This window comes from Cetorhinus maximus, chromosome 22 (assembly GCF_964194155.1).
Source record: "Cetorhinus maximus chromosome 22, sCetMax3.hap1.1, whole genome shotgun sequence".
In the NCBI taxonomy this organism is placed as follows: Eukaryota; Metazoa; Chordata; class Chondrichthyes; order Lamniformes; family Cetorhinidae; genus Cetorhinus; species Cetorhinus maximus.
The window spans coordinates 13,094,702-13,671,417 of record NC_135900.1 but is presented as its reverse complement, the minus strand read 5'-3'; the positions used below and the strand labels follow the sequence as shown (position 1 = coordinate 13,671,417).

The window sequence follows — 576,716 nt, the reverse complement described above, 5'->3', positions numbered from 1 at the left end:
TCTTCCTGACTGTGCTGCTGATAGTTGGACACAATACTCCAGCTAACCAGTGTTTGATAAAAGTTTGGTATAATTTTGTTACCTTTGTACCCGATGCCGCTCTGATGAACAGCATCTAAGTCAGGGAAAAGGCAGGAGTGGAACCTTCTGAAGCCATGGTCTGGAACAACTCAGGACATTTAAAATTAGCCTGGTCAGCTTATCCTCCTATAAATGGGTCTGATTCTCTTGGACGCCAACACTTTGAAAGGAGCAGCCCACTTCAAGATGCCCTCCAGTGCCACACCTCTTACCACAAGATGCGATCATATTGCAGTCAGTCCGTGAACACATTTTTAGTTACCCACCGAAAACACATCCTGTACATCAACTGACCGCACCCAGCGTCCAGAGAGTCTAGTGGGGTCAGCAGTGGCAGTCGGCAACACCTCCACCAGCAATGTCAGCCCAAGGGTAACACCACTTATGATTAGAGAAACCCTCAGGCAGTCGCTGGACATCTTGTTTTGAACTGACAAAGTGAATATTTGTGAGTGTTGAAGACGTACAGGTTGTTGATATTCTTCCAAGCCTTTTGGGAGTACACAGTGATTTCTCTTAGAATTGCGGAGGGTCTACACGTATGGAGGGCAGCGCCACCCTATTGCCACCTGTATCTCTTTGATATTCACTTTGAGTGGAGGTCATTTTCAAGCTCTAAGGGAAGATTAATAAAATCAAAGCCGGCTTGCTGTTCATTGCAAATCTGCCAAGCTCACAGGTTATTGCAGGAATATTTTCCTGATGTATAGTTAGGAGCTTTAAACAATCTGCCTGCCTGTTGTTTTTTTTTAAAAGTACCGTCTTGGGCTGTTATGACATGAATGAAGCATTCCCAAAGAAGGTCAAATTCCGGAAGGTGGTTTGTATATTTATGTTGCTGACATTGTCCATTCGACTCCAGGTCAAGCCAATCATAAGTTCAGTGCAAAGGTCGATGGAGACAGGTCAGCCTCACAAATAGTTTGAACCCTAACATGTTCGATACACTTTCAAAGCCATAAAGGGCACAATGTAATGTATATGAATGCAGCCAATTGTTTAATCTGTACCCTAAACATTCTTTTGAATTTCCAGCTTAAAATTCCTGTTCAATAGATTTATCTATATTGCATGTCATAATGTCATAATCATAGCAGGTTTTCTACTTCCTGGCAGTTATAATTGTGGGCTAAAAAAAGAAATGATTCAACTTTCCCACTTTGATCAATCTTCAACCCACACACTCATATAACGCCTGCGTTAAATTAATATTTCCATCAAATTCTAGAAGTTTTTTTTATTTCAAGTGGCACTTTGTGGGATCTTGCTATGCACAAACCAGCTGTCACAATTTACCTTCAAAGTAACAGCGACCACAATTCAAAATTAATTCATCGGCTGTGAAGCACTTTGGGACGTATTTAATGTATTTATTGCGGGTTTGGAGGGAGGGAAGACTTCACTTGGGAATCAGCCAGTTAGTATATAGGTTTGGGGGGGATACTTCTCCCTCTTCCTTTGACACCCTCCTTAGAAACTACCTCTATGAGGAGCTTTTGGCCATCTGCCTAATATCTCCTTGTATGGCTCGGAGTCAATTTTTGTTTGACAACGCTCCCGTGCAGCGCCGTGCTGCATCAAAAAGCGCTATATAAATGCAGGTTATTGTTGTTGGGCATTACCGAATTCTTACAGTAGGTTGCAGAATAAGAGACTTCACGGTTAAACTCGCGAAGGGCTAAAAAAGTCTTGGGGCCACTATGTTCAAATGGAGGCAGAGTTCGTTAATCATTGCGGCCATGCCAAAAGACTGGAGCTGCTTTTAGATTTCAGCTTCTCGTAGCTATAGCAACACATTATAATGGAAACCAAACAGCTGAAAGTCTGACAAAGAAAGCGTTTAGCGGCTTGGGAGAAGGAAAAGGAGCATGTAAACCAAATCTGATTGAGTTTTCATGAACAGTAGGACGTGGTATTCAAATATTTGACTTAACTCCTTTTGTTAATTGGTTATTCGCTTCATGCATTGTTCCTCACTTATGGAAAAGGCTTGTGCTGTTGTACCTGTGGCTGATGGGTTGTAGCTGACTCCTTCTCATTCGAACTAAGCAATTTGTACCCAAATCAGAAATGATAGCGCGTGAACGTGTGCAACTCGCTTATCAAGATGTAACCAGACAGACAGGAAATGCAGCAAAAAAAAAAGATTACGTTTAAATGATGATTCTTCTACCAAGTGCTCAACTATCGATCAATAACTTTAAGGCCTTGAGTCTGATCTAATTATATTCCATTCTACTCTGCCGATATAATCAAAAAAACAGATCGGTATCTACTTTGTATTTTTTAATATTGTTTTACCAGCGACGAACTGATTTGGTAATAAAAAAATTGGAACCCGGCCGCGGCAGAGCCTTTTGCTCGTCATGCAGGCGGGCGCCCAACACGCGCGAGGTTAAAATAGCGCCCGATAACATCGGGCGAGCGCCCCGCTGTCGTCGCGCGCACAATCGCCCGATATTTCGGTCAGCGGGCGCGCGATAAACTCGGAGGGTGGAATTTTCCGCTGGCCGACGATTAAGAGGGGCTATTAAGCCCCATTAACGGTGCACTTAGCTGGGATTTTTCGCTGCCCATCCAACCTTACAGTTGGCGGGAAGGCGAAACAGGCAGGCGGCTTTGCCTCATTTGGCAGGAAACCTCATCCCAAGGCATTTCAGCAGAATTTTCATGTTGTATATGTTCAGGTGACTATTTCCGACGCGTGGGTATTTTTTTTCCTGGTTTTTAAAATCTTTTGGGGCAGGGTTTTGCCCTTGGGTGCGGGGTGCTCAGCGGGGGCGGGCAGGGACGATCGGAAAGCCAACGGCCGCCCGTGATTGGCTCCGCGCCGCGATTTCAGTTCAGGCCCACCCAACATGAAACGTGAGCGGCAGCGCTTGAGTGTGGGGGTGGGGAGAGCAAGCCGGCCGAGCACAAACTTCAGGCACACACGCGATTGGGCACTGCCTAATCTCTCTGAGGCACCGAGCTGCCGCAGGGAGATGAAGAGATTTTTTTTTTAATTTAAATAAAAATGTAATAAAAAAAGTCCCCCTCACGTGACTCTATCATGAGCAGGGACACATTATCAATGAAAAATTACATTTTTAATTTATTTTTATTTGCTTTTTGGAAACCTCATCCCGCCCGTGGATGAGGTTTCCAAAAAAATGCAAAGGCCGTTAGGCCTTTTTGCCCGCCGGTTGGACGGGCAGCGAAAATTTTAATTTAATTAATAACTTAATGGCCTCAGCAGGCCTTTCAATTGTCAGCGGGCGCACTGCTGTCTCCGGCACGCGCCCGCCAATCAAGCTATCGCGCCACTGCACGTTGATGTCAGCAGATGTCAATGCGCGTCATTTCACGCTCGAGCGGGTCGGGCGCGCCCGCGCCCACTGAGCGAAAACTTCTGCCCTTTATCTTGTGTGTTTTAATTCTTCAGCTCCCTGAGGCAGCTCTTTGAAAGGCCAAGCGGCCTTTGCATTTTTTTGGAAACCTCATTCCACGCTCCCCCACCACCCTCCAGCTCCCGCGCTGACTTAGGCACGCACCGCCCTCCCGCCGCCCCCCAACCCAGGCAGCGCCGATCGTGTCGCGGTCGGGGGGGGCGATCGCGGTCGATGGGGTCCTTTTCCCAACCGCTCCCGGCTCTGCCGATCGCACCCACCCACCGAGCTGAAAATTCAGGCCCAGGAGATAGTTTGATTGCTGATGTATGATTACAGTCCCATTTTAAACTATCAGTTAATGTCATGCTTTATTGCTAATGGTCCCTTATCTCCTGAGGGAGAAATCAGAGGGTGTGTTTCCAAACAGCAAGAAATGACCTTTACTGTCCCATTGAGTACCAAAGGCTCAATGTGTTGAACGCCATATACATTAAGTTACAGGTAACTACTCAGCCTGTACATCATGTGGTAACATGACAGGAGCCAACAGCATCCACATAGTTCTGTTGAAGGGTCATGAGGACTCGAAACGTCAACTTTGCTCTTCTCTGCCGATGCTGCCAGACCTGCTGAGTTTTTCCAGGTATTTCTGTTTTTGTTTAGCATCCACATAGTATTTTGTTTTGCCACACGTGACGAAATCTCAACATTGACTTTTCTAACCTTGAATGAGCACATCAACTTATGCACTGGGAACCTTATCTAACAAGATTCAAGCCATGCATTGAAAGAATCGATAAGTTACAGATTACATCCATAAAATTCTTGAATAACAGCTCTATTGTTAAAAAAATATCAGCGGAACCACATTGTGCTGCCATTTTGGATGTCTGTCCTCACAAATTCCACATCCCTTCGTTTAAAAGTCAAATAAACTCCAATGAAGAAGCTTCCTTATCTCCAAACCGTAACCATACAATTTGAAACCAAGTAAATCTTGTTTTAATATTTTGCTGTGTTTGGAGATTTACTTGGTATGATCAGCAATAGAAATTTCCACATTAATGGAATAACAATCGGAGATTTGCACAGAAATTAAAGACAAGGTTTAGTGAAGGATCTTTTTGTAATTGTAATTAATTTAGTAATTAGCTTTTGAAGCTTACCTTCAGCCTAATCCTCTTTAATATTTTCCTTCTTTGCAAATGCAAATAGGAATTCTTCAGGGACTCCACAGAGAGAAAGATAGCGAGAGATTGCCTGTTAGTGGAGTGACACTGCGATATGGGTTTTTAATCAAGGAGCTCCCAAAAAGGCAGTCAATGTAAAGTCTTCACTGGGAACAAAGCTGAGATGGAAACAGCAGGCCCTCCGTACACAATGCCAGGGCCAAGTGGGTACAACTCTTTCCTTTGGCTATGTGAATATAATGAATGGTTTTGTGTTGAAATCTGAAGGAACAAACTGCCTTTTGACACTGCCGGTTAATGAGTCTTGCGGCCTGGAAAGGTGGCAATGCAGTGGCGGTATGATAATGCTGGCAGCACACTACATCTTACAAGGTCTGGCAGCATCCGTGGAGAGGGGCACAGTTAACGTTTCGAGTCCGCGTGACTCTTCAACAGAACTAAGGAAAAATAGAAAAGAGGTGAAATATAAGCTGCTTTAAGGGGGCGGGGGTGGGTGGGACAGGTAGAGCAGGATAGAAAGCCAGTGATAGGTGGAGATTGCCAAAAGATGTCACCGTCCAAGGGCCCAAACACTTCTTTTAAGTGAAGCAGCATTTCACTTGCACTTCCCTCAATTTAGTCTACTGCATTCGCTGCTCCCAACGCGGTTTCCTCTTCATTGGAGAGACCAAACGCAGACTGGGTGACCACTTTGCAGAACACCTTTGGTCTGTCCGCAAGCATGACCCAGACCTCCCTGTCGCTTGCCATTTCAACACTCCACCCTGCTCTCATGCCCACATGTCTGTCCTTGGCTTGCTGCACTGTTCCAGTGAAGCTCAATGCAAACTGGAGGAACAGCGCCTCATCTTCCGACTAGGCACTTTACAGCCTTCCCGACTGAATATTGAGTTCAACAATTTTAGATCATGAACTCTCTCCTCCATCCTCACCCCCTTTCCGATCCCCCTTTTTCCAATAATTTATATAGATTTTTCTTTTCCCACCTATTTCCATTATTGTTAAATGTATTTCCATCCATTGTTTTATCTCTACCTTTTAGCCTATTTCGATCCCTTCCCCCCACCCCACCCCCACTAGGGCTATCTGTACCTTGCACGTCCTGCTTTCTACCCTTAATGTCACCTATTAGCACATTCCTTAGATAATATCACCACCTTCAACACCTCTTTGTCCTTTTGTCTGTGACATCTTTTGGTTATCTCCATCTATCACTGGCCCTCTATCCAGCTCTACTGTCTCCCACCCCCCCTTAAACCAGCTTATATTTCACCTCTCAGTTATATTTTTCCTCAGTTCTGTTGAAGAGTCATGCGGACTCGAAATGTTAACTGTGCTCCTCTCCGCCACTGCTGCCAGACCTGCTGAGTTTTTCCAGGTATTTTTGGTTTTTGTTTTGGATTTCCGGCATCCGCAGTTTTTTTTGCTTTTACATCTTACAAGGTTCCGTTTCCCATTTTTCATCTTCCAAACACCCTGAAGACACAGCCGTCAAACGTGCGGCAGAAAAGATTGGAATGCAGGATCGGTGGGCTGAAAAGTCTGCTAAGGTTCCGCTAAAGTAACTTAATGATCGTTATTTGATATCACCGCGCCGGATAATCATTTGTGTCAGACATCATGATGAACGCACCAGCCGCTCTATAGCCGTCGCTGAATGATTTTTGGCATGTTGGATACTGATCCTAAGTTTTACATAGTGGCTGGGCAATTGTGCAATTACATTTGCTTTTGGCTTGTAAAATTTTAATAGACATGAAGGGACGTGGAGGGAAGCCATCTAATCCCACTAGTTCCTGCACGCTGAGTGAAATGCTGGCATGTCACTCACAGGTCAGAACAGTAATCTGCGGAACGCAAGCTGGGTTTCCCATTAAGAGATTAATAGATGTTCCATTTACTATTTGCAAATATTTTCCCAGCTTTAGGTTCTGACTTTTTAAACTTCGACCCGGGAGAGGTGAGGGTCCGTGCTGCCCACTGCCTCCGCACCATTATCAATTTCAGCGTCATAGCCAGCCTGATTCCCTGCCTCAGGGACAGACTGCTTGTGACTCCAGCTAATGGTCTGTCCATGAACTCGAGGGGGGTGGGGGGGGTGGGGGGGTGGGGTAAAAAAAATATAGTCATCAGGAGCAGAAACACTTCTTGAGCTCTCTCCTCAGCACTAAGCCACTCGGAGCCAATCGTAACATCCCAGTTTAAAAACAGCCAAGGGTCTTACCCGGGGTTTTCCGGCCCCATTCAGGTGGGACCCGCCCCGGGAAATTCGGGGGCCACTGCCAAGACTGTCAGCGGGACCGGATGATCCCAGCGGTGGGCGGGGCTGTAGAATCCCGCCCATAGTCATTACAGCACAGAAGGAGACCATTTGGCCCATCGATTGCATGCCACCTCTCTGTATCAGTCCCATTCCCCCACTCTGTCCCCGTAACCCTGTAAGCTTATTTCCCCCAAGCTTTGAAACCATAGATCGCCACTGCTCTGCCACCCTCTTGGGCAGTGAGTGCCAGGGTCATTACCATTCGCTGCGTAAAAAAATTCTCTCTCATATATCCCCTCACATCTCGTGGCCTAAACCTTAATCCTGTGTCCCTTAGCCCTTGTACCATCAGCTACTGGGAGCAGCCTTTCTCGTGACTTAATTTTTTTCAAATTCTTTCTTCAGGATGCGTACACAACCGGTAAGGCTGGCGTTTATTTCCCGACTTAGTTTCTAGCGCTCCTTCAGTACTGGACTGGACGCGTAAACCAAGATCTTGTGCCCGGGTCTCTGGCGTGGAACGTTTGAACCCCTGAGCTGACTTTGGGGCTAGAATTCTACCACTGACTGTCAGCCGACACCTCGCGCAGAATTTTGCCCTCTGCTTGCGGTGGGGACGGGTGGGCGCAGTTGGAAAGCCAACCACGTTTTCAATGCTGGCGGGCCAGCTGAGGCCTGCCCAGCCTGATACGCGAGTGGCAACACTGAGCGCTGCCTGTGCGGGCGGGGTGGGGGGGGGGAGGAGAGGAGGGCGAGCGGGCTGAGTGCCAACTTCACGCTTGCGCGCGAGAGAGAGCACGGAATAATCTCCCTGAGGCACGGGGCTGACTCGGGAAGATGAAGAGACATTTAAAAAAAATAACGAAGAGCAGTAAAAATGCAACGAAACGTGTCCCCTCAGGCGACATGAGCAGGGACAGGCTTTCAATTAAAAAATAAAAGTTTTTATTTTATTTGTGTTTGCTTTTGGAAGCCTCGTCCCGCCCGTGGATGAGGTTTCCAAAAAAATGCAAAGGCCGCTTGGCCTATTCGCCTGCCCCGCCCAACCGTAAGGTTAAACGGGCAGTGAAAAATTAACGTCAATTGATAACTTAATGGCCTTAACAGGCCTTTTAACTGTCAGCGGGCGCACTGCTGGTTCCAGTGCACCCCCGCCAACCGAACTACCACGCGACTGTGCGTTGACGTCAGCACATTCGGCCGACGTCACCACGCGGTTTTTCACACTCGGTCGGGTCAGGCGCGCACCCACCTGCCGAGCTAAAAATTCTGGCCCTAAAGTGTGATGGATTGGGCTCTGAACACTGCTCCTTAGTGGGTTGGAATACCTTGAATTTTAATCACATACTGCCAAAAGTGTCCTTACGCATTGTAACCTGAAATTTTGATATTATACACCAAAGATAACTCTTGAATATGGGAGCTGAACTGTCTGGTTATCTGGAATTCCCTGATCCAATCCTCCAAAATTAGACAGCGGTACTTACGTTTCCTCTGTCAGGAGCATCGGGTCTCCCCGGATGAGAGCTAGTTATCAAAGTTTCAGAGGCACTCACATGTCAAGCTTAAATTATACAATGCATTAATTAACGGGAGACTTAAGCTCACAACCACACTGACGGGTCTCCTTGGATTGACTTCGAACTATCACAAAACGCCAATGTAAATGCATTCTGGGTTATTTCACTCTCGGCAGCGTTACCACGTTGCCGCTCTTCATTTATTTCCTGGCTCAGAGCAAAGTTAAAGCTTTGCGTCCACGCTGCACTATCATCTTGTCTCACTCACAAGATCCCAGGCGGTTTGGCATCACCAGCTCTCCCAATCACACCACAACAACGCGCCTTCTCCTGTTCCCGCAGCAACCTAGGGTTTTACGACACCCTCGCAGCAGAGGCCGGGTCATAAAATGCGGCGAGCCATTCAAAAGCCCATTGACTTCAGTGAGACTGTAAAATCCACCCCCCGCCCCCCGCCCGTGTATAATTCCACCACATGCTCCGATATCCAACAATAAATATCCTATTGAGCGTTGTCAGAAGGTGAAAGGGAACTCTGTATGATGATCAAATTGCTTCGTGGGTTCGTCACGATCTGTAAATTCATTGCATTTGCTCTTGTCCAGGATCTTGACCAAAAGATATAGTAAAAGTGGGGTGATTTTTGGGGGACAGGGGTGTTAAAGATTGGCACCTCCTTTGCTCCCATGTCATTCACAGCTGTGCGGAACAGGAGAAAGTCAGTGGGCTGAATTTTGTCGGTGATGGGAAAGTCCCACCACCAAGACCGAAAGCTGGAGTCACCCTCACTTCTGTCTTGGTGGTGGGAGCCATGGTGGCATATTGCCTGTGACGGCCAATTAGGAGGCTGCCGCTGGGGCTGCCATCTAATAAAGCATAGCGGCTCGCAGGCATCAGAGGGCCATCAACTCAACAGCGCCGATGCTAGCAGTGACCCTCGCTGAGGCTGCAACACCAAGGAAAGGGCACCTCGATGGCAGGGTGCCCTGGTAGAGGTTTAAGCTTAGTTAGGGCTAGCCGGGGTCAGGCTGGCAGGGTCCAACAATCGCGGGGGAGAGGTTGAGCACCAGTGATGTTGTTGCCTTGAGGGTGGCCATTACCATTACCAGAGGTCTTCCCCTGAACCCACTAGAAGGCTGCCAGATGCCACCAAAGGGCTCAACTGGCCAGCTTTCCAACCACTGGCAATAAGGCGTGGTAGCGGGAAGATGGCGGGCGGACTGCCCTCCTTCATCATTTTGCCAGCACACCCGCCTTCCAGACTGTCACCAATGTTCCAGGAAAATTCAGCCCAGTAACACAGGGACATTCACTGGTCCTTCCCAGCATGCAACTGAAAGGAGACATTTCATTGCAGCCTCGGTAGCAACATAGTGGCTGTGGACAATGTGACCCAAGATTCGAACATCTTACAGAATTTAGGAATTATAATTGCTGAAGAGGAAAATGTTAAAAACCAAATGGTAAAAAATATTTGTAAGATTGAAAAAGAGAAAGACTTGCATTTAAATAGTGTTATGATCCCAGCTGATGTTACTACTGGATAAGTCAGATCCCAGAGTGGAACCCGGGTTGATAGATCCTAACTTTTATTTTTTGTTTAGAAACGTGGAGGGCGGCTATTGAACAGAGTCACAGGAATCAGCTAATGAACTTTTAACAAAAGAATAACATTTATTAAACAGGAAAAGATGAACTATATTACAATACTCCTTTATCCACAGCTATACCTTTACAGATTCGTAAGGATAACACCAAGTTACAAAAGCTATCTTTTACCCTAATGCTCCCAGTAAGTACACAGTCCGTGTAAACCAATAAGTGACCTGTAGTCAGGCACACCACATTCTGAAACCAAGTGACAGATGCCACCCCAAAGAGATGCTATGGATCCCTCATCAACTCCCCCCTAGGTGTTTTGTCACACCATGAGCCAACCAGTCTCACTGAACTCTGTCTTTCACACAAGGGTTTCCAATCTCCACTCTCTAAGAAATTGCTTTGGAATCTTCTCCCAAACAGACACTTTCTTTCGGATGCCTTCCACAAGGGTCCACCTTCAGGGTTTTGAGCTCTCCTGGATCACCACGTACATTCAATCCTTATTCCACACTGTCCCTCACTGACCCAGTTGTGCCAAAAGAAAACCACTGCTTCATATGCCCATAGTAAAGAGCTACAGACCTTCAGCTGTCTCCTTGGATCTTCTGGCTTCTCGCAAGCCAATATTGCTTTAAATCTGCATCCTGCAGCTTTTCTCTTTAAGTTTTCTCTGTTCCGCATTCTGAACTTCACTTAACAGGACCTTTTCCAGATTCCTGTTAGTTCCTTTTGACCAGAAGGTCTTCTTGGGACTCCTCTTCTTCTGTTCTTTGGGGAAACCTGCTTCCTGCAGCCCCTTCCCATCCAGCTTCTCCTGGCAGCTGGTTTCAACTTTAGTTTGGGACTTGCTATCTGTCCCTTTCCTATACTGCTTCTGCTGGCAACTCCTTTCAACTTTAGAGCACACTGACCAACTGAACTCAAACGGCTTTCAGATTCTCCGTGTGTGCATGTGTGTATGTGTGTGTGGCGGGGGGTGGGGGGGGGGTGGGGGGTGGTGTCTACCTCACTGGACCCCTGTTGCTAGGCAACAGCACAGTTTTTCTAATTTGTTTTAACTTCCCTAAACCACGACCCTCTTGATAACACAGCTCTCCACTTCAAGGGTCAAAAAACTCATTAAAAATGTGGGCATCTTTTAAAGGCAAACTAAAACTCAGGTTTCATCCTTTTAAACCCACAAAATACAGAAATACAAACTAAACGTAAACTTAAAGATACACCTTATTCCTAACACCCCAAATGCACATATAACTTACTTAAGCTGTCTCTATTTCCTAACAATAGCAGCTTTCCATGAAGTCACTGGACTTTTTAAAGTGCCTCACAGCCAATAAAGTATTTTTGAAGTCTATTCACTGTTGTAATGCAGGAAATTGGATAGATTGGAAGCAAAAAAAAAATCAGAAAGCAATTCCCAATGCTGAAGCCAATAATAAAAACCAGTAAAATTGTCAAATCTTAATTTCAACAATCTATCACACATCATACATGAGCTGCCTCAGAATATGTTGGAATACTGATAACATCAAAATCTTCTCAATTTTTTCATATTTAATCTATTTTGTTGGTATCTGTGTCTGACGCAGCATTAATGTCAGACTTGGCTTGAGCCTCTAACACAGGACGTCATGGATTCCAGGCCTACTCTGGGATCTTGAGCACACAAACCAAGCTTCCACTTCATGCTATTTAAAAAAAAGAAAAGAAGGAAAGGTTACAGTTTATGTAGCACCTTTCACAACTTCAAAATGCCCCATAGTGCTACACAGCCCAATGAAGTACTTTTGAAGTGTAGTCACCTTTGTCAAGTAGGAAACATGGCAGCCAATTTGCACACAGCAAGCTCCTACAAACTGCAAAGTGATAATAACCAGGTATAATCTGCTTTAGTGACGTCAGTTGAGCTCAGGGGGTGCTTCTCTGTTAGAGTTGCCTATCTGGATGACTCGTTAACCTAAGGTCCAACCTGCCTTGTCAAGTGGACGGGAGAGATTTCATGGCACAGTTTAGAGAAAAGCATCTTTCCTGGCTACATTACTCTTCAACCCACATCACTAAAACAAATTAGCTGGTCGTTTATCTCATTGCTGAGCACGATTTTTTTTTACACTACATTGAAACAGCGAGTACATTTCAAAAGTAGTTCACTACTTTTACAAAAGTAGTTCAGTGGTAAGGCGCTTTGGGGCAATCTAAGCTCATGAATGACGTTAGGTAAGTTTCTTTGAATTGCCTAGTTTTTAAATGTTTCTTCGGTAAATTTCAGTGCAAAGCAATTCCAATTCAATCTTCCACTAGATGATAACCCCTTCCATTACTTTACTGATGATCGAGAGTAGATGGATGGGGCAGTAATTGGCCGGGTTGGATTTGTCTTGCATTTTGTGCAGAGGACATACCAGTGAGACCAATTTTGAGTTGCAGGGTCGCGGAGGTAAGCCGCAAGCTGGAGAGGCGGGGACCGGGAGGGTCGGCAGCAGGAATGGCCACTCCAAAATGGCGCTGATCAGATCACATGATCCTTTGTCACACCCAGTGTGAAAAGACAGTATAACAAAACTCCAGGCGCTAAATGCAAATACCCATCCATTAACTGATCAACATTAAATCAAAACAACTTAAAATGGGGGCCAACTTAAAGGTAGGACTTACAGTATATCAGAAATACAGCACAGAAACAGGCCAAATAGGTCTATACCGGTACTCATGGCCAGAACTTTGACATTGATGTGTGGGGCTGGGCCAGACACACCAATGCGTGCGCCCTGACATCATCGCGCGTCATTTAGATATTACATTTGGCGGGCGTGCGCCGGAGCTGGCTGCTCACGTGCCGAACTTTCAACGGCCTATTAAGGCCATTAAAAAACCAATTCAAGTAGTTATCAACGCTGCCTGTCCAACCTGAAGGTTGACGGGCAGGCGAAGAGCCCAAGTGGCCTTCGCAGTTTTCAGGAAACCTCATCCACGGGCGGGATCAGGTTTCCTGAAAGTTTTGTAAAATTTTAAATTAATTTTTGCACAATTCACAAACATGACCCAGCACATGTGACACTGTCACAGGAGGGGACATGTTTAAATAATTTTTAACTTTTTATTATATAAAAACTCCTATTATGTGCTTAATCTCCCTGAGGCAGCTCCGTGGCTCACGGAGATCCCTGCGCTCTTTCGCATGCATGCGCGACAGAGCGCAGGCCCCGACTCTCCCTCCTCCCCCCCGCCCGCACAGGTAGTGCTGAGCGCTGCCGGCCGCGCGTTAAGCTGGGCCTTGGTTCAAACATGGACAAAAGCGCTGAACTCCTGAGGTAAGATGAGAGTGACTGCCCTTGACATCAAGGCAGCATTTGACCGAGTGTGGCATCAAGGAGCCCTAGCAAAACTGGAGTCAATGGGAATCAGAGGGAAAACTCTCCACTGATTGGAATCATACCTAGCACAAAGGAAGATGGTTGTGGTTGTTGGAAGTCAGTCATCTCAGCTCCAGGACATCACTGCAGGAGTTCCTCAGGGTAGTGTCCTTGGCCCAGCCATCTTCAGCTGCTTCATCAATGTCCTCCCCTTCATCATAAGGTCAGAAGTGGGGATGTTTGCTGATGATTGCACAATGTTCAGCACCATTCACAACTCCTCAGCTACTGAAGCAGTCCATGTTCAAATGCAGCAAGACCTGGACAATATCCAGAATTGGGCTGACAAGTGGCAAGTAACATTCACGCCACACAAGTGCCAGGCCATGACCATCTCCAACAAGAGAGAATCTAACCATCGCCCCCTTGACATTCAATGGCATTGCCATCACTGAATCCCCCCTCTATCGACACCCTGAGGGTTACCATTGACCAGAAATTGAACTGGACTAGCCATATAAATACTGTAGCTACAAAAGGAGGTCAGAGGCTAGCAATCCTGCGATGAGTAACCCACCTCCTGACTCCCCAAAGACCATCCACCATCTACAAGGCACAAGTCAGGCGTGTGATGGAATACTCCCCACTTGCCTGGATGAATGTATCTCCCACAACACTCAAGAAGCTTGAAACCGTCCAGGACAAAGCAGCCCGCTTGATTAGCACCACATCCACAAACATTCACTCCCTCCACTACTGACGCACAGTGGCAGCAGTGTGTACCATCTACAAGATGCACTGCAGGAATTCACCAAGACTCCTTAGACAGCACCTTCCAAACCCATGACCACGACCACCTAGAAGGACAGGGGCAGCAGATTAATGGAAACACCACCACCTGGAAGTTCCCCTCCAAGTCACTCACCAACCTGACTTGGAAATATATCGCCGTTCCTTCACTGTCGCTGGGTCAAAATCCTGGAACTCCTTCCCTAACAGCACTGTGGGTGTACCTACACCACATGGACTGCAGCAGTTCAAGAAAGCAGCTCACCACCACCAACCACCTCAAGGGCAACTAGGAATGGGTGATAAATGCTGGCCCAGCCAGCGAAGCCCACGTCCCGTGAATGAATTTTTTAAAAATCGCACCATAGAGTACTTCCCGCCTCTCTCCACTTATCGCTCAAGCCCTTGCTCACAGCAAGGATTCAGGAGAAGGAAATGGTAAGCCGGAGGGTCAGCCAATGGGAGAGGCAGAGAGCGAGAGGTAAGTAGAAAGAGTTAACATATTTCTTTCATATTTCAAAATTTATTTTATTTTAAATATTATTTTATGAATATAGTAGCTTAGCATTGTACATTACAGGTATAATATTTTAATGTTTTTTTGTCTGAGAGGAAAGATCCTATACTGAACTGAACTCAAGATTTTACATTGGTTGTAATGGGAAAATCTGATTCACTTAACGTTGCTTCAGTTAAAGTTGCACTTTTGACGAACGCAACTATAATATTAAATGAGCAATTACTGTAATTCTGCATAAAAAGAATCTCTCTTTATTTGAGTCCTAAATGGCTGACCCCTTACCCTGAAACTATGATCCCTATGTCTATTCTCCAGACAAGGGAAAGGCCCCCTCAGGGTTTATCCTGTCCAGTCCTCGGAAGGATTTTATATGTTTCAGTGAAATCATCCCTAATTCTCCTAAACTCCAGTGAAAATAGTTCCATTTAGTTACCGCCTGGCTGATCTCTATCTCAACTCCATTTACCCACCTTGGTTCTGTAACGCTTCATACACTTACCTAATACAAATCTATCAATCTCGGCTGCATGTGGGACTTGTTCTATGTGGAACAGGCACTCAATGTCCTGGTGGACCTCTAAAAGGGATCAAGGGTACGGCTGTAATATTGAATGCAAGCACTTGTCAGGCCATTGTCAGCAGTATGCCACCCCAGGTTGTCACTTTCAGTTCCTGACTAAAAGAATTAATCAGAAAGAGCAGGGATAGAAAGGACAGCCACAAATCTGTCTTTGGCAAGAGAAGGGAGATTCTGAAGCCTTTTACCCATGGGGAAGAGACTGGGAATTCCCCACAAATTGTGCTCCAGTCATCGCTGTGACTGTCGCCGTCTTAGACAGACAGATCGTCGGTTTATTAGAAAATCATCATAGTGGCAGGAGCTGAATTGTGATGGTGATACAAGCAAAACAAGAAGCCATAATTCATAATATAGTTATAGACAATCATTAAAATAAAATACAAAGTATAAAATAATAAAGGGGTTGCACAGTTATGAACATTTCAATATACAAACCATTACAAAACACTGAATAATGCATGTCTCCTTAATTTACAGAATAAAAATGAAAGGTCTACTGCACTCTGCATTTTGTATTAAAGTACATAGGTCATATGCTGTCAGGTTGAGTTCATTAAATTAAATTCTCGATTATTTACATATTCGATCAATTACATACTATTCATGAGTTTTATAAAGTAGGGGATAGGGCTACCTCATAGTCTATTCATTCTTTCTCTTATTTGCAGAATGGCACCTTTTCTCCTTGATTCCATCACACTTGTACTTTTGTATGGCTGTGGCAAGTAGCGGCAATGGGAGGTAGGGTTCAAGAATTTTCTCAAAAGTCTAGACTTTCTCTAAATCTCCAGAGCTTGAGAGGTCTTGCAAGGACTCCTCAGGATAGTCAACCCAGGAAGTGGCCTGAAGCAACTGCTTAGCTAATTTTGGTATTTAAATATGGGTTCTGCCATGTCAATCTGACTGTGCCATTTTAAACCACAGTCAGGCAGGGCAAGACCAGAGTCCTCACCAGCACACTTCATTCCAGGCCCCAGGATGCTTGGTTCCCACTCACAGTCTGCCAGTCCTGTCTTAATAAGATCCAACCCTCAAAATGGATCAGTCCTCCCAGAGGCACAATGGAGCTGAAGGCTAACATGCTTCATCACCCAATCTCATGGATGTGACCCGCCCCACCAAGGCTTTCCTTTACACTAACTCTGACACTGGATACGCTGTGTCTTCCCCAGTGTGTTACTGATGGCCTCTTCCATTTGTGTGAGTGTTGCAGACTGACGGGATCTCTTCCTCTGCGGGTTGTCGACTAGTCTGCCCTCCTCCCCTGCAAGAAATGTCCAAGTGGCTAAATATGTACCCTGCATAAAGGCTTGCAACACTTGCCATAAACACTAGTACAGTTCCAGGGTCGTTTCTCGTGTGTAAGGTTGGTTCTAGTATGTTAGGGTTTGTTCAAGTGGTAAGTTCAATGGGTTACTTATTACAGGTTTCTTAGACTTTACTTTCTTCTAATTTTATCTACCCCAGAATTTTGTTAGTTCTACAAATCCCCAACTATCTGTAAAGGAGGATTCATATGCATCCTCTTAATTTCTCCAACACAATTATCAATGGGGTCACCCTTGAGAAAGCTTGGGCTGTCAAAACATATTTTAATATTGTATCCATGTAGTACAAAATACTAAAGTGGAGTTTTAACTAAAAAATAATGGCATTATATTCACTCCCTCCACCATCGACGCACAATGGCAGGACTGTGCCATCTACAAGATGCAAAGACCAGACAGGCAAGGTGTCTGTCCACCATCTACAAGGCACAAGGCAGGAGTGTAATGGGATACTATCCATTTGTCTAGATGAGTGCAGTTCCATCAACACTCAAGAAGCTCAACACCATCCACGATAAAGCTACCCGCTTGATTGCCACCCCATCCACCACTTTAAACATACACTCCCTCCACCACTGACACACAGTGGCAGCAGTGTGCACCACCTACAAGATGAACTGCAGCAAGTCACCAAGGTTCCTTCGACAGCACCTTCCAAACCAGTGACCTCTACTGCCTAGAACAGGGGTAGGGAACCCTAGGCCTGGGAGCCAAATCCAGCCCATTGTGCTTTTTCATCCAGCCCACAGTGAGAATCGGAGAGAGAGAGACAGACAGAGTGGAAAAGGAGAGAGAGAGACAGAGAGAGGGAAAAGCCAGTTGTGAGTAGCAACATCATCAGTGCCAGCAGACATAGCAAGACTCTTTAAGGAAAAGCAAACTCAGCCATCGCATTGAGGTAATGGCGGAGTTGAACATTTCTGCGTTCTCTCTAAAAATAGAAGTTAAGTTGGTTTTTAAGTGTGTGTGGCAGATAACTTGTCTATGTGTGAGTGGCCCTTGATAAGAAAAAGGTTCCCCATCCCCGACCTAGGAGGACAAGTGCAGCAAATGTATGGGAATGCCACACCATCCTGACTTGGAAATATATTGCCGTTCCTTCACTGTCACTGGGTCAAGATCCTGGAATTCCCTCCCTAACAGCGCTGTGGTTGTACCTACACCACATGGACTGCAGTGTTTCAAGAAGGCAGCTCACCACCACCTTCTCAAGGGCAACTAGGGATGGGCAATAAATGCTGGCCCAGCCAGCGAAGCCCACATCCCGCGAATGAATAAAAAAAGTGTATATGCTCAATGTAACTTTAAAAATAAAGCTGTAATGATTATAAAATTGACAGCTTTGTTGAATGCTCAGTTAGAATTATTGATTCTGAAACATGTTCTTCATAGCAACGAGTTGATTTAGGTATGGGTTGAGCCTATACACTAGGGTATAAAGTTTCTAATATTAAAAATAAATGATCCACAGCTGCTGATTTAATCTCTGTTCACCAATCACCGTACCATAAAATTCTATATTTTTCTCCCTCTCCAAATCTTCTCACATTCTGGATGGTTTCCAAGTTCTGTTTAAAGCGCTCTGAATCTTCCCAAGGAATTTAAGAAAGGCATTTTCTGTTTGCTGCTTTCACTTTGGAGTATGCTTCAACACTTCATTTTATGTCCAGATTAGTTCTAATAAATAATTTTCTAACCTAAGATGGCAATGCATAAAGTGCAAATGAATAAAAAAAAATGTTCTCCCCAAGTGGCCCCTTGTACAATTGTAGCAGAACTAAAACCTTGCAAAAATCTTTGCCATTTTTAATAATGAAAATGGTTCTCTTTCAGATGATTTTTTTTTATCAATAATGTAGGATTTACAAATTTGGAGAATGTAAAGGAAAAATGTGAAAGGAAATCGGAAAGTACTGATTAGGTTATGAGACACTGGGGCTTTAAGAGCCTGAGAAAAGAGCTAGCATTTATTCAGTGTCTCTCATTTGTCACTGGGGCATCCCAATATGTTTCACAACCAATGGGTTACCTTTGACATGTAGTCACTGTTATTACAAGGATATTCATGGCAGACAATGTGCACAATACCAGTTCCTATATAAAGCAAATATGATAAATGGCGTATGAATCTGTTTGGTGGTGTGCCTGAGGAATAAAAGTGGTCTAGAATACCGGGAGAATTTTGCTGCCCTTCTTCAAAATTGTGCCAGGAAATCTTTATGTCCACCTGAAAGGGCAGACGGGACCTCAATTTAAACTCTCATCGGGAGGAGAAAGTGAGCGATGGAGGTAGAGCTAGGAAGCCATGACCTGATTTTACAGCCATCATTGGCTATGGATATGGCTTCCATCCTGATGTGGAAGATGCCCCGCCTCAGAGAGCTGCCAGCCAATTAGATGGTCGGGAGCTCTTCAGCCTCAGCCGGGCCACCGAGAGTGGTAGCCACTTAAGGACCTCAAATGGCACATGGGCGGGTGAGCCAACCGACACCCACCTCGCCACTAGTAAAACTCCAGCAGAGGTGGGTAAACAACGGGCAAGGAACTCCCACCATTTTGCACCAACTTCCCGCCTGCCAGCCTGCTTCCGGGGGGGAAAGCGTAAAATTCCGGCCTTGGGGTTAGGTAACAAAGTTGTGCAGTGAACCTTGATGAAATGCACTGGTGATAGAAATTTAAAAGGACACGCATGTCACTTTTGTGAAGAACATAGATTTCTCTCAGCAATCTCACCTACATCAATCCTTCGGCTGACTTCAAACACATTAATTGGCGCTGTTTGTGGGGACCTTGCTGTGTAAAGAATGGCTACCGCAATTACCTTCAAAACAGTAACCATACTTCAAAAATAATAACCATAATCTGGGAAGCCCTTTAGAATGTCCTGTGCTCATGAAAGGCACTTTATGGGCTGAATTTTGCCGGTGGCGAGCAGGGGGCGGGGCCCGCTCGCCGACGCATAAAATGACGCGGGATGACATCAGGCAGAACCCCCGACATCATCCCACCCCATTTAAATTTTCAGGAAGGCGGGGGCGCAGCAAAATCAGCTGCAGGCCCGCCGACCTGTCAATGGCCAATTGAGGCCATTGACAGGATCATTTAACCAATTATAAAGGACCTGCCTGTCCAACCTTAAGGTTGGCGGGCAGGCCAGGAGCCCCGATGGCAAATAGAAAAAACATGAAACCTCATCCACTGGCGGGATGAGATTTCATGCAAGGTTTTAAACAGTTTAATAAAGTTTTAGTGTAATTTATGAACATGTCCAATCTCATGTGACATTGTTACATGAGTGGGACATGTTAAGGATTTTTTTTTTCTACTTTTAATGTTTTTAAAAGTGTCAGCCATCTCCCTGAGGCAGCACTTAGCCTCAGGGAGAAGTGCGAATGCGCGAAAGAGCGCACTCTTGCTTTTGGGGAATCCCCCCCGCCCGCACAGGAAGCGCATAGCGCTTCCCGCCGGGCATCACGCTGGGCGGGCCTTAACTGGCCTACCCATGTAAAATGGCGGCGGGGCCCACTTCTCCGGCAGATATCAGCTCCCTGCCCGCCGGAGATTGGGTCGGGCCCGCCCACCCGGCAGGTAGAAAATTCTGCCCTATAAGTGAAAGTTTTTTTTCTTCCTCAGTGACTAGACCTGAGAATAAGACATTTTTTGTTCCCAATGCTTCCTTTACTTTAACAGGTTTAAAAGTGAAATGGCTATTGTTGCATACTCATATTTCATCTAGAGGCTGAAAGTATTTCAACAGACTTCTAATGTTATAAATAAATAAGAACAATAAGTTCTGTTGGTGTTCAATTTGAGGTCTAGCAAAAAAAAATGCTGCGGATGCACTTTCACATTCGCAATCTACCAAGCTTGGTACAATTGTGAAAAATTAAATAACAGATGGTCTTCGTCCTGAGGTTTCTATTTCTTGCTTCAGTTGAATGTTAATGTCTAATTTTATCCCAAAGATGATTTCCCTTCCATCTATCTGACATGGGAGGCAGTACCTTACATACATCTCTGTTCCTGAAATTTTGCTTTCAGTTTGATATGACCAGTGTTAATGTAGCCAGCACTGTTTGCAGTTTTATTTTCAGTACTTCTTTCATATTTCATATATGTCAAGCCATCATCTTTCTGTCTGGGGAAAGGTTAAAGCGATGGGGGGGGGCGGGGGTGGAAAATTGCGTAGGCCAGGCGTCGATGGGATTAGAGAGTTCACACTGCGACGGTCATCATGCTGTTGCCCTGTTAACGTTGCCTGACAGAGGGGAGGATGAGAATTAGCCCTGTGGCATTTCCCTGGGTCCAGGGTCATACCTACGGAGCCATTGAAAGTGTGGGCAACATCTCATGATGTCTATCGCTGAATATCAAAAAGACCTGTGACTAATGACTATCACCAACTTCTTGCCCCCATGGATGCATGGTTTCCAGGGAACACCCGTGATATCTATCTTTTGAAGGAATCATAGGCTCACATCTATTTCATGGTGAAGACAAGTCGGACAGTTGAGTTAAAATTGGCCACATGGCGTTTGCAGATCTGTGTTGGGTCCATTAAGGCGTCTGAAATGACGGGATGCACTCTGCTTATATTTCAGTAGGAGAAATGATGTTTTCAACATTATATATATTTCTCATCTTTTTCAAGTAATTCACTCTCATGCTTCTAATTTTGCTTCAACTCTTCCAAGAAAATTGCACCTGATTTTAAAGCTGACCAATTTCCTTAATGGCAACGATTAGCACATAATTAGTTGATTACACTGTTGGATCAAGTCATAGCTACTTGATTTGCCGACATTATGTTAAACCTAATTCAAAATATTAACCCTTCACTTCGCTGTTTCTTTAATAATGTCATCAATTGGAAAATCACATTTCTACTTAATATTAATTTCGGCAAGGATGTAAACTTGTATAAATTGGAGAAACAATGCTGCTGAGAAACTGATTGGCTCAATTATTAGATTAGTGTTGATTTTTTTGGGGGGGAGTCAGGAGGTGAGTTACTCACCTGCTCTTGTAGCCTCAGTATTTATATGGCTGGTCCAGTTCAGTTTCTGGTCAATGGTAACCCCCAGGATGTTGACAGAGGGGACTCAGTGATGGTAATGCCATTGAATGGTCAGGGGAGATGGTTGAATTCTCTCTTGTTGGAGATGATCATTGCCTGGCACTTTTACTTACCATTTATCAGCCCAAGCCTGGATGTTGATCTGAGGCGTCGCGAATGGTGCTGAACATTGTGCAATCATCAGCGAACATCCCCACTTCTGGCCTTATGATGGGAGGAAGGTCACTGATGAAGCAGCTGAAGATCCTAGGACACTACCCTGAGTAACTCCTGCAGCGATGTCCCTGGACTGAGTTAACTGGCCTCCAGCAACCACAGCCATCTTTCTTTGTGCGAGGTATGACTCCAACCCCAATTCCCATTGACTCCAATTTTGCTCGGGCTCCTTGATGCCACAGTCTAATGTTGCCTTGATATCAGGAGCAGTCACTCTCACCTCACCTCTGAAATTCAGCTCATTTGTCCATGTTTGGGTCAAGTTTGTAATGAGGTCAGGAGCTGAGCAACCCTGGCGGAACACAAACTGAGCGTCAGTGAGCAGGTTATTGCTGAGTAAGTGCCGCTTGATAGCATTGTCGACATCCCCTTCCATCACTTTGCTGGTGATCAAGAGTAGACTAATGGGGCCATTATTAGCCGGGTTGGATCTGTCCTGCTTTTTGTGGACTTTTTGCTTTTTGTCTCCAGGGATTGAAGATTAACTTCTAGAATACGGCTATGTACAACCCGAGAGAGAAATCACAGGGACTTTAAAGAAAGTAGTATGTGATTTAATTTTTTTTGTTTTCTTTGAACATTTATTAGTTTGAAAAATATTGAAGATGTGATTGAAAAAAAGACTGATCAATAGCCTTATCCACTCAGGTAATGAAGAACCTGTTTGCCTTCCAATTAACATTTATTATTATTCAGCGAATGCAAATGGTTGAAGCCAAGAGATAGCCCCCTCGCTTATTGAGTTTAAGGTGATTAGTTGGCCACTAAGGCTTGAATTTTTAGGATTGGAGGGTCTTGCTCCCCGCCATCTGAAGAGCTCCTCGCCGACTCCGGATGCCCGGCAACAGTTTCACGCTCGAATGAGCTGCAGGTAGGACTTCCGCCCCTCACTGGGGAGGAAGACCCGCCTTAGAAAGTTGCCAGCCAATCTGATTGGCCAGCAGTTCTCCAGTCCCTGCAGCGACAGCACTGCAGTGGCCATAACAGGAAGTTCAGGATGACGTTGGAACCTAACTCCGGGGAGCGAAGCTCAGGTAACTTCAAGGGGTCTCAGGGCGGGGAGGGTAGCGAAGGCCTGGGGTGGAGGGGTGAGGTGGTGTGTGAAAGTGGTGATCAGGGTCTCAGGGGAGAGGCCGGGGGTGGGTAGGGGAGAGGGAGATCCAGAAGCCACCAGACCTTAGGGAGGGGCACCCGCCTTCAGATGGGGGCTTCTGACGGAGGCGTTCTCCCATCTTTTCATACGAGATGCAACTCTGTTCTTTTTCGAACTCCCCCCACAAAATGTTCAACCCTCCCACCAGCCTAAAAATTGAGGGTGGATGGGAAAGGGCTCTTAAATGGCCGATTATTAGCAGCTCAATTGGGGCAAGGGCAGGCCACCCGTCCGAGGCCTTCCCCACCCCGAAAATGCTGTGTGGTCGGGACAGGCAGGAACCCGGAGCGAATCCCGACCCTTAACTTTCACGCTCTCCCCACCCCCACCCACCGAAAAATTATTCATTCACGGGATGTAGACTTCGCTGGCTGGGCCAGCATTTATTGCCCATCCCTAGTTGCCCTTGAGGAGGTGGTGGTGAGCTGCCTTCTTGAACCGCTGCAGTCCCTGTGGTGTAGGTACACCCACAGTGCTGTTAGGAAGGGTGCTCCAGGATTTTGACCCAGCGACAGTGAAGGAACAGCGACATATTTCCAAGTCAGGATGGTGAGTGACTTGTGGGAGAGCTTACAGGTGGTGGTTTTCCCATCTAACTGCTGCCCTTGTCCTTCTAGATGGTAGTGGTCGTGGATTTGGGAGGTGCTGTCTAAGGAGCCTTGGTGAATTCCTGCAGTGCATCTTGTAGATGGTACACACTGCTGCTACTGTGCGTCGGTGGTGGAGGGAGTGAATATTTGTGGATGGGGTGCCAATCAAGTGGACTGCTTTGTCCTGGATTGTGTCAAGCTTCTTGAGTGTTGTGGGAGATGCACTCATCCAGGCAAGTGGTGATTATTCCATTCCACTCCTGACTTGCGTCTTGTAGATGTGGATGGCTTTGGGGAGACTGGAGGTGAATTACTCATCGCAGGATTGCTAGCCTCTGACCTGCTTTTGTAGACACAGTATTTATATGGCTAATCCAGTTCAGTTTCTGGTCAATGGTAACCCCCAGGATGTCGATAGAGGGAGATTCAGTGATGGTAATGCCATTGAACGTTAAGGGGCGATGGTTAGATTCTCTCTTGTTGAAGATGATCATTGCCTGGCACTTGTGTGGCGTGAATGTTACTTATCACTTGTCAGCCCAAGTCTGGATATTGTCCAGGTCTTGCTGCATTTAAACATGGACTGCTTCAGTATCTGAGGAGTTGTGAATGGTGCTGAACATTGTGCAATCACCAGTGAACATCCCCACTTCTGACCTTATGATGGAAGGAAGGTCATTGATGAAGCAGCTGAAGATAGTTGGGCAGAGAACTCTACCATGAGGAATGGAAGAGGTCACCAACAGTGCCTGGAGCTGAGATGACTGACCTGCAACAACCACAACCATCTTCCTTTGTGCTAGGTATGACTCCAACCAGTGGAGAGTTTTCCCCCAATTCCCATTGACTCTAGTTTTGCCAGGGCTCCTTGATGTCACATTCGATCAAATGTGGCCTTGATGTCAAGGGCAGTCACTCTCACCTCACCTCGGGAGTTCAGCTCTTTTGTCTATGTTTGAACCAAGGCTATAATGAGGTCAGGAGCTGAGTGGCCCTGACGGAACTCCAAACTGGAGCAGGTTATGCATCAGCTAAGCAAGTGCCGCTTGATAGCACTGTTGGTGACCTCTTCCATTACTTTACTGGTGATCGAGAGAAGACTGATGGGGCGGTAATTGGCCAGAATGGATTTGTCCTGCGTTTTGTGTACAGTACATACCTGGGCAATTTTCCACATAGCCGACTGAGGTCCCAGTGGTGGAGGTTGGCTGTACAGGGGCCCTGAAATACAGGGTACCAGAAATAATAGCCTTCCCTATTTAAACATGTCATTGTATTGTTGGCAGGTACACAATTAGTTCAATAACACCCTGTAGTTTGCGAAGACATTATTATAGCTAAACTGAAACTATCTCTGCTATTGGAGCTGAAGTAAAGAAAGAAAGTAAGACTTGCATTTATATAGCACCTTTCACAGCCTCAGGATGTCCCAAAGTGCTTTGCAACAAATGAAACACCTTCAAAAAGCACAGTCACTGTTGTGATTGAGAAAACGTGGCTGCCAATTTGTGCACATCAAGGTCCCACAAACAACGATAAGGTAAATGTTTTAGGTGTTGATTGAGTGATAAGTGTTGGCCAGGATACCAAGGAGAACTCCTCTGCTCTTCACTGATAGTGCCATGGAGTGTCAGCCTAGTATTTGTGCTCAGGTCTCTGGGGCGAAACTTGAACACAAAACATTTGGACACAAAGGGGAAACCATCTGAGCCACAGCCTGCACGCTTATGGATGAACATATGAACAGTGGTAATTTTGATGGAGACATGCGATCAAATTTCACCACAACAGCTGGGCAAATTTAAATTTAATTAAAATGAATCTGGAATAAAAAGCTAGTCTCAGGAATGGTGACCATGAATCTACCAAATTGTCATAAAAACCCATCTGGTTCACTAATTAAGGAAATCTGCCATCCTTACCTGGTCTGGCCTACATGCAACTCCAGAACCAAAGCAATGTGGTTGACTCTTAACTGCCCTCTGAAATGGCCTAGTAAGTCACTCAGTTGCATTAAATCACTGCAGGAAATTTAAATAAGGCCTACACCACATAGACTACAGCAGATCACCACCACTTTCTCAAGGCCAATTAGGGATGGACAATAAATGCCAGTGACACCCACATCCCATGAACAAATAGAGAAGTGTCACATGGTGAAATGGGACTTCAGTTACCTCCTTAAGGGAATGATGCATGGAAATGTGACTAGGCCCCTGGGTTCTGGGAAATTTCCGCATAAGGACAATGGTAACATCCACCTCGCAGCCCCACATTCCTGGCGACAAGTTGTAACCTGTGAATTCTGGCACCAAGAGTTGAGGTTTGAGTGGGGTACAAGCGTCATATAAGTTTACCTTTCCAGTAAATCGATCAGATCATTGAGGCGGTGGGGGAGAAAAACTTTTCCAATGGCAACATTGGGGAGCAGTTGTTGTCCTGTACAGCAGAGGCACAGGACAAAGACCAACCACCCCAATACAGTGACAGAGGTAGTAAATCTTCCCTTCTTCCTCCATTTCTGCATTAAAATCTGACTGAGAATGCAGTCACTTTACATGAAATTTGATATCTAAACATGATAGGACAGGGGGTGTAAATGGGTCTGTTCAAGAACAAACGAATGAAGGAGCAGTGTATCTTATCACTGTTACTGACAATGCTAGCGACTTTAATAGAGGTCAATTGTGCTCAAGCATAAAAGAACTGTTTTACAGTAATACCCTGCAGTCATCAATGTTTTTTCCAAATTAAATTGGCTTCTGCTACACTGATGCATCATTACCATTCATTCTGTAGTGAACTGATGGGGACATAAAGAAGGCTGATATCTTCACGCTTAACGTGGAGTGAGTATTCCTCCCACACCCATGCTCCACTACCCTATTGTACTATACTACATTACAAATGTACGGAGATAAAAATAATCCTGACAATGGCCCCATTTAAGAATTCTACACTGATACCCAGCTTGCTGACTTCACTGCACCGTTCAAAATTTTGGTCTAGTATCAGTTGTGGCTCAATGGTATAGCTCTCACCTCCCAGTCAGAAGGTTGTGATTTAAGTCCCACTCCAGTGAGCTAAGCCCAAAATTTAGTCAAACACACCAGTACAGTTCTGAGTGCTGCACTGACAGGGGTGCCATTTTTCAGATGAGACCTTAAATCAAGACACCATCTGTCCTCTCAGGTAGTTGTAATAAAACACCCACAGAATTATTTTGAAGAAGAAGTGGGGTTTAAAAGCAAAATACTGCGGATGCTGGAAATCTGAAATAGAAACAGAAAATGCTGGAAAAGCTCAGCGGGTCTGTGGAGAGAGAAACAGAGTTAATGTGACTCTTCTTCAGAGCTAAAGGGAAGTAGAAATGTGATGGAATTTATACTGTTTAAGGTATGTGGAGCAGGTATAGCAGGAAGAAGATCAGCGATAGGTGGGGGCCAAGGAGAGATTGACAAAGATATCATGGACATAAGATGAAGGGAGTGTTAATGGTAGTGGTAAGGGATAAAGAAGGTGCTGATAGTGGCATAAAGGTAAGAAAGCAGAATGTGTGAATAGCAGAACAAGGGTCAGCGCTCTGTGAAAGAACAACATAGAACAAGTGACAGATGGCCCTTTTGGAGGGGGCATGGGGAGAGGGATGGGTTCGGGGAAAGGATAGAAAAAGGGATAAAAGGGAGGGGAAAACAATGAATAAATGAATAAAAATAAATAAATAAAAATAAATTTTAAAAAAGGAATTCCAAAAGGGGTGAAGATAGAGGAGAGAGTTCATGGTCTGAAGTTGTTGAACTCAATGTTAAGCCTGGAAGGCTGTAAGGTGCCTAGTCGGAAGATGAGGTGCTGTTCCTCCAGTTTGCGTTGAGCTTCACTGGAACATTGCAGCAGGCCAAGGATGGACATGTGGGCATGACAGCAGGGTGGTGTGTTGAAATGGCAAGCGACAGGGAGGTCTGGGTCATGCTTACGGTCAGACCAAAGCATGGAAAGAATTGAGAGTTGTCCCTTTTCTCCCAGCCAATATTTTTCCTTCAACCAATATTATTAAAAAAACAGACTACCTGGTCATTTACCTCATGGCTGCTACTTGTATCTTGCTTTGGTCAGATTGGCTGCAGTATTTCCTACATTCCCCAACAGTGACAAAACTAATAGTCGTTTGGTTAGCACAGAACTTGAAAAAAAGAGACTTTTTTTTGTCAAAGCTTCTAATCTTGCACTCATCAGGACAATTCGCAAGGAGATTTTTATGCTGTATGAGAAAAATGTTGTTTCCCCTGACGTCGGTATTTCCTTGCAAATTGTCCTGATGAGTGCAAGATTAAAAGCTTCTACAAAAAAATAAGTCACTTTTTTTCAGTGACTAAACTAATTGCCCGTAAAGCAGTTTAGGGAATCCTGAGGGTATGAATAAAGCTCTGTAAACACAAGCCTCTCTATAAATACTGCCCAGATGAGCCCTGTGTAGCATTGTGCCACTTCCACTGCCACCACCATTTAAATAAAGAAATCCTGTGGTACACGGTTAAAAGTTTTACATGGGCCAGGATGAGCGGGCGCGTGCCTGACCCAAATGGACGTGAAATAGCGCGGGATGTTATCAGGGGGGCGCCCTGATGTCACCGTGCGCTCACGCAATATTTCGCTCGGCGGGCGCGCACAGCAGTCAGAAGTGGACCCGCCAACAATTGTGTGGGCAATTAAGCCCACTAACGATGCAATCAACAGAGATTTTACGTGGCCCGTCCACTTTTACGCTGGGCGGACAGGCCACTCTCCCAGGCAGCTTTCACATTTTTGCTCAAACCTCGATCCGGGGAGGGGTGAAATCTCCATGGGGAAGTAAAATAAAGAGATACCTGGAGACTGGTTTTTATTATGAGGTATGCTTTCGGGTGCTTGATTGTGCCGCATGGACATGTTTTGCAGCATTTTTGTCATGTCCTTTCGTCTGCGGAGGTCTGCATCTCCCTGGGGTAGCCGTCTGCCTTCAACGTGCTCTGTCGAAGCGCTCACCCACACCCTCGGTTAAGCCGGCGCCCATCCTCTTTCAACCCCCTTCCCCCAAGCAGCGCTGAGCATTTCAGGGCAATTTCACGCTGGCTGGCCGTTAATTGGGTGACCGTTGGCCCATTTCCCTTCCACTCCCGGGCCTGGCAATCTTGCGCGTCCGAGAAAAATCAGGCCTTGGCGTCTTTTGGCACTGGTAGAAATGTATTTTGTAGAAATTGCAACAATAAATTGTCTTAAACGATTTGTGTGTACAGATTGCAGCCTAACACGAAACTGTTACCCATGCGCCCCACAATAATTACTCCTGATTCCTGCGCGTATCATGAAGGCTATAACTCGCCTTGCTGCTTTATCATCCCGATCTGCATTCTCAGAGCTACTGGAGGAATGTTTTCTCCGTTAGGGACATCATTATTTCAGATACCCTGACTGCGGGACATCCTGATAGGTCGGAGTTATTCTCAGTTGGCGAACGCCGAGGTGACATCGCCTCCGTCCCTTTGCCCCACCTTGCGAGATAATGAGCTGCAACATTGTGGTAACACCGGAGGATCCACTCTCGCATGCCAAGAACAATTATCGCCTTCAGATTATCCCTGCCCATTCCGCCGGCCCAGAACATATAGCAAGTCAGCAAGGAAAAAAGATTTCGAAAATTAAAAGAAAAATCTCGAGGCGGTTGAAAAAAGAAACGGAAAATCGTGTGACTGACTTGCATCATCTAATGCTTCATTTAGCCTCTTATTGAGATCCTATTTGCTGACATCATCATAGAAAGTCCCAGTGTGACTATGATTAATTATGAGTAGCATGTGAAAATACTAAGGGAAAAGGATGAAAATTCCCATGACCTGCAGGATTGCATGTCTAATTAATCAAGTGGCAGCTGCCATTGATCTGAACTCTGTAGTCTGCAGGGATAGATCATTAAAGGATCTTGTATCTCCGTATATGTTATGGAATGCTTCCACCGTTTCCGAGGCTCTTTACACCATCCAAACCCAGCCAAGGGGACCGAGAAACTGCACATGAGACGGGCTGAGGTGCAGTTAAAGGGTGAATGGTTTGTCCCTCGAAGCCTGAAGCTTTCTTCTTCTGAGAAAAGATTAACTAAGCAGTTAGTAGGTTACTTCACGGGGGATGCGAGGTATCAGTTTCTAACATTCTACTTACTATCTTATCCTGTGTTGCTCTCTTTTCCCCAGCAATATTGCAGACATATGGCCATTTCTTTGCTGTTTACCTGTGAAGTATTTGACAAAACAACAACTTGCATTTATTTAGCACCTTCAACATAGTCAAACATTCCAAGGTGCTTCGTCGGATGAGTTATCAAGCAAAATTTGACAGCAAGCCACATAGAGGACAAGCGACCAAAAATTTGGTCAAAGATGTATGTTTGGAGTACCGTAAAAGACAAGTTGGTTGGAGAGGCAAAGTAGGGGAATTGCAGAGCTCAGGGTCCAAACCGTGACACTATTGGCTTTAATTGCTTGTTACATAGAGTGCAGGTATGCATCATACAATCTGTCACCTTCAATCACCCACACACTTAAGCAGGTTTCCTCCTCCGTTCTACCCTCCTCTTCTCTGGCTCTCCGGCTAAAGTTAACCCAGGGAAACATCATTAGGAGATGTGACTGTTCCATTATTTCTAATAAGCCTGTAAAACTGTAGGTGCCATTGATGTAATGACACTGGCGGTCTAGATTTATAATTTTTCCCACGAGACCTAGAGGGGTTTTATCTGCTGTCAATTCAGTGATTCCAATCTGTGGGATGGTGGAAACAAAATTGGGAATCCTCAAAAAAATTCAGTGTTAGTTAAAAGCACCTCCAATATCAACATGCTGTGAAGAGTGATGATTGGGTCGGGTACTCCTGGACTGCTCACCATGGGGAGATTACAGACACAAGCCTATATCCCACCACTGTGGGTTACTGAAGCAATTGCGAGATTGGCTTTCAAGCAAGCCACTGTAAGTACAAAAGGCTTGCATTTACGAAATAATGTAAGGACATCCCAAAGCTCTTTACAGCCAATTATGAACTCTTGAAGCACCGGCACTGTTGTATTGTAGCAAATATGACAGCCGATTTATTCACAGCGAGGACCCATAAACAGTAAGAAAGTAAATGACCAGATCATCTGTTTCAGGTGTTGATTGAGGGGAAAATATTGGTCAGGACGCTGTTCTTCAGACAGTACCATGGGATCTTTTATGTCCGCCTAAGAGTGCTAACAAGGCCCTTGGTGTCTCGTCTGAAAGATGGGACCTCTGGCAGTGCAGCACTCCCTCAGTTTCGGACTGAAAGGCCAGCCCAGGTTATGTGCTCCAAGGCAAGAATTCTACCACTGAGCCACGGCCGATACCGCTTCATTTATGGCTTTTGACATGGGGTTCATGGATGACATTGATATAGAGCTATTAGTTAAAACATTAACAACACATAAAAGCATTCACTGTGCTCATAGTAATTGTGTACATCACAGCATTCAAGATTTTGAAGAGACAAAGATATAAATGCTAAGGTCATGAAGTCCTTTCTGAGGTTTTAAAATTCTCATCCTTGTGTTCAAATCCCTCTTTGGCCTTGCCCCACCTTCTTCCACTCTACAACCCTCCGAGGTCCCTGTGCTCCTCCAATTCTGGCATTTTGCGCCTCCCTGATTTCTGTTACTCTGCTGTTGGTGACAGGCCTTCAGTTGCCTGGCCCCTAAACTTTGGAATTCGCTCCCTATAAGCTACTCACATTCTCTAACCCTCTGCCTTCTTCAGACTTCCCCCTTCAAGTAAACCTTTGATCACTTCTCCTAATATCAATTATAGGCGTCAAATTTTGTCTGCTAACGCTCCTATGTAGCACATGGGGACATTTATTAAAGGCGCTACATAAATACAGATCATTGTTGTTGTCTGTGGGGAATTGACCACCTATAGCATGAATATGTTTGAAACTGTTCTTTTAGTTCTCCCATCCCTGGGTTACAGTGGAAGTGAATGCACAAACAGTGTTCTGGACTCATATCCCACCAGGACCCCAAGTCCTTATATGCCTCCAATTACATAATACCAACCACCTAGGTGATTGTATTATTGCCACTGGGACTGGGCTGAATCCTGTGGATTTGTGCTGAGTCTTTGATATGTTGCATGGCAGGTTGTTTAATTGGGCTTGTCCCTCCTCCACAATGACTGAGTGCCAATCTATAGTGCTGTGACTAAACGGCATAAATACATGGAAGCAATGACACAGATTCTTTTGACCACCAGTTGGTGTTCTTAATTATTCTACGAAGGGAGACTTCAACTGTGCCTGGGCGGAGGGCAGATGTGGTTGTGTTGGCAGTGCCACCCTCTCACAGGGTAGGGATTTAACTACCCCACCTGAAAGAAGAACTGGGATTGAATGCAGGAAAGTTGAACTGAGCTGGGCACTGCGCAGGTAATTGTTAGAGGATATTCAGTACTGAAAAAGAGTGAATCGATAACGCTGCTGAAGAAATTGCAGTTTGCCAGGTTGTCCAGCTGAACCTTTTCCATTAAAAGCCCGCAGCTTCGCAACCTGCTTATCACTCGCAAGCTACAGAGTGATAGGGAGCTGAGAAAGGGGACTGCCAAAATCAGGTGTCGTCAAGACAGTTTGGTCCACATTCTAACCATCCCCAGCTTCACAGCAACTATACAGAACTGTCACTTGGTAGCTGAACAGAGGGACATGTTGAGGCAGCTTTATGTCTTACAAACAAAAGAATATGTTGAAGCCTTGCGCCTTTTTTTGAATTACCCAGAAGCATGGGGAGCCAATAGCTCTCTGTTGCTTTCTCCATGGCAACACTTCAGCCAATCAGAATCAACTGGCCTACCAATCAGCGACCATTTTTTTTTGCTGCAATAAGAATTGTTGTGATTCTTTGAAATTTGGCGTTCTTGCCTTTGTCCTGATAAGTACAAGACAGAAAACTTCAGCAACATGTCTCTCTTTTCAGCAATAATCCAGGAATTATCAAACTGAGGTTGTGTGCTCATGCTCCTACCATGAGTACTTCGGCACGACAACATACTGTGGCAATCCAAAAAAAAAATCTACAGGTAAAAAGAGGAGTGGTGCTGGATCACAGATCTGTGGAATTCTCTCCCAGATTCTATCACCAGCTGGACATTTGCCTCTTCAATGCAGAAGTGCAGTCAGGACTAAGTAGAGGTTGAGGGAGGCTATTTGGTCCATCTAGCGTATCCTTCCACCAGGACCTATGCCTGGAATTTCCCCAGTGGGACTCCCAATTTCCAGTTGTAAGTTTGGCAGAAAGCCCAGGAAAATGGCATAAACTGCCATTTATGTTATGATGGAAAGGCAGGCAAACCCTCAAGATTATAGTTACCTATCTGTCTCTTAAATGAGTTCTTGTTTCCACTCCACTGAAGATCATTCCACTCCTGCTTCTTCTGTCTCTTGTGTTCTTGACTTCAGCCCTGAAGTTGCCTTTTGTCAGTCTGCATCTCTACCCCTTCCTTCTGCTGGCATGAATGAACCTTTCCTATTCTACTATGTACCTTACTTACTGTTAAAAGGACTTCTCTCACTAGTTTCCTTTCAAGAAAAGGTTTTACCCATTAATCATCTTAATTTTTTTTATTCATTCAGGGGATGTGGGCTTCGCTGGCTGGGCCAACATTTATTGCCTATCCCTAATTGCCCTTGAGAAGATGGTGGTGAGCTCCCTTCTTGAACCGCTGCAGTCCATGTGGTGTAGGTACACCCACGTTGTTAGGAAGGGAGTTCCAGGATTTTGACGCAGCGAGAGTGAAGGAATGGCAATATATTTCCAAGTCAGTTTGGTGAGTGACTTGGAGGGGAACTTCCAGGTGGTGGCGTTCCCATCTATTTGCTGCCCTTGCCCTTCTAACTTGTAGTGGTCGTGGGTTTGGAAAGTGCTGTCTAAGGAGCCTTGATGAATTTCTGCAGTACATCTCGTAGATGGTACAGACTGCTGCTACTGTTACTGAATTGGCTTTTTGAATGCTTCAACACTTACATTTAAGGAGCGCTCTTCATGTCTACAAAACCTCCCAGGCCATTTCAAAGCAATGACTTGTGTTTGGACTGTAGCCCTGTTGCAATGTAAACAAATGTAGCAGCCAATTTGCACACAGCAAGGTCCCAAAAACAGCAACGAAATAAATGAGCAGATAATCTGTTTTTAGTGATACTGGTTAAGGGATAAAGGTTGGTCAGAACACTAGGAGAATTCCCCTGCTCTTCATCAAATAGTGGCATGGAATCTTTTATGTCCACTGAGTACACAGACAGGGGAGGTGGGAAATGTTAGTGCTGTTAAAATCGAATTGCTGTGCGATAGATTTTTGTCAAATCTTCCACTGTTTTTTAAAATCACATGAACCTTTCTCAACGCTGCCGAACATGTTCCCAACAGAGGGGAGCTATTCAGCTTTGCACAGCTCACAAAGGCCGCCCAGCCCCCGCAAAAATCTCGGACATTAGGAGACGAGCTCATAATGAGCTCCTTAATTACAACAATCTACCTAGTGAAGGGTGCGGGCAACTTGACTTTTCCTCCCTTTCCCTGCCCGCATGGGCAGACTGGCACGCCAGTGCCTTTTTTATGTCGTCACCTCCCTGCTAACCCAATTCGGTACACGAGAGTCTGGCCTTTGGCTTTACACCTCGTCCATTGAAAGCCCCTCTGACAATGCGGCACTCTCAGCCCTGCACTGGGGTTTTAAGATAGATTAGACACCGAAGCCTCGGGAGTGTGGCTTGAGCTTCCAGCCTTCTGCAGCAGAGGCGACAGTGCTATGAATAGACCAAGGCTGACACCTTTAACAAGCATTAATCCAGTTAAACATGTTGACATAATATCAAAACCTTGACCAAGCCTGTGAAAAATGAAAGGTGGAAAAAAAACCAGATAGCAACAGTAAAATAATGCAAACTGAGGCATGATCTTTGTCATCGATGTGCACTTCTTCATTCTTAAATAAATGATTTATATCCCATGCTTTGTAACTCGTGGTTTGGAGAGGGAGAGAGAGAGAGAGAGAAAGCAGCTGATTCCAGGCGGCAGCTGCAGAGTATGTATCTGGCTCTTTCTTTCCCAAGGAAAAATAATTTAAGATTTATCCCCGGTGGTCCGTTGCTCAGTCTGTTTTCCCTGGCGATGTAGTGATGTATATATATGTGCCTATTCTATATGGCAGGTTTGGCAGATTAATGAGTTGAGGGGATATACATCCAAATCCCCAGTGCTACAGTGGCTGTCGTAAGTTGAATCCCTGCTGGCATGATTGAGTGTTCCTCCATTTTTCCTGGCACTCCAGTGGGGATGTGTCTGTATTCACTGATAGTCCTGCGGGATTTCACAAGCTGACCTATGATATCAGGATTGATTTTCAGCTCTGGCTTTGTATACACCAACATTTTAAGGACTCTGAAGCCAGGTTTCAATCCTCCCTCCAAAAAAAACCCCCATCAAATTCCTCTTTTTTTTCAGATTAACACCTTGTTTTAGATTTGTCTACACAATTGTCCTTCCCCCCCCCCCCAAGACCCTGAATCATGTTACAATCCTTTTTTTTTTAATTCATTCATGGGATGGGGGCATCACTGGCTAGGCCAGCATTTATAGGATCTCTAATTGCCCTTGCTCAGAGGGCATTTAAGAGTCTGGAGTCACATGGAGGCCAGACCAGGTGAGGACTGCCTTCCCTAAGGGGCATTGGTGAACCAGATGGGCATTTACAACAATCGGCTTCATGGTCATCAACAGACTTTTAATTCCAGATGTTTACTGAATTCAAATTTCTCACCATCTGCTGTGGTGGGATTCGTACCCAGGTCCCCAGAGCATTACGCTGGGTCTCTGGAATACTAGCCCAGGGACAACACCACCCGCCACCTCCTCTTGATAAGCTGCCAAGTATTCGGCAGTCACTAGGTTTTAGCAAACGACAGCAGATAACTACCAACTCAGCCACAATAGCACAAAAATCAATTGAGGGAAAAAAAAATCTCTTTCCATGCATTGAAAATAGAGATGCATAAGGTAGAAAGTTGCTGCGATTTCTGATACCTGATAACATCCTAATACTTTCATCCAGCCCTCGGTGGATTCATTTAAAAAAAGAAGCGCAGCGTTTTTTAAAATTAAGACACTCTCAGCAAGTCTAACTGCACCAAGGAATCTGTCCAGCACATGATGTTATCACTTCTTCTGTAATTTATTATGTGCTATGGCAACTCTGCTGCTGCCTGTGTTGTATGTTTTAATAAGAGTTTAATTGCATAGATAAGAATACGCACCTGCACATCCATTATTAATTAGATGGCAGCAATCCATATTTCAAAACAGGCGATGCAGAGCAGAGACAGTTGGATTAAAATTTACACTGACAGATTGTTCTTTGAGCACTTGCCCGCATTTTCCACCACATACCGGCTACAGGATGACTGACATTCTACGTAATTAAGCACATCGGAGCCATTAAAACCGAAATAGATTTCAGAGACATCATGGAGCTTTACAAGTTCTGGTTTACACCAGGAGCCATTTAGACTTTTGACCTCATAACTTGATAGATCCCCAGCACCCTTCTGTGGTTCATCAGCCTTTGAAGAGAAAGGGGCAGGTGTAATGGGGAATCACAGTCAGTTTGTAATAGAGATGGTAGAGTCTCCAGTACTAGAGCCAATTCCTTGTGTGCACCTGCATTGGGATGATGTGACTCCGCATTTGAACAACTGCCCGCTTGAAGTTATTCAAACCTCATTGTTATTGGAACCTTTTTTTATTTTTAACTACAATGGCCCACCCTGCATTCCTCATGATAAATGTATCTTAAGATGATACAAGTCATATTTTGAGAACTACCTTTGCGCAATCATAGAATCTTATAGCACAAAAGGAGGCCATTCAGGCCATCATGCCTGTGCTGGCTCTTTGAAAGAACTGCTCAATTGGCCCTACAGGTTTTTTTTTTTCCTTTTCAAGTATGATCCGATTTCCTTTCAGAAGTTAGTTTTGAATGTGCTTCCATTATCTCTCCAGATTCCAGATCATAACTGCGTTAAAAAAAAATTTAAAATACTCTTCAGTCACACACAATGCGCAAGGTTTTCCAGCCCTCACAGTGGTGGGCATCATTAGGCGGGACAGGAAAATTTGGAGAGCTATTTTCCCGTCCAGTCCACGACGATGCCCATTGGTGTCGGGGTCAGAAAATCCCAGCCAACATTTTGTATCATAAAAACAGTCATGAATAATTCGAGGTCACTTGACCATGGAAAGCATAACTTCCTTTATTCCACACCGCAGCAACAACTCTTTCGGAGTCGACGACTAATAAATGCAAATTGAGGGGGCTTGATGAAACCTTACCTGCTCCTGGGCAACCGGAAAGTCAGTGAGACCCATTAAGGTGGGAGGCTGGGAAGAATGGGAGTTCTCCAGACTGCACGTGGGAAGTCTGGACAACATTTGCTGTAGGTTCCTCTCGCCATCCCCTCCCCCCACTTTCCCAACCATGAAGTTCTCAGGTCACCTGACCTCCCAAAAATTTACTTTGCTGCTGGAATCTTTCCTCTGACACCAATGGAAATGGAACTCAAGAAAGAGGGAAAAATGTATGCCGCTGACTTTATTGTCACCCATTTCCCTCTGTTGGACCAAGTCGAGATCTATCCCTGCCACATCCTCGGGTTCTTGCAAAGCCACGTCCAACAAACCACGTTTTGACGTGTACCCATCTTTGTTATAAGGCTCAGAAGATGCATTAGCGCTGGTGTGGTCGTTAGTACAAGTGACAGGACTTTGTGGGAAATTTGTACCAGCCGCATAAATTTATCACAGGACTAATGTGATCCTTGCTTCCAATGCAGGCTTGAAACAGAGGCAGCTAGGAATTTATTAATTCTTGCAGGGACTAACATTGACTTCTTTGAGGCACATTTAAAATAAAAGTAACTTACTACAGTTTTGTTTTTCTACTGTTGTCTTAGGTTTACTGCGTTCTTTCATTTGGTGTTGAATGGCAGGAGCGACATTGCTATGGAAATCAACGTTGCTAATGGCAAGTTTGTGCCTTTCAGCACCTTTTACTCACTAGAGGTGAAAACAATTGCAATCTTTCCTCGCAGTAACCAATATTCAATTCCCTTTGCCCCCCAAGAATAATTCACTTGCGAGGTCGCAACGTTCTTTTTGAGATGATCCCCTGCATTTCTGGCCAAAGTGTAGGTAAGGTTTCATCGCAAAGCATGTCCTAATGTCTACGTGTACACACAGACATTTGAGTGAGAATAATGGTTGTCAGAGGGATTGAAAGGGACTGCATTTCTTAGGTTAGCAGATACAGGGGTAGGGAGGCGGCTGATCTGCAAACTCTGCCCAAAAAATGGGTGCTAAACTGGACAAGTTGTACGTCAATCGGCGAGGTGGTGACATAGTGGTATTGTCACTGGGCTAGTATTCCAGAGACCCAGGGTAATGTTCTGTAGACCTAGGTTTCAAATCCCACCATGGCAGATGGTGAAACTTGAATTCAATAAAAATCTGGAATTAAAAGTCTGATGATGACCACAAAACCCTTACTGATTGTTGTAAAAAAAACACCCATCTGGTTCACTAATGTCCTTCAAGGAAGGAAATTTGTTGTCCTTACCTGGTCTGGCCTACATGTGTCACAGGAATGTGGTTGACTCTTAACTGTCCTCTGAACAGGGACAATCAGGGATGGGCAATAAATGCCAGCCTAGCCAGTGATTCCCATAAACAAATACATGAAAAATCTTAAGTTGGAAATAGGGCAGGTGAGCTGCCAGGGCCTGAATTGCACAGGTAATTGGCCAGCTCATCCAATGGGAGAGAGTGGGTTTTGAGCAGGATCAGTATCACTTGCAGCCAGCCTGTGCCTCTTTAAAGGGAAGGTGCAGTGTGCACAGTGGCGCTCAAATGAAGATGCTGTTTTAACGTTAAAATATTCAATGCAAGAGTGCCCGACTTTACAGAGTGCCCAGGAGGCTTCTGGCCAGGAGGTCACAAGGCAGAGCAACATCCAAGTATGAAAATATTGCTTCACCACTGCCAGGCAGGGATGGTCCAAAGTGGACCGATAACTGGGAAGTGATGCAGGAAGAAGTTTAATAACCTGGTCCGGCTGATAAGGTAAGACTTCCATTCATAATTTTTTTGTCATTGTCAGTACAGCCCTGCATCACTTTACTGTTACAGGACAATTGACCTCCCTTGCATCACATTCCTCTCAACCAATCACAGCAACAAATTTCAGTGCCCCTCACCCTGCAGCCACTTCCATACTCTGGCACAGCTCTCACTATTAATGACCTCTGTTACACACTCCTGATTCTACTCTACAGCACCAACTAAAGTATTCTCCCCTCACACAGAGATGTGAACAACTCTCAACACACTACTCACTAATGTAGGAAAAGCTTTCACACAATGCCAGGGAGAAGACTCACACACGAGGAGGGACCTTGTAAGTGCTCACATCTGTGGAAAAGACAGCCATAGTGGATAGAGGGTGAATGAGAGCAATAGCAACAAGCAAGGCTGGAGGAAACATGTAACAGGATGTGCTTTTCCCTCTAACCAGATGGCTTTTTTACTGACCCGTCCCACTTCCAGTGTCTGAACAACTTTTAAAAACAGTACGTTCATGAACCACTCCTTAAATGTAACTCCACTGGAGGGAAAACTGCCCTCCCAACATTCTCCTTTGAATTCATTCTGCTATCTAGGGTTGCATTTAGACACTGACTTCCACGTCACAAAACCTGACAAGTGCACCGACGCCAAGAGCTAAGTCCAAACGTCAGGCCCTGGTTTTGTGCATAGTGTTCTGACAATATGGTGTGATCTGTTAGTTACGTTTGACAAGGAGAGACTGAGAAGCAGTTTGAAAGATGTGATGCACGCCTGAATCTTACGTTCGTCAGGCGCGGGCGATCAGCGGGCCCGGAAGCGGACGCAAAATGTGCTTCCGCCTGCGATCAGCCCCCGACCGCCAATTAACAGCCAGGCAGCGTGAAGCACGCCCGGAGGAAGGCCCAGCTCTGTGGGGGCGGGAGGAGGGTGGGCGCCGACATCACCGCCGGTGCTTTCCACTGAGCTCCCTGAAGGCAGACAGCTGCCCTCAGGGAGCTGCAGGCCTCCAAATAACAAAAGAAAGCTCAAAAAATGATGCGAAAAAATGTCCATGCAGCACAATCAAGCACCCGAAGGCACCCGAAGAGTTCCCAGATACTCCTTTTTATTTTTAAATCCTAACGGAGATCTCATCCCGCCCTTGGATGAGGTTTCATCAAAACCTGCCTGTAAAGCCTGCCTGGCCGATTGGCCTTAAGGTTGGACGGGCCACGAAAAATCGCTGACAATTGGGCCGTAATGAGCTTAATTGCCCTCTTAAATTGTTGGCAGCCGCTCTTCCGACTTCTGCATGCGCCCGCTGAGCAAAATACCACCCAATTTTACGCCCCACGTCACCTCACGGGATCTTACGCCCGTTCGGGTCAGGTGCGTGCCCGCCCACAGGATGTAAAACTCTGGCCGTACTTTCTAAATGGTGGAAAGTTAGAAACAGTAGACGTCCAAAGTGACTTGGGGATCCAGGTAGTTGGATCATTAAAATGTCATGAACAGACACAGAAAGTAATCAAAAAGTTAATGGGATCCTGGTCTTTATATCTAGTAGACTAGAATATAAATGGATGATGTCATAAGAAATAGGAGACGGATTAGGCCATTCGGCCCAACAAGCCTGCTCCCCCATTCACTGAGATCATGCTTGTCCCCTATAACCCTTGACTCCTTTGTTGATCAAAACTCTGTCTGACTCAGCCTTGAATATATTCAATGACCCAGCCTCCACTGCTACCTGTGGGTGAGAAGTTATGCATCAGCTACCTAAAGCCCTGGTTAGACCACACCAGGAGTACTGTGAGCAATCCTGAGCATCACACCTTAGGAAGGTTAGATTGGGTTTGGAGGGACTGCAACGTAGATTGACCAGAATGATACCTTCTACTCCAAGGGTTAAATTACGAGTCAAGATTACACAAATTCCGTGGGAGTTAGAAGATTAAGGGATTCATTGTTTGAAATTTTCAAGATATTAAGGGGAACAAATAGGATAGATGGAGAGAAACTGTTTCTAAGGGTTGGGGAGTCTCGATCTAGAAGACATAATCTAAGCATTAGCCAGAACTTTCAGAAGCAAAATTAGGAAACACATAAAGGGAACTCTCTTCTGCAAATGGCAATTGATGCTAGACTGACTGTTAATTTTAAAACTGAGATTGATAAATTTTTGTTAACCAAAGGTATTAAGGGATATAGGAAAAAGGCAGGCACACAGAGTTAGGTTGCAGATCAGCCATGATATCACTGAATGGGGGAACATGCTCCTGGCGGTAAATGGCCTACGCCTCTTGCTATATCCCTATGAGATTTTGTGACAAACACTGGTAGCCTCGTGCTGCGCACTGAGTGGTAAAAGTGAAAGGATGTTAAATTAGCCTTGTAACCTCACGAAAAATAAATTCTTTGCACCTGCCTTCAAATTTCATTCTTGGCTCCTGCAGCGAAGTTGAGGACATTCATATCAAAAAAGCCAGAACATTCCGACTGATAATTTATTAAGTGGGGCTTTGACTTGAGGCAATGCTATAGGAGAAATATTTTAACCTAGTACCTGAAGGAGGTTCGCACACAGCCAGTGTATGTTGGAAAACTACACTGCCCACAATATTTCATCCAGTAGTATTCGGGGCCTTGAAGTACTCACCTTTCTAAATTTGATGCTGCTGTTAACTACATCATCAAACGTTTCTCTTTTGTTGGTGACTTTTCGTTTGCTGAGCTAGAAGCCGCTCAGTTCTGGGGAATTTTCTGCTTGTTGATACTCTGACAGCATGAAGCTTTTCAGGTCAGGTATAGTATGGGCAAGATACCGGCTAAAGTTTCCTGTACCATGCTCCAACACTATGTCTTAATCTGAAGAGTAGGAGAATAACCCCCTCTACACTAATGTAAATGTTTACATCTGCAACAGCAAGTTGTGCAGGGAGACAATGGTGTAGTGGTAATGTCAATTGGTTAGTAATCCAAACTACTGCTCTGGTGAGTATGAGTTCAAATCTCACCACAGCAGCTGGCTGAATTTAAATTCAATTAATAAAAACATCTGGAATTAATTTTTAAGAAAGCTATCTCAGTGATGGTGACCATGAAACCATCATTGATTGTCATGAAAACCCACCCCTGTCCCCTTTAGGGAAGGAAATCTGCCGTCCTTACTTACCTAGCCTGATTTATATGTGACTCCAGGCCCACAGTAACGTGGTTGACTTTTAACTGCCCTCTGAAATGCAAGCCCCTCAGTTCAAGGGCAATTAGGGATGAGCAAGAAATGCTGGCCTTGCCAGTGATGTCCGTGTCCCATGAAAGAGTGAAGAAAAAAATTGCATTTCTGTGCCGACTCAATAGTTTTGTTCTGAATAATAGGCCTTTTTTTTCTTAGAGATTTTAAGGTTATTCGAAGGGCACTGAGACTTTTCCAGCTTCATTTAACATAGAAACCTAACAGTTATCAGAGACCAGAGACTTCCATCCCACGAGTCTTAATTGAAATCCAGATACTAGAAGTGGAAAGACAAAGTTGTATCTCCTGACACCACATGGTATTCTTGATATTACTAAACCCTTTTTATTAAGTAGCTACACGGCTATTAGCGTTTATATCCTCACCAATCACTGAATGTTCGGTTTCATTCCCCTTGCAAAAGGTTTGAGAAAAAAGTTGATGAACTGCTTCATTCGAAGCTGTACTTTGGCTGGTTAGAAAGAACATCTCAGTGGCACAATGGACACAAGATTAACAACCTGTTTCATTCCCAAAAAATTATAATGATGCATTTGGATTGTAGCTACTGATCTGACTAGGTTTCAGGTGAGCAGCACCCTTTTAATATACACGTACATAGCAGTAAAAATTTTGATTATTAGGAATTATTGGCAGGAATGTTGATGCTGTGAATGTGTAAATTCATTAAAGATAGGTTAAAGTGCCTTGTTACATATCACCTGTAGTCTGAAAAGGCCATTTTCAATCCCCTTGATATTGTCCACTCCAGGGAGTCTTGTACCAACTTCTCTCTGGAGTCAGGGAGAGGGAGATTCACAGGAGGCCAGAGTGAGAACATTGAAGGTTGTGTGCAGGGGGATTAAGACCACCAGAGGTTGTGGATTTAGGATGAGCAGAGCAATTGACAGGAGGGAACAGGAATTGGGAAGTTCAAACACAGGGCGGAAACGGACCCCTCCTGCCATCAGCAGGGTTTGTAGCGGGCAGGGCAGAATACATGGTGGGGAGCAAAATATCCGTTTCCCGATGTCAGGAAACCCAGGCCGGGATTGCGCCCCCCTCCCCCCCATCCCCCACCCCTCCTGGCGGGTTGATGGTGGGTCAGGTTTCCCACTGAAGTTCGTCAGAGACCCGCTTTGCATCTCATGCAAGCTCATTAAAAGCACGACAGGCCGGGATTGCGCGTGCCCCGTCAAATCGTCCACCCCGCCGGCGGGAATTCGCGCACGCATACATAATGAGGCGTGGGGGGGTACACGATTGGGGGAAAAGCCTGCCCCTCTCCGCGGCGCAAATTACTCCCGCTTTTTCATCCGGCCACGGGGCTTATAGCGAGAGGAGGGGGGCCATTCCAACCACAGATTCAGATCGCCTGCGGTCCACGAGCGTGATCTGGGGCTTCCAGTCACCCACCGTTTAAATTCTGTGCCCAGTTCACACTGAGCTCTCTGTCCTCGGCTTCCTACGCCGTTCCAATGAAGCTGAGTGTAAACTCAAGGAACAGCGGTTCCTCTTTCGACAAGGCACCTGACAGCCTTCCAGGCTCAACATTGAGTCCGACAATTACAGATCACAACCTCTGCCCTTTGCTTGTTTCTTGTTTCTTCTGCAGCTGTTGACAATCATTCTGGTTTCCCTCATTTAGACACACTTCTGCTTCTTTACCTGTCCCATTACCATCTCTTTATGTCTTACGCTATCGTACCTCTTGCCATTTGATCTTTTCACTCTAGCACAGATCTTCCCATTTGCTCTACCCTCCCAACCCCCTCTTTCCTTGCCCGGTTTAAAAGCTGTCACATCCCCAAACACTCCCAGTTCTGATGAAAGGTCACCGAATTGAAGTGCGGGACCAGGTTTCCGTGGAATCGTTGGAAACTTCAGGGACCCTTAAAAATGGCAGGCAGGACCTGGATGCGGAAGTCCCGGCACCCCACTCCCTCCGGATGCTATTTTCACTGGCAGGGAAAAGGAGACAGGCTGTGACTCCCACGTGTGGGAAACCTGAACTCAGCAGAGGCATTGGAACAAGAGTACTGAGTTCAAGTGGGCCCCATTTTTGCGGGAAGCAGGGACCTTATTCCGCAGTTTGGGAGTTACGAACCATTAGGTCATAAATGCTCTTGAAGGGTGGGTAAGGTAGAACTGTCCCATTCAGCAGCCCCCGTGGCCACCTCCAATCTCTGTCCGGGGGGCAGTGGGCCCGACTCCATGCTGCACCGCCCCACCCCACCCCATCCCCCTCTCCATCATCGTCCCCCCCCCATCCCCCAAGCTGACCCCAGAGCGAAAATCACACCATGAGACCCTGAGGGGACTTGACAGAGTGGACGTGGAAAGGATATTTCCTCTTGTGGGAGAATCTAGAACTCGAGGTCACTGTTTGAAAATAATGGGTCGCCCATTTAAAGGAGATGAGGAGAAATGTTTTTCTCTCATAGTGTTGAAAGTCTTTGGAACTCTCTTCCTCAAAAGGCTGTGGGAGCAGCGTCTTTGAATATTTTTAAGGCAGAGCTAGGTAGATTCTTGATAAGCAAGGAGGTCAGAGGTTACTGGGGGTAGGCGAGCATATGGAGTGGAGGTTACCATCAGGTCAGCCATGATCTTATTGAATGGCGGAGCAGGCTCGAGGGGCCAAGTGGCCTACTCCTGCTCCTAATTCATATGTTCTTAAGTATGTTCATACGTTTGTTTACAGGGCATTTTTTCCCAAGGCAGGCGTGGCCGAACTGGGAAATTTCCAGACTCGAGCCACCTGCCTCTTACACCTGTTTCTCTCTCCGTTAGGCCTTGCAGGCCTGCTGAGTATTTCCAGCATTTTCCGTTTTAATTTAGAAATTTACAATCAATAGATTGGGGGGGTACGATGCAAACACGAGGTAGGGATCATGGGTGAGCAGGATGCAGTGAATTTTTGATGAGTTAGAAACTATATAAGGTGGGAGACTGACAAGGATAACACTGAGCAAACTGAGTCGAGGGGTGAAAGAAGAATGAATAAAGGATGCTTCTGTGGTTTGGGTGAGGTAAGAGGAATGGCCAGATGATGATGGACAATTCCCTTCCTTCCACAGTTGGGCAGTAGCTCCTGATTTCAGGTTCATGGTCAGAATGGTATGCAAGACACACCTGCCTATACCTCCTCGGTGAGTTGCCCTCTGACAAAACCCTCACACACCCTCAGATGTTCGGTGCAGGAGGGCACCAAGGGACTTATGACCAACTGAGTCTGAGCAGAAAGTATAAAAGGGATTTGTTTTGATATAAAAGTTGTTCGTAATTGGAGTGGAAAGGAATTGGACACAGACATCTGCAAAAGATAAGCTGACACACTCCATGAGCTCGCTTGCTTCACATCACCCTAGTGCATCCACTCCAGGGTTCAGCTGATGAAACGGATGAATAAAGCATTGTCACAGAGGAGCTCAAAAAAAAAGGAATATTTCAGAGCTAATTGTTCAAAGATGCTTGCGACAAGTCTAGGGTCGAATGTTTAGCATTCAGAGTGCCTGATCCGTGCAGCCTCCTTTTAATTACAATTATCCGCTTTTAAGTGTACAACACAATAACATTTTTCACTGCAAAATCTGCACTTTACCACCCTTCTGGGCAGAGAATATTGAACAATTCTCTTATTATTCATCCGTTTCTCATTTGGATAATTTATTCAGCCTCGTGGCCTAGGTCCACTTTTGTACCCGTCTCAGTTCTCTGAATGGCCTCGGATGGATGTTTTGCAAATAGCACGTACGATACATCATGGTGCTAGACTGAAGTTTTATCTTGGTGACTAATTGACGCTATAAATGTAAATATACCTTAATATTGGCAGTTCACGAAGGAACTGAAATAGGAAGTGTCAGTCAACGGTCGTTACCACAATTATCAGATGTTGACACTGATTAAATTTCAATATATTTGAAGTGTCAAACAGGCTAAGATTGCAGGGTGTCTCTGCGACAAGATGTTAAAATGTTTGCGCTCGATCTGTCCTTGCCCAGCCTGTAATAAGATGGGGTTGGAAATTAAACCCAAGAAACGAGGATGCAATTGCTCGTATTAATATTTCTAATAAAGTGGTCGACAATGAGAACAAAACTGGGATTCCTCCCTTTGTGTTCGTACCAACATGATTGGTATAATTATTGACAGGCCAAAGTTTATCACCAAAGAGTGTTAGGTCTTAATTGCCCTGTGCACAATGATATTATTGCACAATTACTGCCTTTTAAAGCATGTTAGCACTGGTGATAAGGTATCATTTTGTGTCATTACTGCTACTCTGCAACATCCACATAACAATAAAACATTACATTGATTGAGCAAAACACCAAAGAAAATGTGCTTTTAGGTGAATGGCAAGCATAGCTCAATTAGTTACATTTTTCATCTACGGCTCCCCTTGCTGTACCGATAAATGACTTTTTTTTTACAATTAACAACACACGTGGGTGATAGACATCTCACAGAGTCAGGCTCAATGGGATGCTACACATCTGCCATATACTAAACCCAGCCTAGCTGCATAATGAGTAACAAATTGAGCTTTTCCTGCCGTCTCTGGCGAGGCTCAAACTCCTTGCAGACTCAATTAATTTGTTAATTCCAGCCCTTCCCACCCGACACCCTGTAACATTTGAATTGCTGAGGCTCTGGAAGACCCTTCCCTGGAGGAGTAGTGTTTACCTTCTCACATATGAGGCTTCCCTCATATTGGGCAGCACGGTGTTTTCTAATTCAGGAACACCTGAAGTCCTGCTCCGGGATCAGAAAGCGCTCGTGACTTATCCCCAGTGCATTTATATCTGGATTGAGATGAATTATGTTCATGTGTGAGGATACCAAATTAAACATTACAACAATAACTTATATTTCCTCCCTTAAGGCGTTCCTTAAAACCTAGCTCTTTGACCAAGCTTTTGGTCATCTGACCTAATATCTCTTTGTGTGTGTCAGTGTCATATTATGCTTTATAACACCCCCTGCGAGATGCCCTGAGGCAGTTTATTACGTTAAAGGTGCAACATAAATAGGCAACTGAAGGCCACCAATGATGGAGCGACTAAAATTAGGGATGACAAATAGGCCAGAATTAGAGGAGCGCAGAGATCTCTCAGGGTTATGGGGCTGGAGGAGCTTACGGAGATAGGGAGTGGCAATGGATAACTGAATTAGGAAAGGGTGTAAACAGACGACAGGGGTTTGATTGCTTTGTGTTTTGGGATGTTATTTTACTTTAGTCTTGCCTTGGTGAACAGCGGTCAGAAAATTCCAATCATATTTCAAGATCAAGAGTTAGGGAGCGGAAACCGTAGCTTTTCTGCTTCAGACATAGGTAAACCCCTGCCACTGTCTCCATGCATCCCCATCCTCACTCTATTTCATCCCGCACCCCCCCCGCCATCCACAACTCCGCACCCCCCCACGCCCTCCACCCCCAACACCTCCCAAGGTAATTCCTGGGCCAGGTTTCTGCCCTTTTATCACAACCTTTGAGCCTCGGGAACAAAATGCTTCCCAAGGTTACGAATTAGAAGCACTGTCATTCCTATATTTAATTTGCATTCATACCACGGCTCGTACATGCACGCGTTTCCAGACACAGGGATCATGATTCTCGATCTGCCCCAATCCCATTGAAGCAGGCAGCACACAAACCATACGCTGCCTCCTCACTCAAATGACTTCCACACCTGCAGCCTCGCTGCTGGCTGACTAACAGCATGTAAGGCTATACCTGTTGCAGTTAGTCTCCAACTCTTAAACATGGCCTACCCCGCTTAAAGGGGAGCTGCACTGAATGAAGCAAGGCTGCTGCTGACTCTCAGTGCTGCAATTGGAGACAAGGGAAATGGAGCACCAGGGCACAGAGAGGGCTCCGCAGTTTACTGGTGTGGCACCAGAGACCTTAGTCATGGAAGTGGACAGTGGAAGGGATGCATGTTTCCGCAGGGGCTCCAGAAAGCCCTCAAGGAATTCCCTCTGAAGGGAGTGGGAGTAGGTGACCAGGAAGGTGAACTCATGGAGTCTGGCCTCAAGGGCCAACAGCAACGCTGGAAGAAGTTTTCAGCGCCCAGGCTCTTACCTAACAATCGGATACTTCACCTCACCCTCACACACCTTCCAATGCTGCCAGCCTCACACCCGCCTCTCGCCAACTCCACATACCGCCAGCCATTCAACTGTAGCAGGCATCTCAATCAAGCACAATGCAGCACAGCCTGCCCTCTCTCTTGCTGGACAATTAAAAGTAGCAATGTCAAACTGACTGGGGAAAAGACACACCTTTATCCCCAGAGCTCAACAGAAAATTCTGGGCTCCACATGCTGGGCCTGGCTCTGACAGAGCCCATAACATCTGACACCACTGACAACTGTTCGAGTTATGCGGTTTATAAGATTGTTATATTTTGGGACTGTAGCTTTAAATTTAGGATAATTAAGGGGCTCATGTAACCTGCTCTGAAGTCTGCCTGACAACAAACCTGGCTAGTTTGATTGTTAGAGATTAAAGCAAGCTTTAGATTGTTTTACTGGGAAGAATATGCAAGTTATTTACACTTGGAGACAATGGCAGCCATCTCTGAGTTTACAATGAGTAGAGCCTGAGTCTCCCAAAGTCCCAAAAAGGTGATGCTGGTATCGGATTGTAAACAGTTCTGTTGTAAACTGCCCATTTACTTGTAAGGTGAAAGCAAACTGAGACCAAGGATAGGTGATTAGCATTTCTAATGCAAGATTAATTTGTTTCACATTGCCATGGGGAAGAGAGCAGAGGAAGCCATTTTTGGGATCAGGTTACAGGCTTCCTTACAAATCCATGAATCTCAGACAGACAGCAGTTTGTCAGCAGGGAGAAGAGGCTGCTTGGCTTTGTGAGATACCACAGCCAGATGTGGGAGGGAGACGGTTCTAAGGATTCCAGGAGATTTGTCCTGGTATGGCCAGTGGGAAGAACCGTCATTGGAACATGCTTTACTACTAGTGGCATCTTTACAAAACCCTCTGAAAACTGAGGAAAGCACCTGGAGATGGTCACTCGAAATAACTCTTGGCGAAATGGAGATACAGGAACCCATTGGAAACTGGGAGCAACTGTGGTATATTTGCTAAAAGGACTGGAATTCCATGGAGAGTGCAATGGGTGATAAGTATAAAAGGGCAATGTCACTTTCTGTAGTTTAAAGTATAAGTTGCCTACAAAAAGAAAATAGTGTTTAGTCACTAGTGCTTTTTTTTAGTCATTTGTTACAGTAAAAGTTTTAAAACCTGAAATCTTGCCATGTCATTCTTTCAGCTGGTAACCAGAAATTTGAACCTCTTTCTTAAAGAAATCAGTCTCTATGGAGATCGTAACAGAACATTGAGAATGACAGTATGTTCCTGCCTTACGCAGTTCATGTGAAACATGCTTAGTGCCATGTAGGGTCAGGCACCTCCCATCATGGTTGCAGACCTCAGAGCTCAAAGAGGCTTGCAGTCTCTCACAGCAGCCCAGCAATCTGTCTTCCAACAGATTACTAGGACTAGGGAGGTGCCGCGCCATGGGATTGGCAGTAGCTCCATAGGACATGAGCCTGCAGTCCTCTCTCAAAATGGCAGCACTCATGTTCCCACCATTGCTGCTCTGCCAATGCCCCTACTGATGCCACTCGGTGAGCCCACCCTGACTGCTGCTGCCCACACTATGATGATACAGTCCAAGGCCGGGTCCTCCAGTCCCAGAGTCCATCTGCTGACTAGCCCCAAGTGAAATTCAGCAGCTTCTCACAAGTCATGTTGCAGCCTAGGGATAGTACAGTACAGCGTCAGGCTAAAGTACCCATAGGACAGGCACTAAGGGATGCACAAGGGTGAATAGTATATTTCTGTTTGCATAAGTGGATAGGTCTTTGAAGAAAGATGTTAGTGAAAGGTTATTGCCGGGTTTTTAAGGTGGTGAATAGTGGAGCCATGGTGGTAAATGGATGTTACCCTGTGGAAAACAGAGTCTGAGCAAGTGCTCTTGGTCAGTCCATCTGGAGTGAAAGAGTCCTGAAAGCCTCCTCCCTGTTTCCTTCCCCTCCTCTTGAGGTGGCCTCCAGATTCCTGGTCAGAATGGCTGTATCCTCCTGATGGTGGATACAGCAGACCACCACAATCTAGGACGCCTGTTCTGGTGTGTCCCGGGATCCCCCTGAGCAATCCAGGCATTAGAAGCATTCCTTCAGCACCCCGGTGGTCTGCTCCACAACGTTCCTGGTGGCTCCGTGGCTCTCATTATACATCCTCCTGTGATCAGTGGCAGAGGTGGGGGTGTCATCAAGCATTGTCCCTTTGTCCTCTATTCTTGAAAGCATGAGAACAGCACAAACGAGTTCAGAAGAAAGGTATCATGGCTGCTGCCAGGATAGCGGGCATTCACCAACGTGATGTATTCTGCATGGTTGCACGTTGATGGAATGGTTGCCCTCGCAGTTCCTGTACCTCTCCCCATTCACAAGGGGAGATGTACAGGGCCAGGTGCAAATAGTCAATGGCTCCGAGCACCATTGGGAATCCAACTATTCTAGCAAATCATCATGCCTGCTCTTCCTGCTCCTCACCCCTTAGAGAGAACAAATATAGAGGCTCCCACTTCCCAGGTACATCAATGGAGGGAGTACTGGATATGTTGCCCGTTCCCACCTAGAAAGATCGACACATAAAGTTTAATGCCACAATGACCTTCACTGTGACTGGCAGCGCCATCTTTGACCTGGTGGGAGGCTCCAGGTCATGTTGAAGGAGGCGGCACAGTTCTGTAACCAGCTCCTTGTTGTACATGAGTTCAGGTGGAGGCATGAGAAGTGCTTCCTGAAAGCCTGTGCTTGGTAAGGCCTTCTGTAGAGAGCCCTCCTGCGCCTTCCTTTACACAGAACTTCTCTGAAGCCTCTGCTCTATTTACTGCTGCAGACCCAGAGATGTTGCAATGACAGATTCCTCACTGTTTGCAGACTATAGGCGAGAGAATCCCCTACCCTCCCTGAATAGAAGCACAAGCTCCAAAACAAGCCACACTACTTCCAGCACCTTTGCAATAGTAAGAGTAAATCTAAAGCATCTCACCTGTAAATTGGATTGCTGGCCTTGTAAATAATGCTAGTGGTGGGGGCCTCCCCCATATAACTGAACCCATGTTGGGCTGTGAGTGATTAGCACGAACATTCAATGGACTTGTGCTGTGCAACAACATGCAACAAATGACCCTGAAGGGGTAACTGATGTCATGATCTGACATCTCCTAAGGCTTCCAATGTATGCACAGCACAGCCATGCTCGTGCCCTCTCAGCAAGGTACGCTGCGCAAAAGTGGTGGTGGCGCAGCCCGCAGCCAGCATTAGCGAGCCGAATTTCACAGATAAAATCTGAGTGAGAGCCATGAACCAGAGTAAACACAACTACATCTCCTGCAGTTCACCACCTTGACGTTCATAATAAGACTACAAACTTGGCCAATCTCTCTTTACCTCTGACAGCACTGGTCTCACGCTTCTGAAGTGGCTTACAAGGCACTTAATTAACACTTGTAACACTTGGCGATGATCTGCCAACTGCACAAATTGCAGTTTAGCGACTGTCAGGTCCCAGCCATCATTTAGGTAGCTCATTCCACAGGAACAGCTAACTTTGGACAGAGGATGCAAGCATCTGGGTGAACTTAACACCCACAAGTTCATTCTAAATAATGGCTCCTCCCAGTTCCAAGTTGGGATGTCCACTAACACAAACACATATGCATATCTATGAGCGTGCCATGTACTGTTCATCCGTGCTAAGTATCACCTTATCCAGGTAGTAAATAGAGAATGGCCTATACAACATATACTGCCATGACCACACAGTAAAACTTGTGTGATTCCCATTGTAAGATTCGGTTTCTTCACAAGCGAAATGTCCACCTAGTGTCAGCTGTGGCTCAGTGAAGAGGATTCTCACCTCTGAGGTCAGAAGATTGTGACTCCCATTCCAGAGACTTGAGCATGAAATCTATGCCGACTTTACAGTCAGTAATGTCTTTCAAATAAGATGTTAAACCAAGGCTCTACCTGCCTTTTCTGATTGATGTAAAAGACGCCACAACTCTACTCGATAGAAGTACTTGATTGGCACCCATCTGCTATCTCCAACAGGCACTCTCTCCACCCACCAACGCACAGTTGCAGCTGTATGTATCATCTACAAGATGCACTGCAGGAACTCACCAAGGCTCCTTATACAGCACCTTCCATACCCATGACTGCTATCATCTAGGAGGACAAGGGCAGCAGCTACATGGGAACACCACCATCTAGAAGTTCCCCTCCAAGCCGCACACCATCCTGACTTGGAACTATATCGCCGTTCCTTCACTGCCGCTGGGTGAAAATCCTGGAACTCCCTCCCTAACAGCACTGTGGGTGCAGCAGTTCAAGAAGGCAGCTCACCATCACCTTCTCAAGGGCAATTAGGGATGGGCAATAAATGCTGGCCTAGCCAGTGATGCCCACACCCCATGAATGAATAAAATAAAGTGCAGGGGAGTTCTCCACAGTGTGCAGGCCAAAGTTTATCCTCAACAGATTTCACGAAAGCTAGATTATCAGGTCATTAATGCTGTTTGTGGGAGCTTGCTGTGTCCCTGTTGAGGGCTGGATTGCTTACATTTCAACAGTGACGACACTTCAACAATATTTCATTGGTTGTAAAGTATTTTTGTATATCCCAAAGTCATGAAAGTGGCTATATAAATGCGGATTCTTTCTTTACCATCTAAGAGTAGGAGGAACAGCAATGAGGGAATCATTCCCTTCATATATTTAAACAGTTACTAATTCATAGAATAGGTAGGAGCAAGTACCTCTTGGTACTTGCAAGGTAAGTAAGGTAAGGTAAACTCTGGCAGGGTGTAAAACTGGCTGTTGATTGAGAGCAGTGGAGGCAGGGTCATTGAATATTTTTAAGGCAGAGGTAGATAGATTCTTGACTAACAAGGGAGTCAAAGATTATCGGGGGTAGGCGAGAAAGTGGACTCCTGCTCCTAATTCGTATACTCGTATGGGTTTTGTTAAATTAACCCTGTCAGTGATGACAGGAGATTTGAACTGAAGTTACCTTTGCAATTACCGAACAAAAGAAGATGATTGGCAACACAGTCAGGGCCTCCACAATGGTGAAAGGCACCGATGAGGTGGGTGTAAAGCAAGCTATTTGACTTGGATGACAAGTGCAAAGTCAGAGAATGCAGGTTTAACTGAACAAAATTCAACCAGAAACTCAAAGAAAAATCTCACAGAGTAATGGATCCAGAGGACCAAAATTGTTCAACTGATCCATTTTTTATTAACTCCAAAATTGTCTCCATGCATTGGAAATCCCACCAGAAATTGTCCAAATAAAAATAAAGATAGGAAATCGAGATAAGAGAATTAATTGTATACCTGTTCTTCAAGGTACTCCATCCACAGACATACCCCTACTCTTTTCCCCGGCTAGAAAGTCCACCATACAGGCATATTGCTTATTACTTCAAGTGGAACACAGCCCGCTATTGGTCCAGTGATCATATATTTAAGTCCCAATAGCCCCTGTCACTTGAGACTATCATCCTCGTTTCAGTAAGTTTTGTCAGTTCTCTGGCAGGATATTTGATAGAATACATTCTGGAGGCCACGCTCACCTTCACAGGAGAGGAGAAGACAAACATCCTTCAGCCTAATTCAATTTGCACTACCTGCCTGGCAATCACAGAGAGAGGCATTGAAAGGAAAGGTCACAGTCAAGATGGTCCCCAAGCGCTGACTGAGGAAAGTTACCTGGTAACAAGTGGCCTGAATTGGAGAAAGAAGGAAAAGAGCGTGGGAAGAAATGTGTTCTTTTTTTCAAATGCCAACCATCTGGGGTTTAAAACAAAATCAGGGATTTAACAATGTTATTGGAAATGTAGTATTCATAAAGGCATATTATATTAGCACAATTAGCCGTCAACAGAAAATATGATGGAAGAATTTTCGGTCCAATTTTTCAAAATTGCTTAGAAATCATTTTGATGTGTAGGGCACTGAAAGAATAGCTGTCGTTTTAGTAATGCTTGATACACAAATCCTGAAATATGTATGTGTAGTTATATATGCAGACACATGTATATATGCATCCTTACCAGGTCTGGTAACTCCAGACCTACAACAATGTGGTTGACTCTGAAACGCCCCCTAAAATGACCCAGCAAGCCACTCAGTTGAATCAAACCACTACAAAGTCTACAAAAAAGAATGAAACTGGACGGACGAGCCAGCATCAACTAAGGCACCAGCAATGACAACAGCACACTGAGCCCTGTCAACCCCACAAAGTCCTCCTTACTAACATCTGGGGGCTTGTTCCAAAATTGGGAGAGCCATCACACAGACTACAGAAGCAGCAGCCTGAGACAGTCATACTCACTGAATCGAACCTTACAATGTCTCAGACACCAGCATTACCATCCCTGGGTATGTCCTGTCCCACCGGCAGGACAGAATCACCAGAGATGGTGGCACAATGATATATAGTTGGGAAGGCATTGCCCAGGGAGTCCTCAACACTGACTCCATGAAGCCTCATGGCATCAAGTCAAACATGAGCAAGGAAACCTCATGCTGAATACCACCTGTGTCTCCTCACCCCTCCTCAGCTGATGAATCAGTACTCCTCCATGTTGAACACCAATTGGAAGAAACACTGAGGGTGGCAAGGGCACGGAATATACTTTGGGTGGGAGGCTTCAATGACCATCGCCAAGAATGGTTCAATAAACTACTATTGACAAAGTTGGCCGAGTCCTAAAGGAAATAACTGCTACGTTGGATCTGCAGCAGGTAGTGAGGAAACCAACAAGAGGAAAAAACCTACTTGATATTGCGCTCGCCAATCTACTTGTCTGAGATGCATCTGTTCATGACAGTATTGGTAGGCATGACCACATTGTCAAGACAAAGTCCCATCTCCACATTGAGAATACCCTCCATCGTGCTTCATAGCACTACCACCGTGCTAAATGGGATAGATGCTGAACAAATTTAGAAACTCAAAATGTGCATCCATGAGGCGCTGTGGGCCATCAGCAACAGCAGAATTGTATTCAGCCATGATCTGTAACCTCATGGCCTGGCATGACCCCACTCTACCACTACGATCAAGCTGTGGAATCAATCCTGGTTCAATGAAGCATGCAGGAGGACATGTCAGGAGCAGCATCAGGATACATAAGAGTGAGGTGTCAACCAGGTGAAGTTACAACACAGGACAAGTAAATACTACTGAAGACTTGTGCTCCAGACCTAGCCACGCCCCTAGCCAAACTGTTCCAGGAGAGCTACAACACTGGCATTTACCCAGCAATGTGGAAAATATGCCCAGTTATGTCCTGTCCATAAAAAGCAGGACAAATCCAACCCAGCCAATTACCGCCCCATCAATCTACTCACAATCAACAGCGGAAGCAGCATGGGATAGACAGAGCTAAGTGATTCCACAACCAACGGATCAGATCTAAGCTTTGCAGTCCTGCCACATCCAGTTGTGAATGGTGGTGGCAATTAACCAGCTAACTGGAGGAAGAGGTTCCACAATATCCCCATCATCAGCCCAGCACATCAGTGCAAAAGATAAAACTGAAGCATTTGCAACAATCTTCAGCCAGAACGATGATCCATCTCCTCCTGAGGTCCCCAGCATCACAGAAATTGCTAAACAGTTGTGGCATTTGTTTCAAGTTTCCCTTTAGGATTTGAGTAACTCAGCATTTTCCACCAGCTGTGCCATAACTCCAAGCATCAGCAAAGTGATGTAAAGTGGCGTCGACAGTGCTATCAAGTGACACTTGCTCAGTAATCCTTGCTCGCTAATGCTCAGCTTGTGTTCCACCAGAACCACTTGGCTCCTGACCTCAGTACAGCCTTGATCCAAAAATGGACAAAAGAGCTGAACTCAAGAGGTGAGGTGAGAGTGACTGCCCTTGACATTAAGGCAGCACTTGACTGAGTATGGCATCAAGGACCCCTAACAAAGCTGAAGTCAATAGGAATCATGGGAAGAACTCCCCACTGGTTGTAGTAATACCAAGCACAAAAGAAGATGGTTGTGGTTGTTGGAGGTCAATCATCTCAGTCCTGGAACATCACTGCAGGAGTTCCTCAGGGTAGTGTCCTAGGCCCAACCATCTTCAGCTGCTTCATCAATGACTTTCCCTCCATCATAAGGTCAGAACTGGAGATGTTCGCTGATGATTGCACAATGTTCAGCACCATTCGCAACCCCTCAGATACTGAAGCAGTCCATGTCCATATGCAGCAAGACCTGGACAACATTCAGCCTTGGGCTGATAAGTGGCATGTAACATTTGCACCACACAAGTGCCAAGCAATGACCATTTCCAATGAGAGAGAATCTAACCATCACCCCCTGACATTCAATGGCATTACCATCGCTGAGCCCCCCTCTACCAATATCCTGGGGGTTACCATTGGCTAGAAACTGAACTGGACCAGCCATGTAAACACTGTAGCTACAAAAGCTAGGAATCCTGTGACAAGTAACTCACCTCCTGACTCCCCAAAGCCTGTCCACCATCTGCAAAGCACAAGTCAGGAGGGTGATGGAATACTCTCCACTTGCCTGGATGGGTGCAGCTCCCACAACACTCAAGAAACAAGACACCATCCAGGACAAAGCAGTCCATTTGATTGGAACCTTAAACACTCACTCCTTCCATCACTGACACACAATGGCAGCAGTTTGTACCATCTACAACCTACAAGATGCACTGCAGCAACTCACCGAGGTTCTTTTTACAGTACCTTCCAAACTTGCAACCTCTGAAACCTGGAAGGACAAGTGCATCAGATGCATGGGAACACCAGCACCAGGAAGTTCCCATCCAAGCCACATACCATCATGAAACTACAATGCCGTTCCTTCACCATCCCAGGGTCAAACTCCTGGAGCTTCCTCGAGCATCACTGTGGTGTACCTATACTACAGGGACTGCAGCAGATCAAGAAGGCAGCTCACCACCACCTTCTCAAGAGCAATTAGGGATGGGCAAGAAATGCTGGCCTAGCCAGCAATGCCCACAACCCCTTAATGAATAATTTTTTTAAAATATTATCTACAATGAAGACAGTTTGTTTGTAATCAGCTCAGAATTAGCCTTTGGGTCCTCAGAGATGGTCTAATTCCAAGGGCCTCTTTCTTTTAATTCATTACACAAGAATGAAATGGAAAGTTCGGATATGCAAATGAGCTACCTGCATTACTGTCATCCTTATAAACAAGATACCTACAGTTAAAGGCATGTGTAACAATAGCTCATAATCGTCTGCTTCTGCTCACAGACTGCGGGTCTTTGTTAAGGGAAAGCAGTGTTGAGATTGCCTTCAATCGCCCGCCACCATTGAGCAAAGAAGAATCGCCTCCAGGCTCCTTCCACAGAGGTCACAATGTCAACATCCATTTAACAAAGTCATCTTTTTTTGTTGACTTGAATTCACAGGAGCGAATGAAGGAAGGTGGGGAAAGAGCAATTAGACACAAATTACTCACATAAGTAGCAGTACTTGGTGAAATACGAGAAATTCTTTCATCTCTAATTGATCTGTCACCTTCAAAGAATAAAGCAATGTTAGACTATTCACGTACAGCACTCAAAGGCAGTATTTTTCTAAGCTTACTAGCCCTGAGTCGCCTTTAAAATGCTTTCATTCAGGTAAAGCAACCATATTGTGCCTCCTTTGTCATCAGCTTCTTTAGCACGGTTATGTGCAAAGAAATTCCCACATGACCCTTGGCTCCCCAGTTCCTGCTAAAACGCAAAGCTGGTCTATTTGTAATAGAAACAGTTTTGCAAGCTGGAAGATAAGGAGAAATGTTCTGCCTCTCTTCCCCTCCCCCTGCCCTCTCCGGCTTTCTCTCCCTCTATCCCTCTCTCACATCAAACAACTCCCCCGCGTCTGCAGCACACCCGTCCTCATCACCACCCTTACCCTAAGAAACCAGGGCAAGAATTACGCATATCTATTTTTTAAAAAAAACCTCTCCTGGGGCCTCAGCAAACAAATATGCTTTTCAATGTGGGTTGGAGTCACACGGACCCTGAAGATCCAAAGATTAATCTGAAACCTGTGCTGGGTTGAATATTCTCAGCCAGGGCAGTGGTAAGTTGCTACCATTGGCCTCAGCGCCCTGAACTAGAGAGAAAAAACAACCTGCCCATGGTCCGTTACCCATTATTCCTATCTGAAGGAATGGTAGCAGAATGGGTATGTTACTGGACCAGTAATCCAGAAGACCAGATTGAAGTTCCAGAGGCATGAGTTTAAATTCAATTAATCAAATGAATCTGGAACAAAAAGCTCATCTCAGTAATGATGGCCATGAACTGCTGGATTGTCATAAAAACCCAGCTGGTTCACTGATGTCCTTTTGGGAAGGAAATCCGCTGTCATTACTTGGTCTGACCTACATGTGACTCCAGACCCAGGTTGACTTATAACTGCCTTCTGAAATGGCCTAGTTAGCCACTCAGTTGTATCAAACAGCTACAGAAAAAATGATTAAGGCTTGCACCACATCTCGAGCGCAATTAGGGATGGGTAATAAATGCTGGCCTTGCCATTGATGCCCCCATCCCATGAACAAATAAAAATAAATAGTGGACAACAAACCACAGAGACACTGCACCTGAATTCCTAATATCAATCCCAGATGAACAAAACTCCAGGCTTGAAGAGAGAGTTCATAAGAATATCTACCCCCTTCAAAATGTAAGCTGACAGATGAAGGATAGCCAAGTGGGTGTGGAAACTCATGGATGCAAATGATCACCATCTTCAGAAGAGGGCTAGGAAGGGAAAAATTTGTCTAGAAATAGAGGAAGAAAATAATTGCGTACCCGTCAATGTTAAGTGAGAACACTGACTGGCCTCGGATGGTTGGTCAAAGAGGCTACCAACAATTAGGATGTAAGATTAGACTCATACATGGGGAATGGCCATTGGGATAGTTTATCCAAGGGCCACCAATACAAGATTTAGTGCCCTCAGGAAAGCAATGAGATTAATGCTGGAAAGAATCAAAGTTGGTTCAGTCTGCAGAAGGAATTTGCATCCAAACTTCCTGAATAGTTTCTCCTTTGTTGACTTGTTGTCCTTGTGTGGCCATTTTGTCTTCTCATTTCAGTTCCCTTAATAGCTTCTTTGAGTTACAAATCTACCCTGTTAAACCAGGATTTAGATTCCAGGCTTCTCTTACGAGGATTTACCCTCCAACATGATGTGATCACGCTAGACAGATCAGTATTCTAAGCAGTGAATTTCTCTTCAGAGTTTTCAGAATGTACAATTCATATTAATCGGAAGAATTTACAGAAACATTACTGTCAATTTGTATTGCTGAGCATTGTGTAGCAAAGTCTTTCATATGTAGCCTCTATTTTCTGGATAAATTGAAAAAAGAAAGAAACTTTTCACAGTCATTTTTATGCCTTGACAGTAGGAAAGATCACCTTGTTTTTATGCGCCATCATACATCAATAACAAAGATGATATGAATTATGATACCTCTGTGGCTAGAGCAGCATTTGTCAACAGCAGTGTAGTGTTGCATTCATTTGCGGGCTTTTGGATGATTCATCTGAACAAGATACTCACTCCAGCCAATTCTCTCCATTAATTTCAACAACCGTCTGGTGTAACCCTGGGATTAAGGCCAGAGAAAGTGCCCTCTTGTAACAGTAGCTGGGATAGTACAGGATGAAAATGACAGTGGCTCTCACCTTTTCTACTTGGAAATCCCTCGTTGGATCACTTCCTCACAATGATGATAGATTATATTGGCAAATGACCAATTTCATTGCAGTTTCTCTGACTAAATTGGAAATGTATAATGTGAATGGTCATTGAACAGACTGTACTAATACCCTTGGGCTATAATCTAAACTATACCATTGTAGGTTCATTGCACATCCACCAAATTTCCAGAGATGTTACATATTTATCTCCATTGCCTTTGTCAGTCTTCCTTTCAAAGAATGGAGTTGATTGACTGGGTGATATTGGTGAGAATAAGTATTTGATCTATATAATAACTTTCGACAATCTTTTATTAGTCGTTTATGGGATGTAAGCATTGCCAGCGAGGCCAGCATTTATTGCCTAACCCTAATTGCCCTTGAGAAGGTGGTGGTGAGCTGCCTTCTCAAACCATTACAGCCCATGTGGTATAAGTTGTTATGGCACAGTGGATGGTAAATGCTGAGCTGTTCAAATCCCAGAGGGAAACTTAAAACAACTGCTGCAACCATTTTACAATTTGTTTTTATTTCAAGATGTATGCCTTGAATTCAGTCGTAATAAGAACACCGAGTCTTATAGATTTCTTACAAAACTAAATTAAACCTTTATTAATTAAAATAAAATGATTTTAAACACACACATAGGTTTACAAATTACTACTATGATAGTAGCTCCCCTAGTTAATCTAACTCCCGGCTACACCTCCGTTAAGGCAACAGTAAAATGCACAGATTTTAAAAGACCCAGGCAAAGTAACACAATACCCTGAACCATCGAATTCAAAGTGAGTTTTCTTCACTTCAGTTCGTGTAGACAGCAACTTGAGACTTAGAGGCTGAAGGCTTTTTACACTTGTTAGATCTTAGAATTCCTTCCTCTTACATGTAACCTCATCTCCTTTATATAGGTTTCTCCCTTTTTAATGTAAATCCCATTGTCCCAATATGTCTTTTCAAATCTACTTTTCTAGTAATAAAAATCTTTCTTCATACCAATTCTATCAGTAAGCTTTAGGAAAAATAAACACACTGTTTGGCCTCTCCCGGCTAAGTGTAACATTTCACCTCCTCTGAAATTCAATTTACTCTGGTTTATCTAAAAATGTAAATTTTCCCTTTGCACCTCACATTCTAAAAATCAGCCATGTTTACCTATTTAACGTTTCAAACCTAGCTTCTTTTCTGATACATCAAAGCCTTCAGACCAGCTATCTTTAATCCAATTAAGCCCCACACACAGACACACTCTATTCCTACCTTACAATAAATTCCAATAACATTATGAAAATTATTATATTTTCCTGACATAGGTACACCACACTGCTGCTAGGGAGGGAGTTCCAGGATTTTGATCCAGCGACAGTGAAGGAACGACAATAGAGTCAGGATGGTGTATGACTTGGAGGGTAGCTTGCAGGTGGTGGTGTTTCAAAGCATATGCTGCCCTTGTCCTTCGGAGTGGTAGAGGTCTGGTAGGGTTTGGATGGTGCTGTCGAAGGAATTGGATCATAAAATGTGGTAATCATTAAATTGTGGTATCTGACAGAGCTATGCCCTTTATCACAGGTGTCATTCAAATGCACGGGTGGGAGAACTTGCAAACAAGCAACAGAAGAATTACTTAATGCTGAGTTAAAAACCAAAATTATTCCCGTGCTTTTCAAATACTTCAATTTTAATCTGTAAGTGCAGTGCATCTCATTAATACAATCAATTGGGGGGAAAGCTATACAATTTGCTCTACCTTCTGTTTGATTTTTTTTGTAGTCATAGACAACAGAATGTGCAGTATGCTTCTAATATCTGAGTCATTTTTTTACATGAAAAACTGCATTATTCATTAATTTAAATTAAGCATCCCAAATGCCATAACAAAGTGGGATTTTAGTGCTAAAATGAATCGAATTGTCAGATAATTTGAATTAAATTATTTTGCATAAAGAGGAATAGACTATAATGGCTTTGCAAATAAAATGTCAGAATGTTCTGGGAGTGTTTACGATTTATATTACCTACTAAAGAAAATTCATAATGTCCTGACCCATATTAGAAGGTACTCAGAATTGGAATATTGTCAGGAAGCAAGAACAAACTTGCATTTACCTTTCACAACCACAGGGCATCCTGAAGTATCTCACCACCAATAAAGTACTTTTAAAATGTAGTCACTGTTGTAAGGTGGGGAAACACGACAGCCAATTTGTACACAGGAAGATCCCACAAACAGCAATGAGATGGATGATCAGCCAATCTGTTTTTACTGATTTTGCTCAAGGGATAAATGTTGGCCAGGATAATGGGGAAACATCCTTGCTGTTCATCATGGCATCTTTTTTACATTCATCCGAGGGAGAAAACAAGGCCTCGGTGTCGCGTCTAATCCATAAATCAGCATCTTTGACAGAGCAGCACTCCCTGTGAACTGCGCTGAAGTGTCAGCCCAGATTACACGCTGAAGCCTCTGGAGTGGGGCTGAAATCCATGAGCTTTTCAGTCAGAGAACGATTAAGATGCCCTGTCCTGGGGTTCCCATGCCGCTTTCTCTCCCTCAAGACCCTCCCAAAACTCCCTCCCTGCTGTCTTGTGGGTGAACCTCAGGCTCCTGCTGCCCAAACTCCTGCTCACACACGACAGCCAGCTTCCACCTTCCATCTGCATCGGGTAGATGTCCGACTGGCTGCGGGCAGATAGTGCCAGAAGTTAAAACCTGACAACGTCGAGCATGTTTGGATACTTGCTTCAACAGGCTGAATCCTGCTCCCAGTTAAAATTGCTCCCGTGTATATCAAAACTGCAGGACAGTGATTTGAGACACTTTGAGGATCACGAAAGGTAAAATATCCATGCTGTTTCTTGTTTTCTTCTCTGTACTAACACTCTTGCAGGTTTAAAAAGTAAAATTCTGACTGCAGCCTTAGAATCACTGTGCATATTGTACCAACACCAACCAATTTTGCCCACTCTTCTATCTAACCCATTTACTTTGTGTGTTAATAGAAGAAAGAAGAGTTGCATTTATATAACATCTTTCACAACCTCAGGCATCTCATAAAACTTCACAGCCATTTAAGAACTACCTCTGTTAGAGTAGTTTAATGTAGAAAATGCGACAGCCAATTTGCATACAGCAAGCTTCCACAAACTGTGATAATGGCCCAAATCATCTGTTTTTATATGATGTTTGAGGTATAAATAACGACCTGAACACGCAGAATATTACGCTCGGCGTGTGGGCACGCGCCCGACACGCCTGAGCATAAAATGATACGCGATGATGTCAGGCGAGCGTCCCGACATCATCGCGCAGTCTTGCGATGTTTCGTTTGGTGGGCGCACGCCAGAGTTGGCTGCGCGCCCGCCGGCAATTTAAAGGCCTATTAAGGCCATTAAGAAGCTAATTAAATTCAAATGTACACTGCCCGTCCAGCCTAACGGCGGGCGGGCAGGCGAAAAGGCCAAGCGGCCTTTACATTTTTTTAGGAAACCTCACCCATGGGCGGGATGCGGTTTCCTAAAGCAAATAAACATCAAACAAAAATGTTATTTTTGAATTAAAAACATGTCCCAGCTCGTGCGACAGAGTCACATGAGGGGATATGTTTTATGACAATTTTATTTCCTTTTCTTCATGTCCTTGAGGTTGCTCCGTGACTCAGGGAGATTGAAGCGCTCTTTCGTGCGCAGGCGCGAAGATTGCGCTAGGCCCGCTCGCCCTCCTCCCCTACACCCGCACAGCCTCTCGCGTTCCATGCTGGGCGGGCCTTAATTGGCCCGCCCGCATAAAACGGTGGTGCGGAGCCGATCGCAAGCGGTGGTCGGATTCCCGACCACCCCCGCCAAGGGCAAGTTCCTGCCCCCGGAGTTAACTGCGCAGATCTTTGTCAAAATATTTCCATGGGATCTTTTACGTCCACCTGAGAGAGCAGGCTAGGCCTTGGTTTAATGTCTCATCCAAAAAAGAATCCGAAAGGCAGTACCTCACAAAGCTGTGCCATTCCCTCAGTATTGCACTGCAGTGTCAGTCTGGGTTTTTGTACATCATTCACTGGAGTGGGACTTGAATTCACAAACCTTTGACTTTGAGATGATACTGCTACCAACTGAGTGATGAATGACACCAGCAAACAAAGCAATTTGATATGAATGCATTAAGCGTTGTATGATAATATCACCCACACTTATTTCGAGTATCATGTCACTTATTATCAGGTTGGATAACAGCAGCGCCCACCTGAGAGTGCGAGGGCCAGGCACAGATTGTTCCTATGCATTTTTGTGGCTCTGATCATGAAGTACAAGGTGTTTCACATGTTGTGAGGTTATTTTCTCTCTCTATGACTTCGGTAAGCTCCACTGATCTTGTTCTGTTAAGCTCAATGGTTTATATCATTGAACTGAACTTAGCAAGTACAACTCGTCATTAACCGAATTGCAGGCATCGAAAGATGCTTTTAGCTTTTCATCTGGCTTAGCTTTCAGGATTCAGGACCAGCTTCTCTCACACGATTACATCTTTATCATTCACTTAAATCTTATTGTTGAACGCTTGAGTACCATATACCACATTCAGCATTAGGATGAGGTCATTAAATAGAGGCCCTGTCTGCCCTCTCAGTTGGATGTAAATGATCTCAGGGCGCTATTCAAAGAGCAGGGGAGTTCTCCCCAGGTGTCCCTCAGCGAACATCACTAAAAAACACATTACTCATTGCTGTTTGTGGAGTGTGAGAACCTTTGACCTGGAAGCAGTGCAGTAAGGAAAATTTGTAATTTCTTTAAAATGTCTGTGGAACCTGTAATTGCTTTTAAGAATGTTTGAAAAGGACTTTTCAGAGTGTGCAACAATTGTAAAGGGATCAATTGAATACAAGGACATATGAATTAGGCACAAGAGTAGGCCATTTGACCCTTCAAGCCAGCTCCACCATTCAATAAGATCATGGTTGATCTGATTATGTCCTTAACTCCACTTTCCAGTCTGTCCCCCATAACTCTTTATTCCCTTGTTGATCAAAAATCTGTCTAACTCAGCCTTGAATATATTCAAAGACTCAGCCTCCACTGACTTCTGGGGAAGAGAGTTCCAGACTGACAACTCTCTGAGAGAAAAACATTCTCCTCAACTCTGTCTTTAAATGGGAGATCCACAATTTTTGAACAACGTCACCTAGTTCTAGACTCCCTGAGAAGAGAAAACATCCTCTCAACATTCACCCTGTCAAGTCCCCTCAGGATCTTATATGTTTCAATAAGATCACTTCTCATTCTTCTGAATTCCAATGAGTATGGACCCAACCTGCTCAACCTTTCCTCATAATATAACCCCTTCACCCTGTAAATCAGCTGAGTGAACCTTCTCTGAACTGCTTCCAATGCATTTATATCCTTTCTTAAGCAAGGAGACAAAAACTGTACACAGTACTCCAGGTGTGGTCTCACTAAGGCCTTGTACAATTGTAGCAATGCCTCCCTACTTTTATACTCGATTCCCCTTACAATAAACACCAACTTTCCATTTGCCTTCCTAATCGCTGGCTGTACATGCATACTAACCTTTTGTGATTCATGTACCAGAACACCCAGAACACTCTGTATCTCAGAGTTCTGCAATCTTTCTCCATTTAAATAATATACTGCTTTATTATCCTTTCAGCCAAAATGGACAGGTTCACATTTTCCCACATTATACTCCAGCTGCCAATTTTTTGCCCACTCACTTAACCCATCTAAATCCCTTTGTAGACCATTGATGTCCTCTTGAAAAATTATTTTCCTACCTATCTTTGTGTCATTATCAAATTTAGCTACCGTACATGTGCTCCCTTATCCAAGTCATTGATATAGATGGTAAATAGTTGGGGCTCCAGCACTGATCCCTGTGGTATTCCACTATTTATAGTTTGCCAGTCCAAAAATAACCCATTTGTCCTATTAGCTAACCAATCCTCTATCCATGTTAATTTTATCTCTGGTAACCTTTGATGTGGCACCTTATCAAATGCTTTTTGGAAATCCATGTACACGAAGTAATTTTCTTGGATCTCAAGAAAAGCTTGTCCATGTGACCTGGTGACCACTGATCTGGAAGCAGTGCCTACAGACAGGAAGTTAAGACAGAGGCCATGTAGCTGGCAGACACAAAGGAGAGTTGGAGGCAGAAGGCAATCAGCACACAGATGCAGACACTTTGAAGTGCTACACAGGACACAGTTATCAACCCCCGGTGTGTTTAGGAGTGAGTCAAATTCTCTAAAAATAGGTCAGATTTCCCTTGGGCAGTAAGAAGATAAATAGAATTCCAGAAGCTCTCGGAGATGCAACGTACAACCAAACTAAAAGGGATTGAATCCTAAAAGCAGAGTGGGTAGCTCAGAGATGTGAAACATCTAAGAGTTTGTACCAAAGGACCAGATTGTGGTATTATTGGTTGGTCAGCTGAGAAAGAACTCTGGAAAGCTACAGGACTGATGTGACCCAAGTGAGAAAAGATTCATAGATGGGTACGTTGTCGGTGTTGCCCATATCTGGGGACCTCCAGCTGCTGGGTGAGTGTGACTGGGGCCAAATCAATTGAGTGGGAAAGTGAGAGATCCTACATAACAGAGGCTGAGTTGGAAAGACTGTGAGATTGCAATGGTGCCATATTTATGCAGGGAGTGATGCGGGTGCTTGTGGTTGCGTACGATGTATCTTTGCTGTATCGGCTATTTAAAATGGAATTCAGCTTTTCTAATTGAAATATAATTTGCCTGTTAATTAGTGTGCAATTTCCATTGGTTCTGATTCATATTAAAATATAACATACAAAAAGCGGAATCTTGTTGGTAATTTCTTCATTTGGGGGTCATTCAGTAAATTTGGTTATTTTTGGTTTACGGTTTCCTCATGGGGATTGTAACAGGGAACTTGCTGTATGCAAATGGCTGCTGTGTTTCCTACATTACAACGGTGACTTAAATTCAAAAAGTACTTCATTGGTTATGAAGCACTTTTGGACATCCTGTTTTTGTGAAAAGTTCTATCTAAACGTAGGCTCTTTCTTTCTTCTTTGCTGTTGATAGCTATAAAGAATATCATAGCAAGAACAGTAATTACTGGCTGCAACTGAAGTTATTTTTCATCGCTGTAATTTCTACTGTGGAGTTGGGACCTAGGTGTGGGTGAAATTCCTCTAATCGATCATTTCAATGAAACAATTCACATTTTGCAAAGAAGGGTTTCTCTTTCCAGTTTCAACAATGAAAGGGTGATTGAAATTCCATATTGCCTATTCAGTTTATCCTGCTTCATCAGATGAGCAATTGCGTCAAATGCATCAGTGTGATTTTTGGCAGTCTTAGCCACAAAATAAAGACTCCCTCTTTAAATTCAGCATACATTCGCAGAGAGGGATGGTTTTATTCAGCAAGTGCCCTTGGAGCTGTGAGCAAACCCATTATGTTGGTAATGAGTGTTTGGTAAAGGCATACATAAGGAACAGGATTAAGCCATTCATCCCCTCGAACCTGCTCCAACACTCAGTTAGATCATGGGTGACCTGCATCTCAACTCCATTTACTACCCTTAGCTCTATATCCCGTGATACGTTTACCCAACAGAAAACTATCGATCTTAGCCTTGAAAGCACCAATTGTCCTGCTGCCCTCAGGCTTTGGGAGGAGAGCATTTATAGGTAATGGTCAACATAGGGTTTGAGAAAGTACATCAACAAGCGATCCTTCCATGTCAAACACAAGGACAAAATATCACCAACAACAAAATGCTTTAACAGGTCAGAGCTGCATAACACAGGCAGCCTATCAGCAGGTGGTGAGGGGTTGTAGAGTCTCGGGCTTAAGAGTGCATTGTGCTAAGGAAAGGACCAGTTGGCCAATTTGTACATTTTCTGTACAGGCAGAGACAACTTTGTATCCTATTGGTATCCTTTGCTCCCGTTAGGCACTGCTGTCCTGTGGACCTCCAGTCTTGCTGAACGGCACATGCCTGAATAATAGATTCATCCAAATAAACATCAAAAAAGATCATTTTGTGCAACCAGGTGTGAGGCTCCAAATGGAAAAAGGCGTACAAAAGATTCAGGCTGGCATTAAATTAACGAATTTACACAGAGGAAAGCTGTGTAATTACACCCAATTACTGGACGAGGGATTGAGCAGAAAACACAAATTCCTGTAGATTAAATGCCAAAAAATAAAAAGAAACACTAGGGTTGATACATGGAAATGTATTTAATTGGCTGCTGGTAATAAGTGCAGTGTAAATGCAATTTCCACCCCCCTCGCCTTTCTTGCAAACAATGTGACAATTCACATTTTGTAATGCTTTGATTTGGTTGACACAAGGGTACACGTCGAAAACATGTGCCTGGAGTTTCCGCCCAGTTGCGCTTGTTTGTTTCGACGCAACTTGCCCCGAAATTGACGCAACCAATGCAGAACCTTCAGCACGAACCACATTCAGCACCTTCCTCGAATTTCCGCGATCTTTTGTTCTGATTGTTAAAAAAATATACAGGATGAGAATAAGGTTCACCCCCCTCCTTCAAAATGTATTAATCACCATTGGGAGTTTCCGCTAATTGCACTGATTTTCAGATCTTCGAGAAGTTCCTGAAAATTAAGCCGGTCCTTTTTGGGCAGAAGGACATAAATGGGAACAATTAAAAAAAAAAATGTCATTTACCAGGAAAGAGACTCTAATGTAACAGGCAAGTTTTTATTTAATTTTTTTTTTAAAAGCAATTTTCAGTCATTTAAAAGCAATTTACTCTGAAGTGGTGGATTGTTACTGTGATGAACAATGTTTGGGGCCGGAATTTTCCATGCATTGGCGGATTACCGCCCTGTTCCCTTCCACTCACCTTCTACCTGGACTCCAGGAGCAGCTGCGGGGCACATTTCCCACCTGGGACCCCTCTTCCAACCCGGGTCCGCTGAGAAATGCGGAGCGCAGCTGCTCCTGGAGCCCTCCCAGTGCAGTGCAAGATCGTCGGGAGATGTGAAGCCACGCCCCCTTTTTTGCGACACCAGATGCCATAAAGTGTGAAGTTTAAATGCCCCAGCCACTTTGACAGGAGAGAATGTCAGTGGGCAGCATGGGTCAGGGGTAGGGGGGGGAGAGCTGGTCGGGGTGGGTGAGGTCGGGTGGTCAAGGGGGTTTGTTGGAGGGAGGTGGTCAGGGGAGTGAGGGTTGGTCGGGTGGTGTGGGGGGTATTTGGGGTGGGGTTGGGAGGTGGGGGTAGCCTGGGATGGGGATGTAGTCAGGGGGTCGCCCGGTCAGGTGGTCAGGGGTGACGTCGGGGTTGGGCATAGTCGGGGGAGTCAAGTGGGGTTGGGGGTTGTTGGAGGGTGGAGGGAGGCAGTTGGATGGCCGGGGGAGTCTGGGCTTGTCGAGGATGGGGGTTAGTCGATTAGACAGGTGGGCTGGGTGAGGGGGGGGATCAGGGGTTGAGGGATAGTCGGGGGGAGTGAGTGGGTCATTGAGTGGTTGGGGGATTGGGTGGTTAGGGAGTTGTGGGGGAGTCCGGAGATGTAGGGGGTTGTCGGGTGGGGTGGTCGATGGATCAGGTTGGTAGTCAGGGTGCAGGGTCGTGGGGGTGTAGTCGGGGGTGGGGGGGTGGGATCCAGTGGGAATTAGGGGTGTCAGTCTATAGTTATCCAGATGTTAGAAGTGGTTTTAATTCTTCTAACTTTTCCTGGGTAACTATTCTGCAAAGAGAGTCGGAATCATCCAAAGTCTCTGGGTTCAACCGGCTTTTCGGAAGGTTCCAGACACAGGGCAATTGCCCAACGTAAGTTGAAACTTCCCAGGCAATCCCTGCGTAGTCAGCGTGCGGGTTCTTCTGAGGGTTCCCCAGTGTACCTTCCGGGGTACCTCCAAGATACAACCACCCGGAGAACGGAAGACCTGGGCCCTTATTTTTTGTGATAAACCCACCTTAGTCAGACTGCACCTGGTTGCCACCCTTAAATATATCAAGGAATGTTTTTTAAAGCAATCATTTTCTAAAAATGACGTTGTAAAACACTGCCTGATTGCGCTGGTTCATGGCAGATTTTGCACTCAGCGATACGCAAAGGAGTTAAGAGTGGAAACTTAGGGACAAGAAGACTTAATTGAAAACAGGTGCAATTTTGGCACAATTTGCACCCCTTGTGCTGACTGCGCACGAAGTGGAAACTTAAGAAATGCAGTCACACCCCCCCGGTCTACCTTATTGTGTGGGGGACTATTACACAGCATGAGTTAACTCCAGGACGTAAGGATGTGGAATCCAGTTACAGGATCAACTGAAGCCGCTAAACCCAAGAAGGTATCAACAACAAAATTTGTAACAGAATTTGTAACATTTTGTCGTTCCCCCAAGGGATACTGCCCGACAGAGACACATCTGTCTCTTTAAGCAGGAGGAAAAACTGCTAATTGCCTATTCAAAAAGAATTTAGCTCACTAAATTATTCCAATGAAGCAACAATTTGAGGCAACAACTTGAAACTGCAAATAGCTGAGTGGAGCTTCTGGACATCCGCATTTGCCTAAATGCGCTTGCTGCTCTAATAACTTGCACGTCCCTGGTTTTTATCACTCCAACATTGACAGCCATGCCTTCAGCTGCCCAACAGTGCAGCACACACTCAGAACCATACTGGAGTATCAGCCTGGAATTTTTTATGCTCAAATCTCTGGATATGAATACACAACTCTCTGACTCAGAAGTGAGACCACTGCCGGCTGAACCACAGTTGATACCAGGCCTTAAGCTCAAGGACCTCTTCCTGAAACTACACCACCTCCCTACCTCTCTCCTCCTTGAAGATACTCCTTTTAAAACCCACCTCCTTATGCAAGAATTTGGTCGGCCGACCTAATACAGTTTCCGCTTATATGGCTCTGTGTCAAATTCCTTTTATTACAGAACTTTGAAGTGCCTTGGGTGATTGTACTGTGCTAAAAGTGCGATATAAATGCAAGCTGTTGTTGTCCCTTTAAACTGCAAAAGGAACGCCAAAAAACTGAGCAGAGTATGGTGGACACTTAGCAATTTCCCAGCAGGGCCCTTAGCAGGGTTGCCAACTGTGATTAAATGTATTCCTGGAGCTTTGATTCTCCCCATGCTCCAGCCATTAGCCAGCCAACCCACCCATCCTTGTGACAGACTGCCTTCCTACGCCAATTAGAAAGCAAAAAGATTCATTACCCAATTGGGCAGTGCTTGACTTGTCAGCCAAGCAGTTTTTTTTATTCCCCATATTCAATACTTTTAAATCTGGTAAAGAGAAACGTTCAAAGAAAATGAAAAAAAAACAATGTGTGGGAGCGACGGAGATTGAGGGGTGACTTGATAGAAGTTTACGAAATTATGAATGGCATGGACAGAGTAGATAGTCAGAAGCTTTTTTCCAGGGTGGAAGAGTCAATTACTAGGGGACGTAGATTTAAGATGAGAGGAGAAAACTATAGAGGAGATGTGCGGGGCAGGTTTTTTACACAGAGGGTAGTGAGTGTCTGGAATTCGCTGCCAGAGGAGGTGGTGGAAGCAGGTACGATAGTGGTGTTTAAGAGGCAGCTTGACAAATACATGAATAGGATGGGAATAGAGGGATACGGACCCCGGAAGTGCAAAATGTTTTAGTTTGACAGGCAATATGATCGGCGTAGGCTTGGAGGGCCGAAGGGCCTGTTCCTGTGCTGTACTTTTCTTTGTTCTTTGTTCTTTATTTTTCGGCCCCTGCCTTTGGCAGGATCTTCCAGCCTTGTCGAAGTCAATGGAGATTTGAATGGCTTGCTGCATCAGCTGTGGGGGGAACCCGCCGCGGTGGGGCTGGAAATTCCCGGCCAAGCTGTTTTAATGCCCCGATGATCTTTCTCCAGGGATTGCACGCAGCAGTGTCCCGGAGATTGATTTTCAATCCCTGGAGACTCCAGGCCAATCCTGGAGGGCTGGCAACCCAAGTCCCTAGCCAGGCATTAATATTCCCTTATGTGGCTCTATGTCAAATTTTGTTTAATAACGCCCCTGTGAAGTGCGCCGGGGTGTTTCACCTTGTTAAAGGGTCTATAATAAATGAAACTTGTTCTTACTGTTGCAAGTTTGTATGTAAGTTACCCCTTTCTACTCGTGGGTGGAGATGCATAATCTGTTAATCAGATGCAAAAAGCACTGCAGGAATTTGCAACCGCATATTTGAATTGTAGATTTCCATTGCATGCAGAAAACTCCAAAATCACCCACTGACACCACCAGTCAACTAAAATCTAATGTGCTATGGTTTTTCACACTCATGCTTATAAATATTAAGCTAGTGATTTTTTTTGTAATACCCAGTTATGTCTACTCAACTCCTATATGTATGGGCACACGTTCTCACACTCCTTTATAGGTTTGTTACCTACATGCATTATTATTGGAGTCCTGGACAGCCCCTTTCCTTTCCACCCTCCAAAAAGTTGAGAAACCTAAAAATCTGCTGCTCATATCCTTACTTATGTCAAGTCACATTCTCCTCACACCTCTGTGCTTGCCGATCTACAATGGGTGCCAGCACAGTGATTTTAAAATTCGTGTCCTTGTTTTCAAATCCCTCCATTCCCTCGCCCCTCCCTACCTCTGTAATCTCCTCCAACCCCAAAAGTCTTTGAAGATATCTGCGCTCCTCCAGTACACTATTGGCTGCCTAGACGTTGAGCTCTGCGATTCCCTCATTCTTCACCTCTCTATCTCTCTCCTCCTTTAAGGTGCTCTTTCAAACCTATTTCTTTGAACAAGCTTCTGAACGCCCATCCTAGTGGCCCCTTATGTGGTTTGGTGGATAATTTTCTTTCATATTACTCCAGTGAAGCACTTTGAGACCATTATTATATTAAAGGTGCCATTTTAAATGATATTAATTTTGCCTTATCTGGCATGATATAGAAGTACTTTTATTTATTTTATTTCAAAAATTCAAATGAAATGTATTCAATATAAATACCTAGATGCCATCTGTTGCACTTCTGGTTTTTATTTTTCATGTGACACAAGGCTGGAATATTTTATTATACTGACTTGTTAAGTACTCTCAGCTTTTACCTTCTTCCCTGTTTTAAAAACAAATGCACAGGGCAAACTGACAGGCTGGCACCAGTGGGGAGACGGGGCGGGGGTGGGGTGTTAATTTTAACCTAATTTACGACCCACAGTTTGGGAAACCCTGCTGTAGAACCTATGGAACCTCTCTGTTCAAGTGATAAATGTCTTTCAAGAGATGGCCTGCAGCATCTCCTAGACATTAGTCAAAACTCAACCTCCTTCACTGCGCACGTCAGCCTAATAATGTCAGCGACCCCTTGCCTGGTTTTTTGTGGCCCTCGCCAAGTGGACAGCAGCATGAAATGGGGCAGTTATCAATCGCTCTGCACCCCTGTTATGGCCAGGTGAGGAAGACTGAACTAACTCCCCTCTATTCAACCTCCTCGGTTGGTCACAACAAAGGGTAAGGTTTCTTTTTCAAGAGGATATGCCCTTTTCCGAATCCAAATATATTTAACTATTTAAGATGCGAGCAATAAGGAGCCAATCAAACATGGCTTTCTTGAGTTAAAGGAAGAGCAAATTTATTAGCCATTAAACCTGAGGGGAAAAAAATAATAAAAACGTGACACAGGTATCAAAAATAAGGGATGTTAGAGCCCAATGAAAAAAGGTTAAATGTCCTCTGGCTTTCCTTGAGCCATATATTTTAAATGTTGTGGCCAATTTAGGTTAGCTGGATTCTTGGATAGGGTCAGATGTAGAAAATGTTGTAATTATTACAAAATCTCGGTTCGCTGATAGGCTTCTGATAGTTGACTTCTCAAACCGGGGGGACACAAACCTTTTCAAAAAGAGAGAGCGAGACGGAGAGAGTGCAGCTTTTCAGCCCGTTTCCTCTGTTGAAAACCTTCTTGACACTCTTTGTGTCACTTGCAATCTCCCTGCAGTGGTTGGCAGTCTGGCCTATTATACTTCACCATTGAGTATTTCCAAGGGGTTTTGGCTGGGTCTACCTTTGGAAGCCATTGTTTCAATATCCAGCATTTTGCATTTTAATATCTCTTCCTTAGATAGTGACAAGTTTCAATGGGCCTTTGAATTATAGGAAATGCCCCTCACTTCACACTCCCCTGAGGGTGTCTTGTTTGCTTTTTCGCCTTCACCTTGGAAGATGGTCTCGCATTTTTAAATAGTTTGTCCTGTCCCATTTCAAATTGCAAAATTTCCAGTCAGTTGAAAGTTGAGACGTCATATTTTTCAAAAGTAAAGGAACATAGCCTTGTGTCAATCCCCAGCTACATTTGAGCACTCTCCATTTTCCATCATCATTTCCAGCGGCTTCCAGAAGCCACGCACGCCACACACAAGTAACGGGAGCATCGACATGGTAACTTTATGTATCACAATTTGTCACCTTTTCTGCCTCACTTGTGCTAATTCATAATCACACCTGTCACCCAGGGTTGCTAGGCAATGGTTTGAAGGCAGAAAATGAATTTTAAAGTAACTCAATTCCACATTTACAGATGGTGTAAAAAAAATCTATTACTTTGTGATTATTTTTGTTGTGTTTTTACTGTTGTCAACTGCTTTGCCTTCTGTCTCTTTGTCATTTAGTAGACTGTCATTCTCTTCACTTCAGATACTCAGACAAGACACAATAGGAGCTGAATTTTCAATTCAGGGGCAGGAAACAGGAGTGGAACTGTTTCCAGGTCCTGAACAGGCCCAAGGGTGGGAAACGGTCAATCTTTGGCCTTTTAACTGGGATGCTTTCTAAATTGGTTTGGAGAAAGGCTCCTTATCCAATTAAGGGCAGCAGGCGGGCTCTCGAAACTGGAGGGCCAATCAGAGGCCTTCTGACCAGATAATCTGGTTTTTGCAATGTGGATTGAGGGATAAATATTGGCCAGGACACCGGGGGTAACTCCCCCGGCTCTTCTTCCAATAGTGCCCTGGCATCTTTTACATCCACCCGAGCAGGCAGAAGGGATCTCAGTTTAAACATCTCATCCAAAAGAGCGCGCCGCTGGTGGTGCAGCACTTCCTTCAGCACTGCACTGCCACATCAGCCGTGATATTTTGTGCCCAAACCCCGGAGTGGGACTTGAACCCAGAGTAGGGTTGCCAACCTGGGCTGGACATATTCTGGGAGATGCCAGTGGGAGTGGGGTCACAGAAACCCAGCGGCATGGCACAGGTGGTCTTGGGATCAAGGGCCAATCTTCAAAACTGGCAGGCCACCTGCCCATTTGATTGAGAAACAAGTTTGGCATCTGAAAATTATCCAATCAGCAGAATGAATTTGCAGCCTGCTAGATTCAGAAAGTAGAGAACAATGCTATTCGCCACACTAATCCTTAACTATTAAAACTTTGCAGATGCACATTGTCCTTTCCTGATCTCATTTCTGTTCCATGTTATTAATGTTGACGTCGCTCATCACCTTAGCTGCTTTTAATTTGTTTTTTTTACACGATTCCTTTCTTTTACTCCCCTAAAGCCCTCCACGTCCGCACAAGCCAAATCTCCATGAAAGCGTTAGAAGTGGAAAGTAAATCATGCATGGCAAGGGTTTTATTTTTCGCACAATAAATCCAAAGTAGCCACGGTTGAAACCTGTTCATTTTGTAGTACAGACAGAGCTCACCGGTACACAGAGGCACATGCATACCTGTAACAGACACAAGGAAGAAAGCATGGATTTTTCGGCCAGGGCCTACTCCGAAGGGAATGTTTCTGTGCACAAGCGCAGTATACTGTGTGTGCCAAATTGAGTTGGAGGATGTGCCCATGTGACGCACTTACCAAGGACAGAGAGTGCTGGAAACGCACCTCGTTTGTCCTGAGAAAACAGCATTCCAATCTTCCAGAATGCTCTCTTTGGCCAAATGGGAGATTGATGCTGATTCCAGTGGAATCCCGCCATTCCGTGAGGGTGTAACCCTAACCCAGAACCTTGTGATTCAGAAGCAGGAGTGCTACCAACTGAGGCATGGTCGATGAGAGGACAGGAGAAATCATTTGACCCTCCAAATTGTGTTGTGGCAGCTTTTCAAAAATAATGATCAGGTGAAGCTGTTTTCTCAGTGACCCTCGATAATCCAGGCAGGTTGCTGTACTGCCATATTGCGACAATGCATCATTTTTTGGCAGAATGAAGATTGATGCTTTCACAAGGAGAGGGAAAGAGAGAGCAAGATAGAAGATAGAGAGAGAGAGATAGAAGATAGAGATAGAAAGAGAGAGAGATAGAAAGAGAGCCAGAGAGAGATAGAAAGAGAAAAAAAAGAAATAAGGAAAGAGAGACAGAAAGAGGGGAAAAAAGAGAGATAGAAAGAAAGTGAAAGAAAGAAAGAATGAGAGAAAGAAAGGAGGCCGGAATTTCCCCTGCTGCCGGCAGTGGGGTTCGTGGTGGTTGGGGACGGAGAATATGGCGGGTTAATGGCAGGTTGGCAGGTCGCCTTTCCCACTGAACCTCATTGGGAACCGAATTTGCATCTCTTGCATTCTAATTAAAAGCCCAATTGACCAGAATCATCTCCCCCTCCCCTCCCTGACCGCCCCCCTCACCCCCGACATATCACCCAGCGGGAATTCACTCTGGTCCAATTCATGACCGAACAAACCTGGCATGCACCTGGTGAGAGAATTAAGAGGACTTACCAGAGAAGATGTTTGGTGCACGCCATGCAGGGAAGCTGGAAGACATGTGAGGGGGGTTGGTGACCAGGAAGGATTTAAGAGTGGGGGAGGGTCTGTGACCAGGAAGGATTGATGGGGGGGTTGCACAGGAAGGATTGAAGCGGGGTGTGTGTAGGGTAAGGGTGGTGGGGGAGTTGTTTAGAGCGAGGGGTCAGTGTTGTCAATGCTGGAATCTTCAGTGGGGTGAACGAGGGTACTGGTAATAGGAGCAGCCTGTGACTGTGAGAGGGGCAGTGGAATGCTGTAGGGTGGGAGGATGAGGGTCTGGGAACGACGGGAGTGGTTCTCATCTGGGAGGGTCGTTCACGGGGATACAAATTGTCACACGGATCTGGGGAGTGGGCAGGATCGGGGTGGGCATGGGGTCTGTGACAGGCGTGGGCTCAGTGGGGAGGGAAGGCATTTGAAGGGTAACAGTGATGGGCTCTAGGGTGATGGGGGGAGGTTCAAGGGTAACCGATGGGCGGGTGAAGGTAATAGTGGTGATGGGGGTAGGGGGGTGGGTTAAAGGAGGAGGGAAAAAGGTGGTGGACACTCTGGAAGGTGGCACATATCATCCTGTGGCACAGGCGGATGAGGATGTTGATGCCCTGAATGCCCAACAGAAAAACTTCTAAGCTGGAGGAGAGTCATTGGGTGGTGGAGCTGAAGGTTAGCTCAACTGGAGAACTGAAGGAGAACTCTGATAATCTATCCTGACAAGGCAAAGGTCGCTCTACAGGGTCTAGACGGCAGTGGAGGGAAGGGGAATAGTATGAGTGGGAGCCTCTCGCACATGGCTCGCATGAGGCTTGGCAAAGAGCGATGCCTCTATTTGCAGGCACCATTCAGGGGGCAATAGACTCAGCCTTGATTCCCCCCTAGAAGGGTGGGTGGGAGCGTACACACAGCCAATAACACAAGCAGCAGCAGCAAGAAAAACCTAGAAGACCTCCATGAAGCGAAAGGATTCATATATTTATAAAGCTGCATTAAGTAATTACAATGATTGTACACCCATGCCAGTGTTAACTTAATACGTCTTAATTTTTCTTACCCTACCACTACGTCTAGGTGCTTCCCTGACATCCACAGCAGAGGTGGAGGCAGCCTGCTGACTACTATGCCAGCTTGTCTGTGATGACTTTGGTAGGCACCCTCTCGGAAGGCCCCGGCCTCCTTTGGGTCTCCTGTTCTGGGACAGGTGCACCCTCAGTGGTCTCAGAGGCTGAAGCTGATGGGAAAATACAGCCAGAAGAGACTCGGAATGTATGGACCCCCTTGGAGAGTCCTGGGCGAAAGCCCCTGGGGTGTCTGCCTGATGCTCCTCCTCCCTTTGGGTGCTCAAAGGCCCCTCCCTGACTCCTTGAGGTGAAGGGGAGGTCGAAGTGCTCTGCCCCCACACCCCCACCTCATCTAGTCACTGCACAAGCTTACCCATGGCTAGAGTGATGGAGTGCAGGTTCGAGTGTATATTCAGCAGAAACTCTGCATTCTGCTGGACCTGGGTCTCCATGGCATCCGCCATCCTCACCATGGAGACCTTCATGAAACTTCACATGCTGGAGCCACATAGGAGAGCACCCGAACACAATCCGCCTCATGTACCACTCTGTTGAGGGTCTCTGACACCTCTGCCTGATGTCCCCCTGCATCTCTTTGATACTCCAGCGTTTTTTCCATGGCCACTTCCAGAGGTTCATCATCTAACTCTGACTTAGCAGGGGCCTCTTCTCCATCGGTCCTCCGAGTGCCAGAGACCTTGGCTGTCACTGCCTCCTCCTGCTGTGTACACACGTCTGTGCGGTGGACACATGTCTGTGCGGTGACCACCAGTGTGAGCCTGAACCTAAACCATACCTATGGCCCACCAAGGTGAGTGCCCCTGGTCTGGTGGAGGGTGCAGGTGAGCACTGTGATGGCTGTACAGGTGAGAAGCTGTCCTTGTCCACTTCCGGCGTCTCCTGAAGACTGGGGCTGGCCCCCCACCTCTTCCTGCTGGCGCCTAGAATGGTGAGAGGAGGGAATGAGCGACAGCCTAGACTGACTCAAACTTGGCACAATCATCTTGATGTTCCGAGGTTGTCTGGGTTACGCATGCTTCCTCACTAGATGGTTGGAGAGGCTGACCTCACCCTCGGGTCTGCAACCTGCTGCTCAGATTGTGAAAATTGTGGCTTCAAAGGTGCTCTCAAAGGAGCCAGTGAATCGCTGCAGTGCATCTTGTACATCGGACTCACTGCTGCCACCATGCATTGGTGGTAGAAGTAGTCGATGTTGAAGGCGGTAGATGGGATGTCTATCAAGCAAACTGTTTGGCCCTGCACGGTGTCCAGCTTCTTCAGCATTCTTGGAGCTGCACTCATCTAGGCAATTGGAGAGTATTCCATCACGCTCCTGACTTATATCTTGTAGATGGTAGTTAGGCTTTGGAGAGTCAGGAGGTGAGTTAGTGGCCACAGAAATCCCAGCCTCTGACCGCTCTTTCATGCAATGTGCTCAGACTCAATCCATCTGTCTTTATGCAGGAGAAGATAAACCACAGCAGGAGGAAGAGAGAGAAGACGGGAGGTGGAATGGTGAAACTTTCTGTGATTCATGTACAGGTCCCTCTGAATATCAGCATTTCCCAGTTTTAGTGATGCAAGTTGAGGGATAAATGTTGGCCTTGATACTGGGGAGAGGTTCCCTCCTCCTCTTTGAAATAATGACTAGGGGTTCTGAGAGGACAGGTGGTTTAACATCTCATTTGACAAGCGGCATTTCCAACAGTACAACTCCCCCACCCCCCCTTGTATTCATTGCTGAGTCAACCTAGATTATGTGCTCAAATCTCTGGAGTGGACTTGAACCCACAGTGACTCAGATGAGGGTGTTGCCTACTGAACCACAGCTAACGCCAGAGACAAATCTCAAAGCAAAGGAAAACTTAAGGACCAGTGAAGGCCATTTGGCTGTCTGGTGCTTATCTGCCCAGTGCCCTAACTCTCCCATTATCTGCCTGCATGTTGAGTATGCCTCATGATTTTCCTGTACTAGCCTTCCCAAGAGATTAGTTTGACCTTTAGAGCCCTGTGAGCTGAGGACTTTGTCCCAGTACCTGCTTTAAATATCCTGCTCACTAAAAAATGATACTGAAATTTAGCCTGAGCTACATGCCATGAAATTAGTGACTTTCCCAGATACTTGAACAGCCGCAAGATGTTATTAAATAGCATACATGTTAGCAGCATCCTGTGGCAGTATGAAGGAGAAATCAATTCCAATTTGTTCCTGTCAATGTGTTGGCAGATGGTGGACAGCAATGTTGCCAGTATAATGAGGTAAATAGCATGGGAGGAAATCAGTTCTCCTGATTGTTATGCTATTATGTGAAGGTCGTGTGCCAATTTAGGGCGCAGTATTGAGTATGACTAACATTTATAAAGAGATGGATAAGCACCCTTCCTGATATTACGTCTAGCTCGTATACATTTATAAACAGGTGTATGCACCTGAGGTAAATGCCTTTTCCGGATTCACCCAGTCAAGAAAGACAAAGCAAGCATTCCAACTCTCTTTGTTACACGTAGAAATTGGGATGCATTGCGCCTATTTTTCGGTTGCAAACATGACAATTTTAGCAGTGGGACACCCCGCACTTGTTCCGCAAGTGCATTTGAGCCAATATTAAATTTGTGGGGCCTTTTTTGTTTAGGACACCCAGTGGTTGTCTAAAAGAGGCCATGTTCATGACTCACTAAAGGTTAGCATGCAGGCGCAGCAAGCAATGAGGAAGGCAAATGGTATGTTGGCCTTCATCGCAAGGGGGCTTTCGTACAGGAGTAAAGATGCCTTGGTGAGACCTTACCTGGAGTATTGTGTACAGTTTTGATCCCCTTATCTAAGGGGGATATACTCTCCATAAAGGGAGTGCAACGAAGGTTCACCAGATTAATCCCTGAGATGGCGGAATTGTCTTATGAGGAGAGACTGAGGAGTCTGGGTCTGTATTCCCTGGAGTTTCAAAGAATGAGAGGTGACCTCATTGAAACTTACAAAATTCTTACATCACAGGGTAGATGTAGATGAGATGTTTCCCCTGGCTGGTGAGTCTAAAACCAGGGGACATAACCTCAGGATAAAGGATAGGCCATTTAAGACTGAGATGAGGAGGAATTTCTTCACACAGAAGGTGATAAATCTTTGGAATTCTGTACCTCAGAGGGCTGTGGAAGCTCAATCACTGAGCATGTTCAAAACAGAAATCGATAGATTGCTGGATACTAATGACATCAAGGGATATGGAGATAGTATGGGAAAGTGGCATTCAGGTAGATGGTCAGCCACGACCTAATTGAATGGCAGAGCAGATTCAATGGGCCGAATGGTCTGTTTCTGTTCCCATTTTCCTATGTCCTGTTGAGGGTAGGTGGAATGTGGTGTTGAGGCCACAATCAGGTCAGCCATGATTTTATTGAATGGCAGAGCAGGCTCGAGGGGCCAAATGCTCTTCTCCTGCTCCTAATTCATATATTCATATGTCTCTTTTCTCTTGGAAAGAGAAGGCAATATGTTTTTAAGTGCCATCTGTGTTAGCGTACAAGGGCTGCAAGGTTCTGGGTTCAAGTCTCACTCCAGGGTTTGAACATAAAAGTTAACGATGACTCTCCAGCGCAGCACTGAGCGAGTGCTGCATGTTGGAGGTGCTGTCTTTCAGATGAGACCTTAAACGGAGGTCCCATCTACCTGCTTGTGCGGACTTAGATCCATTTGCATTATTTTGAAGAAGAGGAGGGGAGTTTTCTCCAGTGTCTCGGCCGATATTTATCCCTCAATCAACATCACAAAAAGACAGATTATCTGGTCATTATCACTTTGCTGCTTGTGGGAGTTTGCTGTGCACACATTGGCTGCTCTGTCCCCTACATTCCAACAGTGTCATACACTCCAAATGTACTTCATTGGCTGTAAAGCGTTTTGAGACATCCGGTTATCGTGAAAAGCGCTATATAAATGCAGTCTTTCTTTTTTTTTCTTTTTAATAACGACTGAACTAAGTACTGTACTCAGTGTGGGGTGAAACCATATTGCATGGTTCCTGGTTATGTATCTTGTGCAGCGCCTCATGTTGCAATCAGCTTTTCAAGTTTTCAACTGGTGTATTTTAAATAATGTAACGCGGAGCACACACAGAGGAATCAAATGTCACTTCATCAACCCGATTGATTTCCTTTATTTTCAAATTCACATATAGATTTATCACATCTAATTGACACCCTATATTGATTCAATATTAAAGCCTTGCAATTCAATTTATGTGCTGAAACTTTGCATCCCTTGACTTTACCTTTTTGCACTGCTGGTGGAATATAGAGAAGCACCACTTGATGTTTCAACAGGCGAAAGATCAAGGGCTTTTAACCCTTCTGTGAAAGTGGTGACCTGGATTCCTTTCAAAGTATAATAGAGAGGGATCGAAAACAACAGTCTGACATGGTCATGAGCAGGTAAGATGGCTGTTCTATTAGGTTGGGAGTGAGGTTTTGTAGTCAGGGTAAAAAGAAAAAAAATTAAACAACGTTGCCTTCTTCTTCACTGGAGCATTTCCTAGCCTTATTGAAAAGAAATTACCGAAATAAAGGATGAGTATTTCCATAGGGCTGCCCTGATCTTATAGGGACATAGTATCAGCCAGAAGTTGACCACTCAGCCCCTCAATCCTGTTCTGCCATTCAATATACACATGTCACGGGATGTGGGCATCACTGGCAAAGCCAGCACTTATTGCCCTTCCCTCATTGCCCTTGAGAAGCTGGTGGTGGACCTTCTTGAACCGCTGCAGTCCATGTGGTGTGGGTACACCCACAGTGCTGTTAGGGAGTGAGCTCCAGGATTTTGACCCAGTGATGATGAAGAAACGGCGATGTATTTCCAAGTCAGGATGGTGTGTGACATGGAGGGGAATTTTCAGATGGTGGTGTTCCCATGTGTCTGCTGCCCTTGTTCTGCTAGGCAGTAGACATCACGAGATTGAAAGGTCCTGTCAAAGGAGCCTTGGTGAGTTCCTGCGGTGCATCTTGTAGATGGGACATGCTGTTGCCACTGTGCTTTGGTGGTGGAGGGAGTGAATGTTTGTGGATGTGGTGCCAATCAAGCGGGCAGCTTTGTCCTGGATGGTGTCAAGCTTCTTGAGTGTTGTTGGAGCTGCACTCATCCAGGCAAGTGGGGAGTATTCCATCACACTCTTGACAGTGGTTAATCTCTCTCCTAACTCTGTCCCCCATCCTTGACTCCATAGCCCTTGACACACTTGGCTAAAAATCTATCAATCTCAGATTTCATTTTATTCATCAAGCTAGCACCTACTGCTTTTTTTGTTAGGAGAGAGTCCTGAACTTCTATCACCCTTTGTAGGAAGAAATGTTTCCTCACATCCCCCCTGTGGCCTGGCTTTGATATTAAGGTTTTTTTCTCTTGTCCTAGACTCCCCCAAAAGATTAAAAACTTTAAAAATGAATGCTATTGGCTGAATTTTACCTGCTGAGGTCCCGTCACTGAGTCAAAAGCAGGAGGCAACCCTGCTTAGGCTGCCATTGGGTCCCTGGGAGATATCCTCCTGGTGGTGGCTGCTGCAGGGGTTGTCATCACATTAAGGATGGTGGTCCATCCCCAAGAGCTGCTGGCCCAATCAGAGGGCCTGCAGTTCATCAGCCTCAATAGAGCCATCAGTGGCATAGGAACACAGGACTTAGGAGCAGGAGTAGGCCATTCAGCCCATCCAGGCAACTCCACCATTCAATAAGATCATGGCTGATCTGACCCCACTTTCCTGACTGTCACCCCCATAACCCTTGACTCCCTTGTCTCTCAAAAATCTACCTCACTCAGCCTTGAATATATTCAATGGCCCAGCCTTCACTGCTTTCTGAGGAAGAGAATTCCGCAGATTCATGATCCCCTCCTCACATCCGCGTTGAAAGGGAGACCTCTTATTCTTAAACTGTGTTCCCTGGTTTTCATTTCCCCCCACAAGTGGCAACATCCTCCAAGCATCCACCCTATCAAGTCCCCTCAGGATTTTATATGTTTCAATAAGATCACCGCTTATTCTTCTAAACTCCAGTGGGTGGCCAGTGGCCGCTGTTGGAGCTGGACCTGGAGGATGAGGGTGCACTGATGGCCAGGCACCCTTGAGGGCAGTGGAATGGGGTGTGGAGGCACAGGGGCCAGGCAGTAGGCCCCAGTAAGGGGAGGGAGGGGAACTGCTGATGGCAGGCTGTGCTGTTGCCGTGGGGGCAGCCCATACCAACGTGAGTCCCCTCCTTGGGCCATGGAGTGCCAAATAAGGAGGGCTCCCCCACCCCAGGATGGAGGGGGGGGGCAGGGGTTCAATGGACGGTCTCCACAAATGGTAGTGGGCACACCCCCGGCCACAAATACTGTTGGAAATATGCCAGCAGAGGCAGCAACGGTCCTTAGTTGATCACTTCAGTGGCTCAGTTGGGCTCCTGTTGGGCAATCGTCCGCCACTTTTCCCACCGCTGACAAAGTGGCATGGCGGCAGTAAGACATCAGGCACCCGACACCTCCCCACATCATCTTGCCACCCTTCCTGCCTCCCAACCCATCCTCAACAATCCGGTAAAATCCAGCCCTTTTTTCAAAAGTACTTCATTGGCTGTAAGGCACTTTGAGACGTCCAGTGGTCATAAAATGATCTAAGTGCAATCTTCCTCTCTAACTAGCCTGTCAATTCTTTTCAAAACCTAACAGCCTCAATTACATTACCGCTTAACCTTCCAGGTTCCAGGGAATACATTGCCAGGTTATGTAACCTTTCTTCATAACCAAACCATTGGAGGCCTGGTAACATTTTGTAAACCTGCACTGTATTCCTTCCATCACCAATTTACCCTTTTCAAGACAAAGCGATGAGAACCGTGCAGAGGACTCCAGCTTTGACATAACCAGGGCTTTGCATTACTGCAGCAAAACTTTCTCCCCTTTATGTTTTAGTTATAAAGGCTAATATACTTTCCACCTTCCTGATTTTATTGTGTACCTGTCTGTGATACTTTCATGATTTGTGTACATGGAGCCCTAAATCTTTTCCACTGCAATTTTGGCTGTTTACACCATTTCTTCAAAATTTCCATTTATTTATCATCAAAATGAAGGCAAGATGTTGGGAGAATCCCTTTAGAAATTCGATGCGTACATATTTACATTCAATGCTTAATTTTTGAGAGTACTCTCCATACATAAATGGTAATCTTCCAGATTTCCCTCCTCCATGTTAGATTACTTCCTATTGTTTTCTGTTTTTTCTTAAGCGGATGACACTAACAAGGCTGCATTTGTTGTGCATCCCTAGTTGTCCTTAGAAGATGATGGTTGGACTTCTCCTTGAACCATGGTAGCCCTTGTGTTGTTTGTTGGGGAATTCCAGGATTTTGACCTGGCAGCAGCAAATATCCAAGTCAGGATGATGTGTGATTTGGAGGGATATTGGAGGTAATGGTCTTCCCAAGACACTGCTACTCTTGTCCCTGAAGGGCAGAAGGAGGCCATTTCACCTCTAAAGCCTATTCCACCATTCAATGAAATCATGGCTGACCTGCAATCTAACTCCATTCACCTACCTTTGCCCTATGTTGCTTTAATATCTTTGGTTAACAATCAATCTCAGATTTCAAATGAACAATTGATCTAGCATCAATTGGCATTTGCGAAAGAGAGTTCCAAAATGCGAACACCCTTTGTGCTGCTCTTGCTTATCCACCTTTTCCTAAAAAGATTGCAAAAACGTTTTGTGTTAATTTTGATATCGCTTGCAAGTTGTTTTCATACTCCCTTTTTGTAGCTCTTTGCTAACTGCTTTATCGCCCTTTGCTGTTCTTGATGGTAACAATGCCAAGGGTTTCCTGTTCGATGCCTGAATTGCGTTATTACATATTGGACAAGTAAAGCTACACTCCGGACTACAGAGGACATAGGATGGAAACTGAACTGGAATTTCTAGCATAAAACCCAAAAATAAAACAACAACCCTTCTACCTACATGTAATGTACTGGACAGGGTATGCACTCATTTCCTCCCATATCTTAGAATGGCCTTGACTGATCCAGAAGATACATTCATTCCCCCTGGAAGAGAATAGAAATGTAATGATTGACCCACGGCAGCAAGCTGATTTGCAATCTGATGCATGTGAAAGATATCAATTCTCACCTTGAAGTCAATGATTCTGAGGGCAATTGTCCGTCAGATTAATGTCATTTTTGGATTATGGGACAATCGAGTTGATGATTCAGGTTAACTCAGATTGGTGTCACTGGTAGACGTTGAAATAATTTATTTAAATATAAAATTTATAAAAATATATAATGCATAAAGAAAGGTAGCAATCAACAACAAAAATGAATATTTATATAGCACCTTTAACATAATAAAATGTCCCAAGGCACTTCACAGAAGTGTTATAAAACAAAAGTAGACACTCGGCCAATTAAGATGATATTGGGGCAGATGGCTGAAAGCTTTGTCAGAGGTAGCTTTTTAAGGAGTGTTTTAAAAGAGGAAAGAGAGATAGAGAGTTCGAAAGGTTTAGAGGGGGGTGTTCCACAGCTTAAGACCTAGGCAGCTGCAGGTACCGTTGTCAATGGTGGAGTAAAATAGGCAACATAAATACGCAGCTATAAAAATGGGCAACATGATACACGGAGATAATATCAGATGCATTAATCCTGCACAAATACTAGAGGAAAGCTGTTGGGCAAGTGAGAGCTCAGAGTAAATAGAACAATCTGGAATCGTATGAATCCATTCGCCCTCCCCAACAACCTCCACCCCCACCTCCCTCCCTCCTCCCCCCCCCCCACCCCCAATTCCTAGTAGCATGGAAATTAAAATCTGTGAAATTTCAGTTGAGCTCTCTGATCGCAGAGAAATTGGAATTTGCCTCAGACCAAAGACCAGCTCTTTGAAAATTGTAACAAAGCATTGGAAAGCTTCTGGCATTTTCACTGCAGAAATCAGAGACTGACAGAAACATTGTAGACATCAAGTGCAAGAGTGACTCAGGCAGAGTGGACCCAGAGGAAATCAGTGCCCTGTTTTGGCAATTCTGCGTGAATCTTTGCGCTTCCAAGCTCAGCCCCCTCAGAGAAGGGATTTAACTCCTTCTTACAGAAAAGAAAAAATGTATATCTCCTGAGCCCACCCAAGCACCAGAGGTAGTTTCTCATTTGGAACCGCAGAAATTCTTCCAACCGTTGGATCCTTCGGTCTTTTATAAAATTTCTCTGGGGCTTATTTCAAGTTCGCAAGGCAACTTCAATCGGCTGCTCTCAATAATGCATCCCTATTTTGCAGGCCTCTCCAAAAACCGCTTGCTCGTTCTGAGATCTTAGTCCTTTTTTTTCTAAAAACAACATATACGCTAGTTAAATTTTCACCATTAAGATTGGAGCAGATCTGATCAAATCCAGTGCACAGGAAGAATTCTGGGCAGTTAATAGTTTATTAGCTGCGTCCCAGTACTCAATAATTCCAGGGGCAAGAAGGCAGCATTGCAACATTCACAATTTCATTAACAGTTTATTGATTTTACACTATTGTTTTAATAAATGTGTTAATGTTTCTCTCTCTTTCCCTTCTATCACTGTAAATCACAGTCATCTGCTAAATTGTTAATTAAGTTAGGAATATTGGCAACAGTGGTAATGACAATGTGTAGATCTATTTGTTGTTTAGGATTGCTATTCCATTCTGAAATGGAAGAAAGCCTATTTGGATTAATCGTTTTCTTCTGATAGCCATACTTTGTTGACCAATCATTGTGTTACCAGGGTCAAAGTCCAACAGCCTGATTATACAACCCTCTTGGCTTGAACAGCAACACCAAGCTAACTGTTCATTCACTGTATTACAATTTGTAGAAACTTGCAACCCAGAAAAACGCTGCTGCATCGTGACAGTGACTGCATTTCAAAACTTGTTTCTAGAACATCCTGGGACATTGTCAAGAGTCCTTGGGTTTTAAAAATCTGCAAAAGAATTTAAAGGTGGCGGAAAAGAAACGAACTCCCTTTAGACGATGTGGTGTTACTAGGGTTAACAAGATTTGTTGTTAAATTGGGCTCAAAATGTTCTAATCTGACACATACAATGCTATAGCCTCTCCAGGCCGGAATGCTTTGGAACTAGTCATTTCTGGATTTCAGAACTTTCTGGATTTAAGAATGACATTAGAATGCCTAACTACAGTGTGCGAACCCGAAAACAATCTGGATATAAGTGTTTACTTGAAACATAAAACGGTGATAAAACCTTAAAAAAAGTCATAAAAATCGTTTCACTTATCCAAATGCCAATTATCTTTACAGAGCCCATGCCGTCTCGATATCATGCAGCCAATGAGCAATCAAGTGGCAAGTCGATGAGTTGCTTGGGTCTGCTCAAATAATTTCCAAACAATAGATTTCCAGGCTGAAGATGTTACAGTGTATATGTATTTTTATCAGTTACTATCCCTTGACATTATGCATGGGCAGTTAAGGCCAAGCATAGCTTTCAGCTGATGCAGGGCTAGCAGGGAAGGATAATATGAGCAGAGAATACAGAAATAACTCTGGCCCCATGCTAAAATCATAACTTCTGTCCTTATTTTGATACTTACACTGTAAATTTCCATATCTAGATGGCCCATTTTATTTTGCTATGTCAAGTGTCACCGGTACTGATGTGGTTACAGGGTTTGGCCACAAGGTGGTGCTGTATTGTCTTCTGAAGAAGGCACTCAAACTGCTCTCTGAAAATATAATTTTTGTGCCATTTTTTTCCTTCATAACTGGAGTTTATAATTTCTATTATGCAATTGAAAACAATTTATTCTTAAGTCAATACTTCCAAATGACACGACTGAGATTATCCATTGTATTAGCTTCGATATCTTTTAATGCCTTCGATAAAGTATTTAGATGAAGGTTTTGGCCTCTCCCTAAAGTTTGAGCTTGATTTGATATTTTTGCCCAGAGCTATGCTTCTGTGAATTGAACACAAATTGACAGCTTGAGGATGTGCAGTGCAGCTTATTTTCCAGAATGCATCAACTTCTGCTGATTTGATAGAATATTTTTCTAAGTTTCTCACCAATATCCAGGGTTTTTTTTCCCCATAATTATATGAAGAAAAGCCAGACAACACATTTTTAAAGTTTTACTTGAGTTAGGTTTTTTTTTATGAATTGGATGTGGGCATCACTGGCTAGGCCTGCATCCATTGCCCATCCCTAATTGCCCTTGTTCAGAGTTCTGGAGTCACATGTAGTCCAGACCAGGTAGAGGACAGTAGCTTCCCTTCCCTAAAGGACATTAGTGAACCAGGTGGGTTTTTACAACAATCAACATTGGTTTCATGGTCATCATTAGACTTTTAATTCCAGGTTTTTATTGGCATGGCGGAATTCAAGCCCGGGTCCCCAGAGCATTAATGGGTCTCTGGGTTACTAGTCCAGCAACAATACCAATACGCCATTACATTACCACCCCTATAGCGGGATAGTATATGTGTTTTTTAAACAAATGTGTGTATGTCAGGCAAAGAGAGTAAGGGACAGATTTTGAGAGTTACAAAGTTCAGGAAACATTGTAAGCTGAGAGAGAGAGAGATGACAGACAATGGTGGGCAACCCACTCTACCATGTTACCACCCAAGGCGGCAAAGGTTAAAATCACAATCAGAGTATCTTTCTTCATCCTAATTTGAATTCTCTTTTTAAAAAGCACACACAAATTAATTGAGTTTTGAAACAAATAAAGTCTCTAGCTGTCAACTTTCTTATGTTGAGAGAGAGTGAAAACATCCTAATTATTCACATCTATAAGCCACAGAGAAAGACAGAGAGGAGAGGAGGCCAAGAGAGATACAGATATAGAGAATGTATTTCCTCATCCTAATTTGATTTTTCCAATTCAAAAATGAATGGGTTTAATTTTGGAATCAGACAGAAAGCCCCCAGTTAGCACCTTTGTTTTGTTGAAAATGTAAAGATTCCAATCACAAACAACTATTACACACAGAGTCACAAAGACAGAGAGAGGGAGAGAGAAAGAAAGGGTAAAAGAGATAGACAGAAAAAAAAACAAAGGAATGTAGCTTTTTCTTTTCTTTGTTGCATCTGATAAATGCTCAACTCTCAGGCTCAGTGGAAAGAAAATGGTTGCAGTGACACATTGCACTTCAATTGTTACAATGTAACTCGCATATTGTGCAGGTCCCTAAACTGTCCCTTCACCTGTAGTAGATACAGTCAAGATTAAGGATATTATTGAGATGGGAGGGGGCATTCTTGGCCCTCCTGCTTCATTTCCTGTCAGTACAACCGTGGACCACCCAAATAGAGGAACATCCAAAAGGGCTGGAAGAGGGGTTGGTATAAGAATGGACCACAGCATCTGCAGAGGTCCCAAGAGCAACCCTAGGATGAAAGATGGAAGAAGGTTAATTCTTGTTGCCTCCCGCTTCCCACACCCCTGAAGGTTTTCAGTCTTTGGGGGGCCTTCACATTGCTGTTGTCCAGCCACAGGAGCACAGCCAATCTGAGGTGCAGAGCCCAGTTCTTGTTTCCATCATGTTCCCTTCTCCTGTTTCCCAGCACAAGGTCCTTCCTGAGGACAGGCTTGTGCCCAGAAAAACCAATCAATCTCCCCAGCAGCCTTCACCCACCTTGAGAAGAAAATGAGCCTTTAATTTGCATTATTTTACACTTTAAAAAGGCTGAACGTTGAAGCAAATAGAAAAAAAAATCTTTAACCACCTACATTCTGCTGAGAGCTAACAATTAGAATATATACATTTTCTTCAGCTGGAAGAAAGTAAGAGAGAAAGACAGGGGGGAGAAAGATATAAAGGTTCATGTCCAGGAAATATCAATTCTAATGTTTACAGGTATCCCGTTGAAAGCTGCAAACTAGAACCATTATATTTGGTTCCCTTGCCAAGGTCATCAGGCCCAAGTCCTCCTCATTGCCAGCAGCTACTAAGGATACACCATTGAAACATTCCACCCACAGTTGTACCAAACAGCAGGTTCCCCTTCCATACAGATGCAGAGCCAAATCCTCAGAACTCACTGCAATGTTATCAAACTCTATGAACTCCACCCCAATTTGTCATGCCCCAATGCTCCCAGTACCAAGTGTCCCAATTACTACCCAGGGGCAAGACTACCATCAAGTGTGCTTGTGCGACACACACCATTCATCCTGCCACTGCATCCCCACATTCCAACCATGCTACTAAATAGGGGCACTATAGCATAATGGTAATAGTCCTGGACTAGTAACTCAGGGGCCTTGACTATTACTCCAGAAAGTTGAGTACAAATCCCACCACAGCAACTGGGGAAATTTAAATTCAATTAATTAATAAACCTGGAATAAGATGCTAGTATCATTAATAATGATCATGAAACTATTGGATTGTGGCAAAAACAAAACCTTGTTCACTTTTGTCCTTCAGGAGAGGAAATCTGCCATCCCTTACCTGGCCTGGCCTGCATATGACCCTGGGCCCACAGCAATACGGCTGAAATCACCTAGCAAGTCATTCAGGTGTATCAAACCACCACTGAAAATTTGAAGCACTTCCTCCCGAACAGCACTGTGGGTGTACCAACACCACATGGACTGCAACAACTCGAGAAAGTGGCTCACCCATCACCTTCTCAAGGGCAATTAGGGACGGGTAATAAATGCTGGCCTTGTCAGTGACATCCACAACCCAAGAACAAATCCCAGCCATCCCAGAGGGTGGGGAGAGGTTCCATAGGGCTCTCCTGACCTCTCATGGTAACTTTGGCAGAAGATCAGCAGAAACTCCCCAGATAAACTGCACAAAGGGGCATTTATGCTATTACACTAGCATTCAAGCCAATCTTCCATCAAGGTTACGGTGGGAGAAGCCTTGCCTCAAGATGTCAAACTCCAGCTGCTGCATTCAACTTTCTGTCTATCTTCAGCTTTCAGAAGGGTAGAGGATCCATTGGAATACATATGAGTAAAAGAGTATATAAAAACTGGCTACTCATTCCAAGTTCACACAGAAAAATGGACAAATCCCCAAAGTGCCAATAACAATCTCACAATGTCACGTAGTAAAAATGGAATTGGACATATTCAGCCACCGTAAATTGGTGTCCTCTGGTGTGATTCCCTACAAGGTCTCTAGGTCTGTATTGTTATGAAGCGGTGAGGCCTCTAACTCACTGGGAGCAATGCCATGGGAGATCTAACAGGTTGACAGTAGTGTGATAAGCGTAGATAGTGCATTATATGGGAGCTGTGTGTCATTTGCACAGCAGGATGTACTCCAGTTTAAAAGAGACATATGCTATTTATAGGAATGCTGGAGCCATCCAGGATGACAGATAAATGAGCACTGGCTTCTTCATTCCTAGCTCAGCTTATCCTGCTGTCAAATATTGGCTTCTCCACTGACAGACGTAGGACTGCCCATTTCAAAGCAAAATGTGTAGAAGCCTTGCAAAAGCCATTATCAAATGTTATTAGAGCTTTTACCCAGCATGTTGTAGGTACGTTTTGTTCTATACTATAGTAGCTCAGAACGAATACTTGAACCTTGAATTCAGTTACAACACATGTGGCACTTAAGTAACATACAGGCTGATTGCTCGAGAGTATAAATTATAGTCATATTGTGTTTTGTTTTTCAGTTTAATCAGGAAGCTCGCTTGACCATTTTGTGGAGAAACAAGTATCTTTCTGAGTCTAACTTCTTCTTCCATTTTGAATGTGTAGACTATAAATATTGCTACTAGTGCTTGTTTATGGATACTTCCAGAGGATTTGCTATATTATCAATTTCACGTCAACAACAACCTGCATTTTTATCACGCCTTTAAAGTCGAACAATGCCCTAAGGCACTTCACAGGAGGGTAAGCAGATAAAAAGGGGCAGCAAGCCAAAGATGGATATATTCAACGAGATGTCCAAATGTTTAGTCAAAGAGGTGGGTTTAAAAGTGGGAGAGAGAGGGGGGGAAGAAAGGCATTACCAAATATTATTAGAGCTTTTACCCAGTGTATTTTAGGTATGTTTTTGTCTGTACTATAGAAGCTCAAAACATATACTTGAACTTTGAATATAGTTACAAGACATGTGGCACTTAAGTGGCATACTGGCTAATTGTATAAGTTATAGTCATATTTTGGGGTTTAAAAGAAGGAAAAGAGGAGGAGTAAGTACTGGGGGTGGGTTGGAGGTTTGGGGAAACTTACAGAGCCAGGGAGGCCATGAATGGATTTAAGCACCCACCTAGCTCACTAATGTCCTTTAGGGAAGGAAATCTGCTGTCCTTACCTGGCCTGGCCTACATGTGCCTCCAGGGGGAGAATTTTTCCTATAGGGGGCAGGTACGGAGCCCATCGCTGCCCGCGATCAGCTGTGCGCCACCATTTTATGCGGGCGGGCCAGTTAAGGCCTGCTCAGCACTACCTGTGCGGGTGGGAGGAGGAGCAAGAGTCGGGGCCTGCGCTCTGTCACGCATGGGCGCAAAGGAGCGCGGCCATCTTCCTGAGGCACAGAGCTGCCTCAGGGAGATTGAATAGATTGGAAAACTTTTTAATAAACAAAGTAAAAATGTATTTAAACATGTCCCCTCATGTGACAGTGTCACATGAACTGGGACATGTTTGTGAAGTTTGGAAAATGTATTTATTTATTTTATAAAAGCTTCAGGAAACCTCATCCCGCCCGTGGATGAAAAACTCAAAGGCAGCTTGGGCTTTTCGTCTGCCCGCCAACCTTAAGGTTGGACGGGCAGTGTTCTAAACTAGTTTAATTACTTTTTTAATGGCCTTAATAGGCCGTTGACATTTCGGCGGGTGCACAGCCGCCTCCAGCGCGCGCCCACCGAACGAAATGTCGAGACGACGCGCGATGACGTTGAGACGCCCGCCCAACATCATCGCACATCATTTTATATGTCAGGGTGTTGGGCCCATTCCCGCACGCCAACGGCAAAATTCTGCCCCAGATCCACAGCAATGTGGCTGACTCTTTAATGCCCTCCGAGCAAGGGCATTGCAGGATGGTCAATAAATGCTGCCTTGCCAGTGATGCCCACATCCCATGAATGAATATTTTTAAAAATGCATCAGTCTACCAGTCCACCAGCCACATGGAGAACAGAAAGAAATACACTCAATGAAGCTACAGTATTTTGAGTCCAAAGTGTGATTACTTCTAATTTATGGGAACCAGAAGACATAACAGACGGGATGAAGATTACGGAGTGTACAGGGTGATAGGCCAGCTAGGTGACCATTGAATAGTTGAGCCTGTAGCTGGCAAAAGCATAGATCAGCGAAGACAGAAATGGAGACAGGAGATATTATGGAGATGGAAGTCGTCAGTCTTTGCGGTGAAAAGGATATGTATCAAAAGCTCAGCCCATGGTTGAATAGGATGCCAAGGTTGGGAACAGACTGGCTTAACCAGAAACAGTGACCAGAGAGTGGGCTAAATCAGAGAGAGGGATATGGGAACCAAAAGCAATGGCCTATTAATTTGGCTGCACAGAACCCATCTTTCCCTTGCTAACCGGCCTACTGACCCTCCAGAGTCCCTCGTGTAGCGGGCAAAAATCATGTGCTTTCAACCATCCATTTCCATCCACTCAGCATATTGAGAAGGAAAAAAATGGGTCCTGTTAGCAGGCATCAGATTTTCTGCATTATGGGCACACCTGTTTGAGTCCTGCACTTAAAGATTAGTTTGCCCTAAGGCAGCACCACATCGAACAAAATTCCACAGCCACTCCTGATCGACGTCACTCTCAATCCCTCCCGCCCCAACAGATTGTTACTGCTACCAAACCCCAATGTCCTTCTCCTAACACCTCACCAATGATAAAGCTGAGAAGCAGCAGAGAAGAGGGCATCTGCCCAGGAGAAGACAGAATTTTGGCCAGGACTTCAAACAGCTGCAGAGTAAAGCTGACAAGCCAGTGGTGTACCAATAGCACAGCCGTCCAAGCTCAGCTCAGCAGGGAACAGTGGTGGGTGAGAGGTTGGGAATGGTAGGCTGTAATATTTTTGCCTTCAGTTTAAAATGCTTGAGTGGCATGGCAGAGTCCCAGCTCATAAGGCTTACAGCATAGTCCAACAGAGCAGTGAAGCGCTGACAGCAGAGTCCAGGAGTCATTGACATTTGTGCTCTGGTAGCTGGAAAATTGTAGCTTCATCTAAAGCGCATCCATTACTGGGGCAGGTGATGTTATCACTGACTATTGTCATGGACAGAGTTTAAGTGTTTCCTTTTACTGCCTGTGATCAGTATGTTTGTATGTAAGAGGTGAATGTTTTCTTACCCTCAGGGTGAGTGTCCCAATTAAATAACAACAGCAGCAAACTTTCTGTGAGTTGAAAAATTAAGAAGGGTATTTATTAGCGCCCACTTGCTCCAAAATAAGGCAGCATTTCCCTCACTTGTCTCACACACACTTTCACATGCACTAAAATTGCACGTAATATACTGTTACAGCTGATAATTATCTCAGTCTCTTCCATGGCAGGCCCGTAGTCCTGAGATGAAGTCGAGGCTTAAGTTGAAGTGAAGGGTCCTGTAAAGTGAAGGATTCTCAGCAGACTGTGGGGTTTCTTGCAATGGAATTTCTAGGAGGTTGGCTCTCAGGTTAACTCAAATTTAGAACAGATTGTGGGATTCCTTCTCTCGGGATTCCCCACCTACAAGATGTTGCTGTTGATTATCTTGGCTGCTTGATGGCTTGCAGCTAATTTTATAGCTTTTGGTGAAACTTTTGAGTCTGCAAACAGCTTTTGCTTGTTTCAAAAGCAGACAAAAAAAAATGGTTTCCTCAGCATGTGACTTCCACAAGTTCAAAGTCCTTTTCCCAAACAAATGTTCGTGTTGATTCCAATCCTCTGTTGTCATTTGATACCTTGAGATCCACCTAGGCTGGATTAGATGAGGAATACATAATACAATGGAAGGTTGCTAGGATTCATTCACGTCCATCTTACAGACATTGAGTTTTGATGTCTCCTTTTGTCCAGGGTGAAACAGAGAGTCAGGTTGGCTGGAACTCTATAGTCCTTTTTTTGTTGATCCATCCTTAAACAATGGGATGTGTGAATTCCCCGGACGGCTGTGAGTGTCCATGTTGAATTAAGAATGCAGTTGAGCCTTAGGACTGTCTGAAGCTCAAAATGCCAGTTTCAGTGGCCAATTTAATAGTCTGTGTGTGTCCAATTTTTAAAAGTGTTGACTGGAAATTTGTATTATATTAGGAGATGACACTACCTTGTGTCTTTCAGAGACTTGGACTCGTAAATCTACGCTCTAGTATAATGAAGCTTGTACATTACTCATTTGATTGTTCAAACATTTGGCTGTATTTACAACAAAATACAATTGGATAATATTCCACCATCTCTCAAAATCCAACCATTGCAATCTACCAATAGATGCTGTGGGGGACATTTCCCCACTGGTTTCGGTGATCAAATGGTGCAGCAAATCTCTTCAGGCAGGGAGTCAGGTGAATATCATGGCTGTCCATTCAATACTATCTAAATACTTCCTCTGAACGCACTTTCTGAATTGTTCTGCAATCTGACTGCCACCGCCCCACCCCAAGTCCACCCCACTGACCTCACTCGCATTTGTCAAAGTGACGGCCAGTGAGGAATTGTAACTTTCCTGCATTGGTACTGCCCCAGAAACTGTGCGTACGTTTGCCTGAGATATGAGCCAGAGATATGGCGTTGGCCAAGGGAGAAGTGAGAAGTTGTCTGGCCCTGCAGAGTTGGAAAGTTTAAACGCTGGCTTCCAGAGTGCACAGTTTCATTTATGTTTATTTCTGATCATGTAAGCCCTGGTCTTATCTGCGTGGAAATATATAATTGTTATTGGAAAAACAGAATAAAATCAGCTGCATGGAATATTACCCCTGGTGAGAGAGGAGTCAGCACCAATTCGTTTTTATTTTAAATAAACAGAGAAGGACATCAACTCAGCTTCATCAGACTGCAGGGCTAATGCGTGCAATGTCTTAAAATGGTTTGTGGCAAAATGTGCCAGAAATGTATGAAACATACTGTTAAAAAAATCATTATGACAGGAGCAGTGCCAGTCGGGAAAGATGGCGATATTCTCTGGAGCAGTAATCAGGCACAACAGCAAGACAGTCACCAGAATATGGAGCGTGTATAATGTTGGTCCACCATTGTGACCAAATTATTAGTAATCACTCTTTGTGTTCATGTTAAAAGCCATGAACGATTACAGTATTTGACTGAAAAGCAAGGGAGGAAAGGTGTGCTTTTGAAGTGTGGTCCCTGTTATAGTGTAGGAAATTCAGCCGCCAATTTGAGCACAGCAAGGTCCCACAAACAGCAATGCGGTAATGAAGCCTAGAAAACGTGAACCAAGCCCCAGTACTAAGTTAGTTTTACACAGAAGGAGCATCTAGGGGAGTTGATTTTCTGCAGGCGGGAGGTTTGTCAGTTTAACGTGTTGCCATTAATAGCGCTGTCTTCATCAAGAACAGCAGTAAAATGATTTAGCCCAGGAATTAGACACTGCCAGAGTGTATTGGTCTGGTTAGCGGCAACTCTTTTGGCAGGGGTCACTCTTCACTGCCAGAAGTAGCTGTGAAAGCACAGCTGACAAACGGGAGGCTGGAGGGCCTGTGCTGGGAAAACCAGCATTGCAGATAATCATTAAGGCTCCTGATTACCAAGAGATTTCCATGTGAAACAAGGCTGAATTTCTCCTCCACCTCCACAAGCCACCGTTCCTTCAGGCAAATGCTGAAGACTCCACCTGAGCTACAACCTGAGCAAAACGAAGCTATAATGGGAACGGGAGAATGGTGGTTCTGTCTTCCATTCTCCTTAGCTCTTGACCTGAGCCACACAGAGGAGAAAAGGTCATACCCAGGTGCCAATAAAAAGAGAAACAACGGCCACTATTTTCCACTCCTTCCCGCGAAGGAGGGGAAGAGGGGAAACTGACCTGAGGCATGGGAAGGGGCTGCAGGGCAAGGGCTCCACTGGGTGGGGGGTGGGGTAGAGTGGGGAAGGTTGCACTCAGACACATGACTCGGGGGTGGGGTGGGGTGCAGGGAGTTTGCATCCTCAGCGCCAGGATGGGGGGAACAATATGTTCCAGAATGACATAAGCCAACTTGGGGTCAGAATGGGAGGATCGCTGAGTGAAGAAGTGCTTCAGTTTACATTGTTGAGCTTGCAAAAACTGTCCTTGTTCCAGTCCAGGGAGGGGGAAGGTGTGTCAGTCCAGTCTCAGTCGTGCCCAACATGTTGTGCACAGGGCGTGGTCATAACATCAGTGGGATTCCTGACTGGCACACTCAGTTAGGGGAGGCATCTGCAGCCTACAGGTGGGGAAACGGTATTTTGGGTGCAAAAAAAGGAGTCGGTGGGGGGGCGTTGGGGGGCTGGGTATATGTTTAACTGGTGCAAGTGGCCTCAAGATGAGATGGGGTAAGTCTACAAGGGACATAGGCACATCCACCCCAAGGGCTAACAAAGGGATATACACCACAATCACGATGGGATCAAGGAATACAGGGGGAGGATCGAGAGGTCTGTGAGGGAGGGAATCCTGAACATGAATCTCCTCCAGGATGATGGGATGGGTTTCCATAAGACCATAAGACCATAAGTCATAGGAGCAGAAATTAGGCCATTCGGCCCATCAAGTCTGCTCCGCCATTCAATCATGGCTGATAAGTTTCTCAACCCCATTCTCCCGCCTTCTCCCCATAACCTTTGATCCCCTTACCAATCAAGAACCTATCTATCTCGGTCACACAGGGAGGGTCCAAGCTCGTCTGTCAGTGAGACCTCAGCACCATCATCTTCCAACCAGCAGCGATGGCGTAGCGCAAAATTAAAACGGGAAGAAACTCTACTGGTGAGGGCTCTGAGGGCTGATTGGAGGGCAGGTGCATGCACCTGGGGGACCAATTACATCTGAGACATGTTAGGACCCTTTCAATGACAATGCAGAGAATCAGGAAAGTGAAGCAATGATGCGCATTCACGCAAGACGAATCCCAATAAGTGGCACTAATCGATCTCCTTGTATTAACCCTTCATTCACAGCGTATAAACTCAGGCATTAGGTTCACATTGTCCTGATCCTTTGAAGGATGATGAAGCCTCGAGACCATGTGTCCTCACTGAGATGAGGTGCTAACTGGAGGAGGGAGTCCTGGCATAGATGTCAGAAGGCACTGCTTCTTCAAGCTTCTCTCCAGCATCTCAGTCGCAACGCCAGCCTACAAGAGCCAGGAGCTGTACCACTATCCTCTGTGGGCTCATAGCTGTACGACTTCAATCTGACAAAGCTCCTAAAGGAGATCCATCTCCAGAAACAGGGCAACGCATTCTGTGCAACCTTGATGGTGAAACTGAGAGGTGACACTTGGGCCAAGGAAGCCTAGGACGTTCCAGAGGTGTGAATCTAATCAGAGATGGCTCAATCCTCTGTGCCACCTTCTTCTCTATCACATTAACATCCAGCACTCTCAGTTAGGGATGCTGGCCTGCTATCATCCTCACCTTTCTATGCGTGTGGACCATCTGAGGATGAAGACGTTCAACTACTTGCGTGCCAGACATTAAAATGCCTCCTCTTTAAGACACACATTGAGCTCTCATGGCCAGCCCTGGCCCTTGCAAACTCCAAAATATTCAGATACTAGGAAGCCCTCAAGGTCATGAGTCATTGCTAATAAAGAGCAAACTTCAGCTTCATGACATCCTCGCTGCTATCCCATTGCTCCTCTCAACATTGTTTAAAGCTATAATGTGCGCTTTCCAAGCATGCTCCAAGGCTGTATTGACCGCCAATTGCAATTAGCATCACTGACCTCGGTGAGTGCTTAGGTGATGGGATGTACAACGCTGCATCCCAACTTTGTGACGAGAGTCTTATGGCTGCAATGCAGACAATTACAGGCTGAGAAATGCTCAAGGTTGTAGGTTTGAGCGGCAGGGCAATAGCGTGGCTGAGAGGGGCAGAGCTTCGGCACCTTGAAGTGGCAAAGTGCCCCCACTTATTGTTGAGCTTAGCAGAAAGTGCACTCAGAAAGTTGGAAATGCAGTTGGCAGACAGGAGCGCGCATGAGTTTTGAGTATGGGCTCATAGCATGAAAACCCTGCCAGATGACAGAGAGCACATGGACTTCCCACAACATATCACCCTTCTCCATGCATAAACACACCTCTCCTTGTAGACTATACCTTCACCTTTCAAGAATGCAGACGAGTTAGGAGATCACCTCTGCCTCAATCTAACACAGCCAAGAATAAACATGACATGACCCTGCAAAGCATGTGAACGAGGTTCCTTCCACAAACACACTTCACATTAAGGTTGAGGCATCACTGATGTCGGGAATGATCTGAGAACGGGTGCACACTGTGGTGATATGGAAGCAAACTACATAGACAAGGGGCCCATGATAGCAACATCTGCTTTACGTCGGGAGAGGGACCATGGTATCACACCTGATTGACAGCAACACAATTCATCATAAAAAGGAGGCATAAACAAGTGGAAATGTGAAATGGGTGCGATTCTATTTACATTTTTGAACATTATATACATGCTGTTAAAATCTGTGCTACCGTTGTGCTCCAAAATTTTTTTAACTTTTCTAACCTTACTGCAATGCCTGGGTGCATCCCCAACATCCAGAGCAGAGGTGGAGGCAGCCTGCTGACTTCTACGCCCTGTTGTGTGTGATGATTTTGATGGGCATCCTCTAGAGGGCCCTGGCCTGCTTTGGGTGTCTTGCTGTGGGGCAGGTGAACCCTCCTCGGCCTGTGGAGCTGGAGGTGATGGAGCCACAGAAAGAGGGGATTTGGATCAGCCGGACAGTCCCGGAGTCACCTGGGTAGATGGCCCCGGGGTGTCGAGCTGCTGGTCCTCCTCCTTATGGGTGCCCTAGGGCCCCTAGCTGACTACTTGAGGAGAAGGGGTAACTGAAGTGAGATCTAGATGCCCCGCCCTCCTCTCGAGTAGCCACTGATGGATGCCACCAATGGCTACCAGGATGGAGAGCTGCTCCTGCAGCAGTGCAGGGCCTATGTCCTGGACTAAGTTCTCCATGGTGGCCACCATCCTACTAGTGTTGACCTCAGTGCATTGGCATGTCGACACCATCACCTCATCATCCATTGCAATCTGAAGAATGCAACTGACATCCCTTCCTGATGTTTCCATGATTGGAGCTGCAACTCCATCAACTGATTTTGGACCAAGTCCAGAGGCTCATCATCTGATTTGGACTCCTCAGATTCCTGGCTTCCAACAGTTCTCCGAGTGTCAGCAACCTCGGATGTCCCTGTTTCCGCCTGCTGTGGACCTGATTGTGTGCTGTGCTCACCAGATTGTGACCCCAAGCCTGCTCTAGAACTAGGTCCCGCCGAGGTGTGTGTCTCTTTGCTGGTGGAGGGTATGAATGAGCATTGTGATGGGTCTTCAATGTGCTCTCCTCTGACTCCTCATCCGAGGTGTTAAAGGGGCTAGAGATGAAGCTTGCAGATGCCATCGGGCACTTTCCAGAGGTGCCTATGAAAGAAAGGAGAGATAATTAGTGCATGGCGGGCAACTCTAAAACAAGACACTGCATTCACAGTATGGGTGCCTGAGGGATGAGCTGGTGCAGGGCCCTCTCTTGGGTTTGCGCTGCTAACCTCACCATTGCTGCAGGCACAGTCCACACCCTCTCCAGCCAGCTAGCTGGCTTGAATCTTGTAGGGAGTGAGGGCTTTGATTTCAGCCACTCCACCCCTGGCCTGAGACCTCTCTCTCCAATTGTGTGCAAGACAATGTGAGCAAGATGCATGCCCGGGCAGATGATAAGGATGTCTGCCATGTGTGGGTGGCGTGTGCAGCCGTGGACAGGATGAGGATGCGAACTGCAGAGGATATGAATCCAGATGGACATGTGAAGGTGTATGTGTGTGAGAGAGTGAGTGGTGAGGTCCCTTGAGCTGGCAGTGTGTGAGAAACCAGTGCGTGTGTGATGGGCTGGTGAGCGTGTGAGTTGAGAGTGATGAAATGATTGACTTACCCCTGGTGGCACGGGTGAGATCATTCATCCTCTTTCTGTTCTGGGTGGGTGACTTCTTCCGTGCTGCGTTGGCCCTGACCACAGCTGCCACCTCAAGCCAGAGTGTTAAGGCTGGCGGACCTCCTCCAGCCATCATCTGGGAAAAGGACATCACGGCGGGCCTCGACTGCATCCAGCAGGCATTCCAGGGAAGCGTCACTGAATTTGGGCGCAGCTGTCTTCTTCCCTTTTGGGGCCTTCCCTCTCATCTGTGGCAGTCCTGGGGCTGCCGACATTGGCAAGGCTGTGCACGGATGCTGTTTAAGTATGTTGCTCGGAGTGAGGAAGCGGCAGGGCTGGCCAATCAGAGGCTGCCTGCCCGTGAACCAGCGTGTTTCCTGTGCGCGCATAATTAATGTGGCGGGAAGCGGACGATACAGCGTGAAAACCTGCCATTGTGGCCGGCAGGTCAAGCGTCGTTTCTCACGCCTGCCGCCACACTTAGTGGACAGAGGTGAAAATCCCACCCATTAACCGTCACAAAAATGTCTAGAAGGAATCACAAAGATATTGCAGATTGAAAATTAAGGACGGAATTTTATGGACCCTCCTGCCAGCGGGAATTCCACTGAAGTCCTTGGGCTTTTGGATGGCTCATCACATTTTCCGACCCCACCCCTGCCGTGACAGGGTCGTAAAATGTCACCCTAAGTTGATTTTGAGAAAAATTGGGCGTGTTATCCCAGGAGAGTCCTTCCTCTCCTCCCCTCTGCTGAAGGGATTAGTTTACATTGGGGTATAGTTCCATTGATGCATCCTCAATACCTCATTAAGTGATCACTCTTTATGCGGACATCTAGGCAATCATTAGTGTTGGTAGCTCTTATCAACCATAGTTGGTATCAGAGCCAAGCTTGATCTTGCCCACCCCTGAGATATATGTGCACCAATTTCCATCAGTCACTAAATAAGGAGCCCCAGTTGGTTCATAGAATAAAATAATCGAATCATATGGAACAGAAGGAGACCATTCACCCCATAGTCCATCTGCCTGCCATTTGATGTAGCCACTAGATTAGTCCCATTTACCGAAAGTACTACAAACTTTATCTCCTTCAAGTCTCTATCCGATTCCCTTTTTAAAATTTTACTGAGTCTTCTTCTATCACCCTTTCAGGCAGTGCATTCCAGGTCATAACAGCTCGCTGTATAAATATAAATTCTCCTTCAGCCAAAGGGAATGGAACTTATACCCCAACATAAACTAATCCCTCCAGCGGACAGGGAGGAGGAGGGATTCTTCTGTAGCCTAGTGGGATATCTCAATCCTTATACCCAACTTTTTCTCAAAAGCAACATAATTTTCAATTAACGTTACTATGGTATTTATTGTTTCTTTTTCATTGGCATCTGGGAATGCTTCTTCTATCTGGCTTTATCTGGTTCTTTTCCAATTAGCTTATATATGTGTCCACTGGGTAATGACCTCTATGCCAGTAGAAACAGTTTCTCCCTACTTACTCTATCAAAACCCCCGATTGTTCCTTCCCAGGGGAATTAAGGCAACTTGTGATGCCCCTACCTCCAGTCCCAATCTCTATATAACTGAGGACCACTTGGGCCAAAGGACTTACTTACTAAGTCTGTGATTTTTTTTTAGAAACTAGGTATTCCTGTCTTCAAAATGCAATTGAATGCTATGAACATCATGCCTTACATTTAGATAATTGACATTGAACTATTGAATTACTTGCCTCCAATCTATTTTGCGTTCTTGAATACAATATACTGCAGACTAAACACATAAATTTTGCCAATTCAAAAATAACAACTGCTTTTATTTGTGGTGCAATAATGATCCTTTTTCAATCAATGTGACAGTACAGCAAAATCAGGGATATACATTGAATGTGATCGTAGAGCTTAGCATTGTGCTAGGCTATGTAATTAAATGATAAATCACCAATACCAAGGATGTACACATCTACTAACCTTAATCCAATGATGGAAATTTATTGATAAGCTTTTACGAAGCTGCTCCATGTTCTTCAACATGATTTCACTATTCATTGAAATACGGTAGATTAATTTTTCATTTCTCCCTGAAATTTAACACTGAATACATTTCACAGAATCACAGAATCACACAGTGCAGAAGAGGCCCTTCGGCCCATCGAGTCTGCACTGACACGTGAGAAACACCAACACTTGCACCAGTCACTACAGGAAACATGTTGCACCAATAATAGCCAGAAAGTACTTCAACATATTAAAACAAAGTTAAAATGCTAAAGACACCAGAGTGCTGGGGATTGATGTTTCGTTCCCTCTCAGCTGGATCTGTAGCAGTCATGCAGCCTATCTGGATTGCAGGATAGCACCCATGCAGTACTGTTGGATTACTATGTCGTACTGGGGAGGCAGTGGCATAGTGGTATTGTCACTGGACTAACATTCCAGAGACCCAGGGTAATGCTTTGGGCGACCTGGGTTTAAATCCCACCACAGCAGATGGTAAAATTCGAATCCAATAAAAATTTGAGATTAAAAGTCTGATGATGACCACAAAACCATTGCCGATTGTTGTAAAAACCCATCTGGTTCGCTGATATCCTTTAGGGGAGGAAATCTGCTGTCCTTACCTGGCCTGGCCTACATGTGACTCCAGACCCACAGCCACATGGTTGACTTTTAAATGCCCCCTGAACAAGGGCAATTAATGATGGCCTAGCCTGTGACACCCACATCCCATGAATGAATCAGAGATGCCTTCATTACAGGGTAGCACCCATCCAGTACGATTGGATTACCCCATAGCAGCCATGCAGTGCTGTTGCATCACACTGTTGCAACTATGCAATAAAGCTGGATCACACTGTAGCAGTCATGCAGCACTATTGGATGACTATGCAACACTGTTGCATCACACTGCAGTCGCTATGCAACACAGCTGGTCAGTGCATGCAGAAGCCATGCTTTTTCATTTTCATAACATTATCTGCCTAAAACAAGAATCCATCAACCAAACTCTGTGGCGCAAGGTTGAAAAACCTTGCAGAAGTTCTCCCTCATAAAGTTAACGAAAGAAGATTTGCTTTTGTAAAACACCTTCCATGACCTCAGGTGCTTTACAGTCAAGAAGCGCTTTTGAAGCACATTCACTATTATAACGTTGGAAATGAAGCAGCCAAGTCCCGCGCAGCAAATTCCCACAAACTGCGTTCTGATAGGCCAGGATTTTTAGCTCGTCAGACGGGCGGCCGACCGAGCATAAAGTGAAGCGCAACGACATCGGGCGAGCATCCCAACATCATCGCGCACTCGCACGATATTTCAGCCGGCAGGTGCGTGCCAGAGTCTGCAGCGTGCCCGCTGACAATTAACAGGCCTATTAAGGCCATTAAAGTTGTAATTGAAAGAAATTTTTCACTGCCCGTCCAAACTTATTGGCCCGCCAATGTGAAATTGCGGTCCAGCCCCAATCGCAGGCAGCGGTCAGCTTCCCAATCACCCCCCAACCCCCGCCAAGCCCACCCGACAAGAGAAAACTCCTCCTCTAATCAATTTTTTGTCATGTTGATTGAGGGATAAATAACAACCAACACACCAGGAACATCTCCCCTGCTCATCTTCACAATAGTTTGGTGGGATCTTGTAAGTCCACCTGAGAGAGCATAAAGGGCCTCAGTTTAACATTTGATCACATGCCTGGCAATGCAGCACTCCAATGAAGGGTCAGCCTATATTTGTGTACTGAAGTCTCAAAGTAGGACTTGAACTCACAACTTTCTGACATAGAGGCAGGTGTGCTACCAACTGAGCCATGGTTGATGCAAGCAATGAAGGCAACTAAAGTCCAGTTAATATGTACATAATACTTTCTCAATACAATCCCAAGAGATAAAGATGTCATTGATTGAGAAATGATCTTTAACACAGGCTCAAAAATCACATCTCTATCACCAAGGTGCCCAAAACCATTCTCAGATGACCAGCATTGATTAAAAAGGACACCTTTTTTTTAATACTCTAAATTCCCCTATAGAATAGCCATTGTGCCCACTAGCATTGACCCAGAACTGGTTACATCAATTAAAACTTCCTGAACCTTCAGGGACAAATTCCAACTGAAGTGTGGCAGAATTTAAAGTACATGAGTGCTGAACAACGTTTTTTTAAATTTAATGAAGGAGAGCTTCAGCTAGGGATGAAGGTTCAATATTTTTCGGTTTTGCTTTGGCTTGAGAATGCCCAATCGATGTATTTGAATGGAGGCTAGCTTAGTGCATGAGGGGAAAAGGATAAAAGGGCATGTTGTTCGGGTGAAATGAAGTCAATAGAGTAGGAGGCGGCTCATGTGGAGCATAAACACTGGTATGGACCAGTTGGGCTAAATAGCCAAGAGTTGTATTGTAAATTCTATGTAAAAATTGCAGGTACTTCTAAAACGCAGTCTGACCTCAGTGCCATATTTTAAAATTACAGAACACAGATCAGCAGTACCTGTTTGCTTTAAATTCATCAAAGATTGTTTTTAAGGGGTGATTTTAATGAGTGTATTGACACAAACATGATATCTGGAGAATACGGACAACACAGGTAATGTGAATGCTTAACAGGTAACTAATGCCCCTGAAAGAAGCTCAGTAGCGATCTGCCTAAGGGCAGATCCTCTGCTCACTTCCCCGCACCCTGCTGCCTTGCACTGTCCTCTTCTGTTCTGGTAAGAGCCTCCCATTTACAATTTCAAGTTGTCTAACATCATTGCTCTCTTTCTCCCTCTTGGTCTACATCCCTCCAATCTTCCTTGAATCACCTCCTTCAGCATGTTCTCATGCCTTGGAATACGGTCAATCCAAATTTGCTGCTTTTCTTTTCATGATATTCACAAACGATCTTTCCTCCTCCAGCATCTTGAGAGCTTCTTCATTGCTCTTGTATTCTCTCCAACTGACCCGCTCCATCCTTCTCCAGAACCACATTTTGCAGCTGTCTCATCTTTGGATGGCTGCTTTTCTCAAGGAGCAAATGGTAAAAACCTGGCATTGTTTGGAGTTAGACTCCAACCACACCTAAATCAGGAACAAAGACACAGTTGCCACCAATAACATAAAAAGGAGCAGATCCTCCCAGAGAGTTTTATTGCTTTTATTGGATATATGCTTAACCAACACCATTGCCACAGAGACACCAGTCCCCCCAACTGTCCTGCTATTCGCCCCTCCTCCAATGAAAAAAGACATAGCAACTCCAGAAAGCGCCTTGGGACAATTTTCCCTATTAAAGGTGCTATATAAATGCAAGTTGTTGTTTTTGCTTCAAATCCTTCTATGGCCATGCCCCTCCCTATTTCGGTATAACTTCTTCCAGCCCCCTCAACCCTTCATGATCTCTACACTCCGCTAACTCCGGCCTCTTGTACATCCCCAATTTTCATTGCTCCACTACTGGCAACTGCGCCTTCAACTTCCTGGGCCCTAAGCTCTGGAATCCCCATCCCTGAACCTTTCAGCCTCACTACCTCTGTTTCTTCCTTTAAGGCATTCCTTAAAGCCTACCTCTTTGACCAAGCTTTTGGTCACCTGTCCTAATATCTCCTTGTGTGGCTCGGTGTCAAACTTTGTTTGATAATGCTCCTATGAAGTACTTTATACTATTGTAAAGATGTTATAGAAATGCAAGTTGTTGTTGTAGGATGGACAGTAGTCTTGTGTAAGCTGTTATAAAAGTGAAAAATCCTGCAAACTGGTTGGTCAATATATAAAAGAGAAAGTCAGGTTAACATTTTAGGTATATTTCTTCATCAGAACTAGCCAGGCCAAGCTCAAGGAGGGTGGAACTTTCCCTGGTCTGCTGGAGCGGACTTGAAGATGGGACTGGGAGAACATTTGATAAGTAACAGTCAGATCAATGGGCCTACAGGTCAATGAGGCTACAGGTCAGTGGACCTACAGGTTTAAACACTGAGTGATCTTCCTGGAGGCAGGTCATCGCTGACAGTGGTGGGTATAAATCTGTGTAACTCAATGATCACACCAGCAGGATCCACCCAGCAACAGACAGGCTCCCCACTGAAGGCCAAGCCCGGTGCCTGGATGTAGCTTGTTGGTGGCTGGCCTAGGGCGGGGCCCGTGAGGCCTCCTGAACGTTGCTGCCCATGGCCTAACTCGCCACAGGTCCCATTCGCCCATCACCTGCATTGGTGTCACTGCAATCAGAAATGTGCATTCTGGGTGAAACCTGCTCAGGGCTGCAAATTCCTGGCGTTTCCATAGGCGCCTTGTGCAAGGGCGATTAGAAAGAAAACATTCCATAGATGCCAAGTCGAAAGTTGACAGTCATCTCCCAGAATACAAAAATTCAAACATAAGTTGCAATATCATGTAAAAGAAAGGATTGTTCTTTTTTACCACAGCCATTTTTGGTTCATAGAAACAGGGAATGGTCACAGCTCAGAAGAAAGCAATTTGGCCCACTGAGTCCATGTCAGCTCTCTGCGAGACCAATTTAGCTGATCCCACTCTATAGCCCTCTCCCCAGCGAGCAATTATCTTCCCTTAAGGTGCTCATTCAATTCTCTTTTGAAATCCATGATTGATTCTGCCTCGGCCACACTCTCAACCCAAAACCTAACCACCTGCTGCGTCAATAGAAAGGTTTTTCCTCATGTTGCCTTTGGATTTTTTTGTCAATCACCTTAAATTAGTGTCCTCTGGTTTTCAACCCTTACAACCAATGGGAATAGTTTCCCTCTATCAAATCTGCACTCAAATTTCTCTTTTCAAAGGAGAACAGCCCTCAGTTTCTCCGATCTAACCACATAACGGAAGTTCCTCATCCCTTTCTCATAAATCTTCTCTCACCCTCTCTGAAGCCTTCACACCCTTCTTAAAGTGCAATGCTCAGAATGGACACGCCAACTTCAGTTGGGGCCGGAACGTACAGGCTCAGCGAAAGTCGTCAGCCAATGTTTAAAATCAGAATAAAACTGCCTTGTTTCAGGAAAAGAAATGTGCAAAATTGATAGTGAATTATTTGGAAATAGGAAAAGGAAAATGGACAGGAGGCAAAGATCTGCCTTGTCAGTTGTCGTTGAATCTGCAGACAGTGAGGTGGTAGAGTCACAAACCTAAAATAGTACTATTTACAATGCAGCTTTGCGTCTTCTTCCTTTCCCAGGGGGAATGGGGGGGGAAAGAAACACCAGTGGTAATGGTACGTAGCCATGACGATGAAGGTAAAGTGATGCAGAAATCATTTAGCCACTCATTGTGAATGTCGCACATTGGTGTATTTGCATTAGCCAGTCACAGCCTGTTCGGAGCCCTGGTCTCATCTGTTTCACTGCCACTGTTGGCAGGACTGCCTGTCTCCCAAGCATGTTGCAAAGTTATGTAACACATAACAAGCAGCAAAAGTACAGCAGGCCTTGGACAAACAACGATGTAAGCTCCATCGATAATGATCAATGCAATGAAATTTCATCTCAGCTCGTGCTTAATTGGAAGGGATTCGGGCTGACGTGCCTCTCTTTTTTTTTAAAACACTCCTTGCTTTCCATTTGCAGATGTGATTCAGCAGCGACGTGTCAAGACAGTAGCTACAAACACCCTAGCGCTTTTAATGGGCTTTCTAGCTGAGGAATACACAACTGCCCAAATGTCTACAAAACAACAGACCTCCAGCACCGTTTGTCTTCTCAAACAATCTGCAGAGGCAAAGGGAAAATTTCAGAGCCCTGGCGAGAGGCAGCATGGCCATCACTGAAACTGTGATTGCCTCTCGTCGTCCAGGAAACTCAGAGAATTAGCATCCTTTCCCCTGACAGAACATGGCCTCAGCCAGTATCTGCACTCAGAGAGGAAACAAGACCTTCAATCAACAGTTTCCAGTGTGTCCTGGAATGCAACAGTGTCAATAAAAACAATTGCTCCTGCCTGAGGAATAGAACCAAGAGGAGCGAGGAGGCCTGGCTTCATAAGCAATGCGATGAAAAACAGGGATATATACTTTGATGTTGAGGGCTGACTGATGCCTGTGGTGGCACCGGCAGGGGTCTGGGAAGTGCCAGCACTGAAGGAGCTGACCGCTGCTGTCTCCTTCAATGTTATGGGCCTTGCAGAATTGTTGTCAGCCTGACATTCTAAATCCTCTTTTAACTCTTTGTACAGGTCAAAGAGCATTTGTTTGATGAATCTGAAGCCTGACAGCCATTTGAGTTGGACTGGGCCAGAAAACTAGCGCATACATTAAACCGTAAGTCCTCAGGGGATAATTTCATCCTCGCCACTGCGCTGTGCAACTCGCAGCAAGATGCTCTTCAGTCATCCTGAAATGTGTCCTTTTCAAGTCAGGTGCTGGTGTATGTGGGATGATGTGCACATGCTATGCCTGCATTCACACTCTACTGTATCTTACTTCAGTAATCACGAAAGATTAAAAAGGGATGTTAGCAAGTATTATTATTTTTATCTCTTTACTGTTTTTAATTTCCAACTTTCTCCCTCCCCCTCCATTTGCCTCATGCAATCTCTGTTTCTTTGCCCTTTGCTTCTTATTTTGTTGACATCTTCCTCGGCACACTCTAAGACATGTCTAATCAAAAATCATCTGATGTGTGACCATTAATTTATCTTTCTTTAAGTTTCAAAAGGACTTACATTTATGTAGTACCATTCACACCCTCAGGATTTCCAAAAGTGAATTAAATGGTTTTGAAGCACAGTCCCTTTTGTAATGTAGGAGGGACAGCAGGCAATTTGTGCACAGCAAGCTCCCACGAAAATGACCAGATAATCTTGTTGAACAATGTTGGCTGAGGAATAAATATTGCCCAGGGCACAGGGGAGGACTCCCCAGCTCTTCTTCAAAATAGCGGCATGGGATCTTTTATGTCCACTCGCGAGAACAGGCAGGCAGGGCTTGGGTTTAATGCCTCATTCCAAAGGCAGCACCTTCAACAGTGCAGCACTCCCTCAGATTTTTGTGCCCAAGTCTCTGGACTTAGACTTGATCTTCTGATCCAGAAGCAAGTGCGCTGCCACAGAGCCACAGCTGACGCCTACTTTCTTTGAGAATTTCTTGGAACAGCGTTTTTCTGAAGATGCATCTTTTCCTGTTTCAGTGGACCTCTCCATTGTGTTGAATTTGGATTGGTCTTGCTGCGTTGTAAAACATCTAAAAACAAAAAAAAATTAAGAATATCTCCTTGTTTTTATAGTTATGCTGCTTCAGTTGTCACCACGATATTAATCAGGTAATGATTCCTTCATTTGCTTCCACACATTTAAATAGCATTGGTGCAAATACCCTGCATTAGGTTTTTAATTGAAATGCAGATTGCACCAGTATAAACAAGCAATTGAAAGCAGTGCGGTAGGTGCCTTATCAGAGTCTACAAACTACATAGTAACATTACTACAACATACTTAATCAGCCCCTTTGTCTTCTCAATTAGATTAGTCTGTGATTTATGAAGTTAAGTTATATTTTCCTGTGTTCAGATACAATCATTCAAAACATAAATAAAATGTTGTCAGGTTGTATAATTGTAAAATTGTATGCACTTGTACCATCAAATTGAAATCCAGTTTAATTTTAATGAATGTTCCTGAAATAAATAATGCAAATTGTGGGAGCTGTGCACATTTAAGCGTATGCTCCAGAATGATTAATTTCACCCATAAGTTTTACTGCAGCGAGCACCACTTATTAACAAACCCTTTATATTTTCATCTTTCCTTTGTATTTACTATAAAGCGCTTTTCACAACCTCAGGATGTCCCAAAGCACTTTACAGCCAATTAAGGACTTTTGAAGTGTAGTCACTGTTGTAATCATGAAATGATGCAAAGCAGTGCCTGTGCCGAAATATAATGTAGAAGGGCTGGCTGCCAATTTGAACAGAGAAAGGGCAGGAAGGACTAAAAACATGAAGGATATTCAGCAAACTTCCGTTTTTATTTCCTACAAAAAGAAAAACCAAATGAAAGACTTGCATTTCTATTGCATCTTTCATGACCTCAGGATGTCCCTGACTGCTTCCCAGTCAATTGGTAATGCTTGAAGTGTAGTAAGTGGTATAATAAGGAATGCGACAGCCAATTTACACACAGCCAGCTCCTACAAACAGCAATGATAATGCTCAGATAATCTGTTTTAGTGATGTTGCCTGAAGGTTAAATATTGGTCAGAACACCAGAGAGTGCACTCTTCTCCTGCTCTTCTTTGCATGGTGCCATAGAATCCTTAACCTTCACCTGTGATGGAAAATGGGGCCTCAGTTTAATGTCTCATCCAAAAGACAGCACCTCCGACAGTGCAGCACTCCCTCTGAATACATTGGAGTGCTAACCCAGATTTTGTGCTCAAGTCTCAGACATGGTATTCAAAGCTCAATTTTCTGACTTAGAGGTAAAAGATGCTACCACTGAGCCATGTCTGAAATGCAAGTCAGATTGTGTTTAAGCCGATAACATAAATATTCCATACTTAAGTGTTAATCTTCCTTTTCACTTTAACTGGCATGATTAGAGATGGTAATTATTTAAGTTTTCCCTTGAGAGAATAGCCAATCTGGTGGAGCCTGTGTTTTTGCGACAATCCTTTCTTGCCAACACCAAAAACAAACTCATCAATATAATGATTGTAACAAGCCCTATATATAGTTAGACCCTGTGGGGGTAAAATGCACCAGGGGTTATGTTGGTTTCCCACCATGACTCTGCCTGCTCTTCAGCCTTTCTGGGAGATTCTCCACTTCCCTTATAAAGGGTGGAGCACCCACCTGCCCCTTAGTAGGCAAATGTCATCTGGCAAGGAGAGACAGGGATGACAGAGGGGCTTCCTATATCAGGAGATAGCACTCCATTGGTTCAGTCAGGGCCTGAGGTTTCCAACAGAGGCCAACATACCAAGTGAGCTGTTGCCTTCTGCCACCCAGAAGGGCAAAAGTTGCCCCCCCTTTGATGGAGGTCCAGCCACGGAGCAGCTTGTAGCAAAGATTGGCAAATGATGCTTCTTAAATTATCGTTGCATTGTAAAGTGAGTATGTATTCTTTCCTATTTCTTATTCTGACTGTACAGTTTTTGATGAATACACTAGATGGTGGGGTAGAAATCAAACCCCATTGTGCCCACTTCCAATCACTAATGGTGGCATTGTATTCAATGAATGTGGTGTTGTGCTGCATACCCATCTCAGCCCTGGTGCTATCCTGGTACTTGATTCCTGCCTCTCCAGGAAACAGCCCCCACCACTTCAAACATTGGTGTTTAAAACCAGCAGCCATTTATATTGAGCAAGAAGCAGTGACCATTAGGCATTTACTTTCATATTAAAGTTTCTGGTTTTAGCATCTTAAGCGTTTCACTTATTTCAGAGATGAACCACTGTGCTTGCTCTCTCATTCACTTCAGCTTGAAGTGCGCTGAATGCAAGAAGAAATATGAGTAACCAGCCCCGTGTTAATGTCCAGTTACCTCCCGTGTACTTCACCTCATCCAATCACACCTCAATGATGTGGCATTAAATCATTGAATCTTACAGCAAAGAAGGAGGCTATTCAGCCCATCAAGCCCATGCCAGTTCTTTGAGAGAGTTGTCCAATTAAGTAGGGTTACAGTTACAGGGAAAAGATGGTGGCATAGTGGTAATGTCGCTGGACTTGCAATCCAGAAGGCTAATGCTGTCTGGACACGGGATCAAATCTTACCACAGCAGCTGATGGAATTTAAATTAAATTAATAAAAAACCATAAAGCTAGTCTCAGTTGTTTCGCTAGATGCCCTTTAGGGAAGAGAATCTGCTATCCTTACCTGATCTGGCCTATAAGTGACTCCAGATCCTTGACTCTTAAATGGCCCAGCAAGCTGCCAGTTCAAGGGAAAATAGCAGTGGGCAAAAAATGCTGGCCTTGCCAGTGACGCCCACATCCCATGAAAGCATAACTTAATTAAGCAGGTACTGTAGTTTAAATAATGCTGCAAGTGACAGTGGAACTGGAAACACTGGGCAAAAGATCATGACACAGTAGGGACATTCCTGATATATAGTAGAACGTTGTAATAGTGCTACCATGTTATTAGTGGACATTGCATTTAGAAGGTAAATTGGGTTCATCCGAATGTACCTGCTGTCGAGGGTGGAGACTGTAATGTTTGTACCTAGCTCTTTAATGTTTAATGAACACTTGTCCACACTTCACAGCCAAGTAATTGAAATTTGAAAGCACACACTTATGTAAATACTAATCCCTTCCTTCTTGTCTCCCACAGTCAAAACACATGTTCAAGGCAGATTAAAATGTATTACAAAAATCCAAAGGTACTCACTCAAGAACTTCTGATTACAAAACAGTCAGCATTCCTTTCAGTGGCAATGTATTCATCCGGAACTTTACATAAAATGACAGTTCTTCTAAAATTCCAATTAAATTCGTTTTGTGGATGTCAGTAACCAAATAGGCCTCTCCCACAATGAAGCAACTTTGCTTCAAAACAATACTTCAACCAATCATCTGCTGACGTAACTCTTTCCCATGTTAGGCACTTGCTCTGACTGTCAACCCAGAATAGAGTTTGGAATTCATTGTGCCAGTTTTCAAAGCACCAAATGGGGGCAAAAAAATGCCCTCTTTGGTGAGGCAGTGTCCTGTCCCCTCAAGGGCAGCTGAAATGCAGCCCTCCACATTGGCTCAGGCAATATTTATGAGATGGCATGGGGAGTATTTGGAGGGGCGTGAGGGGAAATGAATGGTGAGACCTTGAGGACCATTTTTGTTTTAATAATTTTTTAAATAACTTCAACACAGGCCTTCCGCCCTGCCTACCTCTGCACCTGGCATCATCCACACTCGTTCTGGGGGCAGCGGGCCCAACTTCTAATCAAACCCGTACACCGGGATGAAAATCCAACCTTCTGGGCCTCTTTTTCCCAGGTCGGGTTGGCGGACCCGGAAAGTGTCCCACCTCTGTGCTCCCGACCTGGGAACAAAAATCCAGGCCCCAGTGTTCAAACACATGGAAGTGTGTAGTTGCAGTACTTGCCTATTAGCTACCCACTGAACATGCCAAAAAGAGTTAGCATTTTCCCATTCAACTCTACGCAATTTTTTAATGGTCTTAATTACTACCAAACAACCTCCTTGGCACTGAAAATTTACTTTCACAAGTGTGGAGTCTCAATCCTTCAGAACTCAGTTATTATTGAAGGCTTTGATTAAAAATTAAAATAATTTCTGTCTCCTTTATCTCTCTCTCTCTCTCTTGATCCCATCTTTTGTTCCCTCTCTTTACTTTACTTTCTGTACATAGTTTTATGCTGAATTAAATATTGTAACGTATACTTCCTGGTTTAGACTCTGCGTGTCTCGTTCAGGATTCTTCAAACTAATTGGTTGAAGAGTCATGCCGTTGCTTGCCTTGTTTACTTGGGCCTCAGAACCCCTGTAAGAGGGCACCTTGTTGGAGTAGCTTTCCAAAAGCCCATAAAGTCTGTGGGCAAGTGTAGGTGCAATGAATGGCAAGGGCTATCCATTCATCACTGACCACCATTATACTACAAAGCTGAGGTTGTCGAATGAGCTAGCTTTCTTAAAACATTAGGACCATGTTTCATCTCTTTGTTGTGGAATTGGCCAAATTTACTTTTGTGTCAACATTTATAACAATTAACAGCTTGGTGGAAATGGCTGGTTTTGAAATGTGACACTTTGTGGAGTGTGATTTCATTAGCATGAACAAAAAAAAACAACAATCACAACATGTCTGTAATAATGATCCATTAACCACTTCACAAGCAGCTAATGAGTGTCTTAAACGAAGAAACAAAATCAGCATTCTGTCTGTGTCATGCACTATATTTTTGCAAACTAGTTGAGTGGACAGTTTTGAAAGCCTATTTTTTCCCCCGTGGTATTTTTTATAGCCTGATCAAGTGGGCGGCAGAGAAATGATAACTGCTTTTTCTTTGATGTATCAGGATGGTCAATTGCTATGATGAAATGTCACAGGAAGTGTGAACTTGGTGCCCACTAATCAAACTCTGGCAAGTGATGCAAAAGAATTTTTTAAAAGAGCAGAGAAGTAAAACTAGAATGTGACTGCAATTATAGAATCGGTGAAAGTTACAACAAAGGAGACTCGGCTATTCAGTCCATCAGTGCCAGCTCTTTGAGTTATCCAAATATTCTCACTCCCCTATATAAAAACAAAAAACTACTGCGGATGCTGGAAATCCAAAACAAAAACAGAATTACCTGGAAAAACTCAGCAGGTCTGGCAGCATCGGCGGAGAAGAAAAGAGTTGACGTTTCGAGTCCTCATGACCCTTCAGCAGAACTCACTTCAGTTCTGTTGAAGGGTCATGAGGACTCGAAACGTCAACTCTTTTCTTCTCCGCCGATGCTGCCAGACCTGCTGAGTTTTTCCAGGTAATTCTGTTTTTATTCTCACTGCCCTGTTCTTTTCCCAATAGTCTAGCAAGTGTTTCCCCTTCAAGTATATATCCAAGTCCCTTTTGAAAGTTACTATTTCTTTCACCATCTTTTCAGACAGTGCATTTTAGATCATACCACGTCATGGCGTAAAAACATTTTCTCTCAACTCACCACGTGCTCTTCTGTCCATCGTGCTAAACCTGTGCCCTCTGGTCGCTTACCCTTTCTCTGCCGAAAGATTTCTCTTTATTTACTCTATCAAAACCCTCCATGATTTTGAACACCTCTATTAAATCTCCCTTAGGTTTCTCTGCTCTCAGGGGGAAAACCATGGCCAGAATTTTGACGTCGGCGTGTGGGGGGGCAGGCCCAGCGTGCCGACGCGTAAAACAACGCGCGGTGATGTCGGGCGTGCATCCCGGCGTTAGCGCGCATCATTTAGATATTACATTCAGCGGGCGCGCAGCCCACCGAACTGTCAACAGCCTCTTAAGGCCATTAAAAACCCAATTAAAGTAGCGATCAACACTGCTCGTCCAACCTGAAGGTTGGCGGCTTTCGCGTTTTTTCAGGAAGCCTCATCCACGGGCGGGATGAGGTTTCCTGAAGGTTTTATTAAATAAGTAAATAATTTTTGCACTCTTCCTAAACATGTCCCAGCTCATGTGACATGAGGGGACGCGTCTAAATAATTTTTAACTTTATTATTTCTGAACTTTTATTATGTGCTTAATCTCCCTGAGGCAGCTCCGTGCCTCAGGGAGATTTCTGCGCCCTTTCGCGCGCATTGGTGACAGAGCGCAGGCCCCGCCTCTCCCTCCTCCTCCCCCCCCCCCACCCGCACAGGTAGCACTGAGCGCTGCCGGCCGTGCGTCAAGCTGGACAGGCCTTAATCGGTCCGCCCACGTAAAATGGCGGCGCGCCCGCCCACGTCTGCTCCTGAAAGCCCCGTCTGCCGTTCAGGAAATTCTCCCCCACAGCTTCTATAGTCTTTCCAGGTCACTCCCACTTCCCCGCTACACCTTTCAGTAAACCTCTTGTAAAATTTACTATGAACCTGGAACATTATTTTAAAAAAAACACTCCTTTCTCTCTTTTAACATGTACCTGTGATTTTGCGCCAGGGTTTCTCACAGCCGTGCCCTGGAGATTGATTGAAAGTGCCTGGAGATGCCAGGACAATCCTGGAACGTTGACAATCCTGTAATCCTCTGTAAATATTAAATGTGGATGTATCATCCTTTAGTAATTTCTGCCAGAAATCCACCACTGTTCATACATCTCTTCTTTCTCTTTCAAAACTATTGAACGGAAGAAGATAGGGTGCCTTTGTCTTTCAACTTGTTCAGGGACACGTCCTCCCTGGAAGTTTGTCCATTCTGTTTTTAAAAATTATCACTTTCTCTTGATATTCATCTTTGAGTGAAAGCCATGATTACCCTGGCAATACAATATGTAAAAATGATTGTAGTGACAATTGGATATTCCAACATGCTGTGAATTTTGAACATAATGGGCATACTCAGCTCTGAGCTTTAGGCTACCAGTGGGATGTGTGGGCTGATGAATGTGCAAATGACATTTTGATTTTGATGTTCTTTCGCTCCCTTGCAGAACCCTGGAATGAGTCTCTCGTTTACGCCCTGTAGGTTGTAGATACTGGGAATGACGACCACAGAGGGATGGTGTGTCAGCCCTCCATTTCCTTAGAAAGCATTCCCATTTCTGCCTCAGATAAAAGCAAACCACTATGGATGCTGGAAACGGAAAATGCTGGAAAAACTCAGCGGGTCTAACAGCATTTGCGGAGAGAAAGACGGAATTAACGTTTCGAGTCCGTTTGGCTCTTCTTCAGAGCTCTGAAGAAGAGTCACACGAACTTAAGAAGTTAACTCTGGGCAGGATTTTCCTCCCGTCGCGGGGGAAGTTGAAGGGCGGGCACGCACAGGCACGCTTCCGATCGGCGCCCCCCAATTGGGGCCCCGCCGCCATTTTACGTGGGCCGGCCAATTAATAGAAAAATAAAATTTCCCTAACATGTCCCCTCATGTGACACTGTCACGTGAGTTGGGACATGTCCATAATTTTTACAAAAACCTTATTAAAATTTTTAAAAACCAACATGAACCCTCATCCCGCCCGTGGATGAGGTTTCGTGCTTTTTCTAATTCCCGCCGGGGCTCCCGGCCTGCCCGCTAACCTTAAGGTTTGGACGGGCAGGTCCACTAATTAGTTTAATGTCTCTGTCAATGGCCTCAATTGGCCATTGACAGGTCGGCGGGCGCACAGCTGGTGTTGCTACGCCCCCCGCCTACCGGAATATTTAAATGGAACGTGGTGAGTTCAGCCCAACGACACCACGCGTCGTTTTACGCGTAGGCAAGCAGGCACCCCCCCCGACCCTCCCCCCGCTCGCCGACGGGAAAATCCTGCCCCCCTGTTTTTCTCTCCACAGGTGCCGTTAGACCTGCTGAGCTTTTCCAGCAATTTTTTTGTTTTTGTTTTCCATTTCTGCCTTCCCTTTTGTAAAACCAAGAACTGGAGGTTCACAGTTTGGCTGTTTTAGGGATCCTGCTGTTCGATTTAACTGACCCATTCCGAAAGGAATTGAGCATTCTTACTGGAACGAGGTTCCAATTGGCTCAAATGCCATAGTTGGCCTCGTTGTAGAATTAACCTGGCTTTCTGCAACAATTCAGACTTCCGCAAACACAGAGCAAAAGTTCCAGATCCCTCATTTAATTATTTCACATTGCTTTTGTTTCCATCATCAATTCTCTTCCCAGAGACGTTGAGGGCAGGACTGAACTTCACCAGCTGGGCAGGTTACCCAACCCATTATAGAAGCCATTGCAGTTCTGTTGAAGAGTCATACGGACTTGAAACGTTAACTGTGTTCCTCTCCGCAGATGCTGCCAGACCTGCTGAGTTTTTCCAGGTATTTTTATTTTTGTTTATAGACGCCGCCTGATTTACATTTGTTTAATTTCACTGGAGGGAAACTCCTCCATTTTCTATAATGAGGGGGGGCGCGATCCCTTTCACTGGGATACCACTGGGCAGCAAGGTTGAAAATGGCCTTCTTCCTGAAACACTATCCCAAAAATGCCCTTCAGCATCTTGGCCAGATGATCAATCGTTCATGTGCATTCCTTGACTGAAATTATGGATAGGCTACTCAAATGGAGAGGGGCAATGTAACAATACAGCTCTTAACCTCACATATATTCATTCGCAGCACAGCTCACTGGTGTTATGAGCAGGTGAAGAGGGATAGACTGGTTTTCCTCTCTTCACATTCCCTGTTTGGTTATAGCAGAGGTTTTGAATTTTTAAAAGGCTGCTGTATTGCCAATTCAGTATGTACTTGATTGTGTGCATTTGTAAGAATTAAGCCGGACAGGTATTTGTCAATTAAACACATAAGGGGTTAGTTTCATTGCACTAAAAACCACCAGGTAAAAATATTTAAAATGTTAAAAATGTACAAATGCATCCTACTTCCCACTAACATATGCAAATGCATGCTCAAACCCTAAGCATGCAGAAAAAAAATACAAATTGACAAGCGTGTCGGAGGTTAAACTTGGCCAAGTTAAAGGCTTTTTATCATTCATGGGATGTAGGTGCCACTGGCTAGACCAGCATTCATTGCCCGCCCCTAATTGCCCTTGGGAAAGTGATGGTATGCTGCCGCCTTGAACCGCTGCAGTCCACGTGTAGGTGCATTGAACCAGTGAGGAAGGGGGTTCCAGGATTTGGACCCAGCGACAGTGAAGGAACAGCGACAGAGTTCTAAGTCAGGACGGTGTGTGGCTTGGGTGGGAGCTTGCAGGTGGTGGTGGGCCCATGCATCTGCTGCACTTACCCTTCTAGGTGGTAGAGGTTGCAGGTTTGGAAGGTGCTGCAATGCATCTTGTCGATGGTACACATGGCTGCCATGGTGCACCAGTAGTGGAGGTGGTGAATTTTTAAGATGATAGGTCAGGTGCTAATAAAGTGTAGATGAAAAAAAGGAAAGTCAATAAGGATTCATTGATTGTATTTGAAGACACTGGTTCTTCAGCTGAAGCAGTTGTCTTAAAGTTGTGGCTGGTATATCCTTTTTCTCATAAAAACACTGTTGTAGAATTCCAATGATTTTCAGTAGAGAGTCTCTGTCTGCTATGGGAATGTAGACACATTTTTAACTCAGCAAAACAGGGTTCAAAGCTTAGATGGACTTGTAGAGAGAGAGCGCAGAATACAGCTGCTCCCTCCAGCAGCTAGAATATTCCTGCCAAATCCCAAATTCAAGCATCCACAAAAAAGTTGTATCATATGACCTCGTTCCATGTCAGTTGAATATTCTAAAAGGACATTGATCAGCTCATGTCTGGCACTGCTCCTCTTAGCCATTTTGATGGCTAAGGTGATTACTTTTTAATGTTCCAGCAATTATCTCTGAACAGTTCATTCTTCCATTTGGATTTTTTTTATTCATTCATGAGATGTGATTTTTGCTGGCTGGGACAGCTTTTATTTCCCATCCCTAGTTGCCCTTGAGAAGTTGATGGTGGGCTGCCTTCTTGAACCGCTGTAGACAAAGTAGTGTAGGTACACCCACAGTGCTGTTAGGAAGGGAGTTCCAGGGTTTTGACCCAGCAACAGTGAAGGAACAGCGATATATTTCCAAGTCAGGATGGTGAGTGACTTGGAGGGGAAATTCCAGGTGGTGGTGTTCCCTTCCATCTGCTGCCCTTGTCCTTCTAGGTAATAGTAGTCGTGGGTTTGGACTGTGCTGTCAAAGGAGCCTTGGTGAATTCCTGCAGTGTATCTTGTAGATGGTATACACTGCTGCTACTGTGCATCGTTGCAGAGTGTGAATATTTGTGCATGTAGTGCCAATCAAGCGGGCTGTTTTGTCCTGGACAGTGTCCAACTTCTTGAGTGCTGTGGGAGCTGCACTCATCCAGGCAAATGGGGAGTATTCCATCACATTCCTTACTTGGGCCTTGTAGATGGTGGACAGGCTTTGGGGAGTCAGGAGGTGAGTTACTCATTGCACGATTCCTAGCCTCTGACCTGCTCTTGTAACCACACTATTTGTCCAGTTCAGTTTCTGGTCAATGGTAACACCCCAGGATGTTAATAGTGGGGGATTCAGTGATGGTAATGCCATTGAACATCAAGGGGTGATGGTTAGACTCTCTCTTGTTGGAGATGGTCATTGCCTGGCACTTGCATGGCATGGATGTTACTTGCCACTTGTCAGCCCAAGCCTGGATATTGTCCATGTCTTGCTGCATTTGGACATGGACTGCTTCAGTATCTGAGGAGTGGCGAATGGTGCAGAACATCCCCACTTCTGACCTTATGATGAAGGGGAGGTCATTGATGAAGCAGCTGAAAATGTTTGGGCCTAGGACACTACCCTAAGGAACTCCTGCAGTGATGTCCTGGAGCTGAGATGACTGACCCCTTACAACCACAACCACCTGCCTTTGTGCTAGGTATGACTCCAACCAGCAGAGAGTTTTCCCCCTGATTCCCATTGATTCCAGTTTTGCTAGGGCTTCTTGATGCCACACTCGGTCAAATACAGCCTTGATGTCAAGGGCAGTCACTCTCACCTCACCTCGGGAGTTCAACTCTTTTGTCTATGTTTGAACCAAGGCTGTAATGAGATCAGGAACTGAGTAGCCCTGGCGGAACCCAAACTGAGCGTCAGTGAGGAGGCTATTGCTAAGCAAGAGAACCTTGATAATACTGCTGATGACCCCTTCCATTACTTTACTGATGATTGAGAGTAGGCTGATGGGGCGGTAATTGGCCAGGATGGATTTGTCCTGCTTTTTGTGTACAGGACATACCTGGGCAATTTTCTACATAGCCGGGTAGATGCCAGTGTTGTAGCTGTATTGGAACAGCTAGGCCAGGGGCGCAGTAATTTCTGGAGCACAAGTCTTCAGTACTATTGCAGGAATATTGTCAGGGCCCATAGCCGGAGTGAATTGAATTGGCTGAAGACTGGCATCTGTGATGCTGGGGACCTCCGGAGGAGGCCGAGATGGATTATTCACTTGACACTTCTGGCTGAAGATTGTTGCGAATGCTTCAGCCTTATCTTTGGCACTTATGTGTTGGGCTCCTCCATCACTGAAGATGAGGATATTTGTGGAGCCTCCTCCTCCAGTGAGTTGTTCAATTATACACCACCATTCATGACTGGATGTGGCAGGACTGCAGAGCTTAGATCTGATCCATTGGTTGCTGGATCACTTAGCTCTATCTATCACATGCTGCTTATGACATTTGGCACGCAAGTAGCCTGTGTTATAGCTTCACCAGGTTGACATCTCACTTTTAGGTGTGCCTGGTGCTGCTCCTGGCATGCCCTCCTGCACTCTTCATTGAACTAGGGTTGATCCACCGGCTTGATGGTAATGGTAGAGTGGGGGATATGCCAGGCCATGAGGTTACAAATTGTGTATGAGTACAACTCTGCTGCTGCTGATGGCCCACAGCACCTCATGGATGCCCAGTCTTGAGTTGCTAGATCTGTTTGAAATCTATCCCATTTAGCACAGTGGTAGTACCACATAACATGATAGAGGATATTCTCAATGTGAAGGCGGGACTTTGTCTCTGCTACGACTGTGCGGTGTTCACTCCTACCAATACTGTCATGGGCAGATGCCTCTGCGGCAGGCAGGTTGGTGAGGATGAGGTCAAGTATGCTTTTCCCTCTTGTTGGTTCCCTTACCACCTGCCACAGACCCAGTCTAGCAGCTATGTCATTAGGACTCAGCCAGCTCGGTCAGTAGTGGTGCTACCGAGCCACTCTTGGTGATGAACATTGAAGTCCCCCACCCAGAGTACATTCCGTACCCTTGCCACCCTCAGTGCTTCCTCCAAGAGGTGTTCAACATGGAGGAGCACTGATTCATCAGCTGAGGGAGGGCGGTACGTGGTAATCAGCAGGAGGTTTCCTTGCCCATGTCTGCCCTGATGCCATGAGACTTCATGGGGTCCAGAGTCGATGTTGAGGACTCCCAGGGTAACTACCTCCTGACTGTATACCACTGTGCCGCCACCTCTACTGGGTCTGTCCTGCCGGTGGGACAGGACATACCCGGGGATGGTGATGGTAGTGTCTGGGACATTATCTGTAAGGTATGATTCCGTGAGGATGACTATGTCAGGCTGTTGCTTGACTAGTCTGTGAGACAGCTCTCCCAATTTTGGTACTAGCCCCAGTTGTTAGTAATGAGGACTTTGCAGGGTCGACAGGGCTGAGATTGCCATTGTCGTTTCCTAGGTCGATGCAGGATGGTCCATCTGGTTTCATTCAATTGCCCTTGAGAAGGTGGTGGTGAGCCATCTTCTTGAACTGCTGCAGTCCATGTGGTGTATGTACACCCACAGTGCTGTTAGGAAGGGAGTTCCAGGATTTTGACCCAGCGACAGCGAAGGAACAGTGATATATTTCCAAGTCAGGGTGGTGAGTGGCTTGGAGGGGAAATTCCAGGTGGTGGTGTTCCCATGTGTCTGTTGCCCTTGTCCTTCTAGATGGTAGTGGTCATGGATTTGGGAAGTGCTGTCTAGGGAACCTTGGTGAGTTTCTGCAGTGCATCTTGTAGATGGTATACAATGCTGCCACTGTGCATCGGTGGTGGGGGAAGTGAATGTTTGTGGATGTGGTATCAATCAAGCGGGCTGCTTTGTCCTGGATGGTGTTGTGGGAGCTGCACTCATTCAGGCAAGTGGGGAGTATTCCATCACACCCTTGACTTGTGCCTTGTAGATGGTGGACAGGCTTTGGGGAGTCAGGAGGTGAGTTACTTGTCGCAGGATTCCTAGCTTCTGACCTGCTCTTGTAGCTACAGTATTTATATGGATAGTCCAGTTCAGTTTCTGGCCAATGGTAACTCCAGGATGTCGATTCAGTGATGGTAATTCCATTGAATATCAATGGGCAATAGTTAGATTCTCTCTTGTTGGAGACGGTCATTGCCCAGCACTTGTGTGGCACGATTGTTACTTGCCACTTGTCAGTCCAAGCCTGGATATTGTCCAGGTCTTACTGCATTTGGACATGGGCTGCTTCAGTATCTGAGTAGTGACGAATGGTACTGAACATTGTGCAATCGTCAGTGAACATCCCCACTTCTGACCTTATGATGGAAGGAAGGTCAGTGATGAAGCAGCTGAAGATGGTTGGGCCGAGGACACTACCCTGAGGAACTCCTGCAGTGATGTCCTGGAATGTAGATGATTTAACTTCAACAACCACAACCATCTTCCTTTATGCTAGGTATGACTCCAACCAGCGGAGAGTTTCCCCTCTCATTTCCACTGACTCCAGTTTTGCAAGGGCCTCCTTGATGCCACCTTCAGTGAAATGCTACCTTGATGTCAAGGGGAGTCACTCTCATGAGATAGGAAGATGCTTTTTACACCTCCAGTGAGGTCATTGTCTGTTGGGGGTCTTCATGAAGAAGAGATACAAAATTGGCAGCCATTTTAAGTCAGCATCTTTGTGTTTCAGTTAAATGTCCTATTTTTAAAAGTTTAACATGTAAAACTAGTCAATGAGATTTCAGATTAATTCCATATAGCACGTCTTCACACCAGTTGGTAACCAGAAGCAGGTATCCTGGCCAAAATTTCCCTCTCTAATCCAGGGCACTATAAACAACTGCAGAGCCCTGCCTATGTCCTGTCTTCCGTTAACTACCTACACACAAATTAGGGCTCAAAATCAGGGCTTTCCTGATCTGTGGGGCTCTGCTACTCAATGGATAAAATCACCGAGACATTTGCGAGAATGTTTAAGCTAATACGTCCATTAGGAAACTGGCCGGGTCGGGTGCCATTTCGGTCTTACACTCCACCTAGTGAAGTTGGAGCCAACCAGAGCGCAGGCAATACTAGCCCTGGTATTGTGCAATGAGCTGGGAGTAATTAATGATCTCATAGTGAAGGCACCCCTAGGTAGCAGCGACCATAATATGATTGAAATTTACATTAAGTTTGAGGGAGAGAGGAGTGGGTCTGAGACTAAGGGCAGGACTTTTAACTCAGTGTGTGAGCACATGCCCGACCCTCTCGAGCGTAAAATAGTGCGTGATGACGTCGGCTGAGCGTCCCGACATCATCCCACGCTCGGGCGATATTTTACTCAGTGGGCACACACGAAAGTCAGAAGCCCGCCCGCCGACAATTAAGAGGACAATTAAGCCCATTAAAGTTTCAACTGTCTCCAATTTTTTCGTGGTCCGTCTAACCGTATGGGCGAATCTGCCAGGTGGACTTTGCATTTTTGGTGAAACCTCATCCCAGGGCGGGGTGAGGCCTCTGTTATTAATTTTTAAAAATAAAAACGTTTGGACAGAATTTTCCTCATCTATATGTTCAGGTGACTGATTCTGGTGCATGGACCTTGTTTTCCTGAATTTTTAAATCTTTATTCACTGCTTTAAATTTCTTCAGCTCCCTGAGGTAGCTCACTGCCTTCGGGCAGCTTTCATTCTGCGCTTCCCCCACCCCCATGCTTAGGTCAGTTCCCGCCCTCTGTTCATTGGCCAGCCAGCCTGAAAACACGGCCGGGGGCTGATCGGGGTCAGCGACCCGTTCCCCGGGCACTCCCGGGCCCGCCAATCGCGCGCACCCACCAAACTAAAAATCCTGCCCTAAGTTTTTAAACTTAAATAAGGGGAATGATGAGGGCATGAAAGCTGAGCTGGCTAAAGTGAATTGGCAAATTATGTTAAGGGGTAGGTCAATAGAGATGCAATGGCTAACATTTAAGGGGATATTTCAGAATACACAGAATAGATACATTCCAACGAGTATGAAAAGGTCCAAGGGATGGACACACCATCTGTGGTTAACTAGAAAGGCTAAAGATAGAATCAAACTTAAAGAAAAAGCATATAACCGTGCAAAGACAGATGGAGGTCAGAAGATTGGACAGAATATAAGGAACAGCAAAGAACGACTAAAAGACTAATAAGGAGGGAAAAATTAGAGGAAGAGAGGAAGCTAAGCCAGATATATAAAAACAGACAGTAAGAGTTTTTATAAATATTTAAAACAGAGAAGAGTTAACAGAGTGAAAATTGGTCCTGTAGAAAGTGAGTCTGGAGAATTGATAGTGGAAAACAGGGAGATGGCAGATGAATTGAACAGATATTTTCACAGAATCACACAGTACAGAAGAGACTCTTCAGCCCATCGAGTCTGCACCGATACGTGAGAAACACCTGATCTACTTACCTAATCCCATTTACCAGCACTTGGCCCATAGCCTTGAATGTTATGAGGTGCCAAGTGCTCATCCAGGTACTTTTTAAAGGATGTGAGGCAACCCGCCTCCACCACCCTCCCAGGCAGCACATTCCAGACCGTCACCACCCTCTGGGTAAAAAGGATTTTCCTCACATCCCCCCTAAACCTCCTGCCCCTTACCTTGAACTTATGCCCCCTCATGACTGACCCTCCAACTAAGGGGAACAGCTGCTCCCTATCCACCCTGTCCATGCCCGTCTTGTAATCTTGTACACCTCGATCAGGTCGCCCTGATTTTGCATCAGTTTTCACTATAGAGGATACAAGTAACATCCCAGAAGCAGCTATAAACCAGGAAATGGAAGTGGGGAAAGAAATCAGGAAAATTACAGTAACCGGAGTTACCCAGGTACTGAGTAAATTGTTGGAGCTGAGAGCTGACAAGGGCTCGGGTCTTGGTGGACTTCATCCTAGAGTCTTAAAAGAAATGTCCAGTGAGATAGTTGATGCATCGGTTTTAATTTTCCAAAACTCCCTAGATTTGGGGAAGGTGCCATTAGATTGGAAGGCAGCAAATGTAACTCTATGGGCTGCATCTTCCAGTCGACAGGCAAGGGCGGGGCCCGCTCACCAATGTGTAAAATGACGCGGGATGACGTCGGGCGGGCATCCTGATGTCACCCCGCAACATTTACATTTTCAAGTTAGCGGGCACGCAGCCGAGTCGGCTGTGCGCCCACCGACCTGTCAACTGCGCCCGCCGACCTGTCAACTGCCACTTAAGGCCATTAGTAAACTGATTAAATCAATCAATGGACCTGCCCGTCCAACCTTCAGGTTGGTGAGCAGGCCGGGAGCCCAGGCGGGCTTCCGAAAAAACAGCGGGCAAGACGGGGTTTCATGAGGGTATTCAAACTTGTATTAAATGTCTAAATAAAAGAAATTGAAATGTCCCAGCTCATGTGACAGTGGCACATGAGGGGACATGTCAGTAATCTTTCTTCCAAGCTTTAATCAATGTTTCAAACCTGTGCCGATCTCCCTGAGGCAGCACTTTGCCTCAGGAAGATCTGTGCACTCTTACACGCGCGTGCGCGAATGATTGCACTCCCGGCTCAGGGAATCCCCCCTCCCCCCCACACAGAGAGCTCATAATGCTTCCTGGCAGACGTCACGTTGGGCGGGCCTTAATTGGCCCGCCCACATAAAATGGCGGTGCGCTCCCGAGCGGGGGCGCCAATCGGGAACCCGCCCGCTCAGGCCTGCTCCCACACAAACCCCCCCCCTGACAGGGGAAGACCCTGCCCCATTATTCAAACAAAGAGAGAGAGACAAAAAGTGGGAAACTACAGGTCAGTTAGCTTAACATCTGTCATAGGGAAAATGTTCAAATCTATTATCAAATAAACTATAGCAGGGCACTTGGATAAGCTCACGGTCATCAAGCAATGTAAACATGGTTTTGTGAAAGGGAAACTGTGTTTAACCAACTTATTGGGGTTTTTTGAGGAAGTAACATGTGCTGTGGATAAAGGGGAATCGGTGGATACACTGCACTAAGATTTCCAGAAGGCATTTGATAAAGTGCCATGTCAAAGGTTATTGCAGAAAATAAAAGCTCATGATATGGGGGGTGACATATTGGCATGGATAGAAGATTGGCTGGTTAACAGGAAGCAGATAATAGGCATAAATGGGTCTTTTTCTGGTTGGCAAGATGTAATGATTGGTGTGTCACAGGGATCAGTGCTGGAGCCTCAACTGTTTACAATTTATATAAATGATTTGGATGAAGGGATGGATGGGATGGTTGCCAAATTTGCTGATGACACAAAGATAGGTAGGAAAGTAAGTTGTGAAGAGGACATAAGGAGGCTATAAAAAGATATAGCTAGGTTAAGTGAGTGGACAAAGATCTGGCAAAGGGAGTAGAATGTGGGAAAATGTGAAATTGTCCATTTTGGCAGAAAGAATAAAAGAGAAGCTTTATTTTCTAAATGGTGAGAGATTGCAGAGCTCTGAGGTGCAGAGAGATCTGGGTGTCCTAGTGCATGAATCACAAAAGGCTAGTATGCAAGTACAGCAAATATTTAGGAAAGCTAATAGAATGTTATCATTTATTGCGAGGGGAATTGAACACAAAGGCAGGGGGCTTATGCTTCAGTTGTACAGAGTACTGGTGAGACCACGTTTGGAGTACTGTATATAGTATTGGTTACCATCAACACCTCTTTGTCCTTTTGTCTATGACATCTTTTGGCTATCTCCACCTATCACTGGCCCTCTATCCAGCACTACCTGTCCCACCCCACTTTAAACCAGCTTATATTTCACCTCTTTTCTATTTTTCCTTAGTTCTGGTGAAGAGTCATACGGACGTGAAACATTAACTGTGTTCCTCTCCGCAGATGCTGTCAGACCTGCTGAGCTTTTGCAGGTATTTTTCTTTTGGTACAGTATCGGCCACCTTATTTAAGGAAGGATGTAAATGCGTTGGAAGCAGTTCAGAGAAGGTTTACCAGACTAATACCTGGAATGGGTGGGTTGTCTTATGAGGAAAGGTTGGACAGACTAGGCTTGTATCTGCTGGAGCTTAGAAGAGTAAGAGGCAACTTGATTGAAACATATAAGATCCTGAGAGGTCTTGACAGGGTGGATGTAGAGAGGATGTTTCCTCTTGTGGAAAAATCTAGAACTAGGGGTCACTGTTTAAAAATAAGGGGTCGTTCATTTAAGACAGAGATTAGGCAAAATGTTTCCACTCAGAGGGTTGGGAGTCTTTGGAACTCTCTTCCTGAAAAGGTGGTGGAAGCAGAGTCTTCGAATATTTTTAAGGCAGAGGTGGATAGATTCTTGGTAAGGAAGGGGGCGAGAGGTTACCGGTGGTAGGTGGGATGCAGATTTCAGGTTACTATCAGATCAGCCATGTCTTATTGAATGACAGAGCAGGCTCGAGGGGCTGAATGGCCCACTCCTGTTCCTTGCTCGTATGTGAGTCAACAGAGAGTAATGTTGGGCGGTATGTAAAACCAGCATTCCAACTAATCCCATGACGTTCCCACCCGTGAGTTAGGTTAGAATTACCCGAGGGTCTGTCTGACTATTAAATACAATCAGCAGTGGCTCACAAGGTAGCACACCTGAGTCAGAGGGTTCAAATTCAAAGCACAAAGATCCTGGATGACACTCCAGTGCAGTACTGAGAGAATGCTGCACTGTCGGAGGTGCTACCTTTCCAAAAAGGTTGCAAACTAAGGTCCCCACACCTATCCTCTGAGGTGAATATAAAAGATTTCATGGCATTATTTCAAAAAGCTATTTGTTGCCAACGCCATGCATGTGCAGTTCGAGTGTTTTACTCCATTACATCATTGCAATCAACAGCGTAGGCAGCGGCCTAACCCTGTACAGGTTTAGAAGTAATTGTGTAACAGTTGAAGAAAACTGTCTAAAAGGGAGAAAAATCAGTGGCGCCCTATTGACTGCCATCTTTTCTTTAAAAACAATAAAAAATGACTTTGAAAAAATGCAATTTTAGAAAGGCTGAAACATTTGTACAAATGTTGAGTTAAGTTAGCCAGAGGTTTACAGCTCGCATGAAGCAACAAAAACGGCTATAGCTTAAACTGGTGCTGCACCTTGATTCATGGAACTGTACATAGAAAGCAATCTAGTACACTTACAGTTTAACGTGATGAATAAAGTGGGTGCAGTGGAACGATGTCCTTACATTTTTGTGCATGCGCGGGCCAGTGGGCCTGTGCAGATGGATATCGGCGGCCATCTTGCACAACCACCTCGCGTTGACAGGAGACAAAGAGCAGGGATCACCCCCTGCAGTGTGCTGACGAACATTTATCCCTCAATCGATATCACTAATGCTGATTATCTGGTCAGTTATGGGAACTGGCTGTGCATAAATTGGCTACTGCGTTTCCTACATTACAACAGTTTCTACAATAATAACTTGTATTTATATGGCACTTTTAAGGCAGTAAACTATCCCAAGGTATTTCACAGGAGCATTCTGAAACAAACTTTGACGCTGAGCTACACAGGGAGATGTTAGGGCAAACGTTTGGTCAGGGATAGGTTTTGAGGAGTGTCTTAAAGGAGGAATGAGAGGAAAAGAGGTGGAGAGTATTTCATTGTCTGTAAATCTCTTTGGGATATCCTGAGACTGTGAAAGGTGCTTTATAAATGCAAGTCTTTCTTTCTCTGTTTAATTCTTTATCAGAGTGGATTGGGCTGTTAGGACGTGCTGGTTTTTAGATTAGAATTTTGTAATTCTTTTCCTCTTAAGAATTTTTATTTCATTTTTAACCAAAACTGTTTCAATGGTTTAAGGGGTGTTTATCCTGGAGCTCTAAGTAAAGAACTTGAAAATATCAAATCAACATCTAATTCATTGCATCAATACACATATGCTGATCACCACACCCTTTTTATGACAATACATTTGTGGCGACATATTTTTCATACTCAATCCCCTGGGGCACCAAACTTTGCATCAAGGCGCTTCTGCATTCACCCGTCATGTGTAAGATTTAAATGGCTTACAAACTACATTTTAATGTTTGCAAATTAACCTCACAGAGCTACAAACATGCTGCTTCAAGGTTGGGGTCTAGGCTTACGATGCAGTGAAAACAAATTGAGCAGAAGGGAAAAGCAACATGCTTTGTTGCATCAAACCTGAACACTAAAATACCATCTTAATGAGTGAGGCCTTGGTTCATGTTGAGTGGGGTAATTATTTGCTGCTGATTGCAGTATGTTATCACCCCTGGTAACCCACTAATGCTGGTCATTTACCAATATCTTTTGTGCTTCAGGGAAGATTCCTTTAAGCTTAAAATGTACGTAGAGCAAAACAGTAATTTTGACTGTTAGAAGTAGATCTGCTCATTTACACTTTGCTGGGGTGATGGTGGCATGCTGGTAATTTATCGGGACTAATAATCCAAAGGCCAAGCTAATGCTCTGGAGACATGGGTTCATGATCCAACCATAGCGCCTGGTGGAATTAGAGTTCAATTACTAAACCTGGAAATAAACACCGCTCTCAGTAATAGAGATCATGAAACTATCATCTGCTATTGTAAAAACCTACCTCTTTGGGAAGGAAACCTGCCATCCTTACCTGGCCTGACCTACATGAGACTCCAGGCCCACAGCAATGTGGTTGACTCCTGACTGTTCTCTGAAATGGCCTAGCAAGCCATTCAGTTCAAGGGCAATTAGGACAGGAATTTTGCTGGCAACACTCACATTCCATGAAAGAATATCACAAGAAAGGCCTTGACACTTCATGGCCTCAGTGATGTGTTTGTGATGTGTAGTTGTAGGGAAATGCGATGGTTAATTCATGCACAGCAAACTCCCACCAGCAGCAAAGAAATCATTGACCAGATCATTTATTTGAGGTGTTGGTTCAAGGATAACCATCAGCTAGAAGGCCAGAACATTGGGGAGAACTACCCTTTGTGTTACAGTTAAGTGTACCATTTTAAATAGTTGAATATGTAAAACTGGTCAATGAGACATCAAATTAATTTTCTGTAACACATCTTCCTGACACTGGTTTGGTAACCAATATCCACAAGATCTATGATAAAAGCAAAATATGCAGATGCTGGAGATCTGAAACACAACCAAAAATAGCTGGAAAAACTCAGCAGTTCTGACAACATCTGTGGAGAGACAAACAGAGTTAACGTTTCGGGTCCGTGTGACTCTTCTTCAGAACAGTTCTGATGAAGAGTCATACAGACTCGGAACGTTAACTCTGCCTCCCTCTCCACAGATGCTGTCAGACCTGCTGAGTCTTTCCAGCTATTTTTGTTTCTGTTCCACAAGATCTATTACCTCCACCTGAGAGGTCAGATGGGGCCTCGGTTTAACGTTGCATCCGAAAGACAGCGCATTTCTAACTCATAGCTGAAGTAGGGTTAAATACCACTATCCGATCATTCAAAATCCTTACTGCACTTATGAGTTTAGAAACATGTTAGATGAATGGAGTGTTCACTTTGGTTACCGATGTTATGTATCAGGTGGAAGAGAGGAAGGGGTCGATTGAAGAGGAGAGACGATCCTTTACAGGCAGCAAGTCTAGGATAAATGACTTGGCCTTGACTGAATAAACAATGGAGCGCACAGCAGTTTTGCCTCATCAGGTGTCTTCACTGACATTCCCAATGCACTTAATGGTTATTTGGAATATCCATTTCGGATAGCAGCACAGCAGTCAAGGAAACTGCAGCGATCATCTTTTTATGCCTCAGGCTCTTACCCAGGCACCAGCAGAAGATTATAGGGCCATTTTACAGCCTACATTATCCAATTATATGCAGGAGGTGACAGATCTTCCCCTCACCAAGATTCATCCATTGCCCTGATTCCCCAGAGCAACAGCTTGCCACCAGCAGAATTTTTCCTGTGTTTTGTTTAAAATTCAGGTTGTTAGAGCAGCGAGGAGCATATATTGTACTCCGAGGCATCAAGCAACACACACGATGGTCTGCATCAAGAGAGAGGAACACTGTTCTATGAACAATGTGCCAACCCTGAGGCCCTGTGGACAAGAACAATATCTCCCATGACCACAACCATCAAGCATTCTTCTCTATCACTCTGCATTGTCCTGACTGCTGAAACAAGCAAACGGTCTCAACCAGTAGTTCTTTGGGAACGGAACCCTGCAGCAATAATCAGAATTATGGCTGTGCCATGCCTGGTCATTTAAACAGATACATAGAGACTTTTAACCAGAATAACTGGCAGCCCTACCAACCTCACGCTGTCTCATCATGACTTCAGTAGCGAGAGCAGGTTGCCAGTTTCAAGGGCCCCAACCTCTGATCTCAACTCTTGAAGTGAATTCAATCACTGCCCTATGAAAGTTGCTATGCTAGAGTGCTCCTGAGCAGGTTCATTTTGTGTATGGCCTAAGATCACCAGCTCCAATGACCTGCTTTGTACAGACACATCCACTGAACTGTTAATTCCCAAAGCAGTTTTCACACTGAAATCATGCAGCATCAAAAAAATCTTACGTTGTTTAATCGGACAGTGGGGCCGGAATTGGCCTGTCAGCGATGAAATCAAACCATTATGGAGATGGCCCAAGGTGGCCCATTGACTGTGTTAAAAGGCTGCATCTCTGATTCTAACCACAGAGGGTTGGGGGTGATCGTCAATCAGGTAAGCCTGGTGCTCACCTCAGCACACCGATATGAGGCCTGTTCCATTTTAACTCCCAGGCCTCATTTAAATTTGCCTGGCTGGACCCCGATGTTCACACCCAATGTCAATGACTTAGGCCAGTAAGTGCGAATTCGGTAAACACAACAGGAAAGGTCTTTAATAATAATAATAATAATAACAAAAAACTGCGGATGCTGGAAATCCAAAACAAAAACAGAATTACCTGGCAAAACTCAGCAGGTCTGGCAGCATCGGCGGAGAAGAATAAAGTTGACGTTTCAAGCCCTCATGACCCTTCAACAGAACTGAGTAATATTAGGAGAGGGGTGAAATATAAGCTGGTTTAAGGTGGGGGGGGTGGGGGGTGGGGGGGAGAGAAGTTGGGGTGGGGGTGGGGGTGGTTGTAGGGACAAGCAAGCAGTGATAGGAGCAGCTAATCAAAAGATGTCACAGACAAAAGAACAAAGAGATGTTGAAGGTGGTGATATTATCTAAGAGAATGTGCTAATTAAGAAGGGATGGCAGGACACACAAGGTACAGCTCTAGTGGGGGTGGGGTGAAATAAGACTAACAGGGCATAAAAGGTATAAATTTAAAAATAATGGAAATAGGTGGGAAAAGAAAAATCTATATAAATTATTGGAAAAAACAAAAGGAAGGGGGAAGAAACGGAAAGGGGGTGGGGATGGAGGAGAGAGTTCAAGATCTAAAGTTGTTGAATTCAATATTCAGTCCAGAAGGCTGTAAAGTGCCTAGTCGGAAGATGAGGTGCTGTTCCTCCAGTTTGCGTCGAGCTTCACTGGAACAATGCAGCAAGCCAAGGACAGACATGTGGGCAAGAGAGCAGGGTGGAGTGTTAAAATGGCAAGCGACAGGGAGGTTTAGGTCATTCTTGCGGACAGACCGCAGGTGTTCTGCAAAGCGGTCGCCCAGTTTGCGTTTGGTCTCTCCAATGTAGAGGAGACCGCATTGGGAGCAACGAATGCAGTAGACTAAGTTGGGGGAAATGCAAGTGAAATGCTGCTTCACTTGAAAAGAGTGTTTGGGCCCTTGGACGGTGAGGAGAGAGGAAGTGAAGGGGCAAGTGTTGCATCTTTTGCTTATGCATGGGGAGGTGCCGTAGGTGGGGGTTGAGGAGCAGGGGGTGATGGAGGAGTGGACCAGGGTGTCACGGAGGGAACGATCCCTATGGAATGCCGCCAGGGGGAGTGAAGGGAAGATGTGTTTGGTGGTGGCATCATGCTGGAGTTGGCGGAAATGGCGGAGGATGATTCTTTGAATGTGGAGGCTGGTGGGGTGATAAGTGAGGACAAGGGGGACCCTATCATGTTTCTGGGAGGAGGAGAAGGCGTGAGGGCGGATGCACGGGAGATGGGCCAGACACGGTTGAGGGCCCTGTCAACGACCGTGGGTGGAAAACCTCGGTTAAGGAAGAAGGAGGACATGTCAGAGGAACTGTTTTTGAAGGTAGCATCATCAGAACAAATGCGACGGAGGTGAAGGAACTGAGAGAATGGGATGGAGTCCTTACAGGAAGCGGGGTGTGAGGAGCTGTAGTCGAGGTAGCTGTGGGAGTCGGTAGGCTTGTAATGGATATTGGTGGACAGTCTATCACCAGAAATTGAGACAGAGAGGTCAAAGAAGGGAAGGGAAGTGTCAGAGATGGACCATGTGAAAATGATGGAGGGGTGGAGATTGGAAGCAAAATTAATAAATTTTTCCAGGTCCAGACGAGAGCATGAAGCAGCACCGAAGTAATCATCGATGTACCGGAGAAAGATTTGTGGGAGGGGGCCGGAGTAGGACTGGAACTAAAGGTCTTCAGTTGTGTGAGGTGTGTGCTGGAGGATATCTAGTCGATGGCCATCAGTGCAAAAAGCCCGGGCTCCAGTGTTTCCCCATCGGGCCCAAGGCATCATTTCTCTTTCGCCTTCCCAATAAGTTACTTTGTGTTTTTGCAATTCTCCTGCTGCTCCTTGGCGCCAGGTTCCCATGGAGAGGTCAGCACTGGGAGCCGACCTCACCACACGGAGTTAAAATAGCATCAGGGCCTGACTGATACAATCAGGCACCAACTTTTGAATCCCGTGCCCGTCTTGGGGGAGGCCCTCGTAGTCTGACTGAAACGCGCTTGCTAAAATGGAGCATGGCGTGAGGTCATTGTGGAGAATCCTGCCTGTATTTTTGCCCCCTGTGTGCCTGGTTCTCATCAGGTACAGGGATTAAGAGTGGGATTTACAGGTGTATGAGTTTGAGGTCCACCACAGTACCCCATTATTACAATAAGTCAGTATCTCTTGACAGGTAGTAAATTAACAACAGCAGCTTGTGTTTATATAGGACCTTTGATAAAATAAACTATCCCAAGGTGCTTCACAGCAGCATTATCAAACAAAATTAGACACCGAGCCACATAAGGAGATACGAGGGCAGATGATTAAAAGCTTGGTCAAAGATTTTAAGGTTTTAAGGAGCGCCTGGAAGAAAGGAAGAGAGGCAGAGAGGTTCACGGAGGGAACTCCAGGGTTTAGGGCCTTGGCTGCTGAAGGCACGGCCATCAATGGTGGAACAATTAAAATTGGGGATTCTCAAGGGGCTAGAATTAGATGAGTGCAAATATCTCAGAGGGTTGTAGGGCTGGAGGAAACAATTAAAAATACAGTTGCTTGGTAATCAGAACTTGAATATTGCTGAAAAGAGAGACATGTTACCGAAGCTTTTTGTCTTGCACTCATTGGGACAAACACAAGAATGCCAAATTTCAAACGATCACAACTATTTATACTACAAGAGAAAAGGGTGCTATTTGGTTGGCAACTCTGGTTGGCTGAGGTTTTGCCATGGAGAAAGCAACGAGGAACTATAGGTGCCCCAAGCCCCTAGGTAATTCAAATCAGGTGCAAGACTTGAACATATCCCTTTTGTTTGCAGAGAACAAGTCCCTACGTATGAATGTATGTCACTTCTAGCAAGTATAAATGAGTCATGTTATGAGCTGATTATCTTAAACTGGTTGTTAGTGTAGCTATTAGCGCATTTAGGATTGTTCAGCGAATGCTGCCTAATCACAAAATCACATCGAACAGTAGATGTTTTGTTTTTGGTTTTGCAAGCACGGGCTAGTTGAGTATAGTCTATGCTGGAGAGATGGCAGCGCAGTGGTAATGTCACTGAACTAATAATCTAGAGGCCCAGGCTAATGCTTTGGGCACAGGGGACAGGGGTTCAAATCCCACCAGAGCAGCTGGTGGAATTTATATTCAATTACTAAAATCTGAAATTGAAAGCTAGTCTCAGTAATAGTCACCATCAAACTCTTGTTGATTGTCATAAAAACCCATCTGGTTCACTCATGTCCTCTAGGGAAGGAAATCTGCCATCCTTACCTAGTCTGGCCTACATGCAACTCCAAACCCACAGCAATGTGGCTGACTCTTAAATGTCCTCTGAAATGGCCTAGCAAGCCACTCAAATCAAGGGCAATTAGGGATGGGCAACAAATGCTGGGCTTGCCTGCGATGCCTACATCCCATGAAAGAATAAATAAAAAACTCTGCCTATTATGAACAACTGAGGGAACAGTCTGTTTGATTCAATCAGCCAATCATTGAGACATATGGCCCACATACCTGGCATCACATCGGCACCGAAATTCATACACGACATTGCTCAATTGTGTAGTAGGCAGAACATCTTTCTTGGACTGATGGCAGCATCCTGTTTGTGGAAAATGCAACTCATGAAGCCACTGCTTAGTAGTAGCGTGAAGCTTAGCCTGAAGCATAATGTACTTACTGAACAATCCTAATAGCTACACTAACAACCAGAGATAATCAGTCAAACTCGTAACGTGGCTCATTTACACTTGCTAGAAGCAACCTATGTTCATACTCAAGGACCCGTTCTCTGCAAACAAAAGGAATATGTTCACTCCTTGAGCCTTTTTTGGATTACCTGGGAGCTTGGGGAGGCGATAGTTCCCGACTGCATTCTCTACGGCAACACCTCAGCCAATCAGGTGACTTTCCAACCAATCTGCACACTTCTCTCCTGCAGTATAAATTGTTGTGATCGTTTGATATTTGGCATTCTTACAAGAGTGCAAGGTGAAAAGCTTCAGCAACATGTTTCGCTTTTTAGAAATTAACAATATATTCTGGGTACTTGGTTCAATATTGAGTGGTGACTATTTCTTGTGAGTTTGCCACATAGTGCATTGTGTATTAATACTTTCATCACCAATGTAAACCATAATCCAATAATCAAAGAGCACTAGCTGGTATAACAACACCATTATGCAAGTTGCCTTTAATTTTAATTTAAACGTTAATTCAATACCCACTCCCTTCTTCAAGGGCCATCACAGAGCTGATTTGCTTCATCAAATGTTGAGCCAAAGGTAAGAAAAATAATTTGGATGCGTTTGATCACAAAATACAAGGAAAATTATTCAGAAGCATAAAATTGCAAATTTAGATGCATTGGATCGCAGAGAAACGTTTGGTGTTCTGGGAAAATGAAGCTAAGGTCTGGATTTAGACTAATACCCACTTAACACACTCAAACAACTTGACCGCATCTGTTGGTATGAGTTTCCCTTTCAGCTGTTATGTGCTTGATTTGCTCCTTGTTCCGGTTCCCCTCCCCCCAGCTCTATCGCCAACATCCAGCTGCAGGGTCTGTCACGCCTCCTTTTGTGCCTGGCGCTCGAGATCTCTTGGAGCACCACATTCTCAAATTTCCCCGTGCAATCAATTCGCTTCTGTCATTTTTACATTCAGGATAAGGCACCGCAACTCTCATTTTGGCACGTGATTATTATTGAAGGCACAATGGTCCCCTAGCAGGTTCTCCAGAAACACCACCTAGGCTTTGCTCATCGATTGACACAACCTCCTAAAGGAACAAGGCGGCTGATACCTCAGTGGGGTGGTCATGGTGTACAGTCATTTCCAGCCTCTGTACAGAAGATTGTGGGTTGAAGTTCCACCACAGAGATTTAAGTATAAAATCTAGGCTGACAAGCTGGAGCAGTGCTGAGGGAATGCTGTACTGGCAGAGAAGCCATATTTTGGATGAGATCATGTCTGCCATCTGAAGTGGCTATAAAAGATCTCGAGAGCGTTTCAAAGAAGAGCAGGGGAGTTCTCCCCAGCGTCCCGGCCAGCATTTACCCCTCAATCAACACCATAAAAACAGATTACCTTATCATTATTACATTGCTGTTTGCGGGAGCTTGCTGTGCACAAAATGGCTGCTGTTTGCTAAACTACAATGGTGGCTTCACTTCAAAACATTCTTCATTGGCTGTAAAGCACTTTGGGATGTCCTGATTGGGTTTGTGATAGGTGCTATAGAAATACAAGTCATTTAACATTTATTTTTGTAGAAAATAAAAGCTAACGCTTGCTGTGTTAAACTTTTCTCACCCTTTTCTCACCCTTAGTTGTATTGGCAGTTGAGTTAGTTCAGACTGTTTCCCTCCATTAGCTGAATATTGAAGAAGCACGAGACAGAATCGCTAAAAGTGAGAAATGGTTGAAATCAAATAGATAGCAATAAAATGGAAATTGTGGTGACACCTGAGGAGAGCAGTGCATCTCCTTTCAGGATGTGGATCCTGTACTTTGGCTTTGCAGCTTGAAAAATACTTTGGCCCTTCCTTGGCAACTATGGAAATGTTCAATAAGGGTGTTATTCAGCTGGTTAATATCTAATTTGCTGCCTAACATTACTTTGGATAAGAATTTGGGATCATGCTATAAACCTGAATAATCAAAAAGCCTGTACAACTGTGTAAGTCATGACAAAGATCTTATTATTGGTTGGTCTATCTTATTGATCTCCCCCACCATTGGTGGCCACCAAATTATTGCTTAAAATTGTTTTATTTTGGGTGACAATTTTCCCAGGTAATGGATGATAAGTTGGGACAGAATCCTACAACACAAAATAAAGCCATTCAGCCCCTATTGGCTGTGCCGACTCCAATGTCCTCCTCCCCTGCTCGTTCCCCAAAGTCCAGCAATACTTCTTTTTCAAGTATTTGTCCAGCTCCCTTTTGAAAGTCGCTGGTGAATCTTCCCTTGCCTTTCAGATCATAACAACTCATAACACAAAATAAAAATCTCCTTCCCCCTTGTTCTATGTCAACTTGCTTAGGAGTCATATCAAGCACAGTTCCTACTTTAATCTAATCTAATTAATATACGCTACATTTAGGATCCTGACTGTGTAGCAGCATACACTGCCAATATATAAGGAGTAATATGAATGAACACTCTACAGCATGGGCTGCCAATCTTTCCTTTAACTAAGAATTATTTCTGATTAATGAAAAATATCCCGAGCGACTAAAACATATATTGAAAATATATGGATTGATAAGGGTTGACATTATGCCAGGGATCTCCAACCCTACCCCCGGGGAGCCCCAGCCCAGCAGGTTTTATAGGTCACCATTAAATCACCAATTTAAGACTTGGATCAATTTCATTGTGATCAATTAAGCAGATGATTTGTTAAATTAAAGTCATTTAAAGATCGTTTGGGATCAAAATCTGATTGTGAACACCTGGAAGTTCAGCCATCAAGAACCAGAGTTCTCTAAATTGAACAGATTACCCGCTTTATTGCCAATAGCTGACAGGTGTTCCCAGTCTTTAGAAACAGGTGACCTATGAGACTAACTTAGAACCATAGAACACTACAGCACAGAAAACAGGCCATTCGGCCCTTCTAGTCTGTGCCGAAATATTATTCCGCTAGTCCCATTGACCTGCACCTAGTCCATAACCCTCCAGACCTCTCCCATCCATGTATCTATCTAATTTATTCTTAAAACTTAAGAGTGAGCCCGTATTTACCACGTCAGATGGTAGCTCGTTCCACCACTCTCTGAGTGAAGAAGTTCTCCCTAATGTTCCCCCTAAACCTTTCCCCTTTCACCCTAAAGCCATGTCCTCTTGTGTTTATTTCTCCTAATCTAAGTGGAAAGAGCCTACTCGCATTTACTCTGTCTATTCCCCTCACAATTTTGTAAACTTCTATCAAATCTCCCCTCATTCTTCTACGCTCCAAGGAATAAAGTCCTAACCTGTTTAATCTTTCCCTGTAACTCAACTCCTTAAGACCCGGCAACATCCTAGTAAATCTTCTCTGCACTCTCTCAATCTTACTGATATCCTTCCTGTAGTTAGGTGACCAGAACTGCACACAATACTCCAAAGTTGGCCTCACCAATGTCTTATACAACCTCACCATAACATCCCAACTCCTATACTCAATACTTTGATTTATGAAGGCCAGTATGCCCTAGTGTTTGCTCCTAACTGCACGTCTGCAACGGCAGACATAATTTCAGGGCTGGTTTTGAAATCTTTGAATGAGGAATCGGCCATCAGAGTCATCGCGCCCCTCACAATCTTGTTCTTGGTCAAATAATGAGCAACTTTGAAAGATGCCTCTGTTGCCGCATTCGCTTTCTTGGTTGGTTTCGTTAAGAAAAAAGATTGCTGTCTCTGCACTGCAGCTTTGAGTTCGCTTACTTTTTGTGACCGCAGGCTGATTCCCATCGGAAAACCCTTCTCAAAATGCTTGTGCGCTGTTCTTTTTGATGTTGCTCTTTTTTCCCACTGCAAAGCCGACACCGCAGATTAAACAGACGCACTTGTCTTTAATGCTTGAAAACAAAAAATCATTCTCCCGCTCTTGAAGGAAATACTACGTTATTTGCCTTTTTTTGGATGGACCTGCCTCTGCATCCATGATGTCAACAAGGTTAGATTATTCTTCCTGCCACACGTTAGCTGGCAGTGGTCCTCGGCTTATGTCAATCCTCACTTATGGCAGGTCGTGTGTTACTACTTATGACAGTCGGACCCACACTTACAGCGTGACGCTGAATCAGGCGCCATTGGCGTTTACAAAAGTTGGCAAACTCATTAGCTGGTGGCAGAAAAATAATTATATGACTTGAATACTGCAGTGTTATTGGTTACTTTTCCAAATCTTAATGCGAGCTACTCATTAGTGGGCGGCAGGCTACCACTCGCTCACGATTGATGTGTTGGCAACCTCTGCTCTAAAGGATGTCTGTGGGATTTCATTCCGATGTGTGTGGCTGCATCTTTGGAAGGGATTTGCCCTTGAATGAACAATTCAAGGGAAGAATTGAGAGGTGCGAGCGAAGGTTAAAAAATTGCTCGATGTGTTTCTAAGGAACCTATTCAGCATATCAGCAAATCAATGATCTAAAATGCAATAACAGCGATTGGATTGAGAAAGTGCATCACAGTGTGCGTTTCACAATTGCTCCGTCAGTCCTTTTTCCTTTTCAGTTGCTATAATATAATTGCAGTGTTTATAACATGTGAAATCTTCTAGGTACTGTATTAATTTGCAAATATATTGGTGTGTTATCAAAGGAGAACAACATCACTGTAGCAGAAAGTTGGGACTAAGGTCCAGGAATTCAGTGGTGCCATAGGTGTTTCTTGGGCATTAAATACTGTCCACTTGCCTGGATGAGTGCAGTTCCAACACACTCAAGAGGTTCAACACCATCCAAGACAAAGCAGCCCTACTTGATTGGCACCCCATCCACCATCTTAAACATTCACTCTCTCTACCACCGACATATCCACGGATCCCTCAAGGTAGCAGGGCAGGTAGATAAGGCGGATATTTTATTAGCTGAGGCATGGAATACAAGAGCAGGGAGGTTATGCTGGAACTATATAAAATGCTGGTTAGGTCACAACTGGAGTACTGCAAGCAGTTCTGGTCACCACATTATAGGATGGATGTGATTGCACTGGAGAGGGTGCAGAGGAGATTTACCAGGATGCTGCATGAGCTGGAGGGCCTGAGTTATGAGGAAAGATTGGATAGGCTGAGGTTATTTTCCTTGGAGCAGCGAAGGTTGAGAGGGGACCTGATGGAGGTGTATAAGATTATGATGGGCATAGATAGGGTGGAATGAAGGCACTTTTTCCATTAGTAAAAGGGTCAGTAGCTAGGGGGAATAGAATTAAGGTAAGAGGTAGAAGGCTAAGAGGGTAGTTGAGGAGAAATTTTTTCACCCAGGCGGTGGTGTGAGTTTGGAACTCACTGCCTGAAAGAATGGTTGAGTCAGAAACTCTCATAACATTTAAGAAGTATTTGGATTTCCACTTGCATTGCCATAGCCTCCAGGGCTATGGCCCAAATGCTGGAAAATGGGATTAGTGTAGTCAGATCTTTGTTGACCGGCACGGACACAATGGCCTCCTTCTGTGCTGTAAACGTCTATGAGTCTATGAGACACACAGTGACAGCAGTATGTACCATCTACAAGATTCACTGCAGCAACTTCCCAAGGCACCTTCAACAGCACCTTCCAAACCTGTGACCTCTAACACAAGGTAAATTACAAGGGTAGCAGTTGGGAACACCACTGCCTGCAAGTTCCCCTCTAAGTCACTCACCATCCTGACTTGGAACTATGTCACCGTTCCTTCACTGTCGCTGGTTCAGAATTCTGGAACTCCCCACTAACAGCACTGTGGGTGTACCTACACCACATGGACTGCAGCAGTTCAAGAAGGCAGCTCACCACCACATTCTTGACATTAGGTTTGGACAATAAATGCCCACCTTGCTGATGATGCCCACGTCCCACAAACAAATTTTAAAAACTTAAGTGGAGGCATTTAAGCTTCCAGCATGCTGGGCAAGAAGTGGACACTCATTGCAAACCAGAAGTACACCACCTGCCATAATGGTGTAGGCAAAACAACGGGCATCCTCGGCCCAAGCCTGAGATAAGTGTTGGGTCCTTGCCATTTTGCAAATAAGGAGCTTAACACCTGTTTGAGGCCCCTATTCAAAATTGGGTTTCCTGTGATGCAACTGACCATGAAAACCAGGCCCACGTGCAGCCCACCTGGGAGTTCTTAAAGGGACCGCTGCATGCTGTCCCAAAAAAGGTGAATTTGTAAAAAATACTTACCCAAATATGAAGCAGGGAGGAGTGAGAGTGTGGCTCCTGCACTACCTTAAAATAGTGGGCTTCTAGCGTCCACTGCTTATGCCCTCTCCAAATTGCCTTCCCTTTCCCTTTTAAGCACTTAGCTGAGTGATTAGTGCTTTGATGCAGGGAGACTTGCTCCACTGGGCAGGACATGGCACTCATATGCCTGACACCAGATACCCGAAGCAACTGCTCTACTCAGAGCTCAATGGCAGAAAGAGACTCCTTGGAGGACAGCAGGAATGCCTGAGTGATGTCCTCAAAGCACCCCTGAAGAGGTCAAATATATCCGTCGGCTCATGGAAGACCTTGGCTTGTGACCAACCAAAATGGAGAAAGCTTATGCAGGAAGTTCACCGAAGACACCAAGAGACATCGTCGAGAATACGCAAAGACAAAATCGAGGCATCAGAGGGAGCGCGCAAGCCTCCAAACAATCCAATCTACCCAACCCTTCAAGCGCCAGAGCCTGCAGATCACGCATTGGAATCAACAGCCATCTCAGAACCCATCGAAACAGGCCAGAAGCAAGTCAGTCTGTCAGTCCCGAGGAACTGCCTGAAAAGAAGACTTAGCCAAGTATCAGGTGCCCCTTGGGCCTACCTGCTCAAGGCCAGGGCCTGTGGGCAAACTAGTCACGTGGCTGATTCCATAGTTTTCTGCAAATTTCTTTAAGTATTCGTTCATGAATTGTGGGCCATTGTCCAAAACAATTTTGCCCAGAAATCCATGCATTGAGAAGATATTCTTTAATGCTTTAATCATGGGCGGGATCATCCCAGATTTGCACTAATTGCAGTCGCCGGCATGAAAAACGACAGTTTACCCACCGGCTGCAATGGCAGGATTTTGCGCCGTAATGTCCCCTTCCTGCCTCATAAATTATGCAGCCACAGGAAACACGCTGTCTCACTGGCGGGTGGCCTCCGATTTGCCGGTCACGCTGTTACCTCACCACTTCCTCACTCTGGACGCCAAATTTAAACTGCAGCCGCATGCACTCTTCTCTATGCTTGCAGCCCAGGACTGCTCCAGTGAAGACATGGCCCCAAAAGACAAGAAGAATGAAGCCCCCCAATTCAGTGACGCATCTCTGGTACAGGTTTTGGATGGAATGGAGCCCGCCGTGATGTCCTCTACCCCCGCTCTGGTCGCAGGTCACAAGCCCAGAACACCACATAGTTGGCTCTGTGACGGGTGATGTGATACCTCTGTGTAACGTTTGTCAAGTTTCTCTTTAACTTTCTCCAGTAATGGGTGTTGTACTGTCCTGGGAGTGCAAAGACATAGAGGCTTAGCATCTTGAAGCAACACAATATGATATTCATGCTTGAACTTACCCAGCCCCTGAAAGAGCTGTGGGAATTCTTGGCAGAACTCTGTCCCATTGTCCTGTTTCGGACTTGGTCTACTCTTGTCAGAAGACCCAGTAAAGATGTACGTTGATTGTGCAAGATATGGAGGGGCTTGGTAATCTCTCACCCCTTGTAGCGACGGGTGGTGGTTATCTGACCTTTCACTTGAGGATACATACCACCTGGGCCTTGGAATTTAATTTTGACGTCTGGCTATCCACCGTTTTGAGCCATTCCAAATGGTCAGCCGACATTGTAACACCGGTGCCAGTGTCAAGTTTGAACTCAGTTTGAAAGCTTTTAACTCCTACAGCAACTGACCAAAATTTTTGTTCTTAATCCTTCGCTTCTCCCAGGAAATCTGTATTCTCATTTCTTTCCTTATTCCCAAATTCCTGGATTTTCTGCTTTTCGGAGATGCTCTCTTGTTTTCTAGCTTTAGTTGCATATTTAGATTTACAGAATTGCTTGAAGTGTCCTGTCTTTCTGCCCTAGAAATACCTTGTGCCTCCTGCTGGGCAATCTTGCCTTCTGTGCTGCTTTTTAGCTCCACGGTGTGGGCACTTTAAGACGGCTGCTGCAGGGTTTCTCGCTCTTTCCCTCGTTTTGGCGGGCTTTTGAGTGTGAGCGGCTGCCGCCTTTGGGCCTACCCACCTAACAGACTCATCCGAAGCCTCAGTATTTCCATGGATTATGGTCCAATTTTGCTCCCTAAGTTTGGCCTGTCTAGCATATTTGTAATAAACTTGGAGCGCAGGGTAGGTTTCTTGCTATAAACAGTAAACTCTATTTACAGAGCTCCTGATGAAGCTACATGCTTGTACCAAGACCAAGGCTGGAAAACGCCACCCCTATGATTACCCGCACTTAGGGCTGATTCGTCTGTACAGTCACATGATCCCCAAAACAGTATAAAAGGTTTAACTCGTAATTATTACATTCCTCCCCCTTTAATTTTGTCTTACCATACTTATTTATAAAAATATCTTAACCCATTTCATTTACAAATATATACAGTTCATGCAATTATAGATTTAGTCTTTGAGGTGGTTTTCTGATTCGGGTAGAGTGACACAACTCTACGACTTGAGATTGTTCCACTGGATTGACTTGACCAGGAACTGCGGCATCAAGGACATCCTCAGACAATGGCAGTTCAGAATGATTTACTTCAACAGAGACATCAGGTATGTCTATTCTTTGTTGATCTGGCACCTCAGGGTTCAAAGATTCGACTTCAATTTCAGTTGGAGTAATTGGTTGTTGGAGGGTGTCTCAACTTCTGAGATGATCCACGTGTTTCCTAACAATCCTGTTTTCCACTTCCACTTGACATGACAAAGGTCCTGTTTCAGAGACGATTGTACCCATCTCGGTCCAGTTGCAAAATTTCGCACAAAAACTGTCTCTCCCACAGTAAATTCTCGAACTTTACTGTGAACGTCATGACTCACTTTCTGACTATTCTGGTTTTTCTCCACCTTCCCCTCTAAGTTAGGGAATACTAGACTCAATCTTGTACGAAGGCTGAGTTTCATTAGTGATTCCAACGGTGTTGAACCCATGGTTGCATGCGGAGTCTCGCGATAGTCGAAAAGAAATCTTGAAATTCGTGTTTCTAATGTTCCCTCAGATAGTTTCTTCATGCCTGTTTGAAAGGTTTGTACCGCTTTTCCTACTAACCCATTGGATGAGGGATGATATTGTGCTGTTTTAATATGTTTAATTCCATTTAGGCTCATGAATCTCTGGAATTCTGTACTATTGAAAGCAGTACCATTATCTGACACAGTAACTTCTGGTAGGCCATGTACACAAACATTGGTGCAGCTTTTCAATAGTTGCACATGATGTTGGTGATCTCACTTCATACACATCCATCCACTTAGAATGTGTGTTGATGATCACTAAAAGAATGATACCTAAAAATGGACCTACATAGTCTATATGTAGTCTAACCCAGTGTCAACCCAGGCCACTCCCACGGATGCAGTGGAGCTGAAACTGACAATTTCTCTTGTTGCTGACACTGGAGACAGCGTTTAACCATTTTACCTAAATCACTGTCTAAACCTGGCCACCAGATATAAGATGAGAGCATCTTCATTTTCGAAATACCAATGAAGATCTGACAATAGTGGTTCTCTTCCTTGCAAAGGGATGACGACTCTTACTCCCCATAACAAGATACCATCTTGACAACTCAGATTTACGGGCATAGAATGGTTTTAATTCTTCAGAGACTTGTGCATTTGACCGTTCTTGCAATACCTGTTCTCGGCCTCTTTATAAAATTGGGTCCCGGTTTGTCCAATTCTTTATCTGTTTCGCACAGACCGGCAAGGAGTCCAGGAAATTCAACACAAGTACAACCTCTTGAGGTACCGAAGCATGTGTAATACTATCTGGCAAAGGAAGCCGACTGAGTGTGCCTGCATTTGCTATATTCGCACCTGGACGGTGCTTAATGGAGGACTCGTATGCCAACAAAATTAATACCCATCTTTGAATTCTAGCGGAGGCTATCGGTGGGATTGCCTTATCTTCACTGAACAAACCCAATAGTGGCTTGTGATCTGACACTACAGTGAAGTGTCAACCATGCAAATATTGATGGAACTTCTTTACTCCATATATGACAGTTAAGCCTTCTTTTTCAATTTGTGAGTAACCCTTTTCTGGATACATATCCTATTGACCTTTCAGATCCATCCTCCATCTTGTGTGACAATACCGCTCCCACAAGTGAGTATCAATTCCTTAGACGGGCCATAGTGTACTAGCAGACATGACGAGTGTAAAAGCTTCTTGACTGTTATGAAGGCTTCCTCTTGCTGTGCCTTCCAGGACCATCTGTGATTATTCTTCAATAATAAGTGTAAAGGGGCTAACACTGTAGATAGATTAGGCAAAAAGCGACCATAATAGTTTACCATGCCCAAACTAGACTTGAGCTCCATGACGTTGGTAGGAGAGGGTGCTTCCTTGATTACCCTGACTTTCTCCTCTAATGGATGCAACCCTTGGGCATCCACTCAATCACCCAAATATGTGACTTCAGTTGCTTGGAAAGTGCATTTTTCATTTTCCAAACATACGCCAGCCTCCAAAAATCTCTTCATAACCTCTTCTGGGTTGCCAAATGTTCGGCTTCCATTGATCCTGTGATCAGGATGTCATCCAGGTACACTATAACTCGAGAAGTCCTTGTAGTAGGCTTTCCATGGTTCTTTGGGAAATTGCAGAGGCTAATAACACACCGAAGGGTAGGCATATATATTGGTACAGGCCCTTGTACATGTTTAAGGTGACATACCTTCTTGATGTGGTGTCCAGCTCTAAGTTTGGTATGCGTGGCTCAAGGCCAGTTTAGTGTAGAATCTTCCTCCTGCAAGTTTAGTGCACAGATCTTCAATCCTAGGAATTGGGTATTTGTCTAATTCAGCAGCCTTGTTCACAGTTAATTTGTAATCTCTGCAGATGTGAATAGTTTGATCTGGTTTCATCACAGGAACTACGGGTGCTGCCCATTCTGAACATTGGACTGGCTGGATTATTCCTAACTTCTCTAAATGGCACAATTCTGCACCCATCTTCTCCTTTAGGGCATAAGGCACAGGTCTTGCCTTAAAAAGCTGGGGTGTTGCTTCAGAACCCACGTATATCTTAGCTTGTAGATCTTTTATTTTCCCCAACTAATCTCAGAATACTCTGTCATACTTTTTTAACAACTCAGGAATTCCTGTGTTCCAACCTGAAAAATTTCTGACCAGTCGAGTTTAATTTATTTCAACCAATCATGGCCCAGAAGACTAGGTCCTTCACCTATTACAACAATCACTGGCAGCTGGGCTGTCTGTTGCCTGTAGGATACAGGTACAGAGATGATGCCTTTCACCTGTATTGCCTCTCCAGTGTTCGTTTTTAGCTGAGCCGTGGTTTGTGCCAAGCTCAATGGCTGGGTACCTTCTCTGAGGTATTTAAAGATGTTTTCTCCCACCACTGTGGTTGATGCTCCTGTGTCAACCTCCATGTCTAGAGCCTTTCCATTTACTTGAGGATAACAGTGATTGGTTCAGTTTTCCTGGCCTTGAGATTGTATAGGGTATAAAAGTTAGTATCAGCAGCTTCTGGTGGATCTATATTGTGCACTTCATTCAACTGTGCCTGCTTTCTGAATGGCTGTCTTAACCTTGCCCTGCATTATTTTATAACTTGCCCCTTTGTGTGACAGTAGTGGCATTCTGCCTCTTTAAACCTGCAGGTTTCCTTTACATGATTACGGTAACACTTAAATTTCTGAATTACTGGTGAGCTGCTTCCAGTGTACCTTTTTGTTTTTATAGGTAGGGACCGTGTGCTGCTTCACGGTCGCCTCCCTGGTCTTCGCACTAAACCTGGCGGCAGGTTCCCGCCCTAACTGCAGAACGGCGCCATGTTGTACACTCTGCAAAGCCTGCGCATCCCTCTCAGCACTCTCCATTGCTAACGTTATCTCCATGGTGTGCTTCAGGTCTGTCTCAACTTCTGCAAATAAACGACGCTGAATGACACAGTCATGTACTCAACAAACCAAATGATCCCACAACATGTTGTTTAGATTATCACCAAGTCACAGTTAACTGTACTAACTTTGTGATGTATGTTGCGATTGACTCACCAGGGAGCCTTACTCTACAGTTGAACTTTAAACTTAGCATAATCACTGATGGTTTAGGCTGAAAATGTGCCTTTGCAAGGTCCACTAGCTCAGCGAAGGATCTGGAATTTGGCGCATCTGGACCTGTCAGACTACAGATTAGGTTATACATTGCTCCCACAGACACTTAGGAGAATTGCCTTCTGTTTCTCCTCCACCGTTATTTCGTTCGCCACAAAGTAGAAACCTAGACACTCATTGCACTGATTCCAGTCCTGTGGATGAGTCCTATGGGTCAATTTTGCCAAAGAGTGGCATTGTTGGTGAGTTTACTTTTTTTCTTCCCTTAAAAATCGAAATACTCACATTCAAGAGGCGAGCTGTAGCGTTGGAGCTATTTATCCTCGTCGCCAATTGTAATAAACTTGGAATGCAGGGCAAGTTTCTTGTTAGAAATAGTGAACTTTATTTACAGAGCTCCTGATGAAGCTATATGCTTGTACCAAGACCAAGGCTAGAAAACCCTGCCCCTAAGATTACCCGCACTTAGAGCTGATTTGTCTGTACAGTCACATGATCACCATAACAGTGTGAAAGGTTTAACTTACAATTACTACAACATTGAATCACTTGTTCAAGTGTTAGGTTACCTTTTGTCTGCAAAAGACCTGACAGGTTTTTGTCACGGACTCCGACAACAATGTGATTGCGAATAAGTTCAGCTTTCAATGCACAATACCACAACAACTGGCTAGCTTATACAGGTCTTTAAGGAACAATTCAATGGATTGCCCTGGCCTTTGGGATCCCTGATTGAATCACACTCAGTTCCATTACAAGGTTCCGTTTTAGGTTGAAGTATGCATAGACTGCTTTCAGGGTGGCTTCAAAATCTGCAGAAGTCTCCTCTACCCCCTGTCTCAGGAGGACATCATCAGCAATTGACCCTACTGCATATAGGAACATACTAACCTGGTAGTTCTGGTCTTTGCCTTGCAAACCTGATACTGCTTGATACCTCAAGAATTGCTTTTTCCACAACTCTCAACACTGGCTTCTCTGTGGACATTCCAGGTTTGCAAACTCGAGGCTGCGGAAGGGGCAGTAACTGCTTGACTGGCACTGACACTGCTATAGATTCTCAGTATGTCTCTCGCCAAGATAACTCTTCTGATTCATCCTTTGCAGAAGTCTTCTTCTGATTTCTCTCTGTGGGTGTTCGGTTGATGCCACCAAATTGTTGTTAGATTGGTGTCACCACCTACCATGGTTTGTGGTTTAGTTTCCATTTGAAATTCTATTTGGATCTCTATTCGGTTAAGTTGTGGCCTTTTCTGGATTGGGAAGGTTTCCCACTACTTATGAGTCACTTAGGTCTAACTCCGAAATGTTTCTTCAAAAACTCCTTTATTTACATTATCGTACATTGTAAGCTTCTAAGTAAGTATATCTCTCTCATGTACAGACTATGCATCTTCTCCTCTCAGTCTCTTGCACATGACTGTTGATGTCGCTGTAACATCATGAGACACATCACTATCTCATTAACATAACTATTAACCCATTATTCTCCACTAAGCAAATGACCAAAAGGGTGGCTGGTGCCCTTGTAAACGTACCCCAGTGAGAGTTGCCACCTTTAGACAGGGTTTTGAGAATTAAAAACAAAAAGCTAAAAGCTACTGCGGATGCTGGAAATCCAAAACAAAAACAGAATTACCTGGAAAAACTCAGCAGGTCTGGCAGCATCGGTGGAGATGAAGACTCGAAACGTTAACTGATTTCTTCTCCACCGATGCTGCCAGACCTGCTGAGTTTTTCCAGGTAATTTTGTTTTTGTTTTGAGAATTAAATATGAGAGGAAATATTAGTTCCTTACTGTATGTGGGGATCTTATTCTACACAAGTTGGCTGTTGTGTCGATTGCAGACTCAAGCTCGTACATTCAGTCTCTGCAAAGTTGCTTGGCCTTTCCTTTTATTGAGAGAAGATCGAGGGCCATGGAGGAGGACATCAGCAAAATTAGCCAGAGTTGGGGAGAAGCCAAGGTAAATGGGAAAGGAATGACAGGCTGAATTTGGCTCTGGGATTCAGAAACACTAAAAATGTTTTTTGGTAAAAGACAGGTTTGGGTCTCAGGTGTAACCTGCCTGAATCAGTTATCACCTTTACAGACTGACCTGCCAGAGAACTGAGAATGAGGAATACACTATCACATGTGGTGGCTAAGACAAATAGCATAGGTGCATTTAAGGGGAAGCTGGGCTAACAGATAAGGCTGCAGGGAAAAAACAGACAAATGTGTTCTTGGGGGAACCAATAAAACTTGGAAAGGAAGGGTAGGAGTAAAACTTGCTGAACTGCTCTTATATACCTTAAATTAGATCTCCAGTATTATTGGTGCCATTTTGAACTGGTTTTCTCTTGCAGGCTGCTGCTCCTTTCAAGCTAGAAGGCCTCTGATTAGTCCTCCAGCTTTGAAAGTCTGGCACCACCCTTAATTGGACGTGAGTGCGTCTCCAGGCCAATTAAGGAGTGACCCTGTGAAAATTGGAGCCAGTGACTCTTTTTTATTCATTCATGGGGTGTGGGCATCACTAGCTAGGCCAGCATTTATTGCCCATCTGTAATTTCCCTTGAGAACTGAGTGGCTTGCTAGGTTGTGGCAGAGTCAACCACATTGCTGTGGGTCTGGGAGTCACACATAGGCCAAACCAGGTGAGGAGGGCATATTTAGTGAATCAGATGGGTTTTTACGACAATGGTCATCATTAGATTTTTTATTGAATTCAAATTTCGTGCCATGGTGGGATTAGGACCTGAGTCCCCAGAGAATTAGCCTGGGGATCTGGATTATTAGTGCAGCGACAACACCACTATGTTACCATCTCATCCTAACAACATCATGGGGAGAGGTTTGTTTCTGCATGGATTTATTGGCCAGGATTTTCTAGCTCTGCCGCGGTATGTTTCCCTGCGCCGGACAGGAAGAGCCATTCAAATCTCCGCGGACTTCATCGGTACTGGACATTCCCGTTGGTGGGAGTGGCCGGAAAACCCTGCCCGTTGGGCGGAATGGCCTATTTCTGCGCTGTAAAATTCTCTGTCTTTCTATTTTTCCCTAGGTTATAACCATGACTACACTTAAAAGAAACTCCATTGGCTGTAAAGTGCTTTAGGGATGTCTAGAGGTCGTGAAAGGCACTATACAAATGCAAGTTCTTTCCTTATATTCATGGCATAAATTGGAAGTTAAGCTACAAGTATTTCTGAAAGCTTTTGGTAATTGCGCCAAACGTGATCTTGTGTTTCAGCCAGAGAATATTCATTCTCCCCCCACCAAGGCAAATTAAATTCAAAACACCTGATTTACATCACACGTGCAAATTGATTTAGCTGTGCCTGATGTTTATATTTGGCAAAATTAATGAGATTGCTATTTGTTCATATGAACAAGAAATAAGATTCTATGAGATTCTAATTATACCGTACAGGATGAAACTCCTTCAATATTTCATCAGCTACAATCGAATGAGGGAGAGAAAATCTTTAACTGGCTCTTGCCACCTCGACAGCATCCAAGTATTTAATTTCCGTCAACTTTTCTCGGTCTTCTTCACCGTTGTGATTCATACCTATTCAGTTATTCAGATAGGTAAGTGAGGTCTCCATTGTCGCCTCTACGGTGTTGAAAATATATTTAGGTTTCTTCTATTTATTCTTGCCTGGTGGGTGAAACAGGAAAGGTCACGGTTATAGGCCACCTGTATCCAGGTCCCCACACTCCCCCCCGCCCACCCCTCCATGGGCAGGAAAGAGTCACCGGCTCTAATTTTCACAGGTCACTTCTTACTTGGCCTGGAGACGCACTCACGTCCAATTAGGGGCAGTGACGAGCTTTCAAAGCTGAAGGGCCAGTCAGAGGCCTTCTAGCCTCGGGCACTTAAAAATGGAAGTGCCCTTTCTCCAACTTTTTTAAATCTTAAATTAAAAAAAAAAAATATCTGGCAGCCGGCCTACCACTTTGGCGGTGGGGGGTGCAGGGCGGCCTGCAGGCGGGTAGGACCCCTAGGCTTGCCAGGAGCAAAGCCTACCCACTCCCGGCCTGGTCTGCCTGCTGCAGTTAAAATGGCCCCCCTGCCGTCTGCAGGAACCTGGAAAAATCCCAGTTGGCCTCCTTTAACTGACCTCAGTAGGCCCTTAACGAACCGCGTCCGTGACCCACCGCATCCAGGCTGCAGCCCTGCCTCCTCCCCGCCTCTGCCAAAAGGGTTGGAATCAGGAAACCAGCACACTAGTCGGCTTTTTAGCTCCTGCCTGCCTCCAGGCATGGCCATGGCAGGGGACTCTCAACTACACAGTGTGTGACTGGAATCACAGGCCCAGCAAACTGAGGTGGAAGGCTCTCTTCCCTGAAGGATGAGTTCAGTTTCTACAACAATTCAGCAGCCCTCGTGGTCATTCCTCAATAAGCTTGCGGCAATAATAACGGAGTCATTAAACCTTCAGAGTGAAAATTATCATACATTAACCGCATGGTTACTCAACTGGCCTATGTCAGTGGACCAAGACTGATGGTAAACATCCCTTATAATTAACAATACAATGAATATTTCCGATTTCTTTCATGTTGGATCGGGCTAAAAAAGAGTGGATATTTTTCCCCTTTGTTGGGTTACATATTAATACATAAAAGAAACCAGAGTAAGGTCATGGTTGTCACCCAACCCCCCTTATGGAAGAATCTGTGGGATTATGGGGAGAAGGTGAGGGAATGGCACTAGGTGAGTTGCTCATTGGGAGAGCTGGTGCAATCGCAATGGGCCGAATGGCCTCCTTCTGTGCGATAACAGTTCTGCGCCTCAAGATTGAGATGACATTAATGCACCATTTATGCTTTGCAACTCATTCATTTGCTTCAAATATTGTATCCTTTTGGGGCATATTGTGTGTTCAGTGTCACCTGTAGTTCAGTTGGTAGCTCTTGTTCCTCTGAGTCAGAAGGTTGTGGGTTCAAGTCCCGTTCCAGAGACTTGAGCACAAAAATCTAGGTTGACACTCCAGTGCGGTACTGAGGGAGTGCTGCACTGTGGGAGCTGCTGTCACTTAGGCAGAATTTTTTAGGCGCCCCTGCCAGCAGGTTAACAGGTAGGGGGTGAGGGGACCTTTCTGCCCACCCCTCACATGTCCTCAATTTTATGCAGGGGCATATTTAATGGCCACTTAAGAGATGTTTCCTCCCAGGCCTCTACTTTGAGGTTGGCAGGAGGAGGTCAGGGATGGGGGTGGCAGGGGGAGGGGCTATGGTTGCAAGGAGCTGTGCAGGTCACCCTGCTCGGGCCATGGGTGGGCAAGGGAGGGGGAGGTGCCTCCCTTGGTGTCCCTCCTAAGATTTGCCCCCAAGAGTTCCTTTCCCTGCTGGACTCTCTATCAAGACTCCCCACTCCTTCTCCCCCTCCCACCCCCAGGCCATCCCTCCTGCCTTCGCCATGAGACCCCCACGTTTACCTCCATCCTGGCTCCAGGATTTAGGGCAGGCTGTACATTCCCACCCAAAGTCAATAAACTTTTGGCTGCCCTCCAAATTTTCTGGTCCCTCCTGTGCCAATTCCTGCCACGGGCGGGGCATGAAAATTTCGGCCTGAGAACCTGGGGACTGCTTGTAGTTCCAGCAGTGGCCACCATTCGCAGTGGCACCGCTGGGACTCAGCGCTGTCAGCCAATCAGAATGAGGCAGGACTTCCTCCCAATGAGGGACAGGAGTCTCACATCCAGCCAATTAACAAATGGCTGCTGGGCAATCGGTATTGGCAGGGATACGTCCCCCACCGACTGAGACTGGAAACCCTGCCGCCTGTTAAATTCTGTTCGAGATATTAAACCCAGATTCATGTGTGCCCTGCCAAGAAGACATGAAAGATTCCATAGTACTATTTCAAAGAAAAGCAGCGGAGTTCCCCCCAGTGCCCTGGCCAATATTTATCCCTCAATCACCATCACTAAAACAGATTATCTGCTCATTATCATATTGCTGTTTGTGGGAGCTTGCTGTGTGCAAATTGGCTGCTGTTTTTCTTACACGAGAACAGTATTTCATTGGCTGGAATATGCTTTGGGACTTACCAAGGATGTGAAAGGTACAATATGAACGTAAGTCTTCCTTTTCCTTTTGTCAAAGTAAGGAATGTTAGTGAGGAAAAGTGGCAGGGGCGTGTGGTGGTGGAATGGGGGAGGGGGTTAGATTTGCAACTGGCCACCGGGCATCACACTGGCCTTGCATTCTGGATCAGCTGCCAGCCACAGTCTTTTTTATAACAGGTAGTCCATCTGCATCATGAGCTTTATGCAAAATGGCAAGTTGAGCGTCTGCCCCAATAATTTTTACAAGGACGATACCAGAACTGAGATGTCAGGTGGAATCTTCCGCTCCCACCAGCAACGGCAATCTCGCAAATTTCCTGCCCACCATCGGAATTAGTCTCTTGAAAGGAAATTTCATTCATTAGAACCATCAGGAAAGACTGAACAGGTTGGGGTAGTTTTTTTCTCTAGAATAGAGAACATTACAGAGTGACTAAGAGAGGTCGTTAAAGCCATGCAAGGATTCAATAGAGTGGACATAGAAATGTTTCCACTGGGGTTGGGGGTCATATATATAACTGACTAATAAATCTAATAGGCCCTCCCACCACAGTTCACCAAGGGGCTGGAACCTGTGTAAAACCCCTCGGGCTGTATGCACCAGAGAATGTTTGACATGAAATGTAAAAAAAATATTGTAAATGTAAGTATAGTGAGGTGCTTCAGAGTGCCATTAAAAGAAATTGGCACATAGTATGTCACATTGGCCCAGGTCTTCCGGTCTCCGGATAGTCGGAGTCCGATAAACCCCGATGATACGTGTTGGGACCCCTTGGAAGTCCTGACATGCGCACATCCCTGGTACTTACACGGGAAGTTTAAACTTCCAATTGCCAGTTTTACCCAGCCTGAATTGCTCTGTGGTTGGCCAGAACCAGGCAAACTTGGGTCCTTTGCCCTATACTAAGCCGGCTTTTTACATGGATTTACTTCGAGTTTTTCATAACAGGCCATCGTAATTCTTAGTAAATCAGATGGAGTGTCAAAGCACTCCAGAACCCACAGCAATGTTCAGCCCCCCGTCCCGGACAATGTTCACCACCACCCCCCCCAACAATGTTCACCCCTGTCGGTTAGTACGCACCCACTCCCCGCTGGACAGTGCTCACCCCCATCTCCACCGAACGGTGCTCAACCCCTCCGACCCCCGGATAGTGCTCACCCTTTCCCCACCACCCCGGATAGTGCTCACCCTCTCCCCACCACCCCGGATGGTGCTCACCCTCTCCCCACCACCCCGGATGGTGCTCACCCTCTCCCCACCACCCCGGATGGTGCTCACCCTCTCCCCACCACCCCGGATAGTGCTCACCCTCTCCCCACCACCCCGGATAGTGCTCACCGTCTCCCCACCACCCCGGATAGTGCTCACCCTCTCCCCACCACCCCAGATGGTGCTCACCCTCTCCCCACCACCCCGGATAGCGCTCACCCTCTCCCCACCACCCCGGATAGTGCTCACACTCTCCCCACCACCCCAGATAGTGCTCACCCTCTCCCCACCACCCCGGATAGTGCTCACCCTCTCCCCACCACCCCGGATAGTGCTCACCCTCTCCCCACCACCCCGGAGAGTGCTCACCCTCTCCCCACCACCCCGGAGAGTGCTCACCCACCCCCTCCCCCCCCCAATCCCCCACACATCCTCTCCCAGCTCACCTTCTGAAATCCCTGTCTCCTGTCCGGCTGGTGTCAGAAGCGTCAGCATTGTCACAGAGTGGCAGGGTGATTATGGGGTTGTGGGGGCGGGGGTGGGTGTGATTGAGCATTTTTGTGCGTTGAGAGTGGGTGAGGAGGGGGGTTGAACATTGTTGGCGATGAGGTGCGGGGTTAGTGCTGTCAATGGGCTGAGGGTGTACAGTTTCAGGAATTGACAGCTGCAGTCATTCTTAAACCCATGAGTTTTTTTCCCTCAGTCTCGGCCTGTTCATTTAGAGAATTGCAAGTAATTTGATTTGGAATGCCAACCACGCGATATTTAACAATTGTAGATACTGAAAAATCACATTTTCTACTGTGAAACAGAACTGGAAATAGCACAACTAACACAAACTTTGGGACATTAAAGCTCTTACTTACCAGAATACAGCAGCTAGTGCCCTAAAAGGTAGGCATGGCTTGTCTCCTCCTGCGTTGCACTGGGGCCCGCCTGGTTTTCTCTGACCGAGGCTTCAGGGAGCGGCCTGCATCAGAAGTCTAGCCTGAAAAAAGGCGGGCAGCTAAATGTGTATTTTTTTTCCTGTGATTAGCATCAGCCGGAATTGTTCTAATTAGAAGATTTGGGCCTTTACTTAACATCAAATTGAACTGTTAATTAATATACAAATTTTATGAATAAAATATAGCTTTTGAAAATTAAACGTATATCCAATGAGCAATTCAGATGCACCTTCTTTGCCCAGAGAGTGAGTACAACGTTGAACTCATGACCATAAGGTTAAAGTGAATAACATGGGTGCATTTGATGGGGAGCTGGATCAGTACATGGAGAAAGGAATGGAATGGAAGGATATGCTGATAGAACGAGATGAAGTAGAATGGAAGGAGGTTGGTGGTGTGGCACACAATTACCCGACATGAACTGGCTGGGCTGAAAGGCTAGTTCCTGCATTGTAAATTCTATGTAATTTTTCTCTTCTTGATAGGACGTGCAAAAATATCAGACAGGAAGAGGGCAGTTGGTCATCAAGTTCAGACAAAGAAGAGCCAGATAAAGAAAAAAAAGAATCTTGCATTAATGTAGCACCTTTCACATCCACAGGACATCCCAAAGTGCTTTACAGCCAATGAGGTAGTTTTGAAGGCAACGTTGTTTTGTAAATAACCAAGCAGTTAATTTGCACACAGCAAACTCCCACACAAAGTAATGAGATAGACAACCACTACGATATACATTAGGTAGTGTTGGTTAAGGGGAACCTTAATACTATTTCAATACTGACAGGGAATCTTCCATATTCACCTGAGCAGCATCAGTTCAATATTTCATCTGAAACACATTGCAGCACTCCCTTAGCACCACACAGAAGTGAGAGAAGATGTTGTGTGTTAATGGGGCTTGAACCCATCATCTTCTGACTCAGAGGTAGGGTCCTGCCACTCAGCCATGGCTGACACTTTGCTGTTTTATTGCAATGCACCTGAGTCCTGAAATCATTCCTTGCCTTTTATCCCAACCCTCACCAGCCATTACCGTAGCCCCTCTGAATGAGGTTACCATTTTGGCGCTAATTTGTGCCAAAAGCTTTGAACTATAACCTGGAGAAAGCCCGAGTTCATGCACAAACTCAATTGCTATGAGAAAGAGGCCAGCGTCAAGATGCCGTCTTGCGTGATGGATGCCAATTTGCTGAATTCCTTCAAACAAGGATTAGTGCTGCTTCTGGATCTCCTGGACTTGTTTCGATTACCTGGAGAGCTTGAAGAGGAATTTCCCAGATTTTGTTTCTCAAAAATTGGCCTGGGTTCTTAATCTGGTTTTTCACTACTTCCAGGAGATCACATGATCTTGAGTGGGATGAAGAATGTATATCTTGTCATAATTGTGTGGGACAGGCTGGACGAGCCAAATTCTCAGTGGTAGTGCCCAGAGATAGGGGCACTACCACAGCGCCACAAACCTGATATACACCAACCTATCTACAAGGAGATTATTTAATAGAACTATTAGAGCCATAAAGTCATTACACCATTCAGGCCATCGAGTCCATGCCACCTCTCTGTAATCAATCAGTCCCATTCCCCCGCTCTATCTTCATAGCCATGCAGGTTTATTTTCTTCAAGTGCCCATCCAACTTCCTTTTGAAATCATTCCTCATCTCCACTTCCAACACCCTCATAGGTAGCAAGTTCCAGGTCACTACTATCCGCTACATAAAAGAGTTCTTCCTCACGACTCCCCTACACCTCATGCCCAAAACCTTAAATCTGTGCCCCCTAGACCTGGGGGATGTGGCGAATAAGTCTATAAATTTAAGATGATGTTAAGCTTCAAGATTAGAAGTTTCCAGTGATATAAAGTAAGAGTGGGCAATAAAAATCATAAAAAGCAACTGGAGTATAGAGATAAGAGTAATTGTTGTGGCCATCTTTTTTGAGACTTACATTCTTACAAAAGATCGAAGTTATCTACATCTTTGCTACTTGAATTTTATTTACTGTTTACATTGAAAACAAAGATTTACACAAGTCCAGAAACAAAACAAAAAAAAAAGTTTCAGAAACTGTGCTACATTTTACAGCATCACTGAGATAAACATCTGCTTCACATCTTCCTCCCTTTTGGGTACTGAATCTCCTGCTGCTTTGCAGAGTACACAAGAATCGTTATCATTAAATAATATCTGTAAGGATTTAGTCACATCAAAATCATAACGTCGAATATTCCAAATAAAGATGAGGCTACAGTGATAAACATAACTGCTAAGTAACTTGCATACAAGCAGAACTGATGTTACAACAAGTGTGTTGTGTGTTATTAATATTATTTTGATAATGTAAAAAGATTCTAACACCTTCCGACTTGTTTTCCCATGTAACAATTTAAACCAAATAAAAAGATGTTATTTAGGTATTCCGATAGTGCGCACATTTCACTGAAGTTATTAAAATAGTTTGTATTTGTTCAATTGCCAAAGAACGCCAGCAGTACAGTTGCATCAGAGATTCCTGCAATAACTTCCATTTGATTTATGTATACGGATAAGCATTTACTGTCAAAAGCAGACTGCTGTTTATACACATTTACCATAATGTATTCATTTCTATAACAAAAGGAAAGTCCAAACTGTGAAAAGCTAAAGTCTCTCCATGTTTTGAAATTTCGAGTGTTGATGAGAATGTCTCGACTTGCATCCAGCCAGAGGGCTGTGGCTGCAAAAAGTCACTGAAAAGTGCAAGAGCAACGAGTCTGGTAGTGACGAACTTTAGGACAACTCCATTTCACCTCACTGGTCCAAGAAATCCCATCTCTTGCTCTTTTTCAAATATGTGAACCGTCCATTCAGATACGTCCAAGAATGTCACGATTGCAGTGACGAATCCGAGAGATGATTGATGCTCCTCTTGCGGGTCACATTTTGGAACTGGGCGGCAAAGCTCAACAGGTACAGGTCAGTGGTTCCTCCTCCTATGTATGGCCCATTGAGAAATGACAGACCGGCAAAATCCATATATTGTCAGATTCCAGAACTCCCGTGACTTCTTAAGCTCTTAGTTTTCTTCCTCACATGATTGAGTCCTTGTCTGAGCTCAAGGGAAAGTGTCCCGGGTCGGAGCGGTCATTGTAGAAGCCTACAACAGGCGATGGTTGAAGGAAAGGACCCAACATTTGAGCTAAGGTGTCTTTGAAAAGCAGCCTGTCCTTTCTCATCAACTATCGTGTCACCTAGGAAGAATAAACAGCAACAGAGAGTCAGAGTCTTGTAGAGGAACTAGTCAATCAATAATCTGTAGAACCCCCAAAACAGTTTTACAACTAAAGTCGAAGAAAGTTAGTATATGTTTGTTCCTTGTCTTGTATTTTGATTTATATTTGTAAAGAAAAGGTAGCTGTATGGGCGAGTACTTTCGGTAAACACACACTATTGATCGATCATCATGGATTAGATTTTATTCAATAATTACAGTTGTAAAACTCCTCTGTATTTATCTGTTTTGTGTGGAATACACAGGAGCAAATCAGCTCCTTATCACTGATGGTTATATACTGAGTCTCCATTGAGACTGAAAGCATGATGGCTGTGGTGTTTACAATTGCCAATGAATAATTCTGACAGACTGGGAGAGAAAAGTCATTTTAAGTATTCAAGGAGATAGACAGTAAAAAGTGGATGCACGCGCTGTGATAACATTAGCTGCATCTCATTGATGACTCTTTATTTAGTCTCTTTAGATTGGGAAATCCACACTGCAGCCACAAATCAGTTGAAGTCCCTGTGGGGCACATAGGTGTATACTGTGGAGCCTCAGAGACTGCATATAAATTTCAAATCGACATCCCGATGAATTTGCTGCTGATTACACATGTTTTTTTATCCGATTCTGAATTTATCATCCAGGAGGCTAAAAGTATTAAGAGCAATCCTTTTCCAAACCTGCAGGCCCACTACACTCAAAGGAGGCAAACTAGGGAAAAAGAAATATTATAAGCTCAAAGAAGAACTCTGCTGCCTGATCTTGAAGGGCCAGGGGTGATCATCTTTAGCACAGTAATTTTTTTTTTTAAACAAGTAAGCGGTTTAGTATGGGGGAATAAAAGTAAAGCATATAATGTGACTGGAGTCACAAGTGGGCCAGACCAGGTAGGAACGGTTGCTACCCTCCTGCAGAGGATATTAGTGAACCAGTTCAGTTTTTAAAGCAATTTGACAGCCTCCATCGTCATTTTTTTTCTTCCGAAACCAGGCCACAAGTGACTAGATTTATTGAATTCAATTTTGTAACTCGCTAAAGTGAGCTTTAAGCCCCGTGGGCTGTTAGTGCATCATCATAACAAGCTAGGGTTTGGTGTCTTTCTAATACAGCAAACATTCTTCCAATATTTTGACCCTGACTTTAATTTTTTTTTTTAAATCATTTTACCTGTACACGGAGGAAGCATCAAAGTGAATATTTTCCACTTACTGGGGACAGCCATTTACTGCTTTGGAGAGATCGACAGCTGTCTTTGTCACCAGATGATGATGTCACACTGCTGGCTAAAATACATAGGGAGACTATAAATGTCAACACAGGGCAGCTTCTTGCTTTTAATTAGGAGATTGTATTTTTCAAATATAATTTTTTTAACTACTGATTCAGCAGGCTTTTTTTTTAATTTGTGCTAATACTTATCCTGCACTCTGGTGACAAACAACAAAACCCCAATAATGAGTCGTATATGCCCTTTATGTGAGGGCTCTTAATCCCCCAGCTGATGGCAGCAGTGCCCCTTGGTGGATAGGATTGCCAACTCTGGTTGGCCATATCCTTGAGGTGTCATCACATGACCTCCTGCCTCCAGCTGCCCCTCTTCCACAAACCTGCCATTGGTTGCCTGACATGCCCATCTATGCAGCCCATAGCCTCTCCAGAGCCAACTGGAAAGCAAAGAGACTCTTCATTACCCAACTGGAATATGCTTGGCTCTCAGACAAAACAGCTTTTTTTTCCCCCCCACGTCCAAACCTTTGATGACTAGTAAACAGAAGTGTTCAAAGATATTTTTCTCGTGAAAATATTTTTTTTAAAATTACTGTCCCTGCAATATTTCTCCCAGGTTGTCCCTAACAGCGTCTTGGACACCAAGCCAAGTACCAGAGGGTTGGCAAGTCCGGTGGTGCAGCAGGCACTTCACGTGCAAAAGCTGTGGTGCGTGTGAGGAAACACACAGCACTGAGGTCTCCAACTCAGGGCCCACCTCAGCCTCCAATGGAGCTGAGAAGAGAGGCGAGGTGCAAGGCCACCTGCAGACCAGACCAGCTAAATGCCCCCATGCCATTTTCTCAGCAAAGACCGTTACTGATTTTTTTTTTGGAGAGGCAGAGGCCCTGAGTCAAATACTTAACAGCAGCAGCTTTAAGACAAGTACGCAAGTGGATCCAGCTGCTGGTGTAACCACCCTGCAATATTATTAGAAAATGATGGCAATGCACACTAGGTTGTGATGAAGGGTCTCACCCCCACATGTGAATCCACCTTTCCCCTTTTCAAATACTGACTGATCTGATCATCTTTTTCTTTTATTTCAGTTTTCCAATCGTTAATTTTTTTAATCTCTTTTTATCTGAAGAAACCAGGTTGCTTTGGACCACTGCGAGCCAGCTCTGGGAGACTGCTTCAGGGAGATGTTCCCCACAGTAATGCACTGTTAGATCGCCACATAATCCCAGCCAACTGCACGCAGTGTGACATCATGATCTGGTGACAAAAGGATCTCTCCACGGCTGTCACTGTCTGCTTTCAATAAGTGTGCATGTGTGTTAATGGCAGCGTGTGTGTGTGTATGTGTGTGTGTGTGTGTGCAGTGCATGCCTAATGGTGTTACAATAGCAGCAACTGTGATAAGAAAGCCCTAAATAAAAGGAGTGTCAGCACCGTTCCCAGACATTGGAGCCACACCTTCCCCGAGACCCGGCAACATCGGACACCCACATCCCAAGGGCCTCCTAAACTGCAGTTGAGATTTAATTTGGACCTAAACCTGCAAAGCCAGTATTCCCTCCCTCATCCCAGATCTCCGGCCCGGACTTTAATTAGGAGTGGCACCATTAGTTAAAATAGGCAGGGCACAGCAGCACAAAAAGAGAGCAGGTTTGCACAATTGCGTCAAACATTTATCTGCTAGTAAAGCCAACAGCAGTTTCTAGGATTCTAGCCAATGTGTAATAGGTACTAATGGTGGACTGGAGCCTTGGTTAGATTTAAAATTTCGATCCAGAAATTAAAGGACAAGTGGGGGGGGCAGTTCAAAATGGCCGGCAATGAATCTCATTGCTCGGTTCCCATTGACATCAAAAGGGAAAAGAAAATTGGGTTGGGTGTTAAACAGGGCTGCCAATTCGCTATCAACTGCCGCACACTATGAGCCGGGGAGAATTTCGCCCCCCCAAAGTTACTCCTCTCTGAAACAAAGTGGCTTTGAAGCCAGAAGCGAAACCTGGGACAGTCTGCGTTCGTTGGCAACCGCATCAGCAGTTTTAAATTGCACTGATTTGTAAATCTAAGAGTTATTCCTCTGGAGCTTTGCTCAGCAATTTGTAGCAGATTCCAAAAACAATCCATTTTTTTATGTTGTAGCACAGCTGTTAAAAAATATTCAAAAAAGTAATCTTTATTGATTTTTTTTTTGTCCAATAACTCAAGATTGCAGTGCAAATATTCAATACAATTTAATCAGTCAGAACATAGGATGAGTTTTATTTGAAGTAGCTATGCAGAACCAATCACAACCCAAGAACTGATCGAAAGAAGCTATGGTTGGTACTAACAAGTCCAGCTTTTATGCTACAATAGAAATGTTGCCACTCTTAGATGAGGAAGGAATGACACCAAAAATGGTAAATAAGGTCCTCAAAACATAAAATTATTCAAATTATAGTTCAATTAAAAAAGCTTCAAAGGGCAATGGTCTATTTTTTTTCATGAAGTGCCATCATTGGCCAACAGATGTCACTACTATTGTTCTGACAACAGAGGTGGTTTGTGTGGTAAAGTACAACTAGGGAGCAAGGAGTTTGAGTTTCTTCAGTTCCAACAATATTGAGTTTCTGATCTCATCTAAAGCCAACAGAAGGAGAATTTTTTAATTATTCATTCATGGGATGTGGGCATCACTGGCTAGGCTAGCATTTATTGCCCAGCCCTAATTGCCCTTGTTCAGAAGGCATTTTAAGAGCCAACAACATTGGGCCTAGAGTCACATGTAGGCTAGGCCAGGTAAGGACGACAGATTTCCTTCCCTAAAGGACATTAGTGAACCAGATGGGTTTTTACAACAATGGTTTCATGGTCATCATTAGACTTCTATTAAATTCAAACTCCACCATCTGCCGTGGTGATATTTGAACCCAGGTCCCCAGAGCATTACCCTTGGTCTCTGGGTTACTAGTCCAGCAACAATACCACTACGATATCACCTCCCCCTCATGGGGCAAGGCAAGGTCCTTTTGTATAGCGAGAAAGGACAACAAAGAAGCAAACCAAACCAGTTGCATCCAGACACATAATAGAGGGCTAGATGGGTGCAGCATTGACTTGGGACCTGGCTGAAATTCTTCGCTTAAAAGTCATGTTTGGAACAGGGGACCAAGATAAAAAAAGAATTCAAACTGGCAATCATATGGTCCAGTGGAATTGAAATCCTAGAATCATATGACATACTGCTTTACAAGGCTGAGGTTCATAACAGCTTCAAGTGACACCGTTCAAAGTGTCTTCAGACTGTCATACTGGTGCAATTGGAGGTGGTTTTCTGAAACCTGTGGGCGGGTCAAAGCACATTTTTGGGAGTCATATTGAGTGAGTTCAATGCTTTTTTACACCTGTCTTGAATCATGAACATTATTTCGGAGCACTTAAATCTCCATTACCCCATCGTTGAGCTACCAAAAAATGAATTATAGTACGAAATTAAAGTTGACTCTCTAAGAAGGTGCAACAATAAGCATGTTTGTTTGCTCTCAACCCAGTTATACTGGGCAGTGGTTCCATAGTCAAAAGCTGGCTCCAATTTGGCCCCAATTACTACAATAGTGGCAATTCACATTTCTGTCGCACTTTTAAGGTAGTAAAATGTTCCAAGACTCTTCACGGGAGTATTGCCAATTTGACATCAAGCCACATAAGGGGAAATATTAGGACAGATGAGATAGGTTTGAAGGAGGCAAAGGTAGCAAGGCAGAGAGCTCTAGGGAGGAAATTCTAGAGCTCAGGGTCTAGACAGATGAAGGCACGTCCGCCAGTAGCAGAGCAATAAAAATCGAGGATACATAAGAGGCTAGAATTGGAGGAGCACAGAGATCTCAAAGATTTGTATGTCCAGAGGAAGTTACAGAGATAAGGAGGGATGAGGCCATGGAGGGGTTTGATAACAAGGATGAGAATTTTAAGGTTGAAGTGTTGCCAGACCTGGAGCCAATGTTGATCAGCGAGCACAGGGATGATGGGTGAAGGAGACTTGGTGCAGGTTAGGAATGGGGGCAGCAGACATTTGTCAACCTCACTCAAGAGAATCAACTGAGATGGGCGGCATAGGGAAAGAAATAATGCAGTAGTTTGACAGGAATTGGGTTGTGAGGTTGAGGTTAAGGCAGAGGTAAAGCTGTGTTGCATTATTGAGAACCAGGCTATACTTGGCCTGAAAGTGCGTAATTCCTTCGCTTGGGCTGTGGGAATGTTCTGATCCTGAGCACTGGCATCAGTCACCTTGATAAGGCCAAATTAATCTAAAAATTGTGGGGGTGTTTTTTGGTTTAAAGTTGAGAAATTAAAATAACTTAATAAGTGCAGTAGCAGCACCTATTGGTAGAGTAAGGTACTACATGACTAAGAGGCTGCATTATACCAGCCCAGGCAACATGATTGCATGGATATTTTGTATAACTGCCATTTATTCCATTCACTTCATGCATTTTTACCTAATCGGCTTCTGAAACATATACTCAGTGGACCACAAGGCTGAATGAGGATTACATAGCAAATAAAATGTTAGTTATTATGCCTGCATTTAGTTGCTATAAAGGATCTTTCCAAGTTTATACAACAGCATGATGAGCTGCCAACTGGGAACAGACTTGTGCAAAGCTGAATTAAATCTATCGGAATGATTAAGCTCTTCTGTAAGTGGAAAGAGAGACATCTGAACAGCAAAGCAGTGTTATTAGTTTTATATTAAATAAAATTCAGGAGGATAGAATGTAACAGTACTCCTGATTAGGAGGCTATTTTTGTGTCTTCGCAAAACTATGATGAGAGATTAAAGGGCTGCAGAACACAATCTTAACTAAAAAGACTTGACAGCGTACAACTGATGCACTATCTTGTCTTCAATTACATGACCACTGATGTCATTTATTTGAACTGTCATATGGGTTATTGATTTTACAGGGTGTTGTGAAAGGCAGACAACACAAGAGAACAAAGTGCAAGTGAGGTTACACCCCGACCTCTGGTCAATAACTTATTTCCACTACATGGTCAGAAGTCAGGTCTTACGGAAACAGCTTCGTAGAAAAGAATCTGATGAGGAGCTGGTTAGGTTGCTCTCAATGCTCCTCAACCATGGCTTTCTTACCTCTAGCCTCAACTATCTTAATGCACTGGTCTCCCACTTTCTACTCTCCATACAATTGAGCTCATCCAAAACTCTGCTGCCTGTTTCTTAATTCACACCAAGTACCATTCCCCTATCACCCCTGTGCTCATGGCCCCCCAGTCAAGCAACATCTTGGCTTTAAAATTCTCATCCTCGTTTTAAAATCCGTCCCTGGCCTTACCCCTCCCTATCACTGTAATGTCTGCCAGCCCCACAACCCTCCGAGATCGCTGTACTCCTCTAATCCTGGCCTCTTGTACGTTTTCATTTATAATCGCTGCACCATTTGTGGCTGTGCCTTCAGTTGCCCAGGCCCCAAGCCCCGGAATTCCCTCCCTACACTTCACCATCTCCCTACTTTGCTTTCCTCCTTGAAGCCTTCCTCTTTGACCAAGCTTTAGATCATCAGACCGAACATCTCCTTATGTGACTCAGTATCATACTATAATGCTCATGTAAAACAGCTTTGGGATATTTCATTACATTAAATATGGTGTATAAATATAAGTTGTTGTTATTAGCAGGAGAGGGAAAAGCAGAACTGATCCAAGGGTTTCCATAGCTGGTCACAACCTGAACATTTGTGCTGTTTCCCTCACCCCACCATTCCAGTATCCCGCTGATAGTCTCACTATTGGAAGATTGCGGACAACAGTGAACCTGTACCCATGCAGCAAGTGGAAATGGTCAGGGAAAATGAAGAGAAGAGAAACGTTTCCCCAAGAACGGAAAGGTAAGTCATTAGAAACCTAATAACATGAAGATCAATTTAGAATGCCAATTCTGTTGTAATTGGATTTGTATAGGGACGTGTGTGGTGCGTGCATGTGTGTGGTGTGTGAGTGTGGTCTGTGTGCATGTGTTTGTGTGTGTACATGTGTGTGTGTTAGACTTTCCTTCATGTCACCGACATTATTCAAATATACCTATTTCCATCCCTGTGTTAATTTATTTTCTGATTCTCTTGTCCATGAAAGAACAAGGAGAGTTTAATAAAGGACTCAACCCTAACAAAGGCATTGTGTCAAAATATTGATTAACATATTTCAAAATGACACATCACTTCATGCACGTTGTGTATAATGATGAGACAGTGGTTACCTACACCCAGACCCTTGACGCATGCAAGATGTCAGTTTGGTGAGGCAGAATGGGCATGAGCCGGTGCTAAGTAGAATGAAGGGAAAGGGAGCTTAGGGCTCCACACAAGTCCTGACCTTTTCAATTCCCCATCCCACCATTTTCATTTACTTCATAAAAAGTGTCAATGTCACATCTCTCAGAAATTCCCAGAATCCTCCCAGCACCACATTAGGGTTCCCCTTGTCCTCACCTTCCACCCCTACAGTCTCCACATTTAATGGATCAACCTCCAGTATTCCTGCCACCTCCAGCGTGATGCCATCACCAAATATGTTTTCCCCTCCCCTTGCCTGTCAGCATTACAAAGGGACTGTTCCTTCTATGACACCCTGGTCCATTCCTCAGTCACTCCCAACACCTTGGCAGCTTGCCAGACAAAGAACGGGAATGAACCTACCCCTTTTACCTCCTCTCTCCTCACTGTCCAAGGCACTAAACACTCCTTCCAGGTGAAGCAGTGGTTTACATGTACTTCCTTCAACCTAGTATATTGCATTCGCTGATTACGATGTGGTCTCCGCTACACTGGGGAGGCCAAATGCAGGTTGAGTGGTCGCTTTGTGGAACACCTCCGTTCAGTCCGCAAGCATGACTCTGAGTTTCCAGGGGCTTGCCATTTTGATTCACTTTTCTCTCAAGCTGACATCTCCGTCTTCGGCCTACTGCGGTTGAAGCTCAACGCAAGCTCAAGGAACACCACCTCCATCTTTTGATACAGCCTTCTGTTCAAACCATAAGCTCTGTACCCCCATTTTGTTTCTGTTTTTTTTGCTTTTCATGTGCCAGTCTTAAGCTTGCTTTTCATACCTTTGCTTTCGGACACAGCTGTTCATTATTCTACCATCCTTTTTTATTTATTCATTCATGGGATGTGCGCTTCATGGCTGGGCCCAGCATTTATTGCCCATCCCTAGTTGCCCTTGAGAAGGTGGTGGTGAGCTGCCTTCTTGAACCACTGCAGTCCGTGTGGTGTAGGTGCACACACAGTGCTGTTAGGGAGTTCCAACTCACACACCCACCCTGGACAAACCTTTTGTTTCTTTACTACAATCATCACCCACCCCCTTTGCCTTTTGTGCCCTGAAATCTTTGGTCAGTTAATCTCTCCTGTCCTCCAAACTTTCACAGGCCTTCCCTTTTTTCCTTCCTCCCTCTTCCCCCTTTCACATGCTCAAGGCTGCTACATTTCTATCTTCCTTCAGCTCTGAAAGAAAGGTCCTTAACCAGAAACATCGGTGGGGGGTGGTCGATTTTCCGGTCCCGTCCACTACAGGAATCATTGTGGGCGGGACGGGAAATTTGACAGACTGGCAAAAGGCCTGTTGGCTTTGGGTGGGAATTCTCGGTCCTGCGGTGGGCAGGACTTGGAAAATCTTAGCTCATTAACCCTGTTGCTTTCTCCACAGATGCTGCCCGACCTGCTGAGCATTTCCAGCATTTTTGTTTTCATTTCTGATTTCCAGAATCTGTAATATTTTGCGATTGTTTTAGTGGAAGAGGGGCCTTGCATCCATTAAGCACTCCCCACCGGAGTTACTTTCGGCACATGGGGCAGAATTTTCTGCCTGTCGGGCGGGTGGGCCCGACCCAATCTCCGGCGGACGGGGAGCCGCCATTTTATGTGGGCGGGCCTTGCATGATGTCCGGTGGGAAGCGCTATGCGCTTCCTGTGCGGGCGGGGGGGGTGGAATCCCCAAAAGCGAGAGTGCAGCCTCAGGGAGATCGCTTACAGTTTGAAAAATATTAAAAATAGAAAAAAAAATATTCCCTAACATGTCCCCCTCGTGTGACAATGTCACATGAGATGGGACATGTTCATAATTTACAAATTAACTTTATTAAAGTTTTTAAAACCCTACATGAAACCTCATCCCGCCGCTGGGTGAGGTTTCATGTTTTATCTATTTGCCGCCGGGACTCCTGGCCTGCCCGCTAACCTTAAGGTTGGACGGGCAGGTCCTTTAATTGTTTTAATGATCCTGTCAATGGCCTCAATTGGCCATTGACAGGTCATCGGGCCCGCAGCTGATTTTGCTGCGCCCCCGCCTTCCTGAAAATTTAAATGGACGGGGATGATGTCGGGGGTTCCGCCTGATGTCATCCCACATCACTTTATGCGTCAGCGAGTGGGCCCCGCCCCCTGCTCGCCGACGGCAAAATTCTGCCCGTGGTGTCAACAACTTGCATTTATATAGGGCCTTTAACATAATTAAATGTCCCAAGTGCTTCAAAATTTGAACACAACTTGATACTGAGCCACATGAGGAGATATTAAAGCCAAAAAACTGGGTCAAAGAGGTAGGTTTTAAGGAGGAGAAATATGAATAGAGACAAAAAAGGCTTCGGGAGGAAATTCCAGAATCTGGGCCCCAGGCAGCTGATGGCACAGCTACCAGAGGTGGAGCAATTAAAATCACTTTGCACGAGGGCAAGATATCCTTAGCATCCATCCACAGGATAATCTCAGCATTTGTGCATTTAATAACACAGGTTGAATATTCCTGCATCGCTCGTACGCTTCCTAATAACACCTACAGTTCATAATTGAACTCGAGATTTATTGATTCAAGAATCTAGAAACCAACATTCCTACTTAAAAATTCCACGTAAAGCATAATGGCCTGAAAATCCCTTGGCAGAGCTCCTGCTGTGCCAGTGCATCAGAAGCACTACTGCAGTCTGACGAACGGCATTGCCTCAGAACAATGAGGTCTATTCCTACATTATGATTTAGTATGGCCATCGTACTTCATCAACGTTGTTATATAAAAGCTGCTGATTGCGATGGCCTGCTTACCCATATGTGCCCACTCTTCCATCTGATCAACTTAAGAACATTTACACTTTTATAATGTTTCCCTGCCTAATTTATCCCGGCTTTTAAAGCTTACGCAAGACTTCGATAATAATGGATGTGCAGGAGTACAGTGGGCTGTAATTATGTATTCTGTCCTTCAATCATGCTGCCTATCTTAGGTTATAGCTACGCTAATGACCAGGCATTTATTATTGCTATTCAATTATATTTCAATGAGTAGGATGAAATTCAATGGGAGCTGTGGAATGATTACCGTGTTAATGAAAAATAAGAGGAGTGGAAACCTGGAATTGTGTGCCACAAAAGCGCTGGGGATACTGGGACAATTGGAGGCTTTTGAGGCAGAGATCCATGGATTTTTACTGGGTAAAGATATCAAGGGATATGTTGCTAAGGCAGGTAAATGGAACTGAAGTGCAGATCAGCCAAGATTGAACTGAGTGACAGAGTAGGCCCGAGGAGCTGAGCGCCCTATTCCTGGTCCTCTGATGAGTTCAGTAACTTTTTTTCTTTTGTTTCATGGGCATAAAGGCAACTTGAAACTCCTCAGGCGATTATCTTCTCAGCCTTCAGAAATTGTTTTTATTCATTCATGGGATGTGGGCAACACTTTCCAAGGCCGGTATTTACTACGTCTGAGAAAGCAGTGGTGAACCACCCTTCTCGAACCACTGCAATATGCATAGTGAAGGTGGTCACAGTTTCAGTAAAATGGAGTGGCTTACTAGGCCATTTTAGATGGCAGGTAACCACATTGCTTTGGGTCTGGGGTGGCAAATGGGTGAAGACGGCAGATTTCCTTCCCTAAAGGGCATTACTGAACCAGATGGGCTTTGACAACAATGGGTAGTTTCACTGGCACTATTACTGACAGTAGCTTCCTGCTCCACATGTATTTTATTAACTGAATTTAAACTCTTCCCCAGCTGCCGTGGTGGGATTTGAACTCACGTCTGCTAGATCCTGGGTGACCGACCTGTCCTGTAATCTGGCCACTCATCCTGCGTCCCAGGTCAGGCCTTCTCAGTGCGTGTTTTTGTCCCTGATTTCTCCTGCCTGGGATTTCTACTGCAGCAGTTGTTTCTGCACATGCATCAGGCACGGCAAGCTTGACGGTGTCTGTTGGGGCCTGTCATGCATCGCTGAGTGGTGGGGTCCAAGCGGCAGCATCAGAAGCGAAGTGGATCGCACGGCTGCATGTTGCAACCCACCCCCGCTCCCAAGGACCCAACCCCACCCCACTGCCATCAAGGTCTCACCATCACTGCCCCACCCCCACTCTGTTCTCAGGGTATCAGATCACCCCCTCCCCCGCTGCTCTCAGCAGCACCCCCAGGCAAAAGCGCACCTCATTTCTTTCGCCAGAATTGTTCACCCTGGCTTGATCACTAACCCTGGCTGCTGGATTTTAGTCAACTAACATTACCACAGTGCTACCGTGTACCCCCTTAATCAGAGGGAAAGAAACGTGACCTGAAGTTTGGAATTGGTCAGGCGTATGTCAAGGAATTTTGCACACGGAAGACAACTTTTTGTTTCACACCTCAGGGCCTCTTCATTTCTGGGCTGCCACCCAGGCCCAGTGAACAACGGCTCAGCTGAAGCATTCAAATTCAAGGAATGGACAAATTCAGCACTAACGGGTACAATCCTTTCCTCCTTAGAGCAGAGGAGGCTAAGAGGGGATTTAATAAAGGCGTTTAAAATCATGGAGTAAACAAAGAGAATCTCTATCCAGTGCTCAAGGAGAAATAATGAGAGGGCACAGAATCAAGGCATTTGGCAAAACAACAAACCAGAGGCGACATGAGGAAAAACTTCTTGACACAGTCGGTAATCACGATTTGAAATACACTTCTGATACAGATTCAACAGTAAGGGAATTGGATAAATACTTGAAAGAGGGAAAACTGGAGAGACGTGAGGAACTAACTGGAGATATGTTGGATTGGCTGGATTGCCCTGCGAAAGGGTCAGCACACATTCAATAGGCCGAAGGGCCCACCTTTTGCACTGGACCATTTTATGATTCTAATCTTATGTCAAGCCGAACAGAGGTCAAGGTATTCTGAGAGGGCCATGAGCGTGAACCCAAGCGGCTAGATGCTCTCAGTGGGATGTTGTAGTGAGTGACCACCAAGTTGAAAATCCCCTCGGAGTGACAGATAAAGTTTGCGGACCCTTTCAGCTGAAAAAGGAACATGCAGCCATGTAGATTTTTTTTAAAATAGGGGATCAAAAATTGCAGGGAATGTAAATTCGTTAACAAGCCATTTATGGAACTAAAATGGTACTGATGAGTGGATTAGATTTGTCATTTCAAAAACTATTTTAAATTTATTGCATGTTTATACTGAGTCACAGAGCTTGAACTTCACTTTGGCTCCATATTGAAGAGCGGCAATTCATTTTATTTTACGTTGAAGTGCCCAAATGATGTTCATTCTTCATCCTGACTGAAATGATTTTGAAGCTGGGGAGTTAAAGCGCTACAGTTGGGAGGAAAGAACAGTGCTCCCATGGCAATATGCAAATGATGCAACATGATACACATTCTGAAAAGGTCTTGGGTAATAAAGTTGTCTCACATGACATAAAAATATTTATGAACATCTATAATCTGTTTTCCATTCAGAGCCCCGTGTACCATTGCATATCACTCAACAGAGCTACAGGCAATGGTGTAAAATAACAAATGATTCCAGTTTAATTGTACAGGATTTTTTTTTTTCACAATTATGTTTAATTGAACAATTTAAATGTTTTCAATTAAGCTCTAGTCTTTATTCAGTGAAGACTCTTGGCCTGAAACTTCTGAAGGCCTGAAATACTGCTGGAAGAAGATGAGGTTGAGATTCTGGCTGCTGGCATTGGCCACGTTCCAAATCGCGAGGGGAGGCCTTTTTACACAAAGGTAGGGGTGTGCAACAGCACTTCCTAACTATCTGCGCCCCTGGAAGGGGAGGGTTGGTGCTGATCCTAATACAAAAATAGGATAGATCGTGCAGCTACCACCTTCCCAGTCATTCTCAGGATACAGGCATTGTGGTGTTGCTTCTGCCATTGGATGTTGAGTATGTTTCCTCTTCTGATGGCAGAACATTAGAATTCCTCATTGGGCCAGAGAAGGGTAAAAGGCGCAATGGTCATGCCTCAAATTCCAGCAGAACAACCCTACCATGGTACATCTCTTCAATGGCCTCTCTATAGTTTTTTTCTTGAGAAATGTGTTTCTAAAGTGTTTGGTCTTCAATGGCCTCTCAGTAAACAGCAACAATAACATGTATCTATATAGTGCCAAGGTGCTCACAGGAGCATTATAAAACAAAATTTGACGCTGAGCCACAAGGAGAAATTTGGACAGATGACTAAAAGCTTGGTCAAAGAGCGCTTAAATGGGGAAACAGACGTAGAACAGTGGAGAGGTTTGAGGAGGGAACTCTATAGCTTAGGGCCTTGGCGTCTGAAGCCATGGCCACCAATGGTATAATGATTTAAATCATTGATGCTCAAGAAGCCTAAATTCAATGAGCACAGGTGTCTCAGATGGTTGTGGGGCTGAGGAGATTACAGAGGTATGGAGGGCTGAGGCTATGGAGGGATTTGTAAACAAGGGTGAGAATTATAAAGTTGAAAAATTGCTTAACTGGGAGTCAATATCGGTCAGGGAGCAAAGGGGTGATGAGTGAATGGGATTTGGTGTGAGTTGAGATACAGGCAGGAGAGCTTTGGAAAATGTCAGGTTTATGGAGGGTAGGACCTGGGAGGCTGGCCAGGAGTGTATTGGAATAGTCACGTTTAGTGGTAAGAAAAGCATTGATAAGGCTTTCAATGGCAGATGAGCTAAGGCAGGGTGGAGTCAGGCGATGTTATAGAGGTAGAAATAGGCTGTCTTAGTAACTCTTTCGAGTACATTCACAGTTCTTTGACTTTTTTTTTTCTGGGAGCGGGACATGAACCCACAACCTTCTGACTCAAAGGCGAGGGTGCTATGAACTGAGCCACAGCTGACACCTCAGGCTGTCTTAGTGATGGCACAGGTATGTGGTCAGTGTTAATTGTATATTAATTGTAATTAATTGTATGCAGGTGGTGAGCATTAACTGGGGAGTCACTTGAGCACATATAAATAGGAACGGCCTGAAAATCTGGTGGTTGGATTAGGGGGTCCAAGTTTATAATGTGCATCTCTAAATAAAACTAATAAATGTTTGTAAAAATTGGTTCCAGTTTTATACTTTACTGCCTGACTCTCCAGAATATGACAGTCAGAAGCTTATCTCGGGGTCAAACATGATGCAAGATTACTAAGGCTGGTTCAGCCTCAGACAGTTGCCATAGAAAGGCATGGAGTCAGTGGCTAGGGAGTGGAGTTTGTGTTGGGTGCTAGGAATTTCAGCCGCTCCACACATAAAATTCTGGGAATATAATCCGACACATAGAAATGTGATCGCCAGTTTTCTGACGGGAACATCTTACAGCAACGTGCCGAGGAAATTAGTCCGAATGTGTTGGTTGTTTTGTACAGGGACAGCAAAGACCAGGATTTCTACCCTACAGCGTTTAACATTAGCGCCTGGATGTAAGGCATCACCAGGATGCATATTAGAGAGGTAAAATCAGCTGGGGAGGATTTCACATCTCCAGAGGACCCCCTGCCCTACCTCACGATTTCCCTTTTGTTACAGGCTCTATTATGGGCATGTGCCTCTTCCTTGTCCTTTAATCCTCTTTGCCCATTGTCCTGTACCCAGGAAATATTCCACAGCCTCCCACTATCGCCTCCAAGCACTAAAGTCAAAAGTCCAGCCCTTTTGTGTTTTCAGATCTGGGTTGGGGCAGTTGAAAATGAATTTGGTGACTGATGATGGTACATAGTTGTTTCGGCAAAAGATGGTAAAATTGGTCAAAAATAATCTTGAAACTATTTTTAAGATTCTTTAACCCTATATATAAATTTTATTTTTTTTAAAAACTCACGAATCACAGAATGGTTACAGCGCAGAACGAGGCCATTCAGCCCATTGTGCCTGTGCTTGGTCTCTGAAGGAGCAACACAGCTGGTTATCCTGCAATGGGTTTTGCGAATTAAGCATTATTCAGAGAGCCTTGATTTTCTCAAAAAATACAACGGAGGATTCCTGCTGACTGGTGAGAATGCAGTCGTTCCTGAGGTGACACCCATTGCTTACAGTGCATGTCTAAACAGAGTCATTTGTCAAGCACCATGAATGCAGTCTATTTGACTGTTCCAATGCTGAGGTAAAGCATTTACCAAGTGAGAATAGCAGATAGTACAGAAAAAGCAACTGCATCAGCTGTTCTATTTGGGCACTGATATTGTCTGTACGAGATGGGGCACAGAGGTGACTGCATTGCACACTCTTCTGTGAGAATTACACAAAGGATATTGGAAAGTGTCTTTGGTCTGGTCCAAGGATTACATCCACAGGTTAAACAGCCATTGTCATGAGCAATTTGTGGTTTAAATGCCAGACATGCCTCATGGAAGCAGAAAGCCACTCACAACAAACCACTGTTCTGAATTGTGAAGTAAAATCTGCACAGGCTTAGCTTACCTGAAACAGAACCATTGAGCACATTTATATAATAGCGTAAGAAATAGGGGCAGGATTAGACCATACAGATCCTCAATCCCACTCCGCCATTCAGTATCGTCACAGCCCATCTTTTGTCTCAAGTTCACTTTCCCAACTGCTCCCATGTCCCTTCGTTCTCTGAGAGCCCAAAATATAGATTCAATGATGGAGTATCCACAAAGCTCTTGGATAGACAATGCCAAAGATTCACGAGCACAAATTTCTCCTCATTTCAGTCTTAAATAGCCAACCCCTTATCCTGAGACTGTGCCCCCGTGTTCTAGATTCCCCAGTCAAGGGAAACAACCTCTCAGTGCCTACCCTGTCAAGCCCCTTCAGAACCTTGCGTGTGTTAATGAGATATCACTTCTAAGCCCCAGAGAACCTTTGCTCAGCCTTTCATTGTAAGACAACCTTCTGTTCCATGGAACCAATCTAGTCAACCTTCGCTGTAACTGCGTCCGAGGCAAGTGTATCCTTCCTGGGATATGGAGACATTATAGAATAAATTCATCTATTTCACTGTTCCTGACACAGGAAGAGAAATAGGTTAAAATGAAAGCAAAATGCTGCGGACGCTGGAAATCTGAAATAAAGACAGAGTGGGCTGGAAAAGCTCAGCAGGTCTGGCAGCGTCTGTGGAGAGAGAAACAGAGTTAACATTTCAAGTCTGATGTGACTCAGTTCTGAAAAAGAGTTATATTGGACTCGATTGACTGTGCTTCTTTCTCCAGAGAAACAAGGTGCTGTGACCTGCTGCACTGATTCTCTGACCTATGCACCCTGGTAGGTGCAACTGGTGAATTTACTCTTATGACCCCAGGGTTTCAGCAGACAGGCTTCTGCTTCACAGTGAGGCTAGAGTAGCAGTATTAATACAGAATTAGGAACTGGCCTGACCTGATAGCCAAGAAATAAAGACTGCCTGGAGAAATTAGCTGCAAGCTTAGTTTGATACCACATGGAGTTTAACTGCAGTTTGGTACCACATGGTCTCTTGGACTATTTTACTTTTTGTAACTTTGAGTTCTCATCAACGTAAGGGTTGTTAGTGCTGCAGAATAGAACTCTTTCTATTTCAGACATTCAGTGTCACAGAATTATAGCATGGTTACAGCACAGAAGGAGGCTATTCTACCCATCAAGTCCATGCTAGCTTGCTGCTAGAGCAATCCAGCTAGTTCCACTCCCCTGCCCTTTCCCTTCATCCCTGTATTTTCTTTTCCCTTCAGGTGCTTATTCAATGCCCAATTTAAAGCCATGATTGAGTCTGCCTCGACCACACTCCTAGGCAATGGATTCTGGAACCCAACCACTCGCTGCATAAAAAAGATCTTCCTCAAGTTACCTTTGATTCTTTTGCCAATTACTTCAAATCCGTGTCCTCTGGTTCTCGTCCTTTCCACTAATGAGAACAGTTTCTCACTATCTACTCTGTCTCCATGGTTTTGAACACTGCTATCAAATCTCTTTGCTCCAAGGAAAACAACCCCAGCTGCAGGTATCAGGTACAGGACAACCAGATGCAAAGCATCCACTATTCTATTCAAACCATGTGCTTCAGCCCAACTTCAAAACCACACCCCTTCCTGTACTGCACCAGTGTAACATATTTTCCACACAAGCTCTCTTGTGAGAATACCAAATTTGGACATCTTTTGGATGTTGACCCATATCCACCAAGAGAGATGAAAGGACATTTCTTCATATGCACTTATTCAGTATTTTTACACACTCAGAACAGTCAATTTTGAACTGCAATCACTAGTGTGTTTGCAAACTGAGTAGCCAATTTGTGCACAGCAAGGTCCCACAGACAGGAGTGAGATAATCAAATAGTTAATTTGTTTTGGTGTTGTTGCTTGAGTAATTAATGCTGTCCTGGATACCAGGAGACAACCTGCTCAACTTCCAAATAAAAAGCAGCAATAGGTCTTTATGTCCTCTGGACACTGGATTCAAGCGGTGCACGCTCATTTTACTTAAGCCCCTTGGCTTCAGCAGATAGAGGACACTTTCGTCCGATCCATTTGGGCTGGCTTTGAATCCAGGTCACAGAGGTAAAAGTTGAAAGGTCAATGGCAAACCCAATGCACCACCTAATTCAGCTTAGACAACATTGCAAACCTACCTGGAGTTCATTTAAATGTTGAGATAGTTGTCGGAACTGTCACCTGAGGAGGTCTCTCCTGGGCAGGAGAATTGGAGTTCCAGCGGTAAATGGGAGTTTTACCTGGCTGGAACCCCTACCAATCTCCAACCAGCAGCTGCAGTATAAATGCAGTTCAAGTTAAAGTCATTTGTATTGTGAAGCAGGCAATCCAAAAATGCCACCTTTTTTTACACTAGCCTGAAATTCATTCTGAAATTCAAATATTTTCTGGTTTGCAAAGATTGCAGATGATTGACTTACCTTGGTGGTCTTTACTTTATTCCCAGAGGCACAGCTCCAACCAGTACGATCTGGCAATACTTTACATTCCTCTCCTTCAAGGCATGGCTGCATTTGACACCACCATTTCTGTAAAACTATTGAGGCTGTTTCAACAGGAAACAACAGTTTATTAGCTTAGGTTCCCATAGAAAGGCAAACACAAGTCCAACACATACTGTTACCATGAAGCAGTGGAGCACATTTCTATTATTATTCCAGTTTTCCCCCCCTCTTCTTGTATAGCTCTTGGTCTCCATACCTAGGGGAAGGAGCCTTGGAGGGAGTGCAATGAGGGTTCACTAGATTGATGCCTGATGGGAGGGCTGTCCCACAAGGAGAGATTGAGTAGAATGGGCTTCTCCTCACGGGGAATTTAGAAGAGTGGGAGATGATCTCATTGAAATGCTAAAAATTCTGAGAGGGCTTGACAGGATAGAGGCAGTTCCCACTGACTCACGAGTGAAGAATGAGGGGACATAAGGCTGGATTTTTGTGGAGTTGGAAAGGCTCCATGGACCTTTAAAAAATGGTGGGCGGGACCTGGACGCAGATGTCCCGCCGCCATTTCCAACAGATCCAATTTTTGCCAGCATGGGTGAAGGGTGCAAGGCGTGCTTCACACAGGCAGGAAACCCAAACCCAGCAGGGCCATTTTAACTTAATATTGAGTTCAAACAGACTTCATTTTCGTTGTTCCAAAGGCCTTAAACTGTGGTGTGGGAGTCAAGTATTAATAAAGTATATCTAAACACTCTTGAAGGATGAATAAGGTCTGTTTAAATGTCATGATCTGAAGTTTTCTAAAGCCCCTAATTTTTAAACTTGGAAAGAAAACAGGCTTAAGCTGCCAATGAGAGCTTAAAAAAACCTCTGCTGGATTTCTTTGATTGACAGGCCACCTGGTATAGAAAAATATCATGACCACCTGCTCCACAGTTTCAATAGAACTCTTGTTGACATTGCCCAGGGGCTATCGCTATGTAATTCTGAATGCTTCACTGAGTTTCAAAAGCTAGAAAAGCATTATCTCTGCAGGGGGTTCTAAGTTCACAGTTTCGTTGACAGTATAATCGATTGTCGTTAAAAACTCATCTGTTTCACTAATGTCCTTTGGGGAGGGAAATCTGCCACCCTTATCTGATCTGGTCTACATGTGACTCCAACACAATGTAGTTGAGTCTTAACAGCCCCCCTCTGAAATAATCTAGCAAGCCACTCAGTTGAGGGACAATTAGGGATGGGCAACAAATGCCAACAATGCCCATGAAAGAATAAAGGAAAAAAATAAATAAATGGGAGTTTTTCACTACCATGTGCATAAGTAAGAGCTGCATTTGATTGTTAGAAATTATTTTTCCATCTCGGCATGGCTGCTGAAGCCTGCCCTTGGTGGCTGCTGGGTGATAGCTTTGGAGGTAGAATGGGGGTAAGAGGGGCATGATGCTGGGTAGTGGGCATGAGCTGGCATGGAGGTGGCATGTGAGTATGAGGTGGCAAGGGTGGGCGGGGTTGAGGGGGTGTAAGAGGTGAGAGCTAGAGGGCCCATGAGGCTTCTAAAGCAACAGAGACAAAGTCTCAGAGAACCAAGACAGGCCTTATAACCAGCTCACCTCAGCACTCAACCACCCCTGTGGCCACCTACAATCTGCTTCCTGGGTCTGCGGCCCAACCTTATTCTGCCCCACCCTCCCTGGGATGAAAGTTGTATCTAAGGGGGCCCTTTGAACCGAGACGGGTTTGTCAAGTAGGGAAATTTCCTGACCCAGGTTCCCACCTCAGTAGCGAAAATCCAGCCAATAATCTCGGGATAAGGAATCAGCCACTTAGGACTGAGATGAGAAGAAATATCTTTACTAAATACACCAATTACTAAAAGTTGCACAGGTTAGCATGGCCATAAAAAAACAAACCAAGCACCAGGCTTTATTTCTACCGGGAAAGGATTGAAAAGTAGGGAAGTTAAACTAAACTTTTACTGAACCTTGGTTAGACCCCACTTAAGAGTACTGTGTGCAATTCTGGTAACCATATTGTAAAAGGGATAAAGAGGCACTGGAGAGGGTGCAAAGAAGATTTACAATGAAATGCATGCGTATACTTATCAGGAAAAGACTGACATGCTGGGTCTCTTTTCTCTCAAAAAAAGGCTAAGGAATGATGTAATAAAGGTCTTTAAAATAATGGAAGCTTTTGTTAGATGGATACAGAGAGAACATTTCCTCCTGTGGGGAAGAGCATAACTAGAGGCCATCGATAAAAGATAGTCACTGAGGAATCCAATAGGGAATTCAGAAGAAACTTGTTTATCCGAAGAGTGTTGAGAATATGGAACTTGCAACCTCAGAGTTGTTGAAGCAAATAACATAGATGCATTTAAGGGGAAATAAGGCAAGCATTTGAGGGAAAAGGGGAACAGATTTTTACAACGGTGGATTTGGATGAGAAAAGATTGAGAGGAGCATAAACACCAACGTGGGCTGAATGGCCTGTTTCTGTGCTGTGTATTTTCTATGTTATCCTGTGTTATGTTAGACCCGTATTCTCCAAAGTATAGAAGATTAAGGGATGATCTAACTCAAGTGCTTAAGACAATTAAAGGAATTGATAACGTGCATGGAGAAAAAATTATTTCTTCTGGAAGGGGAGGCAAGAACAAGAGGGCATAACCTAACATTAGAACCAAGCTGTTCAGGGGTGATACGAGGAACCACATCTTTACACGAAGGATATTGAGATCTGGGACTCTCTTCCTCAAAAAGCTGTTAAGGATGGGTCAATTAAAAATTTCAAAACGGAAATGGCAAAACTTTTGTTCGGGTACGTATATTTATGGAACCCAAGGCAAGTAAGTGGAATTGAGATTCAGATCAGCCATGTTTTAATTGAATGGCGGAACAGGCTGGAAGGGCTGAATGGCCTCCTCCTGTTCCTATACTCCTATCATTCCACAATTACTGGCAGCCCTCCAGTATCTCACCAACGTACAAGGGTTCCATCGGGGGCCACACTTGGACAGCACAGCTTGAAGATGGAGCTGCAACACTCTAGCCCCAATTGTCCAACCAGTGCTTCCCATCAGGAACGCACATACATTGGGCCATCAAACATGAATCCGGATTGTGTGTTAACTGGCCATTTGGCTTTTGGAAGCCTTGCCACTCCTCATGGGACAAATATGTACTGTACACTTTTCCAACATGGTTCACAAAACAGCTAATTTTTTAATTAAGCCCAGGGAAAAATGATTCATTGCACTGTCTATATCATCCCTGATTGAGATTAGCTAGCTAGCTTTGTATTATTCTTTCATGGGACGTGGGCGTCAGTGGCTAGGCCAGTATTTTTATTGCCCATCCTGAATTGCCCTTGAGAAGGTGGTAGTGAGCTGCCTTCTTGAACTGCTGCAGTTCACTTCATTTGGAGCACCATTCTATAATCGTCATTTTTGATAATTAATCAGCCTTGAAAAATGAAGAGTTATTTTTGACAGTGAAGTTCCAAAAGACATTCGGTATTCAAAATGGCTAATCTGCGTCATTTCGTTTTGGCGATGTGTGCCACTAAACACTTCTTTTGGGTTTAAAACAGAAAATGCTGGAAAAGCTCAGCAGGTCTGGCAGCATCTGTGGAGAGAGAAACAGAGTTAACGTGTTGAGTCCGTGTGACCCTTTTTCACAGCTAAAGAGAAGTAGAAATGTGACGGATTTTATACTGTTATTAAGAGGAGTGCAGCTGGTGGAGTAAAATAGAAGGTCAGGGATAGGTGGGAGCTAAGGAGAGATTGACAAAGATGTCACAGGCACAAGACAAAGGGTGTGTTAATGGCAGTGTTAAAGACCAGAGAAGGTGCTGAAAGCGGCATAAAGGTAAGAAAGCAGAATGTTTTGATAGCAGAACAAGGGTCAGTGCTCTGTGAAAGCTCAACATATAAACAAGTGACAGATGGCCCTGGGGGTGGTAGTTGGGGAAAAAGGATTTTTTTAAAAATCAAAAAATAAAAAGTAAAAAAAAATTTAAAAATGAATAAATAAATATAAATAAATTGGATGAAGGAAGGGGTAAAGATGGAGGAGGAAGTTCATGGTCTGAAGCTGTTGAACTTGTTTTGGGTGATTTTTTTAAATGTTATTCACTGGAAGGCAGGATTGCTGTAAGTGTGATTTGGTCAAGTATTCAAGAATAGAAAGCTGGAATGCTGATAGCAAATATATTTCCAGTTTTATTATTTTAACTCCTCTCTAAGTTAATTTAATATGGTTAGCAACAAGCGTGCTATCTTATCAAAATGCCCTATTTAGTTTTCACCTGGAGATGCATCCCCAAAGAAGTATACGTCAAACTCAATACAAGAAGGGAGTGTATTTCACTTGTTCCCCTTTGATGGGTATTACAATGGAGTCATGACTGGCAAACCAATAATGAGCAGCGAATGCCAAACATGTAGCGTGTTAAAGAAGTTATGTCGCCTTCCTCATTAGAAAAAAAACTGTCCTTTCAAATCAAAAAGCTCTGTTAATAATCAATGGAAATGATAAACAGGTGATTATTGATAACACACAAACTGCAATGCCAATTTTATGCCTGGGTATAATCAGGAGACAAACGACCTGAGCCAAATTTGGCGGCTTGTTGGTGCTGGATCAGTGAGGGCCTAATTCAGTGCCCTACCCTAGCAGAAGTTGTCCGTAGCTCAGACCTGTGCCACCAAAATGGATTGTGACAATTAGTCCTAGGGACACAACCTGTGATCCAGTGGTAACTGTTGCCTCAACATACTGCCCTTCTAATACATATTGTTCCTGACTAGGCTAAGAACCAAAAATCTTCATAAAATTCAAGGTGAGGGAACACTCCTTTGTAAATGTAGTTCAGCAAACATTCTAACAGAACATTGCAATTGGATTCATCTTCATTACGTTGTTTGGCACCGCAGAACTGATCATCTTGTTAAGCACTTTCAGTCCAACTAAACGTAAAGGAATGCAACATTAAAAAAATGAGATAGAATAGTTCTGGTAACTACATGAGGGCAGTGTCGGGAAAAAAAAAAAGCCACAGTCAAACTTGGGAGTTGGGGAGAGGGAAATTGGTGTTAAAAAGGGGAAAGCAAACCTACCGTCAACACATGAAGGAGCAGCACGTGTCGTTCCTGCTACTTGTCCCGGGAAACAGGAGCACTTCACCGTCTGGGACCGCTCTTCGATTTTGTTCTTATTGCAGCATCTGTGCAGAGCCACTACCTCACAGGTGCCAGTCTTAACATGGTGAGCTGTGCAATAATAAATGAGCAGGTCAGTGGAAAGTCGCTGCATGGAGATCACCACGTGCTCTGAAATGTCTGCCATACCGCTGGTGGGGGGAGATTTAGCTCATAGTACTGTCGGTGCAGCTTGACAAAGGGAACGATGTCTTCCCTTCAGAATCCATGGTCTCAATTGCAATGAAATGATCCCACCCAGACAGAAAAACAAACAGTAAAAACTGGGGGAAAAGAATACTGGTCTTGTATACCTTAAACTGGAACGCCAGTGAAAACTGGGAAATAAGACCACTGCTCCAAACTGTTTTTTTTTCCTTCTGGGCAGAAGGAATAACATTACCCAGTGCTGGTTTACAGAATCTAGTGTTGACTCCCATCCCATCACCCCCACCCCCTTCCCCACCCAATAGATCATTTTCTTCCTACATCCCACTTCCCACTCTGAGTTATTAAGCCCATCCATGCATGAAGGCAGCAATTGATGTTGGCACAGAGGCAAAGAAGCCAAGCAAGTTCATTCCCTGGCCTGTGCTAAGTTGGTTAACCTCAAAAAAAGTGATGATGGGAACAGTACAACAGTCTTGTGCCAACGGAGGAGCAAGAACGTCCTGAGGAACCAATTCTGGGTCATATGTTAAGTATCTAATTCAGTCTAGCTACCTCTAAAACCAGTCAGCACAGCACCTATAGATTATTGTCTCAATGGCTATTATGCGGAGTCTCTGCTGTTTAGATAGTGCAAAGAGGGATAGATTCCCACGATTTGTTAGTTAATGCAAAATTGTAAAAATGTGGATAAAGAATGCACTATTGCTGGAAATATTGAACAATATTTATCAGGGATTAGGTATACTGAACATGAAAACCTTCTCCCCTCACGATCAAGATCATTTCCCAAAGTAATTCAGTCATTCTGTGTGGAAGTAAACCTCTGGCCCTCTTATTTTAGTTTATTTATTTTAATGTTTATTATTTTAAAATTCTCCAGAACCATGGGATTGAATGTTTCCGCAGGCACCAGAAGCCCAAGGTTGGGACCATATAAGGGTTCCAAGCCCACGATTGTCATCTTGGTGACTGCCAGCACAACTTTATGTGAAACAGACTCCTAATTGGCCATCTCCGTGTTCACCGGTTGGGTTCACAAGGCAGGAGGCCTAATGAGCGGGCCCTCAGCAGTGGCCAGGATAGGTATGCGCTGCCCAGGCATAAAGGCGAACAGAAGGGCACCTCAATATGGCAGCACTCGCATAAGCTGAAATTTTAAAATTTTTGAAGGTCCTCAGTTGTTAGGACCATCAGTGCGGAGGTCAAACCCCTCTACAGGATAAGTTTTGGCTGTGCCTGCATACTTTTCATACTTGTGGCTCAGCCTTTGAGTCAGAGTCAGTTGGGGCACCAATAGTCCTCTGGCCTTAAGTTGCTGCTGACCTCTGAACTCAGCAGGGGGCGGTCCAGGAAAATATTGGTGGGTTCTGAAAATGGCCCATAAGTGGGACCTTAACTGCCCTAATTGGCTACTCGCCTCTGCAGAACAGGTTGCCGATTCCTATGACAGCCTGCCCTGGGAAACCCATTTGGAGGCGGGACAGCGTCTGGGAGCCATCCTGACACGCAACGATCTGAATTTCCCCATTCCAGTCGGACCCCCTCCACCCCACACACCCCCCCCCCCACTGCCTCCAAATTCATCTCCAGCTCTGTGGCAAAATTCAGCCCATGATACCAATAATCTATTTTTACTCTATAGTGGAATTCAAAATGTTTAATGTAGGCCCTTTTGCAGGTCTGTAATCAGACTTCAATTGTCTGTTTGTGCAGGCAGTCTTCAAACAGGGAACGTTGCCAAATGCATGGGAAACAAGTGGAGACAACCGGCTTGGCATTTACATCAAGTGACACACTCATGAAGATGAACATCATTAACAGGGAGATTAAACCGTGAAACTAAACATTCTTAACATTTTAAAATGGCAAGTAGGCAATCATTCTTCAGAAGGATCCTTGAAATAAATCTGAGCAAAACCCAAACCATGCCAGCCTGACAAAACCCACAACGTTTGAATACAGTCAGGTATTAAATTTAGCCAAAGTTCATTCCTATTCAAATGTATGACTGCAACCCCAGTCAGTTAGCCCTAACATGCGAGAATACCATTGTTAATTATCAAAAAGGCAAATGTAAACTCAGTCTGACGTATTTAACGTTTGAAATAAAATACACTTGTACCTCAGAATTTTTATTAACTTGACTTCTAACAGTGGTGACTTTTGCTATGGACTCTGACATTTATAGGACCAGTGTAGAACTTAATTTCAGAGGGCTCTGACCTGACTATGAGGATACATTCTCAAAAATGTTTAGAGCACTCATTCGATATCCCTCGATGTGTTATTTTCAAATAAATATTAGCCATTTTAAAATAGAGAAACGCAAACCAGATGTGCTATTTGTACCTGAGCTTTGCTTATCAGGAAATAAGCCCCCTATAATTCTCAATGGAGCCTCTGACCAGGCCAAGGGAAACATGACCAGGCCCAATAACTTCTTGTTTCTATGGCAACAGGCAGCTGCTCAAAGAGATGGGAACAGCACGTAAGCTTTCGTAATAGGTTAAAACAGTAAATTGTAGCAATTTAAGTTTTAGGAGACTGAGAATCTCCTCTGTTTTCTATTTGCAGCAAGATTGTAAATGGAAGGAGGAATAACGAGCTTATGATTGTACTACAAGCTGTAATGAGGTGAAATCTTTTCCCTAAATTGACTCCAAAAGAGACCTTATAGCAACTAATGCCTATGAAAGGCTTCATTACCTCTGTTTACTCAATAGGCTTTGCACCATACATGCCAGCAGACTATCTGGAACATCTTTCAGAAAAGGCTGGCCAAGATGCTAAACGCTGTACTATAGATAATTTTATTAGACTAGTCTTAGTTATTTCTCATGATTTATGATGTCCTATGTACCCCCCAATTCCAGTTAAGCTTTAGCTGTCTCCTAGCAATCTTTTATCTGTTTTGGATAGTTTGTTCTAACCTCTAGGATGGAATTCCATTTGGGGTGTACAGAATGTTCAGATGTTGGGCGAATTTAAATGGCACACGCCTGGCTGATTTCTTGTCCCGCTCAATGAACACAGTAACACTTTGTTGGCTGTAATGTCAAAGGTGTCATCGGATTAATTCAAGTCAGTCTTCCCTTCTATCCCAACATCACACCTCAACTGAGACTAAATAACCTAGGTACAACATGTCTGGTTTTAGACGGCACATAATCATAAGAACATAAAAGACAGGAGAAGGAGAAGGCCTGACTTGGAAATATATCGCTGTTCCTTCACTGTCACTGGGCCAAAATCCTGGAACTCCCTCCCTAACAGCACTGTGGGTGTACCTACACCACATGGACTGAGGGGGTTCAAGAAGGCAGCTCACCACCACCTTCTCAAGGGCAACTAGGGATGGGCAATAAATGCTGGCCCAGCCAACGAAGCCCACAACCTGTGAATTAATTTTTTAAAATACAGCCTGTCGAGCATGCTCCACCACTCAATGCAATTATGGCTGATCTTGGGCTTCAACTCCACTTACCCGCCCGCTCCCCATATCCCTTGATTCCCTGAGACACCAAAAATCTGTCTATCCCAGCTTTAAATATATTCAACGATGGAGCATCCAGAGTGCTCTGGGGTAGTGTATTCCAAAGATTCACAGCCCTTTGAATGAAGAAATTTCTCTTCGTCTCAGTCCTGAGACTGTGCCCCCATGTCCTAGGTTCCCAAGCAAGGAGAAACAACCCCTCAGCATCTACCCTGTCAAGCCACTTCAGAATCCATTACGTTTCACTGAAACCACCTCTCATACTTCTAAACTCCAGAGAATATAGATCCAATTTACTCAGCCTCTCATCATAAGATAATCCTCTCAATCCAGTGACCAATGTAGTGAATCTTCGCTGTACTGCCTCCAATGCAAGTCTTTCATTCCTTAAATGCAGAACATACAAACATACAAATTGGGAGCAGGAGTAGGCCACTCAGCCCTTCGAACCTGCTCCGCCATTCAACAAGATCATGGCTGATCTGATTTTAACCGCAACTCCATATTCTCGCCAAACCCCGATAACCTTTCGATCAAAACAAATCAAAGATCAGTGCTTCAGGTTTGGTCTCACCTAAGCCCTGTACAATTGTAGCAAGACTATCAATTGGTACATTTGCTCACCGAGCCATGTTGACCACAGCAACTCTAAGACACTTCCATTAAGGATGAGATAGAGTATAAAAGACACAAAGGGAATCAAAGAATATTTCTTAATATTTCCTTCACCATACTAACAGTTTGTTCTAATAACATCTGATGGTTTTGGTGTAGCAAGTGTTGTTACTGTCAGACTCTTGAACTGTGTCATTGAATTGTCATCCTTCAGCTAATAGTTCTCACCTAGCTGTACCCAAAAAAGAGTTGTAAAAGCTGACAAAGAACAGGGTGGGGAGAGGTGGGAAAGCATCTCAACAAAACAACAAACAACATACAACTGAAAACCAGTTAATGAAAATAGGTTCATGGCCAAGGCCATGATGAATTAATAAAATGAATTCATTTTTATTGCATTGAGTGGAAGTATTTTTTATTGATGTCTTGGGAGAACTGGAACTCAGGACCTCCGATTTGACATACAAGAAGTAGCTACAATGAGAGTGCACTGACACATGAACTTGTTATATCATTAGCTGCAGCTAATCCATCAATTGTTTTCAAGAGCAACAAACAAACTGCATTGACTTAGACATTGTCGAAAGGGGGTGGCATCAACTTTAGTTTCCATGGCGATCCATAAAAAATTTGTGACCTTTGATGTATTTTTTGGCACATTTCCCGGTGTTTTGAAGTACAATTGAGGCTCGTAGAGATGCGACCAAACAAATGGGACAAAGACACTAAGACCAGAATTTTACACTCCCCGGCGGGTTTTTAGGCTGGTGGGATGGGGCCGTGAAATTGAAGGGACAGGGTTCCGCTGGGTTTACGACCCCCCACCCCCCGCCCCCGACCACACAGCGATTTTACACTGGGGCAGGCAAGGCCTGATACGGGGAGCCCACCTGTGCCCCATTTGAGGCCCATATGTGGCCAATTATTGGCCACTTAAGGGCTGCTTCCAACTCAATTTTTAGGCTGGCGGGAGGATTGAAGTTACACCTCGGGCAGGAAGCGGAGGGGGAGTCACATCCATCAGAAGCCCCTTTCTGAAGTCGAGCGCCCCTTCCCCAAGATGCCAATCACCCCCTAGACACATCCCCGCCACCACCCCGCCAAGGACGCCCCTATCCTCCCCACCCTGAGACACCTTGAACTTACCTTGGCCTCTGGTGCATGGACTTGGTCTCAGGCGTCCTCCTGCATTCCTTTTCTGTCCACTGCAGCGCTGGCGCTGCAGGGGCTGGGGAGCTGCCAGCCAATCGGTTTGGCCGGCAGCTCTGCAAGACTGGACTTCTTTCCTGAGTGAGGGGCGGAAGTCCCGCCTGCAGCCACTTAACGCTCATTCAAGCGTGAATGGCTGTGGGGCACTCGGAGTCGGCGGGGACGTGTTTCCCACCGACTCTTCGGATGGTGGGAAGTGGTGAGACCCCCACCATCTGAAAAATTCAGGCCAATGGTAATTGCATGGGCCTTTGAATAGGAAAGTTTGAGAAAAATCTGGTATATTGCTTTATTAAAAAAAAAATTACATAAAAAGCCAGGATTGGGAGCTACATCCTAATCTCCAATATCCACACGAACGAGAAATTCTCCACCAACTTGCTGGCAGATGGAGATTGTCTTGTTTTCTACAGAGTGGCAATAGGTGGTACTGAGCAAGCCCAATGCCACTACAAGCCTCAAAAATGAAACTGTTTACATTGAATAAAGATACAACAATTTTCTACATTGTCAATTGACCACTTTGACCTTTGAAAACCTTGGAGGTGAAATTGGACTTGGAGCTGAGAACACAAAACAGTTAGGATGGCACTGATCACTTGTCATATGTCCTTCCTGCCTGCTATTCAGTTCAATTCACTTCATTAGACCACCTGAACAGTAGGCTCTATTTTTATGGTTAGTGAAAGCAATTCTGCCAATTTTACATTCCCACCTATGTCCAATTTTAACCCCCACCAGGCAGTGATTTCTCCTCAGCGTACAGACGAATATGACAGATAATCAATCATTCCCAGCAACCACGTCACCCCAGAATCAATAGGGAAATATTTGTCTCTGTAATGACTTGACAGGTTGCAATAAGAAACAGATAAACCCCATTACAGAGAGCTTTACAGATGCTACATGCTCGATCAAGACTCTCGTCAGGCAGCCCCGACCACTGGGTTACCCGCACTTAGGAGTCATTGGTCGGAGCCTCCAAGAACATCATAGAACCATAGAACCATAGAACACTACAGCACTGAAAACAGGCCATTCGGCCCTTCTAGTCTGTGCCGAAATATTATTCTGCTAGTCCCATTGACCTGCACCTAGTCCATAACCCTCCAGACCTCTCCCATCCATGTATCTATCCAATTTATTCTTAAAACTTAAGAGTGAGCCTGCATTTACCACGTCAGATGGTAGCTCGTTCCACACTCTCACCATTCTCTGAGTGAAGAAGTTCCCGCTAATGTTCCCCCTAAACCTTTCCCCTTTCACCCTAAAGCCATGTCCTCTTGTGTTTATTTCTCCTAATCTAAGTGGAAAGAGCCTACTCACATTTACTCTGTCTATACCCCTCACAATTTTGTAAACTTCTATCAAATCTCCCCTCATTCTTCTACGCTCCAAGGAATAAAGTCCTAACCTGTTTAATCTTTCCCTGTAACTCAACTCCTTAAGACCCGTGACCACAATGTCATTAGTTTTAAGCTAATTATGGATAAGGATAGGTCTGGTCCTCGAGTTGAGATTCTAAATTGGAGAAAGGCCAATTTTGTGGAAATGAGAAAGGATCTAGGAAGAGCGGATTGGGATAAGTTGTTTTCTGGAAAGGATGTGTTCAGTAAGTGGAAGGCATTCAAAGGCGAAATTTTGAGAGTGCAGAGTTTGCATGTTCCTGTCAGGATTAAAGGCAAAGTTAACAGGCATAGGGAACCTTGGTTTTCAAGGGATATTGGCGATCTGGTTAAGAAGAAGAGATAGGTGCATAGCAGGTGTAGGCAACAAGAAGCAAATGAGGTACTTGTAGAGTATAGAAAATGTAAGAAAATACTAAAAAAGGAAATCAGGAAGGCAAAAAGAAGACATGAGGTTGCTTTGGCAGATAATGTGAAGGTAAACCCGAAGGGTTTCTACAAGTATATTAAGAGTAAAAGGATAGTAAAGGACACAATTGGTCCCCTTGAAGATCAGAGTGGCCGTCTATGTGTGGAGCCTCACGAGATGGGGGAGATCTTAAACAGTTTTTTTGCAACAGTATTTACTCAGGAAACTGGCATAGTGTATAAGGAAGGAAGGGAAACAAGCAGTAGTTTCATGGAACATATAGAGATTAAAGAGGAGGTGCTTGCTGCCTTACAGCGAATAAAGGTAGATAAATCCCCCGGGCCTGACATGATATTCCCTCGGACCTTGAGGGAGACTAGTGTAGAAATTGCTGGGGCCCTGGCAGAAATATTTTAAATGTCCTTAGCCACGGGTGAGGTGCCGGAGGATTGGAGGGTAGCTCATGTTGTTCCGTTGTTTAAAAAAGGCTCCAAAAGTAAACCAGGTAATTACAGACCAGTGAGCCTGACGTCAGTAGTAGGTAAATTATTGGAAGGTGTTCTGAGAGATCGGATATATAAAAACATCATGTGTTCTTTGATAGACAGCAGGAGAGGCTATATCTTCAATTACTACATTTCCTCCCCCTTTAGTTTTTTTACAGTTTCTATTTACAGAGAACATTTGAAAATCCAACAACACATACATATATATAACTTCAGGTGATTAAAGATCAAAGTCTCTGGTTCAGTTAGAGCAGCGTAGCTCGATCACTTGAGGTTCTTCCGCAGGATCAACATGATCAGGAACTCGGTCATGAGATACATCATTAGAAAGTGGCAGTTTTGGGTTTGGCAACTCCACAGAGACATCGGGCTTTTCTGTTCTAGGTCAATTTGTCACCTCAGGGATTGATGGTTTGATGTTATTGACAGGCAGAATAGTTGGTTGTTGGAATGTCTCTCTATCAAGGGTATGGTCCACGTGTTTTTGAACTATCCTGTCTTCCACTTCCACCTGGAAGGATAAGGGACCAGTCTCTGAGACAATGGTTCCAGGAACCCAACAAGGGGGTCCACTTCCGTAATTCCGCACAAATACTTTGTCTCCAACAGTGAATATGCAAGCTTTCCTATGAATATCGTGATTCAATTTTTGATTACTCTGATTCCTCTCTACCTTCCTCTCTAACTTTGGAAACATCATGGCTTAACCTTGTACTTAGTTGGCATTTCATCAATAATTTAGACGGTGTTGAACCCATAGACGAATGTGGTGACGTACGATAACTGAGAAGAAAGTGGGAAAGTCGAGCTTCTAGAGTAACTCCTGATAAGCTTGTTTCAGATTTGAAAGTTTGCACAGCTCTCTCAGCTAAACCATTTGATGAGAGATGATATGGGGCTGTTTTAATGTGTCCATTAATGATGCCATTAAATTCGTGAATCTCTGAAACTCTGTAATGGTAAAGACTATACTGTTGTCAGAAGGGGAGGCAGTAGTATAGTGGTATTGTCACTGTACCGGTATTCCAGAGTCACAGGGTAATGGCCTAGGGGACCTGGGTTTGAATCCCACCATGGCAAATGGCAACATTTGAATTCAATGTAAAAAACCAAAAAATCCATGATGGTGACCCATGAAACCTTTGTTGATTGTTGTGAAAACCCATCTGGTTCACTAAATCTGCCTCCCCCTGACCTGGTCTGGCCTACATGTGACTCCAGGCCCACAGCAATGTGGTTGACTCTTAAATTCCCTCTGAATAAGGGATGGGCAATAAATGCTGACCTAGCCTACTTATAAATTTGAAAAAAACAACGGTTCCCAGGTATGCTAAAACAATGATACAGCCTCTCAATGTTGGTAATCTGATCTACATCCATCTATTTAGAATGTGCTTCTATGCAAAAAACATGGTACCTAAGCACAGTCCTACCGTAATCAATATGTAGCCTAACCCAGGGCTAGCCAGGCCACTCCTGTGGATGGACGCAGTGGAGCTAAAACAGGTAACTTCTGTTGTTGCTGACAGTGCTTGACCATTCTGTCAATACCTGGCCACCAGACATAGCTTCGCACAAGCATTTTCATCTTCGATATGCCTGGATGCGCACTGTGAAGCTCTGTCAAGAGTGGTTCTCTTCCTCGCGAAGGGACGACGGCTCTTGATCCCCACAACAAAGTTCCATCTTGACAGCTTAACTCTTGTGCTTCTGGCATGGAATGGTCTCAAATCTTCAGATACAGGCAATTCTGACCATCCTTGCAAAACAAAGGGTAGAATTTTCGGGTCGGCGGGCAGCCGCGATTGGCAGGCCTGGGAGAGGGCGGGGAATGGGCCATTGCCAATGATTGGCCCCCTGACCACGATTTCACGCTGGCTGGCGATGGGAAGAGGACGAGCGCTGAAGTCAATGCGGGTGCAGGGGAGCGCAGAAGGAAAGCTCCCTGAAGGCAGAGAGCTGCCTCAGGGAGCTGACGAATTTAAAATCAATAAAGACAGAACTTAAAATCTGGTAAAAATGTCCACGCATCAAAATGAGTCACCTGTGCGTAGACGTTATAAAGATTCTGTGCATAGATTTTTACTTTTTTGTATTTAACTGTGGAAACCTCATCCCGCCCTTGGATGAGGTTTCCTGAAAAATGCAAACGCCGCCTGACCAATTCGCCTGCCCGCCAACCGTAACGTTAGACGGGCGGCGAAAGATCTCTGTTAATTGATACTTTAATGGCTTTAATAGGCCTCTTAATTGTCAGCGGGTCCGCGTGAGAGTTGGCAGCAGGCCTGCCGACCGAAATATTGTGCAAGTGCGCAATGGCATCGGGACACGCACCCGACATCATCGCGCACTATTTCACATCCCAGCATGTCAGGCACGCGCCAGCTCTGCCCTCGCTGCCCGAAATCTCTGACTTTCGACAATGTTGGATCTCTGTTCATCCAATTTTTAATTTGCTTTGCACACACAGGCGTAGAAATTCAGTAACAGCGCAACTTCTTGTAGAACAGGAGCTAGTAACGGGAGACAGCTGAGTGCGTCTATATTTGCCATGCGTAAGCCAGGACGATACATACAGGTATACTCGTACGCAGATAATATCAAAGCCTAACATTGTATTCTTGCTGATGCTATTGGGGAATGGCCTTATCCTCCCTGAATAAACCCACTAATGGTTTATGGTCTGACACAATGGTGAAACGTTGTCCATGCAGATACGTTAGAATTTCTTCACTCCGAATTCCACCGATAAACCTTCCTTTTCTAGTTGGGAATAACCCTTCTCGGCTGTGGAGTGGGTTCTCGAGATGTAGCCAATGGGCCTTTCTGATCCATTTTCCATTCTATGTGATAATACAGCTCCCACACCATAAGGAGAGGCATCGCATGTTAATACCAATTCTTTCCATAGGTCGTAGTGTACCAATAAACACAACAAATGCAACAGTTTCTTTACTTTCACAAAAGCTTCTTCCTGTTGCGAATTCCACAACCAATGGTGATTCCTTTTTAACAACAATTGTAATGGTGCCAATACAAGTTGGTAAGCTTGGCAAGAAGTGGCTATAGTAGTTGATCATACCCAGGAAAGACTTGAGTTTGGTTACATTGGTAGGTGAGGGCGCACCTTTTATTGCCCTAACTTTCTCTTCTACCAGTTGCAAACCCATGGAATCCACCCTGTGACCCAGGTAAGTAACTTCTGGTGCTTGAAATGTACATTTTTCTTTCTTTAACCACGCGCCAGCTTCCGTGAAGGTTGGCCAAGTGTTCAGCCTCAGTTGACCCTGTGATCAGAACATCACCTAGGTATACTACCACTCAGGGAAGTCCTTGCAAAAGACTCTCCATTGTCCTTTGACAGATTGCACATGCAGACGATACTCCAAAGGGTGGGCGAGTGTACTGATCAAGACCCTTGTGTGTGTTAATAGTCACGTATCCTCTAGGTGTGCTATCCAGCTCTAATTATTGGAAAGCATGGCTCATATCCGATTTTGTATAGGATTTGCCTCCAGCTAGCTTTGCATAAAAGTTATCTGTCCTTGGAGTAGGGTACGTATCTAGTTTAGCTGCCTTGTTTATTGTCAATTTATAGCCCCCACAAATACGTATGGTTTGGTCAGGCTTAACCACAGGAACTCTGGGTGCTGCGCATTCCAAGAATTGGACAGGTTGGATGATGACTAGCTTTTCTAACCTGCACAGTTCTGCATCCACCTTCTCCTTCAATGTATAAGGCACAGGTCTGGCCTTACAGAAATGTGGTGTCGCCTGAGGATCCACATGTATTTATGTTCTTGATGCAGTACATGTTAAAAAAAAAATCTAAATTCCGACTCAGCCTACGAGCAACAGTAGTGATGTGGGCCAGAAATCCGAGCTGATCTGGTTTTAGAAAGTTCAGCAAAATCTGGTCACAGGTTTTAACCGGTAATGAACACAGTGCTGCCTGCATTGCAGGACACTACTAGGCCATGATCCATAAACATTTATGTCCAGTTAGAAAATGAGCAAAAGGGGACTGACAGATTTATTTTTAAAAAACTGGCCGAATCCCCAAACATCTCACAAACGGAATTAATAAAGTGAAAAAAGAGACCTGCTTTTCGTTTTTGCATTCATCAGGGCAGATTCGCAAGGATACCTAATCTCAAAAGGGAACAACAATTTACACTGCATGAGAAGACGGTGCTGAATGGTTGGCAAGCAGACTCTGACTTGTAGAGGCATTGCCATGGAGAATGCACCAGGGAACAGTTAACTGCCAAGCTTTCGTTTAAATTCAAACCAGGCGGGCTAACTCTGATTGGTCAAGGTATTGCCATGGGGAATGAACTGGGGAATATCTATCCCCAAGCTCTAGTTTAATTGAAAAAGGCGCATTGCATGGACGTGCTCTTCCTGTTTGCAAAGGGCAGGGCCTTGTGGCTTATTCATTCTTTCACAAGACATGGGTGTCGCTGGCTAGGCCAGCATTTTTATTGCCCATCTCTAATTGCCCTTGAGAAGGTGGTGGTGAGCCACCTTCTTGAACCGCTGCAGTCCATGTGGTGTAGGTGCACCCACAGTGCTGCTTGGGAGAGAGGCCCAGGATTTTGACCCAATGAAGGAACGGCGATATACTTCCAAGTCAGAATGGTGAGTAGCTTGGAGGGGAACTTGCAGGTGGTGGTGCTCCCATTCATCTGCTGCCCTTGTCCTTCAAAGTGGTAAAGGTCGTGGGTTTGGAAAGTGTTGTCTAAGGATCCTTGGTAAGTTGCTGCAATGCCTCTTGTAGATGGTACACACCGCTGCCACTGTGCGTCCGTGGTGGAGGAAGTGGATATTGGAGGTAGTGGATGGGGTGCCAATCAAGTGGGCTGCTTTATCCTGGATGGTGTCGAGATTCTTGAATGTTGTGGGAGCTACACTCATCCAGGCAAGTGGAGAATATTCCATCACACTCCTGACTTTTGCCTTGTAGATGGTGGACAGGCTTTGGGGAGTCAGGAGGTGACCTGCTGTACTGTATTTATATGGCTGGTCCAGTTCAGTTTCTGGTCAATGGTAACCCCCCCCAGAATGTTGCTAGTGGGGGATTCAGTGATGCTAATGCCATTAAATATCTAGGGGAGAAGGTTGGGTTCTCTCTCTTTGGAGATGATCATTGCCTGGCATTTGTGTGATGTGAAGGTTATTTACTTCTTAACAGCCCAAGCCTGAATGTTGTCCAGGTCTTGCTGCATATGGGCACAGACTGCTTCAGTATCTGAGGAGTCGCAAATGATGCTGAACATTGTGCAATCACCAGTGAACATCCCCACTTCTGACCTTATGATGGAGGAAGGAGGGAGGTGGTGATGAAGCAGCTGAAGATGGTTGGGCCTAGGACACTACCCTGAGGAACTCCTGCAGTGATGTCCAGGCACTGAGATGATTGGCCTCCAACAACCACAACCATCTTCCTTTGTGCTAGGTATGACTCCAACCAGCAGAGTGTTTTCCCCTGATTCTCATTGACTCTAGTTTTGCTCGGGCCCCTTGATATCACCCTCAGTCAAATGCTGCCTTGCTGTCAAGGACAATCACTCTCACCTCGCCTCTTGAGTTCTGCTCTTTTGTCCATGTTTGAACTAAGGCTGTAGCTCTGGTGGAACTCGACTGAGTGTCAGTGAGCAGGTTGTTTCTGAGTAAATGCCACTTGATAGCACTGTTGACAACCCCTTCCATCACTTTGCTGATGATCGAGAGTAGACTGATGGGGCAGGAATTGGCTGGCAAACAAAAACAAAAAATGCTGGAAAAACTCAGCAGGTCTAACAGCATCTGTGGAGAGAAAAAAAAGAGTTAACGTTTCAAGTCCGTTCATACAGACTCGAAATGTTAACTCTGTTTTTTTTCTCTCCACAGATACTTTTAGACCTGCTGAGTTTTTCCAGCATTTTCTGTTTTTGTTTCCAATTTCCAGCATCTGAGTATTTTGCTTTTATCTCAGTAATTGGCTGGGTTGGATTTGTCCTTCTTTGTGTGGACAGGACATACCAAGGCAATTTTCCACATGGCTGTGTTGAGGCCAGTGTTGTAGCTGCACTGGAGCAGGGTGCATTAGGCTAAGGGTGCAGCTAGTTCTGAAGAACAAGTCTTCAGTACTATTGAATGTTGGCATTGAAAGGCCCCATAGCCTTTCAGTATCCAGTATATTGCAGTGTGTGAATATATGTAGCTTCTAGCACACACAAGTGAGCCACACTTTGAGTCCAACTGATAATCTTAAATTGTTTGTCAGTGTAATTCTTAGCACAATCAAGATTGTTTAGTGAGTACTGTCCAATCACAGAATCACATCTAATGTTGGGCACTGTGTTCTGAGTTGTGCATGCACAAACTGGGAGAGTACAGTCAGTACTTTGCCTGTTACGCACATCAGAAAGAACGTGCTGTTTGATACGATCCATCAGTCATTGGAACGTATGACCTATGTACCAGGCACCGCACCGGCACTGAAATTCATATACCACATTATTGATTCGTATGGTGAGCAGAACATCTTTTTGGCTCAACAGCAGCATCTTATCAGTGGAGAATACCGCTCGTGTTGCTACTGCATGGTAGCAGCGTGAGACTGTTGCTCAAATTTTTGAGACACCTCACCCTTCTAGGGTAATCTGAGGTAGACTGGACACTTTTCAGGTCCAAAAGTGACAGCCTTAGGCCCATTCATGAGTTTGCATGATATACAATGAACAATGAACTGATCAGGGTAACCATTATCCCGCTGGATAGCTCTAATGCACCCAATTTCAGCATCAACCCTGCAAATTAAGTCTATTGCATGTGAAAGGAAATAGCTTCATTTCGGCTTTAAGCTGTAGCAGCTGGCATTTTAGCAGCTTACGGGAAAGTTGATGGAATCTATCATCAAAAACATAGATACTGAGCACTTGGACAAAACTCCCTCGAGCTAATCAGAGAGAATGTTAAGTCGAAGGGTACGTGTTGCCTGACTAATCTAGTCGAACTTTCTGAGGAGTTATCAGCATAGTAGACAGCGGAGTGTCTGTAAATATTATTTACACGGACTTTCAGAAGAAATTTAATAAGATTCCACATAAGAGATTATCATCAAAAATGAAAGCATGCAAAATTGGAGGTATCCTTGTAACATGGTTTAGTAATTAGTTGGGAGGGACGAGACAGAGAGCAGGGATGAATGGAATGCTCTCTGGCCGACAGGATGTGACAAGTGGCATCTTTTGGTTATCTCCTCCTATCACTGGCCCTCTATCCAGCTCTTCTTGCACCCCCCCCCCACCCCCCCCACCCCCCCCACCCCCCACTCCCACCCAGCCCCCACACCTTAAACCAGCTTATATTTCACCTCTTTTCTATTTTTACTTAGTTCTGTTGAAGGGTCATTCGGACTCGAAACGTTAACTGTGTTCCTCTCCGCAGATGCTGCCAGACCTGCTGAGTTTTTCCAGGTATTTTTGTTTTTATTTTGGATTTCCAGCATCTGCAGATTTTAGCTTTTATCTAGGATGTGACAAGTGCTGTTCCCAGGGATTTGTATGGGTGGCCTTTGCTTTTCACCAGATAAATTAATTATTTAGTTGAAGAAATGTGGAGCTGTTTAAGTTTGCCAAAGGTGATAAATTAGGAGGCACAGTTAGTTGTGCACATGGGTCCAGGGTTCCAAAGGGATGCAGGCAGATTAAGCGAGTGGCCAAAACTATGACAGGTGCGGTTCAAGGTCATCCACTTTGGATCTGAGAAAGACAAATTGGAATACTTTCTTCACAGTGAGGGGAGCAGGAACTGTGGAGGAGCAAAAGGGTTTAGATGTCCACGTACCCAAGTCACAAAAAAGCTAATGCACGTGTATGAAAAGCAATCAAAAAGCAAAATGGAAATCAAAATCGCAAACAAGTTGGATCACAAGAGTGAGGAAGTAAATTTTCTGTTGTATGGGGTTTCACATTCAGCTTTGAGCACAGAGCCTCGGATCAGAGATATTGCCCTTGGGGTCGGGGTGGTTCAGCACAGGTTCATCCAAATAGCAAGATCTAAAGAGTTAAATTACGTGGAAAAGTTGCATAAACTTCCTTCGTATTCCCTTGAGTTTCGGAGGTTGATGAATGGTCTAATCAAGGCGTTGGTAAAGCTCAATGAACCATTAATTGGAGGTAAATGGGCTTCCCATCTCCGCTTCCACCCTCCCCCCACCAGCCCTTTGAAATTCCAAACAGTCCTGGAGGCATCGGGATCCCAATTTTCGAATCGCGCCCACACCGGGTTCTGACACTGTGGGCATTTGAAAATCCTGCCCTATTTCTTTGTGGCGGGGAATCAAAAGTCAGGAAGTATAATCTTGAAATTATAATGAGGCCAGTTAGGAATGAAATCCAAAAGCACTTATTCCACATAAAGGATAGCAAATATTTGGAAATCTCTCTCTGTTGCTGGACTTGCTAGATCGTTGAGATTTTCAGGATTTTTATGTCAAGGGATACAGAGGAATATCATGTAAATGTGTGGAGGTGGTAGCATAGCGGTATTATCACTGGACTAGAGACCCAGGGCAATGCTCTGGGGATCTGGGTTCAAATCCCACCATGGTAGATGGTGAAATTTGAGTTCAATAAAAATCTGTAATTAAAAGTCTGATGACAACCATGAAATGATTGTTGTAAAAACCCATCTGGTTCACCAATAACCTTTAAGGAAGGAAATCTGTCACCCTTACTTGGTCTGACCTCCATGTGACCAGGCCTACAGCAATGTTTGACTCTTAAATGCCCTCTGAACATTGGGAAATGAACAAATGTTTTAAAAATGAAGTTGAGGCGTCTATCAGCCAAGATCTAATTGAATGGCAGAACAGCCTCAAGGGTGCAGTAATTATGGTTTTATTTAGTGTGAAATGTACCTTTAAGAATAATACTTGTTAGGCAAGATCACATGATTTGTAGTAACCAATAGGAGAGCAGCATGAGCTACCTCATCAGTCAGTGCAGAGATGGAGATGAAGTTGGAAGTACATGTATAGTTGCTGCTGAGTATATTGTAAATAAACTTAATGTTTCCACCCAAGAAGTGTTTGCTGATCAACTCTATCATTAATAGCACAACTCGGCCACCCCAGGAGGAAAAAAGCAGAAGCAGAGGAAAGCATTAAGAATAAACATAAGATACAAAAATTATCTTCTTAGTTCCAGCTGTCACTATCCTACCCCATTTCTCCCACCACAGAACCACGCCTGGCTTTTTCTCGCTCCCCTTCCAAAGCAGGCCTCAAGGTTCCCTCCAATCCCTAAAGCACTGCTCCTGTCAATTCCTCGACAATACCCTTGCTTCTTCCAATTTCCCCTCCTCTTTCCCATAGGAAGGTAAAAGCAGCAGCTAGCGGACTACGCTAAAACTCTGTCCCCATTTACAGCACACTTCTGCAAACACAGCTTAACCTAAAAGTGCAGCTGTCCACTTCTAAGGTCAAGAGCTGCCCCTACTTGTACCACAAAAGGCAAGGTAGTTTTCAGTTAAAAGCAAAATACTGCAGATGCTGGAAATGTGAAACAAAAATAAAAAATGCTGGGAAAACTCAGCAGGTCTGACAGCATCTGTGTAGAGAAAGAGTTAACGTTTCGAGTCCAGATGACTTCTTCAGAAGTAAAGAGAAGTAGAAATGTGGTGAAATATATACTGTATAAGGAGGGGGTGGGACTGGTGAAGCTGGATAGAAGGCCAGTGATAGGTGGGGGCAAAGGAGAGATTGCAAAAGATGTCATAAGCAAAAGGTCGAAGGGGTGTCGCTGGTGGTGATACTGGCTAAAGGAGGTAGTTTTCAGTTATGGTTTGGCGATTGCACAGCGCTGTTTCACTTGCGTCTTTATATATCCGCATGTGTTGATGTAAAAGAACACAGTGATCTCATTCTGTGGAGCACCTCCTGTTTAATCATTCGACAGGAGACACAACTGAGCTGCCATTTTTGTCGATCATTTTTTTGACCTGGGCCGGTTGAAATGAAGAGGTCACTTATTGGTGCGCACTGAATGCTGTTTGTGTTTGTGATTGATGGTGCACGTGCTTAGTGTCTGAATACCAGCTTGAAACCGCTCAAAACTCTCCAGCTCAGCTATAAATTCTGAGCTGCTGTTCTTCACCGAGGCCAGATTTACACAAGTACTGGCATCAATCAAATATTAAATTGATAGCATAAAATATCGGTGAAATACTGTGTTTTGCATTTGGAGCCCTGATGCCACCTCAAGTCACTGTCCTGGCCTTCTGCCCACACGGCATCGGCTGCAGGTTAAATGCTGGAATGAACCCAACACCTAGAAATTGATGCCTGCCAAGTTGTCACAAAGTCAATCTACTTAACTCATGGAAACACAACCCTTCCCCCTCAGACCAGTGGACTCAATGGCAAAACAAAAACAGAATTACCTGGAAAAACTCAGCAGGGTCTGGCAGCATCGGTGGAGAAGAAAAGAGTCAACGTTTCGAGTCCTCACGACCCTTCAACAGAACTGAGTATAGTTAGGAGAGGGGTGAAATATAAGTTGGTTTAAGGTGGGGGGCGGGGGGAGAGAAGTTGGGGGTGGGGTGGTTGTAGGGACAAGCAAGCAGTGATAGGAGCAGATAATCAAAAGATGCCACAGACAAAAGGATCAAAGATGTGTTGAAGGTGGTGATATTATCTAAGAAAATGTGCTAATTAAGAATGGATGGCAGGACACTCAAGGTACAGCTCTAGTGGGGTGGGGTGGAAAGACTGACAAGGTATTAGTTGTAGATTTTAAAATAATGGAAATAGGTGGGAAAAGAAAAATCTATATAAATTATTGAAAAAAACAAAAGGGAGGGGGGAAGAAACGGGGTGGGGATGGGGGGAGGGAGTTTAAGATCTAAAGTTGTTGAATTCAATATTCAGTCCGGAAGGCTGTAAAGTGCCTAGTCGGAAGATGAGGTGCTGTTCCTCCAGTTTGCGTTGGGCTTCACTGGAACAATGCAGCAAGCCAAGGACAGACATGTGGGCAAGAGAGCAGGGTGGAGTGTTAAAATGGCAAGCGACAGGGAGGTTTGGGTCTTTCTTGCGGACAGACCGCAGGTGTTCTGCAAAGCGGTCGCCCAGTTTGCGTTTGGTCTCTCCAATGTAGAGGATACCGCATCGGTTTGAGTGAAGTAGGTCACATGCACACTGTTTGCCCGGTTTCCTTTGAAACCCCGGAATACCACCGCGCATTCCACAGTCATGGTAAATACCCATACTTACCACCTTTGAGTCTCATATGCCGTTGGCAGGCATAACCCTGCAGGCAGCAGCGAGGCAGCCCTGTTTAAATGCTTCAGTCCCACCGCACCAAAGCCTGTTATATTGTCAGGAAATTGAAAGCGGCGTTAAAGCACAATTCGAAAAGGCATTAACAAGTCTGCATTATTTGCTCAAGAATGGGAGATTGTCCTAAGCTTTACAGCGTTGTACTCCTCCCAGAGTAAATAGGATTTGGGTTGACTATGTTTGATTTTGTTCAAATTAATATCACGTTCTATTATATTCCAGATCTCTTGACAAATGTTTGATCACAAGAGCATTTTTTTTAAAAAGTCATTAAGTAAGAATATTTCAAGCAGTCGTCGAACTTTTTTGCACCAACTTTCTGCCCATATTTATTTCAAGTTGAGAACTTTGGAAGATTTCCCCTACAGAATCAGACCTGGAGTTGCTAATGGAAAATCTTTAGCAGCACAATTGAAATAAACAGTAAAGCTTGCTGAGCCACAAGTATCTGGTCGCATTGTTAGTGCATGTGTACAGCTGAGGTGTATTTATATTGATGGATTGCATGATATATTCTGTCTACTGGGTCTCTCATTTGCCCCATTAGCATTGCTGGGTAGAATTCACACGGAAATAACTGTGAATGCTCAATATTGCACATAAACAGTACCTTCAAGGTGACTATATCTGTGGCTCTGGATCTTCTCTGATTTAAAAAACACCTTGCTTCCTGTGTGGTTAAGCACAGGAACAGGACGAGACTATTTAGCCCCTTGAGCCCGTCTCGCCATTCAATTAGATCATGCTGATCTATATCTTAACTAAATTTGCCCGCCTTGGTTCCATAACTCTTAATGTCCTTGCCTAACAAAAACCTATCAATCTTAATTTTACAAATTTCAATTGGCTTGGTCGCAACAGCTTTTTGAGGGAGAGAGTTTCATATTTCCATTACTCTTTGTGTGAAGAAATGCTTTCTGCCATCAACCTTGAGCTAGCTCTAATTTTAAAGTTATGCCCCCTTGTTCTGGATTCCCTCGCCAGAGGGAATACTCTCTACCTACCCTATAAAATTCTATAATCATCTTAAACACCCAAATTAGGTTATCCCTTAATCTTCTGTGTTCAAAGAATACAAGCCTAGCCCACGAAACCTCTGCTCATAATTTCATTCTTTTAGCGCCGGTATCATACTGGGCCTAAAGTCTATCCCCTCTGTAGCCAGAGCAATACTTTAGGCTAGTGAAATTGCAGCATCTCAGACAGAAACCTTGACAGCACAGGTACTAATATCATGTAATTTATACTGTACCAGCTCCCACAGCCAGACACTTCCCCCTGTTGATTAAGGCCAATGGCAAGGTCCTGGGAAATGTGGACCATTTTCTGTTATTTTGGGAATCTCCTCATGGCAAAGGCAGACATTGACGATGAAATTCACCATCGCCTCCAATGCGCCAGTGCAGCTTTCAGTCAACTGAGGAAAGGAGTATTTGAGGACCAGGTTCTCAAACCCAAGGCTAAGATCATGGTTTACTGGACAGCAGTGATCCCCATGCTTCTATACGCTTGGACGACCCTACAGTAGGCACCTCAAAGCACTGGAGAAGTACCACCAGCGGTGCCTTCACAAGACCTTCCCATTCCAATGGCAAGAAAGGCTGCCCAACAGCAGTGTCCTCTCCCAAGCCAACTTGCCTAGCATCAAAGAGGTGCTAATCACTCAAAACCAACTCTGCTGGGCAGGACCTGCAATTAGTATGCCTGACGCCAGACTCCCAACGCAACTCTTCTATTCGGAACTCAGTCACAGCAGGAGACTCCCAGGAGGATAGCGGAAACTCTTCAGAGATGTCCTCAAAGCATCCCTGAAGAGGTCAAACATCACCCCCCAACTCATGGGAGACCCTGGCTTGTGACCAACCGAAATGGAGAAGGTTCATTCTGGAAGGGACTGAACACATTGAGAGACTTTGGCAGGAATATGCAGAGGCAAAGTCACGGCAATCTAAGAGAGCACACAAACTTCCAAATGGCCCATCTACCCAACTCATCAAGCACCAACTGCCCCACATGTGGCAGAGTCTGCAGATCACATATTGGACTTACCAGCCATCTCGGAACCTACCAAACCGGAGTGGAAACAAGTCATCCTCAGTACCAAGGACTGCCTAAGAAGAGAAGACTGTAGCACTGTTTAAGAAAGAGTATTCAAAGAATTCACAGAATTGTTATGGTGCAGAAGGAGGCCATTCAGCCCATCGTGCCTGCACTGGCCCTCCGAATGAGCATTATGACTCAGTGCCATTCTCCTGCCTTTTCCCTGTAGCTCTGCACATTATTTCTATTTAAATAATTGCCTAATGCCTTCTTGAACGCCTTGATTGAACCTGCCTCCGCCATACTTCCAGGCAGTATTTCAAACCTGAACCACCCGCTGTGTGAAACAGATTTTTCTCTCATCGCATTTGCTTCTTTTGCAAATCACTTTAAATCTGTGCCCTCTCATTCTCAACCCTTTTACGAGCGGGAACAGTTTCTCCCTATCTACTCTTTCCAGCCCCCTCATGATAATGAATACCTCTATCAAATCTCCTCTTGGCATTCTCCTCTTCAAGGAGATCAGTCCCAACCTCTCCAATCTATCTTCATAAGAAGTTTCTCACCCCTGGAACCATTTTTGTTAACCTCTTCTGCAATCTTTCCAATGCATTCACATCCTTCCTAAAGTGTGGAACCTAGAACTGTACACAATACTCCAGCTGAGGTCTAACTAGTGTCCTATACAAGTTCAGCATAACCTCCTTGCTCTTGTACTCTATGCCCCTATTAATAAAGCCTAGGATACTATATGCTTTATTAACTGCTTTCTCCACCTGTCCCGTCACCTTTAATGACATGTACATATACACCCAGGTCCCTCTGCTTCTGCACACCTGTTAGAGTTGTACCCCTTGTTTTATATTGTCTCTTCATGTTCTTCCTACCAAAATGAATCACCTCACACTTCTCTGCATTGAATTCCACCTATCTCCCCACTTCACCAACTTGTCTATGTCCTTTTGAAGTTCTACACTGTCCCCCTCACAGTTTACAATGCTTCCAAGTTTTACATCATCCACAAACTTTGAAATTGTCCTCTGCACACTAAGAGCTAGATCATTAGTACATATCAGGAACAGCAATACCGACCCCTGGGGAACACCACTACAAACCTCCCTCCCGCCCAAAAGAAATCCATTAACCAGTATTTGCTGTTTCCTATTACTCAGCCAATTCTGTATCCATGTTGATACTATCCCTTTTATTCCATGAGCTATAACTTTTCTCACAAGTCTGTTGTGTATCGAATGCCTTTTGGAAGTCCATGTACACCACATCAACTGCATTACCCTCATCAACCCTTTCTGATACCTCTTCAAAAAACTCCAGCAAGTTAGTTAAATGGATTTCCCTGTCAGAAATCCATGCTGGTTCTTCCTAATCAACCCATATTTTTCCATGTGACTATTAATTCCGTCCCGAATATTTTTTTCTAGAAGTTTCCCCACCACCGAAGTTAAATTGCTGGGCTTATCCTTATAATCTTTTTTGAACAAAGGCGCAATGTTTGCAATTCTCCAGTCCTCTGGCATCTCCCCTGAGTCCTGAGTTGAGGGAAGACTGAAAGGTTATGGCCAGTGCCCCTGCAATTTCCACTCTCACTTCCTTCAATATCCTTGGATGCATCTCATCCAGTCCTGGTGCCTTGTCAACTTTAAGTACTGACAGTTTATCCAACACTTCCTCCTTATTAATTTTGAACCTTCTAGTGACAGAGTTTCCTCCTCTGTCACCATGGCCTGGGTAGCATCTGCTTGCTTGGTAAAGACAGATGCAAAGTATTAATTTAACACCTCAGCCATGCCTCCGCCTCCGTGTGTAAATCCCCTTTTTGGTCCCTAATCAGCCCTACTCCTCCTTTTATCACCCTTTTACTATTTATTTGCCTAGAAGTCTTTGGGATTCCCCTTTATGTTGGCTGCCAGTCTTTTCTCATAATCCCTCTTCGTCTCTTTGTTTACTTCTTCACCTCTCCTCTGAACATTCTGTATTCAGCTTGGTTCTCATTTGTATTTTCTACGTGACACTTGTCATAAGCACAAGTTGCAATTTTGACCTGTGGGTACTTAGTGCGCACAGATTGGAAATGTTCTGGTCCCCAACACTGAAACAAATTTTTTGACCTGAATAATCAAAAGGTGAATGCCACTGCAAAGAATAAATGTTTAAGAGTGTTTTACTGTTCCGTGAAAAGCTGGATTTTTACTGCTATATGCAGCTAATACTGAGCAAGTTACATTTTATTCACCACAACTGGTACTAAAACAGCCGTCTACTGAACTCAAATGATTTAATGTTTGTATCGGGAAATAAAAGTGTCCTTTTATCCTGTTTGCAAATATCACCTGTCTTCATAATTATTATGTCATGTAATGCTAGATCAGTTTGAGAATCTGATGATGTTGCTTCAACACCAGGAAATGCTGTATCAATTAGGCCCCTGGCTAGATGCACACTGAACAAGCCATTCATGATGGAGTTTGCAAACTAGTAGTGAGTCAGTGTATGTGAATGTATTTTCACCATAATAAATCTAGTTTATCTTTCATCATCTCATCCTGATTTATTAAGAACTTTAGCATCAATTTAACATTACTATTTGCATCTTTATAGTGTACTTAATATAGGAAATGTCCCAAGATGCTTCACAAAGGGGGGTTAAAAGAAAATATTTGAAATAAGATACATATATTACTTTGACCACTGCTTTGATTATCATCACTGTGTTAGGAAGGCCACTTTAAGAGAACTGGGGCTATTTCAACATTGAGGATGTCAGTGACGAAGAATATCAAGTTTTTTCCCCCCTTCACACACACACTGGCTGGGCATTCAAATCAAATCAATCAGATCACCCTTAAACTTCTATAGTTCAGGGAATATAAACCTAGTTTATGTAATTCCTCCTCCTAATCTAACTCTTGGAACCCTGGTAGCATTCTGGTCATTCTAATCTGCAATCCTTCCAGGATCAATATATCCTTTCCAAGATGTCATCCCCAGAATTGTACACTGTACTCCAGAAGTGCTCTAATCAGGACCTTGCATACCTATAGCTAAACTTCCCACCTTTTATATTCTAGCCTTCTAGCTATAAAGACTAACATTCCATTAGCCTTTTTGATTGTTTAATTGTGTGTTATGGTCTTGTTTGAAACTGGCTCTTGTTTTCTACGGGACGCTAATAACTGCAGATGGGGAAGAACTTCATTCCGTTATTCTGGTCTGAATTTTGAACAAGGCCCAGCAATATTGCAGGTATTATTAGGAATCTACAGCACAGAAACAGCTTGTTCAGACCTACTAGTCCATGCCAGTGTTCATGCTCCACTCAAGCTTCGTCGCACCCCTTTTAATCTAACCTCAGCCTAACCTCAATCCTTCAACACCTTTCCCCCTCATGTGCTGATCTAGCTTCTCCCTTCAGGGCTGAGGGAGGAGCAGGGCAGTAGGTCTAATTGGATAGCTCTTTCAAAGAGCTGGCACCAGCACAATGGACCAAAGGGCCTCCCTCTTTGCTGTAAGATTCGATAATCAAAATTTAATGTAGGGGACGGGGGGTCACGCCCGCCAGCTAGAGAGCCGGCGAGAGCCCCATGTCCTCACTTTCGGGAAGGGCTGCCAAATTAGGTGCCAATCAGGCACGTAGTTGGGCAGCAGCAAGCCTTCCCTGGGATCAAGGGCCCCAGGGGCAGAAATCCCACCCCCTTGAGAACTGCCGGACAATCAGTGCAGGGCTATGGGGAGAAGGTGGAGGGGGAGTGGCACTAGGTGAATTGCTCCTTCAGAGGGCCACAGCACACACAAGAAGGGCAAAATGGCCTCCTGTGTGTAACCATTCTAGTCATCCATGCAATCATTAAGAAGATTAGCTCTTTTATGTGCCAAGAAATAAAAAAAGTCTTCTTTGATTGCTTGTTCAACAAAAGACAATGACTCCCTATTGTCCAATCGTGCTAATTTGTAACAGGCCAGATAATTGTGTCATAAATGCCATGCTTTTGGGAAGGCGTTGTTGGGGGGGGCAGCATATTTGACATACACTCAGCAGTGACAAATTCAAAACCCAGTAAAAATGAGGCCAGGTCAAAAATGCATTCTCAAGGGTGGTGAGTTTTCAGAGTCCTTGGCTTGACTGATGCCCTGGTATTTTTAAACTGACAACCTTGCCTCAGCAGCCTTCCGGCCCAGAACTGTCCACCTTGTGTCAGCCTAAAAGGCAATCAGCACCCCTTGTGGTTGACATAGCAACTGCATCGCCAGCTTCCTGTAAGGAGCAGTCTCGTAACTAGGCCTAAAAATGGCCTCTGCGGCAACAGACAACAATTTGTATGCGTATTAATATCCTAAGTCCTTTCTTTATTTTTAACGTGAGCTTTACAAGTTGGAAGGCACACTACTTTTTTAAAATCAGAACTCCAAAACCACAAGATTGCCCTGTACTTTTTTCTGTTATGTTGAAGCTCTCAAATAACCAGTAATAAAAAAAATAAATTATTTTTTAAAATGTGCTGACATCCACTAATAGGCCCAGGCAAAGATATTTGGAGTGAACACATCTTCGCAGTTACGATTGTAACCTTGATAATATTACAAAGTTGGCACTGCAAAGTATTTGTGAGTTAATTACCTTAATTGCATAACTCCTCCACATTTAAAATTGCCTAATGGAATAGGCTTCTACTTGATGTGGTGAGAAGACTGAACTAAAGCTTTCAAAGGGGAAATTGAAGAAATTCAAGACGTGATGGAAGATAATACCGCAGTTGAGTTGCATCATTTGACAGGTCATGGGAACATAAGTAGGCCACTTAGCTCCTTGACTCTCTTCTACCATTCAATTATATCCTGGCTGATCTGTACCTCAACTCTATTTACCCATCTTTCCTCCATACCCCTTGATACCCTTGCCTAGCATCAATACCATAAATCGCAGTGTATAAATCAACCCGGTGTATAACTCGACCCCATTTTTTCCAGCCCCAAGCTTTTGCATATACTCATCGTATAAGTCAACCCTTTTCAGCCATGACATGCTACCTGTGCATTAGCAGTCAGCTTCAATATTTCTCCCCACAAGTTCATGCTTTAGTTACTGATACCTTATAACTGAGCGTAAGGGATCACGCAGCGACACGGGGCTGCGTTGTGAAGGTTCGCAGGAGTTTAAGACACGCCAACTCTTTGCGTCAGAAACCGGTAACGTTTCAAAATGGTGACCACCCACACCCATGCCAGTAGTTCACTTTTATACCTGGTGTATAATTCAACCCCCATTTTAGGAGGGATTTTTCAAGTCTTCAAAGGTCAACTCATACATCGACATCTATGGTATATCGATTTCTGTCTTGAAAATTTCAGCATCCACACCCTTCTGGGGAGAGTGGTATCAGATTTCAACAATCTTGTGTGCAAAATAAGTGCTTTCTAATTTCACTCCTAAAGGACCTACCCTTAGTATTTGGTTAAAATATCTTGTTCTGTATTCCCCTACCAGAGGAAATGGTTTCTTGGTACTTATCCCGTCAAAACCCTTCGCCATTTTAAACATTTTGATTAAGTGAACCCTCAATCTTCTAAATTCAAGGGAATGCCAACCAGATTTATTTACACCGTACCTGATTCAAGGCCAATATATCTTTACGGAATGCAATACTCCAGATGGGGTCCGACCAAGCCCCTGTACAACATAAACTTTACTTCGTCCCCTTTGTATCCGAAGTCCTCTGAGACGAAGGCCAACATTCAGTAGTCTTTTTGATTACAGCCTGTACTTGCGCACGAGCTTTTAGCGACTCACATACCTGATCATCCACATCCCTTAGTTCCTCAACAGTCCTAACGTCTCACCCTTAAATTCCAATTTGTCTTTTGCTAACCCAAATTGGATGATTTCATAATTCCCTACTTTGAGCTCGATGTGCTGTAGTTGAGCCCAATCACTTGGTCACCCTGTGACACCAGGATAGTTGCAACACTTGAGCGCGTGATTACAAACCGTACCGCACCTTTTTCACTGTCTGTAGTGCTGACAATAGGAGCAGCCATTTGCAAATTCAAAACATGCCCCTCATACTAAAAATAAGATTTTCTCTAAATTGATAGTCTAGCTGTAGGCAGTTACACTTTGAGAAAGGAATAAGATCTCAAAAGGATATATAAGAGTATCCGGCTGCAAAATTTCCGTTTCCAGTTTCTTCAAAGCATGAATACTGAGGAGTATCTTTCAATTATGTTTACACTAGTACTTACAAATGAATGTAATTTAAAGGTGTTTCTTTTAGTGCCAAAGACCTTCCATGATTTTTTTAAAAGTTTGTTCATCTTCTTTGACCTTGTATAACACAATGATCTTAAGCATTTAAGCTCAGTACAGTTTAATGATTTGTAGTACATTCTATTCAAGAATGTCAAAGGCAAAACACTTTAAAAGTACAATCACCTATGTATTTTTGTACATGTCTGTGTTGAGGGAGGACATCGGATTACTTTCAGCCTTAAGTTTCAGGTACAGCAAGGGATGGGACACAATTGAGATCTGACAAATGTAATATCTTAGGCATCGCACCATCATGTGTAAGTCAAAGTGATAGATGTTGCCACTAATATGGATGAAACAGCTTTATCAGCAGTTTCTATCACAGTTGTGTCACCTAAGGGAACAAACACTAGCCAAAGGATCAGATACAGACATTTGTGTTTGTGGCAACACCCTGAGGTTTCAGCACACTCATATTTCATGAACTCAGCAGTCTATGAATATTGCTTGGAATGTGTCCTCAGCTTCTAATTTTAGATCTTAAAATACTTATTGGTTTATTTCCTATAATCTCTTTTCTCTACGTGATGAAAAGAATCTGTACTGAACTTACAGACAGCTTCTGTGGATCTTTCGAATCCGATGGCTCTCAGGATAGAACATCCTATTTTTGTCCAAACAGCAACGAACCGAAGTGTGCACCAAAACATAAGGAATTGCTCTTTTGCCTGACCTCCATTAAGACACAATTAGTGCACAATCAGCATCATGTTAAACATTCAAAGTGACAGTTACCTATTATTTTTTTTAACCGATCCTTTTTGCCAGTCTCCAAAGGAGAGAAAAGCCTGATAGGCCCTAAAGCCAGCGTTGCAGTGATTCCCATCAGTTTTCTGGCCGGCGGGTTAAGTTAAAACTGCCCCCAACATGTATGAAGAAAGTAGAAGATTTCCTCTCTGTTGATCCTGTGTTTGGCCGGATAATAGTGCTGTGGTTCAAGGTGAAAATTTAGGGGAAGAGAAGCTAAGGTTGCAGTGAGAACTGTGTGTAAAAAGAAACACATGGGGGAGAGTTTTCTTCCTGTCGGGCGGGCCGGTTGGGAGCGGACGTGGGCGGGAGCGGAGCCAATCACCGCCCGCGATCGGCTGCGTGCTGCCATTTTAAGTGGGCCCGTCCAGGGTGACGCGCGCCCGGTAGCGCTACCTGTGCAGGCGGGGGGGGGAGAAGAGAGAGAGTCGGAGTCTGCACTCTTTCACGCATGCACGCGAAAGAGCACAGAAATCTCCCTGATGCACGGAGCTGCCTCAGGGAGATTCCGAGCATACTGAGAATTTTCAATAAATAAAGTTAGAAATGATTTAGACATGTCCCCTCGTGTGATAGTGGCACTTGAGCTGGGGCGTGTTTACGAAATGTGAAAAAAAATGATTTATTCATTTAATAAGCCCTTCGTGAAAAACACGAAGGCCGCTTAGGCTCTTCGCCTGCCCGTCAACCTCAAAGTTGGACGGGCAGCCTTGTTGATTATCTAAATTGGTTCTTAAATGGCCTTACTAGGCCTTTGACAGTTCGGCTCTGGTGCGCGCCCGCCAAGCAAAATATCGGAATGACGCATGCCCGACATCACCGCGTGTCATTTTATGCGTCAACTTGCAGAGCCCGCCCCCACACGCCAAAGAGAAAATTCTGCCCGTAATATTGGTAGCATTTTGAGAAATTATATGAGAGAGAGATGAAAACATTTGAGGTATTCTGAAGGAAGTACAGAAAGTGTGCCAGCAAAGTGGGAGCAAAAAACAGAATGAAGAGCAAAAACAAAGAGAAAAGGAGAGAAAGAAACCCAGAATAAATAGGGGACCGTGTAAATGGAGAGAAAAACTGAGCAAACGCAGTGATAAGTAGGAGAAATAGTATGTTATTAAATCAAGACTACGTATGATGTTGGATCAAACCTTGGTAAGTTCAAGGTATGAGAAATGTGAACGTCTGTGAATCTATTTGGAAACCTCTAGATGTGAGGAATCAGCACTTTGATTAGGAGAAGGTTGTGCCAGTTTAACACACTGTATATCAGCACCTACAGGAGAGGGGACAGTTGGAAGGGAGAAACAACATGACATGTCCTTTGATGTTGGTTGGATCTAAACTGTAAAATAACTAATAATGGTAAAATATATTAGTGAACAATGTTCAAAATGTAGAGATATTCCCCAAGCCCTGTCCCAGATTTTTTTTTTTATTCATGGGATGTGGGCTTCGTTGGCTGGGCCAGCATTTATTGCCCATCCCTCGTTGCCCTTGAGAAGGTGGTGGTGAGCTGCCTTCTTGAAACGCTACAGTCCATGTGGTGTAGGTACACCCACAGTGCTGTTAGGAAGGGAGTTCCAGGATTTTGACCCAGCGACAGTGAAAGAACGGCGATATATTTCCAGGTCAGGATGGTGAATGACTTGGAGGGGAACTTCCAGGTGGTGGTGTTCCCATCTATCTGCTGCCCTTGTCCTTCTAGATGGTAGTGGTCGTGGGTTTGGAAGGTGCTGTCTAAGGAGCCTTGGTGAATTCCCGCAGTGTATCTTGTAGATGACACACACTGCTGCAACTGTGCATCGGTGGTGCAGGGAGTGAATGTTTGCAGTTTGTGGTGAAACCAGGGCACTTGCCGCTGATATTGAAGAAAGCTACCCTCAAGGATCCAGTGATGCGATGCAGTGCTTCATCTTCCCCATGCAATTTAAATCTGGCTCCAAGTCAAGGGGAAGTCAAGCAGCAGTGATGTAAGGGTAAGGAACCAAGCACATTGAAGTATTCTCACACAACAAGACAGGAAGTCAAAAACACTTAATGTCCTTGCTTTTAATTTAAATCTTCAGACAGCAAAATAAATGATTATGATTGGATTAAGATAGAAACTAAAATAAACAAACTTTAAAAAAATAGTTTATATTTAAAAGTTGAAATAAAAATATATATTTCTATGGCAATTTTTTAATATAATTATGGAGAAAGCTGGCATTTCACAAACATAAAATTAGCTTTTCAGGGCCAGCCAGGGTGTTTAGCAGTATTTTTATTATCCATTCACGGGATGTGGGCTTCGCTGGCTGGGCCAGCATTTATTGCCCATCTCTAATTCTCTTGAGAAGGTGATAGAAAGCTGCCTTCTTGAACCGCTGCAGTCTCTGTGGTGTAGTTACACCCACAGTGCTGTTAGGGAGGGAGTTCCAGGATTTTGACCCAGTGACAGTGACATAACAGCGATACATTTCCAAGTCAGGATGGTGTGTGACTTGGAGGGGAACTTCCAGATGGTGGTGTTCCTATGTGTCTGCTGCCCTTGTCCTTCTAGATGGTAGCGGTCATGGGTTTGGAAGGTGCCGTCTAAGGAGCCTAGGTGAATTATGAAGTTGTTGTGCTACTGAAATCAATTACACCTCATTTAACATGGTGTAGCTTCTCAAGGTTTTTTGCATTGAGACTGACAGTGTAAATGTGGAAGTTCTCATCAATTTAGTTAATTTCCCAACAATTGCAGCCTGGGGGCATCCTCTCCATTGTACCCTCTGAAGAAAGTACACTTCTGACTGCTTCCACCACAAAATCAGGCCAATATTGACAGGTGACATTTTCAGAACCCCCTTACAATCCTGAGATAAAAGCAAAAAACTGCGGATGCTGGAAATCCAAAACAAAAATGAAAATGCAAATGCCTGGAAAAACTCAGCAGGTCTAACAGCATCTGCGGAGAAGAACACAGTTAACGTTTCGAGTCCGTATGACTCTTCAACAGAACTAAGGAAAAATAGAAAAGAGGTGAAATATAAGCTAATATAATACGTTAACTGTGTTCCTCTCCGCAGATGCTGTCAGACCTGCTGAGTTTTTCCAGGTATTTGTATTTTTGTCCTACAATCCTGAAATGGTTAAGTCTTTTAAACTTCTACATTGTTCTCATTGGAATCAAATGCATTCCGTCAACGCACTGAATGTAGTTCTTCTAATGAGGCTGGCCTTGCAAATAAAAAAACCACTGAAATTCAGTCTCATTGCTTATCCCATGTGAAAAGTTTCAACAGACTAATTCTGAAAGAATCATCACCGCACTGTCTGCCAAATTCTAATTTATCTTCTTCAACCAACAATATATCTGTCACTAAAGTGCAGCCTTCCTTCATATTTCAGTTTGCTGTCACTCTCTGAAACAAGACTATCATAAATTTTGAAAATTCATTCGTCTAGCTATATTGTGCAAGCTAATGTTTCCACTCAGAATCCCAAGTTCCCCAGGGAGGTCAACATTATACCTCAGGGGTGGTCAGGCCTTGCAACAGTGACCACCATTTCCATTACACATTGCAGACCAATTCCAAAGAGCTTGCAGGAGAGAATTACATCACAATGCAGGGACGACAACATTGATTTTTCTAAGTTTGGTTTGTTACCTACATTGTATTTTGACTTTTAACAGGAATTGTATTTTATTTGTTATAAAAGTCAATATCACCGAACCTCTTATGTTTTAACCCTGAGACATCGGCAGTCATTTAGATAAAAGGACCACAAAGCGAATGCAGCCAATTGTAGATGCTCACTTCAATACTGTGTCATGTAATGGGACTGATTATCAGGAACAACAATGTGAGGGTTTAAAAATAAATCTGGGGCGGGGGGTATGGGCATTGTTAGAATAGTTAGCGTTAATTGCCCATCCCTTGTTGCCCCTAGAAAATGGCAGTGGGCCTTCTCCTTGAACCGCTGCAGTCCATGAGGGTAGGGGGCAAAGTTCCCTCTGAGATGTGCAGCTGCACAGTCGTGCAACCTGCGCACAAGGGCAATCCCTAAAAATCAGCGCACGTGCACATCTCCGAAAAAGAACTTATGGGGGTTAAAGAAATCACCCGTGCACTAGACAAAAACATCGGTGGGCAGTTCCAGAGTACTAACCCAGTCACGATGAAAGAACAAGTCAGATGATGTGTGACTTGGAGGGAACTTGCATGCAATAGTGTTCCCATGCACTTTCATCCTTCTAGATGGTGAAGGCGTGGGTTTGGATGGTGCTGTTGACGAAACCTTACTATCTGCACAGTAAGGGTTATCTGTAGAGTAAAACCTGAGTTGACAGCAGCCGACATGGATTCAGAAGGGATCCTGCCCAACAGTCCTCACTGACTTTGTGAGTAATTGGCAGAGCGGGTGAACAGTGAAGTGATCTATGATATAGCATATCATCTACTCCTGACAATTCAAAATCATTTTTTGCACAGAAGAAAAATGGAAGTACCAAGTATGAATTGAGCAATGCAAAGAGGAAATTAGTGCTTAAAAACTGAATTATCAAATGATTTGCAACAAGAAACTTTAGATTAAAAGTAGACCATACCTAGACTTCCAAATGGCAATTGACAAGGTTCCATGTGAAAGGGTGTTAGTTCAGCTGAAGGTTGTAGGGATTCAGAGTAAACCTTGAGAATAAATGCAAAAATAACTCAAGGCTATGTCGAGGCTTAGCTATGTCAGGCTGGGGAGCAGAATTGGTCGAGATCCCCAGTGGTAGGAGCAGGACTATTTCAAATTTGCACCATTGATTCAGATTCAGAAATTGAATATACGGTTTGAATCAGATTTGAAGATGATATTAAAGCAGGAACACTAGGCAGCTCAGAAGTTCATGAAGTACATAAGTGGACAAATGAAATGTAATGTGGGCATGTCTATAGTATGGTACATAGGAAGGAAAAATGGGCAGCTAATATAGTCCATAAATGGTGTTACAATAGCTAAGGATGTAGTTCAAAAGAGATCTAGAACAGTGGTTCTCAAACTGGGCCCTCAGATCTATGCAGACACTTTCCAGGGTGTCCATGATATGCGGCCAACCTTGCAGGTTGGCAAAGTGAGGGGACTGCCCAGGTTGGCATCGTAAAGAGTAAGTGACTACGAGATGGATGCAGGCCTGCTCTGCTCCCTCTGTGCTCCTGCTGTCACCCTGCTCCTCTCGTGTTTCCTCCATGCTCTGCTCTCCCCTGTCTTCCTGCTCGCTCCCACATGTTCCTGCTCCTCCGACCTTCCTGCTTTCCCTGGGTTCCTGCTCTCACCATGCTCCTCTACTCACATTCAAACCAGGAAGTACCCTCTAGTCAGCCAATAGCTTGAATACTGTGTCCAGTTCTGGTCACTGAGGCACAGGAGATCTTCAGACTTAGGAGAAACTATAGAGAGCAGGGACTGATCCGTAATTACTGAAATCTGAGGAATAAGGAAAGACTAGGGAAAAAATGCTTATTTAGCCCTGAAAGGAGATGAGTGAGAGGTGATAGAAAAGATAGAAAGTGGTGTGGAAAATTGTTGAATACAGAAAATTACTAATTAGTGAGAAGAGGATGAGGGAAAACAGGTTCAAACCAGTAAAAGGCAAATGTAGGTTTGGAATCAGAAAGTTTTGCTTCACACAAAGAATAATAAATACATATGTCATGAAGACCAAGTTGTAGAAAAACTGGGATGAACAGATGGAAAGAAATAATGAGATAACTGTGGGATTTATCTGGGTGAATGAACTAAAATAGGACCAATAGCTTTCCACATCTATGATTATCCTGTGATTTTTATCAGGCATCTATCTGAAGAGACTCAATCTTTTTCATTAACTACAATAGTTTGCTGGAAAAGATGTGTTCTGATGAGAAGTTTGCAAATGCCAATATTTGCAATAAAGACACCCTTGTGTTTGTGCCTGGAAAGTGGGTGTGCCGTTCGCAAAGCCTTAAAACAACCATTTCCTAAAATAAGAGTCCGAGTAATGTAAAATTGGAACTTCAAAAATTTTACATTGGTTTGATCGACTGCAATATGATTATATATATAATGTTCTTGCGTATCAGATTTTTAATGTAAAGATGTACCTGTTTACTTTGTAGTTTCCTGAACTATCGCAATCTCTTTGGAATTAACAATTCTGTGGAACGTTGGGTGGAATTTTACAACCCCCTGCACGTCCTTGCCCCACCACCACCCCCCCTCCTCCCCTCCCCCCACCAGAATTCCAGTCCTTATCTTTGGAAGGGCAGACAATAATAAAATCAGAAATATTTGCTTGATATTGCACATATGACCCCATTTTGATCTGGAAAATTACAGGCTGAATGCGCATAACTTTCTGGGGAGGACTTTTGAATTGTTTGTGTCAGCCTTGGCTCAGTGTTCTCTTACCACTGAGTCAAAAGGTCATGGGTTCAACTTCAGGATTTAAGCACATAGGGCTGGATTTTCATCCTGGAGGTGGGTAGCGGGAGGCCAGAAAATTCTCTGCTCAGCCCGCCCGCCTTGGGAGAAAGTGCTAGGAAAGACGGGATCTTCATTTTGGGTGTGCGGGTATGGAGTGCAGATGGGCCACGGACCCCAGAAATATTTCAGAAGCAGCCATAGCAGCTACCAAGAATGTATAATGAGGCTTGGTTGAGAGCCCAGAAATCCATTAGCGTACTAAAACACTTGAGCCTCAGCGAAAGCATTGCTTAATTGACAGCTTTGGCTCTCTGATCTCTTCTGTCAATTGTACAATTTATTTACGCAAGATAAAGAGGCTTCAAGTGCTCGCAGTTTCTGCTATTGATACTTTAAAGGATCTGGATGATTGACACTTTTATTGGCCTGTAGTAAAATGGAGTTTGTTTTTTTCAAAAAAGTGGGAATAATCCACGAATAACTTTACTTTAAAGCTTTTTTTACACATCCTATTGTCACTATAGGGTTCATTGGTTCTATACAGTGTCTAGTGGGTGCATGGGCATGGAAGTACCAAATCTTGACATGGGGAGTATGAAGGGGACCTTTTGAACTTACTTTCCAACAGGTTCCCTCATACATACTATGGTTCATGACAACTCTGAGGCGCTGTGAACCGCAACTCTTTGAAAAGCTGGCCCAACTCTGTGAAAATTGTGCAGGACTAGGCCATGCCTATCCATACAACGGAGCTAGCCAGGTCAGGAGTGCAGACTGTGGGCTTGTAAACCAAACTAGCCCCTTAAATGGCACTCTCAAAAATCAGACACTCTAGGATTAGGGTCCATAATCCCGGAATCGGGACCCAGCCGCCATTTTCACCCTTCCACAGGGTCTCCCGAAGTCCATGAAAATTCAGCCCACAATCTCAGTCAACACTCAAGTGCAGTACTGAGGGAGTGCTGCACGGCCTGAGATGTTGTTTTTCAGATAAGATGTTAAACTGAGGCTCCGTCTGTCCTTTCAGACAATCATACACACTACTTGTAGAAGACAGTGCCCTTCATCAATATTTATCCCTCAACCAACGCCACCAAAACAGTTCAATTGGGCATTTATCTAACTCTCTGTTTGTGGGACCTTGCTGTGTGCAAATTGGCTGCCATTCTTCCCTACATTACAATAGTGACTACACTATAGAAGTAATTTAAATTGGTGGTGCAGTGCTTTGGGACATATTGACCTTGTGAAAGGTGTTATGTGGATGCAATGTGTTTAGAGGAGAGCTCCAGTCATTATGGATTAAGGACAGCAGTCTGTTTGTACTCACCCATAGCAGAGTATCATTTGAATGTAGCATGAGCTGGGGTTATGTTCCCACAGCTGCTTCCATTCAGGTAAATATTTCACTCCTCAACCCATTGTACTGTGGACAGGAAAGCACAACTGCCAAGTGGATCACCACTTTGATGCGGTGGAGAGGCTTGTGCGTTCCAACGATTTCTTGAGCAATGCCATCAGGAGCTCCTTGCTCCTGGTAGGGCCACACAATGCAGAAAGGTCCAAGAATTCCTCAAAGGCAGAACAGGTGAAGGAAGACTGTGCATCCCGCCAGTTGCAAAGGCGGAAGGAGGCTGCAGCATCAAGGTGGTCACCGAAATCTGACCACCACCAACCCGTCAAGATCATGTGGACAATGACGGCGCCCCAGGGCCCCCATGTCAAACAAAGTCAAGCACAGGCTTTTACCAGGGTCCATTTTGCCAAGATCTGTGGCATTTCAGAATTGGCAACGGGGACAGGGCTGCGAACCTGGGAGTCCCGAGTCAAGAATCTGCACATAGATGACAGATACATGAAGATGGCTGGACACCTGTGTTGGGACAGGGGTGTCTTTGGGCAGCAGCATCTGTGACTGAGCAGCCCTCTTCAGGATACCCTCTGCTCACCCCAAATGGGGCCGGGGGCTAGAAAAGGCCGTCCCACTTTCTCCTGGCTGGGGGACCATACCCTGTGGGATCAGCATCTTTGTGGTCAAAGATAAAAGACTTTAAATTTTGCAACTTGGAATGTTAGAAGGGCAATCTCAAGAGTAACCATCCAGAAAAAAGAACTGCAGTTATATCAGCTGAGTTATCCAAATTGACATCGTGGTCCTCAGTGAGCCTTCCTGGGGATAGGCAGCAGAAGGAACAAGAACCTTCTACCAGAAAGGAAAGGCTGACAGCGACCCTCATGTTCATGGAGTTGGGTTTTACCATCTAGAATAGGATTGTGGATACAGTTCCAGAAATCCCCAATGGTATAAATGAAAGACTGATGAAATTTCACCCACAGTTCAGCCGTAGGCAATGTGCCACCGTCATCAGCGCAAAGGCCCCAACCCTTGACTCCAATGAAAGTGTTAGGGAAAACTTCTGTTCTAACCTTGATAACATCCTCACTGCCCTCCCGAAAGATCATTCCTCTGGGGCACTTTAATCCCGTGTTGGCCATGACTCTGATGTCTGGAGAGGAACCATTCAGAAAAACAGAGTGGGAAAAGCCAATGTAAATGGTGTCCTCCTGCTGGCAAAGTGTAACAAATACCCTGTTCCACCAGAAAGACAAATACAGAACCACATGGAGACATCCTAGATCAAAGCCCTGGCAGTTCCTGGTGTATGTCATTGTTCAAGTCAAAGATGACAAATCATCGACTTGTTCAATTGGTGATGAACATCCACCTAGCAACAAGAGATCATGAGATCCACAAGTCCAAGGGGAAGAAGATTAATGTCTCAGCCCTAAAGCAGCCCGAACAAAGGGAGTAATTTGAGGTGCAGCTCACAACCAATCTGGAAAACCTTCACACATCCAACTCAATTCCAGAACAGTGAGATCAAATAAAGTCGGCTGCACTAGACTCCTGTGTCCAGACCAATGGGTTCGAGCATCGTCATCACCTGGACTGGTTCAACGAAAATGATGCTGAAATTTGTGACCTCCTGGAACAAAAACGAGCAGGAAAACCCAAGGTCACAAGTCAAGAAGGCAGCATTCCAACAGCTCAAGGCTGAAACCCAGACACAAATCACAGAATCACAGTGTAGAAGAGGTCCTTCGGCCCATCGAGTCTGCACCGACACGTGAGAAACACCTGACCTACCTACCTAATCCCATTTACCAGCACTTGGCCCATAGCCTTGAATGTTATGACGTGCCAAGTGCTCATCCAGGTACTTTTTTAAGGATGTGAGGCAACCCGCCTCCACCTCCCTCCCAGGCAGCGCATTCCAAACCGTTACCACCCTCTGGGGAAAAACATTTTTCCTCACATACCCCCCAAACCTCCTGCCCCTCACCTTGAACTTATGTCCCCTTGTGACTGACCCTTTAACTAAGGGGAACAGCTGCTCCCCATCCACCCTGTCCATGCCCCTCATAATCTTGTACACCTGGAAGATAAAGGACAAATGGTGGGACAAAAAAGCCCAAGAGGTACAACAGTTATAAAAACAGAAAATGCTGGAAAAACTCAGCAGTCCTGGCAGCATCCATGGAGAGAGAAACAGAGTTAACGTTTCGAGTCTGTATGACTCTTCTTCAGCTCTGAGAAGAGTCATATGGACTCAAAACGTTAACTCTGTTTCTCTCTCCGCAGATGCTACCAAACCTGCTGAGTTTTTCAAACATTCTCTGTTTTCATCTCAGATTTCCAACACCTGCGGTATTTTGCTTTTATTTTAGAATCAGCATAATACTGACCATCATGACACACACAGCTTTTTTGAAGCCAACAGGGCCATCTATAGACCAAGGTCAAATGGACAAAATCCCTTCATTCGCAGGATGGTGTTTCCCTTCTCAAAGATGACAATGCCTTCTGTCAACACTGGAAAGAACACTTTCAACAACTTCTCAACTGTGAATCCACAGTGGCAGCTGATACTCTGCAGGCTATCCCCCAGTGGCCTGTGGTAGAATCCATGGATGAACCACCATCAATGGGAGAGCTGCCACAAGCAATCAAACGGATGAAAAATAACAAAGCCCGTGGCCTCAATGGTATTCCAGCTGAGGCCTTCAAAGCTGCTGGGCTTTTGCTTACATCAAGACTCCATGGACTCATCCTACAGACTTAGGAGGAAAATGAACTCTCCACGCGCCCCCCCACTGACTTCAGGAATGCAACAATTGTAACTATCTTTCAAGAAGGGACATAAATCATTCTGCGTGCCGTGGAAACTATTGAGGTATTTCCCTCTTGCCCATAGCAGGGGAAATCTTATATATGAATTAGGCGCAGGAGTAGGACATTCAGCCCCTCGAGCCTGTTCTGCCATTCAATAAAATCATGGCTGACCCGACTGTAACCTTAACTCCATTTTCTCATCTCTCCCTTCTACCCTTTGGCTCCCTTGTTAGTCAAGAATTTATCTACTTCTGCCTTAAAAATATTCAATGACCCTGCCTCTACCGTTCTCCAGGGAAGAGAGTTCCAAAGACTCTCCCTCTGAGAGAAAAAGTTTCTCCTCATCTCCAACTTAAATGGGAGACTGCTTATTTTTAAACTGTGTCCTCTAGTTCTAGTCTTTCCCACAAGGGGAAACATCCTTTCAGCATCCCCTCTGTCAAGTCCCCTCAGAATCTTACATGTTTCGATAAGATGACCTTTCATTCTTCCAAACTTCAAGGGATACAGGCCCAAACTGTCCCAACCTTTCCTCATAAAATAACCTCCTCACCCAGGAATCAGTCAAGTGAACCTTCTCTGAAGTGCTTCTAATGCAAACGATGGGCGGAATTTTCCGTGCCCACTGGCATCGGGCACATGGCAGGCATGAGCGGACAATATGGCGGGAAGGCCAAAACTCAGTCTCACGCCGCCGTGAAATCAGTTTGCAATCGTCGTCTCCGCCCATCAATGGCGGGACACATTTCCCACCACTGCACGTCAGGAACTTCATTGTAATACATCCGCATATCATTATAAGCCCAGCTTGCCGGAATCATCTCCCCATGCTGGATCATCCAGGCATGTCGGCGTGATTACATGTCAACGTGTTTCACAACTGAACATAAGCAACGTGCATCTGGCAAGCTGCACTTCACTAGGGACTTTGAGGCTTGTTTGCCTACCTTGCTTGGGGAAAAACTCGCGGTCATCAGCACCAGGCTTTAGAGGCAGCACCACATCACCTTTAGGGGGGGCAGGTCTCTACTTAGAAGACCAGCCATAAAGCGGGCATGGTTTTTCAACAGCTGCAGGGCCAGGGCTTGCTTGGGGAACAGGGAGAAGTGGCCTCAGACAAGGGAAGAGGCTGCAGGGCGAGGGCTGTACTGGGGAAGAGGGGTATCCCAGGGTGTGTGTGGGGGCACATGTTGATCTGTGCAAGTGACCTCAAGAGGGTGAAGGCTGAGAAGGCAGTCTCCAGAGGAGATGAGGTCATATGGAGATGTGAGTGTGTTTGTGAGAGAGTGAGTGGTGATGTCCCTTGAGCTGGCAGTGAGTGAGATGCCAGTGAATGTGTGATGGGCTTGAGTGTGTGAGTTTAGAGTGATGAGATGGTTGCCTTATCCTGGATGAGATCATTCATCCTCTTTCTGCATTGGATGGTGAACCTCTTCTGTGCAGCATTGGCACTGACCACCACTGTCACCACCTCCCAAGCCAGAGCGGCGAAACTGATGAGCCTCCTGCGGCCAGAGCAGGAGGGGATAGAGGACATCGAGGAGGGCTTCGGTGTCCAGAGTGCGTCCCAGGGATGCTTCACTGAATTGTGGGGCTGCAGTCTTCTTGCCTTTTGTGGCCATGTCTGTTGCGCAGCAGTCCTGGGTTGGAAGCACTCAGAGGTGTGTACGCGGCTGCACTTTAAATATAGCACCTGGCATGAGGAAGCAGCGAGGTAAGGACGTGGCAGGCGAATCAGAGGCCACCAGTCAGTGAAACGGCGTGCTTCCCGGGAATGCATGATTAATGAGGTGGGATTGGATGATACAGCACGAAAACCCGCCATTGTGGCCAGCGGATAAAATGTCATTTTTCCTGCCCATTACTGCACTTAGTGCAAACCTGGGACGATTCCGCCTTATGTCTTTTCTTAAATAAGGAGACCAAAACTGTACACACTACTCTAGATGAGGTCTCACCAATGCCCTGTACAGCTGTAGTAAAATATCCCTACTTTTATATTCCATTTCTCTTGCAACAAATGACAACATTCCATTTGCCTTTCTAATCATTTGCTGTACCTGCGTACTAACTTTTTGTAATTCAGGCACTAGGGCACCCAGATCCCTCTGTACTTCAGAGTTCTGCAATCTCCCTCCATTTAAATAATATGCTGCTCTTCTATTCTTCCTGCCAAAGTAGACATTATAATCAATCTGCAAACTTTTTGCCCACTCACTTAACCTATCTATATGCCTTTGCAGACCCCTTGTGTCCTCTTCACTGCTTCCTTTTCTACCCTACTTTGTGTCATCAGCAACCATACATTCAATCCTTTCATCCAAATCATTGATATAGAATGTAAATAGCTGAGGTCCCAGTACTAATCCCTGTGGCACGCCACTCATTACATCCTGCCAATCCAAAAATGGCCCATTTATGCCTGCTCTCTGTTTTCTGTTAGCAAACCAATCTTCCATCCATTCTAATGTGCTACCCCCAACACCATGAGCTCTTATTTTGTGTAGTAACCTTTGATGTGCACCTTGCCAAATGCCTCCCTGAAATCTCAGTACACCACATTCACAGATTCCCCTTTATCCACGCTGCTTGTTACTTCCCCAAAGAACTCTAATAATTTAATCAAATACGGTTTCTCTTTCACAAGACCATGTTGACTCTCCTGATTGTAGTGAGATTTTCTAAGTGCCCAGCTATAACCTCCTTAATAATAGATTCTTAATAATAGATTCCTGACACACATCCTGCTGATTAGCCTCTTCCTGTGGCTGAGGAAATCTTCACAGAGACATAATGTGGCTTTAGACCTTCCAGAGGAGCCTCTGGCATGGTCTTTGTTGCCAGACAAATAAAGAAAAATGTTAAGAACAACATCAGGATTTGACTCAGTAAATCACTTAGTGCTCCAGAGACCTGGATGTCAAAGAAACTTCATCACAATCCTACAATTCATGATATGACTGCAACTGCCTTGAGTGGTATATTTGAAACAGTCCCCTTCAAAATTCGGGCAAATGTCAAGCAAGATTTGTGATTGCTCCCAAACTATTTACAATCTACCTGACAGTGTTATTCACCTCATCAAAGAGTAACTGTCCTCTGGTGTGAGTATTATATACTGCCTAGATGGAAAACTTTTTCACCTCAGTTGCCTCCATCCCAAAACTAAACTGACCACTAAAAACATACATGAAGTGCCATTACCCACTCTGCACCAGATTTGCAAGCTATTTTCAATCTCTTCAATTCTGCATTCAAGGGACTCCGCCTGTACTTGAATGTTGCCAAACTAAAACTCATATGTCAACCCACATCTGGTCAGCCAAATATTCAGCCTCACATATATGTTGAAGGAGACAACTCAGGGATATGTCAAGCATATCTCATACCTTGGCAACCATCTCCCTCAAAAGGTCACCATTGGTGAGGAGATCCAACACCACATCAGCTGCACCAGCTCAGCCTTCTACAAACTATGTCAGCAACTGTTTGACAACAAAGACCTCCGCAAGTCAACAAAAGTCCTCGTGTACAGAGCAGTTGTAGTCACCACACTCATAGTGCAGTGAGACCTGGAATGTGAATCAGCGACACCTAAGAGCGCTAGAGAAATTCTACCAGCAATGCCTCCGCCACATCCTTCGGATTCAATGGGAGGACCATCGAACAAACACTAGTATCCTTCTTGAAGCCAGCTCCACAAGCATGGATGGACCAGACAGCGTGCCCGACTGGCAGAAAAGCATCTCCCCCATCAGGTCCTGTTTCCTCAACTCTCAAATAACCAGCGTTCTGGGGGGGGGGGGGGGGATGGGGGGTGGGAGAGTTGGGGGGTGGGGGGGAGGGGGTGGGGGGGGCGGTGATAGTGGGGAACAAAGAAAACGCTTCAAAGGTACTCTGAAACTCTCCTCGAAGTGCAGCAGCATGGACATTAATGACCAAGAGGAGCTTGCTACCAGTCATTCAAAATGGCGACAACTAATGCATTGAGCTGCATCACGCTTTGAGTCCTTAAATGTGAGGTAGAGCAGCAGCAGAGAATGAAAGAAAAGCAAGCAAATCCTGCTCTCCGAATCCCACTACCTCGTGAGACATCCATGTGCCCAAAGATCCCACAGCCGAGAATTGGCCTGTTCAGTCTCATGAAGACCCATGGCAGAAACTCACGATCCTGAGTAGATATCATCCTCAAATCAAGGGACAGCCGACAGCAACCACTAACAGCATCTTGTCCTGATGTAGCGCCTTTAACATGGGAAAACGTTCCAAGGCATTACGCAGAGGCATAAGATGAAATATGAAGGACTTATGTGAATCTGAAGTGAGCGTATTAGTAACATCACAAGGCAACTAAAAGTACATCCATTTCAGTCTTTAATTGCCTGAAGCAAGAACTAATTTGTCAAAGACATCATTGTAAAATTCTGGCCCAGCCTAAAATGCATTACCACATCCTTTAAGAACAAGCTGTAAAGTCCAACAGCTTAAGAAGTTTTCAATTATTTGTACCTATAGTCTGCATGCAAACAATGTAAGCAATTTTAACTCTTTTACATACTGGATACACATTTTATGACAACCATAGAGGTCCTTTTAGTATGAAGTTAGTATAAATAGTGTCATGAGTATGAGAGCAATCACCAACACCAGAGGTCAGAGAAAGTAAATAATATCTGTTGTTCTGTCAGGTATACCTTTAGCTGAGAAGTTACCATTGCTAACCATTGTAACATGTTTGTTGGCCAAATTCACACAAGTAATTTTAGGTTTCCTATATTTATGTGATAACTTGCCTGAGGAATTTAAGTGATAATAGAAAATGAGGGTGATTACTTAAATCTCTTCAATATATAGTGTAAAAATGTGTTGATTAAGAACACTGGGATCGGTATCCTGAAATGAACAACTTGTATTTATGTCATCCGTCATGTAGTAAAAAAATCCCATGTCACTTCACAGAATTCAGGCAGAATTTAACACCGAGCCATGTAAGGAGTTAATAGGACAGGTGGCCAAAAGCTTGGTCAATGAGATAGGTTTTAAGGAGTTTCTGAAAGGTGGAAAGAGAGGTAGAGAGGTTTAGGGAGGGATGTTCATTTCTTAGGGCCTACATAGCTGAAGGCCAGGCCACCAATGGTGCCATGAATAAAATCAAGGATGCGATAAAGGCCAGAACTAGAGGAACATAGACATCTCTGAGGGTTTTAGGATTGGAGGGGAGTACAGAGATAGGCAGGGGCAAAGCCATGGAGGAATTTGAAATCATGGATGAGAATTTTAAAATCAAGGCATCACTGAAACCAGAACCAATTATAGGTCAGTGAGCACAAGCATGATGAGTGAATGGGACCTGGTACAAGATGGAAAAGGGAAGCAGAGTTTTAAATGAGGTCAAGTTTATGGAGGGTGCAAGGTAGGAAGCAGGCAAGGACAGATTTCGAATAGTCAAGTCCAGAGGTAACAAAGGCATGGACGAGTGTTTTCAACAGCAGATGAACGGAGGCAGGCAAAGATGGAGCAATGTTATGAAGATGGAAGTAGGCGCTCGTGGTGATGGAGAGACTATTGGGTGAGAAACTCAGCTCAGGGTAAATTACAACACCAAGGATGCAAATGGTCTGTTTCAGCCTTGGACTGTGGCTTAAGGAAAGGGATGCAGTGGGTGGTTAGAGAATGGAGTTTGAGGCAGAGACCAAAGATAGTGACACTGGTATTTTAATGTTTGTCAAGAATATTTGTCAAGGCAAATTATTTCTTGTCAAGGAATTATCTAGGTTTACCACCTCAGGATTAACCATTCTTAAATTTGGCTCACTGAATTCTCTTATACAAACAGTTTGTAATGCACTATCAATTCTAACACCAACCTCCCACCAGGAGCCACACAAGCTATGGCATGAATGAATTAGCCTTTTCTTGCCAGTTATTAAAAAAGTATGCAAATAAGTAGTAGATAGGGTTAATTGACAGAATAAATCACTGAGGTTACAAAGGTAGTTCAGTAATGTTACTGCAATTTTGCTGTAAGTGCTTGCTGATTATAAATTTATTGCTGAGATCAGTGTCTGAGATTGATAAAAAAAAATTAGCAAGATTAATTTAGGATTAGGCTCTTTAGATAGCTGACAAGTTAACAACATTAGCGAGCCAATCTATTGAATAGATTAAAGTCTATGGAGTTGATATTGGTGTGTGTTGCGCCTGTTTTAGGGCATAAACCAGGTGTAACACTGACAAATTCAGTAGTGGGAACAGCCCACGCCCAACCTGTGCGTGTATGTGTGCATGTTAAGCCAGTTGTTAAATGCGGCAAGCCTGTTTTTTTTTAGGCATCCCAGCAGTTGCCCAAAACAAGCATTAGGCTGTTTTTCTGGAGTTTAACATCTGTTGAAGGACCCCTCTGGAAAACTTGCTTTCGGCGAGTGAAGCAGATGCTGGACCAGTCACGCTCAGACTTCTTTAGCATCATCTGCAGCAAGAAACGGAGAGGTAAGATTTCTTTTTAAGTTAAAAAAAAATCCTTCTTGTGGAGGCAGGAGGCGTAGGAGCTCTTCCCCTGTTCCAATCAGGATTTATCTTTGGGTTGTTGCCAACAAGCCAAATGGCCCAACATTTGGCACCTTCATTGTGCAAGCAGCCAAGGCCTTTCACACTTCCAAAGGCAACTTGCACACAAAACGTGTTAATGAGGCCAGCCTTAGGCCTCCAGGTTGCAGAGTGCACAGGCTGCATAGCACTGAATCTAGGCTTGAAGCCAAGTGCTTACAGGGGAGGCAGTGGCATAGTGGTTTTGTCACTGACTAGTACTCCAGAGACCCAGAGTAATCTGCTGGGGACCTGGGTTCAAATACCAACTCGCCAGATGGTGAAATTTGAATTCAGTAAAAATCAATTTAAAAAGTCTGACGATGACCATGGAACCATTACAGATTGTTGTAAAAACCCATCTGGTTCATTAATGCCCTATAGGGAAGGAAGTCTGCTGTCCTTACCTTACCTGGTCTGGCCTACATGTGACTCCAGACCCACAGCAATGTGGTTGACTCTTAAATGCCCTCTGAACAAGGGCAATTAGGGATGGGTAGTAAATGATGGCCTAGCCAGTGATGCCCACCTCCCATGAACAAATAAAAAAGACAACTTTCTACCTTTGTGTTCTTATAGTTTGCAATGTTTCCAGGACTTATATGACCTTGTCTTATGGGTTGGTGTAGATGGATCCCCTCGCCTTCATCTTGGATTCTGTTAGCCTCCTGAGAAATGAGAGTGATGACTTTCTATTGGTAGCTGCTCTCCAGCCCTTCTATATCCTCTATGCCTGGGTAAATCCACCGTCTATATTAATAGCGGTATCTGGACTAGCTGGCTTAAATCTGCTCTCCCTTGGTGTCAGGAAAAATTGCAATCTAAGTGACACTGGCATATCTGCCTATATCTGGCTGGTATAGCCAGACATTCTTAATCCTTCACTCTGTCACAGATGCCCTTTCTAACTTTACAGGGATACACTTCCAAATATGCTAGACAAGGAGCTGCTACACATTCGATTACATAGACTGTTACAAGAACTACAAAAAGAACTAGAACTCAACTAAAAATTAAAAACTAAGAACTGAAGACTGAAGACTAAAAAATAAAGACTGAATTTTAGTGTCAAAAACGTCATGTTCTATTTTCTTCACTTTGAAAGAGGCCTCCTTAATTTTATTGACCAATCTGAGTGGCACATATGTTGGAAGAGTTCAGGTGTCAATCACCTCACACAGCCCTGTTGAAACCTCGTTGAAACCACTCCAAACCAATAACTGGCACTTAGACATGCCAGGTCACTCATTTACTCCATATATTCTCAGGCCTTTGCAATGTCTGCCTTAATGAGCCATTTCAGGGCCTGTAATTTTGATGGATTGTTTGATATCCCTGGTATGGAATATTTTGTTTGTACAGAACAGGCCTTTGTAATTTAATTAGCATTAGACCTTTTCTGTCCTTACTTTCAATCTGACAACTGACTCCATTTTGAGGACACATTTAAGGCAATTTTCCTGCACTTGGAAGTTCACCCATCATAACATAATCCATATTTTATGGTGTAATTACTGTTTTATTAATTAAGACAAGCAGTATTCTTTCAAGTATTCACAAAAATTAAATGTTTTGGACCCCATTTTGTCTCTAACACAGAAATAAATGAGGATGCTTTTCCGTGAAATTATCTTTGTATATCAAAGAATCAGTAACGAGGCTTTTAATAATTGTTTATTTGGATTGTTCTCACTTCAGAAGATTAGGGTTTTATAATGTACAACTATTATGCAACGTGCATGGATGTCACTGCACGTCTCCAGTGTATTAAAGGGCACTCCATGGATCCATCTGAATATTTCATAAATTACTGGAGCCTGTGCAGCTGGTTCTGAGTGCACATTCCAAACCTGGCACAACCAGATTTGCACCTTCTAGCCACACAACGTCTATGTAACCGTATCATAAGAGGCAACATTGCAGCAATACTAAAGATTGTCTATATGCCTAAAATGAAACACTTGCGGGGCTCTAGGGACAGAATGGCATTAATCTGATAATTCATTCAAAGAGTGGACATAAGCACAATGGACCAATTGGCTTCCTTCTGTACTGCATGACATCTGCTGGAATACAAATTTTCCCAAAGGATCTTTGTTGGGGGAGACATATTCACCATGGCTCCATAGACTTGCGGTTTTGTTTCACTCTTCCTTGGTGACAAAATGTAACATATTACAAAAGATACAGAATCAGAGCCAGACCGTGGTGTTATAACTTTGTGGTAAAGGAGCAATTTAACTCCCGTCAAGGATCTTGTTTTCTTCCACTTCACGATTGTGGAGCTCCCATTAGCACTAAGGAAATAGTTTGTTATCGTTAAGGGAATTACGGTGGGAGAAGCTTGGATAAATGAAGTTCCATGGGAGGCAGCCAAGTTTTGGCACAATTTTCTGACTTCCGATTTTCACTACCAGGGCGGGTAGCTTGAGCCAGGAAATTTTCTGACTCACCAAACCCGCCTTGGTTTAAAAGCCCCCTTAGATCCAATTTTTGCTCCAGGGAGGCAGGGCTGGGATCAAGTCGGGCCCACAGACCCTGGAAGCAGATCCTAGCCATCCATGGGGGCGGCCGGGTGCTGAGGCAGGCTGGTTAGAAGGCCTGCATTGGTTCTCTGGGATTTAGTTTGAGTTGTTTTAGACACTATTAGGCCCTCTAGCCTTCACTGCTCATCCCTCCCCCATGCCCCCTCATACTCCCATGCCACCTCCATAACCACTCAATCTGTAACCACTACGGGCAGGCCTCAAGAGCCATGTGGAGATGAAAAACGTAAACTCCTAACAATCAAATGCAGCTCTCAGCGAAACACATTTGATAGGGGCAAAAAAAACAAAACCCCCTTCATGAAACCCAGTCAAGTGGTTAATATCTGATTAAAAACAAACTTCTGTTCAGGCCCCACATCCATGGCAGCTAAATCTTCAGATCGTAGCACTTAAACAGTCCATATCTGCCCTTCAAGAGCTTTTACACCTACCCCATCGGTTCATGACTCAGACACTGCAGATTAAGGCCCCTGCAACAGCTAAAATGGTGTCAGTTTGAAATCGGCACTAAGCTGAAATGGCCCTGCTGAGTTTGGGTTTCCCGGCAGTGTGAATCATACCCAGCTTCCTAGCCCCACCGGCAAAAAGCGTGGACAATGCCAAAGATTCACAACCCTTTGAGTGGAGAAGTTTCTCCTCACTTTATTCATAAACGATCAGCCCCTTATCCTGGACAGGGTTTTTTTACCTTGTCTGCCGGGCGAGCCCAGGAGCAGTCGCGAAACTGACCGCCGCCCGCATTCGGGCCCCGACATCGCCGACAATTAACAGGCCTAATAAGGCCGTTAAAGTAATAATTTACTGAAATTTTTCACTGCCTGTCCAATCCTATAGTTGGTGGGCAGGCGAAAAGGCCAAGCGGCCTTCGGATTTTTTAGGAAACCTCATCCACAGGCGGGATGAGGTTTCCGACGGTAAATAAAAATAAAATAACTTTTGAATTTCACCCACAACATGTCCCTGTTCATGTGAAAACCTCTCAGTGTCTATACCTTCAAGCCCCTTTCATAATCTACTGTGTTTCAATGAGATCCCCTCTCATTCTTCTAAACTCCAGAGAATATAGACCCAATTTATTCAACCTTTCATAAGAGGGCAATCCTCTCATCCCTGGGACCAATCCAACGAATGCTGCACTATCTCCAATGCAAGTATATCCTTCCTTAAATATGGAGACCAAAACTATCCATAGTATTTCAGATATGGCCTCACCAAAGCCCTGTACAATTGTAGCAAGACGTCTTTATTCCTGTACTCCAGTCGCCTTGCAACAAAGGCCAACATGCCATTTGCCTTCCTAATTGCTAGCTGTACCCAAGTGCTAACTTTGTATTCCTTGTACGAGCACAGCCAAGTTTCTCTGAGCATCAATGTCTTTAAAACAAAAATATTCTGCTTTTCTATTCTTGAGACCAAAGTCAATAATCACATTTCCCCACATTAAACTCTATCTGCCATCTTGCTGCCCACTGACTTAGCCCGTCTAAACCTCTTTGCAGCCTCTCCGTGTCCTCCTCACAGCTTACATTTCCGCCTAGCTTTGTATTGTCAGCAAACTTGAATACATTATTCTTGGTCTCTTTATCTAAGTCATTAGTGTCAATTGCAAATAGCTGAGGCCCCAGCACTGATCCTTGCAGCTCTCCACGAGTCACAGCCTTCCAACTTGAAAATGCCCCATTTATGCGTACTCTTTGCTTCCTGTCCATTAACCAATCCTTAATCCATGCTAATATATTACCCCCATGAGCCCTTATCTTACCTATTAACCTTTTATGTGGCACCTTATCAAATGCCTTTTGGAAATCCAAGTTTATTAATGGTGAAAATTCACTGGTTTGTCAATATTCATCTCAGAGTGATGCAGAGGTGACACTAATTACCAAGTCTGCAACAGGTTTTATTTACAGTGCTTTGAAATGTCTCTGTAACCACAATTGTCTGCACCATGCTTATTATCCCAGTTCACTTTCTAGGTCCTTCTGTGCTGGCTGGTTTAACCAATCAAGCACAGTGAGCCTACATCAGTTACTAGACTCGCATAATCGAAAACAAAACAATTGAACCGTTGAACACTACCACTACACCTAGTGGTTTCCCTTTATATACCCTGCCACTTACATCCTCAAAAATTCTAATAAATTTTTCAAATATGATTGCCCTTACATAAAGCCCTGTTGAATTGTCTGATCATACTATGGTTTTCTAAGTATATTGTTAAGACTTTCTTAATAACAGATTCTGGCAGTTTCACAATGACAAATGTCAGACTAACTGACCTGCAGTTCCCTGTTTTCTCTCTCCTTTTACTGAATAGTGGTTTTACATTTGCTAACTGCCAATCTGCTGGGACCGTTCCAGAATCTAGTGAATTTTAGAATATCAATGCCGGAGCATCTACCATCTGTCCCCAATTGCCCCTCATACCCTCGATGCCAAATCATGCCCCCACTCACCTCCAATGGCCCCTCTTACCCTCCATGCCAACTTAATGTCAAGTCATAACCCCTGACCTATCCCCATGGCCCCTTATAGTCCCCATGCCAACTTAATAGCAACTCATACAACCCACCAACCACCCTTTGCTCTTACATATTCCATGCCAAGCAACATAGTATCCACCATGGGAAGGCCTCAGGAGCTATGCTGAAAGTTCTAAATATTTACTTTAGCCTTTACTAAAGTAAAAATACTCCCATTCATGAAAGCCCATTCAAAACATCTAAATCCTCTCAAGTACTTAATTCCTTATAAAACCTAACAATTATATTCATAACACTACATCAAGGACAGCTAATCTTTTAAAAACCTCTTTGAGTTGTCAATCAAACTGTGAACTTATAACAGCAAAAAACTGCGGATGCTGGAAATCCAAAACAAAAACAAAAATAAAAATACCTGGAAAATCTCAGCAGGTCTGACAGCATCTGCGGAGAGGAACACAGTTAACGTTTGGGGTCTATATGACTCTTCTGTTGAAGAGTCATACGGACTCGAAATGTTAACTGTGTTCCTGTGAACTTATAACCCCCTACTGAGATAAGGATAGGTTGTAGAAAGCAGCCAAACATTGATAATGAAATAATGTTAGTGCCTGGGGTAATATCAGCAAACAATTTTTGTAACTGCTAGACCAGGTTTATTTCGACTCTCACTGACACAGGCAGTCTATTTTTTTTTAAAAAGGGCTTGGAATTTAAATAACCTGACAGCTTGAGTTTGTTTTTACCTCTCACTGACACAGGCAGGCTTTTTCTTTTTACTTTTAAGGGTTGGGGGTTTAACTAACTGGACAGGTCTACAGATCTTACTTGCCCTCCAAGAGCTTTTATGACTACTCTAAAAATCCTCAATTCCCACACTCCGGACTAAGGCCATTGCTACAGTGAAAGTAGGGTCTGTTTGAACTTAAAACTTTAAAATGACCCTACTGAATTTGGGTGTCCTGCCTGTGTGAGTCACGCCCTGCCTCTTTTTCCTCCTGGTGAAAATGGGATCTGCCAGAATGGGGGTGGGACTTCTGGAACCTGGTCCCGCCCACCATTTTTAAAGGTCTGCGGGGTCCCCATGACTCTGCAAAAATCTGGTCCAAAATGTTTGTTCAATGTCTCTGCCACTTCCTCAATACTCATAATAATAATCTCATGTCTCTCCTTCTAAGGGACTAATGTTTACTTTAGCCACTCTCTTCCTTTTTATTTACTTGTAAAAGCTCTTACAATATGTTTTTTATATTCTTGACTAGTTTGCTCTCATGTTCTATTTTTTTCCCTTTTTATCAACTCTTTGGTGGCCCTTTGTTGGTTTCCAAAATACACGGGCTTGCTTCTCTTCTTTGCAACATTATAAGCCTCTTCTTTTAATCTAATGCTTTCCTTACCCTCCTTAGTAAGCCATGAATAGGTCTTTCTCACTGAGTTGCTTTTCAATGTAAAGTGTTTTCACTGAAAATGCTGAATTGTTATTTAAATGTTTCCCACTAATCATTTACGGCCACACATTTTAGATTATTTACCCAGTCAACCTTAGTCAGTTCTCCCCTCATACCTATGTAATTGGCTCTTTTTAGTTTAAGATTCTAGTTTGTGATTGGAGTATGTCGCTTTCAAACTTAGCGTGGAATTCAATTGTATTATAATCACCAGTTCCCTACGGATCTTTTACTATGAGATTACTAATTAACCCTGCCTCATTACACAATACTGGATCTAAAATAGGTTTATCCCTAGTTGGTTCCATAATGTATTGCTCCAGGAAACTGTCATGAAAACAATTTACAAACTCACCTTGACAATTGGATTGGTCCAGTCTATATGAAGATTAAAGCCCCACAATTATTATATTGCCTTTGTTACATGCTCCAACAATTTCTTCTTTCATGGTCTACTTAACTACTGTTAGGGAGCCTATAAACTACTACCAACAGCATTTGCTGGCTCTTGCTATTTCTAATCTCCATCCATAGTGATGCTACTTCACAACTTTCTGAGCCAACATCCTTCCGCACAAATGCTCTTATGTCATCCTTTACCATCAGGGCTACCCCTGCCCCTTTGCCATTCTGTCTGTGTACCATGGCATATTTATTTCACACGCTTGGAAATATTGTGTTTCATGGAATATTTATTTCCCAACCTTGGTCACCTTGTAACCATGTCTCTGTAATGGCAATTAGATCTAAACTATTTATCTCTTTTTGTGTCACTAGTTCATCTTTCTTCTTGCGGATGCTTCACTCGTTCTTTTTCCAACTATTCCCTGTGTGGACCTAACTCAAAGATGCACAATTACCGTTAAACTCACTGACATTTCCTGTCCCACTCTGCTTGTTTTTACCCGCATTGCTACACTGCTCTGTTGCCTCAACTTTTCTCTTTGGATTTCTAAATCTTCTTTCACCTGAAAGTTTAAAACCCTAGTTACAAGGCTTGCCAGGACACTGGTCCCAGTCTAGTTTAAATGGAACCCATCCCAATGGAACAGCTCTCTCTTTCCTGAGTACTGGTGCCAATGCCCCCTGAATTAAAACCTCTTCTTTCCAAACCACTCTTTGAGCCACACGTTAAATTCTCTAATCTGCTTGACCCTATGCCAATTGGCGTGTGGCTCAGGTAACAATCCAGGGATGATTATCTTTGATGTTCTGCATTTTAATTTGACCCTAACTCTTCAGCAGAACATCATTCCTAGTTCTACCTATGTTGTTAGTTCCTACATGGACCACAACAAGTGGATCCTGCTCCTCCAGCCATGAGGAGATGTCCTTAACCCTGGCATCAGCCAGGCAACATGGCCTTCGGAGCTCCCGGTTGCAGCTGCAGAAAACGCTACCCATCCCCCGGACTATATCGTCCCCTATCACTACCACATTCCATTTCACTCCCCCACTTGAATGGTATCCTGCACCATGATGCCATAGTCAGTTTACTCATCACCCTGCAGTCTTTCTCCTCATCCACACAGGTGGCAAGCAACTCATACCTGTTGGTCAACGCCAAGAGCTGAGGCTCCTCCATCACTCCCTGCTGGATCCCCAAACCTGCCTGACTCGAAGTCACACCCTCATGCCCTGACCATTGACCAACTCTAAGGTTCTACCTAATCTAAGGGATGTGACTGCTTCCTGGAACAAAGTGTCCAGGTAACACTCTTCTTCCCTGATGCAATGTCTTAAAATCAGACTCCAGCTCAGCAACTCTGAACTGAAGTTGCTCAAGCTGCTAACATTTAGTGCAGACATGGTTGTGCAGGACTGCAAAGCATTGCACAGACTCACTCATGATGAAGTCATGGCGCTCCACTATCCCTGCCATTTCTTTCTAACTCTATTTATTTAATTGGTTAATTAGTTGTAATTTACACCATTAAAGTAATAGCAAGTCTCCTAGCTTGAAGACAAAAGAATAATGTTTACCAGCTATTGGAGGCGGAAAAGGGTCTGAAAAGCGCACCACTTTCCCACTTGTACCAAATTCCCGACTTAGCACTTGCTCCTCATCTCACTCAGGCCTCTTGATCTCTGCCCTATGCTCCCACTCTGAAAGGTAAGTGTCTTACTCAGTGGGCCGTCGAGATGTAGGAGTGCACCCCATTGCAAAAATAACATGGGCCTCTGGCACCCAGGCACTCCCACCCCCTGTAATCATGACCCACATCCCCCACAATTTACCTTGGAGGTGGCAGCTCTTGTCCAATTTACAGGCTTCAATCTGCCAAGCTGTTGGGAGCCCTGTTTGTTCTGAGCCTCAAAAAGACAGGATCCAGCTCAAAACCTACCCCATGATGTGGGCAACCACAGATAACTGGCTACACGTTAGCATTTTCTTCCTGACCTGTTTGAGAATCTGTTTGAGAACAATATTAAAGGGCTGTGTCTTCTTATAAAACAAGAGACTGAAATATAAAAGCTAAACAACCAAGTCAGGAGTATCCAACGTGACAGTAATTTACACAATAGATGGTAGTTACAATGGTTTCACAAATAGAATCAGAATTTTATTCTAACACCTCCTCACATTCAATTGACTTGATGTAGTGTCATCTTGCAAGATTCCAGCTTAGTCCAGCTCATTTAAACCAATTTTTCTTCACCACCTAGGCTAATTTATTTTTTTAAAAGGAAAGGAAGAAGCTGGCATGCTATCTAACATTCATTTAATTTGTACACTGAAAACTTGCATATGTTGTGCTAAAACCTTTGTGGAGATTTTACAGGCCAGAAGGGTCTCGTTGACAAAATAAATCACAGGGTAACTGCTAAAAACTCTACAAGTGTCATATATTTAATTATACTGCACTTGGACATGTTTCCACACTTGTGATTAGTCATGTGAGGGCTCTTAATCTCTGACTCTCATAGCAAACAGAGGACAGGGCTACCCATTACGGGACACTGGGGTGTCGGAGACAACAATGTGGATTGATAAGTTTATTAATGCCGCCAGCCTGTTAGAAATCCAAGCAGGAGAGTCTCGGGCACCTTTATTAAAAGCTGCTACTTTGCACGCTTGTCTTCTACGTAACCATTCCCCACTGAGCTGCCTCAGAACCACTCCCCCCACAGAGATTAAGGCAAAGTATGTTTTTATTAATGCACTGCAATATATTTAAATAATCTTGAAAAAAAAATGTTCAAAATGCTCAAATCACAATAAAGCATTTGTGGCCATACACTGGGTTATTATTGAGGACAGGTAGCCTGATTGATAGTCTCGATCTGCAATCTCATCCATCAATCAAACTTGCTGTCCTCAGTTACACTGCAATGTTCTTCCATACATTCGTGGTCCTATAATATAATAAAATAGCTGCGATATGGTTCGAACAGCAACACAATCTCAGGGTTATTAAACAGCCAGTGAAGGTTTATTAACGTCGAGTGAATCCCCCGATAGCTGTTTTCAAATACACATCCAGATACAGTTTAAAATTATGTATCTTATTCCCTCTCTTCTGAAGGCAAAGACTCCAGGCTTCAGTGGTTTTTGATTATCATGCCCAAGAGACCATTCCTTATGCATAGGCCTGAGCATATGAAGGCCATCAGGCTTCTTAAACACAGAGGGACATCTCATTCAAGTCTACTACAGTCATCACTTGAAGTGTGCAGACAGGTAGTTTCCATCAGCTGCTGGCGGTAACCAGGAGTGGCCACACTGTCTAATATCTTCCGTCCCCAGCCTTAAGGCACTGAGCCCACAGGCTTTGTGCAGCCCAGTCATCAATCCTGGTCTCCACAGTTCATTACCAGACTATGACTCCTTCCCTAACAGCACTGTGGGTGTACCTACGCCACATGGCCTACAGTCGTTCAAGAAGGCAGCTCACCATCACCTTCTCAAGGGCAGTTAGGGATGGGCAATAAATGCTGGCCCAGCCAGCAACGCCCGCACCCCATGAGAGAATAAAAGAAAAGATATATTCAGAAATGGTATAATTCATATACAGGTTCTTCCTATAAGTTAGGTGTTCTTGTAACATGCACACATTCCCCACCTGGGGAAGATAATCCAAGCCAGGCCTCCGCAGCAATGGAGTGACTTAGAGAAACTTTAAGCCTATACAGAAGCGCCTCCCTCTGTATCTGCCATGTTCACAAGCTAATGATTTTGAATGTATGTAATCAACCACAAACTTGATCTCGCATCCTTGTAACGTGCAGCCGCCATTCCTTCAAAATTGGCATGCAATTCAGCCATTCTTTCAAATTATGGTAAACCATCGGTGGTCCTGTATTTCCTTCCCTTGAGGCTATTAAATCATGTGACAGGATGAAGGGTGTTGTAAGCATTGCCGTGGAAGCATTCATGATATTTTTAAATCGTGTGACGGGGAGATGGGTGTTATAAGATTTCCCTGGAAACATATGCAATATAACATCATGTGACAGGAAGGAAAATAACACCCACAAGCCCTGGCCTGACCACATTACATAACTGACTTATTAACTATATATTTCAACAGTTAACGTGCTCAGATAATTTCCATTTTACCTTGAATTATTCCAGAAGTGTGCCCTTTCTTATAATGGATTATAAAATCAATATTTGTATGTCATCCTTGTCACATATTAGTTGATATTTAAGGTCCTTGGGATGTACATAATAACCTGCCATGCACTCTTATAGCTGTAGCATTGTCCCTTTACTTTAGGTCTTGATCTGATTAAGTACTTAACGTTTAAAAAGCTGTTTTCAATATTTCTCTTGCCTTTACCCAGATGTTATTTGTTTTCCTTTCCCCTCTATTGTTCTGTATTCCAGATGTTAACAGTACATTTCCATATGGTTTTGCTGGTGGTTTACAGCTGCCACAGTTCAGTTCAGAGAACATTGCCCTTAATTCTCTTAATTATCCTTTCTGTTCCCTCTCTTCTTTCTTTATGTGCCCTTTGACTTAGTTTTATCCAAACCTAATCCTAATTGTTACGAAGAGTTTTAGGCGTCGAGTTACAAACACTACAGCAATTATATTGGCACCAGATATTTAAAAGAGTGATCAATAGATTTTGGAAACTAAGCACAATAAGGGCTATGGGGACACTGGGGGAGGATGGATCAGCCATGATCTAAGTGAATAATGGAGCAGGCTCAAAGGGACAAACAGTGAAGGAGGAGTGAGAGTATTTGGACAGCTCCACCAAAGAGCCAGCATAGGCACTGTCGTGTTGTTATAATAAAACCTTGGGCTTATTCACTGTACAAGACACAAGGCATCAATCCCTCAAGTGATTGGGTAAACACGTTTTCAGTTCATTTATTAAGAGTAGGCACATGAGAACAGTTATACATAGGTATAAAACTTGAAGACATTAGAGCTGTGTGTGTGTGCTCTGCTCAAAGCAAAAGTGAAACTAAGACTGGATCGCATGACACATTTCCCCTCTAGTGACGTCATGCTGATATCCCTTAAAGGCATATTACAACAAGCACAACAGGCCGAAAGGTCTCTTTCGGCGATGTATCCTCCTATAATTCTATGATACTGAGATCTGAATCAGGAGTTACCTCAATTATAACTTACACAGACAGAAAGATCCCTGTTACTTTCTTCCAGTACCTCTGGTATGGTGTGTTTGCGCGCAAGTATGGACACATGTGCAAGCCCATGTATATGCATGTGTGTGTGTGTACCTGTATATGTATGCATGTTTCTGCATGTGTGTGCATGTACCCATGCATGTGTGCATGTGCCTTTGTATGTTACTGACAATCCTCAGAGCTGAAATCTTAATAGAATAAAAGTTGATGTTAGCTATTGTAAAGGATGGGAACATAGCGTTCCTTCCTTGTCCCTATTCATTTCGTTCTTCCTTTATCTTTCCATCAGTCTGTCTGTCTTTATCCCAGTGTCAGTCACTAGCTCACTGTTCCCAGTGCTTTCTTCACCAATTCCAGTGAGAAGCCCCAGCCGCTGCTTTTCTCTCCAGTGATTTTATCCCAACACCCCTCCCTCCTTGCACAGCTAACCAACATGCTGCATAAGAGGCGTCTTGAACCTCTGAGCACTTTGAACATTCCGGAATTTAGTAAGTATGTAAACATAAATCAGAATTCTGTAAGGCTTACATGGCTCGACATCAGCAGTCCCCCTACGATTATTGGCTTTAAAGATATCTGAATTTAGCCCTGTGCATCTTACCACAAGTAACAAGTTGACGTCGGTTTTAAGGTTGTGCAGTACCTAACCAGACTGATGTTGCTGTCATTGTGAATAAGGAAAATAGGACACATATATTCAGTAACTCACATTTATTACCTACATTGTATTGCATAATATTAACAGCACTGAAACAGGCCATTCAGCCCAGAAGGTCTGTGCTGGTGTTTATGCTCCACATGAGCTTCCTCCTACCTTATTTCATCTCACCTTATCAAAATGGCCTTCTATTCCTTTCTCCCTCCTATCTAGCTTCCCCTTAAATGCATCAATGCTGTTCACCTCAACTACTCCACACGGCAGCAAATGACATACTTTACCTGCTTTCTGGGCAAAGAATTCCTAATTCCTCCTGAATTCCTTATTGGGTTTATTATTGATCATATTGCATTTATGGCCCCAGGGTTTAGGACGCCCACAGTGAAGAAATCTTCTTTAGGCCTACCTTATCAAACCCCTTCAGAATTTTAAAGACCTCTCCGAGGCTACCTCTCAGCCTCCAGCGTCTTCAATTGATTACGCCATCTTTCTCTTAGCATCCATTCTCCCATGGGGGGAATTAGTGGAAATTGGTCTTCAGTGATTGCACAACACAAGCGATAGCAAATCAGTAGACTCCTTTACATCCCGCCCGAGTGTCGTCATCGGGAAAGAAACAGCTGCTGTTTCATATCGCCCAAGTAATGCTAACTCCTCAAGCTAATTAACCCCTGACAAAGTTTTTCTGTAAGACTAATACGTCAATGAATTAACTTTGCCCAAATCAAAAAGCATTTTCGAGATCTATACTGTACAAAATGGCATTGATCATCTACTTTTAAAAAAACTGAAAATGGTAGGATCATTCAGCAGGCCAGGTAACATCTGTGGAGAGAGAAACAGGGTCAAAGGGCTGAATTTTTAATTACCTAACTCAGCTGGAATGGGAAATTTTCAAAAAGACCTGGGGAACCCAGAATATGGGACTCCCCCGCACACTGTGGAGTTTTAACTCTATAGTGTGTGAGTGAGTGAGTGAGTGAGTGAGTGTGTGTGTGTGTGTAAGTGTGTGAGTGAGTGTGCGTGTGTGAGAGTGAGTGAGTGAGTGAGTGAGTGTGTGTGTGAGTGTGAGTGAGTGAGTGAGTGTGCGTGAGAGTGAGTGAGTGAGTGAGTGAGTGAGTGAGTGAGTGAGTGAGCGTGTGTGAGTGTGTGTGAGTGAGTGAGTGCATGCGTGAGTGCGTGTGTGAGTGCGTGCTTGCGTGCGTGCGTGCGTGTGTGTGTGCGTGTGTGAGCGTGTGTGAGTGCATGTGTGAGTGCGTGTGTGAGTGCGTGTGTGTGTGAGAGTGAGTGAGTGAGTCATTGAGTGAGTCAGTGAGTGAGTCAGTGAGTGAGTGTGTGTGAGTGTGTGAGTGTGTCTGTATGTGTGTGACTCCACCAATCAGATCCCAGCCCAAAATCCAAGCTTGGCTTCCAGTCTGGTGGGGAGCAAGTCAATGAAGGCTGCACAACCAGGTAAGGCCATGCGACAGTTAAAGCCAGAAGTTTCCAGAGCATACAGGGCTACGGGCCAAGTGCTGAAAATGGGATTAGAATAGATAGGTTCTTGGTGGCCAGCATGGACACGATGGGCCGAAGGGCCTGTTTCTGTGCTGTATAACTCTATGACTCTATGACTATTACTCTATAAGTGGATTGGAGGTGGGTATGGGTTTGATCATCTAATTTTTAAGACTTTAACACCCCCGCAACTCGAACCAAACCCACCCTTTTTCCCTAAGTTAAAATTCCCGCCAATATTTCGTCTCGGTGGCCTTGCATTTTTATAATAGGTCACAGACCTGAAACGTCAACTCTGCTTCTTTCTCCAATGATGCTATCTGACCTGCTGAGTATTTCCTCTTTTTATTTCATATTTCCAGCATCCACAGTATCTTGCTTTGATGGATTACCTACTCTTTGCTTGTTTTGGCGTGTTCAAAAATGCAAAACACGCCTGTAGCTGCATCTCACTTGATAGATCTCATCTTAAAAGTTGCACAGATTAAGAAAGTAAGGAGGGATTTACCATCAATTGTCCAGTTAAATTGAAGTCATTAAGTCATTAATAAAATTGTCGATGAAAAATAGCATGGTACTATTAATCACTAAAATGGATATTATAAAGTATAAAACAGGAGAAATTAAAGGTAATAGAAATAGCAAGCATGAAATTACAATTTCCTCTTCATTTATACCTTTCATTTCACCCGATAAAATCATTACGAAACGATTTTTTGGTCAATGCAGAAGCTTTAAAAATAGAAGTAGCAAATTAATGCTCCCGAAAGGGGAGTTTTGAAGGAATTATGTGGTGTGCTGGCTATGGAATTTCCTGCTGTCAACTACTGTTTCTCAATAGACCTGCAGTAATGGCATCATAGCCTTTTAGGGTGGATGTCATCACACATCAATGAAAACAAGCACGCTGCTGATTTATACCTGCACTGAAGGGTGTTGCAGGCATACAAACGGATCGAAAGGAAAAACTCCATATAAAATTTAATCACTGATATAGTTACAGGTAAACGAAAGATTTTTCAGGCTGCGGTCTAATCCCAGGAGGGGTCATGTGAAGGTAACACACCCACAGTAGCTTTCACGGATGTTCTGATAACGTTTCTCGGTTAGCGGGCCATCCTGCAACACAACCCTGTTTGTTTAATTTCCAGACGATTACATGCAAATTATTTCTCACCAACTTGCCAGGATAAATACCATAATATTAAACCTGAAGGGAATGTAACTGGGCGTCAATACATCGGCAAGCGTCTGATAGCCATAGCCTGCACGAGAGAACTGACCCCAAAACTGAACAATAGTAGCTCATAATACAAGCCGCATTAAAAATTAAAATACCTCAGAGCAATTTTTGACAAAGCCTAGTTACCTGTAGCCTGGCAGTTTGGTCCTTTCTTGTGCCAAATGCCCATTTCTCACAATTCCTCATTGAAAGCATTATGGAAACTGTATTAACTGAAGGAAAGGGAGAGGAAACCGGCAGGAGGTCCAGTAAGAAAGAAGCTCACCCCAAGGACGGAAGCCAAAATACAAGACCCAAGAAAAAGTGGGCAGCTAAAAAAGCCAATTTCAAAGCAACTCAGTTGGCATGAAAAACAGACAGGAGAAAGATAGCACGGCAAATCGTGGGTGCACTGTCCACCCTAGGAATTAGCGGGCCTTTTTCCGACTGGCAAAGCAGTGGCTAGTGGGGCACCGCAGAGATCGGTGCTGGGACCCCAGCTCCACAATTTATATTAACGATTTAGATGAGGGAACTAAATATAGTATCTCCAAGTTTGCAGATGACACAAAGCTGGGTGGGAGGGTGAGCTGTGAGGAGGATGCAGAGATGCTTCAGTGTGATTTGGACAAGCTGAGTGAGTGGGCAAATGCACGGCAGATGCAGTATGATGTGGATAAATGTGAGGTTATCCACTTTGCTAGAAAAAACAGATTGTTATCTGAATGACTATAAATTGAGAGGGGGGAATGTTCGAGACCTGGGTGTCCTCGTACACCAGTCACTGAAGGTAAGCATGCAGGTGCAGCAGGCGGTAAAGAAGGCAAATGGTATGTTGGCCTTCATAGCCAGAGGATTCGAGTACAGGAGCAGAGATGCCTTGCTGCAATTATACAGGGCCTTGGTGAGACCACACTTGGAATATTGTGTGCAGTTTTGGTCTCCTTATCTGAGGAAGGATGTTGTTACTATAGAGGGAGCGCAGCAAAGGTTTACCAGACTGATTCCTGGGATGGCGGGACTGACGTATGAGGAGAGATTGAGTCGGTTAGGATTATATTCACTGGAGATCAAAAGAATGAGGGGGGACTCTCATAGAAACCTATAAAATTCTAACAAGACTAGACAGGGTAGATGCAGGAAGGATGTTCTCGATGGTGGGGGAGTCCAGAACCAGGGGTCACAGTCTGAGGATAAGGGGTAGACCATTTAGAACTGAAATGAGGAGAAATTTCTTCACCCAGAGAGTGGTGAGCCTGTGGAATTCACTACCACAGAAAGTAGTTGAGGCCAAAACATTGTATGTTTTCAAGAAGGAGTTAGATATAGCTCTTGAGGCGAAAGGGATCAAAGGATATGGGGAGAAAGTAGAAGCAGGCTATTGAGTTGGATGATCAGCCATGATCATAATGAATGGTGGAGCAGGCGCAAAGGGCCGAATGGCCTACTCCTGCTCCTATTTTCTATGTTTCTATGTATGTTTCTCACAAGGAAGGAGAGAGAGGAGTGATAAGTTTCTATAGCGCCCTTACCACAGCAAAACTTGTCCAAGCTGTGTCACAGAAGCACGAGAGAAATGAATGCCTGTCCAAGAGAAATGAGAATTGAAAGAGAAATGACCAGAAGCCTGGTCAGAGAGGTGGCTTTTAGAGAGGACCTTCAAGGAGAAGGACCGGAGAGTGGGGTGGGGGACAGTGGGGGTGGTGGGTGCAGGAGCGGGGGTGGTGGCCAAGGCAGGGACATTTGGGAGGGCAACTAGAGAGTGGGACCATTGCAGCAAAAGGCATGACTGCCAACATGGGGAAATGGTAGTGGGAAAATGCACAAAGCGGTCAGAATTAGAGGAATGCAGGTTTCAAAGGGGATTGAAGGAGTGACAGAGAGTGAGCAAGGTTATGGAGAGATTGAAAGTGAAGGATAAGAGTTTTAAATTTGAGATGTTGGCAGACTGGAAGCTAATGTGTGTCAGAAGTGAGAGAAGTGATGGGGGAAGTTGTTACATGTACTGACTTCATAAACACATTGGGCAGATCTTGTGGAGATGACAGAGTTCTTGGCTGCTGGCCTGGACAGCCGGCGAGAGCCCTGCGTCACCACTTTTTGGGAAGGCCTGCTGCATTTTGTCCCACTCAGGCACTTGACAGTCCAGCGGTGGGATTTCACTCAGAATCAAGGACCCCAGGGGCAGAAGCCCCACCCATCAAGAGCTGCCAGCCAATCAGAGGCTGGCAGCTCTATAGAATGGCAGCAATACTGGAGAGGCAGTGGCTGCTAAAGATACCGACCCAAGGACTAGGATCGTTGCTGGATCCCAGGCTTGAGGTGAGTGGTGGTAGGGTGGGGGTCGCAGAGTGGGGGTCATGAGGGAAGGGTAGGGATTAGCAGCAAGGGCACAGGATGGCTCTCAGGGGGCCCCCCCGCGTCCTGATGCCGGGTCCCTTCATCAGGCACTGAGCGCCTTTGAACAAGGGAGCCACCGACCCCCCCCGACCCCCTCAACTCCCTCACCTCCCCCACCCTCCCCGGGGGCCTGCAAGCAACCCCGCACGGGTTCGCTTGACGTGCTCCCCTCACAGTGAGCTCCCTGCCACTGTTAGGCTAATACCAGTGGAAATGGAATGAGGCCCTTAAATGGGCATTAATTACCCACTTAAGGGCCTCAATTGGTGACAAGGAAGGAAGGACATCCTTGGGCCTTCCCGCCATAGATGTAATCGGGGCGGAGTCAGGAAGGCGGCAGGGTCCCCACTTGTCACCCTCCCACCCAAATTTAATGCCCCCTCCCCCACCCACAACCAATGTTGCCATGGGGAAGGGTATTAAATTCCTCCCCATTACTGAAGAATTTTTTTCTTGTGAAAGCTGATTGAATACTTCCTATCCTTATGGTATCTTGCGATATGATAGGACTTAAACTTGTAGGAAAAGTAAAATATGAGAATTGTTTTCTGTAAAATTAAGAAAGTTTAACTTAGTTGCAGCCTCGACCGTATACCACAGCGAACGTTCTATGTGATTCTACATGATAGAGAAATCATTCCCTGTTGCGTAAGATTTGTTCATTGGACACCATAACGATTTTATGGGCAGGATTTTCAGCTTGGGGGCATGTGGGCACATGCCAGGCAGGCACAGGCTTGAACCTGCGCACGACGACGTCGGGCAAACATTCTGACGTCATCGCGCACTCACGCGATATTTCGGTCGGCGGGCACACGCGCGGGAGTTGGCGGCGTGCTTGCTGCCAATTAAGAGGGCTGTTAAACCCATTAACCAATCCATTGAAGTGAAATTTTCCCTGCCCGTCCAACCTTACGGTCAGTGATTAGAAAAAAAAACAATTTAAAGATTTTAAAACTCACTTTTTTTAACGTGTCCCTGCTCATGTGACAGAGTCGCGTGAGGGGACATGTTTCCCTTATTTTTGAAATCTTTATTTTTAATCTTCAGCTCCCTGAGGCAGCTCTGTGCCTTCGGGGAGCTTTCACTGAGCGCACCCCCCGGCGCATGTGCACACTTCAGCACTCGCGCTCCTCCCACCCCCCCCCCCAAACCCGGCAGCGCTGAGGGTATCGGCACGCGTTTCACGCTAGCTGGCCGTTAACAGAAGTAGCGGTCAGGGCCCCCGATCGCAGGTGGCGGACCATTGAGCGGCCACTCTCGGGCCCGTCCGACGAGGGAACGATTCTGCCCTATATGTGTAAAGTTGTTCACATCACCTAAGTATGGTGGGTGCAAACATATTCAGCCCATCCTGCTTGTGTGGTGCTACTCAGCTTCTATCTACTCCAATTCATCCTGCTGATCTTTTCAGGATCCTTTTCATTCTTCCTCTTTCGAATATTTGTCCAATTATATTTTAAGAATGTCGAAGGACCTGTTTCTGCCCCAGCACCTTGTCTTTGTGAAAACATTTCCTTGAGCTTCCCTGTTTGTCCTTGTTGTGATGTTAAGGTCATAACCTAAGGAGTTTCTTTTTTGTTTTTCCACAGCAAGTCGTTATGATCTTTTGAACTAGCTGAGAGGGTGGTGGAGCAGATTCAGGAGTATCTTGCAGACGGAATTGGATAACTACCTGAAGAGGATAAAGTTTGCGGGGTTATGGGAAAGGGTAGTGGAGTGGGACTAACCGGACACAGGCTCAATGGGCCCACATGGACTCCCTCTGTGCTGTTTCATCCTATAATTCTATGACAATCACACATGTATGCTCCCTTGCTACTCGGGGCAGATGATAAATGTATGACTGATGTTGGAAAGTTTAGGCCCCTTCTCCTTTGGAGTATTATAAGGTGTCTGAATTTTAGTACATTCAGATTGGCACAGGTATGGACAGCTACTCTAAAATATTGCAGTTGTGAGTAGGTTCTTTAGCACAAATCAGTTTTGGGATGAAACATCTCCCTGATTAATCATTTTAATCGGGAGGGTCATCACGAGTGTAAAATGGGAAATCCTGTTTCGTGTTTGTGCTTTTGTTTTCATTAAAGCTGTCGAAAGAGCGTAGAATTTCACCCCATCGGTTTCCACAGATTTAAAATCATCCTTCCAGGATCACGTCTGTTAAAATGGCAAAAGTGCAATAAGTTTCGCACTTAATGGGTAGTAAATTATTGTTCTATGAACTGTCCCCAAATACCAGCGCTTCAATTTTTAAAGCTAATATGCCATAATTGAAGAACTGGAGTAACTATCCTTGTCTTTCGCGATTATGAGGATTGTGCCATCCATTGCAGTATGTGGATTCTCATTCATTAAAAAGCTGGCACCGGTGCAATTTCATAATGGTGTATCCATCATCGTTGTGTTATCATGAGAAAATAAGCTCCCCATTTAGCCGTCGTCATTGGAATAGCATTCGGTGAGCCAAATGCTAAATTGCTTCTGAGTGGTAATAATCACAATTGGTAACCAACTATCATGGCTAGATTTTTGACAGCGCCAGCACAGAATTTAAAAAATAATTTTAACCTTTTTTTTTCCAAGGAAGGGTGTCCATATGTTATCGATGACACTGAGCTATACTGTCAGAGTTGGGCTGGTTTTATAGAACATGATATGAGTGAAGCTGCCCCCTTGTAACATATCTCGAGAGCTATCAGATTACTTCTTTGAAGGATATAAACATGGTCATTATGAATAGGCGTCTTGTTATTTCAATACCAATTACCAAAGAAGATAAAGGGGATAAAGAGGTGAGAAACTGTAGAACGCATGGCAGTCAATTTACAAATAGCAAGCTCCCACAAACAGAAACATGGGCGAGAATTTTCTCCCCGTCAGGCGTGAAAATGTGGGCGGGCCATTTAAAACCCGCGCAGCATGACACACGCCCAGTAGCACTCAGCGCTACCTGTGCAGGCAGGGGGAGGAAGGAGAGTCAGGGCCTTTGCTCTTTCGCGCATGCACACGAAAGAGCACAGAAATCTCCCTGAGGCACGGAGCTGCCTCAGGAAGATTAAGTTCAATTTTAAAGTTTAAAAGAAACAAAGTTAAAAATCATTTACACGTGTCCCCTTATGTGACAATGTCACATGAGCTGGGACATGTTTATAAAATGTGTAAAAAGTATTTATTAATTTAATAAACCCTTCATGAAACCTTATCCCACCCCTGGATGAGGGTTCATGAAAAATGCGAAGGGCTCTTCGCCTGCCCGCCAACCTTAAGGTTGGACGGGCAGCCCTTTCAAATTGGTTAATTGTTTTATTCATGGCCTTAATAGACCTTTGACAGTTCGGTGGGCACGCAGCCAACTCTGGTGAGCACCTGCCAAACAAAAGACTGGAATTATGCGTGGTGACCTCGGGACGCACGCCCAACGTCACCACGCATCATTTTCCGCATCGGCGTGCGGGGCCTGCCCCTGCAGGCCAAACGGAAGGTTCTGCTCATGATAATCTGTTTTGGCTTGAATGATTTTCAACAGTTTTTGGGCTGTAAAAAGCAGACACAAACAGACCTGCGCAGTGGATGGGCAGCTTTTAGTGCTGAAAGTACCAAGTCAGTTACTCTGTCAAGAACTGTTGCCTGGGAAAATCGACCACTCAGATTTCCTCCATAAGGGTCCGAAGGTATTTTTTTCAGTGACATCCCAGCAAGCCAGTGATGACGAAAACTAAAGAGGTGGTGGAAGGGATGGGAATTTTCAATGGAGTTCGGCACAATTGTCACAGTTAGTTAAATCCAAGTGAAGTACTAACCTAAATGAGATAGGATAATATAGTCCAATTTGACAGTCTGTGTCAAAAGCATCCTTATGCTGAACTCAGTACCATTCACAGCAACCGTGAAAACAATGGACAAAGGTGCCCAATTTGATCCTCCTACATTATCTGGCCAGGCTGCTGAAAGATCGGAAGTACTAAAGCTGGTAGTTAAGTCAGACCTTCATGCGTGTGCACGAAAACATGAGCATTACAGCACCCGCAACTCAGCATTCTGCATGATTCTAAAAGCTCCATTTTAGAAAACCAACAGCAATGTGAATATCTTCCATACCTGTGCAATTCCCTCCTAGATATTGCATTAGCCTGAAGCCACAAATTTGAACTTCTGCGTAAAAGGGTCAAAGCTGATCACTCGATGAACCAAGCTTGCCGAGTCTAGTATTTATGTACGACACAGCCAGCTTCAAATTATTTCTGATTTTGTTAAGTCAAAGGAAGAACTTGCATTTGCATCCTGGTCTCAGCATGTCCCAAAGTGCATTACAGCCAATGAAGTACAGTTGCATTGTTGAAAACCCAATACCCAATCTGTGCACCACAAGGTCATAATGACCAGGTAGACTGTTTTAGTAATACAGCTTGAGGGATTTCCAGCTACCGGACCCCTTATCCAGCATCCCAAAATCTGGAAGAACCAGGAAATTGGCTACATTCGAAGCTTGTGCCATGGGTAGCAATTTGAATAAAACCCATTTATTTTTCATACTTTATTTTAGGTATTATAAGTACATGCTAGGCCTAGGATCCAAAATCCATAAAATCCCTAAATCTGTCACATGTCCAGCCCCAAGCTTCTCAGATACGGGGTCCGGTACCTGTATATTGAACAGGGCTTCAGGGAGAACACGCCTGCGCTTTTTCAAATGGTGTCACGGGATCTCTCACGTCCACCTAAGTGGGTAGTTTTACATCTTATCTGAAAGATGGTGGGCGGACTTGTCCCAGATTTTCACTTAAGTGCAGTGGCAGGTTTTCACGCCGTATTGTCCCAAACCCGCCACATTGCTTATGCATTCCCGGGAAACACACCTTTTCCATGGCAGGTAGGCCCTCATTCGCCTGCCCACCATTACCTGGCTGCTGCTTCATGCCGGATGCCATATTTCAAGTCCAGCCATGCACACACGTCTCAGTGCTTCCAGCCCACAACTGCTACAGGGAAGGTGCCCACGAAAGGCAAAAAGACTGCAGCCCCCCCCAGGTTCAGCGACACGTCACTGGAATGCCTTTTGGATGCCTTGGAGGCCGCTGGGATGTCCTCTACCCCTGCTCTGGCCGCAGGATGGGTAGTAGCGTGAACAACCAGGCTTGGGAGGCAGTGGCAGCGGTGGTCAGCACCAACACCCTGCAAAAGAGGACAGCCACCCAGTGCTGCAAGAGGATGAATGATCTCCTCCGTTCCGCCAGGGTAAGTCACTCTTCTCATCACGCACAACTCTCACACTCACAAACCCATCACACATCCACAGGACCCTCACTCACTGCCAATTCAAGGGACATCACAATTCCCTCTCTCACACTCACCGCCATTGTCCTCATCCCGTCCATGGGACCAATCACCAGCCACACATGCGAGGCATATTTATCATCTGGCCTAGCAGGCATCCTGCTCTCTCCATCTCTATTCATACAGGACAAGCTGGCACACAACAACAGGGAGAGGTCACAGACCGGTGGAGGAATGCCCGAAATCAAGGTCCCCACGGACTTTGAAAGCAGAGCCATCCAGCTGGCCAGCGATGATCTGGACCGGTCCTGTGCTGACGGTGAGGTCAGCACTGCTCTATCAAGTCAGGATCCAGCAGTGCAACATCTATCAGACAACCATTGTGTGAGTGATGTGTCCTCTTTCACAGGTCACCGCCAGCACTAATTATCTCCCTTTGCTTCCCCAGGCACATCTGGGAAACAGCTGACGGAGTCCATGACCCAGAGCCTCCAATCAAGCCCCAAAGAAACCACTGAAGAGGAATCTGGAGGCACCCTCCTTGAAATACCATCACAGCGCCCACCCACACCCTCCACCCGTGCAGAGACACACACTCGGTGCGCCCTAGCTTCAGAGTAGCCTCGAGATCACAATCTGGTGAGCACATCGCACTGTCTGATCCACAGCAGGCAACAGCAAGGACCTCCCTGGTGTCCAGCACTCAGAGGTCTTCTGGAGGTCAGAAATTTGCTGAGTTGGAGTCAGTTGATGAGCCTCTAGACCTGGTCATGTCACAGTTGCTGGAGCTGCAAAGGCAAGCTCGGGAACATCAGGAAGGGATGTCCTCTGCACTCCTCAGGTTGCAAGGCACAATGGAGGAGTCCATCCGCCTTCACTCTGAGGTGATAATACCGGCATGCCAATGCATCAAGGTCAACACTTGAGGGATGGTGGCCGCCATGGAGACCTTGATCCAGGATATTGGTCCTCCATTGCTGTGCAGGCTCAACTCTATCACTGATGCCATAGTTGGCCTCCAACAGTGTGTAGGCAAGAGGTGTGTCGAACAACTCAATCTCACTCCAGCTACCCCGTCTCCTCAAGAAGTCAGCCTGGGGCCTTCAGGCACCCATAGGGAGGAGAATCAGCAGCTGCACACCCTGGGGCCATCCATCCAGTGACTCAAGGAGTGTCCACCCACCCGAATCCCCTCTTCCTGTTACCTCAGCAGCTCCAGCTCCATTGGGGAAGGGGGGAGGGGGAGAGGGAGAGACAGAGGGGGAGAGGGAGAGACAGAGGGGGAGAGGGAGAGGGGGAGAGACAGAGGGGGAGAGAGAGGGGGAGGGTGAGGGGCAAATCCCTTGCACTTGATGTAGTTCACTGCAGTTGTGATGGAGACCCGTGCACCACATGAGTGCAATCAATCACACCCTGCATCTGTGGGAAACCTGAAATCTGGGTAAATCCAATCGTTCTTGCATCCTGGCTCTCCTGGTCTCAGGTGAAATACACAAAGTTGTGTGCCCTTGCAAAGATGGCATCCGTGACCTCATGGATGCATTTGTGGGTCGAGGCTTGTGGTACCTCACAGAGGTCACCTGTGGAGTCCTGAAAGGAACCACTGGTGTAGAAATTTAACACCGCAGTCACTTTCACAGCCGCCGGCAGTGGATGCCCTCCATGTTCCCATGGCGCCAAATCCTGCAGTTGCTGGCAGATGTGATCAACCTGTTCCCTAGACGTGCACAGTCTTTGGTGACACTGGTTCTTGGTCATCTATAGGAATGAAAGGCGGCGCCTATAGATCCTGGGTGTCACTAGGCCCCGACCAGCGAGGGCTTGCTGTGGGAGCCCCAGCAGCCCCTTCTTCCTGAGGTTGCTGCTCCTGCCTCTGCGCAGCCCGGAGCCTCAGTCACTCTCTCCTACATCACCTTCGCTCTCTGTAGCCCATGAGGCATACAGCTAGTTCACCAGGCTCCATGATCCTGATGTACTCCTCCTGCAGGATGAAAGGGTGAAACACACGGTTAGCATGGGTGTACTAAGAACCCTTCCTGGTTAAGTGTGCAGGCCCCTTAACGATTCCCAGAGAGTGCTGACCAACACATGGATGGGCAGAGTTTAGTGCGCTGCATGGCTGTCCAAAACCTCACCCACCTCCGCCCCACTCCTCCCAACCAATTGGCGGCAGCTTTGCCCATTGGACTGCAGGCTGTGCTCTCAGCTCAGGTGCAGGCATTCTCCTAACCCTCACTGCAAGGCTGCACTGTTAGCTTGAACCATCGGGGAGACTGGTCCAACCAGGGTTGCCTACATTGCAAGGGGCAGTGAGTGCCTCCAGCAGTGACTGCTCCATGGCCAGCTATAGCGAAGAAATTGTACAATGTGTGCAGTCGCCCAACTGTTCTGCACTCCACTAAAATGTTTATGACTTTACTGTCTGTGCCAGGGGAGCAGTGAAAAGCTCTGGAGCACTTGGTGGCACTTTAATGCCTCTGCATTGCTTGAGTGGGCAGATAAGCTCGAAGCCCGACTCCAATCATATCACTGTGGCTGCGCCTGAACTGTCTGAGTTGCAGAGGAATGGTCACTTTATACAGGTTTCCATAATGCGTGGCCGCTTCCCTCGCCCGCCCCTAACCCAAATGCTTGTGCATTATATTCAAAGGCTGGTCTGCCCTTGTCCCTTCCCACCCCCCCCCCAAGTCGCCTCACCCACAAGGGAGCCCTTCCTCTCCTGACATAAGTCACCTCAACTGCAGGGCTGCCCTTGACCCCACCCCCCCCAAACTTGACGTCCAACAGGCGACCCTGGCGAGCGCTGCACATTGTTACTGTGTACTCACCTCCAAGTACCCCTCAAAGTGCAGCCCGCCAAGTGCACGCCTTTTATGTGCTGTTGTGAAATACGTCAGCATGCTTATCGCTGACGTGGACGGATGATCCAGCAGGGACGGGAGATGATTCCAGCGGGCTGGCCTAATAATGATATGCAGATGTGTCACAATGTAGTTCCCGATGTCCGGTGCCAGTAAGCTTGGCCTGCCATTGGTGGGCTGAGCAGACAATCACAAACTGGTTTCACACCGTCGTGAAACTGATTGCGCCATATTGTCCACTCACGCCACAGAACACACCCAACGCTGGCAGGCATGGCAAACCCCGGCCGGCATCTCCGAGAGTGCAACACTCCCTAAGTACTGCACTGGAGTGTCAGCATAGGTTTTCCACTCAAGTCTCTGGAGTAGGTCTTGAACCTACAGCCTTCTAGCTTAAAGGAAAGAATGCTACTGACTGAGCCACAGGCAACATTCAGAAGCATGCTCCCCTGAGAATCAGGAGTTTGTCAGTTCAAGCCCCACTCCAGGTCGTGAGTGTGTAATCCCGGCTGACATTTCCAATCAGTATTAAGGAAGTTTGCCATCATCAGAGGTGTCATTCCTTCAGATAAGGTATTAAACCAGCTTCTACCTGTCTGTTCAGGTGGATGTTAAAGATCCTAAGTCTTTATTCAAAGAAAGGCAGGAAGTTTTCCTGACCTCCTGCCCAACATTACTCCCTTGACTAACACCAGCTAAAAAAAAAAATTGATTTTTCATTTCAATACTATCTGTGAAAGGTTACTGCATTTGTCCCCCACCCCACCCCCACCCCACCCCCACCAACAAACTTCTCCTGGGCAATTGCCCTGCACTGGGAACCATCCAAAAATGTGATTTAAATCGCAAAATTCGGATGGTTCTGACTGGGTTACACCAACAGTTACCCAGAAAAACTTAGGAGAATTAAAACCTCTTCCAGCTTCTGGGTGACTATTGCACAGACCCACACCGACACCCCACGGGACCCCCACCCACACCCCTGACCACGCAGGGGACTACCCCCATCCTCTGACTATCTGCTCCACACCCCCAACTATCCCTACCATGGGACTCCCCCTCTCACTGAAGCCCCATTGGACTCCCTCATCCCCCTCCCCAACCCCCAAGGGGACAACGCCCGTGTCCACGGCTATGCCCCCAAAGGGCGTCCCCCACCCCTATCCCAAGGAACTACTCCCCCCGAAAAGGAACTCCCCAACCCACGGGATTCCCCCCACCCCTACGGGGACTCTTTCCTTCCCCCTCCCACAGGCCCAATTCTCACTCCCAAGGCCTGATGACACACCCCCCACACACCGAGATCCGACAAGCACCACCCCCCTACCCCCCTGAGCCCTGAACCCACCCCTCTGAGCTAGTGCTGTAAAAAAAAGAGGCAGGGTTTGCTTTGCTTACAGCTCTACAGCCTTTCCGTGCTAGGCCCTGGAAACGCATTGCCACACCTGGATCTCGCCCAGCCTGAGTCAGAAGGTTGGGCGAGATAGGATTACCTGTATTTTAAAGGTGAGGATTTTCAAGCGGAGTGGCAACTCGACTCATTGGCCACTCCGTCAGAAGTCACGGCCCATCAGTAAATAATTTGAGGCGTTTGAGAGATGTGATGAGGCAGCATGCAAATACAAATCTTTTTCACTCTCTCTTTCATTCCCTTATTATTCCTATCAGTTTTCTGTCTCGATTATATCTTGTCCTAGCTGCACCTCTTGTTGTATTAACTATTATGGAATATAAATCAAATCGCATTAATGCTTTGTGGATAAGGATTCCACATAAACGTGCTGCGAAAACTATAGCTACCTTACTAGAGGCTACTTTATCTGGTTTATTAGGCATGACCATCAGTAACACGTCAATCTGCTCCAGACAGTATTTGTGAACAGAAGCTCAATGAATATGGGGATCAGGTGAAGGGCACACCTGGATAGTAACAGTTAATAAACAAAATCACAATGCCTGGATATTAAAAGCATGGCTTTAATAAGAGAGCCTTTCATTGTCAGAATATTGAAACTGTGGTTGGCTTGCAGTAGGAGGTGTTTCATCTTTTTATCATTCAAGTGATAAATAGAATTAAAGCTTTTAACATTTTAACATTACTGTTTTAACATGTTTGAACAGCTCACTTGACATTACAATTTTTATATAACATCAACATTTATATTCACAACTGTTAGGCTCTAGGAATTAGTAATGGCTCCTGCGATATCTTTGCAGGATGAAAAATAGAGTACCACATGGAAAGTCAAGTACCCAACAAGCTAGTTTATTCCGGTTTGACTATACATACGTACATACCAAACAGCCACAACAGGGTGCTATGACAATATTACACTCCTTCCTCCTTAAGGAGAAGGTACATAATGTTCAAATTCCACACAACTTATATACATTTCTTGTTTTTCACGTATTTACAAATCCAACTTAACCAGTGGTTTCCTGTTCCTAATCCCTAACTCTTCTTTCCTCCGTTCTTGATCCAAACTTTCAGAACTTGGGGGAAGGACCTGAACCCATCTGGGCCTGAGGCTGAGGAGATGTTTTCCCCAACAAAGGCTTAGTTTGATCTTACCTTCAATTGAAATTTCTGTTTCATCAAACATGTATGTCTGACTCTGAGTCAGGTTTCAGGCACCTGTGTGTTGGAGTAACTATAGGTATTCTACTCATATCTCAACTATCCATTTAATCAATTTGAATCATTTGACTCTTCCCAACTCCCTCCTTCATGAACATCTGAAGGTAAAACATGATCTATATGTACAAACCTAACCTTTCCACTGCCAAACATCTTGACCAAATAGGTGTGAGGACCTCATATTTTCATGACTCTTCCTGGTAGTCACTTCAACCACTCAGAATGATGGACTTTCACCTTAACCTTTTGGCACAACTTCAGACTTCTTTCTCTCATCCTACCCCAATCATGACTCTCTTTCTGCCTGGATTGCTTCTCTTCTACTGACTGTACTAAACGTGTCTTCAACACTGAAAACCTCATTCTAGCCTGTCTTCTAAGCAAAAATTCAGCTGGTGCTCTTCCAGTAGTAGTGTGAGGTGTGTTACGATAAACAAAAAAATTGCCACTTTGTGATTCAATGATAACTGACATTTCTTCCAATTTCTTTCCAGCACCTACTTAACAAGAGCACGCTTAACAATTTGTACCATGCGCTCTACTGCTCCATTTGAAGCAGGGTGATATGGTGGAACCCTAGTATGTTTTACCCAAGTCATTCTCATAAATTTTACAAACTCTTCTGAACAAAATTGAGGTCCATTGTCAGACACAATTCCCTCTGGGATCCCATAAGCACCAAACCAACCATGCAAAACATCTAGGGTTTTTTAGTTGTTGTTTGATTCCATAAGACCGTAAGACATAGGAGCAGAAATTAGGCCAATCGGCCAATCGAGTCTGCTCCGCCATTCAATCATGGCTGATAAGTTTCTCCCATTCTCCCGCCTTCTCCCCGTAACCTTTGATCCCCTTACCAATCAAGAACCTATCTATCTTGGTCTTAAATACACTCAATGACCTGGCCTCCACAGCCTTCTGTGGCAATGAATTCCATAGATTTACCACTCTCTGGCTAAAGAAGTTTCTCCTCATCTCTGTTCTAAAAGGTCTTCCCTTTACTCTGAGGCTGTGCCCTCGGGTCCTAGTCTCTCCTACTAATGGAAACATCTTCCCCACTTCCACTTTATCCAGGCCTTTAAGTATTCTGTAAGTTTCAATCAGATCCCCCCTCATCCTTCCAAACTCCATCGAGTATAGACCCAGAGTCCTCAAACGTTCCTCATATGTTAAGCCTTTCATTCCTGGGATCGTTCTCGTGAACCTCCTCTGGACCCTCTCCAGGGCCAGAACATCCTTCCTGAGATACGGGGCCCAAAATTACTCACAATATTCTAAATGTGATCTGACCAGAGTCTTATAAAGCCTCAGCAGCACATCCCTGCTTTTATATTCTAGTCCTCTCGAAATAAATGCCAACATTGCATTTGTCTTCCTAACTACCGACTCAACCTGCAAGTTAACCTTAAGAGAATCCTGGACTAGGACTCCCAAGTCCCTTTGCACTCCAGATTTCTGAATTCGCTGCCCATTTAGAAAATAGTCTATGCCTCTATTCTTCCTACCAAAGATTCATCAGAAACTCCTCAACCACTTTGAATGGCTACCTATCACAATAAATAGCTGTTGCCCATCAAATTCTGCAAAATCTACATGCATCCTCTGCCACACTCCAGCTGGCCATTTCCATGGTTGCAAAGGTACCCATGGTGGCCTCTTTTTTACAGCTTGACATGTTTCACTGTGTCTTCTATATCCTTATCTAACCCTGGCCATCAAAGATAGCTTCTCGCTAGACTCTTTGGCAAGCTCATTCCTAAGTGTTGATCATGAAGATTACATAGCAACTGCAATCTGTAAGTTTTAGGAATTACAACTCTGGCTCCCCACATAACACAACCTTTATCAACGAACAACTCAGGCATAAAAAATACCCTGATTTCTAAATCCAGTATCTGTGTTGGTCACCCATTTGCCAATACAAGGGTTCCTGTGAGTTGTTTTATCAATATCAGCTGCTGTGGCTGGCAACTCATCTACATGTGGAAAGAAAAGTACACCCTCCCTGTTGGGTTCTGCCTCTGATGGGAATGGTAATCTAGTCTTCGCTTCAGCATTACAATGATCTCCTGATCATCTGTACTTAATGTCATGCTGATAAGCAGACCAAATCAATGCCCATCTCTGCATTCGAGCTGCAGCTAAATGGGTACTGGAGACTGTGGATTCAAAGTAGCCGTCAGTAGCTTCTTCTCAGTTTTTATTGTGAAACTATGACCATACAAGTATTTATGAAATCTTCTTACTCCAAAAGTCAAAGACAATACTTCACATTCCATATAAGCATAATTGGACTCACAGGCACTGTGTGAGTTACTTGAGGCAATCGGTTTCTCCTCATCATTATCCAACACATGAGAGATCACAGCATCTACTCCATATGGAGAGGCATCACATGCTAAATTAATCTTTTTGGACATAATATAATGTACAAGCATTGTACCATCCATCAACTGACTTTTACACAACTGGAGTGCGTTCCACGCTTCTTTGTTCAATTCCACAGAACACCCTTCTCCAAGAACAAAAACAAAAATACCTGGAAAAACTCAGCAGGTCTGACAACATCTGCGGAGGAGGATACAGTTGATGTTTCGAGTCCATGTGACCCTTCAACAGAACTAAAAAATATAGAAATGAGATGAAATATAAGCTGGTAGAGTGGGGTGGGACAGGAGGAGCTCGATAGGGGACCAGTGATAGGTGGAGGCCAGGAATAGACTGCCAAAGATGTCATAGAGAAAAGGACAAAGGGGTGTTGACGGTGGTGATATTATCTAAAGAATGTGCTAATAGGGACATTAAGGGTAGCAAGCAGGATAAGCTAGTGGCAGATGGCCCTAGTGGAGGTGGGGGGGTGGGGGGGAAGGGATCGAAATGGGCTAAAAGGTGGAGATGAAACAAAATAATTCGAAATAAATTTAAAAATAGGAGGGAAAAGAAAAATATATTTGTAAAAAAAATATAAATTATTGGAAAAAGGGGGATTTCAGATCATGAACTCTCTCCTCCATCCCCACCCCCTTTCTGATCCCCCTTTTTCCAATAATTTATAATTTTTTTACAACTATATTTTTCTTTTCCCCCCTATTTTTAAATTTATTTCGATCTATTGTTTCATCTCCACCTTTTAGCCCATTTTGATCCCTTCCCCCCACCCCACCCCCACTAGGGCCATCTGCCACTAGATTATCCTGCTTGCTACCCTTTATGTCCCCATTAGCACATCCTTTAGATAATATCACCACCATCAACACCTCTTTGTCCTTTTGTCTATGACATCTTTGACAGTCTCTTCCTGGCCTCCACCTATCACTGACCCCCTATCGAGCTCCTCCTGTCCAACCCCCCTCTACCAGCTTATATTTCATCTCATTTCAATATTTTTTAGTTTTGATGAAGGGTCATACGGACTCGAAACATCAACTGTATCCCTCTCCGCAGATGCTGTCAGACCTGCTGAGTTTTTCCCGGTATTTTTGTTTCTGTTCTAGATTTCCAGCATCCGCAGTTCATTCAATGGATGCAATAAGGTTGCAAAATTTGGTATGAATTTACAGAATCACAGCATTTTAACAGCACAGAAGGAGGCCATTCGGTCCATCATGCCTGCGTCAGCTTTCCAAATGAGCACTATGACCTAGTGCCATTGCCCTGCCTTTTCTCGTACTCCTGCATATTGTATCTATTCAAATAATCATCCAATGCCCTCTTGAAGGCTTCAATTGAACCTGCCTCCACCACACTTCCAGGCAGTGCATTCCAGACCCGAACCACTCGTTGTGTGACAAAGTTTTTTCTCACATCACGTTTGCTTCTTTTGCAAACTACTTTAAATCTGTGCCCTCTCTTCCTCGATTCTTTTATGAGTGAGAACAATTTCTCCCTATCTACTCTATCCAGCCCCCTCATGATTTTGAACATCCCTAACAAATCTCCTCTTAGCCACCTTCTGTCCAAGGAGAACAGTCCCAACCTCTCCAATCTATCATCATAGCTGAAGTTTCTCATCCCTGGGACCATTCTTGTAAACCATTTCTGCACACTCTCCAATGCGTTCACATCCTTCCTATAATGTGGCACCCAGAACTGTACACAATGCTCCAGCTGAGGTCTAACGAGTGTCTTATATAAATTCAGCATAACCTCCTTGCTCTTGTACTCTTTGCCCCATTTACCAAAGCCCAGGATACTATATGCTTTATTAGCTGCTCTGTCCACCTGTCCTGCCACCTTCAATGATCTATGCACATATACGCCCATGTATTTCTGCTCCTGCACCCCCTTCAAAATTTCACCCCTTATTTTATATTGTCTGTCCATGTTCTTCCTACCAAAATGCATCACCTCACACTGTAGTAGTCCACTAATCCCCCAAAAAAAATCAAAGCTCAGAGATATCCTGAGGGTGTGGCGCATTTCCTATTGCTTGAACCTTACCCTTGAAAGGATGGAACACATCTTTGTCTACCCCATGACCCAAATACTCCAAAGAGCTTTGAACCATTTCACATTTGTGTGCCTTCACCTGAACTCCATGCTTTTCCAAACATTGGAGCACCCTATTCAGTCTGTCACCATGGGTCTGCCTGTTTGGAGCTGAAATAAGTATGTCATCCGAATAGCACTCTACTCCCTGAATTCCTTGCAAAATTTGGTTAATAATTCCAGGGGCTGAAGAAACACCAAAAGGCAGCCTATGAAACTGAAAATGCCCCATATGTGTATTAATAGTCAAATATGGCTTAGGATCGAGCTCTAACCACATAGGAGGTCCTGTGGTGCAGCGGTAGTGTACTTGCCTTTGGGTTCAAGTCCTGTACCAGGACTTGCTGGCCACAGAAGTGTTCATGATGCAGTTCAACAAACTGACAATCAGCCAGGAATCCTTCCACCAGAGTCCTTCTGTGGAGAATACAGGGCCTATATTCTCTAGACTCTTGGGGGAGACCATTTAGGACCAAGATGAGGAGAAAATATTTTTACCCAGAGTAATGTGAATCTTTGGAATTCTCTACCCCAGAGGATTGTGGAAGCTCAGTCAATAAGTATGTTTGAAGCAGAGACTGACAGATTTCTAAATACCAATGACATAAAGAGATATGGGGATTGAATGGCAGAGCAGACCCGTTAGGCTGAATGTCCTACTCCTGCTCCTATGTTCCTCCCCCACTGTTCCTCAAAGGAAAAAAAAAACATGTTTGTGAAGATAAGCTAAGGAAAAAAATCATCTAACTCAAGTCACAGATAGGTGTTTGGCAGATATAACTTTGAAGAAAATCCTGGCAACATTGTGACCAGATCCCCCATGTTTGGCGAAGTATTGGGTGGATTACATTTGTGAGGGGACTAAGACAACAAATGTATATTTTTATAAAATATGTATTGATTTCCTCATGGCTATTTCTAAAATGTTAAAAACTGAACAAAGGTCCTTAAAATGGCTGAAACTGTGTCTACCTGTGACCCCAGAAAGAAGCCACTCTACAGTTTTGGAAATCGCACACCTCATTATCTGTGAGGAGCCACTAACAATCCCCTGTGGGCTGCCCAGGCCAAGTTCAAAGAGAGCTGTACAAAGGCCATCTGCATTTCATAACCCAGGCTGACCAATGGGAATCTGCTCATCTGCTAAGACAAATGTCCCCACAACCTTCCTTTCAATTCTTAATGGCTGACACATTTAACAATCGCGAAGTCCCAGATGAGGGATACACATTCCTTTGTCAAAAACAGTGTGGAGAGGTGAAAGTCATGTGACATGGGCCTCTGGCTTGTGAACTGCCTTGCTGAACTGAAAAGCTTAGTCTAATGTTTACCATCTAACTGACAGCCTTACAGAAAAGGAGCTCTGCCCAGGTTGAACACCTGGCCCCATCAACGCTGCTTCTTCTGGAAATTATGTGCCATCACCTACAAGACTGGTCCTTCTCTGCATGCCTCTCTTGTCGTGTGAAGTCAACGCCAGCAGGAAAGTGAATTATACCGCATCAGTTTTCAACGTGCCGACCTTCATGAAGGAATGCTTAATTGGATTTTGATTCTGGACTCTGGAACCAATGTGAAACAATATTCAATTTCTCTGTGGTCTCTGTACTGTAAATCTTTCTTTTCCCTATCCCTCTCTATTATTTTAACACGAGGGAGATGTTGCGAACCCTCTATCGCGTTTTGAGTGTATGCAAATAAACTAACCCTTGGAGTTTACCCTACCTTGAGTTTGCTGTGGGGTTACTAATAAAAAATTGGATCGCATCAAAACCGAGAGGTTGGGAAATACGCCGCTGCTTATAAAAAGGAAAACAAATCAAAACACCTTTCTGTTTACAGACCGGTGATGAGAGGAAAAATTAGTACTGCTTAAATTAATCCCCCTCCTGCCCATAACACATTCCAGTAACTAAGTTACAATCACCTTATAATCCCCACATATTCTTACACTACCACCTGGCTTTGGTGCTCCCACGACGGGAGTGGACCAGTTACTTTGTTCTACTTTAGAGATATTGTTCTCAGTCTCAAGCCTTTTCAGTTCTTGCTCTACTTTCTTCCTTGGAGCATAGGGTGCTGGACAAGACCTGCAATAAACTAGTCTTGTGTTTCTCTGGGCCCATTCATTGGCCTTATATACTTGAATTGGTTTGTCAGTTTCACTATACACCTGAGGGTACTTTGCAATCATGTCGTCTTGCATTGTGAATTTCACTTCTATGCAAAAAAGCTCGTTCCAGTTTAACCTTAAGCGCTGTTAAACAGTTTCTTCCTAACAAGGCTGGCTTTTCACCTCTCACCACAATGATGGGCAATTTTGCACATTGCTCTTTGTATGTGACTGAAACCAACACACTGCCAATTATGAGAATTTTTTTCTCCTCCATAAATTTGTAACTCTGTACATGATTTCTCCAGCTGATGTTGACTTAACTTTTCACAGTACAGCGATTCAAGAATCACGCTGACTGGTGCACCCATATTGACCTCTATGTTTACTAGAGTTCCATCCAAGACTACGTGAACTACGATGCCCTGTAACCTTCCACTGGACATCCTTGTGCTTCTAATCATATGGGTCTCGACTGACCCCTCATTGATCTAGGGCTGTTCGGCATGTGTATGCAGTGACGGCCATTACCTCCAGCTAGCATTTTCTCCACTTACAATTGTTTGACATGCCTTAGCAAGAGGACCCTTCTCCTTGCAACTGGAGCACTCTGCTTTCACAAACGGGCAATTCTGTGCTCAATGTCGGTGTAAGCGCCGGTAACAAGGCTTTATAGTACCTCTGCCACTGCTAACTGCTGGCGTGGAGGCCTTCTGCCTACTCAGCTGCAGCTTATTTCCTTCAGCAGACAACTGCAGTTGTTAACTCTGGCTTCTCTCGAGTCATGTTCCACCATGTCCATGGACAATGTTGTTTCGCAAGCTATGTCAACAGCTAACTTTGGCAATATCAGCAACTTACTGTGAATGCGTTCACTTCCTAAACCACACACAAATCTGCCCCGCAATGTTCTGTCTTGAAATGCTCAAAAATGACAATGAATGGACAGTTTTTTTTTCAAAGCCACGATAAACTCTCCAATGTCCTCACTGGGTAACTGACTCATGAGTCCAAACTGATAACCTTCTGCAATCTCCAACAGTTTGGTACCGCAGTGCTGTTCAAGCTTACGCAAAATGTCCGACAGCGCCTTGTCTTTTGGCTTAGGGTCAAGCAAATTCTTGAGTGTTTCACAAACTCTGGGTCTGCTTCAGTCAGAAATACCACCCTGTTACTTTCCCCCATTGTCTGGTTAACACCTGGATTATCAGGAACATTGTGGATAGTATTAGCAGTGAAAAACATCTCAAGCCATTCCATAAATGCACTGAAAGACTCTCGGTCACAGCTGTCCTCTTCCAGATGCCCAATAATATCAGTTGATACATCCATATTCAAAAGTCAGTCCATCCATGTGTACGTACAGCCTTTTCACTAAGACTAAGTTTTTAAACCTATTTCTCAACAAACAGAAAAAACTCACATTTCCTCTGCTAGTTTGCTAGAAGCTTCTCCAACCCAAATTTGTTCGGCTAGGGAATCCACAAATCCCACATTGTTGCCAGGCTGTGATATCTTTGCAGGGCAGAAAAGAGGCAGAGCGCCGCATGGAAAGTCATATACCCAACAAACTAGGTTATTCCGGTTTGACTATATATACACACACACAAAAACACATGGCCACCAGAAGTTGCTATTATGCAATTCCCTGTGTCTATATTCTTGGAAGTGTTTGCAATTAAGGTAACTCTTAAGGATTTCAATGAAATAATAGACCAAACAAGATGTCATTCAATTGAAACATGAACCTCCTGCCAGTCAAACCACTGAATATTTTTTAATTTGGGGCCATGAAAATGGTCAACTGATTGTGTGATATCAAATTTTGTAGGATCACCAGAAATTTAACAATGTAACACCTAGAGAAGGATATAGAAGTGTACATACACATAACATTATGCTTTTTTTATTGGTTAAATTAAACAATAAGCACCATGGTATTTTTCAGTGCTTTCACAGTATCATGGAAGAATGATACACTACCCAACGACTGGTACAATTTTCACCATAATGATCCACGCAACCTACACAGAATTTGGTCAACAACCCTGAATGATCCGCTAGGGTGAGAGGAATTTTGTATCAAAGGCACAAGTCTAAGGTATGACAGTTTGAAACATTTTCCTGAAGTAAAAAGATCTTGAAGAGAAATAGTTTTATGACTTAATTCTTCCCAAGTCCTAAGGATCGTTCAATTATTTCACCTTTGTTTTACAGCCTTATCTTTCCTTTGGTGTTTCCTCGCTTTCGTTTCTTGCTTTTTTTCCTCATTTGCATTTATTTTTGTTGGTGGGTGGTTTTTTTATTTTGCGATTTTGTGTTAAATGGCTGCCGCCTTTGTTTCCATAACAACACATATTGCACTTCAAAGTAATTCATTTGAGGTGTTTCTGAGAAACGTGACAGAAATCCTCCATTGGCATAGAAGCGTGCATGTCCTTTTTTCCTTCATTCCCGTCTTTCTTGATTAAACAGCTACTGAGGTAAATCCCAGGGGACATTTCTCTCATCATCACTGTCCCTTGCGGCACCTGTTCTTATTTATTCTTACGCCATATAAATCGAATTTATCTGTAAAAAAATATCTACGCTATTGTGCAGCAATTTGTAGGAAAGAGGGGACTTCAAGGAGATTTGACTGACATTTTCGAGACTATGAAGGGAATTCACAATATTGATCCAGGCAAATTGTTCAGGATGGTAAAGGGTTCAAGTTCAAAACAAAATCAAGGAGTTAATGGCAGGAAGGGAAGTCAGTTGGAACCTTTTCATGCAAAGAGTAATGGGTTTGTGGAATAAGTTACCGAGGAAGGTCAGTGAAGCATAAAAGGTATCACAAAAGAATGAACAAATTGTACAGAGGTGTCCAGGAACTCTCAAAAGTCAAAACATTTCACAATGTGTATTTCTGAGGAGAGAAGTATTACGGTGAGAAACCAGTGAGTGGGTTGACCTATAAATAGAAAACATTCTTGTTGGTCCTAACAACTCTTATTGTCGTCCTAAGATTCCACCGTTCTTAATTCCTTAAAATTTTTTCCTTCTGGTTTTCCTCTCGCTATTTTCTTTCTTTTGATTTGTTTCCCCCACATATTTTAAACCGCTTGTTTCCTTAGTTTAGCTTTTCCTCTTTTTTTTTTGCTTTCAGTCCCTCATCCTTCCCCCTGTTTATTTGTGTTACTTCATTGATTTAGTAAGGCTTTCGCTTGAGCTTTTTGATAGCTGCTTTTTTAGTTCTTACATCTTAACCTTTTTTTTCTACAGAGTTTTGTGCTTGTCATTTTTTTTTTTGGAAGTTAGAGACGAGGAGAAAGACGGAGAGATCAATTAATGCAGAGGAAAGTAGAGAGACAGGATAGTGCTTTTGTAATGATGCTTTCAAAAATCTCTCAGGCATCTGCTCAGTCAACTGAAAGTTCTCTGGCTGAATTGCAAGGCCAGATCTCTCTCCATATATTTTTCTCTCAATAGCATGAATAACTTAGGGCTAAATAAGTACCCTGGATCTGACCTTCCGTTAAAATGCACGGGATAACTCCACTACATACTTAATTGACAGATAGCAAGAAGGGCTTAAAGAAAAATGTTTCCTGATGTTTCGCAGCCAATTAGCTATTTTTGAAGTATAGTTAAGTGGGGAAACATAGCAGCCAAATTGCACATGGCCAGTTACCCCACAAATAGCAATGAGATGAATCACGAGTTAACGTGTTTTGGTGATGTTGGTTGAGGGATAAATGTACGGACACCAGCAGAATCCTCTGCTCAGCTTCAAAAAAAGAAGTGTCGCGTCTTACGGCCACTCTGAACAGACAGATTGGTTTCACATCAAACCTGACAAGCTCTGACAATGCAGCACCCCCTCAGCACCGAATAGAAGTATCCACCACGATTATGTGTGTTCAAGTCCTGGAGTGGGGCTTGAACCAACTTCTGACTCAGACGCAAGAGCGCTACTGCAGAGCTCAGATGACACTTGTAAGGCAATGATGGAAAGATCAAACAATGATGGTGTAGCCTGAAATATTTGAGATAATAACCATTTTCAATGTATTATTGTGTTCATGGCATAGAATGGATTTATTTCTTCTCTGTGCTTGAACTTGTCAAAAAAAAATACAAAGTTAATAAAAAGCTTAGCAAAAATCAGATTGGGAAAAGGAATGTTTTATTGAATCTGTCATTTTGGTAGATCTACTATAAGAATGTTATTGTTTCACACATGCAAAGCTTTGACATATATAGTGATTATATTTTTGGCCTTTATTTACATGTCTCTGTTGCAGTTCACTTTATGGAACTTGCCTTCCATCAAAATGACTAATGTATAAATAAGAGATGCTGGTATCAGGGGTAGGGAGCGCACAGAAGTTAAGTTGTAGCATTGATGATAAATTACTGCATTTAACCAAATGTCAACAAGGAAACAGAGTTACCGAAGGTGTTCATCAATCAGATGGTTCCAGAAAATTGGCATTGAGTCACAGTTCTACTCAGACAGAGGGGCTACAAGCTGTCAAATACTGACTCAGCCCACTGCAATATTAGTCACAAAAATCCCAGGCTAGCAAAGTTTGAAAATAAATCAATCAAAGGATTGGCGGGGGGGAGTGAGGAGGAAAAACTTTCATGTGCATGGAATATATTTTCCAGCAAGTAGTAAAGACATGGATTCGAATAGAATCCATAATGACATTTTTTTACAGGTACAGATGTGTTCCTAAATATAAAGGGACATGTTTCCAGCTGGCACATTTGTTGTAAAGGTACGTTTAACACCATGATAAAATGGTGTCATTTATAAAATGTAATAATCTTCATTAATCCAAGTTTCACTAGAAATTGGATAAATTAGAAAACGGATGGCAGTGTGCTAAAGATTTTGGTTACTGTAAACTTCAGAGGGGTTTCAAATCTGGTGAATATGCAAGTTGAAACCCACTGGATAACTTGCTGGTGTAAAAAAAAAATCTTGTGCGATTAATGTTAGTGTCAGAAGGTAATCAATCTCATTCTCCTCCCTAAGCCAATTGTTAAATTGATTTATTTGACACAAACAGGTTAATTGTTAAAACCTGTTTTCAACTTTTAAAAGAAGGGTTTAGGAGTCTCTTGTCAACTGAAGTAACTTCCTCCAAATGGCCAACCTTGTCCATAGCTTGGTTCAACTAATAGCGCTTGCATCTCTGAGCTGGTGGGTTGTGACTCCAGGTCATATGAAGCCCTATTCTAATCTGATATTTAGTGTAGTGGTGAGGGAGTGCTGCACTGCTCGAGGTTTTGCGTTAACAACTTTGTTAAAGGTGGCATGTGCAGAAGTTTTAACCAATGCACTAAAAATGTCCCTCTGTGGAATTTCAAACGCATGTGGAAAGCAAAAATAACCTTCATGGCTTAGAGGCTTTTTTTTTATACCTTTATACACCAAAGTAAAATACAACTCCAGGTTATCATTTCCTTCCTTTGTTTCCATAACAAGCTCAGTAGCTTTGAAGAAAAGGTAACTTGTTCCCAGTTGTCTACCAAACCTGCACTGATTGTGCAAAAGGAGATACATAGGGAAGAAATTTTCCCTCTATTGGGGGTGGGGGGGAGTGCAGGAGCGGGCACGTGCAGGTGCGCCTCTGATCGGCGCCCCCTGATTGGGGGTGCGCCACCATTTTACGTGGGCGGGCCAGTTAAGGCCCGCCCAGTGTGACGTCCGCCAGGAAGCACTATGCGAAAGAGCACATTCATCTCCCTGAGGCTAAGCGCTGCCTCAGGGAGATCGGTGCCAAATTCAAAAATGGTCGATGCACAAACATAAAATTTCCCTGACATGTCCCCTCATGTGACACTGTCACATGACTTGGGACATGTCCATCGCTTTTATTCAAACTTTTATTAAATTTTTAAAAATCCTTCATGAAACCTCATCCTGCCCGTGGATGAGGTTTCATGCTTTTTCTGAAGCCCGCCAGGGCTTCCGGACTGCCCGCCAACCTTAAGTGCAATTACTTTTTAAATGGCCTCAATTGGCCGTTGACAGGTCGGTGGGCGCACAGCCCACTCGGCTGCGCCCCCGCCGACCTGAGAATTGAAATGACGAGGGGTGACATTGGGAGTTCCGCCCAGTGTCATTTTACCCGTCGGTGAGCAGCACCCCCCCTCCCCACCCTTGCTCATTGACCTCAATATTCTGGACATATAATTGGTGCCAAGTAACTCTCCCTCAATTTTTAACTTCACTGGCTGTGGAGAAGCTCCTCTTTAAATTCTTGGCATGTGTGCACCAAAATATAGAATGATATTTCTACAAGCTATAACACCTGGCATTCAACGGTATTTGTGCACACATACTCACAATCAGTAAACGTTCCCCAATCTGGACAGGTTGTTAGGTTAAAACTAAAGCATTTGTATAATCATCACAGCTATAATGGTGAGGATGCCGCGGTTTACTTTTTGCCGACAGGGGAACTATATACCTCCAATCTAACTTCTCGGAGACACTGTAAGAAAGCTCAAAACATGTATAAGGATACGACAAACGCCACAGTAATTGTATTCCTGGGGATGGGAGCTGACCGTTTCATGGAGCACGGTCATACTTCAAGAGACACAGGGAGTGTAAACAGGGCTTGAAAAGATGTCAAGGAAGCAACGGCCTTTTCATTGCACCTTGTTATTATCTCCCAGGAGGACCCAGAGCACTTCCAGGTAAGATCCCATAAACATCCGGGTGAAGAATGACAAGTTTATTTTCCTTGGTATGGCTGAGGAGTTGTGCTGGCCAGAGCATCCGTGGATCTCCCTACTTTTCTTCAACTAGTTCCATGGGATCCTTAGGCCAGGACTTTACAGCCCTGCCGGGGCATGTCTCTCCCCACCCAGGCGGATGTGGCGAGCCATTTAAATCTCCATTCAGTTCGGCGGGACAGTAATATCCCGCTGGGCGGGAGGGGCTGTAATATCCTGGCCTTGATATTCATCTGACGAGCTGGGTGGGCCTCTGTTTAATATCACATCCAGAGGGCAGCACCTCTAGCAATGCAGCACTCCCTCAACACGCTGCTAAATATCAGATTAGAGTCGGGCTTCATACGTCCTGGAGTCAGAGATGCAAGTGCTATTTAGCTGAGCCGAGCTATCGACAAGGTTGGTCATTCTGACAATGGAGAGAATTACTTCACTTGACAAAGGGCTCCTAAACCCTTCTTTTAAAAATTGAGAACAGATTTTGACAATTAACCTGTTCGCGTCAAATAAATCAATTTAACAAGTGGCTTAGGGAAGAGCAAGAGATTGATTACCTTCTGACATTGATGTTAATAATAAATCTTTACAATACTTCAGTGATAGGGCAAATATCAATAATCAGATTGTAATCAGAAACATTTCAAATTCCACGATGAAAGAGACAAGTTGAAATGAGCACTTTTGCTTTGTGAGAACATAACTAGGGTCGTAACCTTATAAGCACCATTCAGTGTCAGCTTGGTTACTGTTGCTTTCTTTATTCCTGCATTAGCAGGATTTGCTATTTAAATGTCACTCAGTTAGCTTATGTACAATATGTCTTTTTAATAGCAATCTCCAAGGTAACAAAATTTCTGATTCATTCCAACTGGAAGAGACAGAAGGAGCAAGCAAAACATTAAACTTCAAAGGATATTCTATCAATTAAAGCATGTGCCCTTGAAACCCACACTGTTGTAAGGTGTCACTCAGTTTTAAAGAGAATATCTCTCGGAGTCTGGCTTATCTTTGGCGGAGACGATCGACATGCAAAAGAAAGAGAAGCCACTGTTACCCTTCTCCCTGCCTCTCAATGTGGCATGCCAACCCTCATACGCTGGGATAGGTAGGGGGTGAGGGTGGTGCATGCATGTTTATCTTTGCACCAGACAGTGGCACCTTACAGTGATGTTGAGCACTGTATTCTGTGTTTACCACTGAAGCACAGTTCCAGGTACAGGCGCACTGCAGAGTCACAGCAAAAGCTGCTGATTGTCACATACTCCTCTGGCTGATGGTGAGAAACACGAGTCTGTGCTGTAGGTTAGCATCCTGCTTGCAGAAGTAATTAATTCTTCAGCATTTTTTGCTGTTCCTTTTAAGAACCTTCACACGCAGATATGGGCTTATTAACTTGACGTTTCCCTTCCCAGTCGCAATTGAAAACAGATGAACTGTCCCAGTCCACGCCGATTACTATCCTCTCTGAATAAAAAGGCCTCCCTGTGGTGCAACTAATTGGAACACTTAGCAAACTTTCAGTCACCGGGCTTTCTAGATGTGTTTAAAAGATAACTGGAAATGCTCAGCACAACCTTGTAAATCTTAAGGACCTTCTGAACGCAGGAGAAGGCTTGAAAAATGGCTTATTTGTGCTGGAACAAATAATGATTAAATATCTGCACGGAGGTGCGAGAGGATGTCAGCCCTGGGTTTACAGGAGATATTGGCCAGAATCTTTCCCTCGGGCGCGTGCGATCGGCGAGCCCGCTCGGACCCCCGACAGTGATCGGCCCCCGACCCGCGATGTCACGCTGGCTGGCCGTTAATTGGCCAGCGAGAAACACGTGCTGAGATGCTCAGCGCCGCCGGGGTAGGGACGGGAAGAGGGCAGGCGACAGCGTCATCGCGGGCACAGGCGGACGCTGCCTGTGAGAGAGCTCCCTGGAGGCAGACAGCTGTCTCGGTGGGGGGAGCTGCGGACCCACAAATAATTAAATAAAAGTGTAAAAAGCTGCAAAAAATAAACGTCCGTGAATCGCAATCAAGCACCTGAAAGGATACCTCGTTAAAAATGCGGTCCCCGGGCACTTATTTTTATTTTATTTCCAAACGGAAACTTCATCCCGCCCATGGATGAGGTTTGATGAAAAATGTAAAGGCCGCCCCGGTCAATTCGCTCACCCGCCAACCGTAAGGTGGAACAGGCCACGGAAAATCGCTGACAATTAAGCGGTTAAAGCGCTTAATTGCCTGCTCGATCGTCGGCGGGTCGGCGGGTGCGCGCAGAAGTCGGAAGCGCACCCACCGAGCGAAATATCGCGCAAGCGCACGATGACATCGGGACGCTCGCCCAATGCCATCTCACGCCGATTTTGCGCCCAATCTGGCCGGGCGCACACGCCCAGATTCGGGAGGCAAAATCCTGGCCGTTGTTTTCTGGAGCTATGCAGCCGCTTTGCATTCTGATGTACTTCACCGTAAATACACTCATATATAAATGTGTGGGCTGTTATATATGAAGGTCTGTCTTGGTATATATGAAGGCAATTTGCCCTGGTTTCAAACTATTCAACAATCACTGGAATTACCTTCTGGTTTCCTATCCTTTTCTTCCATTAAGTTCTTACTGTTCTAAACAAAGGCAAATAAGAGACCAATATTGCACGTGTTATATTATCAGGGGAGGTAATGCTGCAGTGGGGGTATTGTCATCGGACTAGTAACCCAAAAACCCAGGTTCAAATCCTGCTACGGCAATTGGTGGAATTTGAATTGCAACGATGACCATGAAACCATTGTAGATTGTTGTAAAAACCCATCTGGCCCTTGAGGGAAGGAAATCTGCCATCCTTACCTGGTCTGGCCTACATATGGTTGACTCTTAACTGTCCTCTGAAGGCCTAGCAAGCCACTCAGTTGTATTAAAAAGAGGAATGAAACCGATGGACCACTCGGCACCGACCTAGGCACCAGAAACGACAATGGCAAACTCAGCCCTGTCGACCCTGCAAAGTCCTCCTTACTAACATCTGGGGGCTAGTGCCAAAATTGGGAGAGCTGTCTCACAGACTAGTCAAGCAACAGTTTGACATAATCATCCTCATGGAATCATACCTTACAGACAACATCCCAGACACCACCATCACCATCCCTGGGTAGGTCCTGTCCCCCTGGTGGGAGAGACGCAGCAGAGATGGCGGCACAGTGCTATACAGTCGGGAGGGAGTTGCCTCAGCGTCCTCAATGTCAACCCTGGGGAAGGAAACCTCTTGCTGATTACCACGTCCTGCCTTCCCTCAGCTGATGAATCAGTGCTCCTCCATGTTGTACACTGGAGGAAGTACTGAGGGTGGAAGAATGTATTCTGGGTGGGGGAACTTCAATGTCCATCACCAAGAGTGACTTCTACTGACCGAGCTGGCCGAGCCCTAAAGGGGATAGCTGCTAGACTGGGTCTGCGACAGGTGGTGAGAGAACCAACAAGTAGGACAAACATACTTGACTCATCCTCACCAACCTGCCTGTTGCAGATACCTCTGTCCATGGCAGTGTCGGTAGGAGTGACCACCGCACAGTCATTGTGAAGGCAAAGTCCCACCTTCACATTGAGGATACCCTCCAACATGTTGTGTGGCACTACCACCATGCTAAATGGGATAGATTTCGTGCAGATCTAGCAACTCAAGACTAGGCATCCATGAGGCTCTGTGGGCCACCATCAGCAGCAGAATTGTACTCGAAAACAATCTATAACCTCATGGCCCAGCGTATCCCCCACTCTACCATTACTATCAAGCCAGGAATCAACCCTGGTTCAATGAAGAGTACAGGAGGGCATGCCAGAAGCAGCCCCAGGCATACCAAAAAATAAGGTATCAACCTGGTGAAGCTATAAAACAGGACTACTTGCATGCCAAACAGCAAAAGCAGCAAGTGATAGACAGAGCTAAGTGATCCCACAACCAATGGATCAGATCTAAGCTCTGCAGTCCTGCCACATCCAGTCGTGAATGGTGGTGGACAATTAAACAACTTACTGGAGGAGGAGGCTCCACAAATATCCCCATCCTCAATGATGGGGGAGCCCAGCACATCAGTGCAAAAGATAAGGTTGAAGCATTTGCTACAATCTTCACCAGAAGTGCCAGGTGGATGATCCATCTTGGCCTCCTCTGGAGGTCCCCAGCATCACAGATGCCAGTCTTCAGCAATTCAATTCACTGCACGTGATATCAAGAAACAGCTGAAGGCACTGGATTCTGAAAAGGCTATGGGCCCTGACAATATTCCCGCATTTGGACTGAACACTGGTGCTCCAGAACTTGCTGTGCCCCTAGCCAAGCTGTTCTAGTACAGCTACGACACTGGCATCTACCTGGCTATGTGGAAAATTGCCCAGGTATGTCCTGTACACAACAAGCAGGACAAATCTAATCCGGCCAATTACTGCCCCATCAGTCTACTCTCAATCATCACTAAAGTAATGGAAGGGGTTATCAACAGTGCTATCAAGCAACACTTGCTCAGTAATTACCTGCTCACTGACGCCCACTTTGGGTTCCGCCAGCTCCTGACCTCATTACAGCCTTGGTTCAAACATGGACAAAAGAGCTGAACTCCCGAGGTGAGGTGAGAGTGACTACCCTTGACATCAAGGCAGCATTTGACCGTGTGTGGCATCAAGGAGCCCTAGTGAAACTGGAGTTAATGGGAATCAGGGGAAAAATTCTCCAATGGTTGGAGTCATACTTAGCACAAAGGAAGATGGTTGTTGTTATTGGAGGTCAGTCCTCTCAGCTCTAGGACATCACTGCAGGAGTTCCTCAGGGTAGTGTCCTCAGGCCAACCACCTTCAGTTGCTTCATCAATGACCTTCCTCCCATCATAAGGTCAGAAGTGGGGATGTTTGCTGGTGACTGCACAATGTTCAGCATCATTCGTGACTCCTCAGATACTGAAGCAGTCCATGTTGAAATGCAGCAAGACCTGGGGGAGAATTTTCTCCCCGTCAGGGTGGTGGGGGGGGCAGGGGGGAGGTTGTGCCGGAGCGGGAGTGGACGTGCACGCAGCCGATCGCAGACTATAATCGGCTGGGTGCCGTCATTTTACGTGGGCGGGCCAATTAAGACCCACCCAGCAGGACAGGTGCCAGGAAGCACTGAGCACTACCTGTGCGGGCGGGGGGGGGCATTGCCTGAGTCAGGGCCTGCGCTCTTTCGCACATGCACGCGGAAGAGCGCAGACATCTCCCTGAAGCACAGAGCTGCCTCAGGGCTACACGACATGGGCTACAGTGGTTCAAGAAGACAGCGCACCGCCACTTTCTCAAGGGCAACTAAGGATGGGCAATAAATGCTGGCGAAGCCCACATCCCGTTATTTAATTAAAAAAATAATCTGTTCATGTGAAGGTCCCAAAACAAATATACTAGCGCATAATTGGAGAACAAAGAAATCTTGTGTGTAAAGAAACTCCACAAAAGCTAGGCCCTTATATAGCTAGTAGATTAGGTGCTGAATCTGTCCTGATTAATCAGTGATCTGTACTCTGGCTTGCAGTCTCTAAGTTTTGAACCCTAAACCCATGCTGGAAGTGTATAACAGACAAAACTCAGACTGGTTGAAAGGCACTTAATATGATACAAAAATCTCTACTAAAATCCCAGGGCCACAGATCCATTGAAACGTAGAACACTCCCACTAACCTTAACTTGGCGAAGAAAAATGTGTGAATTCTCAGTCTCACGGAATACCTCCCATTGTACCACCTACTTCTAGGACCCATTAGTTAACTGTAACAGCCGAACTTGAGTTACAGGGTGTAGTCTTAACACTGTCTTCTGATTCCAGTGATGCTTGTATATGGAGATTACAGCAACCTATTGTACTGGGCACTGATTCTGTTGATCCTTGCTGCTTGGCAACTGCTAATTACAGCTGCTGATGTTCCTGTGTGAGTATCTGCCGTGCTGTAAAGACATGGATTGAATGAAAGACTGCTGCTCATGCTGACACCATTACCAGCACGAGAATTGATCAATGGGCTGAGATTATTCCTTTAATGAAAAGTGGGAGATTGCTTCCTTTCCCCTTGTAATTAATGATCCACCACTAAGACTGTGGAAATAAGCAGTTTTTAGAACATACGGGTTCTGAGAGTGCAATTTTGTTTGTGGATCGTTATTTACGAAGGAGATGGAAAATCTCCCATCTTTCACCTAAAGAGGAATCTCATCCCAAAGCCTCAGCATTCAGTTTACCATAAGTATATATATATCTATATATGATATATGTGAGAAAACAGTTGTTGCTGAGTGCATAATTTAGAATGTAATGAAGCCCCGTGTGCATCTGAGCCTCACAAATAGCTGATTGTCTTGTTGTCATTCCCAATTTCTTTATTGTCAGTGTTACACTTGTTCCATATGGTCAGCACAGAATATGGTCAGACCTATTTTGCCACACAGTGTAACGTCATATCTATCAGGAAAGACAACTCAGGCTGGCGCTCTTTTCCTTAGAAAAGAGAAGCTTTTGGGGTGACCAAATAGAGGTCTTTAAATTTACGAAAGTTCAGAAGTATAAATGTAGGGAACATGTTCCCCCACTTGTGGTGAGTCCCAAACTTGGGGCCATAAATATAAGATGCAAAAAATACAGTGACTTCACTTCAGAAGCATTTCATTGCTGTAAGACATGTTGGGCGGTCGTGTGTTTGTAAAAGGCAAGGTTTTTTTTTAAACTTATAGCATTGCAAAACATAACATCAGACAACCTGTGGGCCAAGAGCCATGAACCAAAACCTTTCCTCGTGGTTACTTGCAAGCCTGTGAGAATTTGATCAGCAATGGATCGAAATATAATAGGTCATTCAGCTCCCACTTAAGTCATTAATCAATCAAATAGGGAATTCAGGAGAAACCTCTTTACCCAGAGATGATTAGAATGTGAACCTCAACGCCAAATGGTGCAATTGAGGTGACTAGAGGGAGAAAGGAATATGAGGATACACGGATGGGTTTAGATGAAGTAGAGTGGGGGGGAAGTTTATGTGGAGCATAAACATCAGCATTGACCATTTGAGTTGAACGGCCTTTTTCTGTTCTGTGAATTCAATACATCGATACCAATCATTCCAGAGATTAGAATATGGTATTCTTTAGATTAAGGGGACACAGCAAGGAGCATTAGAGGAGCATTTTTTTTTTAAATCAGATAGTTCAGAACTGCTCTATTTTATTTTCTGATGCTGCGTTTTGGCTTTAAATGGTGGTTGAGTACTGTTGCATTATTCAGCAACTGGCAGTGAGCTTTTGCTACTCAATGCAGGATTAAAATTCAGTGCACATTGGCGAAGGTGGAGGGCACAGATATTAATCTGAGTTTGGGTAAAATGAGCAATGCCCACTGCGTAGCAGATTTATTTCATCTCTTTATTCTCTGTCAGAGCTGAATGACCCACTATACATCGATTCGTCGCTGATCAAATTCTCACAGGCTTGCGAATGACCACGGGGAAAGGTTTCAGTTTATGGCTCTTGGCCCACAGGTTGTCTGATGTAATGTTCTGCATGATATAAGCTTAAAAAAAAAACTTGCCTTTTACAAACACATGACTTCCCAAAGCGTCTTACGGCAGTGAAATGCTTTTGAAGTGAGGTCACTGTTGCAATGTAGCAAACGTGGCAGCCAATTTGCACACAGCAAGCTCTTATAACAGCAATGACCAGATAATCTGTCTTCTAAGTGATGTTAGTAGACAAATATTGGCTGGAACATCAAAGAGAACACCCCTGCGCTTCTTCAAATAGTGCCATGGGATCTATTTTTATTCTTCATTCATGGGATGTGGGTGTCGCTGGCTAGGCCAGCATTTATTGCCCATCCCTAATTGCCCTTGAGAAGGGTGGTGGTAAGCTGCCTTCTTGAACCACTGCAGTCCATGTGATGTAGGTACACCCACAGTGCTGCTCAGGAGGGAATTCCAGGATTTTGACCCAGTGACAGTGAAGAAACGGCGATATATTTCCAAGTCAGGATGGTGAGTGGCTTGAAGGGGAACTTCCAAGTACCTGCTGCCCTTGTCCTTCTAGATGGTAGCGGTCATAGGTTTGGAAGGTGCTGTCTAAGGAGCCTTGGTGAGTTCCTACAGTGCATCTTATAGATGGTACACACTGCTGCTACTGAGCGTCGTTAGTGGAGGGAGTGAATGTTTGTGGATATGATGCCAATCAAGTGGGCAGCTTTGACCTAGATAGTGTCAAGTTTCTTGAGTGTTGTTGGAGCCTGCAATCGTTCATGCTTTAAACTGAGAAGACAGATGGGGCCTCGGTTTAATGGCTCATCTGAAAGACCATAAGACCATAAGACATAGGAGCAGAAATTAGGCCAATCGGCCCATCGAGTCTGCTCCGCCATTCAATCATGGCTGATAAGTTTCTCAACCCCATTCTCCCGCCTTCTCCCCGTAACCTTTGATCCCCCTACCAATCAAGAACCTATCTATCTCGGAAAGATGGCATCTCCAACAGTGCAGCTTCTCTCAGTACTGAACTGGAGCATCAGCCTGGATTTTATGCTCAAGTCTCTGTGGAGGGACTTAAACCCATTAACTTCTGGTTGAAGACTTATTGGGTTGAATTTTAACCTAAAAAAAAAGGCGGATTTGAGTCAGGTGTGGGGTAAAAGTCTTTAACATCTGTTTCCTGACAGAAGCCCGCCTCCAATCCACCCATTCCCAACTTTAACTGAGGCTGGGAGGAAGATGGGAACTCAACCCAAAAAGGTGAGTTGGAACTTTAAATACAATCATGCAGCTACAAAATCCATTGTCATTCAGATTTCAAATTTTACTGCAGATGGCCAGGATTCCCAAACACTGGCAAAACCAGCAGATTCAGGAGGTAAGTGGCTTCACACCTACTCCCTGGATCCAGCACTTCACTCGCACCTCCTTCAATATGGTCCACTGCATTCTCTGCTCCCAGTACGGTCTCCTCTACATTGGAGAGACTAAACACAGACTGGGTGACCGCTTTGTGGAACACCTTCGGTCTGTCCCCAAGCATGACCCAGACCTTCCTCTCGCTTGCCATTTCAACACACCATCCTGCTCTCATGCCCACATGTCCATCCTGGACCTGCTGCAATGCTCCAGTGAAGCCCAACGCAAACTGGAAGAACAGCACCTCATCTTCCGATTTACAGCCTTCCGGACTTAACATTGAGTTCAACAACTTCAGACCATGAACTCTCTCCTCCACCTTTACCCCTTTTTTAATCCAATTTTTTTTTTTTTATTTTCTTTTTTTTCTTATTTTTATCCTTCTTTCATCCTCTTTCCCCAAACCCACTCCCCCTCCCTGCCCCCCACCACAGGGCCATCTGTCACTTGTTTCTATGTTGAGCTTTCACAAGCGCTGACCCTTATTCTGCTATTAACACATTCTGTAATCTATCCTTTATGCCACTATCAGCACCTTCTTTAGTCTTTAACACTACCTTTAATACTCCCTCTGTCTTGTGCCTATGACATCTTTGTCAAATTTCTCCTCAGCTCCCACCTATCCCTAACCTTCTACTTTGCTCCATCTGCTCCATCAGCTCTTAAACAGTATAAAATCCATCACATTTCTACTTCTCTTCAGCTCTGAAGAGCCATTACAGACTCAAAACGTTAACTCTGTTTCTCTCTCCACAAATGCTTCCAGACTTGCTGAGTTGTCCAACATTTTCTGTTTTGGTTTCAAATTTCCAGCATCCGCAGCATTTTGCTTTTATCCTGGATCCACATACCTATCTGAGAAGGCACCCACATTTGACACCGTTCTGCCTCCCCACAGACCTACACCCCCAAGACTTCTGATCACATCAGGAGACTCACTAGGCCAGACCTAATCACACCTGCTACCACTAGGCCCTGATTCCACCCCTTCATCATCACCAGGCCCCACCCACCCCCAAGTCGAGGCCTCTGAGCCAACACCCCAGCCTCCAAACTCTGATCCCTCACTCCCGAGGCATCCAACTCCACACCCCATACCAGCCCTCCCATCCCCCACCCCCCCTCACCCAAGGGCTCCAATCGGCCTCCTCACAATGCAGACTCCATCGTTCCCCTCACTCAGGCTCTGACCTCCGGGTTCAGCAGCCCACCTAATCAAGCTGCCCCAACAATTTGCAGCCACCAATCAAACCCCATCCCTCTCCTTCCCAGTCAATCGCCCTCCACTCTTGATCGCTCTCCCCCCCACCCCCCACTCATCATCCAATTGGCCACAACTCTGCATTGCACTAACCCGCACTACCCCCGATGGGACCCCCCCACCCCCACCCATTTCCACATCCTCGATCAACCTCCACTCCCCCCTCCCCCGATCAGCATGGTGGAAAGAGGGTGGGGGAATGCAAAGCAGTCAGAATTAGAGGCTGACTAATTCAGAGTTTGAGGAGAGCTGATAGAGTTATAGAGAAAAGGGATCGAGATTATGGAGGTGAAAGAAAAGGATGAGACCTGCAAAATCTCAACTCCCCCTCCAATTTACTTTCACCACACCCAATCAACTCCCACTCTCCACCCAATTAACCCCCCCACTCCTCCACAATGAACCCTCCTCCATCCTCCGATCGATAATGCCCCCTCCTCGATCGACCCCCCACTCCCCTTTCTCAATCAACCCCCTTCCCTTCCTCCCAATTGACCCCCCTCCAATTGATCCCCCTCCCCAACCCTGATCACCCCCCCTTCCTATTAACCCCCCCACCCTCCCAACAGTTGCCCTGCTTCCCCTCAGTGAACGCTCCCCTTGATCACACCCCCCCTCCAATTGACCCGCTCCCCCCCTGATTGATTCCCCCAACCCCAATGTCCTGCTGGAGACACCGACTGTCAAAAAGGCTGCCCTCTGGATGATGTGATCGACACCAGATGGATTGCAGCAGTTCATGACCACCATCTCGAGGGCAATTAAGAATGGGCAATAAATGCTGGTCTTGCCAGCGACGCCCGCATCCCAAGAAAGAATCAAAATAAAATCCCTCTTTGGTTATATTACCAGAATATTCAAATAAATTATGAAATTCAGGTTGTATTTTTTGTGTATATGACTGCAAAGCCCTCGTGCTTAATCTGTAAGCAACAAGTAGCCATGATGAAAGCATACAGCCCTCTAACAGACTATTAAGCAAACCCTGAGAGTCCCAGAACATGGGCGATGCAGGAAAGCTAAGTGAAGATAGGGTTTTACAAAGTGAAGCACAGTCATTTTAAAAAAGCTGCAATCACTGCTCGCCATGGGTGGAATTTTCACCTGGGCGGGCGGGCACACGCCCGACCCGCTCGAGCGTGAAATGACGCGCGCTGACGTCGGGCAAGCGTCCCAACGTCAACACGCAGTTGTGCGATATTTCGGTCAGCGGGCGCGCGCGGGAATCGGCAGCTCGCCCGCCGACAATTACAAGGCCTGTTAATGCCATTAAAGTCCATAATTAACTTACATTTTTCGCCTGCCCGTCAAACCTTATGGTGGGCGGGGGCGGGCGAAAAGGCCAAGCGGCCCTTGTACTTTTTTAAGGAAACCTCATCCACGGGCGGGACGAGGTTTCCAAAAGCAAATAAAAATTTTAAAATTGAATGAATGACATGTCCCCCCGCTCATGTGGCAGAGTCACAAGAGGGGGACACGTTTTATAACATTTTATGAGCCTTTATTTATTTTTCTGAAAACCTTCACCTCCCTGAGGCAGCTCTGTGCCTCAGGGTGATTTGCAAGCGCTCACTCGCGCGCACGTGTGAAGCCCACGCTCGCCCTCCCTACCCCAACCCACCCACCCCCCAACCCGCACAGGCAGCACTGAGCCCTGCCGCTCACATTTCACGCTGGGCAGGGTGTGTGAAATCGTGGTCTGGCCCCAATCGCAGGCAGCGTTCGGCTTCCCGACTGCCCCCGCCAAGCCCGCCCGACAAGGGATAAATTCTGCCCCATGTCACTGATGAAGGCAGGCCACTGATCTCTTGTGAAGCAGTCGTGTCATTGAAACCAGTTTCTGAGGGAGTATCTGATTAGAGAACTGAAGGGTCTGAGATTCACAAGCAGCAGACAAGAACCACCAAACGACTGGCATGCTGAACTCACGTGCCAGAAGGGAGGGGCCTAAGGGCCATCCAAATATTGAAATGAGGTTAAAGGTCACTACTGCTAGCCTAAAGCTAGCCTAAATTAGGCGGGTGCTGTTAAACAGGCACAACAATGTTAAATTCACATCCTTAATGTGCCCAGATAACCTTTTGTTGAATGTAGCCCTACTTTCAGCTCCACCATATCGGATGGGGTCCACCATATAAAGTGAGCTTTGACATTTATGATCCAGGCACTGATCCTTCTATTTTCCTTCGAAACATTAAGCAGTCCAGCTACGCGATGGAGACTTTAGCCTAAATTTTCCAAATATGCACAGACAAAAGTCAAGGTTCCTCATTTCTCAACCTTATCTCTCATCAGAAAGTTACCTCATCCACCAATACCTGAAGGTTCACTAGACGCCAAGATGTACATCAATGTTCTCTTATTTTTTCAATTGCTGGTTTATTCACCAGTATGAAAACTTGATACCTTCTTCCTAATTATTGCACGTAGGGTCTGGGACTAGTCATGGGTTAAATTTAGCTCTGGTCCTAGCATAATCCGATGAGGTTTGTTAGAGAGTTCTCCACTCAACATTAATAACACTAACAACAGCACCCCCTGTGGGTGCTCCCATCAAACGGCGACATCACGTGAAGCCAATCGGAATTTCTTGTTCATTGACATGTCTGTCACAAGTGTAGCCCCAGTACGTCATCAACACCTTCCTTCTTAAAGTGACAAGTATTGTTGATACTTCATTAAAGATAATAGTTACATTGGGCAAAACTTTTAGCTTGGCAGGCAGGTGTGCACCTGACCTACTTGTGCAATAAATGACGCACGTTGATGTCGGGCGAGCGTCCCAACGTCAACACGCAATCGTGCAACATTTCGGTCAGCGGGCATGCGCTGGAGTCGGCAGCACGCCCATCGACAATTAAAAGACCTAATAAGGCCATTAACCAGGCTATTGAAAGACATTTTCTCTGCACGTCCAACCTTACGGTGGGCGGGGCAGGTGAAAAGGCCAAGCAGCCTTTGCACTTTTTAGGAAGCCTCATCTATAAGTGGGATGAGGTTTCCTAAAGCAAATAAAAATAAAATAAATTTTTAAAAATTTAATTAATAACATGTCCCCGCTCGTGGTGACAGAGTCACATGATCAGGGACATGTTTCATAACGTTTTTCATTTCTTTATTTATTTTTTTTAACTCTTCACCTCCCTGTGCCTCAGGGAGATTCTCAAGCATGCAATCGCACATGCATGAAGTTTGCGCTTGCCCTGCTCGAACTCGCCCCTTTGCCCACACAGGCAGCGCTGAGCGGGCCTTAATTGGCCCACCAGTGTGAAATTGCCTTCCAGCCTCGATCGCGGGCGGTGGTCGGCTTCCGACAAGGGCAAAATTCTGCCCAGTGTGTGTGTAGATAACATTCACTGTTACAAATGCAAGACTTTCTTCCAAAGAATAAGATTAATCAACTTGTAGCATTATCATATGTCAGCATAGGGACAGGAGAAGGTCATTCAGCCCCTCAAGCCTGTTCCACCATTCAATGAGATCATGGCTGACCGGTATCCGAGCTCCATTCACCCACGCAGCCCCCCTTATCCCTTAATTCTCTTGGCTAGAGATAGAACCTGTCGAGCTTGGATTTTAAATTATTAATTGAACTGGCACCCACTGCTTTCTGTGGGAGAGCGTTTCACATTTTGTATGAAGAGGTGTGTCCTAACTTCTCTCTGAGTGGCCTGGCTCTGGTTATAAGTTAATGTCCCCTCATCTTAAACTCCCTCACTATCAGAAAAAGATTCCCTCAATTCCTGTCAAAATCCTAAAGACTTCAATAAGATCACTCCTTCATCCTCTACATTCCAGGAAATAGAAGCCTAGTTTATGTAATCTCTCCTTATATTTAACCCTTGGAGCCTTGGTAACGTTCTGCAGAATCTGCACTCTCTCCTTCCATGGCCAATTTCTCCTGCTTTGTTTCTCACAAACAAATATACAAAAGTTATTTTTTTTAAAAAAGCTTTACTTATAATGCAGAGTAAACTTATAAGTAGATTGCTATCTATTAAAAATAAGTATGTGTATAGTGTAGTGTATTGAAAATTGCATTGTGCATTTTGTCCACTTCAGGCTACCATTCACATATTCCAGCAGATCAGTCTGGAAGGGAATAAAGAAATCCGTGTTTTAATGGCTGTGCAGCAGTTCTGTTTCTTACTGGATATTACTGTTCCTTCCCAAGAACTTCCTAAATGGCTGTATGATATCAACACTGTATGTATGACATGGGTTGATTCTTTGATCATCAACTCTCGCTTTTTATTTTCGTGACTCTTTATTTCCTCCCACTACGGGCCACTCATTTCTCAGTTGTCTTTTGACTTCTATTGGACGCCATCGTGGCCACCCATCAGATGTGCTTGAGCAATCCAGTAAAATATCTCTCCCAAACAAGTGTCCATTCTTCTATCAAATAAATCAAAGGATGGGACAAGCTCATCTTTGATGGAAAGCCCAAAGAATGTGGCTGAATTTTTTGCTTCCATACAACAACAGAGGCTGGCTGGCATGCAATTTTTCTGGCACCATACTGCCCCCGAGCCATTTTCCCTGAAGCAGGATGGGCGTTGGAAGGGCTATCCACCTGCAAGCAGTGGACGGGTAGCCAATTGAAGTAGAATTGGCCTGCCGTTGGCCTGCAGACTTCCCAAGACATGGGAACTAGGCCGTCTGCCTGGAGGTGGCCTCATAGTAGCACATCGGATTGGGGGGGAGAGGGGGGAGGGGGCGGGGGGTGTGGTGAAGGGTGAGGGGCAGTGCTCCAAGCAGGCTATGAGGCCTTCCCTGCCTGCCTTAGCTCAGCTGCGGTTGCAGGCTGCCCTGTGAAAGGCTTTCCCCTCCACAACGGTGATCCAGCTCCTGAGGCCATTTTTTAATTTAAAAGTTTTTAAATCGTGGTGTTTCTCCCCCTCTCTCTCTCTCACTAGAACTTGATCCCTCTCCTTCCAGCCTGCACGCCCTACTATTGGCTTTAATTGGACGGCGAGCATGCCCTCAGGCCACTAACTGACCAAATCAGGTAAAATCACTGCCAGGTGACTGTTTACCCCACAATGCAGGTCGTGACCTCCGTTTGACCACGATTGTAAGGTCCTGACCCAAATGACAAAATCCTACCCATAAATTTGTCACCTCACTCTTCCCAGTTTTAGTTCTATTCCAACGTGTATTACATGACCAAAAGTGTAGAATAATGACCACGGTCCTTGTCATTCCATTAAACCATTCACAAGAAAGTATCAAGTACTGTTCCAAACTGACTTTTCCCCCAGTTTTTCCTCTTGTTGTGTGGAACTTCATTCTCTCCAGAGACAGGCTCAGAGATTGGGGGGACATATTTAATTGGGCGGGAAGGTGAAAGGTGGAGACCTCTTCGCCTTCTTGACTCCCCCCAGTTAAGAAGGCTTGAGGACAGCCTTCCTGCCCAGACGTCAATTGAGACCCGTAAGTGACCATTTAAGGGTCACTTAAGGGCCTCAGCCCCCTGCCACTGGTGTTCAACCAACAATTGGCGGGAGCCCCGACACACAGGCAACCCGCCAGGTCAACCTAGGTGGGTACGCCTGCAGCCTGGTGAGGAGAGTTCCTTCTACTTGGTCAGCCTGTGCCCAATGGAAAGACCCGACAAAGGCATGGGCCACTCAGGCGAAGATGCCCATCTGCCCTTAAAAGTAACACCCTCCCTCCCCCTCTCTCACTGGGGTCACCCCAACTGGCCCCAGAGAGCCCACCTCACTAACCTTCGCTCCAGGCTCCAGTGACGATCCTCCTCCTGGGGCCTCCTGCAGTACCAGCAGTGGCCACTGCTCCCGGTGGCGCAGTTGGTACCGGAAAGCTGCCAGCCTCTGATTGGCCGGTAGCTCTCTGAGACGGGGTATCACTCTGAAGCCCATGAGGACCCCGACTCCGACCAATTAAGGTGCCTGATTGACATTAAATCGGGTGGGGTGGGAGGGGTGGTTGCATGGAAAGGCCACAGCAGGATTGGCACTGGTTCTTCAGCTGGTGGACAGACCCAATGCCGCAAGCATTAAATTCCGCCCTTGGAGTCAGTAAATACACTGCAACTTGGGACTTCTGACTAGATTCCAATAGTCTTGAACGATAACAAGCAAAGGATATTCACACATGCTTTGAACTGAGTCCTATTTCAATCATGGATGATATTTTCCTCTTTGAACCATTCTCTGATCTTTAGCAGAGTCTTTGAAAACAGACTTTCTGACTGTGCTTCTGGTCAAATGAGTGGTTTTTTTTAAATCAATATTTTGCCCATCCTAAGATGTGAATAATGAATCAGCCATAGTTGGAGACTTGAGGCCACGATCTAGTTTGCTTGCTCACCAGCTCTGCAATGTTCAGCCCATCAAAGTGAAGAGATGAAAATGCATCGGACTGGTGGGCATGGACAGGAAAACTCCAGTCCAAATGGTTGTTTTTTTATTTTTTGCTTCCCTTTCAACGTAATGAGATTCCCTCATGTTCCCTTGCCACGGTGAAAATGGGACAAGGAATAATATTTTCTTGATAAACTTGCACAGACACTGAATGGTAGATACCAAGTTCGCACCCAATGCCTCCCCAACCCCCACATCCGTGGCCTGGTCCTTCATAATAAATAAATCTGGCAAAATAAAGTTGATTATCTTAAAGTGCTTCTGTAATTTTGCAACCATAAGTGCAGTTCAAAACATAAACTTGTTATATAACTGGCAAGACTTTGAGTCAATATTTATAGTTTGTTTACTTGCTCCAGATTCTCAACACCTAGGCTGAAGCTGATGGAGGGAAACAAACTAATTGGTTTGATTTAGATTAATTCAGTTTGGTCAACATAATCAAGATTTTATTTGGCTTCAGTCGAGATTGTTAAATTCAGAACAAATTTCAGCCTTATTAAAATAATTTGAGCCTTTTATTTTTCTCACAGTTATCCATGTGTGAACTTGGCATCTTTTGTGAATACAGTACTGCAGAATTAGGCCATTGCATACAACGCTTTGGAAACATAGAAAGTTGACAATATGAAACAGTCCATACCTTTATGATGGTTTGCAGCTGATAGCAATTTTCCCCAAAGGGTTATCACAAATATGATAAGTAACAGTGTCCCTTTAACCATCCTTTAATAAAGAACAGACAGAGATCATTGTTTACGTTGATTGTACCTTTAAGGACACAATGTAACAATCAATCAACGCATAATAAATTAAAAGTCATTCAACAGTGGCCAACAATGAAGCAAAATGTCGCACATTTGTAAAGCTTATGATGCACTAGCATTTCACAATTTTAGTTCGTCGGCAATGCAATAAACTGTCAGTCATCAACTTGCGAAACAAATTATTGCTAAAGTAGCAATCGTTTATCCATTTACAACTGTCAGGCAGACACAATTCAGGAATCCTTGTGAATCTTAAAGGCGGCAGGTTTAAGAAAAGGTAATGGCCGGCATTAAACTGCATCTGTACAAATGTGAGCTCTTTTGCTTTAAATACATTAGTATTAGGTTAACACACTCGTGCAGCACATACTTCTGCAGGTGCAAATTGGAACCAGGAATTTAATAGGAAACAAACTCAAGGGAGAAGTGGCATTTTTCATTAAGCACCTCTTGTTTGTGGCTGAGGAACAAACAGGCTTCCTTCAGCTAAGAAACCTAACACATGCACTGCCAAGTGATTTCAATCTTCCCCGATACATAACACCTACAGTGTCAGAGGAACTCATTAATCAGCCTTTGTTATCTGAAATGAAACTCCAGTCCGTTATTCTACTCAGACTAATTATGTACAAAAAAATGATGCTGTAGCCAGATCTCCCATGTTAAAACAGCTTATAAATGAAAATGTATCATATTCCTAAGCCAATATCACTGTAAAGACATCAATTAAAATATGAGTCCTCTTTGATGTCTGGAGCTTCAGACACTTAAATCGTTGCATACTTAATTTCATCAGTTCAAATGAAAATTGAAAAATGATGTACTGTCAACAAACTTCACTCTTTTGTACCCCACATCTTCTGGAATTGAGACAAACTTGAGTACATAAACCAGGCCGGCACTTCAGTACAATATTGCAAGAGCACTGCACCATCATAAGTGCCGTCTTTCAGATGAGACGTTAAGTCCAAGACTCTATCTGTTGTCTTAGGTGCAAGTAAAGGATCCCACAGCACTATTCAAAGAAAAGGTGAAGAGTTCTTCCAGTATCCTGGACAATATTTATCCCCTAACCAGCAGCACCAAAAAAAACCAGATTACTTGGTCATTTAACACATTTCGGTTGGTGGGCATTAGCTGTGCACAAACGGGCTGCCATGTTTCCTACATTACAACAGGAACTGCACTTCCAAAATACTTCATTGGCTGTGAAGCATTCCGAGGTTGAGAAAGGTGCTATATAAATGAAAATTCTTCATCACTGTCTGCTTTCCATTCCATTGGAATTGCAAAATAATTTTCCCCATGCCAAAAACTAGGGGGAAGCATCTCTTTCATTTTTTTTTATTTGTTCATGTGGTGAGGGTATCTCTGGCTAGGCCAGCATTTATTGCTCATCCCCAGTTGCTGTTGTTCAGAGGGCATTTAAGAGTCAACCACATTTCTGTGTTGTATGTAGGCCAGACCAGCAGATTTCCTTCTCTAAGGGACATTAGTGAACTAGATGGGTTTTTATGACAATCAGCAATGGTTTCCTAGTCAATCATCAAACTTTTAATTGCAGATTTTTATTGATTCAAATTCCACCATCTGCCATGGTGGGATTTGAACTCAGGTCCCCAGAGCATTGCCCTGGGTCTAGTGGAATACTAGCCCAGTGACAATACCACCATGCCACCACCTCCCTACCTCAATGTGAAGCACTGATATCAGCAGGCGGGCCATGATCAGAAGAAAGCAGAGCCCAACATGAACTGCTATGTGGTTACTCTGGACCCGCTTAGCGGAGATAGTGCCAAGTTCAGTAGGAATTGCAGAGGAGTAATAAAAGGGGGGTAATTTTCAGTTTCAGTGTCTGGCGGAGCAGATTGCCCAGCCATTGTAAAACCATTCGCCCACAGTGATATGGATGGTGTGAATATTTAGCAGGTTTTGTAACTGGTGGCTGACCTGCTCTGCCAAAACCCAGTCAGTGAAAGTGAAAAGCATCCCCAGCATCCCTCAAATAAAACTGATCCACAAAATCAGAGGCATTCAAACTGCAGCCTCTGCCCACGGCAATAAAAGTCAAGCAACTTGGTCCTACTTCTACTTCCCAGGACAAAAAAACAGTAAAAACTAGGAAATAAGGATACTGGTCCAAACTGGTCTTGTATACCTTAAAATGGAGCATCAGTAAAAAGTGGGAAATAAGAATACTGCACCAAACTGGGTTTTTTTTCCTACTGGGTTATGTTTCCTATTTGCCAGTTTGTCCTGTTTGAATTCTGTGGGCCTTGGAGGATCGGGCAGGGCCTTCTTAGCACTATTAGCCCTTTTGGGGGGCAGAACTTAGATCAGAACATTTGGTAGTATCAGCAGCTTGAAAAAAATGCAAGTTATTAGAAGCATGTGGCTCGACAGTGCAGACCATGCCCCTGAAGAGGTTTGGACACCACTGACCTGCATCAATCTGTGCTCCAAGTTTCCCGATTTAAAGTTGCGCAACATGGGAGCTTGCTGTCAAATGATAATTTATCCACTTTCATTATACAACTCCAAATAATAGGTCCCTTCAAATTTTCAATATCAACGCGGCATAATAGCACTGCGGCATCTTCTTAAAACCTTATTTTGTGCTCATTTGAGCGCGTGGGATACAAAGCACTAATGCACTGAAAATATTGACTTTATGCTCTTGGGAAAAGGCAACCCAATTAACAAAGCACAGTTGATGCAATTGGCTTTTTTTATAAATATTTCCCCCACCCCCACAACCTTTTCTGTGCAATCTTCTTCCATAAGGAGCCAAATGCATCTCGTTCTATATTTCGCTCAGGGCCTTTGTGGTTGAGGGCTGGTTTTCACTTCTCAGAGAAAGGCAAACAGAGTTTAACAGAAAACCATCGGCCTCAATCATTGGAGAGAAAAATCCAGCACACAGTATTGAACTCTCCAGTGGCCAGAGGGAGAGCTCTGCAGATAGTGAAGGCAAGATGTTATTATTGCTACGTCTGAAAGAGCGAACAGGCTGGGGCTCTTTTCTCTGGAAAAGAGGGGCCTGAGGGATGACTTAACAAAAATCTTTAAAACTCTGAAAGAGTTTGAATACGGGAAACATAGAGAAGACGTTTCTGCTCGTGGGGAATCCGAAATTAGAGGTCATCACTATACGATAATCACTAATAAAAATCCAATAGGAAATTCAGGGGAGACATCTTTACCCAGAGAGTGGTTAGAATGTAAAACTCATAACCACATGGAGTAGTTGAGGCGAGTAGCACAGAGGCATTTAAAGGAAAGTTAGACAAACACATGAGGGAGAAAGGCAAAGAAGGTTAAGTTGATGGGGTTTGATGGTGGCGGGGTGGGGTGGGGAAGCGGGAGGGGATTCGTGTGGAGCATAAACACCAACACAGATCAGATGGGCTGAAGGGCCTGTTTCTGCATTGGAAATTCTATGCTTATATCAATAGTAATTCTTAACACCACAAGAACTGAGAATTACGTGCCATCAAAATAAATTTTAAGGAATTTTTATAACTTTTCTGCAGCCTGTTTGTTCAACCACCAGTAAACCAGAGTGAAGTAGTGCCAGGGTTTAAAGAGGCCCCCAATCCTATAACGCTTCCTCGTGAAATGTATGGAAGACAATGGAATAAATGTGAACCGTCAGCCCTCGCCCAGCTGTAACCACTGCTGCATTGCCACCAATATCACAGTACTGGTGACAAACGCCCAAGATTCAGCCCGTGCATTTCTCGAATAAACAATAAAAGCTTCCATGCACCATTGTCAGCAGTTGTCTCAGTCACTTAAAGTGAAGTTGCATGTCCCAAGCACATGATGCAGTGGAAGACCCCTGCGTTAATATTGACAGGCAAAAGGAAATCTCTTCATTCCTGGCAGGCTATGAAATGGCATTTATGCCATGCATTCTAGAGTAGAGTGCCAGAGTATATAGACCGTAACCATTGACATCAAAATCTTGCCTTGAAAGTTTTTATTTCTGCTGCCGCCGAACTTGCCTTGTTACTCAATATGAATTTATCAACCCCTGTGACATGTAGTAAATTATGCAGAAATGAATCAATATATTGCTAAAATAATGGATTATGCTCCCCAGCAGTTCATAGGCCCCTTACGTTGCTGTTCTAACATTCCTGCATCTTAATTTAAAGATTTCAATGATGTTCCATTCAAATAGTTGTCTAGTTCTTAAAATCATGGTGTACAGTATTCTTTTAATCAACAACAATTTGCATTTATAGAACGCCTTAACATTATCTCAAAGTGTTTCACAGGAGCATAATCAGACAAAAGATTGTCCTGTAGGATAGCTTTGATGCCTTTTATTTGTGTCAAGCTTGCAAGGTGAACAAATGACTAGGGTCCTATTTACCAAATTGCTGATAAAGCCGATCTTACAGCTCGTGGAGCTACATGAGTCCCAATGTGTATATTGACCGGTGAAGGTAGACTTACAGTCGACAGTAGTGAAAAACCCATTAGCAGATTTCTCAGCTAGTATTTGAGGGAAAGGAACACATTAGGCTGCTACATCTCAAAAATGAATTTGAGCATGGGATGGAGAGTATTAAGGTGTGTAAGGAGATCCTTACACATGGCCGCAGATTCAAAGATCGCGAACGTATTATCCACACATCAGAAATAGACACAGGGTAGGAGGTTATGCTGGAAACCCTGGAAAGGCAAATATCTCAAAAATTTGAACTTGAGGCTAAGGAAGCTGTTTCACGCTGTTACTAAGCAGTGGCTACGCGAGTGGTATTCTTCACTAACACAATGCTGCCATCGGTCCAAAAAGCTGTTCTGCCTACCACACAATTGAACTACGCTGTGTATGAATTTCAGTGCTTGTGCATTGCCAGGTATGGAGCCTCAGTGGTTGACTGATCGAATCAAATAGTGTGTTCCTTCAGTTGTTTGTAATAGGCAGTTTACCGACCATACTCAACCAGCCCGCGCTTGCAAAACCCAAAGCAAGACATCTACTTTTAGATGTGATTCCACAACTGGGCAGCACTTGCTAAATAATCCTAAGTGTGCTAATAACTACACTAACAACCAATTTAAGATATCAGTCGAGCTCATAGCGCGTCTCACTTTGGCTTGCTAGATTGGCTTGCTACATTCATAAGCAGGGACCTGTTCTCTGCAAACAAAAGGAATATGTTCAAGCCCTGCACCTTTTTCAAATTATCTGAGTGCTTGGGGGACCTATAGTTTTCCATTGCTTTCTGCATGGAAATGCCTTGGCCTTGGAGGGGGTAGTGGCATGGTGGTATTGTCACTGGACTAACGTTCCAGAGACCCAGGATAATGTTCTGGGGACCTGGGTTCAAATCCCACCATGGCTGATGGTGAAATTTGAATTCAATAAAAAATCTGAAATTATAAGTCTAACGATGACCATGAGACCCTTGTTGGTTGTCATAAAAACCCATCTGGTTCACTAATGTCCTTTAGGGAAGGGAATCTACTGTCCTTACCTTGTCTGGCCTACATGTGACTCCAATGTGGTTGACTCTTAAAAATGCCCACTGAATGAGGGCAATAAATGCTGGCCTAGCTAGTAATGGCCACATCCCATGAGTGAATAAAGATCTGCCAGCCAATCAGCACCATTTTCTCCTGCAGTATAAATTGTTGTGATCGTTTCAAAATTTGGCATTCTTGCATTTGTCCTGATGAGTGCAAGATGAAAAGCTTCAGTAATATGTCTCTCCTTTCTTGGGAAAAAAAGTGCTGGGGTGACCTAATAGCAGTCATTAAAATGATGAAAGGTTTTGGCAGAGTGAATACAGAGAGAATGTTTCCTCATACGGGGAAGAGCAGAGCTAGAGGCTTCAATATAAGATAGTCACCAAGAAATCCAATAGGGAATTCAAGAGAAACTTATTTATCCAGAGAGCGGTGAGAATTTGGAACACACTACCACAGGGAATGTTCAAAGTGAATAGTATAGATGCATTTAAGATAGGAGAAGGCTCGAGTGTTGCATAAACACCGGCATGGACTGGCTGGGCCAAATGGCCTGTATCCGTGCTGTATACCCTATGCAATCCAATATGAGACCATCCTACATTATTAAAATGAGGCCCAACAGTTCAAATTGACCTGGCCTCAGGCTGAGGGCTCCATGGAGGAATGTCCCTCTTGCCTCACCCTTACTAGTAAAACTCAAGGTCTGAAACTCTCATGGTGACCCAGCTTAAATCAGCTACCTCAGTACAGACTTAGTTGAGGTAGGTAGCCTGGACACCTTGTAGTCCAATCCCGCAACACATTATGTATTTAAGCAATGTATCATTTTTATTTTATAGCACATGTGATATTGTACTTAGAATAGCTTGCCTCACTGGATCAATTTAATTAACGCGTAAGCAAACAAATTAGTGTGGTATGGTTCAACTGCACAGCCCACTACTGCAAGATCATTAATAATCATATATAATTATTCCATCAAAAGTGTCTTGCTGATAACCAGTTACTATTATTTTACTTCCCTTCTTTCTCACTAAAGACAGAATACGAGAAGTGGCTCTGCAAGCTGGTGCTACTGGCCTAGAGTGCGTTTTGGGGAAAATCCTAGGTGATGTTCTTAATTATTGCAGAATTAGCCCTCTCCTCCAGTTTAATTCCCACAACTGTCACAAAGGTCTACGAATATGCCAGTCCTGCCCTGTTGGTGTGAACTACAGTGATATTTTCCAATCAGCCTTCAAGGGAGGTGTTCAAAGTTTAAATGCAAAGTTATTTGAGATGTCTGCAGAAACGAGCGCACAGTGGTTAAGAGGTGTGCTGCTGATACACTGGAATTGAAATGGTAATGAAATACTGATGCTAAATTCATTGTGTGGTTTGACGTGAGCGTGGCTAAATTTGCTTGCAGCCGTATTAGGTTTATCACTGCTTCCACAATACCAAACATGACACCATTTTGCCTATAGTTAGCTAGTCCTGCCTTTGTTAAGGATGAAGGACATGGATTTATACAGCACCTCCCACAATCCTAGGGTGTCCCAAGGTGCTTTACAGACCATAAAGTACTTTTGAAGCGTAGTTGCTCTTCTAATGTAGGAAACACTGCAGCCAAGTCATGCACAGCAAGCTTCCACAAACAGCGATGAGATGATGACCGGACAATCTGTTTTTCTTTTGTGATGTTGGTTCAGGGCTAAATATCGGCCGGGACATCAGGAAGAACGCCCCTTAACTTCTTCAAAGTCGTGCCACTGTAGCTTTCATGTCCACACAGATGGGGCTTCGGTTTAATGCCTCATCTATGCTACCCACGGAATCACAGCTGACTTTAAGCCAAATAGCACGTACAGCATCGATTGACCAGGATGATAGCAGGGATGTGAAACTAGAGTAATGAAGAGAGACTTAAGATTCTGAAATTAATTTCACTGGAGCAGAGAAGAGATTTAATCAAGTTTTTTTTTAATTATGCAGTATTTCGAAAGGGCAAATAGGGAAAGACTATTTCATTTCGTTATAAAGTCAGTGACAAGGGGTCATCAATTTAAATTTGGTGCCGAAGAAACGAGAAGAGATACTCAGAAATAAGTTCCTAATGCTAGAGAGTTGTTTGGGTATGGAATGTTTGTTATGGGGAGCAGTTGAAACTGAAACCATTACAGGATAAGTGGAATACAGTCAGTAGTAAAGGTAAGAGACTGTGAGGTGAAGGCAACAGGACTCAATGGGCTGAATAGTACAGGAGGGCAGATGGTTCGCCGGACTTCCGCCCCACACTGGGGAGGAAGTCTTGCCCTTGAGACCTGCTGGCCAATCCAATTGGCCAGCAGCTCCATCGTCCCAGCAGCGCCAAGAGTACATCAGTGGCCACTGCTAAGACTGCAAGTGAAGAAGAAGGATGGATCCCCGGAGCAGGTAAGTTTGGAGTCTTGGGCAAGGCAGGTTTGTGCAGGTCAGGGAGGGAGGCAGGGGGTGTTGGGGGGTGGGTTTAAAGCTGCGGGCAGGTAGGAAGAAAGGGATCTTTTCCATCTTAGGGGGGCTGCTTACTGCCTGATTGGCAAAGGGGAGCCCCCAGAGTTCAAACCACCCCCCTTTGAAGAACTTTGTAAAAAAATCAGGCTGCCCACTCCCACCTGACTGCCCATGCCAAACATTTTATGACGTGGGCAAGATATTATCAGGGTTAATTGGCTTGGTAACAAGTCCAATTGACCCTTGATTACTTATTTAAATATGGTGAGTGGGCTGCCAATTTTGCCGCCGGCCTACCCCTTGTATTATGGGGGTGAGCCCGGGGGTGGGTGGGAAGGTGGTGGGGCGGACACCCGCCCTATTTTACGTGCTCCCCGCACCACCCCCCCACCCCACCCAGCCCAAAACATGCTCAGCAGGGTCATGTAAAATACAGCCCAATATTTTGCCCCAGCAAAGAGCTGACACAGACAAGATCAGGTTCGACAGTTGTACAGAGGTCTGGCTGAGACAATCAAACATGTGTGTCAACCATCCTCAGAGTTGTGCTTTTTTTAGCCAGCGACTATCAAACAACAACCATAGTGCCAACAAACATGCAAAGACACCTTACAGAGTTGTAGGAAGAGAAATGGAACCAGGGAGAGAGTTCAGATGGAGCGATTAAAGGCTTAGGTCAAAAGATGTGTATTCAGAAGGTTTTTGAAGGTAGCGAGAGACGTGTAGAAAAGGGCAACTGGACCCAAGTGATAGCAGTATGACTAAATACACACTTTGACCTATGCTATATGCTGATAGTGCAGCAACTTGCTTTCAAACTTGGCCACAGCCCCTTGTTTTCTTTAATGAGATGGTGATGTTGGTGAGGACGCAAAGGTATTTTTTCAAATATCTCCCTGTTGCAGGCAGCAATTCATCTTGCAAGGATTGTGTCCACTTATTTGGTCATTTAATTTACGGAGTGACACAGGAAAATGTGCTGCAGGTTACGATGGCTATTCCCAGTGCAAGAAGAGCCTGAAGTCAGAAAGCTGCCGTGTCAGATATATAATCACTAGGCAACAGCGAGGCCCAATAATGATGACCTGAGTGAACTAAATTCAGTTTCTGGTACTCAGCCAGGCAAAAACAGCCTTAATCATGAGGGGCCTTTCAGCTTAACTACGCAGAGAGTACAAGCTCTTGACAACCTTTAACAACTGAGCTAAATATATACTAGGCTGAAAACCTGAAATGAGAAAGAAAATTGCACCACCAGACTGTTAATGGTTATAACTTTGACCTAATAGCTCTACTTTTTTTCTTCAATTAAAGATTCCCTTCCTTCTCTCTTCTGACAAACAATATAGACCACCACTTTAATGGAGTACTGAGGGAGCACCATATTACTGAAATTAAACTGAGATAAGCTCTTGCCTATTCTAGGGGCGCTGGGGTACAGTATTTCAAGGAGTTTTCCCAGTGTCCTGGCCAAAGTTATTTCCAAGTAACCAGGCCACCAATGAACCAGTTAAGTGGTCATTGCTGTTCGAGGGACCTCTGTACAAAGAGACTGCCACATTAGTACACAACAAAGCACTGAACTTTCATTTTATGTAAATACCAATTGAACCACATCCAAGATTCATAATAAAGCACTGTCTAACTGCAAGTTTATTTTGCTCTCCCTTTTAATGACATCACAACAGCCTTACAAATTGGTGATTCGGTTTAATTACTTTTGAACACCTCAAGTGTAATTCCATTTTATTTAAGGTATGATTATGTATTATAAAAGATCAATCTGGGATAAAATTCAAAACGACGCAAGGTCCAGGATAAATAATGGGCTATAATAAGTTGTCCATAAACCAATTCATCTTCACTCCTACAGTACATTCGACTATGGGAACATTTCCTCTTTCATTGAATCGAATTGCAATGCTATTAAGCACTTCCGTAGGATGCAAAATATAAATTTTATCTTGCTGGCCATCAATTGAATCCCAAACTATCTAGAGTGAGAAGGTATTCTTGTGTCATAATAACGACCCTGAACCAAACTACTTTCCCACATGAAGTTGTAGAATTGTTATAACAGCCCCCGATGTTCACACTTCTTAGCACAAGCAGACTAACACATGATGGAAAATATTTGCATACACAGTGGTGAGACCCCCAAATGCATCGCTGTATTTCTTTATTGTTACTGCCTGGAATGCACTGCCTAAAATAGTAGTGGAAGCAGGTTTAATGGTAACTTTCAGAAGGGAATTGGATTATATACTTGAAGGAAAAAAAAGCTGCAAGGCTATGGGGAAAGAACAGGGACTAATTGAACAGCTCTGTCAGGGAGCCAACACAGGCACAATGGGCCAAATGGCCTCCTGCCGTGCTCTGTGATTCTATAATTATATGATAGCTATACTATATACATACTTTTTGCATAAATGAACTGAATATCTACCTGTGAAACGGGCAGTGTTTGTTTATTATTGTGAAACGTTCCCAAATTGCACTGTTTCTTAAATAATGTTTAATGTCGAAAGACAAAATGCAGAGGGAGGTGTTTAAAATGGATAAGTGTGCCAAGCAGTGCAGTAATGAGTCATAAGAGATCAGGGAGAACCCAGGTTCAATTCTTGCCCTGTGCTAAGTTAATTGAACTTAGATGAGGCAGTAGTAGTGATCTTACAATTAACCTCAGTGTGCCCAAGTTGGAGAAAGAGGTAGAGAACATCCTGGGCTCCTGCTGCTAATTATTATCCAATTATTCCTGCTGAGCAGTCTGCATGAGTGGGCAAAGAGAGAACAACAACATTGTACTTAGCTGTAATATCCTTCATGATTGAATACCAAGCTAACAATTTTATTTTATTGTCTCAGCTTGCACTAAGAGCGAGGAAAAATGAGGGTTAAAATCATGTCCCTTTCTGCCGCTGTAATATTGCAAATATACGACCCTGATTTTAAAAACTGGACAACTGTTTGAGTCAGGCACGTACCTCGTTAACGTGTGTTAATCAGAGTCCAAATGCTCAGATAGAACCACGGAGGCAGCTTTATTGGCCGGCTGGGGAGATTGACTGCTTTGGACCGGTAAAACCTGGGGCACATAGAGCAGAGGCCTAAAAAGGTCAGTTAAAAAAAACTCCTCTATCCTTGGCCTCTTCCCAGCCCCTCGAATGATGAATCCCACCCCTCCCTCCTCTTACTTGAATGCTGGTGAGCAGCCTCATTTCAGGCAGGCAGCCGGCTGGTGGGATTTTAATGAAGGTGGACCTCCTATGAAGACAATCGGGTGAGAAGCTCAGCTGCTTCACCTAGGAGTTAAACTCCACACTATATAAAAAAAAAATGGCCACTCGGCCAAGGCACAAGGAAGGTTCTTGGTCATCTAAGCAACAGTCTGGGATGTGAACTGCGGCATTCAGAATAGAGGAAGCGCACTTGTTGTTTTGATTTTGATGGGGGGTGGCAATTAGTGCTGGTTTAACCGCATGGCAAGGCACTATTTCTGGTCTAATCATCCAATTCAATCAAATACACTTAACAGGAAACAGAATGAAAGCCGTTTACTCCATCTGCATATACAATCAAGGCAAACATCATCTGTAGTGTATTTCAAGGCAGAATCATACCTCAGGCTTGAGCTGACACTGATAAACTACTGAAGCTTTATCATCCGAATCCTTGATGTGCCTGTATGTACACAAATAACTCGACAATCCGCTGCTGTGTCATTCGATGCCACGCGACGTTTGATTGAAGATCACAGTCAGCTTCATTACCCTTTAATGTGTATCACAGGCAACACATGTTATTCAAGCTCAGCAGCCACGGTGCGTCCACATATTGAAGGGTGAACTTCTGATGTGCTCAGTTAAGGCTCATGTTGAGAGGTGAGTGGAAATGGATGGGCTGCATCACCTTCCACGTCTCCCAACGGGGAAGTAACTAGCTTCTGCTGTCAGCTTTTCCAATTCGGAAGTATAGTCAAGTTCAGAAACCGACCTGTGGGAAATCATGGGCACAAAGCCACATCCCATTATTCCACGACAAGTCATCCCTCACTCGTTTTGCACTCTTTCTCTCGCCGGTTTCTCATTTCTCATTCTCTCGCTCTGACTCCTCGCTGCAGTTTCGCTCTTCCAGCTCGGTGATTCTTACTTTCTCTCGCAGCAATTCCTCGGGAAAAGCTTCCGCTCCGTTCTGGCATCACCTTGGTCCTCCCAGTTAAAGCGTCTTGTTTTGTAATAATTGAGGCTATTATCTTTTGAGTGGGGTCCCCATCAGACACTCTGGCTTCCAAGATTAAGCCCATGGGGCTTCATCTGAGCTACACTGTGTTGATTTCATCACACATTCTGCATCGCTGGGAGCAAGACGCATTGGTAATAAAAGTCAAAAGCGAACCTTTTTGATGAGCTGCTCTGTGTGTTTTACGCAATCAAAGGAACATGTTGGTGAATTTGAGCTTGTTCCTGTGACGCATGGACATTATCAGATGCCCTTCACGGAACTTCTGTCTTATAAACTCACGGCCATTAACTTTATGTAGAATTATCTAGGATCTGCAGCACAAAACTGGTCCCTTCTGCCCAACAAGTCCATGTTGATGTTTATTTTCCACACCCACCTCCTCTCACTCTATTCACCTCTTTCTGTCCCACATCCCTCTAGCCCCTTCTCCCTCGTGTACAAACCAAGCCTTCCCTTTAATGTATCAATGCTATGCACATCAACCACTCCATGGTACTGAGTTCCATATTCTCATCGCCCTCCGTGTAAAAATATTCCTCCTAAATTCTTTACTTGATCTCTTAGTGATTATGTTATATTTATGACCCCTTATTCAACTCACCCACAAGTGGAGATAGTTTCTCCACATCCATCCTATTGAACACTTTCATAATTATAAAGATAGGAACAGAGGACATAGGAGCAGGAGTAGACCATTTGGCCCTTTGAGCCTACTCCACCATTCAATAAGATCATGGCTGATCTGGTTCAATCCACTTTCCTGTCTTCCCCACCACCCCCTCCCCCACTGTTAACCCTTGACTCTCATGTCTATCCATAATCCAGCCAACTCAGCCTTGAATAAATATAATGACCCAACCAGAGTTCACTAAATTGGTCCCTGGGATGAGGGGGTTGTCCTATGATGAGAGGCTGATTAAGTTGGGCTGATATTCTCTGGGGTTCTGAAGAATGAGAGGCGATCTCATTGAAACCTACAAAATTCTGAAGACGCTTGATAGAGGTGGACGCTGAGAGATTGTTTCCATTGGTTGAGGAATCTAAAACACGGGGGCACGGTCTCAGGATAAGGGGCCAATTATTTAGGACTGAGATGAGGAGAAATTACTTCACTGAAAGGGCTGTGTGTCTTAGGAATTCTCTACCCCAGATGGGTATTCATTGTTGAATACATTTAAAGCTGAGATAGACAGATTTTTGGTCTCTCAGGAAATTAAGGGATATGGGCAGCAGGCAGGAAAATGGGGTTGAAGCCTAAGGGCAGCCATGATCACACTGAATGGCGGAGAGGGCTCGATGGGCCGTGTGATCTACGCCTGCTTCTATTTCTTTTTTTTATTCATTTATGGGATGTGGGCGTTGCTGGCTAGGCCAGCATTTGTTACCGATTCCTAAATGCCCTTGAGAAGGTGGTGGTGAGCTGCCTTCTTCAACCGCTGCAGTCCCTGTGGTGTAGTTACACCCACAGTGCTGTTAGGAAGGGAGTTCCAGGATTTTGACCCAGCGACAGTGAAGGAATGGTGATATATTTCCAAGTCAGGAATGTGAGTGGCTTGGAGGGGAACTTGCAGGTGGTGGTGTTCCCATGTGTCTGCTGCCCTTGTCCTTCCAAACCCATGACCATGGTAATGGTCGTGGTTTTGGAAAGTGCTCCCTAAGGAGCCTTGGTGTGTTCCTGCAGTGCATCTTGTAGACGGTACACACTGCTGCAACTCTTCATCAGTGGTGGAGGGAGTGGAAGTTTGTAGATGTGCCAATCAAGCGGGCGGCACTGTCCTGGATGGTGGGAGCTGCACTCAACCAGTCAAGTGGAGATTATTCCATCACACTCCTGACTTGTGCCTTGTGGATGGATGTTCTCATGTTCTTTTGCCTCCACTGCTTTTTGGAGAAGAGAATTCCACAGACTAACAACCCTCTGAGGGGAAAAGAATTCTTCTCATCTCCATCTTAAAAGGGAGACCTCTTATTTTTAAAACGTATTTAAATTTTCTATTATCTCTATTATTTCAGCTGCCTGGGCTCCAGGTTCTGGAATCCCTTCCCTCAGGCTCTCTACCTCTCTTCCCTCAGGCTCTCTACCTCTCTTCCCTCAGGCTCTCTACCTCTCTTCCCTCAGGCTCTCTATCTCTCTTCCCTCAGGCTCTCTACCTCTCTTCCCTCAGGCTCTCTACCTCTCTTCCCTCAGGCTCTCTACCTCTCTTCCCTCAGGCTCTCTATCTCTCTTCCCTCAGGCTCTCTATCTCTCTTCCCTCAGGCTCTCTTTCTCTCTTCCCTCAGGCTCTCTATCTCTCTTCCCTCGGGCTCTCTACCTCTCTTCCCTCGGGCTCTCTACCTCTCTTCCCTCGGGCTCTCTACCTCTCTTCCCTCGGGCTCTCTACCTCTCTTCCCTCGGGCTCTCTACCTCTCTTCCCTCGGGCTCTCTACCTCTCTTCCCTCGGGCTCTCTACCTCTCTTCCCTCGGGCTCTCTACCTCTCTTCCCTCGGGCTCTCTACCTCTCTTCCCTCGGGCTCTCTATCTCTCTTCCCTCGGGCTCTCTATCTCTCTTCCCTCGGGCTCTCTATCTCTCTTCCCTCGGGCTCTCTATCTCTCTTCCCTCGGGCTCTCTATCTCTCTTCCCTCGGGCTCTCTATCTCTCTTCCCTCGGGCTCTCTATCTCTCTTCCCTCGGGCTCTCTATCTCTCTTCCCTCAGGCTCTCTATCTCTCTTCCCTCAGGCTCTCTATCTCTCTTCCCTCAGGCTCTCTATCTCTCTTCCCTCAGGCTCTCTATCTCTCTTCCCTCAGGCTCTCTATCTCTCTTCCCTCAGGCTCTCTACCTCTCTTCCCTCAGGCTCTCTACCTCTCTTTCCTCATGCTCTCTACTGCTCTTTCTTCAGGATACTCCTTAAAACCTACCTCTTTAACTAAGCTGTTTGTCATCTGCCCTAATATCACCCATATGTGACTTGGTGTCATGTTTTTTGATGACTCTCCTGTGAAGTGTCTTGGGATGTTTTATGACATTAAATACACCATAGAAACACAGGTTGCTGTGATTCTATCAGGTCTCTAAGTCTTCCAGCTACCAAGAGAAAAGAGATCAAACCTACTCAATCTTTCCTGAAATCTTCATCCTCTCAATTCTTGGTAACATCCTTGTAAATCTTTTCTGCACTTTGCCAGTGCACCAATCTGCTTTTTGTAATACTGAGACCAGAACAGCATATAATGGTCCAAACGTGGTCTAACCAAGGTTCGGTAGAAATTTACCATTACTTCTCCACATTTGTATTCTAGTCTGCTAGGAATCAACCCCTGTACTCCGTTTGCATTCTTTCTGGCCTTACTTTTAGCATTTTATGCATCAATATTTCCGGATCACTTTTCTCCTCCGGCCCCTTTTGGTTTCTCACCTTCCAAGGAATAAAAATCCTCCTTATCACTCCTCGCGCTTTGGGACATTGTCTGCCCATTCTGCAAGCCAACTTATATCATCCTGTATTTTGGCTCAGTCCCTCCCGTTATTACTCAATTACTCATGCCCCTAAATTTGAACAGGGTTTTTCCTATAGGTTTCTGAAGCCCCGCCCACACCTCCCCCATGTCTCCTCCCACCCCGCCACCCCCCCACCCCCCCTCCAGCCGCCGTCAGGTAGGTGGGTCAGAGGCCTGCGTGATGTGGGAAACACTCACCCATCATGATTTTCAATTAAGAGGATGGACTCACTGCCCAATTAAGGGCATGGGGCAGGCTCTTGAAGCTGGAGGACCGAGCAGAGTACTTCCAGCTTGGAAGTAACAGCAGGCCGCAATGGCAGGTAAGTGCAAAAGGGAACGCTTAAAAATGGAGGCGTCTCCGCTTTTACAATTTGAAATTAAGGCATGGCTTTTGCAGCCAGGCCACTGTTGTAGTGGGCTTCGACACCCCACCCCGCACCCCCCCCCACCCACCCACCCACTCCCCCAACCACTCCCCCTCCGGGCGGTTATGAGTGAGGTTGAGTGTCTTGGGCTACAGAAAGATATAGACGGGATGGTCAAATGGGCAGATAAGTGACAGATGGAATTTAACCCTGAAAAGTGTGAGGTGATACACTTTGGAAGGAGTAATTTGACAAGGAAGTATTCAATGAATGGCATAACACTAGGAAGTTCTGAGGAACAAAGGGACCTTGGCCTGTGTGTCCATAGATCTCTGAAGGCAGAGGGGCATGTTAGTGGGGTGGTGAAAAAGGCATATGGGACACTGGCCGTTATCAATCGAGGCACAGATTACAAAAGTAGGGAGGTCATGTTGGAGTTGTATAGAGCCTTGGTGAGGCCACAGCTGGAGTACAGTTCTGGTCGCCAATTATAGGAAGGATGTGATTGCACTGGAGGGGGTGCAGAAGAGATTCACCAGGATGTTGCCTGGGGTAAAACATTTAAGTTATGAAGAGTGGTTGGATAGACTTGGGTTGTTTTCGTTGGAGCAGAGAAGACTGAGGGGTGACCTGATCGAGGTGTACAAGATTATGAGGGTCATGGACAGGGTGGAAAGGGAGCAGCTGTTCCCCTTAGTTGAAGGGTCAGTCATGAGGGGACATAAGTTCAAGGTGAGGGGCAGGGGGTTTAGGGGGGATGTGAGGAAAAACCTTTTTACCCAGAGGGTGGTGACGGTCTGGAACGCACTGCCTGGGAGAGTGGTGGAGGCGGGTTGCCTCATATTCTGTAAAAAGTACCTGGATGAGCACTTGGCACGTCATAACATTCAAGGCTATGGGCCAAGTGCTGGTAAATGCGATTAGGTAGGTAGGTCAGGTGTTTCTCACGTGTCGGTGCAGACTCAATGGGCCGAAGGGCCTCTTCTGCACTGTGTGATTCTGAGATTCTAACAAGGCGGCTTAAGGCTGCTGCAGCACCCAGGCAGGCAGGGAGGGCTTGTAGGCCTGTCTGAAGCACTGGCCCCCTTGCCTGCTGCCAGAAGGCTGCCTCCAGACTGCTAAACCTCCGGGGGAGACTGGAAATTCACAGCCGGCCTCCGTTAATTGGCCTTCATAGGCTGTTAATTAACTTTAGTCAGCTACCCATGACATGCGGGCTGGTAGCCCTGCTGCCACCCTCTCCCCCCTCCACTTCCCCCCCGCAGACCCCAACCCCCACACCCCAGCATCCTGCCTCCGCAAAAATGGCCCGGGGTTGGGTTGGGGCCGGGGAACGGGCACATGCTATTTTTAGCGTCCACCTGTCTCCGATTCTAGCGTTAGCAGGGTCTAAAAATCAAAATCTTTGGTGCCTTCTGCAAATTTTGCCACCGTGCATCCAATTTCTGTTATTCCCAAATGGCTGCTTTAGGTTCCAGTTCATTCTTACTGCTGCATTGTCACAATATATCAAGAGTTTAGCATATATTTTTAATTAATATCACAGCTTCCTGTAAATAATATTTTTAACCACAGCCATCTGAAAAGTGGTGAAAAATACATTCGATTTCCCTGCAGGGCTTTGGATTGTATTACCATACAATCAATAACATATAAAGATCATAATGTCCTTTAAAATAAAAAAGTTGTGATATTGGGCGGAATATTGTTGGGCGGGGTGGGGGGTGGGGAGGGTCGGGCAGTTCCTCCACCCCTCCCAGAAGCAAATTCGGCAAGGAGCCAACCCACTCCACGGGGTACTGTGGGACTTCCGACCCCCTCCGATCAATCGGATTGACCAGCAACTCCATCGGTCCCAGCGGTGCCGATAACGCATTAGTGGCCACTGCCGGGACTGCAGCCAGGAACAAGAAGGAGACCCGCGGGATCCCAAGGACGGGTAAGTCCGGGGTGTTGGGCAAGGAGGCTTTGGGCAGTTTAGAGAGGAGGGCAAGGGGGTGGGGGTGGTGCGTTTAACGGAGCAGACGGGTATAAAGAAAGGCAGTTGGTGGGGGGAGGAGGTACTTAGGAAAAACCGGTAAAACTTGGGAAATGGACTGGTCGTGGTCCAAACTGGACTTGTATATCTTACAATGGAACTCCAGTTCAGGCCAGTACCGGTCATTTCCAGATTCTACTGTTTTGTCCTTCTGGGGCGGGGGGCTTCTCCCCAATCTGCAAAGGGGACCCCCCCCTCCAAAAAATAGTACTACCCATTCCTCCCCGCCCTTTGAAAAGGTTTTTCAAGAAAGCAGCCTGGCCACTGCCACCTGGCTGCCCATGGCGTGGGTGACGTATTATCAGGGTCAACTGGCTTGTTAACAAGCCCAATTGACCCTTGGTTATTTATAGTGAGCAGGCTGCCGATTTCAGTGCCCACCCACGCCCCATATAATGGGGTAGGGTGGACACCCACCCTATTTTATACCACCCCCCCCCCCCACCCCACCCCCGCCTGAAAACATGCTATGTGGGGGGCACATAAAATGCAGCCCACTGTAAGAAACTTGTTCACAAAACCTTGTTTCATGGCTTCTTGAAGAAAACAGATTGAAGAAGAATGTAAGGATTTAAGCTGGTGTTTGTTTGAAGAAAAGATGTTATCCTTCTTTAATATAAACATTATTGTATTTTCTTAGTGTGTTAGTGCCTGATATATGAGGCTTTCTTGATTGCTAATTCACCTACAAATTTGGGAAAGAATTGCATCTGCTCAAACAGCTTAAGTAGCTCAACCCTAACCAGCCAATATTGTACAATATTTGTTTTATAGTACTTGTGATGAGATGATTAGGGACAATGCCTTGGGTCTGCTTTAAAACATTTATTTATAGTGTTATAAAAATAAAATGAGGGACTTGCTTTATTTTGTACAATATTCATTTATATGTGCTAAAGAAGCGCATTACTCTTCATCAAATGTTAAATTTTAAAACGTGAGGTAAAGGTTGGATGAAGGACAATGTGTAGGAGGATGCTTTTCGTTGCCAATAATCATTTTTTGCTCAGTCGCTATCTGCCCTAAATGTATAGCATCTTATCACCTTCCCGTGTAACAAACAAAATTAGATCAGTGTGGAAACAATATGAGCACCACAAGTAGCAATCACAGCATTGCAAAACCTCAAGGCACTTAGGGTGGCTTTACATTACAGTTCAGCTTAGCTTCACACTGAGTCTGCAGTTAAAGGCTCAATGCAAGTTAAATTCAGAGCCAGAGCTAGCTCAGGCACTGGATCAAATCGGAACGGAAATGCCTGAGAGAATGAGGGTGAGCCTTATTAACTCTGGACTTACGCCACACAAGTTCAAATTGGGTACAAAAATGATTGCTGTTTCAATGCGAAACTTGTGCTGTAAACGCACTTTTACTCAAAATGTTAACTACAGGATTTTGTGCCACTCATTTGCCTGTGCATGAAGATGCTGGGGTAAAAATTAGTCCAGGTGGGAAACAGGGGGCAACTTGAAGGATCAACTTTGCAGAGCTAGGCCCCACACCCCAATGACAACTCCAACATCTCCAACCCCATGTTTGATCAGGCAATTTTTCAGGCTTCCCTCGCAATAGGGTTGCCAATTCTGGTTCTTTATCTTCCTAGAGGTTTCATCACATGATCTCCTGCCTCCAACTGTCCTGCCCAGCCACACAGACATTTCACCAAAAACAAAAGTGTTTAAAGAAAATGAAAGTCCAATGCCCCAATGGTTTTTCTCCATGTGGACCCAGACAAATCAGAAGCACTCCTGAGGATCACTACCTATCAAGGGATAAAGGGATATGGAAATAAATCAGGAAAGTAAAGTTAAGGTTGATCGTCAACCATAATCTTATTGAATGGCGGAGGAGGCTTGAAGGCCATATGGCCCACTCCAGGTCCTATTTCTTATGCTGTTATGTCACCAGCTGTGAATGCTCCCTCTTTCTGCCTCCCTCCATCCCAGCCCCTCTAGACTTACCTGAGGCTGAAGCTGGCAAAGCCCAAAATGAATGAATGGGAATGGATGAGCTGCCTCTGGATGCCTGAACCCCAATTTCAGACAAGTCTTGGGCTTCCTGGTTCAAACAGAAGCTGGGAACATAGGGTCAGTTATGTGTTCTAACGAACTGCTGATCTGCCATCCTTTTTTTTTAATATTCGTTTTATGGGATGTGGCTTCATTGGCAAGGCCAGTATTTATTTGCACCCTAAGTTGGACTTGAGAAGTTGGAGTTTATCCTTCTTCTAGAACTGTAGCACTCAGTGTGGTAACTTCCGCAGTGTTGTTTGGTAGCGATTCCATGATTTTGATCCAGCAATGATGAAGGAATGGTGATATATTTCCAAGTGTGTGGCATGGTGGTGAACTTGGGAAGGATGGTGTTCCGATGAACCTGTTGCCTTCATTCTTCTGGGTGAGGGAGGATACATGTGGGGGAGGTATTGCCCTAGAAGACTTGGCAATTGGCTGCGGTGTATCCTGTAGATGGTACACACTGCAGTGACGATGTACCGGTGTTGGTGGGAGTGGCTGCTTTTGTTAGTGCATGAGTTATCAATCAAACAGGCTGCTTTGTCCTGGATGGTGCCAAGTTTCTTGAGTGTTGTTGGAGCTACATTCATTCCATCACACTCCTGATTTATACCTTGTAGACAGTGGACAGGCTTTAGGGAGTCAGAAGATGAGACATCCGCAACAGGATAAACATCACCTGATCCCATCCACTACCTTCAACATTCATTCCCTCCACTACCTATGTACAACAGCAGCAGTGTGTACCATCTACAAGATGCACTGCAACAACACACCAAGGCTCCTTCAACTGCACCTTCCAAACCCACGATCTCTACCACCTAGAAGGACAAGGGCAGCGGATGCATTGGAACACCGTCACCTGAAAGTTCCCCTCCAAGTCACTCACCATCCTGATTTGGAAATATATCGCCGTTCCTTCACTGTCGCTGGGTCAGAATCCTGGAACTCCCTCCCTGTGCGTGCACCGACACCACATGGACTGCAGCGGTTCATGAAGGCGGCTCACCACCACCACCTTCTCAAGGGCAATTAGGAATGGGCAATAAAAATGCTGTCCTAGCCAGCGACACCCTTCCCAAGAGAAGAATAATAAAAATTAAAATCTGCTCCTGTATCCACAGCATTATCTGTTTGGCCCAGTTCAGTTTCCAGGTAAATGGTGAATCCACAGAAGGACGTTAATGGCAGGCAATTTGACAATGGTAAAGCTACTGAATGGCAAGCAGAGGTGTTTTGGCTCTCTCTTGTTGCAAATATTCTTTTCACATATCAGCTGTGATTACGAAAGGTGGGCATGTGACGTATTTCTAGAACTCAGCTCTAAGATGCTGCTGGGAGGTGCACAAGAACAGCCTGCGAGGACCTCCTGGGGTCTTTATCTCTTTATGTGGAGGTGGTGGTGGTGGGTGAGTGAGGGGGTGTGGTAGGGGAGGGTGGGTGTAGGCGTGAGGGTGAACCCCACCATGGGCCAACATTCCGTCAGAAGCACAGAAAATGCTGGAAAAACCCGGCAGGTCTGGCAGCACCTGTGGAGAGAGAAACAGAGTTAACCTTTCGAATCCAATATGACTCCTGGAGAGAGGTAGAAAAGTGATGGGTTTTGTGCTGTTAGAAAAGTTGGGAGAGGCCTACCTCTCTCCAGTTGCGAAGAAGTCATATTGATTCGAAATGTTAACTGTGTTTCTCTCTCCACAAACTGAGTTTTTCCAGCGCTTTCTGTTTTTATTATGTTTCTTGGCTCACTTCATTGCCTTTGTTAAAGTGTCTGTTTTTAATCTGCTATTTTTATTTAGCTCTCCTGCATGACAAATAAACCAAATATTACGTTTATAAGTGATACATTGATTTGGCTCTATTGTTGGCTTCTCAGCTCAGGAATTCTTTATTGCTCTTAAAACAAAACCCCAACGAGCAGGCCTTTCGCCCATTAGAAAGCAAGCTGCCTTCTGAGGGTTAGCCGATGGTTGCTAACCTGACTCTATTCAGTCAGGTCTGAGCCCTCCGCTGTTTAGCACTTCAAAATCCACCCACAACGTAATTACCCATTTTCTTTATGAATTTTGCATGTCAGCTATAAGATAATGCTAATAAATTACACGTGGCTAGAGCTCGGTATAAAATGTGTCAGTTTAAAAATGTGGGAAATATTCATGGACCATGTCACTCTTAGCTGTAGGACGTAAAATAATTGCACTTTTGCACTTTCATCAGAGCTCAAGTTAACATATGCAGAATGCTCATGACCTGAAGAAATGAAGTGTCATTTTTTTTTCTGTACAATTAAATATTTATTGTCTTCGTTGCATGGGCTGGAAACTCCAAGCGGTTTTGCCTCATTTCTACACTCGCTGCATCATCAAGCTTTGGTGATCCTCTTGGTTTTCTCAGCTTTCAAAAACTGAAGGAACGCCTCACAGCTAATTTTGCAGGTCCATTAACCTCCACGAACGTGATAAGCCCAACGCCCGGTGCGTCCTCATGAATTCCAATTTTATTTCTGCTGTTGGGCTGTCTGGAGCTCCAATGTGACTTTATCTGTCGTGAGTCACACTGGGACGCCAGTGTGACACCGTCCGCATGGGGCCCACGTTAGAGGGGAGATCACGTTATTTTTGTTTTCTGGCTTGAGTGGTTTGTTACCACACTAGACAAAACCTGATTTAAATGAAAATTTAGGGGTCCAGGGCAGATCCACATCATACAGAGTTCTGTGCTATAGCTGACCATGTTATAGCAGGGTCCCAATGTACTTGGTCATCGCCATGGGTAGCACCAACCTTGGATCTAATTGGTGCTTACTGTCCCATTTGGAAACGACACTGAGGATTAAGTAAGGTGTCAGCTGTGGCTCACAGGTTGACATTCTCGCCTCCGTGTCAGATGGTTGCGGATTTAGGCCGTGCTCCAGAAACGTGAGTACATAATCCAAGCTGATCCCTCAGTGTGGTGCTGAGGGAGCGCTGCACGCCGGAGGTGCCGTCTTTTGGATGAGACGCCAAACCAAGGCCCTGCCTTTCATCTCAAGACTGAGAATCCGCGTGATGCTGTCCCGCGTGATCAACTGACGAGGAGTCGACTGAAGTCACGCGTTTCCCATCCCATTAAGAACAGACACGGAAAGGTGCAAGTAAAGAACGAGTGTAGAATCCCCTGTTTCAGAACTGAAGACGACGGGATGGTTAAGAGACAACATTACCAATGAGATTTTTTTTTACATTGTGATTTATTGCTTGCTTGAAAGGTGTTTAATTCAGTTTGAATGAAGAGCATATGGCACATTTCACTAGAGGTCAATAGTTTGTGCCAAGCAAAGTGATTTAACCTAGTCAATGTCTAACTTTTAAAAAGGCCATGGCTAATTCAAATTAAAAACAAAATAGGAAGAACGTCACAAGATGAATTGCTTGGCTGTAGCTGCTGACAGCTTGCTTAGATATAAGATTCCAACATCAGCACCATCTGGTGTATCAAATAGGCAATTACCACACATTTATCCATATTATACTGGTCATTGCGAGAACTGAGTGCAGTGCCTAAGTCAGCAAAGCTCTTGTTAAAATTTGGTAATGCAACCTCTGGCTTAACCTTGATACAAACGAGAGAGATAAAAGCAACAGCTTTCTCGATACAGCCTTTTGACAAGAAGGATGCTTTACAGCGTTTCTCAGTGAGATTAGGAAGCACGGAAAGGGTGTGTTGCAACATGTGGTGTGTTAGTGAGAAGTTGCTGTATATCCAAGTTACGAATCACTTCTGAATCCAGTAAAATATAGTTTGATATCCCTTTGCAATCATATAATCAATAAACCTGCGTTCGGATAAGTCAAACACCTTACATAAAATCTGCATTCACCAGCATAAATTAGTGACTCCGCCTCCATATCATTCATTGCCAGTGTAAGCAACAGGGCACAAGGTACAGATCCCTGTGGAATCCGCCTCTTCACAGCTTTGCCCAGGCAGAGCCTTTTCTGTTATACATCATCATCATCTGCTCTCTATTTCCAAGACTGTTTTCAATCCAGGCAGCTAACCCATTAAATCCATGAGCCTTAATCCTGATTGAAAGCCTAATATGGGGAACTTTTATCATGTCCCTGCAGAAAATTGAAATCAATTACATTCACTGGATAGCCTGGGCCAATAGTCTGGTTGCCTCCTCAGAGATTTGAGACAAGATGCATTGTTTCCAAATCCATTCTGCCTCTATGCTCGGACGATAGCCCCCCACCCCTCCATTGGTTGAAAACCCATAAAACGCTTGTGATCATTCTGACGACACTTCATAACCGGCTGATTCACATCTTACTTCTCACTGACATGATAATTCCTCACTTACAGGCTAACTTTTGCTCTAGTCAAGTTCCCCAGACGCAGCTTCTATATTCATGGAGCTTTTAAAAATATTACCAGGAGCTTCAGCCACTTTCACGTTCATTTTCTTGAAGGTTTGAAAGGGCACCACAACTGCATGTGTCCTGCAGACCCTTAATGGCCAATTCTTGACTCCTGACCTTGACTGTGTGCGATGGTGTAAAATGGGTGATTGCAAATCGGCAGCATGTTTTTACATCTCTCCCAGTTTTTATTTCTGCTGAAGTCAATGTCAAATCACACAAAGTCAAGCTCAGAGCACATCCCAGGTAGTCCTCCCCCACCCCGTGTTCAAAGGGAGAATGAGCCAAAGGATGTGTTACAGCATTATAGCCCCCCATTCTCTGACCCATGCTCCCTAACAAAATGCAATTACCCCTTTAATTCCTTATGGTTCTTCATAGCATCTGCATTACTAACCTCTGCGTATGTTACAAATTTCTGAATTAAAATGACTGAATTTTCATAAGTGAAGAGTCATTTGAAGAATTAAGTTAACACTCAGAATAGGTTTGCCAGTAATTTCCATTTTAAAGGAATAAAAATGCAAAATTGGACACAGCTGGCTCTTAATATGCAAATAGTTTTCCAAGCAAGTTGCTGCTTAGGGCTGGATCTCTTTTCAATTAATTTGTTTCAAGATCTTTCATGCAGATGCATGTTTTTTGAAGTCATTGTGCAGGTTGGTTGCATACAGTTTGTGGGAAGGTACATTTGTCCTTCCGCCTAAATTAAATACACAATAATCTAAAGTGATGGAGAAACTTGACTATGACAATGTACGGCAGAACAAACACATTAAATATGACTATCTTCCCTACATTGCCCTCACTTTAGACCCTGCAGTTCATGTCCCAGATGGATCTATCTCCAACTGACATGAGAGCAAAATTTCTATGGACATCAGGTAGGAGTATTTGGATTTCAGTTCCTTTAATTCCTTGAAGTATGGCTGAAGCTCAATGAAAGAACTTTAATGACTAGGATGGTTTATGAAAGAACTCGGGTCCATTTTTAACTCTGGAAGTGAATGGGCTTTGAATGGGTGAAAATCAGGCACATCAGTTGCTAGTATGCTGGCAAAACAATAACTGTTGTGCTGGATTATCAAAATCAAGGGTGCTGACAGTACAGCACCTATTTAACAGGCCTAACCAGAGTATTGCCTAACTCTCGATCAAACAGCAAATCTGTCTGACCATCTAGTTGCCAGATGGCTTCATTATTAATGCTTGGCTGAGCTCCAAGAATGGATAATAGACTCAGCCCCCTAAGCAATGTTTACACAGTTGCAAAGGGAAGTACTAGCTTTGTTAGCTTCACAGCTTTATGAGGCTTTAATAAATTATTCTTTCTTTGATGTAGTTTTGCAGTGCCTGTTTTTTTATTTGAAAGAGATTAAGAGTTTTGAAGAGGCTTAAAGTTTTTTGCATTGACACTAAAATGGCTATGTTTGATCAACATTCTTAGGAGGCTGTGCGATGAGCAGCTTTTTCTAAGTGAAATAAAAGTGTGGTTGCATATTTTGTAGACTTGCCAGACTTACCAATGGCTCTCTGATTCAGTACATAGTGGATAGTGGAAGAGTGGGTATGGAGGATGCATGAAGGGTGTGAAAGGGGCATGGGGCTATTAGAATGGGTTTGGAAGGGACATGGGAAGGTGGAGGGAGCATGGCATGGGGGGAGAGGAGGGGTAATAGAAGGGGCATGGGGATATTAGGACATGGAGGGGGCAGGGGATAAATGAGGGGGCATAGGGGAATGGTTGGGAAGTGAGAGGAGGTCAGCGGTTGAGGAGTGAGGGCCAGAGGATATAGCAACCATGAATTGAACTGGGTTCCGATGAAGAGTTACATTGAACTCAAAACGTTAACTCTATTTCTCTCTCCACGAATGCTGCCAGACCTGCTGAGTTTTTCCAGCACTTTCATGTTTTTATCTTATGAATTGTACTGAGCCAATATTCCAGTAAACAGGGGTTTCTAACCTGCTGGGAGGTGGCAGCCCTGACTTCAGCCACAACCAACACCCAGAGACCAAAATCCCGGGTGAGTGGGCTGACTATTAGAAGCTGGGTTAGCGATATCGGGAAATGGCCTGACTCATGGTTCCCGAAATGAGGGTGAAAATCTGGCCTGCATACCTACAATCACTTATTCTGTGTCATTTTTTAGCAGCACACCCATTCAGCACCAGTGGTAAATTATGGTCATCTTCGATAGCATAGCACCAATGCAAAGTGTTTCCTTACTTCAGCCAAGTCTTGATCCATTCATATCTAACCAACTTTTCTAAATTGCTCAAAAGGTATCTGTTTCTTTCAATAACTGAAAAAAGTTTTACTAACATTACTACGCTATTCCTTTATCTTTCTGATGTCTTTTTGGCTTTTTCAATAATGAGTTCAATTATTCTGAACTGCTTCTGGCACCTGTCCCTATTCTTTTGACTACAGCTTTAAACCAAATGCTCTTTTAGTTTAGAGCGTCCCTACGTAGGCTTCACCTTACCACGTATATCAACTCATTAATCGTACAGCAATTGCAAAAGTGTCCTCTCCATTCAGTCCAAAGCATTAGCAAAGTGTCAGGGGCTTCTTTCCATTCTAGCTGGGCCTGTTGCAACTTTATATTCGGATGTCTTATCAAAATGTAACCCAGGACAATGATGCCAATGGTAACACAGCAAGCGCCTCACAAATTTGCCCCCCAAAGCATAGAGGTTGAGGGAATGTTACAGGCCACCAGTGCAAAATTGTAGATGTTCCATGGATTGTTGCTTACTCCATTATTAACCCTGGTCAGCAAATAATAACTAACTTTGGCTGTAAACTTCTGCATACAAGGCACACAAAAGTGACATCCTGCAGGTGCTGAAAACCTGAAATAAAAGCAGAAAATGCTGGAAAAGACTCAGACGGATTAACATTCCCGGTCAACAAGACCTGAAACATTAGCCCAGCACAGATGGTGCCTGGCCTGCTGCATGTTTTCCAGAATTTTCTGTATTTCATTACAAGTTGCAAGCGATGTCATTGGAACAGAGTTCCACAGGTGTAGAAAGCAGAGTGCTATACAGTGGCTGATGGTTTTCTGAGAAGACTTGCTTGATTTCTACTGAGTGTTGAGGAGCAGCTCCATAAACACTTGCCTGGCAAAAAAAAATGAATCACATAAGGTCAGCACTAGCATTTTCTCAGCCCTAACTTGTTGAGGGTAAAAAGTTCGGCTCTCTGTCTTCAGTGTTCTCAAAGCTATCAGCTGTGCTGCAGGTCCAAGAAATGAGTTTCTCCCCTCTTTATGAAAGAGGGGTACAAAACACCATGGCCTGGGTCTTTGCCATGATGGAGAGCCTCCCCCGCTCCCGAACACAGCTCTTTCCATTTTCGCAAGGGCGGGAATGGGGGCAGTTCATGTTTTGCGCATGCACAATCTACAGAGGCAGCTGGCCACTTAAATCATCAGCTGCCTCTACTGAAGTCAGAATTTGGTAGGCCAGTGGTGTGAAACCCAAAGTGTGCACAGTAGACCTGGGAAGAGCAGGTCTGAACTTAGTAGATTTGTTTGGAAAGGTGTGGTATCCTTTTGGATCTGGTCCTGGGGGAGGTCAGGTGCCCTTTGGGGGAGGTAAGGTGCCCTTTAGAACTGTTAAAATTAGACATGAATGTCTGTAAAAGTGCATAAACTCATTAACTATCAAGCTCATTGGAAATGTCCACAGACTAGCAAAATCAACGTCAAAAGTGTCAAGAGGACCTGTTAAGAGGACCTGTCAGAAGAGTCAAAAGGACCTGCCAAAAGCACCTATCAAAGGGAGCTATCAAAAGTTCACGAGGAACTGTCAAAAGCACCTGTCAAAGGGATCTGTCAAAGGGAGCTATCAATCTCTCCGGGCATTTAAAAGGCCTGCCTTTTAAAGCTTTGAAAAAAATGTCTGGAGTATTAAAAAATATGTTTGCTTGCTATTTCACTCTGTTTGTTGACATAAAGCCGAGGCCTTCCATACTAGATTACACTGCATGACTAATTTCATAACCATCCATTATCACGTAGGGTGTCTGCCATTACAGTTTGATTGACAGCTATAAGTGGTTATAGACTCTTCGAAGTGGGACTATGAATTTCAATGCTTGTTGTTATAAGGAATTGTGCACTTGAATGAAATGTTTGTTTTTATAAGCCTTTATTTAGTTAAAGGAATGTAAATGTAGTAAAAAATTTTTATGAATGAGAACGATTTTTTCAATATAGTGAAACCTTCATTTTATGGAACTTTATTTTATCTCATCCCTGCATGGGTCCTGAGGTCTGTCCATGGTGGATACTGGGTGAGTTGGCATGGTAGGTGTAAGGGCAAAGGGTGGTGAGTGGGGGGCATGGGTTGGTATGAGTTAGCACTAAGTTGGCATAGGGGCTATATAGGGCCATGGTGGGGTGGGTATAGGGGCATAGGGGCTATAAAGGGCCATGATGCTGGTTACAGGGGCATAGGTTTCCAAAGAGTGTATGAGGGTTATGGGGGTGGGTACAGGGCATTCAGTGGCATGGATGGGGCATGGGGAGTATGTGGGAGATGCGGGGTGAGGGCTGGAGGAATGTTTTGTGTTTTATGCCGGAGTGCCAGAGTCCTGAGGCAGGCCTTCCACCCAGTCCCTCTCCACACCCTGCAGCCTCCTCAGTTCTTACAGAGCCGCCGTCCACCCCGACGTCTAATCTAGCCCGTTCCCCGAGAGCAAAAGTCTGACGTCCAGGCAGCCATTTTTAGAAGTTGGGTTTGTGGAGCCAGGGATTCTCAAGACTCTGCACACTTGCCTCACGGACAAAGATTCAGGCCCATCTCCTTTTCTTTTGCTTCAATTCATTCACAAGGTACTGGCATCACTAGCAAGGCCAGCATTTATTGCCCGTTCCCTAATCGCCCTTAAGTGAGTGGCATGAAAGGTCATTTCAGAGGTCAGCTAAGACTCAGTCACATTGCCAATGGCCTGAAGTCACGAATGAATTAAGACATCTTGGACCTATTTGGTTCACTATTAAGTGGTACAGTGTTGTGATTGAGTTCATTCCTGTAGGATGTCCTGAGAAATTAGTCTGCCTTCAGCACTGTGTGCCTGTTTTCCCAGTGTTTACACTGTTATTGCCCTCACTGGTAATTATTTTTTAAAAGTTCTTTTCTTAGGCCATTTTTACTTCTGAGGTAATGAAAGATGAAGCTTGCTTCCCCAAGGTAATAATTTTTCCATATTTTCTGTTCATATGAGTCAAGGTAAGCCATGCCACTGGGATGCCACTTTTTAGGAGGAGAAGTTATATATCGTGAGATTTATGGAAAGATATGGTTTTTCCAGGCACCTTTCTGTGGGTTGCTCAAAAGTGTATCCACCTCTTCAAACACTGGATTACTCCCTTTCTACATCACCCTCTTTGAATTAAGCAATAGGCCCAGAACCATCCCACACAATGCAGGGTTCACTCTCTATTTGCCCCAAAGCTTTTCCCTTATGTCCACAACCTTTCTCTGCTGGCCACATCCTAACTCACATCTAGTCCCCTTCAGCCATCACCCCTTTGCTCCCTGACCTACATAGGCTCCTGGCTCGGCAACACCTTAATTTTAAAATCCTTATCCTTGTTTTCAAATCCCTCCATGGGCTCATCCATTCCTCCCTATCTCTGTAACCTCCTCCAGCCTTATAAACCTCTGAGATCACTGCATTCCTCCAATTCTGGCCTCGTGTACTCCAATCTTGACTCGTAATCGCTCCATCATTGCTGGCCATGCCTTCAGTTACCTAGGCCCCAAGCTCTAGAGTTCCCTCACTAAACCTTTCCGCCTCTCTACCTTCTTAACTTCCTTTAAGATTCTCCTTAAAAACTTTTGACCCAAAGCTTTTGGTCATCTGACCAAATAGCTGCTTATGAGGTCCAGCATCAAATTTTGTTTGATAATGCTCTTGTGTAGCACTTTGGGATGTTGTCCTATATTAAAGGTGCCATATAAGGGTGCTGTGGTTGTTGTTGTTATTGTTGTGTTCCTTTAAGGAAAGCCCTGACATGACCCGCTAGATACCAAAACTGAAGCTAAATTAGGAGAGACTCCAACTGCTTTCTGGAGTGCACACTAAGAAGGATAATTCTAAGTCCTCTGTCTCATACAAGACGGTGTCCCTCATTTATGCAGCTTTGCCAGACTCTTGCAAAACCATGGATTATATTTCATTCATGCATAAAATTCAAGTAACCCCCTTACTAGTGCTTTGTTTATGGCTTGACCTATTTCCTGCCCTCTAAGAGGTCAGTGTTGTGTTATCCCTGTTAAACTGCTGAGCTAGTTTTCATTTTACTTAGCAACAAATCGCTATTGCCATAAGGTTATCTTTTCATTGGACAGCAACTGAAAACTTAGAATTAGGAAAGTAATGAGGAAAGCCAAATTCAGTATTACTAATTGATTTGATCTACCAGATTATCATCTCTTAACCTAAGGCTTTACTGCATTTTGTCAGATTTGGGAAAAGCAGTCAAATCATGAATTAAGCTTGGGGAAGCTATTAATGGTGAAGTGGATGTGAGAAATCAGTATAGCTGTAGCGGTGCAAAATAGTAATGGATACTCTGCTGTTTTTAGTTTCACTTGGAATTGTGCTCCAATGACAAAGGTTAGCCCTCTATAAAAAGAAAATTGCCTCGTAAAGGCCAATCATGATAACCTCCAGCAGAATTGTTTGGGAGGAGGAAAACTCACAATCAGGCCTGTAAGTTGGCTTTAACACATCAGGGCAAGACCTTTGGAGTAATTTTGAAGTTAATGTTTAAAATAGTCTAAACATAGAGCACTTTCCCATATTGGCACACATCAGAAAAATCAATTGATCTGTTTTTCTTTCATTTCATAGGGTACAAATTTCATTTCCACCACTTCTTATTGTCACAATTTTTGATGGTGTACTTGTGTCAACATTTGCCATTGTGAACGACCCATTTAATGTCGAAAGTCACAATGTATTTACTGGCTCTGGCCACTAGGCAGTGCTGTGGAGCAGGTTTCTGAAGTCTCTCCCCCAAACTGCAGCCCCATCTTGTAAATTAAAAAAAAAACTTTTAATGGTCAAATTACTTTGAAAAATGGTATGGGCAAATCTCTTAGAACAAGCTGAACATCATCTGACTCATGATTGTATAAATTCAATTTGCATAGAGTTTGAACAAGGCATGGAAGATATACAAATACAACATGCAAAACGTGTTGATATTCCCAGCATATATTTAAGCTGGAATCTCTTTGGAAGAAGAAGCTGGAACACTTTTGCTAAGGTCTCTGTTAATCTATTTAACTTTGGGATCTACAGTGTTCTTCTTGTAGATAATTAATCCGGATTTTTTTTTCACACTGGATACATTAATTATCGGAGATCTTGTGGCGCAGTGGTAGCATCCCTGCCTTTAAACCAGTAGCTCTAGGTGCAAGTCCCACCCCAGAACTTGATGGCCAAGATAGTTGTGTTCACAACATGGCCAAACAGGTTGAGTACTGAGTATGAATCTGAAAATCCTTCCAACAGCTGCCAATGGCAAGTGATAAAACTGGGAGAGAGTCCTGATCTTTCACTCCACATGATGAAAAGAACATCGGAGCCTCTATCATCACCATTCATAGCTCCATCTAAAACATGCACAGCAGCTCAGGCTCCCTGAATGAACTGTAACACACCACCACTTCAATTATTAACCTGCTTCAGAGTGTTCACTGGGTCAGAATTTGCTGTGATAATAATGGTGAGGCTAATGGCATTCATGTTATTCGTGAAGAGCACTAGGGTTAGGGTTGTATGATTAGATGCGTAGTCAAAAATCAATATCGAAAAGGTGCTGTCTGAGTTGTGCTGCTCCACATTAGTGTCTCAATGGACAAAGGTTTTAGCTCGGCGATCAGACGCGCACCCGACCCGCTCGAGCATAAAATGATGTGCGTTGATGTCAAGCGAGCGCCCCAACATCAACTCGCAGTTGCGCAATATTTCGGTCGGCGGGCGCACGCCCAAGTCAGCAGTGCACCCGCTGACAATTAAAAGGCCTGTTCAGGCCATTAACAAGGTTATTAACTTAAATTTTTTTGCTGCCTGTCCAACCTTATGGTTGGCGGTGGGCAGGTGAAAAGGCCAAGTGGCCTTTGTACTTTTTAGGAAACTTTGTCCACAGGCAGGCTGAGGTTTCCTAAAGCAAATAAAAATAAAATAAAAACTTAAAGTTGAATTAATAACATGTCCCTGCTCATGTGACTGAGTCACATGAGGAGACATGTTTATTATATTATTCATTTCTTTATTTTTTTTCTGTTGAAAATGCTTCATCTCCCTGATGCAGCTCTGTGCCCCAGGGAGATTCTCAAGCGCGCACTCACACGCATGCTCAAAGTTCGCTCTCATCCTCCTCCCCTCGCCCGCACAGGCAGCACTGAGCGTTGCCGCTCAGATTTGCCCTTAATTGGCCCACCAGCGTGAAATTGTCTTCGGCCTTGATCGCGGGCAGTGGTCAGCCTCCCAACTGACCCCGCCCGTCCCCACTGAGTCCGCCCAACAAGGGCAAGATTCTGCGCAATGACTCTACTTTACAACATCCCGTCCTTAATCTCCCTTTTTTTAGGACCTTGTTGTACTTGTCCATTAATCTCACCACAGAAACGTAAGTCTTGTCATTACAAGTGTAAATATCCTTTTAATAATGTGTTAATTGTTAATTACTGATAAACAGCTTCTCTGGCACTCAAAACTACTACAAATTTGGATCTCATTGCTTTAGGTTTTGAAATTTTCAGTGAGATTTGATACTTGAAAGGGAAAAATTTACACGGCTTTATGGAAAGGACAAGGGAGTGGGATTAATTGGCTAGCACGTTCAAAAAGTCGGCACAGGTACCAAAGGCCAAATGATATCTGATGTGTTTCATTCTTGGCCAACTTCTTTTTTCATAACTTGCTTTTCCTTTCTGCCTCCTTTTTTTTCTCTCTCTCTTAATCCAATCTTTCTTTCACTCTCTTTATTTCTCTTTCTGTATCTGATTAGACATTGAATTCACCTCCTTTAGTTCACCCACCATCTCAGTCCTTCTCCTGTTTCTTTTCAAATCATTCAATCTCTTTGATTGAGGAGATAGCCTGTTAGTTGCCCAGTCCATTCAGGTCCAGATGCCCTGTGTCCCTCACTGCACAGTTACCAGCTCACACTTTCAGCAATGTCAACCAGAAGGGTACAGGAGCAAGTCTACAGAGTCACAGAATCTTTACAGTGCAGAAGGAGGCCATTTGGCCCATCGAGTCTGCGCTGGCTCTCTGAAAGAGCATTCTACCTCATCCCACTCCCCTGCCTTATCCCTATAACCTTGCACATTCTTTCTTTTCAGGTAGCAATCCAATTCCCCTTTGAATACTTCGATCGAACCTGCTTCCACCACCCTCTGACAAAGTTTGTCCCAGACTCCAACCACCCTCTGGGTAAAAAAATTTTTCCTCACATCACATTTACTCCTTTTGCCAATTATTTTGAATCTATGCCCTCTAGTTCTTGATGCTCCCTTGAGTGGGAACAGTTTCTCATTATTTACCCTGTCCATACCCCCCAGAATCTTGAATATCTCTAGCAAGTCTCATCTCAGCCTTCTTTTCTCCAAGGAAAACAATCCCAACCTCTCCAATCTATCCTCACAGCCAAAGGTCTTCATTCCTGGAATCATTCTTGTGAATCTCCTCTGTACTCTCTCCAATGCCTTCACAGCCTTCCTCAAGTTGGTGCACAGAGCTGGACACAGTACTCCAGGTGAGGCCTAACTAGTATCTTACACAAGCTCAACATGACCTCCTTACTCTGGTACTCAATGTCCCTATTTATAACTCTACTGGAATTTTTCGAGGATGTAACTAGTAGAGTTGATGAGGGGGAGCCAGTGGATGTGGTTTATTTGGACTTTCAGAAGGCTTTCAACAAAATCCCACATAAGAGATTGGTGTGTAAAATTAAAGTGTATGGGATTGGGGGTAGTGTATTGAGATGGATAGAAAACTGGTTGGCAGACAGGAAACAAAGAGTAGGAATAAACGGGTCTTTTTCCGAATGGCAGGCAGTGACTCGTGGGGTACCGCAGGGATCGGTGCTGGGACCCCAGTTATTCACAATATATATTAATCATTTAGATGAGGGAATTAAATGTAATATCTCCAAATTTGCACATGACACAAAGCTGGGTGGGAGGGTGAGCTGTGAGGAGGATGCAGAGATGCTTCAGTGTGATTTGGACAAGCTGAGTGAGTGGGCAAATGCATGGCAGATGCAGTATAATGTGGATACGTGTGAGGTTATCCATTTTGGTAGCAAAAACAGGAAGGCAGATTATTATCTGAATGGCTATAAATTGAGAGAGGGGAATGTGCAACGAGACCTGGGTGTCCTTGTACACCAGTCACTGAAGGTAAGCATGCAGGTGCAGCAGGCGGTAAAGAAGGCAAATAGTATGTTGGCCTTCATAGCCAGAGGATTCGAGTACAGGAACATGGATGCCTTGCTGCAATTGTACAGGGCCTTGGTGAGACCACACCTGGAATATTGTGTGCAGTTTTGGTCTCCTTATCTGAGGAAGGATGCACTTTCTATAAAGGGAGTGCAGCGAAGGTTTACCCGACTGATTCCTGGGATGGCGGGACTGACATATGAGGAAAGATTGCGTCGATTAGGATTATATTCCCTGGAGTTCAGAAGAATGAGGGGGGATCTCATAGAAACCTATGAAATTCTAACAGGACTAGACAGGGTAGATGCAGAAAGGATGTTCCCGATGGTGGGGGAGTCCAGAACCAAGGGTCACAGTCTGAGGATATGGGGTAGACCATTTAGGACTGAGATGAGGAGAAATTTCTTCACCTAGAAAGTGGCGGGCCTGTGGAATTCGTTACCACAGAAAGTAGTTGAGACCAAAACATTGCATGTTTTCAAGAAGGAGTTAGATATAGCTCTTGGGGTGAAAGGGATCAAAGGGTATGGGGAGAAAGCGGGAGCAGGCTATTGAGTTGGATGATCAGCCATGATCATAATGAATGGCGGAGCAGGCTCAAAGAGCCGAATGGCCTACTCCTGCTCCTAGTTTCTATGTTTCTATAAAGCCTAAGGTACTATACGCTTTATCACCTGACCTCTTAACATGCGCTGCCATCTTCAATGACTTATGTACATATACACTGAGGTCTCTCTGTTCCTGCACCTCCTTTAGAGTTTTTCCCTTTATTTTATACTGTCTCTCCATATTCTTCCTGCCAAAATGAATCACCTCACACTTCTCTGCACTGAACTTCATCTGCCACTTGTCTGCCCAATCCACCAACATGTCTATGTCCTTTTGAATTTCAAGACTATCCTCATCACGGTTGACAACATTTCCAATCTTCATATCATCTGCAAATTTGAAATCATGCCCTGAACACCAAAGTGTAAGTCATTAATATATATCAGGAAGAGCAAGAGTCCCAACGCTGGCTCCGGGGGAACTTCACTACAAACCTTCCGCCAATCTGAAAAACAGCCATTTATCACTACTCTCTGTTTCCTGTCACTCAGCCAATTTCTTATCCAAGTGCCTACTTTCCCTTTTGTTCCGTGAGCTAGGAATTTGCTCACAAATCTGTTGTGTGGCACTGTATCAAATGCCTTTTGAAAATCCATATACGCCACATCAACAGCATTTCCTTTATCAACCTTCTCTGTTATCTCCTCAAAAAGCTCCAGCAAGTTAAACATGATTTTACCTTAATGAATCCATGCTGGCTTTCCTTAGTTATCCTGCATTTGTCTAAATGACTATTGATTTTATCCCGAACTTATAGTTTCCAGAAGTTTCCCTACCACTGAAGTGAATCTGACTGGTCTGTAGTTGCCAGCTTTATCCTTGCATCCCTTTTTGAATAAGGGCATAACGTTCGCAATTCTCCAGTCCTCTGTCACCACGCCTGTGTCTAAGGAAGACTGGAAGATTATCACTAGTGTCTCTGCAATTTCCACTCTCACCTCCCTCAGTACCCTTGGATGCATCTCATCTGGCCCTCGTACCTTATCAATTTGAAGTAAAGATATCCTTTCTAAAACTTCCTCCTTCTCAATTGTATATTCTTCTAGTGTACCAGATACCTCCTCTTTCACCTCAACCTGGGTGGCATCTTCTTCCTTGGTAAAAGCAGATGTAAGGTACTTGTTTAATACCTCTGCTATCTCTCCTGCCTCCACTTGCAAGTCCCCTTTTTGATCCCTAATTGACCCTACTCTTTCTTTTACCACCTTTTTATTATTTATATGCTTTTGGAAGACCTTGGGATTCCCTTTAATGTTAGCTGCCAGTCATTTTTCATGCTCCCTCCTTGCTTTTCTTATTAGTTTTTTTCACTTCCCCTCTGGTCCTTTTATATTCAGCCTGATTCTCTATTGTATTTTCTACTTAGAAACATAGAAACATAGAAACTAGGAGCAGGAGTAGGCCATTCAGCCCTTCGAGCCTGCTCCACCATTCATTATGATCATGGCTGATCATCCAACTCAATAGCCTGCTCCCGCTTTCTCCCCATACCCTATGATCCCTTTCACCCCAACAGCTATATCTAACTCCTTCTTGAAAACATACAATGTTTTGGTCTCAACCACTTTCTGTGATAATGAATTCAACAGGCTCACCACTCTCTGGGTGAAGAAGTTTCTCCTCATCACTTGACATCTGTCATACGCGCGCTTCTTCCTTCTCATCTTCACCTCTATCTCTCTTTCATCATCTAGGGTGCTCTGGATTTATTTGTCCTACGTTTCCCTTTCAAGGGAATATACCTTGACATTGCCTACAATGCTTTTTCTTTGAAGGTAGTCCGTTGTTCAGCCACTGTCTTTTCTGTCAACATTTGATTCCAACTCACATGGCTCAAATGCATTCTTATCCCATCGATGTTGGCTTTCCCCCAATTAATTATCCCTGCTCCGGGTCGTTACTTGTCCTTTTCTATGGCCAACCTAAACCTTATGATACAATGGTCACCGTCACTTAAATGCTCTCCCACTGATATTTGATCCACTTGGACTAACTCATTCCCGGAACCACGTCCAAAAGTGCCTTCCCTCTCATTGGACCGGAATCATACTGCTGCAGAAAATTATCTTGAACACATTCCAGGAACTCTCACCTTTCTTGTCCCTTTGCACTATTCCTATCCATTCCTAAATTTGGATAATTGAAGTCCCCCGTTATACTTACTCTATAATTCTTGCACTTCTCTGTAATTTCTTTGCAGATTTGTTTCACTTCACCCCTTTCACTAGTTGGTGGATTATATAATACACTGATCAATGTTATTGGACCTTTTTCATTTGTTAGGAAATAAAGATAGTTTAAGTAAGTTATATTTGTACTGTGGGTGTTAGAAATGAGTTGTAGCTTTAAAGTTTAAAGTTGGTTTGTATTTCTGTATTTGTGTGCTAAGAAAAGATCAAGTTGAGGATTAGTTTCACTTTAAAAGGTGCCTGCATTTCTAATGAGAGTTTACGACTCCAGCCACGTATTGAACTGTTCAATCTTCCTATTCTTATGCTCACAAGCGTGTGGCACTGGGAGTAATCCTGAGATTACTGCTCTTGAGGTCCTGATTTTTAACTCCCTTCCTATAGAACCATAGAAAAGTTATGGTGCGGAATGAGGCCATTCTGCCCATTGTGTCTGCACCCGTCGAAAAGAGAAAAAAGAAATTACCACTCATTTTAATCCCACTTCCAACACCTGGTACAAGCCTTGAGCTCTTCAGATGTAGATCCAGGTACCTTTTAAATTAGTTGAGCATTTCAGCCTCAACCACCAATTTAGGCAGTGAATTCCAGATGCCCACCACCCTCTGGGTGAAAAGGTTTTTCCTCATGTCCCCTCTAATCCTTCTACCAATCACCTTAAATCTTTGCCCCCGGGTAATTGACCTATCACCTAGGGGAAACAAATCTTTCCTGTCTACCCTATCTAGGCCCCTCATAATTTTGTACACCTCAATTAGGTCATCCCTTAGCCTCCTCTGTTCTAAGGAAACCAACACTAGCCTATCTAATCTCTCTTCATAGCTGCAATTTTCAACTCCTGGCAACATTCTTGTAAATCTCCCCTGCACTCTCTCCAGAGCAATTATGTCCTTCCTGTAATGTGGTGACCAGAATTGTACACAAAATTCTAGCTGTGCCCTAACCAGCATTTTGTACAGTTTCATCATTACATCCCTGCTTTTGTATTCAATACCTCGGCCAATAAAGGAAAGCACTCCATATGCTTTCTTGACCACCACATCCACCTGTCCTGCCACATTCAAGGGCCTGTGGACATGCGCTCCAAGGTCTCTCACTTCCTCAACCACTCTCAATAACTTCCTGTTTATTGAGTATTCCCTTGGTTTTGTTTGCCCTCCCCAAATGCATTGCCTCACACTTTTCCGGATTGAATTCCATTTGCCACTTCTCCGCCCATTCAACCAAAGCATTGATATCATTTGGGAGTCGACAGCTATCCTCTTCACCAACTACATGGCAAATTTTTGTGTCATCTGAAAATTTCCCAATCATGCCTCCCAAATTTAAGTCTAAATCATTAATATATACAACAAACAGCAAGGGCCCCAACACTGAGCTCTGTGGAACACCACTGGAAATTGTTTTCCATTCACAAAAACATCCATCGACCATTACCCTTTGTTTCCTGTCGCTGAGCCAATTTTGGATCCAACCTGCCACTTTCCCCTGTATCCCATAAGGTCTCACTTTCCTGACCAGTCTGCCATGTAGGATCTTGTCAAATGCCTTACTGAAATCCATGTAGACAACATCCACTACACTACCTTCATCAACCTTCCTTGTTACTTCCTCAAAAAGTTATATTAAGTGAGTAAGACATGATCTTCCCCGAACAAAACCATGCTGACTGTTCCTGATTAATCCGTCCCTTTCTAAGTGACAGTTTATCCTGTCACTCAGAATTGTTTCCAATAATTTGCCCACCACTGAAGTCAGACTGACCGGCCTATAATTTTCTGGCCTATCCCTCGCACCTTTTTTAAATAATGGTACAACGTCCGCAGACCCCTAATCCTCTGGGACCACACCTGTACCTAGTCAGGATTGGAAAATTGTCCTCAGAGCATCCGTTATTTCTTTCCTGGCTTCCTTTAACAGCCTGGGATACAATCCATCTGGCCCTGGTGATTTATCCACCTTCAAGGATGCTAGTCCGTCCAGTACTTCCTCTCTCACTATGCTTATTGTATCTAATATTTCACTCTCCTCTTTAACTAGAATGTTTGCATCGTCCCTCCCCTTGGTGAAGACAGAGACAACGTACTCATTGAGAACCCTGCTCACATCTTCTGTATCAACCTACAAGTTACCATGCACATCTCTGATAGGCCCTACCTTTTCCTTAGTTTTCTCTTGCTCTTAATGTTCTGTAAAACATCTTAGGCTTTCCTTTGATTTTACCTGCTTTTAGGACCTCATCCCTTTTCCTACCTATGTCATTGGTCCCAATGTGGACCACAAACTGTGGCTGTTCTCCCTCCCCCAAAAGAATGTCCTGCAGCTGAATAAAAAGCTAGTTAGGCCACAGCTGGAGTACTATGTGCAGTTCTGGCTGCTACACTATAGGAAGGATGTGATTGCACTGGAGAGGGTGCAGAGGAGATTCACCAGGATGTTGTCTGGGCTGGAGCATTTCAACTATGAAGAGAGACTGGATAGGCTAGGGTTGTTTTCCTTAGAGCAGAGAAGGCTGAGGGGGGACCTGATAGAGGTATGCAAAATTATGAGGGGCATAGATAGGGTAGATAGGAAGAAACTTTTCCCCTTAGCAGAGGTGTCAATAACCTGGGGGCATAGATTTAAGGGAAGGGGCAGGAGGTTTAGAGGGGATTTGAGGAAAACAATTTTCACCCAGAGGGTGGTTGGAATCTGGAACACACTGCCTGAGGGAGTGGTAGAGGCAGGAACCCTCACAATATTTAAGAAGTATTTAGATGAGCACTTGAAATGCCATAGCACACAGGGCTACAGGCCAAGTGCTGGAAAATGGGATTAGGCTAGATAGTTCCTTGATGGTTTGCATGGACATGATGGGCCGAAGGACCTGTTTCTGTGCTGTATAACTCTATGACTCTACAGCTCTATGACCTGCTCTGTAACATCCTTGACCCTGGCACCAAGGAGGCAACATACCATCCTGGAATCACATCTACAACCGCAGAAATGCCTGTTTGCTCCTCTTACTATGGAATCCCCTACCACTATAGCACTTCTGCTCTTCCTCCTACCCTCCTGTGCAGCTGAGCCACCTGTGGTGCCATGAACATGGCTCTTGCTACAGTCCTTTGAGGAACCATCTTGCTCACCATTATCCAAAATGGAAAATCAGTTGGAGAGCAAGATAGCCTCAGGGGATTCCTGCACTACCTGCCTGTTTCTCTTAGATACTCTGACAGTCACCTATTCCCTCTCTGTCTGTGTACTTCTTAGCTGTAGCGTGACCACCTTTCTAAACGCGCTATCCATGTAATCCTCAGACTTGTAGATACACCTCAGCCACCACTCGAGTTCCACAACCCGGAATTCAAGTTTCTGCAGATGGCGACACATCCTGCACATGTAGTCATTGAGGGCACTTCATGCCTTCATGACTTCCCACATCCCGCAGGATGCACATTCCACATATCCGAGCTGCACTGACACACCTTAAACTTTATATAAAGTGTTTACTAACTAATGGCAGGCAGTGTTTAATTTCATGTTAAAGCAAATTCTGGCCCATTATGTAGTATTCTGTTCCATTTAATTCAAGGTTATATCTTGCCAAATTTTCTTACGAACTTGCAAAACTTCCGATTAATTTACCGAAGCACCATAAGAGATACACAAGCATAGAAATTCACTTCTATTTATATCTTGAAGCTTTTTTTCAGGAGCTTTGTGTTTTGATTTTAAGGCAGGTACATTGATGCATTGTGTATAGACTTAAAGAAAACAAAGGAAACAATGATGTGTATAGCCCTCAAAGATGCGACATACAATCTCCTTGACTCTTTCTAAGTGACACTTGAATAAGAAGATGCTTTTTAATGTTCCCAGGCTAATGAGCAGAGGAAAAAACAAGTTGTAGGTAGAGTACAAATATTTCCACCTTAAAGGAAAAACTAAAAAAATGGAATATGGCAAAAGTTCAGTTTTGCTGCATCAACATTCATCTGCTCTAGTTTCTTGTAAAATTCAAATAGAATTTATTTCTGCATTTCTGAAAATGAGAGCTTGGTTGCACGCTGACAACTACTGTAATGTCTTAATTTAATTTTGTGACACAACAGGTAGCACTCTACTAAATCAGCAATTTAACTTGCAATAGATCTTATAAGAATGCCTAGAGACCAGACAGTTGAACGTAGCATAATCATTATCGATGATTTCCAGGGATTATTTGTTCTCCTTTTTTTTTTTACACAGTTGCCATCAAACTACAATAAGAAATTAAGATCATAAGGAATGAGTTAACTGTTACATAAATTAAGCATTTTTGTCCAAGCTTTATAAATTCAGAGTATTTTACAGCACAGGAGGCGGCCATTTGGCCCATTACAGCTGATGGATCTATTCACTTCCTCCTATACCCAAATGACAAAATGCATGTGAATAGTGCATTTAACCTAGTAACAACATCCCAAGGCAGTTCACAGGAGAGTTTATCAGACAAAATTTGATACTGAGCCAAATAAAGTGATATTAGATCTTGGTCAAAGCGATACTTCCTTAACCTTTTAGATTTCTCTTTCTTCAAATATTTATCCATTTCCCTTTTAAAAGCCATTATGGATTCTGTTTGCGCTGCTATTTCTGGGAGAGTGTTCAATGTCCTAACAACCCTTTGTGTGAAAGGTAACCTTCTGTTCATTCTTTTTGGTGATGATGAAATTTATGAACTCTTGTTACCAGTGCACCGACCAGTAAAAATAGTTCATGCCGCATCATTTTGAACAGCTCTGCCAGTTATCCTTTTAACCCTTTTTGGATTCAATGAAAAGAACCCCAGTTCCTCTAGTTGCTGCTCGCATACCAAAACATTGCATCCCATGCTGTTTTTTTATAAACTTTTGAGGTGTTTAAATTCATACCTTTGACTTATTCTGGTTAGTATACATCAGCCCAAGCACAAAGGAATGCAGTGAATTGTTCCTAAACATACATTTGACTGCTGGACAATAATGGTATTGCATCTGAGGAGCTTATTAACAGATGCTAACATTGCTTTATACACAAAATGACCATAGACATCAGTTTGGCTGAACCAATGACTCACTTGATCCTTTAAAATGATGCAAGGCTAATATCTGAATCTCAATCGTGTAGCTCCTTGTCAATTCCTCTTCAATTTTCAACACTCACCATGAAACATAATTTATTTTCTGGTCTGGAGTTTATGGAATGCTGTGTATTCCATTATAAAGCATAGTCAGATTATGTTCTTTACAGGATGATATTTTGAGCAGACTCGGGGGGGGGGGGGGGGGGGCAAATGGCCCACTCCTGCTCCTAATCTGTATGCCTGTATATTCATTCTGGGGTTATGGGCATCGCTGGCAAGGCTGACATTTATTGCCCATCCCTAGATGCCCTTGAGAAGGCGGGGTGGCGGTGAGCTGCCTTCTTGACCTGCCGCAGTCTATGTGGTGAGATACTGTGACAATGAAGGAACAAACACGTGACGGTGTGTGACTTGGAGGGGAACTTGGAGGTGGTGGTGCTCCCCATGTGCCTGCTGTCTTTGTCTTTCTAGGTGGTAGAGCCCGTGGGTTTTGGGACATGCTATTTGTTGAGAAGGTGAAATTTCCTCAAGATTATGTAGGATTTTGGGCAGCGTATAACTTCCAATTGCGTTGTACAATTATATTATTCAGCTAAAATGATATAACAGCTTTGTGCAGTGTGAGCTCAGCTCTTCCCTTCAATTCCATTAGTGCTCTTAATTTTATTGATGCTTCAGTGTACATTATAAAACTGATATATGTTGGTGAGAAGTATTAAATTATAATTTAATCTTAGGAATATATATTCTATATTTATTTATTACCTGGCTTTAAATCAATTTTAATTATCCAAATTATATTTATCTGTTGCATTTTTCAATCACCTGAACTTTAAATGGCCTTCATTTTAAGTGAACTATTCAGCTATAATTCAAGTTTTAGAGAGCCATTATGCCAAATGAGAGTTATTTTACAATACCTAATTCAAAAACAGCGTTCTCTCTTTTGATGAAGTGTGTGTACTTGAGTTTATGCACATATTTCAAGTATGATGCTGTTGTGCGTTTCCATGGAGATGCCAATATTGACAACGTCAAGCATTATTTTCAAGAACGAAGTCATATACTCTCTTCTTTTCCACCGAAAGGGTTAATAACTCTTTTTTGTAGAGTTAACGATTGCCAATCAAAATGGTGTTCAGCGTGGTTCCTTGCAATTAGCTTCATGCCGCATTATTTTGAAGGAGGGAATGACACAACTGTAAGAATGTAGCTTTCATACTTCTCAAGCAACTAAAAAGGAGCCAATTACCTGCTAGAAATTATGTAAAGTTCTCTCTGAACGATGTACAATGAAACCAAACTTTTGAATCATGCTTCAGCATCCAATTTGGAAAACTCAGTTTGCTGACTGGCTCGATGAAGCCCTTTGTAATGAAATCACTAAGAAACAGGATAATATTTTTGGCGGCACAGAACATACTGCAGACATATAATAAAGGCACAAAGATGCCAGGGAGGGCAGGCAGGAATGTCGGAATTCAAGCTCCCATTCCCATTTCTGGCCCTGCTTCAGTTGGCGTTGATAAAGGTGCAGGCAACCATCCCACATGCAGCCCTATCCGACTCCATCGCACGGGTGGGCAGCTCAAACCGCCCCCAACAATTTCAATCAAGTCGTGCACCTTCCATAAGTAGACATAGTTCACAGCACCTCTGAGAGTCGTGAACCACGGGGGGGGAACCGTCGTCCCAAGTGCGGAACCTAAAAATAAACAGCCACCTGCTCGTGGAATTCTTTGATTGACAGGTTATTTGCTTCGAAATAGAAAAAACTCTGTTCTTTCAGCTTCAATGGGATCCATTGCAAGGAGCTGTGATGGTTTATTACACCCTTACCTTCCATTGCACGCCGCTGCTCCTTTCAAACTGGAAGACCTTGGATTGGTTCTGCAGCTGTGAGAGGCTGCCCAGCATCCTTAATCGGACAGCAAGACCATCTCCAGACCGTTTAAAGGGGATGCTCCCTGTGAAAATCGAGGCTGGTAGTTGAAGAGAAAAATCCGCTCCCTGGCACCAGAACGGCGTAACCTCCCACAACCCTGCGCTCACAGAAATCAGTGTGGCTCAAGAGATTCTGCCCACAAGCCGTGGTCTGTGTGCAGGAGCACCAGGGCGGACAGTTGCCACTCTCGCCAGCTGGCAGCTGGTTGGCACACCTGGCTCCACAAAAACGACAGCAGGCACCAACTTGAAAATGCTGACCGCTACAGAGGTCCAAGTAAAGGATGTTCCTGGCACTTCTTCGCCCCATGGCACCAGCTTCTTGGGTGAGCAGCAAGGAGCCTGTCGTCCTTCAGCTTGGGAGCACTCGAACCATTCACATCAAGCCATGATTCAGCAGCGTGAGGTACTTCAGCACATAGAGGCTGTGTGGACGAAAGGACCACACGCCCTGAAATACAATAATGCTGGAATCTTGAAAATGTTGGGCAGCTTATTATTCCTTTATTGTGCAGTAAAGAAAGCTTCAGCTGCCTATGAGTAATGCTTCCCTTGGTATCAACTCCACGACGGAAACTATAAAGGACCTAGTAATTCTATCATTGCAAAATGTGCCCAAATGGATGTCATAGAGAACAAAAGCAAAGCAAATTAGTAGAAGGACATTGAAAATAAATCTTAGACAACTGTACGCCTGGCTGCTGTGGTTGATCTGGTGTTATGCACCATCCTGGGGGAGTCCCCCATGGCTGGGGCTGCTACTCATTCAAGTTCATGGTGATGATGCCCAATATTCGTGGTAACATTGCCGGAATCATGCTACATATTTAACACAAGCAGAATAAACCTCAACAACGCAACCTGAATGAGGCAGGAGTATCGTCGATCTAGATTTATGATAGCCCAGTGTCTTAACATTAGAAAAGACCCTTTCTTTTCTTTAAGTGATTTTTTTTTTAACATCCCGCTATGCCAGTTGGGCCCTTCACTTCCAAGTAAACAATGTATTGCTGTAGCATTTAAATGTACAAACATAGAAACGGGAGTGGGCCATTTAGCCCCTCAAGCCTGTTCCGCCACTCGATGAGCTCGTGGCTCATCCGTGACCTAACTCCATGTACCCATCCCTTAATACCTTTGGATAACAAAAGTCTATCAATCTCAGTTTTAAAACTGACAATAGCCCCTTGCAGAGGGGCATTCCACACCACCACCACCCCATTGTGTGGAGAAGTGTTTCCTAATTTCATTCCTGATTGGTTTAGCTCTAATATTTAGACTATGCCTCCTAATCCTAGGGCAGAATTTAATGCCCTCCCTCATGGTAAGTTTGGTGGCGGTGGGGTGGGGGGGGGTGGGTGTGTTGGGGGGACAATGACTGGTGGAGACCCCGCTGCTTCCCATTTCTGCCCCAATTAATTCCATGGCAAGAAAGCCCAGGGACAGCCTTCCTGCCCCTCTGCTAATTGAGGCCTTAAGTGGGCAATTAATGTCCATTTAAGGGTCTCATCCCACCGCTGCTGATATTCACCCCGCAGCAGGTAGGGATTTACCATGCAGAAAGCCCAAAAGGTAAACCTTGTTAGGATTGCTTGCGGATTTCCAGTGGGAAGGGTGGGCCGGGTCCCGCGTTCAAAGGCACTAGTCAGTGCCTAATCAAAGAGGGCCTGCTGAGAGCCGCCACCCTGCCCTTGCTGCCAACTCCCCTGACCCCACCCCCACCGCGACTCCCCTCCCACCATCACTCACCCTGTGCCTGGGTCCATCAGCAATCGTTGGCCTCAGATGGTGTAGTACCAGCAGCAACCACCACCTCCCTGGTGGCGCTGCCAAGTAATGAAGAGCTACTGGCCTCTTATTGGCTCTCGGAGGGCGGAATTTCCACCCTGAGTCCTTGATCCCAGAGAATGTCCACTGCTGTCCAGGTAAGTGCCTGACTGGCACTTAATTCAGCAGGCCATCCCAAAAAGAGGCGGCATGAAAGATAGCTCTCCAGTCGGCGTGTGAGACCCCCCCGATGCCTCCATTAAATACCACCCCTAGACTCTGCAACCAGCAAAAGTGGTTTCTCCCATTATGATATCTGTTCAATAAAGATGCCTCCAGCTGTTCTGTGCAGGAGCCTGGAGATTGTGCAGAGGTGTATTTGGCTGCATGTTTTCAACATGTCATCTATTTCTTAGGTGTTGCCATCCTCCAACTGGAATGTTGTGTCCAATTCCTTAAGGAGGATGTGAAGATTCAACTAAAATGATTCCAGGGATGAACAAATGAAAACACGTCTAAAATTGACAGGAGAAGCCGGGCTTGTTCTCCTTAGTGCAGAGAAGGTTAAGGGGAGATTTGTTAGAGGCATTTAAACTCATGAAAGGTTTAGATGGAGTAAATGAAGAAAGATTTTAATAATCAGAGAGCACAAATTTAAGGTGAATGGCAAAAGGACTAGAAATGACTTGAGGGAAATCTTTTTTTTAATACAACCAGTGGTTAAGATTTGAAATGCACTGTCTGACGGGATAGTGAACACAGATACAATAGTAGCCTTCAAAAAGGAATTAGAGAACTACTTGAAGGAGAGAAAATGCAGAGATGTGCGGAAAAAGCTAGAAAGTGGGACTGACTGGATTCCTCTTGAAAGAGCTAACGCAGATTCAATGGGCCAAGCGGCCTCCTTCTGTATTATACTCCTCTATGACCTGTTTTCATTCTGCTTCAAAAATCTGTGATATGTTCAACAAAAACATGCCCCTTCCCCGCTCCCATCCCCGAAAGCTTGTATTATCTTCTAGCAAAGGTGAGATGTCATTTGCACATTAATGGATTAATAGCTCTTCCTAAGGAGGTATGCTCAAAATTGATGGTATGTATGCAAATAGCTACATTCAAACAATGAACTATGAAACCACTAATGTCGCTACTTCTGCTGCTGTTGCTGATCATTGCTGAAGTATCTCTGGGTAATTGCTTGGTAAAAGCAGGGCTTCAATTACCTCCCTAATGCGGCAGTGGATAGTATCTGACACCTGTGTGTCACTGAACAGCTTAGCATAAAAATGAGGGCAGAGTGGGCTTTCAGTATAACTGCATCCTACAACTGATGTTTGTTTCATTTGTTTCAGCTTCTAATTTGCCACCTTCCCAGGCACAATTGGGCCCAGGTAACCACAACCTGAAATCAGTACCTCTAACATTGGTATTAGGGCCAGAAAACCGGTGCAGTGATATTGAATTTCTTTCCCCGGGGTCTCAACCCAAAACTTCAACCTGCTCTTTCTTTTTTCAATCACTGGAAGACCTGCTGTGTATTTTCTGTCTGCATGAAAGATATATCAATAGAGATAGCTGTAGAGATACGTACAAAGATCAATAAATATAGAGTTAATGATGGAGACAGAGTTAGCAATAGTGATAGTACATTGCTAAAACATGTTACCACTGAATAATATCATTCCAAAAGGTGGTGTTCTTGGCATATATTTATGTCTATTTTAGCAGCTAAACTACTATACTGCTGCTGCAACACAGTTAACAAGACACAGCATGGATAAGGGTAACATAGCACGATAGATTTGGGTAAATTGTTTGGATAAATGGATTGATGAAGGTCACATCCTAGTTGTCTGTCTTAATAGGAAGATTGCAAGTTGCTCAGCTTCAATTGTTTGCTATCCTAACCTATCTTTAAGTGAAGCAGACAACAGAGGTCAACCAGTTACTCTTTCGAAAACAGGAAAATTTGGGGCTGCATTGGAAACAATAAAAGGCGACTGCAGTGAATAACAATATATTTAATCAGCAGCAGCAACACTGAAATGTTCTTCAAATAAGGGTTTAAAGAGCATAATTTAAAAAGCATTTTGTTAAGTGTAATTGGATGTTCTTTCAAATATGATGGCAAATTAAAAGCACAATTCACGCTGTAATATTGGAATTGCCACAGAGGAGCAAGCAGTCTCTCCAACAATACATGTAACAGAATGCATTTAAAGCTCTGTGGGACACATGATTATTAGGCCCGCTTGGTGACTGGGATTTAAATTATTCATAAACTCTAATTCCTTTTTTGCAGTCAAATTGCTCGGTGCACCGAAGCAACAAAAAGACTGTTAATTCAGAATCTTAAAGGGGACCTTCTTCTATTGAAGAAGAAAACCCGCGGTTTCTGCGGTTAAGGGCCACAGTGCAGGACATCGCTGAGGGTGAGAAGATTCGGAGGGAGATTAAGATGAGATCGACATAGGAGCAGTGAGGAAATGATGCCAGGCTCGGGGTTTTAAAATCTGGAAAGATTGTAAAAGGAAGGAGAGACGGAGGGGAAGTAAGGGAACTGAGGAATTTTGAAGACCAGGGAAGGATGTGACTTGGAGACTGTGCAGTGGATGTTTAGTTTCAATATAATGAGGATATAAAGTAGAAAAAAATTATTGTAGAGCATATATGGAGCTCAAAAGGAATGCGGGAAGAAATTTCAGAGACACAATTGCCGCAGTAGCTTTGGTAAAGCAGCCGGCAAGAGTTCTATCGAGGCTCACTCACCAAGGGCGAAAATGGGCGTAATTCCTGAGAAGGCTGAGGAATTTCCTATTTGTGTTTTGTCATATTGAGTGCAAGGTGAAAACTTTCAGAAACCTGTCCCTCTTTTCAGCAATATTCAAGTAGGGAAAGTTAAGAAATGGCAAAGTATTGAAGAACCAGGCATCGGAGCTAACAGGTGGATTTTCAATTGGAACCAAGTTTTTCCTGCATCCTCGCCAGGGGGTTGATTTTGACTTTGCGCACCAATATAAAACAGGTGATAGCAAGTCAGCATCCTGTTTTATACCTCTCCCATTGACATCAATGGAAATAAAAGTCAGGAGAGAGGGGAAACCAATGTGCTGCAGATTAATTAACACCAATTTTACATTATCGTGCAAAGTCAAAATCTACTCTTGCAACTGTTGGAGGTGCTGAAACAACCTTATTAGAGATGGGCTGCTTTAGGCTTGGCTCGACCTGGTCTTCCTTTAAGTTTCTTGAACTTCCTTTAGGTCTTTCTTAAACAATGTGACTGACTCTTAACTGCCCTCTGAAATGGCCTAGCAAACCACTCAGCTCAAGAGCAGTTAGGGATGGGTGATAAATGCTGGCCTTGTTGGCGATGCCCACATCTCATGAAAGAATAAAGAAAAAAACAGTTCTCTACCATCTTGGACTTTACTTCTCAATTTACAATATTCTATCACCAACAAATTTCCTCAGAGTTTACCCTCTCTCTGTAACTTAAGTGGGTGAATTTTGTTGATGATAATGATGCCTCCCTCCAATAATCAGTAATATTGCTACCACCAAGAAGGAATTACAGAGGCAGATTGGGCCACATGCCAAAAACAAACAAGGATGTAGACCTTGTCCGAGATTATAGGGATGAGGAAAGAAGAAAAGCTTGCATTTATGTAGTGTCTTTCATAACTTCAGGATGTCCCAAAGTGCCTTCCAGCCAATGAAGTACTTTTGAAATGAAGTCACTCTTGTAATGTCATAAATGCGACAGTCAATTTGTGCTCACCAAGCTGCTATGAACAAGAAGATGACCGTGGCCAGAAAATCTGTTTTTGATGGGGTTGCTTGAGGGATAAATATTGGCCAACAGAACTACCCATCCCTTCTTCAAAACAGTGCTGTGGGATCTTTAACATTCACCTGAGAGGCCCAGGTGACGTTGGTTTAACACCTCATCCGAAAGACAGCACATCCGACATTGCAGTTATTGCCATTGTCAGACTGGGCCATCAGAGCCTGCAAATGTTAATGGCATTTACCCTAATGTGCATTTATAAGGCAGCAAGGCAGATATGAGCACTCTGCCGAAGATGTAGCAAGGCTTTTCCCAACTTTAGACAAAGTCATCTTTGACTGGGAGACTTTGGGTTCCTCTGAAGAATTCTTACCAGATGAGAGCTGAGGGGTGGCAAGTGTTAATCGGAGCTCACCAAGGGCAAGCATGAGTGCAGTCCCTGCAATGAGCTCAGGAATTTCCTTAGACACAACAGCCTTGTGTTAAGGAGAGTAGGTGGAGGATTCACCCGTGTCCACTCCCCCACTGGAAATTCCCACTTAGGCCCAAAGACGGGTGAATTCCAGTAAAACTGGGCTTCACCCTATTTTCCAGGCCCCTTTTTATGCACTGGCCCCAAGCAGAAAAATTCAGGGTCACAGCATGAATGAATTTTTGAAGTGTAGCTGTGTTCTATATTCAGTTCTTCAGCTGTTCACAACATCTTTGCTTAACATGTCGAGATGGACAGATTGCAGTTGACTTTCACGATTCTTCTCAATATTGTCATATTAAAAGCGATTTTATTACGTGCGCAAATCAAAAGCACAAATTTAACATTGCCGCATTTAATACTGTCTTGTTTAAAACTACAATATCCCGATCAGTTATCCCCCACCCTGTCTTTGGTCTGCCCAGAACCATTCAATGTTTCATCGTTTGCACAGTATACCCTACAACATGCATTATTTTCTCCCCCAGAAAAACATACAATATTGGCTTTTCCTCAGCTGAAAGATTGTCTCAAGCCCCAGTGGTTTAAAAGAAGGGATTCCTTTGTGACTTAAATGCGCTGAAATGTTGACTGAGCCTATAGGAGTTTATTTAGAAAACAGACACTGCAAAAATCCACCAACCATTTTACTTTCCTCAACTAATATAATGTTATTTTTATTATGGAGTAAATAAACTCTTCTCCTGGAATATATTGTAATTAAACACCACCAATACTTTATGGGCAGCATTCGTAATAATCTGCTACACTTGGCGATTCCCTAATTTCTTGTGCCAAGGCAATCGATACATAACTCCATTACATTTATTTGGCAGCTGTAAGCTACAAGAGAATTTACAGTACCTCTTCTTCAGATTTCTGTAGGATTCTTATGTTCATTAGCCGCTCTCCATAGAATTCTCTCCCAGGTAGAAGAAAGAAGCACCGTGGTGCAACTGCAAGGAAAGGAAAAATAAATTTACAGCACATCCAATTTCGGAACACGTCACACTCCCCAGGTAACTCAGAGAATACAGAATCTACAAGGGATTTGAGACTTTGAGGCGAATAGTATTGATGTATCTAAGAGGAAGCTCGACAGGGGAGAAGGGATTAGAGGGTTATATTGATAGCTACATGCGAAAGAATAGGAGGAGGCTCGAGTGGAACATAAATGGCAGCATGGACTGGTTGAGCCAAATTACCTGTCTCTGCGCCGTGTATTTTACATAATCCTATTTCATTCAATGATTGAACCCCTGCTCTCTCTTTGCTTGATATATTCCACTTTCTGGTCTTTACTAATCCTCCGTAGATGTGAGTGAGTAAACGATGCCACTTTGATATCAAAGTAAAATATGATATCTATTCATGCTGCTAGGTTTTACTGTTTTAGTCTCCCCCACCTTTGATGGGTGTTGTGTAGGTGGAGTAGATAAAGTAGGTGGAAGATTCACACAACTCTGCTTCCTCACTGGAAATTCCCATATGAGCCCAAAGAGGAGTAAATGCCAGTTAAACTGGGCTTTGCCCTATTTTCCAGGTCCCCTTTTATGCATTGGGAGTCAGGGGGAGACAAAAACAAGGAGCCATAAGTATAAAGTATTCCTGATAAGAGGGACATGCTGTCAAAGCTTTTGTCTTGCACTCATCAGGACAGATGCAAGAATGCCAAATTTCAAAGGGAGCAACAATTTGTACTGCATGAGAAAAGGGTACTGATTGGCAGGTCAACTCTGATTGGTCAAGTTGTTGCCACGGAGAAAGCAACGGGACAATATCAGATATGCAAATCGAGTAAATGCATTTAATGGGGAACCAGATAAGCTTATGAGGGAGAAAGGAATAGGAGGTATTGCCGGAATGATGAAGTAGGATGGGAGGAGGCTCACGTGGAGCATAAAAAAGAGCATAGGCCAGTTGGAAAGAACGATCTGTTTATGAGCTGTAAATACTTTGTAATTCTATGTAATGTCAGCCTATAACAATCATGTGAGAACATTAATGCTACGAAATAAAACTTTAATTGTAGCAGAAAAGACCAAGTACCTACTGGAACTTTTATCTTGCCACTTTTCTTTTTATTCATTCCTGGGCTGTAAGCATCACTGGCAAGGCCAATATTAATTGCCCTTGAGCCGCCTTCTTGAACTATTACATCCATAAGGTGTAGGAGCACCCACCATGCTTTTAGGGAGGGAATTCCAGTTTTCTGACCCAGTGGCAGGGAAGGAACGACGATATAATTCCAAGTCAGGATGGTGAGCAACTTGCTGGTGGTAGTGTTCCCCATGTATCTGCAGATGCTGTCGAAGGAGGCTTGGCAAGTTGCTGCAGTGCATCTTCTAGATGGTACACATGCTACCACTGTATGCGGGTAGCGGAAGGGGTGAATGTTTAAGGTGGCAGGTAGGATGCTGATCAAGTGGGTTACTTTGCCCTGGAAGGTGTCAAGTTTCTTGATTATTATTGGAGCTGCACTCATCCAGGCAAGTGGAGATTATTCCATCACATTCCTGACTTGTGCCTTGTAGAAGACTGACAATCTTTGAGGAGTCAGTAGGTGGTTTTAATCAGTTCCATTCTGAGCTTTTCAAACTATTTATTTTCCCATTATCTTGTTATAAATGTTTGCTTGTCATCAATTTGACACATCCAACCTCAAACAACCAACTACATCCATGTGTTTATGCTACGCAAGAACTGTCAATGACCAGATTACTGCATCACACCGCCTGGCAACGACCAGATTACTGCAGCACACAGTCTGTCAGTGACCAGATTACTGCAGCACACAGTCTGTCAGTGACCAGATTACTGCAGCACACAGTCTGTCAGTGACCAGATTACTGCAGCACACAGCCTGTCAGCGACCAGATTACTACAACACAGTCTATCAGTGACCAGATGACTGCAGCACACAGTCTGTCAGTGACCAGATTACTGCAGCACCATTTGTCAGTGACCAGATTACTGCAGCACATAGTCTGTCAATGACCAGATTACTGCATTATACAGTCATTTATTGACCAGATTCCTGCAGCACACATAAGAACATAAGAACTAGGAGCAGGAGTTGGCAATTCAGCCCCTCGAGCCTGCCCCACCATTCATTACGATCATGGCTGATCTCATTTCGGCCTCAACTCCAATTTCCCACGCTCTCCCCATAACCTTTCCACCCTTTAATAATTAAAAACCTGTCTATCTCCTCCTTAAATTTATTCAGCGTCCCGGCATCCACTGCACTCTGAGGTAGTGAATTCCACAGATTCAAGACCCTTTGAAAAAAGTAATTCCTCCTCATCTCGGATTTAAATCTACCACCCCTTAGCCTAAAACTATGGCCTCTCATTCTAGAATGCCCCACAAGGGGAAACATCCGCTCCATGTCTACTTTGTCTATCCCCTTTAGTATCATCTTTCTAAACTCTAGTGAGTATAGGCCTAAACTGCTCAATCTCTCCTCGTAAGACAAGCCCCGCATCTCTGGAATCAATCTAGTGAACCTCCTTTGAACCACCTCCAATGCAAATACATCCTTCCTCAAGTAAGGGGACCAAAACTGTGCACAGGTCCAGGTGCGGTCTCACCAATGCCTTGTACAGTTGCAACAACACTTCCCTATTTTTATACTCTATTCCTTTAGCAATAAGTGCCAAAATTCCATTTGCCTTCCGTATTACCTGCTGTACCTGCATACTAGCTTTCAGCGATTCATGCACGAGGACACCCAGATCCCTCTACACTGAAGCATTCTGAAATTTCTCACCATTGAAATAATAAGTCGCCTTTTTATTCTTCCGAACAAAATGGATAACCTCACACTTACCCACGTTAAACTCCAAATTTTGGCCCATTCACCTAACCTGTACATATCCATTTGTAAATTTCTTATTTCTTCATTGCAACTTACTTTCCCACCTGTTTTGGTGTCATCTGCAAATTTAACCATAGTACCTTCTATCCCTGAATCCAAGTCATTAATGTAAATTGTAAATAGTTGGGGCCCAAGGACCGAACCCTGTGACACCCCACTAGTTACAGCTTGCCATCCAGAAAAAAACCCATTTATCCTGACTCTCTACTTTCTGTTGGTGAGTCTGTCAATGACCATATTATTGCATTCGACAGCGTGTTATTGGCCACGTTGCTACAGCATACAGTCTTTCAGTGACCAGATTACTGCAGCACACAGTCCGTCATTGACCAGATTACTGCAGCACAATATCTGTCAGTGACCAAATTACTGCAGCACACAGTCTGTTACTGGCCAGATTACTGTAGCACAATATCTGTCAGTGACCAAATTACTGCAGCGCACAGTCTGTTACTGGCCAGATTACTGCAGTTCAGTTACTGTCAATGCCCATATTACTGCAGCTCAGTTACTGTCAATGCCCAGATTACTGCAGCTCAGTTACTGTCAATGCCCATATTACCGCAGCACAGTTACTGTCAGTGAGCAGATTACCGCAGCACAGTTACTGTCAGTGACCAGATTACTGCAGCACAGTTACTGTCAGTGACAAGTTATTGCAGCACAGTTACTGTCAGTGACCAGATTACTGCAGCACAGTTACTGTCAGTGACCAGTTATTGCAGCACATAATCTGTCAGTGACCAGATTACTGCAGCTCAGTTACTGTCAGTGACCAGTTACTGCAGCACATAGTCTGTCAGTGACCAGATTACTGCAGCACAGATACTGTCAGTGACCAGATTATTGCGGCACATAGTTTGTCAGTGACCAGGTTACTGCAACATAGTTACTGTCAGTGACCTGATTACTGCAGCAGTCTGTCAGTCACCAGATTCCTGAGGCACATAGTTTTTTAGTGACCAGAATACTACAACTCACTGTCTGTCAATCACCAGATTACTACAGCACAATTACTGTCAGTGACCAGGTTACTGCAGCACACCGTCTGTCAGTCACCAGATTACTACAGCACAATCACTATCAGTGACCATGTTACTGCAACACACAGTCTGTCAGTGACCAAATTAATGCAGCACATAGTTTGTCAATCACCAGATTACTGCAACACATAGATTGTCAGTGACCAGATTACCGCAGCACAGTTACTTTCAGTCGCCAGATTACTGCAGCACAATAACTGTCAGAGACCAGATTACTGCAGCACACAGTCTGTCAGTGACCAGATTACTGCGGCACAGTCACTGTCAGGGATCAGATTACTGCAGCATACATTCTTTCGCTGATCAAATTACTGCAGCACAGTTACTGTCAGTGGCTATATTACCGCAGCACCGTCTGTCTGTGACCAGATTACTGCCAGCACATAGCCTGTCAGTGACTAGATTACTGTAGCACAGGAACTCTCCATGACCATATCACTGCAGCACTGGAACTCTCCCTGACCAGATTACTGTAGTACACAGTCTGTCAGTAACCAGATTATTGCAGCGCAGTTACTGTCAGTGACCAGGTTACTGCAACACACAGTCTGTGAGAGTCCAGATTACTGCAGCGCACATTCTGTCAGTGATCAGATTACTGCAGCACACTGTCTGTCGGTGACTAGATTACTGCAGCACAACATCTGTCAGTGCCCAGATTACTGCAACACAGTTACTGACAAGGACCCGATTACTGCAACACAGTTACTGTCAGTGACTAGATTACTACAGCACATAGCCTGTCAGTGACTAGATCACTGCAGCACAGGAACTCTCCATGACAAGATTACTGCAGTACTGGAACTATCAGTAACAGATTACTGCAGCACACAGATTGTTAGTGACCTATTTACTTCAGCACAGTTACTGTCAGTGACTAGATTACTGCAGCACAATGTCCGTCAGTGATCTGATTACTTCAGCACAGTTACTGTCAGTGACTAGATTACTGCAACACACCATCTGTCAGTGACCAGATTACTGCAGCACACAGTCTGTCAGTGACCAGATTACTGCAGTGCATTGTTTGTTTGTGACCAGGTTACTACAGCACCCCATCTGTCAGTGACCAGATTAAGACCATAAGACAAAGGAGCAGAAATTAGGCCATTTGGCCCATCGAGTCTGCTCCGCCATTCAATCATGGCTGATAAGTTTCTCAACCCCATTCTCCCGCCTTCTCCCCGTAACCTTTGATCCCCTTACCAATCAAGAACCTATCTATCTCGGTCTTAAATATACTCAATGACATGGCCTCCACAGCCTTCTGTAGCAATGAATTCCATAGATTCACCACTCTCTGGCTAAAGAAGTTTCTCCTCATCTCTGTTCCAAAAGGTCTTCCCTTTACTCTGAGGCTGTGCCCTCGGGTCCTAGTCTTTCCTACTAATGGAAACATCTTCCCCACGTCCACTCTATCCAGGCCTTTCAGTGTTCTGCAAGTTTCAATCAGATCCCCCCTCATCCTTCTAAAGTCCATCAAGTATAGACCCAGAGTCCTCAAACATTCCTCATATGTTAAGCCTTTCATTCATGGGATCGTTCTCATGAACCTCCTCTGGACCTTCTCCAGGGCCAGCACATCCTTCCTGAGTTACGGGGCCCAAAATTGCTCACAATATTCTAAATGTGGTCTGACCAGAGCCTTATAAAGCATCAGCAGCACATCCCTGCTTTTATATTATAGTCCTCTCAAAATAAGTGCCAACATTGCATTTGCCTTCCTAACTACTGACTCAACCTGCAAGTTAACCTTAAGAGAATCCTGGACTAGGACTCCCAAGTCCCTTTGCACTCCAGATTTCTGAATTCTCTCCCCATTTAAAATATAATCTATGCCTCTATTCTTCCTACCAAAGTTCATGACCTCACACTTCCCCACGTTGTATTCCATCTGCCACTTCTTTGCTCATTCTCCTAACCTGTCCAAATCCTTCTGCAGCCTCCCCGCCTCCTCAATACTACCTGTCCCTCCACCTATCTTTGTATCATCTGCAAACTTAGCCAGGATGCCCTTAGTTCCTTCATCTAGATCATTAATGTATAAAGTGAAAAGTTGTGGTCCCAACACTGACCCTTGCGGAACTCCACTAGTCACTGGCCGCCATCCTGAGAAGGACCCCCTTATCCCCACTCTCTGCCTCCTGCCAGACAGCCAATCTTCTATCCATGCTAGTACCTTGCCTCTAACACCATGGGTTCTTATCTTACTGAGCAGGCTCCTGTGCGGCACCTTGTCAAAGGCCTTCTGGAAGTCCAAGTAGATAACATCCATTGGCTCTCCTTTGTCTAACCTGCTCGTTACCTCCTCAAAGAATTCTAACAAATTTGTCAGGCATGATGAAACCATGCTGACTTTGCCCTATTTTACCATGCACTTCCAAGTATTCTGAAATCTCATCCTTAATAATGGACTCTAAAATCTTACCAACGACCGAGGTCAGGCTAATCAGCCTGTAATTTCCCGCCTTTTGCCTCACTCCCTTCTTAAACAGGGCGATTACATTAGCGATTTTTCAGTCCTCTGGACCCTCCCTGGCTCCAGTGATTCCTGAAAGATCACCACTAACGCCTCCACTATCTCTTCAGCTATCTCCTTCAGAACTCTGGGGTGTAATCCATCTGGTCCAGGTTATTTATCCACCTTCAGACCTTTCAGTTTTCCTAGCACCTTCTCCTTGGTAATGGCCACCATACTCACCTCTGCCCCCCCGACTCTCCTGAAATTTGGGGATGTTACTCGTGTCTTCCACCGTGAAGACTGACGCAAAGTACCTATTCAGTTCCTCCGCCATTTCTTTGTTCCCCACTACTACTTCTCCAGCGTCATTTTCCAGCGGCCCAATGTCCACTTTTGCCTCTCTCTTACCCTTTATATATCTAAAAAAAACTCTTGCAATCTTCTTTTATATTACTGGCTAGTTTACCCTCATATTTAATCTTCTCCCTCCTTATTTCTTTTTTAGTTGTCCTCTGTTGGTCTTTGTAGGCTTCCCAATCCCCTGGTTTCCCATTGCTCTTCGCCGCATTGTATGCTTTCTCTTTAGCTTTTATGCTGTCCCTGACTTCCCTTGTCAGCCATGGCTGCCTCGTCCTCCCTTTAGTATGCTTCTTCTTCCTAGGGATGAATTTTTGCTGTTACTCCCAGAAATTACTCCCAGAAACTCCTGCCATTGCTGTTCCACTGTCTTTCCTGCTAGGCTCATCTCCTAGTCAATTCTGGCCAGCTCCTCCCTCATGCCTCTGTAGTTGCCTTTATTCAACTGTAATACCGTTACATCTGATTCCAGCTTTTTCCTCTCAAATTGCAGGGTAAATTCTATCATATTATGGTCACTTCCTCCTAAGGATTCCTTCACCTTAAGCTCCCTTATCAAATCTGCCTCATTACACATCACTAAATCTTGAATTGCCTGTTCCCTAGTGGGCTCCACCACAAGCTGCTCCAAAAAGCCATCTCGTAGACATTCCACTCATTCCTTTTCTTGGGATCCACTACCAACCTGATTTTCCCAGTCTACCTGCATATTGAAATCCCCCATGATCACTGTAACCTTGCCTTTCTTACATGCCTTTTCTATCCCCTGGTGTATCTTGTGCCCCACATCCTGACTACTGTTCAGAGGCCTGTACATAACTCCCATTATGGTTTTTTTACCTCTGCAGTTCCTCAACTCTACCCACACAGATTCTACATCATCTGACCCTACATCATTTCTTGCTATCGATTTAATTTCATTTCTTACTAACAAAGCAACCCCACCCCCTCTGCCAACCTGCCTATCTTTTCGATAGGATGTATATCCTTGGATATTTAGCTCCCAGTCCTGATCCCCTTGCAGCCATGTCTCCGTGATGCCCACCACATCATACCTGCCAATTTCAATCTGCGCCACAAGCTCATTTACCTTATTTCGTATACTGCGTGCATTCAGATACAACACCTTCAGTCCTGTATCTCCTGTCCCCTTTCTCATTGTCGTCCCTTTATCTGATGTGCTTGAAGTTAGATTCCTAGCCCTTTCCAAACACTCTGTCCTATTTTGTGTTCTGGAGACTTTAATATCCTCTCCTGGGCTCTCCTTTCTTTTCAGTTTTTTTCATAATTTTCCATGAAGTTGAATCCACCCCCCCACACGCTAACCTGCTGCTTTGGTTCCCATTAGTCATACTTCTTGGAGTTTTACCCTTCCCTACCCCCCCACTTTCTAGTTTAAAGTCCTGTTGACCACCCTATTTATCCTTTTCGCTAGAACATTGGTCCCAAATCAGTTCAGGTGGAGACCGTCCCAACGGTACAGATCCCTCCTGTTCCAATACTGATGCCAGTGCCCCACGAAATGGGACCCCTCTTTCCTGCACCACTCCTTTAGCCATGTATTTACTTCCCTCATTCTTGCGTCCCTATGCCAATTTGCACGTGGCTCGGGTAGTAATCCGGAGATTATAACCCTTGAAGACCTGTTCTTTAATTTAGTTCCTAGTTCCCGATAATCCCCAAACAGGTCGTCTTTCCGAGTCTTACCTATGTTACTTGTCCGAACGTGGACCACAACAACTGGATCCTCCCCCTCCCTCTCCAATATCCTTTCAAGCCGGTTATTGCGGCACATAGCCTGTCAGTGACTACATTGCTGTAGCACAGGAACTCTCCCTGAGCAGATTACTGCAGCACACACTCTGCCAGTGACTAGTTTACTGCAGCACATTGTCTGTCAGTGACCAGATTACTTCAGCACAGTTACTGTCAGTGACCAGATTACTGCAGCACAGTTACTGTCAGTGACCAAATTACTGCAGCACAGTTACTGTCAGTGACCATATTGCTGCAGCACAGTTACTGTCAGTGACCAAATTACTACAGCACAGTTACTGTCGGTGACCAGATTACTGCAGCACAGTTACTGTCAGTGACCAGATTACTGCAGCACAGTTATTGTCAGTGACCAGATTACTGCAGACACAGTTACTGTCAGTGACCAGATTACTACAGGCACAGTTACTGTCAGTGACCAGATTACTGCAGCACAGTTGCTGTCAGTGACCAGATTACTGCAGACACAGTTACTGCCAGTGACCAGATTACTGCAGCACAATTACTGTCAGTGACCATATTACTGCAGAACACAGTCTGTCAGTGACCTGATTACTTCAGCACAGTTACTGTCAGTGACTAGATTACTGCAGCACACTGTCTGTAAATGACCAGATTACTGCAGTGCATAGTTTGTTAGTGACCCGATTACTACAGCACCCCATCTGTCAGTGACCAGATTACTACAGCCCACTGTTTGTCACTAACCAGGTTACTGTAGCACAGTCTGTCATGTCCAGATTACTACAGCACAGTTACTGTCAGTGACCATATTACTGCAGCACACAGTCTGTCAGTCACCAAATTACTCCAGCACAGTTACTGTCAATCACCAGATTACCACAGCACCATCTGTCTGTGACCAGATTACTGCAGCACAGAGCCTGTCAGTGACTAGATTACTGTAGCACAGGAACTCTCCCTGAGCAGATTACTACAGCACAGGAACTCTCCATGACCAGATTACTGCAGCACACACTCTGCCAGTGACTAGATTACTGCAGCACATTGTCTGTCAGTGACCTGATTACTTCAGCACAGTTACTGTCAGTGACCAGATTACTGCAGCACAGTTACTGTCAGTGACCAAATTACTACAACACAGTTACTGTCAGTGACCGGATTACTGCAGCACAGTTACTGTCAGTGACCAGATTACTGCAGCACAGTTACTGCCAGTGACCAGATTACTGCAGCACAGTTACTGCCAGTGACCAGATTACTGCAGCACAGTTACTGTCAGTGACCAGATTACTGCAGCACACAGTCTGTCAGTGACCTGATTACTTCAGCACAGTTACTGTCAGTGACTAGATTACTGCAGCACAGTTACTGTCAGTGACCAGATTACTGCAGCACAGTTACTGTCAGTGAGCAGATTACTGCAATACAGTTTGTCCGTCATCGGATTACTGCAGCACACTGTCTGTCAGTGACCAGATTACTGCAGACACAGTTACTGCCAGTGACCAGATTACTGCAGCACAGTTACTGTCAGTGACCAGATTACTGCAGCACAGTTACTGTCAGTGACTAGATTACTGCAGCACACTGTCTGTAAGTGACCAGGTTACTGCAGCACACAGTCTGTCAGTGACCAGATTACTGCCGTGCATAGTTTGTTAGTGACCCGATTACTACAGCACCCCATCTGTCAGTGACCAGATTACTACAGCCCACTGTTTGTCACTAACCGGGTTACTGTAGCACAGTCTGTCATGTCCAGATTACTGCAGCACAGTTACTGTCAGGGAGCAGATTACTGCAGCACACAGTCTGTCAGTAACCAGATTATTGCAGCACGCAGTTTGTCAGTGACCTGATCACTTCAGCACAGTTACTGTCAGTGACCAGATCACTACAGCACAGTTACTCTCAGGGAGCAGTTTACTGCAGCACACATTCTGTCACTGATCAGATTACTGCAGCACACTGTCTGTCAGTGACCAGATTACTAAAGCGCATTTAACGTCAGTGACCCGATTAATGCAGCATAATCTTTCAGTGACCGGATTACTGCGGCACATAGTTTCTCAGTGGCCAGATTATTGTAGCATAGTTACTGTCAGTGACTAGATCACTGCAGCACTGTCTGTCTTTGACTAGATTACTACAGTGCACAGTCTGTGAGTCACCAAATTTTAACAGCACAATTACTGTCAATGACCAGATGAGTGCAGCACATAGTCTGTCAGTGACCAGATTACTGCAGCACGTAGTGTGTCAGTAACCAGATTACTGCATCACATTGTTTGTCAGTGACCAGATTGCTGCAGCACAGTTACTGTCAGTGGCCAGATTACTGAAGCACACCGTCTGTTGGTGACGAATTGCTGTTGCACAGTTACTGTCAGTGAGCAGATTACTGCAGCACAGTTACTGTCAGTGACCAGATTACTACAGGCACAGCTACTGTCAGTGACCAGATTATTGCAGCACAGTTACTGTCAGTGACCAGATTACTGCAGACACAGCTACTGTCAGTGACCAGATTACTGCAGACACAGTTACTGTCAGTGAGCAGATTACTGTTGCACAGTTACTGATAGTGACCAGATTACTGCAACATAGTTACTGCCAGTGACCAGATTACTTCAGTACATAGTTTGTTAGTGACCAGGTTACTACAGCTCGCTGTCTGTCACTAACCAGGTTACTGCGGCACACAATCTGTCACTGACCAGATTACTGCAAAACACAGCCTGTCCGTCACAAGATTAATGCAGCATCGTTGCTGTCAGTGATTAGATTACTGCAGCACACAGTTACTGTCAGTGACCAATTCCTGCAGCACAGAGTCTGTCAGTGACCAGATTACTGCAGGCACAGTTACTGTCAGTGACCATATTACTGCAGCACAGTAACTGTCAGTGACCAATTACTGCAACCCACAATCTGTCAGTCACCAGATTACTGCAGCACACAGTCTTTCAGTGACCAGATTACTGCAGCACATAGTTTGTCAGTGACCAGATTACTACAGCACAGTCACTGTCAGGGATCAGATTACTGCAGCACACGTTCTGTCGCAGATCAGATTACTGCAGCACACAGTCTGTGAGTCACTAGATTACTACAGCACAGTTACTGTCACTGACCGGATTACTGCAGCACAGGGTCTGTCAATCACCAGATTACTACAGCACAGTTACTGTCAGTGGCCAGACTACTGCAGCATACAGTCTGTCAGTCACCAAATTACTACAACACAGTTACTGTCTGTCACCAGATTACCGCAGCACCATCTGTCTGTGACCAGATTACTTCAGCACATAGCTTGTCAGTGACTAGATTACTGTAGCACAGGAATTCTCCGTGACCAAATTATTACAGCATTGCAACTCTCCCTGACCAGAATACTGCAGCACACTGTATGTCAGTAACCTGATCACTTCAGCACAGTTACTGTCAGTGACCAGATCACTACAGCACAGTTACTCTCAGGGAGCAGTTTACCACAGCACACATTCTGTCACTGATCAGATTACTGCAGCACACTGTCTGTCAGTGACCAGATTACTCCAGCACATAGTTTGTCAGTGGCCAGATTACAGCAAAAAAGTTACTGTCAGTGACCAGGTTGTCACAGCACAGGATCTGTCAATGACCAGGTTACTGCAACACACAGTCTATTTGTGACCAGATTACTGCAACACAGTTACTGTCAGTGACCAGATTACTGCAGCACAGTTACTGTCAGTGACCAGATTACTGCAGCACAGTTACTGTCAGTGACCAGATTACTGCAGCACAGTTACTGTCAGTGACCAGATTACTGCAGGCACAGCTACTGTCAGTGACCAATTACTGCAACCCACAATCTGTCAGTCACCAGATTACTGCAGCACATAGTCTGCCGGTGACCAGATTACTACAGCACAGTCACTGTCAGGGATCAGATTACTGCAGCACACGTTCTGTCGCAGATCAGATTACTGCAGCACACCGTCTGTGAGTCACTAGATTACTACAGCACAGTTACTGTCACTGACCAGATTACTGCAGCACAGGGTCTGTCAATCACCAGATTACTACAGCACAGTTACTGTCAGTGGCCAGACTACTGCAGCATACAGTCTGTCAGTCACCAAATAACTACAACACAGTTACTGCCTGTCACCAGATTACCGCAGCACCATCTGTCTGTGACCAGATCACTTCAGCACATAGCCTGTCAGTGACTAGATTACTGTAGCACAGGAATTCTCCGTGACCAAATTATTACAGCATTGCAACTCTCCCTGACCAGAATACTGCAGCACACTGTATGTCAGTAACCTGATCACTTCAGCACAGTCACTGTCAGTGACCAGATCACTACAGCACACTGTCTGTCACTGGCCAGATTACTCCAGCACATAGTTTGTCAGTGGCCAGATTACAGCAAAAAAGTTACTGTCAGTGACCAGGTTGTCACAGCACAGGATCTGTCAGTGACCAGGTTACTGCAACACACAGTCTATTTGTGACCAGATTACTGCAGACACAGTTACTGTCAGCGACCATATTACGGCAGCACAGTTACTGTCAGTGAGCAGATTACTGCAGCACAGTTACTGTCAGTGACCAGATTACTGCAGACAAAGTTACTGTCAGTGAGCAGATTACTGCAACACAGTTACTGTCAGTGACCAGATTACTGCAGCACAGTTACTGTCAGTGACCAGATTACTGCAGCACAGTTACCATCAGTGACCAGATTACTGCAACACAGTTACTGTCAGTGACCAGATTACTGCAGCACAGTTACTGTCAGTGACTATATTACTGCAGACAAAGTTACTGTCAGTGAGCAGATTACTGCAGCACAGTTACTGTCAGTGACCAGATTACTGCAGCACAGTTACTGTCAGTGACCAGATTACTGCAGGCACAGTTACTGTCAGTGAGCATATTACTGCAGCACAGTTACTGTCAGTGACCAGATTACTGCAGCACAGTTACTGTCAGTGACCAGATTACTGCAGCACAGTTACTGTCAGTGACCAGATTACTGCAGGCACAGTTACTGTCAGTGACCAGATTACTACAGCACAGTCACTGTCAGGGATCAGATTACTGCAGCACACGTTCTGTCGCAGATCAGATTACTGCAGCACACAGTCTGTGAGTCACTAGATTACTACAGCACAGTTACTGTCACTGACCAAATTACTGCAGCACAGGGTCTGTCAATCACCAGATTACTACAGCACAGTTACTGTCAGTGGCCAGACTACTGCAGCATACAGTCTGTCAGTCACCAAATAACTACAACACAGTTACTGCCTGTCACCAGATTACCGCAGCACCATCTGTCTGTGACCAGATCACTTCAGCACATAGCCTGTCAGTGACTAGATTACTGTAGCACAGGAATTCTCCGTGACCAAATTATTACAGCATTGCAACTCTCCCTGACCAGAATACTGCAGCACACTGTATGTCAGTAACCTGATCACTTCAGCACAGTCACTGTCAGTGACCAGATCACTACAGCACACTGTCTGTCACTGGCCAGATTACTCCAGCACATAGTTTGTCAGTGGCCAGATTACAGCAAAAAAGTTACTGTCAGTGACCAGGTTGTCACAGCACAGGATCTGTCAGTGACCAGGTTACTGCAACACACAGTCTATTTGTGACCAGATTACTGCAGACACAGTTACTGTCAGCGACCAGATTACGGCAGCACAGTTACTGTCAGTGACCAGGTAACTGCAGACACAGTTACTGTCAGTGACCAGATTACTGCAACACAGTTACTGTCAGTGACCAGATTACTGCAGACAAAGTTACTGTCAGTGAGCAGATTACTGCAACACAGTTACTGTCAGTGACCAGATTACTGCAGCACAGTTACTGTCAGTGACCAGATTACTGCAGCACAGTTACCATCAGTGACCAGATTACTGCAACACAGTTACTGTCAGTGACCAGATTACTGCAGCACAGTTACTGTCAGTGACTATATTACTGCAGACAAAGTTACTGTCAGTGAGCAGATTACTGCAGCACAGTTACTGTCAGTGACCAGATTACTGCAGCACAGTTACTGTCAGTGACCAGATTACTGCAGGCACAGTTACTGTCAGTGAGCATATTACTGCAGCACAGTTACTGTCAGTGACCAGATTACTGCAGCACAGTTACTGTCAGTGACCAGATTACTGCAGCACAGTTACTGTCAGTGACCAGATTACTGCAGGCACAGTTACTGTCAGTGAGCAGATTACTGCAGCACAGTTACTGTCAGTGACCAGATTACTGCAGGCACAGTTACTGTCAGTGAGCAGATTATTGCAATACGGTTTGGCCGTCATCGGATTACTGCAGTGCACAGTCTGTCAATGACCAGATTAGTTCAGCACAGTAACTGTCAGTGACTAGATCACTGCAGCACACAGTCTGTCAGTGACCAGATTACTGCAGCGCACAGATTGTCAGTGACCAGATTACTCCAGCACAGTTTCCGTCAGTGACTATATTACTGCAGCACACCATCTGTCAGTGACCAGATTACTGCGGCGCATCATCTGTCAGTGACCAGATTACTTCATTACATATTTTGTTAGTGACCAGGTTACTACTGCTCGCTGGCTGTCAGTAACTGGGTTACTGCGGCACACGATCTGTCACTGACCAGATTACTGCAGCACACAGTCTGTCAGTGACCAGTTTACTGCAAAACACAGCCTGTCCATCACCAGATTAATGCAGCACAGTTGCTGTCAGTGAACAGATTACTGCAGCACACAGTTACTGTCAGTGACCAACTCCTGCAGCACACAGTCTGTCAGTGACCAGATTACTATAGCACAGTTACTGTTAGTGGACAGATTACTGCAGCACACAGATACTGTCAGTGACCAGATTACTGCAGCCCACAGTCTGTCAATCACCAGATTACTACAGCACAGTTACTGTCAGTCATCAGATTACTGCAACCCACAATCTGTCAATCACCGGATTACTGCAGCACATAGTCTGCCGGTGACCAGATTACTACAGCACACTGTCTTTCACTGACCAGATTACTGCAGCACATAGTTTGTCAGTGACCAGATTACTACAGCACAGTCACTGTCAGTGACCAGATTACTGCAGCGCACAGTCTGTGAGTCACCATATTACTACAGCACAGTTACTGTCAGTGACCAGATTACTGACACACAGTTACTGTCAGTGACCAGATTACTGCAGACACAGTTACTGTCAGTGACCAGATTACTGCAGACATAGTCTTTCAGTGACCAGATTACTGCAGCACAGTTACTGTCAGTGACCAGGTTACTGCAGCACAGTTACTGTCAGTGACCAGATTACTGCAGTCACAGTTACTGTCAGTGACCAGATTACCGCAGCACCATTTGTCTGTGACCAGATTACTGCAGCACAGTAACTCGCAGTGACCAGATTACAGCAGACACAGTCTTTCAGTGACCAGATTACTGTAGCATAGCTGAGTATCTAACAGGCAAATTGGTCAAGGCAGAAATTCAAATGATATACTAACGATAATTCAATTTGCATGAAAGATTTTGCCATATCCAATCATTTGGCTTTAGCATCATAAATGTCAGAGCAAAGAGACAAGTTAATGCATAACTATGTATCATCTGAATTAAGCACCTTGAATTAAGAGCATTAGGCTGTATACTTGACAGTCTTGACTTGTTAACCTGGTCAGAGAAGAAATTAATACAGCAAATATCATCATTCACTAATCCTGTGACTGAATATCCTTGGTGACTTTGACAACATATTCACATTTGCAAACTATTTATATGGTTGATCTTTTAGCTAGGAAAAAAAAATGAAAGTATAATCGGCGGGGGTGGTGGGTGGAGCACCAATGAACAGTTTCCATATAATTTCGAAGGTATTGCTAGCCATACAGTTATTGGGGAAAGGCCTTTAGGCCAGACTTTTTGCTTGAAGAATCAGAAGCGAGTGACTTTATCACCCTTGTCACAGTGAATAAGTCTGTGCTCACTGAACAATGTTACTCCTTATTCTCCACAGGTCAATCACAGCAAAGTGGTCCACATGGCAACTTGGAGTTCCATGGTGTGTGTTCCTTCTTATAAAATTGATGGTAAGCGTGTCAAAAAAAGACATAATCCTGCTGCTGAAACCCTCATTCATGCCTTTGTTATGTCTAGATCTGGCTATTCTAACACACTTCTGGCTGACCTCCCACATTCTACAGTGTAAACTTGAGGTCATCCAAAACTTTGTTGTCCATGTTCTTACTCACACCCAGTCCAGTTTCCCCCATCATCCATGACATGCATTGGCTCCTGGTCAAGCAATGTTTTGATTTTGAAATTCTCATCCTTGTTTTCAAATCTCTCCACCTCCTCGGCCCTCCCTAACTCTGTAATCTCCACCAGCCCCTTAACCTCCCGGAATATCTGCACTCATCTCACTCTGGCCTCTTAAGCATCCCAGACTTTAATCGCTCCGCCGTTAGTGGCTGTGCTTTCAGCTGCCTAGGCCCAAAGGTCTGGAATTGCCTCCCTGAACTTCTCCACCTCCCGTTCCTGCTTTAAACTGCTCCTTAAAACCCACTGTCTGACCAAGCTTTTGGTCATCTGGTCTAATATCACCGCTCGGTGTCTAATTTTACTTTATAATGGTCCTGTGAAGCACCTTGGGAGGTTTTATTATGTTAAAGGTGTTACATAAATATAAGTTGTTGTTGCAGCGGGCGGTGCCACCTTGGGTACCCTGTCAATCGCCTTCCGCCATCCCAATGATTAAAATTGGCATCTGTTGTAAAGTTAGTTCTTTTGCTCTTGTCACATTGGGTGGGATTATATGTTCAATGTGCGTACATAATAATATGTGATTTGTATCCTTGACATTCCAATAGTGTCACCCAACATCTTGGGCAAGGGTTTGCAGTTTCTGATTGGTGTTATCGTGAATCAAGGTTACTGCCAACTTTAAAATGACATCGATGCGAAAATCCAGGCCAGGGCAACCAATCACTGCTCATTAACCGATAGGAGCGCCACATATGCTTGGACAATATCACCCTGCTCCAGATTTTCAGACAAACACCTGAGAAACATCGGTGAACCGCATGCAGGGACCCCTCCTCGGTTCACTTCCACGGAGTGCGTGAAGTTTCAGTTTTAGTGCTGGCTCCTGCATGGGTGCACAAACCTCAAGCCAGGGCCTGAAAGAGGGGAGCAAGAGGCTGGAAGAGGAGAAATGCAAATGGCACTGGAGAAGCCAGGATAGATGAGGGAGTGAAAGCTGGCCAGAAGCAATGGAGTGCAGTCCGCTAAGGCGGCTACGGTATCACTTTTCTCATCTGAAAACAACTGCCTCCACCCTACGCACTTTGAAAATGTAAATAGAGACTTAAACTATTACTATTTGATATGAATATACACAGAATGACAAGGGAACAATGGGCGAGCACGCACACAGCAAACCCAGCAAAGTCCTGCAGCAATATGTGCTTTTATGAATTTTGAAACTGCTCCCATTAAAAAAAAGGACTTGCACTTATGCGGCGCTCTTTATGACCACCGGACATCTCGAAGTGCTTTACAGTAAATCAAGCGCCTCTTCAAGTGCAGTCGCTGTTATAATGTAGGAAGTGCTGCTAATTTGCACTCGGCAAACTACCGCAAACAGCAATGTGATAAAGACCAGATAATCTGTCACTTGTGATGCTGGTTGAGGAATAAATATTGGCCTGAGCACCGGGGATATCTCCCCTGCTCTTCCTCTTCTTTCCATCTATCAAGCCAGCAGACTCGGTTACTGTCTCATCCAAAAGGCAGCACTTCTGACAAAGCAGAACTCCCTCAGTACTGCACCGAAGTGTCAGCCTTGATTTTGTGCTCAAGCCCCAAAGTGGGACTTGAACCTGGAACCTAGTGATTCAGAGGCATTCTATTAATCAGTAGCTGGGTCCTCACTAACTGTATTAATTTTATAGTGCAAACATTTCTATTGTAAATTATAGTCTTTCACTAACCTTGTTTGAGGCTTTGCTTGCTGACCTACGTTGGCTCCCAGACCCGGCAACATCTGGATTTTAAACTTCTAATCCTCGTGTTCAAATCCTCTATGCCCTCACTCCTCTGTAACCTCCTCCAGCACTTAAAACCCCCTGCGCTCCTCCAATTCTGGCCTCTTGTGCATCCCTGATATCCTTCGCTCCACCATTGACAATGATGCCTTCAGATTTCTAGACCCAGGCCAGGGTTTTTCAGTGGGCCTGCGGGGGCAGGCCCGACACACCGGCATGTAAAATGACGCGCGATGACATCGGGCGTGCGTCCCGACGTCATCGCGATGTTTCATTCGGGAGGTGCATGCCGGAGTCGGTTGCGCGCCGGTCGATTTTTAAAAGGCCTACTAAGGCCGTTAAGGAACTAATTAAGGTCAACTTTACGCTGCCCGTCCAACCTTACAGATGGCGGGCAGACGAAAAGGCCAAGCGGCCTTTACGTTTTTTAGGAAACCTCATCCACGAGAGGGATGAGGTTTCCTAAAGTTTTTATTAATTAAGTAAAAGGTTTTTTCTTAAAAGTTAAAACATGTCCCATCTCACGTGACACAGTCATTAAATTTTTCAGTAAATTTTTATTGATTTTATTCATTGTTTTCAAAAGCGCTTCAATCTCCCTGACGCAGCTCCATGCCTCAGGGCGATTGAAGTGCTCTTTCACACATGCGCGAAAAAGCACTGACCCCGACTCTCCCTCCTCCCCCCGCCTGCACAGGTAGCGCTACCGCTCGCGTATTACACTGGGCGGGCCTTAATTGGCCCGCCCACATAAAATGGTGGTGCGGAGCCAAGTCCGCCTGACGCAGGAAAAATTCAGGCCCCAAGCTCTAGAATTCCCTCCCTCTGCCTCTCTCTCTTCATTCAAGTCGGTTGTTAAAAGCTACCTCTTTGACCAAGCTTTTGGTCACCTGTCCTCATATCTCTTTATGTGACTCTAGCTGTGCCAAATTTTGACTGTCTACACTCCTCTGAAGCGCCTTGGGACATTTTACTATGTTAACACCACTGTATAAATGCAAGTTGCTGTTGAGGCAGAAAGCATGTGTGTTTGTTTTGGTGTTCTAATGGGAGATAGGCAAGGTGGACAGTATCTCTGTTGTTCTGATCTCTGACAATCTAGTGAGGAGTTCTGAGTTTAGGGGCAAGTGTGCTTTCTGTCCATGGCAGTTTATTGCAAATATCAACTCCTGGCTTCTGAAGTTTCTCAATGCTGAGTTATAAATTACCATGGATGCCCACCTCAAATGGAGAAAAAGACGAGCACTATATACTATTATATTAATTATAATATTATATTATATTAAAGCCCGTGACATTCCAACATCGTGCTGTTACATATACAAAAAGAATCTTAAAAAGGAGAAACAAAGCATGATATTGACCTGAAATTTATAAGGGATCTTTACCGACCTCTGATTGACCTCAGCTACAATTACAAAGAGCTATAATTACATGGATTCCCACATGGAGTATTTGAGCAGCTGCCTTAAAGGAGCAGGCAGGCTAATGGTTGAATGCTCTAGGCATGAGACTAAAAGACATGTCTTTTAGTCATGAGACATGTCTTTCACAAAAATTTCCCAGGAGCCAATTATAAGGCACTTTAAAAGCTCTTAAAGATATGTCTCTCACAATTTCTCTGCAGTGGCCATGTTGCCAGGAGTTTTCTAAGCTCAATATGATATTTCTTTTTGAACATCTTTTTCAAAGGCATGAGGACAGGGTGAAAAGACTGCACCGATAAAATGTCACAGCAACTGGCTGAAACAGAAATGCCCCACATATTGACCAAGGCAGCTGTGTCCTTTTTTTATTCTTTCATGGGATGTAGATGTCACTGGCAAGGCCAGCATTTGTTGCCCATCCCTAATTGCCCTTCAACTGAGTGGCTTGCCAGGCCATTGCAGAGGGCAGTTAACCATCAACCACATTGCTGTGGGTTTGGAGTCACATGTAGGCCAGACAACATAAGGATGGCAGATTTCCTTCCCTAAAGGACATTAGCGAATCAGATGGGTCTTTATAACAGTCAGCAATGGTTTCATAGTCACCATTACCATTCAATTCCAGGTTATTACTTCTGAATTTAAATTCCACAAGCTGCTATGGTGGGATTTGAACCTTTCTCCCCAGAACATCAGCCTAGGTCTCCTGGATTGTTAGTCCAGGGTTATTAGCATTACGCCACCGTCTCCCCATTGCACCATCTTGCGCCTGTTCTGAAGCAGGAGGAGCCCATGGCATGTGCACAGATACTCACATTGCAGCAGAGTTTCAGGATTCAGTAGACGTCTTGATCTAGTGCTTCATCTTCACCTAACAGCGGAGAGCAGCCATGGGGGCAGGAGACTGTCAACCAGCTGAACCCTCTGCTCCTGCAATATTCCTATTGCTGCCAAAAGGGAATTGAACCAGATATCAGTCCTGGTCTCAAAGACACAGAGGGCAGAGCAGCACATGTACACTTGTTGCACTGTATATCTCAAGCACTCCTTCTCCTGTCCATACCTCACCGTCAGGAAAACAACAAGCAAGCACCTTCTTTATCAGCTTCCCAATTTCACCAGCCAGGGAGACAGTTGTGACATACACTTCAGCTTCACGATACCACGTAGAGCTTTACTGAACAGTGTCTGCTTTAACCCACAAGGAGCACTGCCATGGGAGCTCTGAGGTGTTGAAAATGTGTCACCAAGAATTTTGAATAATGGCAAGCAGACTGAGGATTCGCACGGCATTGTTTAGTTAGCTCCTTCGATGGCTGAGTGAGTAAATGCAGCAACCATAAGATTGGCAGAGTTACCTTTTCACTTACATTCCATGCTGAGTTAAGTGATCTTAAGTGGGCTGAAAGGGCACTGAAAATCAACCCCCACTTTTCTGTACTAGGCTATGGATGGCAAAACTAACCTGAATCTGTCCTTATCCAATTGACATCAGTTATCTCCTGCTGTTGTTCCTCAGCAGAGATGTCAATATCCAAGGGGCACAATTTAACGTAATTGTTAGAAGGATTAGAGAGGAGTTGAGTTTTTTTTTCATTCAGAGGGTGGTGGAGGCACGAGACTCACTATCCTAAAGGGTGGCAGAGGCAGAACCACTCATCAAATAAATACTTGGTTAAGCACTCAAAGTGCTAGACCCTACAGGGCTATGGAGCAAGAGCTGAGGAGGGGGAGGGGGGGCGGGGGAAGAAAGATTTGCATTTATATAGCCCTGTTCATGACCACCAGGTGTCACAAAGCACTTTATAATCAATGAAGTATATTTGAAGTGTAGTTACTGTTGTAAAGTAGGAAACACAATAGCTGATATGTGCACAGCAAGGTTCCACAAACAGCGATGTGATAATGACCAGATAATCTGTATTTGTAATGTTGATTGAGGGATAAATATTGGCCAGGACACTGGGGATAATTCCCCTGCTCTTTTTCAAAATAGTGCCATGGGATCTTTTACTTCCACCTGAGCAGGCAGATGGGGCCTTGGTTTATTGTCTCATCTGAAAGGCAGCACTTCCAGAAGTGCAGCACCTCCAGAAGTGCAGCACCTCCAGAAGTGCAGCACTCCCACAGTACTGCACCGGAGGGTCAGCTTTGATTTTTTTTGTGCTCGTCCTGGAGTAGGACTTGAACCCAGAACCTTGTGACTCAGAGGCGAGAGGGCTACCAACTGAGACACAGCTAGCAAAGCAGGATTAATCTGGATAGCTATTTTTCAACTGACACAGGCAGGATGGGCCGAATGGCTTTCTATGCCTTAAACTTCCTACATATTCTGTTTTCTATAGCTATCCATGATGACTGGATCATGCTCTGCTGTGAAGCTTCATGCAATCAAGCAGTCTGCTGACATTCACTGTCTAGGAACACAAATGGAGTATGACTGATTAGACAAGATAGCAGTGGGTGGTTCACATCTGTGCAGGTCTCCTCCAGCATGAACCAGTGCCTTCAGAGAAGGAAGAGAGAATATCGGTACCTAAGGGTATCAAAATTGTGTTGGTCTGTATCAAGAAACAGGCATTTATTAATATATTCTGCACTTTTTCCACTGATTTTTAACAACTTGATGTTTTATCCTTTCACGGGATGTGGGGCGTTACTGGCAAGACCAACATTTGTTCCCCATCTCTCATTGCCCTTGAACTGAGGGGCTCACTTGGCCATTTTGGAGGTCAGTTAACAGTCGACTATATTACTGTGGGTCTGGAGTCACATGTAGGCCTTCTTAGTGACAGTGTTGGTATGTAGTCGAAAGCTCATCTCAGGTCACACCAAGGTCACGGACAGTCTGATCTAGTCTCAGACAGTTACCAGGGAGGAAGATGAAATTGATGGTTAGTGAGTGAAGCTTTTAGTGGGTACTGCAGACAATGGCTTTGGTCTTCCCAATATTTATTTGGAGGAAATTTATGCTTATCCAGTATTGGATATCAAACAAGCAGTCTGACAGTTTAGAGGCAGTGGAGGTGTCGAGAAAGGTCTCCCTTCAATTTTTTTAAACAAATACTTGCTTTATATAGCGCATATCACTCAAACGTCTCAAGGTAATGACTCTTTGAAATTCACTGACCATTGTTATGCGGAAGTAGCAAAAAATTGCTCAGAACAATATCGTGTAAGCAGCAATGAGGTGAATGACAAGTTAAAGACCAAAGGTGACAGGTCGGAAACCATACTTCAACCAGGGAACCATATCCACTGGAAGCACATGTAAGAAATTGCTTCATGCTTCCCTTGATTTTCCAAGGTGGGAATCATGGGGAGGTTTGTCTGTGATTTCCAATGTGTTGAGTGGGGCTCTGCACCAAAATGCTCATTTGGAAAGTTCGCCTTGAATCTACTTTTTATAGGAATGTATTTCTAGGCCATCAGAAGAGGACACTGGGAGAGCTCCTTGCTGCTCTTCAAATAATGCCATTGGATCACTAACATCCACTCGAATAGATGGGCAGGGCCCTTGGCTTAATAAGTCATTTGAAGTATGTCTTGAACAGCTAAACCAACTTGAATACACAAATTAAGTGCCCTGGATCATCAAGAAAGATAGTTAATGGAAAGGTTATTTCTGGCAAGGCTGAGGGATCACAGACTCAAACTGCATTTCAGTCAATACAATCTATTAATAATTGCACAAAGGTGTACCTGTACAGGCCCTGTCTTGTCTCTTTGAACAATCACGACTGAAAATTGCATCAAAAGACGATCTTTTCATACAGGAGATGACTACGCCAGGTGAATAAAAGACACATAATGTTCCCTATCTGTAGTTCCATGCTCTATATTAAAAGGTTTCTGTTGATATTTTTCAGGAGACCTTCTCGTACAACGCCCACTCTCACTGCCGCAAACTAAAACCTCGCTTCCCACGTTTGCCTCCCACTCCTACCTCCTGCAACTCCTCACACATGTGACTTATCGATCTTTTCAGCTAAGTGTAATTATGTTAACGATTCCTTTAAACAGCATGTCTGAGTCTCAACCAAACTGGTTCTTAATAGAGATTGTTTCTGCAGTGATGTCACCTTTCTAAGCTTGCAGTTCAGTAATCGTGGAAATAATATCCAGACTTGCAATTATTAAAAATAACGAGATTCAACGACATCTCAGTATCTGTCAGTTTTGTTCCTGGATGTGTCACCATTGTCTGCTGTAATCACCTCACATTAGCTTTTATCAGAAATTGAGGTAAATATCATCAGGTGTTTTACAGAAATAGCTTTCCGGATCACATTCAGTGTTACTAGAGTATACCTTTCCAATCTAGAATAGGTATGAATTGCCTCTGAAGACAACTGCAACAACACCTTTCATTTATATCGTGCCTTTAATGGAGTAAAATATCCCATTACACTTCACAGGAGCATAATCAGACAAAATGCGACATTGCCAGAACTGCAAATGCAGGAAATATACAGAACCTAAAAAGTAAAAAGAGTGAGCTTAACATTTTCCAAGGAATTTTGGGGGTTTGGTTAGCTCAGTTAGCTGGATGGCTAGCACACGGTTCAGGATAACACCAACAGTGGGGTTTAGCTCGCACTCTAGCTGAGGTAGACTTGGGACCTGTCACCTTGCCCTGCCTCTGAGAGTGGGAGGCAATGGCAAACCACCACTGATGAAAACAGTTTAGGGTGACACATCAGCAGACAATGAGCAAGGACCGCTTTCAGGCGGAGCTTACGCCGACAGATCTGCTAATAATTCCCAGTATTTTCCTGTTTAACTCGACCCCTGTGACAAACTCCATTCATTTTCAGAAAAGAATAAAGCTTTGACCCAGATTGAGCATCCAATAAAATTCAAAAGCCTTTACACGAAATAGTTTCCTTATTGTATCAGGCTACTAACCTGCGGCTTCTGTGAATATTTGTGCTTGTTTTTAAGATGCTGCTTACGGTTCACAGACGAATAGACAGATTCTAACCACTGCTCTCGATGGGGAGATGCTGACTCTGAAATTTTAACTCATGTTTAAATGATGACCCTGAAAACATGCAAAACAGCACATGTACCCTTCCCAGTTCCATAACAGTAGCCCTGTGGAATTCTTCGCAACTTTCTACCTCAGTGATTGCCACCCACAAACAAATTGGCACAACGTCGATCTCACTTGCTGTTTGTTGGACGGAGTTATGTGTAATTGGATACTGCGTTTGCTTACAACGGTGATTGCACCTCGAAAGTACTTCATTCACTGTGGCCTCCTGAGGATGTGATGGGCACTATGTAAATGAATCTCAGAATCATACTGAACAGAAGGAGGCCATTCATCTCATTGCACCAGCTATGCAACTGTTTGCTTAACAAATCAAAAACAATATTTCTATATGGCCTTTAACATCATAAAGGTGCATCACAAGTGTGGTGTCAAACAAAATTTGGCTCTGAGCGACTTAAAGACTTAGTAAAATATGTGACCAACAGCTTGGACAAAGAAACGTCTTAAAGGGGGAAAGAGGGAGATGGAGAAGTTGAGGGAGGGAGTTCCAGAGCTTAAGGCATAGGCAGCTGAAGATATGGCAACAATAGTGGAGTGATTAAAATCAGGGATGTGCAAGAGGCCAGAATTGTAGAAGTGCAGTGAATTAGTGAATTCAGAGGGTTGTGGGGCTAGAGGAGGTTACAGATATAGGGAAGGGGTAAAACCATGGAACAATTTCAAAACAAGGATGTGAATTTTAAAATTAAGCCGTGAACGGACTGGGAGCCGATAGAGGTCAACGAGCACAGGGATGATGGCTGAACGGGACTTGGAGTGGCCGTACTTCTTTAATTGGTTAAATCCCTCCATAGGAAGCAGCCAATCGCATAGCCTCTGGAGATCCTCAACTCCAAACATAGAATCATTGAATGTTGTAGCAGAGAAACAGGCCTTTTGGTGAACATTGGTGTCTTCCTCCCCATAGGCTATGTAGTCTGATCCCATACTCCTGTGCACTCTCCATACATTTTGAAATTCTTCTTTTCAAAGCAATTATCAAACATGCAAAAGTATTTACAGGCTCTGCTTCAACAACACAATGGCAAAAGTGAACTCCGGAGCATCGCCTTCAAGTCAACTTACCTTCCAAGTCAGTAATTTACTGACCTTAACCATAAAACCCAGTTTGAAGAGGTCACAGTATAAATTGTGTTTTATGATTAACACTAGCTTCATTCACGGAATAGCAAAGTTACTGAAATTACAAAGCCCTCAATAATGCTACAGTATTTAAACCGAGTGACTGATATTAGTTTTTTTTTTATAATCTTTGATGTATTGGAACATTACATTGTGACCATGGCGCTTCTAGCATGAGATCCAAGAGAGCACTGAGCATGAAAGCCAATCAGTAAAGGAGATTGAAAAGGGCAATTTTAGAATTTATTGACCAGTTTTTTTAAAAAATTGGTAGCAACGTCTGTATTCTTAAGAGCCACTCAGCTGTATCCAGCTCACCAAATCACTGTTAAACTCTAGCTAGAAGGTCTAATCCCCCGACTAGGAACAGAAGTATTACCCATCACCCGTAACCACTGACTGTATAACCAGGGAATTCAGCAAGGTACAAATCAATGTGAGTCGGTTCAAGCCGCCATATAATAAAAAGCTAGATGATTGCCTATTGCTTACAGCATGCTTGACAACTTTACTTTATATACATCTGTAAAGCATAGAATGTAACAACATCAACTTCGAAATTCAACGCATGGCCCAAATGCTGCATGTTTAAAATGAAACAGCATAGCTTAGACTTGAGGTTTGACTTTTTTTTTTCAATCAACCCACTGTGGGGATAATCAGGGTTCAAATTTCCCCTTCCACTCCCCCACTCCCACCCCAGGCTTAATTTTAGTAATTATGGAGGTATTCCCAAAGAGACCTCAATTTCTACGTAGCTTAGGAGGAAGAATAACAAACATAGGCAGAAATAGATTAGTTACCAGTGGTGAGCATGCTATTAAGGGGAGACAGTGGCATAGTGGTCATGTCACTGGGCTTCTAATGCAGTGGCGCAGGCCTATGCTCTGTGTTCAGATCCATTGAGGCAACTGGTGGAACTTAAATTCAACTAGTAAGTCTGGAGTTCAAAGCTGGTCTCAGAATGAAGTATTGTGAAACTATCATTGATGTTCATTAAAAACCCATCTGATTCACCAATGTCCTTTCTAGGGAAGGAAATCTGCTGACATACATGTGACTCTAGGCCCACAGCAATGTGGCTGACTCTTAACTGCCCTCTGAAATGGTTTGGCAAGCCATTCAGTTCAAGGGCAATTAGGGAAGGGCAACAAATGCTGGCCTTGCCAGCGATGCCCACATCCCATCAAAGAATAAATATATTCCAGTTTTAAGTTATTTTAGACGTCCAAGTAGTTACAAGAAAAAAAATTTCAGGCAGAATAAATTGCAATTGAAATTCACAATCACATAAGTGTAAGGTGGTTAATTTTGGTAGGAAGAATAAGAGGCAACTTGTTCCTTGGAAGGTAAGAAATGAAATGGACTAGAGATCTGGGAATACAGAAATATAAATCACCAAAAGTAGAACACATGTTGACAAGGCCAAAAAGAATTCAAACTGCATTCTGGGGTTCACTTCGAAAGGAATCAAATACAAAAGCAGGGATGTAATACATTTTATATAAATCTTGGTTAGGCCACATTGGAGTCCAGTTTGTGATTCTGGTCGCCATATTACAAAAAGGATATTGAAGCACTAGAGAAAGTGCAGAGAAGATTAACAAGGATGTCACCAGAGCTGAGTTGTTGCAACTATCAAGAAAGATTGAGCAAGTTGGGACTCTTCTTTCTGGAAAACAGAGAGGAGGCCGGATAGAGGTTCAATCGGGTAGATCTGGCAAAACTGTTTCCGCTTATGGATGAGACCAGAACAAGGGAGCATATATATAAGACAGCCCTTAACAGATCAAATAAAGAACTTAGGAGGTATTTCTTTGCAGAGAGAGAGATGGGCAAGTGAAATCCACTGGTTTCAACTGATGACATTGATGCATTTAATGGAAGGCCTCATGCTTACATGATGAAGAAGAGAATAGAGAAATATGGGGTCAGGAAAAAGGTCATCAGAGTCAAAGGATGTACATGTGGTGTATAAACATAGACATGGGCCAATGGGCACAATGAATCTATGATGTAGATTCTATGTAACTTTGGGTGAATGTAGCTCTGAAATCATTAAAAAAATTAAACATTGATGAAGTCAAATCCACTCCTGACACCTGCCACAATTTTGAATCCCATTCCACTGATTACGTAGATGTGCTATTACCGCACCGAAACAATCTACATGAGAATACAAGGTCTCTCTACACGTACACCAGCAGCACAAACAGCCTTCTACCCTACCAACTACACTTCCAGTGGATCTGCAAGCACACGATTACTATAAGCCACGTTCTCTCACCTCCCCTATTAGAATCTCAAGAATGCTACAAATATACTTCCACCTGGACACCTACTATACTAAGGATTAGGTGTACACACCAGTACCACAAAGCCACCTGCCATCCTCTGCACCATATTGCCAATGGTCCAACTACGCTACAAAGGTGTATCTATGCAATAGTCCCAGGAGTTGAATGGACATTCTCATACCATGAAATCATATCCTCATCCACTGGCGATTGGGCACGTATGTTGTAAGGAATTAAGCACTCCCAAATAAACCATCAGCTTGTGAGAGATTGTTTGCTCTGTTAAATCAACAATGAAAGCTATACTTGTTGCTTTGGTTTCAGCTGCAGGTCACAATAGCTCAGTGATTAATCAGAGATAGTTTCGGAGGATATACAATGATCTCCTTATGGAGATCATGTTTATTCGTTTACACATATGCGGTACTATTGTTCTATAAGATAATCCCTTCCCCCGCCCCCAAACTCATTATTGTCAGAATGTGGCATAATTGAGTCACTCTGAAAGAAACCCATAATGCCCAATTTAGGTTGCATGTGTTTAGATTTTGTTTTATTATTCACAATAAATTATTTTAGATGTCATTTTTTATGGAATCAAGAGGATTTGTCAGTGTACCCCTACTGCAAGTGTTATGCAACATGGTGTACAATAGTTTTTGGTCCTGGTTTTAACTCACTCAAAAGCCACTCACTTACACAAAGTTAAAATTGGATCCATTATGTGAATGCACATGTTTGAGAATTCAATTTAAAAGAAGAGGTCAAAAATTAAGTGTTAATGCTAGTTACATTGACCTGGCATGTGCTGACATTATGCATTGTGTCTGCTAAATTAGTTTTTTCAACTAGCCATTTGTATCAACTTACAAATGATGAGTATTTTTCTTTTGTATAATAAAAAATAATTTTCTATAATTGTCTCATTATAAATATTGCAAAGTAGAATTACAGAACCAATTTTATTCAGTAGTTCTCAACATATAGTAATTGAATAATTGAAAAAATGTAGTTATGACTTTTTGGGTTGAAGAATGCTCTTCAATAATTAAGCAATGTTACCTAGTCTTGTGTACAGATGAAATGATGTGAGCAATTTTCTGAAAGAGATGGTGAAGTGGTCAACCTTTGGATGCATTGGCAATGTTTAATGAATTATATTTTCATCTGTTTTCAATACCGTTACATATTATTGCCATTAATAAGTATTAAAATGACATTTTGAAAGGGAAAAGTCCAGTTAATAAAGCCATAAATATGTTTTACTACAAGCTGTCTACAATTTGCAATTCTGAGTATGAACTAAAAATCAGCCAGTGTTTTAAAAGCTGAGGTAACCTTTTCACTTTGCCACACTGGAAGATCTGTCCTGAACCAGCCATTTTTGTAACTAATTAGAGTATGATTAAATTAGAAATAATATCATTAATAGATGCAAGTCTTGCCATCTTACATACACAGAAATAAAATATTATTCCGCAAAATTATTTTTGGTCCGTCTCTCCCCCATTTACACATACTTATATGAACACACATATGAACACACACAGACATCTATACACACACACTTACACATACACAGAATAAAGAGAGGAAGCCAACTAACTCGCACCATCAGCCTTCAAAGCGCGATGACAAATAAGTAGGTAGATCTTTCCGAGAGTCTGTATGGGTCACTGTACAAGATTCTATCATTTGAAACATTTGACAGGCAGGTTTTCCTCTTGTGTGCTCGGCTGCAAATAATCCCCTGCGCGAAACACAGAGAAAGAAATCGTGCAGGGAGGATGACACGTCCATAATGGATCCTGCCCAATTTTCTATTCATTTAAATAATAAATGTCATTTTTTCTGATAATACTTCAGTAAAGCACTTGACTAATGCAAGTTGTTGTTGTTGCAGCTATGACATCCTACCCAACAGGTTTTCCTCTGTGCAGTGCACTCACACATTATGTGTGCCCAAACACAAAAGAGAATCTTCCCCTGAAAATCTTTGCTCACGGTTTTTTTTTACAACTTAAACTTTACGTAACACTGCAGTGGAAGATTTGATTATGGCAATCAATCAGATAGGCAATTTTGACAAAGTCGAGTTTACCCACCAGTATCATTTCTCTTAAAGCATTGGAGCCCACATTTAGATTAAAAAAAATCTGAGTTACAAGGAGGACCCAAAGAATCCTACACAAAATTATTTAATTCCTAAGTATCTACAATGAAATATCCAGATATCTGCAGTAATGTTCTATTTTAGGAATGCACAACACTGACTTCAGCTCTTTGGCTCTTCATGCCTTTTGGTCACAGTCTTAGTTGCAAGAAGGATGAATACCAGTTATACAATATAATCGACCTAGAACTTTAATAAATGCTTGATAGATAGCTATCAGAGTTTTATTAACTAATGGATTTCTTATACATGAATGTTGGTCATTTTTGGAGCACGGCCTTACATAGAATTACATTACATCAGATTTACAGCACAAGAAACAGGTCATTCAACCCAAACGGTCTATACCAGAGTTTATGCTCCAAATGAGCCCACTTCCACTGTACTTGATCTAACCCTATCAGGATATTCTTCTATTCCTTTCTCTCTCATGTACTTTTCAAGCTTCCCCATAAAAGCACCTGGGCTATTGCCTCAATCACTCCCTGTGGTTCCAAGTTCCACACTCGCCCCACTCTCTCAGTTTGAAGTTTTAACTGCAAACGTTATTTATAACAATCTAGAAAACTCAGTGCCACGAGCACACCCAGATCATTTTGGCACACAAGCAAAATGCTGCTGGAAATCTAAAATAAAAACAGAAAATGCCAGATATACTCAGCCAGCCTGGCAGCATCTGAGAAGTGAGAAACAGAGTTCATCGGCTGAAATTGCCCAGCCCCGTGATGGTGGATTTGGAGGAAGAGAGTTGGGAAGATAAGGGGAAGCCACGTCGGTGCAGCTCCCAGCACAGGGAAGCATTCCCAGGGGCAGGCTGAGAATCAGACTGGCTGCCCACAGAAGCATGCAGCATTTTGCCACCAGCAGACCACCATCAATGCAGGCTAGTGCGTGGGGGAAGGGCGGGGGGTTGGGGGGGTTGTTGGTCATTAAAACCAGAGGTTCAATGCCCCGTTGACATGCTGTGAACGTGAAAGACCACAATCGTGGCCAATCCCGATTCATCAGAGGGATTTGCTTCCTATTCTGATGGACCTGCCGGCCTAGATCTTATTTCTCCACTGCTATGCGGGGGTGGGGGGTGGGGGGGGGGGGGGGGGGGTTCTCCATATTGAGCACCCTTGCAGTCCTCTACCTGCCTCAGCAGCACATCCACCTTTCCACTGCCGAGTATTTCCATCATTTATGATTTTTATTCCAACTCATTTTGAATCTATACTTTGGATCTGAATCCATACACCATTCATAATCAGGCAGCCTGCCTGTGCTACTTGGCTCAATCTGCATTACTTACAATGTGCTATCATTGTACTAATAACAAGGAAGGCTTGCCATTGTTGGTTTGGTATCTTCATTATGATGGCCACCAGAGCAGCTCCAAGGTACATCCATACCAAACACCACTGCATTGGAAACCTCAAGCACCAGTTGAAGCATATACACAATCATCATGATTCACCTATTTTGTCAATGAAATTAAATCTGCCGCAATAGAAATCAACGCACATCAGAAAAGGTGAAGGGTGGTTTCTGTGAGCCCTCACCTTTTGACAGATTGGATTTTTTAAGATGTGTAAATACAAACTGGAAGTAAGAGCTAAGTCAAAAATATTTCAACAATCGAAGATTTCAGACCCTTCCAACACAACAACTTTGTCATCTAGCATCTTTAACATAATAAAACATCCAAAGCACACACACTTGGTGACATGTGGATATTGGTAAACGAGTGATGGAAGCTTCATGCATGCAGATGACAATGGCCCCTTAACACCAATGCCTGGTTTACTTGGGTGAGATACACATTTATTTCTATGGCCTTTCTTACAATTCCATTTAAATTCATGTGTTTATCATTGAAATTATTATTGTGTGATGTTGAGTGAGGGACAAATATTGGCCAGGACACCAGGGATAACTCCCCCTGCTCTTCTTGCAAATAGGGCCATGGGAAATGTTACATCCATCTGACCTGAGGGTCCTCAGTTTAACATCTCATCTGGAAGTTGGCACCTCCGACAGTGCAGTGAAATTGAAAGTGCATTCTGTGTAAGGGTTGCACAAGTATAATGTAAGAGTATTCCCCTCCCTCAGCAAATTTAAATGGAGACTAGGGGCGTGTTTACTTCCGAACAACCCTAAACTTCTAGTGTGATCCTGGAGTCAGGGCCCTGCCTGGGGGTTGGAGTGAAACATCCAAGAGAAGGTTTTCTATCACAATTTGGGTTTAATATTGTATAAAGTGTAAATTTGATGCAGTGACAACCTGCATGTGAAAGATGCCATTGGACCCCCCTTTTAAAATCTACCTGACCTCTGAGTCACAAGGTTGTGGGTTCAAGTCCCACTCCGGAACTTGAGCACAAAAATCTAGCCTGACACTCCAATGTGGTACTAAGGGAGAGTTGCACTGTCGGAGGTGCCAACTTCCAGATGAGATGTTAAACTGAGGACCCTCAGGTCAGATGGATGTAACATTTCCCATGGCCCTATTTGCAAGAAGAGCAGGGGAGTTACCCCTGGTGTCCTGGCCAATATTTGTCCCTCAGTCAACATCTATCTCTCTCTCTCTCTCTGTCTCTCTCTGTCCTTTTATCTGTCTCTCTCTCACTCTCTCTCTCTGTCTCTCTGCCCCTTTTCTGTCTCTCTCCCTCTATCAATCTGTCTCTCTCGCTCCCTCGCTCTGCCTCTCTCTCTCTCTTACTCTCTCTCAGCCTCTTTCTCTGCCTTTCTCTCACTCTCTGTCTGTCTCTCTCGAGCTCAAAGGTTCAGACAATATGGACATAGTGACTAAACATGTCCCCACTCGGGAGAGGAGTTACGCTGAGAGTTGAGATCTGCTCCTTTGCACCGAACTCTCTCTCTCTCTCCTCTCCAGTAGCAGATTTGAACTTCGAGCCAGACAGTGTTAAAAAAAAAGGTCCAAACCTCCTGTACCGGTAGCAGCAGAATAAAGGTGCGGATTCTGTGTAGTATGAGATGGCTGTCCGTCATGACCTCAGAAGACTTCAGGGTAAAATGCAGGGTTTAATGACGGGAGTGAAAAAAAAATATTAAAAAAAACCTCTGGTGAACAGGGGCGCTTCGCCTCTTGCCTATTCCGTCAGAAAACATAAAGTCTCGGATCAGTCTCGAATTCCGGGCGATCTCCCGGTCACAATCAAAAAGTGCCTGAGCCTGGGGTGGGAGCCTTTACTATACACGTTTCTGTCCGTGGAATGAACCAGTAATGTTTCCGCATCGTACCCAATTCACCGAATACTCCTCCCAGATATGTACCTTGGACTTAATCCCAAGAACACTTTGTGAGGCAGCCACTGTAGCAATGAAAGTGATCCATAACCAGTCCTTTAGGCATCAATAGCCAATCAATCAGAGCAGCAACACCGGCCTTAAGGCTGGGACACCAGGCAAAAGGGAATAGGAAATAGTGTCAGGCGCATATGGCGTGTGTAAATGAGGGATGGGGATGTTGCACCCAAGAAATTAAACCGTAGTCACTTGAAAGGGATCAAACTGGAGGAGGATGCTGCAGGTGCATTTTTTTTTTGTTGTTTCACATGGCATTGCTGCACTGAGAGTTGACATCAGCCCGGTGTCTATTACATTTTCATTAGGCGTATAACAGATTGGAATTGGTTGTGAAATTAAGAGCTTCGATGCTATCGATAGGAAAGGCGCAGAGCGTCGTGTGAGTTCATGCATTCTTGCTCTCATCGGCCTCCTGTGCTAGCGCTGAACGCCTGTTCCATTTAAGCAAAAAGGCTCGGTTATCCTTCTTAACAGACCTTATTTGTTTTTAAAAGTTCCACCCCAGCAGCAGGGAAGCCAGGGAGAAGCATATTCGCGCGTGGGAGGTAGTCCTGCGGGGAAGCACTGGGAGAGAGAGAGAAAAGAAATCTGGAGCTGGTGGATGGAAATCCCGTCTAGGCAGATACGTTCCCAGTTCAATCCCGGGTGTGGCACCTCACCGAGCCGGGTGGGGGGCGGGGGGGGATGAGATCTCACCCGCTGGTGCCCCGCGGGCCACACCAGCGTCCTTGGAAAGTTTCGGAGTCTGAGCTGCTCATTTCACTGGAAGTAACGTAACAAAAACTAGGATCCAGTGCTTTTTTTTTTGGTTTTTGCATCCCGATGTGACTAGGCTGCCCAGTACAGAAATCCTGGCGCGCCTATTCGCCGTCTAATAAGGTAGCGCTGAATACTTCCACTTTTAAAAAAAAAGCTGACCAAATCCTCCCAACATGGACATTCATTCTTTGTCTCATCCAAACCCCCTTTTGTTGTACACAAAAAATGCTGTCTGGGCTGCCGGAGACGGCCAGAATCCAAACCCAAAACAATATTTCCAAGAACAATCGTTCTTAACGACAACGTTAAAAAAAATAATAAATTAAGCCGATTACAGTGCAAGAGGGAGATGAAGAAGGTTAACATACATTGGAGTTTCTGTAAGTTTCAGTGGCCCCCCACAGTCAAAAGCATTTTGTAAAAGTGTATTTTTGTGTGTGTGTGTGTATCGGGCGTTTAAACCATTGTGTGTGGGAGGGAGGGTGGGAGTGGGGTGTCAGGGAGGGTGGGTGGGTGTGGGGTGTTAGGGAGGGTGGGTGTGGGGTGTTAGGGAGGGTGGGTGGGTGTGGGGTGTTAGGGAGGGTGGGTGTGGGGTGTTAGGGAGGGTGGGTGGGTGTGGGGTGTTAGGGAGGGTGGGTGTGGGGTGTTAGGGAGGGTGGGTGGGTGTGGGGTGTTAGGGAGGGTGGGTGGGTGTGGGGTGTTAGGGAGGGTGGGTGTGGGGTGTTAGGGAGGGTGGGTGGGTGTGGGGTGTTAGGGAGGGTGGGTGGGTGGGGGCTGTTAGATTGAAGCCCAAATTATTTTCAGCTTTTCTGAGATTTTAAAATACTTTTATGGTCCGGTTACATCAACTTTTAACTTTCTGGTCCCTGGGTCGTAGCCTGTACACTTAAACCCTTTTAATGATTATAACGCTCTATGGGGGGAAAATATATATATATATATATATAATTAACGTGAAATAAACAGCAACTTGCTCCGTGGGTGGACCCACATTTTATTTCCATAACTGAAACCTGCCGGCTTCCCCCTTTGCTCCTAAATAATTGTGGGGTTTTTTTTTGGCTTTTTCAACTCGTTACCCCGGCAGTTCTGAAGTTGGTTGTAAATTGACTCCAGAAGTTTATTTCTTAAGCACCCAGCTCCTGGGATCGAGTGGCTCGGATTGGGGAGAGCAGCAGAGTCCAAATCTGCACCCCACCCTCCTTCCCCACCCACCCCAAAGTAATCGACTCGATTCCTCGCCGGGTTTACAATTCGGTTTGAGAAACGTGGAGCATCCTCGCTCGGTGGGTACATGACGGGGGCAAGGCTTACAGCTCGGATGAATGTAGCTTGACGTTCGCGAGGTGCGCACCGGCTACGGTTTTAAGGGCCGGAATCCGGCTGGGCGGAACGAAAGCAGATTTGGCGCTAGCGCTCCGTCGATAACCATGTTCGCCAGACACGGAGCTGTCCAGCAATGATCTGCATCTGGGCACCGGAGGACTACATTCGCATGTGGCAACTCTTAAGGGGAAACTAAAAGCACTCCAGATACTTCACTCAAAAGCTGGCAAAATGCTCCAATGTGGACATTCAACCTTGGTGTGCATAACAAAAACAGAATTACCTGGAAAAACTCAGCAGGTCTGGCAGCTTATCTTGGTGTGCATAAACGGAATTTTAAAAAGAAGGGTGTGTGGGGAGGGTGGTTAGGGGGAGGTGTGGAGAGATGGAAAAGATGTTGAAAAATACCCATGAGATTCCCCACGTTTAACAAAAGGATTTCCTTTTCCAACTTTCCCTTTGGAAAGAATAAAAATATAAGTCGGGGCAGAGAGGGTAGGGTTGAAGACAAGGTAAAGGAGCGAGGATAAAGCGGGGGGGGATTAAAGACAAGATGATTGAGAGGGTGGCGGCAGCCCGAGAGATCGCAACCTGAACACCAATTTACAAAAATCAGTTCAAAGGTTCGGGCGAGTCCCATCGCGTTGAGAGACATTGAAGTTGCGGCGGTGCGATTCTCCTGCTTGCACTGGAGTGCAGCAAACTTGCAGGTGGGTATATTTCGCAGGCTTCAAGAGATTAAAATCTGTCGAAAGCCCAGGCAAGGGGAGGTCCACAAAACAGCCGGGTGATGTGTGCCCGAGCAAGTCCCTGCCATTACATCGCAGGCAAAAGGATGGGTATCAAGGGGGAGTTCTACAGGGGCTAAGGGGGGAAAGAGAGAGGGGCGAACTGGATAACTTATACAAAGAACCCGCTCAGGCACAACACCCCAAAGCACCCCCCCCACCCCCCCCCCCCCCCCCCCGCCGCGTCACAAGAGTCTGAGAGACAAACAGCCCAAATGGAAAGTGAGAAGAGGTGAAGTGGGCTAGGGAATCGCCAGCTAGATGGTAACGGGGGTGCAAGGTTGTTGGCAAAGGTTTATCATTTTTGGCTGGCAGCTGCCAAACATTCTGCCTCGGCCTGGCATACCCTCCATTCACAAATGCACAAGGACTTGTGGGCTGTAGCTATTTATTGATACTGAGTGAGTGTGGCATTATACTTCACTCTCGGACAAGATCAGGAGGCTGGAGTTTGGGGTTTGATTCGCAGCTGTTTACTCTGCTACCGGAATTCTGATACAAAAAGACCCGCACAGACGGTGGAAACTTGTTTTCACAAATTTCTTGTGCAGAATTTGATTGTTAATCCACTCTCTCTCTCTCACACACACACATACATAGCCTCACATACAATTTTCAACTATATACCCAACCTCACACCAACTCATATTATACACACACCGTCATACACACTCCTCCATTCCATATACACGGCCTCACACACATACATCTTTTATGTACACAGCCTCACACATACTCATCTATTATACACAGCCACACACACTCATCTATTGTATATACAGAGCCTCACACACAGTCATCTATTATACACAGTCTCACACACATCTATTATGTACACACAGCCTCACAAGTACATCTACATATACACACAGCCTCACACACGCTCATCTATTATACACACCTTCGCACACACTCTCCTATCATACAAAAACAGCCTCACACACAGTCATCCATTATACACAGACAGTCTGACACACACTGACCTTATACACACAGCCTCACACACACTCATCTGTTATACACAGAGCCTCTCACACACTGATCCATTATACACACACATATACCATACATACACTCATTTATTATATATACACACACATCTAATATATATACACAACCTCACACGCACACACATCTATTATATATACACACATATGTATTATATATACACAGCCTCACACACACATCTATTATATGCACACACAGCCTCACACACACTCATCAATTATATACACACATCCTCACTCACACTTACCTATCATATACACACAGCCTCACACACACACCTATCATTTACACACATAGCCTCACACACATCTATCATATGCACACACAGCCTCACACACACTCATCTATTTTATACACTGCCTCCCACACACTCATCTATTATTTACAAATAGCCTCACACACTCATTTATTATATATACAGAGCTTCGCACACTCATCTATTATATACACAGCTTCATATACTCATCTATTATATATACACACATACCCTCACATACGCTAATTTATTAAATACACACAGCCTCACAAACACTCATCTATTATACACATAGCCTCACACACTCATCTATTATATACACAGCCTCACATAATCATCTATATATACATACAGCCTCACACCTCCTCATTTATTCTCATGTGCACACAGCCTCACACACTCACCTATTCTCAGAATATACACACACATAGTCTCACACATTGTCATCTACTTCCATACATACACACAGCTTTGTCCAGTCATACACACAAAACCTTACACACACTCATTTACTTTCATACACATACGGCCTTACACCTCATATACACCCACAGCCTAACACTCATTTACACACTTGCGGATACACAAATTCGCATACTCTCAGGCCCAGCCTCATTCATGCACACACATGAACATCCACATACATACAAAAACAGCTACAACCCTAAATCCTACAAAAACAGCCGCGCGCACACGTACATAATCATATACAATCTATCACACGTATACATAACCAGACATCCTCAGCTCATAAACATTCGCACACAGCCACGGCATATTGCTACAGATAACGCGAACACACATAAGAAAACCTACACACACACACACAGCTAGAGACTCAGATACTGATACGAATACACACCACATAATAATAACACAAACACACACTCATACATATACAACTACACGCGGACTCTTACCCTTTCGCATCTTTCATATAATGCACACTTGTACACTTTCGCTTACACACTCTGACAAGACGCACTGACTCGCATTTTCATTTACACATTCATTCACACTTTCCTACACACACACACACAGACACAAAGGCACTCACACAAATCAAACTGGCCGTGAACAACCGATTAACCACAAATATCCCCAATAACCAGAGAAAAGGAATCAGATACATCGTGTTGGAAATTGAAACGCAGTGAACACATCCCGGGTTTTAAAAAGCCATGCCAAGCGGTGACGATCTTCACACTGTCAGCTTTCAACTTCCCTTAAAACTTAATTTTATGTCGATTCCAATCCCCTTTTTTTTTACCGTTTTCATAATCCAAGCAGTTATCCGTTGATGTGATCCCCAACCTCTTAAAATGTTTTCGATTTGCTGCCTATGGATGGTTACGTTGTCTGTACCTGTCCGTGTATTCGTGACGATTGTGTGAAGTGCATTGTTAAAGATAGGACACAACAATGCCTTCCTAATACAACCATCTCTTCACTTTGATCACCTACCTGCCGCCCCTCCTTCCTGGAGAGATACCTATTCTCCACCTTTACGTTAAGGAAGATGAAGTCTGAACTGCATTCTGGACAGTGGGAAAAAAATAGACCTTCTCCGGTGCAATTTAAGCAAAGTGCAAACGGCTTCACTCTAACGCTTGTCTTTTGCGGTTCCTTCCTCCCTCTCTCTCTCTCTTTCTCTCTATTTCTTCCTCTCTGTCTCTGTACACAGCTCTGGCACAAACTGAGCAACAGCACACACACACACACACACAAACCAAGTCCCCCCCACCCCCGCCCCCACCAAAAAGCCAAACCTTACAGAGATCGCAGCGATGGCGTTGAAGGGTTCTCCAAAGCCAGCCAGCGTTTTCCTGCAGCAGTTACCTATCTCACTCCATCTCTGATGTGCCCGCTTTCCTCCTGTAGTTTACCCCCCGCTCGCTCTCGCTCTCTCTCTCTCTCTCTCCCTCTCTTGGGAAAGCCGATTGGACAGATCGATTCACCTCCAGGTAATCTGCTTCCATGTAGATCTCAAAAGAGGAAAAAAAAAAAATTTTTTCGGGACAGCCTGTCGAGAAACATCACATCTACTTTCCCTCTCCCCGCCTCCCACCACCCACCCCAACTCCCTCTCCAGTTGCCCCGTCAAAGCGACGGTGAGGTCTTCCTCCAAGTGATTCCAAGTGATGGGGTGGGCAGTTCCCAACCCCACCGCCCAGTACCACCCCCCCCCCTCCTCCCCACCCACCCCTCAATCTCTGTGCCTGTGTGTTTTAAAATTAGTGTAAGATGGCCAGTAAATTATACCGTGGCTGCTTGTCAGATCCCTCTGTTTGTTATCTGGAGGCTAGAGCAATTTAGCAGGTGATAGGTTTCTGGGGGCACGAGGGGCCTTATGAGTGCCATTCGCCCTCCATCCCCTCCCCAAACTGTCAAGGATGCAATGGAGGGGGTTGGGGATGGGTTTGGGGTGGGGAGGGGAGGGGGGCAGTGAAGGACGATTAACAGCCTCATTGAAATCCGTGGGCTGAATGGTCAATTCATGGAAAGTCAGGGCAAAGCTACAAACACCAGCCAGGAGGTCAGAATACACACTGGCTAGCCACAAGCCAGCAAGTAACACTGACCCTCACAAATATTGTTGATGGATTTGGTCCATTGTCTGGAAGCAGAGGCTTTGGCAAAAAGGGGTCGTCGATGGGGTGGGGAGGGGGTCGTGTCAGATTATTCTGGATGTCTCCAGATGGATCACAGACAGTAACCCGATCAAATTCCATCCACATTTAAAAATCGAAAACTTGCTTCGGCCCTGCCAACTGGTGGAGCCGAACTTCCCAGTCCCAGCCGCAGTCACCAAACAGGGAACCATGTCATCAACATTTGTCATTGTCCAATATTTTCTGTATGGTTAACACCGCGACCAGGTATCGACGAGTCAAGGTTAGAAGGTGAGTGAAAGGCTTTCAACTCGATTTTAAGGGCTGGTTAATGATAAAACCTAAGTCTCTGTCTCCCTCAAGAGTAAGTGCGCGGTTTTACAGCACCGATTCCCTTTCTCTTTCCGGATGCCTGCAGATGTAACGATTGCAGCCCAATTTAGTTTCCATTCAAATAGTTTCCCTTTCCTCTATGAGACCCTCCTCCCACCTCCTAAAAGTGTTATAAAAATCTTAGTTTCATAAGACAATAGGATTGATAGCTGGTTTTGATATTTCAACATTATATCCTGAACAAAAACAGAATTACCTGGAAAAACTCAGCAGGTCTGGCAGCATCTATATCCTGTGTTATTATTCAAATATTCCCGGATGCCTGTTATACCAGAGAGAGAGATACATGTCATACTTTTTCGAAAGTGTGCTCCCAATAATTGTGGGGACCCGTGAACTCCTCCGATTTCTGTATTTGTTGGCTGATTTCACTACTTGCACTTCTTACTTCTGTTGCAAAAACATTACATTAACACACACTTTCCAGTCCATCATACTTCAAGCATCACACCTTCTGTGCCCTGCTTTCATGTCATACACACACACCACACATATTCTTACATATTTACAATTTATTCTACCTCAGTTTAGCCTCTTCTACCTGAGTAGTTTTTTTTTAAATTCAAATTCAATTTAAACCCTTTCTATCCAATTGGCTGAAGTACAAATGTATCTATTATTGATAATTAAACATTGATGGTGATTCAAGCTTTTGCAAACTTCTGACTGAGCAGAAAGTGAATCATTCAATTGTAGGGTTTTTTTTGGAAAATGCTTTACTGTGTCATTTTAATCAGCTTATTTAGTGTAGGCTAAAAGTATTAAGCTTCTAATATAATCAAGCATTAAACATAGCATATTTTCAAACAGCATAATTAAACTTATGATCTGGATCTTTTTGTATTTCAGTAGTTTCATTAATGCTTTTGTTTCAATGCCTTAATCTGTTAAATTAATATTTTGATCAAGAGCACTCACTCAGTGAAGGGAATTTTGACTTTGTGCCATAGTGTAAACTGGGTTTAAACGATGTCTCTCTCCATTTTTATTTCAATTGAAGTCAGTGCACAACCATGGATCCTGGCACTTTTACCAGTGGTAAAATTTATTTTTTATGGTTAACAATAAGATTGGTTATTAACAAGGGACTTGGTGCCTGTAGACGTTACCCCTCAGTCAATCACTTTGATGTAAGGCATAAACTTCCTGTGAAGTAGTGTTAGCTAAGTATTCTCAAAGGGTTAATTTGCAATGAGGTGAATGCACGGATATGAGAGGGGTCATGAAAAATGTGTTTCTGCGGGGGAGGCAGTGTCTATGATTGTACAAGAGGCAGAAGGTATCCATGCCCATGTGAAGGAGAGATAATTCTGTGATGAGCAGTAGGAAGGAAAGGACATTCCCTCTGACAACATGATTTGAATGGGAATTGAAGTGCAAAACTGGGCCTTGGTGGCAAATTGAAGGGGAAGATTGAAAGCAGAAAACTAATTTTTATGTAACGTGGGTCCAAGTGCGTGAGCCAGGCCATGAGTTTTCAAAGGAAACGTCAGCATTCCTGATGTAGAAGTCTACAAGTTATACCTCAAATTAATAACACTGTGGGCGTACCTACACGACGTGGATCACAGCAGTTCAAGAAGACAACTCACCACCACTTTCTCAAGGGCCATTAGGGATGGGCAACAAATGCTAGCCTTGTCGGCAACACTCGCATCCCATGCTTGAATTAAAAAAAAGAATCTCCCTCTGTGCAGGACGTCAATTTCGGGGTATATCCTTGATCAAACAGCACCAGTGTGACATCAAACCAGACTGAGGATCACAGCAGGGAACAGGCTGCAAAATGTAAGGTCTTTTCACCTTGATGGGAGTGCTGTCAGCTGTGTATATGTGAGCCTTGCACAATCAATGAAAGACTTGACCTCTATAGAGACAACAGCAGTGGCTTTTTGTCAGATGCAATTTGTTCCTTTGGCTCTTCAACTTTGAAGGGTTGGCCATCCCGTGTCCAGCTCACCTCCTTTAGAACAACTGCTGAAGTTTTCTTTTTCCTGTGTGTGTGCCATTCCTGTGATGTCACCCACTACTTCAAGAACAACATATGACCTATTTCTAAACTCAAAAAGTACAAGTATTTGTGTAGTACGGTTGGGAATAGAGCGTGTAGGTGTTGTGCACAGATCAGCCTCCTTTTGTTGGAGGCATTCATTTCTGTTCTTAGCAATTCTTTGATTGACGACAGAACAACAGACTGACTGAATATGTAAAAACCTGCACTAATTGAACCAGAATTCTCTACTTTACTTTTCTTCTAACACTTCAAAGGAATGGGTATTCATATCATATGGCAATCTATTTCCCAAATTATACATGGAAAGGCAGAAAGGCAGAAAAAGACAAAACATCCCTGATGTGAAAATGCAGACGAGCAAAAATACAACTGGGCTGACTTGGAGATGATTACAGCCAGAAGATCACCAGCCAGAATTCTATCAGTTCCTCAGATCAATCAATGAGCTTGTTTAGTGCAATATTGTGAAGCATTTCGTGCAGAGTGCAGGCCTGTATCATTCAAATTGGATGATGTTTTGGAGGTTCTCAAACCCAGCCCGCAAAAATAATTGTTTGAATTGCCACTTCTTTCCAACCAAAATAAAGAAAGTTGTTGGGAGTGAGATGGTTAACACCAGTCGTGTAAAATGAGCTGATCGCAAATCGCCCACCTGTTTTATACCATGCCCCGACTTATGTTCCACCGATGAACAATTTTGCCTCCATTTTACCTCCTACCATGGGTACGCTCTGGATAACTACATTTTCTGTAGAGACAAGGCTGCACTCAACCACCACCTCAAAGTAAGGCCAAGCATAAATGTATTGCTGGGTGAGAGGTTTGGTAATCCTCCCCCACTTCTTAGCAGCAAATCAAGGACATTCAATGAATTATGTGGAAAAGAATTCCACTCGGATTCTCTGGTTTATAAATCTGTTCAGGGTCATGATCAACAACGCTTCCAGACTCCGGCTTAGATCTGTACAGCTGACTTTTAGCTTAACACTTCATTGACCAATTTTCATTGGAGATACATTTAGGTTTCAATTTTATAAGCATTCTACCATTTCCTAGTCAGGCGATAGATACATAGTGGAATTGTAAAGGAGCCAGGGGCACATCTTGATTATGCGGAGTTTATAATATTTTTAATCAAGTCTTCAAATCTTTGCTAAATATACTTAAATTGTTCCTAACTTTGGATTTCATTATGTCATTATTATATCGACAATGCTGATGTCTTATGGATATAATAGTTTCAAATGGGTAATAAAGTGACCAGACCACTGTTGAAGTGTCTTCCATGAATGTTTAGAATACAACTACAGAGGCCTTGCATTCCTTGCATTCTAAGAGGCTGTTATTTTCTCCAGTCTCCAAATGTTGGATGGTGAAAGAGATTATAATCATGGTCCTGGTTATCACTCAGATGTCTGTTCCCATCCAGAACAATAGCCAACCTGCACCAAAGGGCATGGACAAGGCTACTGCTTCTCAGAACAACAACCACCCTCCCCAAATGACAGAAAGGGAGGCAGAAAGCAATAAGGAGCAACAATTGCAAAGCACAAATGGTTGAAGGCCGTATCATGGCACAGCACAAAGAAACATTAGCCACCTCAGTACTATACATTCGTAAAGTACTTAATTGGCTGTAAAGTGCTTTGGGATATCCTGAGTCCATGAAAGATGCTACGTATACTATATGCAAGTCTTTTTTATTGCCAAGAGACTCTAACTGACACCTAGAAGCCAGCCAAATGATTTACTCCTGCTGCTGGAGAAGCACATAGAAGGAATGCTAGATTAAGTTCTGAAGCACATGAAGCAGCCCTGAGATCAGAAGCATAGAAAAAAAGAACTAGCTATTTACACAGTTTAATTTTAGACTATTAAAAATTGCTGAAAAGGGAGACCTTTTTTTGTCAAAGCTTTTCATCTTGCACTGGTCAGGACAACTCACAAGAATACCAAATGTAAAGGGAACAACAACTTATACTATATGAGAAGAGAGTGCTGATTGGTCTCTTTTTTCAACAATACTCAAGTTCTGTACATCAAATGACTATTAAATACAATGGCACTTTATTTCAACCATGTCCAGATTCCTGAGGCTTGGGATTTCATTTGCTTTGCTCCAGTTTTATTAAGTTGCAAGTGAGATCACTTGGGTGAATCAGCGCTTAAATACCAGTTTTGGCGTCCACGTTTCTTCAATGTTAATGTTGGTGGGGTACAGTTTCCATACACTTCTCTTGAGCTTCTGATGATTTTCTGATGAAGTAGCTTGAGGAGATTTCCCATGGGAAATTTAATCCCTGTGTTCCTCTTCTTAGTCTTCTCAGTCAGCCTCTCGTTATGAAGGATGACTTGCATCCACTCCAGTTCAATGGATTTTGAGTTGGGTGACAAGTCCAGTGCGTGTTCTGCAGACATTGCCACATGTGGGATGGGTGGTGCTTGAAGGGTTGGGTGGATGGGCTGTTTGGAGGTTTGTGCGATCTCTGCAATTCCTTGCCTTTGCACATTCACGATGAAATCTCTTGATGTGTTCCTTGCCTCCCCGAATGAGCCTTCTTCATTTTGGCCAGTCACAAGCCAAGGTCCTTCTATGAGTTGGTGAGTACGTTTGAGTTTGTTTGAGGACACCCCTAAGCATTTCTGCTGTCCTCCTGCCATGACTGGGTTAAGAGTAAAGCAGTTGCTTCTGGAGGCTGGTGTCAGGCATACGAACGCATGTCCCAACCAGTGGAGCTGGTTCTGAGTGATTAGCATCTTGATGCTGGGCAAAAACAGAAAATGCTGGACTCGAAACGTTAACTCTGTTTCTCTCTCCACAGATGCTGCCAGACCTGCTGAGTTTTTCCAGCATTTTCTGTTTTTGTCTCAGACTTCCAACAGCCGCAGTATTTTGCTTTTATCTTGATGCTGGGCAAGTTGGCCAGGGGGAGAATGCTGCCATTGAGCTCCACCTATCTTGCCACCAGCACTGTGTGAATCCACTTTGATAGTAGAAAAGTCTGTTCCTTCTCTCATTTTAACGTTGGGCATTATGAAGTTTGAATGCTATCATATGGCCTCATTATTGCAATGACTCCCCTTCTGGTGTACCTGAGGTGTCACTCATGTTGTTTGCAGTTCAGTGGCAGTCCATAGAACAGATAACTCACTGAAGTACCTTGATGGCGTATTTGAGAACACTTTCCAGATCAGTTCATGTTTGAGAAGTATCTTCTATTTCATCAGTACCCCTAGAATTGCCAAAGCAACTGATCCTCTTCCATCCAGAATCAATCCATTTATAATTGCACTGCAGCTCTTTCCCGACTTGCAGTCACTAATGCAAACTATATTCCATCCTCCATCCTTGGACTCTTTAAATTCCCTTTAAAACATCTGTGTCTGGGCTACTGTCTGCTTTAAGTGACCGGGGTGACATAGAATAGTCAGCTGAGTCATTATGTTCTTTGCATAATCCAAGTGCATTGTTGTCTCAATATCTGTTAGGCACTGAATAGTGTCCCATGATGGATTCATTGCAGTCACTTTTTGCTCCCTGGCTTTGTTGACTTCCTATGGAAAAAAATGCTGGCACTCAAAGGATAATTTTCCAGCTTTGCATGCCCAGCAGGAGCCTTGCCTGCTGAGAGCACATAACAGAAATTCTGATGTGTACTACACACAATTTTAAGTGTCAGAAAATTACCCCGTGATGATCGCATTGTTATGAATATTGAGATTACAGTGACAGTGCATGGTAGATTCTTGTAGTGGAGCACAAACATTGCTTTGTGACTGATGGAAGTCGGAATCATTGTCGCAGTGAATGGATGCAATTATCATTGCATAAAACCAGGCAAATTGTTGCCTCAACATCGGTCAGGCACTGTATGGTCTCCCAGCTGATGTTCTCCATGATGGGCTCAAAGCAGGAAAAGGGTTTTATTTGCTGGAGTACCATCATCATTTTCTTTTGTGGGTACCTGCTGGTGACAGATTTTGTCTGGAAAGAAATGTGTGCATTAGATGAGAAAGAATTTGGCTGAGGGAACGGGATGTTGCTGACTATTGTGTATGTACCTAGGCATAATGGAATAAATGTTAAATATCTTGTTCAGTGAACTTAGTACCTGCACCAGCACAGGCAAACTGAGCCAAATCGCCTTTATACTGTTTAATTCTATGAAGTTCAAAGAGGAGATTTTGCATCATCAGTTCTGATTGGTTAGTCATCAGCCTTTCTCGGCACTCACTTTGCATCTCTCCCTGTTCTAACGCTTTGGAGTATTCTCATGCATCAGCTGTCCCTTGATTCGAGGATGGCCTCTACTCAGGGTCACGAGTTTCTGCCATGGGTCTTCATGTGACTGAACAGGCCAATTCTTGACCCACAGATCTTGGGCATATGGGGCAGGATATGCCACAAGGTAGGAGGGTCCAGAGTGCAGGACTTGCTTCCTTTCCTTATTCCTGTCCTCATTATGTCTCATTGTGTTCTACGTTGAACACAAGTCCATCAGGCAGTGGTCGGCATGTAACGTCTTAGAGGCCCTGCGGGAAAAGGAGATGGTTGATCCTGTCGGCTGGTTCCCCGAGCAGACTGTCAAAGTCATTTGGCAGAATGTCCATCGCCAGAACTTTCCAACGAGCACCAAGATGTAGCTTGGCTGGTGGTGAGAAAGGCCCTCCCTGTCAGATCCTTCCAACACGCCAAGAGTCTCGCCCCCTCTGCACGTTGCCCTCGAGGTGGCTATGGTGGGGAAGAGACCATTGTTCACTTCCTTATGGAATGTGCCTTTGCAAAGAAGGTCTGGAGAGAGATGCAATGGTTTTCGTCGAGGTTCATCCCGAGCAGTTCTGTGACGCAGGACTCTGTGCTCCACGGGCTGTTCCAAGAGACACACACTGAGACAAACATCAACTGCAGCTGGAGGATCATTGAAAGATGGTGAAAGACTCTCTTTGGACTGCCCAAAACTTGTTGGTCTTCCAGTGCAAAGAGTTGTTCCCGACCGAGTGTTGCAGACTGGCACATTCCAAGGTCCAGGACTACGTACTGAGGGATGCAGTAAAGCTTGGGGCAGCTGCTGCAAAGCCCAATGGTGAAAGGTCGCTGTCTAAGACCTTTCTGCCATAGTGCACTGAGGGGCTGGGAAAGGTATAGACCCCTTGGGCTATACGGCTCACAATGAATGTATGCATTGAATACTAATTGTATTATAATTGTATTGAAGCACCTCAGAGTGCAACATGATGTATGTTGATAACTCCAATACCATTGCACTGTCTGACTGTAATGACCATATTGAAATTATTGTAATGTTCATTGATTGTGTTGAAGCACCTCGTGATCCATGTGTAAAAGTTGAATCTGATTGCAATTTTGTGATGGCCATTTAGAAATGTTTTGTAATGTTCTTTCAGATACTTTATGAATAAAGTATATTTTTAAAAACACGTTGAACACTGCAGGGATGCATTTGGATGAACAATACTGTTTAGGTAAACTTGTCCAACTCCTGCAATCTCCTCAGATAGATAGCAAGATAATTGGCAGTCATACCCAGATATAACAATGTATGAAGGCTGACAATTATCCTCATCTCAAACTGAATATTTTCTGTCTTGCAGCCTTCCAAGTGCAACGTATAGGTTCACCCTTCCCCCACATGCCAGTCTGCCAGTCCCTCAGTTTATTAGGGGTTGCTCTTCCTACTAAATAAGGCATTTCACCATTCCCTCACATGACCCATAATAATCTGAAGATTCTCATCACAGATCCCTTTTCTCCCTCTCTTTTTTCGTTCTTTCATGGGACGTGGGCGTCGTTGGCTAGGCCAGCATTGTTATTGCCCACCCCTAGTTGCCTTCTCGAACCACTGCAATCCATGTGGTGTAGATACACCCACAGTGCTGTTAGGGAGGGAGTTTGAGGATTTTGAGCCAGCAACAGTGAAGGAACGCCGATATATTTCCAAGTCGGGATGGTGTGTGGCTTGGAGGGGAACTTCCAGGTGGTGGTGTTCCCATCTATCTGCTGCCCTTGTCATTTTAGGTGGCAGAGGTCGTGGGTTTCAAAGGTGCTGTCGAAGGAACCTTGGCGAGTAATTGCAATCATCTGGTAGATGGTACACACTGCTGCCATTGTGCATCGGTGACGGAGGGAGTGGATGTTGGAGGTGCATTACATTCCAACAAACATTCTGTAGTTGGATTGATGTACCATGCATGTTGTAATGTTCACACACCTATTGTGATGGTTTATGAATGCTTCAGCAGTACCATCAAGGTGCATTCTACTGAGGTTCAGTTCTAAAACACCCAAAGTCAATTAAAGCACACAAAGAGAAGTTCCACATTCCTGTCAATGACTTAGAATAGAGCAAAAAAACTCAGCTAATTCTACTGTAGTGAAAAATGAGGAAATTGAACCTCTAAGTAAACTGAAATGGTGCTTTTTCTTACATAAAAGGAAAACACAGAGGGGCTCAGAAAGAAACAAGTAAGCTCAAAAGCAGGGACAGTCATGAGGAGGGAACAAATAGAATCTTTATGAAGCACTGAGAATCAGCGAGCTATGAAAGGAATGGGCCACGTTGCAAATATTGGAATCTCACTGAAGCATCCAGTTTGCTTTAGATGCAACAAGGAAATGACACAGTGCTACACACATCAATATTTCAAAAAAAAAGTGACACATTTATATGGCACCTTAGCCTGCCCCTCAGAATTATTTTTTTAAAAGCGCTGCATTTATATGGCACCTTATCCTGCCCCTCAGAATTGTCGCAAAGTGCTTCACACACAATGAAGTTTAGTAACTATTTACAGGTTAGCAAGGACAGCATCCACTTTGCACACAGCAAGATCCCATAAATGGCTGCACCGAGAAACCTGCTGATCTGTTTTTGGTAGTATTGCTTTTGGCAGGAATGTTGGACAGGACACCAGGAGAACTCCTTGCATTTCTTTAATGAAGAAAGTTTGAAGAAACTGTGGTTCTTTCAGACTTGAGCGGTGGAAAAAACTGGGATAGAAATTTGTAAAACTATACAATAACAACAATTTGCATTTATATAGCACCTTTAATACAGTAAAACTCCCCAAGGTGCATCCCACGGGACCGATGATCAAATAAAATTTGTATCTCAAATAAAAAAAACATAAAAAGACATTAGGACAGGTGACCAAAAGCTTGGTCAAAGAGATCGGTTTTGAGGAATGTCTTGAAAGAAGAGAGCGATGTAGAAAGGCAGAAAAGTTTGGGGATGGAAATCCAGAGCTTATCATCTGAAGGCATGGCCATCAATGGTGGAAGATGAAAATCAGGAACATGCAAGAGGCCAGAGTTGGAGGAGAACAGAGATCTTAGAGATTTGGAGTATTGGAAGAGGCTGCTGAGATAGTGGAGGCGGGGGGGGGGGGGGGTGGGGGAAGGTTGTGGAGAGATTTGTAAACACAGTTGAGAATTTTAAAACTCTCACTATATACAAGATATTAAAAGGCGTAAATATGGTTAATTGGGTGGACTAATTCATGGATACAAGGACAAAGGGACTTAGGTTAAAGCTGAAGAAATAAAAGTTTACGACAAAGGTCAGAGGGAACTTTCTCACATACAGAGTAATGGACACTTGGAATGGCTTCTGGATAAGGTTATGGATGTGAAAACCTTAACTCATTCAACAGCCAGCTGGACGATGTGATCGTTCAGGGTGAGTTAAAATGCCTTGTATGGCTTCCCTCATTTCTACCTATCTTCTAATAGCATGATCAGTGCCATATGGAATCAGAAGGTGTGCAAAATGGCTGCTAGATGTCCCAACATTAACAGTGACTGCAGTTTAACCATATTTAATTAGCTGTAAAACACTTTGGAAAACACTGTGTGTTGTGAAATGCATTGTATCAATGCAAATCTATTCTTTTCCCATTATTTCTTTGCATTGTAAAATATCTCCAAACAAAAATAATATAGCCCAGAATTGCTGTTGGTAGAAAGCATCGTTCCAAGTGGCAATTGGGTGATATTTGCCGTCTATTTTGGGGATTCCAGAGTTCATGGGATTGCTGCCTGCTGAATGCCTGTAATGAAATTGTGCAGGGCTTCTGAGTGGGTGATGCACCATGTTGTTAGAACCAGTAAATGGCATCAGGTTCCTCAATGCCACAAAACAAGCATCAATTCCTAACAAGTGTCCCTGAGGGGAGCATCACTGATATAGCTGGTCCAAACAAACAGAGTTAGAATGCGGCTGTATTCTGATTGTCAATAAAAGACAGTGCACCATAATGCATAGGCTTGTTTTTCATGCAAATTAGGGGTAATTATTGCATGTTAAGCAAAGAGCCAGCAAAATCATTGTCTTCATGCTTTGCACGTGCAAACTGCTAATCTCATCAATGTGAAACGAGAGTTGGAGCTCAGGCCGATTGTCACAGGTTAGGACACTGCAGCAGTGTTGATCAGATGTTGCCATTAGAAAGTATACACCAATGGAGGTGGCTTTCAGTTCTCCCCTATCACTTGGTTTACTGAAGGAGGGAGCAGAGCAGAGAGAGGCTGCCAGAGATGCAAAGTGGCAATAAAAGTCAAAAAACAAAGAGTCCCCAAAGTGCCACGCATTTACTACCTAGGTACATGTTGCCAATTAGTGATGAAGGAGCACTTTTTCCAGAGGCTCAGGTTTAACAGGGAAGTAGTTATAGAGCTATGTCATCTTCTTCAAGAAAGCATGCAGACAAACTTGGAGATAGCGACTGCTATTGACTTTCAAGGTCTGTCATATTATGCCTTTCAAGCCAGTGCAGGAGCCATCTTTACTGTGCAAACGTATATCAAGGAAATAATTGATTCTTTATTCAACACGGCCAACATGATCATTCTCACTGATTTGCAACACTGGCATGATGTTGGTAGGGTTGGTGTGGGGAGATGTGCGGGAGTGGTGATACTGTCCAATTTTACCAAACTGCCAATTCAGAAGTATGGGGGTGAAGTTTTGCCACCCAAGGATCCCAAGATACAGTCTACAGGAACAGATGGGTCTACCCTGTCGCTATGAAAGTGGTTAGTGACACTGTGTTCTGTAGGTCAATGCCCTACTTCCCCGGCAACAAGACTTTCATTTCACACTAATTATCGATGTCACTTATTAAGTGATAAAACGATTGTGGAACCATATCTTGGAGACCATGGTTAGACATTTCAATCCTTCCTAATGGCACCCTTGTGGCAGTCACCGATAAAGACAGAGAGCAGATACAACAAAGCCCATTCAAATACCATTGACATCTCATGATGTTGCAGCAGAAATAACATCTTACAGTACTTTTCCTTGGCCACAGGATTTTGAAGATCATTGTCACCTGCTGTATGCTACAGAGCTTTACAATACAATTTTACAATTCCTTTAGGATTACATGCCATCCCTGAGGTGGCAATGACAGACGATTCAGCTACGTCTGCTGCTGCTGTGGCTGACTGGTCCTGTGTCCTGTTCACTTTCTGTCACATCTACTGTCACTCGGGCAAGGAATGCAAGCTCATATCGTGCTGAGAAAGAGTGACTTCATTGTGCCTACTCCATGGCGTGCATTTGCTTCTGGGCACGCCTTCAGCACATCTACTGCTTTGCATGGAAGCTGTCCTATAGGTAGCAATGAGGTCCGAATCCCTGTCTAAAGGTTCTCTAAATACAATACCTCTAACGTGTTGAAATAAAGGCAAGAGATTCTCTTGTCGATTGGAGCCCAAGATCTCCACAATTTGCAATCTGAGCATTCAAAAGAGATAATCTGGCTGGATTTTTGGCCTGTGCCAATGAGGTTATTGCTGTAAATCAATAGTAGTCTGCAATTCAGGAAATGTTAATTGTATGTTAATTATATTGTTGAGATACACAGGTGAAGGGCATTGTTTAATTAAACATTTAGAGTACTTATAAAGAAAGACTGAGGTGTCAGCTGTGGCTCAGTTCATAGCACCCTCGCCTTTGAATCAGAAGGTTGTGGGTTCATGTCCCACTCCCGGAAACCAAGAACTGTGAATGTACTCGAAAGAGTTACAATCTGTGACTGTTGATAACTCGAAAAGAGTTACCACATAGAATCTTGAGCACCAGAAGGCAGCAAAGGGCTTTAAACTGCCCTAAAACATCTTCCCTATTTATAAAGAAAGACTGTAGCCTGCTCCTAGATCTGGCCAAACTGGCGATTAACAGGTCCAGGTAACGGAGGGGGTCGTTCAGCCTGACTGTCTACCCCTCCTCTGCGGCCAGGTGTTCTTGGCGAGGTAGCATGCAGTGTCCACTGGCACACTTCGGGCCTTCAATGACTGGCGGGCACTGCAGAGGCTGGAGATTTTTTTCTATTTGTTGACGGGATGTGGGTGTCACTGGATGGGGTGTCACTGGATGGGCCAGCATGTATTGCCCATCCCTAATTGCCCTTGTTCAACCACGTTATTATGTGGACCTAGAGTCACATGTGGGCCAGACCAGGTAAGGACAGCAGATTTCCTTCCCTAAAGGGCATTTTTGAACCAGATGGGCTTTTATGACAATCAACAATGGTTTCATAATTATCATTAGACTTCTAATTCCAGGTTTTTATTAAATTCAAATTCTACCATCTGCTGTGGAGGGATTTGAACTCAGGTCTCCAGAGCATTATCTGCCCAGTGACATTACCACTACACCACTGCCTCCCCCAGAGTGCATTATCAGCCTCCAAAATGACATTTCCATTTAATTATGTAAGGTTCTGTTTATTTTTCTTTCAGCTACAGTGCCCTCTAAAGGGCTGTCAGTTGGTTTAACTGGCTTTTCTTTATCGGTTAATTAGTTTTTCTTTCCACCGGTACTCAAAAGAGCATAAAGAGAGACTGCTGGGACACTGGGTTAGTAGGTAGAAGGCAGACACATGTAATGCTGCATTCTGTAAATAAACCAACTATCAAGAAAAGGATGTATCTAGTTTCCTATTTCATCATCTGGCTTGGCATCCATTTAACAAATCGTTCATCCACAATTGCACAAGTGCAGCTGGTGAGATCCTCCTTACTCCTACCCAGGCCACACAAGGGAATTTGGATTCATTCACTTGCTTTACAGCAAAATTAAAATAGCTGCTTAAGGTATTTAAGTGCAGCTCACTTGGCTAATTGGTGATGACCCTCCATTGTACCCTCCAGTCAATTGTACAGACAGGACTCAGGTTTTACAGAGCTCTCAAACTAACAATGCCAAAGGTTTTAGGCAGATGCACATCCTCTCAAAAATCCTTAGTCACGCATTGTGTACCTCTGAATAGCATGTAGCAATTTCCAGACTGATATATTGAGCAATAAAAATAAATATTGAGGTTTATAGATGCTTTATACACATAAAAATATATTAAACTCTATATCATTCTAAATCTGTTTACTCCTTGGCAGCCAGAGGCACTGGGTCCTTCACTGGGATGCCAGCATTTTCAAAAGAGCATCTTAACAGGGAGGTGTTGAAAACTGAGAGACATCTGCAGTAATTAACAAATGAGAAGAATCAGAAAAGGGAGAGGGATTAGGAAAATGTATATATTTTTTAAAATCGCCTCCTGGGAGACTCTGGAAGAAAAAAGGAATGCACAGAAAATAAATGGCGAATGAAAGGTGTCAACTGTGGCTTAGGGGGTAGCACTCTTACATCTGAATCAGAAGGCTGTGGGTTCAATTTTCTCACTGGAGATGTAAGTGTAAAGATCTACCCTGGTGCTATATTGTTAGGTTCCATCCTTTGGATGAGATGTTAAACCAAAGCCCTATCTGTTCTCCAAGCTGGACGTACAAAGATCCCATGGCACTATTTTGAAGAAGAGCAGCAGGTGAGTTATCCCTGGTGTCCTGGCCAATGTTTATCTGTCAGTCAACATCACCAAAATAGATTATCTGTTCATTGTCACATTGTTGTTTGTGAGACTTTGCAATTTGCAAATGAGCTGCCACATTTCCTATATTACAACAGTGACTACACTTCAAAAGTTATTCATTGGCTGTAAAGCACTTTGAGATGTTCTGATGTTGTGAAAGGTGCTATATAAATGCAGGTCTTCATTAAAAAAATAAAGGGAGACTGGAAATAAAACAATTAAAATATCTAATGGGTAAGAGAGGAGCTGCTGTGGTTGTTCAACCACATGTAACATCCCTCTGTCTTGATTTAAATTACAAAAGAACAGAAAGCATCCATTTAAAATCTTGCAATTATCCCAGACTCAGTAAAACCAATGTAACTCCCAGTCCTGTACTTCATGGAACTTTTGGTAAGAGTCTTTGACTTTAAAGGCAAGCTAGCTGGGCTATAGCTCAATCGGTTGTGTCAGTTTCAATCACAAACCTTATAGAAGGTGGTTATATTTTTAACTTAGTAAATCTTCATTGTGTGTTTGGGAACCATTAAAATTCTTTGTCATGAAACAATGCCTGTGACAAGCCAGCAATAGTAAAATTACAGCAACTATATTGCTCCCTTTAACTCAAAGTTAGGGCTTGAACTTTAGTTTCAATGGCACTTGAATGATGGGAGGGTTTTGACTGATTGCTGTAAAATATATTTACCCTGTAGCTACCAGACACAGACTGCCCTATCATGTTGGCTCTAGCCAGATTGTCTAACTGGAACTCTGATTCCAAAGGGATGATTTTAACCCCTCACCAACACCACTCACATCCTCCCCACCGCCCAGCCCAAGCTGAATGACATTAGTGGGCCAAGCCAAGGATACTTACATGTGGGCCCAACTAATGGCCGCATGGTTGATAACGCCAAGGGCCCATGTCACAGGAAGCCCAAGTAAGTGCTTTTATCCTTTAGAAAGATCATAGAATTGCCAATACCCACCACCTGCACTTGGGTTGCCATCCGTCCAGGATTAGCTTGGCATATCCAGGAATTGAAGATCAATCCCCAGGACACTGCTGTGTGCAATCCTGGAGGAAAATCGCTGGAGGGACATTAAAAAGGATTGGCGTTTTTGTCATTTTCTATGAGCATTTCTCTTTACCAGATGTAAAAATATTGAAAATGGGGGAGAAAAGGCTGTTTGGCTGACAGTCAAGCATCATCCGATTGGGTAACGAGTCTTTCTACTTTCTAATTGGCGTAGGAAAGCAGTACATCACAAGGATGGATGTGTTGGCCAACTAATGGCTGGAATGTGGAGGGAAGTCATGTGACGAAACCTCCTGGAATACATTTAATCACAATTGGCAAACCTAGCCTGAAAGTCTTATGCCACTCACCTTTCCCACCTCCTGAGGTCCTTAAACACTTGGGGTACTGTAGGGGGACCACACTCATGCTTTTCAGTCTTTGGCTACTTCCATCCACACCTGCTTGCTTTGAGAGGCTGGCCTCTTCCTCCCGACCCTGGGAACCACCACCTCTTAAGTCCCTCAGATCCCGCAGAAAGACCTCCAGGTAAGAGTAAAGGACTAGGAGGGTTGCCTTCCGAGCCTTCCTTTCCATTGCTGTGGTTGCTGCAGCCTTAGAAATCAACATATTGTTCAGCCATTCTGGCTCCTGCTGGCGTCACTTTAACTTGAACTCACTCCTTTGACAGAGTCGGCACGTCACCCCGCCCGCCCTCTCTAATTGGTTGGGAAGCTTGGAAGCAGGATGCTAGTGCTGTGGCTGAGTTATAGAGCCACAAGCCCACTGCTGTATCAATGGGCTCCTGACCTGTTACCACACTCCCCACTGTTAAGATAAAATGACTGAAAATATACGGAGGAAAGTAGAGAAGGAAAGCTGATTGATTACCTATGATTCAGTGACATTCAGTACCCTCTTTTTATCAACACTGTGTCCCCAACAACTCTTATCATCCTTTCTTGAGAGTTCCTTTACATTCCATGAACCTGCGAAAAAGGCCTTGCTTTCTCACCTTGGTAAACTAACGTCCCCTTACGTAAAATGAAAGTTGATGTAACCATTGCCATTAAACGAATGTGACCATTTCTGAACCAATATGAAATATTAATAAAGATGAACATGACTTGTTTTCTAACAGGGATTATAATAAGCCATACTTAACACTTAATTTCTGTCCCTTCTTCTGACGCAATTGTCTTCAATTCTTTACCCATCATCGCTATGTGCTTTTAAGTCAGAAATTGAGAGGAAATTTTTTGAAAAAAAGTCATTGATACGTTATTCAAATAAATATAGATTCCAACACTTCATTCTTGTCCTTTGACTCCCTCAGCTGGAGAAGCATTAGTTATAATTTTTGACTTCAATTCCAATTTCTTTCCTTATCCCTTCTCTCTAACAGGATGTAGCTCAAGCTAAATGATAGTTCCACAGTTGAGGTGATCCTCCCACGCCGCCCTCAACACCCCTCCCCATTCACTAACATTGGTTGAGTGGGTGTTCGTCATGTGCCTATCTACAATGCGAGTCATGGTGATGATCACAGTTTAATCTGACCCTTTCCTTCCAGGTCTTTACACACACACTCACTCACACTCACTCCCTCATTCACTCACTCACACACATATACACTCACGCTCTCACACACTCTCAATCTTCACTCACTCACAGTCTCACTCTCACACACTCACACTCACCCACCCACACTCACACACAGACTCACACTCACAGTCTCACTCTCACACACTCACACTTACAATTTCACTCACTCACTCTCACACACACTCAGTCAGTCACTGACTCACTCGTACACTAAAAGAACCCAGTCTCTATAATTCAACTCGAAATATCTAGAGGTAGATTGAATACGGAGCAGTTTATTTTTACACTGCTGCTGCTTGTAGCTACTCCTATAAGTCTGATGTCACTATTGCATTGAAAACTGAAATTAATACCAGATTCTTCTGGAAGCGGGAGTCCATCTCCACTTATCTGGAGTCAGGTTAGGCTCTGATTCCATATCGACACCACAACTTTGTTAGCATAAGCATGAAGTGAAGCTGCTTCGTTAGTCATACTCTGGAAGATTGTGCACAGTTCTGATCATATTCTATGAATGATACAGAAACATCGGACAAAAGGAAGTTGCTGGAACTGCGAGGATATACTTATCAGGAAAATTTGGACAGGCTGGGGATCTTTTCTCTAGAAAAGAGGGGTGACTTGATAGAAGTTGCTATGACAATGGAAGGGCTTCTTAGGGTAGACATAGAGATAATGGCCCAGATTTTCGCCACGATGGAAAGCCGCACCATTGTGGCAAAAAGATGCTGGATATGTCCGGAAATTCTAAGCTCCACCTCCGAATACGGCACTTCCTATTTTCATGGGGGCAGGGCTGGAGTCGGGCCTGAGTTCACACGTGTGGTTTACGGAGACAGTTAGCCATTTAACTCACCAGCTGCCTCCACTGAAGTGGGATTTTGGAAGGCCAGGAGGGTGAAGCCTGGAGTGTGCAGGTTAGACCAGAGCTGGTCTGAACTTGGTGGATGCTTTTGGCTAGCCGGGGTAACACTTTGTAATGATCCCAGGACACCTTTGGAGAGGTAAGGCACCCTTTGTAGGAGGTAAGGCACCATTTGGGATTGTTAAAATTAAACATGATTGTGCATAAACTGGAATCGCCAGCACAGTCAAGGAACTGTCAAAGGTAACTGGGTGAGTTGTCATAAAAGGGGTAAGGGCAAAGGGTGGTTTATGGGGGACATGGGTTGGCATGAGTGGGCACTAATTTGGCATTGGGGCTATGAAAGGCCATGGGGATGTGGTGGGCATTGGGAGTATGAGGGGGCATGGGGGTGAGTAGATGGGTAGGCCGTTTCCCGCCCAGCATCAATTTTTAGGCTGGTGGGAAGCTTTACTTGGTATGGGGGAAGCCTGAAAATGAAGGGGCTTAGACCTTGGGTGGGAAGGTGTGGGGGTGGGGGGGGGTGGCAGGGGGAATGCCTCCATCAGAAACCGTCTTCTGTTTTCGGGCGACCCCTCTTAAGGTCCAGCGCCCACTGGTCCTCCTCCCTCCCCGGCCTCTCCCCTGAAATCCCAAATGTCCACTTTCCATCCTGCCCCCGCCCCCTAGGCCTCCCCTACCCTCCCCATCCTGGGACCCCCCAAAACTTACCCTGTCATCCAGTCCCGGGACTTAGGCTCTGGCATGTTGAAGCACTTCCTCTTCTGCCCACGGCAGCTGCTGTCGCTGCAGGGACAAGAGAGCTGCCAGCCAATCAGATTGGCTTCTGCAGACTTCCTCCCAAGTGAGGGGCGGGAATCCTGCCTTCAGCCCCTGAACACTCATTCGAGCGTGAAATGGCTGCGGAGCAGTCAGAGTGGGCGGAGCTGTGTTCCCTGCCAACCCTTCAGGTGGCGGGAAGGGAAACCCCGTCATCAAAAAATATCCAGGCTTCATTTATAGGAGAGTCCAAGACTTGAGGTCATAAATATAAGGTAGTCACTAATAAATCCAATGAGGAATTTAGGTGAAACTTCTTTGCCCAAAAAGTGGCAAGAATGTGGAATGAGCGAGTAGTAGCAAGGGAAAGCTAAATAAACACAGCGGTGGCTGCTGGGAGGTCAAAGGAATAGAAGGATATGCTGATAGGTTTTTTTTCATTCATTCATGGGATGTGGGCATTGCTGGTTAGGCCAGCATTTATTACCCAGCCCTAATTGCCCTTGTTCAGAGGGCATTTTTTAAGAGTCAGCATGTAGGCCAGATCAGGTGAGCACAGCAGATTCCCTTCCCTAAAGGACATTCAGGGGCCAGATTGTTTTTACGACAGTCAACGACGGTTTCATGGCCATCGTTAATTCCAGATATTTATTGAATTCAAATTCCACCATTCGTGAGATTCAAACACGGGTCCCCAGAGCATTACCCTGGATCTCTGGATTACCGGTCCAGTGACAATACCACTAAGCCACCACCTCCCCGTTAGAAGGAGTGGGATGGGAGGAGGCTTGTGTGGTTGCATAAATGCTGGCGAAAGACCAAATTGGCCAAACGGTCTGTGCCTGTGCTATATGTTTCTTGCTGCTCGATGCAACACTGGCAGTTGCGGTGCCAATGCTGGCCTTATTTTGATCTTGGCAATCGAAACGTAGCACCCCATAAATAGGCTGAGATGAGCTCCAATTTCCAAGTGGTCTCGCTATGAAAACAAAGCACTGATTATACTTAAAAAATAGATCTTTTGAGTTATGACGTAACAACATAAATTAAATTCCCATTAAATCGTGCGCATGATGTCAAAATGTAACAGAAATGTGAAGACACTCTGTTCCAATGATTCAACTGAGAGTATCTTAAATATTATAAAGGAAGATTTGTTCAAAATTTCCAAGACGTGTAATCTATGATTTCAGGCAATCAAATTGCAGGGTCTATAGAATTCTCAGTCTTCTTGATGATAGCGAATGACATCATCATTAATAGCCCTTAGACTCCAAAGTACATTAAATCGCTGTTCAGAATCTAATTCTGGCAACATCCAATTTTTGGCATTCATCACAGGGATCTGATCTGCATGCAAAGGATATCTTTTGCCGCACAAAACCTGCTGTGTGATGTATGACCTTGTCAGTAATTGAGAGGCTGCGGGCCAGAGAGTTGTTCAGAGTACTATGTGTGAACGAAACGATCGCATCGTGAAAGCCTCATTACCTTCAGGCCAGACCAGGTGTTCAACAACTCAGAGGTATTCCTGTATCTTAGCCCATTGGCATGTTGAGGGGTGAATGGGGCACTCAGGCTCACAATGTATAAAGGTCCCCATATCCTCGGGGCCCACAAATTTCAGCAGGTAAATTGGGGGACATTTTAATTAAAGACCTGGTTGTATTTAGGAGCTGAAGCTGAAGAGAGAGTATTAGCCGTGTGTGTTGTGTTGAAAACTCAATTATCCTAAAGAGAATTGTTGAACAAAGGGAACCCTGACTGAATGATTCAGTCACTCGCAAGATTACTGAACTCTCTGTTCATGTAGGAAAGATATAAAGTATAATTAAATCACTCATTCCAATCATTTGGGTAAAGTGGGTTTTTAGCACATCAAGGAGATAGTAGATACTGAATAGCATCTCCATGTAAATGCATGTTTTATCCCAAGACTTTGCTGAGAATGAGTCACAGGATATGCTGTTCTGTAGCACTCAACATCGGAGCTGTTATACCATGTATTGCAAAATGTATTATCAGGGCTGCTGATTTACAATGACTAAATAAGTTATGTTCCATTTTGATTCTGTGGTATTCTAACGTTTCTATCAGTCCTTTGGGGATTGAATTTCACCATACAGTCCACTCGCACGAATTCCAATAACTCTATTATTTTGTGGAGCTTCCAAATAGGTAGTTTTCTTTACAATCTATGTATTAGAAATTCCTCTGCCTCTGCATTTAATTATTCGCCCCTGGCCTTTATTGTAAAATCAAAGGGCACACAAGATAGCCTGAAAGGCATTCCAATTTGGAGAAAGGTACCTGGTCTTTTGCCTGTAGAGAGAGGGGTTTGAGGTTTAGCATAGCTCTGGGCATTAGTGGCAGTGGAGAGTGGTGAGGCTGGGGTCTGGTAGGATTGAAGGGTCTGAGGTCAGTGATTCAAAAGGACTGTGGAGGAGAAATGGAAGTTGGTCAGAACTGTATTGCTAAGGTTGGACTTTGTCCAAACTGCTGGATTCCTGGTATCTATCAAGCGTGGAGGTTTGGAGGTGGAGAGGATGTGGGAGAGGACTAATTTTGACAGCATTTACAAGAGGGTCCCAGGTTTGGTAGCACTCATGTATACATTCCTAAATAATTTCTATCAATATTGAATTAAATAAGTAAACACTGTTTACAACAGGTAAGTTAATACCACTCTATGTGCCTCTGCCTAACAGTAATATTTGGTTATTATAGAACATTTCTTTTTTTGCTTTTGAACAATTACAACTGCTCCCTCAGAAGTGTAGAAGTGGCCACAATTAACTGGATTTGCCTGTTTGTAGCAGTGACCTCCAAGTCAGAAGGTGTGGATTCAAGTCCCACGCCAAAGACTTGAGCACAAAATTTATTAAACAGGTAAAAAGTACTGAGGGACTGTTGCACTGTCAGAGGTGTGTCATTCAGATGAGATGCTAAACAAAGATCCCATCTCTCCTCTCAAGGGGACGTAAAAGACACACTGCAGTATTTGAAAGAAGATTGAGCGAGTTATCCCTCGCATCCCTAATTATGCCTCAACCAACATCGCTCAAATAAATGATCTGGTCATTACCTGATTGTTGTTTATGGGACCTTGCTGCATGTAAATTGGCTGTCGCCTTGCAACACCTCTAAGGCATCTCATTGGCTGAGAAGCATTGAAGTTAAGACCCAAACATTAAAATTGGGCTCCAGAACTGTGACAACCCAGAACAATGGCACAGGACATCCAATTTTCGGTTCTCATAACTTAGAGTGGATGTATTCATGCGAATGTCATTTGCCTGCTGTATGCAATGGGTGGTATAACATAGCAGCGCGGAGTCCTACTACTGTGAGGGAATCTATCATTTAAACTTGATCTGTGTGCTTTCGGGGTAACTACAACACCTGGCATGCCCGGGACTTTGGCCTAAGCACAGAGAGCAGCAGGGTGGTGGGGGGACAGGCCTCACACGGTCAGTTCCAACTTTCCTTTGACAGAACCTGGGGAGATGGCATATAAAGAATGCCCAGCTGAGTGGGGATTTTGTGCCAAAACCTGACTACAGGGACCCAGAGTGGCGGAGGGGGGGGGGGTAGCACATAAACTAGCCCACAAGAGAAAAAAATTCAGCCAGCAGAAGGTCAGCTCCATGCGGCTGAAATGCTGTCGTTGGCTCCGTGCAGCTGGGGCTCGGAGAAGCCTGCGAGCAGTTGAAAGCTCCATGAAGCCAGGAGCTGGGGCTCAGGAAGAGCCTGGAGGCAGTGTCGGCTCAGTGAAGCTGAAGTGGTTGCCTGCTCCATGAATCTGGCAACTGGGGACAAAGAAAAGCCCATGAGAAGAAGGTTGGCAGTAGTTGCTGGGAAGCAGCGTAGCTGGGGAGCTGGGACTGAGCCTGAGTATAGAACCCCGGAGTGCAGCCGGGCAAATGCCGTGAGACACAACCTCGGATGAAGCGATTGAGTGGGTAGATTGCGAGCAGTTGTTGGGGCAGTCTGAGTTGAAGTCTGGTTGCTTGACAACTCATTGCTTTTTTTTTTGTGACTCACAGTGATCACTGACGTCTGGGCAGGCTGCTGAGAACATTCATGGGATCTGTCTTGATTGTTACTGTCATTTAATGTGCAGTTTGTGGTTTATGTCCGACCACATTTTGCCTGCTAATTCATGGGCCAGAGCTTTTAGCTCGTCGGGCGGGCGGGTGCCTGACCCGACCGAGCGTAAGATGACACATGATGTTTTAATTAAACAATTAACAGGCCTATGAAGGCCATTAAAGGTATAATTGAAAGAAATTTTTTGCCGCCCATCCATCCTTACGGTTGGCGGGCAGGCGAAAAGGCTAAGCAGCCTTTGTATTTTTTTTAGGAAACCTCATCCAAGGGTGTGATGAGGTTTCCAATGGCAAACAAAGGTAAAATAAAAATTTTAACACTTCATTTATAACAACATGTCCCTGCTCATGTGACAGAGTCACATGCGGGAACATGTTTTATAACATTTTTAAAATCTTTGTTTTTATTGTTTTTAAACTCTTCGTCTCCCTGAGGCAGCTCTGTGCCTCAGGGAGCTTTTCCAGTGAGCATCCACGCACATGCACAAACTTGCACTCTCGCCCTCCTCCCCACCCCCCCCCAGCCCTCCACACAGGTGGCGCTCAGCGCTGCTGTGCACGTTTCACGTTGGGTGGGCCTTAATTGGTCTGGCCTGATTGCGGGTGTCAGTTGGCTACCTGACCACCCCCGCCAAGCCCACCCAACGAGGGAAAAATCCCCCCCCATGGTTGACTCAAGTTAATGCCGGGTGTTAGAGCTGTTACAGACAGGAGGGGATCGATTCAAACAGCATTGTTTTCCTCTTACCACCTGTCCATAAATAGAAGGTGTTTTGAATTTTTTTTTGGAATAAACTATGGTGCAGTTTCTCAACCCCTCTGTTTTTTGCGCAATCCAATTTTTGCTAGTAGTCCTGCAGCAAACCCAAGTTAGGGTTAACTCAGAGGATTAGCTTATTGTACACATTCAAAACCCACAAAAAGGAGTGTCAGCAACATCCCATTCCGCATTCACACGGTACAGGAGGGATAGAGAAAAGGAGGGTTTATAGTGCAAGTACCATAGAGAAAATGAATATTGGATCACGTGAGTTCCAGAGTGTCAAAGTCAGAGACTAATGAGGAAGTCTTTCAGGTAGGCATTCGCTGGTTGGCTGACTGCAGATTAGTGTTATAAGATTCACTTTTTCAGGTGGCATTGATGTCACAAGATGAAGTAGGCATGGAGAGAGGGTGTTAATTCTGTTGGTGATGATACAAAATCTTCCAGTAGAGTCAGGTTAGATGGGACAGTGGTCCCACCTGGACAGAGCTTGCTTCTGTGTGGCCTGCCAGTTAAACAGCAGATTGTCTGCACAGCTCAGAAAGGCAATATTAAACTGCACAAAAGGTCAAAGCCTTGGGTCATGTGACCTTCCATCTCCACAATGACTTCAACAAAGGGTGTTTGTCCAGTGTCTGGAGTTTGGTTTTGTTTTCAGGGCTGATAATGTCACAACCATTTTGGGTTGAAAGGGGTGCCATTCGTATTGAGAGTTTGGTGTTTGGCAAGCCGTTGTCTCAATGGATCTACAGACTCTGTTAGCAAGGTTGGCTTATCAAATGTAAATGGTATTCTTGTCGGTCCTTTTGAAATTGGTCTCTTAGAACTCCAGGGGGTCTGTTAGAAGCCCCTTAGGCATAACGAGGTGTGACATCCTGAAACTGAGAAGATAATTATTTTTTTCTGGAGACCGCTGGGGCTAATTTCCAGAGAGAGGGTCAACCATCTTAATTGTCTGTGTTCAGCAGAAAAATCCAGTTTAAAAATTATAAATAGTAATAAGGGTAAAGTTTTAAATATGCTGTCTAAGGAACTCACCAAGGCTCCTTAGACACCACCTTCCAAACCCACGACCACTACCATCTAGAAGGACAAGGGCTGCAGACGCATGGGAACCCCATCAAATGGAAGCTCCCCTCCAAGTCACTCACCATCCTGACTTGGAAATACATCGCTGTTCCTTCACTGCCGTTAGGTCAAAATTCTGGAAGTCCCTCCCTGACAGTACTGTAGGTGTACCTACACCACAGGGACTGCAGCGGTTCAAGAAGGCAGCTCACCACCGCCTTCTCAAGGTCAACTAGGAATGGGCAATAAGTGCTGGCCTAGCCAGTGACACCAACATCCCGTGAATGAATAAAAAAACAATATACAGGATCCTGTTCCATGTTGGAGGAACTCAACAGTACATAGGATAGATAATATTGACCACTTGCTTTGTTGATTCTTGTACAGTAAAAACTCTTTTTTTAAAAAACCATGGAATCTAGTGGCTTTATTCTCTTAATAAGTAACTAGTGTTTTAAATTTGTCTACTTTAACAAAAAAATAGTTACTTGTCCCTAACCAGGTCAAACACTGTATAACAAGAATGTTGTAGAAAAGACTACATGTCATGAAACCAGTTTCACTTAAACTGCAGTGAGTGTTTAGGTCAAACTGTAAACCCAGAAGGTAATTTTAATTTTATTCTTTCATGGAATATGGGCATTGCTGGCAAGGCCAGCAGTTGCTGCCCATCCCTAACTGCCCTTGAACTGAGTGGATTGCGTGACCATTTCATAGAATCACAGAACTGTTACAGCGCAGAAGGAGGCAATTCGGTCCTTCATCTTTGCACTGGTTCTCCGAATGATCTATTCACTTAGTGCCATTCCCCCACTTTCTCTCCTTAACCCCGCACATTCTTCCTTTTCAGATGACAATCTAATTCCCTTTTTGAATGCTTCAGTTGACCCTGCCTCCACCACACTCTCAGGCAGTACGTTTCAGACCCCAACCACTTGATGCGAGGAAAAGCTTTTCCTTTAGTCACTGTTGCTTCTTTTGCCAATTATCTTGAATCTGTGCCCTCTTGTTCTCGATCCTTCCACCAATGGGGACAGTTTCTCCCCATCTACTCTGTCCCGACCCATCACGGTTTTTATTCTTATTTGTTCAGAGAAGAGTTAAGAGTCAACTGCATTGGTGTGGAATCATATATAGGCCTGGCCGGCCAAGGGCAGCAGATTTCCCCCCTTAAAGAACATTAGTGAACTCAATTTGTTTTTACGACAATCAATAATAATTCTTTGGCACTATTACTGAAACTAACTTTCAATCCCAGGTTTTTTAAAATCTATTAATTTAATTTAAATCCCATCAGTTGCCAAGGTGGGATTTGAACCTGTGTCGGCAAAACACTATCCTGGGCTTCTGGGTTACTAGCCCAGTAGTGTTACCACTATTACCACCATCTTCCCATTGAGCCTTCATCAACTTATGCCTGTTCTTGTGTTCAGTGGACCCAAACAAGGTGCAAACTACAAGTATTTTTGTAGCCCATTTAATATAGTAAAGCATCTCAACGAGCTTTGCAGCGGCATTATCAAACAAAATTTGACACCAAGTTGAGTAAGGTAGATATTAGGACTGGTGACCAAAAGGTTTGGTCAAAGGGGTAAGTTTTAAGGAGCATCTGAAAGAAGGAGAGAGGCAATGAGGCTTAGGGAGGGAATTTCAGAGCACAGGGCATAGGCAGCTGAAGGCATAGCCGCCCATGGAGGAGTGATTAAAATTGAGGACGTGCAAGAGGCCAGAATTGGATGAGCACAGAGATCTCAGAGAGTTGTAGGCTGGAGGAAATTGCAAAGGTAGGGAATGAATGAATAACCACAGCTATTTCTGTCTGAAATAAACACAGCAGTTAAGGCACAATGGCTTGTAACTTTCAAGCTCCGGGACATCGTAACCCCACTCCCCCACCCCCTGAAGTTCCCAGGTAAGGATTGCACAGCAATTGCCTGGAAAGTTCAGACTTCTGTTGGGCAATTGCCCTGCAATTGGAATCATCCGAAAGTACAATATAAATTGCAAATTTCAGATGGCTCTGACTGTCTTACCAGAATAGTTACTTAGGAAAAGTTAGAAGAGTTAAAGCCACTTCTAATTCCTGGATAACAATATTACTGTACCAAATATCCCCCCAACCCCCATGGGACTACCCCCACAACCCCCCTGACCTCCTTATGGGACCCCATAAGCCTGGCCCCTCCCCACTGACCACCCTCTCACTGACCAAACCCCAGTGACCGGCCAACACCCCCCCCAACCCCCCACACTGACCACCCAACCCCCTCAACCACCCAACCTCCAACCCCCACTGACCACCCAATCCCCTCCCCCTACTGACCACCCGACCCCCTCAACCACCCGACCCCGCAACCACTCGACCACCACACCCCACTGACCACCCAACCCCCCCCAACCCTCCGACCTCAACCCCCACTGACCGCCCGATCCCCACCTCCCATTGAGTACCCGACCACCCCACCCCTGACTATCCGACCCCTCCAACGCTGACCACCCAATCCTCCCTCCAACCAACCGACCCCCAAAGACCAACCGAACCCCCCCACCACCCAGTGACTGACCGACCTCCCCTTCCCCAGCCTCCACCCCACAGAGGTTCAGGGCCTAAAGCTGGCAACTTTAAGATAAATGTAAATGGTTAATGGTTGTTTCATTTTTGCCATTATGAACTACTGAGGCCGGGATTTTCCAGCACCATCATAGCAGGACCCGCCGCAGGAGTTTTGGCAGCCCAGGCAATTGACTTTCGGTGGAACCAGGTGATAACCGGCGTTGGACGGGGCTGGAAAATCCCACCCTGTCTGTTTTAAACATGGATGTTTTAACTGTGCTCGAATATGTTAACTGGATATAAATGGGGGAGCAATTAAATGTTTCTCTACATTATTATAAATAATTCCAAAGTTTGTATTTGTGGGAATTATGATGAGTAAATTTAACAATAGCTTGTGTACTGAAGCCTAAAGGTCACATTGGGATGTATGTATGAGGATGAGTAGACCACTGCAGTCCATTGGCTGGCCCTGGTGCCTTGGAAATGTCATATCCAATCCGACAATACCTCTCGTACCCTTCGATCGAAGTTTTCACCAGGTATTTAACCAACTTTCTGTTGAATTTATCAACCCTTTGGAAGTCTATTCCATACAGTCAACAGCATTTGGCAGCTGATAATTAAATTTAAACAATATTGTCAGCACCCAACACCAACCCCACATCCAACCCACTTTAATTCAGCACTGTTATCTCGTAGAAACTGTGGCCATGTTAAGCCATATTCACATTTCTCTGGTCTATACCCTATAAGATTTTGAATCCTTCAGTGAGATCATTCCTGAGGCTTCTCTATCTACCTGGCTTTGAAAATATCTGCCTTGGGGATGGATTTTCCAGCCTGGGACAGCGGAGTTCTGAGTCAGGGGTTTGTGAGTTCAGACCCCACACCACAAAATCTACTGAGTAGGTTACAAAGTGCTGCACTGTCCGAGGTGCCCATCTTCGGGGTGAGACATTAAATCAAGCCTATGTCTCCCCTTTCAAATGGGCGTAAAGGATACAAAGGTGCTATTTGAAAGAAGGGTGGGAGAGCTCTGTCTGGTGTCCTGACCAATACTTATCCCTCAACCTATACCGTTAAAGGACATGATCAGATCATGACCTTATTGCTGATTGTGGACCTTGCTGTGTGCAAATTGGGTGTCATGTTCCTACATCTCAAAAGTACCTCATTAGGACATTCTGAGTTAGATAAAGGCACTACATAAATGCAAGTCTTTCTTTTTAATTAAGCAATGCTGCAGGAGTAATCATTGCAGTCCTCAAAAAAGCATCAGGGGACTTTAAAGGGGGAAAGAGCCCTGATGAGAAAGGGAAAATGCAGTTTATTATTTATTCTTTTTTCGTGATTCCTTCCTACTATTTCTCAGGTCTGGCCACCAGCTGTGAATGCATTTTGATACATGTTGCTACGCTGAAGGAATTATTTTAAGTGTAAGTTATTGCCAGCCACATGCTAATATTGCACCACAATAAAATTCACCGTGCATAGGAGCACCTGTCTGGGAGGAACCACTGAGCCTGAAAGTGTGATGGAGCTGTATCAACGTGCAGAGTTGAAATGCCAATATCACAAGAGGACAACTGGATTAATGACTCTATCTGCTGGCATTAATTCAGGTTTCTTATGCTGTCAGACTCAGTAACTCCTTCAAGTCAATTCTCCTGCTTTTGTCATCACTACTCAGCATCAAAAGAAATATATTCCAAAACAAAATCAATCGCAATAGAGGAGGGGGGAAAGAACAAATTGAACTTAGTGACAACTTTTCTATTGTTTGGTTTTTGACTGAAGTGATGTCAATAAAACTCATTTTTAAGGATACAGAAATCCCTCTTTAAAGGATAGGTGACCATGGCACTGGAAGTGGCTCCCTTTCAACTCCTTTTAATTATTGATGCAATGGGACATGTTTTGATTAAAGTCTTGTGTACCACTATTAGCATTTGTAATGGCCTGCCATTAGCACAGCCTGGCTGCAAAAGTATGAACGGCGAGACATGAGTTGACCTACTTTTTCAATGGTAATATTGTCAATCTAACATTGAAAATGCAAACATGATCAGCGAAAACAAAATGTTTGACCTTTTCAGTGTAATACCACTGTTTGCAAATAATTCTGAAATGGTTCCCATGGGGCGCATTTGCCAGGGTTATCCTTGGCTTAACATGGACGGAGACATTGATTGACTTTAACGCTATGCACATGACTTAAGTTTGAATCAGCAGGTTGCTTAACTTAGGACATGCTGGGTGTAGAAGCGTCATGCTGCACAGTTGCGATTGTTCACCGAATCTCTGTGGGAGTGACTTCTTATTTTTGCCAAAGTTTATTAGCAATCCAAAATAATCTGATCTAATTTATTCCAATATTCATTGGCATTCGCTTTGCTGCTTTTATTTATAAATCTAAAATCCCTTTAAAGCCGTTTTTCAATTTAAATTGATGCATCTCTTAGTTCCCTTCTGTCTCTAGTGATGCTCTTAGTATGACATAACCACAACTTTTGGAACAGGGTAAGTAGACAGTGGGAGTTATATTAGCCGTATGCACCACCATCATAGGATTGGAGAAACTACAGCACAGGAAGATTAATGTGGTTCATCACTATCTATTCAGCCAAAGCTAATTATTTTAATCCCATTTCTCTGCCCTTTCCCCATGGCCCCTTTCATATTCTTCCTTTCTAGGTACATATCCAAACTATGTTGCACTTTGTCCCTCAACAGAATCATAAAAATGACAAAAGGAACAAGAGAACTTGCTTGTGTGAGGTCTTCAAATTGTTCAAAGTCTTTTGATTTCTAAGGCCTATCCCAGAAGGAAATACATCCAGTTACTGCATAGTAAATCAGCAAAGATAATCTCCCACACCTCTCCCAAAACAAATGGAGGCACATCTGTGCTTTGCAATATGCAGAATTCATAAATACAAAAGGGAACTTAGCAAACTAGATAATAACATGCTGTAGAACATCCACTATACTTGTCAACCCCTGTGGTTCTATTAGTTCCTCCCCTGTAAAAAGGGGGCAAATTTATTTGGTTTTTAGTTGATGACCTTGGAGCAATCCACTCTCGCTTTATTGGTTATTTTAGAAAAGGCATGCTGAATTTATGGAGGAATGCCATGTTCACAGAGTGGAGTAGGAATGTGCAGGTAATTTTCACCAACAACACCTTAGGATACTTTTCTACGGTGAAAGGTACCATATAAATCTTGCTGTTGTTGTGAGTTGAGCTAGCAGAGCAAGTTAATTGCTCGTTGCAGAAACCACTCAATCTTCAATGTGAAAACCAGATGAGTTCTAATGTGGAGAACTCCCCCAGCTGTTCGCCATACAAGACTTCAAAGGTGAAAATTACCCCCTTGCTTTCGAACAGCTTTAAAATTTATCCTTGGGATGTGGCTGGCTTTAGTGTCCATTCCTCCCTGGCCAAAGAAGGTGATCCTTCTCCTCAAACCACCGCCGTCCAGCTGGTGATGGCTTTCCCACAATGGTTTGAGGTATGGCATTCTAGGAACTCAGCCTAGGGAAGCAAAACAAATGGCAATTTATGTCCAAATCCAGATGGCAGGTGACTTGGAGGAAATGTAGAGATGATTGTGAATCAATGATCTTGTTGTTCTTTATTCTTTTTGATTGTGAAGATTGGTGGTGCTATCAAATATTTGCAATATAACAGCCCACCTAAAATCTTTATATCTTGGGGCTGCTATGAATTTCAATAATTGGGTCAAATTATTTCCTTTATCTGTTGGTACCAATCACTACATTTAGCACCTCTCTGATTGAGATGGAAGCCCCATTGGATTCCACTTTCCAAAGATTGCTATAAGTACACAGCTATCATTCGGTTAATTTATAAATACAAATGAAAGCTGACTACTTTCATTTGCCATGCAAACACCACTTACGTTACTGCAAATTTAGTGAAAGGACTGTGTACGTCCTCCTGTTTGAGCTGCCGAAGAAATGTCAAATTGCGGTTCAACTCATTTGCATGTACACATTAGAGGGAAGTGGACGGATTTGCATTGAAATGTTTGTTTTCCTATTTTGGCAGGAATATTGCTTTTAAATTTAATAAACATGCACGATGCAACAGTCTTCCTCAGATAGAGAGAGACAACTTTGAGCACTTTGCAGAGCTCCAGATAACAAGCGGAGGCTAAGTAGCCGGGAGAATGAGTAAAAAGGGATTAGGAGAAAGTGACAAGATTGTCAAAGGAGTGGTCTCTTAAGTGTTTTTTGAAAGCAGGGACTGCAGTGATAAGGGATTGTTTGTATTAATTTCAATGCTTCTCGGCCTTTTGGCTAAGATCAAGTGTAGTCGTGAAGCGATGGCTGTAACCAGTCGAGCCCCATACCATGGGGTACGTAACACCGTCCGGGTGATGGTGAAGGACAGCGAAGGTGGAGCACCCATGGATCGGGCCTTCTTCATCAAGCGGATCCTGTTGAAGGCGTGTGGATGCGAAGCGAAGGAGATCTAGTCCCTGCAAGACTTCCCCAGCGCTGGATGTTTCAACGTGACTTTCAAGCGAGTGGCAGCTTGCGTCAAGTTCCTGAAGGTGTTCGAGGAGAAGAGAGACCAGCCGGAGATGAAGATCCTGACGGTGGAGCCGTTCTTTGCTCTGCCGGTGCAACGGGACCGGTTGGTGATGGTGCATCTCTACAACCCCCACGTCCTTGCCGCCGACGTGCTCACCTTCCTCGCCAGGTACGTCGACAAGGTTGGGAGCTGCACCGAGGTTAGAGACGCCGTCGGGATTTGGACGTGCAAACGCCAGGTTAAGGTCACGCTCAAGACCGATGGTAAGGGAGCCATCTTCCACCCTCCTTCCAGCTTTGCTATTGGGGGAAGCCGTGGCTACCTTATCTATGCTGTGCAGCCCAAACTTTGTCGCTCATGCGGCAAGTCTGGTTATGTGGCGGCCAACTGCAGCGCCGCCCTCTGCAAGAACTGTAAACAGGAAGGGCACCAGACAAAGTACTGCAAACAGACTAAGTGCTGCAACCTGTGTGGCGAGGCAGGCCACCTCTACAACAGGACCTGCCCCAAACACTGCCTCACTTATGCACAGGCAGCCAAAGCCAACGAGGGGGAAGCAGAGGAAATGCTTCGTGTCACTACTACCAAGGACACTTGCAACCCGCCAACCACCAAGGCCCCCAGGGAGAACAACGGGACAAAGCAGGGCACAGAGAGAGACAAGGTGGAGGAAAAGATTAAGACAGCAGACAGCCAATGAACAGCACTGCCCCCTGAACCTCCCACTCCTCGGGAGAGCGAATCAATGGAGGAGGAAGCAGCGGAAAATCAGAAGGGGGAGTGGCAGCTAGTGAAGAGAGCCAAAAGGAAGAACGGGCTAAGAAGGGACCAAGCCACTTCCCAGATAAGCGTCTCCCATCCGACACGGATGACAAGGGCAGCTGCTCTTCGGATGAAGAAGTGCCAGGGCGGCACCTACAGAAGAAGCGGCAAAGCTCTAGGGAGTTGGAGGACGAGACACCCGAGCTCCAGAACATTGGAGACAATGAGGAGACCAGCGCACCCCAACTTTGCCCACAACCCGAAGAGGCCAGTGCACCCCAGCCCCAGGAATCTGGGAGCAGTGAAACACTCAGCACACCCCAGCTCCGGGAAGCCGGGAGCAGCAACGCCCCAGAGGGAGAGAGGATCGGAGAGACTTCTCCAACAGAGGACATTTCAAATCCCGTTCTTTGCACGAACCCCCAGATGCCACCTGAGCGGAACATCTGCAATGGGGAGGTTCAGGACAGTTTCCTCAGCCCATCCAAAGTGAGGCAATTTGTGAACACTATGGGTATGCAGGAGCAGACCAAAGGTGTGGTAAGAGACTAAATGCTTTAAAATGGGTGTAAAGATTGTATCCATAAATGTGCGTGGCATTAAATCTACTACGCGATGTGTCGCGACCTTGGACTACCTTGCCAAGGTCAAAGCTGACCTGTTGTTTCTGCAGGAGTGTGCGATACCGCACCTCAGCTCCTACAGGCAATGGTCACGATGGTGGTCCCATGGGCCATCGATCTGGTCGGGAGGAAACGACTTTGTTCCTCCAGCCTGGGTATTCTGCTGCGGGGAGGCAACTTCACCGTCTCCGAGGTTAAGGAGGTGGTGGGCGGGCGCCTCCTCGTAGCAGACGTAATGTACAAGAATGCTCCACTCCGGTTAATTAACGTGTACGCCCCGGCACAAAAGAGCGAGCGGCTGGCGGTTTTTCAGCAGCTCCCACGGCTGCTGGTGACCTCCAGGCCAGTCATTCTGGGCGGTGACTTCAACTGCATCATCGATGCGGCTGGACGATCCGGCAGGGCCGACAGCAGATTGGACGCTACGTCCAGATCCCTGATGGAAACAGTTAAGGATGCCAAGCTGCACAATATCTTCAGCAACCCTGCAGACGGAGTGCAGCGTAGATACACCTGGTCGCGGCCAGACGGGTCCATTCGTTCCAGGATAGACTTCCTGTTTGTGTCCCGTGCATTCGCAGTCAGATCCACCGACGTCAAGCCGGTGTTCTTCTCTGACCACTGCCTCCTACTGGCTGACTGTCACTTAGAGGAAGACCAGAGGGTGGGCAGGGGGGCATGGAAGCTAAACGTGCAACTGCTGACCCCAGAGAACATTGAGGAGCTCAAGAGGGATTACAAAGGTTGGAGAACCGTGAAACCCCTCTTTGAGTCCCTGAGACACTGGTGGGAAGCGGTCAAGGGAAACATCAAGAGGTTTTTCATCCTCAAAGGTGTCCAGAAAGCTACAAAGGAACAGAGGGAAATGTCCTGACTCCAGAAAAACATGCAGAATCTGCTCCGGCTGCAGTCGATGGGGGTCGATGTCAAGGGGGAACTCCAAGAGGTGAAGAGCCAGCAAGCCTCGCTCTTTGCCTCGGAGGCCTCTGAGATCATCTTCCAGTCCAGAGTCCGCTCCGTGGAGCAGGATGAGACGTGCTCACGTTTCTTCTTCCAAAAGGTACACAGAGAGAGCTCTGTGATCAGCAGCCTGAAGGAAGAAGACGGCTCAGTAAAGTCATCACGGTCCAACATTTTGTGGATCAGCAAATCCTTTTATGCCGGATTGTATGACGTGAAGCACAACCTCCCAGTCCTTCCTGTCCTCTATCACAGAGGTCTTAGACGACAGTACACGGGAGAGCCTGGACAAACCGCTAACTCCTGACAAACTGACTAAGGCCCTTGAGTCCTTTGAGAAGAGTAAAACTCCCGGAAGCGACGGCTTGCCGGCGGAGTTGTATTCGGCTCTGTGGGACTGGATCGGCCCAGACCTGCTAGAAGTGTACGAGAGTATGCTCCTGGCTGGCAGCATGTCAGAATCCATGAGGAAAGGCATCATCACCCTCATCTACAAGCACAAGAGGGAAAGGGAGGAAACTAGAAATTGGCGACCCATTTCACTGTTGAATGTGGACTATAAGATTCTGTCCAAGGTCATCGCCAATCGGGTCAAGTCCACTCTGGAATTGGTGATCCACCCTGACCAGACCTGCACTGTGCCGTGCAGGAAGATCTCTGACAGCCTCGCGCTGCTCAGGGATACGATTGCCTATGTACAGGACAGGGGTGTGGATACCTGCCTCATCAGCCTGGATCAGGAGAAGGCCTTTGACAGAATATCGCACACCTACATGGTGGATGTGCTCTCCAAAATGGGGTTTGGGGAGGGAATTCGCAATTGGATCCAACTGCTCTACAATAACATCAGTAGCGCAGTCTCAGTCAATGAGTAGGAATCAGATAGCTTTCCTATTAAATCTGGAGTCAGGCAGGGCTGTCCTCTCTCCCTGGTCCTGTTTGTGTGTTGCATAGAACCCTTTGCTGAGTCCATCAGGAAGGATCCGGGCATAAGAGGAGTGACAATCCCAGGCAGTGGAGGCACTCAGGTCAAAGCCTCCCTGTACATGGACGATGTCGCCGTCTTCTGCTCGGATCCACTGTCGGTGCGCAGACTGATCCACATCTGCGACCAGTTCAAACTGGCCTCGGGAGCCAAGGTAAATCATGGGAAAAGCGAGGCCATGTTCTTTGGGAACTGGGCTGACCGATCCTTTGTCCCCTTCACCGTCAGGGCTGACGGCCTGAAGGTGCTGGGGATATGGTTCGGAGGGACCGGGGCATGCGTTAGAAACTGGAAGGAGCGAGTGCCTATGGTGAAAAGAAAACTGGGCATGTGGGAGCGACGCTCCTTCTCCATTGCGGTTAAGAACCTGGTCATCAGGTGTGAGGCACTCTCGCTGTTGCTGTATGTGGCGCAGGTCTGGCCCATTCCAGACTCCTGCGCGATGGTGATCACCCGAGCCATCTTTCGCTTTATCTGGAGGTCGAAAATGGATCGTGTCCGCAGGGACGCAATGTACAAGCCTCTAGATAAGGGGGGAAAAAACGTGCCCAACATTGCCTTAAAATTAAGGGCCACCTTTGTGTGTGGCTGCATCAAGCTGTGCGTAGACCCTCAGTACGCAAACACCAAGTGTCTCTACGTGCTGAGGTTCTACCTGTCCCCGGTGTTGTGAAGGATGGGTCTGGCCACGCTGCCGCGGAACGCTCCAAGTAGTTGGACCGTGCCGTACCACCTGTCCCTCGTGGAAAAATTTATGCAGAGAAACACCTTTGACCACAAGTCCATCAGGCAATGGTTGGCACGTAACGTCTTAGAGGACCTGCGGGAAAAGGAGAGGGTGGATCCTGTGGGATGGTTCCCCGAGCACCTCAGAGTGCAAAATGATGTATGTTGATAACTCCAATACCATTGTCTGATTGTCTGTAATGACCATATTGAAATGATTGTAATATTCATTAATTGTATTGATGCACCTCATGATCCATGTGTAAATGTTGAATCTGATTGTACTTTTGTGATGGTGATTTTGAAATGTTTTGGAATGTTCTTCCAGATATTTTATGAATAAAGTATATTTTTCAAAAAAAAAAGTTTGTATTAATTTCAATGCAGAAATCACCAGACAGAAAAAGGAATGATGTAGCAAGCCCAACATGAGGATGACTAAAAAGCACAGGATATGATCTTAAAATTCTCAAGAAGAGTGACATCATAGAATGTTACAGTTCAGAAGGAGGCCATTCAGCCCATCCTGCCTGTACCAGCTCTCTAAAATACCAATCCAGTTAGTCCCCTTCCCCTCCCCTTTCCCCATAGTCCTGCAAACTTTTCCTCTTCAAGTGTTTGTCTAATTTCCTTTTGAAAGTTATTATTGGATCTGCTTCCACCACCCTTTTTCCAGGTCACAATAATTTGTTCCATAAAAAGATTTATTCTCACCTTACTTATGGTTCTTTTGTCAACTGCCTTATGATAGAGTGGCCACAATAAGAAAGACAATTCTCATGGAGCATATAACACGAAAATTTGCTTCTGGTATTTAAATATAGGTGTTTAGTATAAGACAGGCTGTGTCAGAGTAACGTTGGATAAATAAATTGTTGCTTTTGTTGTGCATTTGTTCCATATATAAACTGAGGTGTGAGACAGTGCAATCCTCAATTTGTACTTTCGTCCTTTGGCTTTATGCTCACCAAGTTAAATTGCCTGCTCCTCTGCAATTCTAAAAAACCTGTCTCTCAGTCTTTGCACTAATTGGAAACACGTCCTGTTCTTTGAGGCTGCTTTAGCCGTAGATCCCAGAATTATCTTGTTCTCCTTTGAGTCCATACTAACGTATCAGTGTTCCTTTGAAAGTGACCTGCTGAAAATTAAATGCAATATTCCAAACGCGATTTCACCAGTGATCCAAGAAAATTTAGAATGACTCATTTTGTCTTGCTTTCCAGGATTAAACTGTCAGTGTAAATTGAAAATAGCAGTGACCACACGCTCTGTGGAACACCGTGGTTTCTGAGCTGTTGAAGCTGTGGGGAAATTGTGCAGTGGAACGAGTGTGTAAGCGTAATAAACACTGTATGGGTGTACTGTTTACGCTCAATTATACGTGGAGCAAGGAGGAATTTCACTCTGGATAATAAATAAATTCAGCCTCTCCTTGTGTCATGCTATTTTTCATTTGCATTTGCTGGGGTGCTGCAGTATCATTAAAGCCCTGCTGGTGGAGCTGCTGAGAGCAAAACTCTGACAACTCACCAGTGCCACTTTGTGGTAAAATAAATACTTGGGAGCGCCCTTCACAGCCTCAGGAGCTTCCAAAGCACTTTACAGACAATGAGGTACTTTTGAAATGTAGACTCTGTTATAATGGCGGAAACGTGGCAGCTAATTTGCCTACAGCAAACTGCCACAAATGGCAAAGCGATAATGACAGGTAATCTGTTTTGGCAATGTTGGTTGAGGGATAAATTTTGGCCAGGACACTGTGGAAAACAACCCTGCTGCTCTTCAAAGTAGTGGCGTGTAATCTTTTATATTCACCCGAGAAGGCAGACAAGGGTCGTACGGACTCGAAACGTTAACTGTGTTCCTCTCCGCAGATGCTGTCAGACCTGCTGAGTTTTTCCAGCTATTTTTGTTTCTGTAAGGGATCTCAGTTTGATGTCTCATCTGAAAGGTGGCACTTTCAACTCCCTCGTTAATGTACTTGAGTGTCAGCCTGGATTTTGTGCTCAAGCCTCTGGAGTGAAACTTGAACCCACAGGCTTCTGACTCAGAAGCAAGAATGCTACCCACTGAGCCATGAGTGACACCTTGCGTGAATGTAGGACGTAGATGAATGTAGCACTTACACAGCAACATTACCTTCAGTTCACAATGACGTGAAAGGTGCAGCGTAAATCCAGTGTCACCGCCCAATCTGACTGCAGAATGAAGTGGAGTGAAACTCCCTTGAGAACATAGGAACACAGGAACACAAGTGGGCCATTCGGCCCATCAGGCCTGGTCCGCCATTCAAACAAATCATGGCTATCTCTATGCCAATTTTCCCCACTATCCCCATAACCCTTGATGTCATTAGTATCCAGGAATCTACCAATTTCTGTCTTGAACATGTTCAATGATTGAGCTTCCGCAGCCCCCTGGGGTAGAAATCTCTTCATATCGATTCCGCACAAATAAAGCACAAGCGTCTCATCCATGTGCTATTCACAGTAGAAACCCTAGAGATTCACCACCCTCTAAGGGGAGAAATTCCTCCACATGCAGTTTTAAATGACCTGCACCTGCCTTATTCTGAGACTGTGTTCCCTGGTTCTAGAGGAAATATCCCATCTACATCTAGCCTGTCACGCCTCGTAAAAACTTTGTAAGATTGCCTCATATGCTTCACTCTTGAGTCAGCTGGGGCCCCGGTTCCAGATTTACACAACAGCTTCTTAGCATCAGTGTAAAGCCATTTACACTACAGCTATAGTGTTGGTGCAAAGCCATTTGGACTGTTGTTGTTGTGTAAATGCACATTCACGACAAGGGACAGTGGTTAATTTAACTTATAAGACAAGAATCTAATTTTAATTCAGAAAATTATTTATAAAATAGTAGGTGGTATTTTAGCTCAATCAGTAAGTTTAAGCTATCTGTAAGGGGCACATTATTTACTTCCCAGCCTTGTTAAACCTGTGTTTTAACCTGTGCTCTTTTGGACTCTGCTTAAATTTGATTTGCCTTATCTGCCAGGGCAGTGTCGCTCTGCTGCACCACTACACTTTATGCCTTCGCTTTTGTTGCTCTACTTTACCCCTCATCTTAAAGTTAACCTGCAACAACTATCAGTGTCCATCCCTCACTAAATGTAAAAAAAATCCATGTGACTATTCTAAAAAGTACTTTGGGACATACTGAGGTCAGAAAGGGGGCTATATAAATGCAAGCTCTTCTTCCTTCTTCTTTAAGTATTAAGTAGACATTGAGCTCTCAGTGCTGAGATCAGCTAACGCGACAGATCAGAGATTAAACTTGAGGTATTGCTGGCTTGCAAAGATTAGCGGTTTAACACACAGTGCATTAATCCAATTAGACATTAAGGAGCTGCTGAATCAATGCTTTCACCCCCAAATTATTTATTCTGATGCATTGCTACTCAAAGTGCAAATGATTTATGACATAAAAGGCATCCAAGCTTCAATTTCTGCTTTATAATGTGTACCTGTGGGTATCATATACAGAAAAAGTCCGATTGCGAAAGTCACAGCTGTCAAGAGGTAGTGGCCTTATGCTTTAACACATGTTTGCAGTGCAAAATACTTCTGAAGCAACTTTGAAACCTAAGAACACATTTAATGTACTCTCTCAACTGAAGTAAACAGAGTTTGTTCCTTAATAAAATGCAATTATGAAGTTTGTTCCTCAATTATAATGTGAATTTTTCAGAAGTCCTCGAAGATAATAATTAGAGAGTTTGCGAGCAACAAATTATTTTTGTCAAAACAAGCAGCATTTCTTGTAAAATCTAAATGCATTGTAAACTTGGAAAGGGACGAGCAAAAGCAAAATACTGCCGATGCTAGAAATCTGGAAGCAAGATCATAAAAAACAAGCTGAAAATACTCCGCAGGTCGAACAGCATCTAGGGGGAACCAGAAGTCAGACACTCAACATTTCAGGTGTTATGTCATAGCCTCAGGGCTGGCAATTAGGTGCTTCTTGCCCTGTTCAGTAGTTCCAACCTCTTCTGTTTTTGTTTTCAAACCTGTCCTTCTCTTAAGAAATGTAAATACAAAAATCTGCCCCATTCTAGCCTCTTACACATCCACGATTTTGATCACTTCACTAATTGGCAACCATGCCTTCTGTTGCCTAGGCCCTAAGCTCTGGAATTCCATCCCTAGACCTCTCCACCTCCCCTTCGCTTTACTTAAGAAGCTCTTTAAAACCCAGTTCTTTGACCAAGTTTCCAACCTGTCTTAATATCTTCTCATGTGGCTTGGTAACAAATTTTGTTTGATAATGCTCCAGTAAAGTACTTTGGGATGTTTTATTACATTAAAGGCAAATGCAAGTTCTTATTGTGGTCATAAATGTCAGCAAGAAGTGAACAAAATCTACAAAATTTACATCACGATGAGGGTTGCCAACTCTGCTTAAATGTTTTCCTGGAAGTTGTATCCCATGACCTTCCATCTCCAACCAGCCCCCAGCCTTTACCCCTCCATCTCCATTATTTTTAGAACTAATAAACAAAAGTGGTCAAAGAAAATATTGTAAAAAAGAAAGAACACAATTGTTTTAATACATTGGTGATTAGTCCCTATGAAATAGTGTCCAGAAGATTAATCTTTAACTCTTGGAGACCCTTGGGCAATCATGAAGACTTGACAACCAAAATAATGTTAATCCTGCTGCAGCTCTTTGTACGCTGCGTAGACAGCAAGAGGAAAGATCCAGTACATAATGAGGCTTCTGGGCCAACAGTCCAGATAAGTCCAGTGAATTTACATTATGTTTCCTACCAGCTGCACAAGACACGTAGAATCATAGAATGAGAAGAAGGTTATTAGGCCCATCATGCCGGTGCCATCTCTTTGGTAGAGCCAATCAATTGATCCTAGTCCCCTGCTCGTTCTCCAAAGCTCTGTAATTTTTTCCCTTTCAATTATTTGTCCAATTCTCTTTTGAATGTTACTATTGAATCTCCTTCCACCACCCTTTCAGGCGATGTATTTCAGATCACAATAACCTGTTGTGTAAAATCATTTCCCCATGTCACCTCTGGCTCTTTTGCCAATCAACTTTAAATCTTTGTCCTCTGTTTATGGACCCTTCTGCCACTGTAAATAATTTCTCCTTATTTACTCTATCAAAACCATGTAACGAGAACCAGCAACAAAAGGGTAGCAAGGAAACAGCTTTAGAAACTTAAAGCAAATTCTGAAAATTTGTGCATAGGAGAAGAGTGAAAACTACACTGTAGTGAAATGCTGCCTTTTTTGTTAGGTTTGTTTGATTTCATGAAGACTTAAAGCCATTTCTTGACTAAAATTAATCTCTCATCATCTCCCACCCTCCCTCTCCCTTCACCTACCCTCCCCGCCTCACTACTCTTCTCATTGTCCCTAGTTACCCTCCATTGGCCTCATTCCATTCCCTCCCCTGTGCAGTAACTCTCTCACCCTCCTCTCTCTCTTTCACTCTCTCTGTCCTACATCCCTGCTCTCTGCACCTTCCACTTCCCATTTGTCTTTTTTCTCTACACTGCTTTGGTCCACCTAGTTCCCCGCAAACTGTTTAATCTTGCTTTTGATTCTCTGTGTGCAGCATTATGGATGATCATCTAATACAGATTGGTCCAGATATTGCAGTCAATGGCACTCATCATTCACGAAGGTAACAACCAACCTATATTAATATAGGGCCCTTAACATGCTGAAACCTCCTAAGGCACTTCACAGGAGCATTATAAACGGGTGATCAGATTTTCAAAAGTCAAAGCTAGGACACGTTGAAAAGCCAGGGTTCTGTGATGATTGACATGTAGGGCAATGAATGGCAAGAGTCTGGGGGAGGGGTAGTTGATGGTTTTAAGGTCATGTGATGACACGTCCCAGAGTATGTGCAGCCAGAGTTGACAACGCTATTGAGACACTCAATTATTGCAGACAGCTAACAGAAAAAGGATGGGATGCAAATGATGAATAAAAATGGGAGTCTTTGAACTATTGTTTCAAACTAATTGAAGATCCAATAGACTTTAGGAAACTAATTTCAAGTCAATGAAAACCCAAGGCTCCTGCCTGCAGAGGCTGGTTTCAATGGCAACCTGTGCAGAAATCCCACCTCTATCTAGCCTTTACCTCTCACTAAGAGCCAGCAATAATCCCTCCTTATCATCACCGCAGGTTAAATCAGCAGGTGCAGACAGTGACAGCAATTGGCCTCACACAGAGGAAATCCACAGCACAGAACAAACACCCTACGGATGGGTCAAAATCTTGGAACGCCCTCCCTGACAGCACTGTGGGTGTACCTACACCATAGGGACAGCAGCGGTTCAAGAACCACGCAGCTCACCACCACCTTCTCAAGAGCAATTAGAGATTGGCAGTAAATGCCGGCCTAGCCAGCAAAGCCCACATCCCATAAGTGAATTTTTTAAAAAAACATCTCGCCTAGTCGGTGGCAAATTAAAATTTTTTTTTTTTTTTTTTTTGTAAAAATATACTTTATTCATAAAAATCTTCAATCACATTCAAAACCATTTCAAAAACAACATTACAAGGGTACAATCCAGGTTAAACTTTTACAAAATGTATCACCAGGTGCATCAGTACAAACAATATTACAGTCATTTACAGCCTTTCATTTTGATCTGTACAGCCCGAGGGGCTCTAAACAGTTCCCAGTCTCTCGGTGCGCTGTGGTAGAAAGGTCTTAGACAGCGACCCTTCCCCATTGCGCCTTTGCGGCAGCTGCCCCAAGCTTTAGTGCGTCCCTCAGCACGTAGTCCTGGACTTTGGATTGTGCCAGTCCGCAACAATCGGTCGGGGACAACTCTTTGTGCTGGAAGACCAACAAGTTTCGGGCAGACCAAAGCGCGTCTTTCACCGAGTTGATGATCCTCCAGCTGCAGTCGATGTTTGTCTCGGTGTGTGTCCCTGGGAACAGCCCGTAGAGCACAGAGTCCTGTGTCACAGAACTGCTCGGGATGAACCTCGACAGCAACCACTGCATCTCTCTCCAGACTTTCTTTGCAAAGGCACAATCCACAAGGAGGTGAACAACGGTCTCTTCCCCACCACAGCCACCTCGAGGGCATCGTGCAGAGGGGGTGAGACTCCTGGCGTGTAGGAAGGATCTGACGGGGAGGGCCTTTCTCACCACCAGCCAAGCTACGTCTTGGTGCTTGTTGGAAAGTTCTGGCGATGAGGCATTCTGCCAAATGACTTTGACAGTCTGCTCGGGGAACCATCCCACAGGGTCCACCCTCTCCTTATCCCTCAGGGCCTCTAGGACGTTACGTGCTGACCACTGCCTGATGGACTTGTGGTCAAAGGTGTTTTTCTGCATAAATTTTTCCACCAGGGACAGGTGGTACGGCACGGTCCAACTACTTGGAGCGTTCCGCGGCAGCGTGGCCAGACCCATCCTTCGCAACACCGGGGACAGGTAGAACCTCAGCACGTAGTGACACTTGGTGTTTGCGTACTGAGGGTCTACGCACCGCTTGATGCAGCCGCACACAAAGGTGGCCATCAGTATGAGGGCGATGTTGGGCACGTTTTTTCCCCCTTTATCTAGAGGCTTGTACATCGCGTCCCTGCAGACACGATCCATTTTCGACCTCCAGATAAAGCGGAAGATGGCTCGAGTGATCGCCATCGCGCAGGAGTGTGGAATGGGCCAGACCTGCGCCACGTACAGCAACAGCGAGAGTACCTCACACCTGATGACCAGGTTCTTACCCGCAATGGAGAGGGAGCGTCGCTCCCACATGCCCAGTTTCCTTTTCACCATAGCCACTCGCTCCTTCCAGTTTCTAACGCATGCCCCGGTCCCTCCGAACCATATCCCCAGCACCTTCAGGCCGTCAGCCCTGACAGTGAAGGGGACAAAGGATCGGTCAGCCCAGTTCCCAAAGAACATGGCCTCGCTCTTCCCACGATTTACCTTGGCTCCCGAGGCCAGTTCGAACTGGTCGCAGACGTGCATCAGTCTGCGCACCGACAGCGGATCCGAGCAGAAGACGGCGACGTCGTCCATGTACAGGGAGGCTTTTACCTGAGTGCCTCCACTGCCTGGGATCGTCACTCCTCTTATGCCCGGATCCTTCCTGATGGACTCGGCAAAGGGTTCTATGCAGCACACAAAAAGGACAGGCGAGAGAGGGCAGCCCTGCCTGACTCCAGATTTAATCGGAAAGCTATCTGTTTCCCACCCATTGATTGAGACTGCGCTACTGATGTTAGTGTAGAGCAGTTGGATCCAATTTCGAATTCCCTCCCCAAAGCCCATTTTGGAGAGCACATCCCCCATGTAGGTGTGCGATATTCTGTCAAAGGCCTTCTCCTGATCCAAGCTGATGAGGCAGGTATCCACACCCCTGTCCTGTACATAGGCAATCGTATCCCTGAGCAGCGCCAGGCTGTCAGAGATCTTCCTGCCTGGCACAGAGCAGGTCTGGTCAGGGTGAATCACCAATTCCAGAGCGGATTTGACCCGGTTGGCGATGACCTTGGACAGAATCTTATAGTCCATATTCAACAGTGAAATGGGTCGCCAATTTCTAATTTCCTCCCTTTCCCCCTTGTGCTTGTAGATGAGGGTGATGATGCCTTTCCTCATGGATTCTGACATGCTGCCGGCCAGGAGCATACTCTCGTACACTTCTAGCAGGTCTGGGCCGATCAAGTCCCACAGAGCCGAATACAACTCCGCCGGCAGGCCGTCGCTTCCGGGGGTTTTACTCTTCTCGAAGGACTCGAGGGCCTTAGTCAGTTCGTCAGGAGTTAGCGGTTTGTCTAGGCTCTCCCGCGTACTGTGGTCTAAGACCTCCGTGATAGAGGACAGGAAGGACTGGGAGGCCGTGCTGTCCGTGGGCTTCACGTCATACAGTCCGGCATAAAAGGATTTGCTGATCCTCAGAATGTCGGACCGTGATGACTTTACTGAGCCGTCTTCTTCCTTCAGGCTGCTGATCACAGAGCGCTCTCTGTGTACCTTTTGGAAGAAGAAACGTGAGCACGTCTCATCCTGCTCCACGGAGCGGACTCTGGAACGGAAGATGATCTTGGAGGCCTCCGAGGCAAAGTGCGAGGCTTGCTGGCCCTTCACCTCTTGGAGCTCCTCCTTGACATCGACCCCCATCGACTGCAGCCGGAGCAGATTCTGCATCTTTTCCTGGAGTCGGGACATTTCCCTCTGTTCCTTTCTAGCTTTCTGGGTGCCTTTGAGGATGAAAAACCTCTTGATGCTTCCCTTGATCACTTCCCACCAGTGTGTCAGGGACTCAAAGAGGGGTTTCACGGTTCTCCAACCTTTGTAATCCCTCTTGAGCTCCTCAATGTTCTCTGGGGTCAGCAGTTGCACATTTAGCTTCCATGCCCCCCTGCCCACCCTCAGGTCTTCCTCCAAGTGGCAGTCCGCCAGTAGGAGGCAGTGGTCAGAGAAGAACACCGGCTTGACCTCGGTGGATCTGACTGTGAATGCACGGGACACAAACAGGAAGTCTATCCTGGAACGAATGGACCCGTCTGGCCGCGACCAGGTGTATCTACGCTGCGCTCCGTCTGCAGGGTTGCTGAAGACGTCGTGCAGCTTGGCATCCTTAACTGTTTCCATCAGGGATCTGGACGTAGCGTCCAATCTGCTTCCGGCCCTGCCGGATCGTCCAGCCGCATCGATGATGCAGTTGAAGTCCCCGCCCAGAATGACCGGCCTGGAGGTCGCCAGCAGCAGTGGGAGCTGCTGAAAAACCTCCAGCCGCTCAGCCCCTTGTGCCGGGCCGTACACGTTAATTAACCGGAGTGGAGCGTTCTTGTACATTACGTCTGCTACCAGGAGTCGCCCGCCCACCACCTCCTTGACCTCGGAGACGGTGAAGTTGCCTCCCCGCAGCAGAATACCCAGGCCGGAGGAACGAGAGTCGTTTCCGCCCGACCAGATCGATGGCCCGTGGGACCACCATCGTGACCATTGCCTGTAGGAGCTGAGGTGCGGTATCGCACACTCCTGCAGAAACAACAGGTCAGCTTTGACCTTGGCTAGGTAGTCCAAGGTCGCAACACATCGCGTAGTAGATTTAATGCTACGCACATTTATGGATACAATCTTTAAACCCATATTAAAGCATTTATTCTCCTACCAAACCCACTGTCTCTGAGAGTCCCAGACCTTTAGTCTGCTCCTTCATACCCGTAGTGAGCTCAAATTCCTTCACTTTGGATGGGCTGAGGTAGATCTCCTTGGCCGTGTTCTGCTCCAGTGGCATCTGGAGGTTCACGTAGTGAGCGGATTTTGAGATGACCTTTGCTGGAGAAGCTTCTCCAAAACTCACCCCCTCTGGGGGGTTGCTGTTCCCGGCTTCCTGGAGCTGGGGTGCGATGATTGCCTCACTGCTCCCAGATTCCAGGGGCTGTGGTGCACTGGCCTCCTCAGGTTGCAGGCCAAGTTGGGGTGCGCTGGTCTCCTTGTTGTCTCCAATTTTCTGGAGCTCGGGTGTCTCGTCCTCCAACGCCCTGGAGCTTTGCCGCCTCTTCTGTCGGTGCCGCTCTGGCACTTCCTCATCCGAAGAGCTGCTGCCCTTGTCATCCGTGTCGGATGGGAGACGCCTCTTGCCGCTTCTCTGGGAAACGCCTTTGCTTCTTCTTCGCTCCCTCTTACTTTTCTTGTTCTTCACCGTCCGCCACTCCCCCTGCTGCTTTTCCACTGCTGCCTCCTCCTCCATTGATTCGCTGTCCTGAGGACTGGAAGGTTCAGGGGGTAGTGCTGTTGATTGGCTCTCTGTTGCCTCAATCTCTTTCTCCACCTTGTCTCTCTCTGTGTCCTCCTTTGTCCCGTTGAGCTCCCTGGGGGCCTTGGTGGTTGGAGTGACACGGAACATTTCTTCTGCTTCCCCGTGGTCGGCTTTGGCTGCCTGTGCGTAAGTACGGCAGCGTTTGGGGCAGGTCCTGTAGAGGTGACTTGCCTCGCCACACAGGTTGCAGCACTTGGCCTGTTTGCAGTCTTTTGTCTGGTGCCCTTCCTGTTTGCAGATCTTGCAGAGGGAGGCGCTGCAGTTGGCCGCCACATGACCAGCCTTGCCGCATGAGCGGCAATGCTTGGGTTGCCCAGCGTAGACCAGGTAGCCACGGTTTCCCCCGATTGCGAAACTGGAAGGAGGGTGGAAAATGGCTCCCTTACCATCGGTCTTTAGCGTGACCTTAAACAGGCGTTTGCCTGTCCAGATCCCCAAGTCGTCTCGAATCTCAGTGCCGCTCCCCACCTTATCGAAGTACCTGGTGAGGAAGGTGACCACGTCGGCGACAGGGACGAAGGGGTTGTACACATGCACCATCACCTCACGTTCCCGTTGCAACGGCAGAGAGAAGTGCGGCTCCGCCGTCAGGATCTTCATCTCCGGCAGGTCTCTCTTCTCCTCGAACACCCTCAGGAGCCGGACGCAGTCTGCCACTTGCTTGAACGTCACGTCAAAATAACCGCCTTTGCGGGAGTCGTGCAGGGTGAAGATCTCCGTAGCTTGGAAGCCGCACGCCTTCAACAGGATCCTCCTGGTGAAGAAGCCCCGATCCATAGGTGATCCTCCTTCTTCGCTGTGGTTCACCGTGACTCGGACAGTGATAGGTAACCCACGGTATGAATTCGGATTGCGATTGGTTATCGCCCTTCCATCCCAACCTTGCCTTGGCAGGACCATGGTGTCGCCCCTGCAACACTACACTTGATCTTAGCCAAGAGGCCGAGAAGCGATCGGCCTCTTGGCTAAGATCAAGTGTAGTGTTGCAGGGGCGACACCATGGTCCTGCCAAGGCAAGGTTGGGATGGAAGGGCGGTGGCAAATTAAAATGCTGATTAACAGGCGATGGCTGAAGCAGGGCTGCACCAACCACTGAGATCCTGCGGCTAAGCTAGGATCCCTGCTTACCACCTCTCACTCACTCAGTTCCAGCTCACCCACCTATTCCTCAGTGCTGTAGAGTACCGGGGGAACCAAAAGTCCCAATGAAAGATCAATTCAAAGCCAACCATAGTCAGGTGTAACTCACAGCACAGGGCAACCTCCCTCTTTTCCACTCATGTTTCTTCACAGCACTCTTTGACGTTCCGCTGGCCCAACGTTCCCTCTGATTGGATGAAGCCCCCTCATGTGACCTGCCAACCGAAGACTTTTGTACCAGGCCTGCTGATTGGTCAATTTCTGGACATCAGGGCAGCCCTTTTAATGATTTACAATTGAAAAGGAATCTACTTTTTTTAAATTGGTTATGTTTGACTCTCCCGTCTGGATATGAAATGGAACGTGAGGAACAATAACAATAGGGTAATTATATCAGGTGATTTCAACTTTCCCAACATTAATTGGGATAGACATAGTGTTAAGGGCTTGGATGGAGTGGATTTCTTGAAATGTGTACAGGAGAACTTTTTAGGTCAATTTGTAGAGGGTCCAACAAGGGACGGCACAGTGCTGGACCTAATTCTGGGGAATGAAGCCGGACAGGTGGCTGAGGTGGTGGTGGGGGAGCATTTTAGTGATAGCGACCACAACATGGTACAATTCAAGCTTGTTATGGACAAAGAAATAGACAAGTTGTAAAAAAAATGTTTTGGATTGGGGGAGAGTGGATTTTAGTAAAATAAGGCAGGATCTGGCCAAGGCAGACTGGGAACAGCTACTTGTGGGGAACTCTACAGAGGAGCGGTGGGGGGCATTCAAAAAGGAAATGGGGAGGGTACATGCTCAACATGTTCCCTCTAGGGTGATAGGAAGGAGTAACAAGCCCCGAGAACCATGGATGACCAGAGATATTCAGGATACGATGATAAGGAAAAGAGAGGCTTTTAGCAGGTACAAAGGGAGCAAATCAACGGAGACATTTAGTGGAGTACATAAAGTGCAGGGTGGAGCTTAAGAAAGCAATTAGGAGAGCAAAGGGGGGGAATATGAGAAAGCTCTGGCTGGTAAAAGTAGGGAAAATCCCAAGATATTCTATAAGTATATCAATAGTAGGGGGATAACCAGCGAAAGAGTAGGGCCCATTAGGGACCAAGGGGGCAATCTATGGGTGGAGCCAGAGGACATCAGTAGAGTGTTGAATGAATACTTCACATCCGTCTTCACCCAAGAGAATGAGGATGAAGCTATCGAACTCAGGGAGAGAGACTGCGAGGTTCTTGAGCAAGTTGATATAGGGAGTGACAAGGTATTGGAGGTGTTGTCAGGCTTAAAAGTGGACAGATCTCCAGGTCCGGATGATTTGTGTCCCAGGCTGCTGAGGGAGGCAAGGGAGGAGATCGCAGGGTCTCTGACCCAAATTTTTAATTCTTCTCTGGCCATGGGGGAGGTGCCAGAGGACTGGAGAACAGCTAATGTGGTTCCGCTGTTTAAGAAGGATTGTAGAGAGAAGCCAGGGAACTACAGACCAGTGAGTTTCACGTCAGTGGTAGGGAAACTATTGGAGAAAATTCTGAAGGAGAGAATCTATCTCCACTTGGAGAGGCAAGGTTTGATCAGGGATAGTCACCATGGCTTTGTCAGAGGGAGGTCATGCCTAATAAATTTGACTGAATTTTTTGAGGAGGTGACCAATGTGTGTAGATGAGGGTAGTGCAGCTGATGTAGTTTATATGGATTTCAGCAAAGCCTTTGACAAGGGCCCACATGGGAGACTTATAAAGAAGGCAAATGCACATGGGATACAGGGTAATTTGATGAGGTGGATTCAGAATTGGCTTAGTTGTAGGAGACAGAGGGTGATGACAAAAGGCTGCTTTAGTGACTAGAAGCCAGTGTCCAGTGGCATACCACAGGGATCTGTGCTGGGTCCCCTATTATTTGTCATTTATATAAACGACATAAATGACTATGTGGGGGGTAGGATTAGTAAGTTTGCAGATGACACAAAGATTGGCCGGGTGGTTAACAGTGAGGTTGAGTGGCTTGGGCTACAGGAAGATATAGACGGGATGGTCAAATGGACAGATAAGTGGCAGATGGAATTTAACCCCAAAAAGTGTGAGGTGATACACTTTGGAAGGAGTAATTTGACAAGGAAGTATTCAATCAACGGCATGACACTAGGAAGTTCTGAGGAACAAAGGGATCTTGGCTTGTATGTCCATAGATCTCTGAAGGCAGAGGGGTGCATTAGTGGGGTGGTGAAAAAGGCATATGGGACACTTGCCTTTATCAATCGAGGCATAGATTACAAAAGTAAGGAGGTCATGTTGGAGTTGTATAGAACCTTGATGAGGCCACAGCTGGAGAACTGTGTGCAGTTCTGGTTGCCACATTATAGGAAGGATGTGATTGCACTGGAGGGGGTGCAGAGGAGATACATCAAGATGTTGCCTAGGATGAAACATTTAAGTTATGAAGAGAGGTTGGATAGACTTGGGTTGTTTTCGTTGGAGCAGAGAAGACTGAGGGGTGACCTGATTGAGGTGTACAAGATTATGAGGCGCATGGACAGGGTGGATAGGGAGCAGCTGTTCCCCTTAGTTGAAGGGTCAGTCATGAGGGGACATAAGTTCAAGGTGAAGGGAAGGAGGTTTAGGGGGGATGTGAGGAAAAACTTTTTTACCCAGAGGGTGGTGATGGTCTGGAATGCACTACCTGGGAGGGTGGTGGAGCCGGGTTGCCTCACATCCTTTAATAAGTACCTGGATGAGCACTTGGCACGTCATAACATTCAAGGCTATGGACCAAGTGCTGGTAAATGGGATAAGGTAGGTAGCTCAGGTGTCTGTCACGTGTCGGTGCAGACTCGATGGGCCGAAGGGCCTCTTCTGCACTGTGTGATTCTGTGATTCTGAGTGGGTTAAAGTGGAGGAGCTTCAGCAGAGTAGAAAACCCAGACATTTGAGCATGAAAATAAAAGCAAAATACTGCAGAAGCTGGAGATCTGAAATAAAAACAAAAAGTGCCCCAAAAAAATCAGCATGTCTGGCAGCATCTGTGGAGAGGGAAACAGAACGTTTCATGTCCAATTTGATGCTTCTTTGGAACTGAAGAAGAATTGTATCGGGCTCAAAGTGTTAACTCTGTTTCTCTCTTTACAGGTACTGCCGGACCTGATGAATGTTTTCAGCATTTTCTATTTTTATTTCAGGCATTTGAGCGATCTGGAGAAAACTGTCGAGATACCGGAACGTTTAGTGAAAAACCAGGACTGTCCCAGCCAAACCGGGGTGTCTGGTCACCCTAGTTATAAAACAAAGTAGAACACTGAGCCATATAAGAGATATTAGGTCAGATGATCATAAACTTGGCCAAAAGAGTAGGTTTTCACAGGTGTGTTAAAGGAGGAAGGTGAGTTCGAGAGGCAGAGAGATTTAGGGAGGGCAACTAAAGGCACGGCCACCAATGGTGGAGTAATTAAAATCGGGGCTGCGCAAGAGGCCAAAATTAGATGAGCACAGATATCTCGGAGGGTGGCGGACTAGAGGAGATTACAGAGTTGGAAGGGATGTGCCAATCGGCGCATTAGGATGGGAATTTTAAAATCAACACATTGCTTGACTTGCAACCAATGTAGGTCAGTGAACCCAGGAGTGATAGGGGAGTGAGACTTGCTTCAAGTTAAGACATGAGCAGCAGAGTTTTAGAGGACCTCAAGTTTGGAGGGGGTGGCATGTGGGGACACCAACCAGGAGTGGAATAGAATAATTGAGTCTTGAGGTAACAAAGAGATGAATGAGGGTTGCAGCAAGAGATGAGCTGAGACACGGAGGTGGAAATAGTCAGTCTTCGTGATGGCAAAAATTTCATCTCAGGATCAAGTGTGACATCAAGGCTGTGAACAGACTGGCTTAATTTCAGGAGGAGGGATGGGGTCAGTAGCTAGGGAATGGAATTTGGAGCAGTGACTGGCTTTTCGTATGCTTTTGAGTGGCAGCTTTCTGTGACTGGGATCCAATCCACACGCCCCTCTCTACAAGGAACCTGCAGCATGTACGAACAGGGCAAACAATAGTAGCGCCTCAACCTATCAAGTTGAAGAATGCTTACTGAGCCACACAGCGTCTAAAGCAGGAAGTGCAAATTAGAATATTTCATTCAATATAAAATCATATACAGAAAGTGAAATGAAGAGAGTGAAAGAATGATGGGGTTGAGAGAGATTCAAATTACAGAAAGAAAAAGTTAAACTATGTTTAATTTTTACATTTTTGTAAATCTCCAACAATAATTTAATTGCAAAGCATTTGTAAAGTTAAACTTTCAGGGTGAGATAGGGTGTTGCTTATCACTGTTACGATCCTGTTGGGGGCCATTAACATTTAGAGTCATAGAGTTTTACAACACGGAAAGAGGCCCTTCGGCCCATCGTGTCCGTGCCAGTCATCAAGCCCCTATCTACTCTCATCCCATTTTCCAGCACTTGGCCCGTAGTCTTGTACGCTGTGGCATTTCAAGTGTTCATCTAAGTACTTCTTAAATGTTGTGAGGGTTCCCGCCTCTACTACCCTTTCAGACAGAGTTCCGGATACCACCCCCAGCTCCACCCTCTGGGTGAAAAAACTTTTCCTCAAATCCCCTCTAACCCTCCTGCCTCTTACCTTAAATCTATGCCCCCTGGTTATTGACCCCTCCACTAAGGGGAAAAGTTTCTTCCTATCTACCCTAACCATGCCCCTCATAATATTAAAGAGAAATCCGAACAACCTCGTTTTAACCAATAGAACTACACCACAAGATTTAATGTTCTCCTGACTGTGGATACCTCAGTTCCTTGTTCTGGTTACTTTTTGAATCCTTCCAAGCTAATCTGTTGGTTGCCTTCTTTGTTACAATACTCAATGCGGACCACTAGTTTCAAACTCGGCAATCTTCCAGCATCTGTTCCCTCACAACGTTCAAGCTGAGATTAAGCCATATTCCATACAGTGAATGATAAAGTTAATTTTTTACTCTGCATACGGCGCAGGTCCATCTAAATGTCATTGACCTTGACTATCTTCTCTCAGTGAGCTGCAAATTGCACACGTGAGTTTCATGCTGCAGCAACTGCTTGGGTGGCTCTATCTGTGTCCCTTTATATAGCCTCAGCCAGTTGCAGTCTGCCCTGAAGTTTTGGTTTCCAAATCTCAGGCTCAGTTTTTGTTTTCTTAGAAACAGGGTCAGTTTCCTTTCTATGTATCCCTTTATTTGGTTTCCATTTTCAGTTTCTTGTTTTCATTTAGGTCATGCATTGTTTAATTTCTCGACCTACTTTGTTATAACTCTATCTCTTCCATTCTGACCTTTTAAGTGTAATACCTTGTTGACGTTAGATTTGCCCCATTTTCTACAGTTAAAATTTTAATTCTTAAAGCTGAAAGTTACCTTCTAGAACACTTGAACCGCGATGAACATGACATTCACAGCATTACCCTGCTAAAAATTCGTTTCCACTTGAATCCTAACTTGTCTAACTTTTTTCTGGTATGTTCATTGGGTATCCAGTGGGTAATTACTGCAACTTCATGGGCCGTAACCTCCAACGAGTGTTGGGAAGTGCTGGCCCGCAGAAATGAGAAGAAATAAATGCACACTTAGCTGGTCTTGAAAATTGCATTGACCCTTCCGTTTGCCGGAGCTGCTTCGAAAGAATCCTTGCAGGCCCCAGCAAAGCATGGATCCAGCGTATTCAAGGAGGCTATGCCCCCTTTTTGTAGAGCACTTGTTGCCAAAGCAGGTAAGTTTAAAGGGCCAGGGTAATTGACAGGCTAGGGAAAGGTAGGTGTCTAAGGTAAGTGAATAGGATTTGGGGGTTGGGGGTGTCCAGTTGTTGGGTTGGTGGTGGTTTTGGGGAGGGTGGTGGTGATGTGGGGGGGGGGGGGGGGGAGGGCGGTGTGGTGGTGGTGTGGTGGGGTGGTGGTGTTGGGGAGAGGGTCCTGAGGTTTGGGGGGTGGGGTCAGAGGTCAGAGGTCGGGGGGGGTCAAAGGTTGGAAGTCGGGGGGAGCCCCATGGGGGTGGGTGGTGGGGGAGTCCTTTTGGGGGTGGGGGGAGCCGGGATCGGGGGTGTGGGGGAGATCCGCAGGGTCGGTCTGAGCCTTTAAAATAGTTACTCAGAAGTTAGAAGAGGTTTTAATTCTTCTAACCTCTTCTGGGTAACTATTGGTGTAACCCTGGCACAGCCATCTGATGTTTGCAATTTAAATCGCATGTTTGGATGGTTCCCAGTGCAGCGCAATTGTCCAGAGGAAGTGTGCACTCCTGGGCAATTGCCATGCAAACCCTTACGTGGGAACTTCCCAGAGGGATTCCCCAGCGCATCATTGGGATACCTGCCAAATCTGATGTTAGGGAGCACGGAAGTGACCAGCCCATGTCTTTTACTGCCAGATCTCTCAGCGAGATACTGTTACAGTGGTGTGATACTGTGTGGAGAAGCATGAAAAATCGGACGATGTCTTTCTGATTTCCACGTTATATATTCTGCTCATGTGCGAACTGCAGAAGTTACCTTTCAAATTATTACTTGATAACTGTGAGCACTGATAGCCTGAACAAAAACAAAAATACCTGGAAAAACTCAGCAGGTCTGGCAGCATCTGCGGAGAGGGACACAGTTGACGTTTCGAGTCCGTATGACCCTTCATCAGGTTCATGAAGGGTCATACGGACTCGAAACGTCAACTGTGTCCCTCTCCGCAGATGCTGCCAGACCTGCTGAGTTTTTCCAGGTATTTTTGTTTTTGTTCTAGATTTCCAGCATCCGCAGTATTTTGTTTTTAGCACTGATAGCCTCACCATCACTTGGATTATTGCAAAATCCAGATCAATATATCTGATTTGTATTCTGTTGAGTTATTGTTTATATACATTCAATTTTCGTCCAGTATCTGTCTACCCCCAACACCCCCATTTTATTTTTAAATGGTCTTTACCTCCTCAACTCTTACTGGCTTGAACCATGCACTGTATTACTCAATGTCACAAGGTTACGTTGTAGCAGATATTGGAGTACTCGTCAACCATTATGTTTTCTATTTCAAGCTTGCTACCAAATGCCATATGAATTCTGCCTTCCATAGTGATAAACCTGTCAGCACGTTGCAGCAAAGAACATAGCTGTATGAACTGTGAATGTGCCTCAACCTTTGAAAGAATCCCATTTCCGTACCAATCCATTTCCCAGCCTCCTGGTTCTTGGAACTTCTCGCACATCAGCTGTTGGTGTGAATTGAAGTGAAAATGCTCAACTGCAGGGAACCCAATCTATGTGGGAAAATGTATTAGCATTTGCAGAGGTCTCATGCTCAGACAGCACATGATCAAAATTCAAATGATGAAGACATCACACAGTCAGAACATAGATTCATTACGGCACAGAAGGAGGCCAGTCAGCACATTGCACTCGTGCCAGTTCTTTGAAAGGCATTGGCAATGTTCAATACTAAAGGACAATGTCACTCCGTTATTTAAGAAGGATAGGAAGGATGAATTAAGAAATTATGGATTTATTAGTGTAACATCAGTTATGGGGAAATGACTAGAATCTGCTTTTAGGGACTAAATGACTGAGCATTTGGACAAATGTGAAGTGATCAGAGAGGGACAGCATAGATTTGTAAAGGGTGAGTCATATGTAATGAAGCTAGTTACAACTTGTTGAAGATGTAACTAATGCATTAGATAAGGGAGTGTCTTGGATGTTATTTATATGGATTTCCAGAAAGCATTTGATAAGGTTCCAAGGAGGAGAGGGTTAACAAAAACAAGAGTGCATAGAATTGAAGCCAGCCAATAACATGGATAAGGAATTGGTTAAGAACTAGGAGGCATAGAGTGGGGGTAATGAGTATATACTCAAATTGGCAGGATGTGCCTGGTAATTTCCTCAAGAGAACTGTACTGGGGCCTCAGCTTTTTACTATATTTACAAATGAAGATAGGAAGGAATCGAGGGCCTTATCTAAGTTTGCTGGCAGCACCAAGTTAGGTGACACAGCTGGGAGCAGAATGTTGCAAAGAGACATTGGTAGAGCAAGTGAGTGGAAAAACTGTGGCAGAAGGAATTCCATGTGGAGAAGTGTGAGATCATCTACTCTGGACCTAAGACAGATAAATTGGAGTAATTTCTAAATGGTGACAAGCTAGGAACAATGGAAGAGATTTAGGGGTCACAGCACAGAAATCACTAAACGCTAGTGTACAGCTACAAAAACGTTATTAAAAGGCTAATGGAATGTTATCCTTCTAGGAAAAAAATACCGTTTTGAAATTAATGCACAGTGAAAAACTTGGCCATATTCCCCACCATACCTTACAACAAACTGAACTGGAGCGAAAAAATTTCATGAGCACATTTCAGCCTTTCTAAAACAAGCACCCATGAACTTGCTGAGCTGTGAGACTAAAACAAATGCTATCAGGGAAAACAACAGAGATGGTGCAGGCAAGCAAGAGACACTGGCATTTTGAATTCATGAAGACTCGGTCTTGGAAAGATGATACAACTTGGATAAGGTGAAGCACAGTGTTCACCAAAACACAAACCTTTTCTTTTCCAGAAAGATTTGACTACAAGGGGCTTCACATAATGGACAATTACTGGAGAAAGTGAAAGAGAGATGGACAACTTTCTGGATGGATTCAAATCATATCATCTAAATGGTGAGAGATTGCAGAGCTCTGAGATGCAGAGGGAGCTGGGTGTCCTAGTGCATGAATTGCATAAGGTTAGTATGCAGGTACTGCAAGTACTTAGGAAAGCTAATAGAATGTTATTGTTTATTGTGAGGGGAATTGAATACAAAAGTAGAGAGGTTATGATTCAGTTTTACAGGGCATTGGTGAGACCACATCTGGAGTATTGTGTTGGTCTCCTTATTTAAAGAAGGATGGAAATGCATTGGAAGCAGTTCAGAGAAGGTTTTCTAGACTAATACCTGGAATGGGAGGGTTGTCTTATGAGGAAAGGTTGGACATGCTAGGGTTGTATCTGCTGGAGTTTAAAAGAGTAAGAGGCAACTTGACTGAAACATATAAGATCCTGAGGGGCCTTTACAGGGTAGATGTGGAAAGGATATTTCCTCTTGTGGGGGGAAAGTAGAACTAGGGTGTCACTGTTTAAAAATAAGGGGTGATGAGGAGAATTTTTTTTCTCTCAGAGGGTCGTGAGTCTTTGAAACTCTCTTCCTCAAAAGCAGCGTCTTTGAATATTTTTAAGGCATAGCTAGATAGGTATTTGATAAGCAAGGGGGTGAAAGGTTATCGGGGTAGTCGGGAATGTGGAGTTGAGGTTACAATCAGATCAGCCATGATCTTATTGAGTGTCGGAACTGGCTCGAGGGGCTCAGTGGCCAAATCCTGCTCCTAATTCTTATGTTTGTATATTGGTATGTTTAAGCAAAGGACACGGAATATAATTGGGTGTTGTACTTTGTAAAGAAGTTTCATAGAATGGTATGACCTGTTAATATAGCAACACAGGTTCAGCTCCTGAATAGGGGTATAAGACCTTTATTGCAGTGACAAGAGACAAGCACTGCAGTCAAGGGAAGGAAGAACTCAAGTGAGTATTGAAACCCATCAAGCATCGGAAGTAGAGTCGGCAATCAATGGGAGCTGGTCACTTCAGGTGATTGCACAACTAGTTGGTATCATTTTTGAGCATTCTCATGCTAGATATGGTTGAAGCAGTTTACTTACTGGAGTAAAGTAACAAAGCAGTTCTGTTGTTATTATTTTCTCTTCTTTCTCAAACCTTTTAAATCTGTAATCATTTTCTATAACCAGTTTAATTTTCCCATAGTCATTTGAAATCGATATCCATTTTAAATCGGTAGCTGTGGGTACAAATAAATGAATCCTATTAAGCAGAATCACTTTTTGGGTGGTCGTCAATTTGTTTGCATGTAATTCATGCGTCAAAATGAACCATGGTGTAAAATCTTCAGCTCGGTGAGCGGGGGTGGGGCCCAGGTCCACAGGCGGGATGAGGTTTCATGAAGGTTTTTAAATTGTTGGAAAAATTTTTATTAACATTAATGGACATGTCCCAGCTCATGTGACCGTTTCACTTGAGGGGACATGTCCTTAAAATTTTTTTCTCCCTTTATTCAATGTTTTATATGTGAAACTAATCTCCTTGAGGCACCTCTGTGCCTCAGGAAGATTTCTGCGCTCTTTCGCGTGCACGCGCAAAAAAAAGCGCAGGCCGTGACTCAGCCTATTTGCCCCGCCCACACAGGGAGTGCTCAGCCTTAATTGGCTCGCCCACGTAAAATGGCGGCGTCAATCACTGCACACCCGCCCGCGCCTGACCCCACACAACCCCCCCAACGGGGAGAATATTCACCCCATGAGTTTGAGTGAGTATCTAAAGCAAGAAAGTCTTAGTCTTTTTCTTCAGGAGGCTGGAATACAAAAGGGTAGAAGTTATGTAACTGTTTTGTAAGCATCCAGTTAGGAAACATTCAAAATTAAGTTCAGACACTGCACCTCAGGAAGGATATATTGGCCTGGGAAGGGTGCAGTCGGATTCACTGCAATAATACCTAAACTGAAGAGGTTAAATTATGAAGACAGTTGCTTAGAGAAGACTTTTATTCCCTTGAGTATAGAAGATTGACAGGTATTCTAATTCAGGTGTTTAGATAATTTAAGATTAGATAGAGAAACCTTTTCTTCTGGTGGGCATATAACCTTAAAATTAGAACTAGACCTTTCAGGCTTGATGTCAGAAAGCACTGTTCCACACAAAGTATGGTGGAAATCTGGAACTTTCTGTCCCTCAAAGTGTTGTTGAGGCTGGAGAACAATTAAACATTTGAAAACAAAAATTGATTAAAAACATTTTGTTCGGCAAGGTTATTAATGGTTAAGGAACCAAGGAAGGTAGATGCAAATGAAATACAAATCAGCCTTCACAAGCTAAGGGGTGGAATAGCCATCTCCTGATCCTTGTTCCTACCAATTGAACCCACTCTCCCCATCAGATGCCAGATGATCAAATCTCCTGGAAAGCCTCCAACCATAGTTAGCAACCCTATCCTTTGTAGCTATAAAGGTGGTCAAATATCAGGAGTAGGTTTAATGGTAATGGCAATGCCTCAATTTTAGAATTTCCATCTTTGTTTTCAAATCTCTCCATGGCCTTGCCCCTCTGGAATCACTTCCAGCCACACAACCCTGTGAAGTATCTGCACTCCTAAGAGGATCCCTGATTTTAATTGCACCACCATTGGTGACTGTGCCTTCATCTGCCAAGGCCATGAAGCTCTCTCATTTTTTTATTCATTCATTCATGGGATGTGGACTTCGCTGGCTGGGCCAGCATTTATTGCCTATCCCTAGTTGCCCTTGAGAAGATGGTGGTGAGCTGCCTTCTTGAACCACTGCAGTCCATGTGGTGTAGGTACACACAGTGTTGTTAGGGAGGGAGTTCCAGGATTTTGACCCAGCAACAGTGAAGGAACGGCGATATATTTCCAAGTCAGGATGGTGAGTGACTTGAAGGGGAACTTCTAGGTTGTGGTTTTCCCATCTATCTGCTGCACTTGTCCTCCTAAATGGTAGTGGTCATGAGTTTGGAAGGTGATGTCGAAGGAGCCTTGGTGAATTCTTGCAGTGCATCTTGTAGATGGTACACACTGCTGCCACTGTGCATTGGTGGTGGAGGGAGTGAATGTTTGTGGATGTGGTGCCAATCAAGCGGGCTGCTTTGTCATGGATGGTGTCAAGCTTCTTGAGTGTTGTGGGAGCTGCACTCATCCAGGCAAGTGGCGAGTATTCCATCACACCCCTGACTTGTGCCTTGTAGATGGTGGACAGGGTTTGGGGAGTCAGGAGGTGGGTTATTCATTGCACTATTCCTAGCCTCTGACCTGCTCTTGTAGCCACAGTATTTATATGGCTAGTCCAGTTCAGTTTCTGGTCAATGGTAATCCCCAGGATGTTGATAGTGGGGAATTCAGTGATAGTAACACCATTGAACATCAAGGGGTGATGGTTGGATTCTCTCTTGCTGGAAAGGTCATTGCCTGGCACTTGTGTGGTGCAAATGTTACTTGCCACTTGTCAGCCCAAGCCTGGATATTGTCCAGGTCTTGCTGCATTTGGACAAAGACTGCTTCAGTATCCGAGAAGTTGTGAATGGTGCTGAACATTGTGCAATCAGCGAACATCCCCACTCCTGACCTTATGATGGAAGGAAGGTCATTGATGAAGCAGCTGAAGATGGCTGGGCCTCAGACACTACCCTGAGGAACTCCTGCAGTGATGTCCTGGAGCTGAGATGGCTGACCTCCAACAACCACAACCATCTTCCTTCAGAACTGATGCAACTTGATGCTCGGGGTCATGTTTGCAGACTGAGTGAAGGTGTTTCAGACTATGAATTCTACCCTCCATTTTTATTGTGTTTTTAAACCATGTGCTGGTCTTAATCTTGTTTACCATGCTCTTGCTTTCAGACAGAGTTGTTCACTATTCTGCCATTCGCACTCACTCGAGACAAATGCTTTTGTTTCTTTACTACAAGCATGACCACGCCCTTTGCCTTTTGTTCCAGGGCATCTTTGTCATTTAATCTCTCCTGCCCTCTACCCTATCCCAGACCTTCCCTTTTGTTCTTTCTCCACCCTCCCCCCACTTTTGACAGCATAAAACCCATCACATTTCTACCTCCCTTCAATTCAGTCATATTCAACTCAAAATGTTAACTCTGTTTCTCTCTCTGCAGACGCTGCCAGATCGGCTGAGTTTTTCCAGCACTTTCTGTTTTTAATTTTGGAGTTAATGTAACTTTGTTTTACACTTTGCAAATTTTTAAAAAAAAAATTTCTCGTAAATTGTATGAACTGGTCATAGGGTTAAATGTATTCCTGGACGTTTCGTCCCATGACTTGCCCCACGCTCCTGCATATTCATCGGCCAACACATCCATCCTTGTGGCACACTCACTGCCTTCATACGCCAGTTGCAAAAATGCTCATTCCCCCCATTGGATGATGCTTGTCTGTCAGCCAAACAAAGGCTCCACGCACCACCCCGCCCCCAAAGAAAATTTTGAATATCTTTATATCTGATAAAGAGAAATGTTCAAAGATTTTTTTAAACTATCTTTTTAATATCCCAGGGATTGCACACAGCAGTGTCCTGGAGATTGATCTTCAAACCCTGGAAGACTCCAAACCAATCCTGCAGCAACCCTAAGTGGGCAGCTGGGGCGTGAGAGGCTGGGTTGAGTCCACCCAGCTCTTGCTGAGCTGAACGTCCCGCGGTCGAACGCTGGGAGGTCCAACGGGTCCTCCCAAAGTGACGGTGTCGGCGGGGGTTCTCCTGTCGTCGGCTGCGCTCTTTGGCGCGGCCGTCTGACGCCGTTGGTGTTTTGGTGGGGGGGGGGGAGGAGGAGGCTGGGGATTCCCGGCATGCCCCGCGCGGTTGCTAGCGAACATGGCGGAGGGCGGAGCGGCCGAGCTGGAGACGCAGCGCGCCGACACCGCGGCGCTGATGAAAACACCGCTGAAGAAGGGCGATACCTGGTGAGGCAGGAGCGGGAGTGAGAGCAAGGCGGGGGGGAATTGGGAAGAGAGAGTCGAGGTCAGAGCGCGGCGCCGGTACTAGGCCGGGCCTGGCTGTTGGTTGGTTGGTTGGGAGATCGAGGCGGACGGGGGGAGCCGAGCGACCGCACCCACCGCAGGCCCCTGGGTGACCAAGGGCCGCTGCCGGCTGCTGCTGTCGTCGGTGCACACCCCCCCCCCCGCCCCGGTTAACCGAGGCTGGTGGAAGATCCTCAGGGGACACGGCTCCAGCAGCGAGCTCCGGGGAGTCGTTCTCGCTTCATATTGAAGTTCAGGCGCTGGGCTCTCTCTTCCCCACTCCCAACAGGAGGCAGTTTAAAGGATTAATTTTTAATATTTGGGAAGTGACATTGCGAAACGCCCACTGTTGTAAATTGTATCACCAATTCATTGCTTTACAACGAATAAAGAGCATTTATATCTCGCCTTTCACACGGCCCATATAGTGTTTCGCACAAGCGTTGACCTCCTGTTGTAATGTAGGAAACACACAGCAAGGTCCCACACTCAGCAGTGTGACAAATAAAAGCCACTCTTACTGGTGATGTTGACTGAGAGATGAATGCTGGCCTTCACATAGTGCCATGGCATCTTTTGCTTCCGCTTGAGTAGGCAGATTTAGCCTAGTTTTAACGTCTCATCCAAAAACTAGCAGCTTCCTGGGTTCAGCATCCCCTAAGTGTCAACTTAGGTTGCACTCAAGTCTGTAGAATGTGACATGATCCATTGACTCTCTGACTCATTTGAAAATTCTACTATCAAGCCAAGCTTTCAATTCGAACTGTAGCTGATAGGCTGTACATGATACATGTGAAGCTAACTCTCAAAGTCACACATTTCTAGGTGATTTGTTGTAGTACAATATTTGTCAGATCTCTGTGCTAGCCATGACCTGTCACTTTATCTCTACAATGTTCCAGCGATTGTGTTATCATTTAGCTTGTTTAGCATGTTGAAGCTGATGCACTCAGTTACACTGTAGTAAATAAGTTGTGCTGGAGCCAAAGTTTTTAAATCTTTCCTGTGAAACAATTTTCGCCTCAAGTTGTAACTGTCAGCACCAGGATTATAGAACTAATAATCTCTCTAGAAGCAGTCTAAATTTAAAAGGATAGAATCTGTAATTCTGTTGCTGGAGGAGGAAGGGAAGGGGGCGATCGGAGTTTGAGTGGGCATAAAATAATATGTCTATTAAAAGTGTTCATTGTACAAGTGCTGCCTGCGTATAAGAAGTTGGGTAATATGGCTTTGCATTGAAGAAAAAAGCCCTTTAAATACTGAGCAGGAAAGAAAGAGAGAAAACAGGTTTAGGGCTACAAAGTCATGATTGCAGAAAGGGTTTTTAAGATTTTTGAAAACAGTTGGTAGATCTAGGGAGGGTGGTTCGGAAGCAGCACCATGGCAGATGAAAATGCTGTCACTCATGGTGGAGTGGATAGGGATTGTGAAGCAACCCAATGTTGAAGGAGGTTGCTTATGTCCTTGACATTCAATGGCATTACCATCACTGAATCCCCCATTATCAACATCCTGGGGGTTACCATTGACCAGAAACTGAACTAGACCAGCCATATAAATTACTGCAGCTACAGAGCATGTCAGAGGCGAGGAATCCTGTGACGAGTAACTCACCTCCTGACTCGCCAAAGCCTGCCCACCATTTACAGTGCACAAATCAAGAGTGCAATGGGATACTCTCCATTTTTCTGGGTGAGTGCAGCTTCAGCAACATTCAAGAAGCTTGACACCCATCAAGGACAAAGCAGCCTGCTTGATTGGCACTCCCATCCACAAACATTCAGTTACCACTACTGACGCACAATGGTAGCAGTGTGTACCATCTACAAAATGCACTACAGGAAATCACCAAGCCTCCTTAGACGGCACTTTCCAAACCCACGACTGCTACCATCTAGAAGGACAAGGGCAGCAGACACATGGGAACGCTGCCATCTTGAAGTTCCCTTCCAAGCTGCACACTATCCTCACTTGGAAATATATCGCTGTTCCTTCATTGTCTCCTGGTCAAAATTCTGGAACTGCCTAACAGCACTGTGGGTGTATCTACACCACATGGACAGCAGCGGTTCAAGAAGGCAGTTCACCACCACCTTCTCAAGGACAATTATTGATGGGCAATAAATGCTGGCCTGGCCAGCGATGCTCACATCCCATGAATGAATAGAAAAAATGTGAAATTGGATGTTGCCATTGGGTGTAATAGGAATGTGGAGCACTTTGCGAAAGAGGATGACTGTTGAGGTGTTTTGATAGAGTTGTATTTTATGAAGGGTTGAGATCTAAGGGTGCCAGCAAAACATTGGAGGATTTGAATCTTTACAAGGAACAAGGGAAACAGTAAGGTGGAATTTCATATGCCCATTGTTACACTTTAATGCAATAAAAATACTCATTAGATTTCAACTATTTTCTGGATAAACATGCATTGTAGTTAACTCCTGTTAATTTAAAGTTGCCCTTTGCTTGCGGGAGAGCTAATGTGGATTGTCTGGTAATTCAAATTAAGCAATTTTTGGTAAGATTGCATGAGAGGTTAATCAACCTAGAAAGGAGTAAACTGTAACAACAGTCTCACTGCAGTAATGCAGTGTGGTGATTCAGTGTTGACAAAAAACCCCTTAAATATACACAAATCTGTAACCTAATATTGTTGTTAAATGCTCTAATTATACTTAATGATTCAAAGTCATCTGAAACTCTTGCTAGGTTTATTTCCTTGTGAGATTCTGTTCTACAGTTTTTTAGTTCTCTATGTGGTGGTACAGTAGAAGTTGGGCAATCCATTTTTACATGTTCCTGTATATTCCATACAATAATACAACCTTTCAGTTTTTCTTCAGTATGATTTCAGCACTTATTATTTGACACGATTTTAATTTTTAAATAAATGTATGTGTATATTAGACTGAGTACTGAGGTTACAATTTGATGTTGGGAGTTCAGATGATGCAGGTAGATCAGTGAGAAATACAAGTCTTGTATTTCGGAGAAAGAGTTCTTTTCCACAGGAATGTCATTCCTTATTTGAACAAGTAATATTTAAAATGTATGTCATGGCCACCTAATGTTTAACATCTATACCTGAGTTTGATTGTAACAAGCTTGTGATTTTTGTTACTTTTAGGTAATCCACACAGTTTCAGTTTGGAAATGTTTATTGTATTGATATCTAACACCAGCCTATCTGCTTCATATCTTGGCTGTGTTGTCTAGCTGTTAAGATATTGCCGAAGGGATTTGGTTTTAGTGGTCTTGTGTAATGAGTGTCCAAGATTATGTCTTGGAATTCAGCTCTGAAGAATTAGTTGAATGCAAAAAAATCAGCCACAGCAGAGCAAATGTTACCATGACCGCATTCGTGCCACCAATGAATAGACTATACAATATGGCATGATGTCATGAAATGGCATGTCATGAGTTTATACATAGCTGATCTTGTTGCCATTACCATCAGTTGCCATTATTAGATAACATTCTCAGGTTACATAAAGAAAAGACGTGACAGACATTTGATGTATATAATATCAGTGGAAAACCTGGTTTCACAGGACCCTTGTAACGGTTGGTTTTCTTTATTCATTCACTGGATGTGTGCATCATTGGCATTTATTGCCCATCCCTGGTTGCCCTTAACTGAGCGGCTTGCTAGGCCATTTCAGAGTGAAGTTAAGACTTAACCACGTTGCTGTGGGTCTGGAGTTGCATAAATGCTAGATTGGATTAGAATGGCAGATTTCCTTCCCCACTAGTAAACCTGATGGGTTTTTATGACAATCCAGTAGTTTCATGGTCACCATTAACTGATAACTAGATTTTTATTCCATATTTATTATTAACTGAATTTAAATTTCCCAGCTGCCATAATGGAATTTGAACTTGGGTCTCCAGATCATTGGTCCAGACCCTCTGGATTACTGATCTGATTAAGCTCTAAAGAACAACCATACGGACTTGAAACGTTAACTCTGTTTCTTTCTCCACAGATGTTGCCAGACCTGCTGAGTTTTTCCACCATTTTCTAATTTTATTATTCTGGATTACTAGTTCAGTAAAAATCATTATTATGCTACTGTTCCCATAGGGATAGCTAGGCTTAATTGGTAGCACCCTTGCATCTGAGTCAGAAGCTCTGGCGTTCAAGCTCTGCTCCTGGCCTTCACTGTAAATTCTAGGCTGATATTCCATTGCAGTTATGAAGAAAATGATTCATCTTTGATGGTACTATTCTTTGAATGCAATGTTAAATTGAGGCCCTGTTTACTTAGTCTGATAACTCAATGAATGTTAAAAGTTCTCGTGCCATTACTTGAATAAATGTCTTATGTCCTAAAGAACAGTCCCTTCTCATTCTGTGGTGCCAAAGAGGGATTAACTGGTCATTTGTTTATATTCTTTCATGGGATGTGGGCCAGCAGTCACATGTAGCCAGAGCGGGTAAGGACAACAGACTTGGCATTAGTGAATCAAATGGGTTTTTATAACAATTGACAATGGTTTCATGGTTACTATTACCAAAACTGGTTTTTAATTCCAGATTTGTTTTTTGAATTCAAATTCCACCAGCTGCTGTGGTGGGATTTGAACCCATAGCTCCTGAGCATTAGCCTGGGCCTCTAGATTGCTAGTCCAGTGACATTACCACTATTCCACTACCTCCCCACTTTACTCAGAGGGATCTTCGTCCAATGAAGCCTGCCCAGTTCCCCTTTATAATAGTCACTACCTCGCAGTAATTCGTTGATCTGAGACACCTTTGGCATGTCTTTGAGCGATGTGATAAAGTGATTGAAATTCAAGTTTTTTTTTAAGTCTGTTAGGTTTCTCTACCTCCACCCACCCCCCATGAATATAAGTTATTCAAAGTGACCAAGCATTATTGATAGGATCACAAGTTTATGATGTTGTGTTAGAAAATAGATATAGTTTAAAGTGTATTTGAAGGTGTTAGGAATAAGGTATATCTTTAAGCTTAAATTTAATTTATATTTCTGTATTTTGTGTATTAAAAGAATGAAACCTGAGTTTTAGTTTCATTTTATAAGATGCCTACATTTGTAATGAGTTTTATGGCCCTTGAAGTGGAGAGTTGTGTTATCAAGGTGGGTAGCAGTTTAGGGAAATTAAAACAAAGTAGAAAAACTGTGCTGTTGCCTTGCAACAGGGGTCCAGAGAGGGAGGCCACACACACCCACCCCCCAAAGTGTTGGTCAGTGTGCTCTAAAATTGAAAGGAGTTGCCAGCGGAAGCAGTATAGGAGAGGGACAGATAGAAAGTCTAAACTAAAGTTGAAACTAGCTGCCAGGAGAAGCTGGGCAGGAAGGAGCTGTGGGAAGCAGGTTTCCCCTTTGTAAAAGAAGAGGGGTCCTGAGAAGACCTTCCCATCAAAGGGAACGAACAGGAATCTGGGAAAAGTCCTGTTGAGTGAAGTTATGAGTGAGGAGCAGAGAAAGGCTCCAAGCTTAAAGGGAGAAGCTGCAGAACGCAGATTTAAAGCAGCTTAGACTTGCGGGTAGCCAGAAGATCCGAGGAGACAGCCGAAAGTCTGTAACTCTTTACTATGGGCATGTGAAGCAGTGGTGTTCTGTTGGCATGGCTGAGTATCGGAGAGATAGTGCGTGGAAGGAAGCTTGAATGCATATGGTGATCCAGAAGAGAAAGCATAGGTTTGGGAGAAGATTCCAAAATGAGCTCGTCGAGAGCAGAGATTAGAAATCCTCATGTGAAAGACGGAGTTCAGTGAGGCTGATTGGCTCACGGTGTGACAAGCGTCTGAGGGGAGTTAATGAAGGATCCACAGCCTCTGTTTGGGGTGGCATCTGCCACTTGGTTTCAGAGTGTGGTGTGCCTGACCGCAGGTCGCCTATTGGTTTATACGGACTATGTACTTTCTGTGAACATTAGAATATAAGATAGCTTTTGTAATTGGTGCTATCCTTATAAATCTGTATATATCTGTAAAGGTATAGTTGTAAATGAAGGAGCATTGTAATGTAGTTCATCTTCTCCTGATTAATAAATGTTTTATTCTTTTGTTACAAATTCGTCAGCTGACTCCTGTGACTCTGTTCAGCAGCCACTCTCCACATACCTAAACAAAAAATAAAAGTTAGGATCTATCAAGCTGGGTTCCACCCTGAGATCTGATTTGTCCAGCAGTAACATCAGCTGGGATCATGACAGTCATTTGAGAGTCCAAACTTTAAGGAATTATGATTTTCCCTGGAGCATATAGGTTATCTACGCTAATGTGGGTAAACATTGAATTAGAAATGGTTGCCTTATTGTCAAATACTTGTATGTTGACAAGCATTTGACTGTCAGTTGAGTTTAATTTATGAAACGGAAGGCTGTGTACGGTATAGTGAGTTTTTAGATTTCTATATGACTAGAAACACAGTGGAAGGAACTAAATGGTGCCTGATGTGCCATTTTACACTGTTCTATGACGTGTGGTTTAGCTGCTCTGCGCTCAAGTTTAAGGGCTGGAAGGAACCCATTCACTCAGCCAACATTGTTGAAAGTAAGAGCTTCACTGATTCCAGTTTTGCTTGTTTGTGCTGCAGTGTGTTTTTGCTTTTCCATTTTCCTTAAACAATGATGGCTGGTTTATTTATCTGTGGTTGACTTTCAGGTAGACATGAACTGAAGTGATTTTGTTTGTGTTAGTGCTGTTTGAGGAGGGGATATGAGAAAAGTATTAGAGTGTGGAAAAGATGTTTAACTTGTTTCAATTCTCAAAATTAGCAGGCCATTTAGCACCATGAACCTCTTCTGCTATTCACTGAGATCCTGGCTGTTCTATGGCCTAACTCCATGTACCTGTCTTTGTCCCATATCCCTTAATACATTTAGATAACAAAAATCTATGAACCTCAGATTTAAAATTTACAATTAATCTAGCATCAATTGCTATTTTTGGAAGAATGTTCCAAACTTCTGCTGCTCTTTGTGCGTAGAAGTGTTTCCTAATTTCACTCCTGAAAGGTCTCCCTCTAATTTTTAGACTATACCTCCTAGTATAAGACACCCCAATCAGTGGAAATAGTTTCTATCTACCCTATCTGTTCTCTTTAATATCTTGAAAACTTTGATCAAATCATCCTCAACGTTCTAAATTCCAGGGAATGCAAGCCTAGTTTGTGTAATCACTCCTTTGTAGTTGGAGTCCAGGTGTAATTTTGGTAATCTTACGCTGCACTCCCTCCAAAGCCAATATATCCTTCCTAAGATGTGTTGCTGAGTACTACTCTCAATAGGTGTGGTCTAACCAAGGTTTTGAAAGCTGAAGCGTAATTTCTACCCTCTTTTATTTAATTCTCTAGCTATAAAGGCCAGAATTCTATTTGCCTTTTTGATTGTTTTCTGTACCCGCTCATGACATTTTATTCTGTGTACCTGAACGCCGAAGTCTCTTTGCACCCCTCCCTCCCCCCAGCCCACTGTTTTTAGCTTTTCACCATTTTGCATATACCCTGTTCTATTTTTAGGTCCAAAGTTGATGACCTCACATTGAAATCTATTTGCCACAGTTTTGCCCATTCACTTAATATGTGAATTTTTCCAATTTTATACTGTACTGCCATCTATATTGGTTAGAATACTATCTGTCTTTGTCGTAGGTAGACTTGGATATGTGACTTTCTGTCCATCGCCTAAGCTGTTAATAATGCTGGATAATGCACAAATCCTTACACTACTAGTCACATCCTGCCAATTAGAGTACTTGCCCATTACCCTTACTCTGTTTCCCTTCACTCAGCCAATTTCCTATTTGGGTCAATAATTTTCCTTCAATCCCATGAGTTTCAACTTTAGGCAACAATCCCTTATGAATTACTTTATCAAATGCCCTCTGGAAACCCGTATAAGTAACATGTGTAGCTATTTCCTAGGCCACTACTTCAGTCAAAAAATTCAGTATAGTTCTTCAGACATGACTTGACCATTCATATGTTACAAATATAAATGAGCTTGTGTGTTGTCAAGGCAGTGCCCCTCATCTTGTTCTGGATAATACTGTGTATAGCAAAATGTCTTAACTTACGGCTTTGTGAGTAATACCAGCAGGCCTGAAGACATTCAGAGAAGCTTTGCACTACTTTTAATAAATGTAAGTTTGGTAAGGTTGAGAGCTGTTCTCTTGTATGTGATCTTAGTGCTCACTATACCATATTTACCAATTAGAGATTGTCAGATATTAAGCTATTGACTTTTATTTGAAAGCTGTTTCACCATGATCCCATAACAAGTCAGAGTTGAAAACATTTGCTTCTTTGGCCGAAACTAGATCAGAACAACAATTCACAGAACAACATTAGATCACAATAGCAGCAAGACAAGTGTAGAGAGGATATGGGGGAAGTAGATGGCTGCTGCAGTTCAGAGAAAAAAATGAACACATTTTATCCCACCAATCAAGCTGTGTTTTAACTTGTTACAAGTAGTTGCACTGCTGGATAGATCCTTCCAGAGTAAGCAGCAAAGTAGGAAAGTTGTGTTCAGAAGTCATGAGTTGCAGTGGAAGCAATTGAATTGTGCAGGTTACTGGCATACTTCACCATTAAAGAATCAATCTTTTAACTGATGTTGTGCTGTGACCTGTACAGACCTCTTGTTTTTTATATTTGCTATTTATGCAGTTGTGCAGATTTGATTGGAAAGACAGGTGAATAAATTCTTATTGCGAAAAGATGTACTCAGTTCAATGATTCTCTAAGTCATCAGCCAGAAGTTGAACCAATCGTCATCGTAATAAGATTATCAATTGTGTCAATCAACATAAACCTGGGTTACGAGAACATTTTACTGGCATTGTGGCAGAGCACGCTATCTGATCATGAATTCAAATTACAAATGATTCATTTTCAGATTATATGTTTTGCATTGTTACTACGTTATGGCACCTTTTTTGCTCTTTTTTTCCCCCCCATTTCTAGGACCTCCCTGTGCACCTGGAAATGAGAGGACAGGCTGGTAACCAGGCCTCTGCCATGGTTACTCCATAGCTAGTTATTAGTTGTGCAAGGGTGACTAATCCTCGATGGTTTCTTTCCTTGTTTGTGGTTAATCATCTGACTTTTGCGAGGTGCTTCCCTATCTTAGTGTAACCGAGATAAGGAATTTAAATTCTACCAGGCTTTTGTTTGAGGCTTCTGTGTGCTGTGAAGCCTGCTACCATCCCCGAGCAAGTCAATGGTCCGGATTTTGCAGTGTAAATGTCAGGGAGGCTATCAGCGCTCACCATTATTTAAGAGTCAATTGGACAGCAGCCTTTGGCAACCAAACATGCGCAGTTAAATGTGGAAATCAGAAAGTTGCTGACAGAATTGCCCTCCTGAAGCTTCACTATCTTGCGGAGAGACTCAACATTCAAATGCACTGGACAGCGTGATAGATACCCACGAGACATGCCAGAGAAAGTTGGGCTTTTCCATTCAAGTCTGAGTTTTTTTTACAAAAACAAATTGTATTTATATAGCAGCTTTAATGTAATAAAATGTACCAATGTACTTCACAGGAAAGTTATAAAGCAAAATTTGACACTATCACATAAGGAGACATTGATGAAAAGCTTGGGTTAGAGATAGATTTTTTGGAGCATCTTAAAGGAGGATAGAGAGGTTTAAGGAAGAAGTTTCAGAGTTTAGGGCCTTGGCAGCTGAAAGCATGTTCAACAATGGTGGAGCGATTAAAATGGGGATGCTCAAGAGACCGGAGTTAGAGGAGCACAGATATCTTGAGGGTTGTGGGGCTGAAGGAGATTACAGGGATAGGGAAGGGTGAGGCTATCAAGGGATTTGAAAACAAGATGAGAATTTTAAATGCATTAATTGAATATTGAAATGAATTTTAACGTAGGCCAGTGAGCACCTACAGTACTTGATGCGATTCAAACACTGGTGCCAGAATGTTTGATGACCTCAAGGAGGGTGGAACGTGAGAGGCAAGCCAGGAGCAGATTGAAATAGTCAAGTCCATAGCAAAGAAATGGATGAGGGTTTCAGCAGGAGCTGAGCTGAGCTGAGGCAGATGTGGAGTTGGGCGATGTTAAGGAGGTAAGCAGTCTTAGTGATGGGCTGCATATATGTCCCGAAGCTGATCTCTCTTGGATATGACAACGAGTTGTAAGGAAAGAAAGATTTGCTTTTATATAACGGTTTTCACAATCCTTGGTAAACTTGAGGTCATCCAAAACTCTGCCCGCGTCCTTACTTGCGCCAAGTCCTGTTCACCCATCCTATGCTCACCTACCTACATTGGCTCCGGGTAAATAACAGCTTGATTTTAAAATTCTCATCCATGTTTTCAAATCCCTACATGGCATCTCCCCTCCTTTCTTGATTATCTCCTCCAGCAACCCCCCAACCATCTGAATATCTGGGCTCCTCTCGAGGATCTATTTTTTTAAAGTTGTGCCATCATTAGGCCTTCAGCTATTAAGGCCAAAGCCCTGGAATTCCATCCATGCATCTCTCCGCCTCTTCTGTAAGACGTTCCTTAAAACCTACCTCTTTGACCAAGCACTTCATCTAGTATCTCCTGATGTGGCTTAGTGTGAAATTTTGATTTATAATGTTCCTGTGCAGCGTCTTGAGACGTTTTAACCTTGAAGGCATTTTAGAAATACAAGTTGGTCTCTTTGAATGTTTTTTGTTTAAGTGGGAACTATTAGTGATCTTATTGAGTTGCTAATAATCCAATCATGCTGAATAAACACCTTATGTGAGCCATTGGCTCTGGGTTCACTAGATAAGGGTGACCAATTTTAGTTAATCCATTCAGAACTATCCTGCCACTCCCCATTGTAAGATCCAGCTGTTTTTGAAATAATTAAGGATTTCACCTTCACTGTTCTATCCGTTCCATGTATTGGTCACACTCTGTGGGGCGACACTCCTCCTGATACCAGTCCTCATTTTGCTGTTATCGAGTTTGAATCTATGCCCACTTGGCTTGCTCAGACAACTTGGATTGAAATAATTTTCTGGCTCTACCTCTATATCATTTACTGTTTTATATACCTGTATAAGGTTGCCTCCTTTTGAAACTGATAAACACAGGTAGCAGTAGAGAGAAGGGTTTAAATGTCTCCCATGTGTTTGGGTGACTAGAACCATGTGTTCATGGTTTGGTCTGACCAGAGCACTCTACTTTGAACATAATTTTCTCTGACTTGCATTCTATATGGCATTGCTTGATTTGATTTAGGAAATGCAATAGAGCAAATAACTTTGAACGAGGAAGGAAACCAAGCTTGCAGCACCCCGATAAGTCAGTCTTTTTGCATTAAAAAATTAACTTGCAAGAATTTGCATTAAGCAACCTAAATAACCGAGCAAAATGGGAATTTAGTGCTAAAAAGGCCAGACTCATGTTGTTTTCCCAGGATTCCTGCACCCTTCCATTGAAGTTGTAGGGGACGAGCGGCAGAATCTCTGCAGAAATTCACCCCTCCACCCTGCCGGCAATCTTGAATTAGCAGAAGTCTATAGTGTCTTTTACATCCGCTAATCCAAAACACTTCATGTCCAATGTAGGGAAATGCAGCAGTTAGCTTGAACATAGCAAGGTCTCTTGAACAGTAAGTGTAACAAATGAGCAAATAATCTGTTTTTATGTTGACCAGGATACTGGTAAAACTTCCATATTCTTCAGGTAGTACCTCATTTTTCCATCTAAACAAGTAGTTTTAACAGCTTGTTTCAAAGACACTGATGATGTAGCACTCCTTAGTACTACAGTGAAATATTAGCTGCGATTATGTGGTCGAATACATGACCTACCAACTAAGAAGTGAGAGAAATGATACTGAGTAGGAGAAAAGTGGGAAATAATGACCACAAGATAGCCAGTTTGGGTGTTAAAAAAAAAATCTGAAAAAAATAACCTGTCAAAGTAAAAAGACAAATTTGGTGAAGTAAAGAAATCTGGCCCAAGTTAACTCGGCTGAAAAATGAGCAGACAGCCAATCAGTGGAAAGGCTTCAGATACAAGAAGGCTGGGATACTTGTTGGGTGAAAAGAGAATGCATTGAATTGTAGAGTTTGTGAATAAACTGTGATCAAAAACTGAACTTGAAGGGCTTTGGATGATGAAAATGAGGTTAGCTATTAAATAAAATAAAGGGGCAATATAGAAAATATGAGGAAATGAAAAGGGAGATTAGAAGGTCTGAAAACGAATGTGATAAAGGCTGACTACTTGTATTAAAGGGAACAGTAAAGACTTTTATAAGCATTAGGGAGCAGCAGAAGAGGGGAAACCGAGTTTGGATGAAGATGGAAACCTCGTGGAATAAAATATGCCAGAGATATTGCATGAATATTTTACAACATAGCAAGGGTACAGCACAGGAAGAAGCCATTTGGCCTCTCTGCAAAAGCAATTTAGCTAGTCCTTCTCCCCGGCCCATTCTCCATAGCCGTGCAAATTTTTTCCTGTTAAGGTGCTTATCCAGTTCTTTTTTGAAAGAATTTACACCACCCTTTCAGGTAGTGAATTCCAGATCATAACCATCAACTGTATAAAAGATTTTCCTCATGTTACCTTTGGTTCTTTTGCTGATTACTTTAAATCCATGTCCTTTGTTTCTTCGCCATTTTGCTAGTGGGTGGAAACAGATTCTCGCGATGTACTCTATCTGGACTCCTCAAGATTTTCAGCAACTCCATCAAACCTCCTCTCAACCTTCTCTTCTATAAGGAGAACTACCCCAGCTTCTCCAACCTATCCATGAAACTGAAGTTCCTCATGTTTGGAACCATTCTCATAAATTCATTCTGCATCCTTTCTTAAAGCCTTCATGTCCTCCCTAAAGTGCGGTGCCCAGAATTAGACACAACATTCCAGTTAAGGCCCAATAGATTTTTTAAAATATAAGTTCATAATAACTTCCTTGCTTTTGCACTCTATGCCTCTATTTATAAAGCTCAGGATCCTGTTTGTCTTTTTTACCACTTTCTCAACCTGCCTTGCCACCTTCAATGATTTGTGCATATCTAATCACAAGTCTTAGTTTCTGCACCCCCTTTGGATTGTACTATTTAGTTATTTTTTGGTTCATTCATGGGATGTGGGCTTCGCTGGCTGGGCCAGCATTTATTGTCCATCACTAGTTGCCTTTGAGAAGGTGGTGGTGAGCTGCCTTCTTGAACCGCTGCAGTCCATGTGGTGTTGGTACACCCACAGTTTATATTGTGTCGTCTCATTCTTATCATTGCACTTCTCTGCATTAAATTACACCTCCTACCAGTCAGTTTTCAAGGCGACATCAACAATCACTAACCTCCTCACTATACTTCCAAAGTTTTGTCATCTGCAACTTTTGAAATTGTGTTCTGTAAAATATAGACCCAAGTCATTAATATAAATCAAAAGCATAGTCCCAATACCGATCCCTGGGAACCCCACTGTCTATCTTCCTCCAGGATGAAAAAGGACCGTTCACCACTACTTCCTGTCACTCAGTCAACTTTGTGTCCACATTGCCACTGTCCCTTTTATTCCTTGGGCTTCAGATTTGCTGACAAGCCCATTTGGCACTAAGTCCCATGTATATCACATCAACCACATTACCATCATCAACCTCCCTGTTACCTCACCAAAAGAAAACAAATCTGTGCTGACTTTCGTTACTTTCCTTGCCCAAGTGACAAATTTGTCCTGGATTATTGTTTCTAAAAGCTTTCCCACTGCCAAAGTTAAACGGACTAACCGGTAGTTGCTGGGTTTATCCTTACACCCTTTTCTGTACAATGAACGCTTGCAGTTCTCCTCCATGGTGACTAATCAACTTTAAATAGTGTTTCTAATACCTCCATTTTATCAATTTTTAGGCCATCCAGTATCTCAGCTACCTCCTCTTTCATTATGACTTTGGTTTCTTTTCATCGGTAAAGACAGATGCAAAATGCTCATTTAGTACCTCAGCCATGCCCTCTTTCCACACACAGGTCTGTTTCTTGGTCACTAATCTAGTCACTTGTTAGTTTTTACAAATTTAGAATTCTGTAATTAGGCTATGGAACAATTATTAGAAATTACTTAGAAAGCTGGATAAATCAATGAGCTGAGGGTGTGCACTGACGGCTACTGAAAGAAATCAGAAAGGAGAGATCCTAACAAATTTTCAGCCTCCCTTATATGTGCAAATTGTGTCAGGGTACTGGAGTGCTATGTTTTTTTATTCTTTCACAGAATGTGGACGTCGCTGGCTGGACCAGCATTTATTGCCCATCCCTAATTTCCCTTGAGAAGGTGGTGGTGAGCTGCCTTCTTGAACCGCTGCAGTCCATGTGGGGTAGGTACACCCACAGCGCTGTTAGGAAGGAAGTCCCAGGATTTTGACCCAGCATAAGTCCTCTATTCAAGAAGGAGGAGAAAGATAAATTAGATAACACTGCAGCAGTGAGTGTAGCAGTTTGCCAGGTTGTGGACAAACTAGAATTTGTTTATTCAAGATTAAGTTCATGAACATTTAGATATTACTGCATTATCAAGGCTAGCCAGCACAGAGTTCTTGAAGGGAAATCGTGTTTGATAAATTAATGCTTTTTTTATGAAGTGACTATGCCCATTTTATGAAATGGCCAGTCAAATCCCCCATTTTGAGAAATGGGCAGTTTCATATATAAAATATGTTAGTTTTTCGAAGGCATTCAATAAGATGTTGTTCAGAAGGCTTGTTATAACTGCTCAGGGGTGCGGTAGAAGTGAAATGTAGCAGCATCAGTGCAAAGTTGAGTAACAGACAGGAAACGGTAAATCAGTGGTGCTTGAAGAGATTCAAAGTACTATACTTCATGGGCCAATACTAAGTGCACTTTTCCTCTCAGTATTTTATTTATTTAGAATATGAATATGGTTTGTGCTTGAACATGGTGAACACAAGCTCCAAGTTTGCTCACGACCCGAATGTAAGGGTTTGGGCAAACATATCCTCTAGAAATCTTTTACAGATATGCCTGGTAGCAGATGGAATGTAATGTGAATAGGTGTGAAGTAATGCATTTTGGAATGAAACATGAGAAATGAGAGTACATAATGAAAAGATACAGAAAGTTGTGGGTAAATAGAGACCCCTATATAATTACATAATTCCCTGTAAATGTGAATCTAGGGGGAAAACTTTTTATAAATGGAATTTAAGATGCAAGAGTGAAGAGATACCGACTAAAGGTAAATTTGTACAAGGCAATAGTTGGCCATATTCGAGTACTCTGTGCAGTTTGGATTATAAGATATTAGAACCTTAGAGAGCATAGATGGAAAACTTGCATTTGTATAGCACTTTTAATGCAGAAAAAAATTCCATGGCACCTTTTGAAAAATGTATGGAAAAAAATGAATGCCAAGCCACAGGGGAGAGATCAGGGTGAATGACTAAAAGCTTGGCCAAAGGGATAGGCTTTAAAGGAAGAGAGGAAAGTAGAGCGGTCTTAGAATAATTTATAAGAAGTGAGTTACCTAGATTAATTGCAGTGGTATAGGAAAGGCCACATGTTTTGTCAAGGTTTTTAAAATTATGAATTCTTGGCAAGGTGATTAGGGAGATTGTTCCCTCTGGTTGTGAAGTTGGTCAGGGTTATCAGTTTTAAGTTATTGAGAATGAGAGAGATCAGAAATTTTCTTACCCAGGGAATTATTGGCATGTCAAATGCTTTGATACAGGGCGTGGTTGCGATAGGCACCATAGCACCTTTTAAGGAATAAATAGATTCATATTTGAAGCAGAGGATGATACAAAACTATGGGGAGAGAGGGCAGTTCTGTCTTGCTCCAGTAAAGAACCATCCAGTACTGAAGCATTGGGCTGATTGGTCTGCTGTGCTGGAAACTTCTATAGTTTTGATTTTGACAACATACGTTAACTCGAGCCTCTGATATTCCTGGTGCTTGCAGTTGTGAATACAAATATTGACTTTATTACTGATTGGTTTTTTTGAACAATCCTGGTGGTCTTTGGAATTTGTAAGCTGAGGCTGCACCTGCCTGTCAATTGAAAGTTGTGTACAGAATCGTTTGTGTTGGCAGCTTCTAAAAGCTTTAGTTGCTGCAACTGTAAAATGCATTTTGATATATTCATCTCTGTGGGGTACCATTGAGTTTTTAAAATTTTGAATCTTTATTGCAGAAAAGATTGTTCTGGATAATATGCATAATTGTATTGGTTTAATTATTAGTTAGATGTGCTTGAATATACAAATGATTTAATTATAGAAACGTAGTATGAACTGCTGCATTGTAACTTATTTTAGTCTGTTAAATCATTTCTGTTTGGAGCCCAATTACAGTTATGTTCCCATGTCTTGCAACGTGCAAGAATGCATTTTCCTATATTGATGATCAAGTTAACAGTAAAATACTTGCTGTGCTTGTCCAACTCTAAACTTTTGCGCGTTTTTGTTTTGATAGTGTCCATCCCAAATTTCCTACTAATGCCAAATGTCTCTTCACACTCAGTTACACCGTGAGGCTGTGGCGTTGGAGCCAACCTGACGCTAGCTGCATCTGCCTTTTTAGCCTGTACAAATTCAGCACTGGTGCGGCAAACAAAGGAATATAGGGGTATCAAAGAGGAGAGGCAAAAAGGGAGAACAAATTACAGATTAAAAATAGTAAAGGAGAACAAAGGTGACATTGGCAGGTGAATTTATTCAAATGTGACCAAGAGAATCTATGCTTTACATCCATGATAGATGGACTTTCAGAACATGCACTTTGTACCCTATTTTACTTCGGACTGAAGCTAGGTCTCGAGGTGATGGAGCGATTGCTATGTTGAGCAGACTTTGTTCTACTTCATTGCTCTCAAAAAACCAAAAGTGTTGCAATTATGTCCAGCTCAGGAGAAGTACATTTCTTGGAAATTGTCTGTTGCTTACTCTGGTTATTGGACAAAGGGTGGGTGGGAAGTGGAATTGAGAAGACATTTTTTGCCTTTCTTGTTCAGAGCTGTGCCCAGTAGCTCCTTTTATCTCACTTCTCTTGGTCCTTTGCAATTATTAATTTTAACATCTTTTGTAAGGAAACTTTGTTCAGTTTTAGGTGAATAAAAAGTTTAAATTCTGTAAATTCCATAGCTTTTTTTGGTTGTTCCCAAAACAGGAAGTGATGCAAAAGAACTTCCTGGGCACATCTACGAAGAAGAAAGGCAAAATGGCATCTTATGTTCATAACATAAGTGAACTATCTACACTTTATGATACCAACAAATTTTGTCAATTGACCAAGAACAAAAATGAAATGTAATGGTGAGTAGCTTTTCAGCATGCCCTAATGGAACTTGTTTCCTACTTTTGCATCGAATGAAAGCATCAAATGTTCAAAAAATTGATAAAGTATGTCATCTTTTGGATGTAAAATAAAGGCATACTTTCTCCTCATAGTACATCAACTTACGAGCTAATGTTTTATCAGCTTACTGTACTGTGCCAGTGGTAGTAAGCTAAAGACCACCACTGAAACATCGTATTAATTTGAACTTTTCCAGAGTTAAAATTTTATTTTTTCCATTGTTTTATCCTCTGCACCTGAAGCTGACTTACGCTGGCAATAGGGTTCACAGAGGTCAGTGGGAACCTGATCCATTGACTAACTCACCATATGAGGTGATTGTAGCCAGGATATTTGACTGGCCGTCTTTTTTTCTGGCATTCATGCATACCTTTTGCATTCATGCATTCATTCACAGGACGTGGATGTCGCTGGCTAGGCCAGCAGTTATTGCCCATCCCTGTTTGCCCTTGAGAAACTGAGTGGCTTGCGAGGCCATTTCAGAGGGCATTTAAGAGTCAACTACATTGCTGTGGATCTGGAGTCACATATAGGCCAGACCAGGTAGGGACAACAGATTTCCTTCCCTAAGGGACATTAGTGAACCAGACAATCGACCTGGGTACATGGCCATCATTAGACTTTTAATTCCAGACTTTTATTGGATTCAAATTCCACCATCTTTAGTGGTGGGATTCGAACCCGGGTCCCCAAAACAGTACACTGGGTCTCTGGGTTGCTAGTCCAGTGACAATATCACTATGCCACCACCTCTCCACTATTAAGGGAATGCATGAGGTGTGCCTAATTTTTGCCACCCTGTCGCCTTTTAGTACAGGCCACTGAGACTAGGTAACACTATACAGACCACCGCTTGAGCTTGGGATCTACCTAATTGGCATGGCACTTATTGGTGCTGTTTGGGTCATTTGGGGAGCACAAGTTATGATTTTCCACTGCACCCTGTTGGACCGTCTCTGCTAGCATTTTGTTTTTTATCAATGGGTATTTGAAGATTAACAAGCAATTATTTTCTACATAATCCACTTGGCAAACCTTTTTTCTTTTCCATTTTTTGATCAATGACATTAAGTGGTATGCTGCTCCCCTGGTGCCAGGATAAAGGATATTACCAAGCTGGTGCAGTGTATCCTGAGGAGAAGGGGAACAGCCAGAAGTTGTGTTCCATGTTGGAACCAGTGACATTGGTAGAAAAAGTGCTGAGGGCCATCAGGCAGATTTTCAGAAGCTCAAATGTAGTAAATTGGGATTGCTTCCAGTGCTACATGGTAGTGATTTTAGAAACTCATAGCTAATGCAGGTGAATGCATGTCTAGAGAAGTGGTGCAGGAGAGAGGGCTTCAGATGCCTCAGGCTGACCAGCTGTAGAAGGCAGCCGACCAAAACCAGGACCTATATTGGGAGGTTAACTAATATTGTTGGGGAGTGTTTAAACTAATTTGGCAGGGGGAGGGGAGCCAGAAAATAGCAGAGGAGTAGAAATAAAGTCGGAGGACAGAACATATAAAATTTAGTAGCATTAGAAATATCCCAAAAATTGTGGGATTGAGGAAAATAGAAAAAGTGAAGGAGCTATCAAATTCTACGTATAGTATTTTAATATCAGTAGTGTGGTATGGAATTATGGTGTGGTTTCATTGACAGGCTCAAACAAGACCAGGAATGGGCTCTTAGTGTTTCTGATTTCCTTCTCTATCACTACTGAATACTTGGTAAAGAGGAATATGGCAGAATGGTTAAGAATGATAGTACAGATCTGAATAGAAATTATTTACTAGGTGGCTCTAGGATTGAATCTATTTGGCTGGAGTTGAGGAACAGAAGGGAAACTGTTAGTGTTGGGAATTTTTTATAGAGGTCAAACAATGAGGAGGAGAAGGATGTGGATATATGTCAGCAAATTTCAAATGCATGTCACAATAATAGTGATATTAGGAGACTTTAATTACCCTAATGTGGACTGAGAAAAACAAAGGATAGGGAAGAAAAAGAATTTCTGATATATGCACAGGAGAACTCTTGATCAATATGCCTCCAGTCTATCAAAAAAGTGAAGCAGTGTTGGATCTTCCTTTGGGAAATGAAGTAGGGCAGTTGGAGTGTGTTCCAACAGAAGATCATTTAGTTGAGTTATCACAGCATATTTTGGTTTCAAATAATTATGGAAAAAAACAGAATATATCAAAGATAAAAATGCTAATGCTAATTTCCATGATTTAAGAAGGATTTAGCACAGATTAGAAATGGTGATTTGAAAGCAATAACGGAACAATGGATGGCATTCAGGAAAGGAATAGTTCAGGTGCAAACTAGGCATATTCCTTGAAGGGAAAAGGTAGAGCACCCAAAGCTACTGCACCCTGGATGTCAAATAAATTAACAGTTAATATAAAATAGAAAAAAAGGATTATGATCAATGGCCCTGCTTTTTCTATCCCTAAAAGAATACATTCAAAACAAGGTTCAGTTAATAGCAAGGAAAATTATAGAAGTACAAGAGAGAATTGAAAATCTTGCTGCAGGAGGCAAGGAGAGGTTATGAGAAAAGATGAGTAGGGAACTTTAGATTGGCACCATGAAACATTTTATTAACAAATTTAAGCAGTTTGCTTGGGAAGAAGTAGGACCTATTAAGGACCTAAAGGGAAATCTTCATGTAGAGACAGAGTACTATTCAGTTCTTTTAAAGAAAGTGGATGATGTGAAGTTATGGGCAGGATAGTAGACCTAAAATATTAGTATTACTGAAAGTTGGTAAGTCACCTGGTCCAGATGGAATGTATTGGAGGTTACTCAAAGAATCAAAGGTAGAGATAGCAGAGTAATTATTCATAACCTTTCAATCCTTATTGAATACAGAAGTAGCACTTAGACGGTTGGCACTGTTATGTCATGATTCAAGGAAGGGGATTGGGATAAACAAACAAATTACAGCTTAGTCAGTCTGATGTCAGTGGTGGGGGAGTTATTGGAAATCATTATGAGGGACAAAATAAGATTTTTTAGAAAGGCGTGGGTTGGTCAAGGAGGATCAGCATGGATTTGTTATAGGTAAATAGTTTCTGACTATCTTGGTTGAATGCTTTGAGGTAATAGAGAAGATTAATTAGGCAGTAGGTTTTGCATATATAGACTTTTTTGGGAGGCATTCAACCAAGTGCCACACAGGAGGCTTATAAAGAAGGTGGAAACCCGTGGGATTAATGGGGAAGTAGCAGTATGGATACAAAATTGGCTCAGTGATGGGGCAGAAAGTGGTGATGGACGGATGGATGTTCTGCAGACTGGGAGATAGTTTCCAGTGGCGTTCCCCGAAAGGGTCACTTTTCAGTTCATTACTCTTTGCAATTTTTTACAAATGACTTGGACTGGGGTATGGGAAGCAGCATATAAAGTTTGCAGATGATTCGAAACGTAGTAAATTAGGATGAGGATAGTTATAGATTTCATGATGGCAGACTGGATGGTGAAATGGACAGGAGTATGGCAGATGGAGTTCAATGCAGAGAAGTCTGAATCAGAAATCTTTGGGAGGACTACTAATATGGAGTGACAGTCTTCCATAAATGAAATGTTTTGAAAAGTGCAGATAGCATATACACAAATCCTTAAAGATAGCAGGAATGTAAATTAGGTGTTTTAAAAAAAATAGGAGTTACTTCAGTTATAAATATAGGAATAGAATATAAAAGCAGAGTTGCTGGAGCTTTGTAAATCACTGGTTCGGTCTCCACTGAAGTATTGTGGATAAATGGGCACCACATTTCAGGGATAATATATTAGAAAGAGTACACTGGAGATTTACTAGGATGTTACCTGACATGAGGGATTCAGTCTTGAGAGATTGGAAGAGTTAGAACTGCTCTGCTTGAACAGAGAAGATTGAAGTGACCCAATAGACATTTTCAAGACAGGCAGAGGCTTTGATAGAGTAAATAGGGAAAAAAAAATCCTTAGGTGAGTGGGTCAGTAGCTAGAGGTCATAGGTTCAAAATCATTGGAAAAAGATTTAGGGGTGATGAGAATTTTCTTCACTGTTGTTCAGATACGAAACCCTTACTTGAAAAATTGGTGGAAGCTGATTGCCTAAATTTTAAAAGGCAGTCGGACAGGCACTTGAAGAGGAAGAACTTGCAGAGTTACAGACAAAAAGTAGGGAGTACAACTATGCATGAATGCTTTTTCAAAGAGCTAGTCCAGTCTCGATGGACTAACTCCTATGCTGTAAATTTCTGTGATTGTTATAAAATAAAATAATTCTTGTAATTTTTAACATAATTCTCATTTACCATCTCAGGTACCTGGTGGATAGCCGCTGGTTTAAGCAGTGGAAGAAATATGTTGGTTTTGATAGCTGGGACAAATACCAGATGGGAGACCAAAATGTGTATCCTGGTCCTGTTGACAACTTTGGGCTTCTGAAAGGTTTGAGCAAATGTTTTATGTTTTTAGATGCAAAACATTCTGACGGTATAACTTTAACAGCCATGTTCTATAGAAATGCAGTCGAAGGATGCTTGCAGTAGGTATGTTAACCTCTGTCCTCTTGTCTTATGGAAATATTCAGAAAGAATAAATACAATTCTCCTGTACAAATTCCGTGCAATTTATCCTTCCAAAAATTGTTTCAAGTCTTTACAAATACCATTTGGTTTTTATCCATATTAAACGTGAGAAAAAAAATGACCTATATAATCGATCGTCTGAACATCTATAATTGTACTAGTTGTATAAACCATAGTCTGCAGAGTTCCTTGAATTGTATGTCTTGTCCTTGTGACCATATCATCGGGTCCTTGATCTCTGTTTCAGCCAATCTTTCATTCATCAGTTTCCAGATTTCAAAATGATTCCTAATTTATTTTTATCCAAAACTTGCAAACTTTGATTTCCTGTCATCTGAGTTTAATAAAACATGGGTCCATTTGTCTTCAGCTAGACAGGGCAATAGTGTTTGATTTGGTTCAGAACATTTTGACTTAACACTTTTATAAAAAAAACCCTTCGTGTCTTTTTGGGTCTTTTGCTGGTATCCTCCAAACCATATTCTGCACTGGTTAAAATGCAAGAATGTTTAGTTATCTGTAGTGTACACAGTGTGCTGTTCCACTGTTAAAGGTGCAACATCAGAAAAATGTTAACTCAAATCATGTAAAGCAGAACCTCCTTAAATAAAGTTATATTGAACCATCATTGAAGCTGGCCATTTGTCACCCATCATGATACCTATGCTTGTCTAGAAAAAAACTAAATTGGCTTTTACTGCTAAACTTTGTACAGATTCCTCAGCTGACTTGTTGAACTAATGTTACACACTGAGTGAAGCTTCAATGGCTTAAATATTGTCTCAACTCATTAATATGTAATACTCTGGTTGGTTTGTTATGCTGCATTAGTTGTTTCCTGGTTCTGTTACATTTGAAGCTCTCGTTTTGCTGCTATTAAACTTGTATTTTTTAAAAATACAGATGATTTCCGGCTTCATCCATAATTGTTTGCATTTTAATGAGAGGAGAGACTTTGTAACATGTTTCAATAAATCCTGGCTAAGCAAAATTCAGCTTTATTAAGTAATTTATGCGGATAAAAATATTTGCTGATTTGGATCGATCATGTATCGCATAAGCCAGTTGTATATTGCACAAGCCTTCTTAGCTTTTTCCAAAAATGCTGAAGAATGTTTTCTGCTTTAACTGTGCTGCATCTTAATATTTAACTCAGTTTTTTTTAAAAAAAAAGAAATAAACATAATGAACACTGCTAGGCAAGATATTTTAACATTTTTGCTTATTGCAGGAGGAATTCCTCAGATTCTTGTATTAGCCCTTTGGCAGGTTAGCAACAATGCCCTGAGGGAATTTGTGACCCATTTAACAAAGTTTAGAGTTATCATGGGCTGACCTGTCAATCATAGTGACTTCAAGAATACTTCTGCAGTAAACAACTGTGCTTGACAAGGTGAAAGAATTATCTGTTTTAAACACAAAATTAATGTAATCATGAACTATACAAACTACAAAATATATTTTTGCATGAAAATAAACCTGATACATGATTATGCAGAAATATGTTGGGGAGCTGGTTTAAAGCAAATGCAAGTTGTAGGCCTGAACAGCCTCAGAAATGGAAATATTTCGATCACTGCTGCACGCTTGATTGACATGCTCTGTAGTTTTACTTGTCTTAAGAAATTTTTCAAGCACCAGTGGGCAATCGTTGTTTTTGTTGGGGTGCATGTGGGTTGTAGCCCAGGACCTAAAACTATAAAAATCAGTTCAGGTTTCAGCCAGGAACTTAAATATCCAGGTCAGAGATCCTTGCATTTTTGGCCAAGAGCAGTACATCGTTTCTTGGGCAGCACATCTTCCCCTATATCTAAAATACTATAGTCTAACATTTTGTTCTTGCAGAAAACAGTTCAGGAAATACTTTTCTTGGTTGATTTCCTAGCTTCCTGGGGGCTTTTCGAAGTAAAAGTAGCGTTGGAAAATATGAGGCTGAAGATTAACCAAATCAATTTCTGACACAATTTTCCTGCATCAAGTGGAACGTTGCTCGATAAATTATCTTGTAGGCAGCATTTACGGTAAATACACCCATTTGTGAGGCAATTTAGGCTTACTGACTGTGTTGCTTCAAACTGCTCCCCAATATATCTGTGCTTACTAACATACACTAGCTTATCTTCCATGACATTATGGAAAGGGAATTGAGGTGAAGTGCGATTAAAGGAGAAGGGCACATAGATGTACTTCTGACCTCATTTTAAAGTCTCTCATTCTGTCCTTATTTTAGTAGCCCAATTTTCTCTGTCCACATTTATAATGGAAGCTGCTGATGTAAAGTTGCCATTTGTGACTTCTCATCTGTTGTTCCTCTCAGTAAGCTTGAAATTACGGTGTTCATGTGAGCATTACAATCTGGGAGGACTTCAGCGGTTTGAAATTGAGGACTTTAAGAATTGAGGTTGGGTACATTGAGGGAGAGCAAAAGGGAGTAGATGATTGGGTTGCAATGATACTTGAAAGTATGAAAGAATTGCACTGAAAATCAAGAAACTAAAATGGCCCCAATGGCTATATTTTTGTGCCAACATTTTATTCTATGTGAGATTGTGAATAGCTATTCAATTTTATGTATTTGGGTATTAGCAGGAAAGATAATCTGAAGATTAATTTGTAGAACAAAAATGTCATACACATTGCATATTGACTAGAATTAAATCATTTTTAAGTGTGAAAAAGCAGAGTTGCCTCACGAAATGTAATACCATGTGAAAATCAAGTGATTATTGGGGGAAGAAATCGGCACTGGTAGTGGCTGTTGGTTGACTGTTTGGGAGGAAGTTTTCAAGAAAAGTAGTGTTACATGGATTGAAATTCCACCTTTACTGGGAACTCCCATTCAAGTGAGGCCACAGGCTCCTGGAAGAATTGCTGGGAAGATTTGCGGAGAGGAGTATAGTGCGACATATTGGCACAGACGTAAATGGTATTGAAGTGATGGTATAGATGCAAAAGGCCCCAAAAGTGACACTGAGGCAAAATCCACACACAGGCAGTGCAAACCACCATGGAACGTGGCCCAGTTAAAAAGAAATGCGAGTAGGGGCCTGAGAGATGGGAAGACCTGGGAAAGGAAGGCGGATGGTTGGAGACATTTTTGTGACAGTATGAGTATGTTTAGTGATTTCCTTCACATCAATGTCTAGTAGTTCAGGTAGTACTTACATTATAAACTGCCTTTGAAGGAAGAATATACTATTGTAGGGATGGTGGAAAATGCTGCATAACCCATAAAAGAAATTGAAAAACTTGCGAGGTATACTTGGAGGTGGCAAAGCATTTGTGTATTGAATTCAAATTTATTGTGGTATAAAGAATGCTTTTCATCTTGTATATCAAAAATTCTCCCAAAAGACACAGGCCAAGTATAAAACTTCATGTAAATGTTGTAAAGTAGCAGCCAGTTCTGGCACTTCTTTAAAATTGAAATGATTTTTACTACACTGGAATTCCATGCTTAGGCCAAGTTTGAATTTATCTGAAATCAGTTTTACTTTTTGGCCTTCTGTGTTTGTTCTACACAGGTGAAGATTCACAGTATCTAAAGGAGCACCTCATAGATGAGCTGGATTACATCCTGGTACCCACAGAAGGTTGGAATAAGCTGGTCAGCTGGTATGGGTTGAGAAAGAACCAAGAACCAATTGCACGAAAGGTACCCAATCTGTTGCAGTAATGGAAGTCAGAAATTTACAGCAAAGCTAGATAAACACGAGGAGAAATGAATAGAAGATTATGCTGATACAGTTAGATGGAGAGTGGTGAAAGGTGTCTTGTGTTAAGCATAAATGTCAGCAAAGACAAATTGGGCTGAATAGACTGTTTCTGTGCTGCAGACTCTATGTAATTATGTAAAATGTTGGCTCAGTGACTACTAAACTTAAATGTAGTAGTATTTAAATTGTAATATGTGTAGTCATGTAGGTAAATGAACATCAGGTTCAACTGCTTTTCAGAAGAATTGTACTAAAATACTATATTTAGACTATTAGGTAGAAATTGAATTCCTGTTATAATCTAAAGTCCATCAATATTTATAACCCTTAAAGCATTGTAGAAAGGTTTCCTTGTGATGGTCTATTTTGTCTGATAATGAGTGCACATATGTACATAATGTTTTATTGCCAATTCCCTTGCTGTTTATGGGCACCTGTTGGAGATCTGGTCCTCTGATGTTTCTGATCACAAAACAAAACACCAGCTCTGTGAATTAAACAATTACTTGCATGCAGTGTTGTTAGTTCAGTACTTGGGTTTACTTTGGCACAACCTGTTTAATCTTCTGAATCCAAACATTTTGTTGGTTCCAAAAAGCCCTTCAAAAGTGTTTCCAGCCTCAACTAGATATCAGGAATCAAATGGATGAAGAAAACAGGCATTTTGAAGTTAGCTCTGTTGTCTCTGCAAGGATCTATCCTTAGCCCCGTCCTACTTGTCATCTACATGTTGCCCCTTAGTGACACCTGAAAACACAGCGTTAATTTTCATATGTATGCTGATGGCAGCCAGCTCTACCTAAGCACCACCACCATTCTTGATTCCTCCACTGTGAAATACCTGTCCGACATCCAATACTGGATGAGCAGAAATTTCCTCCAGTTAAATATTGGGAAGGCTAAAGCTACCGACTTCAATCTTTGTTTCCTAGTTATTGACTCCATTCCTCTACCCGGTAACTGCTTGAGGTCGCACCAGACTGTTCATAACCTTGGTGTCATATTTGACCCTGAGGTGCACTTCCGACCATTATCCATGCCATCACTAAGACTGCCTATTTACATGTCTGTAACATCGCCTGACTCTGCCCCTCCTTCAGCTCATCTGCTGATGCCCTCATTCGTGTCTTTTTAACTCCAGACTTGACTATTCCAACGCACTCCTGGCTGGCCTCCTTGTGGTTATCCAAAAGCCTGCTGGCTATTTTCTAACTCTCACCAAGTTCCATTCACCCATCACCCTTCTACTCAATGACCTGCTTTGACTGTCGGTCAAACAATGCCTCAGTTTTAAAATTTTCAATCTCTCCGTGGTCTCACCCCTCCCAATCTCTAATCTCGTCCAGTCCCACAACCCTTTGATATATCTGCAGTCGTCAAATTCTGACCTCTTGATCATTCCTGATTTTAATTGCTCCACCATTGATGTCGATGCCTTCAGCTATCTAAGCTCTGGAATTCCCTTCCTAAATGTCTCCATTTTTCTGACATCCCTTTTGCCCCTTCAGTATGCTCCTTAAAACCTATCTCTGTGACAAGTTTTGGCCATCAGTCCTTAATCGCCTTTTGTGGCCAGATGTCAAATTTTGCTTCATAATGCTCTGTAAGTACCTTGGGATGTTTTGTTAATTAAAGGCACCATCTAAATAGAGGTTGTAGTTGTTTATGCAGTTACTGGTGTAATGTTGGATATGTGTCAATTAATTTGCACATAGCACTGTGATCAGGACCAGATAATCTGTTTTTGTGATGTTGATTGAGTGGTACATATTGACCAGGATACTGGGGATAAGTTCCCTTCGAAACAGAGCTTTTATGTCCAACTGAGGGGGCAGATGGAGCCTTAGTTTAAATATCTCCATGCGTGTGGAGGAAGCTCAAGCATTTTTCATAATTCTCATAATTTTATCCAAGCGAATTGTGAATGGGATAATAGAAATATAGATGTTTCTGATCATAAGACTACATTTGTAGTGTTCAAATTTAAAACATCCTTGATTCAAATTGTAGACAAGTTAAAGATCTTCAGTTTACAAATAGTTCCTGTTATGCTTTTGTTAGTTATGTGGGTACTTTGAAATAGAATTTGTTATTCTTTAAGTACATTGAGGATAAAGGAAGGGATTGAAAATGGATAAATTTTACGCTCAATGTCAAGCACTTCAAGGTGATATGCAGCAGAAATCAAATACAGATTAAAGCCCATTTATCTTGCTGGGCCATTCCTCCATCAGTTCATGTTCACAAACGCATAAAATGTACCAGTTTTATCTGCTTTTTTACTTATGGATTCTCATTTCGGCTGATGAAGAGAACCCAATTTTAGTGTGGCCATCCAGTAATAGTTTCATTGCTGCCATGGTTGTGAGCATAGTGACAGTCAACTCTGCATTAGGTTTCAGTGTAATTTATAAACTCTCATTGTTTGAGTCTGAAATGCTGAATTATTACCTTAAGCTCAACATGTGATGTTGTTGTACATCTTATGACACATGTATGAGGCATCAAAAGATTGTAGGAAGATGTAGTTATATACAGAATGAGGGGTAGCGAGTAATTTTCAGTCTTGCTCTTTCTGTAACTTACTTAGGAAAACAAAGCACGAATATCATGACCACCTCCCATACACTGATAACCAAAGTAAAATCAGTGACGTTTATGTAAATCAGATGGCATTTATCTGTGAGTGTGGGTAAGATTAGGGAGGAGTTTGTGATGCAGAAACAACGCTTTTGCAGGAATTACTAACTCCTGGGAGGTAATGGTAGATTTGGAGCAACCATTGTGGTGCCTATATTCAAAAAGGGGATAGAACAGAAATGGCAACTGCAGTCCATTCCTGTGTTATTTTGGAATTGATCAGGAATGAACAAAAGTACCTGTATCATAACTTACTGTTGATTCATGCGGGGAAGATTTTGTCTGATCAACCTTCTCAATTGCTTTGAGGAAATAACGTCTGAATCATGGAAAAGTTACACCACAGAAGGAAGCTATTCAGCCCATTTTGTCTGTGCTGGCCGAAAGAATAACAATCCAGCTTAACACAAGTTTCCAGCTTTTGGTCTGTAGCCCTGTAGGTTATAGCAGTTGAAATCCATTTCCAAGTATTTTTAAAATGCAATGAGGGTATCTGCCTTTACCAATCTTTCAGGCAGTGAGCTTCAGACTCTTCAACTAGCGGACAATGCAAGGCCCAATATAGCTTCTGAACCAGAGTTTGCAAGATGACCTTGGGTCTGCCAACAAGAACCAGAGCATGTTTAAAAAAAAATACAACTTGTGCCCATCAATTGAATGCTTATTATCTATCTACTTTTGTGTCTCGACACATGTTTAACTGGACCAAGACTGTCAAACCAGTGGAGGGAGATGAAGGTACTGGCTATGTGGGTGTATATCACCTGGCATAGTTTCCTAGACCTGCCTCTACCTCAGGATGACAGTCTGTTGTGAAAGGGGGCTTGGGGTCTGTGGAATTTTTATAACACTGAGAGGGATCCTGGAAGCAACAAGTTTGAGAGCCCCTGCCCTACAACACCCTGTATTGATCAATTACTAAACATACTGGACCTCATCAGTGTTATTTTTGAGGCATGTTGATTTTCAGTGTTTTCCATTGTTAAGAGTATAATTGTACTATCATATAACCTGAGGTAGAAGTGTTCAGATGTAGAAGCATGATTTTAAAAGATGCAAAAGAATTCTGCACTGCAAAAGTATGAAACTGAATGACTGTGATCTTCTTTGTAGGGTCACATCAGTATTAATCTATGATCAGCAAGTCTTCAAAACAGTCATGTAAATATGGTGTAGTAGCCACTTTTTTGTGGTTGTTGGTCCACAAATTTGAACTGTTGCAGAAAAATTCAAATTTAGTTCTTGCTGTCATAATTCAAAAGCACATTCAATTGCTGCCAAAATATTTTAACTCCCCTCCTTTGGTATTACTTTTAGCAGTGCTCTGAGGCATTAATGAGTTGTTTTAAGAGTTGGTACTCTGAACATTCTGCATAGAGACTAACCAGACTAAATACAAGATCAATGCAGGTATTGTTTCTGGAGATAATAATGGACTGGGATCACCTGTACTCCATTTTGCTGTCAGTGATCTGCACTTTAGAGTGTAGAGTTGCAGCTTATTGGAGTGACCAGGGTAGTGTGGAAGGTTAGCTTAATATACAGTGAAATGTTCAGGTAAGCTTTTTTTGAAAAATAATTATTCCTACTTTGTATCAAACCCAAATCTTCTGTTTATGGCTATTATTACCCTGTTAATACTTTCTTCTCAGGTGGTGGAGCAAGGCATGTTTGTGAAACATTGCAAAGTGGAAGTGTACCTAACAGAATTAAAGTTGTGTGAAAATAGTAACATGAACACTGTCATAACAAGGCGATTTAGCAAAGCTGACATCATAGGTAAGTAAATGTTCTCAACGATGTTTAACATTTTCCTTGCTACTCTTTTCTCTCTCCATTTCCTGAGGGCATTGTTTTCTGTTGGAGGCAATTCTATGGATGGTCTTCTTGCAGGCCACTCGTGTCCTTTCATTGCATGAGTCTAGATGGCAACCACTGATATAGGCCGTTTGATCACCTGAGGCATATTGACGAAACCCGGCATCCATAAACTTGCCTTTCAAGGGAGTGTTCTCTAGTGATCAGCAGTGGAAGGTGGGGAGGCATAGTGGTATTATCACTGTACTAGTACTCTGGAGACCCAGGGTAATGCTCTGGGAACCCAGGTTCAAATCCCACCATGGCAGATGGTGAAATTTGAATTCAATAACAATCTGGAATTAAAAGTCTGATGATGACCATGAAACCATTGCCGGTTGTCATAAAAACCCATCTGGTTCACTCGATCTTGCACCATAGAACAACCCAGGGACCAATCTAGCAAATCTTCGCTGTGCTGCCTCCAAGGCACTTCTTTAAATATGAAGATCAAAACTACATGAAAGCACTCCAGATAAGGTCTCCCCAAAGTGATGAGCAAGTGTAGCAAGACTTTATTCTTGCACTCCAATCCCTTTGTAATAAAGGCCAACATGTCATTTGCCTTCCTGCATGCTAACTCTGTGTCCCTTGTAAAAGTACACCCAAGTCCCTCTAATATCAACCTTGAAAAGTTTCATGCTTTAAAAAAAATTTTGTTTTTCTACTCTGACTACCAACCTTACACTTCCCCACATTATATTCCCAGCTGCCTCCTTGTTGCTCACTCACATAACCTGTCTGTGATTTCTTACAGCCTGTTTGTGTCGCCCTCAAAGCTTCCTAGCTTTGTATTGTCAGCAAACTTGGATACATTGTTTTTGGTCTCTTCGTCTAAATAACTAATATCGATTGTAAATAGCTGAGGCCATAGCACTGTTCCTTGCTACACTCCACTAGCCACAGCCTGCCAACTTGAAAATGCCCTGTTAAACCTACAGTTGTTCCCTGTCCGTTAACCAATCTTTTATACTAACGTACAAAATAAGAGCAGAAGTAGGCCATTCGGCCTCTCAAACCTGCTCAGCCATTCATTAAGAACCTGGCTGATCTGTTTGTGTTTTGAATTCCACATTCCCATGTATCCCCAATAACCTTTGATTCCCTTGCCTAACAGGATTACCTTAAGTTTCTCTAAATGCCCAGCTATCACCTCCTTAATGATCGATTCTAACACCTTCCCCATGACAGGCATCAAGCTAACTGGCCTATAGTTTCCTGTTTTCTGCCTCCCTTAAGCAGTGGGGTTATATTTGCTATTTTCCAGTCTGATGGAACCTTTCCAGAATTTAGGGAATTTTGTAAGATTAACACCAGCACATCTTCTACCTCATTAGCTACCTCTTTAAAGACCCTAAGGTGAAGTCCATCAGGACCCGGAGACTTGGCAACCCACAGCGCCGTTAGTTTGCACAGTCTCGTTTCCCCTCATGATTGTAATTTCACCAAGTTCTCATCCCCCTTCCACCTCCTGATTTACAGCTATTACTGCAATGTTTTTTCTATCCGCTATAGCGAAGACAGAAGCTATATATTTGTTAATTTCATCTGCCATTTTCTTATTATCCTCTATTAACTCACCATTGTCACTCTCTGGAAGATCAACACTCACTTTACTTATTCTTTTCCTTTTTAAATACCTGTAGAAACTCTTGCTATCTGATTTACATCTCTAGCTAACTTCCTCTCATACTCTAATTTATTTCTCCTGATTAACCTTTTAGTCATTCTCTGCCATTTTTTATATTCTGACCAATCATCTGACCTGTCACTCCGCGGTTATATGCGTTTTCCTTAAGTTTGATGATTTCCTTAACTTCTTTAGTTAATCATGGATAGTAGGAATATACTTATTCGGAGTATTCTGAAAACTCCCTTTAACTGTCTGCCATTGCTTCTCTATTGATCTATCCCCTAGCCTAGTATCCCAGTTCACTTCAGCTAGCTCAGCTTTCATGACCACATAGTTGCCCTTATTTAAGTTTAAAATAATAGTCTTGGACCCATTGTCCTCCCTTTCAAACTGGATGTAAAATTCAATCATATTGTGGTTGTTGCTATCTAGGGGTGCCTTCACTCTGATGTCATTAATTAATCCTGTCACAATGCACAAAATCAAGTCTAATATAACCTGTTATCTGGTTAGTTCCAGAACGTGCTGGTCCAAGAAGCTATTTCAAAAGCATTCTATAAGCTCCTCATCAATGCTGCCACTGCCAGCCTGATTTTTCCAGATTATATATAGATTAAAATCACCCATGAATATTGCCATCCCTTTATCACAATGTACCCAATATTTCTTCTTGTATGCTTTGTCCTAAATTATGGTTACTATTAGGGGGCCTGTAGACCACTCCTCCTAGTGACTTCTTTCCCCATCTACTCCTCACCCCCACCCAAACCGATTCTACATCCTGATCTCCTGAACCAAGGTCACCTCTAACTATTACACAAAAGCCATCCTTGATTAACAGTGCTACCCTTCCACCTTTACCTAGCTTCCTATTCTTCTTGAATGTCATATACATCCCTCAATATTCAGGACCCAATCCTTGTCATCCTGCAGCCATGTCTCCATAATGGCTATCAGATCATATTTATTTACTTCAGTGTGGGCCATCAGTTCATTTATTGTATGAATGCTATGTTTATTCAAATGCAGAGCCTTTAGCTTTGTCTTTTTGTTATCTTTTTAACACCTAGTCTTGACTATTGATGTATTCTTAGGTTTTATCTCTGTCCCTTCCTGCTAATCTATGACTCCTATTTCACATATTAATATTATGGTCTCCTGCCTTGAATCTACCCCTTGGTTTGCCACATCTACCCAAGCTTGATCCCTCACTCCTGCTTGTTTAGTTTAAAGCACTCTCTACTTCCTTAGTTATGCGATTTACAAGAACACTTGTTCAGGTGTAGACTGCCCCAACCTTACAGCCCCAATTTTCCCCAGTGCTGGTGTCAGTGCCCCACAAACTAGAACCCACTTCTCCCACACCAGTCTTTGTGCCATGCATTAATTTCTCTAATCTTATTTGCCCTATACCAATTTGCACGTGACTCAGATAGTAATCCAGAGATTACCTTGGAGGTTCTGCTTAATTTGAAACCTAGCTTCTCATACTGACTATGCAGAACCTCTTTCCTTCTCCTGCCTATGTTGTTGGTACCTACATGGACCATGACAACTGGATTCTTCCCCCACCACTGCAAGTTCCTGTCCAGCCCTGAGCAGATGTCCCGAACCCTGGCACCAAGCAGGCAACGCAGCCTTCTGGACTCTCGCTCTTTGTTGCAGAGAACAGTGTCAATCCCCCTCACTATACTGTTCCCTACTACCACTACATTCCTGTTTGCTCCCCCCATGTAAACGGCTTCCTGTACCTTGGTGCCATGGCCAGCCTGCTCATCCACATTGCAGACCTCTCTTTTGTCCACACAGGTTGTGAGTACCTAAAACCTGTTTGACAATCGCTAAGTCTGAGGCTGCTTAGTCAATTCCTGCAACGCATCTTGTAGATGGTGCACACTGCTGCTACTGTGCATCGGTGGTGGAGGGAGTGAATGTTTGGGGATGTGGTGCCAATCAAGAGGGCTGCTTTGTCCTGGTTGGTATCAAGCTTGTTGAGTGTTGTGGGAGCTGCACTCATCCAGGCAAATTTGGGAGTATTCTATCACACTCCTGACTTGTGCCTTGTAGTTGGTGAACAGGCTTTGGGGAGTCAGAAGGTGAGTTACTCATCGCAGGATTTCTAACCTCTGACCTGTTCTTGCAGCCACAGTATTTATATGGCTAGTCCAGTTTAGTTTTTGGTCAGCAGTAACACCCAGATGTTGATCCATGGGGGATTCAGTGATAATGCAATTGAACGTCAAAGGGCGATGGTTAGACTCCCTCTTGTTGGAGATGATCATTGCTTGATACTTATGTAGCTTGAATGTTACTTGCCACTTGTCAGTCCAAGCCTGGATGTCGTCCAGGTTTTGCTGCATTTGGACATGGACTGCTTCAGTATCTGAGGAATCACAAATGGTGCTGAACATTGTGCAATCATCAGGGAACATTGGCAATTCTGACCTCATGATGGAAGAAGAGTCATTGATGAAACAGCTGAAAATGGTTGGGCTGAGGTCACTACCCTGAAGAACTCCTGCAGTGATGTCCTGGGGCTGAGATGACTGACCTCCAACAACCACAACCATCTTCCTTTGTGCTAGGTATGACTCTAACCAGTGGAGAGTTTTCCCCCGATTCCCAATGACTCCAGTTTTGCTAGGGCTCCTTGATGCCAGAAATGGCCGCCTTGTTTGAACCAAGGCTGTAATGAGGTCAGGAGCTGAATGGCCCGAGCCAAACCCAAACTGGGCGTCAGTGAGCAGTTTATTGCTAAGCAAGTGCCACTTGATAGCACTGTTGATGACCCCTTCTGTTACTTTACTGATGATCAAGAGTAGACTGATGGGGTGGTAATTGGCCAGGTTAGATTTGTCCTGCTTTTTGTGTACAGGACATAACTGGGCAATTTTCCACATTGCCGGATAGATGCCAGCATTGTAGCTGTACTGGAACAGCTTGGCTAGGCAAGTTCTGGAGCACAAGTACTATTGCTGGAATATTGTCTGTGCCCATAGCCTTTGCACTATCCAGTGCCTTCAGCTGTTTCTTGATATCATGTGGAGTGAATTGAATTGGCTGTAAACTGGCACCTGTGATGCTGGGGACCTCCGGAGGAGGCCGAGATGGATCATCCACTCGGCACTTCTGGCTGAAGATTGTAGCAAATGCTTCAGCCTTATCTTTTGCACTGATCTCTATCCATGCTAATATGTTACCCCAACTCCAGGAATCCATATACTTGTTAATTAACCTTGTATGTGGCACCTTATCAAATGCCTTTTGAAAATCCAAGTATGCTATATCCACTGGTTCCCCTTTATCCACCCTACTAGTTAAATCTTCAAAAATCTCTAGAATTTGTCAAACACTATTTCCCTTTCATAAAACCATAATGACTTTGTCTTGATCATATTCTGATTTTCTAAGTGCATTGTTGAGACTTTCTTAATAGTCCCAGTATTTTCCTGACAACTGATGCCAGTCTAATTGGCCGGTAGTTTCCTGTGTTTTCTCTCTCCCTCTCTCCCTCTCTCTCCTTTCTTGAAAAGCAATGTTATAATTAATAACTTCTGGGACTGTTCTACAGTCTAGGGGATTTTGGAAAATCATAGCCAATGCATCCACTATCTCTAGCTACCTCTTTTAAAACCCTGGGATGTAGGCCATCAGGTCTCAAGGAGTTGTAGGATTTTAGTCCCATAAGTTTCTCTAATATTTTTTCTCCGTTGATATTAATTACCTTCAGCTCCTCACTCATGTTAGCCCCTGGTAGCCCTCTACTTTTGGTGTGTAACTTGTATCTTCTACTGTGAAGACAGACAATATTTGTTCAATGTCTCTGCCGTTTCCTCATTCTGCATGATAATTTCTCCTGTCTCTGCTTCTAAGGGACCAACATTTACTTTAGCTACTTTGCTCTTTATATGCTTGTAAAAGTTCTTGCAAACTATTTTTACATTCCTGCTTGCTTACTCTCATTCTATTTTTTTTCCCTTTTTATCAACTTTTTGGTGACGCTTTGCTAGTTTCTAAACATTTTCAATCCTCAGGCTTACTACTATTCTTTGCAACATTATAAGCCTCCTTTAATCTAATACTACCCTTAACTTGTAAGTGCTGTTACCTAGGCTTGTAACCTACACTCATCAGTGTTTTCTGACTCTTGTTATTCCTGATCTCCACCCATACTGATTCTACTTCCTGATCTTCTGAACCAAGCTCCTTTCTCACTAATGCCCTTATGCCATACTTTACTATCAGTGATACCCCACCCTCCTTTTCTGTTCTGCCTGCCTTTTCAAAGTGTTGTGCCCCCTGGAATATTTATTTCCCAACCTTATGACCATGTCTCTCTAATGACGATTAGATCTAAACATTCAGATAGAGAACCCTTAATTTTTTTAACTTATTATTTTCACTGATATTCTATTACCGTTAATCTCTGCCCCTACCTGTTCCACTCTGCTTGTTTTTAACCAAATCACTACACTGTTCTATTGTTTTTACTTTTTTTGGATTTCTTGATTTATCTTCACTGGATTCCTTCCCCTCATTCTTAAGTTTAAAGACCTATCCTGGTTATATGATTCACCATGACACTGATCCCAACCTGGTTTAAGTGGAGCCCATTCCCAACTTGCCCGAGTACTGATGCCAGTGACCCATGCATCAGAACCCCTTCTTCCCACACTAGCGTTGAATGCCCTTTCTGTTCTTAGATAATCAAATTTCTCTGCTATATATATATCACTTTCTAATATACCCTATCCTCATTATAAGATCGTAAAAATATGAAGCAGAATAACAATAGGCGTTACCTATGACCTGGGAGGACCTCATTCAGAATTACCCTGGTCATTGTTTGGAGCACAGAAAGGCTTGGCAAAAGTCTGCTCGGTTTGCCGTAGCTTTATATATGCTATAATCCTGGTTCAGCAATTGATACTCAATTCAAGTATTTGAACTTCTGCATAAGAGAGTTTTCCACGGTGACAACATCTGGAAGGCAAAGCCTCACTACTGGTGTTTTGTGCAAAGTTTTTGATTTGATATTGTGCCGAACAAATCTGTAGAAGATTGTGTTCTTGGTGTAAATGCAACGGTCTGGCATGAACATGAGAAACTTTTGTGTTGTAACAATTATCAGTAAAATTTAAATGACTAAGAATGCAGAAATGCCCTATTTGCGTGAGCATGCTAATATAACTTGACTATTGAGTGCAGTTGTAAATGTCTAGTCCAATTAAGAATGTGAAGAGTTTTAAAATATAATTTGAAAGCCCTCAATATGTGCTTCAATTTTCTCCTAGGTTTGTGTCTTTTGATCCCATTGCCTCCTATTCACCTGCCCCCACCAGCACCCCCACACAGACACACACACACACACACAACCATGCTAAAGGTAATGTCTCTTAGTGGGAGATGGTTTCCATGAATCCTGACTGTGCTGTAATGGCATAGCCAGACCCGAGCTTTGACTGCATTTTCACACTGGGGAGGATCACAGATGAACCTGATTCTGTCTTCACCCGCCACACTCATATATGGAATTACTAACGGGGGTATTGGATAATAATTGTAAGTGGTAACCTTCTCTCTTTTCCACCATCAGCAGTCCATAGTTCCTGAGACCAGGTGTTATGCTCAACTCTGCACCAACCAGAGTTTGAATCTGGGGCCTTCCTGATCCATGTAGCACAGTACTAAACCAGCCATGCTTTCATCTGTTTAGCTGCTGGGGAGTTTGCAAGTTTTTGTCAGCTGAATCTCGCATGTTGTGAATAATCATTACAACCCTATTACCAAAACAGGATTGCACAGTTATGTGACATTTGTAGGAACGTGTTTCTGGATAATCACATCAGTTGTCAATATAAGACCGAACATATATTTAGATGCATTGTACTTCGTTGGTTCAAAGCCAGTTTAATGCAAAAATAAAGCTATTGTATGCATACAATACTGTTAAAGAGGCAGTTTTGATATCTGTTCTTTCTAATAAGTCTTTTGATAATACATCTGATGAATTTTAGTGTGCAAGCCAGCAAGTTAACTTGATGGAGCTGAATTATGCAAAAGCTACTGCCATCAACCAGCAGTATTTTGATTTTAACTCTGTTAGATGTGCCGCACTAATGTTGACATCAGTAACTTCTCCATGGCACTTCCTTAGTGACATCAAGACTCGCAGTACATGAGGTAAAATTGTCAAAAAAGGTTGGGTGATACAGTGGGTCAGTATTCTGACTTTTATGTCGGGAGCTGGGCTTGAATTTAGTCCAGTCAGATGGGATAAAAGCCTTTTCTCTGGCACCTAAGGATCATTTAGTAATCTCAACCCAGACCATTGTGAAAATATAGACTACAATTACTGATAGTTGGGATGTGCTCATGTCACAATAATGCCTGGTGTGGGAAGTTTTAAAAAACCACACTGCCAAAGGGATGTTCGTCTGAAATTGTATTCAATGCCTGGCTTGACTATACTTTACAGACCAATGAGTTGGTCATTTTGATTCACACAAAGATCTGCCAGCTAAAGGAAATCATTAAATGAAACTAATGTTTCTCTTTCCACAGATGCTACCTGATCTGCAAAATGTTTCCAACATTTTCTGATTTCATTCCATTAATTGAAGCGCTTTGTTTAATATGTGGCTTGTTCTTTAACCTTTAGTGAATCTAATGCATTCTCTTCTAATTCATTAACCACCTGTTTTTATTTCATCATTCATGTTCCTTTAACTTCTGTTCTTAGAAAATTGTCTGACAACCTAGGTGCAAAAGTATAGGAATGTGTATGAATCACCTGATGAACTATGAACATTTAAAGGGTTACTGTCCCTGAGCAATTTCCTTTGCTGGATGGAAACTGTACAAATTGTATGTCAAGTTTGAACATCATTCAAAGTTTGAAGAAGCCTCCTATATACCTTTATATTCAATAAATATTCACCGAGGTGCATAACTAAAGACTAATAATCTGTCTTTCATACCACTGAATAACAAAAATGGTTGCTTTGGTCAAACTTTGGAAATATCCTCTGTACTTATGACTGGAAAGAGATTCCTTATTATTGTTTTTGTTTTAAATCTCAGATACAATTGAAAAGGAGATGCGGAAACTGTTTAGTATTCCAGATGAAAAAGAAATTAGATTGTGGAATAAGTATATGAGCAACACATTCGAACCCCTGAATAAGCCCGATAGCACAATACAAGATGCGGGACTATATCAAGGGCAGGTATAGTAGTTTAAAATATGGTATTCTGTCTTTGATTTATATTTGCAATTGAAGGTGAAGAGGTTAGGGTATAGGTTTGATAGTTCCTGAAACTAGTAGTGATTTCTAATTTCAAATCTCACCTTTAAAGATCGTTTATGGCGCCTTAGTAACAAATAACTCCTGAAAGCCTTGAATGGGGCATGTACTACTAACTGTCCATAAACCTTACTCTGATGTCACAATTTTTGATGCTTTTGTGGCCACATTTCACATTGTAAATTGCTAAGCCAACAATTTCATTTTATTAAATCTTACACCATCAGTCACTAGGTGGCTCTGTGAAGCAAGTCTGAGGTCTCTCCCAATTTGGTCGGACTTGTATACATAAACACATTTGTCATCTGACTGAACAGGCACATATAAATTACTGGCAGACCTATCTGCTTTTTGTATGGCTGCTAAAAACGGCCATAAGCAACAGTTATTGTATTTATATTCCTTAAGCTGGGTGTCTTTTGGAAAACATTTTGCTTACAATTTTTTCCAGTTCCTTCCTTCGCACCTCATTTCAGTGTTCATCAAATGAGAAAGTAATGGGAGCAAAGCACAGACAGTTCTACAACTGGCTGCACACTGAGATCATTCATGGTGACCTTTTTTTTAACTTCCCAGAAGTGAACTATTTCTCTTAACTTGGGCTGACTCGTGTTGCAGCTATGCCAAGAAGTGAGTGAACTTTATCACTGCTTGGCAGATATTGAAGTGCCAAATGGGGGCTTGAATCTGAGATTACCACATGCCTCAAATTTAGTCCATGACCTCTCCCCTCCTTATTTCTAACCTTCTAAAACATTAGAAAGAGCACCTGGGTGTCCTCGGGCTGGCGTAGACAAGATGGGCCGAATGGCCTCCTTCTGTGCTGTAACTTTTCTATGGTTCTATTAAAACCTGTCCTTCCCCTCCTAGACTTTCTGTTCCTCTGGCATCTTGTGCAATCTTCTTTCTCTTTGCCCCAGCATTGGTAACTACTTTACCACCTCCACCTTCTTTTTGAAAACATTTCTTATAAGACACCTCTTTCACCAAGCTTTTGATTAACCCACCTAATTTCCCTTTGTCCATTTTCTTTGCACCGCAGGGAAGTGCATTGTGGTGATATCCTACATTACATAAATGCAAGTTGAAGGAAAAAATGGTCATGCCAGCAAAATAAAAACTCTCAAAGCATAATTCTCAATTCACTGTCGATGATTATGATTCATTGGTCGTGACTATGATTCATTGATGGTTTCCCCTCACATATGAGCAATCATTTATCCACTGAGGGAAGAGGTAACAAAGGAACAGGAATAGACCATTTAGCTCCTCGAGTTTTAAAAAATTTCTTTTTAATTTTAGTTTTTTACTCCGTGGTCATGAGTTCAAATCATACCATGGATGAAAGCTACTTGATTGATGTAAAAACCTAGCTGATTCATTCCTTATAAATTTAAAAACTAGCTTTATATTTCAAAACTTCAGTGCAAGAATTGATCTCCAGGAACTGGCTTCAGTAGATGCAGGGTGATTAGGTATAGGGAGTTTTCAATGAACCTAGGACCATTTGAATTCAAGCGTAAAGACTAAAATTCCATCTCCAAATATGAGCCAGTTGACTCAAATAGACTTCCGGTTTATTAGATAACATCACTTACAATAGGTAGGGCTATCTAAAACTAGCGCTTACAATTTCTGGTCAATGGTAACCTTCAGGATGTTGATAGTAGGGGGGATTCTGTGATGGTAAAGCCACCACAGTCATAAAGCAATGAATGTCAAGGTGAGATGGTTAGATTCTTTCTTGTTGGAGATGATAATTGCCTGGTAGTTACGTGGCACAAATGTTACTTGCCACTTATCAGCCCAAACCTGAATGTTGTCCAGGTCTTGCTGCATATGTTCATGGACTGATTCAGTATCTGAGTTGTGAATGGTACTGAACATTATACAATTAGTGAACATCCCCACTTCTGACCTTATGGAGGGAAGATCATTGATGAAGCAGCTGAAGGTGTTTGGGCCTAGGACACTACCCTGGGGAACTCCTGCATGAATGTTCTGGAACTGAGACAATCGATCTCCAACAACCACTACTATCTTCCTTTGCACTAGGTATGACTCCAACCAGCAAAGAGTTTTCCCCCCTCAGTTCCCATTGACTCCAGTTTTGCTAGGGCTCCTTGGTGCCACACTTGGTGAGCTGCTGCCTTGGATTGAAATTGAACTGGACCAGCCATATAAACACTGTGGCTAGAAGCACAGGTCAGAGAGGCTGGGAATTCTATGTTAAGTGACTCACTTCCTGACTCCACAAAGCCTTTCCACCATCTACAAGGCACAAGCCAGGAGTGTGACATTCCCCACTTGCCTGGATGAGTGCGATGTAACAACACTCAAGGAGCTCAATGCCTTCCAGGACAAAGCAGCCTGCTTGATTGGCACCCCATCCACCACCTTTAAACATTCACTCCCTCCACCACCAATGCATAGTGGCAACAGTGTGTACCATCCATAAGATACACTACTACAATTCACCAAGGCCCCTTCAATAACAACTCCCACAGGCAGCAATGCATGGAAACACCACTGCCTGCAAGCTTCCCTCCAAGCCACATATCTATGTTGCCGTTCCTTCAGTATCACTGGGTCAAAATCCTGGCACACTCTCCCTAACAGCTCTGTGGGTGTACCTACACCACATAGATTGGAGTGGTTCAAGAAGGTGCACACACCTTCTCGAGGGCAGTTAAGGGTAGGCAACAAATGCTGGCCTAGCCAGTGACACCCACATCCTGTGAAAGAATGAGAAAAACCATGATAAGTGCATCATTGACATAGAAAGCCATAACATGGATACTGATTCTTCAGTGATGTAGACAATTGCTTCAAGCATTCAAATTTCAACAAACAGTGGATCACATTTACTCAAAATAGTTGCCATTTGGAGTTGCCACATTGGATTGTGATAAAACTGATCTGATAACATTGAAATTATGGAAAAAAATCCTCCCATTTAAGATTCTTATTCTGTGTTTATATCAGATATTCTGTGTGCATGTCCAGTACCCTGTTATTCCCTCAAAAAAAATCCCCTCGATACAGAAAATTGGAAGCATCCCCAAAACTTATTTGAGGTGGACCTCGTTCACTCCAGTCTGGATTCAGAACCACAGATGTTGGACTATAAACCTGTTTAAAAGCGGCAAGCTATCCTTACACTCAAATCACCTGTGAAAAGATAGCAGGAATGTATTGGTGTAAATCTACATTAGGAGAGGAGGAAAGAAACAATATTGTACAAAATGAAGCTTACTTTGCATAGAATTATCAGTCAATTGTATAATAAAATCTGAGCAGTGCTTCTTGTACAACTTCACAGTGGTAGGAACAATGAAAACATGGCTCCTGCTTGCATTATTATCACCATTAATCAAATGCTATTTTGGTGTAGTATAAATATGATATACATATTTCCTTCTTTCTGTCTCCTCATTCCTTTGTTTCTGGCTTGATTTTACTTTGTATCAGGCACCCAGTGAAACCTTTAGAACACTTGGGAGACAAAGACAGTTGATTCTGAGAATCTGTCCCCTGCCATGCTTAACTCCCCCCACACCCCAGCCCTGCCGACACAATAGAATACAACATATCTATGGAAAGAAAAATACGTGCAACGTATGACCTAGTTAAATATGATTCTTCTGAAGTTTTCATAACAAACAAGTCAAGCTCGGCTTTCCCTTGTTCCAGTATGGTATACACCCAATTTTTTTTAAACATTTCAGTTCTCTTCTCTTTGACTTCCCTTCCCCACACTGCCCTTCCCCCACCTCCCAAACCTCCCCTCCACAAACCTCCAAATTTTTTTCCTGAAGGAATGCTTCCCCAGCTGCCAGGTACCCTCAATTGCCTTGTTTGACTGGCCATTCTTTGTTTGAGTGCTTAAACGGGATACTGTTTAACTCATTGCCCAGACTGCTGATGTCATCATCTAACATGTGCACGTAGACGAACAAATCAGCTCTGGATGATAATTTCTCCCTGCCTATCAGTCTACAGTGGTCAGTTTTGTGCTTTTATTGTTGCTCCATCTGCTGTGGCTAGGTAACTCAGAACAGGGATTGATCCCAATTGTATAACTTCATTACTCACATTCTTATTCTCTCGTATCCTGAGTTACCATGGACAAAGAAAAATTTATATAGGAAATGTAATGTTAAAGTAACTGTTACAGCCCTTTCTGAAAATAGTTGAATCTTTTCTAATTGCATAACATTGTATAGTTAAAAAATTAATTGAGATTAATGCACTGTATTCTTCCAATAGAGCTTTCACAGTTGAGTTAGAGAGAAGTTTTCCTAATTTCAGGGGAGTCAATGTCATAGTGGTATTGTCGCTGGACTAGTAATCCAGAGACCCAAGGTAACGCTATGGGGACCTGGGTTCAAATCCCGCCACGGCAGATAGTGGAATTTGAGTTCAATAAAAATCTGGAATTAAAAGTCTAGAAACCATTGTCAATTGTTGTAAAAACCCATCTGGACATTAGTGAATCAGATGGGTTTTTCCAACAATCGACAATGGGTTTTTTTTAAAATTAAACTTAATTCCAAATTTTTATTGAATTCAAATTTCACCACCTGCCATGGTGAGATTCAAACCCAGGTTCCCAGAGCGTTACGCTGGGTCTCTGGATTACCAGTTCAGTGACAATACCACTATGCCATGCCTCCCCTTCCTCAGAATAAACATGTGGAAAAGCTGGGAGGGATGAGCAGAGTCCTTTTATAGGCGGGAAGGTGGAATGAAGCATATTTTATGGTTATGTGAGTTGGCGGGCTTATAATAAATATCAGTGGAAAACCTGTTGTTGGAGATGGAAGTGTGAGAAGCGTGGGTAGGGAAGATCAGAGAAGGTGAGAAATGGGTGGAAATTGGAAGCATAGTTAATAAAATTCTCCAGATTAGATCCAGGGCAGGAAGAACAGTCATCAAGTCAGTCTGATGAAGGATACACTCCAAAGCACCAGAACTTGTCTTTTCTGTTCAATGGCATGAACTGACTTGAGGGTACTTTCAGCACTTGTTGATTTTTGTCAGATTTCAAAGCTCTTGCAGTTTTCCTTTTTTCTTCCCAGCACAACCAGGTGCATAGGGAATCGAGAGCAAACATATGTTCAGATGAAAGGGGGCTGTCATTGGACCAGGGTGTGGAACATAACTCAGTTTCCATTCCAAAGGCATACATTTTGCCCTAATTCTATTCCTTTGATGAATTGCTATGCCCATATTTATAATTCTGTGAAGGCTTGTCATACTACAGTTGTACACTTCCACTGTTGGCGCTGTAGGGGGAGGCTGTAATTACAGCATGACAAATGTACACTGCTGATTTCCATTATAAAAATGTACCTACTAATTTATTAATGAAGAGATTAAGGGTGCATGTAGAAGTAAGATTTTTAATATGTAGATGTCCTTTGTGAAGATTAGTTACTATGTAATGTCAATGTCAGCTTTTCTATTGGCCCAGTGAATTATGTATTTTGTGTGATTGTGCACCATTATTTCCCTTTAAAACTCTGTGTAATTTAATTAAAAGGTACTGGTAATAGAGCAGAAGAATGAAGATGGAACATGGCCAAGAGGTCCTTCTACTAATAAGTGAGTTTGTTATTGTCATATTTAATTATCTTATTTTGCACTTTTTTAAAGCAAATCCTAAATGAACATGTTGCTGAAACTGTCCATCTGTTTCAATGTACAATTAAATTTTGGTATCTCACCTCTGACCTAAGCTACAGTATCAAATTAAAGCAAAAGAGCACAAATTTCAGAAACATTTGAGATCAGCTGAACCAAAGCTTGGCTGCCTCACGGCTCTTAACAGTAAACTTTTCATTTTCTTTTAGCTTGTTCTCTGTATTTGCGGATTGCTGCCATGGTTGCATTTATTGCCTATTACAATTTGTCCCATGAAGGTGGTGAGGGGTTTTGTCCTCTTAAATTAACTATTGCTCTTAACACTGAGGAACTTGCTTGGGTGATTCATCAGATATTTAGAGTGATTCAAGCAGTGGAGTGAAGTCACGTCTCCACCATAATGTGTAGAGGCACATTCTCTTTCCTGAAGGCCCCATTGGCATCTCTCCACCCCTGCCCCAGCTACAAATTCCTAAATTTATTTAATTCAGTTTCACAGTTTACCATCATGGAATTCTGAACTCGTGTTGTCTCGGTTCCTAGTCCAGTACTTTAACCACTACATTATCTTACCCACAATTTTGATTCAATTCACAGCCAAATTCAGTTACCTGCTTTGGCTGCAGTTTGCCTGTTTTTAGCTTGACATAACCAAGATTTGATTCTGGAAGCATCGGAAGGAAGCTATCTCCACTGATGATGGAGAAGCGTAGATGACCACAGAAAAAATATTTGACCCAGACTATTCTGGTTTCTTGACTAAAAGAGGCCAGTATGGAGTTTTTTTAAAAATGCTATGTAAATTTAAAAGAGATAAATGAGCGAAAGGGAAATGGACCAGAAAGTTTATGAAACATCTGATGGTGACAATCCTGATGCCTTTACAGGAAGGCCTCACTTAACATTGTTAATTGGTTTCTGGAAAACGCGATTGATGCGGAATGACGTTACGCAAAAACAGTCTGTCTGAGGCTCATAACCCCCTCCTAAGGTTGCCTGCTCCCCACCTTGCCCAAAACCCAGTTCTTGCAGGCACAACACAGGAGTTACATGGGAAGGCCTAGGGGTATGGTGACATTAACATAAAACAGTAGCAACACAATGCAAATGCAGGGTTCTAATTGGAGAGTGATGTTAACACGAAATTTAGTTGCGTGAGATGCCGTTAAGTGAGGACTTCCTGAATTCTTGGCTCTCCCTCACACTGCTCCCTCCAGATGCCAAGGCAAATCAGAAGCTCATGGCACATTGCAACTATGAATTAACGTTTTTAAGTCTTTCCAAGTGTCAAGAGACTGTGCAAACCTGGGCTGCAGAGTTCTGATAACCAGTATTGTACGTATTCTTATAGGCATATAAATTTTACATGCTGCACGTTTACCCTTCACAAATAAGCGTAGAATCATAGAATGGTTACAGCACAGGAGGCGGGCATTCGGCCCATCATGCCTATGCAGGAGCTGCTCAGCTAGTCTCAATACTCCTCTCTTTCACCATAGCTTTATAATTTTTTTCTCTTCAGGTGCTTATCCAATTCCTTTTGAAAGCAAGGCTTGAATCCCCACCACAGTCTTGGGTCTCTTCATCTGTCATTATTATGATTAATATCACAGCCTCACTGCAGATCCAATCCACTTGTTGCATACAAAAGAATTTCCTTATGTCACAAAAGAATTACCTTATGTCACTGTTGGTTCTTTTGCTAATCATCTGTCATGAAACGATCGTATTCTTCATAATCTTATTGCATGCTTATGGGTGTGAATGTGGAATGGTTCTGCTTGTGTGACTGATTTAATTGAATTAGAGTCAGATATGCTGCAAGGTCGAAATTATCAGAGTCGGGTGTAAAAAGGGCATTTGAAATGCTAATGAGTGAGCTAGAGTATAAAAGTCAATAGATCAGGAGTGAATGAAATTTGCATTTTAAGATAAATGGGGAGTTTTCAAAGGGATAGTAGGATGCTTACACCTAACAAGATAAACAGGGCAAAGTTATTACATTTATTTTTCCCAAAAGGACAAAGGCTGCATTGACAACATGAAAGTTTCTTATATTATGGGAAAAGTAAATTTCCAAAGACATGTAGAACAATGGAATTTTTCACAAAACGAGAGAAACATATATAAAGAAGGATGGAAGGCTATGTAGGGTGGCCATGTAAAACCTTGAAAGGTACACCGTGTGACAGACTTGGAAGAAGCCCCAGCCACTCTGAAGAAGTGCTGCTACAGTAACTAAAGTTGTGTTCGAAGCCTTTGGGATCCCACTGTCGAGTGGGTGCTGTGGTAACCTTGCTGGATTGCTTATTTAAATTTAAAGTCTATTTTGGACTGTTGCCTTAAAGTGGGTGTGTAGTTGGGAGTCAGGTTAATTAGGAATTTTGGGATTTGTTATAGTATTAAATAACGGTAATCTTTTATATATATATTTGAATTCTTTTCATGTGTCAATAAATGTTTTAATTTAATTTTTAATATCTCTAAAGGTGTTAGTGGACTCATTACTTCTGAATTTAGTGCACAAAACTTCTTGTAATAAATACAAATTGCAAAACCGTTGTGATAGTGTGGCCATGGTTCCCTTGTGGATTTGGTCCACCTGGCATATATCACCTGCCACATCATAACACATCTTAACTCCGTATCCTCTAATACTTGACCCTTCTGCCAGCGGGAACAGTTTACTTATTCTGTCTAGATGACTCATAATTTTGAACACGTTCCATGTATCCTGTAATATTTTTCAGGATTATATTTACTTAGCACCACCGATCTTGGCATTATCTTTATAAATGTGTTCAGTTTCCTCTGAATGATCAAGCACTGCTGCCTGCCTACAGTGCTCTTGCACAGTTCTATAGTCCATGCAACTTAAAGGACTGCACTTAGAAGATCATGACATGATCAAAATTTTACAAACGGGAGATCATGTTCGACAAATTAATTTAGACTTTTTTGAGGGTATAACTAGTAGGGTAGATGGATGGAGTATACTTTGATTTCCAAAAGGTGTTTGATAAGGTGCCACATAAAAGGTTAATACACAAGATAAGGGCTCATGGAGTGAGTACTTTGGGAGGATGGAGGCTTGACTCATGAACATGAAGCAAAGAGTAGGGATAACAGGGCATTTTTAAGTTGACAGGCTGTGACTAGTGGAGTGTCACAAGGATCATTGCTGGGTCTTCAGCTATTTATAATCTTCATTAATGACTTGGATGATGAGACCAAGAGTAATGTAACTACGTTTACTAACTATACAAAGCTAGGTAGCAAAGCTGAGAGGAGGACACAGAGAGACCACAAAAAGATATGACTGGTTAAGTGAGTGGGCAACAAGATGGCAGATGGAGTATAATGTGGGGAAGTGTGAGCTTATTCACTTCGATAGTAAGAATAGAAAAGTAGAATATTTTTTAAGTGGTGTGAAATTTGTTAATGTTAATGTTCAGAGGGACTTGTGTTTGCTTGTACAAAGTTAGCATGCAGCTACAGAAAACAATTAGAAAAGCATATGGCATGGTAACCTTTATTTCAAGGGGATTTGAGTATAGGAATAAGAAAAGTCTTGCTACAATTGTCTGGGGCTTTGGTGAGATCGCACCTGGTGTGCCGTTTTGGCCTCCATATTTAAGGAAGGATATATTTGCATTGGAGGCAGCACAGTTCTCTACGTAGGTCAACTGTTGTCATAGGTTCTCTACATAAGTCAACTGTTGCACCCCAAGAACCAATGTGGGAGACTGAGTAAATTGGACCTATAGTTTTGAGTTTAGATGAGTGAGAGGTGATCTCATTGAAACATGAAGGAACTTGACAGAGCAGGAACTGAGAGGTTGTTTCTCCTGGCTGGGGAATTTAGAGCGTGGGGGCACAGTCTCAGGGAAATGGCCAATCATTTCAGATTGAGTTGAGAATTTTTTTCACTGTAAGGGTTGTGGATGCTCCATTGTTGAACAAATTTAAGGCCAAAATAGACAGGGAATCGAGGGATATGGGGAACAGGCAGGAAAGTAGACTTGAGGGAGAAGATCAGCCATGATCATACTGAATTGCAGGATTGTGTGGTTTATTCCTATTTCTTATGTTCTTGCGAAACATTTTGTATATATCCCAAGAATAAAAATCATTCATTTTGTTTGGTATATAAACCAAAATAAGTTGCTAGTGCATATTTTTCTTCTGAGCTAACTAATCTACTCGGTCTAAAGTGAGATCTCTCATTCCTCTTGCAATGAAGTCTGTAGTTCATTTCCCTTCTGTACTTCACAGGAAGCCACAGGGATTTTTAAAAGTTGACAACAGAGGAAGCTGCAATTGTTTTTAAATAGCTATGGCATATTTGTGCTCTTTATATTCCTCCTGTTCTTCAGAGTCATAAGGACTCGAAACGTTAACTTTTTTCTCTTCGCAGATGCTGTTAGACCTGCTGAGTTTTTCCAGCATTTTCTGTTTTTGTTTCAGATTTCCAGCATCCGCAGTATTTTGCTTTCATCTTAGTTTATAATGGATGAACCTGGAGGTTGGATCACTACTTTGTATATCTGCCCATAGTTTTGACTGCATGGATGGTTTTTATTTGGCTTGCCTTATTTGAGCAGACACCAACTGGTTGTAAACTTGATGCTTGAAGTTCAGTTTGAGTAGTTGTGAGATTACTAGAAACTGGCATGGTCAAGCATACATAATTCAGTTGTCTACACAATAAAATTTGCTTGTAATGTATTCAAATAGATTTTCCATTAATGTTCATCATTCTTATTAATGCCTTGGAATTGGAGGTGATTATAATTGAAGATAGAGAACTGATCGAAATGAATTGTACAGCTGTGCACGGAGCATGAACACTCATGTATCTTGTCTATCATCTACCAGTGTTCATTGTACAAGACAAATAATTTGGAGGAAAATAAATCTTAATCAATAATGGTGTACACAAAAATAAGATTTAAAAACTCAGTTTATTTAAAAGAAGATCAGTTGAGTTTAACTGGAGCTGAAGTGCTTCATAGCTCAGTTGGTTGAATGACAAATTCCGGAACAGAAGATACAAATTTTGAATCTGATTCATTTTGGCATATCATTCTTCTGAGAACACCATTTCTAAATATATGGAAAGAAAGAGAAATCTGTGCATAGTGTTTGCCATGTTGTCACAGTACTAGATAATCACATATTTATGGGTTGTTTGCGAATTGATTACCACGTATTCCATTTTATAACACTGACTACTTTTTTTTAAAAAGAGTACTTAATAGGCCATATAACTGTCTTAATTTGGAGTGTTCTGAAGTCATGAAATGCGCTCTACAAATGTATGCATTTGTTTACCTTCCCTTGGGCACCTGATTCTTTGGAAACAGCGATCATTACCTTTCCTATGGAGCTCAGATCATTAGCAGAACTAGCCATAATGAATTAGTACTGTGAAATACTGCAACAGTTATTTCAGCCCTCTTGGCTGTCACTTGCTTGTATACATAAGCATAACAATACATCATAGTGACTCTAAAACAAAATAATAACCAAAATCTATAAATAACAACATGCAAATCTTCATATTTTTATTAGTGGGTAAGCCAATGCTATGAATGCTGGAAATTGGAAATAAAATCTAGCTAAATATCACTGCTGTTCCAGGAGCAACTGCCTCATGTTGACTACTGCTGCTGTGTTGAATGTAAATTTGCTGTTGCTGTTGTTGGTTTGCATGCCATAAGCTCTAAATATACTGAGGGGGGCTGGTTAGCTCATTTGATTAGATGGCTAGAGTATGATGCAAGTAACACCAACACCATGGGTTCAATCCCCGTATTGGCTGAGGTAGTTCTTGGGGCCTGCCTCCTCACCTTGCCCACTAGTGAAAACATGGTAAACCATCAACAAGGATACTGCACGGGAAGAGAGAGAAGCTCTATACTGCCACTCACACCATGCTCAGTAGACCTCTATTGGCAGAAGGAAGATTTTTTTTTTTTTTTTTTGTAAAAATATACTTTATTCATAAATTATCTTCAATCACATTCAAAACCATTTCAAAACCAACATTACAAGGGTACAATCCAGGTTAAACTTTTACAAAATGTATCACCAGGTGCATCAGTACAAACAATATTACAGTCATTTACAGCCTTTCATTTTGATCTGTACAGCCCGAGGGGCTCTAAACAGTTCCCAGTCTCTCGGTGCGCTGTGGTAGAAAGGTCTTAGACAGCGACCCTTCCCCATTGCGCCTTTGCGGCAGCTGCCCCAAGCTTTAGTGCGTCCCTCAGCACGTAGTCCTGGACTTTGGATTGTGCCAGTCCGCAACAATCGGTCGGGGACAACTCTTTGTGCTGGAAGACCAACAAGTTTCGGGCAGACCAAAGCGCCTCTTTCACCGAGTTGATGATCCTCCAGCTGCAGTTGATGTTTGTCTCGGTGTGTGTCCCTGGGAACAGCCCGTAGAGCACAGAGTCCTGTGTCACAGAACTGCTCGGGATGAACCTCGACAGCAACCACTGCATCTCTCTCCAGACTTTCTTTGCAAAGGCACAATCCACAAGGAGGTGAACAACGGTCTCTTCCCCACCGCAGCCACCTCGAGGGCAACGTGCAGAGGGGGTGAGCTTCCTGGCGTGTAGGAAGGATCTGACGGGGAGGGCCTTTCTCACCACCAGCCAAGCTACGTCTTGGTGCTTGTTGGAAAGTTCTGGCGATGAGGCATTCTGCCAAATGACTTTGACAGTCTGCTCGGGGAACCATCCCACAGGGTCCACCCTCTCCTTATCCCTCAGGGCCTCTAGGACGTTACGTGCTGACCACTGCCTGATGGACTTGTGGTCAAAGGTGTTTTTCTGCATAAATTTTTCCACCAGGGACAGGTGGTACGGCACGGTCCAACTACTCGGAGCGTTCCGCGGCAGCGTGGCCAGACCCATCCTTCGCAACACCGGGGACAGGTAGAACCTCAGCACGTAGTGACACTTGGTGTTTGCGTACTGAGGGTCTACGCACCGCTTGATGCAGCCACACACAAAGGTGGCCATCAGTATGAGGGCGATGTTGGGCACGTTTTTTCCCCCTTTATCTAGAGGCTTGTACATCGCGTCCCTGCGGACACGATCCATTTTCGACCTCCAGATAAAGCGGAAGATGGCTCGAGTGATCGCCATCGCGCAGGAGTCTGGAATGGGCCAGACCTGCGCCACGTACAGCAACAGCGAGAGTACCTCACACCTGATGACCAGGTTCTTACCCGCAATGGAGAGGGAGCGTCGCTCCCACATGCCCAGTTTCCTTTTCACCATAGCCACTCGCTCCTTCCAGTTTCTAACGCATGCCCCGGTCCCTCCGAACCATATCCCCAGCACCTTCAGGCCGTCAGCCCTGACAGTGAAGGGGACAAAGGATCGGTCAGCCCAGTTCCCAAAGAACATGGCCTCGCTCTTCCCACGATTTACCTTGGCTCCCGAGGCCAGTTCGAACTGGTCGCAGATGTGCATCAGTCTGCGCACCGACAGCGGATCCGAGCAGAAGACGGCGACGTCGTCCATGTACAGGGAGGCTTTTACCTGAGTGCCTCCACTGCCTGGGATCGTCACTCCTCTTATGCCCGGATCCTTCCTGATGGACTCGGCAAAGGGTTCTATGCAGCACACGAAAAGGACAGGCGAGAGAGGGCAGCCCTGCCTGACTCCAGATTTAATCGGAAAGCTATCTGTTTCCCACCCATTGATTGAGACTGCGCTACTGATGTTAGTGTAGAGCACTAACTTGTAACGAAGGTGAAGCATTCCACAGTTCAAACATGGGTTGTATGTTCAGCTGTCCAGGTGCCTCCACATTTTTGTTGTCTTAATCCTTAATTTTGTTCTACATTTTTTAAAAATCTAGTAGCTTGGATTGTGTTGTGTATACCCTTTTAAAGGATTAGTTCGTAAAAAGCATGCATTGACATTGAATTTTTGGATCAAGGACCGCTCTCCTTAATTGGTCAAAATTGGACAACTTGTAATTGTCTTTGCTGCAAATGGTTTTTAATTGGTTCAGAGCCTCATTGCAGAAACACAGCTATGCTAATAGTTATAATTTAATGAAAAATAAAAATTAACTGTATTAAACTCCCTAAATTTGTTTTGCTTAATACATATTGTGTGTTGGCTGTGGCTCAGTAGCACCCTGGTCTCTGAATCAGTAAGTTTTGGGTTCAGGTCCCACTCCAGAGGCTCGAGTACAAAGATCTAGGCTGACACTCCAGTGCATTAGTGAGGGAATGCTGCCCTATGGGAGGTGCCGCCTTTCAAATGGGATGTTAAACTGAGGCCTCCATCTGCTCTCTTGAACATAACCGATCCCATGGCACTACTTTGAGGAGTAAGGGTTGGGGGGCAGAGTAGTATCCCCTGTGTTCTTGCCAATATTTATTCATTACTTTTAAATGAAAACTATCTGCTTATTATCTATTGTTGTATATTGGAGCTTGCAGGACACAAATTAGCTGCCACATTTCCTGCATTACAACAGTGACTACACTTCAAAAGTACTTCATTGGCTGTAAAGCGCTTTGGGATGTCCTGAGATCATGAAAGGCGCTTTATAAATTCAAACCTCTTTCTCTTGCTCAATAGCGCTCTTGCCCTCCTGCTCGTGATCTCATACTCACTCCCTTTCCTTTCTTTTTCTATTTACCCACCTAAAGTTGGGGATTTCTAAATTTTAAGGATTAACTTACTGTATTTACTGTTTCAGTAGAGCACTTTGAAAATAAGCCGGTTCAGCTACTTTAAGAATAGCTGTAATTTTGAATTGCAAATTTTGTAAAAGTGCAGAATGTTACAATGTTATGCACATAAATTTATGATTCTGAATGTGGCAAACTACATTGAGAAATTTAAAAATAGTTGAATTATTTTCTGTCATAATTTTTCTGGATTGATGAAGATATTTTAAGGAGCAGATGGGGAGATGATGGAGTAGTGGCAATGTCACTGGACTCGTAATCCAGAGGCCCAGGTCAATGCTCTGGGGGACATGGGTTCAAATCCCACCACAGCAGCTGGTGGAATTTAAATTCAATTAAATAAATTTGAAATTGAAAACTAGGCTCAGTAATGGCGACCATGAAACTGTCATAAATTACCTTAAAAACCCATCTACTTCACTAATGTCCTTTAGGGAAGGAAATCTACCATCCTGGTCTGGTCTACGTGTGACTCCTGACCCACAGCAATGTGGTTGACACTTAACTGGCAGCTTGACAAATAGATGAATAGGATGGGAATAGAGGGATACGGACCCCGGAAGTGCAAAATGTTTTAGTTTGACAGGCAATATGATCGGCGCCGGCTTGGAGGGCCGAAGGGCCTGTTCCTGTGTTGTACTTTTCTTTGTTCTTTTAACTGCCCTCTGAAATGGCTGAGCAAGTCACTCAATTCAAGGGCAATTAGGGATGGGCAACAAATGCTGACCTTGCCAGCAATGCCCACATTCCATGAAAGAAATTTAAAAACATATTCTTAGTTTAGATTGTGGCAACCCTTACCGTATTTCTAAACATGGCAACCCTGAAGCAAATGCACAAAAGTTCCTGATGTTGGCAACTTACAATCTTTTATGGATCCCAATCCAATCTTAAGCGCGCAGTCAAGTTTTCGATGAGCTGAAGCCATAGCTAAAGCAATGAGCTAACGTTTCTCAGCAAATAAGGCTACCCAGTAGTCAGTCTGCAAACTGAAACTGATGTCAGTTTTATAAATCTTGCTATATGTAGCTAGTAACAGTGAGGGACAATATCTGGAGCTTGGGTGAGCGGTTTCATTTAATGGGAATGCAGAGTCAGTTGCATGTTAGCTAGCTGTAAACTTAACTTAGGTGACTGCCAGCCATTCAGAACGATTTTTTAAAAATTAATTCGCGGGATGTGGGCTTCAATGGCTTGGTCAGCATTTATTGCCCGTCCCTAGTTGCCCTTGAGAAGCTGCTGCCTTGAAGCACTGCAGCCCATGTGGCGTAGGTACACCCACAGTGCTGTTAGGAAGGGAGTTCCAGGATTTTGACCCAGCGACAGTGAAGGAACGGCGATATATTTCCAAGTCAGGATGACAAGTGACTTGGAGGGAAACACCCAGGTGGTGGTGTTCCCATCTATTTGCTGCCCTTGTCCTTCTAGATAGTAGTGGTCGTGGATTTGGAAGGTGCTGTCTAAGGGAGCCTTGGTGAATTCCTGCAGTGCATCTTGTAGATGGTACACACTGCTGCTACTGTGTGTCGATGGTAGAAGGAGTGAATGTTTGTGGATGTGGTGCCAGTCAAATGGGCTGCATTGTCCTGGATGGTGTCAAGCTTGTTGGGTGTTGTGGGAGCTGCACTCATCCAGGCAATGGGGAGTATTCCCTCACACTCCTGACTTGTGCCTTGTAGATGGTGAACAGGCTTTGGGGAGTCAGGAGGTGAGTTACTCATCACATGATTCCTAGCCTCTGACCTGCTCTTGTAGCCACAGTATTTATATGGCTAGTCCAGTTCAGTTTCTGGTCAATGGTAACCCCCTCTAGGATGTTGATAGTGGGGGATTCAGTGATGGTAATGCCATTGAACGTCAAGGGGCAATGGTTAGATTCTTGTTGGAGATAGACATTGCCTAGCACTTGTGTGATGTGACTTTTACTTGCCACTTGTCAGCCCAAGCCTGGATATTGTCCAGGTCTTGCTGCATTTGGACATGACCCCCTCAGATACTGAAGTAGTCTGTGAATGGTGCTGAACATTGTGCAGTCATCAGCGAACATCCCCACTTCTGACCTTATGATGGAAGAAAGGTTGTTGGTGAAGCAGCTGAAGATGGTTGGGCCGAGGACACTACCCTGAGGAACTCCTGCAGTGACGGCCTGGAGTTGAGATGACTGACCTCCAACAACCACAACCATCTTCCTTTGTGCTAGGTATGAATCCAACGAATGGATAGTTTTCCCCCTGATTCCCATTCACTCCAGTTTTTCTAGGGCTCCTTGATGGGAATAGGAACCTGAGCAGGGAGACAGGAGGGGGAAACAAGGATAGAAACAAAAGACAGAAAAGTAAGAAGCAAAAGCGGAAGACAGAAAAAACGAGGGTGAAAAGCAAATGAGGTCATAGTGCAAAATAAAGCTAAGATGACTAACAAGGTTAAAAAGACAAGTCTAAAGGCATTGTATCTTAATGCACGGAGCATTGGCAATAAATTAGATGAATTAACAGCGCATATAGATATAAACGGTTATGATATAGTTGTAATCATGGAGACATGGCTGCAGGGTGACCAAGTTTGTAAACTGAACATCCAGGGGTATTCAATATTTAGGAAGGACAGACAAATAGGGAAAGGGGGTGGGGTAGCATTGTTAGTAAAGGAGGAAATCAATGCAGTAGTGAGGAAGGATATTAGCTCGGAAAATCATGATGTGGAATCTGTTTGGGTGGAGATAAGAAACACCAAGAGGCAGAAAACATTGGTGGGGATGTCTTTAGGCCCCCAAACAGTAATGAAGATGTAAGGGAAGGCATTAAACAGGAAGTTAGAGATGCATGCAATAAGGATACAACTGTAATCATGGGTGACTTTAATCTACATATAGATTGGACAAACCAAACTAGCAATAATACTGTGAAGGAGGATTTCCTGGAATGTGTATGTCTTGGTTTTATAGACCAATACATTGAGGAACCAACTTGAGAACAGGCTATCCTAGACTGGGTAATGTGCAATGAGAAAGGATTAATTAACAATTCCCCTTGGGGAAGAGCGACCATAAAATTATACAATTGTTCATTAGAATGGCAAGTGAAGAAGTTGAATCTGAAACTAGAGTCCTAAATCTAAATAAAGGGAACTACGAGGGTATGAGGCATGAGTTGGCAATGGTGGATTGGGGAACCTTACTAAAAGAGTTGACAGTGGATAGGCAACGGCTAATGTTTAAGGTACATATGCATGAATTACAACAATTATTCATTCCTGTCTGGTGCAAAAGTAAAACAGGAAAGGTGGCTCAACCATGGCTTACAAAAGAAATTAGGGATAGCATTAGATCCAAAGAGGAGACATACAAAATTGCCAGAAAAAGCAGCAAGCCTGAGAATTGAGAGCAGTTTAGAATTCAGCAAAAGTGGACAAAAAGATTGATCAAGAAGGGGAAATGGAGTATGAGAATAAACTTGCAATAACATAAAAATTGACTGTAAAAGCTTCTATAAAAATGTGAAGAAAAAAGATTGGCAAGGATAAACATAGTTCCCTTACAGTCAAAAATGGGGAAAACTATAATGGGGAACGAAGAAGTGACAGGAGAATTGAACACACATTTTGTTTCTGTCTTGACAAAAGAAGACACACACAATTTCCCAGAAGTGTTAGGGAACCAAGGGTCTAGTGAGAGGGAGGAATTGAAGAAAATCAGTATTAATAAATAAAATGGTGCTCGAGAAATTAATGGAGTTAAAGGCTGAAAAATCCCCAGCGCCTGACAATCTACACCCCAGAGTACTAAAGGAAGTGGCCCTGGAAATATTAGATGCATTGGTGGTCATCTTCCAAAATGCTATAGACTCTGGAGCAGTTCCTACAGATTGGAGGGTGGCAAATGTAATCCCACTTTTAAAAAAGTAGGGAGAGAAAACACAGAGAATTACAGACCAGTTAGCCTAACATCAGTAGTGGGGAAAATGCTAGAGTCTATTATAAATGACGTGGCAACCGAACAGTTGGAAAGCATTAACGTGATTAGACAAAGTCAGCAAGTGTTTATGAAAGGGAAATCATGCTTAACTAATCTACTAGGGTTTTTTGAGGGGGTAACTAGTGGAACAGATAAGGGAGAATCAGTGGATGTGGTGTATTTGGATTTCAAGAAGGCTTTTGATAAGGTCCCACATAAGAGGCTAGTGGGCAAAATTAAAGCACATGGGATTGGAAGTAATATACTGGCATGGATTGAGAATTGGCTGACAGATCGGAAACAGAGTGTGGGAATAAACGGATCTTTTTACAGGTGGCAGGCGGTGGATGACTAGTGGTGTACCGGAGGGATCAGTGCTTGGGCCCCAGCTATTCATGATATATATATATATATGGATGAGGGAGCCAAATGCAATATTTCTAAGTTTGCTGACGACACAAAACTGGATGGGGTTGTGAGGAGGATGCAAGGAGGCTTCAGGGCGATTTAGACAAGTTGTGTGTGTGGGCAAACACATGGCAGATGCAGTATAACATGGATAAATGTGAAGTTGTACACTTCGGTGTGAAAAACAGAAAGGCAGAGTATTATTTAAATGGTGATATATTGGGTGGATGTACAAAGGGATCTGGATGTCCTTGTACACCAGTCAATGAAAGTAACTAGGCAGGTGCAGCAAGCAATTAAGAAGGCAAATGCCTTCATTGCAAGAGGATTTGAGTTTGGAAGTAGGGATGTCTGACTGCAGTTATACAGGGCCTTGGTGAGACCACATCTGGAGTATTGTGTGCAGTTTTGGCCTCCCTACCTAAGAAAGGATATACTTGCCATCGAGGGAGTGAAGCGAAGGTTCACAGTGCTGATACCGGGGATGGCAGGACTGTCGTCTGAGGAGAGATTGGTTCGACTGGGCCTGTATTCACTAGAGTTTAGAAGAATGAGAGGGGATCTGATTGAAACGTATAAAATTCTAACAGGGTTAGACAGACTAGATGCTGGGAGGATGTTTTCCCTGGTTAGGGAGTCTAGAACCAGGGGCCACAGTCTCAGGATACGGAGCAGGCCATTTGGGACTGAGATGAGGAAAAATTTCTTCACTCAGAGGGTGGTTAACCAGTGGAATTCTCTACCATAGAAGGCTGTGGAGGCCGGGTCACTGAGTATATTCAAGAAAGAAATTGATAATTTTTTGGATATTAGGGGCATCAAGGGACATGGAGAGAAAGCGGGAATATGGCGTTGGGATAGAGTATCAGCCATGATCATATCGAATGGCGGAGCAGCCTTGAAGGGCCGAATGGCCTACTCCTAGTTTCTATGCCACACTCGGCCAAATGCTGCCTTGATGTCAAGGGCAGTCACTCTCACCTCACCTCGGGAGTTCAGTCTTTTGTCCATGTTTGGACCAAGGCTGTAATGAGGTCATGAACTGAGTGGCCCAGCCGGAACCCAAACTGGGCATTAACAGCCTGATATAGTTATCCGGAATCATAACTCTCAGATAATGCCCCACCACCATCCCTGGGTATGTCCTGTCCCACCGGTTGGAGAGACCCAGCAGAGGTGGCAGAACAGTGGTATACAGTCGGGAGGGAGTTGCCCTGGTAGTCCTCAACATCGACTCCGGACCCCATGAAGTTTCATGGCATCAGGTCAAACATGGGCAAGGAAACCTCCTGCTGATTACCACATGCCACCCCCCTCACCACCACCCTGCCTCAGCTGATGAGTCAGTGCGCCTCCATGTTGAACACTACTTGGAGGAAGCACTGAGGGTGGCAAGGGCACAGAATTTACTCTGGGTGGGGAACTTCAATGTCTATCACCAAGAGTGGCTCAGTAACACCACTACTGACCAAGCTGGCCGAGTTCTAAAGGACATAGCTTCTAGACTGGGTCTGTGGCAGGTCATGAGGGATAAACATACTTGACCTCATCCTCACCAACCTGCCTACCGCAGATGCATCTGTCCATGACAGTATCGGTTGGAGTGACCACCGCACAGTCGTTGTGAGACAAAGTCCCGCCTTCACATTGAGGGTACCTTCCTTCATGTTGTGTGGCAGTACCACTGTGCTAATTGGGATAATTGAACAGATCTAGCAACTCAAGACTGGGCACCCATGAGGTGCTGTGGGCCATCAGCAGCAACAGAATTGTACTTGAACACAACCTGTAACCTCATAGCCCAGCATATCCCCAATCTACCAATACCATTGAGCCAGAGGATCAACCCTAGTTCAATGAAGAGTGCAGGAGGGACATGCCAGGAGCAGCACCAGGCATACCTAAAAATGAGATGTCAGCCTGGTGAAGTTATAACACAGGACTACTTGCGTGCTAAACAGCATGAGCAGCAAGTGATAGAGCTAAGCAATCCCACAACCAACGGATCATATCAAAGCTCTGGAGTCCTGCCACATCCAGTCCTGAACGGTGGTGGACAATTAAACAACTCACTAGAGGAGGAGGCTCCACAAATATCCCCATCCTCAACGTACGTTCAGCTGGCTAAAAGGTTGGTCAAAGAGGTAGATTTTAAAGAGTGCCTTAAATTAACAAAGGTGTTCCAGAACTTGAGGATCTAGACATCTGAGGGCACAGCCACCAATGGTGGAGTGATTAAAACCAGGGATGCACAAGAAGCCAGAATTAGATGAGTGTAGAGATCTTGGAGGTTTTGAGGCTGGAGGAGATTGCAGAGATAGGGAGGGAGTGAGACCGTGGAGAGATTTACAAACAAGGATGAGAATTTTTAAATCAGGACACCAATTGACTTGGAGTCGGTGTAACTCAGTGAGCATGGAGTGATAGGGGAATAGGACTTGCTGCAGGTTAAGATACAGGAAGAAGACTTTTTGGATGACCTAAGTTTATGAAGGGTAGATTGTGTGAGTCAATCCTGAAAAGCTGAGTTAGGGACAAAGTTAGGTCATGTTACTGAGGTGGAAATAGACAGCCTTAGTGATGACGTGATTGTGAGGTGGCAATGTGGGAGAAATCTGATACAGAAAAATAATTAAGTAAGTGGTGTCTAATATATACGTAGTTTAAAAAAAAGGATGGTAATGTGATATGAAATATTTAGCAAACAATTTTAATGTGCTTTTCTCCGAGGCAAAGCAGCTGATGGAGCATTTAAAATTTGCAATCTTAAAACTGGACTTTGAAATAGCAGTGTCTAGGTCTTATGCAGATACTGAAAGTTAAACCCCAAGCATCTAGGTTACATAGCTTTAAGACCTCTTGCATTCTAGGCCTGTGCCACTGGAGTGTGAATATTGTGCACTTTATTTCTAATTTCCAAAAAAAGACTAATAAGCAGAGGGACGAGGTTATGTTTTTTTAAATCCAAGTGCTAGAAAGTGAGAGGTCTGTAGGTTTGCTTTTGCCTCAGGTTTCTCATTGCTGTTTCATACTTTCAGACATGGGCTGGGAGCGCAGATGTTAGTGTGGAGGTTTGTTCCCCGTAATGCATATTGAATGTGCTTCTTGCAGCCTTTTGTTTTATATCACTAGGCAGGAATTTTCTCACAAATGTCAGGTCCAGCACTACTTCTGATCTGCAGCTTGAAAGCTTAAAACAGAACGAGAGAACTGAGAGACCACGAAGACCAACTATTGCCTGTGGTAGTAAGGTTGGTCAGTAGGAACTCGGGAGTAAGACATTAGAGGTAGAATGTTGGGAGGATAAAAAGCAAGAGGAGGAAGTAAAATATATGGAGGAGGCGGGGTGTTTGAAGTCTAGATATTGATGCCATGGTACAGCAGAGATTCAATCGAATATATTCGGAATGAAATGTGATGACTGTGGGGAAAAAAAGGCATGTAAAATTTATATTTTACTGGTAGAAAAAGTTAGGAGCAAATCTATTATTAACTTTTACTATTTGACTATTTCATAACTTTTAAAGGTTTGTATCTACTGGTTGGTAAATTGGTAACATGGGTCATTGACTTAGACTCATCATTAATGATCCCTCTAAATGTTCTTTGTTCTGCATGGCCTGTTTATTTTAATGCACAGCACCTTTACTATTTTTTGCGTGGTCTCACACGTGCAGTCCCTTAAAGAAGACAGCTTGTACTGGCCTACTAGGTATCTTCATGATTGCTGCATTGCCCCACACTTTCAGCGCTTAGAGGGGAGCATTGTTCATCACTAGATGAAACAAGAGGGAGATTAAAAATGTTTTGATGCAGTGATTATTTGAACTCAAAATCCTTTATCATAAGCAACATTGACGCAGTAATATTCTTCAAAAATGGAATGACTAAATATTTACAAAGGAAGGATACAAGGAGAGAGCAAGGGAATGGGATTATAATAGCTTCAATTGAATGCCTACTTGTTCTATCAAACAGCAGGGAGAAAAAGATGGAAGGTGAAGAAAGGAAAAAAGAATACACAGCAAAGATCAATTAGAGAAGCAATGTAAGGATAAACAGAAAATAACAATGCAAGTTTTTTAAATTGTTAATACGAGTAAACAATTTGGGTGCTTTGATACTTGATGTATTCACACTTGAGCAGAGGGGACAGAAGAAAAATGCAGAAAGTGGGAACATATGATCAGGAATGGTCTTAATCAGCATATAGGAACTCTGTTAATCACAGTTCATAAAGTGAGACAATGGGGGGTCATCAACTCTGAGGCTACTTGTCTGCAGTGAAATTTTAGTGAGGCTGGTTTTTAAAAAGTGTAATGTATCAGCGACATTTTGTATTGGGAAATTGTTAACTTTCTCGTAATCAGTTTTGCACAGTGAATAAGCAGAACAGACACAGTGGGCTGAGTTGCCTTTTAAGTTAAAGAGCATTAATGCTTCCACTACAATAGTAGTAGACCTCCATTAAACTTGTCGTGAAAGTGAGCAACTTCATAATGATTTCATTTCTAGTTAATAGCCAAGATATTCCAACAGTACTGTGGTGGTTTTTGTTTTGTCATTCTCAATCCTGGAATGGTTAGGCTCATTTTGCCCTAACAATTAAATTCAAAGAAGTATCACAGTAGAGTAACCACCCCCTAGATTTATTTGCTACTCATACAAGCATTATTTAAGGGCATTACCCAATATGCTTTTGATTATAACGTTAATGCTTTTAACATGTAGCATCCATTTGCCAATCAGGTCATGAGCATAGTCATAAAATTGGATTTTTTCCCCCCACTTTTATTACCAAATTTTATAATTTCATTATTTTTCAAGGTCTCCAAGTGCTTCAAATTTTTCAACATTGCCAAAGGTTTCCCCTTCATCTTTGTCCAATAATTATAGCAGCTTCAACAACAGAAAGTAAGTAGTACCTCTTCAGAACTGTTTATAAATGTCTCTGCATGCACTTTTTTTTTTGAATATGTTTTGGTTTGTCAATGAAGTGGTGCCCACTTTTGGACATAGTTTTTGGTTACTGACCTAACAGTAGGGTAGTTGATGCTCTTGTCATGCATTTTAATATTTTGACTGCTGCAATAAACGGTACCATTAATCTACTGTTGAAATGTGGCGGGACATAAATTTTGTTACGGCTTGTGATTGGTTGATTATCATGCTTTGTGCTTGTCAATGTTGGCGTAAGGAGATACAGTGTAAAAAAAGATATATCATGGCTTGGAAAGTTCTCTGTATTGCAATTGCTTCCTAATTGGAGGTTGAGGAATTCTGTAGCTGCCACACTATTCAAAAAATCGGGAGCTGCAATTACTTAAACCTCCCAGTGTTCTGTGTGCAAATGAGGAATACTTCCTCTGAAATTCCATTTAAGCTGAAATGACCCATTGAGAGACAAACGTTATTCTTGATGATCTTGGTGTTGGAATGCGTATAGTCATTGTGATCTTTTTTTCCTCTAGACTATGATATTAGGTAATATAAAGGTAATATAACTAGGTTAAATCTCTGCTTATTTAGGCAGTTGTATTTAGGGACTTCAGCTTTCCTGAGAATTAAACCAGTTATAAATGCAACTCATGGAAATATTTATGTTTCAAGTTGCCAAGGCTGCGGGAAGAGAAGTGTAAACACTTAGGGGGAATAAAAGTAACCTAAAGAGATGAATTAGTCTGGTAATGAGCCTGCTTTAATATACATGAATTTATTCTTTACTGGCAACTATTACCTAGATTTATGATAGCAGTAGCTACTGTCCAAATGTCTAAATCTTTGTGCTGTACTGTTCGATGAATTGTTTTGATATTGAAGTAGGAAGTTCCTTGACAGCTTTAGCATTATAGTAAATGTGGCAATTTCACTCGAGATTATCAATAGGAGATTATCAATAGATAGATTGGAACCCACAAAGAGAGATGAAGAAATCTTGGTCATTGAGGAATAAGGATGTCTTTTTAATTGTCTCTGTTTAGTGGCTTTCAGATAATCAAGATGTTCTCATTCAGCTGTGTGTAAGCTGAAGAAAATTAATGAATGTAGAGTGAAGTCATCAGCAAAAATAGATGAGGTTAGATAAATAACAGCAAATCACTGATGTAAAATGAGAACCAACTGCAAGAGAGGACAAATCCTTTGAATTAATGTAAAAAGAATCTGAAGCACCAGCCACAGTGCAAGAGAATTTAAAAGCAAGTTAGTCAATCATGACCATTTATTTGATGGATGGCCATATGTTAGTAAATCATTTAGACATGCCTCGTGTCATACCTCTTGGAGGTGCCCAAGACCATGACACACTTCACCAAAGTGTTCAAGGGTAGAGCTGCAGAGATGTAATGTTGGCAGCATAAACCATGCCAAAAGCCATCCTGCTGATCATGAATTTGGCCAGAACTTTAAAGGTAATTGGTAACTTGTTAACCTTGGCTTCCATTGGTTTAGAAGATACCCATATAAGAGCAATAGGGTGATTGAATTGAACAACATGTCACACTAAAGTAATATACTGTTCAAATTGCAATTGTAGAATGCCAATGGACCTTTCTTAACAAGTATAGTCAAAAATAGCATTTCAGCTATAAATTGAAGCTGTGGCAGAGTACATGACCAGAATATTGCTTTCCACCGTCAATTTTTATGTTCCAGTTTTGAGAAAACTATAGCTGAATTACAAAATTAAACAAATTAAAGTAGCAAAATTACTTTTTATTCAATGTAATTGTTTTTTGATTATTCACAAATTAAACTTGGAAGATGTATGCTCCAGCCCTATTACAAGAATATCCTGTTTGCAAAATGTATTGTCCTGTAATCAGAATATTCAGATAATAGAGGTTTAGGTTAATGTGTAGGTAAGAGGCTTCATAAGCAGCCAATATGCTGTTGTAATCGGTTCTCAGTTGGCCAAATCCTCATTGCATGTGTGCTACGAGTATATCAGGGATTACCAAGTAATGTTTCAGTCCCAGTGGAAAAAAGGAAAACATTGGTGCAATTTTCTTTAGAAACCTCAACTAATAGCAAAGATTCTTTTAAATTTAAAATCTATTTTATTCCATGGAAGCAGAGAAAATCTGCTTCTGATACCTACTTCCACTATTGTGCTATGTTTGCAGTTTTCATAGGAGAGAGATTTATAAAAAGAAACACTTGCTTTGAAGTAAAAGAATCGAATCTGAAAATATTGCACATTTTGGACAAACTTATTTTAACCAGTGCACTGGTTTTCGGGCAGTGTGCAGTATGGCCTTTTAGTTCTCTGGTCAACGGGAACTGTGCACATACTCTAAACTTACATGAGCATTTGCAGCTGCGTTTCTGCAACTGGGCGTTCCTACTTCCCAGTTACATAAAAATAACTGTCTCCAGCTCACCCGTCAAGTTGCAGGTGATGAAGCTCAAGGTAAGGTTTTTTTTTACAGTCCTGAAACTCTTAACAACCACCCCCTCTTGATCCTTCTGAGTTGTAAATGTGCTGCCCTACAAGCTGCTCCTTCCTATGTCCTGTGCTGAAATCAGAACTTATCACATAGTCCACAGGAATGTAGCGACATAAATAGACCATACAGTTCAGCCAGCTGGTCAGATCCAGGCTGACCTGTACCTCAGCTTCATTTGATTAATATCCCTTGCCAGGTGCAATTCTGCAAGTGATTTGCACACAGTGGTGCCTTATGCAAATAGCTTTTGTCATGAGGAATGTTAACTGGTGCTTCCACTGAAGCATATAACATGTTGCAGGCCTGAATGTGGTGGTGGAAAGATTGTAGTGAGGTATGTGATGTAGTCCTGGTATCCTACCAACAGTGTTGGGTCTACATGTTAAAGCCCTGCCTCTCAAGGGAGTGGAAATTATATATTTCTTACGTTAGAATTGAGCGAGGTCCTTGATAAACCAGTTCAACTAATCGCTGCTGATCCGAACACTGTTCTCGTCCTTCATTTGGTTTCTTGACCAAGTAACCATTCTCTCCTGGTGTTTGCCCCACCACCACCCCACCCTCAACTTCTCTCTCCCCCCGCCCCCCACCTTAAACCAGCTTATATTTCACCCCTCTCCTAACTATACTTCAGTTCTGTTGAAGGGTCATGTTGGACTCGAAACATCAACTCTTTTCTTCTCCACCGATGCTGCCAGACCTGCTGAGCTTTTCCAGGTAATTCTGTTTTTGTTTTGGATTTCCAGCATCCGCAGTAGCTTTTTGTTTTTACCATCCTCTATGTTTGGTTGAGCAGTAAGCGTTAACTGGTTCTCGAATTTCTTTTGTAATAGCTTCACATCCAGCAGAGGTTGCTTGCAAATTCAGGATGGCTGTAGTCAAACACAACTTACCAAGACCGTTTGCAGGAATTCAAATCTGGGAGCTGCCTGGTCTGTGCGGCTTTGTCTACATTGGACAAGCACCATGGGCCATCAGGGGACCTGGAGGAGAACACATTCAAAACTGCAGGGACGCCCTTCCTTGAAATAAATTGAATATATTGAGAACTGAGTATCCTAAAAGTACAAAAATCGTAAATATTCAATTGAATTGGAGGATTTTGAGTACTATCCTTTTATGACTAGTGTGATGATTTGTGTGGATCTAATATAGCTAAATTGGATTCAAAAAGTATCGGTTGTCTCAAGGGAACCTAAAATGAAAGCTATCAGTGGTTTCAGTTTACTCAAAGATCATCTTAAATTGCTATCTGGTATGTTTTTATTATGCTGTTGGCTTTCCATTCTGCAGATATAAGATACTAAGCACTTTACTATCCCTTTTTCATTTTAACCAAAAAGGACAAAACCAGTAACTTGAACTAGCTTATTGAAACTTTGAGTTAGTTTTAAAATTGCTTTTAAAATTGAATAAAATCATTGTTTAATTTTCTCATGGTAATGGCTTTTGCACAATGAATTAAAGTTGACTTTATGAAGATTTTCATTTAGAAAAATTGTGTAAACATTTTGTAATGCTCACTATGACTTGAAATTTTAACTAAAATCCTTTGTAAACTGTGAGAACTTCATGTCTAGTTCTACCTCTAACAATACCTGCCTCCATCCATGGGAGGAGGTGGTGGTGTAGTAGTAATGTTGCTGGACTAGTAATCCAGAGTAGCAGCTTATATTTCACCCCTCTCCTAACTATACTTCAGTTCTGTTGAAGGGTTATGTGGACCCGAAACGTCGACTCTTTTCTTCTCCACCGATGCTGCCAGACCTGCTGAGTTTTTCCAGGTAATTCTGTTTTTGTTTAGTAATCCAGAGACCCAGGCGAATGCTTTGGGGACATGGGTTCAAATCCCACCAAGGCAGCTGGTCTCAGTAATAGTAACCCTGAAACTATTATTGGTGAAGCAGATGGGTTATGACAATCAATGTCCTTTAGGGAAGGAAATCTGCCATCCTTAACTGTTCTGGCCTACATGTGACTCCAGACCCACAGCAATGTGGTTGACTCTGAAGTAGCCTCACAAGCCTCTTAGTTATAGGGCAATTAGGGATGGGCCTTGCCAGCGATGCCTACATTCCATGAAAAAAATGGAACAAAAAAGCCCTGCTTACTCATCTGCTGAAACCCTCACTCTGCCTTTGTTACCTCCCAGATTTGTCAATTGCGCCCTTGTCAATTTTTCACCCTTCATAAACTTGAGATGATTCAAAATTCACACCAAAATTCCATTCATTGATCATCAATTTGTTCGGTGACCTAAATTGGTTCCTGGCCTGGCAACATCTAAATTCTCATCCTTGCTTCAATTCAGTCCATGTAACCTCCTTTAGCCCTGCAATCCTCAGAGACCTCAGCCCTCCTTCAATTCTTGATTCTTATGCAATCCGAATTTTAACTCTTCCCCCTTGGGTACCCATTCCTGAGCCCTGGGCTCTGGAGTTTCCTCCCTAAACCTCTCCACCTTTACCTCACTTTCTTCTTTCAAGATAGCCCTTAAAACCTCTTTGACCAAGCTTTTGGTCATGTGCTCTGTAGCTCCTTACGTGGCTTGGTGTCAGATCTTGTTTCATAATGTCCCTGTAAAGCTTCTTAGGATGTTTTATTACATTAAAGGCGCTATCTAAATACAGGTTGCTTTACTCCATTAAAGGTGCTATATAAATTCAACTTGTTGTATTTTGAAAGATAACTAAACCACTGTAGTTTTGCGCTTGAATTGATTTTGCCTGATTAAATTTTTAAAACCTGACAGCTGATACTGTATTAAGTAAATTAGAACTACACAAATGGATTTCATCGGTAACTCTTCCTGTGATGAAACATGGAATGCGTAGTGCCCTCAGAATTTGTGGAAGACTTTTATTCAATCCGGGTCCAACATTGTTCAAATTCCTCAAACAAAAGAACAAATCTGGTGATGGAGATTGCAGTAATTCAGTCATAGAATAATAAAACACTGAAGGAGCCCATTCGGAACACCGAGCTTCTAAAGAGCAGTTCTGTTAATCCGACTGCCTCGCCCTTTCCCCATCACCCTGCTGTTTTTCTCCTTCAAGTATTTTTGCAGCTCCCATTTGAAGGCTACTATTGAATCTGCATGTACTACCATATCAGGCAATGCTTTAAAAATTCTAACCACTCATTGTTTAAAAAATGTTTTCCTCCATATCACCTTTGGTTCTTTTGCCTTAAGCCTGTGCCTTCTGGTTATCGACCCTTTAGCTATTGGAAACAATTCTTTGCATTTACTCTATCTAAATCCTTCATGATTTCAAATACGTTTATCAAATCTCAAGGGTTAGCCTCCTCTGCTCTGAGGTGAATAACCCAGCTTCAATCCATGTAACTGGAATCTCTCATTCCTGGAAGCATTCTAGCAAACCTCTTCTGTACCCTTTTCAAAGTCTTCACATCCTCCCTGAAGTATGATGCCCAGAATTGGACACAGTACTACAGCTGGGGCCAAACTCTTGCTTTTGTCTCTATAAAGTACAGGATTAAATATGCTTTATTAACTGTTTTGTTAACCTGTCCTATCACATTCAAATACCGTCCACCCCCCCCACCCCGCCCCCGCCACTAGTCTCTGTTATTGCGCTCCTTTATCGTTTAGCTTATATTGCCTCTTGTCATTCTTTCCACCAAAAGAATTCATCTCGTGCTGAATTTCATCTATCGTGTCTGCCCATTGCAATGGCCTGTTTATCCTCTTGAAGTATATTACCATCTTCCCCACTGTTACACTTAAGTTTCAGATTTCAAAATTGTGCCCTTTAGCTCCCAAGTCCAACTCATGTATATCAAAAACAGCAATGGTCACAGTACTGAACCTTGGGGAACTTCACTGTATACCTCTCTCCAGTCCAAAAAACAGCCATTCTTCACAACTGTGTGTTTTCTATCTCTTAACCAATTTTGCATCCATGCTGCTGCTATCCCTTTTTTATCCCACGGTTTCAACTAGAGACCAGTCAGTTTGACTTCAGTGGTAGGGAAACCCCTGGAAACTATAATTCGGGCCAAAATCAATGGTCACTTAGACAAAGTGCAAGATAGTTAAGGAAAGCCAACATGGATTCATTAAGGGAAAATCATGTTTAACTAACTTGCTGGAGTTTTTTGAGGAGGTAACAGAGAAGGTTGATAAGGGCAATGCTTTTGATGTGTATATGGATTTTTCAAAAGTCTCACAACTGATTTATGAGCAAAACTCTAGCTCATGGAATAAAAGGGAAAATAGGCACTTAGATAAGAAATTGGCTGAGTGACAGGAAGCAGAGTAGAGATAAATGGTAGTGTTTTCAGATTGGAGGAAGGTTTGTAGTGGAGTTTCCCAGAGACCAGTGTTGGGACCCTTGTTCTTCCTGATTTAAATTAATGACCTAGACTGTGGTGTTCGGGGCGTGATTTCAAAATTTGCAGATGATATGAAGATTGGAAATGTTGCCAACCGCGATGAGGGTGGTCTTGAACTTCAAAAGGACATAGGTGTGTTGGTGGATTGGGCAGACAAGTGGCAGATGAAGTTCAGTGCAGAGAAGTGTGAGGTGATTCATTTTGGCAGGAAGGATACGGAGAGACAGTACAAAATAAAGGGAGGAACTCTAAAGAAGGTGCAGGAACAGAGAGACCTCGGTGGTTATGTATATAAGTCATTGAAGATGGCAGAGCATGTGGAGAGAGCAGTTAATAAAGCATATAGAATGTTGGGCTTTATTAATAGGGGCATTAAGTGCAAGAGTATGGAGGTCATGTTGAACTTGTATAAGACACTAGTTAGGCCTGTCTGGAGTACTGCGTTCAGTTCTGGACACCACACTTGAGGAAGAATGTGAAGGCATTGGAGAGAGTACAGAGGAGATTCACAAGAATGATTCCAAGGATAAAGAACTGTAGCTATGAGGATAGATTGGAGAGGCTGGGACTGTTTCCCTTGGAGAAAAGAAGGCTGAGAGGAGACTTGCTAGAGGTATTCAAGATTCTGAGGGTTTTGGACATGGTAAATAGTGACAAACTGTTCCCACTCAAGAGAACATCAAGAACTAGAGGGCACAGATTCAAAATAATTGGCAAAAGGAGTAAATGTAATGTGAAGAAAAATGTTTTCACCCAGAGTGTGTTGGAGTCTGGTTCTGAACTTCCTGAAAGGGTTCTGGAGGCAGGTTTGAACGAGGTATTAAAAAGGAAATTGGATTGCTATCCGAAAAGAGAGAATGTGCAAGGTTGCAGGGATAAGGCAGGGGAGTGGGGCTAGGTAGGGTGCTCTTTCAGAGATCCAGTGCAGACTTGAGAGGCTGAATGGCCTCCTTCATTGTAAAGATTCTGTGAATTTTGTTCACAAGCCTAATGTTTATCAAACACCTTTTGAAATTTTATATATACAATATCAACTGCATCGCCATCATCCAGTGTCTCTATTGTCTCATTAAAACACTCTCAGCTTATTCAAACATGATTTGCCTTGTTGGCTCTCTATTAGTCCATGCATATCCAAATGGCTGTTAATTTTCTCCTGCATTATCGTTCAAAAAGCTTCCCCACCACTGATATTAAACTGACTGGGCTTAATTACCAGGTCTACCTGTCTTCCTTTTTTAGATCAAGGGTATAAAATTTGTAGCCGCCGCCACCAACCCCACGCTCCCCCCCCCCCCACCACCACCACCACCACCACCACCACCACCACCACCACCACCACGGGGAAGTGGCGGCATAGTGGTATTGTCACCGGACTGGTAATCTAGAAACCCAGGGTAATTCTCTGGGGACCTGGATTCAAATCCCGCCATGACAGATAGTGGAATTTGAATACAATAAAAATCTGGAATTAAAAATCTAATGATGACCATGAAACTATTGCTGATTGTCTTAAAAACCCATCTGGTTTACTAATGTCCTTTAGGGAAGGAAATCTGCCATCCTTACCTGGTTTGACCTACATGTGATTCCAAACCCACATAAATGTGGTTGAACCTCAAATACCCTCTGAACAAGGGCAATTAGGAATGGGCAATAAATGCTGGCCCAGCCAATGGCACTCACATCCTATGAACGAATAAATAAAACCATCCAGTCCTGTGGTGTCACCCTTGTATCCAAAAAGGGTTGGAAGATTGTGATCAGCACCTCTGAAATTTCTACCCTTGCTTCAACAACCTTAAAATGCAGCCATCCAAACTGGGTATGGGTAGCCTTTCTCGCACCTCTCGTTTATTATCGAATTTGGTACCCCAACAGCCTCCTCATTTACCACAGTTTTTGCAAGGCCCTCTTCCTCATTAAAAACTGATGCAAGGTACTTTTGAAGAATATTCTCAAAATCAACTGAGGAAGATGTGAAGAGCTGGAAGCAATGCTGAACTTTTGTTGAAGCAGCTGAAATATTCAGCTTCCAAAGGATATATTCCAAAATCTTTAGCTTTAAAGTATAAATTGCTTGCATAAATACTTTTATCCCTTCCCTCCTTTTACATGCTCACCAGCTTAAATTAAAAGCAGCATTTTAATTATTCCTATAGTAAATACACTTGTTACAAATGTTCCCCTTAGTTGAAGGGTCAGTCACAAGGGGGCATAAGTTCAAGGTGAGGGGCAGGAGGTTTAGGGGGGATGTGAGGAAAACTTTTTTACCCAGAGGGTGGTGACAGTCTGGAATGCGCTGCCTGGGAGGGTGGTGGAGGCGGGTTGCCTCACATCCTTTAAAAAGTACCTGGATGAGCACTTGGCACGTCATAACATTCAAGGCTATGGGCCAAGTGCTGGTAAATGGGATTAGGTAGGTAGGTTAGGTGTTTCTCACGTGTCAGTGCAGACTCGATGGGCCGAAGGGCCTCTTCTGCACTGTGATTCTGTGAAATGTGGGTCTGCTTGTATATAGCTGCTCTGGTTCAGTAATTCCCTTAAATCGATTCTACATGTTTTTCAGGCGCATTGTCCAGCATCTCCTTATAAAGCAGCTTCAACCCATGAGATCTAACAATGTGTCATGCTCCCCTTGAATTTGAAGAAAACTATTTTGTAGGCATATGGGGAAAAAGCTGGGGTGTTAGCCTAAACTGGACAGATCTTTCAGAGCACAGCAAGGGCTAAATGGCAGCTTCCTGTGCTGTAAGATTCTGTGACTTTTGTCTTTTGCACATAGTCTTATGTGTTGCTTCGATCTTTTTTTGAATGGTTTGAATAATTTTTTGAAAACAAGCCTGGTTGCAAAATCATTTGTAACTCCTATAACCGTCAGTGTTTACTTAGGAAGGGAACTTTGCAAAATCATTTGTAGAGTCATTAAGCTGCTTTATTTCGCACAAAGTGTACAGAGCAATGAACGAAAATTAAGAAACAATGGTTCTACTCAAATTCATTGAATTCTATTAGTGCAACTTGTTGTTGCAGAATATTGAACACACTGCAGCTCTCCACACCAGTGGGTTATCTCCCATGATTTAAGATAATTTGGAACTACTTCGCTGTGTTCCAACCTTGCAGCTTTCACTGGACCATATTGCCCTCACAGCTTCCTTTAAAACAAAATCAAGCTGTTTGCATGTCTTTTTTAATCTTCCTATATTCACAACATGAGGGATGGGGCAATGCCAGGCAGCCCCTGCTACCTCTCCAGGAAGAGAGGCTTCCCAACATCAGGGATTGCTGAGACAGGATAGTAAAACTGCTTCATGACGACAGTCATTCGGGAAACTACTTAAAAGCCTAGCTTGATAGTATTTTACCCACCTTTTACCTCTGCCTATCTCATTTAAAACTTAATTGTGAATATACTTTGCTTTAAAAGCATGTCCCCTTTATATATACTTCCTTTACAAAACCCTTTCTGAGGAAATATTCTCCCAAAAATCCCAAAACATGACTCTTGACTGTCAAATGCTACAGTTAGGCAGTGTTTAGGCTAAAGCAACAAGCAGGAAATCAATCATGTTTGGGCTTTGTAAATTGAGATTTTTAGAAAAATCTAGCATTCCCTGGATCGTTGTCCTTCCCGGTGTTTGATGCTTCTCCTGTTCGTCTGCCAATGCAAGGCTTGTACGGACAAAACCTAAAAGAAAATTTGCCTGTGGAAACTGTTTAATTGAAAGCTTGTATGTTTAAGAAAACAGATTGTGTTTTTGCCTCCAGCCTCAAGATCACTGCGACAGTATATTGTGACAATATGCTCTGTTGTATGCTGTATTTTATTGATCCTCATTTACAAGTGCGGCAGTAAGGGCTAAAGATTTCTAGTACCTGAAATTGAGGCACTTGTCCAACCGAAGGAAGTTTGATTTTTTTCCTCCCATGTATTGTGGTTCCATATGTTCATGTTTTCGCAAAGTGCTGGTCAGTCACTGCTGCACATCCCATGTACATCAATAATTGGATGATAATATTTTTCCAGATATTACAGTAGGATTTCACCCTCCACCCCCTCCAACGTCAGACCAACAAGTATACAGGCACAGGGAACTGATATACCCATGACAGAAGAGCAGTAAATCCCAGCAAAAGTTTATCCCTTCGCCATCTCTCTTTCCAGTATGCAAAGCCTTGGCTTTCTGTGCAGTCAGCATCCGTAGCTGCACAGCTAGTGGATTCCATATGGTATGTCCCTTTGCCAGCCAATGAACATGAACCAACTCCCGGACCCCTCAGTGTTTGTTGGAGAGTAATGTAAGAAAAAATGCAAACGTTTGTCTTTAATAATGTACGGCTTTTTGCCCTTATGATGAAGTGGGAGCAGCAACATTCTTCCCTTATAATCTGAGCAACAAACAACTGCTTAAAAGCCTTAAACTTGGATTACCAACTTAATCCTTGGCTCAGTTATAGTCTGGAGACTCAGATAATAGATGCATGAATTTTGTCTTTTTTAAGTGATTTAACATTAAACATTTGCCAGATATTCTCCTGCTTAGGGTGCAATGTTTAAAGTTTTTGCCATGATGCATCATCAGATATCTTCCTTCACTTTTGTACAGAGATTATGCAAGGTCAAACTGAATGTCAAGGATGGTTAACGGGGAATCTTGAGTATAACCTAGCGATAGGGATTTAAAGACATGCTTAATATTTTTTTCATTTGTCCCCCCCCTCTTCCCTGCTGCCCCCGCCCCAATCTAATTTTAAAAAGGGTTATCCTGGTGTTGCAGTGAGGACCTGCAGATTAATTACATTTTCACTTTGTGCACTAGAAATGGCACATCTGCTAAATTAATAAAAGTTAAATGCATCTCAAAGGGTTACTAAAGTAAATGTAACCAAAATTGTTTGTACCTTTCCTGTTTGGGGGTAGGGGGAATGTAGATTACAGTTAAATAGTTTATTTGGAAAGCGATTTGAATTATTTATGTAGTGCCAGCGTGATTTTTTTAATTCCACTTGTTTCATTTTGGAACCTAGCCTTAGCAGAACACAGTTTTTAAACTGCCTCCTTACAGTTACCATGCTTTATTAAACAGGAGTATGTTGCCTTTCTTATCAGTGTTCTTTGGAAGTGACCTTGAGAGACCAAATTAATTTTAGAAATGCAGCGATTTATTTATATATTCATAGTTTTTGCAACTTCTGTGGCAACAAAAATGTACTGAAATCCATGCTACTTTACTTTTGGAGCCTTTGAAATTATAATGCATACTGCTTACGAGGAATTAAATCAGACTTCACACCATTGCAGTCTTTTTCTCAAACTATAACTACCTTTTCGGCACCATCGAAGTAAGGACAGTATTTTTTCCCCGAATGGACCGAGCCCTAGCTTTTCTGCACAGCTTGCTTGCCAGGATGCATTAGTCAGTTTCCCATTCCACCACAGGCTCCTCGCTGCATGTGAAACCTAGATTGTGCTGTCTTAGCAGATCGTGCTATAAATAGAACCTCTAATGTATTGAGCCAGTGATGTCATGGAGGCCTCTGGAATGTCTGCACCCTCACCTGTAACTGAAGCATACTCTTTCCTTTCCTCCTAGATTCCCGTTAGCCTTGCCTCCATGATGGGTTTCATGCTGTAAAAAGGAAGAAATGAGATGATTCTATGTTGCTGGTGTATAAAGTCAGACTGTTTAAAATTAGACGGCGAAGTGGAAAACAAAGTGAGCTGTGAAAGAGCTCCTGTAGATGAATGGTAGCGATCCCAGTACTTATGTAGGAGGTCTAGTAGCGCTACAGATTTATGCATTATGACAGTGATACTGGCAACTGTTTTTTGTGCCCTACAGTGCATATCTGAATTATTTTAAGTCTTAACATTTTAATCTATAGTCCAAATACTCCAGATGTAAGCCCTACTATTTCCTTATTAATTAATAAATGTATATATGTGTGTTCTCCTAAGATCAGTGACATTTAATTTTTTTAACTAAATACTCCATTCTTTTTCTTTCAGTGTGAAAAACTCAAACTACTGTATCTCCCCATATTCTGGCTATAACAGCTACGATTATCTAGAACCAGGAAGACACAGTGAACAGAGTGGCCTCTGTGGCCTGAGTAATTTGGGTAACACGTGTTTTATGAATTCAGCAGTTCAGGTAGGTTGTTACTAAGAGACCTCTAATCATTTAATGTTGTAAATATTTAATACTGAAATTAAACTTCGTGTCCTTCGCCTAAACGCCATTAATCTTTTGTGCAAGTTATTTAGCATGTGCAAAACGACTACAGAAAATATTCCTATCTGGAACATTTTTATTGAAGTACTTGGGGGGAATGGGTAGATTTTCCGCTTTGAGTGTGGTCATGAAAATGTGGTCAGTTGTGCTGGTTAAATTACAGTTCAATTTTCCAATTAAAAATCATATGTATAATCACAAACATATAAAGCCATGCATGAGTTAGCGCAACCCGGTGAACTTTTTTTTAATTGTTCCGTTAAAAGCATTCCTTGAGGTATTTTTTAAGTGGTAATTAGTGCAGCTTTATTAATGCAGCTGAAAATAAGTTTATCACAAAAATAAACATTTGCAATAAAAATGACCAGTGCTCCACTTAGAGTAACCTGATTTAAAGTCACGGAAAATGACTTGAAAACACCATACTGAACCATTTACTACTTTCATTGGCCTATACTAATTGGTTTATTAGGAAATTACATTTTTTTTTACTACATAAAAGTTTTAGAGAATGTGCCTGTGTGTCCAGGAGAATGAGCATATTTTTTTTTTGTAAAGTCTTACATAACAGGCTCAATTGGTGGAAACTCACAATGATGACCTGGGAATGGGGCCTGATTTGACTGAACTAATCTTGAGCCAGCGTAAAAGATTGTGGAAATTCTAGTGTGAATGGTTTTGGACGTAACTCATTTGCATTCAAAATCCCCTTATCTTTTGTGCTGGCTCGGCTGATTCCACCCAGATTGCGCTAATATTACGAGTATGAACTAGAGGAAACTCAACCCTGGAAGTATATAGCCTTTCTCCTTGTCCTGTCTGTGTGGGAATATTTTCCTGATGTCAATTTTCTAACATAATATCAAACATAGTGTTCAGGTTTGGATTCCCCTCAATATTCTTCACTGGTGCCAAAATGTTGCAGGGAACCCTCCAGGGATTGCAGAAAGTGATATCAGCACAAGTAACCAGTTTAAATATAACTTGCTGAAGCAGTAGAATCGGTGTTGTACCTTAATTTAAAATGGAATTTTTTTGGTGAGTATCCACACATGCAAAATCATCCTGTAAGCATTTTGTCAATATTCAATGAGTTTTACTGATACGGTCACATAGTTGTACTTGCTTTTAAATTTGCTAAGCGATAAATGATGAGTGGGAGAGAGCACAGCCTTTGTGACTGGAAAATAAACTCTTACGCTGCAGTTACTTGCTGCAGTAATACAGCGGAATATGGTGTGCTCTTTTCTAACTGCACGTTTTCTTTTGTGACTTCTAGCTGGTTTGTAGTGAGTTATTGCAGTTTTGCTGCTGACTGTGTTCAAAATGCAGTTGAGATAATTTGCCCCAGCTATAGCTTACTCGAACTAGGGGCCATAGTCTCCAGATAAGAGGTCGGCCATTTGCGACTGAAATGAGAAACTTCTTCATTCAAAAGGTTTTAGATTTTTGGAATTCTCTACCCCAGAGGGCTGAGGATCCTCAAGTATTTAGAATATTCAAGATTAAGATTGGCTAGAATTTTGGGCATTAAGGAATTCAAGGTAGGGCAGGAATGTGAAGTGGATGTAGAAGATCATCTGTGGTCTTATTGAAAGGCAGAGCTGGCTCGAAAGTGGAGTATGGTCGTCTCCTATAATGTTTATTTTTATCTGATAACTTGTGAAAAGAGGTAGGAACACAGAAAATGCGATATTAAACCAACTCTGTTTTTGGTTAAAGACCTTAATCTGTTCATGTTTTGTGTAAGCTTTCTCAATTGGATATAAACACATCCATTTTAGGAATGTTCTTGAGAAGCAGAAAAAGTTCAAGGGCATTTGGTCAATTTGATGTCTCTGAATACATTAGCTCTTTGTCTTCAGCATATTTATTGGGGTTAGATGTCACCTTATAGGTTCCTTGTCATTTATTTTGCCAAGTTCCTCTGCGCCTACCAGATCATCTTTAGCCAATTTTTTTATTTGTTCACTAGATATGAACACCACTGTCAAGGCCAATATTTATTGCTCATCCCTAATTGCCCTTGAGAAGGAGTAGTGAGCTTCCTTGAACCACTGCAGTCCATCTAGCGCAGGTACACCCACAGTGCTTTTAGGAAGGGGGTTCCAGGATTTTGACCCAGCGACAGTGAAGAAATGGCGATATAGTTCTGAGTCAGGAATGTGTGCGGCTTGGAGGGGAACTTGCAGATGGTGGTGTTCCCGTGCATGTACTGCCCTTGCCCTAGTTTGGGAGGTGCAATCAAAGAAACCTTGGCAAGTTGCTGCAGTGCACCTTGTAAATACACAATGTTACCACAAGGAGCTGGTGGTGGCAAGGGTGCCAAGCATGTGGGCTGCTTTGTTCTGGATGATGTTGAGCTGCTTGTGTTGTTGGAGCAGCACTCATCTGGGCAAGTGGAGAGTATTTGATCGCAATCCTGATTTTTATCACCTACAATATGAAGCAACCCCATGGACATTTTCCCTCCTCCTCACCCCTCTCTCTGCTTTTTGAAGCAGATTTTCTCTGGCACATATAGTCACCCTACTAGAATCATAGAATGGTTACAGCACAGAAGGAGGCCATTCAGCCTGCCATGTCTGTGCTGGCTCTGAAAGAGCAAGTCACCTGTTGTCACTGCCCTGCCTTTTCCCCGTAGCCCTGAAAATTTCACCTTTACAGATAATGATCCAATTCCCTTTTGAATGCCATGATTGATTTCTGTCTCTGCTGCACTCTTAGGCAGTACACTCCAGATTCTAACCACCCGCTGTGTAAAAAAAAAGTCGCCATTGCATATTTTGCCAATCAACTTAAATCTGTGCTTTAAGTAAGGCGTGTACGGGCAGGAGACTACACCTGAGTGAGACTGAGACCAAGTGAGTAGTGAATTTGATTCACGTCGGGATTCAGCGCACAGTGAAACAGGTGCTTTAAGTAAGGTTTAATGCAACTCGTAAAATGTGTTAAGTATTAGTCGGATTTATCAATACTAGTAAGATTTATCAATAGTTGTAAGGTTTATTAAGTTAAGGCCAAGTAAAATTAATATAAATAAACCGAATTAAAGTAAAGTTGACATAAGTGAATTAAAGTTAAGACATGGATGCAACCAGTGACCTAGACGACCAAATGCAAGAAATGTCATCAGCTGCAGAAACTTTCAGAGCTCGAGTGGCGGCTGGAGTCACTGTGGCGCATCTACAAGGCTGAGAGCTACATGGATAGCACATTCAGAGAGGTGGTCACACTGCAGGCTAGGAGCATGTAGGCAGAAAGGGAACGGGTGACCGCCAGACAGTCCAGGAAAACCAGGCAGGTAGTGCAGGAGACACCTCAGGTCCCGCTCGTTAATTGGTTTTCCATTTTGGATACTGGTGAGGGCGTTGGTTCTCAGAGTGCTGTCAGAGCTAAGTTTGTGGCACCACGGGTGGCTCAGCTACACAGGATGGAAAGAAGAAGAGGGGAAGAGCAGTAGTGATAAGGGATTTGTTAGTTAGAGGAACAGACAGGCATTTCTGTGGCTGTAGACGTGACTCCAGGGTGGTATGTTGTCTCCCTGGTACCAGGGTCAAGGATGTCATGGAGCAGCTGCAGTATACTGTTCTGGGGGAGGCTGAACAGCCAGAGGCCATAGTCCACATCAGTACCAATGACTTAGGTAGGAAGGTAGATGAGGTCCTGAAAGCAGATTTCAGGGAGCTAGGGAGGAGGTTGAAAAGCAGGACTTTTAAAACAGTAATCTCCAGATTACTTCCAGTCTAGGCTTTTTTTTAATTCATTCATGGGATGTGGGCTTCGCTGGCTTGGCCAGTATTTATTGTCCATCCCTAGTTGCCCTTGAGAAGGTGGTGGTGACCTGCCTTCTTGAAGCACTGCAGTCTGTGTGGTGTAGGTACACCCACAGTGCTGTTAGGAAGGAAGTTCCAGGATTTTGACCCAGCAACAGCAATATATTTCCAAATCAGGATGGTGAGTGACATGGAGGGGAACTTCCAGGTGTTGGTGTTCCCATGCATCTGCTGCCCTTATCCTCCTAGATTGTAGTGGTCGTGGGTTTGGAAGGTTCTGCCTTAGGTGCCTTGGTGGGTTCCTGCAGTGCATCTTGGAGATGGTACACACTGCTGCCACTGTGTGTCGGTGGTGGAGGGAGTCAGTGTTTGTGGATGGGGTGCCAATCATGCAGGCTGCTTTGTCCTGGATGATGTCAAGCTTCTTGAGTGTTGTTGGAGCTGCACTCGTCAAGGCCGGTGGAGAGTATTCCGTCACACTACTCATTTGTGCCTTGCACAGGCTTTGGGGAGTCAGGAGGTGAGTTACGTGCCACAAGATTCCTAGCCTCTGACCTGCTCTTGTAGTCACAATATTTATATGACTAGTCCAATTTATTTTCTGGTCAATGGTAACCCCCAGGATGTTGATGGTGAGGGATTCAGCAATTGTAATGCCATTGAATGTCAAGGGGTGATGGTTAGATGTTCTCTTGTTGGAGATGGTCATTGCCTGGCACTTGTGTGGCGCGAATGTTAGTTGCCATTTGTCAGCCCAATTCTGGATGTTATCCAGGTCTTGCTGCATTTGAACATGGACTGCTTTAGTACCTGAGGAGTTGCGAATGGTGTTGAACATTGTACATTCATTGACAAACATCCCAACTTCTGACCTTATGATGGAGGGAAGGCCATTGATGAAGCAACTGACAATGGCTGGGCCTAGGACACTACCCTGAGGAACTCCTGCAGTGATGTCCTGGAACTGAGATGGTTGACCTTCAACAACCACAACCATCTTTTGCTAGGTATGACTCCAACCGGCAGAGAGTTTTCCCCCGATTCCCATTGACTCCCGTTTTGCTAGGGCTTCTTGATGCCACACTCGGTCAAATGCTGCCTTGATGTCAAAGGCAGTCACTCTCACCTCACCTCTGAAGTTCAGCTCTTTTTTCCACGTTTGAACCGAGGCTGTAATGAGGTCAGGAGCTGAGTGACCCTGACGGGACCCAAACTGAGTGCCATGAGCAGACTATTGCTAAGCACCTGCCACTTGATAGCACTGTTGATGACCCCTTCTATCACTTTACTGATAATTAAGAGTAGTCTGATAGGGTGGTCATTGGCTTGGTTGGATTTGTCCTTTTTGTGTACAGGACGTATTTGGGCAATTTTCCATGTTGCCAGGTAGATGCCAGCATTGTAGCTGTACTGAAAGCAAGTGTGCAGGTGCAGCAAGCAGTTAAGAAGGCAAATGGTATGTTGGCTTTCATTGGAAGATGACTTGTGTACAGGATCAAGATGTCTTACTGCAGGTGAGACCACACCTGGAGTATTGTATGCAGTTTTGGTCTCTTTACCTAGAAAGGATATACTTGCCAGAGAGGGAGTGCAGCGAAGGTCCACCAGACTGATTCCTGGGATGGCAGGATTGTCGTTTAAAGAGAGATTGTGCCAACGAGGCCTATATTCACTGGAGTTTAGAAGAATGAGAAGAGATCTAATTGAAACATATAAAATTCTAACAGGGATGGACAGATTATGCAGGAATGATATTCCCTCTGGCTGGGGGTGTTTAGAACAAGGGGTCACAGTCTTAGGATATGGGGTAGACCATTTAGGACTGAGATGAGGAGAAATTTCTTCACTCAGAGGGTGGTGAACCTATGGAATTCTCTACCGCAGAAGGCTATAGAGGTCAAGTCACTGAATATATTTAATAAGGAAATAGCTAGATTTTTGGACTCTAATAGCGTCAAGGGGTAGGAGGAGAACGCAGAAGCATGGCGTTGAGACAGAGGATCAGCCATGATCATATTGAATGGCGGAGCAGGTTCAAAGGGCCGAATGACCTACTCCAATTTTCTATATTTCAGTGAAACAGCTTGGCTGGGGGTGCGGCAAGTTCTGGTATTGCCGGAATATTGTCAGGGCCTATAGCCTTTGCAGTATCCAGTGCCTTCAGCTGTTTCTTTATATCAGCTGGAGTGAATGAAGTTGGCTGAAGACTGGCATCTGTGATGCTGGGGACCTCCGGAGTAGGCTGAAATGGATTATCCACTCATTAACCAGAATTAAAGAATGCACGTAGTATTCACAAAAAAGTTGATGTATTGAATGCACAAATGTGGTAAATGGGTATGATTTAATTGCCATTACGGAGAGGTTGCTACAGGGTGACCAAGGTTGGGAACTGAATATCCAAGGATATTTGACATTTAGGAGGAAAAGGCAAAAAGGAAAAGGAGGTGGGCGTAGCACTCTTAGTAAGGGACGAGATCAGTACATTAGTAAGAGAGGACATTAGATCGAAGAACCTAGATGTAGAATCAATTTGGGTGGAGCTGAGAAACAGCAAGGGGCAGCAGACATTGGTGGGAGTTGTTTTTGCCCACCAAACAAGTGCTTATATTGGGCACGGTATAAATCAGGAAGTTAGAGATGCATGTAACGTGGGTAATACAGTAATAATGGGCGACTTCAATTTACACATGGACTGGGTTAGCCAAATCAGCACTAATGCTGTGGAGGAGGAATTCCTGGAGTGTGTACGAGATGGGTTTCTGGAGCAGTGCTCCAGATCGGGCTACTTTGGATTGTGGTGTGTAATGAGAAAGGGCTAATTAAAACCTTGCTGGAAAGGAGCCTTTGGGAAATAGTGACCATAATATGATAGAATTTTGTATTAAGTTTGAATGTGAAATAATTCATTCTGAATCTAGGGTCTTAAACCTGAAGAATAGAAATTATGAAGGCATGAAAGGCAAATTGGCTATGTTGGATTGAGAAAATACACCAAAAGGTTTGTCGTAGACATACAATGGCTAGTATTCAAAGAAATACTACATGGTCTATAACAGATATACAGGTAGTAGCATAGTGGTATTGTCACTGGACTAGTGTTCTAGAGACCCAGGGTAATGCTTTGGGGACCCGGGTTCGAATACCACCACGGCAAATGGTGAAATTTGAATTCAGTACAAATCTGGAATTAGAAGTCTGATGATGACCATGAAACCATTGCCGATTGTCGCAAAAACCCATTTGGTTCACTAATGCCTTTATGGAATGAAATCTGCTGTCCTTACCAGGGGTGGCCTGCATGTGACTCTAGACCAACAGCAATGTGGTTGACTCTTAAATGCCCTCTGAACGAGGGCAATAAATGCTGGCCTAGGCAGCGACACCCACATCCCATGAACGAATTTTTAAAAATCAACCATGGTTAACGAAAGAAGTTTGCATTAGATCAAAGGAAGTGGCTTATAAGGATACAAGAAAAACTGGTAAGCCTGAGGGAGTAATTTAGAACCCAGCAAAGGAGGACCAAGAAACTGATAAAGAAAGGAAAAAGAGAATATAAATGCAAACTAGTGAGGAACATAAAGGTGGACATATAAGCTTCTTTAGGTATGTGAAATGGAAAAGGTTAGCTAGGACAAATGTGGGCGCATTACAGGTGGACACTGGAGAATTTATAGTGTTGAACAGGGAAATGGCTGAGAAGCTAAGGTTGATAAATCCCCTGGACCAGATGAGCTTCATCCCAGAGTGTTGAAGGAGGTGGCTAGACAGAGAGTGCATTCATTAGTGGTTACCTTTCAAAATTCTACAGATTCTGGAAAGGTTCCTGCAGACAGGAAAGTAGCAAATGTAACCTCACCAATTAAGAAGTACAGACGAGGGAGAATGGAGAACTACAGACCTGTTAGTTTGACGTCAGTATTAGGGAAAAGGATGTGAAAACTAGACATTTTAGAAAAGAATGGTAAAATTAGGCAGAGTAACCATGGATTTATGAAAGGGAAATCATGTTTGATAAATTTGTTGGGAGTTTTTTGAGGATATTACTTGTTGCATTGATAAAGGAGAACCTGTGGATGTGGTGTATTTAGATTTTCAGAAAGCTTTTGAGAAGGTCCCACACAGGAGTTAGTAAATAAAATTAGAGCGCATGGAATTGGGGGAAATATCCTAGTATGGATTGAAAATTGGTTAACAGACAGAAAGCGGAGAGTAGGAATAAACAGATCATTCTCAAGATGGCAGGCTGTTACTAGTGGGGTACCGCAAGGATCAGTGCTAGGTCCACAGCAGGTCACAACCTATGTAAATGATTTGGATGTGGGGACCAATTGTAATATTTCCAAATTTGCTGATGATGTGAAATGGTAGGAGCATAAGTTCTGAGGAGGATGCAAGGAGGCTTCCAGAGGAGTTGGACAGGCTAAGTGAATGGGCTAGAACATGGCAGATGAAATATAATGTGTGAAATTATTCACATTGGTAGAAAAAAACAGAAAGGTGGAATAGTTCTTAAATGGTGAGAAGTTGGGAGGTGCGGATGTCCAAAGGGACCTGGGTGCCCTTGCTCGTGAGTCACTAAACGTTAGCATGCAGATGCAGCAAGCAATTGTCGCTTGCCTGCCCACCAAGCAAAGCCGGTCCACTATCTACAAGGCATAAGTCATGAGTGCGATGGAATACTCTCCACTTGCCTGGATGAGTGCAGTTCCAACAACGCTCAAGGACAAAGCAGCCCGCTCGATTGGCACCCCGTCCACAAACACTCTCACCCTCCACTACCGATGCACAGTGGCAGCAGTGTGTACCATCTACAAGATGCACTGCAGGAACTCACCAAGGCTCCTTAGCACCTTCCAAACTCATGACTACTACCACCTAGAAGGACAAGGGCAGCAGACACATGGGAACATCACAACCTGGAAGTTCCCCTGTAAGCCACTCATCATCCTGACTTGAAAATATATCACCATTCCTTCACTGTCACTGGGTCAAAATCCTGGAACTTCATCCCTAATAGCACTGGGGGCACCTGCACACATGAACTGCAGCGTTTCAAGAAGGCAGCTCACCACCACCTTCTCAAGGGCAATTAGGGCTGGGCAATAAATGCTAGCCTAGGCAGCGATGACCACATCCCGTGAATGAATAAAAGAAAATTAGAAAGGCAAATGGTGTGTTGGCCTTCATCGTAATGGGATTTGAATGCAGGAATTAATATGTCTTGCTGCAGTTGTATAGATCCTTGCTGAGACTTCACCTGGAGTATTGTGTACAGTTTTGGTCCCCTTATCTAAGAAGGGATATACTTTCCATAGAGGGAGTGCAATGGAGATTCACAAGATTAATCCCTGGGATCTCGGGATTGTTTTGTGAGTAGAGATTGAGGAGACTGGGTCTGTATTCCCTAGAGTTTCGAAGAATGAGGGGTGACCGAATTGAAAGTTGCAAAATTCTTACAGAGCATCACAGGGTAGATGTTGATGAGATATTTCCCCTGGCTGGTGAGTCTAAAACCAGGGGACATAACCTCAGGATAAAGGGTAGTCCATTTAAGACTAAGATGAGGCATTGAATCTTTAGAATTCTCTACCTCAGAGGGCTGTGGAAGCTTAATCACTGAACATGTTCAAAACAGATATCGTTAGATTCCTGAATACTAATGACATCATGGAATATGGAGAGAGTGCGGGAAAGTGGCATTGAGGTAGATATCAGCCATGACCTAATTGACTGGCGGAGCAGGCTCGACGGGCTGATTAGCCTAGTCCTGTTCCTATGATTCTTGATTCCTCCCCCCTTGGGAACAATTTCTCCCTATCTACTCTGTCCAGATCCCTCGTGATTTTGAACACCTTTATCAAATCTCCTTTCAACCTCCTCCTAAGGAGAACAATTATGACTTCTCCAATCTATCTACATAACTGATATTCTTCACCCCTGGAATCATTCTCATGAATCCTTTCTGCACCCTCTCTAAAGCCTTCACATCCTTCCTAAAGTGTGTTAACCAGAACTGGGCACAGTGCTCCAATTGAGGCCGAATCAGTGTTTCATATAGCTTTGTCATCGCTTCCTTGCTTTTGTACTGTCTGCCCCTATTGATAAAGCCCAGGATCCTGTATACTTTATTAACAATCTTCTCAAACTGGTCTGCCACCTTCAGTGATTTGTGCACATATGCACCTAAGTCCCTTTGCTCCTGCATCCCCGTTTGTATAGTACCCTTTATTTGATATTGTATCTCTGCGTTCTTCCTACCAAAATCAATCACTTCACATTTCTCTGTATTAAATTTCACCTGACACTTGTCAGTCCATTCCACCAACCTGTCTTCCTTTTGCAATTTAATATTCTACTCTACACAACTCACATACTTCCAAGTTTTATGTCATCTGCAAATTTTGAAATTATGACCAATACATAAGTCTAGTTCATTATTATATATCAGGGAGAGCAGGGGTCCTAACACCGATGCCTGGGGAACTCCATTACAAACCTTCCTCAAATCTAATAACCAGCTGTTCACTCTGTTTCCTGTCACTCAGCCAATTTCATATCCATGTTGCTACTATCCTTAAATTCCATAAGCTCTAACTTTGTTCACAGGCCTGTTTGTATTTTATTAAATGCCTTTTGGAAGTCCATGTACACCACATCACAAGCATTAATCCTCATCAAACCTCTTTGTTACCTCATCAAAAAACTCCCAAGTTAGTTAACAAGATTTGCCCTTGACAAATTCTGTTCACATCTTTCCATGCAATAAAAAGGATGCATAAGGCTCATCTTATGCATTCATCCCTTACCCCAGGGTTCCAAATACTCATTCCATACAAGATAGCAATTTACCTGTGCTTTGATTAATCTACTAGAATACCTTCATCATTAGGACTTGCAGCAGTTAAAGAAGGAAGCTCACCTCCACCTTCTTGAAGAAAATTAAGGATGGACAATCTTGTCCACTTTGGAAGGCCAATTGTAAATTGGATGACGGACGGTTTTGTTCAGACTTCAAGTCTGATCCCGACCTTATCTCAGCTCATCAAGTGACCTGTTTTCATTCTAACTTTGACCTTTTCACCTTGCCCTCACCCATCAAGCTCATCCAAGCTTCAGAAAAAAAATCTTTCTTTGACCGAGGCATTCTACAACTCCCTGACTGTACACTGATTTTTGTAATTTCACACCTTTGTGAACGCCTCTTTTTTTAAACCTGTTTCTCCTGCCTACCTTTTAACCTCCATTTTAAAAAATACCTCATTAATTATCTCACTGAGGACTCTTATCAAGCAATAGTTTTCACTTCTTACCAATGTTTTTAAAGAATACACAAAATGCAGAATGTTTAGCTTTCTTTGGCAAACGTGAACATGGCTAACTCTTATGTTTAGCTTTCAGGTTTACACTTCTCACAAAGGATCAACTCTGAAACCATAACGAATCCTTTCTCTTTACAGATGTTGACTGACTTGTATCTTTCCCAACAATTTCTGTTCTTATTTCTGATGGGTTGTTGGCTTAGTGGCTTTTTCTTTCCATGTTAAATAAGAACCCGTCTTCCTGCAAAGCCATGTTTTATTATAGATCTCGTGGGTGAGCTTGCCAGTTTGACCGAAGTCTAATACATTGGTTGTTAAGTTGAACTGTCTCATTGTCCGTTGTTCCATCAGAAGGAGTTACTAAAGGGGAACTAATCTCAAGTGATAAGGCTTTTGCTTTCTTCGCCCTTCACTGAGTTAAATCTTTCCTCCAGCAATTTACTTTGTTCAGTTACCTAGACCATCTGGTTTATCAAGAAACATCAGAGCTGTATTTACAGTAATCAAACGAAGAGAACAGATAAATGCAATAAGTAACTTCACCTTATAGGATTTAACGTCTCTTTAAACCTGGTTGATATGGTAACTGTTTCGCAATGAATAGAATTATCAGTTGTGCTTTTAATTTCCACTGTACGTGTTGCATCTGTTGACTTGTTAGCACTGCTGTTTACTCTTTGGAGAACAATTAAGAAAGCCTAGAGTATTCAATATTTGTAAATGTGAATTAAACTCTTGATTGAAAATCGTGATTTACCTGTCTTTATTGGTTTTGTTTACAGGGGTTCTCAGTTGCAAGTTGAGATAGATCACTGCACAATAGTATAGTAGTTTGTCCAGAGATTGAAAAATTACCTCACGCACTGTTGTTGCTTTTATCTCCAATCATAGCCAGAACAACCCCAGTAATGACTTTTCCTTCTGCTCCAGACACTTCTTATCTCTCTGAATTCCACCATGGATTTGTCCTTGCCCTGCCCCCTTCCCCCACTTACTCCTCAACTACAAGCTCTCCTTGGTAACTAAAATTAGAACCAGCTCAAATTCATGCTCTCATCCATTTAGTGTATGCTTTTCTGACTCTGGACAGGTGCTCAGTTGACATCTCAACACACTACTTAAAAACTAGGTGTGCTGTTATTTTCACTGCTTATTAGTCATCCAACTCCTTACATTGACAGGAGTACAAGCACTTTTTTGCCACACAGCCAGAGCTGACCCAGCTGCATTGTGGACTAACTTACAGAAGTTCAGGGTAACTAATTGGTAAGCCTGTTGAGATAAATTTATTTGTTAATTTACATAAGCTTATCTTTTACCTTTGATTTTTTTTTAGTGTTTAAGTAATACCCCGCCACTGACAGAATACTTTCTGTCTGGTGAGTACCTGGATGAGTTAAATCATGACAACCTACTAGGAATGAAAGGAGAAATAGCTAATGCTTATGCAGATCTCATCAAGCAGATGTGGTCAGGAAAATATAGCTATGTTACACCAAGGGCATTTAAGGTATGTATTAAAACATGAAATAAAGACTTGACTGTAGCCATTTGTATTTAACCCTTTGATATAGCTGGATGGAAAGTTTAATGCAGATTGTTTTACAAGTGTCCAGGTCTAAGGCAAAAAAATTTTGTTCATGCACAATATAAAGTGTATACCCAAACGGGGCTGTGGTTGTACTATAAGCCCCTTGAACAGAATGTACAGTACTACATCAAGACAGACCAAACACCTGATGTAGTTGTCTACATCAATCTATACCAAAGGCTTTGGACACTGCAAAATGCTACAAATTTCATGTGTGCAGTGGGGTAAAATGTTCAAACATGAGGCTGAGACTTACCATGTGTGCCTTGGGCTCAGAAAATACACCTGTACATGTGGAATGCCTTCTGCATTATTCACAAGTTATTGTCAGGAGTTGGGGGGCCTCCAAAGATGGGCTGTTTGCCTCTCTGAATAACCATCAATTCCTGTATTTCTGACCAACAGTTGTGACCATGTCAGTATCACAACCAGAATGTCTCTTTTCCTCAACGCAGATTTTCTGCATATGTTTCTCCTGATCTCAAGTACCTCAAAACATTGAACAAAAATGACCTTTGTACCTCCTTACTGGGCACTGCAAATTGAGTTTCTCTTAATCAAGGGATCTCCTCTCTTATCTGGGGGTCAAGCATTGCATCTGAACCCAAAGACACCCTGATATTTGGCCTGATTATTGAAAGGCAATGTCAGATTAGGGTTCTTTGCCTCAGTGGCAGATGTCTTAATTAGTTACAACAGAACAATCCACCATTACAGCTTAAAACACAAAATGGCAAGAGCTCGTACAGTGATGCTCTGTTCTGTTAGTTCCTGCTCATCATGAGCTACATCGGATAAGGTAAAATGGTATTGTAAAAAGGGAGGGAAATGGAACTGTTAGCAGCTCGAGCCCACACAGATATCTTTTCTGTTCTTTTTCTGATTTCAGTTTTCTTGATATCCCAGCATCTGTTCAACATTGGAGTTCACAGCAGTTAGTTCAGCCTTTTGTGATCCATGTGCACTTGGTATTTCATTTTATGACAAGTATGTGGGACTAATGTTGACAGTACTCCTCCTGTTTCTATTTAAGTTCTTGCTGAAATTTTTCACTTTTGTGGGGACATTATAATTGGATGGTTAACAGTTTATATTTGTTCCCTTGTTTTAGACGCAAGTGGGTCGCTTTGCTCCTCAGTTTTCTGGCTACCAGCAACAGGACTCTCAAGAATTGCTTGCTTTTCTTCTTGATGGCTTACATGAAGATTTGAATAGGATTAGAAAAAAACCATACATTCAACTCAAAGATGCAGAAGGGCGACCTGATGAGGTACAACCAGTTACAATTTTTCTTCATGATTTAGGGAGGAGCTACGGTTAATGCTTATATTGTTGTTGAAGGTGAACTGTGTTCTCTGGAGAAGTGCTTTCAATGTGAAATATTCTCCTTCCCCATTCACTTCATTGTTAAAATTGGTGTTTAGGGCTCCAAAGTGATGGTAAAGCATCAGTGCCAACTCGGACTAGTTAGCCTCTGATCCCACAGTGAGAGCTTTTCGTTAACAGACCCAAAACGCATGTCAGCAGAATGGCTTTCTTTTGGCTAAGCGAATGGTAGGTTCCCAGCAAGATTCAACAATTGTTAAATGTAGTTCTGCCTCCTTGCAGGTAGGAGATTAAATAAAGCGTTTGAAAAAGTTAAAAGTATTTTATATTAATGGTTGTTCGATCCCTTCTACCTCCTCCCCCAAATGATCCTATTTGCATGTTTTATCAATTTTTATTCACATGTCCTGGGCAATTAACGGCATGAATTATCATGAAACAGAGGTGTATGTTTCAGGTCACCCATATCGTTTTGCTGTCCAAATCATATTTCTGATACAATCCAAAGATTCTTGCTGTCTGGCATCAGTCACTATGACTGCTGAAATTGTGCAATTAAATGCCGAAATGTTGAGAGTAATGAATGGAACTTGCGATGCATGTGAAGCCAGGGTAATTTTGAGAAATTCCGTGAAACAAAAACTTCTTTCTTTCATGGATGTATTTAAGTGAAGCTGGATAATTAAAAGAAATTTAAAAAAAGGAGTAGGAGATTGTGCTGATAGGATTAGATGGAGTAGGGTGGGAGGAGGTTCGTCTGGAACATAAACCAGTAGGGCTGCATAACTTGTTTCTGTGTTGTAAATTCTGTGTAATATAGAAAGAGCCCCAGCTTTAAGTATTTTTGGTCAGAGGGAAATGATCATTGTCAAGTAGTCAATTATAGATGAGTAAGTGGCACTTTGTCCTCTGAAACCTGTCTCATTTTGTTTTCTTTTTTGAAGGTGGTTGCCAAGGAGGCATGGGAAAATCACAGGAAACGGAATGATTCTATCATTGTTGATATTTTCCATGGTCTTTTTAAATCTACTCTTGTTTGCCCTGAATGTTCGAAGGTTTCTGTGACATTTGACCCATTTTGTTACTTAACACTTCCTTTGCCCTTGAAAAAAGAACGCACTTTGGAGGTTTTCCTCGTCAGAATGGAACCACTCACCAAGCCAATGCAGGTATGAGAAGCATGGTTTAACTCTCCCAATTGTACTGGAGAATGGGTTTGGCAGCTTTTTAGTCATTGTTGTGATTACATTTTTTAATACAGAAAGTAGTCATCAGTCCAAACACCAGATTCAATAACAGCTTGTATTTATGTACTATTTCCGATGTATAAGATGTTCTGAAGCCCTTGACAGAGAAGTCAGATGAGATGAATGGGCTTCAGGCCACATTTGATGAGATAAATTATTCAGAATAGAAGTAAAGGTCAAAAAGTTGGGGTTTGAAGGCAGAGAAGCACAGAGGCAGGTTAGGTTTGATTCCAGAGAGAAGAGATGGAGCATTCTGTCATTAATGGTAAAGCAAAGAAAGTGGGGTGTCTGAGACAATAGGTAGTGCACTAGCTTTGATGAGGATTTCTCACAATAATCCAATTTATTAGTTTGTCTCTGTATTCACTGAACACTTCAAAACCATTGTATTAAAAAGCCTTTAATCCTTTTTCTGTCTGTTAACAAAAAAGCAGACCGATAGGCACAGATAGCTACCAGAAGAATTAGTTTTGTTAAAGAGAAAGCTATAGCGGCTTTCACAAAGGCAAAATGTGAGAAATATTGGAGTAGTTGGGAAGTTTGAGACTAGGCAGCATGGTCTAAATATTAGAGCCTGGCCTTTCAGGAAATAATTCTACATACAAATGGTGGTAGAAGTTTGGAACTCTCTTTGGCAAATGGCAATTGATACTAGATCAATTAATTTGAAAACTGAAATTTATAGAGTTTTGTTCGTCAAATGCTTAAGTGCAGAGGGATCTGGGTGTCCTCGTGCATGAATCGCTGAAAGCTAGTATGCAGGTACAGCAGGTAATAAGGAAGGCAAATGGAATTTTGGCATTTATATGGAATAGAGTATAAAAATAGGGAAGTGTTGTTGCAACTGTACAAGGCATTGGTGAGACCTTACCTGGAGTACTGTGCACAGTTTTGGTCCCCTTACTTGAGGAAGGATGTAGTTGCATTGGAGGCAGTTCAGAGGAGGTTCACTAGATTGATTCCAGAGATGTGGGGCTTGTCTTACAAGGAGAGATTGAGCAGTTTAGGCCTATACTCACTAGAGTTTAGAAGGATGAGAGGAGATTTAATTGAGGTATATAAGATGCCAAAGGGGATAGACAAAGTAGACGTGGAGTGGATGTTTCCCTTTTCATAGGGCATTCTAGAACGAGAGGCCATAGTTTTAGGCTAAGGAGTAGTAGATTTAAATCAGAGATGAGGAGGAATTACTTTTCTCAAAGGGTCGTGAATCTGTGGAATTCATTACCTCAGAGTGCAGTGGATGCTGGAATGCTGAATAAATTTAAGGAGGAGATAGACAGATTTTTAATTAGTAATGAGTTGAAAGGTTATGGGGAGAGGGCGGGAAATTGGAGTTGAGGCCAAAATTAGATCAGCCATGATCGTATTAAATGGCGGGGCAGGCTCAAGGGGCTGAATTGCCTACTCCTGCTCCTAGTTCTTATGTTCTTAAAAGTGTTGAAAGATATGGAGCAAAGGTGCTTCTTGCAGTTAGTTGCAGATCAGCCATAATCTTATTAATTGGTAGAGGCGGAACAGGTTCAAGGAACTAAATAACTCCCTCCTGTTCCTATGATATTTATAAGCCCTCTTAAGTCATACACAAGAGCCCACTGTGGGGGTAACATGACGTTCTTTGTATTATGCCAAAATAAGTTGTATTGTTATAATTACGAGTCTAATCATTACTGCCACCTCTGTGCATTCTCCTTGTTGTGAAATAAAGTGGCATAACAATCTATTCTTAGCTTCGTCTCATCAAATGTTTGCTCTATCCACCTTCAGAGAGATTGAAGCAGAACTTGTGTGAAAGGCACATATACCCAGTCCACGAGGAGGATGAATGACCAGCAAGGAATGCTTTGGAATAATCATGTCTCAAGGAAGTGCCTATGGTGTTGACATAAGTTGTTATCCATACCTGTGGATAACATCCCCAAGAAGCAACATGTAGATAAACAGGAGGAGAGGGGGCCAAGTATAGATGCTTTAGGAGGTGCTGTGGTGATAGTACAGGGGAAAAGAGAAGTCGTTACAAGGGAAACTGTAAGCATTAAAAAATGTAACTGCATTTGGAGCAAGTTCATTGGGGGTAGATATAACCCGGGCTATTTTATGGTGACTGAAATTTGTTTATGTAGTTTTTACACTTGAACTTCCACTTGCATGCATTTCACACAAGCACTTTTGCTGATATCAATAACTTAAATAACTGTTTAACTGAAGTTCTTCTTTCTTTTAGTATAAAGTAGTTGTTCCTAAAATCGGCATTATTTCAGATCTGTGTGCTGCAGTGTCTGCTTTATCAGATGTCCCTGCAGACAAAGTAAGATTCTGAGCTATCCCAATTTTGAACAATTTGATTTTTTTTTTTGTTTCTTTTGTCAGAATATTGACATAATTTTCTTGTGCTTTGTATTCAGATGGTTGTCACAGATATATATAATCACCGATTCCATAGAATATTTTCTATGGATGAAAATCTGAGCAGCATCATGGAAAGAGATGACATCTTTGTGTAAGTAATTGTGTAACTCCCAGCTTCCTCTTAGTATAGCATCGTGGGTTGTTTGTCCCAAAGCTTAAATCTTGCCTTTAACAAAATATGTTTAGCACTGTTTGACTGCACATACTTGAACTGAAAGAGAACAACCCTGCAATTACACTGTAAATATCTGGATGCCTAACCCGCTAGTCAGCTGTTAATTTATTTATTTATTTTAAACACGTTTGAAGACTCAAATCTGGCATTTGATATTAATGCTTTGAACTTTTGCCAGATGGACTCCAGATGCAGTTGTATACAAAAGTGTGCATTTCACAAAGCAGAAACTGTGGTGCAGGTAGCCACAGCATGCAATCTTTCACCTCTTCCCCTTTCTCTTGGTTTCACCTTGCCTCCCCTGCCCTCCCTTCCCCAGCCTCCAGGATTGCTATACACAAATTAGCACTCCCACTAAAACAATGGACAAAGAAATTGGCACAACAACTTCTTGTTTTTAATATAGTAGAATGTCCCAAAGCTCTGAAGTAATTATCAAATTTGTTCACTAATAATTGAACTGCAGTTAGATGGCCACACTGCTCTTGAGTGATGAGCTGGTTTTATGATTGGTTGAAACTTGTTTTTACTGTTCAGCTGAAGGGCTGTCTTCTATCATTACTAAACAACAAATATGCACCCGCTCCATATTCATGGTATGCTACAATTACTGTATCTTTGCCTCCAACTCTTTGGAGTCCTTTTTCCACCGAGCCCTTTACTCTTGGCTTTTAAATACTTCAAGTATCCGATAATGCCACATCCAGAGTAGTACACGTCCACCTGTATGTAAGAGAGGCTTCTGCAAGGGACTTAAATTGGAAAATGTGTTTTTTCAAAAATTGCATTTACATAACGCCTTTCACAAGCTCAGGACGTCCTAAGGCGCTTGAAGTACAGCCAATTTAAGTATCTTTCAAGTGCCATCACTGTTGTAAGCAAAGCTATAATCAAGTTTAGATCTTCCTATTGTTGCATTGATTACACACTTAATTCATTATTACAGTATCACAGAATTGCTATCATTTTACAATATCTATGAATCTACATGACATTCTAACATTTTTCAGACCAGCTTGCAGACAATGCCATGAATATTCCACCAGAGGGAGTTTGACAGCACATTGATGCAAGAAAGGCTTACATTTATATTGCATGGTCTCGTGTCTCTTGGTGCTCTCCTTACATTAGTGAGGTGACAGTTATATGCAAGCATGACTATCTATTGTACACAGCCAGATCCAAAGTAAAGCAATAAAGATGAACGAGAAGTTGATCAGTTTTAAGGGCGTTTGTTAAGGGGGAGGGAGGATAAGTTGACCAGATACCAGGAACACACTGTCCTCCACTTCAACTGTGCCTTATGATCTTTTGATGTGCACTTAAACCAGCAGAACAGCTAGACAGGACCTTGATTGTAGCTTCTCATCCGTAGGACAGCACCCCCAACAATGCAGCATTTTTTCAGTATTGTACTTAAGTGCCAGCCCCTTGAGTGGGGCTTGAACCCACATTCCCTGGCTTATAGGCGAAGGAGCATTACCCAACTGAACCAAACTAACAGTTGCTGCTAAGCCACAAACACCACTGTTCATTTTTTGTTCAATGTTTTAAAACTCAGGATAATTTATTAATTATTTGACTTCAAACATACCAATTAAATTCAATATTATCAAAGGATTAAATGAAGTTATCTAAAATATGGTAGAAATGTAGAAAGGTTGATTCTAGTAATTATGATTTATTCAAACCTTAAGTTAAAAGGGCAGCTATTTGCTGTGAAAAGACAGTTATTCCTCATGTTTCATTGCCCCCAGCTGATGTGCTGTTTGGGTTCTCTAATGGTGTCATTTCAAGGTATTTTAATGAGTTAGTAGTTTTTTTAATTCTGTTCACTAATTTCATCTTATTTAAAGTAACATAGCTTTGTCAAGCAATGAACTGTCCGTTTGTTTAACCACATGCCGCAATTGAGAATGATATGGGCCATTTCAGTTCTTTACCCCCTCCAGTGATTAACGTTAGAACTTTATAAGACCAATAACTGATTTTGTTTTTTTTAGGAAGATAATGCACAATGTAGCAACATTTTTTTTTTGTTACTGTAGTTTTGAAGTAACTGGCAGTAGGACAGATGACACAGACACTGTAGTGATTCCGGTGTATTTACGTGAGAAGTATCGGCAGCCGAGCTATAGCCACCATGGCAGCGTGTGTTTGTTTGGCCAACCCTTTATGATATCTGTGCCCAGAAACATAACTGAGGAAAAGCTTTATAACCTATTACTGATGAAAATGTGGTAAGTATCTGGTCACTGATTATTCTCATTATTCTGAAATCTTTTATGTTCATCCTGTCAGAACGCATGGTGTTTGGTTTGGCTCCTTACAATTGATTAAAGATAAGAGCAGTGTGATGAAACCAACTTAGATGGAGCATTGATTGACTTACAAGTTACTTTTGTTCATGTTTATCCTTTGTCAGAAAGGTGTGATGGACTTGCTTGAATCTATAAATAAACATGACTTTCTGGCTAGAGGCAGAGTTTTAATAACCAAGGACAACAGCCAAATATAAACACTCAGACCTACACAGAACATTGTCCTATTGCTGCCAGCAAATGCAATCACTCGCCTAGCTAGATAAAGAAACCAATATAACTTCTACAGAGAGTAAAAAGGAAAGAAAGATTTGCATTTCTGTAGTGCCTTTCACAGCTTCTGGACATCCCAAAGCATTCTACAGCCAATTTTTGAAGTGTAGTTACTGTTGTAGGAAAACTTAAGTTTGGTAGCATCAATATGTATCCTCTGCCATCTCTATGTATTCCAGTTGCTGGTTCTGCACTCGTGAAATCGTCATTCCCGGCTGCACCATGTTCATGTAGATGAGTTAAAGGTGGATCTCCTGATGCGGCAAAACACACACAAGCATAGGAGACAAGAGTAGGGCATTTGATTATTAGAGTGTCTACTTGTAGGAGCTTGCGATGGCACGCATGTTGTTGTACTTTACCTTTAGGACTGGATTTGAGCATATTTTTGGCCTGTCTCTAGTAAATAGCTGTTTTTGAAATAGAAGTGCTAGCAACACTCAGCTGAAAAGTCAGCATCTGTGGGGGTGACGGGGAAAGACATTTAAGGTTTTCATTATGGACCTTTCAGCAACAACAAACAAAAACTTGCATTTCTGTTGCATCTTTAACGCATCTTTAAACTTCCCAAGGTGCTTAACAGGACTATAATCAAACAACATTTCACAACCAGCCACATGAGATAATGGGACAGGTGACCAAAATCTTGGTCAAAGCAGAAGGTTTTAAGGAGCATCTTAAAGGTGGAGTGAGGTAGAGGGGCTTGGGGTGGAGGCTGAAATCCAGGCTTGAAGACCTAGGTAGCTAAAGACATGGCTGTCCATGGTGAGTAATTCAGCAGAACTCAGACCCCACACTTGAGATGTTACTTTGCCTGTTTTCTCCACAGACGCTGCCTGACCTGCTTAGCTTTTTCTGCATTTTGTGCTTTTTTTTTCAAATTTCCAGCAATTTTTTCTTTCATTTTGTGTATTAGTGAAATGAGTTTGGGTCATCGTAGTCTTTCTCCCTAGTGGGTATTTATCTGCACCTCAGCTGCCACCATCCAACACAATTTAACCAAAGGTATTCCATTTCTATCAGAATGATTGCTGTAAACAATGTTGCATTGATGTTAATTTAAGAATTAATGCAATTGATCATGGTGCTAGACTGAAGAATTGAGGTTTCTTTGGGCCGTAAGGATACAGAACAATAGAACCATAGAAAAGTTACAGCACCGTAATCTTCTGCATGAGAATCATACAGCAACAATTCTTAAGTTCAAGTCTTTTTTTTGCATTTCTTTCAAGTACATATTAATCAGTAGTCAATAAAAAGTTTCTGATATATCTCTTTTTTTGGTTCCTGCTTTTTGATTCCAGCCGATATGTTAGAACCTTCAATGAAAATGAAGATGAAGAAAGCCTTCATTTTTCCAAAGACCTTGGTATCAATGGCAATGGGCAAAATGGTGTACATGAGGAGGGATCTCCAAGTAAGACTCGAGTGTTTCTAACTTGGTAATGTCAATATTTAGTCATAGTACTTGCGTGCAAGAAATAAATTTGTGCTTAAGTTACAGTAACTTGCATTTATGTAGTGCCTTTAATGTGGTAAAACACCTCTAGGTCCTTCATAGGAGATATTAGAGAAGCTGACCAAAAGGTTGGTCAAAGAGGTAGGTTTTACGGAGTGCCTTAAAGGAGGAAAGAGTGGTAGAGATGCAGAGGTTCTAGGAGGGGAGGTGTAGAGCTTAGGGTCTTGGCAGCTGAAGGCATGCCTGACAGTGGTGGAGCTATGCAAATCGAGGATGTGCAGGAGACCAGAATTCAAGGAACGCAGAGATCTCAGAGGGTGGTGAGTTTGAAAGAGATCAGAGATAGGAGAGGGACGAGGTCATGGAGGGATTGGAAAACCAGGATGAAAATTTTGCAATCGAGGTGTTGTTTCGCCAGGAGCCAATGCAGGCCAGCAAGCACAAGGGTGATAGGTGAATGCAACTTAGTGTAAGTTAGGATATGGGCAGCAGAACTTTGGATGACCTTAACTTTGAGGTGAAAGATGGGAGGTCGGCTAGGAATGCATTGGAATAGTCAAGTTTTGCAGTACTGTTGTTCAGATGAAGAATAATTTAGAACCCTGGTATGATTTTTTTTTTATAATCTGCATTAGATACTAAAGTTTACAGCACCCAATGCTCCAATAAATGTTACAACAAAAGAAGACAACTTTTACCCATGTTTGATACTGCTCTGTTTTTGTCCATGTACCATTTAGGCTGTCAAATGGTGTAACCCTGACTGATTATTTAGGCTGATTAGATCTACAGGCAAGTGAAATAATTAAGACTCAGAATTAAGTTATTGGCATTGACTAACACATTTTAAAAAACGCAATTTGTCATATTGATAATTGTAGGTAAGCTGAATGAATGTTGTCTTGTTTCATTCTGAGAAAAGTTTAAAGTTCACTGTGAGAGCTTGAGAACAGGGCTGTGCCATTTTGCTGTTTGTTTCAGAGTTGATGTACAGAGTTTCTTGACATTAGTTTCCGCACAGATAGAAATGTGTTATATTTCTTTGGTAAATGGAGGTGTTCTACTGGAATATTTTATTGCCAGTTAAGTTCCCCCCTTTAATTCCGAATCATAGAATTTTACTGTACAACTGGAAGACTTTTGGCTCATTATGATTATGTTGGCTCCTTGAGAGAACTTGTATCGATCCCCATAGAGACCGATAACTCTAAAAAAAATATATGAATTTTCAGTGAATGACTGAAATATCAGTCATGACAACTTCAAGTTTCAGCACTTTTACTGTAACAAACAAACTAAAAGCAACATTGACTAAACAGTATTTCAGTAGGTAACTTATACCCTAAACTATGGAAAAGATTTCCCAATTAATTCTTAAAATGACCAGAATTTCCCCTGCCACGGTTACACTTCACTCTGTCCCATAACTGGACAGTTCAGTCTCCAGGAACCAGCCCAAAGCTATTTTTAGCACCTTTCCTTTTCTGGCTAGTGAGGGACGAATTCAAGAGATCTCCTCTAGCCAAAGCTAGGCGAATCTTCCAACTTCTTTTAAAGACTCACGAATATGCACAAGCTTCCACCTGCATCCTGTGCATTGAACAGTATAGACTTGCTGTCCCTCACTCTCTTTTTCTCTCTTCTCTACGAACATACATATTAGGAGCAGGAGTAGGCCACTCAAACCGTCAAGCCACTCTGGCATTCAATAAGGTCATGGCTGATCTGAATGTAACCTCAACACCACGTTCCCGCCTACCCCCAATTAAGTTTCACCCCCTTGCTTATCAAGAATCTATAAAAATATTCAAACACTCTACTTCCAGCGCCCTTTAAGGAAGAGAATTCCAAAGGCTCATGACCTTCTGAGAGAAAAAAATTTACCCGACCCCCGCCTTTGGCCCACTAGCGGCCACCCAGCCGCCGCCCCTCCCCCTCAGTTTCTCACACGTGCCGCCTCTCTCTTTCTATCCCTGTCTCGCGCAATCCATGCACGCGCTCTCCTATTTGTGCACGTGTTCCGCCTCTCCGCCTCCCTCTCACACGTGTGCTCTGTCCCTTTCATAAGCATTAATTCCCATTTTAAACAAACACAGTGGGATTGGAAATCTATGTACACATCCACGATAAACACGCCTGCACAACGTCAGTAGCTTAAAAGCATTTCATAAGTGACCCTTCAGTTGCTGGATGCTGCCTATCAAGATCACCAAAATCAAATGGGCTCTCCTGTCAGACTATCTGGACATAATCTGTATAGATAATAGCTCATAATGAGTAAGCTCTTTTCATGAGATACTGAGGTGGTTCACCGTCATATGAAGTAACCTGTTGTTATTTAGAATGATTTAAACACATCAAATAAAGTAGAAACAAAGGAATTAAAAATCATTTATCTGCACTTGTTCCTTTATATGTGTCAAGATAGTGTCTTGCTTTGCATTTTGTGTGCATTATAAAAAGCCATATTTTTAATTGACATACTTAAACAGTCTATGTGTAGAAGCTAAATAATAACACGAGATACACATTTGGTAATCTCATTATTACATGGTGTAGGTTAATTCAGCACCCCAATACTGGTTGACTTAGCTCCCTTTGTAAGCTACCTCTCCCTGATGTCACTGGTGCCCCATATTTAAATAAAAATGTTTACAAATGGTTGAAACAATTATGATTAACTTCATTTTAAAAAGAGTTATTGATGGACAACTCATCCTTTAATTTAGTTTTTTAAATCTATTGTCAGAAAAGAATTTTATTAGCTTTCAGTTTGCTGCTCCAACAGCTTGTATTTTTAAAAGAACAAAATGACCTGAATGAGCTACAGATTTCTAATCAGCCCCCATATACCGAACCATGTACAGATGGCCACTGAGGTACTTCATATAAAATGAATTCCCCCTCATTTCCATTCAGAGGGAAAATGTCTATAGGCATCAGACAAATTATTAGATGGAGGCTTATGATTTGAGTTTGCCAAATTGTCTGCATCTGTGAAATTTAACTGCACTGACCTGCTCTGTTCAAAAAAAAAATTGTTGTAACGAGCTAAGTAATTTGTCCAAATGGGGGTTAATCATATTAGTTAAACCTTTCTGCCAACTATAATGGAGCTTTAGTGAAAACTAATCGTCGATAATCAACAGTGAGGAATGTTGTAAGCCCCCCCCAGCATCTTGCTGATCAAACCTTGCAGTTTCTGAATTCTTTAGTGGAGAATTCTACCTTCTTCACTACCTTCACCATCTCCATTTCTTTCAAAATGCATCTTACAGAGAAAGGTATTTTTTAGTTTCAAGCCTTTTTAAATTCTACCTGTACAAAACATGGCTTTCTCTTTGACATTGATAGCTGAGAGCTCCACTGTACAATAAGATAAGTTAAAGCTTATCTTCAGTAAGGGGTGACTGGACATAAAGCTCTGAAGCAAAAGGCAGGTCATTGGAATGAAACCTTGGTGAATGGCAATGATTTTTGCAATCAATTCTTCCTCGGAGCAGGTGAAATGGAGACAGATGAGCAAGATGACGAGTCCAGTCAGGATCAAGAACTTCCTTCTGAGAATGAGAACAGCCAATCAGAGGACTCTGTTGGGGGAGATAATGAGGATTCTGAAAATGGCATCTGCACTGAAGACCCTTGTAAAGGCCAGCTTTTCCAAGGACACAAAAAACAGCTCTTTACATTCCAGTTCAATAATTTGGGAAATACAGATATCAATTACGTCAAGGACGACAGGCAAATCCGATTTGAAGACAGCAGACAAATCAGACTTGATGGTAAATATTAAAGTTGAAACCCTCCCTTTTTCATATAGTGCACTCGGTATACCTGGCAGCTCAGTTGCTTGTTACTGCTAGTTAGAAAGATGCATCAAGTCTGCATAATGCTTGAAATCCCTCAGCTCACCTGGCTGTTACTCAGGAACCTCCTTACTTGTGTCAGCTGTCAGTGAGATTGCTGGTTGGAGAAACAGAAATCAGGAAGCACTGCACCCTATCATTGCCTGCCTCTACTATGCTTTGTAGTGGCATTGACTACAGCACTCAGATGTTTGTGAAGCACGCCATCTTTCTTCCACCAGCCCAGCAGCTGCAACAGGATTTGTAGTGCAGGAGAATTTAGAAGGACTGTGGGAAGTGTGATGAATGTACAGAAACTCATTTCTGTTTCTGTACTAATAGGTAATGCCTGGCCTAAGTGGCCTTTTTTCATGTTTCACTCATGTACTAAACAGTGGCTGCAGCATTGCAGCCAGTTTCCAGCAAAACTCACTGGACATCAATCAGGAGCTAAATCCTGGTGTGTTTTTTTTTAACTTTCCTTCCCAAGCCATGGGATTCTGAGGTGAACTTTGCTGAGATCAACAGAGATCAAACCTGTGACTCACTCACTGAACCATGACCCCAACTTAATAAAGCTAATTGGTTCAGAGTGAAGGAATACTGACCAGGGTTATCTCCCTTAACTAAGTTCATTGTTATGATGATAACTGCACCAAAGAGGCCATGAAAGAATATTGGAATCTCATTTGTTTTAATTGAAGGAGCACTTGCTTTCATGAATGATTTGGCACAATGAAATTGTGGGCGTAAAAAATATACCTTCTGCTGCTTTGCATCCAAGAGCTAGTTTCAGCTTTTAGCTCCTGCATGTGATGAGCTTTTCCAGGTTAAACCATTGACACAAAATCAAAAATCAAACTTTTTTAGCAAATGAAAGTAAGCCTTTCACATTGACATTGTTGAATCCTTGAGTGCGCTTTGAGAAGCCCTGCAGGAGTTCCTCAGGGTAATGTCCTCGCCCCAACCATCTTCAGCTGCTTCATCAATGACCTCCTTCCATCGTAAGGTCAGAAGTGGGGATGTTTGCTGATGATTGCACAATGTTCAGCATCATTTGCGACTCCTCAGATGCTGAAGCAGTCCATGTCCAAATGCAGCAAGACCTGGACAATATCCAGGCTTGGGCTGACAAGTAGCAAGTAACATTCACGCCACTCAAGTGCCAGGCAATGACCATCTCCAACAAGAGAGAGTCTAACCATCGCCTCTTGACGTTCAATGGCATTACCATCACTGAATCCCCCACTATCAGCATCATGGGGGTTACCATTGACCAGAAACTGAACTGGACTAGCCATATAAATACTGTGGCTACAAGAGCAGGTCAGAGGCTAGGAATCCTGCAACAAGTAACTCACCTCTTGACTCCCCAAAGCCTGTCCATCATCCACAAGGCACAAGTCAGGAGTGTGATGGGATACTGCCCACTTCCCTGGATGAGTGCAGCTCCCACAACACTGAAGAAGCTCAACACCATCCAGGACAAAGCAGTCTGCTTGATTGGCACCACATCCACAAACCTTCACTCCCTCCACCACTGACATGCAGCAGCAGTGTATACCATCTACAAAATGCACTGCAGGAATTCACCAAGCCTCCTTAGACAGCACCTTCCAAACCCACTACCATCTAGAAGGACAAGGGCAGCAGATAGATGGGAACACCACCACCTGGAAGTTTCCCTCAAAGTCACTCACCATCCTGACTTGAAAATATATCGCTGTTCCTTCACTGTCACTGGGTCATAATCCTGGAACTCCCTTCCTAGCAGCACTGTGGGTATACCTACACCATATGGACTACGGCGGTTCAAGAAGGTAGCTCACCACCACTTTCTCAAGGTCAATTGGGGATGGGCAATAAATGCTGGCCCAGCCAGCGAAGCCCACAACCCGTGAATGAATTTTTAAAAAGCCTCTGATCTCTGACAACAGTTCCTGGTTCCCCATCATGATGCGTGTTTTGGTCAGGTGTAATTATACATGGTACATGTCAGGTAGTCACTTTATAGCAATAAGTGCTAAATTCAAATTATATTGACTGATGTTTAAACCTAATTTGAGGAAATAGATGCTGAAGCAAATGAAATAGAACCCTTGATATTAACAAGGCGCCCAACAGTTGAGTACGGAAGAGCTGCAAGATTAAATAAATGACAACTGTCTAAAATTGGAATGAATATCACTTACAAGGTGACATGTTGCTTTACTCTGCTTTCAGAGCTGAATAATACATCTGAGTTATTAGATTGACCTTAGCCTATTAATTTGTCACTGCCTAAATCTGTGTATGTGGAGCCTTTCTGTTATGTGCTACAAACAAATTATTTAGTGTTTATTAACTAATTTGATGAAAGTTCACATTTAGATGCATTGATAAAAGAATTGTACCTACACACAGCCAAGCTGAGATAAGCTACTGGCACAGACTGGGAATCAAGCCTGAGACTTTCAGTTACACTCAGTTACACACTTACTTAACCAAGTGAGCCATCAAACTGTTATGGAATACAGCTATTATATGAGGCCACCTCAGCTGACTTGATTTAAGAAATACCTTTCATATGTATTGCAAGTGAGTTGTGTCTAAGAGTTGATTTTCAGAGCATTTCTATCTATTTTCACCTGCAGAGCGAACATATCTGGCATTAGACTGGGATCCTGAAATAAAGAAGCGATGCTTTGATGACAATGCAGCAGAGGTAATATATGTACCGAACATGTAAGAGGATAAACGGTTACAATGCGCTAAGTTGTTTTAACTTGGTAAAAAAATAGCATGACTAAAAATAGAAGACACCTAGAATGGTTGTCACATCCTTTTTTTCCCTAATAAGAGTTCTTCCATATTTAAGTGTAGTTAACTTTAGTTGTACATGCAAACCACATTGTAGCTTCTGTGTCAAAACTGAACTTTAAGATAATGGCTCTAGAAAAAATTGCACAAGAACAGCTACTTTCTGTGACAGATTCAAATCCATTTTATGAGGTAAAGTTGTTACTTAGAAAGCTGTCCTCCCTACAGATCAGCTGTCTCACGCTGTTCCTGACGCAGAATAATTTTTCTTTTTTTAAAAAAAATAAATCAGTCATTGATCTGGATCCTGAAATTATTGAGCATCATCCCACCTGCAGTCAATGCGTTTGCTTAACAACTCACTGACCTACATTGGCTCCTGGTTAAAGCAATGCCTCAATTTCAGAATTCCCATCTTTGATTTCAAATCTCTCCATGCCCTTGCCCTCCCTACCTCTGGAATCTCTTCCAGCCACACAACCCTGTGAGGTATCTGCGCTCCTCTAGCGGACCCCTGAGTTTAATTGCACTACCGTTGGTGGCCATGCCTTCACCTGCCATGGCCCTAAAGCTCTCAAACTACATCTCTAAATCTCTCTGCCTCTCTCCATAAAGCCTATTTATTTGACCAAGTCTTTGGCAATCTGCCCAAATATATCCTTATGTTGCTTGGTATCAAATTTTACTTTGTAACACCCATTAAGAGCCTTGGAACATTTTATGAAATTAAAGGCACTATATGAATAGGAAGTTGCTGAAACAATATGGCTGCACCTCAGCAGGAGAATAATGGGGAGATGCTGGCGTGGTGGTAATGTCACAGGACTAGTAATCCAGAGTCCCAGGTTAATGCTCTGGAGACATGGGTTCAAATCCCACTAAGGCAGCTGGTAGAATTTAAATTCAGTTCAATAAAAGCTAGTCTCAGTAATGGTGACCATGAAAATATCATTGATTGTCGTAAAAACCCATCTGATTCACTATTGCTCTTTAGGGAAGGAAATCTACCATCCTTACCTGGTCTGGCCTATATGTAACTCCAGATCCATAGCAATGTGGTTGACTCTTAACTGCCCTCAGAAATGGCCTGGCAAGTCACAAGGGTTCTTAGGGATATGCAGCAAATGTTGGCTTTGCCAGTGATGCCTACATCCCATGAAAGAATAAATGGTGCATGTCATGATGTAATCATCTGTCCTTCATTTAAAAAAAATGTCTTTTACTGTGAGGCATGATATGGGAAATTGTAGGTACTTTTCAGGAATGCATTCACTGATATTTTTCTACATTGCAACAATCATTTAGTAAACATAAGCATAGAGCGAGCATTTTTGTACTGTAGTGGTTAAATCATTTTCTGTTATAATTTTGCAAACTGAAGTAAGAGATTCTTGTATTTTTTAATTTAGGATTTTGAGAAGCATGAAAGCATGGAATATAGGCCTCAGAAAAAAATGTTTGTAAAGTTAAAAGACTGTATTGAACTTTTTACAACTAAGGAGAAGCTGGGTGTAGAGGACCCATGGTGAGTAATATTAAGTTGTTTTGGGTAGAATTGAAACTCTAAATCAATGTAATTGAGGATATTGCTAAATTCTATTAATAATGATTGTCAGCTTATCATAGTACCATAGAAATCTACAGTACATAAGGCTTTGGGCTTGTCTTGTCTGTCCCAGCTGAAAAAGAGCTATCTGACCTAATCCCACTCTGAGACAGGGAGTTTAAGATTCCCACTATCCTCTGGGTGGAAAATCTTCTCAACTGCCCTTAATCTTTCTACCAATTAATTTAAATCTGTGTGCCCTCGAAATTGACCTCTCTGCTAAAGGAAATAGGCCCTTCCTATTCCACTCTATCTTAGGCCTCTCAGGATTTTGTACACATCAATTAAATCTTCCCCCTCCTCTCTGCCAAAGAAAACAACCTCAGCCTATCCAATCTTTTCCCATACCTCAAATTTTCCAATCCTGGACACAGCCTTGTAAATCTCCTCTATATCCTCTCTAGTGCGATTACATCCTCCCTGTGGTGACCAGAATTACACACAGTACTCTAGCTGCTGCCTAACCAATGTTTTACATTTGTAGCGTTGTCTCCCTGCTCTTATTCTAAATTCCTTGGTTAATGAAGGAAAGTATGTTGTATGTCACCTTAACTGCCGTTTCTCCCTATCCGGCTACCTTCAGGGTACTTGCACTTCTAATTCCTTTCCTCCGCTATACTTAATAGCTTACCATTTGTTATATTTTCCTTTGCCCTGTTTGCGCTCCAAAAGAATAACTTCACACAACAGATTGCATTTCATTTGTTACTTTTCTGACCAGCCCATTGATTTCCTCCTACAGAGCAGCTTTTTTCCCTCAATATCAACTACATTGCCATTTTTTGTATCATCTGTAAACTTCTTAATATTCCCCCCACATTTCAGTCTAAATCATTGATATATGCCTCAAAAACCTGGTACTGAGCCTTGTAGAGCCCCACTGGAAACAGCCTTCCAATCATGAAAACACTCATCGACCATTACCATTTGCTTCTTGCCACAGAGCCAATTTTGAATCCAACTTGCCACTTTCCCTTGGAACTCATGTGGTTTTGCTTTTCTGACCAATAAGCCAGGTGAGACTTTGTCAAAAACCTTGCTAAAATACATGTAGTTTTGGATTTATTCAGCCAAATGATTTATTTGACCATTGCTAATCAGCCAGATGAATAACTCATTTAAAAGGAATAAAAAAATAGGAAACCCACATAGAAGGCTAGTCATGCCCAAGTTCAGAGGACAGAATGTTTAAAGATTGCCTCTGGAAACAATGTAAGTGTTGGGAGCTATGAAAAGCTATATTAATTGGAGCAAGAAGTCAAAGTGAAGGAAGGAGGTCAAAATGAAGCTTTCTAGATTAATGATCACAATGCTGTACATCATCAACCTCCTATTACTGCTCCTGAAGTTATTTGTCTTTACTTGTGTTGGTTGTGAAGATGCCCTATGTGGTGCCGTATATTGCTTGTGGGGTGGGGGAGTGTGTGTGTGTACACAATGTGTTTGTAGCTGTTTTTTACACCTCATTGCACTGCTTACATGTGTGGGCTTGGCATCTGGTATTTCCAAATATATTTTTATTTGACGTAATATCATAGTTGGCTTAATTATGGCGGAGGTGAGGCTTTTTGTTCAACAGGTGTTTAAATTGTCAGACACATTGTGTCTAAAATGCGCCAGTCTCCGTTGTAGAAGATTTTACTGCAAGCAAAGTGCCCAATATTCAGAATACTTTGTTCCTAAGAGACTGAGAAACTTAAGAACTTGGGAGTTCTTTCAATCGTACATTTGGCGATCAGATTTGGAGAAAAGGTTTTTCTCATAGGTTGGAGAGATTGCTATTTGATGAAGGAGAAGAAATGGGAAGAATAGTACTTTTTTCAATTGTTTTCCTTCAGGTACTGTCCAAACTGCAAACAACATCAGCAAGCCACCAAAAAACTAGACCTGTGGTCATTACCCCCTGTGCTGGTGGTGCACTTGAAGCGATTTTCCTATAGTCGTTACTGGCGAGACAAACTGGACACACTGGTTGATTTTCCTATTAGGTATGTCTCAGAGTGAGTTAAATCTGGTCACAGCTCTCCTGATTAGATAGGTGCACATTCAGATGCAAGTGTTTAGATCTGCAGCAGGGTCTCACTTCTGAATTGGTGCTGTGGATAGTACTGATAGTCTCTTTTGCATCAAATGCGCACACTCTTAAATTCACCCAGGTTTGACGTTGCTCAAGCTGCAGGTTCAAGTCCCAGAGTTGTCTTACCCATATGAAGACAAGCTAAGATAATATGGTGCAGTCATGTTAGTTTAAAATGTCAGCGAATGTGAGTGGAGTTTGTCCTAGGCTTTGGCGGTGTTTGAAACTAGCCTGGATAAGTGTATGTGTGTGTGTCAGGCAGGGAGGGAGACTGAATAATATTGCTGACCTGTCTGTCGCTGACATTTCTGGGTGAAATTAGTCTACTCTGGTAGCACAAAACAGTAGCCAGTTACACACCGTGCCACATTTAATTTTCCATTGACTTGGAAAATATTATGAGGATTTTAAAGTTCAAACCAAGTTAGACTGACAGCAAAACTAACAGAGTCTCCAAAAAGGGTTTGAACTCTAGTTCTGTGAAATTCAAAGGAAAATTAGACCATGTGCTATGTGTAACAGGCTGCAAATTCACTATCTGCCCAATTTACAATGTTGGTAAAGAGCAATGTCACTCCCTTCATCTTGTTATCTAAGTGTGCAATGGTACAGAGTACAGTGGTTTCGGAGAAGTTTACTGTCTCCTCCCTAAAGAAGGGTGTCCTGATATAATGGGGAAGAAACATAGTGTAATTGAAAGGATGTGTAGGGCTGAAAATGTTTAACCCAGTAGCTTTCAAATAGCCAAGTCAGGAGATCACTCTTATTAACTTTTTGATACACTCCCAAGAACCCACTTGTCATTTCTGAAGGGCAGCGTCGCTACTCAAAGGAACTGTACTGTTATTGCAGGAAACAACATTTATTAGTGTATGGCAACTGATACACCATGTTAGAATGTCCACGGATTAATCAAAAATTGAAATGCCTGATGGACAAAAAGAAATCTGACAATCCCAGGATCCTTTTGCAGACTCCCCCTATCTGGGAACCTCAGTTTTAAACCCTGTTCCTGTTGTCAAGAATGTACCTAATCACTGAACAGGGCGCTTTTCTCTAGAAAAGAAAAGGCTAAGGGGTGACCTAATAGAACTCTTTAAAATTATGAAAGGCTTTGTTAGGGTAAACATAGTGAAGATGTTTCCACTTATTTGGGAGACCAAAACTAAGGGTCATAAATATAAAATAGTGACTAATAAATCAAATAAAGAATTCAAGAAAAGCTTCTTTACCCAGAGGAATTCTGCCACAAGGAACGAAGGGGAAACTAAATATGCACATGAGGGAGAAAGGAACAGGGTGAAATGAAGAGGAATGGAAGGAGGCTTTTGTGGAACATAAACACCAGCACAGACCAGTTGGGTCAAATGGCCTGTTTCTCAGCTGTTATTTCTATGTAATATTAGAGATGTGGGTCATAACTGCTGCAATTACATTTTTGACGATTCTGTCCCTATGCTGCCTAGGCTTGGGGCATCAACACCTCACAAAATAATGGGGCCTTGAATTGTGCCATTGATCACCACCTTGTTCAGTTTCCACATTAGCTGCATCATTCTGGGAAACACTGAGGCTAGGCAATGGACCTATACTGCCACCATGGACAGGAGACAGACTAGGAAGCAAATGTTGTGCTGGGCAAAATCAGGACAAGGGCAGTCAAGGAAGGGCAATGAGAAAGAGAGAGAGAGAGAGCCCAGTAACAAAGTAGTAATTGGGAACTGATATAGAGACATAAGATTGAAAGTTGAAGCACCTCAATATATGTACAGAAATAGAATTCCATTAGTTCTTCCCCTCCAGTATTCACTCTGTTTACAGATGTTAACTTTGCATCTAACAAGCCAGGGATAAAATGGGTTTTATTCATTCTGCATGTAATATTTACATAGAGTAACATTGCATGTAATTTGATATATTAAGATTTGTATATTTACAAGGATAATGGTTGAAATTGGATGGATAATAAGAGGAGCTGGTTATATATGGTGAACAGCTATTCTGATAAGCTAGTGCTAATGTCTGCAAGTAGAGCATTTTTAGAGTCGTGGACAAGTAAATGTTAATGTAATGCTTCTTCATTTTCAATAGTGATTTAGATATGTCTGAATTTCTTATCAATCCAAATGCTGGTCGTTGTGAATATAATTTGATTGCTGTGTCAAATCACTACGGTGGAATGGGTGGAGGACATTGTAAGTATTCTGAATCGGAATTCTTTTTCTATATGTATGCCAGAATGTTGGACCCATAGTGGTGACGTTTTGAGTTGTTTTACATTCTTATTCAAACTAAAATTTATCAATCAACTGCTTACAGCTTCCTCTATGTTGTCTAGTTTCAATTGCCAGCAGTGGGTAAATTGTATTAGTCCTTATCTCAGTTAAATGATCCAGAGAGCAGGGGGGATCTCAGTGTAGGGGTGGGGTGCGGGAGGGGAAGGGTGGGGGGTGACCTGTAAATAAATTCCATTCAACTATTGTGCAATCACCCTGATAGCCTTCAAAAGTGACTGACTGTTGGTTATCTGGAAGTAACTGACTGACATGAATTCTAGGTCTCTGCTGAAATGACTGACCATCTCTAAATTGTCAACTTGCTTGTCTGATGTGCAGAGTGTATAAGCAGAAATATCTTCCTGTTAAATATTGAAAGGACCAATGTCTTTGGTCCCCACCACAAACACAGTAGCCTAGATGCTGACTTCATCCCTCTCCCTATCTGGAACTATCTGAGACTGAATCAGACTGTTCACAACCTTGGAGTGATATTTGACACAGGAATGAGTTTCTGAATGCATATCATACCATCAGTAAGATTGTCAATTTCCATCTAAGTAACATCCCCCGATTCCACTGCTGCTGAAACCCTCAGCCATATCTTTGTTATCTCTAGACTTCACTATTACAACACACCCCTGGTTGGCCTCTCTACCTACATTCCACCTTCCGTAAGCTTGAGGCCATCGAAAACTCTGCTGCCCATGTACTAACTTGCACCAAGCCCCATTTGTCCCATCACCCCTGTGCTCACCGACTTACATTGGGTCCTGGTTAAGCAGCGCTTCAATTTTTAAATCCTCATCTTTGTTTCAAATCGCTTTGCTCCTCCCTAACTGTAATTTCCTCCAACCATGCATTCCTCCCAAGATATCTGCACACCTTGAGCTCTGATTTCAATTGCGCCATCATTGGTAGCTATGCTTTTAGCTGCTAAGGCCTTAAGTTTAAAAATTCTCTCCCTAAGCCTTCCTCCCTTTCCTTCCTCTTTTAAGACACTTTGTAAAACCTACGTCTCTGATCAACCTTTTGGTCATCTGCCCTAAAATTTCCTTCTGTGGTTTGGTTTCAAATTTTGCTTTATAATCACTCCAGTTGAGTGCTTTGGGTCACTTTACTACATTAAAAGCACTACATAAATGCAAGTTGTTGTTGCTGGCATTAATTTTGGGTCTGTTGAAACGACTGATGTTGGGTCTCTGCAGAAACTAGCTTACTGAATGTTGATCGACTAATGTTAACGTTTCAATTTGCTGTGATGGGTCTGCTTTGACTTTCCTCTTGGCTACAGATGAAGCAGTTTCGATATTCTTTAGTGCTGCACCACATTTACTGTCTCGGTCTTGTACAAACAGCAGTAATAACAAAGATGACTTTTGTTTAGGTTGATGCCTGAGAAAACTATTTATTTTCCTCCTGTGCCTTGAACATCGTTTGGCCTCAACAAATCGAAGTATTTTGTTTTCGCAACAAAGCACCCACACCACAAGAGTCACTACTATCTGTGATCTAGGCCATTGAGCGTTCCAAAATATCAAGCCGCTTTATAATGGGAACTACTCACTGTTGTTGAGCATAATTTCAAAGCCAGATTTCTCCCACAGTAACTTTCTGTTTCGGAAGCTCTCCTGCAAAGCTTGTGCTGTTTTTTTAAACGGAAATTTGAATACTTCTGAAGTAAAAATGGTGGAGGGGGGAGGAGTTACAGCTTTAAACATCCAAGATGTTCGGTAGACTTCTGTGCTGAAATGTCCTTATGTGGCAATAATTGGCCAGCTAACTGTGCTGCATTTCCTGTGCTGCTCTTTGGATTTTGTTGTTTTAGTCAGTATGCAGTGATTTGAAAATAAAATGAATCAATACATTTTAAACATTAAGTTAAAGATTGTGTTAAATTTATAAGAACAGAAAATATTCCAGAATATTTCTGGTCTGTATTTTCTATTGTCATTGTGCTAACTTGCCTTTATCCCAAAGACACAGCCTTTGCCAAGAACAAAGATGACAATAAGTGGTACTATTTTGATGACACCAGTGTTTCATCAGCAACAGAAGACCAAATAGTGGCAAGTTTTTTTTTCAATAATATTATCCCACATAACAGAATGCTGCATTGTATTAATAACTGGTTGTAAGCTTTAGGAAGGCAATATGTCCTAACACACAGATGTTAAAGTTCATGATTTTTTGCAAAAGTTTGGTTTGAATCACCCGATGATGCAAATTTTTGATACTAATTTACTTGACATTTTTCAAGTCCTTGGGGCCTTCCAAAGCACTGTCTATGATGCACTTGTGAAGTGCGGTCAGTGGTAAAATGGATCGTGCTAGAAAATTAAATGTGTGATTTAGCCCAGTGTAAGCAAGTATAACGCCCATTTGCGTACAGCAGGGTGCTACAAACAATAGGATAGAGACCAGATAACTATTTTAGTGGTTGAGGAATTAATGTTTCCCCCGACATTTGATTTTGATGCATTTTCTTCAAATAATTCTATGGGATTCAATATATCCAGCAGTGTTTAGTCATGGTTGAACATCTCATCTGAAATATAGCACTTCCAATAATGCAGCACTTCTTTTTCAGAAGGCCAATTTCAGAAAGCCAATTGATGAAGGATAGAATTGGAGTCAACACATACTTTCATATTTCTTTACAGTTACACATTATAAGCACACTCTTCCTAAATCAACAAACGTAGTTTCAGTCTGTCTGTTTATAGTGATTCAAGTGAATCACCAGTTAATGTCCATCACTGCATACAATTAAACATAATTAATGAACAAATAACTCTTGGTACACAAGCAATGATGTGTCAATCAGGGCTAGGTACTCTTAATGTCTGGGCTGGAGCTGGATCCATGACTACTTCACTGTTAAGTGAAAGTGCTACAGCTGAGCCATTTTCTGATTCCTAAGACAGCTGCAGCTCTTTGTGTCATATTTTGTGCTGCCACTCTATGGGCTGAATTTTGCCCTTGACGGGCGGGCCCGACCGACTCGGCGGTGGGCGGGCAGCCAATCGCCACCACCGAAACGGGCCCCACCGCCATTTTACATGGGCGGGCCAATTAAGGCCCACCCAGCATGACGCCCGACGGGAAGCACTATGCACTTCCTGTGCGGGCAGGGTGGGGGGGCGGATTCCCCAAATGCGAGTGTGCGCGAAAGAGCGCACATCTCCCTGAGGCTAAGTGGTGCCTCAGGGAGATCGCTGAAAGACTGTGAAAGATTAAAAATAGAACAATAAAAAAAATTAACATGTCCCCCTCATGTGAAAATGTCACACGAGATGGGACATGTTAATAAAGTGCACATAAACTTTATTAAATTTTTTGAAATCCGAAATCAAACCTCATCCCAACAGTGGATGAGGTTTGTTAAAAAATCACTTAGCCGTTGGGCCCGTGCGATGAGCTGAAGTTCGCATGGGCTCCTCAAACTTTTCGTCAATTGGTGACTTAATGGCCTAAATAAGGCCTTTAATTAATGGCAGGCATGCATCGCGCTGCATAGCGCCCGCCGACCTAAACATCGTGATGCTCACGCGACGTCAGCGCACGACATTTTAAGCACTGACGTGCAGGCTCCACCACCCGCCCGTCAACCAGAAAATTCAGCCCTATATTTCTGCTCTTTTAGTTGTATTTATCCTTGATCTCCTCCCATTATTCCCTTGCCCATTGAAGATTATTGGATCTGTGGATGGCTTACTCACTAGCTGAAAGGATCTTTGGAGTTGGCTGGGTACCCTTGAGATTATTCCTGCCCCATTCAAAGGCAGAGACCTCCCTTTTAAAAAAAAAAGTGGCGAGAATTAGTAAAGCAAGATTAGTGTTCGAGTGTTTGTCCTGGTTGGATTCAAATTTGGGCAATTTAAATAAGTCTATAGCACCTATGTTGGTAGCATTTGGGTTGGTTCTATTTTATTTTGTAAAATGGTTAAGTGTCAAAACTGCAATGATTCTACTGAAGCGTAATCAGGAAATTGTGGTTACTGAGTTAGATGTGAACAGACACTTAATAAATTATCCCATGTTCTTTTTCATTCCAACAGTCCAAAGCAGCTTATGTCCTCTTCTACCAGAGACAAGATACAATCAGTGGTACAGGCTACTTTGCACACGATCATAGTGCTAAGAAGGAAACTTCTGCATCTTTAGGCATCCCGCGAGAGAGTGATGAGGACTGTAATGAAAACGATGTAGAGAATGAAAACTGCATGCACACAAACTGACAACTATGATGCCATGTTGAAACTCTCCAATGCAGATTCCTGCCCCAGACACTGGAAAACCAGAAGCATACCACAAATTAAGAGCGAAAGATCATCTGGAAAAGAGGTGCTACATCAGCCTGAGCTAAAAGCCATTTTGGATTTTTCGTGTTGAGATAGACTTAAGTGAATTACTTGAAGCTGAAGTGTATTAGAAACTCAATTAGAAGCTAATTGCGGTATATGATCCATGAAATCTATTTGTCTTACTGATGTATGCTGGTTCTTTACACTAAATATATGCAGAAATAATTAAGTGGTCCCCTTCTTCACTCCTGTCTATTGTTTTTGAAAATGTACTAGTTAATCTCCAAAAAAAAAACACATCAGTTATTTTTGTAAAGATTGTGTCCATGAGCTAAAGTAAATAGCAAAGTGTGCAATTGACATGCCTTGCTTTAGCAGTAGAGAACGTGAGCACTTAAACTGAATGGACGGCTGGTTCACTAATTCAGTGACAAAGCTCCTGCCATACTTTGTCTAAACAATCATTGTAAGGCCCATTGAAATTAAGGACTAGTGACAAAACTGTCGATTGAACGTGCTGTGCAATGACTTCCAAGTTCCCATAGAGCATCATCAATTGGCCTGTGTTATGGGTTACTGTTCCGGATAGGCTAAGTGCAACGCACTCACATTGTGGAAGTGCATAAAGCTTGTTTGTGTGTTGTGGACGTTTATAAAATCTACTTTAACCCTTTGAGGACTGCAGGGGCATTTCTGCACCAAAATAAGGAAGCAGAGGAAATTACAATTATGCTAATTCAAAGAATCAACTGAATTAGAAATGCTCAGCGGTCCCACCATATTTCTGCAATCCTACTTTCCAAATAGTTGTGAGGTGCAGCTTTAGAAGTGAACAGAAAATCGTTTCTGCAGGTATTCTGTGACAGAAAACATATTTTGTAAACTGCAAACGAGCTTGCAGTACTCAGGGTTAAAAATAGAATGTCGTAACAGATTAAATTGATGTGCTGGATAATTTTAATTTGTTCAGAAAACTTGGTTTGCACTCTTTATTTTTGGTGTATGACCAGGGGCCTAATGTAACTTACTTCGTATCTTTAAATTATTGTATTAAAAACTTACAATAGAGCTATGAATTACATTATCAAATTTGATAGAACAAGTGAGCAAGTGGGTTGATTTTATTTAATTCCTTTTTGGAATTCACCATAGCCTTACAGCATATTAAATTGTGTATAGTAAACATTTGCATGTTGCATTTACGGATTGTATATATTACTGGGTACATCTTGTTGAATTTATTAGTGAGCTGTACTTAAGGGGCCAGGATGCCAACAGCTTAGAGTGGAATTTTGATTTTTATTTTTTTGAATTGCTGCTTTCCATTTGATGTAGATCAAAGGATGTGTTTTTTGGTTTCTTCCTGTCATTGGCAGAAGCTACACAATGCTTATGGAATTGCTCTTCTCTGCCGAGGTCGATCGCTTTTGTGTCCCATTGCCAATAAAGGAAATGATCGTCTTCACTTTTAAATGAGAACAAAAGAAAAACGCAGATTAAAAACTGATTTGAATGGTGTATTGTATAAATAAGTTCACTCTGTGAGTGCACACTTGGTAAATTATTTTATTGAGATGTTATAGTTAAAGATATAGAAACACTATAGTAGGCCAGGGTGAGTTAAGTATGAGTCCAGAATGGCTTTGCTGAGTAACTTGATATTAGTGCTGATATTTCTCTTGATGTTTTACTGTCTATCTTTGCCTTTTTGATTTTATTCCCCCTTTGTTTTGTAAAATGAAAGTGACGGACCTCCAGCATGTCTGAGGTAAATATTTTGACTGCACTTCATTTCATTTGATTTTACATTTGAAACTTGCATGTTTGTTTATATAAATTTACAATAAAGTTATGCAAGGCCTTAGCTACTTCACTCTGTCCTGATAACTGGGTAAAGCATACTGCAAGCTCAGTTGTCATTGGTACTTGGGGAATATAAACTGCACTGGTATGGCCAAGTATAGTGTGGTAATACAAAATGTTTTTCAATGAAGGTTTACAACGTTTCATACTTAGCATTAAACGATTTGCTCAATTCGTGTGTCCTTAAAAGGATAATTTATTGTTAAAATATATTTGTGGGAACTTTGAAATAAAACTGCATAACGCGTGTATGCAATGATTGTAATCCTTACATATCAATAAAAATAGAAACAAAAGACCAAGCCATGAAGGATGCAATGAGCTAAAACTTTATGGGGTTTCATGGATAGTGTTCACATATGTATTGGTAAGGAGTGTGGATCCTCTTGTTTAATGTAGCTTATGTCAATGTGAATATGGGTATTTGGCCTATGAAGGTTAAAATCTGCACAAATTATAATCTGTGACTTGAGTGAAGGAAAATATGTCACTAGAAATTGCATAATTCAGATGCCTGAGGGTTAACCTTTCATGAGATTGAAAATGCCACCTTCCACCTCAAAAGGTTGGTGGAAATCATCAGCAGCAAAACCATCGAACTTGGTGACCAAAGAGAGTACTTCTTTCAGCTCTTAAAATGAGCAGAAATATAATCAGAGTCTCAAACTGCCCATTCCACTAGCCTTTTCAGAATAGGAAAGGTCACCATTATCATCATCCCCAAAATATGTGTACAGTTAAGAAACGAGCTGTGGTACGTGCTCACACCTGGAAATGCCCTGTTAGCATCTGAAAAGAAAAATAAGTTAAAGTTTCTGATGGGGCCCTCCAGAATCCCATTGTAAGCAGTTTGCTGGTCTTTATAACTTTTCCCCCCTAAACTTCTCTGCCTCTCTACCTCTTTCTGCTGAAAACCTACCTCTTTGAACAGGCTTTTGGTCATCTGCCCTATTATTTCTTTCTGTGGCTCAGTGCCAGTTTTTGTTAATGCTGCTGTGAAATGCTTTGGGATGTTTTACCTTGTTATAAGAACTATATAAATGTAGATGGTGGTTGTTGTCAGGTGCTCTCATCTTCTCTCCCTTACCTAGGACACGAGTAATTGTAGCTAAAAGAGAACGTGGGTGTAGCTGTTCCACTTAACCAGCTGCTGAGTGAAAGCTGCAAGAAGGTGCTTTCCCCCCTACTTCTTGTGAAGACTCACCTTGTCTCACAACAGTGATTAAGGATACTGCTTTATTTTGTAAGCCAAAGTGTATATGCTTAAGGTGATAGAAGACAGGTGCATTAATTTCAAATAATGGGAGAGGTACAAAATAAAAATCGAACCTGGGATGAAATCATTCAATGCATTGTCCCTCATTTGGAAAGAGCAATTCCATTATCCCACTACCTGCTCTTCCCCTTTTCCTCCTCAGGTACATATCCAATTCCCTTTTGAAAGTTACTGTTGAATCTGCTTCCACTATCCTTTCAGGCAGTTTATTCCAGATCATCATTATTCCCTGCATGAAAAAATTCCCATTTACCCTCCACCCCTACCCAAACCCGTTCTTTTGGCAATTAGCACAACTCTGTCCCCTCTGGTTATCGTGAATCATAAGGACATAAATTGTAAAGATTATTCTGGATTAGAAACTTTGCTGCCGATCCAGCTAATGTGGGGATCACAGCATAAGAAATAGGAGCAGGAGTTGGCCACTCGGCCTCTCGAGCCTGCTCCACCGGTCAATAAGACCATGGCTGATTTGATTGTAGCCTTAACTCCTCTTTTCTGCCACCCCGTAACCCTTGACTCCCTATGTCAAGCAAAAATCTGTCTAATTTAGCCTTGAATATATTCAATGACCCAGCCTCCATTGCTCCATGGAAGAGAATTCCAAACATCAATGACCGTTTGAGAGAAGAAATTACTTCTTATCTCTGTCTTAAATGGGAGACCCCTTATTTTGAAACTGTGCCTCCTAGTACTAGTTACCCCACCTAGGGGAAACATTCTCTCAGCATCTACTCTGTCAAGCCTGCTCAGAATCTTATGTTTAAATAAGATCACCTCTCATTCTTCTAAATTCCAATGAGTATAAATCCAACTAGCTCGACTTTTCCTGTTAAGACTAGCCCCTTATCCCAGGAATCAGCCTAATGAACCTTCTCTGAACTGCTCCTGTTGCAAGTATGTTCCTCCTTATGTGAGTTTCACACATTCAACAATGATGGCAGCTTGCACCTAGCATTGAACAGTAAAAGAATAAGGTTCAAACCTCAATAAAGTATTCAATGTTTCTGTTTGGATTTGCAATGATCCCCAATTATATAATCATACAGCAGAAAAGGAGGCAATTCAGCCCAACATAGCTGTGCCAGTCCTCTGAAAGAGCGATTTAATTAGTTCCACTCTCCCGAATGAATAATCTTTTCCTGTAAAATACGTTTTCCAGTATATTCCAATATCCTGCAAAAATACAAGTTGGGTTTTAACCACACGAAGTACACTGAGCTACAGAGATGACATTTCTTAGCAAGTTGGTTTTGCTCAGTAGTTTTATGAATGCTCATTCAGTAAGGTAACAGAAGCAAACAATTTTGGTTGTTGGACACCTGAAATCAGCACAATGTTGAAAATACTCAGCAGGTCAGGCAGCAATTGAGGGACAAACAGTTCATGTTTCAGGGCAATGGTCTTATCAGAAGTGGGTGATGTTAGACAATTGGACAAATACAGACCCAGGGAAAAGGAAAAACAGGAAATAAACGAAAAGGGAAAGGTCTGTAATAGGGTGGAGGACCAAAGGGATGATGGTGAAAGGCAAAATGGGGTGATCAGACAAATTTAGAAACAAAATATAAGTCCAGAGGAGGTGTAACTGATTACAGCAGAGGAGAGAAGCAAAGAAAATCTGGAGAAGTGGAGAAGGCTGTGACCCAGAAAAAAAGGCAGGTAGAATCATGGGTGTGGAACACTATAGGGGATTCCCATCCCAAGTACCAGCCCGCATCTTCACTCCAAGTAACTCTGGTGCAGCCATCCTCCATTACCAGCGCCAGCTGATCGAGAATGGTCAAAATCTAAAACTACTAAATCTGTTAAGACTGGAAGGTTGTAAAGTGCCAAGTAGAAAGATGTTTTTCAAGCTTGTGTTGAGTTTCTTTGGAAGGTACAGACCGAGAGCACAGCATAGAACGGGAGGGGGTGGAGAATTAAAATGGCAAGCAAACGGAAGCTCTGGGTCAGGCTAGTGGACTGACCAGAGGGGTTCAGCGAACCGATCACCCGACCTTGGTATTTGGTATCCCCAATGTAGAGAAACCTGATTTCAGCTCTTAGAATCAAATCTTTAGCTTTGCAAAGCCTTGGTTTGCTTGCACATCTGTTCATAACAGGCAGCAGCATTAAAATTAAGAATTGTGGTTAGATGTACTGGTTTCCTTATTAATGGCTCTGTAAAATCTCAAACTTGTCAGTTGGCCAGTTCTTGGAAAGGCTTCTTGTGTGAAGGAACAAATAATTACCTCAGTGTAGAGGAACATGATTAATTTGCCCAACACCTTATTATGCCGGCGCCAGTTCTAATTAGCATAATATAAAATTGCCAATCCTTAGGCCTTGGTTCACGTTTGTTTCTAAGACATTTTAAAATGTGTCCTGCTTTTATAACGTATTCTGGATATTTACTGATGCACAGTCCAGTAAATGTGAATGATTTAATTTCAATGTATACGTAATACCAAGAAATTCAAGAGATATCTTCAGATTAATGTAGTTTAAGGTTTACGAGTAGATATCATAAAGCAATGTACTTGTAATCAAATATATCTCAGCTGCTTAGTGTATCTGAGTTTACAATAAAGATGTGTTTGGATATACAAGGGTTTATTGTTATGATAAAGGATATGCCCCTATACTGGATCTCCCAGCTTAAACCTCTTGTCTTCTTACCTCCCCCCTTTTAAGATCCTCTTTAAACTCACTACTTTGGCCAAGTTTTTGGCCACCTTTCCTAATTTGGCCACCTTTGGCTTGGTGTCTTCTGCTTACACCTCTAGGAGATGCCTTTATTTTATATCAGAAATTCATATCTCAGTTTGGAGCTAAAATCACATACTCTCTTTTTGTATGCAATCAGTCATCTAACCTGTCTCCCAATTGTAATGCCTTGTGCATTGATAACAGACATTCCCTATCCTGCTTGGACCCATTTAATCTCTTAGGAGAGACAAAAAGCAAGATTAAAAATCCAGGCCAATTATGGGATGGTGGGGGGGTGCAGTTGGGAAAAGAAATCTGGAAAAATTCCTCTCCGACCACCACCCGCCCACCTCCCCCCGCCCCCACCGGCCACCTTTAGGCAATACTAAGTCCAGGAGACCACATTGATATAACAAGCTGACTACTACTTGTACAAGGTGGTCTCTACCTCAACAAAGAACAGGCCCAGCTCTCATTGGAATACACTGAATCAACATTTACTGCACGATCTGGCAACCTGTTCAACAAGTTCACTATTCATGATGAAAAGATGATTCACCTAACAGACAACCTAGTTCTGTGCTCACATAAGATCTAAAGATGACCCTACCTAACCTATCCAATTGAAATAATTAGTCCACAAAAACACAATCTAATCCCTTCAATATTTTATGAACCTTGGTTAAATTGCTCCTGTTTCTGTGCTTTTCCAAAGTATACAGACCCAGCTCTTTGAAAATAGTCAAGAGCAAAGGCCTGAAATCGATCCTGACAGGATGACATTGGTGATTATTCTCAAAATAGATCTAAATCCATTGACCATAACTCTGCCTGCATGTTTTTAGCTCTCTCTCAATCCTCTGCAGCAGATTACCATTCATTCCATTACATTCTATCATGTAGAGGAACTTTTAGTGAGGGGTACAAGTGAATCAAGAGAAGCCTTTCCACTGTACACTGAGGAATGCTGTACAAATGTTTGGACACATGTCTTCTATGCCACAATCATAATCTGTTTTGGAACTTTTCTGATGTTGAAAGATGATGAAAAAATTTCAAGTAGCCTCTTCAACCCACTTTGGTAGGATTGCAAAGAACTGCACCCAAGTTAAAAATTACATCACAGACCAAGTACCATCAAGTACCAATATGTGCCTTTGTAGCTACCAACAAATAACTTATGAAATTCCTGCTTGAGTTATACATATCCACAAATACTACACATTTGGGTGCATCCATCACCATATTTTACTGGTTAGCCAAGAGAATAGTGAAGGGCATTCGATCACCAGCTGAGTCGGCCAACTATACAGTATCATCTGAAAAAAGGAGTGAAAGAAGAAAGAGCTTGGACTTATATAGTGCCTTTTGCGTCCTCAGGGAGTCCTTAAGTGCTCCACGATCAATGAATTACTTTCGATGTGTGGTAACAGCTATAATGTAGGCAAATATGGCAGCCAATTTACACATAGCAATGTCCCACAAACCGCATTGAAATGGATGAATAGATAATCTGTTTCAGTTGGAGTTATTTGTGTAATAAATGTTGGCCAGGACCTTTGATCAAAATTGAGTAAATCTATTGGACTTTTAGATCCACCTGTCGCAACCCTTTCCAAAAATTTCAGGAACAGACACCAAGACTGTTCACCACGTTGCTGTAAACCACATCGCTGACAAACACCTCAACAATGAGAGATGACAAGGCAATCTTAACATCACTTTTAAAGGAATAGATTGTGGTTTTGTTTTGTGTATTTGCTCCAGAAATTCTTGGCCTGGACCCATGTGAGCTCTAGTTTCTTATCTACCTTCATCAAGGCCCAATTCTCTTGAGACCATTCCCACTACACTGCAGATCAACCATCTTCCCTTCTTGGCCCCCTTGCTAGCTGACGCTGTTCCTCTCCTGAAAAGTCATCGTCGTCGTCCTCAAAAAAAACCCATCCTCGACCTCTGACCTTACAAGCTACTGCCCCTCCAATGTTCATAGAACCATAGAAAAGTTATGGTTCAGAAAGAGGCCATTTAGCCCATCGTGTCTGTGCCGGCAAATAAGAATAATATAAACTAGCCGCTCATATTTAATCCCACTTTCCAGCACCTGGCCCATAGTCTTACAGGTTACAGCACTGCAGGTGCAGATCCAGGTATCTTTTAAGTGAGTTGAGCGTTTCAGCCACAACCACCAATTCAGGCAGTGAATTCCAGATGCCCACCACCCTCTGGATGAAAATGCTTTTCCTCATATCCCCTCTAACCCTTCTACCAATCACCTTAAATCTATGCCCCCTGGTAATTGACCCCTCAGCTAGGGGAAACAGGTCTTTCCTGTCTACCCTATCTAGGCCCCTCATAATTTTGTACACCTTAATTAGGTCACCCCTCAGCCTCCTCTGTTCTAAAGAAAACAACCCTAGCCTATCCAATCTTTCCTCATAGCTGCGATTTTCCAGCTCTGGCAACATTCTTGTAAATCTCTGTACTCTCTCCAGATCAATTATGTCCTTCCTGCAATGTGGTGACCAGAACTGTACACAAAATTCCAACTGTGGCCTAACCGGCATTTTATACAGTTCCATCATTACATCCCTGCTTTTGTATTCAATGCCTCGTACAGTAAGAGAAAGCATTCCATATGCTTTCTTTACCACCTGTCCTGCCACCTTCAGGGACCTGTGCATGCATTCCAAGGTGTCTCACTTCCTCAACCCCTTGCAATATCCTCCCGTTTATTGAGTATTTCCTTGTTTTGTTAGCCCTCCCAAATGCATTGCCTCACACTTTTCCGGATTGAATTCCACATCTTTGAAAATCCATTCAGTCCTGGTCCGGCTGCAGAACAGAAGAGGCAGCTCTAAAAATGTTGCAAATGACATTCTTTGTGTCTACGAGTATATTGCAATGCCCCATCATATTTCCTAACCTCTCTGTAGCCATTGAAATGGTTGACCACACCATCATACTGCGATGTCTCCCTCACTGTGCAGCTTCTTTGTTTCCACTAAATGATTGTAGCAGAGTACCTCTCACAATCTTCCTAAGCCTGTATTGTTGTTCCTAGGTTCCTCCTCTTCCTTATCTAGTCTTGGATAAGTGGCAGTTTAATCCAGGTAAATATTGGGGAGACCAAAGCAGTCAACTTTCAATCATGCCACAGGTTCTGTGCCCATTCCATTGATTCTATATGACTCCCCAGCCATTGTTGCAGGCTGAATTAAACTCTCCACATCTTCAGGGTTGTATTTGAGACCAAACTGAGCTACCAAACCCATATCCTTGCCAAAGTCACAAGGATCACCTACTTCCACCTCCATCACATCAAACACCACCTTCCATATCTGCTGAAATGCTCATTGATACTTTTGTCACCTGTAGACTTGACTATTCCAAAATGTCCCATCTCCCACCCTCCGTATATTTCACAGCGCGGTACATGATTCCTTAAGAATCTAAGACAATAATGGTTGGCTAACAATGCTAAGTGGACATCGACTACAGGCAAATTATTCCAAACTCGAGGAACAAGACCTCATCTTTAGATATTAGGCACTTTGCAATTGCAAAATCTTAAGAAATTCAGATTGTAATCGCCGCTTCCATTTTCTCAGCAGTTTTTGGTAATGGTTATGCTATTGCTATTTATAACTTCTCTGGACACATCTGCTTTTTTATTATCCTGTTCCCAGAATGCTACACATCGATCCTTGTGACGTACTGCCTTCCTACGCCAATTGGAAAGCAAAAAGACTCATTACTCAATTGCATGATGCCTGTTTATTGGCCAAACAGCCTTTTTTTCCCCCATTTTCGATATTTTTATATCTGAGCAAAGTTTGAAGAAATTGACAAAAAAAAATGTTTTTTTTAATATCTCGATTTTTCTCCAGGATTGCACACAGCAGTGTCCTGGCAATTGATCTTCAATTCCTGGAGTCTACAGGCCGATCCTGAAGGGTTGGTAACCCTACTCTCAACCTGGACTACCACCTTCAATGACTTATGCACAAATACGCCCAGGTGTTAGGACCACAGTTGGTGTTAACTGCTGCGCAAACCAAATCCCAGAGGGAAACTTGGCTTACGGCCATACCCTTTTATTTGTATCCTGAAAAAGAGAAGAAAACATACTGATCTCAGCAGCAAGAAGTCTGGTAAAGCTTCTGGGATTTTAAAATTTAAAAAAGTTTTATTAAGAAGAATACAAGAAAACTTAAGCACGCTACGTTACAGTTGCACAGTTAAAAATTAGTCTTACAAAACATTCCCCCAAAAGACTCCCTACTTGGTCAGACCCACAAGTAAACACCTCCCAGGCAACCCTCCCTTATAGAGGTTTAACTATGAAAATCCAGTAATATTACCCAAGGCAAATTGCTGCGGCATTAATAAAGACATACCACATGAACTCTTAAACTCTCTCCCACTCTGCTGTGCAAATCCAAGTCTTTAGAACAAAGCTGCATTTTGCAGCCCAAGACTTTCTTGACTGGTTGATTAATTCAAACTGCATCTTCTCCCAGCCTAGAGTTGTTTCCAGAAGATTTTCCTTACACAGCCAATAGCCTGCAGCCACACCTAACAGCTATATCCCTAAGCTCTCCACAGTAACTCTAAAATACCTCTTTTTCCCTCAATTACCATCTATTAGTCTCTGAAATGTTGCTGGTGCATTTTTCATACCAGAGGGCATTACTTTGCATTGATATAGACCATTCGGCGTCACAAAAGCGGATACCTCTTTTGATCTTTCCGATAAGGGTACTTATCAATATCCTTGCAGTTAGTCAATTTTTGTGATAAACGCTAACTGTTCCACTTTCTCAATACAATCCTCCAATCATGGAATAGGATATGAATCTGCCTTTGTTACTGCGTTCACTTTGCAGTAATCAGTGCATAGCCTTTGAGATCCATCCGGTTTTGGCACCATTACAATGGGTGAACTCCAATTACTGGGACTGGGCTCTGTGATGTTATTTTGAAGCATAAATTCAATTTCTTTCCACACCAGCTAATTTTACTGTATTTAATCTATATAGGTGTTGCCTTATTGAATCTGAATTCCCCACATCAACATAATGTACAGCTAAATCTGTTTTCCCCAGTTTATTTCCACAAATTGTTTTGTGTGACCACAAAAGCTCTTTCAGATCACTCCGACATTTTTCTGGAAGGTAACCTAATGTCACATTTAGACTCTTAAGTACTTCCTCAATGTCCAATTTAATCAGAGGAAGGTCAATTTCCGAATCCTGACTTTCTACACCTGTTTCCTTACTTACGACTACCAGTATCTCCTACTGTTTATCCTCTCTGTCAAAAGTGTTTTTTGAGCATATTTACATGGCACACTTACTGAATCTTCCTTCTATTTGGGGTATTCACTACGTAGTTTACCTCACTCAGTCTCTTATCGATCTGGTACCCCTCCACTAAACCTTGCCTGACAATGGCAAGAATACTAACACTTTCTCCCCAGCCACAAAACCATGAGCCTTTGCCCTCTTACCTGCATTTGCCTTCATCACTTGTTGAGATATCTTTAAATGTTTCCTAGCTGGCTCACATGCCTTACTTAATCTTTCTCTGAATTTTATCACATAATCCAGGCGATCAGTTTCAGAACTTTGACTCACTAATTTCTCCTGAATCAGTTTGTGTGGCCCCCTTACTTGATGATCATAAATTAACTTGAAAGGACTGAACCCTGTTGGCTCATCAGGGGTGTCCCTAATAGCAAACAACAAGAATGGAATTCCTTGATCCCAATCATGAGGTTAATCCTGACTATATGCTCTAATCATAGCCTTTAAAGTCTGATGCCGCCTTTCTAAGGCACTTTGTAATTCAGGATGATAGGCTGACGACCTCAATTGCATTATTCCTCGGCTCTTCATTACCTCTTTAAACAGCTGTGACATGAAATTCGAACCCCGATCCAATTGTATTTCTTTTGGTAATCCATACCTTTGAATTTGGTTAACTCCTTTATGATCACCTTTGCTGTAATTTTCCATAAAGATATTGCTTCTGGAAATCTCGTGGATACATCCATGATTGTCAGTAAATACTGGTTCCCTCTTTAAGTCTTAGGGAGGGGTCCTACACAATCAATCCTGTTAAAAGGTTTCCTCAAATTCTGGAATTGGAATTAAAGATGTAGGTTTAATTACTGCTTGAGGTTTTCCTATCACCTGACATGTGTGACTTGACAAATAGAATTTGACTACATCTTTATGTAGTCCAAGCCAATAGAAATGTTTTTATATCTTAGCTTGAGTTTTCCTAATTCCCAAATGTCCAGCCATTTGAATTTCATGAGCCACTCTCAAAATTTCATTCCAGTACCCAGGTGGTATCACTATTTGATGCACTATCACCCACTTTTCATCTGCCGGAACATGAGGCAGTCTCTATTTCCTCATTAACACATTATTATTAATGTAATAACACTCTGGAATATATTATGCTTCTGTTTCAGAATAAGCTGTCTGGTATAATTTCTTCAAGTCTGGATCCTGCTGCTGTAACTCCATTAACTTCAATGAACTGAACAGCTCAACCCCGTCCTCTTCAACCTTCCCCTCCTGTGAAATCTTTTCAAAGATTGACCCAGCCAACTAAATTTCAGCATTCTCTCCCTGTCGTTTGGATTCTTCCTCTTCCTGTTTAAACTTGTGCATTTGTGATCTTGTCACCTTACAATCTGGAAACAATCCAGCGTGCTCTTTCTGTAAAACCTCTGTTGACTGTGTCTGAGCAGGCTGCTCTACTACAATAGGCATAGTCAATATCCAGCTATATCATTCCCTAGAATGAATTGAACCCCTGCAATGGGCAATTTCTCTACTACCCCAACAATCACCTCTCCTGTTTTCAAATCATTTTTTAAATTTACCTTATACAATGAAATAGGTTTGACTTTTCCATGAATTCCCCTAATTAATACCCTCTCCTGCAATAACCCTCCTGGACAACAGATCCCATAACATTAAGGACTGGCTAGCCATGGTATCCCTTAAAATGTTGACATCCTTTCCTGCTCTTCCCTGTAAACATGGATATACTTTTTCTTTGCATATAAATCTTTAAACATCTCTGTAATCTGCCCTTTAGAACTCGCTTGGCTAAGTTGTGAACACATTCCCACTTCTCTAGCTACCACTGATTCTTCCCGTTGCACCTGTACAAAAAGCACTGGTTCGCCTTGCCCCTGGATCTCGGAGTCCACAGTACTCTTACTTACAAAGCAAAAAGATCACCTATCACTGCCATCGGTCTCTCGTTTAACCTCCAACAACTTGATCTTGTATGCCCAGCCTTATTACAATGGTAACATATCAGTTTCCTTCCTTCAACTCTACTTTTCACCTTTCATCTTTAATAGACTGGCGTCCTTCAGTTTGATCTTTATTACTAATGTTTTTACCATCAGTAGGTTTTCTAAATCTCCAGCCTCCCTGCTGATTTCCATATGACCCTACACTCAACTGTTTGTGTGAAATATCACAAGTATCGGCTAATTCAGCAGCTTCCCTGATCTTTGTGCTTTGTCTTTCATCTAAATATGTCTTGATCTTTACTGGAATGCTATTTCTAAATTCTTCCATTGTCATCGCCTCTCTTACATTTTCAAAAGCCTTGTCTAAGTTTAATGCCCTCAACCATTGATCCCAGATAATTTCATTTTCTCTTGCAAATTCTATAAAAGTCTGATGAGGTCTCTTCCTTATAGTCCTAAACTTCAACTGAAAAGCTTCAGGGACAAGCTCATAAGCATTTAATATTGCCTCCTTTCCTAGCTCATAATCTGCAGACTGTTTCTCTGTATACACACTCATTGCTGTACCTGACAAAAACACTCTGTAACATTACAGTCCAAGAATCTCTTGGCCAATTCAATTTCATAGCCATCTTTTCAAATGAGGTGAAATATCTTTCATCTCCATCCTCTGTAAATTTAGGCACTAACTGAAGATTTTTAGTTAAATCAAATCCCTCAAAGGAATCAAAATCACCATCTGGATCACTGTCTTCCTTTATTCTAAGTTTCAGTTCAGACAATTCATACTGTCTGGCTTCTTTCTGTCTCTGAAGCTCCCTATCGCTCTCCTCTCTTCCCTCACTTGCTAACTTCTCTCTCTCTGAAGTTGAAGTTCAAGCTTTTACATTTCTATCTCCTGTAATCTCTTCTTTTCCTTTCCTGGCTCCTCTTTTTCCCATTGAAGCTTTCTCATGTCTATTTCTTTTAACCTGTCCTTTTCTTTTTTCAAGTTTTTCTCTTTCTCATTTCTCTTTCTTTCAACTTGAGCTTTTCATTACACTTTCTTTATCTCTCTCTTCCAATTCAAGCTTTTGCCCTTCTCTATCATTTTCTATATCAAGTTGCTTCATTGGCAACTGAAGTCTGACTACCTCCAGCTGTGACCCAGGGTTTCAGATATCCCTTCCTCCAACTGTAAATGCTGGGGAAAAGTACTTTAACCACGTCAGCCTTACGAAATTCCGCTTTTATTTCTACTTGCACTTCATCTGCTAACTCTCCCGACTGAGTTTTAGTCAGAGATTTCAAATACCCCACAGTCACATTTTCCACTCCCAGAAAAGCCGCGGCAATTGCCAGAGCCATTTTGCAGTCCAACCACTTTTAAACCCCCTTAACACAAAAGTCCTGAGTTCAGCGTTCTAATCGTACTCGCATCTGTTAGATTCACAACCTCCAACCCAATCAAGGAATTTTAATAACCCTGCAAAGAGCCTCCAAATTTGTTATGACCACAGCCGATATTAATTGCTGTGCAAACCAAATTCCAGAGGGAAACTTGGCTTATGGGCCATACCCTTTTATTTGTATTCTGAAAAAGAGAAAATGTTCTGATCTCAGCAGCAAGAAGTCCATTAACACTTTTGGGATATTAAAAATTAAAAGTAAAAGTTTTATTAAGAAGAATAAAATAAACTTTAAGCACACTACATTACAGTTGCACGGTTAAAAAATAGTCTTACAAAACATTCCCCCCAAAAACTCCCTACTTGGTCAGACCCACAAGTAAACACCTTCCAGGCAATACTCCCTTATGGAGGTTTAACTATGAAAATCCAGTAATATTACCCAAGGCAAACTGCTGCAGCTTTAATAAAGGCATACCACATGACCTCTTAGACTCTCTCCCACTCTGCTGTGGAAATCCAAGACTTTGGAACGAAACTGCTTTTTGCAACCCAAGACTTTTTAATTGATTGAAAAGATTGATTCAAACTGCATCTCCCAGCCTAGAGCTCCAGGGACTAAGTTCAGAAGGGGAAATAGTTAACCAGTTAGCAGGCAGGGCAGCTGGCTGGAAAGGAGAGCCCCCCCGCCTGGTAGTAAGGGTGCAGTAATCAGCAAACCTCCCCAGCAGCTCCAGGGACTAAGTGCAGAAGGGGAAATAGTTAACCAGTTAGCAGGCAAGGCTAGAGTTGGAGCTGAGCCTGGAGTCGCTGTGGAGCATCCGCAAGGATGAGATCTTTGTGGATAGCACGGTACACCGCTGGTAAAGAGTGCATAGGCAGAAAGGGAATGGGTGACTGCCAGACAGAGTAAAGGCACTAAGCAGGTAGTGCAGGAGTCCCCTGGGTCCATCTTCCTCTCCAACAGATTTTCCATTTTGGATACTGCTGGGGGAGATGGTTTCTCAGGGGAATGCAGCAAGAGTCAAGTCCATGGCACCATGAGTGGCTGAGCAATAGCGATATAGGGATTCTATCCTAAGGGGAACAGATAGACATTTCTGTGGCCGCAGATGTGACACCAGGATGGTATGTTGCCTCCCTGGTGCCAGGGTCAAGGATGTCACTGAGCGGCTGCAGGACATTCTGTGAAGGGGGAGGGTGAACAGCCAGAGGTTGTGACACATAACTGTGCCAGTGACATAGGTAAAAGGGATGAGGTCCTGAAAGCAGAATATAAGGAGCTAGGAAATAAATTAAAAAGCAGGACCTCAAAGGTAATAATCTCAGGATTACTCCCAGTGCCACATGCTAGTGAGATCAGGAATAGGAGAATAGACCAGATGAATGAGTGGATGGAGAGATGGTGTAGGAGGGAGGGATTTAGGTTCCTGAGGCATTGGGCCTGATTCTGGGGAAGATGGGACCTGGACAATCTGGACGGGTTGCACCCCAGCAGGACTGGGACCAATATCCTCACAGGGGTATTTGTTAGTACTGTGGGGGAGGGTTTAAACTAGATTGGCAGGGGGATGGGAACCTGGATGGGGGGGACGCAAGAGAGAGAAACAAAGATAGGAATGAAAGACAGAAAAGTAGAAAGCAAAAGTGGAAGGCAGAGGAAACAAGGGCTAGTAGCAAATAGAGCCATAGCACAAAAAAAGGTGTAAAAATGTTAAAAAGACTAAAAGTCTAAAGGCACTGTATCTGAATGCTCAGAGCACTCACAATAAGGAAGCCGAATTAACAGCGCAAGTACTTGTAAACAGGTACGGTATGATTGCGATTACAGAGACATGGCTGCAGGGTGACCAAGACTGGGAACTGAATATCCAAGGGTAGCCCATATTTAGGACGGACAGGCAAAAAGGAAAAGGAGGTGGTGTGGCATTGTTAGTTAAGGATGAAATCAGTGCGATAGTGAGGGAGGACATTGGCTCAGAAAATCTAGGTGTAGAATCAGTCTGGGTGGAGCTAAAAAGCAACAAAGGGCATAAAACGTTAGCGGGAGTTGTCTATAGACCTCCAAACAGTTGTGATCAGTTAGGGCACGGCATTAAACAGGAAATTAGAGATGCATGTAACAAGGTTGCTACAGTAATCATGGGTAAGTCACCCATAGGTAAGTCTACATATAGACTGGGCAAACCAAATTAGCAATAACACTGCAGCGGATGAATTCTAGGAGTGTGTACGAAATGGTTTTTCTAGACCATTATGTCGAGGAACTGACTAGGGAACAGGCTATGCTAGGTATAGTATTGTGCAATGAGAAGGGTTTAATTAATAATCTTGTTGTGCCGGGTCCTTTAGGGAACAGTGACCATAACGTGATCGAATTCTTCATTAGGATGGAAAGTGAAGTAGTCCAATCTGAAACTAGGGTCCTAAATCTTAAGAAAGGAAACTACAAAGGCATGAGGTGTGAGTTGGCTAAAATAGATCGGGGAAATTCATTAAAAGGCATGACAGTGGATAGACAATGGCTAATATTTAAGGAACGAATGTATGCATTGCAACAGTTATACATTCCTTTCTGGTGCAAAAATACAACAGGAAAAGCGGCCCAACCATGGTTAACAAAAGAAATTAAGGATAGTATTAGATCCAAAGAGGAGCCATATAAAGTTTCTAGAAAAAAGTAGCAAGCCTGAGGATTGGGAGCAGTTTAGGATTCAGCAAAGGAGGACCAAGAGATTAAGAGGGGAAACAGAGTATGAGATTAAATTTGCAAGGAAGATAAAAATGGACTATAAAAGCTTCTATAAGCATGTAAAAAGAGAAAGATTAGTGAAGGCAAATGTTGCTCCCTGACAGTCTGAAACAGGAGAATTTATAATAGAGAACAAGGAAATGGCAGAGCAATTAAGCAACTACTTTAGTTCTGTCTTCATGGAGGAAGACACAAATAACTTCCCAGAAATACAAGGGAACCAAGGAGGAATTGAAGGAAACTAGTATTACTAAAACAATTGTGCTAGAGAAATTAATGGGACTGAAAGCTGATAAATCCCCAGGGATCGATAATCTCCATTCCAGAGTGCTAAAGGAGGTGGCCATGGAAATAGTGGATGTGTTGGTTATCATCTTTCAAAATTCTGTAGATTCTGGAAAAGTCCCGGCAGATTGGAGGGTGGCAAATGTAACCCCACTATTTAAAAAAGGAGAGAGGGAGAAAACAGCAAATTACAGACCAGTTAGCCTAACCTTAGTAGTAGGGAAAATGCTAAGAGTCTAACATAAAGGATGTGATAACAGGACACTTTGTCTAATCCCATTGATATTTTCTAAGTTAACATGGATTCATTAAAGGGAAATCATGTTTGATAGATCTACTGGAGTTCTTTGAGGACGTAACTAGCGGAATAGATAAGGGGGAACCAGTGGATGTGATATATTTGGATTTTCAGAAAGCTTTTGATAAAGTCTCACATAAGGGGTTGGTGTGTAAAGTTAAAGCACATGGAATTGGGGGCAATATATTGGCATGGATTGAGAATTGGTTAGCAAACAGGGAACAGAGAGTAGGAATAAATGGGTCTTTTTCGGAGTGGCAGGTGGTGACTAATGGGGTATTGCAGGGTTCGGTGCTTGAGCCCCAACTATTCACAAAATATATCAGTGATTTGAATGAGGGAACCAAATGTAATATTTCTAAGTTTGCTGACAACACAAAAGTTGGTGGGAATGTGAGAGATGAGGAGGATGTTAAGGGGCTTCGAGGTAATATAGACAGGTTGAGTGAGTGGGCAAATACATGGCAGATGCAGTATAACATGGATAAGTGTGAAGTTATCTACTTTGGTAGGAAAAACAGAATGACAGAGTATTATTTAAATGGTGACAGATTGGGAAATATTGATGTATAAAGGGACCTGGGTGTCCTTGTACATCAGTCACTGAAAGCAAGCATGCAGGTGCAGCAAGCAGTTAAGAAGGCAAATGGTATGTTGGCCTTCATTGCGAGAGGACTTGAGTACAGGAGCAAGGGTGTCTTACTGCAGCTGTACAGGGCCTTGGTGAGACCACACCTGGAGTATTGTGCGCAGTTTTGGTCTCCTTTCCTAAGAAAGGGTATACTTGCCATAAAGGGAGTGCAGCAAAGATTCAGCAGACTGATTCCTGGGATGGCAGGATTATTACATGAGGTAAGATAGGGCTGACTAGGTCTGTATTCACTGGACTTTAGAAGAATGAGAACATATAAAATTCTGACAGGGTTGGACAGACTGGATGCAGGGATGACATTTCCTCTGGCTGTGGGGTCTAGAACAAGATGTCACAGTCTCAGGATACGGGGTAGACCATTTAGGACTGAGATGAGGAGAAACATCTTCACTCAGAGGGTGGTGAACCTATGGAATTCCTCTTATCCATGTTGCTACAAACT

The 576,716-nt window shown here is 43.6% G+C and overlaps 2 protein-coding genes across 29 annotated transcripts; one reads left to right on the top strand and one right to left on the bottom strand.

The window, feature by feature from the left end:
- Positions 1–159,899: 159,899 nt before the first annotated feature.
- Positions 159,900–482,747, bottom strand: LOC144696489 (chemokine-like protein TAFA-2). 10 transcript variants are annotated; one of them, XR_013580175.1, is made up of 8 exons: positions 381,178–381,274; positions 341,191–341,282; positions 289,369–289,451; positions 184,670–184,822; positions 179,533–179,657; positions 179,251–179,386; positions 162,389–162,462; positions 159,900–161,150 (listed from the first exon to the last, which is right to left on the bottom strand). XR_013580175.1 is itself a non-coding variant. In XM_078567842.1 (6 exons), exons 3-6 carry the CDS (start codon positions 289,448–289,450, stop codon positions 161,139–161,141), a joined length of 372 nt encoding a protein of 123 aa, XP_078423968.1. In that variant the 5' UTR covers position 289,451; positions 341,191–341,282; positions 381,178–381,274; the 3' UTR covers positions 159,900–161,138. The 10 variants fall into 10 exon arrangements, 1 of the variants encoding a protein (XP_078423968.1); XR_013580181.1 differs by lacking the exons at positions 162,389–162,462; positions 381,178–381,274 and adding an exon at positions 482,638–482,747; XR_013580177.1 differs by lacking the exon at positions 162,389–162,462 and having other exon boundaries at positions 381,243–381,377.
- Positions 442,999–563,514, top strand: usp15 (ubiquitin specific peptidase 15). 19 transcript variants are annotated; one of them, XM_078567827.1, is made up of 23 exons: positions 442,999–443,125; positions 460,292–460,437; positions 464,778–464,905; positions 468,570–468,700; positions 473,054–473,180; positions 481,975–482,120; positions 487,744–487,805; positions 505,757–505,843; positions 518,747–518,891; positions 531,410–531,583; positions 532,776–532,934; positions 533,935–534,159; positions 536,462–536,545; positions 536,643–536,737; positions 538,870–539,061; positions 540,720–540,832; positions 544,378–544,656; positions 547,353–547,423; positions 548,928–549,043; positions 550,963–551,112; positions 553,293–553,396; positions 555,458–555,546; positions 557,539–563,514. In XM_078567827.1, the coding sequence occupies exons 3-23, from the start codon at positions 464,851–464,853 to the stop codon at positions 557,716–557,718; spliced, it is 2,784 nt and encodes a 927-aa protein (XP_078423953.1). In that variant the 5' UTR covers positions 442,999–443,125; positions 460,292–460,437; positions 464,778–464,850; the 3' UTR covers positions 557,719–563,514. The 19 variants fall into 19 exon arrangements, 13 of the variants coding, with proteins under 13 accessions (XP_078423953.1, XP_078423954.1, XP_078423949.1 ...); XR_013580168.1 differs by lacking the exon at positions 460,292–460,437 and adding an exon at positions 541,615–541,666 and having other exon boundaries at positions 443,003–443,125; XM_078567828.1 differs by lacking the exon at positions 505,757–505,843.
- Positions 563,515–576,716: the final 13,202 nt, after the last annotated feature.

Bases quoted from the DNA above. Each gene is read 5' to 3' on its own strand.
- usp15 (XM_078567823.1), top strand. From the start codon at position 443,037: ATGGCGGAGGGCGGAGCGGCCGAGCTGGAGACGCAGCGCGCCGACACC. The intron at 518,892-531,409 runs GTAGGTTGTTAC...ATTTTTTTTTAG, and splicing joins TTATGAATTCAGCAGTTCAG to TGTTTAAGTAATACCCCGCC. The intron at 540,833-544,377 runs GTAAGACTCGAG...TCCTCGGAGCAG, and splicing joins ACATGAGGAGGGATCTCCAA to GTGAAATGGAGACAGATGAG.
- LOC144696489 (XM_078567842.1), bottom strand. From the start codon at position 289,450: ATGGTTAAAGGGACACTGTTACTTATCATATTTGTGATAACCCTTTGG. The intron at 184,823-289,368 runs GTATGGACTGTT...ATTATTGCACAG, and splicing joins AGCTGCAAACCATCATAAAG to CTCACCATGTTAAGACTGGC. The intron at 179,658-184,669 runs GTAGGTTTGCTT...CTGTTGAAACAG, and splicing joins TGCTCCTTCATGTGTTGACG to CCTCAATAGTTTTACAGAAA.